The sequence below is a fragment of the Odocoileus virginianus genome, chromosome 25 (genome assembly GCF_023699985.2).
Source record: "Odocoileus virginianus isolate 20LAN1187 ecotype Illinois chromosome 25, Ovbor_1.2, whole genome shotgun sequence".
NCBI classification, from domain to species: Eukaryota; Metazoa; Chordata; class Mammalia; order Artiodactyla; family Cervidae; genus Odocoileus; species Odocoileus virginianus.
This window is the reverse complement of record NC_069698.1, coordinates 17,718,612-18,295,327: the sequence shown is the minus strand read 5'-3', so window position 1 is coordinate 18,295,327 and position 576,716 is coordinate 17,718,612. Positions and strand designations below refer to the sequence as shown.

General features: G+C 36.0%; 1 protein-coding gene across 2 annotated transcripts; it reads left to right on the top strand.

The window, feature by feature from the left end:
- The first annotated feature begins 109,372 nt into the window (after positions 1-109,372).
- On the top strand, positions 109,373-501,689 carry EPHA3 (EPH receptor A3). Of its 2 annotated transcripts, none has more exons than XM_070455042.1 (17): positions 109,373-109,573; positions 133,201-133,265; positions 224,908-225,568; positions 362,435-362,590; positions 363,279-363,614; positions 419,084-419,208; positions 422,018-422,177; positions 431,020-431,122; positions 431,827-431,894; positions 437,370-437,495; positions 443,751-443,936; positions 453,706-453,767; positions 455,393-455,602; positions 476,335-476,484; positions 478,021-478,214; positions 492,128-492,283; positions 498,951-501,689. In XM_070455042.1, the coding sequence occupies exons 1-17, from the start codon at positions 109,486-109,488 to the stop codon at positions 499,057-499,059; spliced, it is 2,955 nt and encodes a 984-aa protein (XP_070311143.1). In that variant the 5' UTR covers positions 109,373-109,485; the 3' UTR covers positions 499,060-501,689. The 2 variants fall into 2 exon arrangements, with proteins under 2 accessions (XP_070311143.1, XP_070311142.1); XM_070455041.1 differs by having other exon boundaries at positions 422,015-422,177.
- Positions 501,690-576,716: the final 75,027 nt, after the last annotated feature.

Sequence of the window (576,716 nt, the reverse complement as noted above, 5' to 3'; positions counted from 1 at the left end):
AACTGTTAGCTTTTGCCTCATTTTGTAGTCAAGCCCAAACTTGCTTGTTATTTTGAGTATCTCCTGGCTTCCTACTTTTGCATTCCAATCCCCTATGATGAAAAGCATATCTCTTTTTGGTGTTGTTTCTAGCAGTTGTTGAAGGTCTTCAGAGAACCAGTCAACTTCAGCTTCTTCAGCATCATTGGTTGACACATAGATTTGGATTACTGTGATTTTTAAGAGCTTGGCTTGGAAACAAACTGAGGTCATTTAGTCATTTTGCCTTTTCATACTCTCCATGGCATTCCCCAGGGAAGAATACTGGAGTGGGTTGCCACTTCCTTCTCCAGTGGACCACGTTTTGTCAAAACTCTTCACTATGGCCCTTCTGGCTTGGGTTCCCCTGCATGGCATGTTCACAACTTCATTGAATTATGCAAGCCCCTTTGCCATGACAAGCCTGTGATGCATGAAGGGGATCTCCCTAAATACTTGTCTTGAGTACTATCATTTTCATCAGTGGACAATTATTTCTACTATCTCTTGGAGCAAACAACATTGAATTGATGTACTTGGACCTTATGAAAGTTCTATTCTAAATCTTTTCATTTTCTCAGTGATTTAAGAAGCAAGGGCATCTGCTGGAAGTGAAGGCAAGTAAGAAGTATTGGAGGGTTAGGAAATAAGAGAAGTATGAAGTCTTTAAGGAGATAGAAGAATGGGAAGATTGGAAAGTGTAGTTTTATTAGTTTACAGTATCTGGAGCCCATTTACAGTTCCTGGTCATGGTTTCAAGGTTGATCACCTTTCAGACACAATTTTCCCATGAAAATTCAACTGTTTGCAAAAGTGGAATAGGCAAAAAATTGGATATAAGTGTAGTTAGGATTGCACCTCATGGTTTATGCTTAAGTATTTTCAAAGAAAACAACACAAAGATTTTTAAAAAAATGTTTGTGTTGCAAACTGTGTACTTCCACCATCAAGTTTTGTGAGGTTCATTGTTACTTATCCAAATTAATAGTCTCAGAGATTCTAAATAGAACATGTCTTCATGGCCAGCTTGTCTAAACTAGGTTGTTGTTATTGCCACTCTCTTCCTTATCCAACAAAACACTTATTACAATTAAAAACTAGTCTATTTCTTGATTCACTTTGTCACTCTCCTTCTTTGAATTTTTATGCCTCAAACATCAGGGAACATGTATTAGTTTTTGTTCAACATTCTATTCTCAGTGCCTAACACAATGTCAACAAAGGTTCACCTGGTCAAAGCTATGGTTTTTCCAGTAGTCGCATATAGATGTGAGAGTTGGACTATAAAGAAAGTTGAACACCAAAGAACTGATGATTTTGAATTGTGGTGTTGGAGAAGACTCTTGAGAGTCCCTTGGACAGCAAGGAGATCCAACCAGTCCATCCTGAAGGAAATCAGTCCTGGATATTCATTGGAAAAACTGATGCTGAAGCTGAAACTCCAATACTTTGGCCACCTGATGTGAAGAACTAACTCATTTGAAAAGACCCTGATGCTGGGAAAGATTAAAGGCAGGAGAAGAAGGCAATGACAGAGGATGAGATGATTGGATGGCATCACTGATACTATGGACATAAGTCTGAGTAAGCTCTGGGAGTTGGTGATTGACAGGGAGGCCTGGCATGCTGCAGTCCATGGGGTCGCAAAGAGTTGGACATGAATAAGCGACTGAATTGAACACAATGTCTGGCACAACATAGTAAATAATCAATACGTACTTATGGACTGAGTAAGTAAATGAAGGAATAACATTAGGAAATAAATTAAGGAAAGAAGGAAACAATCTGGCTGTGGTTTGCATTATATGATTTATTGGGTTTTTTTTGAGCCAAGAAATTCTGTTTTACTACCTTTTGTTGTAACACAACTATACACAGGTTATTGACCGGGGAAGCAAGAAGAACTAGAGCCAGTTTTATCTTCCCTATTACTTCTCCTTCCTATGTCTCCAAAACAATTCCCAAAAGAATATTACATAGTCAATCACCCATTCATTTGAGATGAAGCAATTACCTAAATTATGAAGAATCATGGACTACAAACTTTTCAGAAACACTAACATATGAATTCACTTTCATTTGAATTTTGAATTTTGATTTAACATAAGCTGACTTGACAGCTCTCTCCTGCTCCAGCCCCACCCACAGTAGGTTAGGCGATCATTCTTAGTTATTATCCTTGGCAAGGCTTCAAATACAATGCCTGGGTTAAAACTTCGGGTGACTCTACGTTGGCTGCTTCACCTGATGAATAACACTCAGTGTCTTTGGAACTTCTTTTTATACATCCTTACTTGCATTAACACTTATTTTTATTTCCGATTCTCATTTCTTCCCCATATGCTCTACGGTTCTCCATTTCTTTTTCTTGTCTTCCTGTGAACCTACACTGCTTTGCAGATCTCTGAGTCATATTCTCTTTTTAAATTAATTTACTTTTTAACTGAAGGAAAATTGCTTTACAATATTCTGTTGACGTCTGCATATCCTTTCTACCTTTTCTGATATCAAGATCTTAGTCTCAGTGTTCTTCCAATAGTCTTCACCCAAGCCCAACAATAGTTTACAAGAAGCCCTGCATTCTTATAAGTTTAGCATCAACAAAACTCATCTTTTTAAATACACAGATTATTTTTTATTTAGGTACAGGGTAAAGCAAGACATGAGGAATAAAGAACTAGCCAGGGACGTTGGCAACAGTCAAGCCATGAATTAAGAGACAAAGACATATATAACCAATTCACTTTTCTATTTGAACTAACCTATTTTCATTAGGATAGAAAAATCTCTTCTAATAATCTTTATTAATATAGGAAACTGGACCTTTTGATTGGAACATATTTCAATCCATTAAGTGCTTACCATGATTTGGACAAACTCACTGCCTGGCAAGGAAGTTTGCACTTTCTGCCTTTGGCTTTTTGCTTTATCAATGAAGCCTAACTTAAAAAAAAAAAATATGTATGAGATATTTTTCAGCTCAGTTCAGTCACTCAGACATATCTGATCCTTTGCAATCCCATGGACTGCAGCACAGCAGGCTTCGCTGTCCATCACCAACACCCTGAGCTTGCTCAAACTCATGTACATCAAGTCAGTGATGCCATCCAACCTTCTCATCCTCTATCATCCCCTTCTCCTCCTGCCTTCAATCTTTCCCAGCATCAGGGTCTTTTCAAATGAGTCAGTTCTTCACATCAGGTGGCCAAAGGATTGGAGTTTCAGCTTCAGCATTAGTCCTTCCAATGAATATCCAGGACTGATTTCCTTCAGGATTGACTGGTTGGATCTTCCTGCTGTCCAAGGGACTCTCAAGAGTCTTCTCCAACACCACAGTTCAAAAGCATCAATTCTTTGGTGCTCAACTTTTTTTTATAGTCCAACTCTCACATCCATACATGACTACTGGAAAAACCATAGTTTTGACTAAATGGACCTTTGTTGGCAAAGTAATGTCGTGCTTTTTAATATGCTGTATAGGTTGGTCATAGCTTTTCTTCCAAGGAGCAAGTGTCTTTTAATTTCATGGCTGCAGTCACCATGTGCAGTGATTTTGGAACCCAAAAATTTGTCTCTCACTGTTTCCATTGTTTCCGAATCTATTTGCCATGAAATGATAGGACCAGATGCCATGAACTTAGTTTTCTGAATATTGGTTAAAGCCCAGATTTTCACTCTCCTCTTTCACTTTCTTCAAGAGGTTTTCCAGTTTTTGTTTGCTTTCTGAAATAAAGGTGGTGTCATCTGCATATCTGAGGTTATTGATATATCTCCCGGCATTCTTGATTCCAGCTTGTGCTTCATTCATCCCAGCATTTCGTATGATGTACTCTGCATATAAGTTAAATAAGCAGGGTGACAGTATCCAGCCTTGACCTACTCTTTTCCCAATTTGGAACCAGTCTGTTGTTTCATGTCTTGTTCTAACTGTTGCTTCTTGACCTGCATACATATTTCTTAGGAGGCAAGTAAGGTGGTCTGGTATTCTTATCTCTTGAAGAATTTTCCACATTTTGTTGTGATCCACACAGTCAAAGACTTTGGCATAGTCAATAAAGCAGAAGTAGATGTTTTTCTGGAACTCTATTGCTTTTCTGCTGATCCAACAGATGTTGGCAATTTAATCTCTGGTTCCTCTGGCTTTTCTAAATTAAGCTTAAACATCTGGAAGTTCATGGTTCACCTACTGTTGAAGCCTGGCTTGAAGAATTTTGTACATTAAGCTGTTAGCATGTGAGATGAGTGAAATTGTGTGGTAGTTTGAACATTCTTTGGCATTGTCATTCTTTTGGATTGGAATGAAAACTGATCTTTTCCAGTCCTGTGGCTACTGCTGAGCTTTCCAAATTTGCTTGCATATGGAGTGCAGCACTTTCACATCATTCTTTAGGATTTGAAATAGCTCAACTGAAATTCCATCACCTCCACTAGCTTTGTTCGTAGTGATGCTTCCTAAGGCCCATTTGACTTCAGGCTGCAGGATGTCTGGTTCTAGGTGAGTGATCACACCATCATGGTTATCTGGGTCATTAAGACCTATTTTGTATAGTTTTTCTGTGTATTCTTGCCACCTCTTCTTAATATCTTCTGCTTCTGTCAGGTCCATACCATTTCTGTCCTTTATTGTGCCCAGCTCTGTGTGAAATATTCCCTTGGTATCTCTAATTTTCTTGAAGTGATTTCTAGTCTTTCCCATTCTGTTGTATTCCTCTATTTCTTTGCATTGATCACTGAGCAAGTCTTTCTTATCTCTCCTTGCTATTCTTTGGAACTCTGCATTCAGATGGGTGTATCTTTCCCTTTCTCTTTTACCTTTAGCATCTCTTCTTTTCTTAGCTATTTGTAAGGCCTCCTCAGACAACCTTTTTACCTTTCACATTTCTTTTTCTTGGGGATGGTCTTAATAACCTCCATCCATAGTTCTTCAGGCACTCTGTCTATCAAATCTAATCCCTTACATCTATTCCTCTTATCCACTCTATAATTGTAAGGGATTTGATATTCTTATCAGGTATAAAAATGACACTTTTGCTAGCATATTTATTAGGATTTTATTTGTTAAAAATATTAAGAAAATTCTGTTCTCTTTTTCTTATTTATTTCCTATTAGATGTATTTCCAAAGAGCTTTGGGGAGATTTCCTGCCTTACTAAACAGAAATGCCAATGCAAATGCTGTTAATAAAATTCTGGGACACTCATCATCATTATCATTAACATTAGTACTATCTTGATCATATAGAAAGCTGCAGATATAGTCTAGGCAATTGAATGTGTTGGAGTTTATCTGAGTTGTTTCATTTGAAAGCACAGTATGATATGAGCTCTATCTTTCAAATTTCTACTTTCTTCCATGGGCCACAGGAAAGTTTTTTCCAAAAGTCTAGTCAGTAAAGGCTTACTCACTTGTTTTTTCCCTAGAATAAGTGAAGTTTAAAATACACTTTGGCTCTGTTAAGTATCATGATCCAAACAAGAGAAATTTAAAATGAAACTCATCCAGATAATTGCCCCAAATCTCTAGTTCCCTTTAGTACATGGACACAGTTTAGAAAATATTTTGGAAGGGATTATATGTTTTATTTTAAAGCAGTTGATTCCCAGGATGAATTCAATAAAAGTGATTTGTCATCACTATTGATTCATGGTAAGTAGCTATCCTGGGAGCTTGGCATTACATGCTAAACTTTAAAACTTTGCAAGACCTAAGATTTCTACATTTAGGAGTTTACCCATTGAAATAAAGTAGTATGGGAAGTTTTTAGAACCAAATGGAGTTTCAGTAATAGCAATTACTTGACTATAGACTTCAAGGAGATTACTAACAGATAGGAGAAGAGCCTACCTGTGCCACACCTTCAAAAGGAATATCTTAAAAATATATTCCAGTAATTTTGAATGTGTGAAATCAGCTGTGTTTTGCCTTTTAACTTTAAATTTTTTTTTAATAATTATAGTTAGAAAAATACAAATTAATTTGCAAAAACTTCTCTTTCTTAACTTTTGATTCTGGGAAATTTCCAATGAAATGCAACACACATGTTTCTGAGTCATTTTTGAGTTATTAAATCATGGTTGTTTTCCAGTTGCTCATTCGTGTCCAGTTCTTTGTGACACCCATGGAATGCAGCACACTAGGCTTTCCTGTCCTTCACCAAATCCTGGAGCTTGCTCAAACTCATGTCCATTGAGTCAGTGATGCCATCCAACCATCTCATCCTCTGTCGTCCCCTTCTCCTCCTGCCTTCAATCTTTCCCACCATCAGGGTCTTTTCCAGTGAGTCAGCTCTTCAAATCAGGTGGTCAAAGTATTGCAGCTTCAGCTTATGCATCAGTCCTTTTAATGGATATTCAGGGTTGATTCCTTTAGGATTGGCTGGTTTGACCTCCTTGCTGTCCAAGGGACTCTCAAGAGTCTTCTACAGAACCACAGTTTGAAGGCATCAATTTTTCAATGTGTAGCCTGTTTTATTGCCCAGGTCTCACAACCGTAGATGACTACTGGGAAAAAACCATAGCTTTGACTATATGGATCCTTGTAGGCAAAGTAATGTCTTTGCTTTTTAAAACATTCTTTAGGTTTATATCATGGTAGAAGCTAGAATGAAGTTTTAAATTGTACTTTTCTCATTTATACGTATATTTAAAACATGATTTCTAAAGGAAGCAAATATACATTGAACTTCTTGTGGAGCTCAGACTGAACCCAAACTACATAGTCTGGAGACTAAAAAAGAGCCTTACAATTTGTCCCTTCCTAGTAAGTAGGGTATAGCAATTGAAGATATTTTCATTGCTTAATGATCTATTTGATTTCAGAAAAGGAAAAGAGGGACACCGACTTCCTTATAATCATCTTCACAAGTTTAAAGGGTCAGCGAACTAAATCCAAACTTTGAAATACCAGAGAAATAGCATTTCTGAGAAGATGGTAGAGTTAGAAGCACTAGGAATCAAACTTTCTCCTCCTATGATAATTACAAAGGATCAATCTGCCTGATATAACTAGTTTGGAACTCTGGAGTTTATTGAAGGCTTGCAAATTTCAGGGAAGGCTTAGTTGTTAAAATATGTTAATTTTGCTCAATTTCAGCTGTTAGTTTGGAAGTAGCTACTCATTCCATACCCATAGTCATGTGCACATTTCCCCACTGTGGCTTGCCTGCAACCTGGGGGAGCAAGGATGGACAATAAGAACTCTGTCTTCCAAATATAAGTAACCTATGTTCCGATCATCGATTGCCGCTTCTCATTACAGAGTCAGAGACAATCAGGCAGGGAGCCATTACTGGGCACCTCCTCTCACTATTGCAAGGTACCCCGCCTTCACCTGAAGTGACTTCCAGGGGATGTAAAGTACCATTTCCTAACTCCCCTTCTAATTTTTGTTTCCTCTTTTGGGAGTGTGACATTAAGTACCAAGATGTTCAAAAGCAACTGTGTACAGGGAATAAATTATAAACTCACCACACATGCTCAGGGAAAAGCAAATACTCAGCAGACATCTGAGGAAAACTAAAACTTGTACCTCAGGATCATCTTCAGCACAGAGATGGGTTACAACAGCAATCAAAGCAAAACTTGCAAACAGAAACAATAAACTATTGATCAGGGGAAAATGTGACTCCCAGAGTTTTCACATTATTAGATATAAATATCTGCTTTACACAAAAAATGACGTCATATAAAGAAACAGGAAATTGTGGCCTATTTAAGTATTCAAAGGAAAAAAATATATTAGCAGAAAATATATCTTATATTTTTATTTTTTATTTTTTTTTTATTTTTGAGGTTTTTTTTTTTCCCATTTATTTTATTAGTTGGAGGCTAATTACTTTACAATATTGTAGTGGTTTTTGCCATACATTGACATGAATCAGCCATGGATTTACATGTGTTCCCCATCCTGATCCCCCCTCCCACCTCCCTCCCCATCCAATCCCTCTGGGTCTTCCCAGTGCACCAGCCCTGAGCACTTGTCTCCTGCATCCAACCTGGGCTGGTGATCTGTTTCACCCTTGATAGTATCTTAGAAAGACCTTATGGCAGATAGACTTTACAGACTTCAAAGACAATCATCTTGAAGATGCTCAAAGAACTAAAGAAAGGTATGGAAAAATTCAAGAAAGTTATGATTGGAAATATCAGGTAAAATACAAGGAATATAAAAAGAAGCCAGATAATTCTGCAACTAAATAGTACAGTAACTGAAATGAAAAATTCACCAGAGTGATTCAAGGTAAATTTGAACAGGCAGAAGAAATAATCTATAACACCAAAGATAGTACAACTAAAATTATTGAGTCTGAGGAACAAAAAGAAAAAAAAAAATTGAAAAACTTAAAGAGAACATAAGGGAATTGTGGACACCATCAAGTCAACTAATATACACACTATGGAAGTCACATAAGGAGAATAAAGAAAGCTGCAGTGATAAAATATGAAGAAATAATGACTTAAAAATTTCCAAGTTTGATCAAATACATGAATATAAATATTTGAGAAGCTTGGTAAATTCTATGTAGGATAAACTGAAAAGACTCACACCAGGACATCTTATAAACAAATTGTAGAAAGCCAGAGATAAGACATAATCTTAAAAGCAGAAAGATAAAAGTGATTCATCACATAGAAGAGATCCTCAGTAAGTTATCATTCAGATTTCTAATTAAAAACTTTGGAGGCCAGAAGACAGTGGGCTGATATATTCATAGTGTTTAAAAAAAGAAACTATCATGCAAAATTCCTATATCTGACAAAACTATTCTTCAAACATGAGTGAGAAATTAAAACATTTTTAGGTAAACAAGGGCTGAGGGAGTTATTAACACTAGAAATGCTAAAGGGGAGTCTCACAAGTGAAATGCAAGGATACCAAACAGGAAGTCAAGGCCAAATCAGCAAATAAAGAGCACAGAAATGGTAAATGCATGTTGATTATAGAAGTATTATTGTAACTTTAGTTTATAATTCCACATTTTTATTTCTAGATAACTTAAGAGATGACTTACAAAAACTATGTTTTTGTACAAATAATACCAGTTTGCAAACTTTTCATAAATAATTGAAGAGGAGGGAATTAACCTTAATTCATTCTATGAAACCTGTGTTACTGATACATATGCACACAAAGACATTATGAAAAAACTATAGACCAATAACCCTTATGAATATTGATATGAATATGCTCAATAAAATACTAGCAAACAGAATTCAGCAGCATATTAAAAGCATTATATACCTCATCCAAGTGGGATTTATTCCTGGAATATAAGGATGGTTTGACATACAAAAACCAATCAATGTAATACACCATATTAGCAAAATAAAGAGAAAAAATGATCTTGATGCAAAAAAAAGTATTCACAAATCCAAAACCCTTTCATGCCAAAAATATTCTCTCAATTAGATGAGGCACAGCTCCTTGAGGGCGGGAGTTGTGTTCTGTGCACCTCTGTGTCTCATGCTGAGAAGAGCATGGGCTCACAATGATTTATTACATACATGGATGAATTATGCAATACACTAAAATGGCAGGAGCCTATTTCTGCCAATAACTAACATTTTAGAGAAAGGGGCCCTTCCTGACTACTAGCACTTTTCTTCTGCAGCTTTAATTAAGATACTGTGAACACATATTTATTAGAAGTAAGAGTCAGGTGAAAGGATTTTCCCTCAGAAATGTGTGATATCTTCCAGAGTTAAAGCGTGGGTTACAGTTTCAATGACAGTTACAGATGGAATCTTTGCATCCGGCAATGAAAGAAACAGAACCAACTGCAATAATTGAGCTCATTTGCAGTTCGTTGTTTTCATAAAACACACCCATCAATCAACTGAAACCAGCTGCTCAGTTTTCAGAAGCTAAGGGTAAAATTCTTTACTGAAAAGGATAATAAACCAAGACTAAAATACATGCGAACCTCTAATTCAGAACTACCCTGCTAGTGTTTTATTAAACTAGTACAGAATAAAACCATTTCCTCCATTTAACTTTTGAATTTGTCCAGGGTTCTAATACTTTCATGAGTCAGATAAAAACTCTTGTTTTTGCAAAGTTCTCATCATGTGCTTCTGATAAATGGACACAATTAAGGTGGTCTTGAAGGGATTTTTTTTTTTTCAATTGGAAAACACAATTTTAATCACAAGGACCCATGTCAATTACTACTCACTCATTTGACTCAGCTATGCCTAACTATATATGATATGGGCCTTCCCAGGTGACGCTAGTGCCAACGCAGGAGACATAAGGGACATGGGTTTGATCCCTGGATAGGGAAGATTCCCTAGAGGAGAGCATGGCAACCTACTCCAGTATTCTTGCCTGGAGAATCCTATGGCCAGAGGAGACTGGTGGGCTACAATTCATAAGGGCCACAAATAGTCAGACATGAAGTGACTTAGCACACATGCATGCATGATACACAGACTCCAACGCTCAATCAGGCTGATTTTTCTCACTGCCCCTTAAGTATATGCTGACCACTTGTGGTGCAGCTTTTCATTGCATTTTAAATTCCCTAAGGATTTAGGATTTGCGAAGTAATCTTCTATGACCAATTATTAGGCTCAAAACATCTTAGCTTTCCCTTTGTGTGTTACAAACTTCTGGTTAATGTTATCAGTGGTGTTTGGCACTTTAGCTCCAAGTTTCTGCCACATGAATTGACTTTTCTTATCCTCAGACTGTGTGATAGAAATTACATTGTCAGTGCCAAACTTTGGTTTTTATGTATATAGTATGATGAATGCATTCAGAACCAAAAGACACCTATTTCTTCACTGCAGACTTGGATACATACATTAGCCACTTTCTCCCATCTTAGATCAATCCCTATTATCAGAACACAGTTTATTTAGTACCACTTGGGGAACATCTAGATCTGCTTTTTTTAAAAATTTTTTTCCTTAAACTGAATCACTCTGTGATGTCAATAGCTCTGACTCTAAAACTGAATCCATTATGTCAATTTTAATGGCCAGGCTGTGGGTCATTTATCTGTCTAAGCACTATTCTATGAAGGGGACTTAGTTTTAGAAGTAAAATAATTGCTAAACTCTTTCTGGAAGATTTTTTTATCCAAACGGAGAATGTAAAACTAAGCTTGAATTGGCATTGAATTGTCCATTAGCTGAGCACCTATGATTGAAATAAAAAACCAGGCTTTTCCTGCATTCAAAGTTCAAATCTGAAAAAGAGATAGACATAAAATAATAAATAAAAAAATATGAACAAAAGACACACAAACATGAAAAGGAATTATGGATGATGTGCCATCAAGCATGAGCTAAAATAAACACATAATACTGTATAAATAATCTATGCAAGGGAAATACAGTGAAAAAAGCATGACTATATAAAAACACATGCAATTTGGGGAATAGAAAGTGGTTCTATCTAACCTGATAGGTCAGCCATGAAAATTCAAAGATTTTGAGTGGTAAATGAGCTGAGATATCAATTTGAGTAAGCACCAATGAGCCAGATTATATAATCTATACATCTTATAAATTCAACCAGGTGACTCTCAACCATCAGTATACCTAAAAATAACCAGAAGCTTGCTAAAAGTAAACTTTCAAATCTTTCCACACAGCTTCTGATTCAGTATGTCTAGGGTGGACTAAGAAATGTGCATATTTAACAAGTACCCCAGGAGATTTTGATTCAGATCAATACCACCCTTACCTCCAAGTTAAGTGGGGTCCCTGCACCAGGCCCTCACCTAAGGAGGTTCAAAGAGCTTTGGAGTGTCTTTCTCAAATCTTTCCAAGCTCTCCTGCGGTATTTGGGATCAGCAGAGCTGGCAGAATGGCACATACTGGGACTCACATAGTCTTTTTTTTTTTTTCAGTCCCAATCTCTCTCCTGCTTGATGTGCTCCAACCTCCCACCACAGCGATGGGCTTAACACACATCCAAGGAGCTCCAGCCCTTGTACCTATAGAGTTGTTCCATGGCCCCAGAATTGCCTCAAAGGGATTGTGTGGAATTGGGTTGCTGAAATAGTGGTGGCACTCAATTTAAGGTGACTCTCCCGTTGCACACAGAACAAGTTCAAATCTCTATGCTATCTCTAGCCCGAACACTTGGACTTTGAGTCATTCATAGACCTATGCAACAACTCCTGCCCTTCTTTCCATTCTTGCTCATCTGGGGTACCCCTCTGTTCTGAAGCACCTGAGTGTGTCAGGGTTGATGACAGGCATGCTATATAGCCTTTGCCACTAGAATCCAGTGAAGTTTGCCCGTTCTCTTTACCAGTTTTGTGCCATGGGTCAGGAAGCCAGTCACAGGAAACCACTTACTGCTCCATCCCTTTGCAAAAGGCCATTCTGATTGATATTCTTTCTTGCTTCTGATTAATGTGATTACCTCCTGACATTCTAGGTCAGTCTTAAGCCACACCAGATAAGAGATGGAAATCTCTATGATTTCTACATAACTAAGCTGAACAAATATCTGTTAAGTGCCTAGAAAGTTCCAGAATGATGCAGGGTTTGAAGATGAGAGGAGGAAATTTTGTAGATTATTGAATAAATGAAAGGGCAGCTCTGTGTTCTAGAATTTTCAAAAATCAACATTTATCTCAAGTCTTTGCTGGAGAAAGATCACTTATTTAGAACTTTACTTTGGATCATAATTAGCAAGTTTTTTCAGAGTTGAGTCGAACTTGATTGTTAAATTGCTTGGCAAAGCTTTAAAAACTGAAAATAATCTTTTTTTATTTTTTTATTAGTTGGAGGCTAATTACTTTACAATATTGTAGTGGGTTTTGTCATACATTGACATGAGTCAGCCATGGATTTACATGTGTTCCCCATCTCGATCCCCCCTCCCAGCTCCCTCTCCGCCCAATCAAGTTACCATTCGCGAATTTAAGATTCTCTCTACATTTTTTCATTATATTCAATAGTAATCCTCTTTATTGAACATTATACAGTGGAATGCACCTACATGTAAACTCAGTAAACAATAGGTAACAATTGCCACTTTTTAAACATATATTCTTATGTGAATTTGCTTCAGTCGTGCCCAAATCTTTACAGCCCTATGGACTGTAGCCTACCAGGCTCCTCTGTCCATGGGATTCTCCCGGCAAGAATACTGGAGTGGGTTGCCATGCCTTTATCCAACATATCCTTACATATCCTTGTAGTTTCTTTTTTATCTCCCCACATATATCTCATATGTGGCAAGTGCTAGTATACTTCAAATTTCTTAGACCTTTATCTTCTACTGTCATTTCATAAAATGATTTTATTAGCTTGGATTTGGGACATCTATTGATTTCCTCTCTTAATGATGCTTTAATTAAGATTATTTCCAGAAGAATTTCTGTTTACATGGAATGCTGTCTTACAACTTCAGCTTCAAAATAGCCATTACTGATGAGTGTAGAAATGCAGCACACAAAAATCTCGATAGTATCTATAGTATCATCTTCAGGTATTTGCAACAGAATAAAATCTAAATTCTTAATTTTTTTATTCCAGACCACTTTAAGGCAAAGATTATAACACTTTAAAACAAATAAGGATCAAGTAGTGAACCTAATACAGTAGATTGCTAGGCCCCGACTGAGATTGTGATCAATTTAGTGTAGAAGAAGGCATTCGTGGTTCTAAAACACACTTTGAAACACACTTTTCTATTGAGAGGAGATTTAATGAGTAGAATCCCAAACTAAAGGGTCTCTTTATTTTGGTGGTGAATTTTCCACTTGTTTTCTATATCAATCCCACCAAATTCTGAATCAGTGATCTCTAAGTGGATGCAGGTAATCAAGGAGCAAAGACAAAAGATTGGAGTGGGGGGAAAGTACTACAGAACTGAATTTAGTCTTTTAATTTACCCTTTTTATTTTTACTCTGTAATTATATCTTATAATACACAAAACATATAAACAAAACAATAAGCTATGACATTTGTAAATAAATATATGATGAAGTGCACACTAAAACATTTTGACTAATGATGAAAATTATTTCAAATGTTTGAAAATTGCCGCTAGAGATTATACTAGTCCAAAATATGCTTGTATAATAAACATTATACAAATGCAGATCCTTAAGACCACAAAGTGCTACTTCTATGTAATACAATGTCATCTGTGGGTCTGGAAAACTCTGCAAGGCAACTGTCCACCATGTAAAGACTCAATAAGGAGGGTCTAGTATTCTGTAACTGTTCTATCTTAAACATTTGGCTGCTTAGATCTGGGCAATAGGGAAAGAAAAAGCAGAAAATTGTGTACAAGTCCTTAAAGGCATATTTTATTGACAAAGTGAAGTCCAAGGCTATACCCAACTTTGGGAAAGTGGTAAAATGCAATTTTCCCATGTGTAAGAATTACTGGTAAGAAAAAACTACACAAATACAGTCTATAGTGCAATTTGTCCAGTACTAACTACATTGTAAATGTCTGTATGCCCATATTCACATACAGACCCACAAATATCAGTTCTGATCATATAATTACATAGATATATATGTTTATATTATAATGAAGACTGTGTAAGTCTATGTTTTAATTGGGCTTCCTTGGTTGGCTCTGCTGGTAAAGAATCCGCCTACAATGTGGGAGACCTGAGTTCGATCCCTAGGTTGGGAAGATTCCCTGGAGAAGGGAAAATCTACCCACTCCCATATCCTGGCCTAGAGAATTCCATGGACTGTATAGTCCATGGGGTCTTAATATATCAAATTACAAAGTAGAGTCTATAAGTTGAAGTACTATTAGTCTACATTTTCTATCCAGTTGAAAATCATCTCTTTATATAATATGTCAGATCTTTTAATAGAAAAAAGATGAAAATTATTCCTCTCTAGGCTATTAGGCATAATGTAAAAACAGTTAAAAAACATTTGTCTTCATTTTCAGTATTATAGTCAGATTACATATTTAATTTAGAAGAACAGAAATATGATTATAAGAAACTTGGAATTTTGGTGTTTCGGTTCCACAGAAGCAACTAAAGTATTTGAAGCTATTCTTTTTTAAATACAGACAATTCTATGGTTTCCACACCAAATTCCATCAGTTTAAAGAGACTTGGCTTTTCACAGCCAAGTTTTAAGCTTGCAGAAATTATAAATGGAAACATATTGTCCTCTGATCTTGGAGGTGGCAAATTTTGCTAAAAAACTGGGTGGGAGATTGATCTCATTCTTTGGTTTTCCGCTTTTTGATGAAGAATTTAAATATGTTGTATTTTAACCAACACTTAAAAAAATAGTGCATGGCCTCGGTGAAAGAGCAATACTTCATAAATACATAATAGCTTCATCAACAAATAAGAGTCTGCTTCCTGCAATGAAGCCACAAATATGTTGAAAAGCCTTAGCTTTCTGCAGGATGCACAAAACTCTCTGTTCAAGTCACTTTTGGATCATTTAGTTTCTTTGTGGTGGCAGTGGTTGTCTGGCTGTGTGGGTATATATTTGAAACACATCTTACAGACTTTTTAATAATGCATTCTTGAGGAAGACTGGAGACCAATTTTTCTTCCTATGGTGTAAGCATTTAAAGCAATTCTCTGATGACTTACTGATTTTCTTTAGTAATTCAAGGTTGATTAAATAGGGAAATGAAGAAGATTTTTGAAGGAAAGTAGAAAAAAGTACTTAAAACTTTTTGTTGTTTCATCACATTTGTTTATATTCATTTATTATCAGTGCTACAAAATCCTTAATAGCTAAGCTAAGACCTCAACTGGAATTATTCATAGTGGATTAAAGAAGCCAAAGTCATTTATCTTAAGGGCCTTTCATCTAGTGATATTAGGTCTGTAACATTTACTTGTTCATTCATTCTCAATTTCCATTTTATATGCTCAGTGATGATGTGTTTCCAACTCTAAGTTATTACCCTCTAAGATAAGAGAAAATAAAAAAGGATTCTTCTAGGTCAGACTTTCTAGAGGGCAAGTATCTTGAGTATTTTCTTGACCTGCTTATACTGATTATATGATTAGATGATGACATCAGCAAGTTTTCCCTGGAGAATTTCCTTCTGATGTGTATCTTTAATAACAATTTAGAACTCTATTAGAGTAAACAAGTCTGGTCTATTTTTGTTCTCTTTTTATTTCAGGAGCAAATTTCACATTCTTCTATAAAATCTTTTGGAGGATATCTATCTTTCTATCTATAAATGAACAGTTTGCTAAGGGTATATATCTTACTGTATATCTAAGATGAATTTTTAAATAAATCAATGTGTTCTTTTTACTCCCTTTAAATTGTCATGAAATTATGATGTTTTTTATATAATAAACATGAAATCCACCTATTTGTTTCTAGCTGTATTATAATTTAAACATAAGTGACAGAAAGATGATATCTTAAAAACTCTAAGGTTTCATAGTTAAAAATCAAAGATTTAGTTGAAATTATTTATCCTATCCCCAGAATCTTAAATTTTATATCCTGTGATTTTTGAAGCAGTTAAGGAAAACTCCTTTATCATCCTTAGGGAACTTTCTTGATTGTAGATCTCCTTTACTTTTAGCAAATTTACTCCACATTAATGATCTAAGTTACTCAAGTTAAAATATGCCATTTGCACCATTTGACCAAATGTTCTGCTGCGCTTAATCACTCAGCTGTGTACAACTCTCTGTGACCCCATAGACTATATGCAGCCCACCAGGCTTTCCTGTTCATGGGGTTCTCCAAGCAAAACTACTGGAGTGGGTTGCCATCCCCTCCTCCAGGGGATCTTCCCAATCCAGGGATTGATCCCCAGTCTCCCACATTACAGGCAGATTTGTTACCAGCTGAGCCACTATGGAAGCCCAAGAATACTGGAGTGGGTAGCCTATCCCTTCTCCAGTGGATCTTCCCAACCCAGGAATCAAACCTGGGTGTCCTGCTTTGCAGGCGGATTCTTTCCCAGCTGAGGTACCAGGGAAGCCCATTTGACCAAGTACTGAGTAATAAACAAATATTAGAATCCTTCTTATCCATATTAATATCCACACCTCTTTTATCATCACCAAACAAAAAATTATAATTTCTTATTTTTCCAATGCTTAGGTGGTTAACAAAATGCTTTTTTATGCCATTTTGATTTTTGTTGTTGTTGTTGGGGGGAGGGGGTTAACTCATTTATTCATTTACTTATTTATAGCCATGCTGAGTCTCTGTGGCTGCACCTGGGCTGTCTCAAGGTGCAGTGAGCAGAGACTCCTTTCTAATTGCGGTGTGTGGGCCTCTCACTGTGTTGGCTTCTCTGCTTGAAACACTCTGGGGGCTTCAGTAGTGGTGATATGTGGGCTTGGTAGTTGTAGCCCACGGGCTTAGTTTGCCCCGTGGCATGTGGGATCTTCCTGGACCAGGGATTCAACCTGTGTCCCCTGCATCGGCAGGCAGAGTCTTTAGCATTGGGCCACCAAGTGAAAGTGAAAGTCACTCAGTTGCATTGCACTCTTTGTGACCCCATTGACTACACAGCCCATGGAGCTCTCCAGGCCAGAATACTGGAGTGGGTAGCTGTTCCCTTCTCCAGGGGATCTTCCCAACCCGGGTATGGAACCCAGGTCTCTCGCATTGCAGGCAGATTCTTTACCAGTTAAACTACCAGGGAAGCCCAAGGAAGTCCCATTTTCATTTTTTTCTGATTTCTTTTAAATTTGTGAACCTCAGTCCTATGTGCATATGGAGATAAAAGAGGTTATTTCACTCAGTACCAGTACCAGTACTCTAATACTATAATTTATACACATTAGCCTTCTTTGAACAGTCTTTAACTCACTAGTTTTTAAATATCAGCCTTCACTTGCCACTTCACCTCCAGAGAAAATCTAGTAAAAGCAACAGGCAATATTTTGCCAATCCACTTTAAGAGCTTGCTTAACTTTATAGAGAAAACATGTAATAAAGTTGATCCTTGAGATTATATATCAATGTTACACTCACACAAAAATCTCACACTCAATAGCTAAATGTGTGAATTCCTAAACAACAGAAAATGTGATTTCAGGGTCCAGAAGTTCCCTGATTCCTCCGAATCAAGAATGTAAGTGTATTATTTTCATGGTCATTAGCAAGGCTTTCCTGCCTAAGATGCTTCATGAGAAAGGTCACTGGCAGCATTGCAGGACACAGCCCACGGCTGGAACCAGTTCACTATAAGGATACTAAGCATTTACTATGTGTGAAGCACTGTATACATATTGTCTTATGTAAAGCTCACATCAGCCCTGCATAACACATCTTAAGTTGTCACATGAAGAAATGAAAATGTAGAGGCATTGTCCTATCCAAGATAACAGTGTCAGTAAAGAGCAGAATAAGAATTCACAAGTTAGGCCGTTCAGATTGCAAAGTCAATACCAGTACTCTTCACGCTCTATTGCATATACTTCACGAATGCTTCCTCTGTCCTTTCCCAATTCAGACCAACTGACAATCCCAGGGAATTTATTATTTAGCATCTGTGTTTGCTAAATTTCAACATGCTTTAAATTGAGGACGAAATGACAGTATAAAAATGAACTAAAAGATTTCTTAAGTCCCCCCAAACTATGAATTAACACAAATTTAGATGGTTAGTGTTAAATGCTAAAGTAAAATTCTTGAAATGCAGTTGTAATAAACTACTTTTTTTTTTTTTTTTACTAAAACTAAATATAAGGAGTGACATAAAATAATTGTAGATGCAGGGTGCATTGTCTCCCCTGCCCTCAGGTCTACTTTAACCAGGAAGCATAGATCATACTCAGATTAAAATATTCTACTCAAACTAAGTATTATCACTCAAATATATTTCAGAGTTAACAGTTCGAAGCCAGTACTTTTTCAGACAGACATCTAATGTTTTCAACATTGTGTCTTGATATTACAAGCTCGACTCAAAGCAACAGGTAAACAATATAAAGCTTTAGAAGCTATCCAAATCTTTAAACCCTGACTGCCTTAATAACTGGGGATTATTGCAAAGCTGTCCTGTTAGTCCTGAAGGAATCACTATCATATATTTAAAATTGAAGCAATTATCTCTCAAGACAGGAGATAGAAAATAACCATATACCTCCAAAGGACAATATTATTCTTTAAAAAAATTTTATGATGTTAAAAAATAATTTTGTTTCACTTGATGAATTCCATTAATTGACTAGTAAACAGAGTGCAAAAGTAAGTTCAAATGATTTTATAATTTTGAACAGTAAGTGAAATTACAAAATATTTCTTGTTGGCTGCCAACTGCTTTCTTTGTTTTAGGAGTACGATCCAGCTCCCAGTTAAAGTATTCAGGCTTTTCTTTGAAAGCTACTTATTTGCTTTTTGACTACAATCATGTGCTTTCAATTTCTTTTGCATTTTACCACTTACTTCTACAGCATTCTTTTATGGCTGAACGGCTGCCTGGCAAAATAGAAACTGAACCACAGTATGTAATTAAGTTCTTTGCACAATGAAAGTTAGTCATCGACACAATTAAACCACTGGCTTCAGAATCCACCACTGAGGGAATGAACAGCATAACCAAAGAACACTCATTCCAAGAAGGTTTTCCTAAATCATGGGACTTAAGAGACCTGCCTGCTTTTTTGGTGTCATGACAAAAATTCAAAATAAGATTTCCTTCCAAAACTGAAAAGAATTCATGTTTGATAGTATCTTGTTTCTCCTCTATTAATCTTTTTACAGTTTTTTCACTGTTTTTGAGAATTCAGGACATTGGTGGCAATATAAAACAATTTAGAAATATTCTGCTCAAACCATGGGGAAAAAAGTCCCAAAATGTAAAATGTACTTTTTAACACAGGTTAATTTAATAATATTTTGCTATTTTAGTATAATCCATAATGTAATAATAAGCACAATAAAATATGGAACAGTTGCATATGTTTTAATATGTTTCTGTTGTTAAAATTATAAGCAAGAATTTTAGTTTTAGTTAAAAATGATTTATTTGCTCTAGATATGTTTTAACATCATACAAAACTGGATGTTAAGTTGATGATATGAATGATATGATATGAATTAGATTAAAGAGAGCCATTTAGTTGATGAAAATGAACTGGAACAAACAAGAAAGCTGTAAATAGATATGATTTCACTTTGAAAGTTTTCTTTTTCAATAATAAAAATATTTCTAATTATGTCTTGCCCTCTTATCACTTTGTTAATTTAAATCATATTCATAGGTTCTAATTGAAGCAAATATGAATTTAAGCTGAAGTATAAAATGTAGAATCACATATTTAAACAGGTGTCATAAAGTTGTGATAACATTCAGTGACTGCAGTTGTTGACACTGACATAGTGTCTAAAGATTTTTATGTAAAGAAGACCGAATATAATATAATCCTATTAATGTAAGCTGCTAATATTTGGAATAGTTCTCCTTTGATATTTTTGTTATAATGTTTTATTGTGATAACTAGTATTGATAAATATAACTTGACCCCAATCAGATATATAAAAATATTAGCATCTACAGAATTCAAAAGATACACTATAATGAACATTTCTAATTCTAATTTTTTGACTAAGCATTTGTTTTTCCATTGGTAGAGTATCATATGTATTTTCTAGTTAATAGTAATTGAACATTGTCACTTTACTTACTCCTGTAACCACTAAAGATTTAATAAAATTTGAATTTATGGTAAGTGGTGTGACATCCATTAAGTTGCTGGAAGAATAATGGAGAAAGTAAGGAAACATAACTACCATTTGGTTTGGGAAAACTTTGGCTTGCTTGTCCGTTTTTTTGTTTTGTTTTGTTTTGTTTTTTTCATTTATTAGTTGGAGGCTAATTACTTTACAATATTGTAGTGGTTTTTGTCATACATTGACATGAATCAGCCATGGGTTTACATGTGTTCCCCATCCCGATCTCCCCTCCCACCTCCCTCTCTACCCAATCCCTTGTCCGTTTTTAACTGATTATATCACACTATGTCCAACATTCACTGGATTGATACATCTTTAACTTTTTCCTTAGAACATTAAAAACATACTTCTTCTTCAATTTTGAATGTTATTATTCCTTCATAATACGTAATTCAGTGTTTCACTGTAACTATTTTCTCCAAGAAATTTATCCGTTAATGCTTTAGTGAATATGTCTAGATTAGTAAATTGTGTCTTTAGGAAAAGTGAGGAAAGCACTCTGTCTTATACCACAGAGAGCTCTCAAAAATTTGATAACTTTCAAGCCCTGAGCATTTATGTTGGACAATGTTTTGAAACACATTTTCATTTTGCACATGTGAGGAAGGCAGCTACTCACCTGACTTAAAGCAAAGGAAAGGCAACTCCTGGCTTCAGCATTATTTCTCAACACCATGATCTAATTTGATTTAAAGAATAAAATGTAAATAAAGTTGAAGAATAGGATTACTAAAGAATAGAAGATATAACTAACTATCCCATGGTTAGTGAGTCAAAGCAGCAAGTTGTAAGAGAGAACTGGAATTAAAAAATAAAATTTTTGTTAGATAAAATATTGATAATGGATCTTACTGGTTTTGTTGCTAAGTTTTCTCACAAAATGTTAGTGGGAGAATGAGATGGGATGATTGCAAGGGGGAGTCATGGAAATGTATCACCAGGACAAATGACAGAAAATAAATCTGAAGTGTATTTGAAGAAATTATGCCTAAAAACTCCCCAAACCTAAAGAAAAAAAGAGACAGAGTACAGAAAGACCAGCGTTCCAAATAAGATGAAACCAAACAGATCCATATTAGACATATCATAAAATGGCAAAAGTTAAAGAGGATTCTAAAGGCAGAAAGGGAAAAGCAAAGAGCCTTTTACTGGGAACCCCCAGAAAGCTATCCGCTTACTGCTCTGCAGAAACTTTGCCTGCGAGAAGGGAATGGCATGATATATTGATATTTAAAGTCCTGAAAGGGAAAAGCCTGTAACCTAGGGTACTCTACCCAGCAAGATTATGATGTAGAACAGAAGGAAAAATAAAAACGGGAGAAGGAAATGGCAACCCACTCCAGTATTCTTGCCTGGAGAATCCCATGAACAGAGGAACCTGGCTGACTACAGTCTGTGGGGTTGCAAGAGTCAGACATGACTTAGCGACTAAACTACTACTACTGAAATTCACATTGGAGAAGGAAATGGCAACCCACTCCAGTATTCTTGCCTAGAGAATTCCATGGACAGAGGAGCCTGGTGGGCTGCTGTCTATGGGGTCACAGAGAGTCGGACACGACTGACTGACTAACACACACACACAGAATAGCAACAACTAAAAGAATTCAAAAGTTCTAAGTTTACCCTAAAAGAAATGCTGAAGAATCTCTTCATACAGAAAAGTAATAATCTATAGGAAAGGGAAAATTCCAATAGGAAAAACAAATATATAGTAAGAACTGACGATCAGTTAAGCAAGGACATAGATTATAAAACAGTAAAAAAAAGAAAAGTAAGAGTGATTATAACTACAAAAAACAATCAAAGTATAAGAATAAGCATGAAGATAACTATGTAAGGTATTCAGGAAGCATAAAAAATACATAAATATATACATACATGTCTACATATTGTATGTGTAAGCTCTCTGAAGAAAGCATATTGGTTTTTGTCCTGTGGAATTATTTCTGAAAAAGAATAGAAAACACACACACATTTAAGATGGACAGTATTTCATTGTCAGTTTTAAGATAATAATCAAAAATGTAATTTTATGAGTCATAGCCTGTTTGACTTTAATCCTTTTAGACATTGCAACCATTTGATTAAGTGCTATATGAGCTTTCTCCCCCAACACTCTCAAAGTGTCATCTGTCATAGCCCTGCTGTCACAGCCAAAAAATATGACTGTCTAATGATATTAGAGCTAAGAAATATGATGTTAGCTTTGGCATTTCAGATCATAATGGTTACTTACTGTAAACCATGTAGCATGGTCCCTGTGTATCTAATGAAAGAGAAAGTATTGAGATCAGGAGCATAGTTGATTTTGGGGGAAAAGGAGACTGAAAGAAATGACAACTTTACCTTGCTGCCATATTTAACAGAGAATACCATTAATAAATACCTATTATCTGCTTTTTATTTTTTCTAAGTAAATGACTATAAATGAATTATTGTGAGGAAGTAAAAAATTATGCATTTGGACCAAAGCACTTGATCAGAATACTTGCAATAGCTTAAGTTGCCTGCATAACTATTGTTTCTTGACCTGCATACAGATTTCTCAAGAAGCAGGTAAAGTGGTCTGATGTTCCCATCTCTAAGAATTTCCCACAGTTTGTTGTGATCCACACAGTCAAAGACTTTGGCATAGTCAATAAAGCAGTAGATGTTTTGCTGGAATTTTGCTTTTTTGATGACCCAATGGATGTTGGCAATTTGATCGCTGGTTCCTTTGCCTTTTGTAAATCCAGCTTGAACATCTTGAAGTTCTTGGCTCATGTACTGCTGAAACCTCATTTGGAGAATTTTGAGCATCAGTTTGCTATGTTGTGAGATGAGAGCAATTGTGCAGGAGTCTGAATATTCTTTGGCATTGCCATTCTTTGGGATTGGAATGAAAACTGACCTTTTCCAATCCTGTGGCCACTGCTGAGTCTTCCAAATTTGCTGACATACTGAGTGCAACACTTTTACAGCATCATCTTTTAGGACTTGAAATAGCTCAGCTGGAATTCTATCACCTTCACTAGCTTTGTTCATAGTGTTAATTCCCAAGGCCCACTAGACTTCAGACTTCAGGATGTATGGCTGTGGGTGATTAATCACACCACCGAGGTTATCTGGGTCATAAAAGATCTTTTTTGTATAGTTCTGTGTATTTTTGCCACCTTTTTTTAATATCATCTGCTTCTGTTAGGTCCAGACTGTTTCTGCCTTTTATTGAGCCCATCTTTACATGAAATGTTCCCTTGGTATCTCTAATTTTCTTGAAGAGATCTCTAGTCATTCCCATTGTATTGTTTTGCTTTATTTCTTTGCATTGACCAGTGAGGAAGGCTTTCTTATCCCTCTTTGCTACTGTTTGGAACTATGCATTCAGTTGGGTATATCTTTCCTTTTCTCCTTTGCTTTAGCTTCTCTTCTTTTCTCAACTATTTATAAAGTCTCCTCAGTCAACCGTTTGACTTTTTGCATTTTTTTTTCTTGGATATGGTTTTGATCACAGCCTTCTGAACAATGTCACAAACCTCCATCCATAGTTTTTCAGACACTCAGTCTATCAGGTCTAATCCCTTCAATCTATTTGTCACTTCCACTGTATAATCATAAGGGATTTGATTTCGGTCATATCTGAATGGTCTAGCAGTTTTCCTTACTTTCTTAAGTTTAAGATTCTTGCTCCTTGGAAGAAAAGCTATGACCAACTGAGACAGCATATTAAAAAGCAGAGACATTATTGTGCCAGCAAAAAACCATCTAGTCAAAGCTATGGTTTATCCAGTAGTCATGTATGGATGTGAGATTTGTACCATAAAGAAAGCTGAGTGCCAAAAATTAATGCTTTTGAACTGTGGTTTTGGAGAAGATTCTTGAGAATCTCTTGGACTGCAAGGAGATCAAACCAGTCAATACTAAAGCAAATTCAGTTCACTTCAGTCACGTAGTTGTGTCCAACTCTTTGCCACCCTGTGGACTGCAGCATGCCAGGCTTCCCTGTCCATCACCAACTCCCAGAGTTTACCAAAACTCATGTCCATTGAGTCGGTGATGCCATCCAACCATCTCATCCTGTGTCATCCCCTTCTCCTCCTGCCTTCAATCTTTCCCAGCATCAGGGTCTTTTCAAATGAGTCAGTTCTTCATATCAGGTGGCCAAATTATTGGAGTTTCAGCTTCAGCATCAGTCCTTCCAATGAATATTCAGGACTGATTTCCTTTAGGATGGACTGGTTGGATCTCCTTGCAGTCCAAGGGACTCTCAAAAGTCTTCTCCAACAGCACAGTTCAAAAGCATCAATTCTTCATCTCTCAGCTTTCTTTATAGTCCAACTCTCATATCCATACATGACCACTGGAAAAACCATAGCCTTAACTAGACGGACCTTTGTTGGCAAGGAATGTCTCTGCTTTTTAATATGCTGTCTAGGTTGGTCATAAATTTTCTTCCAAGGAGTAAGTGTCTTTTAATTTCATAGCTGCAATCACCATCTGAAGTGATTTTGGAGCCCCCCCCCAAAAATAAAATCTGCCACTGTTTCCACTGTTTCCCCATCTATTTGCCATGAAGTGATGGGACTGGATACCATGATCTTAGTTTTCTGAATGTTGAGCTTTAAGCCAACTTTTTCACTCTCCTCTTTCACTTTCATCAGGCTCTTTAGTTCTTTTTCACTTTCTGCCATAAGGATGGTGTCATCTGCATATCTGAGGTTATTGATATTTCTCCCAGGAATCTTGTTTCCACCTTGTGTTTCATCCAGCCCGGTGTTTCTCATGATGTACTCTGCATATAAGTTAAATAAGCAGAGTGACAATATACAGCCTTGACATGCTCCTTTTCCTATTTGGAACCAGTGTCTTGTTCCATGTCCAATTCTAACTATTGCTTCTTTACCTGCACACAGATTTCTCAAGAGGAAATTAGTCCTGAATATTCATTGGAAAGACTGATGCTGAAGGCAAAGCTTCAATACTTTGGCCACCCGATATGAAGAATGGACTCATTGGAAAAGACCCTGATGCTGGGAAAGATTGAAGGCAGGAGGTGAAGGGGATGACAGAGGATGAAATGGTTGGATGGCATCACCGACTCAATGGATCTGAGTTTGAGTAAACTCTGGGAGTTGATGATGGACAGGGAGGCCTGGCGTGCTACAGTCCGTAGGGTCGCAAAGAGTTGGACACAACTGAGTAACTGAACTGAACATATAGTGTAGGTACTCAATAAAAGTTAGTTATATTGTCATTACAAATATTATTGAAAGCATATAACACATCTACTTCTCACCTTGCACAGTGATATTGTTTAAACCTGCCACTTGTAAATTCAGGACACCATATTGTTGTTACTTACTCAGTAAGTAAGCTGTGCCTGACTTTTCTGCGACCCCGTGCACTGCATAAGCCACCAGGCTCCTCTGTCCACTGGAGTTTCCAGGCAAGAATGTGGAAATGTGTTGCCATTTCCTTCTCCATGGGATTTTCCCAACTCGGGGATCAAACCTTGGTCTCCTGCTTTGGCAGGCGGATTCTTTACCCCTGAGCCACCTGAGGGAAGCCCCCATGTGACCATACTTCAGTATAATTGAACAGTGTGTAGTGATTACAAGACAGTACAACAGAACTGGGAGATAGAGTGGTTTTAAAACCACTGCTTTTATTTGTGGAGCCACAGTGGATTTTGAGACATGTCAAAGTAGACCAGAAATAAATTTGAGGAGTAGACATAGTTCCCAGGGCAGGGAACACGCACATGCTAGTGAGAGAGAAGTATTTAATATTGAATGAAAGGAGGTTTAGCTGGACTATTGGATGTGTAGAATATGGCATACTTATTTAACCAACAACCACTGAAAAGAGTATGGATGACTCAGAAACAGAGGATCTGCCCTCCAAAAGCAAATGTACAAGTAGTGAAATGAAAATATGAAATATGAGAAGATAAAATGACCAGATAGTAAGAATGTACAGAGGAGGAGAAACACTTGTGGGATGCTGCTGTGATGTTCTTGGACCCTCTTCCCAGCAAAACAACCATAACTCATGAAAATATTTTTTTAAATCCCTTTAAATCTCTGGAAATTGTCCTCTGGGAATTTGCAGAAAGCAAATGTATAAACATTTTTTCAAGAAAATCTATGCAAGTTTAGTCTGTGCCATTTTATTCAAAGTCTCTCCTCCATCAGCTTAGTGTGGCTACATCTTTAGTCTGGGCAGGAGCAACTGAGAAGATGGGATTCCCTCACTCTGCTCCCAGCTCCTAGTCTAAAGTGATGACTTCTTCCTGTGACCTTTACCCATCCCCTCCCTACCCCAGCTTCATATTGCAAAGCTCTATTCCAGGCAAACACAGTTTAGAGTTATCACACAACCATCACCCCAGAGCTCAGTTTTAAGGTAGAGCAGTCTCATCAAGAATATCAGGGCACTCCAGCTCAGGTGCAGTGGCACAATTTCTGCACAGGAGGACATGAAATTTCTATCAGAACAGAAAGCATTATGGCCTTTTATGAATAGGTTGACTTTATTTGAAACACAAGAGGAGCATTTACACCCATGAACAGGGTTAAAAAAATCAATGGAGATCTTGGTGCATAACAATTGAGAAGAGATGGTTACTGCAGCAAGGAGCTCCATGATGACAACAAGTAAACCAGACAGAAGCTTAACAATAAGATCCAAGGAAATAACTGGAAAAGAAGAACCATCCATCCCCAGGGTTAAAAGAGTTTCAGACTGGCCTGAAAGAAGTTTTGAATCTTTGTCTGAAAATGGGGTAGCTGATGTTTTATTTAGATAAGACTGTGGAAGCATTTAGCCTCCAGAGAGTTGCTGAAAGGAATATATCAATCAGCTAGCAATTAGTGGAGGCTAAATGAATGTGATTCTGTTGGAGACAGAACATCCAAACTTAAGAGGGACATCAGGTAAAAAGACAGTCGGAGCTCAAATAAAACTGCATTCATCCTTCTGTAGGTTAGCAGGAGACTGTGCATGTACTCCAGGCTGTGCACTCTGAAGGGCGACATCAGAGGCTCCACACTGTGAGAGAGAAAAACTTCACTGAATTAATCCATTCCAGTCACTACACAAATAAAACAAGCAAACAATGACTGGGGAGTGGGTGGAGGAGACAGGATCCAGAATTGTTTCAATCTGTTATCTAAAACAGGCAATTTCACAAAGAAACCGAGTCATGCAAAGATCAGAAAGCTCTGATCTATACATAGGAAAAAAATGCAGGCAGTAGAAATTGATTTTCAGAGTACATAGTACTCTTAGCAGACAATAACTTAAAAACAGCTTTTATAAGTATCATCAAGAAATAAAAATAACTATGCTTAAAGAATTTAAAGAAGGCCTGATAACAATAGTGTACATCAGCAAAAAGATGGAAAGTGTTGAAAAAACATACAAACAAAAATAATCAAATACAAATTTTGTTGTTCCAAAGTACTGTAAACAAAATAAAGAACTTACCAGAGAGACTCAACTGTATTTTTGAGCTGACAGAAACAAAAATCAATGAGTTGGAAGATAGATTGATAAATATTATCAAGTGCAAAGAAAAGAGAGGAAAAAAGAATAAGGAAAAATGAACATGACTTCAGAAGAATGGTTGTTCAGCTGCTAAGTTGTGTTGGACATTTGTAACCCCATGAACTGCAGCATGCCAGGCTTCCCTGTCCTTCACTTTCTCCTGCAGCTTGCTCAAACTCATGTCCATTGATCTGGTGATGCCATCCAACCATCTCATCTTCTGTCACCCCCTTCTCCTGTCCTCAATATTTCCCACTATCAGGGTCTTTTCCAATGGGTTGGCTCTTTGCATCAGGTGGCCAAAGCATTGAAACTTCAGATTTGATATCAGTTCTTCCAGTGAATATTCAGGGTTGATATCCTTTAGGATTGAATCATTTGATCTCCTTGCAATCCAAGGGACTTTCGAGAGTATTCTCCAGTACCACATTTTGAAAGCATTAATTCTTCAGTGCTCAGCCTTCTTTATGGTCCAACTCTCACATCCATACATGACTACTGGAAAACCATAGCTTTGACTAGATGGACCTTTGTCAACAAAATAATGTCTCTGCTTTTTAATACGCTGTCTAGGTTTGTCATAGCTTTTCTTCCAAGGAGCAAGCATCTTAATTGTGTCACTGCATTCACCATCCTCAGTGATTTTGGAGCCCAGGAAAATGAAATCTGACACTATTTCCACTCTTTCCCCACATTCTGCCATGAAGTGATGGAACCGGATGCTATGATCTTCGTTTTTTGAATGTTGAGTTTTAAATCAGCCTATTCACTATTCTCTTTCACTTTCATCAAGAGGCTCTTTATTTTCTTTTCACTTTCTGTCATTAGAGTGGTATCACCTACATATCTGAGATTGTTAATATTTCTTCTGGCAATCTTGATTTAAGCTTGTGATTCAAGCAGCTGGCACTTTGCATGATGTACTCTGCATATAAGTTAAATAAGCAGGGTAACAATATATATCCTTGATATACTCCTTTCCATTATTTGGAACCAGTCCATTGTTCTACGTCCAGTTCCTACTGTTGCTTCTTACCCTGCATAAAGTTTTCTCAGGAGGCAAGTAAGGTAGTATGGTATTCCTATCTCTTTAAGAATTTTCCACAGTTTGTTGTGACCCACAGTCAAAGGCTTTAGTATGGTAAATGAAGCAGAAGAATGTAGGATACCATATATTCCATTGCAATACCATACCATATTCCATTGCAATATATTCACAAAGAAAGTACATGAAGGAGAAGGGAGAGAACAAGAAAAATATACTGTGAGAAATAGTGGTCAAGAATGTCCTAAATTTAATCAAAACATCATCCTGTGCATCCAAAAAGCTTGATGAATTTTTGTAAGATAAATAAAAGAATTTCTACAGCAGACATTTCAGGATCAAAACGTTGAAAGTCAAGGACAAAGGAAAAAATCTTGAAAGCAGCAAGTAGAACTGACTTGTCATATACAAGGGAACTCCAAAAAGAATAGGCTGACTTCTCATCAGAAACAGTGGATGTCAGGATACAGTGGTATTACACATTCAAAATATTGAAAGAAAAAAATAAAAGTTTCAACCTGGAATCAAAATCAGCAAACTTTTCCAAAATAATCACTTTAAAAACAAAGGTGGAAATAAAACATTTTCACCTTTAAAAAAATTTTTAACTAACATATTCAACATATAAGGGTAGTGCTGAAGTATTTCAGGCTGAAAACAAGTAACATCAGGTAGTAATTTAAAACCACACACACTTAAAAAGAGAGTGCTGGTAAACATAACTATGTAGGTAATCATAAAAGACAGTATAATTGTATATTACTCCTCTCATCTTTCCCAACTCATGGTATGAGGTCAGTATCACCCTGAGTCTAAAGTCAAACAGAGACATCACAAAAAAGAAAATAGAAAACTACAGATCAATAACTTTTGTGAATACAGATGCAAAACATCAGGAAAATACCAGCAAACTAAGTCCAGCAACATGTAAAAAGGATTACATATAAATTATAAAATGGCCAATATATCTTACAGCCAGGTGGGATTTATCCCAGGAATGAATATTTGGTTTTACATACAATGGTCAATTAATGTAAAACTAACTTTATTCACAGAATAAAGGATAAAAACCACATAACCATCTCAATAGACACAAATTACTTTAAAAATCCAACACATTTTCTTGATAAAATTACTTGAAAAATTCATAATGAAAGTGATTCAACCTAGTAAGGAGAACCCATGAAAAACTGACAGATAAAGTCATCCTTAGTGAAAGACTAAGAGCTTTCTAAGACAAAAAAAAAAAAAAAAGACAAATAAGTCCATTTTCAGCCCTTCTATTTAATATTTTACTTGATTCCAAGAAGGTAAAAAGGTAATAAATACATACTACATACTTGCATACATGCACACACACATACACACAGATTGGAAAGAAGGAAGTGTCTTTTTTTTGAAAATGATATAATCTTGTATGTAGAAAATCCAAAGAAATCTACAAAAAAATAACTAACATATTACTTTGGCAAGTTTGCAGGATTTAATATCAATAATCAAAAACAAGTTGTACATCTATACACTAGCAAGGGACAATCATCAAATGAAACTAAGATAATTCTACTTACAGCAGCATAAATAATAAAAGTTTAAGAAATAATTTAACAAAATATGTGCAATACTTATACTCTGAAAACTACAAAACATTTTGAAATATACTAACAAAGTCCTAGTAAATAGAAACACATCCCATTTTGTAGATTGAAAGACTTGTTATGATAGGTAAGATGTTAATAGTCTCAAATTGATTTAGATTCAATGCAAACCATATCAAAATTCCACTACTTTTTAAAACATAAATGACAAGTTTATCTTAAAATGTACATGGAAATTCAGGATATCCAAAATAGTCAATGCAGTCTTGAGTAATAACAAATTTGGACAACCCATGTTTTCTGATATCTAAAGTTACTACAAAGCTACTGTGATCAAGATGGTTTGATATTGGCATAAAGATAAACATATAGATAAATGGAATAGGATTGAGAATAAAAAATAACAATTATGAAGCTGAATTGTTTTCTTATACTATAACCAAGAATTAATTCAAGACCAAAATATAAGTGCTAAAACTATTTACAGAGTAAGAGTAACATAGAATTAGTCTTCACTACCTTGGATTTGGGCAAGCCATCTTAAATACAATGCAAAAGCACAAGCAACAAAGGAAAAAATAAATTATTTGGACCTTTTCAAAATTAAAAACTGTTTGCTACAAACTAATGAAATGGGTAAAAATCATATATCTGTCTAAAACATTAAGAACTCATAACAATTCAAAATGACAAATGAATTAAAAAATGGGCAAAGGATCTGAATAGATATTTCACCAAAGACAATATGTAAACAGTCAATAAACCCATGATAAGATGCTCAATATCACTATTCAATAATGAAACACAAATCAAAATTATTGTAAGATATCACTTCCACACACTAGAATGTTTACTATCAAAATGATAATCACAAGTGTTGGTAAAATAATAGAGAAGTTATAACATTGTTGGTAAGAATGTAAAGTTGTGTTGCTGCATCAGAAAACAATATGAGTTTCTGAACATGTTAAATGTACGGTTATCATATGACTCAACAATTAAATTCTTAGGTATATATCCAAGAAAAATGGAAAAACATTTCCATACAAAACATGTGCATGAATGCTCGTTTATTTTTTATAAACAGTAAAATCAACTCAAAACTCCATCAACTGATAAATGAATAAATAAAATGTGATGTATCCATCCAAAGAAATATAATTTGACAATAAAAAGTAATGGATTACTAATGCATGCTACCATATGGATGAACCTTGAAAATATGCCCAGTTAAACAGGCCAATCACAAAAGACCACATAGGAAATATCAAAAATAGGCAACTTTATAGAAATAGTGGATGAGTGGATGGTAGGAGCCAGAGTGAGGGCCAGGAATTAAGAATAACTAAGAAGTACAAGGTTCTTCTTAGGATGATGAAAATATTCTGAAGTAGACTCTTGTACTCCAATAACTCTGTGTACTACAATACATGCTACAATGTGAATGAACCTTGAATATGTTTTGTGAACTAAAAAGTCAGTCAAAAATAACCTTATATTACATGATGCCATTTACATGAAATGTCCAGAGTAGGCAAACCTGTGGAGATGGAGTATATTTGTGGTTTAAATGGTGCCAAGGATGGGGAGGGAGGAGAGATGGGGGCAGGGACTTTGCATGACCACAACTATGCAGATTTCCTTTTAGGATAATGACAGTGTTCTAAAATTAAATTATGATGATGGTTACACAGTTCTCTGAACATACTAAAACCCATTGATCTGAGAAATTTAAAAAGGTGAATTGTATGATAGATGAACTATGTGTCAATAAAACCGTTAAACACTGTACAAAGGAAATGCAGATAAGCTTAGCAGAAATTTGGGCAGGAAAAAATCAGACAGCTTATGGACATCCCTGAGATACCGGGAGAAACAACAACTCTTGATATGTGGGGAGAATTATTCTCTGGCACATGCCTGCATGCATGCTTAATCACTTCAGGTGACTCTTTGCAACTTCATGGATTATAACCCGCCAGACTCCTGCGTCTATGGCATTCTCCAGGCAAGAATACTGAAGTGGGTTGTCATTCTCTTCTCCAGGAGATCTTCCTGACCCAGGGATCGAACTCCTGTCTCCTGTGGCTCCTGCACTACAGGTGGGTTCTTTACAGCTTAGACAGTAGGGAAGCCCTTAATGGTACACACACAAAAAAAAAAAAAAAAAAACCCGACAAAATGTAAAATAACAAATTCAAAAAATAAACATCCAAAATTTTTAATATTTGAGCAAAGTAAGTAGTGAAAATTTTTACAGAATTTTGCTGAGAACAATATTCTTTTCAGGATTGAGCAAAGGTTGACGTGGTCACATGTATAAAAAGAGAGAAGTCTCAAGAGCAGAGAACTGGTCATAATCAGAATTGACCATACTAGATGAGTTGAGGGGTAGGGGTTGACATTTTGAGAATAAATTCTAAGACACAAAAAAGAGAGGCAATTTTTAAAATGATTTTAATTTGAATTTCTAATTATAATCACAAACACAGGATATTAATTTACCATTTTAAACATTTTTATATTTATTTTTTCCCATTTATTTTTATTAGTTGGAGGCTAATTACTTTACAATATTATAGTGGTTTTTTTCATACATTGACTGAATCAGCCATGGATTTACATGTATTCCCCATCCCGATCCCCCCTCCCACCTCCCTCTCCACCCGATTCCTCTGGGTCTTCCCAGTGCACCAGGCCCGAGCACTTGTCTCATGCATCCAGCCTGGGCTGGTGATCTGTTTCACCCTAGATAATATACATGTTTTGATGCTGTGCTCTCGAAACATCCCACCCTCGCAATATATTTATTTATTTTAATTGGAGGCTAATTACTTTAAAATATCGTAGTAGATTTTGCCATATATTGACATGAATCAGCCATGGGTGTACATGTGTTCCCCATCCTGAACCCACATCCCACCTCCCTCCCCATCCCATCTCTCAAGGTCATCCCAGTGCACCAGCCCAAGCATTCTGTCTCATGCATCAAACCTGGACTGGCAATCTATTTCACATATGATAATGTATGTGTTTCAATGCTAGTCTCAAATCATCCCACCCTTGCCTTCTCCCACAGAGTCCAAAAGACTGTTCTCTACATCTATGTCTCTTTTGCTGTCTTGTATACAGGATCATCATTACCATCTTTCTAAATTCCATATATATGTGTTAATATAGTGTATTGGCATTTTTCTTTCTGACTTACTTCACTCTGTATAATAGGCTCCAGTTTCATCCACCTCATTAGATCTGATTCAAATGCATTCTTTTTAATAGCTGAGTAATATTCCATTGTGTATATGTACCACAGCTTTCTTATCCATTCATCTGCCGATGGACATCTAGATTGCTTCCATGTCCTGGCTACTGTAAACAGTGCTGCAGTGAATATTGGGGTACATGTGTCTCTTTCAATTCTGGTTTCCTCTGTATGTCCAGCAGTGGGATTGCTGGGTCGTATGGCAGTTCTACTTCCAGTTTTTTAAGCAATCTCCACACTGTTTTCCATAGTGGCTGTACTAGTTTGCATTCCCACCAACAGTGTGAGAGGGTTCCCTTTTCTCCGCACCCTCCCCAGCATTTGTTGTTTGTAGGCTTTTTGATAGCAGCCATTCTGACCAGCATGAGATGGTACCTCTTTTTGGTTTTGGTTTGCATTTCTCTGATAATGAATAATGTTGAGCATCTTTTCATGTGTTTGTTAGCCATCTGTATGTCTTCTTTGGAGAAATGTCTGTTTAGTTCTTTGGCCCATTTTTTTATTGTGTTGTTTATTTTTCTGGAATTGAGCTGTAGGTGTTGCTTGTATATTTTTGAGATTAATTCTTTGTCAGTTGCTTCATTTGCTATTATTTTCTCCCATTCTGAAGGCTGTCTTTACACTTTTCTTATAGTTTCCTTCATTGTGCAAAAGCTTTTAAGTTTAATTAGGTCCCATTTGTTTATTTTTGCTTTTATTTCCATTACTCTGGGAGGTAGGTCATTGAGAATCCTGCTGTGATTTATGTCAGAGTGTTTTGCCTATGTCTTCCTCTAGGAGTTTTATAGTTTCTGTTCTTACATTTATATCTTTAATCCATTTTGAGTTTATTTTAGTGTATGGTGCTAGAAAGTGTTCTACTTTCATTCTTTTACAAGTGGTTGACCAGTTTTCCCAGCATCACTTGTTAAAGAGATTGTCTTTTCCCATTGTATATCCTTGCCTCCTTTGTCAAAGATAAGGTGTCCATAGGTGTGTGGATTTATCTCTGGGCTTTCTATTTTGTTCCATTTATCTATATTTCTGTCTTTGTGCCAGTACCATACTGTCTTGATGACTGTGGCTTTGTAGTATAGTCTGAACCCAGGCAGGTTGATTCTTCCAGTTCCATTCTTCTTTCTCAAGATTGCTTTGGCTATTCAAGGTTTTTTTGTATTTCCACATAAATTGTGAAATTATTTGTTCTAGTCCTCTGAAAAGTACTGTTGGTAGCTTGATAGGGATTGCATTGAATCTATAGATAGCTTAGGATAGTATACTCATTTTCACTATATTGATTCTTCCAATCAATGAACATGGTATATTTCTCCATCTATTTGTGTCCTCTTTGATTTCTTTCATGAGTGTTTTATAGTTTTCTACATATAGGCCTTTTGTTTCTTTAGGTAGATTTATTCCTAAGTATTTTAATCTTTTTATTGCAATGGTGAATGGAATTGTTTCATTAATTTTTCTTTCTGTATTCTCATTGTTAGTGTATAGGAATAATGTACAGTTCAGTAATGATAGCTATATAATATTGTTGTATGACAGATTTCTAGAAATTTTTTATCTTGCAAAATTGTAACTCTAAACCTATTAATCACTAATATTGTCTTCTTCCTTCTAACAGCTCTTGAGAACCAAATTTCTACATTGTTTCAATGATTTTGACTACCTTAGTTACCTCATATACATCAACTCACACATTTGTCCTTTCAAGACTGTCTTATTTCACTTAGCATATCCTTGGGTTTCAGTCATATGCTTCCATGTGACAAGATCTCTTTTTTTAAAAAAGCTGAATAATATCCATTGTATGTACATATCATATTTTCTCTACCCATTCATCACTGATGGGTATTTAGGTTACTTCAATCCCTTGGCCATTGTGAGAAGTACTGCAATGAAAGTAAAAATCCTACAAACATTTATTCAGGATTGTGCTTTGAATTCTTTTGGATACATACCCAGAAGCAGGATTGCTAGATCATATGTTAATTCTATTTTTTATTTTTGGAAGAAACTGCATATGGTTTTTCCACAGCAACTGTACCATCCTTTATCCATACCAACAGTGTAAAAGCAATACAATTTCTCCAAATAGCTGCCAGGGTTCATTTTCTGTTCTTTTGACAGTGGCCATTTTAAAGAGCACGAGATGAAAACTAATTGTGATTTTTACTTGCATTTCCTTAAATGTGATCCCTAATGATGCTGAGCACCTTTTCATAGGCTTGTTGGCCATTTATATGTTTTCCTTAACTGTTTATTCCAGGTCTTTGTCCACTTTTAAATCAGGTTATCTCATCTTGTTGTTGTGCATTATAGGAGCTCCTTATATATCCTGATTATAAAACCCTCATCAAGAATATGATTTGCAAACACTTTTTTTTCATTACTTGGATTGTCTTTTCACTCTGTTAACTGTTCCCTTTGATCACATAGAATCTCTCACATACTAAAGGATGCTAGTTTTTATTTTTAAAAAGTATTACTTAGAAAAGTACAGTACTTTCATATAGCTATTATAGTATTTCAATACAAGATAAAAGTACATTTTACCATACTACTGTCTCCAGTCACAGACTCCACAGCATGGACCGTTATTCCCACCTCTTTTGGACACTGAATAGCAATATTTTAACCACTGATGCTACTGATTCTGGAAACTTCCATTCCTGTTACTAGTCTCACCAAAAGAATTCATTCTGGTTCCTGCTTCAATGTCTCACTAGCTTCAAAAGAAACATCAGCTTCATATATTTGACAACCTAAGTGAGAACTGTGCCCATCGTTCACAGTAAATGAGGCCTGGAGAGTGAATACAAGACATTTTCAAATTTCTCCCATTTCAAATGGAGACAGACTAGGCTTCTTTAACATGGAAAATTCCTGAAACATAAATATAATTGGCATTGAGATCAAAAATTTAAAAATCACATCTACCTCTCATATTTAAGAAAAAAAAATGTTCTTTATCAAACATATTTTGGTAACACGATTATAAATAATCATGTCTTGATGAGTCATTTCAGTTCAGTTCAGTCACTCAGTCGTGTCTGACTTTGCGACCCCATGAACCGCAGCATGCCAGGCCTCCCTGTCCATCATCAACTCCCTGAGTCCACCCAAAACCCATGCCCATTGAGTTGGTGATGCCATTCAATCATTTTATCCTCTGTCGTCCCCTTCTCCTCCTGCCCTCAATCTTTCCCAGCATCAGGGTCTTTTCCAATGAGTCAGCTGTTCACATCAGGTGGCCAAACTATTGGAGTTTCAGCTTCAACATCAGTCCTTCCAATGAACACTCAGGACTGATTTCCTTTAGGATGGACTGGTTGGATCTCCTTGCAATCCAAGGGACTCTCAAGAGTCTTCTTCAACACTGCAGTTCAAAAGCATCAATTCTTTGGGTCTCAGCCTTCTTTATAGTCCAGCTCACATCCATACATGACCACTGGAAAAACCATAGCCTTGACTAGACGGACCTTTGTTGACAAAGTAATGTCTCTGCTTTTTAATATGCTGGCTAGGTTGGTCATAACTTTCCTTCCAAGGAGTAAGCGCCTTTTAAGTTCATGGCTGCAATCACCATCTGCAGTGATTTTGGAGCCCAGAAAAATAAAGTCAGCCACTGTTTCCCCATCTATTTGCTATGAAGTGATGGGACCAGATGCCATGATCTTAGTTTTCTGAATGTTGAGCTTTAAGCCAACTTTTTCACTCTCCTCTTTCACTCTTTCATCAAGAGGCTCTTTAGTTCTTCACTTTCTGCCATAAGGGTGGTGTCATCTGCATATCTGAGTTTATTGATATTTCTCCTAGCAATCTTGATTCCACCTTGGACTTCCTCCAGCCCAGCCTTTCTCATGATGTACTCTGCATATAAGTTAAATAAGCAGGGTGACAATATACAGCCTTGACATACTCCTTTCCCTATTTGGAACCAGTCTGTTGTTCCATGTTCAGTTCTAACTGTTGCTTCCTGACCTGCATATGGTTTCTCAAGAGGCAAATCAGGTGGTCTGGTATTCCCATCTGTTTCAAAATTTTCCACAGTTTACTGTGGTTTACACAGTCAAAGGCTTTGGCATAGTCAATAAAGCAGAAATATATGTTTTTCTGGAACTCTCTTGCTTTTTCAGTGATCCAGAGGATATTGGCAAATTGATCTCTAGTTCCTCTACCTTTTCTAAAACCAACTTTAACATCTGGAAGTTCACGATGGGCCATTTAACTTACCCAAAATAATGCTTCTAAAGCTGTTATATATATAGAATATCAGGGCAAACTTCAAATTGAAGTTTCTTCATTTACTTAATATTCTAGTTACAGACTTGGTGTTAATGGTTATTATAACATTTAGAGACAGAAAGAGGACTTCATTTACCTGTAAATCCACTCTGTTTAAATAGAGAGTACATATCAGTGGTAGAAGGAAGAATAGATGAATAATTAATAAGTTACACCATGCAAGTCAGTGTCTGTGACCTATATGACCATAGATGTTATAGCTGATCACTTTCAAATTCTAGAAAATAAATTATCTAAATCATGTCAAGTGGTCAAATGGATATTTCTTCTTCAAAGGATAGAAGAGGTCATATAATAGTCCATCATATTAAGAAATGAAAATAACTAGCCTTATGATGCTTTCTTGAAGATGAATATAGAACACCTATTATGAAACACATTATTTTTATACTTAATGTTATGTGCACTTACCATGTTGTCTACTGTCTCCATAAGTTAATGATACACTAGTAGTCTGTGGGACTTTATTGTATCTTTATATTATTTTATAGGTATATTTTCAGTTTATACAACTATTATCAAAGCTATTTTCACCAGATCTTGCTTTTTTACATTTTAATAACAGTTAAACAATTTTCTCCCACATCAAAATTTATGTAGCATATTTTCAGTACTTATGCATCTGAAATACTCCTAAACTTGTTACCAAATTTTTAATCATTTAACTACAATATTCCCAAATTTTCACTCATAATAGTTTATAGACAGATGATATGATAAAGCAGTTAATCAGCATTTTCCAGGGTTTTTACTTAAAAGAAAAATCTCAACATCAAGATACCATGGTCATCCTGCATATGATACTGTGATTTTAACCCAGCCAGGCCAAAGCTAGTGTTAGTCAAAGAAAGTGCTATCCATCTCTAACTGGGGAAATTCATCTGAAAAGAGTCTTTAGGTATCAAGTTAAATACTGTCTTTAGACTGAACAGATATCCACTATGTCCACCCCCATGAAACAAACCAGACTCTTGTTGATCACCTCCATATCTCCAGTTTCTTTTAGTCCATTTGCAGTCAGACTGAGGATGAATTTCACAGATAAAAACATGATGCGTTACTGTAGTTTAGAAATGGTGGTTTTGGTTTCCCAGGCTCTCACCCTGAGCCAGTGACATGGGTAGATTTATATTAATTCCAAAATTGGCTGGAAAACTTCAGCTAAGCATGGGAAGGAGAGTGAGATGTGAGTCACAACCACAAAATGCTTTATTGCATGTGAAACTGGTGTAAGTGAGAACTTTAAATGGTATTGACAGGAGTGTGAATTTTCTTTTTTGAGAGTTCCACCTGCCTAAAAGTGGAAGCTTTCCCTGCTGCTGCCCATTCTGTCCTCATTTGAAGAATAAACAAAAGCCTCCTCTCCAAAAGTCTGTCAATCCAGCACTTCTATGAGCCACTGAATTCATTTAAAGGGGAAAAAAAAAAGTGCTAAATGAATACATTGTCAAACTAAAAATGATTTTAATTTTTTAAAGGGAAACTTGGCATACCAATTTTTCTGAATAATCATCTCAGTAAATGTGTAGTTTTGCATTACCAACAACTATGATAAAGATAAATCCAATATCATATATACTATTTTAATCAGTAGTTTCTGTTAACATCCAAAATACAAACAGTAAGAAATGGCTACAGAATCTGAACATAAATACCTAAGAGGGTGGGAGCAAAAATGCTCCTGATAAATGCTATCAGAATAAATTTGAATTCTATTTTTTAAGATTGCTCATTTTTAATTTCTAACATTAGAAGTAAATTACATAAAAATGAAAATTCTGATGTTTTAAACCAAATAATTCTTTTATTATTCCTTGACAGAGCCTCACTAATATGTTCATAAGAGAAAGTCATTAAAGTATCAAGTTACTACTTTTGAGTTTTAGTTTTCCTTTATCTTTCTATTTTGGCCTAGATAAAAATTTTTTTTAAACTTATTGTGATTTTTAGAGGTAAAGAATAAAGATTTTCTGTGCCCTCTCTCAACTTAGAGATTATTATAAGTCATTTGTTTATGTTTATACTATGGAAATGTATATAATGTCTTCAGCCATCATACATCATGGTTTTTCTCTTTCCAGTAGCCAAGTTAGGAACATTTTTTCAAGTGCTCCTTTCAAGTGCTGCTCTTCCATTTCAATGCATCTACTGGTACACAAGACCTGATAAAAGATGGGATCTAGTTAATACTCCTGATTCATTCTGTTCACATCAGCTTCCTCTTCGGTACTGTGATCATGAGCAGTACACAATAGGAGGCGTTTGGGGACTTATTGTGCATAATTATTAAGGTGTGACAAAAGGCTGAAGGAATTGCAGAGGCAATCTGTTCTTCAATCTGGGCTGTCTGAGGACCCTTTCAGAGCATCAGAGTGTTAATTTCCTGAACGTCTCATGATAAGCAAAACAAGCCTTCTCTGACAAGAAGTTTGCCATAAAAACATGCTGTTGCTGCAAGATTTATTCTCTAATGTACTAAAAACCCCAGTGAAATAAGAGGGTAAGTTCTCTTAGTAAAAGACACTCTCAAGCTTTTATAAACAATTGATCTTCTTCTGCCAAGGGGTAGAATGGAGGCAATTGGTTATATTTTGAAAGTTAATGAATCCCTCAATTTATATTAATTTTTAATTCACATAAGCAGTGATGGAAGAAAAGATGATTTTTATGATGATTTGTAGTGATTTGAAAGTCCATTCTTCTTCAAATAGAATAGTTTGCAAAACATCCACCGTTATAAAAGTAGCATCTACTAGCTAACAGGCAGTATTTACTTGTGAATATTTACTTATTCATATTTACTTGTGAATCAGTTTCAGATAATTTCCTGGTGGCTCAGAAAGTAAAGAATCTGCCCGCAATGCAGGAGACCAGGGTTCTCAATCCCTGGTCAGGAAGTTCCCCTGGAGAAGGCAATGGCAACCCACTCCAGTATTCTTGCCTGGAGAATTCCACGGACAAGGGAGCCTGGTGGGCTACAGTCCATGGGGTCGCAAAGAGTCAGACAGGACTGAGTGACTAACATACACACACACATACACAAATTATGAAAATTAGTAAACACATTAAAATTTCAAATTCATATGCCATATCATATATATATATTTACTTAAAAGCTAAAACCAGATCTGTTTTAATGCAAGGAGTTTGATAAACAAACCTCAGATTCTTTTGTTCTACTGTCTTTTAATAGATCATCTTTTCAAACCAAAACCCTATACAGGGAAATTAAATGAACTAACAATTTGTCTTTTTGATCTTAACTTTAATCTGAGAAAAAGAAGTATTATAATGAATGACACAAAATACTCACTCTTCCCCTGAGTTGGAAATACAATACCAGATCATGTCATGCAATTTTGGTCTGAAAAGTAACTCATCAACTCAAAATCTTTGTTTGCCTCCTATGATGCTCCAAACCTAGTTGGAGATTACTGTGTGTCTTAACTCTATGCCTCAGGAGTTTTGGAGTCATCCAGAGAGCTAAAAGCAGTGGTCTTCAGTCTGAGCATTTTGAAAGGAAAGGAAAAAAAAAAAATCAAGAGCAGAGGAAGTTTGGAATATACAATCATCCCTTGGTATCTGCAGGAAACTGCTTCCAGGTCTCTAGTGCATAGCAAACTATAGATGCTCAGATTCCTTACTGCTCTTCCCATTTGACCCTCTGCACCTATGGGTTCTGCCTCCTCAAATACAGAGGCTCCACTGTATTTCTTCTTAATTTCTTCCGAATTCTTTTTTAGGTTTGACACTATTGGTACGCTCAGCAGCTTAGGCAATTCAGCTCCATTTGAGTGGTTTTCAGATATCTCTTATGATGGCTTAAAAAATAACCTCAAGCTTTTTTTTCCTCTCTACTCAAAGGGTAGGCCTCCAGGCAGATCATATCAGAAGTACTCATCTCAAACTATGTATCTATTCCTTGTGGAGAGAAACAGTAATTTATTCCAGTTAGTGTGCTACCGAGGGTAGATGGCAGGAATCTTCAACTGGGATGTGGAACAAGATGGGAAACATTTTGTGTAACCCACAGTTACAGAAATAGCATCTACCAGTTAATAAATAATATTTACTTATTCATTGGTTCCAGATAACTGTAAAAATTAGTAACTATATTAAAATGCCAGAAGATAAGCATTTCTCAAATTTAGTTTGTTAAAAATACAAACCATAAGTTCTCTGTGTCAGAGAGTTTGACCTGGGTTTAGGTTGATGCCCAGAAGTCTATGTGCATGTTTAACATGTATCTATGATACTTTTGAGAATCACATTCTGAAAAACTCCACAGTATAAGTATTACCAAGATACACAAACAATTCAACCAATTACTGAAAATTACAACTAGTCTAAAGCTATGATATGGTGTGAGTATAGATTTCATTCAATTCATCCTCAGATGGAGGGATTGTAAAATTCACAGCATCAGCTACATGTCTCCATTAAATGTCTTGAAGGGTTGCACCTCTGCCTGTAGATATTTTTGGCCATGTCATGTGACTTGCAGGATTTTAGTTCCCTGATTAGGGGTTGTGCCCAAACCAGGGCAGTGAAAGTCATGAATCCTAACCACAGAACATCCAGGAAATTTCCTTTGTTCCTCTGCTTTTGATTTTTTGCTTTAAATATCTTATGTGTGGCTGTTTTCTCTGTTCCTTCAAAATATTTTCCCAAGCCTACCTATATGTTGTCAGAGATAATTGTTATCCTGATTCCCTATGTTTTGTTGTTGTTCAGTTGCTAAGTCATATCCAACTCTTTGCGACCCCAAGGCGTGCAGCACGCCAGGCTTCCCTGTCCATCACCAACTCCCAGAGCTTGCTCAAACTCATGTCCATAGAGTCAGTGATGCCATCCAATCATCTCATCCTCTGCCATCCCCTTCTCCTCCTGACATCAATCTTTCCCAGCATCAGGGTCTTTTCCAATGAGTCAGCACTTCATAGCAGATGGCAAAAATATTGGAGTTTCATCTTCAGCATCAGTCCTTCATGTACCATAACTAACAAATGAAACTACATTTTCCCCAGCCCCCCATCCTACTCCCCTCATCCAGTATTTAAGTTGAGAGTAGAGTTGCTTATGCAGGAAAACTCTCATTTAGAAATGTGATCTAGCCTAAGGTTGAAAAAATGGATAATTGAAACAATTGGTTGAATTTTTGCACAACTACTAGTGGGTCAACCAATCATCCTGCACTGAACCTGCTTCCTAGGTAGATCAACCAAGGTAAATATCCAGAAAGCCAGTGTATACACAAAGACAGCTAACTGTTCTGCAAATGAGACAGTAAGAAACTTGGAATAAAAGAAAGAAGAGAAGAACAAATTATGAAAAAGAAACGACAGGCCTGAGAATGGATTCATTTCCAATGGCAATTGGAACAAATTACCCAAACTTGAGGGCATAAAGCAACAGAAACTGATTCCTCACAATCTTGGAAGCCAGAAGGACAAAGTGAGGGTCACTGTATGGAAACGAAGGTGTTTGGCAGAGCTGCACTCCCTCTGGAGGCTCTGGTGGAGAATCCATCCCTTGCCTCTCCCCACTTCTTACAGTAAATAACTTCCGGCATTCCTTGGCCTGTGGCTGCATCACTGCAGTTTTCAAGGTCAGCACCTTTACATTTCTTTTCACTCTATCTGCCCATCACCTTCTCCTCTGTATGTCTGCCTATAAAATTTCACTCTGCCTTCCTCCTACAGGGATTCATGCATTTGAATTCACAGTCCACTCAGACAGAATGCTTCTTTATTTCAAGATCTTAATTTAATCTTATCTAGGCTTTTTTGCTTTCTTCTTTACCCTATGTAAGGTAACATTCACAACTCCAGGGATTAAAATGTGGATATCTTTAAGGGGTAGGGGCATTTTTAAGCTTTCACAAAGAGAAAAGAGAAGAAAGGAGAACTTATATCAGAAGGCTGAAGCTAGTACAAGAGGTGATTGTTGTATCAGCCACAAGCTATAACAGGATCATCTAAGATAATTGTTAAGTGCTATGCCTTGCTGACATAAAAACTATCTTGATCTTCCTAAATGTTCAATGGCTATTGCTTCAAAAACAAAGACTTGTGACAGAAGCTATATGAGCTTCACAGAAGCAAAAATATCTGTCAGAAATGACCATGAGCATTTTAATCCTTGGATATATTGGGGCAGGGCTTCATAGCTGATTTAGGATAAAGGTTTGAGCTAACTTTACCTACCTAGACGGTCAATGTCACTCAGCTAAAGTCTGGATGGCACCGAATTTGCTTTGGTTTTACAGTGGGTTTAAACTATGGCCTTAGGTTTGGGGATTTTACGTTCTCTGGCTGTTCCTTTTTCTGGAAACCATCTCAATTTACTCTGTATTTCCTTTTCTATGTTCTCTGCTGTTTGCTATGCCCTCAACACCTTCTTTCTAAACTTGAATGAACAATTTTATTGATATAAATTCCTACTTTAGAAGAAACAAGAAAAAAAAAAAAAACCTCAACCATCCCCTGCCCATGAAAGGGCACTTAACATCTGCCTGCCCCTTGGGTCATTCAGTTCAGTCATTCAGTCGTGTCCGACTCCTTGTGACTCCATGGACTGAAGCACACCAGGCTTCCCTGTCCATCATCAAGTCCCTGAGCTTGCTCAAACTCATGTCCATTGTGACAGTGATGCCATCCAACCATCTCATCTTCTGTCGTCCCCTTCTCCTCCTGCCTTCAATCTTTCTCAGCATCAGGATCTTTTCAAATGAGTCAGTTCTTCGCATCAGGTAGCCAAAGTATTGGAGTTTCAGCTTCAACATCAGTCCTTCTAATGAACATTCAGGACTGATTTCCTTTAGCATGGACTGGTTGGATCTCCTTGCAGTTCAAGGGACTCTCAAGAGTTTTCTCCAACACCACAGTTCAAAACATCAATTCTTTGGCACTCAACTTTCTTTATGGTCCAACTCTCACATCCATACATGACTACTGGAAAAACCATAGCTTTGACTAGACAGTCCTTCATTGACAAAGTAATGTCTCTATTTTTTAATATGCTATCTAGGTTGGTCATAGCTTTTCTTCCAAGGAGCAAGTTTCTTTTAATGTCACGGCTATCGTCACCATCTGCAGTGATTTTGGAGCCCCCAAAAATAAAGTCTGCCACTGTTTCCATTGTTTCCCCATCTATTTGCCATGAAGTGATAGGACCAGAGGCCATGATCTTAGTCTTTCTGAATGTTGAGTTTTAAGCCTAGTTTTTCACTCTCCTCTTTCATTTTCAACAAAAGACTCTTTAGTTCTTTGCATTCTGCAATAAGGGTGGTGTCATCTGCATATCTGAGGTTATTAATATTTCTCCTGGCAATCTTGATTCCAGCTTGTGGTTCATCCAGCCCAACATTTCACATGATTCATATAAGTTAAATAAGCAGAGTGACAGTATACAGCCTTGACCTACTCCTTTCCCAGTTTGGAACCAGTCTATTATTCCATGTCCAGTTCTAACTGTTGCTTCTTGACCTGAATACAGATTTCTCAAGAGTCAGATCAGGTGGTCTGGTATTCCCATCTCTTTCAGAATTTTCCACAGTTTGTCGTGATCCACACAGTCAAAGGCTTTGGCATAGTCAGTAAAGCAGAAATAGATGTTTTGCCAGAACTCACTCGCTTTTTTGATGATCCAGTGGATGTTAGCAATTTGATCTCTGGTTCCTCTGCCTTTTCTAAATCCAGCTTGAACATCTGGAAATTCATGGTTCACGTATTGCTGGAGCCTGGCGGGAGAATTTTGAGCATTAGTTTACTCGCGTGTGAGATGAGTGCAACCGTGCAGTAGTTTGAGCATTCTTTGGCATTGCCTTTCTTTGGAATTGGAATGAAAACTGACCTTTTCTAATCCTGTGACCACTGGTGCGTTTTCCAAATTTGCTGACATATGGAGTGCAGCACTTTCACAGCATCAGTTTTTAGGATTTGAAATAGCTCAATTGGAATTCCATCACTTCCAATAGCTTTGTTCATAGTGATGCTTCCTAAGGCCCACTTAACTTTACATTCCAGGATGTTTGACTCTAGGTCAGTGATCATACCATCATGGTTATCTGGGTCATGAAGACCTCTTTGTACAGTTCTTCTGTGTATTCTTGCCACCTCTTTTTAATACCTTCTGCTTCTGTTAGGTCCATACCGTTTCTGTAATTTATTGTGCCCATCTTTGCATGAAATGTTCCCTTGGTATCTCTAATTTTGTTAAAGAGAGCTCTAGTCTAATTCCTTGGTTCATAGATTTCACTCATTAAATCTTTATCTTCAAATCTATGATAAGAGAGATTTTTAATCTCCATCAGGAAACACTTTGATCTAGGAGGAAAGGAGAAAGTCTTTCCCAGATTGATTGCAGAATTATATAAGTGCAATGTGTACAAGTAATTGTTTGCCCTACAGTAACCTATCATGTCTCAAAGGTAGGCCCTCTCTGATTAGTGGCAAGATTCACATCAGTTTATGAGGAGGTGGAAATAAAGAGATTAGCAGTCCATAGGCCTGAAGTCACTAGGGTAAGAGAAGTCGCTAGTGCTGCAGTCTCATATAAAAGTGGGTTACGCCGTCTTCATTATGGCTTATGTTTCTTTACATTTTCAGCTTTGTGCACCTGTGTGCATAGTCGCTCAGTTGGGTCTGACTCTTTGCGACTCCTTGGTCTGTAGCCTGCCAGGCTTCTCTGTCCATGGAATTCTCCAGGCAAGTGGTCTGTCTTTACTGCCTGAGCCACCAGGGACCCTTTCAGCCTTCGCAGACACCCCCAAATGCCAAAACCAGGAGAGTCAGTTTAGAATGAAGTGTCAGGCCACCTCTGCAGGACATCCTAACAGGCTGCATTCAAGTGGGTTTACTTCCAGGCTAAGGTTGAACAGGTAAGAATGAGGATTCTCCTCAAGAGTCAAGGGCAGGTACAGAGCAGGAGGTGTTTTCCCTTTGCTTCCACATAAACAGGTGAAGGGACCTCTAAGACCATCCTTCAGACAACTTTCTTTATTTCCTCTAGAGCTGGAGAAGTTAGTGTATAAGTCTTGATAGGAAAAGCTTAAGGTCAGGGAACTATGCCTTGAATTGACCCCTCCTGACTGTAAAAGGAGAAAGACTGCATGGGGTGAGCTATGAAATTAATTTCTGCTTTCATGGTCATACTTGCCCTACTTTAAATTATAAATATTCCAGTGCTTTGCTAGACCAACACATTTTTTTCTCCATTCAACAAATGCTTATTGAATGTCTATAGCATGCAAGAGACTGTTCAAAGACTTAAGAGACGAGTGTTTAGACCTTTTATTCAAGACAGTTACTTGTAAATTAATAATATGAAAAGCAGATTCTAAAAAAATATCAAACAAGACATTTACTGAGTATACCCCATGACAATACAGCATGTGCAATGCAAACACGAATCTGATGCAATCTCACCCAGAAAAAAGAGGAGCTTATTGTTTAGGGAGTAATCCCTGGTGCCTCACATGGAGAAGAATCTGCTTGCCATGCAGGAGACCTGGGTTCGATCCCTGAGTCAGGAAGATTCCCTGGAGAAGGGAATGGCCATCCACTTCAGCATTCTTGCCTGGAGAATTCCATGAACAGAGGAGCCTGACAGGCTACTGCCCATGCAGTCACAAAGAGTCCAACAGTACTGATTAAGTAACACTTTCACTTTCACTTATGATAAAATATCACATGCAGTGAAATGTGACAAATGAAAAACTATGAATGATCAGTGACAGTATGAGACGGCACCATGGAGCAGAGGCAGAATTTCTGGAGTGGGTTATAAGTGAAGTGTTGCTAACAGTTTTTCAGTAATCTCATAGAAGTCTGCTTATGTTTTGAATAAGACACACTACAAAGAAATATATTGAGACTTTTATATATCAAATTCTATGTCAGAGGTAAAGAATCTAAAGATGAATATAGCCTATTCTTCAGTCTCAAAAGGTTAAAACTCAATGGAAGCAATACAGATTTATAGCAATTAGTTTAATGAAATTATGTGTGTAGGTTTCCAAAACTGGAATCCATAAAAAATACCCAACTCTGTTGAGGGAAGTCAGGAAATGGTGAAAGAGAAAATCAATAATGATTTTAAAAGAACAGATTCTGTTAGTACAAGCATCTGTTACCCCAAACTGAGTGAATGAAAGTCACTAAGTCGAGTCCAACTCTTTGCAACCCATCGACTATACATGGTAGCCTATCCTTTCTCTAGCAGATCTTCCTCACCCAGGAATCAAACTGGGGTCTCCTACATTATGGGCAAATTCTTTACCAGTTGAGCTACCAGGGAAGCATTACCCCAAACTAAATGGAATCGAAATCCTAAAGTGGGTCTCAGGAAACCAAGGATATAGATTCATTGTGAAGGGTTGCTTCTCACCCTGCCTGTCCTTGGTGGTCAGACAATGCATGCCTCCTGCATCACCAGCGCTGGAGTGGCATGATCCTAGGCACCATATGAAAGAGACCTTTAGCATACACTTGACTGACACGGTGCTGGTTCTCTATAGTCATTTTCCTGAACACAGGACCCAATTCTTTTCTGCATCTGATGATCTCAACAACTAATCCTGTAGCTATTTCTCTTACTGTATTTCTCCTTAACTTCAAGTTCTGTTTAGAGGTTTGAAGCTCTTCTGAAAAATAATCCTATTCACTCTCAATAAGCTGGGTTTTTTGTTGTTATTTACAAAAGGCTACTCTGACTTAGGGCAGTGTACTTAAAATAGTGCTCAGATTATATTAAATTTTTTAACACTCACAACCCAAACATCATCTTTATAGGCACACTACCTTAATCAAAAGAGTAATATCTTGACACATTTCACTAAAGCCACCGCTCACAAATATCAATAAAAATAGGATTTTTACTCAACAAAGATCAAAAAGATTTACAAGAAAATTTACTTTAGGAAAATTTTTCCTAAAGTATAATTGAGTTAGTCAAATGCAAATGCTCTGGAAATATAAGTTCTGAATGAACAAATTTTCCATGAAATTCAGGCTAAATATATTATGGATAAGCAACTTAACCTGAGAAAATAAACCATTGGAGATTGTTTTATCCTTGAAAAACTAAATGAAGAACCAATTAGAACATTGCTGCTTTGACTGAGATGGAAATTTCTAAATGCTTAGAAACTTAAATTTTATACAATGCACACAGAAAAGAACTGCAAAGAGGCAGTATTTTTTCTCTTTTTATAAGGTCTCACCATCCATATCAGAGACTGTATGTTAGCTGCAAGGAAAGTATGCTCTAAGGGGTTTTAGTGGGAAGTTTGGAGTTTGGATACTCTATGTAAAAAGAGACACTTTGAGAAAAGATTTAAAGCTCTCTGGTAATAGTGATATAATTGACACAATGTCATACATAATAATGCAGAAAGTTGCTACTTTACAGATTTACTATGCCAAAAGAACTTAAATGCATTTTGTGGTGGTCACTCCACAGAGGCGAGATGGATCCCTCAAACTCAGAATCTGGTTTGGATATCAAGATTGATGATGCCACAAACTCTACAAAATAGTACAAAAAGGCTTACTACTCATACAATGAGGTTTTTCTGGGGGAAAGTAGAATGGGCTCCCAAAGTTCAAGGATAGCTCAAAACAACAGTGAATAGAGATTGTCTTTAGCATTTGTGTGGTAGACTGGAGGGACGAGGTAGTGTGAGTGTGGCTTGTGTGGTCTGGAATTCCCACTAGTACCAAGGAAGGGAGCACTTCCTTATCTGCTGGACCAGATGCAGAGCAGAAGGGCAAAGGAAGTCATGGGCTTAATATTTGCCAGCAGTCAAACATTGAACACTGAATTTGACTCTTTATTACATCTGATATCTGACTGATGGCCAATGTAATATTTCAGTTAACTGAATTTCAATTCAGTTCAGTTAAGTTGCTCAATCGTGTCCTACACTTTGTGACCCCATGGACTGAAGCACACCAGGCCTCCCTGTCCATCACCAACTCCTGGAGTTTACTCAGACTCATGTCCATCGAGTCGGTGATGCCATCCAACCATCTCATCCTCTGTCATCCCCTTCTCCTCTTGCCCTCAATCCTTCCCAGCATCAGGGTCTTTTCTAATGAGTCAGCCCTTCGCATAAGGTGGCCAAAGTATTGGAGTTTCAGCATCAACATCAGTCCTTCCAATGAACACCCAGGACTGATCTCCTTTAGGATGGACTGTTTGGATCTCCTGGAAGTCCAAGGGACTCTCAAGAGTCTCCAACACCACAGTTCAAAAGCATCAATTATTCAGCACTCAACTTTCTTTATGGTCCAACTCTCACATCCATACATGACTCCTGGAAAAACCATAGCCTTGACTAGACAGACCTTTGTTGGCAAAGTAATGTCTCTGTTTTTTAATATGCTGTCTAGGTTGGTCATCACTTTCCTTCCAAGGAGTAAGCATCTTTTAATTTCATGCTGCAATCACCATCTGCAGTGATTTTCGAGTTCTCAAAAATAAAGTCAGCCATTGTTTTCACATCTATTTGCCATGAGTGATGGGACTGGATGCCATGATCTTAGTTTTCTGAATGTTGAGCTTTAAGCTAACTTTTCTACTCTCCTCTTTCATTTTCATCAAGAGGCTCTTTAGTTCTTCTTCACTTTCTGATAAGGGTGGTGTCATCTGCATATCTGAGGTTATTGATATTTATCCTAGCAATCTTGATTCCACCTTGGACTTCCTCCAGCCCAGCCTTTCTCATGATGTACTCTATAAGTTAAATAAGCAGGGTGACAATATACAGCCTTGACATACTCCTTTCCCTATTTGGAACCAGTCTGTTGTTCCATGTCAAGTTCTAACTGTTGCTTCCTGACCTGCATACAAGTTTCTCAAGAGGCAGATCAGGTGGTCTGGTATTCCCATTTCTCAGAATTTTCCACAGTTTATTGTGATCCACATACTCAAAGGCTTTGGCATAGTCAATAAAGCAGAAATAGATGTTTTTCTGGAACTCTCTTGCTTTTTTGATGATCCAGCAGATGTTGGCAATTTTGTCTCTGGTTCCTCTGCCTTTCCTAAAACCAGCTTGAACATCTGGAACTTCATGGTCCACGAATTGCTGAAGCCTGGCTTGGAGAATTTCGACCATTACTTTGCTAGCCTGTGAGGTGAGTGCAATTGTGCGGTAGTTCAAGCATTCTTTGGCATTGCCTTTCTTTGGGATTGGAATGAAAACTGACCTTTTCCAGTCCCATGGCCATTGCTGAGTTTTCCAAATTTGCTGGCATAGTGAGTGCAGCACTTTCACAGCATCATCTTTTCAGATTTGAAATAACTCAACTGGAATTCCATCACCTCCACTAGCTTTGTTTGTAGTGATGCTTCCTAAGGCCCACTTGACTTCACATTCCAGGATGTCTGGCTCTAGGTGAATGATCACACCATTGTGATTATCTGGGTCATGAAGATCTTTTTTGTACAGTTCCTCTGTGTTATCCTCTGTGTATTTTGTATAGATCTTCTGTGTATTCTAACTGAATTTGAACTTATTTAAATAAGCCATCCCCACAATCTACATGGTCAAAAGCCTGAGGCTGGTAAGGAAGGTGAATGCTGTTTTGAATATATTATTCAGGAGTTCAGTACTGTGGGGCTTTGGAAGTGAAATGAGTGCTTCAGTCACTATCAGTAATAGGCTTTATTACTCTGGAAGGGGTAAAGAGTTTTTTCAGTGGTGTCTTGTATTATGGCTTCGGTATAGGCAGAAATGTGTGTGATTTTGATTTATTTTTTTGCCTATCTATGAAGCAAAAGATCACCAGACCTCCTTAAACAAAAAGAGACAACTTTGCATAAACAATTGTTGTCTTTGCCACTAACAGAGAAAATGGCCAAACCACTGGCAGTGACCAAGAGTCTGCAAAAATGAGCAGATGGGGACAGTTGTTGGATAGTATCCAATGCTGACAGTATGCCTAAAGTACAGCCAGCTATGCAGACATTTGCATCCTATCTTTGATCAAGGACATCTTGCTAACAGGATACAAAGCAGCAGCCTTCAGTCAGCTCCATCATGTGTGATGGTAGTTCTGTTGTTCATAAAGTGTATGAACTTTCTTTGTTGTTCACACAGTTCTATTCAAGGATTACACAGTGGCCAAGGAATTGAGGACAAAGGAGTTTCCCTGTAGAATCATAGCACCTCTCAAGATGCTGAGGATGGAAGAGGCAGTCTTCCTGTAGATGAGATACAGCACCTGCCTTTGACTCTATCCTCTAGAAGGAAGTCTCTGTGGTTGCGTTAAACTTGTGGTGTGTTGTTTCTGTAACCCAAGACAAAAGGGAACCTAAGAATTGAGGGTCTTAGGCTTAGGCCTGTGAGAACTTCTATCTCTAGGAGAGGCCCAGTGTGCAACCAGCAGTGGCCACTTGCATGGAATGTACTGTGGAATCAAAGAAGCAAATTTCTTATATCAGAAGTCAATAGGCAACTCATAGCCATCTTCACCAGCCCAGAGCCTCCAGAAGGCGTGGGAGAAGGTTGACAAAGTGCTTGCAGTGAAGGAATCTCTGAAAAGTGGAAGTGTTAGTCATTCAGTCATGTCCAAATCCTTGTGACTCCGTGGACTCTGTCCATGGAATTCTCCAGGCAAGAATACTAGAGTGGGTTGCCATTTCCTTCTCCAGGGGATCTTCCCAACCCAGGGATCAAACCCGGCTCTTCTGCATTGCAGGTAGACTCTTTACTGTCTGAGCCATCAGAGAAGCCCCGAAGGAGTCTCCAGCAGATACTAAAGAGAATCCCCACTATCTTCTCATCTTGACAGATTTTTTGAGCATTTTATAATAGAACACCTTATTTTTCAAGTAAGAGTATAAAAGGCTTAAGTAAAAGTTGAAACTGAGAAATGCATTGCCCCCAGAACCTAAAAGTACCTAAAAGGTGTTTGGCTTGTTTTAAATTTATGAGTGCTAAGAGGTTCAATAATAAGTGTCAGAATGGCTTCAGTTTACCTAATAATTTTCAGAAATGCAACTTTTGAGCCTTTGTGCTATTTGTGGGGCCATAGCTTTGTGAGTTCTGTTGTATTTGTATGTCCCATGTGAGTGTGTCAAGTGTATCTTCTTGGAAGGGAAAGGGAATGCCTTCATTATAATGTCTAAAGTGTGTTCCCGGAGAGAGTTGTATGCAGTTAAGAATTTGCCTGCTGTTGCCTTATGACTCCTATGGCTAGATAAAGCTACACTGGTCTCTTCAGAGGAGAAAGCAAAGTGCAGTTTAGAGGTTATTGAAACAGGAACTGACCAGAACACATTAGCCAAATATATAACTAATGACAAAGTATTTACCAGATGGTAACTGGATGGATTCAGGATTTTTAATAACATTGGATATGAGGCTTTGATGTATAGGATCAGGGCATTGAGGTTGGGGTACTGCGACATTGTGTCCGCTCAGTCACTCAGTCGTGTCTGACTCTTTGTGACCCTATGGACTGTAACCCTCCAGGCTCCTCTGTCCATGGAATTTTCCAGGCAAAAATACTGGAGCAAATTGCCATTTATTTCTCCAGGGTATCTTCCTGACCCAGGGATCGAACCTGCATCTCTTATGTCTCCTACATTGGCAGGCAGCTACTTTACCACTAGTGCTACTGACCCATTAGGTGCCATTTATTCTTTCCAAGTTTAAGAAAAGTGTAAATTGTGCTGTTAAATAGAGAAACAGTGGGAATCGTTGTCCTTTCTTTAAATAGGTCTTGCATAATGTGTCAGAGTCTTTGAAGGTCCTGTTTTAATTTACACTGGTCTGTATAAACTATTTTAACTGAGGAGGAGAAGAACCATGGATTTCTGTTTTATCAAGTTATTTACTAATGTCAAAATTTAATTAATTTAGTTCATTACTTATTGAGTAAAAGCCTCGATGCCCAGCATGGGCAGTTTTAGAGCAACAGGTACTATGAATGAGGGGAATTTTGGCAAGCCAGTAGTCTAGTGGTTAATGCGAGGCCTATCTTTTTGTCTTCTGTTTTAGGTCAGGAACTCCTCTAAAGGTTATAGGAAACACCATATTTAAATGCAGTGGGATCTGAGGTTGAGCAGTAATCTGGGCTCCAGTATTGATTATGGTCATGAATGTTTGCCAATTGGTGCATTTCAGTAGATGTTAAAGTTAATTCAAGACCTAAATTGTGTATAGAACAAAAGCAAATCAGCACTCATTTTTTTTTAAGTATAATTCTTTTTAGCAAATTTTGAATTTCCTAATGGGTCACCCTGTTGGTGTCTATTTTATATTTTATTTCTTTTCCCCATATTTAAGTGTTTTTTCTTTTGTCTTTATTTTGTTTGATTGTTAATGGATGTACTTTGGGGAGGGGATTTTCCTCTCTACTCACATTTGTAAATTTCTTCTTTCTCCAAAGATTTCAAATTAGGAACCTAAAAGTTAGGGACCTCTCCCATGCCAGTGGGTACTTTATAGGATTTAAGGGCCGTGGACTTCAATCAGGTTTGAATTAATCCCTTGGCTGTGACATGGGAATGTCATGGGTATTTTCTCTATAACCTTGAGGATTGGGATCTTGGTTAGAGAATCAGGCAGCAGCAGCACAAGCAATTTTCAGGGTTTTAGTGACTCATTTACTTTCAGGGGTGTTATCTCAGCATGTCACATGGTAAGCACTTTTCCTCCATATGTGCAACCACCCAGCGGACCCATATATTGCACAGGGTCTCAATCTTTCTGCTTTTAAATGGCCAGACCACTCAATATTGCTTTTCACTTGCTCTTGGTACATTCCCTGTTCAAACAACCCATGCTTTACCCACCCCTGCTCACATAAACATGCTTGTCCACTGCCCCAGCTAGGGACGACTCTAATTCTTAAGTCAGAAGGCTCCATCTATTAGTTTAATGAGACAGACCCCTGTCCTCATGATGGCTGTTAACCTGAGGGAAGGTAAGGCTTGTGTCCCAGCCATTGATTTCCCTGGTACCTAATCTGACAGTCAATTCTCCCTGTGAGTGATAACTTCCTCTTCCAGAGTAGCAAATATGGCTGCCCTGCCCCGCCTGCTGTCCGCTACACACAGCGGGGGTGTTGCTCCAGGACCCTTTTACGTCAGACACGTAAGATTCTCTATCCAGTAAACCATCAATGTCTCTGTCGCTGTTTTCAGGCTTTTTTCAGTCTGGAGACTGGCCAAATACAAGGTTTGCAGCCCTGCGGGATGCAGCTCAACATATATCAACTTGCCCGTATGTGGGGCTGAGGAAGGAGGATATGGCGGAGCTTGAGAGTTATCCACAGTCAAATGTCAAAAAATGGAGTCTGATATTTTATTGTACATTTTGTGTGTATGTGTGCGTGTGTGTTTATGTATATTAGAAGAAAACATTTGATTTGGAGTACTACTACATTTTCACCTGTATCCAACATGAAATAGTGATTCATAGGAAGTAAAGGATGGTATAGAAATAGCGTGGACTTTAGATTCAGGCAGAACTTTGGAGTCAGGCACTTCCCTAATCTGCTATTATTTATTCTGTTCCCTTGGGAAAGTGTACTTACACGTTTCAGTTTCCTTTCCTATGTAAAATAGAAACCTCATAGAACTATTTCATGGAAGAGGCCAATATGTGAATTCATGTGAACTCTGTGGCATGTCCCTTGACATACAGTAGGTATTATTCATGCTAGTTTTACCCCTTTTCCTTTAGTCACTCAATAATTTATGTTTATTTCTGAATGGAAATCCTGGCAATAGTAAAGCTTTACTGGACATCCAATTCCCAATTATTCATAAGTGAATTGTTCTTCTTGAGGAAAAAGTGATGCCCCAGGAATTTCGAAGTTCCCATTTCAGCTGGCCAGCATTCTTCCTTCTAAAATAAGGTCTGAGTCATACCAGCTACAGAGAAGGCAATGACCACCCACTCCAGTCCTCTTGCCTGGAAAATCCCATGGATGGAGGAGCCTTGTGGGCTGCACTCCATGGAGTAGCTAAGAGTCGGACAGGACTGAGCGATTTCACTTTCACTTTTCACTTTCATGCATTGGAGAAGGAAATGGCAACCCACTCCAGTGTTCTTGCCTGGAGAATCCCAGGGATGGGGGAACCTGGTGGGCTGCCATCTAAGGGGTTGCAGAGAGTCGGACACAACTGAAGCGACTTAGCAGCAGCAGCATACCAGCTAATTCAGTTACAGATTAAATTGGCTTATGCAAGGTTGTTTTCTCCATTATCTGCCTTTATATCATAACAAGTATATTTGAACATTTCTATTTAATCCTCGTGAATCAATTATCTTTTTTACCTATGTGTTTCAAGTTGTTTACCACATAGACCTTCTTCACTCTGTTCTTTCTTTCAACAACACCTGTTGAACCCATTGTGGTGGGTCATGGTGACACAGTAGGTTTCATAACAGAATATTATGTAACAATAAGATGGAAGTAAGAAAAATTAAAATAAATAAAAATGCATATATGTAGTGGAGGAGAATATATGTTTGTCAGTATGTAGACCATGTACTTCTACGCATTGATCTTTAAACTGATGGCCCCAAAGGCTAAAAACATTTAGCCTTTGACTAAAGACTATGAGCTCCTCTAATGGGTGGTTTCTTTATTACACAAGGGTCATTTCCAGCACTGTAGTCAATGTTTTGCTGCCCCAACTGCATCCCTTTAACCTTACTATTTCAGTGGACACAAGTTGATTCCCACTCCAGTATCTGCATTTTTCTATGCCTGATGGCTTTCTCCAAGTCTAGAAACCACTCTGCCCACATGCCAGGCATCCTGGAAATAGCAAGTATTTAACAACCCACAAGGGCAGCTCCCAACCAGTGACTGATGGGAACTAGTATATAAATAGTCTATTATCCTGTTTCTGAGATGAGATAATTCTGAAGTATGCACTTTTCATTGACTTTCATAGTTTTCCCAGTGGGATTAAGCTCCAACACCTGCAGTGACCCTTGACATTATATGACAACCATTTGTTGATCTCTTCTTTGTCTCATTTCTCTACTTACCTAACAGCATTTTCTGCCAATCACCGAAAACTACATGTACTCATATTCGTGATTTAGGGTCTACATGTAGGTAAGGCCAAATTGAAATAATTTTGATTTATTTTGTTAAGGAATTAGGAAATAAGGTGCAATACGTAGTTACTTGTATCTGTCCAAGTCTGAAAATTCCTGGATTTTACCTGCATGTAAATTGATAAATTAGCCTGTTTCTGTTTCATGGTTACTGACAGAAGACATGAAATTCTTAGGTCAGAGGCAAAGACCTTCATTACTCACAGCCCAGCAGGCAACATCAGCTTCATGTTCATGTCAGTTTTTCTTGCTCCTCCTTTCCCCATGGCCTTAGGAGGGTCATGCAGAGGACCCATAAGAATGTTGGATACACAATAGGTGTGTGTCATGACTGAGGAATACTAAACTTGGGGACTTCACTGTTTCTATCACAAATGGCAAACGAGCCTGCTTATAGTCTTCATCCCTCACTGAAAATGCAAGCCTGAGAAATGGCCCACATGAGGAAAGGCCATAGTCTTACATTCTTGGTATACCCAGCAAGAACCCACAAGACACTCCAGGCCCATGGCAGATCGCCTCTCCCAACAGTACTGTGGTTTATACTTGCTTGTCCACTCACCAGTAAACTGAAGTGAGCTATGAGTCATCATGTTCATTTTTAAAACAGAATGTGTCTTTGTGTTCTTCTCTGGCTCTTCTTGGAGCACCAAGAGCTAGATACTGTAACACTTTCCCTAACTTGAAAGCACTTGTGGTCAACTAGACACAGTGCAGTGTAGCAAGCTCAAGAAAGTGTGAAGAAATAATAATAGAATCCTCTAAGGACCAGCAATTCAATTTGGGGAAGTTTCCCAGTTTTCACAAACAGCTGAATCATTGGGAAAGACCCTGATGGTGGGAAAGATTGAGGGCAGAAGGAGAAGAGGGCGACATAGGATGTGATGGCAGAATGGCATCACTGATGCAATGGACATAAACTTGGCGACGGTGAGGGACAGAGAGGTCTGTTGTGCTGCAGTCAATGGGCTCACAAAGAGTCAGGCACAACTTGGCGACTGAACAACAACTCAGTTTTCACAGGAAAGTGCCATCTGAGCTGGCGTGATAAATGTGAGCTTTACAAGGAAAGAGGAGATGGATCACAAATAGAAGGGAAACCACAGATGAAAGGCTTTAAGATGTGGAAGACTCACGGTGTATCCAGCGCTGCTCAGTAGGGCATTATGAAGCATAAGGGAAAGAAAGAATTGATTCAAGTGAGGTTGGCAAAAATCTGGTGATCAGATTATAAGGCGTCATGAAGTCATTTATGTGTATTTAACAAATGCTAACTGAATTTGTATATATGCTACTCCAATAATATAAGCTACTCTCCCAGGGCCTCCATTCACTATTCTTCCCTCTCTACTCATCTCCTCAAACATCTAATCGAAATAGCAGGGCCACAATTTCAGACCAGGTAAACCAACATTAATAACCCCTTCTCCTCTGCTATCCAGAGGATTCTATTGCAGATGTGAGGTAAAGACATCTATTGAGATACCCACATCTATCATTACAGTCAAACAAGAACATACTACTTTAAAACTTTTTTTTCTTTCTCAGTAGTGGAGTTTAGTAAACTTGAGAATTGATGGGAATGGTATTTACAGAAGCTAATCTATCAGGCTCTGAATTTAAACTCTTAAATTTTTACTCCCACAGACTTCTTAGCTATATGACCTTAGACTAGCTCCATAACATTTAAGGACTCAGTTTCCATCTCCATAAAATAGGAATAATGATGCAACATTCCTCATGGAAAGTGTTCTCATGATTGAATGAGGTAATTCATGTCAAATCCCTGGTGCAGTGTATCATCCAATACAAATACCTATCATCTTTAAATTTTAATATTATCACAGATGGTTGGAAGGTGGCAGTATTTGATAAAACTACACACATAAAATCAATCCATTGGGCTTATGTGGTTACTATTAAAGAATTTTAAAAGGGTTTTCCAAATGAGAGATAGTCATAATGTTTACAAGTTGTAATATTCTTATCAAAACTGAAATCTTCTCACTACATCAAAATCTGACTGTGGTTTTCTAAAGAGTGTCAACAAATTTTCAGAGAAGTTTTGAGATATGGATCTGTGTTTTATTTTTTTTTAATCTCCCATATTTATAAGTAAGAACGTACATTATCTTTATATAAATTATTTCCACATGCCAGGATGGATTGAAATAGTTAATATAGTTGTAGAACACTATTAAGAGGTTGGCAAAACTTTAAATTGGAGGAAAAATAGTTACAGAATTTAATAGCTAAGAAATATCAAATATAGAACACATGGTTAAATACCTGATGTTATTCCAGTATACTCTGTTATAATTGGAAATGAAAAAAGGGTAAGTATGTATAACCCTGTACCACAGGCGCCTGTAACACTCCTCTTGGCCAAACCCCAACCCAGAAGCCACAGAATATGCCCTATTGGATAAGTCTGGGGCTTCCCTACTTGCATGCACTCTGACACAGGTCACAAACAATGCTTGTGCCAACAATTACATAACTTGCTCTGTAGCTATAGTAATCTTGCTCCTTCCTCTCTGGGGCCCACTCAGTCATTGCTCATTTTTCTTGTTTCATGCTGGCCTGTTCATTTTATCCAGTTCCTTTTAAGCCATGGTACCCATGCTCTCCACCACAAATTGGCCTTGAAACTGCACATTGCAACAGATTTCCTTTTAGTGTTCACCTCTGATGTGACTGCCTCCTGCAAATTTATTTCTGAACCCTTGTCCTATATCTACTTTTATCTTTGCATTTGGCACAAATGTGAATGACTCCTGGGAATGATCCTGTAATCTAACCCCATCACTTTACAGATGATGAAATGTTCTCACTGAAGGCCCTCTTAGATTAGAATGTTTCATGTGGGATTTTTACAGAAATATTTATCAATCACTTCAAATGCTAGGCTAATTTCAGGAAAGTTTCCACATGTGGCTGTTTTTCCTCTCTGTGTTAAATTGATTCCTAATAGTTTTATTCAGAGAATAAAATTTTTGTATTGTCTCTTGAGGGAAAATATCTTTTTATTGATAGAAGAAGGGGGAGTATATTGTCTGAAGTAGATGGACAAAATTTTTTAAATAGCTTTAACTTCTTTATAAAAGGTATTAATTCAAATAATATGCCATTTTATGAATTCATTATGGAATGTATGTCCTCTTTACTTGATTCCCTTGAAAGTTACCACACTTTTGTTTATATAGAACTTTATATTGTTTAAAATGTTTTATCCCATATTCTACTAATAACAATGAAAAATGGACTGGGAATTATATGACTTTATTCTATAAATAAATAAACCATGGATCATTTCTAGCTATGTAGATTAGACTATTGTATAAATAATAAATAACTTATAAAAATACTAGTGTCATTGAAAAATTATACACTTGAGATCCCCAAATTTGATGATTTTTATCTCCCCAAAAGGCCAGGTATTTTAAAATACACATAGTGAAAATATCTAAGATACTGTCTCATAATATGCCATTCTCAGGGTGTGCCAAAAGCAAGACTTTAGGCATTTTAGGAACTAAATCCCTTTGATGGAGTCCATTTTACAGTTAATTATTTTCTGCCTTGCATAATATCATTACAAAGTCCCAGTGTCTATATTTGTCTTTTGAGTTAGTTTGAATAGATTATTGAAACAAACTCATTTTTAATTTTAACTATTTTGTTGTCTAAATAATTATATTAATAAAACATGGGGTGAATAATTGATTTTTTTTCAAACAGCTACCATAGCATTTCAACCATGATGGGACAATAATATCATCTAACATTCACCCTTGAAACAAAATTTAAAAAGGAAAAAAAGGGGAGGGGGGCTAATGAGTGTCTCAGTTTTTCCTCAAACCAATTTCCTGGTGTTCATTTGGAAACTTTGGCTTAAGATCATTTTGAGGAAAATCAAACGTTAATCCATTAACTACTTCAGTGGCACACATCCATTTTAGACCATGAAGACTTTTCCATCTAAATTTACTATTCTGACATAGTCAGACACACTTTAATCCTCCCTTTTTTATCTAGAATATGGCAACTTCCTCTTACACTTGGAAAGAACTTCAATCAAAATGCTCTATCAACACTCTCTTTGTCCCTCTTAGCACTATTTCTTTCATGTTATTTCAAGGATTTCTGTAAAAGCATCTTTCCCTCTTTAAAATGTCAAATTTTACTACTTAAAATATATATGCTTCTTAACCCCCTTAAACCACTGACTGGGCCTAGTGATTGAACATGAGTTAGCTTCTCCTAGGAAAGATGTCATGTTTTCCCAATACCACCTCCACCCTGTAGCACATGGCCTTTGACTATTTATTTAACACAGCTATTCTGTTGGGGGAAAAAAAGCAAACACTTAGAAAAATGCATTTAAAAGCTTGATTATCTTGATGATTTTCAGTCAAGATTGTGTCAGACTATTTGTCCTCTGCATTGTCAGCAAAATTATTTTACTCATAGTAATGTGTAGTGTGTTGTAACAGTCAACACCAAAATCAGATTGATTACATTATTTGCAGCTAAAGACGGAGAATCTCTATACAGTCAGCAAATCAAGACTGGGAGCTGGCTGTGGCTCAGATTATGAACTCCTTATTGCCAAATTCAGACTTAAATTGAAGAAAGTTTAGGGAAAACCACTAGACCATTCAGGTATGACCTAAATCAAATCCCATACAATTATACAGTGGAAGTGAGAAATAGATTTAAGGGACTAGATCTGATAGACAGAGTGCCTGATCAACTATGGACAGAGGTTCATGACATTTTATAAGAGACTGGGATCAAGACCATCCCCAAGAAAAAAGAAATGCAAAAAGCAAAATAGCTGTCTGAGGAGGCCTTAAATACTTGTGAAAAGAAGAGAAGTGAAAAGCAAAGAAAAAAAGGAAAGATATACCCATTTGAATGCAGTGTTCCAAAGAATAGCCAGGAGAGATAAGAAAGCCTTCCTCAGTGATCAATGCAAAGAAAGAGAGGAAAACAATAAAATGGGAAAGACTAGAGATCTCTCCAAGAAAATTAGAACATCTCATGCAAAGATGGACTCAATAAAGAACAGAAATGGTATGGACCTAACAGACTCAGAAGATATTAAGAAGAGGTGACAAAAATACAGTGAAGAACTGTACAAAAAATATCTTCACAACCCAGATAATCACAATGGTGATTATATCAATAATAATATCAGTAACTTCAGATATGCAGATGACACCAACTTCATGGCGGAAAGTGAAGAATAAAGAGTCTCTTGATGAAAGTGAAAGAGGAGAGTGAAAAAGTTGGCTTAAAGCTCAACATTCAGAAAACAAAGTTCATGGCATCTGGCCCCATCACTGCATGGCAAATAGATGGGGAAACAGTGGCTGACTTTATTTTTCTGGGCTCCAAAATCACTGCAGATGGTGACTTCAGCCTTGAAATTAAAAGACACTTACTCCTTGAAAGGAAAGTTATGACCAACCTAGATAACATATTAAAAAGCACAGACATTACTTTGCCAACAAAGGTCTGTCTAGTCAAGGCTATGGTTTTTCCAGTAGTCATGTATGGATGTGAGAGTTGGACTATAAAGAAAGCTGCATGCCAAAGAATTGATGCTTTTGAACTGTGGTGTTGGAGAAAACTCTTGAGAGTCCCTTGGACTGCAAGGAGATCCAACCAGTCCATGCTAAAGAAATCAGTCTGAATATTCATTGGAAGGACTGATGTTGAAACTGAAACTCCAATACTTTGGCCACCTGATGCGAAGATCTGACTCATTTGACAAGACTCTGATGCTGGGAAAGATTGAAGGAGGGAGGAGAAGGGGATGACAGAGGATGAGATGGTTAGATGGCATCACCAACTCAATGGACATGAGTTTGGGTAAACTCCAGGAGTTGGTGATGGGCAGGGAGGCCTGGCGTGCTGCAGTCCATGGGGTCAGGGTTGCAAAGAGTCAAACACGACTGAGAGACTGAACTGAACTGAACCGAATGTGTAATGTAGATCATAACACTGTTACCAATATCAAACAAATTATGCAGCAATTATTTATTAATCTAATAACAGAGCTAGCAACAATAAAACTCAAAAAACTCTTTGCTTGTTCTTATATACAGAGGTACTGAGTGTACTTCAAGTGTTTTAAAAGTCTGAATTATAGCTTTCCTGATTAACTTGTGATACATGGGGAAAGTATTTCACAAGTAGATCTCAATTATCTATCCAACTCTGCAATAAAATAGCTTTGTGACTTCCGGTCTGGGAGAGTCAGCTCTGATCTGCAGGCTAGTGTCCTGATGATTGATAAATAGATAGATAGAGAGACAACAACTAGATTTGTGTTTGTGATTCACACAGTCAAGGCTTTAGCATAGTCAATGAAAGAAAAATAGATGGTTTTCTGGAATTCCCTTTCTTTCTCTGTGATCCAATTTGATCTCTGGTTCCTCTGCCTTTCCTAAATCCAGCTTATACGTCTGAAAGTTCTAGGTTCACAAACTGCTGAAGCCCAGCTTTAAGAATGTTGAGCATTACTTTGCTAGTAAGTGAAATGAGCAATTATGTGGTAGTTTGAACATTCTTTGACATTGCCCTTCTTTGGAATTGGAATGAAAACTGACTTTTTCCAGTCCTGTGGAATTTGCTGAAATATTTGCTGACATATTGAGTACAGCAATTTAACAGCACCATCTTTTAGGATCTGAAATAGCTCAGCTGAAATTCCATCACCTCCTCTAGCTTTGTTCATAGTAATGTTTCCTAAGGCCCACTCGGCTTCACACTCCGGGATGTCTGACTCTAGATGAGTGACTACACCATCTTGATTATCTGGGTCATTAAGACCTATTTTGTATAGTTCTTCTGTGTATTTTTGCCACCTCTTCTTAATCTCCTCTGCTTCTGTTAGGTCCTTACTGTTTCTGTCCTTTATCATGCCCATCCTTGCATGAAATAGTCACTTGATATCTCCTGTTTTCTTGAAGAGATCTTTAGTCTTTCCCATTGTATTGTTTTTCCTCTATTTCTTTGCCTCTTTTCCTCTACTTCTTTGTTATTTAAGAAGACCTCCTTTCCCTTGCTAGTCTTTGGAACTCTGCATTCAGTTGGGTATATCTTTCCCTTCTTCCCTTGCCTTTTGCTTCTCTTTACTGTAAGTCAAAGGTTTTTTATTCAGAGGTGCACATGCAGCTTTTATTCAAGCATGAGTCAGCAAATTGTAGGAAATAACTGTCAAAGGACTAAGCCTTTGTAATTTTCTGAAAATCCTATTAAGAAAGTTGTCCCATTACAATTTACAAACAGGAATCTATAAGTTGATCTTTAGAAACCTTCTTCCAGCTTTAATGGCAGTGTTTCTCAACTGATCTTAAACTGAAGCTTATTTGCTAGTCTTATGAAAATGGAGCTGACATGTTGGTGGAAAAAGAAAATCGTTTCTTGACAGAGTGAAAAGTTCACAGGATAGACCATGCATTAAAAATGCACGTATGCACAAACAAAAAGATACAGTGTACATACACACGTATACAGTGATTCATTAGAAATATATGGTTGTCTGGTTGACCACAGTGTTATGTATATTCAATGTTTTCATTACTTTGTTATTGTTGTTGATGATGTCTTTCAGAGCTGTAGTTTCGCATATATCCAATTCACCAGAGCAGTGATAAAGGTCAAACCAGGCTTAAACTACCCACCTTTAATTGTAGATTCATATCTTAATATTAATATTTCAATATCCCATTGACCTGGAAGTCATTGTATTCCCCACACTTTTAAGTCACAGTAATACAAATTTTCCATATGAAAAGGGAAAATAAAAACTGCAAAACAATGCATGTCCATGGTAGATAGTACATTTGATAGAAATGTTTGATATATATATATCGATTGGAGTCACAGTCTGCACTCGCAGTTTTAGATTTATCTCCTTTGCATACTATATTCCTTCATGTTGATATACATTGTTATTTACATGTTCTGTGCCCTAATGGTTCTGGCTCGTGGAAGGCTGTTAAGTCTCAACTATTTCCCCCAGGCCTGTGTAATTGTTTGCAAACATAATACAAAACACAAGAGGCCAAAGTGACAACAATAGCAACAAAACGCGGACAGTCATTAGAGATCACTGGGTATTATTTTGGCATGAGAAAAATAAAATATCTTCTAATAAACTAAAACATTTCTACAGCAACCTTATAGACCTCTTTAAATGTTTGCAATCACTCATATATTTCTCTAGCTTCTCTAACTATGGTGTACAGGAATACTGTTGGGAATTATTGCAATTAAAAATTTATATCATAATTTTTTGATACCAGTTATTTCTTATATTACGGGTTGCTAAAGTTTGGAACATACCTAGAAGTCATCTATTCATTTTCCTTAGACAACTGATGTTGAACCTGCAGAGAAAAACAGCAATAAAAAAATTTAATGGAAACTCACAAATAAATGGTATTCTAGTGTCAAACTAATTTAGGTTTGTTCTTAGGGGGAAAAAGATCAAAGTTTCTCTGAGTTGGAGAAATTAAAGATAAGAAGAATTTGGGGGGAGAGTGCTTATTTTCAAAGTTATTTATTGAACACCTACTATTTGCCACTCACTAGCCTAGTCACTAAGCATAGAGATATTTTAAAAAGCAGGAAAAGAAAAAATCTTCTATCTTGGAGCTAATATGTTAGTGAAAGAAGTAAGATAATGGAATAAAAGTATGTATGCTTTGTTTAAAATATTTAAACTGTAAGCAAGTATCATAGTACTTAATATTATGTTACTTACATATAATGATAGAGAAAGCATTGCTTTTAGAATTAAGAACCCTGAGAGTTAATCAGCAGTATGAAACACACAAGATATAAGATGCAAGATATGTTACTTATCTTTTTGAGCTTCTGTTTCACTCCAGGTAATCATGAATCTGATTATGCTCTCAGGCTTCCTCACAGTATTTCTTGAATCACAAAGGTGATCAATGGACATTATAACGTTTTTGTAAAACTGAATTAAGCACCATACAAACATAAGGCAGTGTCATTATTTGGTACTTTGGTGTGAGGAGAAAAGAAAACTGCAAATAAAATCAATAGAGCATCGCTGGATTTTAACATGTACTAGAAATTAGCCAGCAAATTGATGTAACTCATATGAGCTGTATCAGTGAAGATTGTCAGAATTTAAGACACATGCTGCCCACAATGGACATGAGTTAGAGCAAACTCCAGGAGATAGTGAAGGCCGGGGGAGTGTGGCATGCTGCAGTCCATGGATTCACAAAGAGTCAGATGCGATTGTGTGCCTGAACAACAGCAACAACAACATATGCCCCATGAGACCCATCCCTAGAATGTAATACTGGGGCCTTCTTAGCAGTCCAATGCTTGAAGGAGACTGTTTTGCTATATGCCAAGTAGTAATGCGATATGGATCTGAAAAATAGTCATTAGGGTAAAAAGACATCTCTCTGCCAACCTGTGGTAAAAGTCACAGATGACTTCAGTTCAGTTCAGTTCAGTTCAGTCGCTCAGTCGTGTCTGACTCTTTGTGACCCCATGAACCGCAGCACACCAGGCCTCCCTGTCCATCACCAACTCCCGGAGTTTACCCAAACTCATGTCCATTGAGTTGATGATGCCATCCAACCATCTCATCCTCTGTCGGCCCCTTCTCCTCCTGCCCTCAATCTTTCCCAGAATCAGGGTCTTTTCCAATGAATCAGCTCTTTGCCTCAGGCGACCAAAGTACTGGAGTTTCAGTTTCAACCTCAGTCCTTCCAATGAACACCCAGGACTGATCTCCTTTAGGATGGACTGGTTGGATCTCCTTGCAGTCCAAGGGACTCTAAAGAGTCTTCTCCAACACCACAGTTCAAAAGCATCAATTATTCAGTGCTCGACTTTCTTTATGGTCCAAATCTCACATCAATACATGACTGCTGGAAAAACCATTGCCTTGACTAGACGGACCTTTGTTGACAAAGTAATGTCTCTGCTTTTTAATATGCTGTCTAGGTTGGTCATAACTTTCCTTCCAAGGAGTAAACGTCCTTTAATTTCATGGCTCAGTCACCATCTGCAGTGATTTTGGAGCCCAGAAAAATAAAGTCAGCCACTGTTTCCACTGTTTCCCCATCTATTTGCCATGCAGTGATGGGACCAGATGCCATGACCTTTGTTTTCTGAATGTTGAGCTTTAAGCCGACTTTTTCACTCTCCTCTTTCACTTTCATCAAGAGGCTCTTTAGTTCTTCAATTTCTGCCAAAGGGTGGTGTCATCTGCATATCTGAGGTTATTGATATTTTTCCCAGCAATCTTGATTCCAGCTTGTGCTTCTTCCAGCCCAGTGTTTCTCATGGTGTACACTGCATATAAGTTAAATAAGCAAAGTGCCAATAATACAGCCTTGAAGTACTCCTTTCCCTATTTGGAACCAGTCTGTTGTTCCATGTCCAGTTCTAACTGTTGCTTCCTGACCTGCATACAGGTTTCTTAAGAGGCAGGTCAGGTGGTCTGGTATTACCATCTCTTTAAGAATTTTCCACGGTTTATTGTGATCCACACAGTCAAAGGCTTTGGCATAGTCAGTAAAGCAGAAATAGATGTTTTTCTGAAACTCTCTTGCTTTTTTGATGATCCAGAGGATATTGGCAATTTGATCTCTTTTTCCTCTGCCTTTTCTAAACCAGCTTGAATACCTGGAAGTTCACAGTTCATGTATTGCTGAAGCCTGGCTTGGAGAATTTTGAGCATTACTTTACTAGTGTGTGAGATGAGTGCAATTGTGTGGTAGTGTAAGCATTCTTTGGCATTGCCTTTCTTTGGGATTGGAATGAAAACTGACCTTTTCGAATCTTCTGGCTACTGCTGAGTTTCCCAAATTTGCTGACATAATGAGTGCAGCACTTTCACAGCGTCATCTTTTCGGATTTGAAATAACTCAACTGGAATTCCATCACCTCCACTAGCTTTGTTCATAGTGATTCTTCCTAAGGCCCACTTGACTTCACATTCCAGGATGTCTGGCTCTAGGTGAATGTGAATGATCACACCATTGTGATTATCTGGGTCCTGAACATCTTTTTTGTACAATTCTTCTGTGTATTCTTGCCACCTCTTTTTAATATCTTCTGCTTCTGTTAGGTCCCTACCATTTCTGTCCTTTTTTGAGCTCATCTTTGCATGAAATGTTCCCTTGGTATCTCTAATTTTCTTGAAGAGATCTCTAGTCTTTCCCATTCTATTGTTTTCCTCTATTTCTTTGCAGTGATAGCTGGAGAAGGCTTTCTTATCTCTCCTTGATATTTTTTGGAAGTCTGCATTCATATGGGTATATCTTTCCTTTTCTCCTTCACTTTCACAATGGCTTCACAATAAGCTAAAGGAGAGAAATGGCTCATCTTTCAGAATTTATGTTAAATTTTTTTACTGATTTACATTTGCTCTTGATGTTAATTTTAAATCAATTGCATCTGCTTTAAAAATTTTGGCATTTAGTCTGAAGTTAGAATGAGAAATATGGAGAGTAATTTTTCTTAAGTTCAATGTCTTTTACATCAGTGCTTTTCATGCTAATGTGGGTTTAAAGTCAACTGTTGAGCTTGGAAAACACTGGGCATCTCTGGGCCATGTTACAAGTGTTTTGATTCAGTCACTCTGGCATATGTCCCAGGATCTTCATATTACATAGTGTCTACCTACCTCCCTATCTAATTCAGTTGATTTTTGTAACACACTTAAAGGGAAAAAAAAAAAAAAAGACTCTAAGGATAATGGACAAAACCCCAATTTTAAAGTTTTCAAATAATATTCTAGATAAAATCCTTGTCTAGTTATTTTTGTAAAATGTATTATAGCTAGTTGTGATAGGAAAGAACACACAGAGACTCTAGTAAATCCTGCTTAGCTGATGTCTTAAATATGCAGTTTTTCTATTCCAATTTGTTCCTTTTGATCCCCTGAGACATTCTCCTCTTCCTTTCCTAAAGAAATCAGACAAATAACAAAACATAGTAATTTTTTTTAGCCTTTTACTTAAAAGTAGAATATATACCCCACAACAACCTAAAGAAAGTTTTTCAAAAGAGAAATCTGCTAGAAATACAAAAGAGAAAGGAAAAAGTAATATAAACATTGATACAAGAAGAAACAAGGGAAAATTTATTGAATAAAATAAGCTCAGGATCCTGGAAAATTCTGCCTGATTCGGGAATTCTCAGTAAGGGAACTTAACGCTTGAGAGATTGTGTGTTAGAGGGGATGGTGGAGGGGTGGAAAAGAGAAGGAATGCAACGCAAAGAGAATGTGGGTTTGTATGTCCATGCCTGTGTACAGATGCACACGCTAGCATGCTAGAATGCAAAAAATACACATTTACTATCACACTATAATAAACTAATCTGCTTAGGGTTTTGGTTTTATTTTGTTTTAACTATGATGCGAATACTTTGGGGGAATGGATAATTCAAAGAAAGCACGTGAAATTATTTTTTCTTTTGAAATTACAAATATAAGGGAGGAGGGCAAAAGAATGGTTTCAATTATAGTTTTCAATTGTCTTATATATGTCAAGAACCTCCTTTTGTTTACTCAAGTTTTAAAAGATTTAGAAACATTTGATGGGATTTTACTTTTTTCTAGGTATTTTCCTGGCTATTCTCTTGAGTTCTAAGAGTCATTACTTGATAGTTGGAGTTGGGGCAACTCCAAATTTGAAAATAAATAGCAAGCATAGGCTATGGTTTAGGAAATAGAATATGTAAAAAGTTAATTTTGCTTTTGGAAGATACGGATGAAAGGTATTACAATCCTTTCAGCAATATTCAGAACAATTACATAGAATTTTTGTCCTTCATCTCCTTTGAGGCCAGACGAGAGGAAATGGATGAAGTTGAATTATTTACTTCAAAATAAGAAACTTTTGAGACAAAAGACCAATGACCATTGAAATTGTTGTGTGTATTTTAAATGTTCTAAAGGAAACTTGTAACTTTATTGCAATAAGATTTTCCAATTGGAACCCATTGGTTTCAATCAACTCAGTTGGTTTATGTATGTTCCTGAATGATGGAAAAAATGTAAGTGGGCTTCTAGAATGCATTCTACACCCATCATTCTGTAAAACTAAAATCCAAGTGAATATTTTCTTTTCCTCAGATAATTTCAACTATCTAATGAGATGTCTTTGGGGGATTTTCCCTGATCTTCTTTCCCATGATTCTACTCTCCTTTTACCCTTTGTCTCATTCATTCCCAATTACTTTTTTTCTCAAGATAGTGGAAGTTAAAAAGGGTGGGACACACAGAGAATGTTTTAGATATAATCCTTCCTGCATGAATTAAAAAACAGCATTTGGAAAAGTTTACGTTACAATTTTCTGAAATCTTATTGAGATTAGGTTTTGAAAAATACCAATAGCAACATAAATACTAAAAATTACTTTAATAATTTAAAATGTCACTTTAATTATAATAGGAAATTATGAATTGCTCTCATTTCAGGAAGCAACTGAATTTGATTGACTTACGGAATGCCAAGCATATTCATTAATTACTGTAATCTTTAGAGGGACAATGTAATGTAATATAAGGTGTAAAGAAAAGATGTTTTCAAAAACTCAAGACATCTGAAAGGTATCTTGGATATGAGCTAACTTCCCTGGTATCTCAGGTGGTAAGGAATCCACCTGCAATGCAAGAGACCTGGGTTTGATCCCTGGGTTGGGAAGATACCCTGGAGAAGGGAAAGGCAACCCAGTTCAGTATTCTTGCTAGGGAAGTTCCATGGACCGAGGAGCCTGGTGGGCTACTGTCCATGGGTGTACAAAGAGTTGGACATGACTAACAATTTGAATAGAAATAACTTTTATTTTCTGAAATAAAAACTATATGTATTCAAAAGATAATTAGCTTTCCATTGGCATAATATCTTACAACTCACAGTTTTTAAATTTAATTTCACCCCCAAGTACTTTTCAGTGGCCCACTTTTTTTTCCCTGTTGGTAAAGATGATAGAGATGATTATTCTTGATAGAACAAAAAGCTTAACTTAAAAATGATACCTTATGGTGTCAGTTTCATGATCTCCAAAGATTTAGCTTCAGGACCAGGGACTAGGCTTGATCACTCAAGTGCTTTTGCATAGCAGAGTTTTGTTAAAGTGAAAAAGGGACAGAGAACGCTTCTGACATAGACATCAGAAGGGGGATGGAGAGCGCCCCATGCGCTAGTCTTAGCAAGGGAGCTATATACTTTTTAAATTGGCTATTACAATTAATCAAAAGAATGTCTCATGGTTGTAAAGATCTTACTAGACCCACTCCCACAATTTACATTTTAAGATGACAGGTTTAGCACGAACAATAGAAAGATCTTATCAGACCTTCTCCCATAATATTTTAAGACAACAGGATTAGTCAGAAGATTTTCAAGGAGAAAGATGTCCTCAAGCAGGATACATTGTTGTTATATAATCCTTAGTACAGAGTTTAAGCTAAGTTGTTTTGTTGTGTAATCATCAACTTTGAGTTGAGAATTCCAGACCCCTATCTCCTCCTTGAGAGCCCCAGATCCCACTCTCCTCCTCGGGGACCTCGGACTTCTAATCAATCTACCTAAGAATTGACTCTCTCAAAAATCTATACTCTCTACATTCTAACTGCTCTGGAGTAATATATAAAAAGACATTAAAAAAAAAAAAAGACCTTCATATCAAGAGTTTTTTTTCCTCCTACTTACCCTGTCTTATTTTACAAACTGAGTCATTATTTTGTTTGGGTAAACAATATGCCCAAATTTGTGTGTTTCTTTTTTGCCATATGTTTGCTTTCCCAGACTTCCTTGCAGTCAGGTATGGCTGTGTAACAAATATTTGGCTAATAACACACAAGAGAAACATAATGAGAGTTTCTCAAAAATTAGCATTGTCTCTTTCTTGCTCCTTAAATATGGACATAATACATAGAGCTAAAGGGGCCATCATTTGACCATAAGACAAAAATTCATAAATAAAAAACCTCTGTAGAACATGAATTAAAGAAAGAATTTGATAATGATATAAACTAATCCTTAAACTGTTTGTTCCCTAGATTCCTGGTTAGGAAAATGATAAGGATCCTCATGATTTAAGCCATGTTTACACACAACCTAGTCACTTGTAGCTGGATGTGTTTCTTAAAAGAGTATTCCCAAAGAAATTTTCAACGTTATGTGTTTTGGTAAAGAAGGAGATATGTAACCCACATATTAATCTATGAATAATTTAAATCAGGAGAGCATGGGACATTTATTTTTCTACCTTTCAAAGGTTATTTCATAATTTCTTGATTTTAAGAAAGTACTTTTTTAAGTGAGATCATTTTCCTCTTTAATTTTGCCAAGTATATTTTATGTTTCTGAGATATGTTTTTCATAATATAATGTTTATATTTATATGTAGCAATTACTTAATTACATAAAACATGTTTGAAACTGTAGCCTTCAACAGAAAGCACTTCTGGATGAAAACTATTATTTGTAATTATTGTGATTGCTGAAAATGTCATTGAGCTTTGAAAATAAATTGATATCCTCTTGAAAACTATAAATTTCATTCACAATGAATAGAATGATTTCCTATCAAAAATATATTAAAATAATTTCAACTCAAAAGTAAATAATATGTTCAAAATATTTCAATATATCCTATAATAAATGCTGAAACAATATGGAACAACATTTGTTATCCATGCCACCACATATATATAGCCAATGCCAGAGGAACCAAAGATCACATTGCCAACATTTCTTGGATCGTGGAGAAAGCAAGGGAATTCCAGAAAAACATCTGCTTCTGCTTCATTGAATCCTCTAAAGCCTTTGACTCTTTGGATACCAACAAACTATGGAAAATTCTTAAAGAGATGGAAATACTGGAACACCTTACCTGTCTCCTGAAAAATCTGTATGCAGGTCAAGAAGCAACAGTTAGAACTGGATATGGAAAAACTGACTGGTTCAAAATTGGGAAAGGAGTATGACAAGGATGTATATTGTCACCCTGCTTATTTAACTTATATTCAGAGTATAGCATGCAAAACACCAGACTGGATGAAACACAGACTGAAATCAAGATTGTTAGGAGAAATATCACAACCTCAGATATGCAGAAGATATCACCCTATAGTAGAAAGTGGAGAAGAGCTAAAGAGCCTCTTGATAAGGGTGAAAGAAGAGAGTGAAAAAGCTTTCTTAAAACTCAACATTCAGAAAAATATCAAGGCATCTGGTCCTATCACTTCAAAGCAAATAGAAGGGGAAAAAGTGGAAACAGTGAAAAACTTTATTTTCCTGGGTTCCAAAATCACTGTGGACTGTGACTGCAGCCATGAAATTGAAAGATGCTTGCTCCTTGGAAGGAAGGCTATGACAATCTTAGCATATTAAAAACCACTACAATATTGTAAAGTAATTAGACTCCAACTAATAAAAATAAATGAAAAAAATAATAAAAAAATAAAAATTAAAATAAAACAACACTTAAAAAAAAAAGAAAGAAACAGAAACATCACTTCACTGACAAAGGTCCATATAGTCAAAGCTATGGTTTTTCCAGTAGTCGTGTATGGATGTGAGAGCTGGATGTGAATATTCCAATGAATATTCATTGGAAGGACTGATGCTGAAGCTGAAGCTCCAAAGCTTTGCCCACCTGATACAAGGAGCAGAGTCATTAGAAAAGACCTTGATCCTGGGAAAGATTAAGAATAGAAGGACAGGGGATGGCAGAGGATGAGATGCTTTGATGGCATCATCAACCATCTCAAACCATGAACATGAGTTTCAGCAAAGTCCAGGAGATAGTGAAGGACAGACAAGCCTGGGTTGCTTCAGTCCATGGGGTGGTAAAGAATAAGACAAGAAATAGCAACTAAACAATGACACATATTTATATTTGCCAGTCTATCCTGGAAAACACTTAATATTATGGTATTTATGTGCTTTTAAAAACAATAGATTTGATTCATTTTTAGATTTTGGAAAGAAAATTCTTTACTACTACATTGACTTTGAAAATCCAGAAATCAATATTAGGACTTATTAAAATTTAAATTCAGTGTATTCTGAACTTAGCCTTTCTGAAAAAAGGGTTTTGATTATAGCTAGTGAAAAGAGTTAAGAGTTTTCAGTTCACTACTTTTGAATTTTGGCTGAAAACTCTTTAAAGAAGTCATATTTAATTAATCAAAATTATTATGGGAATTCAAAATTTTCATCATTTTTATTCTTGCTACTTTGTGAATTTACTTGAATGTGACACTAAGGTTTATTTTAAACTTTTGTAATGTAAATAAATTGGATTCTAGTAAAATTATAAAAACTATGGAATACAGTAACTTAAAACACTTTAATACAAATATTGTAATACTCCAGCCTCACTATTAATTATTTTGGCAAGTAGAACAAGAGAAACAAGTTAGTCATCTGTTTGGTTTCCACAGATCATTTTATTTTATTTTTTAAAATGATGATTGACCAATATGATAAGTCAATGAAAGAGCAAATGAAACCATGAATTTGTCTCTCCAACAGATGAAATAATTACACAAAATTTAAATAGAACAATTATATACATTGTTAAATATATATATATTATCTTTGTGAAAAATAAAATATTTTCAAAAAGATTAAGAAAACTTAAGAAAAGTATTTCCCCAAATAATAAATTTTGGGGGAAATAGAGAAAAATGGATTTATAAATCATTGTACATAAGACTGATTTTTCCCTGTAGTTACAGAAACTCTGTGCAAAACTTCTTTTTTATAAGTCCTATTATGTTTTGCAAATTTATTTTATAAATCCTATTTTTTGGCTATTAACGTAGCTGTCTTCAGTACTAACACAGTACCTTTTCAAAAGGAACAATTCTAAATTCTCTGTGGGAAGCATTTCAAGGGCTACTGTAAGTATTGACAGATTCTCACTTGTTTCTTCTGACTTTAAGTCCTTACTTTAGTTAATAAACTTGATCAATAACAATTTTACTGTTATTTGCAAAATCTGAGTGAAACAAACAATCCTTGATTCTTCTCTACTTCATATACTTAATATGGTGTGGATCAGGATAGATATTGCTTAAACCAAACCAGGTAATCTGTAAACAGATCTTTCGGGAAAATTTAGAAATTCAATGAGATGAAAATGAATTTTCAGTTGAAATTGATAAGAATAAGTTTGCAGTTAAAACAAGCTCTTAATCATTTTCATTATGGAAGAAAGAATATTAACTTGATTTTCAAATGAACCGAGGGGAAAGCTAGGACTTCAAGATAGGGAGGTATGTGGCAGTACCTTTTAGAATTCTTTATTCCCAAACAAACTCTCACACATGGAACAAAGGAAGCAATGCCTTTCCTCTCATCTCTCCCCTCGTCCCTACTGTTTTTAATAATGTACGTCTGACATGCTAACAATCAAGCACATGTTCTTTCATTGTTGTCTGATCTCAGCTGTCTGATAATGGCTTAAGAGGAATGATGAGTGGAATCACACATCAAGGGTCTCCTTTGTTGATAGTATAACCAGGGGTGTATTTCCAATTTGCAGTTTGGTGCTGCAGCTTTAGAAGTGCCACGTTTGTTTGATAGCCACTTGGTGCTGTGCCATTCATCTACCAAACTCAGGGTCAACTGTTCCAACAACGTGTGAATGAGGAATCAAAGATACGAACGTTGCAGAAGTTTGTGAAAAATAAAAGAAACAGTTTGTGTCCCAGTTTTAAAAATATCTCTGGATGTAAAATAAAATAACATTCAGAGAAAATCCAAGTATACTATATGATACATACACACGTTTTGCACCATCTATGCATACATGCTCAGTTGCTCAGCTGTGTCTGAGTCTTAAAAAAAATGCTTTATGTTTTCCAGAATGAATGAAGAATCAATCTGTTCTATGTTTTACCATTTGGAATTAATCCAAGACAAATTACTTTCCAGTTTATTCTCACAAATTTTCTGTACCTCAAACTCTTCTTTAGAGAAAAATACATCTTTTCAATAATTTAAACATTTTTATTATACCGATATGTATTACTTTGATAGTAATAAAAACTATGGTAGACAAATACCTAAATGCCTTTCAAATACCTTTGAAAATAACATCTAAAGTCAAAGTGTACATTCTTTACTTCAAAAGGCTTCTAGAATTACTGCAGTAGTTACATTTAAAAAAAAAAATTCAAGTGCAAAAGTAGGCTGCAGAAAACCCTGAGTTTTGAGAACAAACTTGTAAAAGGACCCATAAATAAACTATAATTTGAGCAAATGAGTCTCACGAAGTCTTGATGTGATTAGATTTTTCTTGCAACAGCAACTTTAATTGTACTGTAACCTAGGACATAAGTGATTTTTTATCAAGGAAGAAAAGTAAAGATTTTATTTTTTTTCTCTGAGTATGAATGAAGGACAACTTTATAATCACCTAAGAAGCTTCCAAATACAAGTCAAGTACAAGTTCGACAGTTTACTGCTGAAATGAACACTCCTTTCACCTCCTTAATAGCTAGACACTGCATTTCTGGGTTCCATTATGTCTCACAATAGACTATATTTTAACTTGAATATTACACTGTCTTTCATGTCAAAAATGTCTCCAAATCTTAACAGGATTGAATTTTATCTTACAGTATCCTGTTAGCTAAATGGAACTTTAAGTTGAAATGCATAGCTAGATTTTTATGATGAGGCATATAATATTTTATTTTTCTGCCATGCCTGTGATATTAATAATAACAATTATTTTTACTTGGGATAAAAAATAAAGCTTGAGAAGAGTTATAGTAAATACTACTCTCAAAAGACACATCTTTATAGGTGAAATTAAAACTGTATCATATTTAACTCATTTTGCACTTCAAAAAATCAAGGTTGCCTTGCCAATATTCTTTCAGAGAGTTTAGTCATTTTCTTTTCCTAAACATTCTGAAGAAGATGCTGATGACAGAAAGCTGTTTATGTACTTTCCTTTAAAGTAATTTTTATAAGGGAATAGTCTTCCATTTTGTCACAGTGGATTTTAAGTGTGATGTAACAGTAAAGAATGGACAGGAACAACAAAGTAGAATTAATACAATGTTAAATGCTGTATATCCAAAATGCAGTAGGGTAGAAAATTTACTCATAAAGTGGGTGCAAAAAGAAAACTAGTTTTTTTTTTTTATTTGTTTTCATTTTTCATAAGGCCAAAGTCCACAAAACTAGAGAGCTTCGCAACGAAAAAAAAAAAAAAAAGTTCTAGTATTTTCTAGTTTAAAGGTATCTTTTTTGTTTTTTTTGTTAAAACTCGTGAACCTGTCACCAGTAAAGCCAATGTATTAACAATCCCCAGGAAATAAAAATTAACTCTGGGTAGTAAAATTAAAAGATGCTTACTCCTTGGAAGGAAAGTTATGACCAACCTAGATGGCATATTAAAAAGCAGAGACATTACTTTGCCAACAAAGATCCGTCTGGTCAAGGATATGGTTTTTCCAGTGGTCATGTATGGATATGAGAGTTGGACTGTGAAGAAAGCAGAGTGCCGAAAAATTGATGCTTTTGAACTGTGGTGTTGGAGAAGACTCTTGAGAGTCCCTTGGACTGCAGGGAGATCCAACCAGTCCATCCTAAAGGAAATCAATCCTGGGTGTTCATTGGAAGGACTGATGCTGAAGCTGAATCTCCAATACTTCAGCCACCTCATGCGAAGAGTTGACTCCTTGCAAAAGACCCTGATGCTGGGAGGGACTGGGGGCAGGAGGAGAAGGAGACGACAGAGGATGAGATGGCTGGATGGCATCACCGAGTCGATGGGCATGAGTTTGAGTAAACTCTGGTAGTTGGTGATGGACAGTGAGGCCTGACGTGCTGCGATTCATGGGGTTGCAAAGAGTTGGACACGACTGAGCAACTGAACTGAACTGAATAAAATAACCCTTGTGCTTTAGTCCAGTCTCACTTGCTCATAGGGAACCCTGTACAGAAGCCTCGCACTTGGCCCTTCAGACCAGTTATCGGTGAGCATGGGCTTCCTGGTCATTTCAGCTCTGGGACTGTGTACAAAAGCATCTCACTGGACGCTCAAGTCAAGATGGAAGCGGCAGGACGTGTACAGAGACGCAGCACCAGCAAGGAGATCTCCAGTTTGAGCCGCACAGCCCTGCCTGCTCTGAGAAAACTCCGCCCCCTTCCGGCTTAACAAACCAGACTCTCTGGCTGCAAAGAAGCCCCGCCCAGGGTCTGTCAGGAGGGTGTGCGCTGCATGTGTTCTAGAGCAGTGGGCCCCAACCTTGTTGGCATCAGGGACTGGTTTCCTGGAAGATAATTTTTCCACACATGGTGGTGGGAAAGGTTTTGGCATGATACAAGCGCATTACATTTATTGTGCACTTTATTTCTATTATTACTATATCAGCTCCACCTCAGATCATCAGGCGTTAGATCCCAGGCATCTCGGACACCGCTCTAGAGCATAGCTCCCACGGTCCCATTCTCTGATCTGAAAAATAAAGCTTTCCTTTGCTTCTGAACTGAATCTTGGTCTCCTATTGGCTCCAAGGACATCAGGTGGGCGGACTCTTGTTGGAGCCCAACTGATAAGTCCAGTAACAAACCTATTCAAAGCTTCTTTTCTGCAGAGTTGATTTCATTAACTATTTTTTCAAGTAAATGCTCTTTCAGATGTTATCCTCTTTCCCTTCCCCTAACCTTAAGATGGTTGTAGGTATGTTTGGGTAGGATGAGTGTGTTTAGCAATATGGCAGCAAGCATTCTTCAATTCAGAATCCTCTGTATTTTCTTTGTCTTTCCCCTGGAGTGGCTGGAGAAATCTAGTCTGCTAGATTGAGCCACAGTTTTTCTTCACATTATATTCAACTCTCATTAATAATGTAAGGCAGCAGGCCTCATGGCCAAGTCATTGTAGATGAAGTGGTTTCTTCCCTACTTTGTAGAAGAAACTCTTTTATCTGATTCCTCTAGATTTGTTTCTGAATATGTCAAAGCGAGTTAAAAATTTCTTTCTCTCAAAACCTGAATTTGCAAAATTATATCTTGAATGCCATCTGAGGGCTATTATTTATCCTTTTTTTGCATATCTTTTGCAACAACCTTAATTATTCTTTATTAAATCTGCTAACTGATAAAAAGAAAAACAGAAGGAAGGAAAACAATACATGTAATACATCTTTAAAACATTTTTGGAGTGAAGATTATGTAGTTTTAAAAATGATTAAGATAAATCTGAATGTTAACTACTCCCTTAATTAGCTAATTAATGGATTTCCTTACCAATAAACATTGGGTATTCACATATTCTAAATAGAGTTCTACGTCCTGGAAATACATCACTGAACACAACACACAAAACTCTTGTCCTATTTGAGCTGTTTTCCTGTGACCAGCACAGTTGTTAATCTTACTTTTTCCCTGGCATTCGCTACCTATAAACTGATAGCTATATGCTGATAAATACTATCAGTGAGTATGTAATCCAGTAAACAGAAAGTACTGTAAGGATTAAAAAGGAGGGCTTTCATAGAGCCAATTGGTACATAGGTGATAAAGGAGCTAAGAAGAAAAGGGGAGAGCTATGAGGTAACCAACATGTTACCAACAGCTACACTCTTAGATTAGAGGATCAAAGAAATGGGATAGAGTTACCAGCTATCAGATGCAGTGATTGACTGCCTAGACCCACAGCCAGCCTGTGGGGTGGGAGTTGGAGTCACAAAGAGTGTTCAGCCACCACTAGCGATATTATTCAAGGCTAAAGGAGAGGGAAATACACTTGATTGTCCATGCTTTCATTTTCCAATCTCTCACCAGTGTCTGCCATGAGCTAAAACCCAAGGTGAGACATAGCCAGCAGTGATTAGTCTGCTTGTGATGCAGAGCAGATCAGGGGAAGGATGAGGAGTGAATCAGAGAGAAAAGCAGAGCAAGCTTGGCACGACTGCCACACCTACACTTCCTGTCATTATTTTCCTCCTGAACTCATGTGTTCAAATGCTTCTGTGAGATTTCCCTTGGATATGTAGAAGGCACAGTATACTAAATATGAAAAATGTCAAAATTTGTACAGAGTGAAGAAGTCAGAAAGAGAAAAACACATATTGTCTATTAATGCATATATATGGAATCTAGAAAAATGATACTGATGAACTTCTTTGCGGGGCTGGAATAGAGACCCAGGCATAAAGAATACACTTTGGACACGGCAGGGGAAGGAGAAGTTGGGAAGAATTGAGAGAGTAGCATTAAAACATATATTCCTGCATGTAAAATAGATAGCTAGTGGGAAGTTGTTGTATAACACAGGGAGCTCAAGAAGCTACTCTTTGACAACCTGAAGGGGTGGAGGGGGTAGGAGGATAGGCGAGGAGGTTTGAGATGGAGGGGATGTGTGTCTGCTTGAGAGTGATTAGCATTGTTGTGTGGTGGGGGCCAATGAAATGTGGAGTGGTTATCCTCCAATTAAGAGTAAAACAAACTTCGATTAGGAACATGCACACACATTGAAATGCACCAGCAGAGCTTATCTAACTAATACTGATCCTCATATTCCCCTGGTACACTGGAAGCTATGCATTATCACAGTTGTTCAAGCATAAAGTTAGGAGTTATTTGTTCACTCTTCTTTTGCTTTTACCTCCCATCTCCTGACCCTGTTCATTTTATATATAAGTCCTATCTCTGAAATATTCTTGGTCTCTCTATGTCTCTTCATTTCCACAACTAATAAATCTTACTGCCCCAACATGGTAAATTGCAGTTAGGAGATACTGCTAAAATCCAGAGTAATTAAAATGGTGTGTTATTGGTGGAGGGAGGATGAGAGGGTGGTGAGCAAGAATGGGGAAGAAAGTGCTAAAGATTTTATGCTTTCTTTTTGGGAGGATGAAAATGTTCTAAAATTATACTAAAGTGATGATTTCATAACTAAAAACCATTGAAGGGGACTCCCCTGGTGGTCCAGTGGTTAAGAATCCACCATTCCAATGCAAGAGACATAGGTTTGATCCCTGGTCAAGAAATTAATATCCCACATGCCATACTGTGTGGCAAAAAACAATAAATAAATAAATAAAATCCACTGAAGCATAAATGTTAAATGGAGACTAATATATGTGTGTGTGTGTGTGTGTGTGTGTGTGTGTGTTCAGTTGTTCAGTCATGTCTGACTCTTGAGAAACCCAGGGACTATAGCCTGCTAGGTTCCTCTGTCCATGGAATTGCCCAGGCAAGAATGCTGGAATGGACTGTCATTTCCTTCTCCAGGCGATCTTCCTGACTCAGGGATCAAATATGTGTTTCTTGCCTCTCCTGCATTGGCACGTGGATTTTTTTTATCACTGATCCACTTGGGAAGCCCATATGATACATAAATTATGTCTCAGTAAAGCTGTCAAAAAAAAAAACTATAATCAGAGAATGTAAATCCTTTATTAAAATCTTTCTTTGACTTCAAATTCTCCCAGAATAAACTACAATCTCTTATTCTAGGCCTATGACCCTAAGAATAATAAATGAGGTCACAATCTATTGTGCCATTCTGATCTTGACACTCTTCCAAAAGTCCACTATATTTCAGTTGTGCTGATTTTTTTTTCAATGCTTCCATAGTCTGAATTTGTTTTCTTCCTAAGGTATTACCATAACTATGTCTATATCTAGAAAATTCTCTCCCCAGGTCTCCACATGTTTACATGCTTCTAGCTTTTCAGGTCTCAGTTTAAGATTAACTTCTAAGGCAATCACAATAGACTGCTAGTCATTCTCTTACACAACATGTTCTGTCTTCATGGCACTTCTAACACTATGAAACATTATTGAGTTTATTTATTTACTTGCAATGTCTTTTTTTTATCCCACTAGAATTTGAGCTCCATGAGAATTGATATCTAATCTCTTGATCAACATTTTGCAGAACTGGAAGGGTGCACAGAATAGTTTCTTGCTAAATATTTGTTCACTGAGGAATTCTTTACATTTAATTATCATCTTATATTTACCATCATGGAGCAAATGATAGCTTTTTAAAAGAGCCATATGGCTTATTGTCTGTAACCTTAATTCCACCTTTCTCTGCTTGCTGCTGGGGAAGGCTCAGGCTGCGTTTGGACCAGACCAGCACTGCTCAGAAGGCTGCTTCAATCATTCTCACCTGCCTGTAACACATATCTTCCCATTGCTACAGTAACAATGTGCGTGTGTGTGCTGAGTCATTCAGATGTGTCTGACTCTTTGCAGGTCCATGGACTGTAGCCCACCAGTCTCCTCTGTTCGTGGGATTCTCCAGGTAAGAATACTGGAATGGGTTCCATTTCTTTCTCCAGGGGATCTTCCTGATCCAGGGATAGAACCCATGTCTCCTGCATTGGCAGGCAGATTTTTTTTTTTTTAACCACTGTGCCACCTGGGTACCTTAAAAACTGTTTTATAAGTATTTAAACTTTATAGTTTTACTATGTTTAATATAAACCAGTAAAGACCAGCCATTATAGCAGGTAACCAGGGAAACTAACTTCTCGCCTGTATCTTGTTCTCAAAGGGATTGAGTTACTCATGAGTGTATAAAATATTGAACTTTTTCTAGACAAATTCTGAAATTTCTTCTTGTTCCTAAAGCAAAAAAAAAGCAAAAACCCTGGGCTACAAGAGCAACGCATACATCCTAACAGCATCTGGAAGTTCTAGGTTTGTCCCTTCGTGCATGTCCCTGACTTAATCTAATTGTTGTTTTCCTAATTTGCTGGGGATAATTTTCTGCTTCACCCTCTCTGTTTTTGTGAGAAATGTCCTGTGTTGAGCTGATTCACAATCTCATGGCACTTCCCTGCCAACCCAGTTTAGTCCACACTGCAACCAATGCTGTGTGGCATTTTGTCTTGCCTTCTTGTCCGTTTATCTCCTGCCCTGGGGCTACTCATCAGCATCAAAGGGATTAGTTCAGCCCTGGTTCATCAAGCTGGGCCTAAGAGGTTACATGCTGCATGTGGATGAGTAGAGATTCTCTTCTGGTCATCCTACAAGACCTTATGCATTCCTTATATAGTGCTGAATTAGCTTGCAGTCATTGATTTACTTGTCAGTTGATCCTTGAGACATTGGGACTGGAACAGTGACTTGCTTTACATATCTCTAAATAATATCTTCATTCACTGAGTGCTTATTGTCATCAGGGTATCATAGTGGGCTGGCCAAAACATTCATTCAGGTTGTATGGCCAAACCCAACTGAACTTCTGGTCAACCCAATACTAAATGCTTTTTATCTTCACAACAAAAAGTTGTGAAGACAAAGTTATGATGATATCTGCCAATGAGGTAGGTACTATTTGTGTCCTCATATTACTGGTGAGAAAGCAAAGACCTAGAGAGAATGTCATTTGCCTTATGATACATAATTCACAAGGGGCAAGCTGAAATTTGAATCCAGAGAATCTAGCTCCAGGCTCATTAAAGATCAAAGACTATGCTCTATGCCACTCAAAAGGTACTTACTAATTATAGAGTGAATTAATAAATTCTTAAGATGAGATGGTACAAGGTAATTAAAACTGTGACTGTAATACTGGGAAATTTTTCATTTCCAACTTAATAGCTTATGAATTTGAGTAAATTATCTCACCTTTCTGTGTTTCTTTGCCTTCATTGCCAATATTTTAAAAATAGCACAGGTTTATGATCAAGGAATTGGGTAAGTTCTACCATGTGTTTAAAAGATGAAAGCAAGAAAATTAGTGAACTTTCAATGCTTATCACACTAGTCAGCATATGTTCAATATTCTTATTTTTGACATGACCATTATTTTAAAAGGTCCTATATAACTTGATTGTTAAGGAAGTGTACCCTCTATTCAGTTCAGTTTAGGAAAAAAATTTTCAATCATTCTCATGTTAAAGGCATTAGGGTCATCAAAAGGAAAAGCAGAGTTCTGATGTTCAAAAGCTTATATTGAAGTGATGGAAGCTGATATGTCTAAATTTAATATTGATGGTACATTGTAAATTTGCAGGATGGTTCTATAAATAAAATAACCTTGGGTTACACAAATAACATCTCAAGTAAATTACAGTAGATAACCATCCATCAGAGTAGGATGGAGAAAATGGGGCACATTCACCCATGCAAGGAGATAAGAAGAATAAAGGCAGTGTAGTGCAAAGTGCCTCATGACCAAAGTTCAGTCCATGTCAGGGTATGGTAGCTTTGCATAATGGATCTGAGCCTTGTTGGAGGTTATGAATAAAGTGTTACAGAGGTCAGGCTTTCTCCTTTGGGAACTCAAGAATGAACTGAACATAAATGATCAGATTTATATTTTAGATGAATGGTGTGATTATGTGTTTTTTCTTTTTTCTGGCGAGAATTCAGGAGAAGTTTCTGGATGTAAGAATGCAGGAATACAGAGATGAGTTTCCTCTCAGATATATAAGAAGGCACATGAGAAATGGAAGGAAGAAATAGCAAAGAAAAACTTCAAAGGCAGTATATACTAGCTGTGGGCTTCCCAGGTGGCGCTAGTGGTAAAGAACCCATCTGCCAATGCAGGAGATACAAGAGACACAGGTTTGATACCTGGGTTGGGAAAATCACCTGAAGGAGAGCATAACAACCCACTCAAGTATCCTCAATTGGAGAATGCTAAGAACAGAGGAAACTGGCATGCTGTGGTCCATAGGGTTGCAAAGAGTTGGACACAACTGGAGTGACTGAGTATGCTTGCACACATGTTATAGCTATAAAATCCAAAGAATGACTATAATCTTTTAGAAGAGAGGGACAAATTGGATATGGCAGTAAAATTCTTAATACACAAGAAGAGGTAACTTGTAGTGAATGAGGGTCACAAGAAAAGCAGGATTGTGATGAAGAAATGGGTTTGACTTGCATCATATGAATTAGAGTTGTTTATAGGAATTTTATATGTGGAACTATTTAGATATTTATCAGCTAATGGTTGAATTGAAGCATTAAAAAGACAGAAATTTTAGAAAGGAATAGGAGAATTTCTCCACCTCTAATTTAAATAAAAGAGATGGACAGGAAGGAAAATTAAATTTGAAGAAAAAATTAGAAACATTGATTATTAAACTATGAAAACAATTCAAAGTTCCAAAGCAGGCTAGAAGGAAAGGTAGGGCAGAAGCTTAAGGTAAACCAGAGAAGGGAAACCTCGAACATGCTGTTTAGAGTGAAAAAGAGAAGACTTGTAAATTTCCTGGTAGTCATTCCAAGGCAGAATTCTTCCCTCTTTATCATACTTGTGTTGCACATTGCTTTCATTATGATCATCTTTCCAGAAAAGTACAATGTGCATCATTTAAAATGAAATTTTATTCTACTAAGTTCTTCAGATACAGTCTATTTTGGGTGGAGATAGGTTAATATGGAATGTCAGTGTGTTTTATTCACTGATATTAATATATATATTGATATATATATCTTGATTTTTGCATCATGTATATATTGTGTATATGTATGTATATGTGTTCAGTCCCTTAGTCATGTCTGACTCTTTGAGACCCCACGGACTGTAACCTGCCAGACTTCTCTATCCATGGGATTTCCCAGGCAAGAATACTGGAGTGAGTTGAAATTTTCTTCTCCGGTGTATGTATATAGGTAAATATATATGTGTATGTGAATATATATAAATATATATGTATATATGTATACACCTTCAATATAGTAGATAAAATTAGCTGGTCTTAGGTTTTCTTAGAATTACCTAGTGGAATTGCAGGAATTGGTATCTTTCTATCTTGAGAGTGGCTTTTCCACTTGATTCCTGGCAGAAGCCTTCATCATCTGTTCAGACTGATAGCTGTGTTTTAAGATTTAATGTGATGAGCCATGGAATACGCATCCCTCTCTGATGATTCAGCTGTTTTACTAGATGTTTTTTTTTCTTTTAACTGATTTGTCATTAGAAAGCAAATGTAACATTTTTTTCTATCTATAAAGTTGTATTAATACCTGCACATTAAAAGAAAAAGGAGAACATACAACGAGTTATCCTTGATTTTACAATTACCAGTATAATTTTTTGGCAATTTTTATTGGCAAACATCAATTCTAACCTAATTTACCATGTACAGGTTAATTTTTAAATGTTCTAACTAATAATGTTAGAGCTTTATTTGTTTAATTTACTTATCTTAGACAGACTACAACTAATAATGTATACAGTTTTACAGTCTGATTTCTATCTATAATCTCTATTATATTCTTTTTACAGATAGTTAAATGCTCTTGGAAAAGCTAGTTTTTTCATAGCTGTATAATATTCTATCCTATGGTGTTTATTTAACCATTGTTCTATCTTGAATTTCTTTGAATTTCCCTTTTGTTGTTAATATTACTATCAGAACGTTCTACATAAATTCTTCACCTATATAGAGGCATAAGTTTTACAATTCTTTGAAATATTATCATTGTTTCCATGAAAGATTATCATCATAACTGTTGAGTTTCTGTTTTTAAACCAATACTGCAGACAGAACATTGAATACTAACAATATTTCATATTTATATACTGACACTTACAGTGTCTAAGAAATAGCAATTTTGGTAGTTACATTATCTTACCCAAACATTCATTGTTGGTAGTTTTCATGAACTTGTGTCCTGTTTTGTATTAATACATTTGTTAAACATACTAAAGCTAAAATAAGTAAATTATGTGTCATATGTGTTTTTAGACACAATAAGTTGTAAACAGCTCTAAATTCTGCATTGTATTTCAACCATATTTTTTATAATCACCATGAGAAATAATATTACTATAAATTTTGTTTCAAATAGTGGATAATGTTGTCCCCAGACCAATATTTGGACATCGGAAGTTACTTGAAAATTGTTTTATTTAAGCTTAAGTGGAATCTTTTTTTTTAACATCAAAATATTCCCTGATAGTATTAGACCAGATATTATGATATAAATGAAATACAGTCATGTGAAAGATTGCTTTTTCCCTGGGTAGAAATATCCTGCCCTGTTGCATTTCAAGAGCTATTTCTTTTTGTTGTTCTTGTTCCAAGAACATAAGTGCTCCTGACTGAATGGATAATGTTGGTTGAGAGAAGAGGATAGAGAAGGATAAATCTCACATGTTTCTATTTGGAATTCATCAATGGCCTCTGATGATGTTCACGGCAGACAAAGTTGCTTAAAATGCAGACTTCTTGCTGTTCCCACTACAATCGATACTGCACATCTTTCATACTTTAAAGGCTGATTTTACTGTAAATCTTCTAACATTCCTTTAGGTGATAAATGGCAAGCTTTTAGGGACCAGACTATTCAACTAACATGGCAATTGTATTTCTGTATGAAGATCTATGCAAAATAAAGTGAACTTTGTTTCTGATGTAAATGCAAGACATGAAAAGACTACCATTCTTATGACTTCTGATACCAAATCATCAGATGGTGCTTAGTTTCATTTGTTTGTGTGTGTTTCTTATTGGGACTTAAATGCTCTCCTTAGAGCATTGTAGAGTAAAGGAAAGAAAGACATCAAAAAATACAGTGCTTTCTCCTAGGTCACTTAACTTCTACCTGAAGGCATACATAATTTACAAAGCTTGCTAAATCCTATAACTTTCTTCTGGGGAAACTATGTCTCTGTCCAACCCAAGATTCCGACAGGCATGAAGTATTAGAGCGTATAATAAGGAACAAGTTGGTGACCCCTAGAAAGGGGTTCCAGAATTTCCACCGTTATTGTCACAGAGCTGAGGTCCTGGTTATTGGATAACCATTTTGATATTTGCAAAGATCTTGTGAGCAGAGAAGTTGAGGGGAAATAAAAAGTGACTTGAAGAGTTTCCAAGAAGAATGCAACCTAAAGTACATGCGTAGTATAGCTTACATTGTTTTCAAATTTTTAACCCATTCCCAAAATTGTAAAAAAAAAAAAATGGAGACTTGAATTTATCTCACAGAATGTTTACCTGTTTGTTTTATTTCTTTAAAAGAAATCACTTTTTATTTATAGGAAATATTTGCAGCTGACAGGTGCTATGTCTCCCACGACCTAATGGGTCTGCTTTTATGGAAGAAAGTAAGTTAGTTTTGGTTTTGAGATGAGAGGAGAGAAAAATTATAGAGGGGACATCATGGTAGTAAATTCGTTTATGGATTGGTATTGGATGATTTTTTTTTAAGTGTTCTTGGGAAAAGTTCTAAGACAATACAATGGGGAAATAAAAGTCTTTCCAACAAATGATATTAGGACAACTGATTAATACAGTGATATATTAGATGTTTATCTTGTACATCTGTTTGCAAAAGCTTGAAGTTGAATTCTTTTCTTATATTGCATACAAAAAATTTTATTAAAAATGTCATAGACCTAAATGTGAGAGCTAGAACTATCAATGTATTAGAATAAAACACAAGTATAAATATTTACATCCTTGGATTAGGCAATATTATTTATCTCTTTTACAAGTAGAGTTATATCAAATATACAAGTGACAAAATTTTAAAAATAGTTAAACATTCATCAAAAAAAAAAACCTCTGTGTTACAAATGATAGCATCAAGAAAATAAAAATCTTACAGACTGGTATAAAATACTAATATACTTGATAAGGGACTGGAATTCCAAATATATAAAGAGTAATTACAATTTAATAATAAGAAAATTGTTGAAAAACTAGCAAGGGATTTGAATAGATATTTTTTCAAAGAATATATACACTGGGATAATAAGGACCTAAAATGATGCTCAGCATAATTAAATATTAGGTAAATATAAATCAGAATCACATGCTCATATCCACTAAGATAGCTATTATTTAAAAGATAGATTCAATAGAGAGTCCTTGGGAGGATGAAGAAAAATTGGACTTCTAATTCCCTGCTGATGAGGATGTAAATATTAACTTTTCCAGAAAGCAGTTTTCAGTTCCTCAAAAAGTTAGGCATAGAGTTACCATGTGATTCATAACTCCACTCCTAGTTATGTGCCAGAGGGAAATAAAAACAAATAATTAATATCTTTTACGAACATATTTATAGAAATTATTACTGAAATATTAACAAACTGAACACAAAGCATATTAAAAGACAGTAGACTATGACTATGTAGTGATTATCTTAGGACTACAAACTCATTTCAATGTTCAAAATCTGTGACTGTAAGTTGCCATACCAGAATGAAGGATAACAACCATACGATACTTCCAAAAGAAGCAGAAAAAAAATTAGCATTCAACATGTAAAGATGAAAACTTTACCCAAACTCTCTTCTGCTAATTTCATAAGTAATGGTGATTTTGATGGCTAATTTTATGTGTCAGATTGACTGGGCCACAGGATGCCCAGGTATTTGGTCAAATACTATTCTGACTGTTTCTGAGGATGCTTTTGGATGAGAGTAACATTTAAATTGGTAAATTTTGAGTATAAAGCAGATTGCACCCCACTATGTGGTGGACCTCATTCAAACAGTTGAAGGCTTGAATAGAACAAACAGACCAGCCCCCTCTGAGCAAGAGAGAATTCTCCAGCACACTGTCTTCAGATTTCATCTACAACATTGGTTCTCACGGTTCTGCAACCGTTCCTTTAGACTCAAGCTTGATCACTGACACTCCTGGCTCTCCAGTCTGCTGCCTAATCTGAAGAATTTGTATGGACCAGTCTTCACAATCACATGAGTCAATTCCTTGTAATAAGTCTCTTTTTTTTTTATACACATATACACAACCTGTTGGTTCTGTCTCTCTCTCGCCTGACTAATACAGTGATACACTAAATGCTTCTCCTGAAAGTTCTGGAATAGCACGATGAATGCGGTCATGACTTTTTTTCAACATTATACTGAAGTTCCCAATCATAAGAAGAAAAGAAAAATAAAGAAAAGGCATAAAGGCTCAAAAATAAGTGAACTATTTTTGTTCAGAGATGACAAGATTGTTTTCATAGAAAATCCTAAGGCATATGCAACACTACTACAACCAATGAGTGCATTTATCAAGATTGCAAAATAAAAATTGATACAATTGAGTAAATATATACTTACATACTAGGAGCAAAAATTGGAAAATAAATCTGCAATAGCATTAGAATACATAAATCACAGGAATCAATTTAACAAAAGGAGTCAAGGCCCTTACCCTGAAAATTATAAAATGGTACTGAGAAATTACAGAAGATATCAATAAATGAAAATATACATTGGAAAGCTCACATTATTGGAAAGCTCAATATTATTAAAATAGTGATTCTGCTTTACTTACAATCTCAACCATACTCTCAGAACATTTTTTTTTCACTAAAATTGTCAATTTGATGCAAAATTGTATATGGAAATGCAAATGATCTAGAATAGTCAAAGCAATGTTTAGAAAGAAGAATTAAGTAGTAAAATAAACTAATGTCAGCATTGCTTCTATATAGAGGTATTTAGTATCAAGTCAATGTGTTATTGGCAAAATGATAGACAGGTGAATATATACCCCAGAATAAAGAATCCTTAAATATATCTATGTTTATATGCTGTGTTGTTTATTAACAAAAATGTCAAAAGTATTCAATGGCTAGAGAACAAATAGTGCTAGAAAAGTTGGAAGTTCATTTAAGGGGAAAAAGTGAACATTTAAACAAATTCACATCATATAAAAAATTAGCTCTAAGTCAAATACTTAAATAGAAAAAGGTCGAATAACAAAACATTTAGAAAATAAAAACATAGAAGTAAAAGTTTACCAATTTGAAGTAGACAAACGTGGCTTAGAGAGGATACAAAAGCTTAGGTATAAAATAAAAAATTATAAATTGGACTTTATCAAAATTTAAAACTTGTATATTTCAAAATAAAATATTAAGACAACAAAAAGGTAAACCAAAGAATGAGAGAAAATATCCATGATATTTATTTTACAAAGGATTTTTATACAGAATATTTTTGTAACTTAATAATATACAGACAACCAATTAAAATAGTGAAAGATTTGAAAAGATATCACACAAGAAGACAGCCTTCAGAATGGGAGAAAATAATAGCAAATGAAGCAACTGACAAAGAATTAATCTCAAAAATATACAAGCAACTGCTGCAGCTCAACTCCAGAAAAATAAGTGACCCAATCAAAAAACGGGCCAAAGAACTAAACAGACATTTCTCCAAAGAAGACATACAGATGGCTAACAAACACATTAGATGCTTAACATCACACATTATCAGAGAAATGCAAATGAAAACCACAATGAGGTACCATCTCACACCTGTCAGGATGGCTGCTATCCAAAAGTCTACAAGCAATAAATGCTGGAAAATGAGGGAAAAGGGAACCCTCTCACACTGTTGGTGGGAATGCAAACTAGTACAGCCACTATGGAAAACAGTGTGGAGATTGCTTAAAAAACTGGAAATAGAACTGCCATATGACCCACTGCTGGGCATACACACAGAGGAAACCAGAATTGAAGGAGACACATGTACCCCAATGTTCATCACAGCACTGTTTACAATAGCCAGGACATGGAAGTAACCTAGATGTCCATCAGCAGACAGATGGATAAGAAAGTTGTGGTACATATACACAATGGAATATTACTCAGCTATTAAAAAGAATGCATTTGAATCAGATCTAATGAGGTGGATGAAACTGGAGCCTATTATACAGAGTGAAGTAAGTCAGAAAGAAAAACACCAACACAGTATATTAACGCATATATATGGGATTTAGAAAGATGGTAACGATGACCCTATATACGAGACAGCGCAGGGGACACAGATGTAAAGGACAGACTGTTGGACTCTGGGGGAGAAGGCGAGGGTAGGATGACTTGAGAGAATAACATTGAAACACGTATATTACCACATGTGAAATAGATCACCAGTCCAGGTTTGATACATGAGGCAGGGTGCTCAGGGCTGGTGCACTGGGATGACCCAGAGGGATGGGATGGGGAGGGAGGTGGGAGGAGGGTTCAGGATGGGGACACATGTACACCCATGGCTGATTCATGTGAATGTATGGCAAAAACCACCACATTATTGTAAAGTAATGAGCCTCCAATTAAATTTTTTTTAAAAATAATAAATAAATAAACTACTCGAAAGCAAAAAAAAAAAAAAAGGTCAACAAGCCCATGAAAAGCTTTAGCTCATGCTAAACATAAAAAAAGATGCATTAATCATCAGGAAAAAATGTAAATTAAAAACACACTGAGTAGTGATTACTCATGATCAGATTGGTTATAATTAAAAGGTCAGTTATGGACAGGGATTTGTTGCAACTGGATCTCATGTACATTGCTTTTGAGATATCAGAAAGGTACTTTAAGGGCTTCCCTGGTGAATTGGTAGTAAGGAATATGCCTGCCAATGCGGGAAGCATGGGTTTGCTCCCTCATCCCAGATCTCACATGCAACAGTGCAACTAATCCCCTGCAACAGAACTACTGACTGTGCCCTAGAGCCCGGAACGACAACCCCTGAGCCCACCGGCTGCAGCTCATGAAGCCTATGAGCCCTAGAGCTGGAGCTCTGCATCAAGAGAAGCTACTGCAACGAGAAGCCCGTTCACTGCAAGGAAGAGTAGCCCCACTCTCCAAAACAAGAGAAAAGCCCCAGCAAAACCAAAACTTTCAAAAATAAACCTGTTTAAATGTTTAAAATATATCTATTTTATGATCTAGCCATTTCATTTCTAGATATTTACCCACCTGAAAGGAAAATAAGTATTCATGAAAACTGTATGTATTGCACATGAATTTCTATAGCAACTTTATTCGCAATAGTTAAAAGCCAAATGTCTATACAGATGTGAATGGGGTAAAAAATCTGTTTTACATTCCTGTAATGAAATTGTTCTCATCAATAAAAAGAAACAAACTACTGATGCATACAACATGTATGATCTGAAACTCATTTACCTGAGTGAAAAAAGCCAGACACAAAATAATACACACTGTAAGAATCCATTCAATTAAAATTCTAGAAAATGGAAACTAATGGATTGTTACTAAACATGTATCAATGATTGCCTGGGGCTGAGCAACGGAGAAGAGATGGACTACAAACAGTGTGAGCACTCTTTGCAGAGTGATTGAAATGTTCTATATCTTGTTTGCAGGGAGACTTCCACAGAGGTATATATCCATCACAATTCAAATACCGTACACTTTAAATAGACACCGTCGTATGAAAGTTATGAATAAAGAAAAGTCATTTTGTAAATGGAAACAAACAAATCATCAAATAAAGTATGTTATGTCTTCAGGACTAAATATTGATGTAACTATAAAAATGGTTTTTAACTGTTGGTAAATGACATCTTTTTAAATTCTATAAAATGAATAGCCTGATGAATTGATTTATTTAGGAAGATGAAAACTATGTTAATATATACATGCAAAAGAGCAAGTGAAACTGGAAAATATGTGTACACACTGCTACATTTATAATAGACATCCAACAAGGTCCTACTCTCCAGCACGTGGAACTCTGCTCAATATTAGGGGGCAGCCTGGATACAAGGCGAGTTTAGGGTAGAATGGATACATGTATATGTATGCCTGAGCCCCTTCACTGTTCAGCTGAAACTATTACAACACTGTTAAAGTGAAAAAATATATCTCTCAGGGAGTATTTCCCCCTACCTTTTGTAAATTCCAAGCATTCTGTAAATGAGAGAGATTCTTTTTGGCCTAAAACTACTTTTAAGTGATGTTGATATGATAGGGGTGGTAGCATGAGGGAAAAGCCAGGGGAATTTCCATGTCCCTTTTCAGTATTACTTAGCTTTTTCATGCTTCTTCTGAAGAGACAAGCTGCCTGCATTGCTTCTTGGGAGTCAAATGAGTAGAAGACAGCTAACAGTTAGGCATCATCTACGAATCTGATGGGGCTTCCCTGCTGACCCAGTGGTAAAGAACCTGCCTGCCATTGTAGGTAATGCAGGTAGGGAAGATCCCCGGAAGAAGGAAACGACAACCCACTCCAGTGTTCTTGCCTGGAGAATCCCATGGACAGAGGAGCCTGGTGGGTTACAAACCATGGGGTCGCAAGAGTCCGGCACAGCTTACTGATTAAAACAACAAAGTAATCTGACAGTAACTGAAGCTGTAGTTTCAAGGGGAAAATAATGGCAACGTACACAATAATGGCAATACACATTAACAAAGCAGGCAAGTATATTACTATTGAGATTGCTTGCTTCTGCATACCAATTGCTATAACCAATACTATAATGTCCAGTTGAAATAGATAAAAGAAACTGGTGTAGTACATTAAACGGTAATGGTATTCGAATTTGCTTTTAAATAAAAGTGTTAGAACTGTAGAAGACCTTATAAATCACAGGCAAAAAAAAAATAAAGCCCCAAGTTGCCAATTAAGACAGTAAAACAACAGACTTCTTTAGGTTCACACCTAAACTTTGGGTAGAAATGAAACAAATGTTTCTCAGCACTAAGCTGTTTTTATTAAAGCATAGGTTTCATTCATCTCTGAAACCTTAGTGCACTAATTTTAAGTAAACTTTTGTGGTTTTTTTCATTAAAAAAGTCTCAGAGAGAGTACATTTTTTGATCCATTACTCATGTATCATTAATTCCTGGATTACAGATAACAAAATTATTATATTTTCATGTGATTTATATTTACATTAGCAATTAAATCCGCTTTTTAAACTTCCCATTCAAATTAAGCAATTGTATCATAAAATCATATTAAAATATATAACCTGATTCCACAGCCACAATAATATACTCAAGTAAACTGGGTTTGTGAAATGTAATAGAAAATTTCTTTCTAATGTTAGCTTCTAGATTTCTCAATCTTTTCATTCTAGTGCATTAGTCATAATATGACAAAAATAATTATTTCTCTTTGATTGCCACTATTGGAAATGTAGTCTTGGGAGCATTTATGTATGTTCACAGGAACTCTAACTAAAACAATCTTGGTGTCGACATTCTAATAACTACAGTCAAGTGACTGTCATCATTCCCTTACCAAATATGTTGATCTTAAATTCCCTTGGCGTTCATGTCACTATACAGAGTTAACCTGTTTACCATAATTATAGTGAACTTGTAGGTTCTGATCAATGTCAAGAATTTTGTTTTTCACCTGTAAAGAAAATGTCAGTGTTTTCACAATATTTGAGATACCTTCCACAAACAGCGGGACTCTGCAGATGAGTTATAGCTAATGATATCACAATCAATTTTTTATTATGGCTGAGTCTCAAATACAATGCTGCTATTTTTAAAAGACAGATAATTTTAGTTAGAGCTTATGAAAAGTAGTGAAAATGATCGTTGCTCAGTCATGTCTGACTCTTTGTGACCCATGGACCATAGCTTGCCAGGCTTCTCTGTTCATGGAATTCTCCAGGCAAGAATACTGGAATATCCTTCTAAGAGGATCTTTTTGACCCATGGATCAAACCTGGGTCTCCTGCATTGCAGGCAGATTCTTTACTCTCTGAGACAACAGGTAAGCCACTAGAGGTTATAGTATACCTATCTGTATCTATATCTTTATAGTAATGCTCCTGGATATTTAATTCTATGATATGTGTTTAATGTTTTGTTATCAACTTTTTTTCCTTCTGGTTGAAGTAGGACTTCAGCTCAAATATTAAAATAACCATTTGTGGTCTTTCCAAGGACATGATTAAGATGAATATTCAAAATTACAGTCTTCCTGCAGACTTTTTTGCTTAAGAAAATCTTGGCATTCCATTTTATAACAGAAATATCTTTGAAGGGATGAATGTGTAATACTCTCTTTCCCAAAGCATAGATATACCCTCTTTCAAACTTAAAATTAATATATTTCATATAATACATTTTGATTCAACTTAGCTGTTTTAGAAATCTTAATAAGAAATATTAACTAACAGCATAATTTCAAATTACAACTAAACATTTAACTAATTAGCATATTCTTTTAATATCTAACTTCAGTTGGTCCTTTTTAATTTAAAATTTAAAAATACTGAATTTCTGGAATTTTAAAACCCTTGAAGGAATATCTAGTTCTGGAAAAAATTGTAGTTCTTCATAATCAAAGTACTGTCTTCAGGAAAGTAAGTTAAAGCTACTAAGACAGGTATTATCAAAGGTGGGATTATCAAAGGTGGAATGTTTGTACACATTAAACTTTATAATATTTCATTGCTTTTTCCTTTCAATATACTTTCATTTGCCATCTTTGGAATAGAGGATCACTAGGCATTAGAAAAAATTACTCCATATAAATCACAAATAAAATGAATGTATTGATCTTTAATTGTGTCCTGTTATTGAATTTGCTTTAAAGAGTTCATGCCTTCTGCATGTCTTAAGCTTGAACATTTCCTCTCATTCTCATATTTGTCCTAGTTGCTGCCCATCACTGTTTAATTATCCAGTCCACCTTCCTCTGGAAGTCATTCATTAAGAAGCAATAAGACAGAGTTATGTAGCATTATTAGCCTTCTTTCTCAGATACGTTAACTGATTCGCCAGCTAAGTCAGGAAGTACAAATGGAAATTTTATTCCTAGGAAGATCTCTTGAAAAGGTGGTAATAATGAGTTCAAGTATTAATTTCTGAGTATTTATTAAATGTTCATACACAAAGACGATGAAAAGAGATGTGATCAAATAGATTGGATAATCGTTTCTGTCACTCAGGACTGTACTCACTCCGTTTCTTTAGGGACTTACTGCTTTCTAGAGAGTGTGTTATTGAGGAAAAGTAATAGTTACTAGAACCTAGTTTGGATGTTAGAATGATTTAGGGAATATAATGACTGACTTTTCTATAACTAGAATTTATGTCTGCCTTTCTCTTTTGCTTTTTAAATTGTTCTGTTTATTCTATTGTAATATAATCAGGTGAAGTATGTTTCAAGATTTCTATGGCCTAAGATTTCTTTGAAGAATTCCTTCCTCTAGTAGGTTTTTACTGAAACATCATTCTCTGTTTTAATTCTAGGACCACGATGCTCCATGAGGCAAAGAAGCATCAAGGTAATAAAAACTCGTTTTTCCCAGTTGGATAACTTCTCTGTAATATTCAGAAACTGTGTTAGACAAGCTGACTTCTGTTTTTAGTCCTTGTTGTTCAGTTGCTCAGCATGTCTGACACTTTGCGACCCCATGGACTGCAGCACTCCAGGCTTCCCTGTCTTTCACAATCTCCTGGAGTTTACTCAGACTCGTGTCCATTGAGTTGGTGATGCCATCCAACAATCTCATTCTCTGCTCTCCCCTTCTTCTCCTGCCTTCAGTCTTTCTCAGCATCAGGCTCTTTTCCAGGACTTTTCAGTCCTACCTGAAAATTTTCTTTACCCAGAGTTAATCCCGATTATTCTTGAATAACTACATATATAAATAAAGATAAAGGGGACTAGGTTTTTCTCTTAAACCTCACAGATAATGATCATTTTTTCCCTAGGTTCTTTCCTTCTGCTCTTAAGATTAATAAAAAATGTAAATGACTACAAAAGGATATTCTGGTAATTGTACATTGATTAGGAAAATTAACAAATAAAGACCATCTACTAGACATGAGTCGACACACAAGAGGCAGAGCAATACAGAGGGACCTGTCACTATCTTTCCCTGTAACATCCTTGTCTGAGGACAAGTCAGGACCTTAAGTCTTATAGCTGCCAACCACCCTTTCTCTATAAATAAGATGCTAGAGTCACTCTATTCCATAAGTTACTTCGCAAATAAAAGTTTTGTTAGTTTGATGAATACTGATGCTTCTAAAATGAAGATGACTTACATGTGGTACAATTAATTAAAGATGCAAAGTAAACTTTGTGGACATGAAATGGCTTTTTTCCAGGCAGCCTAAAAATTGAAATTTGACTAAATATAATATTTGATTTCTTCTGCAGTCATTTAAAATATTCACACATAAGAGTTATATACTTATTATTTATGAAACCATAAGACAGAGCTCTCTGTCATTTGGTTTGTTGGGAATTTAAAGGTACAAGAATGCTCTTCTTCCTATTTGGGAGAAAAAAACCCACCAAATAAAATATTTCATTTCAGGGACTTTAAGTTTCAAAAACGAAAAGTAAAGAGAACAATTTTACATATTGAAAATATTTGCACCACTTCATTAAACTTTTTATTTTGCTTCTATCACTCTTTAAAAGTCTCTGTATAAAATAAATTTGTTATGAATGATAATGAAGACTGCTAAACAAATTCAATGGATATAAAGGAAAAATTGCTGTTTATTTATTACTTGACTTAAGAATAATTTCTGGTTATTCCTCTAGGGTCAATAATCCATTTAAACAGTTCTTAAAGGGTCAGGTATATAAGATTACTATCAAAAATAAAATAAATGTCTCAATTTATTCAGACACAATGATATGTCTTACTAATTCACTGCTATATAAGTTATTCCTTCTGTCTACATTTGGGTTGTGTTAAACTGTTTGAAAAGGAAAATTTAAAAAGCAAGCTAATAGGTAGTGTGTTGAAGTTTGACATAAAATGAATCCCAAAAAAGGGACAAAACAGAACAATTAAAAAAAATCAAAAGTTTACATTTTCATTCATTCAACAAATATTGATTATAGACCTACTATGTGCTGGACACTGTTATAAATGCTATGAAGATACAGTGAACAAATTAGACCAAAATCTCAGCTTTTCTGTAAATTACACTGTATTTGCTTAATTACAAAGTGTTTGGGTTAAGTCATCTTCTGAACATCTCAGGAATGATCACAAATGGTCTGTAGGCTACTTAGCATCTATAGGTTTCCCTGCATTTGTAATAATACAGTATCTGGACATCATCAAGCCTATCATAATATAGTATGTATTTCTTAGGTTTGGTACATTACTCCATCAGTGAAGAGTCTCCAGCGACCCATCAATATAGTTCAGAATTAGAAAATTGTTAAGGATATTGTTAAATTATTACAGAAGTTTTGCAAACTTCCATTCTGAAGGATATTAAAAATGTATAATTCAAAGTTGGACAGGGAAGATAGAAAAAGAGGTTAGCTTTTCTAAGTTAGGCATGGTCTCCTCCACAGCTCATCCATATGATAAATGATATGCTTATTCAAAGAATGTCTCGTCTCTCTTGAAAATCATGGTGGGTTGAATCACTTTACTAGTGAAAGCAAGACACATTCTCAGGAACATCAGACACATTGCTACCCAGAACAGATTAGGGCATTTGGTCTATTCATTTGTTATTTTAATCCCTTCTTAAACTTATACACCTTTAAATTTAAAATGCTAAGTTCAAATTATTTAGTTTTTGCTGTGGTTGCTCTCTACAATACCTTTGCCACAAATGATACAGGCAAGCGCCTGTCTTTTTCCTGCCACATGCTTAAGGGGACTTCCTAGGCAATGACTATCCATTTTGGAGATTTTGTTTATTTCACTGATAGTTTTACCATATTGCCTTATCTTTCCTAGTAAATTTTACTAAATCATGTATTTTGCAGAAAGTATCTACATATACTATAAATCTTACATTCATGTCATTCTCATTATACATTGTAATGGGGAAATTTAATAAGGAAACGTGGCATAAAGAGGAGAATGATTTAAAAAAAACTTGTATCACTCATCTCAGTGCTTTTTCGTGTGGAAATGGGGTAGATTTCTCTGAACCAAGCATCAAATGCGACACTTTCTTTTCTTGATTCCTCAGAGCTATGATGAACTCAGCACAGGGTCCGGATAAGGTAAGTAAAAGAATGTTGTGTGATCATATAAAACTCACACGTTGGCATTCATAACCCATCTTAATTAGTACCAATCAGGAAACTAATTAAACTAAATCTAAAAATAAAGTTGCGCTACTTCTTGTGAAGACTTCTGGGCTTTGCCACAAGGAGCTGATCTAAACACCTGAATCTTCAGCGGCGGCGGCTGCTGCTTCTGCGGAGCCCTCTAGTGGACGGCAGGACTATAGCAGTTTCCCGAAACCTGGCCTTCCGTGTGCCCTCAAGCATCTCAGCCGTATCGGTGTCCTTGCGACCCCATGGCCTGTAGCCCGCCAGGTTCCTCTGTCCAAGGGAGTATCCATGCAGGAATACTGGAGTGGGTTGCCCTTTCCTGCTCCAGGGGATCGAACCCTCCTAACCCAGGGACTTGACAATAAAAAATCTTTCGTGAAATTGAGTGGAGTAGTGGCATTTGCCATTACTCCACGCGCTTAGATATGATGGTACCTCCAATAGCCAGGCTTCCTATATATGAACTTGACTTGTAAATTTATTCCAGCTTTTGTCCTGTAAAGCGAATTGGAAAAAAAAAAAAAAATCAAAGTTTTTACTTGGGGCTTGCCTTGTGCAAGCGTTTAAAAAATATATATATATTGAACATTTAAGCCTAAACTAACTTAGAGAAACTGCAAAGTGAACAGATTTAAATAATAATATAACTTGCACATTTTGAATCTTTCATTGTTGTAATTAACAACTGGTGGAGAGCTTAATTTTTTCTAGAAAAAACATATCAGTATATTTGTAATTATTTAAGTGTTTAAAATACACTATGCTTCACTGTGATTTTTTTTTTCAATTTAATTAGCTTTTGAGCTTCACTCACCTCTCTAAAATGTATATTTTTTTAATTTATGATTTGGATATATAAAGCCTAAAGTTTGAGATGGAAGTAACTTCCATTTTAACTAGGGAAATACTGCACAGGTAAAGATGATTGACATTAAGATGCGGATTACCCGCCACATTTTAAATTATTTATCATTATTTAACCACTGTATTGACATGACATAATAGGGATCACTGACCCATAGCACAATCTAGGAGACAAATTAGAAAAGCAGGTGAGGTTATTTGGGCACTCATGGAAACCAGAGCATCCGTGAAAAATCACAAATGTTTGACACTGTTGAATATAAGATCCCTATGACTTAATATGGATTATTTTTCCGGATCCCAGCTGAACTGATGACTATGGTTAGACAAGCACATAATCAGTTAATTTTTCTGTATTGAGTAATGCTATTTTATGTTCAGGCTTACAAGATACTTGAGAAACAAAATTGAAGCCATGTGTTCTCAAAATATACTTCTATAGAACATTTAATAATCCTTTACCACCTTTTGTTTTATATTAAAAACTACTCCAGATGCACCTACATTTTTACCTAAGCCATAAATATAGCTTCAGTTATGATGCCATTAAAACAAATTTCCTTCAATCAATTAACCATATTGCTCTTGTTTTACCAAACCAAAAATCAATATACTAAAAAAACTCTAAAAAGGTTAATTTGTATTTAAAATTAATTCACCAGAAGTGAAGAACATTACTTTTTCATCTTTAGATAAACTTCTAAACTTGTAAATATAAATTCATTTTGTATTAAGTCTTAGGTTTGCTTTTACAATGGTTTTCTTATGCTTGTTAAGGTTGCAAATCTCCTTGGATAGTTAAAAAGTGGCTGCTTCACACATATCTTGAGAAATTACCATCCAACTGTAGTGATCACTTATTTAACATATCTAAAATAAAATGAAAGAGATGTTAGGTTATACACACCAGTGTTGAACAGTGTCTTCTCTCTTCTAAATAACGTTAGGTAGTTACTTTGCCAGGAAAGAACATAAAATATTGGGCAGACAATTCATATCCTTGAAATAGTTAACAATGCAGATTAATCAATTATAAAATGCTTAAAAACTTGATTTAGCTATAAGTGCAATGAGTTCACACAATGATGAATTTGTCTTGCAAATTCATACACCTTCAAGAATAGACAGATTTAGGGTAATAAAATATTGTCTAACTAGTTTGTAGGAGCCTTAGGTTTATCTTGAAGTTTACTGGAGATAAGGTTGAATTGATTCAGCTATGATTCCTATATTTTTTTTACCATCTGATGCTTTAATATATTAATGCTTGTATTTAAATATATATCAACATATCTATATTAATTTTTCAAACAAAATTTATGTATTCTGGAACTCTGCCATACAAAATATTGTCAAGTCTGCAAAGACATTGCCTAGGATCTTGTCGGAATTGCAGAACCTCAAGTTCTGTGCTAGTTTTACTAAATCATTTGAACTAAGATTTACTAAGTCTGGATTTGAACAAGCTCCCCAATGTCTTGCATGTTAAATACTGAAGCCGCCTGTTCAAGAAAACACAATTGGATAGTGTACTGACGCGGTATCTCTTATGTTTGCGTGTGTGTGAATGTGAGTGTACTTAAGTACATAAATGTGTACTTGTGTAGATACACGAATATTTTTCAAAAACCGATTTAAAAGGACTGTGATACTGGTTCTGTTTCAGCCAAAACACTCCCTTCACACCCCACCCACTCCAGCCCCATATGCAGTTGCGCAGTTTGCTCAGAGCTTTGGGATGTTTTCCTTAGATTTTAAGATGAACTCTTGGCTTGTTTTGACTGTCTTTTGGCAAGAGAAATGGAAGACTAGAAGTAATGGTAGTAGTAAAGTTTGTTTTTAAAAATGGAGAAATGTTCCAGAGGTAACAGTGAGAATGAGTATGAGAGTATGTTTTAAACAGCATTGAATAATCCTAACACTCAAGGCATAATTATGATCTATTTTTTGCTTTTCTTTTGATAACTGTGTAACAGTTGAATGAACTCTTTCTAATTTACGATGAGCATTTTTCAATTAACTCAGGCATGCTAACTTTTATATTGATTACATAAGCTTACACTTTCAAATTTGATATATATTAATTCCGTTGATATAAGTTAAAATATAGCAAATTAATTTGTGCAACCTACTGTGATTATTTTCAAATTCAAAATCCAGTAATTGTCCTGAAAACAACTCACAGTGCTTTAAGACATCTTCTTGGATTATTCTGTTCTTCTAATCAACCTCAAACACTTCAGTAACAGATTTCCTGCAACCTTTCTCCCATGTATTATTTCTAATATTTTCTTTGTATAAGGTAAGATCGTTCGGATAATTTTCCTGTTGTTGCCTTGGACTGTGTGAACATAATGAAGTCACTAATGCTTTTGACTTTCTCTAACTGTAAAATGATAGGCTCCAAAGAATTTTGCAACTCTAAATAGGATTTTTCTGAGAGGAGATTCCCAGTCCTGTGGTCTTTCCATTAACTGGAAAAGCCATTTTCATTTTGATTTTCACCAAACTCTACCTTTTTTTTTTTTTCTTTTGGCTTATTGTCCTCTCCATGAAATTTTCAGCTCCCTTTTCATCTCCAACTCTGTCTCTTCACCTTTCACCTTTCTTTTATATTAATAATATTTACTCCTACTCAATGAATTCTGATAATTAAACATCCTCTGCCTGCCTTATGAGCTTTTTATTTAGCGAGATTGAAGTTTCCCTCACTGTTTATGATCCGTCTGGACAGTTTCATATACTGCAGTGACTTAAGCTACTACCAAGTCTACTAATGCTTTTCAATTTGCAGTCTCAAACCTTTCTTCCCTTCTGGGCGTTTACATCTAACTTTTGGCTTGAATATATCTATACTTGAATCTCTCCATGTCCTAAACAGAAGTTGTTATTTCCCCACCTTTTTTTCATATCCCAAATTTGATCCCCTAAAACTCCTTTGAAAATCAGTTGTATCACTGGTCAGCTAAACACAGGAGAGAAAGATCTTATGAGCTTCTTCCATTCTGTAATACTCATTACACCTCACTTTCCACTTTTCTAGGCTTGCCTTCTTTTAGCCTACCTTCTTGAAACGAGTAGTACATTTACTGGTTTTACTTCCTCACTTTCTATTTACTCTTTTATCTTAATCCTACTTGCAGACCAGTTACTCACCAAAACTGCCACCACCAAAGTTATTAAAATCTTCAGTTGGCCAACCCAATTGTCATTTTTTCAGTCAATATCTTATTGGGTATTTTTATTGAAGGCATTTTTGACTATAAGCTGTTCATGAAACTCAGAAGTTTGGCTTCCAGTCTGCTAATCCTTTAAGTCCTTTACTTCTGTTTCTGCCTGTCTTTTAAATACAGATGTGTCTCACTCCATTGCACTTTGCTTTATTGTGCTTTGAAGACACTGTGTTTTTTACAGATTGAAGGTTGATGGCAACCCCGAGTCTAGCAAGTCTCTTGGTGCCATTTTTGCAACAGGATTTGCTCACTTCTAGTTACTGTGTCACATTTTGGACATTCTCACAATATTTCAAACTTTTTCATTACTGTTAGACTTGTTGTGATGATCTGTGGTCAGTGATGTTCATTGTTACCATTGTAATTGTTTCAGCATTTTTAATCAATAGAGTATTTTTTAATTAAGGCATTTGACTTTTTGAAACAATGCTTTCACACACGCAGTAGAATAGAACATAGTGGAAACATAACTTTGACCGGCCTGGGGAAACCAAAAAGTCTGCATGACTGGTTCTGCTGCCGTGGTTGCTTTACTGTGGTGTTCTGGAACCAACCTGCAGTATCTTTGAGGTCTGCCTGTACTGGTGTACACTAGGGCTTCATCCTTGGCCAACTGATCTTTCTGCCAACACTTCGCTTACATAAATGAAAGTACTCACTTTTTTATACTAATTACAGTCACCCCTCCTTCAGCATCCTTTGGGGATTTTTCCAGAGCCACTTGAGCAGCAAAATATGTGAATGCTCAAGTCCCTGACATAAAATTAGAAGCACAGTGAATACAATCAACCTTTCATATCACTGGGTTCAGCCTCTGTAGATGCAGGGGGTGACCTGTATTTGCAGAGGAAATTATTTCCAAAAGGACACCACCAGTCAAGGCCTTTGTCTCCTAATAGTTTGTCTGCCTTTGGCTTTCCACCAGCTCACTTCATCTATGCAAAGCTCAAATAAAAATTTTGTATCGTATGCCCATTCTCTCTTCTCAAATCTCTTTTGCAGTCCTGACTGCCTCTTCACTCAAGCCACAGATTGAAAGGCCTCCTAGACACAAGCATCTATCTCATTTCTCATGACCAATCTATGAAGCCGTTTGCCAGCCCCACCCACTCACGTTTTTGTGATTTGTAGTTCTACCATCACTGCTCACTATGAGACCCTCTGGATCTCTCATATAGATCAAGATAAAACAACGTATTGAATGACTTTAATGTGTCAAGCACTAGACTTACACTTTTATCTGTACCATCCCAAATCTCATATAATCCTTACAACATCCCTACGAGATAGGATCTGTTATTATTAGAATTTTACTAAGAGTAACAGAGCCAGGGCAGTCTGGTTCAAGAGCCCCACTTGTATCTCTGCATGATAATCCTCTTGCAAGGGGATTCTAAGTGGTCTCTTGACTCCTAATTGGTGTTTTTGCTTTCATTTTACCCTACCCACTTAACTATGTCAAAATGATCTTTTTAAAATGCTAATTGAATATGTCTCTCTTCTGCCTCATATCACCCTTAAGTCCAAGCTCCTTAGAACAGCTTACAGAATTCACTATAACCTCCCTAACCCTCCTGTTCTCTCTTTGCCACATGCCTTGACACTGCCTCCAAATCCATGTGCTAGTAATCGAGGTATACGTTATTTCCTTCAAAAAGCATGCTTTTTGTGTTTAATCTCTCTTCTCTGAACTCTGTTCTTGAAGACACATCTTTCCTGGTGCCGTTCAGTTGCCATCTGCTCCAAGGAAGTTCCCTTTAATTCCTAACTTGAGATACTCCCACTCCTCTATCTTGTACTATGAAAATACTCTATGTGTTATTGTTGTTGTTCAGTCGTGTCTGACTCTTTGAAACCCCATGGACTGTAGCAGACCAGGCTTCCCTGTCCTTCACTATCTCCTGGAGTTTGCTGAAGCTCATGTTCATTGAGTCGGCGATGCCATCTGACCATCTCATCCTCTGTTGTCCCCTTCTCCTCTATTTAATAATTGCATAATTTCTTGATGTGGCTCTAGATTATTTTAAAGGGTGCCCCATTCATGGTTTTTGCATCCAGTGTCTAGCACATAATCAGGAACATGTTAGGCACTCAGCTTATATCCAGCTGAACTGAGGGGAATTCATTCTTGCAAATGTCTTAGTCATCTCCCTCTTCTTCAGCACCCAAACCCATTTTCTCCTTATGGAATACCATTTGTTTCACCTCAAACATGTATTTTAATCACATCATGTATCTTCCTTCTTTCTGTCAGATGGATTCTAGCTCAGTTCTTATTACCTTAGTTTTTCACAAACACCTTCACATGGTGCCATTCTGTGTCGGATTTTCCCTCCTTCACACTCAGCAATGGTTCTCCAATGTCAGGGATCAAAAGGATCACCTGAGGAGCTTGTCACACTGTAAGTTCATGGGTTCCCACTTCAGATATTCGGATTCCGTGAGTGTATGGTGGGCAGAAGTGATGCGCCACTTTTAATAACTATCCCAGGTACTTTAGGAGCAGGTAAGCCCAAACCACAGGTAGAAACACTGCTCAATGCTATCAGTCATTTCCTAAAACTCATATGATCCAGCTCTTAAGTGCTGAAACACTTTTTGCATCTTTCATCTAGAATATATTGTAAAGTCATTGTCATAGAAATGTCTGTAGTTTCCAATCTGCCTTTGGAAGAACATCTCTTAGCACTCTGCTCCCCCCACGCCTGCCTCGCCCAGCACTGGCCCCCTCTCTTCTCCGTCTCCTGGCTCTTATTGCATCACATGGGCTCTTTGCTCTACGCATGCCAAATGCTTTCCCTGGCCCTGACTTGGAAACGATTCTGATTTTGTTTATGTTCCATCTTCTTGCATGCAGTGCCTTCCGAACCGTTCTCCAATCATCCCATTCCTACTCATCCTTCAAACTACACCTCAGTTATTATTACCATTATTTACTTATTTTGATGAGGCTTTTCCCGAATGGGCTGCCCACACCTCTATCCCTCCTCTTACTACTTTGCCCAAATTCTTTGCATCCTCCTGTTTGCTGGCATCATTCCACATCTATTCAGGATGACATTCAGATTATTGAAACTTCTTATTGTCTGACAGCTCGTGATCTTGAGTGTCTATAATTGAAAGATCATACGTTATTTCCATTCTATTCCCAGGCTAGGAATTGCTTTTTACTTATTTTCACATCACTGTAGCTTCTTTCAAATGTGAATGCCTCTTTCCACAGTGATAAGCAGTTTAAGTGTGAAAAGAGAAGTGGTGTGAGGGGAAGCCAGTGGACTTGGATATCAGCACATTGGCATGTTTTTCCAAAATGTTTTTAAATTGTCACTTCCAAATAAGACTTTATTTTCTTTCACGTTTTAGAAAAATTTTATCTAAACGTAGAACAATGGAAAGACTAAAGTTGTGTTGGAACTTTAAAAAATGCCAGAGTCACCACTATCTGAATCCTCTGTTCAGTATCTTTCATTATTTTCAATTCTGACAGACTTGGCACTTGAAGAGGGTTCTGCAGTCTCTGGTGACATAATGTGGGAAGAAGTTAAAGATACAAAGTAACAAAGCACATACAAAAAAGTGAACAGAATCACCCTTTTATCCTGGCTGCCTCTACCCACCCAACCCCATCCCAGATTCCAGACAGCAAACTGTTATCAGAAGCCACTTATTTAACTTCATGTGAAAATCATGTTCTTTCATTAAAATCATAGTGCTTATGAAAAAGATGTCTTATTAGCAAGACCTTTGTAACACTTATTTAGATTCCACAACTTGAAGCTCTAAAATTGATCTCTGACCTTACAGCTGTCAACCTACCTTTACTTTCTAGAGTTGTGCAAGGAATATAAGAGTCTTGTTTTCTGCTTAGAAAAGGAAAAGATAGATGACCAGGAGACTATTTGAGTGATCATTTTCTGGGCAATATTTTAAAGATAAGCAAGAATAGTTCCCAAAATATAAACTGCAAACTTATTTGGCTGAAATAGATTGCAATTATGTTGTCCAGCAAGGAAACTGGAAAGAAGAGAAACCATTTATAACCATGGTGTTAAGTAAGTGAGAAAGTGCAAAGACACTATTATTCAGTCTTTAGATTTGGAATGCTAAAGAGGAACTGCATCCAACTATTATCAGAGTGGATGTGGCTGAAAAGCTAAATGCGGAGTTGTGAATTATGCATTGTTTATCTCATAGAACCCAGAGATCCTAATGCTAGATGGTGAAGGAGGGAGGGTAGTGATGTGCTGTCAATAACTTCAGGCTTGATTTTTCTCTTATTCTTATTTATACCCACTTATAGAATGAGGGATGCCTGCTGATGCCTGCTGACTTGCAGCTAGCCCTGGGACTGGGTTTGCTCACTTCCTTGGGTTGTTAAAGCACACTTCCTAGTTTGGAAACCCAAAGTGCACTTTATACTAGCTGAGATCCTGTGCCAATTCTCTTTAAAAGTCCTGATGCCACTTGGCGTGGAACTGAAGAGACTTTCTGATCTGAGGTGTGTATTAGTTCTTTCTGCACCAGAAAGGATTTGTAAAGAGTTATGGTCACATTGAACATGGTGAAGAAATAATCCTAATTTTTTCTTTGACTACAATCAACAATGCATTTTTTAAATTTTAATGCAGGGCTCCTGTTCTTTTAATAGCCAACATTTCTCTGGCAATTTCAGTTTCTTTTCCACTCACTGTGCCATATGACACTCTATCGGGGTTTCTGGTTTCTTCAGGGCATTAACCTACAAGAGCGTGTATTGCAAACAATAAAATAGCGGCTTTCCATTGAAAATAAAGGTGGGGGAGGTGTTCTTCTGTGCCCATCACTACTCTCCACCCCCGCACCATCATAACTTCTGGGCTTCCCGGATGCCGCCGACCCCCACCCGCGTCCTGCCCAGCTTCAGGGCTGTCTGCCGGGCCCCCGCGCGCGGTCCCGTCCTCCTTCAGCGCTCGCTTCCGACGGCGCTAGGACCCAGGGAAGTCTCTGAGCGAGGTTCGCGGAAAGGCAGCCAGACTCCTCCTTATCTCCAGTGTCAAACTTGACATCAGCCTGCGAGCGGAGCATGGTAACTTCTCCAGCAATCAGAGCGCTCCCCCTCACATCAGTGGCATGCTTCATGGAGATATGCTCCTCTCACTGCCCTCTGCACCAGCAACATGGATTGTCACCTCTCCATCCTCCTTCTTCTCAGCTGCTCCGCTCTCAAGTGCTCCGGGGAACTGACTCTCCAGCCTTCCAATGAAGGTAAGCCAGGTACCGCGACGCGCACAGCCCTGCCCCGCGGGGCTAACGCTTTTCCAGGCACGTTCTCACCCAAGCGTTTTCAGGTCGCCGAGGTGCCTCTGAATAAAGCGCTTGGCTCTCAGAGTAGACTAAAGAGGTGCTTTTCTTTTCGGCTGTCTTCTAAAGCACTTTTAGAGATAATTTTGGATTGCCTAGATCTAAAATGTGTTTTGAATCTGATACCAATTCAAGCAATTACCTTGTTTGCCCGTTTTAAGCAGAAAGGGAAAAATCCTCCAGTTTTACAACCCAGTACGTTAATTGCCAAATAGCTATGGCAGTAGTTTATTTCCTAATTGTGACCATGTAGTGGTACTCTGAGAAGTTTAAAAGAATATTCTGCCCTCCTCTCTAGATTCTTTAGTATGTTTAAAGGTAATGACAGGTTGCTCTTACTTAGGATCATGGCATTTATGAATGGGCTAAAGGGAAATCGGAGTTTGTTGAAGCGCGGCTGTGTGTGCGTGCGTGTGTGTGTGTGTGTGTGTGTGTATTTATGTTGTAACTGCCTTATTGAAGTGATGTGTATCCCGCCAGGCGGTGGTTTGCTCTATGATACAGGTTCTAATGAGCAGCATATGCCACATTAACATAAGTAATATTTGCAGAAATTACAATAAGGTTAGACTGGATTTTCTTTGTTTAAGGGCTTATCCGTGAATAGGAGATTATATTTAATGAATAGTGAAAATCTCCTGGGTAGGTGTAGTAAATAACTGAACAGCAAATTGAGGAAGAATGTTCATATGCCGCAAATGGTATTTCCTTAATGTTGGGTTATTTATTTTCCTCTTAATGGGCATTCATTCCTTTTCAATGAATTAACGTGCAAACCTAATATTAAGGACAATAATGTTTACTATAAGATTGCATGCTTAATAGACACATTGCCTTTTCCCTGTATACCTTTTGTGATCTATTCTAATGATTTGTAAATATGATTGCTAACCCTTAAGACAAACTTTTCTGAATAACTGATTGCTTTCAAGCAACACTTACAATTTTGATTTCCTCTTAATCATTTTGAATTTATAACAATAACATTTAGTAATTTATTTTGCAATTCAGCAAAACTGAGCAATTGATGTGCAAATGCTGCATTATATATTGTGTCACTCACTAAAAAGATATTGGCAAGACAGTACCAGTGTATGTTGTATATATCATTTAAAAAAAAACAAGTAAAAACTCAAGAATATTTAGCAACTTTTTAATTAAACATGAAAACTGCCTCTCATATTTGGTGACCTACTTTCAGTGCTAATAGAGCAGTTTAATTTCATTCTTTCCTTAGTGACCGCTTTTATCAACTTGGCAGATTTCATTAAATGTTTTGTCCTTTTTATAAGGAAATTAAAAATTCTAACACAGAAGGATCAAGAAATTATCTTACCTTCGAGTGATTTTTTTTTTTTACAAATCAAATTAAAATGTTTATTTGAAAGTAATGGGCAGTTATTTTTTTATGAATGAAAGGCAAGGGCAGTTATTTGTATAATGAGTAAATGTATCAGTAACTTAAAATTAGTGTTTGTTCTTTTTGTTCCATTGAAAATATTAAAGTATTGATAATAGCTAGACAAACAGTAATATTATTCCCATATTGCTATGATAAATTGTATTTCTCCAGATGGAATATTTATAAACTATTTAGATAATGGATTTCAGTGAATTAATAATGCACAGGGATATAGCTGAGAGTCATTATTTTTTTGCGCAAAACATAACCTTTCAGTAAACTGCAAAAGGAAAAAAGGGCCCTTTAACTCATTGACATTTATATAAAATTCATGAGTATTAATTTAATGAAGCAAGAATCATCAAGTCCAAGTTGCTTTTAAGCCACACTTTGTGTATATTTGGGTATATAGTGCATATTATTATACAGGCAGATACACATTAACAGTGTGAATATAAAAAGGTAAATATATTCAGAAAACTGACGTGATTACATTTAATTTGCTTGGGCAAAAGTTTATCTATCCATTGTTTATGGTATTATTCTTTCCAGGTCATGTTCTATAGTAGTATCTCTTTCTCTTCTGAGGTCAAGAAGGAAAGGTTTGAAATAAAATTTAAAATGAATGATTTAACTTGGGTAATATTTGAGTAAGATTTTAAATATTAATATTGAATACAATAGCTTGGGACTTAGTTGTAGATTTGAACAACATGAAAAGTGAAAAATCCAAATATGCTCTAAGATTTTCATGTAATTCTTCAAACAATGTCATTTGAATAAAAAGCAATGCTTCTGAAAATTCATATGTTGGGTAGAAGGAATAATGATAGAATGAATCTCATTAATACAGCTTTCTGATATTAATTTTGAAAACTGAAATACAAAATACTAGATTGCATTTAAAATACTATGCTCAAATTATATTTCCATACTACAGAAAATTTACTAGTAAAATTTACTAGAATTTATTCTGCAATCTATTATGAAGTTAGTCATGATAGAACTCTAAAAGAACAAGATCCAAGTCATTGAGTTAATTGCTAGGAAATATGCCATTGTTTGACATTATTTTAAGACTTGAGATTTGAAAACCAAATATCAATTCTGAAATGCCATTAGTCCATGATAAGAGGAAAAAAGCTTGGAAAAAAGTTTAATATGAGCTTTCCTTTTTAAAATCCAGTTACAGATAACTTTCTAATATGCTATCAAGAAGATAATTCCAGATGATACTTTCTATGACTGGTCTCCTCCTTGATAATTATTTATAATTTTGATGATCACTTAAATCAAGAATTGACCTATATGCTTACACAGAAACTTTACAAAAGCATGGAACTTTATTAAAATCTTTTCAGATGTGTTTACATAACACACCAAGAAAAGACTTCCGATGGGAAATCTACTACTTTTCATGACAAAACAGGATTGTTATACTATGTGTTGTTAGAGAAGTTTATATATTTGCTCCTTGTTCCTATCAGATGGATGGTGATAATGATAAATAAAAATAACTTTATGAAAAGGTTAAAGCTTGATATAAAGAATTGACTATTAATAGTTCAATATCTTTTAACAATGGATAAAGTAATTTCTTTACACACTTTTCTACATTTGAAGGCTTCTGAGGCATAATTCACTGTTTATTCTTTAGTACATAATACACTTTTCAGTACATAATAACATTTTCCTATCTAACAGTGTTTATAAGTTAGATTACCATTCACCTATAGAGCTCTGTACATTGAAAATCAGTTTTCAAAATAAAAGTCAATAAAATTAAATCTGCATATTTATATACTACTTATTTTGGGAGACTTTTATTGGAGTGTTGGGATACTGTTTGTGTGAAATGTATTTCACTGGACATAAGTCACCTAACTACTGAAGGATACTATGTGATTGTTTAAAGCTTAAAAGTAAAACTTAGAGATGAACACTGTATGTTTCCCTTTGAATATTAGGCAAATAATGGAGACAATATACATTTAAATAATAGAGTTTTCCCTTTTTAAAAATTAGTATGAACTGGCATCATTTTCATGTATAAACACTTATCCTCAAATAATAATACACTGTGAAATATTTATAGAAAACTAAGCTATCATATCATCTTTATAGTTTTAAGAAGAGGGCTTACATTTGCTTTTAGTGGCATTTTATCATTCTAGACTAAATAATTGAATGCATTATACATTTTTTGTAATTTAATAGCTCACCTAATAGCTTGCCCCTACTTCCCCCTAACAGTTATAACTGTGCTATTTGCCTGGAGGTAGGAGAAACCTTAATTTCACTATTTTATAACCCACAACAGTTAACACTTGACCTAGGTCATTAACAGGATTATCAGCAAATTTGTTTAAGCTTTTACTGACAACCTGAATTGCTATGATAATATTTTGATTGTGCCAGAAAGAAACTTCTTGTAACCTCTCAAAATCTATCATGAAATTAATTCATTCTGAACCTATATCTTTCTAAAGACTAATATTGATAATAATAATTCAAGTGGGGAAATGTCCACTCTGATGCTTCATTCTCCTCACCCTTATATATCACACCATTCTTGCCCTTGTCATAAACGAGCAATTAAAAACTCTTAAATAGTAAATATTCTGACAATAACAATAGATTTACAAATACAAACCAGCTTCATTGTAACTATCAACAGTTTCAATTTTATACTTGTTTATTGATGTTGTAGTTAATATCATTTTTCTGCCCATTTCAAGATATAAAGTCAATTGAATACATTTATAACTCAGAAGCAACTAGAGCCATAAAACGGAAACTACAAATAATAAAACACCATTACCCCATGTAAGATTATGGTGGCATTTTATATAAAGTTGCCTTTCCCATGCAATGCTAGTAACTGGAAGCTACAATGAAAAGAACTTAAAATTTACATAAACATTTTAAACAAAATGTTGTGCACATTTTGTGTGCACAAAGAACATAAATGTATTTTTTACCCTGTGTAGTCAGTTCAGAGAGTTTCATGTGAAGACAAGTTTAATTCTGGTTTAGTTTTTGCTTGTATAAACAATTCAGTAGTTTCACCCTGACTTGTAAAAAACTTATTTTCCTTAAAGATTTAATAAGATTCTTTATTATATCCATATATTACCCATATTTTAATATTCAAATTTTGGTATGTTCTTTAAGAGTCCTTCACTTTTGATAGTTTCTCAAAATAACTCTTTTCATGAAGATCCCTAAATGTTAAAATTGTTTCTGAAACTCTGGAATTTTTCTGAAATAAAATATATGTAATTTTTAAATATCAAATAATCAGTTACATATGCAAAGGATTTTTAAAGGCAAAACATATTTCCACAGTATATTTGATTTACTAACTTCAACACAAACGGAAACAGCAAGGACTGTTCTTGAGAGTTACATTTTCCAAGTCATAAAATCTTCAAGAAAATATTAATAAAACTTTCCACAAATCATCAAAACTCGATAAGTTCTTACAGACATTTACTTACTGAGAAATCTGTGATGTGGGTTACCTTTGATTTTAGTCATTTTCCAATGATTTTGTTTGGCATAAATACTAGATGGAAGGCGAATATGTATTTCTTGGAAGAACACTAGGTTTTGCAAATCATTTTCTGTCAAGATTCTCAATTTTACTTTTTGATGCACTTTTGTCTTTAAAACTTTTAATAAACCTATTCTTTTAATTCCTGTTTGATAAAAGATTTAGAAAAACCGATGCAGGTGTCTCCTTTTTTATTCTGTTTTCAGAGATCTGGATTTTATCACCAGGGAGGGTCAGAGCAGGGCTTTTACCAAGTGCACAAGTAGCTTTCCACAGATTTTTCAAATAAAGGGATGACTGGCGGTGTAAAACCTTCATTTTATTATTCATCCAAGTATACCGAAAACCAGAGTACAGAATTTATTTCTAAGAAATATGAAGACCTTAATTTTTCTGCAATGACTTTAGAAATAAAAGCATTGTTGGACATTTATAAAATGCAAAGGATTCCAAGCCACAAATCAATCTAGGCAGACACTTCTGCGAATCAGGGTGTGGGCACATGTACACACGGGATTTCACTCTCTGGGTCTGTTACCAGCTCCCTAGAATCAGGTAGTCCTTGGAATCTGGCAGAAGCTTTTCTCCTGGAAAACTCGTCTGAAAATCAACAAGTTTTTTTGCCCGCTACCAGTTTTCTGTGAAATTAAAAAAAAAAAAAAATGGGGGGGGGGGGGAGAAGTGGGGGCGGGTGGATCACAAAGAGAAAAAAAAAAACTTTTGCAAGAGGAAAAGAAAATAAAAAGTCAATTAAAAAGATGGAGAGGTAGGGAAACGCAAAGGTTCTAAAACCAATGATAATACATCTTTTGCTTAAAAGAAAAATACCGCCTCAAGCATCTGGCTAATCGGTTTTTTATTAAATATCTAAAAATCTGCACATACACAAAAAAGGGTGTGTGTTTGGGGCGGGGTGGGGGGAGTTGCGTGCTTTTGTTTCTCCTCTCAAGTTTACAGACTTCTGATTTTTCCCCTGAAGAAAATATTTTATCTAGGAAAGTTTTGAAAGTGTAAGCCAAACCCCCTTTGGAAGCCTGGGCAAATGCATGTGGAGGATGGATGGAATCAAAACCAGTTCAGCAAATAAAGCCTCCAGCTTGGAGTGATGTTATTAAACTGGAAACCCTGAGTGGGGAACCCCCTCCCTCCCTTCATTTTCTAAACCATGTCCTGCTGTTCCAGTCAAAGCAGAGGTTGAAAATCCACATAATCCAAACCAACATGATGAAGTCAGAATAATAGGCCAGGAAAGAGGGGGAAAACAAGTGGGAGAACTGGACCAACAAACTGTGGTGAATAACCTTAGCCATGAACTGGGGTGGCCACTGGAGGCCTGGAGGAGCTTCTTTTCTTCGCATCACACCTCCCGCATTTGAAAATGCAGTACTGATTAAATTTCCAGGTATGCCCTGAGAAATTTTAGCACGAAACAGAGCTTTACCGGGAGGGACAGGGGTGTGGCGACAGAGAGATGAACAGAGGCCCTCGAGGCCACCACACCCACCACCGTGGCATCTTAACCTCCAACTCCGCTCCGCCGTCGGGACCAGCCTCTCTGGTGCGGCGGGAAAACGGAGTCTCCCAAGAAGCCACTACTTTTCACTCGGCAGCGGACTCAAGATCGGATCAGAAAATCCCAACTCCGGGGCCACGTCCCCCCCAGTTCAGCTCTCGGGGTTCTGTGGGCTCTTTGTGCCGGAGCCATCTCCGCGCCAGGCGGCCAAAGCGCGCGGCCCGAGCGTGGCGAGCAGGCGCGCGCCCCGGGGGGCGGCGGGCAGCGGGCACGCGCGGAGCCCCCGAGGGGCCGGCTTCTCCCAGGCGGCGGGCGCCGGGCGCTCGCGGCCGGGGCGGAGACTGGAGCCGGGCGAGCGCCAGGGCGCCAAGTTCCGCGGACACGAGCGCCGGGCGGAGGCGGGGCGTGCGGGAGGCGAACGTGCGCCCTCTGCCTGCGGCCGCGGGGCGGCCGGCGCTCCGAGAGGCGGCGCCCACCTCGCCACCTGGACTCCTCTCACCTGGGAGCGCGGGAGCTCCGGGGACGGGCCGGGCAAGTCCTGAGCGTAACCACAGACTTTGACCCGGAGTCTCTGTCGCCGCCGCTAAGCCCCCCCAGCGTTGCCGACCTTGTCAACGTGGCGCGGCCCCCTTCCTCTTAAGTCCCGGGCCTGACAAGTGACAGGTGCCAGAGGACTCCGTCCTCCGGGGTTCTCAGCGCGCCCTGCGGAGCTGGGAGACCAGGCCCATTCTCTTGGGACGAGCCTGAGATGCCCGCTGTCCTGCTTGCTGCTCTTTCCCGACCACTTCTCTATTTGTTGAATTTTTGAAGTTTTCAAAAGACCTGGCCTTTAGTCTCTAGACGAAAGTGAATTTTTTTTTTTTTTCAGTTTTCTTTAAAACCACCTATTAATGCCACCTGTTAAGGGCCCTCAGCGCTAAGGGGTATGTTCACAGACCCTATCCGCACCCTCCTGCACAATCAAAAGTTGTCTGTTTTCCCCTACGCCCCCCCCCCCCCCCCCTGTTTGATTGACACTATTTAAAAATTAAAACAGGATTTCCCGCTCTTCTGCTTTTGGGAGTAAGCCCGGAACGGGCCAGAAAGGGTTTCTGGGAGCAGGGTTACCGAGGTAGGTTAGTCGTGGGGATGATGCTAAAGTTTGTGTGGCCTTCAGAACTTTAGTGTTTTTCATAAAAGATAGAATTGTTGAAAATCCAGGGCATGCCAAAACGACATAATGGCTTCAGTGTAATGCCCCCTAATCAGAAAACACACAGAGTTCCACTGGTTGGAAAGATTTTTCCCTTACATTATCCTTCAGTACTTACTGAACCTCATTTAATCTTAAAGCACCTCTAAAGAAGGTATTGTGACGTCTCCCATTTTAGAACTGAGGCAACTAAATAAACTCATCATAATAGAGTAGGAACTGAGTCAGGCCCTCTCCTGTCTTCTGGTTTTAACCTTATATTTTTCTCCTGTACACAAATGCCTGTAAATTAAGGAGGTATCCTTCTACTTAGGAAAAGTTCTAGTTCCTCAGTCTTAATCCTACTGAGGATACTAGTTTGTCTTGGGACTTGCAGGGAAAACTTAGAAATACTCAACAGTATTGGAGTGAAAATTTAGACTTCAAAGTACTTTTTAATAAGTACTTTCAGGAAAGTACTTCAAAGAGTACTTTGAATCTGCTGTGTTTACCCTCATAAATTATGATCATCTGGAAGAGTTAGGGACTCACTAAGAAAATAAAGAAAATTTGATGTGGACCCAGGAATAGGAGATGTGATGTGATCTGTGATGTGTTTTCTTCACATATTCCTCCTCTGTCTTCCTTTCCTGACACTCAAACTGCTTACCCTGGAAAGATTCTTGTCAAGAATTCCATACACAGAGAGTGTGAGGTAATTATCACTGTAACTTGGATGTGATTTTTTTTTTTTAATTTTATAAAAATGAAGCATGGATTGACTACTGGAATTGCCATAAAGGTCAGTAATGGGTGGAAGTGGAATTTGGCCTAAAAGGTAGACTTCAATTTCTGTGGAAACTTTCCCATATATAAAAGATAATTTATAAATTACTTAAGATGAGAAAGTAAATTATAAAGATTTGTCTCCTCATTTATAAAAACACTTGTACTGCATTTAAGTGAAGACATTGAGAAAAGGTAGCTAAACAAGAGTTTTGAAAGATAGCAAATTAAGTTAGGGGCAATTATATTTTTCGTGTGGGTATTTCAGCACATATGTTTTGCGTTAATTGCTGCAATAAATTCTGTTAACCTGGCAAAGAGCAAAAATAGCATATTGATGACATCAGGCTTTCACATCAGAAAGCTGCTTTCAGTATCTTGCTTTCTTCACTGTAATGTGAAATAAAAAAGTTTTCAAACCTGTTACCCTTTAGGTTCCCAATGAGTTTTCTAACCACTCAAGTTATTGGCACATTTTCCGGAGCAAAGGCTTAACAGCAAACTTTTATTTTCTCATTTCTGAAGGATTAGAATCAACAACTACTTTCCCTGCTATTTAATGTTATAGTTCACATATGATTTTGGAGAGCTCTCTCAAATCAAGAAAATGTAAATGTGACTTCAAAGTCTCCAAACTGAGTTGCCTCTCATTTTAAGGGGAAAATTCTTGACAGATTATGTGATCTGGACTGAAGCAAAGGGAGAAGCCTGGATTAATTTTATTGCTGATAAGTCTAATCAATATCAAAATGGTTACATCTTGAGTTTTCTATATATTTATTAAGGAGAGGTTAATTTATTGTCTTTTAAATAATAGTTAAAGATAGATCAATAAACTTTTTTGTAAAAAAAAGAGGTAATACCCATTCCCCAACCCCTACCCCTTCCTTGATGAAAAATGAGACTTTAAAGTTTACTTTTTTGCCAGTGATAAAGTGAGTTGGTTTCTAATCAATATGAAATTTAGACATTTTCCACTTCAGGATGAGTAACAGAAGCAGAGAACAGCTTGTTAGTAGTTAACATACACTCCATTCCCCTATTTTCAGACGTAATTCAGCAATTAATAAAATTCTATAGGTTTTAGACAGACACATTTTAAAATTTTTTATGGTAGTGGTCTTCACACTGAGAAGAAGTTAGGCTGGGAAGCTGGTTTGCAATCATTTCCTTGTAGATTGTTTGAATAATCCTCTGGTTAACAGAACAACACTCTGGGGAAGTCTATGAGCAGCCCTGTGTGTGTGCAGATGTGTGACCAGCAGTATTGTCTTCTTACAAAACCAAACCATCCCCACACTGTGCACAAAATTTTAGGGATGAATATTTACCTTTTGAAATGAAAATGAAGTAAAATTCTGTTTTCCTGAATTACAGATTGGTGATGAAAAAAAAATAAAAGCAATCATTTGTTTATTTGTCACCGTCTAATCTTCTTAGTTTTCCCCAACTGGACCCTTGATCACTGATAATATTCAAAAATGACATAAAGCTACGGTTATATCCAAATTTTTATTTTCCCCTTCAATATGCCAAAGCGAGTTATGGTATGTTTCATGTTTTGACAGAATGAAAAGAACTGGCATCATCACAGAAACTATAAATAGGAGTTAAATTGGGTTGTTATTCTTTTATTAAATATATAAACTCCATCAAATATTATAGCTAGTGCCAAATCTTGAAAATATTTTTAAAGAGGCAGAATAAAAGAGAATAATATTTTTCTCTTGTTTTAGTTTTACTATCTAGTTTACCACAAATAAGTTAATACTCATTTACATTAAATCAAGAAAGATAAAAGCAGAGATTTTATTATGATGTTCTTGACATTTCTGATGTGAAATTATCGTTTGATACTCCTTTTTATTTAAAAAAAATTTCCAAGTTAATTATATATATTTCATCCAACTGTACAAATTAGATTAATTTATGCTTACAATGACAATTTATCTATTTATTTTAGACACAACTGCTTTTTTCCCTTAAACATGTATACATTGAAGAAGGACAGTTTTTCCTACTTCTGCTTATAAGTGATGTCCAAAATAATTCTAAATGTTTTAATATCTTTTAACAATATATATATATATGATTAAAGAAGAAAAAAATCTAAAAGTACATTAAATTAGTATCCCTTTATATTTTCCTTTCCAAAGGTGACCCTTTGGAAACTAAGATTTACAACCCTGGCCCTAGTGAAAACATTAGAACTCTAGATTTATATTCAAAGGCATACAATTAAAAACCATTAAAATTAAGAAAAAATTAAGGAAAAATTAACTCATATTTCATACCAAAATGGTTTGTTTTTTGCATTCATTTATTTTCCAAGTAGTGAATACCTGATGTTTAGTTAATGGATTTTGGAAAAAAAGGTTATCAGTAGTGGCATATTGAATGGCCTTGAAGATAACAACTTAGTTAGGACAAATGACTACAAAATGAATACTTACATAAAAACTTCTAACATAGGTATAAAATTTGTTAAAATGCAATATGAATCTTTAAGGTAAACTGGCTGCCTGAAACAGTCTTGGAAGTAAAAGGCAAGAATTTTTTTTTTTTAAGTTTTTAAAATAAAGTTAAAAATAACAATAAGTTAATAAAAACAAAGGGAGTAGATTAAATGACTTGCCTGATTTCATGTGATAGGGATGATTATAACCCAATTTTATTTTTTTTACCATATAGAGGTAGAAAACTTTAAAAAGTAACTTGCAGGAAGGTGTAATAAATACATATAGAAGTAAAAAGCACTTTTAAAGAACTGAACATTCAGAAATTGCTATTTCATTAAGCACATATCTAAGCTCAATGTAAATTCTGTGTGAACACATCCATATACATGTGTGTGTGTACTGGAAAGGCACATGATTGAATATGAAAAAGGCTATCCCCAAATAGAAGCTTCTATTGGCTCTATTCATATTATGACTACACTACCAAGAGAAAGCACACCAAGGTTTGTCTGAACGCTACTTTCTCCTGCAGTAATGAATGAAGTTTCCTGACCATCTCTAGCACAATGACCTAATCATGCTAGTTTCCTGACCTAATCGTTTGATGTTTCCCATTGACACTATGCTCCTAATATGGAAAATAAAGGCCTAGAGTTTTGAATTAAAGTGATAGGCATGTGGCACTTCACTGGACCCTTTGTGGGCTTTTATAGAGACACACAATACCTTGAAGAGTTGTGTGTGTATGTATGTCTATTCAACAGTCATGATGTAGGATAACAAGCTGAGATTTAGTAATGCTATAGAATATGATGTCAAAGTTATATCCTGATTTTTTTCCAAAAATTTAAACAATTTATTCTGGATTGAGCTTCTTTTAAAATTAAAACAAGTTTTGTGATATACAAAGATCCAAAGAATGTTTTAAATTAAAATTTCATTTCATCACAATACTTTATGTTCCTTATGTTAAAATTTGAACCCTTATATCCAAGGGACTTCCAGGCACATTTTTATGTTGAAAATAACTACTATAATTGTTTTGCAGGCCATTTGCTTATTATATTACATTTTCATAGCCTTTATTCAAACCCTGACTAAACAGAGCTTATATTTACTAATCAAAGTTTAGTAATCAAGCTATATAATAAGAAAATATATACCAAGACAGCCTGACTTTGTGGTGTGATGGCAAATATATGTGCTAAAGTTTGAGCACAGATTTGGTCTAATGATTTTATATAATTTCAAATTGAGTGATGTATTTTAACTTTTTAATTTGTTTTAAAAATCCTTTCAAATTAGAAATAAACAAGTTTTTCTGTTCTGGAACATTTTAAAAAACTAAAATGTGTTGCAAAAGTACAATGTCTACATAATCATTAATGTTCTACTTTTAGTGTCTTACATTTTAGGAAACACATTTCACTTGTCTGAATGATTCATAATATAGGTTGACAATGCACAGAAATAGAGACCTGTGATTCTAGGGACTGCTATCAAAGCTGAGGCTGTTAATGTACTAACACTTCCCTGATGGTAGAACATCCCCACTCATTTATGTTAGAGAATTATTTTGTTGTAAGAACACATTCCTAAGGGATATTTTAGTAGCTGTTTTCTCCATAATAGTATTGGCATCAGAGTGACCTTCAGACTTTTAAGATTAATAAGAAAAAAAAAAAGAAAATTCTAACACTTTAAAAACAGCATAGAGTTAACACTTACTAATGTATCTGAGTTTCAAGTGGAATTTTGGTCTGTGTTTCTGTTATTTCCTTGAGCTGCTCTAGTTATGAGAACACAGACATCTTACTGTGAGACTGTGTTTTCATTCCAACAAACTCTTCCTGCTGTCAGCAAAGACTGAGCAGCTATTTACAGTGTCTTCTTTAATCGGGGCCTGCCTGTATAGAAGTTAATCCAAAATTATTGATTAAGAAGAAAAACTAATAAGAAAAGTTGATAGTATAACACCTTGTCCAGAAATCTGCTAATATCCCATAAATAAGTCATTAAGATAGTATGTGACAAATAGGTTTTTCACAGAAATGTCTAGCACTACCGAATTTTTAAAAAAAATTATACATTATTATTTTAGTTGGTTACTTAATAGAGAAATCATTTAATAGAGAAGCCTATCCATTCTCTGGCAGATCTTCCCGACCCAGGAAATCGAACCCGCGTCTTCTGCATTCCAGGCGGATTCTTTACCAACTGAGCTATCAGGGAAGCCCTAATAGAGAAATCATCATAAATTAATACTTCTATGACACAAAATGCCTGTAAAATTTAAGATTATAGAAAGTCTTATCTGCACACAATAGATTATAGTTGACTTCATTTACAGTTTAAAAACATTTTTATAATTTTTGGTCTGTAAGATAGAATCAGTTCAGTTCAGTTCAGTTCAGTTGCTCAGTTGTGTCCAACTCTTTGCAACCCCATGAATCGCAGCACGCCAGGCCTCCCTGTCCATCACCAGCTCCCGGAGTTTAGTCAAACTCATGTCCATCGAGTCGATGATGCCATCCAGCCATCTCATCCTCTGCCGTCCCCTTTTCCTCCTGCTCCCAATCCCTCCCAGCATCAGGGTCTTTTCCAATGAGTCAACTCTTCGCATGAGGTGGCCAAAGTATTGGAGTTTCAGCTTCAGTGAGATAGAATACTAATGGTCTATTACAAAGATATTTTCATTATGTTTGAAAGTGAAAGTGAAAGTCACTCAGTTGTATCCAACTCTGTTGTGACCCCATGGCCTATACTGTCCATGGAATTCTCCAGGCCAGAATACTGGAGTTGGTAGCCTTTCCCTTCTCCAGCTAATCTTCCCAACCCAGGAATTGAACCAGGGTCTCCTGTATTGCAGGTGGATTCTTTACCAACTGAGCTATCAGGGAAGCCCTTTCACTGTGTTTAGGTAGAAATAAATATAAACGGGAGGTCCACCAGAACTGTTAACTAAGAATAGTTAATCCTAGTAGATAAAAGTTATGTTGAAATATCGATAGATAAGTTTATTAATAAAACTGACCTCTAAATTTCTTCTCAATGGCATACCCAAATGTGAACAGTAAAAATGAAAAGCTGAGTTTTGGTAGACTTCTGTCAGAAAATACATCTCGATTTCTTGATTCCATGTTATGATTGACCAGAGTAATATATGGAGAATTACAACACTGAGATCAAAATTTATTACTCCCTTTATCATTTACTTCTATTTGTGACATTTGAGTATAACCTAGGAGCAGTTTAAAGTATTATTCTCCTATCTGTAACCTAGAGAAAAGCTATACTTTTGATCATAACAGAAAGTTATGAAAATAATAGAGATAAATAGTGAACAAGAAATGTAGCTGAGAAAATTACCGTGATGCTATAAACAGAAAAGGAAAAGTCACTTTTTAATAAAAAGACATAATCAAAGATGGATTTGTTTTCTACTGTAGTGATTTCCTAGTTATTTGCAACTGGTTATAAAAGTACCTTATAACTGGAGGTTTTACAAGAAAGCATGTCTATTATTACAATTCTGAAATTCTTTGGCCCTTAAACCCTACTGTTCACATTGAAATTTCTAAGCGTTTTTATAAAATCAACTATAGTATTACCACAAAGCATGTGTATGTGTGTGTGTGTGTGTGTGTGTGTGTGTGTGTGTGTATAATTAAATAATTGAAAGGATCTTCTACTTCAGTAAGAAGTTGTGATATTTAATTTTACAAATTATTTTGCACTGTCTGTATATTTGCAGCACTTAATTTGTAAGAGGAGAATATTTAACTCAGTCTTTCTAAGTGAGCAGATAGCCACTATGAATCAAAATTTTGAAATACTCTTGAAAAAATCTTAGTGTATTAATGATTCTTTAAAAATAGAACTCCAGAAACTTATACTATAGTTTTTCATCTGTCCTTACTGAAAACATTTGTTTGAAAAAACATACTTTAATGGCTGAGTCCTTTAAAAAGTGTTAATGCATTCTTAGTAGTAAGAAGGGAAGGTGATGTAAATTCTTGACACAGAAAATTCTTCATGACATTGACAATGCCAGTGGGCAAAGGAGTAGACATTTGATTCTATCTCTTCATTATAATAGAGGGTGGGGAGAGAAGAGACAGCAAGCCTCCTGGGCATCTTAAATCCATAATTTAGCCAGGAATAGTGATAGTAAAGGTCAGTGGTGGGAATGAAAGCAAGGTTTCCTTCTTTTCAGAAGCACTTACAACCAACCTAAGCCAGTTTTGCTGTTGTTCAGTCGCGGAGTCCTGTCTGACTCTGCGACCCCATGGACTGCATCACAACAGGCTCACTGTCTCCTGGAGTTTACTCAGTATTACGTCCACTGAGTTGGTGATGCTGTCTAACCATCTTATCCTCTGCCACCCTCTTCTTTTGCCTTCAATCTTTCCCAGCATTAGGTTCTATTCCAATGAGTCAGTTCTTCACATCAGGTGGCCAAACTATAGGAGCTTCAGCTTCAGCAGCAGTCCTTCCAAAGAATATTCAAGGTTGATTTCCTTTAGGATTGACTGGTTTGATCTCTTTGTTGTCCAGGGACTCTCAAGAGTCTTCTCCAGCACCACAGTTCAAAAGCATCAATTCTTTGGTGCTAGGCTTCCTTTATGGTCCCACTCTCACATCCATACACAACTACTGGAAAAATCACAGCTTTGACTATACAGACCTTTGTCAGCAAAGTGATGTCTCTGCTGTTTAATATTCCCTCCAGGTTTGTTAAAACTTTCCTTCCAAGGAGCAATATTGTCTTTTAATTTTACGGCTATAGTCACCATCCACAGTGATTTTGCAGATCAAAAAAAAAAAAAAAGTAAACTGTCACGGTTTCCACTTTTTCCCCTTCTGTTTGCCATGAAGTGATAAGACTAGATGCCATGATCTTAGTTTTTTGAATACTGCGTTCTAAGCCAGCATTTTGACTCCTCTTTCACCCTCATCAAGAGGCTCTTTAGTTGCTCTTTACTTTCTGCTATTACAGTATCATCAGCATATCTGAAGTTGTTGATACTTCCCCAAAAATCTTGATTCCAGCTGTGATTCATACAGTATGGAATTTCCCATGATGTGCTCTGCATATAAGTTAAATAAACAGGGTGACAATATACTGCCTTGTCCTACTCTTTTACTAGTTTTGAACTGGTCTGCTGTTCCATGTCCAGTTCTAACTGTTGCTTTTTGACTCACATATAAATTTGTCAGGAAACAAGTAGGGTGGTCTGCTATTCCCATCTCTTTAAGAATTTTCCACAGTTTGTTGTGATCCACACAGTTAGTGGCTTTAGCATAGTCAATGAAGCAGAAGTAGATATTTTCCAGGAATTCCCTTGCTTTTTCTGTGATCCAATGAATGCTGGCAATTTAATCTCTGGTTTTTCTGCCTTTTATAAACCCACATTGTATATCTGGAAGTTCTCAGTTCATGTACTGCTGAAGCCTCACGTGAAGGATTTATAACATAACCTTGATAGCTTATGAAATGAGTGCAATTGTACAGTAGTTTGAATATTCTTTGGCATTGCACTTCTTTGGGATTGGAATGAAAACTGACCTTTTCTTGTTCTGTGGCCACTGCTGACTTTTCCAAATTTGCTGACATATTGAGTGCAGCACTTTAACAGCCTATCTTTTACGATTTGAAATTGCTCAGCTGGCATTCTATCACCTCCGTTAGCTCTGTTCATACTAATAATTTTTAAGGTCCACTTGACTTCACACTCCAGGATGTCTGGCTCTAGGTGAGCCAGTGTGCCCTATACCTTGTAACCTACACTTTGTTCTTAGTCGTTTACTTCATTCTTGTCATTCTTGCTCAGTTGCTGAGTTCTGTTCAACTCTGTGACCTCATGGACTCTAGCACTCCATGCCAGACTCCTCTGTACTCCAGTATCTTCCAATTCAGTTCAGTCGCTCAGTTGTGTCTGACTTTTTGTGACCCCATGAATCGCAGCACGCCAGGTGTCCCTGTCCATCACCACCTCCAAGAGTCCACCCAAACCCATGTCCATTGAGTCAGTGATGCCATCCAGCCATCTCATCCTCTGTCGTCCTCATCTCCTCCTGCCCTCAATCTTCCCAGCATCAGGGTCTTTTCAAATGAGTCAGCTCTTCGCATCAGGTGGCCAAAGTATTGGAGCTTCAGCTTCAACATCAGTCCTTCCAATGAACACCCAGGACTGATCTCCTTTAGGATGGACTGGTTGGATCTCCTTGCAGTCCAAGGGGCTCTCAAGAGTCTTCTCCAACACCACAATTCAAAACCATTAATTCTTCAGCGCTCAGTTTTCTTTATAGTCCAACTCTCACATCCATATATGACTACTGGAAAAACCATTGCCTTGACTAGACGGACCTTCGTTGACAAAGTAATGTCTCTGTTTTTCAATGTGCTGTCTAGGTTGGTCATAACTTTCCTTCCAAGGAGTAAACATCTTTTATTTCATGGCTGCATTCACCATATGCAGTGATTTTGGAGCTCCTGAAACAGTCAGCCACTGTTTCCACTGTTTCCCCATCTATTTGCCATAAAGTGATGGGACCAGATGCCGTGACCTAAGTTTTCTAAATGTTGAGCTTTAAGCCAACTTTTTCACTCTCCTCTTTCACTTTCATCAAGAGGCTCTTTAGTTCTTCACTTTCTGCCATAAGGGTAGTGTCATCTGCATATCTGAGGTTATGAATATTTCTCCTGGCAATCTTGATTCAAGCTTGTGCTTCTTCCAGCCCAGCGTTTCTCATGATGTACTCTGCATATAAGTTTAATAAGCAGGGTGACAATATACAGTCTTGAAGGAATTCCTTTTCCTATTTGGAACCAGTCTATTGTTCCATGTCCAGCTCTAACTGTTGCTTCCTGACCTGCATACAGGTTTCTCAAGAGCAGGTCAGGTTGCCTGGTATTCCCATCTCTTTCAGAATTTTCCACAGTTTACTGTGATCCTCATAGTCAAAGGCTTTGGCATAGTCTAAAAAGCAGAAATAGATATTTTTCTGGCTCTCTTGCTTTTTCAATGATCCAGTGGATGTTGGAAATTTGATCTCTGGTTCCTCTGCCTTTTCTAAAACCAGCTTGAACATCTGGAAGTTCATGGTTCACATATTGCTGAAGCCTGGCTTGGAGAATTTTGAGCATTACTTTACTAGCATGTGAGATAAGTGTAATTGTGCAGTAGTTTGAGCATACTTTGGCATTGCCTTTCTTTGGGATTGGAATGAAAACTGACCTTTTCCAGTCCTGTGGCCACTGCTGAGTTTTACAAATTTGCTGACATGTTGAGTACAGCACTTTCACAGCATCATCTTTCAGGATTTGAAATAGCTCAACTGGAATTCCATCACCTCCACTAGCTTTATTCATAGTGATGCTTCCTAACACCCACTTGACTTCACATCCCAGGATGTCTGGCTCTAGGTGAGTGATCACACCATCGTGATTATCTGGGTCATGAAGATCTTTTTTGTACAGTATTTCTGTGTATTCTTGCCACCTCTTCTTAATGGCTTCTGTTAGGTCTGAAATCAATCTGATTTCAGTGTTGACCATCTGGTGATGTCCATCTGTAGAGTCTTCTCTTGTGTTTTTGAAAGAGGCTGTTTGCTATGACCAGTGCATTCTCTTGGCAGAACTCTATTAGCTTTTGCCCTGCTTCATTCTGTACTCCAAGGCTAAATTTCCCTGTTACTCCAGGTGTTTCTTGACTTCCTACTTTTGCATTCCAGTCCCCTATAATGAAAAGGACATATTTTTTGTGTGTTATTTCTAGAAGGTCTTGTAAGTCTTCATATAACTGTTCAACTTCAGCTTCTTCAGCATTACTAGTCGGGGCATAGAACTGGATTACCGTGATATTGAATGGTTTGCCTTGGAAACAAACAGTGATTATTCTTTCGTTTTTGAGACTGCATCCAAGAACTGCATTTTGGACTCTTTTGTTGACTATGATGGCTACTCCATTTCTTCTAAGGGATTCCTGCCCACAGTAGTAGACATTATGGTCATCTGAGTTAAAATCACCCATTCCAGTGCATCTTAGTTCGCTGATTCCTAGCATGTCGATGTTCACTCTTGTCATCTCCTGTTTGATCATTTCCAATTTGGCTTGATTCATGGACCTAACATTGCAGGTTCCTATGCAATATTGTTCTTTACAGCATCAACCTGTCCAGAGTTTGTTCAAATTCATGTCCATTGAGTGGTGATGCTATGAAACCATCTCATCTTCTGCTGCATATCCACTTCATCTCCTCAGTCTTTCCCAGCATCAGGTTCTTTTCCAATTGTAGGCTCTTCACATCAGGTGGCCAAAGTATCGGAGCTTCTCCTTCAGCAGCAGTCCTTCTGATGAATATTCAGGGTTGATTTCCTTAAGGATTGACTGGTTTGATTTCCTTGCTGTCCTCAAGACCCTAAGAGTCTTCTCCAGCACTGCAATTTGAAACCATCCATTATTCAGTACTCAGCCTTCTTTTTATCCAACTCTCACATCTGTACATGACTGCTGGAAAAACATAGCTTTGACCATCAGGACCTGTGTCAGCGAAGTGATGTCTGTTTTTTTAAATACCCTAGGTAGGGTTGTCATAGCTTTCCTTCCAAGGAGCAACTGTCTTTTAATTTCATGGTTGCAGTCACTGTCCAGAGTGATTTTGGAGCCCAAGAAAATCAAATCTGTCTTGCTTCATTCTACACCTTCTAATCCCTATCGGACAGCACACATTGTTTTGACCAGCCAATCTCCTTTGGTGCCCACCTCAAAGCCAGTTCAAGGGGACTGAGTAAGGATTCCCTTATTGTTTTCATGACTGTAAACGCCTTCACCTTTATACACTTTTTTTTTCCTATTTAAAAGCAGTGAGACTAGACAGTAAATAAAGCATGTGAAAGACATTGAGAACAATATCCAACCAGACTTCTCACAGTGTTTTTTTGCCAAAAGGTTTCTATTTATATCTCAACCTAATTGGGTTGGAACACTGCAAAACGTGTTCAATTTCAAACACTTTTAGAAGCTCATCTGTGCTACATAGCTCTTTGACTAGAAAGTATTTTGAAATTAAGGAACTGAGATATCTTCTATTACAAATCAAAACTATTTGGAAATCAAACTATTAGAATATGAAATCTAGTAAGAGATCATTTGTACCTTTGGCATATAACCTGGCATGAGGCAGTCATTAAAGAATTAGTCTATCTATATATTCCCACCTACCCTTAAACATAATTACCAGACTCTTTTTTGTTAAAATTGATGATTTTAAATGCAAAATTTTCAGCAATTAAAATAAACTTTTCATAGTATGCATTCTTACTTATACTCAGACTACAATATATCTGTACATCACAATTCTATCTGCTCTGATTTAAACAGTACCCCTTAGACTGTGATTAGGTCTCCAACATTTTTGCAAGAGGAAAGCATTAGTAACTAATGTTCTTGCCTGTATGATTGTGATAATTAAGACATTGTATTGCAAGGTTAGAGTGATGTCCCTGGATCAGTGTATCCAGAGACATTACTCACAGCAGGTTGACTTTCAAATTCCATTAACTTTCTCTTCTTATCTCAATTGCGCTACACTGAGATTGCTATACAACTGATCACAGCAGACTGGAGGTTTATATCATGGCCAGTTTCAGTCTAACAGTCATTACTTTAATGTGGTTAGAATTCATAGGTTGTGTTGTTCTTATTTATTTATAAACAAAAGACACTTTATAAGCCCCAAATAAGTGCTTTTGAAAAGAATTTTGATGTCAGTTTTCTTCTCTATTAGGCCATATATTGACGGTTGATTTTCAATACAATTCAGAAGACAAAATGGAACTGTTGTTAGTTAATATTTTAAGTTTACAAGAACATTGAATCTGTATAGCATGTTAAGATCTCAAGTGGCTTTAAATAAATTTATATTATTTGATCATCATAGCAATATTATGAGATAACCAGTGCAGACATTATTATGTTTAATAGATCAGAGGATCAGAATCATAGTAATGATGCTAATTTTGTGTTCCTTCATTCAAGTTAAATAGACTGCACTAAAAATTCAATTTCTGAGTGAATGCAATAGCTTTAATTAATCTCTCACACTTAATTTTAATTGACAATGCAGTGCAATTCTTTTTGGTTTAGCTTTTCTCCTTTGAGTAGAAACCAAATGCTAATGTGACTAATCTAGTCTTTTTCCCCCTCATCATTATCATCAGGGAAAACTTAAGGGTATAGCTCTTTAGTAAACAACCTACGTTCCAATGAGTAATTTACTAAATTACTAAATCACATATTCCTTGCCTCAAACACTTTTTTCCTCTGATTATTAATATTGAAATTAGATCATCCATTCATCTTAACATGTGGAGTGACATATATTCATCATTTAGTACATATTCAATTATTACATACACACAAAAACATTGAATCATTTAAATCCCTAAAGACATTACAGATCTGATCTAATGACTTATGAATACTGGCCCTGCAGATTCCACTATGCAAATCCCTGAGTGTAAATCACCTGATGGGAAGTCACCTGATGACTGACAGGACCAACAACTGCAGTAGGTGTGTCTTTATCAGAATGGATGTTGGTAACATACTTTAAAGGTGAGGATGTATTCTCATCTTTTCAAAAATTCTTTAACATGATTTAATCTGAAATTCTGGACTTCCCAGGTGTCACTCGTGGTAAAGAATCTGCCTGACAATCCAGGGGACACAAGAGACATGGGTTTGAGCCCTGGGTAGGGAAGATCACTTGGAGAAGGAAATGGCAAACCACTCCAGTATCCTTGCCTGGGAAATCCCATGCACAGAGGAGCCTGGTGGGCTACAGTCAATGGAGTTGAAGAGTTGGACACGACTGAGCTCTATCTGAAATATTATCTGTAACATTACTGGTAAATGTTTTTAAAGAATCATTTTTCAGAGATAACTTCAATATAATTAAGCATACTGTTAATTTCCAAACTGATATCTGAGGAAATAATTTCATTATGGAAATTACACTATGCAATCTATGCAACAACTTTCTTCTCCTTTTACCTAAATATAATTACTTCTCACTGGGATTAAGGGAAAAAAGTTTAATCATTAAGGAATTCCAGTGTAATAAATTAAGTTTATAGGGTTTTTTTGTGTGTTTCTTTCTTTCTTTCTTTTTTTTGCTTGTTTGTTTTTACTCACAAAACTTAGAGAATCTGACTTTGAGAATTTTATCTTTTTTAACTTAATGATTAGAAACTTTTCTTATACTCATCTTGTATATTTTTCATCTAACCAAATATCTTTTAAAATCAGTGCTTGAAAATTCAGAATTCTAATGTCAATCACATATAATTCTTTTTCTTAACATTTAATAAGTTTAGTGTTTCCTTTGTAAGACAATAAATGGGATGATTAAAGAAAGGGATGCTTTTCATGCATCATGAAACACTTTATTGACAGCATGTGGACATGTACTTTGCCTATATTAACGTTATGTTTTGACTTATGAATATATGGAACCCTTCAAAATAAGTCTCTCTTATTATATTTATTGATTCACCTTCTCTAGTTCATGTTAATAATACCTTCATATTTTATGTAAATTTCTTCTGCATCTTCCATTAATCAATCATGGGGTTATTTTCTAATTTAGAAAAAGGATGTGGTAAAACTAGTTCATGTTAATAATACCTTCATATTTTATGTAAATTTCTTCTGCATCTTCCATTAATCAATCATGGGGTTATTTTCTAATTTAGAAAAAGGATGTGGTAAAACTATAGTTTCCACTATTTAACAGATTGACAATCAACACAATCCCTTTGTTATTAAAGTAACTTTTTATATTTTAATCCACTTCAAATTAATACTTTCTGGGCTTAAAATAAATCATTTGCCTTTCTCTTTTAATATATTCAAAATGCAGCCACATTCTTGTTATATTTTATAATTTACCAGACTTAATAATTAGCAGAAAATTCTGAGCAAAATTATTGAAGCCTTTGGGTAACAATGCTTTCTTTAAATAAGTACAGATTTACACAGGTGTGATTATAATACATATTTTTACTTTGGTTTTTCCTCAAACTGATAGCTAAGCATTTTATTCATTATGTATAAGTACACAATTTATGCAGTATTTAAAAAATACAGATTACAGAATAATATATTTGGCCAAGGACAATATGAAGATGTCATATCAAATATGTAAAAAATATGTTTCACTAGGGAATCATGTTTAACTAATTTATAGTGAAATCATATGTCAATTTGTCAAATTTAGTGGTCTTTGCAATTATTTTGATTTCTTGCTTGCATTAGTGTTTCCTACTTTGCATTTTTATAGTGTCCTCTTTAAACCTGAAATTATTCTGTCAGTATATTGAATATATATTTTATAAACAAACATAAACAGTTTAAAAAAAAGTCACAGAAACTTTTGGTCCCTTACCTTTCCCTATTATTTCTTTTCTTTGTAATACCCTTCTTATATTAATCATACACATATAATGAGAATGAGCAGAGTCATGTTTTTTAACATGTTGTCATTTCAGCAATACACACAATGTCAATTTGACAGTTAAATAGAATTCATTCCTTTTAACTGTGTTTGTGTACCTGTGTTTTTTTGTTTTTTTTCAGTCAATTTACTGGATTCAAAAACCATTCAAGGGGAGCTGGGCTGGATCTCCTATCCATCACATGGGGTGAGTTTGGTTAACTTTTGAAAGGAACACAATTCTGTGCATTGCCTTTCTTAGAGATTAGGATTACTGGGGACAGGAACTCCTATACTTCTGATGAGAAATTTTGTTTATCACTGTAGTCAATACATGGACTAACACAGCTTAATATTTGTGTCCAATGGAACTATTGAGCATTTGGAAGTTTTTTTTTTCCCCCTCTTCTGAATTTATCCATAGCTTGAATAAACTAAAATAAGTGGTTTGACTATTACTGTCATCATACAGATGATCTAAGCATGATACCTAACATCTTTTTGTGATGCAGTCAGAATCAGTGAGTTGAGAAGAGACTTCACAAATTTTAAGTGATATGGAAAATGTGTATTTGGAGATGGTTGCCTCTAGAGTTGTAGCCTTAAAATCAACTGTGGAGACAATTCCGAGTAGGATGTATTTGTCAAGACTATAAACCTGTGTTGCCTTCATTCCTTTGCTTAAAATGTCTTCAATTTGTCTAGGCTCAGTTTAAAATTAGGCATTTTATTTACAAAAATATATATACACTTGCTAAGTCATTCAGTCATGTCCAACTCCTTGCGACCCTTTGAACTATACAGCCCACCAGGATCTTTTGTCCATGGGATTCTCCAGGAAAGAATACTGGAGTGGGTTGCCATGCCCTCCTGCAGAGTATCTTCCCAACCCAGGGATCGAACCATCTCTCATATGTCCTGCATAGACAGGTGGATTCTTTACCACTAGCACCACTTGGGAAGCCAGGAAAAATATGGCTGCCTTTAAATTCTAAGTTTTGTATATACCTTTAACGTTATGAAACCAGACACAGGTTACTAAAGTGTATGCCATTTCAGGACCCAAATGTTTATGATGATTCTTTGTGTGAGAAAGTTTTCCTTTTCTTTTATTAATTGAAGGATAATTGCTTTACAGTATTTTGTGGTTTTCTGTCATACATTCTTTCTTTCAGAAGAAAAAGAGGCTCATACATTTGGAAAATTCTTCTTCCTAAAAAACTACAAAAAATGCCTGAACACATCTGTTTTGTTTCCAAGGATAGCTTGTAGAAAATACAAAGTGCTATTTAGAAATAGTTGTTGTAGGAAAAAAGGTATATATTCCTATTTATTTTATTCCTACACCGTCCTCTTTTCAAAGAGGTTATAATTACTTTGACTTGGTGTTCAGTCTTTAGAATTCTGTGCCTAAACATACTAATTTTTACTAGCAGCTTCTTCCTCACCAACGGATGTTTTGCATCAGGGATACTTCATCTATCTGTCATCTTGTATCTGCTTCTCTTTCTGGTGCACCTTGACGTTGACATAATGCCAAAACCTATCACATAATCAGGTCTTGGTTTGTGGCTCAGAAAGGGAGAGTATGAAGTAAGCCAGCATTTGGTTTTCCCATAGGTGCAAAAGGAATCAAATGGTTAAGATAAAGCACATCCTGGGTAGTCATAACAAATGAGTAGAAACTCAGGATTGAGCTGGAAAACTGATTTAAAACTCATTGTCCAACTCATATTCAACTATAATGTTGATTTTAGAAATTTGAGTTTTTCATTACTCCATAAGTAACATATCATAGAAGATATGATTGCTGTCTAAGAAGATATGAAAAGCAAAACCATACTAATTCTTTAAATCTATAAATATAAATAGAATATATCTTTAAAAAATAAAAAATTAACAAATTAACTTAAATATCAAAGCAGCAGTTTACTTCTCTTTTATTTCTGCTTTAAAGAAGGTATAAGGAAAACTTGTTTCTCCATATTGAATATTTGGGGAAATGAATTCATTTACCTTGCTTATCTCATAGATTTTATGATGAACAAAGTTAGCACTTTTATTTCCAGATATATGGGGGATGGGGAAGGGTGTTCTAGAACCCTGCCATGTAAAGTGTGCATGCACCAATCAGCAGTGTCAGCATGTGGGGGATTCTCAGAAATGCAGCCCCACCCCAGACTTTCTGAGTCAGAATCTGCCTCTTAACATGGCCTCAGGTGATTCACATTAAAGCACATTAAATTTAAGAAGCACTCCTCAGGGTAAGGGTAACTTGCCTCTTGACTTTTCCCATCTCTTGCCCAATTTCCCACTTCCTTTCTCCTAGGAATCACTTATGGTTTTCCCATGAACAGCTTTCAGTCTCTCCTTCAGCCTCAGAAAGCTGACCTCAGGCACTATGGCCTCCTCTTCATGGCTTTTCTGGTTTATCTAGCAGCTGTGACTTCCCTATTTCAGATGCATTAAATGGCGTTAAAATAGCTGGCCAACCTCTCCAAGCTTATTATTAAAACTAGCGGGGAGATAAAAAACATCTCCCTGACAGGTAGTGATGTTTATAATATCTTAAGTCCCAAAAGATTTAGTAAACGAGAAAAGGAAAAATCAAATATGTAAATTATTGTCCTGGGTTGATTTGTAGCACATTTTTTCTTTTAATCTTCTCCCCTCCACATATTATGTTAACCATAATGTCCATGAGGAAGTAAGTAGCACTAATTTAGAAAATGTCTTGTTAATATTAATTTCTTTTTGAGATACTGATGATATTCTTGACTGGAAACTCTATGGTCAGTTGAAGTTTGGGATTTAACATCTTTGCTTGTATGATTGTTTGTGCCTGTAGATTCAATTTATTATTTTTATTGCCTAATCATTGCCATTTTCAATTTGACTAGGATATAAGAATTTTATGTTTGTTTTAGTTTAAAAGGAATAGATAGTTAAATCAGTAGTGATATATATGCCTCAGGGTTTTCCATAAAAAATGAAGTGATAGCTGGAAATAAGTTTGAACTAGTTATTGTTTTAATTAATTAACCCTAATAAGTAGAAGTGCATCTGTTTTCAGGTTAACTATAATATAAATATAAACTTTAGAGGAAAAAATTATAATGATGTCACAGCATACTTAATCACTTAAATATCCTACTCGCTTCTGTTTGTTTGTTTGTTTGTTTTCTGAGAACATGCCTGTTCTACTCCCTTAGAAAGTTTCAGTATTATGATACTGTGTTATCAGTTATAGTCACCAGGTATTACATTAGATCCTCAGTCCTTACTCCACAGCTGACAGCTTGTATCATTTTACCACCCCCTTCCCATTTCCCCCACCCTCACCTCTTGGCAACCACTTTTCTATTCTTTGTTTCTTTGAGTGTGACTTGACAAGTGGCACAGAAAATCTGATACTTTTGATTTAGGGAAATGGTTCTCAATTGATGAAGGGGTAGATAAGTGGGGTGGTGATTTTGATTTTGCCCTGTGGGGATATTTGTCTGGAGATATACTGGCTGTCACAACTGGGTAGGCAGGGTGCAACGGGCATCTAGTGTGGAAACTAGGGGTCCTACTTAACATTTTACAAAGAACATGACAGCTTCCTACAACTCAGAATGACCTGGTGCAAAATGACAGCTTCCAGGTTGAGAAGCCCTTACTCAAGGAGTGGATAATGGTGATCCATCAGAAGGTATGGTCACTGAAAGACCTTAAGGGTAGTGAGCAACTTCTTTAAGTCCCAGCCCTACCTCCATCAGAAGCTCTAAATGCCAAATCTTTTTAAATATAAGTTTTAAGAAATAGACCAATAGTTCTTCCCAAATTTGAAATGTCTTCCATGTAATGATTACATCACCTGAGCTATCTAAAATTATTATTTGGGGGAAAGTTGTCAAGAGCGGCTCATTCCTTCATATATAGTCTTTTCTATTCCTATTCATTCTCTTCCCCAGAGATATATTCACACATAAAACCTTAGAATTGACTTATGTTATTTTCTTGGGAGGATTATTTCTCTCTCTATTTTTTAAATAGTGCTTCACATCTTAAAGGAAACCTGGAAGAAAAGTATGGTATTGCGTTAATTGCTCAGTCATGTCTGACTCTTTGCGACCTCATGAATTGTTGCCTGTCCATGGAATTCTCCAGGCAAAAATACTGGAGTGGGTTGCCATTCCCTTCTCCAGGAGATCTTCCTGACCCAGGGATCAAAACCAGGTCTCTTGCATTGCAAGTAGATTCTTTATCATCTGAGCTCTCAGTTTGGTACTATATTATTAGGTATGGGAAAAAAGATCTATGAAGAAGTTTAATGAAACTTGGTGTTCTCTAATGAATTTCATGGAAATATTACTCAAACTTGTCAACTGAAATTATCAAGAAGGTCATGCTAATTTATTACAATTCATTTTCAATAAAAAGTCTTCTTTGGCATAGATATTTTCTGGTACTAAGTTTGTTCACTTTAGTAAAGCAAACAAGCAATTAACCTTCTCTGGCCCTATAAACTATGAATTACATCAATAACATTTGAATTTGGGGCTTAATTATTCAGAAGTGTTAGTAAATAAATCAGTAGTTTAAATATTTTTTTGATTTAGTGAATAATCAACATACATCAAAGCCCATACATATTGTTGGATTGTAATATAGAAAAGATCCATAGTTTACACACGACTAGTACTTAAATTGATTGGTCGATTGAAATGTCTTAGTCTGTGTATGATTACAGAGAAGAGATTAGTAGGAAGTAGGCCACATAGTTTTCACTTAGGATAGTATTGGTAAGATGGTTAAGCAGTACAAAGGAATCAAGAACTTTGACTCAATTAAATAAACTCAACTAAGGAGGAGAAAATGAAGAGAGATTTGAGGGAGGGGTAGGGTAAAATTAAAAGTCTCAAAATCAGCGACTGTAAATTAAAAAAAAAATTAAACCACCTCCATCTTTCAATTCTTTTAGGTATTTTTTGATAAAGATTTTCCTAGCTATTTATTGCTGACTTAACAGTGATAATGCACTTAAATAGAAAACAGTCTCCTGGCAAATAGAGACCCCATTGGTTGCTCACCCAATATTTGTTCCCTGGTTTTTCTTTGCTGATGGAACACTGAAACGGTTCATGTTTTCACCCCTCTATGTGTTTCTTTCGAAAATGACCCCTCTATTACTTTGCAGGGTGAGTATTGATTCATCTGAGAGCAAATCATGATAATTAAGTCATTTTCCCAGTGTTGGTTTAGGCAAGAATAATGTAAAGCCAGTGAGACTGGACCAGGACTCCAGTGACTTTTGGGAAAGGTTCCTTCCAATAAAAAGTTAGGAGGAGGTCTCTGTGACAGTCTAGAGGGGTGGGATGGGTTGGGAGTTTGGAAGGAGGTTCAAGAAGGAGGGAACATATGTATACTTATGGCTAATTCATGTTCTCCTATGGCCAAAACCAACACAATTGTGGTCCTCCAATTAAAAATAAATAAATTTTTAAAAAAACGTGGGGGAGGCCAGGTGCTTTGTCCTCTGAGCTTGCTCTGTGATGGCCCAGAGTCCAGTCTGGAGGACCTGCACCCCCTTAATGGCCAGAAAGGTAGAGCCAGAGAGCATTAGAGAGACGAGCCAGGAACCCTGACACCTCAGAACCACTGATTATGTGGAGGCATATGTTTTCCTTATTGAATCCACTGTTTTTGTATTTCTCATACTTTCCAGGTAAAGATATCCTGATAGGATGTAATGCTTTATCTCCTGGTCAGACACCCTGATTTCTCAATCAAGGCTATGGCAATGCATAATTCTTTCCTACAATGTTATCTGTGTTTTCCCAGGTTGTCTTTTTTTGTGCTTTAAGATAATGTCAAAGATAACAGGAAGGATAGTAAAATAGAATAAGCATATCATGTAGAATCAGCACATCTGCATTTGGATTCTGGCTGTATCTTTTATTGCTGTATGACCTAATACATGCCTATTAACCTTCATTAGTATTTATCCTCACATTTAATTGAGGCATAACAGTAATTTCTAAGTCACAGCACTTTAGAGTAAATGATAGTTGGGCAAGTGAGATGTTCCTATATATCTAACTATATCTATCTATCTATCTATCTATATATATATATATATATATATATATACACACACACACAAATGTATGTAAAAGAGCTATGCAGATATCATTTCTTAATCTTAGATAAATTTTACAATTTTTCCATTCTAATCCAAACCCGCTAAATTCATTAACTGTCATTGTTCAGTTGCTCAGTCATGTCCAACTCTTTGCAACCCCATGGACTGCAGCATGCCGGGCTTCCCTGTCCTTCACCATCTCCCGGAGTTTGCTCAGACTCATGTCCATTGAGTTGGTGATACCATCCAACCATCTCATCCTCTGTCGTCCCCTTCTCCTGCTGCCTTCAATCTTTCCCAACATCAGGGTCTTTTCCATGAGTCGGCTGTTTACATCAGGTGGCCAAAGTATTGGAGCTTCAGCTTCAGCATCAGTCCTTCCAATGAATAGTCAATTCATTGATACGTCTGCTTAAATCTCAGTCTACACCATGTCTTAGACTTGAATTTTGGAAAAGGAAAGTTGATAGTATTACCTGGGGTGCCAATTAGTACCTATTCTCAATTAAGAACTCAAAATATTTCCATTAACAGCACGTGATTGTTATTTCATTGAATCTGCACAGGTCAAAGTTTGCATATAATCTTGAAATACATTTTGAATTGAAAGAATCAAAATAAGGGTTAGAATTTCCTCAAAATATTAATATTTCTTCCTCAGGGACACCTTCTAACCTCCTGCTGCCACCCTCCTGCTGCCTCCAAGACTAGGATATAACACCTATTAGCTCATCTGCCTTCCTCTTTGTTGTACTGCCTCAGCTTGTAGTTCTACGTGATTGTAGTTATTTCATTGATATTTATCTCAGCCTGGAAACGGGAAGTTCTTTGACACTAATTCCCATTTCATGAAATTCCCCCTGTTTTTCTCCCTGTTAAGGTTCTTAGATTAATTGCCCATAAATTTAAATTACCTGGATAAGTAAATAATAAAAGCTTTCCAATACAAGGGAGGATAATAAAACTAACACTGATTTTGCATTTGTTAAGAAAAATTTGATGTCCCAATCTGTTGTTTTAGATGGGTTCTGTTAATGATTTCACTCTCTTTTCAATGGCATAACTTAAGTAACATTATACATACTATAGTGTATATATTATATATGTATGAGTATATATTACAGATGTATTTATATAATATATAAATGTGCATATATAATACTATAGATATACATCTATGTCTATATTACATATATTAATTTTTGTACTAGCAGATCTACTTAGTAAAAAATACTAAGTATTTAGTATTTAGAAATACTACAAGCCTATGCATTGGAAGTTAACTGAAAAAGAAAAGTAGCTTAAGATAGCTCTATGTTGAAAATTATATAGGCTGTTGTCTAGAGGTAAAAATCTGTTATCCTGCAAATAAATTCCAATTACCTAAAACTAGAAATATTTAGAATTGAGTGAATCATCAAGAATAATGGAAATAATAAAAATATTCTCTAAAACAAGTCTCTAATATAGTATAATTTGCTTTCAGTATTGGAATTGTTGATTGCTATTTGTGAAGTCTGGATTCTAGAAGTCTTACCTACTGGATTTCTACCTTTCATTTTGTGAATGGTGTCTGAAATGCAGGAGGAATATGTTGACAACTGGGTGTCAATGATAACCACCTGGGACTCTGCCTTTGTGAATCATAATCCAAATTCTGCTTCATATGCTGAATAGTCCATCCAGAAAAAAAAATTTTGACATGTGATTCTTGGTCATTTAAAATTTTTCTGCCTAGCATGAACAATGCTATATATTTTATATATGTCACTTTCACCCACTGTGCTGACCTTTCAAGGAAAGTTGTCCGATGAATTAGAAAAACATGACAAAGTTTTATAGGTCTTTTTTAACCTTTCCTTGAAGTAAAATACCCTATAAAATAAGGGGAAGGTGAATAAGTGGTAGAAATCAACAAAAATAGAATTTATTCTAGCAATATTAAATTTCTAAAATTTAAAATGTTATCTTGTATCTGTTTTATCAGAAATGATGTTAGTGTTTAAAGAAAAATAAATAGTTTTCATTGATAATGTTGTATATTTCTGTATAAATCCCCCTCTCTGTATCAAAACAACGCTTGTTTGTATTTTGGGGATTGAATTATAATTTAAAATATGACATGTGACATACTTTTTTTCCTTTTCTTTGATGTATAGCTTTGTTGGGTTTAGAGGAAAGGAGACTTGAAACATATTTGAATGGATTTTCTTTATTTTAGCTATACCCACAAATTTGTGCTTTGTGATATTTAACATTTAAATGATATTAGTCATTTAACATAAGTAACTACAAAGTTAATAAGAAGCTAAGATACACAAATAATTTTCATGTCTAATTTGAATGTTTAAATATTTAATAAATTTATTATGTTGATTTCATATTTGTTTTTTTTTAAATTTCTATTTGGAAGTAAAGTTTTGCTTCTAGTGATTTGTCATATTGATAGCATTTTATAAAAATAACAACTTTCTTAGCACCAAAGTATTTTACTTTGTGCAACTTCAAGTGAAAGTACTTTCTTATAAAAAAGGAATTATTAAAATAAGAATAACCAAAATATAGATATTAAACTTAAAAAAGAATGGCTTTCATACTTATTTTATATTAAATTTGTTGACACATGTACAAAAGGGTATATAGCAGATTGGATATCAATTTTTGTATTGCTAAGAAATGTCCAGCTCCCTTAATATTTTAAAGAGCATACTTAGAACAAATGCTATATTTTTAAGTTTCCAAGTTTTCATTTGAATATAGGATATAAATGTAGCATATGTTCCAAAGGAGACGAATTTCCATTCTGTCATTTCATTAAGTATAAGTCAAGAATTTTGATGGGAATTTATAAAAATCATAATTTTCCCCAAAGTTTTACTTATTTACTTTACTCCTTAAATATTTTCTTTTTAATTTCATGAATTAATGGTCTTGACCTTTAGGTTTATTATTCACTGGTGTTTCATTTCTTTTGAAAGTTTTTTTTTAAAGAAATTAAATTTGGCCTGTAAAAAAATACAGTGTAAAACACTTTTTAAATAAGTCCCATGTCCCAAATGATAGCCATTGGACCTGAGAACATTTAAAGGTTATAACATTTACAATACAAGCCACTCCAAGTATTTCTGCAAACTTCGTAGCTCACTGATTACCATCAGTTTTGTTTATTTTTTGCTAGTGATGTTCACTTTATTCAGGAAATGTTATATGAAGAAGAATTATCAATGCAATAGCCCAGATTTCTTGGGACTTGCTAAAATCATTTATCCCTTTTACATGGGACATAAGATGGAAAACATCAAGGGGGATAGTATACTCAATTTTCTGAATAGCCTGTTTAAAAGTTTGTTTTATTCATTCTGGTCATAAGGCAGCTTAACATACACACACACACATTATGTATATAGAGTTATATAAAACTATATATATATATAAACTACAGAGTCATATATAGCTGTATCTATATAAACTAATATATTGAAATTGTTTTTGATTTTTTGTTTGTTTTTAATTTTTAAACAATAATTATTAGAAATGCAAAATTCTGGGCTTCTAACTAAGACCTACTACTGTGTTACAAATCCTGGGATCAGGGTTCAGCAATCTGTTTCTTCACAGGCTTTCCATGTGATTCTCATGCTGTTCAACTTTGGGAATCACTGTGCTAGAAAATCATTATCTGCTATAATGAAACAGGTATTACTTATGAAAGGAATTGACTAATGCTTGATATGGTGCTGTGCTGTAGTTTGTTCCAAACTCTCAATGCAGCACTATGCATAATTCATGATAAATATAGTTCTGGATATTTAAAAATTTAGGATATTACAATAAACACAAAGCAGGAAAAATAGGCATTTTACCAGCCACTCAAGGAATATATTCTTAGCACTCTTGTAACAGGAATTCATTTTAGAATTCTCAAGTTTCTCTCATGTAATATTGGAGCTCAGTTTAAGTTGATTGTAGTAGCTTCAGTATTTGTAAATGCTGAAGATGTTTACACATTTGCATCCATTGCTCACGATAAGAGAGATAACATTAAAACCAAAAGACTAGAAAAGCCATAAATTAAGTGATAGTGAAATTGAAATAGAAACATGAAAATTCCCCATCAAGGAGTTACTTGAATTTAAGGTTGTTTGGAAAATGACTATGAAACATTCCTAGAAAGTTACTGAGATCAGCTTATAATAGATTTTATGTGCCCCACTAAAGATATTGGAGATTATTCAAGGGTCATATTTTAAAGAGGTGATTATGGAGGATGTTGTAATCAAAGAACAGACAGGAGTCAGAAAAAGCATTTGAAAATCACTGTAAAAGTTCTCATAACAGATTATAGAAACCAAGGGTCAGCCCTCTGTTCTTCTAATTATGTATCTTAGTGATTTGGCATAGGCTAAATTTTCATTATCTGGCTGACACTCCAAAAAGGGATATTAAAAAAAAAAGAATTTTTATTAATAGATCATTTTTATAATAAATGCATAAAATAAAGAGAAACCAAATTTGGTGAATTGTGTAAGTTATAAGACCTTTGGGGAACTCCACAGAAGAAAAATTAATGAACTAAGGAAGACAAAGCAAAAGGAAAAAAAGAGGGCATAAGATGCTTGGTAAATGTAATCAAATTTCCCTCCCAAGTGACAATACCAGTTAATGTTCTTTTGGGTGTAGGGCTAAGAATAAGTTAAGGTTTTTGTGGCCCATGCGTGCTCAGTCAATCAATTATGCCCGACTTTTGGGGACCTTGTGGACTGTCGCCCATCAGGCTTCTTTGTCTGGTATTTTTCAAACTTTAGACAAATGTAAAGAGTGATCTTTTTTCTCAGCGTAAAGTGACAAGACCATGAATCCAGAAACCAGGGAGATTCAGCTCTTGCAGGAAGAGAGGACAGACACAGCATGGTGGTTTCAAAGAACCTTAACTCTTAGTCTACACCTGGATACTTACTCCGTGCCGTGAATATCAAGGCATCTGGCAGTCATAAACACTGGTCTCAAAAGCCTTCAATGGAGTTTAAAGCTCACGGATGATATGAATCAATTTTGTAAACTGTGCTAGAAAACCATTTGTCATGTCTATCCTGAATGGATGGATGTGCTGGGTAATCAGTTTTTAAAGTAGAATCAGTGATAATTTCAATTTTAATTTACTCATTCTCTTGAGTGTTGAAAAAGCAAGTAACAATGTAGTCCTAAACCAAAGATAACTGTATAGAATTTTGTGAAAATGTTTGTTGATAGAGCTGCTTCACTTTCTTATAAAGGGGGCATATTTTTATCTTATTTGGAGCAGTAGCATATATTTGAATGAGTAATCAATTTTGGAGCCAGCAGGGACTTTAGAAATCATCTACTGCAATTCCTTAATTACACAGACAAGCAGCTGAAGCTCAGGATCCTCAAGGTCATCCTCAAAATCATTGCTTTCTGGGTCTGTTTAGTGGTCTTTCATTAATCCTCTCTGTCTTGGCTGAGGACAGTACCAAAGAAAGATTCAAGATTATGTGATTTAACGTTGAAGAGACTACATTTCACAGAATTTCAGGACTATTTTGTCTGAATGTCTTGCCTTACAGCATCCTAAAGAATAACCAAATCTTGGGATACATCAGTCAATATTGCGCTCTTTTCTCAGCAGCTGATAAATGCTGATCTTTTGTGAGGCCAAGAAGAAAATTGGGTTGTATAGGATTATTATTAGCTCTCCTTTCTCTCATGTATCCCTATCCTCTCATCACAACTTGATTTATGATCCAGGGACTGAGATGTCACTTTCTGCCTAAAAATTCTTAACTCATTCTCTGACAACTAAAAATTGATTTTAGCTTAGATTCAAATATCACTGTACTTGCATTGAAATAGTAGTTTTATATGTTAGCTCATAATCAAAACAAATCTCGTTTACTCTCAGTTTTCATAAGAACCAATGAATATTTTGAGATCTTTTAAAAAAAATTAGTACATCATTTTAATGTGGCTAGTCTTCAGATAGAAGGCTTAGATGTGTTATCTTCTAACCAATAAATCCTCAAGATTTTAAACATCTCAAAATTATTAACAATATTTTTGCCTTCTGAACAGTAATTTTTATGGAATATTTTTGTAGAAATATAAGGCATTCTTATGTAGCTTTCTGTAATGTGATAATTATAAGTTAGGATAGCAAGTTAGTTCTTCAGCAGATTTTGTAAACTAGAATGTAAAAATCAGGGCAGGAGTTTTATAACCCAGGAAATATTTTATGGTATAATTTGCCATGGTAATAATCTCCTCTAAAGTAAATACTTTTTCATTTCTGAAATATATGATCCTAATTCAAAGAAAATATCTAGTGGTAAACACTATGGGAAGAACTAAAGATGCTAACATTACTTTAGACAGGAAAGTCTGTGGAGTCACATTATTTTTTGGAATCGAATTCTGAATAATTTATGTGATATAAACGGGGCTTGCACAAGCTTCCGTGTATTGGAATTCATTCATCCTGTTTAGTAACTGCTTGAGCTCCTGCTGTGTGCTGCTACTATCATAGGCAGTGAAAGATACAAAAAACAGTACCTATTGCTAATATTCCTACAATGCGCTGTGCTCTATTTGTAGTGCTTTCCATGTCAACTTGTTTAATTCTCACGACCGCCTGATAACATTTTACTCTCATTTTACAGAAAAAATAAGCCCCACCTCCAAATTTAAATAACTAAACAAGATCATGCATTTAGTAAGTGAAAGAGCCAGGAATAAAACCAGGGAGTCTGACTTTTTACTTTATGTACATTGCCATTATTCTATACTGCCTATTGTAAGAGAGTTAATGAAGCTATTTCCTTGAGAAGCAATCTGGTAGAAGAGAATGCATGGAGCAGTAACTACAATATAGTGATAGTCATCAATTAAGATACACAGTGATTCAGTAATACTGTAATGTGTGTCATCAGCTCTGCTTAACATAAGTCAGAGTAAACTATGTCAAGAGTAAATATGTGAAGCTTTAAACATAAATAGTAATTTACGAGGTATATGTGATTAGGCATCACATACACAAAACAGAGACTGTAAAATAGCACTGTATGTTGAGAAAAAAATATAGCTCATGTATTCTGAAAGTAATGTAGAGAAGAGCAGAACATGGAATTTGTGAAGGGAAAAACAGAATTATCCTGGATTGTGGAGAGCCTCATACACCATGTCAGAAGGTTGGGATTCTTTTAATGGAAAATTGTTCAATAGTCTAGACATTATGAAGTTCATTCTGTGGACTTAAAATAGAGGTGCAAAGAACCGTTTGTTTATTCAGGTCATCCAAGAAAGATATCTGGCATGGCATAGAATGGAAGTTATGGATACTGGTCATTTATGATGTCCAGTAAGAAATGGTGTCAACTGGATATAGGATATAAAGAATTTAGAAAGATGGTAATGAATTTTAGGGTAATTTCTATGATATTGCATTTTACTGATGATGACTGATATGTATCTTAGTTTCTCCTAAAGTTTCTTGACTTTTAAAGTTCTTCAGAATCAACTGTTGAACAGTACTCCTATAGATATGAATTGTATTGCTAATGGATGACATAGTTATTTATATTTATGTATGTATATGCACACTCACAGATATACATCTGTAACATATAATATACCTAGTAGTATCTTACTTGTGATTACATTTGAAATTCTGTATCATTGCCCCAATGTTTTTTTTTTTTTTTTCTTTTTCTTTTTTTTTTTTTTAATTTTTATTAGTTGGAGGCTAATTACTTTACATCATTACAGTAGTTTTTGTTATACATTGATATGAATTAGCCCTGGATTTACATGTATTCCCCATCCCAGTCCCCCCTCCCACCTCCCTCTCCACCCGATCCCTCTGGGTCTTCCCAGTGCACCAGGCCCGAGCACTTGTCTCATGTACCCAACCTGAGCTGGTTATCCGTTTCACCCTAGATAATATACATGTTTCAATGCTGTTCTCCTGAAACATCCCACCCTCTCCTTCTCCCAGAGTCCACAAGTCTGTTCCATACATCTGAGTCTCTTTTTCTGTTTTGCATATAGGGTTATCGTTACCATCTTTCTAAAGTCCATATATATGTGTTAGTATATTGTAATGGTCTTTATCTTTCTGGCTTACTTCGCTCTGTATAATGGGCTCCAGTTTCATCCATCTCATTAGAACTGATTCAAATGAATTCTTTTTAATGGCTGAGTAGTATTCCATGGTGTATATGTACCACAGCTTCCTCATCCATTCGTCTGCTGATGGGCATCTGGGTTGCCCCAATGTTATAATTTCTTTTTTTTTGAGATTTTTAAAATATAAATTTATTTATTTTAATTGGAGGCTAATTAGTTTACAATATTGTATTGGTTTTGTCATACATTGACATGAATCCGCCATGGGCGTACATGTGTTTGAGAAATATAGATTCTATGAAGGCTAAATTTTCAAATAGAAGGTCACAGATGCAGAAAGTCACATAATATACTTTTAGAATTTGGGCAGATCTAGCTATGGGTATTTTGGCAGTAAAGGATACAAAAAAACAAAAATAAACTTATAATTTCATTATTAATTTTATAATAAATGGTACCTACAGTATAAAACAGGTAATTTCTAGATAAGCATTATAGAATACACTCATGATATGTGACAGACAAAGAAGAAATAGAAAATAAAAGACAAATTTTGAATAGTGAAAAATTTTAACCAGTGACAAACTTAGAAAATGTTCACCAGATAGTTTCTCTCTCAGCAATCAATTTCCCTTTGAAAAAACACTGATATTATTAGATGTGAGCTGTAGAAATTATGATTTTCAACAGAGATATAAGTGGTTATTTTCAACAATGCTTAAACAGGAGAGGGACAATTGCTTAATCTGTTATAGAAACAGATGTTCCATAAGAAGTAAGTATAAAGAAATACAGCATGAAACATCTTAAGGCACTTACAAGCAAAAAATTGAAATGAGATATGTTACTCAAATTTATATGTTCCTTAGGAAACAAACATAAGTTTGAATTGTCACCTTGGAAGATTACAACATATATCTCTCATGAAATACCATAGTCAAGGTGTAGAAAAGAAGGGTATCTTTTTTTATGTAAAGAAGAGCTATTTCTTTAAATATTATATATCTAATTTTTATTCTTATAATTAATTGGGATTTAGTGTACTGATTTAGATCTCTGATCCACCAAGTCTTTCAATAACCTCATCCATCAGGAGCTCATTTTTTGGTTCTTCAAAAAAGATCATGAACCTAGCACAGTACTAACAATTATTTAAAAACTTAAGTTGACTGAACAGTTAATGAAATGTAATGTGTTTAACAATAGGATGGGGAAATCGCTTACGACCTCTTAGCTAATTAGTAGATATCAAAATATGGAAGAATCACTAACTGTTACATACAGGGTATTTTGTAAAATATAACAAAGCTGAAAAATGAAAGACTTGCCTTACAAAAGGATCTGCATAGCTTGGGAGAAAAAAATATTTTTAATGAGGCCAGATTTCTCTTTGTTATTCTATCATAATTTATTAGCTTTCTTTTGTAATACATAATGTGACCTGTGAGCAATAGTAAAGAAAAAACTGTTATTTTAATTAATACAACATAAGCTGTTTTAAAAAGTGACTTCAGAAGATATTTGTATCATTTGACTTTAGATAACTGAGAATCAATCATTGAACATGTATAAGCACTTCCTTTGCTAGACATTTTAGAGTCAAAAGAGAGAGAAAAAAAGCACTGCCTGCAAGGAGTTTCTAGTATTGTTGTTATTGTTCAGTTGCTAAGTCGTGTCTTACTCTTTGTGATCCCACAGACTGCAGCACGCCAGGCCTCCCTGTCCTTCAGTGTCTCATGGTGTTTCTAGCACACTAGTAGATTTTGTGTTGTTCTTGTATAATACATTCAGCTTTCAAAGCCAAGGAGGAATACGATCAGTTAGTGTTTGGACATTTCATCCTAGCTGTTGGCTGTTTCATAACCACGTGTGATTCTGGTCTTTAAATTTTGCCTCTTTTGGAATAATTTTTGTTGTTGTTTAGTTGCTAAGTCATGTCTGACTCATTTTGTGACCTCATGGACATAACTTGCCAGGTTCCTCTGTCCATAGTATTTCCCAGGCAAGAATACTGGAGTGGCTTGCCATTTCCTTCCCCATGGGATCTTCCCATTCCAGGGATCGAACCGCATATAGGACTAATGGGAAAATCATAGCCTTCCCTGCAAAGTGTCTGTCTCTGCTTTTTAATACACTGTCTAGGTTTGCCATAGCTATTCGTCCAAGGAGCAAGTGTCTTTTAACTTGATGACTGCAGTCACTGGCTGCAGCGATTTTGGAGCACAAGAAAATGATATCTGACACTGTTTCCACACTTTCCCCATCTATTTGCCATGAAGTGATAAGACTGGATGCCATGATCTTCAATTTTTGAATGCTGATTTTTAAGTCAGGTTTTTCACTCTCCTCTTTCACTTTCATCAAGAGGCCCTTTAGTTCCTCTTCACTTTCTGCCATTTAAGTGATATCATCAGCATATCTGAGTTTGTTGATATTTCTCTCAGCAATCTTGATTCCAGCTTTAGATTCATCCATCCTGGCATTTCGCATGATGTACTCTGCATATAAGTTAAATAAGCAGGGTGACAATATACAGCCTTGATGCTCTCCTTTCCCAATTTGGAACCAGTCCATTGTTCCATGTCTAGTTCTAGCTGTTGCATCTTGTCCTGCATATAGGTTTCCCAGGAGGCACGTAATGTGGTCTGCTATTCCCATCTCTTTAAGAGTCTACCGCAGTTTGTTGTAATCCACACAGTCGAAGGCCTTGACCTAGGCAGTGAAGCAGAAGCAGATCTTTTTTTGGAATCCCCTTGCTCTTTCTTTTTCTATGATCCAGTTGGCAATTTGATCTCTGGTTCCTCTGCCTTTTCTAAATCCAGCTTGTATATCTAGAAGTTCATGTACTGCTGAAGTCTAGCTGGCAAGATTTTTAGCATAATCTTCCTGGCATGTTATATGGTAATGTAAACATTCTTTGGCATTGCCTTTCTTTGGGATTGGAATGAAAACTGACATTTTCCAGTCCTATGGTCAATGCTGAGTTTTCCAAATCTGCTGATACAATGAATACAGCACTTTAACAGCTTCATCTTTTAGGATTTGAATGAGCTCAGCTGGAATTCCATCACCTCCAGTAGCTTTGTTCATAGTAATGCTTCCTAAAGCACACTTGACTTCACACTGCAGAATGTCTGGCTCTAGGTGAGTGACCACACCGTCTTGGTTATCTGAGTCAGAAGAAAACATCATGGTTTCCTGGGAAAAAAGAATAGATACATGTATATGTATGACTGAATCACTTTGTTGTACACTTTATCATGATATTGTTAATCAGCTACGTGTGCTATGTCTTATGCTTAGCGGCTCAGTCCTGTCTGACTCTGCAACGCCGGACTACAGCTTGCTAGGCTTCTCTGTCCATGGGGATTCTCCTGGGAATTATACTGAAGTGGGTTGCCATGCCCTCTTCCAGGGGATCTTCCCAACCCAGCAATCGAGCCCAAGTCTCCCACATTGCGGGTGGAATACTTTACCTTCTGAGCTACCAGGGAAGCCCATTAATCAACTCTACTCCAATATAAAATAAAAAGTTTTAAAATGTCTTATATACATATGGTAATGTTTCTGAAAACTAAGAGATTCACACTGATACATTGCTATTAACTAAACGACATTTTTTTTTTTTTTTTAGTTCATCAGTTTTTCTACTAACATATTTCTTTTCCAGTATCCAGTCCAGGGTACCTATTGCATTTAGTATGAACATTTTTTTCTGTCAGTTTCTATTCATTAATATATATTACCATGTATAAGTTTAACTCTCATCAGTTTGTTTTTCAAAATAATAGACTTTATTTCTTAGAGCAATTTTAGATTTATAGAAAAGTTGAACAGAGAGTACACTATACTCTGTACAGAGAATTCACATATATTTCCCCCTTCCCTGGATGCCCCAATAATTAACATCTTGCAATGCTGTAATATGTATGTTAAGTTTGATGAACCAATATGATGCATTATTTTAGCTAAGTCCACAGTTTACATTAGAGTGCACTCTTCATGTTGTACAGTTTTCAAGGTTTTGCCAACTGCATGATGTGTGTACACGTTGTCTCATCATCACACAGAATGTTTTCCCTACACTGCAGATCGGCTGTGCTGTGCCTATTAATCCTTTCCCCCTTCTATGGGCACACTGATCTTCTCATTCCCTTTATATTTTTCCTTTTCTAAAATGTCTATGGGTGGGACCATACTGTGTGTAACCTTTCCAGAATAGCTTCATTCACTTAGCAATGTGCAGTTAAGGTTCCTCTATGTATGGTGCTGCTTCATATTGCTTCCACTTTCAATTTATATTTCTAGTTTTACACATGTTTTGAATTCTGAGTTTACCAAAGATGTTTTTGTCTTTATGCTCATTTCATCTTCTACTTAATGAGGACTGCTTCTTTTTTGAACCCATTTTGTTTTGTTTCACATAATTCTGGGTCTGAAATTATTACAAAATGTTCGGTGCAGTTTACTTAGGTAATATCTAAACATAGCAAGACCTCCCTTTCTTTGCATAACATCACTTGTAAAAGGACACAGTGTAGTTCTTTTACATTTTTGTTAGTTTTTCAATACCATTCAATTATTTATTTTTGGTAAAATAGAGTCTCAGATATTAGGTTTACTTCTCATTTTCTTAACAGTTTGAATCTTTTCAGAAAATGAGTTGAATTGATCATTGAACTGCAATTGTTTATTCATCTTAATTCCAAAGACTAATTATTAGGTTATGAGAGCTTAATGAGAGCTGTGAAAAAAGTCAGAATAGGCACAATTTATTGTGGCTCATCTGGTAAAGAATCCACCTGCAATGCGGCAGACCTGGGTTCGATCCCTGGTTTGGGAAGATCCCCTGGAAAAGGGAAAGACTACCCACTCCAGTATTCTGGCCTGGAGAATCCCATAGTCCATGGGGTTGCAAAGAGTCGGACACGACTGAGTGACTTTCACTTTCACTTTCACTGATTTAAATATAACAGTTGGTCGATTGATGTTAGATGTATAATTTAAAACAAGTTATGGAATAATAATCATATCTTTCCTATAGTATTACTAGCATGCAATTGATAATGCCACAGTATTTCATAGAACATTCAACAAGATAAAAATAAAATTAAATATACCTTCACAAAATAGACACATTTCTTTTTCTTCACAGAAAGAAAAAATGGTTTCTAAAAAAGTAAGCAGCTGCACACACATGCTCAGTCATGTCCAACTCTTTGCAACCCATGGACTGTAGCTGGCCGTGCTCCTCTGTCTATGGGATTTTCCAGGCAAGAATACTGGAGTGGGTTACCATTTCCTCCTCAAAGGGATCTTCTCAACCCAATGATCAGACCCAAGTCTCCTGCATCTCCTTCATTGGCAGGTGGATTCTTTACCACTGTGCCACCTGGGAAACCCTCTAAAATGTATAAAAAACATTTTTTTCCCCCTGGTGGTCTTTTTGAGAAAAAGAGAAAGGAAGAGGGAGAGGTTTGGAAAACTGATATTATTTTGCTTAAAATCACTGTTCACAAAATTTTGTTCCTAATAAACTTGCTTTATTTTTTTCTAAATAAAATGTGTTAGAAATTTGAGTTGTATATGTGCATATCCACACATATAGAAATACGAACACATCGACACACACACATGCATAATGTTTTTTTCTTTTATATAGAGATTCTTCAAATAAACATATAGAAGATTTTTGTAAATAATATCCATCAAAAACACCCTTAAAACCATTCTCTTATGTGGACTCAGTCATTTTTCAGGTGGGTAAGTCCTGGGTGTTCATTGGAAGGGCTGATGCTGAAGCTGAAACTCCAGTACTTTGGCCACCTCATGCAAAGAGTTGATTCATTGGAAAAGACCCTGATGCTGGGAGGGATTGGGGACAGGAGGAGAAGGGGACGACAGAGGATGAGATGGCTGGATGGCATCACTGACTCGATGGGCATGAGTTTGAGTTAACTCTGGGAGTTGGTGATGGACAGGGAGGCCCGGTGTGCTGCGATTCATGGGGTCGCAAAGAGTCGGACACGACTGAGCAACTGAACTGAACTGATCTGAACTGAAGCTCTTTGAGCTAAACCAGTTTTTAAAAATTGAAGTACAGTTGATATATATCATTATATTGATTTCAGATATACAACATTGGGATTCAATATTTTTATATATTATAAAATTATCACCACAATAAATCTAGTTATCATTTGTCAGCATACAAAGTTATTGCAATATTATTGACTATATTCACCATGCTGTACATTACATCACTGAGCTTTTCATTTTATAACTAGAAGTATGTGTCTCTTAATCCCCTTTACCTAATTTGTCCAACTTTTACCCTCCTCCCGTCTAGCAAATAATAGCTTGTTCTCTGTATCATGAGTCTGTTTCTAGCTTGTCTATTTGGTTTTTTTGGATTCCATATATAGGTGGACTTTTATAGTATTTGTCTTTCTCTATCTGACTTATTTCACTTAGCCTAATACTGTATAGGTCCATCCATGTTATCATAAATGGAAAGATTTTACTTTAATTTTTATGACTGAGTACTATTCCTTTGTATATATATACCACATCTTCCTTACCCATTCATCTGCCAATGGACACCTAGGTTGCTTCCATATCTTGGCTATTGTGAAGGATGCTTCATCAAGCTTTAAAGCCTTTACACAGCAAAGGAAACCATCAACAACAAAAAGACAGCCTACTGAATGAGCTGAGATATTTACAAATCTGATAAGGGATTGCTATCCAAAATGAAGAGTGAGAACTAATACAACTCTGTATCACAAAAGCAAAAGAAACCTGATTAAAAAATGGGCAGAGAACCTGAATTGATATTTCTCCAGAGAAGACAACCTCACCTCTGTTAGAATGACTGTCATCGAAAAGATAATAAAAACATAAGTATTGGCTAGGTTGTGGAGAAAAGGGAAACTATACATTGTTTGTGGAAATGCAAATTGGTGCAGTCACTGTGGAAAACAGTATAGAAGATCCTAAAAAATTAAAAAATAGAATTACCATACAATTTAGCAATTATACTTCTGCATATTTATCTGAATAAAATGAAAAAATCAATTTGAAAATATGCATATACTCTAATGTTCATCACAGCATTATTTCAACAAATTGATTCTTATCAAAGTTATTTAATTTAATGTTGAATGATCTCCAGATGTAGACATTTGGAAGATCTTATGGCTTTCTCTTAATAAACTTATATGAATTTGTAATAGTCAACAATTTGCATCTTCCTCACTTAATGAAATGATTAAAATACCTCAAATATTTTTTAAAAAATCTACTCTTTCTTCTGTATTCTTTCCCTGAGCTAATGCATTAAATATCTACTCAGTCACCTATTGTCGAGACCTTTGAATCAATCCTGATTTATTGTTTATTTTTATTCATATAAAACTATTCACTACTTGCTTAATATTCTTTTTCAAATATTTAAAGTTTTTTTTTTCAATGTTCATATTCACTGTTGCTGTATTTCAACCTAGCAACAGTGAAGATATACTTATTAGAAAACTACTTACATTAAATACATAGAAAGAGTAAGAAAAGTCACTATAGAAATCCCACAGAAAATATAAAAGTTTTCAATCTTTAAAAAATTTAAGAAATTGTAAGAAACAAGTTAAAACAGTTTAAGTACAAAAGAAAAGAAAAGAAAGTTACTGGCATTCCAACATGTGATAGACAAAGGGGAGATTGATATTAACAGAAAGTTTTAGATTAGAATTTTTTATTCAGAAAAGAATAACATTTGTAGTAGGATTCACAAGAAAAGGCACTAAAATGTATTCCTATGTACAAATACCAGTTTGTTCTCAAGTAAGACTGTTGTTGTTTAATCTCTAAGTCATATCCAACTCCTTTGTGACCTCATGGACTGTAGCCTGCCAAGCTACTTGGTCCATGGGATTTGCCAGGCAAGGATACTGGAGTGGGTTGCCATTTCCTCCTCCATGGGAATCTCCCTGACCCAGGAATTGAACCCATGTCTCCTTCTTGGCAGGCAGATTCTTTGTCACTGAGCCACCAGTGAGACACTCGAGCATGACTACAACCTACCATCAGCAATAGGTCCTGTTGTGTATATCCATTCCTCATATTTCTGGCTCTCTGTTCAGTGGCACAGTTGGGATAGAAAAGGAGGATATGTTTCAGTGGCATGTGAATGACCTCGTGATTAATTAAATACTTACGAAGTTAAGTTGTGTCTAATCACACAACAGATGTTGCACATACTAAAATCAAATTAATAACAACTAGACATCCATGTTTGATCACTAAAACAAATGCCTTGAATTCTGAACTTGATATAAAATTAGCAGTCTTCAGGAAATCTGGACAATAAAATTTGACATGTATTCCTTTTATATATGCAACCTTGTTTACATTATATATAGACAGATAATAATGTACATCACATATTGAAAAAAGAAGAAATCTAAAAGGCTATAACAAATATCAATCAGTTCAGTTCAATTCAGTAGCTCAGTTGTGTCCGACTCTTTGCAACCCCATAAACGGCAGCACGCCAGGCCTCCCTGTCCATCACCAACTCCCGGAGTCCACCCAAACCCATGTCCATCGAGTCAGTGATGCCATCCAACCATCTCATCCTCTGCCATCCCCTTCTCCTCCTGCCCTCAATCTTTCCCAGCATCAGGGTCTTTTCAAATGAGTCAGCTCTTCACATGAGGTGGCCAAAGTTTTGGAGTTTCAGCTTCAACATCAGTCTTTCCAATGAACACCCAGGACTGATCTCCTTTAGGATGGACTGGTTGGATCTCCTTGCAGTCCAAGGGACTCTCAAGAGTCTTCTCCAACACCACAGTTCAAAAGTATCAATTTTTCGGTGCTCAGCTTTCTTTATAGTCCAACTCTCACATCCATACATGACCACTGGAAAAACCAGAGCCTTGACTAGACGGACCTTTGTTGGCAAAGTGATGTCTCTGCTTTTTAACATGCTGTCTAGGTTGGTCATAACTTTTCTTCCAAGGAGTAAGCGCCTTTTAAGTTCATGGCTGCAATCACCATCTGCAGTGATTTTGGAGCCCAGAAAAATAAAGTCAGCCACTGTTTCCACTGTTTCCCCATCTATTTGCCATGAAGTGATGGGACCGGATACCATGATCTTAGTTTTCTGAATGTTGAGCTTTAAGCCAACTTTTCCACTTTCCTTTTTCACTTTCATCAAGAGGCTCTTTAGTTCTTCTTCATTTTCTGCCATAAGGGTGGTGTCATCTGGATATCTGAGGTTATTGATACTTCTCTCAGCAATCTTGATTCCAACTTGTGCTTCCTCCAGCCCAGCGTTTCAATAGCTGGGTGAATTTATCTCATTTTGGAGATTTACTAATGTAGATAATAGATGACATTCTTCATTCTATTATCAATGGTCATTTCCAGAATTTGAAAATTAATGTAGCTTCTCCAAACACGTGTATACAGCTTTGAGAAAACGTCAAAATACTGATAATAAACATTCTATGCTACTGAAATGTTATTAGTTATCAATATGAATTTGACATATATTGTTTTCTCCATACCATTAATTGCTTACCTCGTATAAAACAGTCAAAATGACATGTTGATACAGGGAGAACGTAGCATCATATGTATCTGTCCAACATTCATAAATTTAATGTCTTTAGTAAAAGATTTGCTGCTTATAAATTTGGACAAGTGCTAACACCTTTTCTTGGTTATGCTCAAGGTTAAATCCTATGGGAGAAGGCGTGCTCAATACTTTAATTTTGGAAGTGAGAGAAATATTATGAACAAATTAAGTATTATTATAAAGGGAATGGGGCAATTGATGATTCATAAAAGCAGCAGAAAGGTAGATCCAGTTATCACGGCTAGATTGTGTGCCTCTGAAGATCTTTTGTGTCTAATTGTCTATTCCAAAATCCATTCAATCCTTTCTCCTAATAAGAATTCCTACTTTATTCTGACTGACATTGTATCATGCTAGAGGAGTACATTCCCTAGATTCTATCAAAAGAAATTGTGTAGAAATGATTCATTTGATATAAGCAGGGGTATGGGACTTCTAAGAAGATGCTGTAAGGAAATCTGGCATTTTGGTATTGTCTGACGCTAAGTGGTGGTTTTGTAATACCAGAATGTGAGCCACATACTGGAGCAGTGTAGTAAAGACCTGAAAGAAGCCTGGCCCCTAATGATTTTGAGGAGCTGCCAGAGCAGGCACAACTGTCTGCTTCTAGGCTCTTAAAGTGAGAAAATTAAACTTTGTATATTAGTGAAGATTCTCTAGGTCCCATCTCTAGTAGAAAATTATTACTAATAATATTTTAGAAAAACCTAAGTCTAATATGGATATGTGCATAAAATACATTTTATGCATTCTGTATAGAAGCATAGCATTTGTACTCATAGAAATTAAATAAAATATAGACATTAAATATCAGTACATGAAATTTGCCAATTCATTTCATAGTATGGTATACCCTGAAACTCAAGAAAGGAAAATATTCTTCTAAATTCTGCTTGTAGCGACCTATTTACCTTTACCCTTAGAAAGAGTGAGAGACATTTACTGGAGATTGAAATTTTTTATTCTTGAAATCATAGATGTCCTATGTTGAAAAAGTATCCAAAAATGCAATATTGTTTGAAAGGAGGTTTTCATTTGATAAAGACTGCTGTCCCACTTTGAGATTGTGGATTGGATTATTTATATTATTTCACATACATTCCTGGATATTTTAACTCATTTTTACCGGGATCACAAAAGCAATCATCATCATTATGGTGTCCATATTAATTTATACCTACGTATTCTCTGCCTTATCTGATGGCAATTACAAATCCTGTCTCAAGATCAATTAATGATATGAGGCAACACACTATGTATAAATAATATACATTAGAATTAACAAAATATTCTCAGTTGCCTACTTCTGCTCAACATAAAACAACCCCCTCATGCTGCTTCTTATTATGATTAAAGGCTCTCAAACTACACAGGCCCTCTTTCTCCACCCCCAACCTCCTTTCACATATGGAAGTTTTAACTTAGGGTCAGGACCATTCAAGATGTCTAGGTGATTTTACTCATCTGTATTTATGAATAATTCTCAGGATCTAAAAGTTTCATACTGTTAAACATTTTAGGGAGGACTAATGGAATACAAACTCTTATTATGAAAAAAAACTGGAATTCACATCATTATTCTTTCATTTATTATTTCAGCCTTCAGAAGTTTATAATTTTCTAGAAGATTGTACTTGTCTAGTCAAATATATTTGCAGAACCAAGACAGTATAGTACAAAGTGAAAATTACTTCTATGATTATAAGAATATATTTAATACAAAGATAGATGTGAAAATTACAAGGCAATTGTTAGTATGTTTCTATATGGAAGAGGGGATGTGAGTATATATATGTTAATAACAACTTGAAAAAATTCATTATGAACTAGGGACTAAATTCTAGCATTTTTGAAACCAACTTGCTAGATAAGTTTAGAAAGAGTCTCTCAATGTACAGTTTTTATTACTTACATAGAAAAGTACTGAATTATTTTATTGTCTTTTTTTTGGTAAACACTAAGCTTATAAGCTGAGTGGGGAGAAATATCTAAATATGTGTAGATATTTCTAAGTCGTGTCTGACTCTGCAACCTCATGGACTGTAGCCCACCAGGCTTCACTGCCCGTAGAATTTTTCAGGCAAGAATGCTAGAATGGGTTGCCATTTCCTACTCCAGGGGATCTTCCCAACCCAAGAATCGAACCTGTGTCTCCTGCACTGGTAGGTGGATTCTTTACCACTGCGCCACCTAGGCAGTCGAATAAGCACCCCACTATATGTTAATTACTACCTGGTATGTACACAGTGGGGTATGGGGGAACGTCCCTTGTGACACAGCAGTAAAGAATCTGCTTGCCGGTGCAGGATATTAGGGTTCTATCCCTGGGTCAGGAAGATCCCCTGAAGAAGAAAATAGCAACCCACTCCAGTATTCTTGCCTGTAAAATCCCATGGGCATAGGAACCTGGCAGGTTACAGTCCATGGGGTTGAAAAAGCCTTTTCAACCACTTAGCGACTAAAAACAGCAACAATGTACACAGTAAATCTGTAGGTGTTCAGTAACTGAAGATACCCGCAGTGAACTGGAGTGGTTGGGGAAAGGGGACCCTCAAAGCTGCGAGTTCGGCTTTATCTGGAAGGGTGTGTATGAGTCAGAGAGAAGCGGGGAATGTTCTCTATTCACTCCACTGGGTTTAGAACATAACCTTGCTCTCCTGCTTATTTCTTTCTCACTAGTGGCACCTTCCTTATTGGCTTTGCTGTTGCCTCTTCATTTTCAGAATTCTCTAAAACGCAGCTTCATTATTTTCGACTTCCTTCTTAACATATCCATTTCAGTTACACTGATTAAAAAATCACTTCCTCTTTATCTCTCTCCCTCACCCCACAAACATACTTCTTCTGTAGCCTTCCTCATCTCAGTTCGTGGCCACTTCCTCCTAGCAGGTGATCACACCAAAAACTTTGGAGTCAACTTTGACTCTTTTTTTTTTTTCCCTTTTACATTTCACTTGCAATGGGGGTAAATTGTGTTGACTCTCCTTTCAAAACATATCAAGAATATAACTATTTCTTATCAGCTCCCTTGCTATCCCCCTGGCCAGGTCACCACCATCTTTTCCCTGGATTACTGTGAAACTTGAGCTTGCTTCTGCCTTTATTGCATTATAGCTACAGTCCATTTTGGAATTCAAATGTTAAGTTGGCTATATTTTCTTAGCTCCAAAATCACTGCAGATGGAGACTGCAGCCATGAAATTAAAAGACACTTGCTCCTTGGAAGAAAAGCTATGACCAACCTAGACAGCATGTTAAAAAGCAGAGATATTACTTTGCCTACAAAGGTCTGTCCAATTAAAACTATGGTTTTTCCAATAGTCATGTATGAGTATGACAGCTGGACCATAAAGAAAGCTGAGCGCTGAAGAATGGATGCTCTAGAACTGTGGTGTTGGAGAAGATTCTTGAGACTCCCTTGAACAGCAAGGAGATCAAACCAGTCAATCCTAAAGGAAATCTGTCCTGAATATTCTTTGGAAAGACTGATGCTGAAGCTCCAGTACTTTGGCCACCTTTTTCGAAGAGCTGACTTCTTGTAAAAGACCCTAATTCTGGGAAGGACTGAAGGCAGGAGGAGAAGGGGTTAACAGAGGATGAGATTGTTGGATGGCATCACCGACTCAATGGACATGAGTTTGAGCAAGCTCTGCGAGTTACTGATGGACAGGGAATCCTGGTGTGCTGCCATCCATGGGGTCACAAAGAGTCAGACATGACTGAGTGACTGAACTGAACTGATGTTATTATGCTCCCACCCTCCAATGGTTTCCCATCTCATTCAGAGTAAAACTCCTCAGAATTGCCTAGAAGGCCCAGAAGATCTCTGTCCACTTATGTCAGTGACCTAATCCTGTCCCCTCCTCATGCGGCTCCACTTGCACTGGCCTCCACAGTGACCCTGAATAAGCCAGGTCTGCTTTTATCCCTAAATGTCAGCACTTCCTCCTCCCTCTTTCTCCAAATGTAGCCCATCCCTGAGGCACCTCCTGTCATATTGTCTTTTCCTTCACAAACTATCTTATCTGCTTTTAATCTGTTTTCATCTATAATTTAGATGTTTATATTAGTTTCTATTAATCAATAGAAAAGTGATTGTATTAAAAGATTTATAAGATCTTTGTTTTTTTAAGATTAAATTTGTTTAAAGAATTTTTGAAGTTTTTTCAATGTGACACTATTAAGCACTTCCTGTGTGTGTGTCTGATAGCATGATACATTAAACAGGAAAAAGAAATCTATGACATGATTCTTAGGTTAGAGGAATTTTGGAGCTGGTAGGGTCAGATACACACACACGCACATACACACACACACACACACACACATTGATAAGTAATGATCAGTATTCGTGAATATTGAAAGTGAACATGACTCAGTCATGTCCAACTCTTTGTGATCCCATGGACAATAGAGTCTCTGGAATTCTCCAGGCAAGTTACTGGAGTGGGTAACCTTTCCCTTCTCCAGAGTATCTTACAAACCCAGGGGTTGAACCCAGGTTTCCTGCATTATGAATAATGATCATGTATATCCTTCAATAACTAAGTAACTATTTCTTATGTAACTGTGGTTTCATTCAATCTATGTCACTTAATAAATTTCTCAAAATACAGAAGCATGAAATAGTTTTTTTCCAAGTATGTTAAAAAGATTGTTAAGTTGCATTTAATGAGTGCTTACCATATATCAGGCACTGACAATATGTATTATGTATAGGATTTCATTTAGTATTTCCAACAATGCATTAATTTCAAGTATGATATTAACCAGAAGGATGCTAGTACAGATGAGAGACTAAACAAAAATTTTAAATAAAATTTCAGATTAGACCATCTATGATAACAATCCATTTTTATTTTCAGGGTTCCTTTTGCACTGTTAATGGAAATCCTGAAAAGGAAAGCAATTAATACTTTTTTTTTTTTTTAAGTAATGTCAGGCTTCACAGGAGGCTTCCCTCCTGGCTCAGATGGTAAAGAATCTGCCTGCCAGTGCAGAAGACTTGGGTTTGATCCCTGGGTTGGGAAGATCCCCTGGAGAAGGGATTGGCAACCCACTCCAATATTCTTGCCTGGAGAATTCCATGGACAGAGGAGTCTGGAAGGCTACAGTCCGTGGGTTAGCAAAGAGTCTGATATGACTGAGCAACTGACACTTTCAAACTTTCACCCTCAGGCTTCACAGACATCATTGGTGAAAGAAAAACAAAACGGCAAAATAATCATAATTTTACAGTTATATTTTAGCAAGTTTAAATTTTTAAAAACTCTTTTATATACCTGTTGTTGCAGGTTGAGTTTCTAGGGGGTGAAAATAGGACCTTATGATTTCTTTTCTGAGATTCCCCTTTCTCATCTTTGCGAGCATTGAGCAGATTCACGGTTTATACAGTATGTAGTTGAACATCGGGAACCATGTCCTGTTGCAATGGGAGGAGTAATTACAGCTGTCATTTCTTTCAACATGAGAAAGCAACTCTTTCAACTTTACAAGAAACAGATTGTAAGTATCCAAAGGAAAAGAAATAACAATCTGTATGTGATGAACAGTGTGGTGATTGTTAAACTAGTCAACTAGGGCATTTGAAAGGATACATTTATTGGGGGCTGTTGGGTAGAAGTTACCTTTTATATGCAAGTCAGAGAGAATTTATGAATGAAGAAACAAAAACAGGAATACTAAGCATCTTATCAGGACAAGACCAAGACTCACGAATAATGACTAGGAGACGTTGCAGGATAGAGAAATGATGTCTGAGGGAACTTGTCTTAAATGCTTTCATGTGAGCTTTGATTTTTGTGAAAGCACTTCCTTTGTATCTGGGTGTTCTTCACATCTTTATTTGGATGTTAGAGATCCATGACTTCCTCATTCATACTAAAGAAGAAGGAAGTAGGTTAACTGGAAAAAGTTGAAAACATATTATAAACTGAGGAACAAATGTTCTTAATTTTAACTAATCTCCAATAAAAAAAACAGTCTTTATTTTCTAAAGCAATTGGTTTAGTTTATAGTGCTTCCTCTCTTATGCCTCCACATGGAGGAGTGATTTGGTGTGCTTTTAGCAAAGTTAGGCCAAAGTGTCAGGCTCACATGTTTTGGAAATTGATGGAAAAGATAATATATTATTTTTGTTTTTTATTCTACCATGAGGTAAAATTCAAGGTCTGATTTTCTAGTGTTTGCTATTTGCTCTCCCATTTCTTAATGACAGTTTTTGTTTCTTATCCTACATAAAAAGAAGATTGAAATTAGTTGGCAAATTATCTAAACTAGTTAGCATGCAAAAGCTAAAACAGGATATTATAATGCTAGACCAGCAATATTTTATTTTAAAACAGGTAGACTATGAAAGTGCTAAGTTTATTGACAATTTTTTCTTACTACTTTTTATAGCAGCACTTTCCGTTTTCACTTTATATTCACTCATGTCCATTGCACTTTTTTTTTTTTTTCTGAACAAATTGTACGTAAGGGCAGCCAGATGGCCTAGGACAGAAAACAGGCCACCTCTCAATGCGTGAGGAGTTTTCACAGTTGACACAGTGTCAGTGCACTAATGAATCCAGATAATGTGGCAGGAACAAGGTGTCTGTGTAAAGTGCAAAAGCTGAAAGAATAGAATAAACTTCCATGGACACTTTTGGTTCGTAGATATCTAAGACTGAAATTGTGATGAAGTGAAAGTTTCTACCTGGATAAAAGCCAGGACACTAAAGTAGCGTTGTGCGGTGTCCTAGTCCTGGCCAACTGAATTCTACCCTTTTCTGACTCAATTTCCCAAGTTTAACTTCAGAAAAATTATGACTAAAGATAACTTCATTAAAGAAAAAACAATAGCCAGCTATTCCTTAATACAGCTTTCACACAATTTTCTAAGCTTGTTAAATTAAAACAAATTCTACTTAACCTTTATTAACAGACACCCTTTCTCATACTTCAGCTGTTATCCATAACACCTGTAGCAAATTCTTATGGTGTTCTTTCATAAAACCAGATCTCTTACAAAGTTGAGGGAAAGGGGAGAGAAGTGAGTTGCACAGAATATCACATTTCTCTTAGGTGTTTTTCCTGATTTCCTTTGGGTTCTGAAATACGTGCTTAAGTTCATGGTTATCTGAATAACTGTGCTGCTCGAAGCAGATGGCTGTTTTAAAAGGGTAACGTTGAAAGAATAAAGCCCAGACCAGGGGGACCCAGAAGTAGAATGAAACCATCTGGGGCTGAAGATGTGCATATATTGATTTTGCAATTATCCTACAGGTGACTAGTTCCAGGAAGTTATCTCTACATGTCTCCAGTGACAGAGTGGTAAACAGAAAAAATTTTGTGCTTGGAAATGGAGGAGATAGACAGTAAACACCATTAATAATATATATGATGTTTCAATGGTGACCTATGCTGTGGAAAAAAATAAAATTAGAGCAGGTGAGGGAGATAGGGAGAATCTATTGATAGAGCTGAAATTTTAGATAAGGTCGACAGAGAGAAGGCAGATATGGTATCATAAAAGTCTAACAGTGGTGTGGCCTCTTTACCTATCCCAGGTGGAAGACTCTGCATTTGTTTATAGCAAACTTACATAATTTGATAAATACCAATGCTTTAAAAATATGAATTTACACATAGTAACCCTATGAGACACATTGTATTATCATTTTACAGAAAACTAAAAGACAATGAAAGGAAAAAAAACTGGCCCCAGTCATACAACCAATGTGTGGTGGAGACAGAATTTAAACCTAAATATCTTGACTCCAGAATGTCCTAAATCATTTTAGATACTTTTCCAAAAATCTGAAATTTCATTATAGAGTCTACCTCCATTGAAGATTACCTTTAATACTAATAATAAAAGGTATGTCATTTCTCATTATAAAACCTTCTCTCTCACTTTTCTGTTATGGCATACTTATTTTAATTAGTTGGTGGAGTTTTACTTTTTTTTTTTTTTAACTATCTATTAGAAGGAAATAAAGAACATAAAATTTTTGGTTGGCTATTTGATTTGGTCAAGAATTCTTAATCCATCAGGAAATGATGTATTATACCCCAAATGTTAGGATTAACATTTTTAAAAAATATAAAATGAGTTCATAGGATGATACTTATCATGTTGCCTTCTTTCAAACTCATAACAAACCAACACAATACTTTCTTAAAGATTCTGAGAAGTCCTGTTTTAAAGGCACATGATTCTTTTTTGTTATAAGCCATTGTTTTTCAAACATATTTTAAAATGGGTCTTTCAGTAATAATCTGAGCTCCCCCAGTGGCTCAAATGGTAAAGAATCCCCCTGTAATGCAGGAGACCTGGATTTGATACCTGGCTCTGGAAAACCTCCTGGAAAACAGAATAGCAACCCACTTCAGTATTCTTGCTTGGAAAATCCAATGGACAGAGGAGCCTGGTGGGCTGCCATCAAGGGGGTTGCAAAGCACTGGACATGACTGAGCAACTTTACTTTCAATTTTCAGTAATAATGTGGTAACTCTTCACATTGCAAAGGACTCCGATGCCCCAAGGAGCACTGTTTAATAAACAGTCTGAAAGGAGAATTAGGTCAACTGCTTTTCACATCTGAAATTAGTTCTATCTGAAAAAAAAAAAAAATTGGTAGGCTATCGCATACCAAAGCTATAAATATGCTTCCCCTTAATTTTCCTTAAATAAAGAAAAATATCTTTTACACATGTATTGTGGAAAGAAGAAAGGACATATCTTTTTTGTTATTTTCCTAAGTAATACATTGTTTTATAGGCAAGGACAATCTATTTTAAGTAACTTTACCCATATCTTCAAAGGAGATTGTTTATTTAATGATGTATCAGTTTGATTTGTACTATTGTGGCTGCATATTGACCAAATGTTTCTAATGAGATTTCACTGATTCATAAAGCCAATATTTATGAAACATCTACTATATATTTTGATATAGTAGTAGTATTGCTCAGTTTGTCCAACTCTTTGCGACCCCATGGACTGCAGCCCACTGGGCTTCTCTGTCCATGGGATTTCCCAGGAAAGAATACTGGAGTTGCCATTTCCCTCCCCAGGGGATCTTCCTGACTAAAGGATCGAACCTGTGTCTCTTGCATCTCCTGCATTGGCAGGCTTATCCTTTACCACCGTGCTACCTGGGAAGCATTCGTATTTTGATATACTGAGATGTAATTTTAATGTCATTTCTATAGCCCTGACCCTTTCATACCAAACTGCAATTCTTTTTTATTTTAACTTTTTAACAATTGTTATACAATTTTTAAAGGTAAAGGTTACTTTCCACTTACAGTTATTAAAAAAATGTTGGCTATATTCCCTGTGTTGTATTATATAGCCTGAGCCTCTCACAGTCAATGTTTTGTATTTCCTGCTCCCCAGCCCTGTATTGCCTTGCCACCCACCCCACTAGTAACCACTAGTTTGTTCTATTTGTCCGTCTACTTCTTTTTTGTTATATTCAATAGTTTGTATTATTTTTTAGATTCTATATATAGATGATAGTGTATGATATTTGTCTTTCTCTATCTGACTTATTTCACTTAGCAGATGCCCTTCAAATCCATCCATGCTGTTGCAAATGCCAAAATTTCACTTTTTATGGCTGAGTAGTATTTCTTTTTATATATATACCACATATATACCACATTTCTTTGTCCATTCATTTGTTGAAAGGCACTTAGGTTGCTTTCATATCTTCACTATTGTATGGAATGATGCTATGAGTATTGGGGTGCAGGTATCTTTTCAAATTGCTGTTTTTGTGGGTTTTTTAGATATATACTTAGTGGAATTGCTGGGTCATGTGGTAGTCTGTTTTCCATATTTTTGAGAAATCTCTATACAGCATTTCACAGTAGCTGCACCTATTTACATTCCCACCAACAATGTACATGTTCCCTTTTCTCCACATCCTCACCAACATTTGTTATTTGTGTTCTTTCTGATGTCAGCTATTCTGACAGGTGTGAGGTGATAGCTCATTGTGATTTTGATTTGCATTTCCCTTATGATTAGCAATGTTGAACATCTTGTCATGTGCCTATTGGCTGTCTGCATTTCCTCTATTGAAAATTGTCTATTCAGTTCTGCATATTTGAAAAATTGGATTATTTTTCATTGATGAAGTGTTGTATGATCTATTTATATGTGAATATTAATGCTCCTTACAGAGCATATCATTTAATATTTTCTCCCATTCAGTATGTTGACTTTTTGTTTTGTCAATAGTTTCCTTTGGTGTACAAAATCTTTTTAAAGTTTAAGTAGGTCCCATTTGTTTATTTTTGCTTTTATTTCTGTTATTTAGGGGATAGATCCAAAAACATTGCTGTGCTTTATGTCAAGAGTGTTTTGCCTGTTTTTCTCCAGGAATTTTATAGTATCTGGTCTTACATTTAAGTCTTTAATCCATTTGAGTTTACTTTTGTATATGGTGTTAGAGAATGCTCTAATTTCATTCTTTTACATGGAGCAGCCCAGCTTCCCAGCAACACTTACTGAATAGAGTGTCTGCTCTGTTGTATAGTCTTGCCTCCTTTGTCATAGATTAATTGACCTTAAGTGAGTGGATTTGTTTCTGGTCTTGATTCTGTTCCATTGCTATATGTGTCTGTTTTTGTGCCAGTACCATACTGTTTTGATTACTGCAGTGTTGTACTATAGTATGATATTATGAAGATTGATTCCCCCAGCTCTGTTTTTCTTTCTCAGGCCTATTTTGGCTATTTATGGTCTTTTGTGTTTCCATATAATATTAAAATTATTTCTTCTAGTTTTGTGAAATTGCCATTTATGATTTGATAGGGATTGCACTGAATCAGTAGATTGCCTTGGGTAGCATGGTCACGTTAAAATATTGCTTCTTTCATTCCAAGAACATGGTATATCTTCCCAATTCTTTTGGTTTCAGAGTGATGCTGGTCTCATAGAACCTTTCTCCTAAAGGAACTAGAGGAAGAAGAAGAAATAAAACCCAGAGTTAGTAGAGGGAAGGAAATAAAGATCAGAGGAGAAATTAATGAGATAGAGACTAATAAATAATAGAAAAGTAAAACTTAAAAGCTGGTTCTTTGAAAAGTTAAGCAAAATTGATAAATCTTTAGCCAGATTCATCAATAAAAAAGAGAGATGGTCCAAATAAATAAAGTCAGAAATGAAGAAGGTGAAATTACAACACCACAGGAATACCAAGAACGAGAGACCACTATGAACGACTATATGTCAATAAAATGGACAACCAAGAAGAAATAGATAAATTCAATACAATCTCCCAAGACTGAAGCAGGAAGAAATAGAAAATATTAAGACGAATTACCAGTAATGATATTTAATTGGTAATTTAAAACTCCTAACAAATTCTAGGACCAGATGAATTCATATGTAAATTCTACCAAACATTTAGAGAGGAGATAACACCTATCCTTCTGAAGGTATTATGAAATATTTCAGAGGAAAGAACAAACTGGAATTCTTTTACTAAATCAGATACTGTTTTATGTCTCAGCACCCTTGTCAACACCTAGTTGTTAGCATCAGAAACTCACTCAGGCTGATTCAGTCAGAAAAGGAATTTACTGAAAGGAATATCAGCAGGAACTGACAGCCCAGCTGGAAAGGCAACAGGATCCAGTCGGGGAGGGTACAGTGAGGACCCCAGCAAACATTACCAAAATCTTTTAGTGAAGTCTCTGCAGTAACCTCTGCCTTTACTTAGACTCTGGCTGTTGCCAGCTTCCCTGGTGGATCAGTGGTAAAAAATTTGCCTTTGGATGCAGGAGACCCAGGTTCAATCCCTGGGTTGGGAAGATCCCCTGGAGAAGGGAATGGCTACCCATCCTAGTATTCTTGCCTAGAAAATTCCATGGACAGAGGAGCCTGGCGCGCTAAAGTCCACGGGGTTGCAAAGAGTCAGACGTGACTGAGCACACACACATTCACACTCACGCATGGCTACCGCCACTAGTGAAAAGGCCTTCTATGGAGTTAGATGGTGTTGCTGAAGCCAGTGCCACAAGAATAAATTCTGCATTGTCTGTCACATTCATTTCACACTCTTGGCCAGAAATAGTCAAAGAACCAAGCACTAACTGCTAATTGGAGCCACAGAAAATAAGCAGAGAGCATTTGATGGTTGTGTATTCAAATATATTCTTTGCAGAGTTCCAAAGAATAGCAAGGAGAGATAAGAGGGCCTTCCTCAGCAATCAATGCAAAGAAATAGAGGAAAAAGTAGAATGGGAAAGACTAGAGATTTCTTCAAAAAAATTAGAAATACCAAGGGAACATTTCATGCAAAGATGGGATCAATAAAGGACAGAAATAGTATGGACCTAACAGAAGCAAAAGATATTAAGAAGAGGTGGCAAAAATACACAGAAGAACTGTACAAAAAGATCTTCACAGCTCAGATAATCACGATGGTGTGATCACACACCTAGAGCCAGACATCCTGGAATGTGAAGTCAAGTGGGCCTTAGGAAACCTCACTATGAACAAAGCTAGTGGAGGTGATGGAATTCCAGTTGAGCTGTTTCAAATCCTGAAAGATGATGCTGTGAAAGTGCTGCACTTAGTATGTCAGTAAATTTGGAAAACTCAGCAGTGGCCACAAGACTGGAAAAGGTCAGTTTTCATTCCAATCCCAAAGAAAGGCAATGGCAAAGAATGCTCAAACTAACACACAATTGCACTCATCTCACCCGCTAGCAAAGTAATGCTCAAAATTCTCCAAGCCAGACTTCAGCAATACATGAACCGTGAACTGTGAACTTCCAGATGTGTAAGCTGGTTTTAGAAAAGGCAGAGGAATCAGAGATCAAATTGCCTACATCCACTGGATCATCAAAAAAGCAAGAGAGTTCCAAAAAACATCTATTTCTGCTTTATTGACTATGCCAAAGCCTTTGACTGTGTGGATTACAGTAAACTGTGGAAAATTCTGAAAGAGATGGGAATACCAGACCACCTGGCCTGCCTCTTGAGAAACCTGTATACAGGTCAGGAAGCAACAGCTAGAACTGGACATGGAACAACAGACTGGTTCCAAATAAGAAAAGGAGTATGTCAAGGCTGTATATTGTCACCCTGCTTATTTAACTTATATGCAGAGTACATCATGAGAAACACTGGGCTGGAGGAAGCACAAGCTGGAATCAAGATTGCTGGGAGAAATATCCATAACCTCAGATATGCAGATGACACTACCTTTATGGCAGAAAGTGAAGAAGAACTAAAGAGCCTCTTAATGAAAGAGTGAAAGAGGAGAGTGAAAAAGTTGGCTTAAAGCTCAACATTCAGAAAACTAAGATCATGGCATCTGGTCCCATCACTTCATGGCAAATAGATGGGGAAACAGTAGAAACAGTGTCAGACTTTATTTTTCTGGGCTCCAAAATCACTGCAGATGGTGATTGCAGCCATGAACTTAAAAGGCACTTACTCCTTGGAAGGAAAGTTATGACCAACCTAGACAGCTTATTAAAAAGCAGAAACTTTACTTTATCAACAAAGGCCCATCTAGTCAAAGCTATGGTTTTTCCAGTGATCATGTATGGATGTGAGTGTTGGACTGTAAAGAAGGCCTAGCACTGAAGAACTGATGCTTTTGAACTGTGGTGTTGGAGAAGACTCCTGAGAGTCCTTTGGACTTCAAGGAGATCAAACCATTCCATCCTAAACGAGATCAGTCCTGGGTGTTCATTGGAAGGGCTGATGTTGAAGCTGAAATTCCAGTATTTTGGCCACCTCATTCGAAGAGCTGACTCATTGGAAAAGACCCTGATGCTGGGAAAGATTGAGGGCAGGAGGAAATGGGGACCTCAGTGGATGAGATGGTTTGATGGCATCACCAACTCAATGGACATGAGTTTGGGTAAGCTCCAGGAATTGGTGATGGACTGGGAGGCCTGGCATGCTGCGGTTCATGGAGTTGCAAAGAGTTGGACACAACTCAGTGACTGAACTGAACTGATTCAAATATAGGAAGGTGGCTCAGTTCCTGGAAATGCAAGGTAGATAGATATCTTTATAGACTTAATATTATTATTATTATTACTTCAATCATTTTAATTGTTATGTTGGAGTATGCTTATTGTAATTAATAAAAGATTAGTTCTACATGGTGAGTTGTGAAGTTTGGCGTTGGTACATAAGCATGGTTCTTAAGAAACCAAGTACCAAGTAGGTTTTATGTGGGCCTTGGGTGCCTTTTCCTCTCTCTCATGTCCTCTTCTTTTTTTTCTTCCTTCCTTATTTTTTCTTTCCTTATCTTTTTCTTTTTTGGTAACTTCTCCAAAAATAGAAACACCATACTAGATTTCAGTATATATAAATATATGTATGGCAGTAACCCTGACATCTTAGACCTCTGTCCTAACACTGTATACACTCTAGCAGTTGGAATAAAAAATGTTGAGCATCAAATTTATTGTATTCTTTCAGGAGAGGCAGTTTGCAAACACAGCAAAAGAGTATAATGTATAATATATTGGAAGTTGATAATATTATGGAACAATTCAAATGGATCTTACATTCATCCAGAGATAGATAGACAACAGATATACTAAATAAGTAAATTGTATAATCTGTTAATGTTTAATGATACAGGAACAACAGTGGAGAGTATCTTGTAAGTATCAAATTCTTACATGAAATGATGGTAATATTCAGGTTGTTTCCCTTTCAATTGTTAGAAGGATAAAATGAGACTTCCATGTGAAGGCCCTATGAAAAGTTTTTAGGATTATAAAATTATCAGTATTTATAACTAAATAATTGTAAATAAATGTCATAAGTAAATAACTCCTTTGTATAGAGCACTCAGAAAACCAGCATTTGAATTGAGCATATTTTTTTCCCATCCACTTCTTTTAACTGAGAATCATGTTTCATAAGTAAACATGTATCCTGTTTATTCCCACCCCTAATTAATTTTGTAGCTTAAGCTTTCTTTAGTATTGTTATAAACTTGACATATCTCTTTGCCAAATATTTTCCAGGCTTTTTATACCAGACCCATCAGTGAAATTGTTGTAGTTTTTGTTCTCCTCAGCTCACTAATTGCTTCCATCTCACAACCTCAAATGTCTCTACACTACAGTTTTTTTCTTTTTTAATTTCCTGTATCAGAGTGATTCTTCTACGTTTTTGGTCTCAGGACCCCTTGATACTTTTAAAAATTACTGAGGTTTTGTTTTTATGGGTTATGTCCATCAATAATTACCCTAATGGGAATTAAACTGAGAAATTCAAAGAAATTACTATTCCATCTAAAAATAATAGTAAGCTCACTAGATGTTAACTTACGAGATAGAATGATAGACACTCATGGAGCTTCTGCTAAGCTCCTCTGAACTCTAGAGATTCAATTAGAGTGAAAAGGCAAATGCCACCTTATTATTATGAAAAGCATTTTGACCTTCTTGAACGAAGGTTTGAGATCCATAACATATCAGAAATCTAGATTCAAAAGAAAAGTTTCAAATAAGCAATACATTGATATGGTTCACTCATCTCTGCTAGCAGTTCATCTCACCTTTCCAGAGGTCATTCATATTATTAGTGTATTTATATATAGATAAGAATTGTGTCATAGTATATAATTTAAATCAAATGAAAGTTTTCAAATATTTTTTTTTAATAGCCTAGTTTTTTTGAAACCTAACAATGTGTTTTGGGGATCTTTCATATAGAGAGCTTCCTTTTTTAAAACTTTTATGTTTTCATGGTACCATATAGTATGGATGTGCCGTAGTCTATTTCGTTTCCTACTGCCAATGAATCTTTCATTTTTCTTTCTCGTTTCCCCCAACACAAATGTTGCTGCAATGAATAACCTGGTATGAATATAATTTCACAGCTGAATAAATAGATCTCTGTTAAACGTTTAGAATAAGAGTTGCTGGGCAAATTTGTATGCATATTAAGTTTTTATAAATATTTTCAAATAGCCCTCAGTAGAGCTTGTACCAGTTTACTCTTTTCCTAGCAATCCATGGAGGCACTGGTTTCTGCACCCTCTTGCCCATAAATACTGGTGTTATGTTTATAGATCTTTGGCAGATCCTTAATCTATTATAATTTTTATTATTTTGAACCTGCTGTGCTTAATGCTGTGCTTAATGACCCTTTTTATCCAAGTGACACAAATCACTTACAATCACAACAAGTAGAAGATATACACAAGTTCTAGGAATTCATTGGATGAACATATAAGGATCATCCCTGTAAGCAGGCTTGAGACTGAAGAGAGGCACTACTGATAATTAAAAGGAGACCACAGGTATGAATGAGATTGTGCTAGGTGTTCTGGGATATCTGATATCCTAGGAGATATGCATTACGGAGACAGGATAAATAGGAGTAAGTATATGAACATGCCATCTACAGGAGAAGTTAGATCATAAAGAATAAACCAATGAATTAAATCATTTTAGCTACAAAGAATGACCATGTTAATTTTATGGAGAACAAAACACAGTAAGTGCGTTGTTGTTTTATGATCTCACTTCTGCTCATCCTGTGCAGTGGTGCTGTCTTCACTGTCACTGTTCTTACTTCTGTCTTGCCTAAAACCACATGCCCAGACTCTCCCTCTTGCTCCGTTATTGTGAGTTGGGTTTCCCCAGAGGCAGCCTCTGACCATGTAAGAAGAAGCACCTTGGGGATCTGTCCCTGGGAGAGGAATCAGGAAGGCAGAAGAAGAAGAGGAGCTGGGAGACAGGCCCACCCCAGCTCGCGTGACCCAAAATGATCTTTTAGCATTATCTTGAATTGGGCTAAGATGACCAGGCCTTTTCATTCCTGCATGTTCAGTCTTTGGATGCATCACATTGGGAAGGACTTGAATTCTGGAGCAAATCTCTCTGGAACACAGGCAGCCTCTGAAGCGGCTGAGAGCTGCTGCTGCCGGCTGGCAACACGCCCAGCAGCCGAGGTACCAAGTCCTTCAGGGAAGAAGGGCCTGGATGGCAAGCTGCACTGTCAGCTCTATGGATCAGGAGTCACTCAACAATGGTTATTTACACCGTTATAAGTAATTAAGGCTTAGCTTTACCAGGGATATTTTATCTTATCAAGAGGACCATAAGTGAGCAAAACTAGAGTGTTTATAGCCTTGGAATCAGGCCGACCTAAACTAGACTTCTGCCATTGCTTCTTATTCACTATAAGTTTTATTTTCTCCATCCCCAAGGTGATGGTGTTGCTACTTATTTCATGGAGCTACTGCACAAATTAAATGTTAGAGTTTTTATATATGAAGAGTTTAACTCACTACCAGGTGCATAGTGAGCATCCAGCAATGATGAGTCATATTTTTAAAGGATAAAAATAACTTGATTAAATTTTAGTTTCAAATATAATACTTTGATTTGGGGGAGCAAAAAGGTGAATGGGAAGGGATAGGATAGAAAACTTTCGCAGAATGCCTCATTTATATGGCTCTTGATTCATTAGGCTATCTCTTTCACTGTTACATTTTATTAGCATTATAATGCCAAATCTGATACATTTGTGATTTTAAAATTAAATGTAGAATTTGTGTGAGTTCCTTAACTATATAATGTGTGCTTCTAGGGAAAGATGAGAATGAAACACTCTAAATACCCTAAATGGATGCTAACTGAGCGTATTTGAAATCTATTCCTGAAAATTGGGAGACCCCAATTTTTCTTGGTTTCTATCACAGACACTGGATCTCTACTACTGTTGGAGGAAAAATGGGGTGTGAGAGAAGGGTCATGTTCCAGGTATTGTGTGAATCCCTGGAATGGGCCACCAAGTGAAGGTTCTTGGCTTCTCACTGGACAGAATTCAATAGTGAGTCCTAGTAAAGTGAAAGCAGGTTCATTCACAGAGACACATGCTCCAGAGACAGTGTGGTCCATCTTTTTCAAAAGACAAGAGCGCCCTGAGGTGTGGGTGGTTATTTTTTATGGACTGGGTAATTTCACAGACTCACTGGTGGGAGGGAAGAGTCTATCTTGAAGAAGGGGTGAGGACTTTCAGGAGCTGGTCCACCACTCACATTTTGGCCTTTTATGGCCAGCCTCCTGAATGCCATGGTCCCTGTGGGTAATTTATCATGCTAATGCATTATAATGAGCATCTAATGAGACTCAAGATCCACTGGAAGTCAAATCTTCTGCCATCTTGGGCTAAATAGGTCCTAACCAGTTTTTGTGGTATCCTGTTCTTCTTAATGGTTGTGTCCTTCTATTAGTTATGCCCTGCCACCCTCCTTCCTGTCTCACTACAGCCATGTGGTATAGAAAAACACATCATTCCTGGGCAAACCAGAATCAACTGAGAGGATGAAACTTACAAAGTTTAATCCCCAGAGTGATGGACTGGGGAAAGGAAAGAAGAAAATTCCTTTAGAAAATGTTGCAAGGACCCTATATATGGTCAATGTAAGAAGTCTGGTTGGTTTATGCAGAACTAGGGTCAGATTAGAGAATGGGGTCTTTCAGCACCTGACTCTGCCTAGTCTGGGGAGAGATGTCAGCAGCTAAGAGCACCAAGCCAGGGTGGAAAATAATATCAAGTTGTATTAAGGGAATAGAAATGGCTGAAATTATTCCAGTATTAGTTTTGAATTGTTCAGAGAGAAGTAAAATTTCAGACAGAAAGGAGCAGAGTAAAGTAATCGATCTAGAGAAGTATGAACCTGCCAAGCAGCCTAGACAAAATCCAGCCTAAAATTAACACCTCAAGACTTTTGTATAATGGATGTCTTTGCTTGAATCAACTGGGAAATCTTTGTTGGGGGACATTTCCCAAAACTTATTCCACACTTCATCTATCCTGATTCTTTCCATTTACAGCTACACATTGGGTCTGTTTCCACCCATACTCTCTTTGGGGTTAAACCTGTTAGTATATCGTGACTTCCTCTGACCTACCAGAAATTTTTCAACACAGAATTGTAGATGCCTTAAAGATTCTTTTCTTTCATGGAGAACAAATAAGTAGGTGATGGAAATGATCTCCAGATTATACAATGAAAGCATGTGCTTTTCTTCCCATTTACTCTTCTGTGAGCATCAGATTTATGCTAACAGATATGCTGGTATGCTAATGCCTCATAATACCAAATATAATAGCCATGAACCATATCTTAGGAACTAGATGAACTTATTTAATAGAATAAATGGAATAAACTAAAGGTAATTTAATAGACTAGAATGGAATAAACTGAAGATAATCAAGATACTTTAAGTGAAATTTTATTTACACAACTACACAAAGATCTCTGATAGTATTACTCAAAAAGTTTTTTGAGTACAACATTGCTGATTTGGAATTCTCATAGATTTAATACTTCAGAAACTTATATTTTAGAAGTTTGTTTTTTAAAGATTACAGGAGCTCTGTATTGTTTTTCTGTCACTTCTAATCAGTGAGGGATTAGGAGCATAAGACAGACTCATAAAGGAGACATAGTGTATGTGACTCTGATTCAGCATTCTATATAATCCTATAGGGGCCCATGGGAAAAACCAGCCTAGTATTCTTTCTAGCAACAGTGAGAAAGTTGGAAGAGAAAACGAAGAAACTTCATTGAAGAATAAGACAATTTGCAATGCTGATCCTCAGAAATTGATCTTGAAAGTTAGAACATCATTAGTGCACAACCCACCCAATAAGTGTTCCCTGCATATAAAACTTCTCCAAGGAAATAACATATTTTGTAGAAATGATTTTTTTAAATAAATGCAGTATAATGTAAACATTTCAAATTGGTGAGATTCTTTCCATCCCAGTGCTGCCACCATGAACCAGACCACCATCTCGTAACTGTTCTCCTGCATTAATACAAATGTCGCTGCTGTTCCAGCTAACTTGCCCTTTAAAATCTGCACACTGCAGTCAAAGACATCTGTTTGAAAACATCCACTTTATGTTGTTTAATTTTTAATGTTATTTCAGAAAAAGATGATCTTTTTTACATTGCTCCTTTCTACCCTCCATTATCTTCAGCGCTGACATATACATCTTCTGAAGGAAGAGCAAACATCAGCTTTTATACAACAAAGTCCAGCCTTCTTTCGAAGGCTGAGTAGGCTTTAGGCGGTATAGCTCCTGCTGTGCTTCTCTTGAACTTCATCCCTGCTGGATCATGCTGTGGTCACACTGGCCAATTTTCAATTTCTCAGAAGCACCAAATGCTTTTACTCATTAGGGTTCTTATTCTTGTGTTTTCATTTGCCAGGAACACTATTCCCAGGCTCTTCAGATGTGGTTCAGCCTATGTTTTAGAGGCTATCGTTATCTTTGCTTTACAGATAATGAAACTGAAGCCAGAGAGATTAAGTCCCTTGCCCAAAGGCTAATTAGCAGCAAATAAGTTGCACAGTTAAGATCCCGATGATCTAACTCCAGATCTTGGGTTCTTCATCACCTTAAGACATCTATCGTTATCATCCTACTGGTCTACTTCTCAGCTTAAATGCCAGGCTTTCCCTGATCCATACTCTAAACTAAGCCTAGCAACCATCCTTGTTATCTTTTATTTTTTCCCTTATCTTCTCCATTATGTAATTTATCACAATTTCTAATTATTTGTTATGGTAATTTGTTCATTTTTTAAAAAAAATGTTCACTAAATTAAAGATTTCAGGGAACAAGAGCAAAATATACCCAATACATGGACTCTCCTTTTGACATAAGCACTGGTGACAGTTTTGCTTGAAGCTGAGGCCCACTGGGAGGCCAGGTGGGTGCTAGATGTGCCTGTTAACTCTTGAAATAACACAAAGGCATTTATGATATAGTAACTGCTGTTTTTTATTTTCATTCTGGCATCGTCATAACAGTCATAGTACAAGGTCCTCTTTCATGCAAAAAGACTGACGACAGCAAAAACAAGCAACAGAATTCTTCAGAATATTGAAGATGAATCAGTTATCTGCTGTCTTTAGCTTTTATCCTTTTCTTTCCCAAATTCATCTGCTTCCTCCAATTTGCTTTCTTTTTTTGTTTGTGCTTCTTGGCACCGTCCACCACCAGTTTCTGAAGCAGTGTTTCAGCAGAATCTTCAGGCTCAAAATACTCTGGAATGATGCTTAGGGAGGGAGGATCTGAATACCAGTCACTCTAAGTAAACTGACCTGGCACTGCTGAAGGGACTCCTTGAGCTGATGACTCTCCAAAACCATCAATTAACAAAAGGCATAAAAGCATAAGCTCAGAAACATAGCAAGTCTGAGGTGTTATTAAAAGGAATGGAGTGGGAACATTTATCTGACTGGTCACAGCCAGGAAAAACATTCCTGAAGATTGGCCCATTTCTCCTCAGAATGTCTGAGATGAAATGGAGCATCCTTTGTTTTATACAAAGAAAATAATTCAGAAGGATGACAGTTTAGTGATACATGTCTTCATGGCCTAGAATTCAAAGGCCTTAGAAAGAGGTTAAAATTCAAGTAAAATGAAGGATAGATAATTTAAAATATCACATTTATATTTTCTCTTTAATTAATCTTTTCTCTTCTTTACAAGCTAGACCATGGGTAGGGCAAAGGGGAGAAATGATGGGGGATAATCAAGTTTGTCTATAACCTTTTCTTTATATCGGAAGATATTGCATTGAAGAGGGTAAAAAGAAATCAAAATGCGTTGTTTTCAGTCTAGTGTCGTACTTTACCGCATATTTGGAAATAATCCTGATGTCTTTGCTAAAAGAAATGGGTATCTCAGTTTTTGCCCTAAATGAAGGTCCAAGTCAGATTGCTCTGTTGACTTTCTGGTAAATAGCAGAATGTCAAGGGTCCGTTCTTTAAGAAAGTATAGTGATTGTCTAAGAACTGACTCTTAGGAGAAATATTGGCACATTTCTAAAACTCTTTCTTCTTTCTCAGCAGAATAGAATTCCCATAAGTAGGCCATTACCTTATTTTGACTTCTAACCTCTCATCATTATACTTTGGTGAACATATTTGAGCATTACAAAAAGTGAGAGCCATATTTTCTCCACTAATTTCCATCTTTCATTTAATGTATGCATTTTTTACAAAATTCTGATGACACTTTATTTGAAGTGTTCAAACTACCAGAAAGTCCCTAGGAAGAGGGTTTGAGGTTGGCACTGGATAAAAAGACAACCTTGAACTAATTTTAAAGTTTGCAATTAGCAGAGATCACAGTGTGGCAAGTAAAAGTTTTAATGATAGACTGGCCTAGGCCTTGAGGTAAATTATGCATAATTATTCATAACTGCTATTTTTGGCTTGCCTGATTTGTCCTAGACCCCTGGCTGAGGAAACAATTTGAAATAATTAGAGTACTAGTGCATTGACAATGATGAATGAATTGAATACTTCTTTTGCCAAACATGGGTCTTGATAGGAAGCAGATAACTTTGGCAACTGTGGTATTTTGTTATTGGATTTCTGAAAGTAGAAAGTTTGTGTTTTTTTGGTATGTGTGTGTGTGCGCGACAGATTTTTATAGGTTGTTTTTAAGTCATTCTCTAAAAACTTCAGTCATCAAGGAGCCTATGATTAAAAACAAACCAAAAACAAAGGTTTAAAAAATTATTTCTATAAAATTTCTAAAGTTATTTATTTATATCTAATTTTTGCATGCTTATTGTTGAGAGTTGGAGCAATGGTAAATATAGCTTATTGTTGAGAGCTGGAAATATGCTAAATATAAAGTAAATATAATGTCACATTAATTAATAAATTCCTTTAAATTTTAATCTTATGGAAATTTTTTAGTGTTTAGTACATTATACCATAATGGTAGTTAAGAAAAAGATATACTGATAATGAGTTAAATACAGTGCTTTTTGAAATAGAAAAATTTTAAATAATTAATACATAAAAATGCTATGTATGTTCTGCATATTCTTTTATGAAGTAAAAACAAAATGGATATTTGCTGTATGCTGAATTCTTATCATTAAGTAAAGACTGCTTATCTTTATATATAATGATATTCAAATGTGTATAATAATAATTTTCGGTAATTGTAATAGATAAATGTCTTGAAATAGGAAATGCTAAGTAGTTCTGGTGCACCATCAGATGCACTAGAGAAAAATTAAAGCAAAGGAGTCTTAGAGACCTATCATTTTTATTCATTGTCCATAAATTGTATAAAGCTCCTTTCTTAATTAAGCAAATTCAGAAACACAACATATCCACATTTTTCAGTAGAATAAACACCGACAATTGTCTCTGTCAGGGGACAATTGCCTCTTCACTGGAGATTTGGACAAACAGCCAGACAATCTGTGTTTAAATGAAAAAGCCTCAGCCCATTTAGGTCACATGAATGCAAAATTAAACTTCATTTTTTAAAAACCATAAAGTAATTTGAAAGTATAAAAAGACTGAATATCTAAACAAACTTTGAAATCTATACTAGTTGAATTTTATCACTCTACTAATTGCACATATTTTATTCTCTATTTCAAAATAGTTTCTTAAGATACTCAAGTTTGCAGTAAAAACAGTATAATTTTTACAGGTTGAAAATATGCATTTTTATATTGTACACAGTATTTGCACCTTAGCTTTGCTTCTTAAATGCAAAGTCTAATCCAGTTTTATTACTTTATTACTTTTAACCATGATGACATTATTTAAATGATTTTGACTTTTACATATAGTATAAACTACAATCTTAAATAATCTACATGTAAAATATATCTTTTTGTTGTTCATGGTGAAACAAATCACCAGCCCAGGTTGGATGCATGAGACTAGTGCTGGGACCTGGTGCACTGGGAAGACCCAGAGGGATCGGGTGGAGAGGGAGGTGGGAGGGGGGACTGGGATGGGGAATACATGTAAATCCATGGCTAATTCATTTCAATGTATGACAAAAACCACTACAGTTTTGTAAAGTAATTAGCCTCCAACTAATAAAAAAAAAAAATATATATATATATCTTTTTGTCGTTCAGTCTCTAAGTCATGTCTGACTCTTTGCAACCCCATGGACTGCAGCACACCAGGCTCCTCTGGCTTCCACTGTCTCCTGGAGCTTGCTCGAATTCCTGTCCATTGAGGCAGTGATACTATCTAACAACAACAAATTAGGTCTACTTATTCGCTTATTGCCGTAAATAATAAAACCATTCTATGTAACTCTTATCCCAAATGAAGAGGAAAGATGCATCTGTGTCACCATACAGTTTTTTTCTGTGCATTATCAGATATCATGTGTTTCAGAATGCTGTGTCCCTGAACTTGGAAAAGCAATTTTTTTGCAGTCATTGTGCTTCTCTGGTGGCCCAAACGGTGAAGAATCTGCCTGCAATAAGGGAGACTGGGTTCAGTCCCTGGGTCAGGAAGATCCTCTGGAGAAGGGAACGGCAATCCACTCCAGCATTCTTGCCTGGAGAATTCCAAGGACAGAGGAGCCTGGCAGGCTACAGCCCATGGAGTCGGAAAGAGTTGCGATGACTGAGTTGAGCGACCAACAATACTGGCCCTTAAAGAAAGAGTTTTTTATTAGTCCTTTTGCCATTTGTTCTTTAGGTTACAACCCAAATGTAATACAGCTTGTTTGACTGAGATATAAATGGCCACTTCACAGTCTTAGCTTTGGTTTTTGAACCACATTTTCTGATAGAAATTGTAGTACTGAGTCTGCTTTCACTGAAGAACTTTGTTTATTAGAGTATCCTATAAAGTTACTTACTGATGCATAGAAAAATAGTCAAGTGAGTGATTTTGGAAATCAGTAAACTTCAATGTTGAGATTTATATGATCTGAAGAGACACCAGAGTATATATATCAGTATACTGATGCTGAACCTAAAGTTCAATACTTTGGCCACCTGATGCAAAGAACTGACTCATTGGAAAAGACCCTGATGCTGGGAAAGATTGAAGGCGGGAGGAGAAGGGGACAACAGATGGTTGGATGGCATCATGGACTTGATGAGCGTGAGTCTGAGCAAGCTCTGGGAGTTGGTGATGGACAGGGAAGCCTGGCATACTGCAGTCCATGGGGTTGCAAAGAGTTGGACACAGCTGAGCAACTGACTGTTGAGACGAGCCTCAAAAAAGGAAGATTTCATTACAGAAGTAGAAATACTGAAGTTTAGGCGCAGGGATCCTTGACTTAGCCTATCTTATTTTCTTCATAGGTAGCTTGTTATATTTGACTGTAATAAGGAAACTTTAAGGACACCTCACTCTGGCTCTCCATTCTGATGGAAATGAGGTACACTACAGTGGAGGTGTCCCACGGTCCTTTGAATACAACTTATGGAGGTAAAATGTGGCCCAGGAGCTGATGGCATACCAACTACTGTTTTCTGCTGTTTCCTTTTCTGTCCCCCAGCACACCTCCCTCTACTAAAGATAGAGCAAGAGGATAGACAATGAGACTCTGAGGCCAAATAGAAATAGGAAATGAATCCTAAATCTGAAACAAAATAAAAGACTTAAAAAATAATCCACAAATCCACATTGCTATTGTTATTTTTGTTAATGTTACCTAGAATTAAGTTCAGTAGTTCACTTGTCTAATGGGTCATTAAAAATAAAAGATGCTTACAGCATGAAAAGCAAATGTTTACTCTTCATAACCTTGTTTTCAAGAATTAAATTCTGATATTTTTGCTCAGCTGCTCAGGGAAGCAAACCCTTTAACAGATTTTGACTCTACAAAAAGGGGTCCTGTTTAGCATCACTGCATGGGCACCTATTTGCAGACTAGTACAAATTGGACTTTTCATTGCATGAAGATTTTGATGCTCCAAATTTATGAGTTGTTTCAAAGCCTGTATAAGGAGGAAGCATTTTACCCTCTAAATTAAAGTGAAATGTTATACCATTTACCTATTCCTGTTAAGTTCCTTGTGAAAGGATTTTAAAAAGCACATCATATTTACCATACCCCTACTCTCATTGGAAGCCAGGCAGATTCAATTTCATGGCAGCAGCCCAAAATTAAATTCTATGAGAACAGTAATTTTTCAAATTGATTGACTATCACTAATCAGCACTAAAGAAAGAGTTGCTGTGTTTTTTTTAAGGCAGAAGCAATGAATTTTGACGTACAATTTGGCAGGTGGGGAATATGATAGTTTTTTCCTTATGATAACATAAAATGATTTTTAACTGTTAGACGTATATTGAATGAATATGGTGAGATTTAAAACTTCATCTCACATTTGTTTTATTCTAAGAAAATGGCAAATAATAACATAAAGGGCAAGAAAATGTGTTTTATAATCTATTTCCTTCACTTATTTTTTAATTGCTTCATTTTACAATGTCAGGCAGGGCCTGTTTCTAAAATGGCATAATTTTTTCTTGAGATATGATTTTTCAGTCTCCTTAAACATTGTTAATTGAGCAGATGGTAAAGGCTCTACCTAGAGTACTGTAGAAATTCTCCCAAAAGAGAGATGAGGGAAGGGTAACGCACAACCTCAAAACCAAAGGTCCATGGCTGCACTTAAAAATAGCTTGCCACCTCCTGATCACAACAGTCATGTTTAAATGCAAGTCTCATGGAGATGTGCGTGTCATTGATAATGTTTCCCTCGGGGCACAGTGTGAGCCTGAGTGTAATCTTTCCACAGACAGAAGCCCTCTGTTTGGGTGGAAGGCATTATAAGTAGTTTTCTGTGAGATAGATTGCAATCTCCCCCATTTGCTTTTTGTTTCTTCCCCCTCCCTAACCAACTGCTCCTTCATTTCTCCTCCCCCATCGTCCCCTTTAAGTTTTGAAGGCATCAATTCATGTATTTAAATGTCCTTGGAAACTGAAAGTAATCTAGAAGGTTATTAGCATATTGTTATACATGTTAATGGCCTGACACCAAGGATGGGCTTTTTTCTTTTATGTGTGTTGTTGTGAACATTACCAGTTTAAATGGGGAAAATCTTCCCCATTCAGAGTGTCACCACGGCCCTTCATTCACTTGTCAGGAGCCCATTGTGTATCCAAACCTTGTCAGGGGCTTCTAGAGGGTTAGTGGCAGCAGCTTGCCATTGAGATCTGGGATGAGAGCTGTTGGGGACGGGGACAGACTGGTCCAGCAGCCAGGTGGCGGCCAACTGGTCAGTAACTGACAGACAGTTTAACCTAACTAGGCTGTACAGTCAGGCCTGTGTTACAAAAGGCCCACATGTGTCCTTAGCAAGCTTCATTAACTCTTTTGGCTAGGACTATACTCCTCTGACATATTAATTAGTTGCAATGCTTTCTCTTATTCCAACTTAACCTTTCCATTGGACACTCAAGTGGATCCCTGGGAAGCTATTAGAATAATATGTATGCAAAATTACTGGGAAAAAATAACTGTAAGAGCAAGAAAATATTCGCTACCACTAGGCTGATTTTATACAGGAAAAAAAAGTGTAAAAGGAAAATGTGTGCTCTTCAGTATTTTACTCAGAAAGGCGATCTATTCCATATTGTTAATAAAAATAGGACACCAATTACTATGTAATTATGTGCTGATAGGTATCAAATTGTCATGCTTTCTTCTGTCTTTGTAGTGAAAAGAAAGGAAAATATTATAAAACAATATTTTGAGGAATTTTAGACTGTCTTAGTGACTAGAGTAATCTGACCTTGTGATTATAATCGATTCAAAGTTTTGAATAATTTTTTACAAGTTACAAAAGTCTTAATAAAGGAAAGTTATAGAAACTTTTTTAAATTATAAAAAGTTTAGAGCGTTCAGGATTTGTAAAAATGTTTCTCATATATATAGGTGGATATAGATATATGTATAAATACATTTGTTGACAAAAAAGTGATGAGTTTTTTTGTGTGTGTATTTAGCCTTGGCTATTTTACATTACATAAACAAGTACCATATGATGTGAACTATGATAATATAGATGCATCAGGTATTGAATTTAATGATAGATGAGCCTAATTAGTATTTTTTCTTTGTTTTGCTTATAGAACATTTCTTGGCAGAGATAGTCTATAGATATAAATTAATTTAGAAAAGTCCACAGGCCAAAGATGCATTTTATATCTCTGCTCTTGGTAAGCAATAAATCTTCAGTGATATAATACTTTTAACTTCTCACAGCAAATTAGTCACTTGTCAAGTCCATTGAGAGAGTAAATTCAGTCTTGTTTCATCATTTTATACCTTGTGATTTTTTTACAACTTAAGCAAAGTTTCATATTGTAGTTAATATTCTGCAGAAAATAAAAATCTACAAAGGAACAAGTTGAATGTGTTATTTGTGTACTTATTGTTAAATACGTGAGTTCTCATATATTGCTAAGCATGTTAAACATATGAATTTCCTGCCAAGCTCCTCTATCCATGGAATTCTCTAGGCCAGAATACTGGAGCAGGTAGCCATTCCCTTCTCCGGGAGATCTTTCCAGCCGAGGGATTGAACCCAGGTCTCCTGCATTGCAAGCAGATGTTTTACCCTCTGAGCCACCAGGAAAGTAAATTTTCATTAGCTGTGTGAAAAGTGAAAGTATGTTAGTCAGTCAGTCATGTCTGACTCTTTGTGACCTCATGGACTGTACAGCCTGCCAGGCTGTCCATGGGATTCTCCATCAAAAATCCTAGAATGGGTTGCCATTTCCTTCTCCAGGGCATCTTCCCAACCCAGGGGTTGAACCCACGTCTCTTATACCTCCTGCCTTGGCAGGCAATTTCTTTCCCATCGGAGCCACCAGGAATGCCCATTAGCCGTGTAAAACTAGTAATTCTAAAAGTAACATTTGCCATACTTTTAAGCTGCATTGCTAGGGAGGGAAGAGCTGTGTTCAAAACCTGGTTCTGAGAACTGTCCCTGTTCCTTTTCAGCCAGCGTAGTCATGTTACTCCCGGCAGTGGTTAGTTACTAGACTATTATTCAGGCGGATTCTAAAATAATCCTAGTCTAGGCTACTCTTGAAGTCTAAACCTAGGTTGGTTAGTTTTAAACTATAAGACAATTAAGTGTTGTTACAATTTAAGGGAAAACAAGGTTTCCTCACAACTATTGACTAGTTTTAAACTATAAGACAATTAAGTGTTGTTACAATTTAAGGGAAAACAAGGTTTCCTCACAACTATTGACTGATATTTCCTAGACGGTGTTCGGTAAAAACACCAAGTGACTTCAGAAAATGGTGGTTGGAACTGGCAGTCTGGGGCGTCCGGTTCTCAGGTGACGTCACAGGCATGTTTTGAGACATACGTTTTGGAGGAAAAGGGTTGATACAGCAGGTAGAAGCAAGAAAACACTCTCCAGTTATCACAGAGAACAAACTCAAGAAGAATATTTGTAGGGAAAAATGAGTAACAGAGCTGAAGTATTCTAATAGTTTACATTTCAATTTATGTTTATATTTGATCAGTGGTCAAAAATTTTATATAGACTCTGTGAAAACGTCAAATGAAATAGTAAGGAAGCTGGGGTTTTCGTGGGAGTAGTAGTGATCTTCTCCTTAGCCCTAGATGTCCTCATAAATGGAAATAGCAATAAAGATGATAATATCAGTCTTTAGAGGTACGTGAGTCTTCTTCATAACTAGGAAGAATTCTGAATAGAATTGATTGAGGCAAAGATGTGGGTGTGGCTATTATGAGTAGTTCATTATTGTTTTTATTGGGGAAATGAGATTTTTGCAGCTAAATACAATGAATTATTAGCAGTGTGTAGATCAGATCTGTTTGTGTGTGTGTGCAGTTCCTCCGCTTTGTCTGACTCTTTGCAATCCCATGGACTGTAAGCCCTTCAGGTTCCTCTGTCCACGGGATGTCTCAGACAAGAATAGTCGAGTGGGTTGCCGTTTCCTCCTCCAGGGGATCTATCCGACCCAGGCTTTTAATCCATTTCCAATCAGTATGTTCATATATAATTTGTTCATCACTTCAGGAAATAAAATTATGGAAAAATTGGCAAGAGTATCTTTGCACAATGTTCTCACAAGTCTGTGATTTTTCTAAGAATGCCTATCTTGAATGTAAATTAGAATGTATCGGTCCCCTTAATTTTCAAGTTATAAGCTGGCACAAATAGTCTTGGAAATATTTATTTTGATGAAGTTCTTTTTTCTTAAGCATCATCAGATGAAACTATAAAACAAATATCAGAATATGATATCGATAGAGATGATAATAATTTATAAAAGCAGATAATCTGGAGAGAACTTACACTAGACAATTCAATCAAATGCTAATAATTATAAGATTTTCTGGCCCTGCATGTTTAAAAATTCAAATCAAACTTTGTAAATCTCACAACAATAGCATTTGCAAAGGAAAAAAAAATGACAGCAGTTTGTGATACTGGTTTTGTTGTCTCAGTTTAATTAGAGGCATATAATAATAACATTCTCTAGTGCTGCCTAATTCTTTTTCAGTTAAACCAACCTTTGAAAATCTGATGACAATAGGTTTTGTGACGGGAAAAATAGTGATAGTATTTTTAAAATTTGACCCTGAACCTTTCACCTGAAGAAATAAACATGAGTTGGTTGTATTTGGCAGTAGAATGTTGTCTTTGAAAATATGCCCTTTTTATTTGATGTGATCCAAAATAACGCTTAAACAAATTGGGTCACAAGTGCCAGCACTTGATAATTTAAAGTGTTGTAAAAATGATTGGTGTTTACAAGTACAATTTGCTCCAGGAAACTTGGCTCTCCCTTAAGTTGGAAACATGTCAATATTTTATGATATATTTGTACCAGTCATACTCAGGTTGCCAGATCTGTTCCAAGTACAAGCTCTAGACAGTTTGAAACTATTCATTTAAAGTTGTGATTTACAGGTGCAGTATAGTTACTGGCCATTTATTAAAGCACAATGTTTTAAAATACTAAAACTAAAACATACATATATATGTATGTATATATATACATATAGAGAGAGGCACTTATTTTGAACTATGCTGAAATATTAATTTTTTAAGATCTTTTAGTAAAATAGTAAAGTTTTGTTTTACTCTAATGGGCTTTTAAAATCACTGTTCCAAAAAAAATAAATAAATAAATAAAATCACTGTTCCTAAATATTAGTTTGCAAAATTATTCCATTTTAATATTTTATTCCTACAAATTTGTTCAAATATTTTCCTTAAAGCAAAGGCTGCTTTCTAAAAATTTCCTGTGGTTTCTGAATCATGCATATGATTTTCTTCTGCTTCTCTTATACACTGACATTAAAAAAGAAGACAGTAGGAAAGAAGGTGAGGGGAAAGACGTAGAGAAGGAAGGAGGAAGAGGAGGTGAGGAGGGCATGATTTTCCATTCTCCAGGACTTAATTTCTCCTTCTAACTAGAGCTAATCCTTTTTTAACTTGTTTTTATTTCGGTCAGTTACCACCTCCAGTTTATGCTAACATGAGGGCAATTTTTTTCTTATTTTATATGCAAGTTCCATATTAGTTTTGAGAGATATTTTAAATATTCTAACACAGAAACTAACTCTTTTAGTATTATTGCATTTCTGTGCCTGTGACTCAAATCTCAGTACAATCCAGTTTGGGATCAGTAGCATGGCACAGTAGAAAGATTATGAGTTTCCAAGTTAATGAACTTGACCTGGAGATATCTTTTATCCACTAGCTCTTTATTCTTGTCCTAGTCATTCAATCTTTCTAACTCTTAGTAAATTCACTTGTAGAATGAGAGTAATAACACGTCTCACAGAGTTGATGTGACAGTAGTTTGTAAAACACTTTATGTGTATTAGCTGCCTTAAATATTGCTTAGACCAAGAAGTGTTACAAAAGCACTTAACTACAAGTATATATATATAAAAATGCATAATAAAATATTTTCACTGTCAGAATTTGTTGTGTAAGTTATCTGGAATTTGTTTGGAATGTACTATAGGAAAATTAATTGAGGGGAATACAAATCCAAAAATGACTTTCAGAATGCGTAATTTTGGATTTGTGTGATAATTAAAATAGAGACATACAAATTTTGTTTTTAATTGTTTAGACATTCATGCAAGCAACAAATAGACACAAAACACAGATGCAGGTATCTACACACATACACACACAAGAGTTTTCAAGACATTGATGAATAATTAATTTGCAAAATCTTAACACTTGCCTACATGTAGCATAGCATAAAGAGTTCCTGTGTGTGCATGTGTATGCATTTGTGTGCCTCAGGTCTACCAATTCTCATGATCATTTGGACTTTTTCTAAATACAGTGAGGGCTTTTATCTTCTCACTTCTCATTCCATATCTTCTAACAGACATTTTTACCTCTAAGCACATGCAGAACTCTAGCCAGCTAGCTGCCAGCAGTTCTCTGCAGCAGGTCGTAGCAGACACTTGTCTGGGTGTTGTGCCTGCCTTGGTGTGCCCTGACTGAGTGCTGAAGTCTCGGGGGAGCTTTCAGGACCGACGGCAAGTCTGATGCCTTGGATTGCCTGTCCGCATTTGGAAGTCCAACCATAAAACAATGATTTATCTCTCATGCATCTGCCTTGTCTCTTCTGACTTGATGCTCTCTCTCCCACTGGTAAGATTTCAGACAGCAACTTCAAAGGCTGACGCAGGCTGACAGCAGACTGCAGATGGGTAGGGTTACCTTTCTCCCCTTCTACTTTGGATTTCATTTTTCTCATCATTTGTGGAAATTGTCAGTTAGGTCTGACTTACTTTGTTACAAAAGGGCTTTGAAAAGCCACTCAAAGTGCCAGAAAATGTAGGGGAAAAAAGCAAATATTCAAGTGTTAATTCAAATGAGTGATTGCAAATTAAATGCACTTTTTTTATCATAGCGCCCTGTACATCCCCCTGTGAGTAATTTAAAGTGTGGTGTGGTTCACAACAGTCCACATGTTCTATATTTGCATTCTGTTTTCCACTGCTTACTTTGCTTCCTGTTTCTTCACTTTTCCTGCTTATTAATTTTATTTTTCTCCCATTTACATATTGTGCTATTCAAGGAAATGTTACTAATTGATTAATTTGCTCTACCCAGGATTTTCCAAATAAACTTGAGGCATAAAGCAGAAAAAAAAAATACAATTTTTAAAGATAATGAAAACAATACTCCCCCAAAGGAGCAAAAATGTTGAAGGAAAAGCCCAGAAGTGGAACTAGATTAATATCTAAATATTTAATCAAGTATATTATATTTCTGTTTTGAATTTTACCACAATGTTGAAACCAATATTTTACCAATATTGAAACTTCATCTTGAATAGGGATGGTCTTGAAATATTGAGAACAATCATTTTATTAAACCACCTCAAGGTGTAGTTCCTTTTGCATTATGATTGATAAATTACTTTTAATAAGATGTGAACAATAATTTGAAGGCTTATAATCAAAAGGCACGTGTAGCCTTTTTTTAAATTCAGTTCATTTTAAGTTATTTATTACAATTGTAAGTGTGTTTTATTTCTATCTGGATGTTCCATTTTTTCATTTATAGAAAGACAAGACTAATATATATGAAAGAATGCTATTAAGTAACTCATAATTTTCACATATACTATTGTTGATTTAGGAATTAGAAATTAAAACCTGTCTGTGGAGTCATATGTCTTTGCAAAGACACACCAATTGTTTTGAAAGGAATTCTTATACTCAACTTTTAGGCCTTGGAAAATAATGGCTCCGTGACTCTGTTATTTATTACTTTAGATGTTACATTATCTATGAAGTTCATGTATTAGGTCTTGCTTTAGTTATTTTAGATGTATTGAAAAATATATTTTAAAGATTTTTGTGTTGTAGGTATTATTATTTTTAAAAATATAATTTAATATTTGGCATAATAATTTTAAGACTATTACATCTTAAAGGATCCACATTTTTAAAAGCATTTGAATACCTAAAATTCTATTTGCTGAGATGAATAATTTCATATTTAGGGATAAGAAGAATAAAGGATATGTTTTATATCAGTTGCTGCTTATCAGTATCATCTGAATCTTGAGACTAAAACTTCCTCTGTATGTCTAAGGTGATAATTTGGTTGCTTTCAGTCATGGTGCATCATACCATAATAAGATAGTCAATAAATGTTTGTGGTATAGAAACTATAAAAGTAATGTATTATTAACATGTGATGCTGTTCAAAAATCTAGGGATATAAAATATATTGTTTATATTTTATTATAAAATTAATTTGCATTCTCCCTTTTTTTTACCCGAAGAAAAAAATGTCTTTATCCTCTATAATCTACCATTTTAGAAATGTTATTTTGACTTCTTCCAGTGTTATTTCATATGCATTTTCATGTTTTACCAAAGATCCAAACAAAAATTGTGAAATGATATTGGAAAGAGAAATGACTTGAGATTCTTATTAATATGTCTCTAGTATTTTTCCTAGTGTAATACTAATCTCTCATCTCCATACCTCGGATCCTTCTCTCAATTATCACATTGGAGTGAGGTGCAGATAAGGTGATCAAAGAAGTGAATTTAAATAGGTCTAATTAAAGAAAAAGGAGGAGAGCTTTAAGAATGAGTTACTGTCTGACTTTATTTCTGAAATAATAAAACATAGATACTCCATTATCTAAGAAGAAAGAATTCATATGATCCATACTGAGGCTCTTTATGGTCTTCAGTCCAGGCTGGTCCAAGGCGAATGTAAAAGTAAAAACTTTGAATATTCTCTCATCTTTTGTTTGTTGTTGTTTGGATAGAGGTCACTGATGGGGTAGGCAGAGAACTGTGTGGTTAACCATAGTGAAGAGAGCCTTTGGGCCAATGCTAAGTGTTATGTTCAAATTTTGCCAATATTTTAAAACTCTAACTCCAAAAGAAAAAAAAAAAAACCTTCAAAAAACGTGGACAATGAAATCCTTGTCTAGCTCCTTTTTTTTACTTTTTCCTATTAACACGTAGAGTCACAAACCCGTGTTACCAAGTCAAACACACTCACACTTGTAGATACATGTTCCCAGCAGGGTGTCATTTATGCTTAGGGCTGCGGTTTGTGAAAAATCCTCTCATGTGTGTAGTTGTTTTCATTTTTGAGCTTGTCACAGCATGAAATCAGTGTCTCACTGAGACCATTTTTTCTTTTTCTTTTTTTAAATACCCTGAGACTTAGAGGCTAAGTGATTTGAATGTCTGAATAAGGGGAAGTGTGAATAAGCTCAAGTGTGGTTTATTTCTATCAATTCCTATTATCAAAACTAGAAGAGTTACAGTAAAACAATGTGATGTGTAGTTCAGGATGTTTGGGAAACCCTGTTCTTTTTGTTTCCTTGTTTTTCTAGATCAGAGTGAATAATTTCTTGCTTAAAAAAATCTACAAATGCATGGTAAACCAATTATAAGATATCAAAACAGCTATACCTTGAAAAAATAGTCTTGAAATTATAGCCCTCTTGCTTCCTCCATTGATCTAAAATATCTTAGCTTGGTCAGGTTGAATGTGAAAATGTTTTTAGGCATTGTCATTTATACAATTCCAATCCTGATATTTTCTTTCTTCTGTAAGTTTTCCATTCTACCAGAAACTGAGTCAGGATTTAATTTCTCTTGATTTTCGAAACTGTACACTCAATTCCCCAAAGAGAAAGATGAGACTATACCCTTTCATTTATAATGTGTATATTAATATTTGCTGACTGGCATGTGACAGGAGCTTTGGTTAGAAAGTCAGAGCTCTATGTTGCTTTGGGTCAAATGTTGTTTTGACATTATGCTTACTTTACAGTAATCAGCATATTAAACTGAGAAGAGTTTGCTCATATATGCAAAATGCAGAGTATGAAAAGCATCAGTTTAGTAGCATTATAGGGCCAATCAAGGTTAAGGTTTGCTTGCTTTGTGGAGCAGCTGATAAAACAATTGGACTGTTTCCAAGATTCCTTGACTCCAGCTTTGTCATTTGTTTTTCTCTGTCATGATTTTTTAAGGGAGAAAAAAAAAGAAAAAGACTTATTTCCATGAAACTCTGAGGTGGTAAACCTGTACTTTACATGAAAGAAAAGCACTTTTTTTTGCAAGTGAAATTCATATGGAAATTCTTCAATAAGTTCAATTTGTATAATTTGTTAAGACTTATTTATATAGGAGGAGCTAAAATAATTTCTATAGTGTTTTTTTTTTTTTTAATAAGGGAGAAAAGAGAGATTTGGTCACAGTCTTATGACCAAGATGTGGACAAATCAAGTGAAAGGTTAACCACTTTAAACAGAATATTTTTCATACTCTGTGTGTGTTCTCAGTCGCTCAACCATGTCTGACTCTTTGCGACCCCGTGGACTGTAACCCTCCAGGCTCCTCTGTCCCTGGAATTTTCCAGGCAAGAATACTGGAGAAGGTTGCCATTTCCTATTCCAGGGGATCTTCCTGACATAGGGATTGAACTCATGTCTGTCTCTTCTGTCTCTTGTGTTCCCAGGCAGATTCTTTACCACTGTACCACCTCAGATCCCCCTTCCAAACTCTCTTGGTTTCATAGTTTTGAAAATACTTCTTTGTATTAAACATGAATGCTCTTATATTATAATCATGCAATTTGTGCTTGAAAGACTTGAAACAATATCCTAGTTTTGTTATCTGAACTGTTCCCTTAATCTGTCTCTTTTTGTTTATACTGCAGTTTACTCTTTTTTGACTTTTAATGAATTTACTTGTATTTGTTGGTGTCTACCTTGTCCTCAAAATTGCAGGAAGTATTTTGAAGAACACAGTAAATTCCTGAGGAGTTTACACCCAGCTTATTATATATAGCAAAGATATATTAAATAAATAAATAATGCTATGCTGTCAAGATCTTTTGGTTTTTACCGAAGGATTTTTTTTTCTTACAGCAAAAGGTAGCAATTAGAGACTATAGTTCAGCTTTATACACTGATTGACATTTTTGAGGAGACAGACAAATGGATCTACTTGATAGGTTATCAATACTCATCTCAGAAGAGGATACAATCAGATAAACTAGAAAGAAATAATTAAAATACAAGGTGATAGAGATAGTGGAGAGGGACCTTGGAACATTTAATACTGTGTGTTGTTTTAAACCTGTTTGAGTTTCTAAATTTTTAGTGCCTCAGTCAATAAATATGCCTTAAATGTTGTTCTCCAGTATCATGAGGTATCAGTGCTCGTGATGTAGTTTAAGAAGTACAAGGCATAAAGAAAGTTCCATGCTCAAAAATTAAGAACTGTGTTAAGTTGATGACAGCAGGGCATTAAACTGAATGCAGATCCCTCTAAGCCCAGAGGTCAATGTAGCTGCAATGGTCACGTGTCCCAAAAGCCCACACTGAAACCTCGGGAGAGTGACAGGCTCCAAAGTCCAAGTTTTCAATTCTTCAAATTATTATTCCTTGGCAAAATACCAGTACCTTCTTTAAGGGTTTCTGGGAAGATTGGTCAAACATTGCATTTACACTACTTAAGCAGACATGAGCATTTAGAGCCCATTTGAAAAATGATAATTCTTGTTTCTGTTCTTATGTTAGCTTTATTGCACTATAATTTTTCTCTTAACTACTGACCATAGGATCCTAAATTTCTCTTCTCTTCTACTCCTTTTCCTCCACTTTTCTTTTCCATGATTTAAATCAGCTTCCCCCAACTCATCCCTGCTTTGACTGAAAAACAAAACTGGTCTCACGCCAGCCTTCTTTTTCCCATAGCAAGGCTATGCTCCATGCTGGCGCTTGACTGTCCCAATCACATCTCCATCCTGAGAACATTTTTTCATCAAATTCTCTTGACATCTGTGAAAGATCAGTTCAGGAATGTATAATTGCTAGCAATGCAGTCTGTGCAGAACAGAAAATATGGCTGTTCATAGTGGAAATTAGCCCAATCACTGAAGTTTGAATATATCAGGGTGTCCTTTAAAATTAAGAGGTATGGATGCATTGATAGTTTAGTATAGGAAATTTTACAGTGTGAATAGATGATGAATTGACTCTCCATATAGTCCACATAAAATTTTACTTCAGTAGTTTCAAAAGATAAAGTATACATCATGCTAGGAAGAGGAAAATGTTGAAGTCTGTTAAATAACAAAAATCAATGTATATAGAGTACAAAATTTGAACAAGAAAAGTATGGCTTACTTTTCAAAAAATTGCGGAGCTATTAAATTCACGTGTGTACATGGGTGTAATTCTTTTGCTTCACCTGGAAATAGTATATATGTGAAAACTGAGATACAATACAAAATTAGACTGTCTCTCTACTTATGTAACAATATAAGGGAGATGAGATGTTCCCTACTCACTTCTTCCTAGGAAAACTTAGAAAGATCAAAACCATCTCTGTATAATGTAAAAATCCACACATTACTGTTTTCCAGAATCCATGGTATATATTACTTTGCTTAAAGTGCTTTGAGTAAAGTTTATCTATGATAAATAGCTTTATCTTTGGATTAAAATACACAAAACCAGCACTGAAACTTGTTAGAATGTCCAATATATCAGAACCTGAAAGGAAAACTGATTACAACTGTGATTTTATTTGTAGGATTCAGAAAGATAAATCTTGAAGTCAGAGTCCCAGTATAATTAAAAGCCATCTGAACTGTTTGGTGATGTACCCTGATAACTAAATCAATTTATTAAATTAATAAACATAAATTGAATGTCTCATATACTCCCCTGCCACACATGTTCTGAGCCCTTGAGACGGTTCATCTCATTGGATAGTCCTTGCTAAGGTCTGAATCTTCATGTCCCCTGGAAAAGCTGTGTTAAATCTGAATCCCCTATGAGATATGATTTGAAGTGGGCCTTTGGAAAGTAATCAAGTCATGAGGATGGAGCCTTCTTGAAATGTGTCAGTGCCCTTTTAAGTAGAGACATGAGAGAGATGACCTGTCTCTGCTGTCTGCAGTGTGAGGATATAAAACCAAGAGGGCTGTCTGTGAATCAGGAAGAGGGCCCTCAGTAGACTCTGGATCTGCTTGTGCCTTGATCACCGATATCAGAGTTTCTAGAACTGTGAGAAATGAGTGCTGCTGTTGAAGGCACCAAATCTGTGATAGTTTCTTGTACAACTCAAGCTAAGATATTGGATCACACTTTGGGTGGGATCTGCAAGATTTGGTCTTTCCTCAGTATGGCAACTAGGTTTTCTATTGCTGCCCCATCCCAAAGATATGTTAACATTATCCTGATAGCAGTGTGTATTAAACCCACAGAGCTTAATATTTTACTATGTTCAATATTGCACCTTTCCTTCTCTATCACTTAAGTCCTTAATTATTGTCTAAATTTCTGAAATACCATACATGCGCACACACACACACACACACACACACACACATACATACATTCCACACACCAATTTTTCTCTTTGGTGATTTAATCCACTTTACAAAAAGAAAAAAAAAAATGTGTTATTAAAAAAAAAACACATTCTAGTCCTCTTCTGTTATTGTGATGATTTCTTTTCGAAGAATTTATGTTCTTTTTACTTTATGAGAAGAAATCTGAATTTTCAACTCTAAACATTTTTTAGTGCTCAAGAAGTATTCATCATTTTTTAGGAACTGGAAAATAGCTACAGATTTTTAAACCAGTATCTTATCTGAAATTCCTTTGAAAAACTCTAGGCTTGTATGTAATTATGACTGAAAATGTCTATGAGATTCTGTGTATGAGATAAAATTATTGAAATTTAAATGATTAAGTAAATCTCCTATGAATATAAAAATGGTTTGTATGTAATTTTATAGACTTTTTCATGTGTCAGTTTTTCTTGCTATTCTTTAAAGATTTGATCTTTTACTTTTAAAATGTTCACTTGATTCAGGGCAACATTTGAAATTTTAAGGATGTTGCTGTGCTGTGCTTAGTTGGTCGGTCAGATCTGACACTTTGCGAATCCCCGGGACTGTAGGCCGCCAGGCTCCTCTGTATGTGGGGATTCTCCAGGCAAGAATACTGGAGTGGGTTGCCATGCCCTCCTCCAGGGGATCTTCCCAACCCAGGGATTGAACCAGGTTTCCCACAATATAGGCGGGTTCTTTACCATCTGAGCAACCAGGGAAATTTTCATCAAATGTTTCAAGGACCAAGTAGTTATAGAGATTTCTGGCAAAAGATGATAGTCTTTCTTGCTCAACTTAATCTCAGATAGTTGGAAACTGACAGAACCACTTTCCCTAAAGGAGAATGTTATTTTCCTTTGCATTCGGGAAGCAAACATGAGGATAAGCATCCAAAAGTAATTGAGTGGCTGGGTGCTTTGTTTGAGTGGTTTCATCAAAATGGAGCCCCCTACACAACAGTGATATCTTAGTACACTCCAAACCACAGGGATTTTGTGGCATCAAAACCATTGCACTCAATTTGTACTTAAAAGACCTCCATTCATTGGGTTGATGATTTATATTGACATTAATCTAACTGCATTTCGGTTGTTTTGAATTTAGTTTAGATATGCCATAAGTGATCCTTCTTTCAATAATCATATGCAGGAATTACAATGTAGCAGTCAGTAGACTACTAAAATAGACAAGCAGTGAAACAGGCGAACTCTTACGTTTTTCAGGACTATAATTCAAAATATAAACACATATTGAAAAACTCTTTAAAAAGTCTTTTTAAAGCTCTTTAAAAATATTTTTCATGACACTCAAATTTTTTCATGCCAGAATTCCTGGTATCCATTTTGGTTGCTGTACCAAAAAACGCTCCTTTTGAAAATGATTGTTTGGTGGTTTTTTTTGGTACCATTTTTCTCCTTCTTTTCTAACAAAAGATGTTTTGTAGCAAAACCATGATGAGGAATCAGGTGGGAAGATATGGGCCTTAAGATATTAGTATTTCCAAGAATGGAGCTACTGCTTCCAGGATTAAATCATCCAAGTATTCCCCAACACTTGGTATACCAACAGGGCAAAGGTATCTCCAATTTGGAAAGCATGTTCTAGACCTCTATGTGTTTAAAAATAGAAGAGCCAGTTTTATTATTTGCTTTATTCCTATTTCTGGATTATTCTTCTGATATGAGCTCTGTCTTTATCTGCACATATGTGTTTTGAAGACAGTATATGACTTTGTGTGTGTACCTATTAACAGTAGATGGCCAAGAACTTAAACCTAGAAATACTAAGCTATCCTTTGATACATAATTCAAAGTAAAACAGTATCAGTAATATAATTATAAGATAGGTTAGCAAAGTTGTAACTTTTTCTCTGAAAATAACGTATTTATATTTTTTTAATATATAAAACATCTTTTTTAGATTTTGTGAGTTAGGAAAAAAGCACAAACTGAAAGTTTGTGAACTTGCAATTTTCTAGATGACTGTTGGCCTGTCTGATGGCTAGTCCAGCACTAGTAGATGAAATATGCATTTAACTCACTATGTATGAGGAAGCGGACTTTTCTTTGTTACATAACTAGTAGATGGGAAAATAAGGCCTTCAGGGTCACCAATTAATTACCAAATGTCACACAGATATTGCTAGAAATAGACTTAAAATTCAGGTCTCTCAGTTGTTCAGTTTCTTATCACACTCACTTCTTGCCTCCCCAGTATTTCACTGTTGGCTGAAAGGACTAGATTTTTTACATCTTTTCTAGGGCTAAAACCTGGGAGAAATTTAGAGTAGGTGGGATTTGAAGAATGTGTTTCTCCAGTTGGAGTCTCTCATTTTTCACCTCATGTGAGTCCTCACACTTTTCACACAGTCCTGCCCTTCTTTCCCTATGCTATCAGCACTCTGGGTTCAGATCATCATACTATCATGAAAGTGGCAGTTAGGATTTTGTATACTATCACATTCAGGGATCCAGCCATTTGCAGGGACAGGCAGTTTGATCTAGATGAAATAATGACTTGAGTGGAACTTCTGTTGTCTTAACAACAGTAGTTTTTTTGAAAGGAAGATCACTTTCTTGTCAATTAGTCAAATATAAAGCATATAAACACCTGCTTATTTTATTTGTAAGAAAATTCTTTTTCTTTCTCCCACCCTGCCTTCTTCCCTCCCTCCCTTCCTGCCTGCCTTCCTTCCTTCTTAGGTGCATGTTTCTGGAAATGAAAACCTGAATCACAACATTGCATTTTTGATTAGCACTGTTAGTAGCTCCATCTTACTTTCACATAAACCTCTCTTGGTAGGATTTCAACTCTGTTATCATGAGATACTAATCTATCTTGACACTAGATTGTGACTTCCTCAAGGGTTTAATAACCTTTACCTTGTCTGAGAGGCCCAGAGACCTGTCTAAATAACCCTATTCATTTGTATAATGGTACAAGCTTTACCTATCAATAAATGAACCTCCTTTAATAAAATGTAGACCAGATGGTAAGCTTACAACTCACCTACAGCTCCGTTTACATTTTCTTAAAAAAGTTTTAAAAAATTATTTCAAAAGAAAAACTGCTTAAACTTATTTTCCGCTGTCACAAATTCAATTATATGAAATGAGAACAAGTCCAACTTCACTTTGAGAAGTATTTTTTGATATTTTGTTAGTTGTGCTTATATAGTACTGCCAATTACATTTATTAGTCCTAAATATTAAACAGCTGGCAGAATTCCATTGTATATAAATAAGACATTTGAAACCTGGACAAGTGCCATTTTGAATACAGCCAGCTGGTGCTTTTTACAGTTTCATTCAGCCTGGCAGTACAGACTCCACAGCATGCTCAGTGTTCAGGTGAATGACAATAGAAAAACAGGTTGTGAATAGGGAATTCTCTAGGAAATTCCACTGTGTAGAAATATAACATTTCAAAGACTCATTAAACCAAGAAAATTATACTTTATGCACCTGTTTGTTGAATTTTTGCCTTTTTTTTTTTGGTACCTGAGCTATGTTTAAATCTTTAATTTTCTATGTACCCATTTTGTAGAGCTCTGAGTAATACCATGCAAAATGATTACTGCTTTACTTTTCTCTTCCAATAATACTAGACTTTTCCAGATTTATATTAATCATGAAAGTGTATTGAACTTAACAATAGTGTACAGTTTAGATTCTCACTTCATCTGTTGAATTTACTCTTGTGGTAATACAGACTTTAATTTTTATTTTCACTAATATTTTCATGTGAATACCCTATCTTTGTTGAGTTACTAAGTAGTCTTTTATCTTGTTATTACATCAAATTAATGTTTTAAAGTATGACTATGTAGTAGTATTACATTGAATAAGAGAAACAGATAAACATTGGCAAAATTACTTGAACATGTTAAATTAAAGTAATATTAATTAAATAAAATTATGAATTTGGACATATAATATTAGTACAATTCTAAAAATATTTCCTTGTTTTGATGGATGGTGTATATTCTTATAATTAATTGGTAAATATTGTAGAAAGTATTGATTGGTATACATTGTGTGTGTGCATTTGTATGTATATGAAAAGTCTAAATTAAGCAGCAGCCTTGTCACTGTAGGCACTTATCTGAAATAATTGACCATGACATAGCTCTGTGGCATCACTTAAAGGCTTGGGTTGAGGAATCTTTTGTCTTGTTAGAAAATAAATCTACTACATATTAATAAACATGAAAGTCCTTAGTACCTCAGTCTGTTTTCTTTGACAAGCTTAAATATATTTTAAATTATGTAAGAAGTATATCCTAAGTAAAAATAAACAATCTGAAGAAATGCAAAATTTTAATGGGCAAGATAAACAACTTACTTTATTCTAATAATGTAAATGAAAATGATCTGATGTGTGACATATTGTTTTCAGTTGTTTTGTGATTTAATGAACTATATTATAAAAAGAAAGGGATTCATTCCTTTTCTTAGTTACCCCTTTAGTACTCACATATAATATTTCCTCTGTAAAATGTTGTTGGATAAACAAAGAGATGAAGCACATCCAGACTGGGATAAGTCAGCTAACATCACGTTTTATAATGGGCTCACCGATGATGTGAAAGTGAAAGTCACTCAGTCGTGTGGACTCTTTGCGACCCCATGGACTATACAGGCCAGAATACTGGACTGGGTAGCCTTTCCCTTCTCCAGGGGATCTTCCCAACCCAGGGATCGAACCCAGGTATCCCACATTGCAGGTGGATTCTTTACCAGCTGAGCCACAAGGGAAGCCCAAGAATACTAGAGTGGGTAGCCTATCCCCTCCCCAGGGGACCTTCCTGACCCAGGAATTGAACTGGGGTCTCTTGCGTTGCAGGTGGATTCTTTACCAACTGAGCTATGAGGGAAGCCCCTTACAAATGACATTCATGCTACTAAATGTAGTGGGTTCAGTCCTCAAATCTCAACTTTCTTGTCTGGCAGGAACATTTGACAAAACTTTTCATTAATTGTCTTCTTCTAGAAACTTTTTATTCATTTGGTATCAGAGCATAATTTTTGTAGTTTTTTGCTTTATTAGTCACTTTTCTTTTGCTTGATTCTCTCACTATTCCTGCTGTCTAGTAAATTAAGAACTCCAGAATTCACTCTTCAAATCTGATCTCTCCACAGTTATTTCCTTATCAATCTCACCATCTGTATATCACTATATCACATCTCTATCTCCATTGTGTTTCCAAATTCCAGACTCACAAGGACACAGGCTTATTGCTTTCTTGGCTTGGATGTCTAACATGCATTTGTAACTAATATATCAAAGTACCTTCATATTCCTCCCTTAGACCTGCTCATCCTATAGTTAGTTATTCTTGTCTTGACAAATAGTTTCCTTCCTCATATCACTCAGACTTCTGCCCATAAGGTTTGTCAGCATAGTGATTCTTGACCACTGCATCCCTTTACCATCTTTGATTTTTCATTATCTGCTCTTTCTTCCCCTAGAAAATAAGCTCCATGGAACATGGTCTTTGCCATTCATTTTTTCCCCTACTGGCTCTATACCCAGTATTGAATGGTGTCTGGGCCCTCAATAATAGGCCCTCAGTAAATACTTTTGAATTGATTGAATGTAAACTGTAATAAGTGTTTCTTTCATGTTCCACTTAAACCAGATGCTTGTGCCTGGAGTGTAGTAGTTAAGTGGATTCCTGTCTGCTTAGAAAATGTTTGTAAAAATATTTGAAAGGAATAAACTTGAGCCTTTCTCAAGAATATAAAGAGAACTAAACAAAAACAATTGATTCTACATTATGAAATAAGAAGTATACCATAGACAGTAATGGATATAATGTAGGATTGCTATTAATGTCTGAACTTTTATTGCATTAGTATTAATACTCAGTCTTTCATTCCAAGTATAGTATTGAAAACTATGTATGTGTGTGTGTGCTGAGTTATGTCTGACTCTTTGTGATGCCATGGACTCTTGCCTGCCAGGCTCTCCTGTCCATGGATTTCCCAGTAAGAATACTGGAGTGGGTTGACATTTCCTACTCCAGGAGATCTCCCCAACCCAGGTATCAAGCCTGTGTCTCCTGCATTGGCAGGTACCATGGTACCAGTGAAAACTATACTAAGAAACATCTCTATTCTGAATAGCACATCTTTTCTTGAAAAGTCCTAATTTTCAGAGATATTTCTTTTAGTGTTCATTGTCCCAAATCAAGCTGCCAGATACAATTGCTTTTATTCCAGAAAAAGAACCTTTGCTTTAAGTTGTAATATTTTTTCCACATCAGCTGCTCTGTTTAAAAAAATCACTGTAATTACTCTATTTTTAACAATGGAATTAGAAAGAAGACATTAATTTTGTTCAATATGTTCTGCAATTTATTATTAATATATGTCTTCTTTGTGCAATAGCCCAGTTATTTTCTACCCAGATATAACAATGGAAAACAAATTCTAAACTCAGCTCCTTTTATTTGGAAGCATAATTTCAACATTAGGTCTTAGCTGAAAACAGGTCTCTCATTGTGCAGAAACTTGGACTCTAAGATACTTCCTGTGCAACATCATTAAACATCCTCCATCTGTAGCTATTCAAGGTTTTGCTGCTTAACTCTTTCATGACTACTTAACCTAAAGGATATATATGCTTCTTTGATAGTTTATTTATCTTAATGAAATCAGATCGCGATTATCTTTTTAACCCTTGCTAGAAAATGCTGACAAAAGATACTTAATTTTTCTAGGATAGTTCAATTATAATAAAAGGTTTTATATTGTTTTCATTATTCTCTTTGAAATTCTGTTTGCCAAGCATATCTATGAAAACATTTGAACCAGGAGTTTCAGAGAACAATATAATAAACCAATCCATTAACTAAGCAGCAAAAACACAACCTTTATTTGAGTATTAAACTCTAAAACTTTGCATAAATGTTATTACATGGTATATCCTTTGCTTTCAACAACTGTTGTTCTTCAGTTGCTAAGTTGTGCCCAACTCTTTGCAACCCCATGGACTATAGAAGGGCATGATCCTCTGTCCTTTGCTGTCTCCTGGAGTTTGCTCAGATTTGTATCTACTGAATTGGTGATGCTATCTAACCATCTTATCCTCTCTCTGCTGCCCCATTCTCCTTTTGCCTTCAGTCTTTCCCAGAAGCAGGGTCTTTTCCAATGAGTTGGCTCTTCGCATCAGGTGGTCAAAGTATTGGAGCTTCAGCTTCAGCAACAGTCCTTCCATTGAATATTCAGGGCTGATTTCCTTTAGTATTAACTGGTTTGGATTTCTTGCTTTCCAAGGAACTTTCAAGAGTTTTCTCCAGCACCACATTTCAAGTATCAGTTCTTTGGCACTCAGCTTTCTCTATGGTCCAGGTCCTCACATCCATGCATGACTACTGGAAAAGCCATAGCTTTGACTACACAGACCTTTGTCAGCGAAGTAATGATTCTGATTTTTAATACACTGTCTACGTTTGTCATAGCTTTCCATCCTTGCTGGGGCTGCCAGGTTGGTGCAAAATTTATTGTGGTTTTGCTTTGTTGAACTTTGCTGTTTGATATTCAAATACATTCTTAAATAAAAGTGGTTATCTTACACATCATTGTAATGCACGTTTCTTGCTTCATGTTCTTTTTGCTAATGACTTATTGCTTGCTCTTTACTTTTTATTTATTTTACACTATTGAAATGGTGTTAGACAAAAAGCAAATTCTAGTGATTTTCTTATTTGAGTTCAGAATAGGTCATAAAGCAGTGGAGACAACTCGCAGCATCAACAACACATTTGGCCCAGAAACTGCTAACACACACACACAGTTCAGTGGTGCTTCAAGGAGTTTTGCAAAGGAGATGAGAGCGTTGAAGATCAGCATCACAGGGGCCAGCCATTGGAAGTTGATCCACTGAGAGGATCATTGAAGTTGATCCCCTTACAACTACATGAGAAGCTGCTGAGGAACTCAGCATCAACCATTCTACAGCCGTTTGGCAATTGAAGTAAATTGGAAAGGTGAAAAAGCTCAATAAGTGGGTGTCTCATACAGTGACCACAAATGAAAAAAAATCATTTTGAAGTGTCATCTTCTCTTATTCTATGCAACAACAACAAACCATTTCTTGATCAGATTGTGACATGTGATGAAAAGTGGGTTTTATATGACCACCAGCAATGGCCAGCTCAGTGGTTAGAGCAAGAAGAAGCTCCAAATCACTTCCCGAAGCCAAACTTACACCAGAAAATGTCACGGTCACTGGTTGGTGGTCTGATCCACTGCAGCTTTCTGAATTCTGGCAAAACCATTACATCTGGGAACTATGCTCTGCAAATTGATGAGATGCACCAAAAACTGCAACGCCCTACAGCTGTCACTGGTCAACAGAAAAGGTCCAGTTCTTCTCCATGACAATGCCTGAGCACACATTGCATGACCATGCTTCAAAAGTTGAGCAAATTGTGCTATGGAGTTTAGCCTGATCCACCGTATTCACTGACCTCTCACCAACTGATCATCACTTCTTCAAGCATCTCGACAACTTATTGTGGGGAAGATGCTTCCACAGTCAGGAGGAGACAGAAAATGCTTTCCAAGAGTTCACTGAATCCTAAGTCATGGACTTTTATGCTACAGGTATAAGCAAACATTTCTCATTTGGCAAAAATGTGTTGATTGCTATTGTTCCTATTTGATTAATAAAGATGTTTTTGAGCCTACATATAATGATTTAAAGTTCACAGTCTGAAAGCATAATTACTTTTTCACTAACCTAATACCACAGACTGTCTGGTTTAAGCAACACAAATGTATTTTCTTATAGGCTATAAGTCTAAGATCAAGGTGTCAGAAGGATTGGTTCTTTCCAGGACCATGAGGGAAGAATCTGTTCCAGGCCTGTCTCCCTAGCTTAAACATGGCTCTCTTTTTCTGTGTCTTCACATAGCTTGTTATCTATACCTGTCTGTGTCCAAATATCCTACTCTTATAAGGCCTCCGCGGTCACGTTGGATTAGCATTTTACAACCTCATTTTAATTGAATTGTCTCTTTAAAGACTTTATCTCTGAATATGGTTACATACTGAGGTTACTGGAGGTTAGGACTTCAACATATGAATTTGGAAAGTGCACAATTCAGCCCATAACACATGGTTACATGCTGACCTGTTTCATTTTGGTTATCTTATTAGAAAAAATAAAATATAATATTTCTCCTTCATTGGTTGAGCAAATATGACCCTAGTTAGATATGGTGACAGATTAGGAGACAACAGTATTTAAGAAAAATTAAAGTGGAATTCCTTCAGACCATTAATATACGCTCTAGCTTAGCATGATTCTCTTGAGACCTCACTGTGCCCAACCAGCTTTATGCTTTATATGATCTTCCCCAGCAAGTATATAAATTTTCGAGCACTCTGCTGGATTCTTTAGCTACACAAAGAATTTGTCCTCTTGCTGCTGCTGCTGCTAAGTGGCTTTGTACTCTTAGAGATCACATAAATTTACCTTCAGGGAAAATGTAGCCTCTTTGGAGAAAAATGCTTTTGCAAATCCGTGCAGTAAGAAGTAATACATGCAAAGGTGGAATTATTTAGGAAGTGATAGAAATGTACAGCTGAGGAGGCAGTGACTCAGGTTAGCTGGGAGGGAAGAAATCTCAACAGACCAGGTGCTGTATGAATTGGGACTTAACAATCAAAGGGTAGCTCACTGTGTAGGCACTGGGAAGCAGCAGAGAAGGGAAAAGAGGAATTTTAATTTTTATGTGATTAGAAGAATGACATATAAGTGACTTTTGGAATTAACTCCTCTAAATAAAAATAATAATACTAAACACTAGAAAGAAAAGTAAACCAAGCAGAGCCAAATCAATGCAGAAACATGACTAAGAGTACTGCCTATGACTACAGTGCCTAAATTCAAATCTTCTCTCCATCACTTCCTGGAGTGTTGACAGGGTCATACTTAATATTTAGGTAGCTTAGTGTCCTTATCTACTGTAAAAGAGATAAATAATCATTTCCCCTATAGGTTAGTGATGAGGATTATATTAGATTGTACATATCAAAACTTGGAAAATTATCTGCTCAATTGAAAACTGTCAGTGCATGATTATGTTGGGGACTAGGCAAGCCTAATGAAACAACACCAAAATCTAAGGGGAGAATCCTAGTCACATTGGTCTAGAAATCACATTATGCTACATAGTGTTCATTAACTTAGGTTGAGCCATCTATAATACTATTGGTAGATTGCTGATACTGAAAATAATATACTCTAGACTTTTCTTGGATCCAGATTTATATGGATAAAGGGTTATTTGTCTTCAAAATAATAAGGCTGAAATTTAAAGCAGTAAATTATGATAATAAATACAAATAAAGGTAAAATATACTATATATAAAATCACAACCAGATATACATGTTTTATATATATATATATACATATGATATATAGTATAAAGCGGTGTACATTACATATAATACATATTATATATGTATAATAAAATAGAAATAAATGCTAAATGGCATTTATAACAGCCTAAATAGCTGTAGATTTAGGAATTATTTCTCAGTTAATCAAAATTAAATTTTACTAGGACATCCTATCAGAATATTTTCTTTCCAGTGTACTTGTAGTGATTTGTAGTTAATTAATATTATAGTTAATTTTCTTCAATATAGTACTATAATCCTCCTTAATCCCCCAGAAACCACATGGGTTCCATATTTTAAATATGATCATAATATAGTAAACAAACTAGTACATGTTATCAGTTTGAGTGCCATATAGTTCTAGATACTGAAGAATTCTGGAGGCATGTAATATTAGGAAAATAATTCTAGGAGCCATCCAGCTGCTAAACCAGCACAAACTGCTTTGAAATATACCAGCATTAGCCACATTTGATCAGAAAAGCAGATTAGAAGAAGCAGAATTTAGAAAATTATTTTCTACTAATTGTGTGTTGGCACATATGTTATTTATACCTAAATGTTGAATTTATCATTGAATATTCTCTAAAATATTTTGTAGACAGTTGAACTAAAATTTATTTGGATAGTAAATAGAGATATAATAACAAAGTTGTAGTTTATATTATTATAATATTTGAAACCACAAAATAATATATGTTGTTCAATGCCTTCTCTTTATTTGGAGCATTTATAAGATAATTTGAGATACCATAAATAAACAAATGGTCAAACTGTGAGCAAAGAAAACAAGAACTCTGTAACTTATGTAGTTGGCTATTATTTTGGGGTATAATTCTGTTAACATTCAAATTGCTTTCAAGATAATAACTGTTTTTTCAGTTGATAGTGGCCTCAGCATTACAGTGGTAACAATTGTGTAACTTGATAATTTATTGTGCACAATTTTATTTGTCATTAGAAAAATGTCCTCGATCATTTTATATTAGGTCAGTTGCTTTTCTTTGTAATATTTTTTATACAAAATACTGTTCTGAATACATACTACTTAGCTTGATAAGTTTATTCCAGTGTGTTTATTTGCTATCTAAATATTAGCTAAATAATATTGAACTATTTTTCCAAGCTCAAAATGTTTAAATTTTAATTCACCCCTAAAGTTTTATGGTTAAAACTTCATGTGTTAGCACTTATTTCTAATTCTGGACATGTGAATATTTAAGATCCTGACTTATTTCATTGTTTTTTATTATAATCACATTCACTTTGGGCTATGAAACTGAATACACTGTGTTATAGAACAGTTATAATCATGATAATTTTCACAGTGAAATGTTTCCCACTTTTGATTTCTTTACAGTTTCCTATAAGTCAGGACTGACATAAGGTTAAGTCCATTCTCAAATATTCTCTCAGATATGTAGATTTTCTTTAAAAAATTATCAATATTTCAGATCACATTAAAACATGGTATAAAAAAGATAAATTGATATGCTTAGAAAATGAAAATCTAATGAAGCAGTGAGTTCATCTAAAAATATAACAACACAAATTATAGCAATGCAGGAACCTCCCTGAAACTCCAGTACTTTGGCCACCTCATGCAAAGAGCTGACTCATTGGAAAAGACCCTGATTCTGAGAGGGATTGGGGGCAGGAAGAGAAGAGGATAACAGAGGATGAGATGGTTGGATGTCATCACTGACTCGATGCATAAGCTCCATGCTTCCACTTTAGAGAACGTAGATTCCAGCCCTGCTTGAAACCTAAGATCCCACATACTGTTTCAAACTCATCAATCTTTGCCCATAACTGAGGGAAATTTTTAGTTAAAATTTCATATACGTAACTAGTGGACCAGAGTTCTATCAAAACTGACATTAAGACTAGTCTTTTCTCTCTTGCAAAAAGATAGTGTGGCATTAATGCAGGACTGAGAATAAGACCTGGATCTTGTGTGGTCTAGGTTGGTCCCTAATTAGCATTGTAACATTCAGTTCAGTTCCATTCAGTTCAGTCGCTCAGTCCTGTCTGACTCTTTGCGACCTCATGAATCACAGCACGCCAGGCCTCCCTGTCCATCACCAACGCCTGGAGTTTACTCAAACTCATGTCCATCGAGTCAGTGACGACATTCAACCATCTCATCCTCTGCCGTTCTCTTCTCCTCCTTCCCCCAATCCCTCCCAGCATCAGGGTCTTTCCCAGTGAGTCAAGTCTGTGCATGAGGTGGCCAAAATACTGGAGTTTCAGCTTCAGCATCAGTCCTTCCAATGAACACCCAGGAGTGATCTCCTTTAGGATGGACTGGTTGGATCTCCTTGCAGTCCAAGGGACTCTCAAGAGTCTTCTCCAACACCACAGCTCAAAAGCATCAATTCTTCCGTGCTCAGCTTTCTTCACAGTCCAACCCTCACATCCATACATGACCACTGGAAAAACCATAGCCTTGACTAGATGGACCTTTGTTGGCAAAGTAATGTCTCTGCTTTTTAATATGCTATCTAGGCTGGTCATAACTTTCCTTCCAAGGAGTAAGCATCTTTTAATTTCGGCTGCAATCACCATCTGCAGTGATTTTGGAGCCCCCAAAAATAAAGTCTGACACTGTTTACACTGCTTCCCCATTTTTTTTTTTTTTTTTTGCGTGATCAGACCAGATGCCATGATCTTAGATTTCTGAATGTTGAGCTTTAAGCCAAGTTTTTCACTCTCCTCTTTCACTTTCATCAAGAGGCTTTTTAGTTCCTCTCCACTTTCTGCCATAAGGGTGGTGTCATCTGCATATCTGAGGTTATTGATATTTCTCCCAGCAATCTTGATTCCAGCTTGTGCTTCTTCCAGCCCAGCGTTTCTCAAGATGTACTCTGCATATAAGTTAAATAAGCAGGGTGACAATACACAGTCTTGACATACTCCTTTTTCTATTTGGAACCAGTCTGTTGTTCCATGTCCAGTTCTAACTGTTGCTTCCTGACCTGCATACAAGTTTCTCAAGAGGCAGGTCAGGTGGTCTGGTATGCCCATCTCTTTCAGAATTTTCCATAGTTTATTGTGATCCACACAGTGAAAGGCTTTGGCATAGTCAATAAAGCAGAAATAGATGTTTTTCTGGAACTTTCTTGCTTTTTTAATGATCCATCAGATGTTGGCAATTTGATCTCTGGTTCCTCTGCCTTTTCTAAAACCAGCTTGAACATCTGGAAGTTCATGGTTCACATATTACTGAAGCCTGGCTTGGAAAACTTTGAGCACTACTTTACTAGCATAAAGGTTGGTAGGTCCCCAATATGCTACTGGAGATCAGTGGAGCAATAACTCCAGAAAGAATGAAGGGATGGAACCAAAGCAAAAATGATACCCAGTTGTGGATGTGACTGGTGATATAAGCAAGGTCCAATGCTGTAAAGAGCAATATTGCATAGGAACCTGGGATGTTAGTTAGGTCCATGAATCAAGGCAAATTGGAAGTGGTCAAACAGGAAATGGCATGAATGCACATCAGCATTCTAGGAATCAATGAACTAAAATGGACTGGAATGGGTGAATTTAACTCAGATGACCATTATATCTACTACTGTGGGTGTGAATCCCTTAGAAGAAATGGTGTAGCCATCATGGTCAACAAAAGAGTCTGAAATGCAGTACTGGGATGCAATCCCAAAAATGACAGAATGATCTCTGTTCATTTCCAAGGCAAACCATTCAATATTATGGTAATCCAAGCCTATGCCCCAACCAGTAACTCTGAAGAAGCTGAAGTTGAATGGTTCTATGAAGACCTACAAGACCTTTTAGAACTAACACCCAAAAAAGCTGTCCTTTTCATTATTGGGGACTGGAATGCAAAAGTAGGAAGTCAAGCAACACCTGGAGTAACAGGCAAATTTGGCCTTGGAGTACAGAATGAAGCAGGGCAAAGGCTAATGGAGTTTTGCCAAGAGAACACACTGGTCATAGCAAACACCCTCTTCCAACAACACAAGAGAAGACTCTACACATGGATATCACCAGATGGTCAACACCAAAATCAGATTTATTATATTCTTTGCAGCCAAAGATGGAGAAGCTCTGTACAGTCAGCAAAAACAAGACTGGGAGCTGACTGTGGCTCAGATCATAAACTCCTTATTGCCAAATTCAGACTTAAATTGAAGAAAGTGGGGAAAACCACTAGACCATTCATGTATGACCTAAATCAAACCCCTTATGATTATACAGTGGACGTGAGAAATAGATTTAAGGGACCAGATCTGATAGACAGAGTGCCTGATGAACTACGGACAGAGGTTCGTGACATTGTACAGGAGACAGGGATCAAGACCATCTCCTTGGAAAAGAAATGCAAAAAAAAGCAAAATGACTGTCTGAGGAGGCCTTACATATAGCTGTGAAAAGAAGAGAAGCAAAAAGCAAAGGAGAAAAGGAAAGATATTCCCATCTGACTGCAGAGTTCCAAAGAATAGCAAGGAGAGATAAGAAAGCCTTCTCCAGCTATCAATGCAAAGAAATAGAGGAAAACAACAGAATGGGAAAAACTAGAGATCTCTTCAAGAAAATTAGAGATACCAAGGGAACATTTCATGCAAAGATGGGCTCAATGAAGGACAGAAATGGTATGGACCTAACAGAAGCAGATGATATTAAGAAGAGGTGGCAAGAATACACAGAAGAACTGTACAAAAAACATCTTCATGACCCAGATAATCAGATCACTCACCTAGAGCCAGACATCCTGGAATGTGAAGTCAAGTGGGCCTTAGGAAGAATCACTATGAACAAAGCTAGTGGAGGTGATGGAATTCCAGTTGAGCTATTTCAAATCCTGAAAGATGATGCTGTGAAAGTGCTGCACTCAATATGCCAGTAAATTTGGAAAACTCAGCAGTGGCCACAGGACTGGAAAACATAAGTTTTCATTCCAATCCCAAAGGAAGGCAGTGCCAAAGAATGCTCAAACTACCAAACAATTGCACTCATCTCACACGCTAGTAAAGTAATGCTCAAAATTCTCCAAGCCAGGCTTCAGCAATTGTAACATTGGACACTTGTATTTCTCCAGATGTCAGTTTCTTCATCTGTAAAGTCTCTAGGTTCCTATATGTGGTAAAATGCATTACGGCAGGCTCATTCTTTGGAGAATTACTGAATCTTTTCTGTTCAATAGTATTATTTTGTAAAAGACTACAGTTGCTACTTCAGTATTCTCTGCTGTCCCCTCCTTAATTCCAGAAAGTTTTATAAAAACCACTGCTACTTTAAAAAAAAAAAATCTTTGTAAGTCACCTGTATCCTTCTGCTAACAAGTTTATTCTTTTCAGACCATATGCTGTTTATGTATTCTTCATATTAAACACAAAGTGCTTGGAATTCTCTGATCTGTTACCTCTGACTTGTTTTCTTCTTGTTCTAGTTCTACTTCTGTAAATGCTCCTTTTCTAGCAGTATTTACTATACTTGAAAAACTTTTTTGATGTAGGGAACATTTCAATATGAATGCTTTGAAAAAGCAAGTTGTATAATATTTCCATTTCTTTCATCTGCTCATCGTTTTATTTCTAAGCTCTCAATATAAGCATTTCAAAATACAGTTTATAAAATTCCTCTTGTCTTATATATTTTTAAAATCATCTCAATCATTTCCAAAGCTTTGATTATGCAACTCCAAATCTGAATGTCTACTGACTTCTGGATGACCTACCAAGTTATGCAAACTTCTTTATGTTTCTCACTGACACATCAGGCTCAGCTTATGTTAAAGAAACGGTTCCTCTTCCTCACATAACTTGTCCCACCTATGTTACTGCCCCTCTCTGCTGATGACTTTCATTTCCAAGTCATCAAAACAGATTAGTGGGAAATAGGAAAGGCTTTGGAATGGAAGAGTTCTGGGTTTGAATAGAGGCTCCACCACTTACAGCTGTGTGATTTGGGATGAGTTGAGTCTCTTCCTCAGCTTCCTTTGTCTCCTCTGTAGAATTAATTGATGCTAGTACCTGCCGCACAGGGGTTTTGCAAGGATAAAATGATGCATTTCTGGGAAAGCCCATTACTGTAATGGCCTCATAAAATGGTCAATATGATTATCAAATGTTAACTTGACTCAGAGTCATTATCAGGTTTTCATTTTTTTTCAAAGCAAATACCCATCAATTGCCAAGTCTGAGTTTTACCACCAAAATATGACTTGCCCTCAAAAATTAACCCATTCATTTACTCATCCAGTAAAAGGATCATGTGGGACTGTGTTGGTGCTGGGAATCAGTAATGGGTTAACTACAATTTCTTCGATTCATCTCCCTCCACTCCTCCTCCAACCCATCCTTAATATTCTTGTCAAAGTAATGTCCCTAAATCTTTTATTTGTTTGACTCTCTTGAGTGATGAGAAAATCCTCTGTTCATTCCATACTATCCACACAATCATTGTCCCCTCCTCCTCTAATTCTCTGCTGTTCTCTTCATAGAAACCAGAGTGATCCTGTGGAGAGGCTGTCTTCTCAGTCCTCTGCTCAGATCCCAGGATTGGACTTAACTCCACCAATTCTTCCCCATGGGCTTCCCAGCTGGCTCAGTGTTAAAGAACCTGCCTGCCAATGCAGGAGACACAGGAAATGCAGGTTCATCCCTGGGTTGGGAAAGATCCCCTGGAGAAGGGAAAGGCTATCCACTCAGTATTCTGGCCTGGAGAATTCCATGGACTGTATAGTCCATTGGGTTGCAAAGAGTCGGATGGGACTGAAGCAACTTCACAGGCACTAGAATGTAAGCTTCCTGAGGAGACAGATTTCTATTTATTCACTGCACTTTATTGCAGTGAATAAAGAGTCTAAATATTTAGAGTCATTAAACAGAGTCTCTAATAGAGGAACTGGAGTCTAGTACATAACACGTGTCTAATATGAGTCAAATTAATCAAGGAAAGACTAGCTCCATCTTTCACTTTAGCAGCTTCATGATACCCAAACTCAGTCAATGTTTTCATGTTTTTATGTCTTTTTACACTTTGCTTCCCCTGCCCAGAATGTGTTATTTTTCCTCTTTCTAACCATCATCACCCATTCTCACTAGTCAAACTTCCGCTTACATTTAAGTTTCTCATCTATATGCCACCTCCTGGCTTCTGTTGTCTTTCGCTGGTATCACATCAGCTGTCGCCATTCTTTGAGTGTGTGTATGTAATGCAGTCTCCACCCTGCTCCAATGTCCTGCACTCTGTCTATCATCAGGCCCTTTGGATCTACTACCAAGAGAGTTATAGAATCTGTTCTCCCCTCCTTTCCAATAATGCCCTATCCTCTGTCACTGAAATAACCTCCTAACGATCTCACATCATTGGTCCTTGTCTTTACAATGTATTTTTCACACAGTAGCCCTATATGTGTCAAATCATGTCACTCCTCTGTCCAAACCAGATACTGAGTTCCTTCTCGTCTGACAATAAAATCGAAAGTCTCTCACGTGGCCAACATGGACCTACTTGATTTTGTAGTCAACTTCCTCTCAGGTCTAAGGTTTCACCACTTCACTCCTGGATCACTCTGTTTCAGCCACAGTGGCCTCCTTGCCACGCTTGAATTATAACACCACCCTCAATCTCACTGTTCATATTCTTTCTGTCCTCTCAGTCTGCGATGCTGTTTCCACGTGTATTATCTATGCCTGGTTATTCACTTCAAACACGTGGCTACAAAAGTGAGAACTTGTCTCTGGTTACCCTATTGAAATGGCATTTCATCAAGTCGCATATAGTCTTCCATTCTCTTTGTTTTTCTTCATAATATCGTCAACTTACTTATCATGTGTCTGTGTGATTGTTTATTTACTCTTTGTTTTCTTTCAAGGAGAGCATAAGCTCCATTAAAACACTGATGACTTTACTGCTATTCTTCCCAAGGAGAAGGTGGTCCCCAGGAAATAGAAGAGTGCCTGGCTCTTGGTGGATTTCTGTTGAATAAATGAATGACCGTCGAACATTAGGCTTACACAAACATTTCCATTCTTATGATTAAGATTTATCAGGGTCAGGAAACCATGACTTCTGCACCATTATCATAATGGTAGTACTAGAAAACAATTTTATAACATGTAAGTGCTTAATAAATATTTGTTTTACTTAGCAAGTGACAGCAATGTAAACACTAATTAACTGCCAACGTAATCTGTTAAGAAACTAAGCAATACCGTAAGAAAGGTATTATTATCACCTCAATTTAGACATGACATAACTGAGACTTAACACAGTGACCAGTATGAAGTAAAAGCATAATATAATAATAATACATATTTTTATTTTCTTAAACCATGTCTCTTAATATACAGATAGATCATATACTTTTCATTTTAAAAAAATAGTGAAAGGAATTGAAGTCAATTGTCTAAAAATGTTACAGAACTATATAGTACCTAGGAAAGTGTGGAATAATATTGGCAGAACTTTACTCCACATAGAATAGCATATTTATCATAGATAATAGACAGCAGGCTCATTTACAATATAGTCAGTTGACTTTTGTCATTAATTGTATTTATTGAATTTCAAAAGAGTAAAACAAATTACACTTGTCAAAAACTGTGGTGACCTTAAATAAATTTGAAAAATCTCTAGGCTAGTGAAATAAGAATAGAAAATAGATAAATCTTGAATTTAAAATACACTGCTATTATTTTATAAGAAAAAATCCATATATCCCAATGACATTTTTTGTTAACTTTAGCAGAATAATGTTTGTTTACTGCTTCCCAAGTGCCATGCACTGTTATGATTTTTTTTAATGGATAGTTTACTTTTGTTCACGTATCTATACTATGATTTTTCGCATTTTAGAGTTGTGTAAATTTACTCATAGGCTATTAAACCTCCTATTAACTAGCAAAGGTAGGCTTCAAACCTCGGCTCTGCCTGTATTTAGAGCTTAGACCCTAAGATAGCTGGCCTTCCTAAGATACTAAATGGATAAATGATTAAAAATGTTCCTATAAAACAGGGTTGCCACCCAACAGCCAAAGATGTCTCTGCAGCTTTAAAATTGTTGCTATAAAGCAGCTTACATTTTCAGAAAACTGCTTTCAGGAATTACACATACTGTGTTAAAAAATAAACTGAGTTATCTGAAAATGTGTAAATTTAGCATATGTTCCACAGTGACACGAGTTAATTTCATTTCCGTCACTGTGAGCGCTCCACAGGTATATCATAAATTGCTATGAATTACTGTGTCTGTGACCCATTATCATAGCAGGAAATTACATGAATCTCACAACTGGTATGAAATGTGCTGCTGTCACTGCTATGCATTAATTTCTAAGTAGTTGGCCGTTTGTAATAATTCTGTAAATGTCCATTTTAACGTAGTTTTTAGTCTAGGCAAGTTAAGCCAATGTGCGTGGAATTTTACCCCACATTTTCAAGCAGTTATACTGAGTTCTAAAATTACCTTTTTATTGGGCAATTTCATATTAAATATGTTTCCAAGAATTGGAAACATGATAGTCTCATTGTTTTACTCCCTGACATTAAAGGGGAATTTAACCTATGAAAAGTATGGTTATTTGACTATATAGCAACAGAAAGAGTAAAAAAATTCTGATAACAATTTCCCCCAACATTATGGAATAGATAAATGGTTTATTGATGATTTTTAAACTATTTTGGCTTTCTCTTTATGAAAGCAATTTTCAGATTAATGGTAAATTTTTTCATGGTTATACTTCTGAAAATAACATTTTGCAATTATGTTTCTTTTACATTATAAATAGAAATATTTCACTATTAAAATCAAACCTCTTCAGTGAAAATTTTACTTTTCCTGTCTTTCATTACGTTGATATTTTTCCCCGCACAGGAAAAGTAAATTCAAATAGCAGGTTTAATTGAAAACTTTGACAATGAAGAATGTAGACATGATCTTCCCATGGCATATTTTATATATATATATTTTTAACTCACTACAATATTGTAAAGTAAGTATTTTATATTTTAATGTATTATATCTTTTGCAAGCTCATTATTCTGGTTAGAAATTCACTTTTTGATAGATCTTTAAGCATTTTGCATTATTTTGGAAAGTTTTTTTCATTGCCACACACTATCTCTCAAACTTTGTTTTTCATCTTTCAAAAAATTTTCATCATACATTCCAAAATCTTTATCATAAATTACTAACACACATTTTGTAGAAATTCATTTCCTGATTCTTTTTTTTTAATTTTTTTTTTTTTTTTACAAAATGCTTGTAGACATGGTATGTGTCTTATATTTAGTTGGTTAAGGTCGCTCTTTGACACGTAGTTAACCAGAATATTTATTTTTAAAAATCAATGCCTTCTGCACCCCAAAGCATACTTCTATGCTTTGTTAGTTATGTGAGTTTAACATTTAGCAGATCATGTGGTATCTAATTTTAGTAAACCTGTATGAGGTATTTAGTCTTAGGCACAGAGCAAAATGCTTGGGGGGGCTTCCCTTGTGGCTCAGCTAGTAAAGAAACCACCTGCAATGCGGGAGACCTGGGTTCGATCCCTGGGTTGGGAAGATCCCCTGGAAAAGTGAAAGGCTACCCACTCCAGTAATCTGGGCTGGAGAATTCCATGGACTGTATAGTCCATGGGGTCACAAAGAGTCGGACACAACTGAGCGACTCTCACTTTCACTTAAATGTTTGGGAGGGAAAAATAAGTCAAACCAGAGACCATGAAGGCGAGAAAGAATAACGAGCAAAGAAATAAATGAAAATGCATATAACATACAAATGGATACAAAATAAAAATGGATATAACAATGGATTTAACATAAGCATGGTATGTTCTTTAAGGACAGGTATCTTTCCTATCTTCTTCATTACCATATTATCAACACAGAGCTTGGTACATAGTAGTTAGTCAGTAAATATTCATTAGATCTTCTTGAAATCAGATACGTGGGGTCTAATGAGAACACTATTTCACAAAAGAAAAGTGGAAGATACATTGATTTACATACATGTACCTTTCATTTTTTTTTCTGTTGTTGTTTGCAGTGTTTCAGTACAAACGGGAATCTTTCTGAAATGTTTTAGTGGTCACAAAATTATAGTATAAAGAGCTGTGTTTCTTTCTGCATGTGTAACTCTATCCTCTATAAATTCATTAAAAAAAAATATCTCTTTATAATCTTTTGGGAAATGTTCAATGTTCATCCATTCAGCAGAGGTCATCTTCTTTAGAATTCTCTTCTGGAACTTGCAGAGGTCTTTCTGAAGCCCCTCTTTCTTCGTCTCTTTGGAGAACCACCTCCCAGTCTGGAGCAAACCATGTGCATCTTTTCAATAGTTCTTCATGGTAGCAAATGAAGTAGCGATATATCAGCTGAAATTCCCAAATTTGCCCAGTCCTTTCTTTTTAAGTAACTGCCAACATCCCGGCTGCTCAGTGCCCTAAATTCTAGTTATACTGGAATTTATGCTGGAACCCCACTCCTTACACAGGTACTGTCCTCACAGTTCTTCCTGTTTGCTCACACTCTTTCTTTCAATGAACACTTCTATTTCCATCTGTAGAGATTCTAGACATCTTACCTTTCCCTTTCTTCTTCTTTGGTGATTTTCCAGAACCCCCTTCCACCAGTAATCCTTTCTTTCCCCACAGCTCCTTGTAACAACTCAAATGGACCACATATCATCATCTGCCTTGTGTGATACTCATGCCCTTCCTTCCAGCATCAATTTCTGGATTTTCAAAAGTCACATTTTATTTATCGTTTTACTATCTACTGCTTCTAACCTGGGCTTTGCATATAGAAACATTCAATAAATGCATGTGGAATAAAATTAAACCACTATTATAGAGGCATCTTTAAAAAATCACAAATCATTTCAGAAATCACAGTAGGAGACTACCAAATTATAGTGAACTCTAAAAACTGTAGCATATCTAAAACCAGTTGACTTGCATTCACACCAGGAGAAATATGTGACCGAAGGTAGCCCTCCCACACACACTGTTTACATCTTTTTGTAATGCACACGTTTTGCATTTACCACCAGATGTGAAACAGAAGAGCAATATGATTAGACTTGTGTTGTTTATTATAATAATAGCCTACAAATCTTTGTGGGAGGTAGAAGATGAGGTTATTCAGGTGAGTTTCTACATAAGGCACATCTGGGCCTCGGCAAATCGGGCAACAACAACATATGGGATGAGGGCTGAGCAATAGGGCCTTCAATAGAAACAGAGGCAGGATTATCTGGAAATATTAGACATAGCAATAGTTTCTGAGGAGATTCAGAAGTCTTGGGAAGGAGAGGGTAGAGCAAATTGAGAAAGTAGTATTGAAATAAATACGCTACCGTGTGTGAAATAGATAGCTAGTGGAAGACTACTGTATAACGCACGGAGCCCAGACCAGTCTCGTGACAACCTAGAGGTGTGGGGTAGGAGAGAGAAGGAAGGTTCAAGAGGAAGGGGATATATAATTATGACTGTTTCACATTGATGTACTGAGGTCCATCTAGTCAAATCTATGGTTTTTCCAGTAGTTATGTATGGATGTGAGAGTTGGACTATAAAGAAAGCTGAGCGCCGAAGAACTGATGCTTTTGAACTGTGGTGTTGGAGAAGACTCTTGAGAGTCCCTTGGACTGTGAAGAGATCCAACCAGTCCATCCTAGAGGAAATCATTCCAGTCACTCAGTTGTGTCTGACTCTTTGTGACCCCATGGAATGCAGCATGCCAGGCTTCCATGTCCATCACCAAATCCCAGAGCTCTCTCAAACTTATGCCCATCCAGTCGGTGATGCCATCCAACCATCTCATCCTCTGTCATCCCCTTCTCCTCCTGCCTTCAATCTTTCCCAGCATCAGGTTCTTTTCCAGTCAGTCAGTTCTTCGCATCAGGCAGCCAAATTGTTGTAGTTTCAGCTTTAGCATCAGTCCTTCCAATGAATATTCTGGACTGATTTCCTTTAGGATGGACTTGTTGGATCTCTTTGCAGTCCAAGGGACCCAAGAGTCTTCTCCAACACCACAGTTCAAAAGGACCAGTTCTTTGGCACTCAGCTTTCTTTATGGTCCAAATCTCACATCCATACATAGCTACTGGAAAAACCACAGCTTTGACTGGGTGGACCTCTGTCTGCAAAGTAATATCTGCTTTTTAATATGGCTTTCCTCAATAATAATCTCTGGTCTTTCTTTCCCTTCCTGGTTTTCCATCCCTTTTCTGTATACTGTACCCAAACTGAGACATTGTCCTCTATTTTCAACAAGATATTTCTAAAACCATTATCAAATTTCTGCTAATTACTTAGGAGTTAAAGGTGGGTGGGAGGATGTATAGTAGTCATTATTATTAAGATTACTGGACATGCCATCTCAGGCATGTACCTTCTGGGCATCATGATCTTTAGACTTTGGCTTGCATCTTGTTGCTTATGCTGAATTTTCAATATCAAATCCCCATCTTCTCTCTCCTCAGCCCTCTGGTTATAAATGTATTTCTCTGATATGACCCCAGATCATCATCACCAACCAAGTCCCCCAAACCCCCAAATTCTATTTCTCATTTGTCTCAACTCTTATTTTACTCTACCTTTTAATATAATAACAATTACAAGTATGTGTGTGTGTATATATATATATATATACTTTTGAGGCCTATTGGCTAAGAAAATTCTATTCAATCATAGATGGAAAGATAGTGAGTTTGTTACATACATCTGGGTCTGACACTTGCCAGTGACATCTTCCTGTAAGTGACTATGCATTGCCAAGCTTAAAGTGCTGATGTGTGATAAACGTTCAAATATTTCTAGGATGAACACTGCATTTTGAAGCAGCTATGATATGTGCAAAGGGAAAAACAGGTAAGAGTAGACACGGGAGAGGAGAAAGAATGACACAAATCAACTTAATATCACTTACAGTTTTTAAGGGCAGCCTTAGTGACATTAGCATTTTCTAAAGTGCAAAACTATGTGCTTCTTATTCACCATTGAAATATAAATGTAGTATTACAAACATAAGAATATTGGTATCATTTGCTTTTTTACTATCATCTGTAAATTTCTAAGAAATGATTTAAACCTTATAAAGTAAATCATGAAGTTATGTTTCTCACTTTCTAAATATTTAAGTTAGCCTATGCACTAACTATATCGCAGGTCCTCCCTCTTTTAAAGAAAATGTAAACACTTTACTCTTACTCTCTATTAGCAAGTAGCAAAAAATGTATCCAAGAGAGTAATTAATGTCAACAATGAGTATAAATCCTTTATTACTATAATTGAGGTTAATTAGAATGAGAGTTATTAGGTTGAATGCTGATTAATTGTTAAAAATATGTTTTCCCTCAAAATATATATTTGACTCAGTGACAAGAAACTGTGCTATCTAAAAAACATAAATTGAATCTCCTTCACATCTTACACTGTATTTAGTTGATAAGGAGACTCATTGTGCTAATGCTACAGGGAATAGAATTCTGAATCATCCTTCTAGGGAAAAGAAGTCTGGGCATGTGTTTTTCTTACAGGTGTAATAATCTGGAAAAAGAAAAAAAAAAAAAACAAAAAACAGGAAATTCAACTCTGGTCTCTGTGGTCTAATGATAAAAGCTTATATAGTAAGAATCTGGGAGTCAGGCTATTCCTGGAATTATTGATTCTGAAGAATTTGAGCTTTACAAAGAATTGTGTTCTTATTAGTCACTAGTTCTGTGTCTGTATTATTAGTTCTGTTCTTACTAGTTCTGCGTCCTTTTCTGCTGGACAGTGTTACTGCTGGACACCCCTTGAAGAGATTCTTCCTTAAGGATTAGAAAAATGAAGAGATAAAAGATTTGCACCTCCCAATTTTATATGTCACTAATTCTAAATCACCCATTTTCTTGGTTCACATTGGCCTTGGCACAATGACAATATATTATGTTATCTCTAATAATTTATGAATGTACACTTTAGTTCTTGGAATATGAAGATTGGGTAAATATGAGTATTCTTTTAATTTATAAAATGTAAGAATTGCAGCAGCACTTTAATGATTTCTGTGGCTGCTGTTTCAAGACTACTTTTTTAGGAATCTTATTTCCACTCTCTGGTCCTCAGCAGTTTCCTAGGTGGCTCAGCGATAAAGAATCTGCCTGCCAGGCAGCAGACGTGGGTTTGATCCCTGGACCCGGAAGATTCCCTGGAGGAGGAAATGGCCACTCTCTCCAGTATTCTTGCTTGAGAAATCCCATGGGCAGAGGAGTCTGGGTGGCTACATACAGTCTATGGGGTCGCAAAAGGACAGGACTGAGCAACTAAACAAGTCCTCGGCAGACGCTAGAGTTAGAGACCTGCTGTTTTTTTGCAAGTGGTCTGAGATGGCAAGTCACCATTACTCACAGGCAATTTGGTTTTCATTACAAATTAATGAAGTGATAATTGCTCTCTGCAACCTTTTTATGCACAGAGCATGCTGGTGCTGTTTGCATTATCTTCTTGCAATTTGTACGTCTGCATTCAAGGGCTTGTGATAGCTTGCCAAATTAGCATTCAAAGGAAAATGTTAGACTACATCGATATCTCCATAATTAAAATCATATTTTACATCAAATTGTGAAAATCTTTACATGGTTTCATTCCTGTGTCATTTCTGTTTGGTGTCTAACAAAATGCTGTCCAGAGCAGGAGAAAATTGCAACTGATTCATCAAAGTACAAACTTATCTGTTCTGATAAGGAAATTCTGACCTAAAATTTTTGAAGTCAGTTGGCTAATTTTTAAATATGCCTATCATCTAATGTTCTGTAAAATGCCCACAGAAAGCATTTATTCTCTGGAGTTTTTGTTAGCTCTATACTTTACAATACCATCACAGAATCAATGTAATACTAATAGAGAATATGTAACATAATAATACTATTGAACATTACAATTTTTTTGAGCTTCAACTCAGTTCATAGGTTTTAAATTTTCTGATATTAAAGTTATACATTAATTTTGGTTTTGAATGTGACTTTACTTTATAGGCACCTCAGTGTAAAATCCTCAGAAATGAGACTCTCATATATACTTTTGTTCTTAAAAGCTCTCCATATAATATATTTATAGAGTGGTTGTTTGAAAATGATAAATTGGTGATTATTAAAAATACAATATATTTTCTTGTATATTATTCTAGGGTTTTCTAAAATAACAAAATGGGTTCCTTTGTTGGATGTTAGTCATGACAATAAGGACAAGCCAATTTTGCCTCCAGAAAATGAGTGCTTCTCATATATTCCAGACCCTCAATGATCCAAGTTACTGAAATAAGTGGTGCTGTTTAACTATTTGCCTTTGTTTTGTTCTTAGGTTGGTAGGAGAGCTAAGGACAATAAAAAGTTTTAATACTGTGTTTCTCACGTTGGTAATGGGGCAGGGTGCAGCTTGGATTTGATAATTCAAACACTCTAATGTAAATAATTATTTTTTTGGCTAATGAGGTTCAAAGGCCAGATAAATGCCATATTTCTTTACTTTTGGTTATTGTCAATTTAAAAAAATAGCATTTTATCTCACTTTGCAACTAGAGTTGTGGGTTGGAATTCCTATGTGTATTTAATAAATTTGAGTAGAAAATACTTTAATATATTTTAAATGCCATTGATTTAGTTAAAAATTATTTAAAACTTATTCCTTATGAAAACAAGTAACTCTTTTAATGGAGATTTTAGGAACCCATTTATAATGGGCATCACAAGGATTTCATTTATTTATTTACAAAGTTAAAATATATTCTATAATATGAACTTTATTATTTCCTTGAATTATTACTAACTGTATTATAAGAAAACATAATTTTTATGCATTTTATTCATCTTTTATTCCCAAAACGTGAAGTTGTGTGCTGCATATTATAAAGGATATAAAGAGCTCTAAAATCTAGCAAATGTATATGAAACAATGTTAAACTAACCTAATGATGTATCATGAATTAAATCTAAAAATGAAAAAGATATTTAATAAGTGTTATACAAAACAGGAAGTGTCTTAAGCACATTAAGGTTATGGGAGGCATCACGGGGAAATGAGCAAAGACAAATGCTCTTTTTTTATACCATAGCAAACAAAGACCCAACATTTCTTTTGAAAACCTGAAAAAGAGTTCACAGAGACAAGAACAGTATCTGCATAAGTGAAACTTAGAATTCTCTAATCTCAATTCAAACTTTTAGAAAAAAATAAATGTAAGTTGGGAATCGTTTTTGGAAAAGCTCAAATGCCAAACTGAAGAGTTTGAAGTTCTTACATGAGTAATGGGGAGCCATAGAAGATTAGAACTCTAATCTGACATGGGAAATGATGTATTTTCCAAGCACCAAGAAGATAATTGGGCATGGTATAAACTGAGTGTAGACACAGGCATAATAGTTAGATACAATAATAGTTTTAGAATCATAAATAACACAAACAATGTGATGCTAACTTGAAAGCTTCTCAAAACCTGTATAAAGATCAAAGAAGCAGTGCTTAACTTTTCTAAAAAGTCTTGAAACTTTTTGAGTGTATTTACAATGAAAAAAAGTTTTATTACCATCATAACCCTAACTGTTATAACAACAACTTAAGTAGCCATGTATTTCTTGCATGTGGAAAATTTAACATGGGTAAAAAGATATTAAGAATTGAAATGTTCACTATACTTAAATCTTCTGTTCTACACATATAAGTATTTGTTGGATTTTGAGGAGATGGGAAGGAGACATGTTCATGTTTTTACTTCAGAAACCAAAGTTCTCCATCATGTATTTCTTGAAATGACCAAGTATGTTAATAAATGTCATGCATAAAGATACCTGGTAATGAAATAATTTAGATTCACTTTGTTTGTGATATGCTGATTTTACCAAAGTATGACCCAAATTGGAGAAAGTTTAATAAAAAGAAACGCTAGGCAGTGGTATTTTTCTTTTGCTTTTTAAAGAGAAAACCCCCAAAAAAATCCCCTAAAATATACAACAAAATAATTTTTATCATGTTATTAGAGATGACTGACTTGACATTTTTATCCTAGGATGTTTGTCTAGGTCCAATCAATTGCTAAGCAACTTCTTCCTGACTATCACACAAATTCCAATAAAATTCAAATGTGTTCATCAAAATTTTGGATTATTTTGTGTCAATGAATTCAGAGAACCTTGTAAATAATAAAACCTGCAAACAAGAATGTTACAGAGTTGCTGCACATCTTGATCTTTAGTGAGCAACAGTGAAGTTTCTGTTAATTTGTTTTGTATTTCCTGTGATGCCATTAACACCTTCATCTTGTATTCGCAAATATTCATCATGCTTAACTCATTAATTCCGCCTTTCTTTTTTTCTTCTTCTTTCATTCTTCAAGTGGGAAGAGATCAGTGGTGTTGATGAACATTACACACCCATCCGGACTTACCAGGTGTGCAATGTCATGGATCACAGCCAAAATAATTGGCTGAGGACAAACTGGGTCCCCAGGAACTCAGCTCAGAAGATCTATGTGGAGCTAAAGTTCACTCTTCGGGACTGCAATAGCATTCCATTGGTTTTGGGAACTTGCAAGGAGACTTTCAATCTGTACTACATGGAGTCTGATGATGATCATGGAGTCAAATTCCGAGAACATCAGTTTACAAAGATTGACACCATTGCAGCTGATGAAAGTTTCACGCAAATGGATCTCGGGGACCGTATTCTTAAACTCAACACTGAGGTTAGAGAAGTAGGTCCTGTCAACAAAAAGGGATTTTATTTGGCTTTTCAAGATGTTGGTGCATGTGTTGCCTTAGTGTCTGTGAGAGTGTACTTCAAAAAGTGCCCGTTTACAGTGAAGAATCTGGCTATGTTTCCAGACACAGTACCCATGGATTCCCAATCTCTGGTGGAAGTTAGAGGCTCTTGTGTTAACAATTCTAAGGAGGAAGATCCTCCTAGGATGTACTGCAGTACAGAAGGTGAATGGCTGGTACCCATTGGCAAATGTTCCTGCAATGCTGGCTATGAAGAAAGAGGTTTCATGTGTCAAGGTAAGAGTCTTCTCTATTTTCCCCAAAGAGGTTTCATGTGTCAAGGTAAGAGTCTTCTCTATTTTCCCCAGAGTGGTACTTCTTACTTGTGAGTTTATGGTAGAGTAATTGAAATAAATGAAAGCAGCCTGAATTCACTTAGCAGCAAAATGTGACTCAAACTAAATAGAGCCTATTTATAGACTAAATTTATCCCACTTGATGTGTTGATTCATAATTTTTGTACAAATATTAGCATATTTGATTATGTGGTGCTAGCCTATGTACTACTAGACCAATTGAAAGGGGAAAAAAAGTCTGTGTCTCTTTTATGTAGAGGGAAGAAATACTATTGGAACTAAGCTAATCTAACAGAATTAGATTCTGCACTGACTATTTATGGTTGTGCTCATCAATCTCATAGCAATACGTAATTCATTGCGATAAAATATATTAATAGTGTCTCTTCAGTGATATCTGTGCATAAAATATGGATTTACTTATAAAACAGTAATGTTTTAATAAAAAAAATATTTTATTTAAAAATCCAGGGTTGATGCTTCAGTTTTTGGTATACAAAGGGATAATTTAAATTATTTAAAATTTTTCTCGGTAAGTAAAACCAAATAAGAGATCATTTTTTTCCACAGAAGATTATATCAGATGATAAATTCCACTTAATCCCAAAGTTTGGTATTTAGCATTAGGCAAGGTTTAGTGTTTAAGAACACACAAAAATTATCATTAAAATTTAAAATGTTTCAATACATGGGAGAACTTAAATGTATAGCCTTGGGAATCTAGTCTGTTTTAATACCTTTTCTTGCTGTTAACTTAATCAAAAGAATTGTTTGGTACTCTACTTGTGGCCATTTAGTAAGTCTCAAGTTCATGTGAAAGAGATGAATCAACTTTATACATAAATTGACCTTTCTCAGAATCTGAACAGGACATAGCATTTTGCTTTTAACTGTAGATAGTTTATAGATTTTTTTTTTAATGACAGCAAATGATACACCCAGTCTGATACTTCTCCATGTTATTTAGATCCTTGGCAAGAGCTATCAGAATACTGTTACTAAATATGGTTTTGAAAATTCTAAACTGGAAATAGCATACTAGCTACTATTTGCTTGGAGAGAAGTCTCAATAGCCTTTATATTCCACTTGGAATTATATTTTATCACTGTGGTATTGTTTGTGTTATCTTTGTGGGATTTATTTTAAATAAAATAATAAAAGCTTAGACCAGGACACCTTGGAGGAAGAAATGGCAACCCTCTACAGTATTCTTGCTGAGAAAATCCCATGGACAGAGGAGCCTCATGGGCTATGTTCCAAGGGGTCACAAAGAGTTGGATGCAACTGAGAGACTTGAGTACAGATCAGGAAAAATTTAAAAACTGACTATTTCCTCCAGTTTGTTTTCTACTGACAGTCTCTGATATCCACACCAAGAAAGGAGTAAGTGTGCCTCTGTCTCTATCATTATCAGTATGTGCTGAACTATCTCACACAATTTTTTCTGTTGAGCAAGAACCTAATCATTGTTTAGATTTTAAATAATTTTTATATGATACTTTGTGTCTTATTTAAAGATATAATAGAAAAATGTGTCAGCCAGATAAATAGGATCACATAAAATGTTAATATAAATAAATAAAACATGCACATACTTAACCTAAATCACATGCTGTCTTGAAACAAACTTTACTAAGAAGAATTTTAAAAAAGAAAGTGACATTAAATTGTATTCAAAAAGTTCACAGTGGATTCAGAATTGCTTCTGTATTTTAAATGTATTTTAATTTACCAAACCACTTCTTTAAAGTAACTATTATGTTACTCATTGATACTCTATGGCAAAATTACTCTTAGAGATAATATTTGTATCAAAGTTTCATTTCCTTGATTCTTGTAATTTATTATACTGAAGACATTCATAGCACCTCCTTGACATAGTGATGCTATATTATCAGACTTTTTCAACATTTAAAAATACTAGTTGCAGCATTAGATGCATATGCATAATAACAAATTATTTGAAAAAAATATACTGAATAAGAACTAATTCTGGTAGAATTAGAGATAGAAGATAAAATGGGATATGATTGGAATTTACAAGTGTAATGACTTTTCAGTAACATAACTTAAAGGTGCAGCTTGTTCTTAGGGGTTATATCTTCCTGTTTGCTTATGTTACCAGGTGAAGTTTAGTTCAGTTCAGTCACTCAGTTGTGTCTGACTCTTTGTGCCTTCATGGAATGCAGCACGCCAGGTCTCCCTGTCCTTCACCTACTACTAAATGTACTCAAACTCATGTCCATTGAGTCGGTGATGCCATCCAACTATCCCATCCTCTGTTGTCCCCTTCCCTTCCTGCCTTCAGTCTTTCCCAGCATCAGGGTATTTTCGAATGAGTCAGTTCTTCACATCAGATGGCCAAAGAAATGGAGTTTCAGCTTCAACATCAGTCCTTCCAATGAATATTCAGGATTGATTTCCTTTAGGATGGACTGGTTGGATCTCCTTGCAGTCCAAGGGACTCTCAAGAGTCTTCTCCAACACCACAGTTCAAAAGCATCAGTTCTTCGGCGCTCATCTTTCTTTATAGTCCAACTCTCACATCCATACATGACTACTGGAAAACCATAGCCTTGACTAGATGGACCTTTGTTGGCAAGGCAATGTCTCTGCTTTTTAATATGCTCTCTAGGTTGGTCATAACTTTTCTTCCAAGGAGTAAGCGTCTTTTAATTTCATGGCTGCAATCACCATCTGCAGTGATTTTGGAGCCCCCATAAAATAAAGTCTGTCACTGTTTCCACTGTTTCCCCATCTATTTGCCATGCAGTGATAGGACCAGATGCCATGATCTTAGTTTTCTGAATATTGAGTTTCAAGCCAACTTTTTCACTGTACTCTTTCACAGTCATCAAGAGGCTGTTTAGTTTTTCTTTGCTTTCTGCCATAAGGGTGGTGTCATCTGCATATCTGAGGTTACTGATATTTCTCCCAGCAATCTTGAGTCCAGCTTGTACTTCATTCAGCCCAGCGTTTCTCATGATATACTCTGCATATCAGTTAAATAAGCAGAGTGACAATGTACAGCCTTGATGTACTCCTTTTCCTATTTGGCTTCCTCTTATTTCATAGTAAAAGTAATTTTGTATATTCCAATTATTAGAGGATGTGTCAAGGTATTCTACTTCATGCTGATTTACATGTAGTGTTGAGTCTAAATCAACTGTATATTAGCAATTTTTTTAATATGTCAGTTTAAGTGCATAGTCTACTATGTCTTAAAATTCAAATACACAATCAATTAATTTACAGCCTGTAATAAAATAGGCCAGCGTGGCTTGAGGCTTGTAATTTTGCTTTTGTTGTCAGTGGTGGTGCTGGTGTTTGTTATGGTTTCCTTTTTTAATTTAAAAAATCTGATTGGTTTTTAAGCTTGTGAAGTAGTCAGGGTCATTTGCTATGACTCACAAATCATTGTTTTATCAGCAGCGCTTCAATTCAGGTGCCCAAAGAAATGGTATTACTTAGAATAGATATAGATGAAAAGATAACTAAACACATTTCGTGTATTTCATGAGCTTATTTTTGTTTTGTTTCATTTTACAGAAGGACGGAACAATGCCTTAACATACATATGTGGCTAGATTTTAAACACCTCAGGGTAATTTTATAACACAATGTTCAGCAAACAGAGGTTTACAGTTTTCTAAAACAGAGGAAAATAAGACTCAGTCACTTTATTTCAACAAATGTTTAGAGACAATCTACTTAATTATAAGAAGCATAGTAAGAATGCAACAAAGTTTTTAAAATATGCATTAAGCCCTTATTGGATGCCAGAAACTATGCTCATTTGATAAGTTATGTCCATGAGTTATCTTATTTATCTCTCAGAATAGCCTATGAGTACTTCCTATTATTAGTTCCACTTTTTAAATGAGGAAGTTTAAAAAAAAAAGTTTTGAAAGATTAAATGTCTTGCCTTAGGTCCTTTAGGAGTGTTGAACTCGAGATCTGAAGCCAGGCAGTCTGATTCCGAATGTTGCAGTTGAATCCTCAACCCACACTACTTCCCCATTTTTTTAGTCCAGTGGTGGCAGAGACCAGGAAACCCCACAAGGACCCTTATTCTACTGAAGTTAAAGTATTGTATATTAAAGGATGAGTAGGACCATACAAAACTGGCACAAAGTAACCAAGAATCTGTGAATATAAGGTCCATCTATTTCAGCTTATTTATCACAGCTTTCTGTTTCTAGACTTTTAAGAAAGAAGAATTACTAGACAAAATGCCATGGGAAGACTAAGATTAGCTCAGGTGATATCTATCAAAATCTGGATAAATGAGTTGTCAAGCAACTTAGATATGCCAAAAAGTATAGCAAATTTAGTTCAATATCTCTAAACATCTCTAAGTTCTAAATAATAGTTTACCAGACAGTGGGGAAACAGAGATAGATAAGTTAGTGTACCTCCCTTCCAGGAGCTTGCAATCTAATATGAAAGACAGATAAATAAATGAATAATTTTAATACAACACACACCAATAAATCTTCTACTAGGTACAAACCTTCTTGGCAAGGAAGCAGAAGGAGAGATTAATTTAGAGTATTTCAAACTTAATAATGGAAATTGTTCATTAATAGTGAGAAGCCTCTGCATTGAGAGTTTTGAACCCATCATTATTGTGCTTTTAAACTTTTGGGTAGGGAGAAAGGGATAACTATCTTACCCAGCTTATGCATTCCAGAAGGAATGGTTTATAATTTGTTAATCAAGATATTATCCCAAAAATCCCAAATGTCTAGAAGTCCCATTAAGTTTTGTGTTCTGAGCTTATTCTTATAAATTCTTATAAATCTAAATTTCATTAGTAGGTCATTTTCTGATGTTAGTAATGATGTACTCTAAATTATCTATTCCCCTCTAGCTGGATATTTGGGATAAAGTTCTATATGATGAAAATGTGACAATCTCTGATAGGAAAAATATTTTGTAGACATAAAGCTCATAGATTTCAGAAATATAAATAAAACCAAAGGTATCTTTATGCAAGACCACAATTTCAGCCATATCATTATACTTGTCTTGTATTTGATACAAACTTTTACATCAATTCATGTTTCCTAGAATGAGGAAAAGTAGTAAAGATATACTTTGACCATGTATTCAATTATTAAATGTATATCAAGACTCTACTATATGCCAAATCCTCCCACAGACGCTAGAAAGAGAAAGATGGATATTATCTTGCCAAACTAGTTTACTTTATAGTGCAAAAATGTGTGTATATGTTTTAAAATATTTTGGTTTCTGCCCCTAAAAAAAAAAAACTTTTTTTAAGTGAATTATTAAACAGAGCTAAGTCAATAGTTTACACTTAAAAATAAGTTGTGTGTTGAGGGAAGTGTATTTGCATGGGAGCAGATGAGTGAGAGGAAAACAGAATTTTCTGTAATAAGATGCTTTGTGTTGCTGGATTTTTTTGCTAGGGAAGATTGAGCACAGGAAACGTAAGAGTGGAAGATGATGAACCTTTCTATTTCACATACTGGTTAGAGGGAGGAAATAAGAGAAGATTGTAAGAAATGTTAATAGCTAAAGACTTAATCAGAAACTGCATACCAAATAATCTGAAAATACAAAAAAGAGCACTTTCAGGAGGGTAGAGAATACTTATTATGATGAATTTGGTAAAATGTGCAGAAATGCACATATAAATAACTACAAAAACTTAAACTAATGGTAACATAATCATTTAGTAAGGGAAGTAAGAAATCATGCATCCAATTTGGTTTTCTAGAAGTTTCTTTAATATGTAATTTTAAAATATGGTCTTTCTTTAAATGTTATCTCTTGTAGTATCTCTTTTATTTTACCGTGTGTTTGTGCGATTTACACCTTATATGAGCCATGTTCCTCAGATTTTGACAAATTTGCTTGATGTTGAGACTATGGTCAAATTACAGGTTGAGATGTTACTATAGGATGTTAGTAAACCTCTTTCTAATAAGATAACATTGAAAATCTTCAATTATAAACCTAAATCATGTGCTGTTTGCCTTCAGTTATTAACAATCAAGCTTTACTTGGTTCATTTCATTTTGGAAATTCTTCATAGTTCTTACATCCCAGGATAACACTTTTGTGTTTTGAAGACTGGAGGTGTGAGGAAATTTCACATTAATACCGAGGGAGCCTTGTGATCTTTACATATGTATTTTTACTCCTGGAAAATGAATTGTTTTATCTATTTTGATTTAGTTGGACAGAAGAAATGAGAATGCTAATGTCTTTTTATTTAGTCAGTTAATTACATTTGAGCCAGAGACCCAGCAGTTACTATAAATATTCCTCCTACAAACTTTGTTTAGACTTAATGTACCAAATACCTTATTAATGTCACTGAAGAATCTGTTGCTCTGTGTTTTATCTGTGTGCGTTCATTGTGGAATGCTAACTTCATTCCTTGTTCTTGTACATTAGCAGCTGGGTAGAAAAGTGTGTTTGATGTGAGGTATGAAGATATCTAGAATTCTCGATGATTTTCCATAATTATGTTTATTTTACCTACGAGCTGTTGCTCTTTATTCATTTCTCTTACTGTTCAGAAAGTCTCTTAAAGAAGCAGTGACACTTTCAGTAACAGAATGCTCACTTTGACAGAGGCTCTAGAGAAAATCAAAAACCTCAGAGGTTTCCCTGCACCTCCTTAGTCTGTGCACATCTTCCAGAAGTACAAGATGTTCATATTTTTTAATGAATTCAAAAGTGTTTCTTTACAGTTGTTTTCAGACTGGAAGTGTCTTGAGGGGAGGGACTACATCATATCTATTTAAAGGACATTGTGCCTTCAAACCTAGCAGATTATAATTGAAGATGTTTTCAATTAGATAGGTACTAGATGAATAATTCGGAGAAGGCAATGGCACCCCACTCCAGTACTCTTGCCTGGAAAATCCCACGGATGGTCCATGGGGTCGCTAAGAGTCGGACATGACTGAGCAACTTCACTTTCACTTTTCACTTTCACACATTGATGAAGGAAATGGCAACCCACTCCAGTGTTCTTGCCAGGAGAATCCCAGGGATGGGGGAGCCTGGTGGGCTGACATCTATGGGATCACACAGAGTCAGACACGACTGAAGTGACTTAGCAGCATCAGCAACAGCAGATGAATAATTATTGGGAGATTTCAATGACAACTGTGCATTCTTAGAATGTAAGTTCTGGAAATGACATACCTCTCATTATATATCTTTGAATCCACTAGGTTTTCCAGAATGTCTTGCACATAAAGATGTGTATCTTATCTAATTTTACATGAGTGAATTTGATTACTAGGTCACATACAGTTGCAACACACTAAGACTAGAATCATCTGAACTACGATTATAGTAATAAATAGATTAAGTAAAATAATAGTGATATTTTATATAGTACCTGAAAGAGTACATTTTGTCTTTTGTGAATTGATGATAAATATCTTTTCTAGCTTGAAAAAATCAATCTCCACTAGTTTCATACCTATTATAAAGCAAGAATCAAACTATTTATGCAGTTGCTAAACCAACTTTATCCCTTAATTTTACACACTTAGTGCTTAAACCATTTATTCATCCTTTAGTGACTGCACTAAGATTGTCAGGCTTCTTACCTTGATATGTGAAACTTTCATTCATTTTCCCTGGATTTAAAATGGCAGCTCTCCATTCCCACTTTCCCTTTTCACTGCACAACAAAACATTTTCAAACCAATGAGTATATTTGAATAAAAATTTTGCCAGTAAGTAAAAATATGAATAACTTTCAAATAAAATAAATATCTTATGACAGCTTTATAATAGCTATAAAACTTTTAATTTATTCAAGTTTTTATATCATCCCACCAATTTATATAATAAATTATAACAGTATTAACATGATTCAGAAAACATCCTCAAGTTTGTCCTTAACCTCCTGTTTGCATTTAATTTTTCTGTTTAGCAAAAGGCTCTTGTCACTGACAATTGCTTGGCTCAAGAGTCCCAGAAATGCTCTATGGATAAACAATTTGAACCTCAGTCTCTTTATCCGAAGAAAAAGGGGGGAGTACTATCTACCCTTTAGATTTGCCATTGAATGTTTGATTAACCCATTAAGAGTATCTAGCAGGAGATAAAAATGATCATCATTATGGTCAGTCATTGGTGTCATAGGATTATACAACCTTCCTTGTCCTCCTGTTTTATTCTGTGTTAAAACACTTAGAAATGACAGACTCACCCATTCAATAGTCTCTATCTAACCTTAAACATTAGAACTTAGAGATACCTTGAGGGAGAGAAACTGTCTAATGAATTTATATTTGTTGTTCGGTCACTCAGTCGTGTCCAAATCTTTCCGACCCCGTGGACTGCATAATGCCAGAGTTTCCTGTCCTTCACCATCTCCCAGAGCTTGCTCAAACTCATGTCCATTGAATAGATGATGTCATCCAACGACCTCATCCCCCATTGTCCCCTTCTTTTCCTGCCTTCTATCTTTCCCAGCATCAGGGTCTTTTCCGATGAGTTGGCTCTTTGCATCAGGTGGCCAAATTATTGGAGCTTCAGCTTCATCACTCCTTCCGATGAATATTCAGGATTGATTTCTTTTAGGATTGACTGGCTTGATCACCTTGCAGTCCAAGGAACTCTCAAGAGTCTTCAACATCACAGTTCGAAAGCATCAATTCTTTGGCGCTTAGTATTCATTATTCTCTAATTGGTTGCCCAGCTTCTTTTAATTAGAAGTTTTTTGAGGTGACTTCATTTTTAGTTCCATGAAACCTCTAGGCTGTTCAATCATAGGTAATAGTCCCTGTATTCTTTTATAATATCATTAGCTTCCATTTTTCTTCTTCTAAACATTCGTGACCTTTGATTTTTCCCATCCGGTATTTGACTCAGTCTCCACTTTTCCTTAACACAGGTTTTTTCCACTGATTTTTCAAAAGTGTCTTTGAATTTACACGTGGACATTTTTATATTGTATAACCAGAGGGACTTACAGATTTTGACTGATTTAAGAAAATACAGTTTAGAAAACAAGCAATTACAATAGTAAAATAAAATTGCTAAATTTCAAAAATATTTAACCTAAAATTTTTGCAAACTGTTTTATACCCTAACATTTATTGTATACAAGACTATCTTAGATAGTTGGTGAGGATATAATAATAAATAATGTTCTTGCCTTGAAAAAAAATAAGTAATCAAGTGAGTCAAAATATTTGTCAAACCAATTTACTTTATATAGAAAATAACTATATCTATTTGATTTATTTTAGGTATTTATGTTCACTTGAGAATCACACAAAGGGAAACGAAAGCAGTAGAGGAAACAGCATAAATTTTATGAAGTAAATGCCAAATATGTTTACATGAATTATCATGTGATATTACTAGGTACTTTCAATCCAAGCATGTCAACACACTATCTGAACAGTAATTAAGTAAAAAATCTTTTCAAATCTGAAAACGAGAGGAAAAATAAGGGAGTGTATTTGATTTGTGGCTTAAGTATTATAGTTCATTTTTAGTCTACATAAAAACAAACAGTATAAAGTTAAACCATGAATTTGCATGTTTAAGATACTAGAAAGGAATGTGAAATCTTTGTTATGTATACACTACAAATCAGATTATTTTGAGTAGTCAGAGACAATTTAATTGCAAACATATTAGGAGAGATATGACCATCATTAAATTTAGAGAGTAGAACAAAATCATATCTAATCATTTAAATACCTCATAATAAATAAAAACAAGTCAAGTGATCAGCAACAAACCAACATAAAAGACCTTAAAAGATCCAGACAGTTTTATAGATGTTAAAACTCTCACACAAGATTATAAATAAATAAGAATTACAGTGTTTTAGTAAAATATGGATTCTTTTACCTTATATGGATTATCTTCAGTTATAGCAATTGCATTGTTCAAAGAGGGATAAATAGTAAGAATTTCTTTTTTAATAAATATTTTGATATTCTTTATCCTAACCCAGAAGATCATTTTATATGTCAGTATTAAGGTATTTTTCTGAGATTCTAACCTAGTTTGCAGTTGTCTCACATGAAATAGCTCTAGGGTATTTGCTTTTAGAATATAAAGTTCTTTTCTATCTTTCTTTTATTTTTAGCTATAAGGTTTGTGAACTTTCAGATGCTTTGTCTGGTCCAGTGTTTTAAAGTGGGAAATAATAATTTAGGTCACACCTATCTGCCAAATGTATAATCTTTAGGGGGCACAAATAATTTGTTCATTGTGTAGTATGTTTCAGAGTATGTCTGTGACAAATACAGATGAAGCTTCTCAGGACAGTATTCACTATGCAAATCTAAGACATGGAAAAAAATAATTTCAGTTGCAGGAAGTAAAAGAGCTCTGATTTTCCTTGAAATGGGTTATTTGTGTCACTGCATTTTCAGTCGCATTTCAAAGGAAGATGAGAATATTGCTCTGATACCACACACAAAATATCTATTAAATGTAAACTTGTCTGAAAAGTGATTCAAATTTTCCAAGAAAAAGTCATGTCTGTGAAAGGTGAAATATTGGTTATTTTGAATATATAAAATTTATACTTATTTTGACTTCTTAATGAATATCACCTTGTCAAATAGATTTTGGATCTGTCACAGTAATTTACCATCAAGTCTAGTTGGACCCTGTAGGAAGTCTTAAATTTCATCTCTTTAGCTTAGATTACTTTGGGGTTTATATAGACAGCCTTGCTTCATTCTGATTTGCTGCATTCCATTATGTAAAAAAGTTTTTAAAGCTTAGATATTATATAATCTATGGCTTTTTAAAAGAATAATCATCTTCAGTTTTTCAAACTTATACTTTTTCTTTCTAGCTGTTCAGATAGTATCAGATCTTCCATATTTTAAAATTGGAGGAATGCAGTGTAACATTTTTACAGAATACATGGAAAGATTTTTAAAAGAGATTATTGATATTTCATTAACTTCTCCAATTTGTTTTATTGCTTTTAGTCAGTCTCTCCCAAAGGAAAGAAAATCAAACCCTATGCAAAATAAACTGAAAACTAGATCTTTTTCTCCACCTTGAGATGCATAGATTTTGCGAAATGCATTGGTAATCGTTTCACAAAGATTGTTTTGCTAGTACAGATTCATTGAACACTTTCCATCTTCTTTTCTGTGATTTATCCCCCCATTTCTCTCTGTGTTTGGATAGTTTTGACAATCCCTTATTAGTTCCAGAGTAGAACTTAACAAGACCTAATAAGGGTTTACATTACAGACCTGACAGCTGGCACTAAACTTTAATAGAGAGCAATTGTACAGAGAAGTATGAGTTTTGGTAATATTTGATAAAAGTGCTCCCCAAGTCAGAGCCATTTGAAAACAATCATATGACTAGAAGACTGAATGTGTACTCTGCTATTGTAACTTCTCATCTTCTAGGATGCGGGCAAAGCATCCTGTTGGCAAATAACTCTCAAATCACTTATGGCCCCCTCTCTGAGAGAACAGAATCTATGATAGCAATAGAACTATCCGAGAATAAAACTTTGATCATATTCTCATCTACTTCTGTCCCTGCAGTCCTCGGAAGTGTGTAGCTATCGATTGTCTTTCACAAACACAGTCACAATGTGGACATTTAATCACAGATTTGTTGTGTGAGAGGACACCCAAGAGTCTCAAGGCAGCACTGAGATTATGAAACTCAAAATCATCATATGACCAGTTCCAGATTTTTTCGTGTTATTTTTAAAAAATAATAAGAGTGGCTTCTAATAGCTAAAGATCTTGAATGTGAAATATTCCTGAACTCTGTTCAGTGGTCAGTTACAAAGCCAGGAGAGGTTAAAAGTGGATACTCTAATTGAGAACAGCTGCTACTTTTTGACGTGAAGACTCACTTTCAACAAGAAAAGAGAAAGCATATGCTATGGAATGGGAGAATACTGATCTTGAATTAATGCATAAAGAACATGTAAAGGTTTGTGAAGCTCAGAAACAAACCTGTGTATGTGAATGGTTGGGAATAAATAATTTTGCTTATTTGGTAGTCATTAGGAAATACTGTATTGAGGATATATGAAATATTTCAATCTGATTTAGCACATGTAAAGTTTCTCTGGCATACATTTATCAATGTGCTAAATGGGAAAGAAAGAGAATACAGTTATTCCTTCCAAGTATCTTGGATTATAAAGGATATATGAACTGAATTCATGTTAAAAGGATGAAAGACAATATTTTTAAGGAAATAAAAGTGGGATAAGCATGAAAGACAAATAGTGTTTAAGGACCCATCAAAATGTGCTGCAAAAATGTAATAAATGGAGAAATTTCAACCTTTATGGAGTTAGATATTGTTCCATCATTTATCCATTTTTGTCAACAAAAATTTAATGAGTGCCTACTGTACGAAGTATTCACTGGAAATGTGGCTCTGAACCAACCAGAAAAATGTCCCTGCCTTCAAGGAACTTAGATTTTAGTGGAAATATGAAGAAATAAAATGCTGATATAGACTTTTTCAGCTTAACCCTCATATAATTTTAAAGCCTAGTTTAATATTCTCAACTCAGGCCATTTTGCATCTAGAGGACATTTGTCAATGTCTGAAGACATTCTTGGTCATCACAACTGGGGGAGGAGATTGCTGTTGGCATCTGGTACTTAAGAGGCCAGAGGTGTTGCTAAATATGACATAATGCACAGAGCATCCTCTACAACAAAGAATTATGTAGGCAAATCTCTTCAAGATTGAGAAAACCTGATTTAGAATAACCTCTCCTTTTACAGAGCTATGCATTAAGGTTAAAATCTCAAATCAGACATCAGCAGAGCCTAAATTGGAACCCAAGCTGAAGCATCTCACTCACAGTTTTGCCTCAGGATGCATCCTTTCTGGGATTTACTTAGAAATTTATGTAACTTTTGAAGGCATATGAAGTCTTACTTAGCTAATTCGAAAGTGACACTTATGCAAAGAAAAATAAAACGAAATTTCTTTGGGAGAAAGAATAAACATTTCAAGAAAAGTCACATGAAGGTGAATATTTAAAAACAGGAAATGAACATGACTTGCACAGAGCTAGAAAAAGTGACTAGGATGTGGTAGTGCAAGAACTAAGAATGTGAACAAAATAATAAAAGAGCTATCAAGGAGAAAGCCTTTGGAGTCAGGGAATTTTCTCAGGCAGAGTTCAGACAGCTTCTATGGAGGTCGTTCTCTTTTAGGATACTCTGACACGCTGACACAAAGTCAAATCTGACATTCAATTCCCTTTATCCTGTCATGTGATACTAATGCAAAGGTAAATATGGTTATATTATAGGATGTATTAATAATAGCCTTGATAGGAAAAAGTTCCTATAGATCGACTTCAGTGACTGTGCCTTTTTTGAAAATTAGAGGAACAGCCCCCCCACACACACACACACACATCAGCTTTATTTTATTTTTTTTCCCTAAATAGCCACTTCTGTCCTCCGGCATGTAACTGACCTCAACACTTCATTGAATTCCCCCAAAGGCCCATGGCCCTGGAGAAGGGAATGGCAACCCACTCCAGTATTCTTGCCTGGAGAATTCCATGGACCGAGAAGCCTGGCAGGCTACAGTCAGTCTGTGGGGTCACAAAGAGTCGGACATGACTGAGCGGCTAACACACACACACACAGGCCCATGGAGAAGCACTATCGTGTCCCCATTTCCCCTGAGAGGAAACTGGAGGCTTAGAGAAATTGCCCAGCTGTCCAAGGTGACGTACAATTAGTAAGTGTGAAATTGGACCTTGAGTGTGGAGCAATGTACGTGACCAGTGTTCCTTCTGCCTCTCTCGTGTAGAGAACCTGGGGAAGTAAGGAACCTGAAGCCCACCAATCTGTATTTTCAGAAATAGCCTGTGAAGCTCAGGGCTGCAGATATTGCAGGAATGCTTTTAAGAATGCTATTCAATACTTTTCACTATGTCTTCTCTCTGAGACCCCTTACATTTACTTCTAGCCCTAGTACCAGACCCTGGAGGGGGAACTGGCCACCCACTCCAGTATTCTTGCCTGGGAAGTCCTAGGGATAGAGGAGCTATAGTTCATGGGGTCACAAAGAGTCAGACACGACTGAGCATGCATGCCAGTACCAGAAGAGCTTGTGCAGTTCCTTGGACTTGTTTTCATGTTTGTAAATTGATTCATGATGTCATGGCCATGGCTTGCATTCTCTATACAGGAACCCAGAATTATGTGACTTGTTCCATCCTACAAAGAGCTACACCTTTTCAACGTGTCTTTTGGATACCAAACTCACAATTTTATTTTTTCTCCCTATATTCCTTTTGTGTGTTCCTCTTCACTTTTTAATGAGTATTTTATAGTAATTGATTCCATCTTGAATTGTGCGTATCCTGTCTTAAGTGTTAGTCATAAATACCTTTGAATTGGCATTTATTGATTGCCTAGTCTGTACTCAGTGGTTAACATAGTATTTGATCTTCAGCGTAAGACTTACAAGGTAAATATTGTTAGCCACACTTTACCTAGACAGGGCTAAGAGAACTTACTGATTTGCCCTGTGTCACAATGCCAGGATATAAATTCAGGTCTGTCTAATTAAGAAACCCAATCCTTTTTCTAATCTAGTAAGCTAATACTTTTCTTTGGAGGATATTTTACACAGCATCATAATGTGAAAATTTGCAAGTTCTTGCTGCTGAGTTAGTGACTGGAGAATTTGGTTATTGGAACTGAGAAAAAATGATTGACAATAGTTATTTAAAGAGGCAAGGACTTAATATATTCATTAATATAATACTTTCCTATTTTTTTTCAGCATAGAATTGGGTAAGATTATAACACAAAAATGTTTTAACAGGGTATCTGGGGCCTTTATTTTTCAGGCATGTGGAACTGAGTCATGCCTCCAATGATCTCTGCTTTATTTCCATTGCCCCTGCTGTTGCTGAGAACATGATTGATAGGAGATGATGGCGAGTGTAGAACCAGGGCTCACAAAACACTTGCTATGTGCCCAGTGTGTATGCTCACACAATATGCTTCATTATTAGCTTGACAGATCTCCAAGTGGCAGATTGGGAGTGAATTTTAGATCTGGCTGATGTATCTGCTAACATACTGGGTTTTTTCAAAGATCATAAATATTGGTATATGTAAAAATATGCATGCATATGTAATTATATGTGCATGTATACATATGAATAAGTTTATATGTATATGGATTATACAACATGTACATGTCTATTATAAACATATGTATGCAGGTTACATTCTCATATATATATATATATAAGCACTATATATTAATATATAAAACTAATTTTTCTTTGAAAAGTTATTGGTGTTATGCATTATAACATCTTGTTTTGCTATTAGAAATTTCTTAACCTTTTCAGTTTTCCAGAATATGAAGGCTTCTACAAATCAACTATTTCATTAATATACTGAAACTCTTTTTAAATGTTGACATTCAAGAACAGAAGTAATTTCCTAAGGCTTTTACTGTTTGTAGTTGCTGCATTTTAGTGACAAGATATACATTGCTTTATACCCAAATCTATGTAATGATGATAGGTGGGATGCTGGTGTTCTATTAGAGTTTCAGTGCAGAGCTACCGGAAAAAGAAAACTGAAAGTGAAAGCAGACTCTCTTTCATAAGGTTGATGGTTGCTCTTATTACTGATGAAAAGAAGATGAGAAAATGCATTGGCTTGCTTTTTATTAAGCACAGTAGGTAAAGCAGATGAACGTCTGAAAGCTCATTGAGCTGCCATAAAGAAATTTAAACATTGTTCACATTGGCCAGTAGCCAAGCTCATGCTGTAAACGCCAGACAAGGGTCAGCATTGCAAAGGAATCGTCAGCTCCATTTGTAGAAGATGGTTTCTGTATATTCTTAGCCCAGTAATAAACCTGAGATTTACCTGACAGGTTTAGTAAGATTGCATTTGTTTTACCTGACTTAATATATATCTAAATTCATCACAAAAAAATCGAGGAAGATTCCTTAGCCGTTTAATTTTTTTATTTAGACCTTGTTTGATTACTTATTATAATATCTGAAATCTATGAATAAGCTTGGTTTCTGCATGTCTTGACCTAGAATAGTTTTTAAAAGTCAGAGTTAGAAGAGAATTATAAAATAGTACTACAATATTGATAGTAAATATGGTACTAAAATATGGTACTAAATTTTTAACTGAATATACAACAAACATTCACTGTTACAGATTGTAATATTTCTATGATTATCGGTGTGCTTTCTCACTCCTCCAGAAATCCTTTCAGAGATTAGTTCAAAAATCTGTATACAATGGATGCATCTTTTGTGTGACTATTAATGACTTTTTTACTTACTAAGATTTGTGCTTTTTTATTAATATATGCACTATATCAATATAAAGCAATAAGAGAATGTGGGTAACTTCCTTGAATGAAGGCACACTTGGTGAACAAAGGAATTCATATACCTACACTTTTCTTATACCCTTATTTTTTGTTATTTTAGAGATAGCATCTCTCCTTCCTACACAAATAATTTTCCATACAAATGCTTCAAAATTGTTGTTGTTGTTCAGTCACTTAATCATGTCCCACTCTTTGTGACCCCATAGATTACAGAATGCCAGCTTTCCCTGGCCTTCACCATCTCTCAGAGCTTCCTCAAACACATGTCCCTTAGTCGGTGATGCCATCCAACCAGCTCATCCTCTGTCACCCCCTTCTCCTCCTGCCTTCAATCTTTCCCCAAATCAGGGTCTTTTCAAATGAGTCAGCTCTTCGTATCAGGTGGCCAAATTATTGGAGCTTCAGTATCAGCGTCAGTCCTTCCAATGAATATTCAGGACTGACCTACTTTAGGATTGACTGATGTGATCTCCTTGCAGTCCAAGGGGCTGTCAAGAGTCTTCTTTGACACCACAGTACAAAAACATCAATTCTTTGGCACTCAGTCTTCTTTATGGCCCAACTCTTACATTAGAACATGACTACTGGAAAAACTATTAGCTTTGACTATACTGGCTTTTGTTGGAAAAGTAATGTCTCTGCTTTTTAATGTGCTGTCTAGGTTTGTCATAGTTTTTCTTCCAAAGAGCAAGTGTCTCTTAATTTCATGGCTGCAGTCACCATCTGCAGAGATTTAGGAGCCCAAGAAAATAAGGTTTGTCACTGTTTCCACTGCTTCCCCATGTATTTGCCATGAACTGATGGAACTGGAGGAGAACTGACTCATTGAAAAAGACCCTGATGCTGGGAAACATTAAAGGCAGTAGGAGAAGAGGGCAACAGAAGATGAGATGGTTGGATGGCATCACCGACTCAATGGACTTGAGTTTGAGCAAGCCCCAGGAGTTGGTGATGGACAGGGAAGCCTGGCATGCTCAGTGCATAGGGTTGCAAAGGGTCGGACAAGACAGTGACTGAATTGACTGATGGGACTGGATGCCATGATCTTTGTTTTCTGAATGTTGAATTTTAAGCCAGCTTTTGCACTCTCCTCTTTCACTTTCATAAAGAGGCTCTTTAGTTCCTCTTCACTTTCTGCCATAAGGGTGGTGTCATCTGCTTATGCAAGGTTATTGATAGTTCTCCATCAGTCTTGATTCCAGCTTGTGCTTCATCCAGCCCAGCATTTCACATGACCTACTCTGCATATAAGTTAAATAAGCAGAAAGACAATATGCAGCTTGGACATATCCCTTTCCCGATTTGGAACCAGTCCTTTTTTCCATGTCTGGTTCTAACTGTTGGTTCTTGACCTGTACAGGGGTTTATCAGGAGGCAGGTAAGGTGGTCTGGTATTCCCATCTCATGAAAATTCTCCAAGCAAGGCTTGAGCAGTACATGAACCAAGAATGTCCAGATGTTCAAGCTGGATTCAGAAAAGGCAGAGGAATGAGAGATCAAATTGCCAACACCCATTAGATTATAGAAAAAGCAAGAGAATTCCAGAAGAACATCTACTTCTTCTTCATTGACTATGCTGAAGCCTTTGCCTGTGTGGATCACAACAAACTGTGGAAAATGATTAAAGATATGTCCTGGGTGTTCATTGGAAACACTGATGTTGAAGCTGAAACTCCAATACTTTAGCCACTTCACGTGAAGAGTTTACTCATTGGAAAAGACCCTGATGCTGGGAAGGATTGGGGGCAGTAGGAGAAGGGGACGACAGAGGATGAGATGGCTGGATGGCATCACCGACTCGATGGACATGGGTTTGGGTAGACTCCAGGTGTTGGTGATGGACAGGGAGGCCTGGCATGCTGTGATCCATGGGGTCACAAAGAGTCAGACACGACTGAGCGACTGAACTGAACTGAATACTATACCATCTTACCTGCCTCCTGAGAAATCCCTATGCAGGTCAAGAAGCAACTGTTAGAATTGGACATGGAAAAAAGAACTGGTTCTAAATTGGGAAAGGAGTAGGTCAAAGCTGCATGTTTCCACCCTGCTTATTTAACTTCTATGCCCAGTACATCATGTGAAATGCTGGGCTGGCTAAAGCAGAAACTGGAATAAAGATTGCCAGGAGAAACATTAATAACCTCAGATATGCAGATGATACCACCCTTATAGCAGAAAGTGAAGAGGAACTAAAGAACCTCTTAAAGGTGAAAGAGGACAGCGAAAAAACTGGCTTAAAACTCAACAGGCAAAAAATGAAAATTATGGCATCAGGTCACATAACTTCATGGCAAATAGATGGGGAAACAATGGAAACCGTGACAGACTTTATTTTCTTGGGCTTCAAAATCACTGCAAATGGTGACTGCAGCCGTGAAACTAAAAGACACTTGCTCCTTGGAAGAAATGCTATGACAAACCTAGACAGCATATTAAGAACAAGAGTCCTTACTTTTCCAACAAAGGCCGGTCTAGTCATAGCTATGGTTTTTCAGTAGTCATGTATGGATGTGAGAGTTGGACCATAAAGAAGGCTGAACGTCAAAGAATTGATGCTTTTGAAATGTGGTGTTGGAGAAGACTCCTGAGAATCCCTTGGACTGCAAGGAGATCAAACCAGTCAATCCTGAAGAAAATCAATCCCGAACATTCACTGGAAGGACTGATGCTGAAGACGAAACTCCAATACTTTGGCCACCTGATGCAAAGAGCCAACTCATTTGAAAAGACCCTGATTTGGGGAAAGATTAAGGGCAGGAGAAGAAGGGATTGACAGAGGATGAGATGGTTGGATGGCATCACTGACTCAATGAACATGAGTTTGGGCAAGCTCTGGGAGGTGGTAAAGGACAGTGAAGGCTGGCGTACTACAGTCCATGGGGTCACAAAGAGTCCAAAATGACTGAGCGACTGAACAACAATAACACCTGATTATTATCCATTTGGATATAATCTCAAAATGTAAAGATTTGAAGACCTGTAACTTAGTAATTACATTTTACTTGGTAATACTCATCTGTTGGGCTTGCCAGGTGACATAGTGGTGCAGAATTTACCTTCCAATCAGGAAACATGGGTTTGATCCCTGCGTCAGGAAAATCCCCTGGAGAAGGAAATGGCAACCCACTCTAGTATTCTTGCCTGGGAAATCCAATGGACAGAGGAACCTGGCAGGCTACTCTCCGTGAGATTTCAAAGAGTCAGACATGTCTTAGCAACTAAACAACAGCAACTCATCTGTTAGTCAGTTAAAGGAGCATGAATATGTGAGGCTGCTTAGATCACTGTCATAAGAAAAAAAATCCCTTTATAATCTGTGTGTATGCAGGCTTAGTCATGTCGAAGTCTTTGTGACCCCATGGACTGTAGCCTGCCAAATTCGCCTGTTCAGGGAATTTTCCAGGCAAGAATACTGGAGTGGGTTACCATTTCCTTCTCCAGGGAATCTTCCCGATCCAGGGATCGAAGCCCTGTCTCCTGAGTCTGTTGCACTGGCAGGCAGCTTCTTTACCAACTGCAGCACCTAAGAAGCAATATAGTAGATTCCATGTCTGAGAATGTCAGTGAAGGTATTCTATGAATCCTCTGAGGACACTCTATACTTTCTCAGAAGGTTTTTCTTATGTTTGAAACATTTTTCTCATACTACACTAGGTTGAAAGTAGACTAGGAGTAACCTTTACATTTTCTGCAAGAAAATGTATATATGCTAATAATATAATTTATACGTGCTAATATAATTAGCATAATAATAAATTTATTATTAAAATTAAAATTAGCATAATTTTATATATGCTAATCCTGACATATTTCTTTTTTTTTTTAATCTTAAGGGGGCTTCCCTGATGGCTCAAATGGTAAAGAATTCACCCATGGTGCAGAAGACCTGGATTCAATATCATGTTTATAACATTACACCAAATGAGCCTAATATATATTCTAAGAAAAATATGTTTTTTCCAAATCATTTTCTAAGAACCACCTTTGCTGTTAGGCTTGGAATCCAAGGTGGCACGTATCTCTTCTAGATGTGCCGTGAGTTCCTGTAGTGAAATTCTTGATTCTCACAGGGGCGCTGAGACTCCATTTAGAGCCTACCTTACTTTATACACATATTTACAACACACGGAGTAACTTTAGTTTCAAAGCTACTAGCAGAGTAAATTGTAAAAGCTAAATAAAAGGGGAATGGTATTACATAGAATGAGTATGATGGCAGCAAGGAAACAGGGAAAAATCCAGACGGTGTATGATAACACGTGTTCAAGCTCTGCTGGTGCTGATGCCTCTGCAGGGCCCCTTTCTCCTGTTCCTGTGTAAATTCTGAGTGCATCCTAATACTTGATACAAAGTGTATAAAGCAAGCAGACATATCCAGAGTTATGGTTTTGAGGTATTGATAAATGTTTAAATCATATTATCTTCAATCTGATAAAGAATTCAGCACTTATATATTTTATAAGATTTCCTTTGCAGAAAACAATAATTTGAAGCATCGTTGCTTTAATCAGTATCAATGGCATAAATCAGAGGATCTAGATTTTATCTTTGTTCCACCTTTTATTTACTGTGTGACCATGCGTAAATACTTAACCACTTTGGATACTCATATATAAATAAGAGATAACTAAAAATAACAGTAGCATCTCTTTTGTGGTATTGTTGGGAGGATAAAGTAAGAAAACAAAATAGATCCTAGAATGTAATAAGTACTTAATAAGTATTAGCTATTATCATAATCAGAATAAAGCCTTAGCTAGGAGGAAAAGTCAGCTATCTAGAAAGGTGTGTTTTCTCTGCCCCCACCCACCACTTGGAAGTAACAGAATTCAGAAAATCAAAGTTTACAAATACAAAAAAAAGGGCCAGAAGAAAATAAATTATAACTAAACAACATACAACTTGTCATATAACCTACAATATTTCTGTTCTTAAATTGAGACATCTTCAACTATTTCTTTAGAACTTAGATTAATCCATGTTGAATAGTTTTTCCGAATCAAATAACTTAGTTGGTTCAGTAATTGGCTTTGATGGTCTGTCTAACATGGTTCAGGGTTGTTTCTTTTAAAACAATGCATGTTATACCATTCTGACTTCTTTACGAATTCTGAATTACTTTACTATGACAGTAGTTTTTCTTTATCATGTAGAGAATCAGTTCTTATTCAAGGCCAAATAGTTAGATATTTTGCAATGTCATGAAGTATGTAGCTCAAGCACGATTACTGAGACTTAATCACATTTAAATTCTACAGATGCAATCTGTTTTATAAGATTGTAAGTATAAATAAGAGATGCAAGAATAAGCATGACAATGTATATATACGTAGGCAGGAAGCCAGAGAACAGATATAAGGCAGAAAGTGAGTAAGAGACAGTACTACATACATATTTCACTATATCTTGGTTGAAAGTAGTCAAAAGAGAGAAATCATTGAAAACCTGATATTCTGGAATCCTTCAATTTTATATGTAAATATTCAGTCAAATATATAATTGGTACCTATCATGAGTAGTATATGCTTTTTTAATATAGTGCTTTAAAAATATTATTTCTAAATATTTTCATTTCTACCATTTTCTTTGCAAATAAAGAGACAAAAATTCTCACATTGGGATTCTAATTCTAGCTCAGTTCAGTTCAGTTCAGTCAATCAGTTGTGTCCGACTCTTTGCGACCCCATGAATCACAGCACGCCAGGCCTCCCTGTCCATCACCAACTCCCGGAGTTTACTCAAACACATGCCCATTGAGTCGGTGATACCATCCAGCCATCTCATCCTCTGTCGTCCCCTTCTCCTCCTGCCCCCAATCCCTCCCAGCATCAGGGTCTTTTCCAATGAGTCAACTCTTTGCATGAGGTGGCCAAAGTACTGGAGTTTCCGCTTTAGCATCAGTCCTTCCAATGAACACCCAGCACTGATCTCCTTTAGGATGGACTGGTTGGATCTCCTTGCAGTCCAGGGGACTTTCAAGAGTCTTCTCCAACACCACAGTTCAAAAGCATCAGTTCTTCGGCACTCAGCTTTCTTCACAGTCCAGCTCTCACATCCATACATGACCACTGGAAAAACCATAGCCTTGACTAGACGGACCTTTGTTGGCAAAGTGATGTCTCTGCTTTTTAATATGCTGTCTAGGTTGGTCGTAACTTTCCTTCCAAGGAGTAAGCGTCTTTTAATTTCATGGCTGTAATCACCAACTGCAGTGATTTTGGAGCCCGAAAAAATAAAGTCTGACACTGTTTCCATTATTTCCCCATCTATTTCCCATGAAATGATGGGATCAGATGCCATGATCTTAGTTTTCTGAATGTCTGGATCATCAAAAAAGCAAGAGAGTTCCAGAAAAACATCTATTTATGCTTTATTGACTATGGCAAAGCCTTTGACTGTGTGGATCACAATAAACTATGGAAAATTCTGAAAGAGATAGGCATACCAGACCATCTGACCTTCCTCTTGAGAAACCTATATGCAGGTCAGGAAGCAACAGCTAGAACTGGACATGGAACAGCAGACTGGTTCCAAATAGGAAAAGGAGTACATCAAGGCTATATATTGTCACTCTGCTTATTTAACTTATATGCAGAGTACATCATGAGAAACGCTGGGCTAGATGAAGCACAAGCGGGAATCAAGATTGCCAGAAGAAATATCAATAATCTCAGATATGCAGATGACGCCACCCTTATGGCAGAAAGTGAAGAAGAACTAAAAAGTCTCTTGATGAAAGTGAAAGAGGAGTGAAAAAATTGACTACTATATGCTAAATCATTTTTAAAGGAATTGGTTCAAATTGCCTTTGAGAATAAGTAACAACTTCTATCCAAGATAGTCTGGAAATTGACCTCAGGCTTTGGAGGGAATTTTATTTAGCTATTGAGGAGAGAAACTCAGGGGATCACTTCCAGGTCTCTGATTACTCATTTATCAATCATAATTTATTTCCTGTGTGTTTCTTGAGTAAATGTTAAATTGAGGTAAGGAACTTGCACATTGCTAAAGATTGAATATTTAAGTCAGTAGTCAGTAAATTAGGGAAAAATTTTATAAGTCATAACATAAATTTAAACTCTGAAACTTGGAGCAAAATTGCTCAAGTGCCCTGTACCCTTCCAGGAACAGGTTAGTCCTGTTTGTCTGTACACAAATACAAAGAGGAGCGATTGATTCTTGGCCTTATGTATGATTTCAGAAGGCTGAGTATTATTATTTTATTCATTGAAACACTTCAGAATTTTGCTATAATATTTCAGAGTATGAATATCCCAGAACATGATGACTATTATTTTGGGCAGTTTATTTGTAATGTCCCAAGTCCAAGAATGACTAATTCTTATATCAGGTTGTTTAAACGTCAAATGACGTTTAAACAAGGTCAAATGACTTAGGCTTTCAAAAATTAATTTAGCAAATTTCACATTTGCTTTCAATGCTGTGCTTCTTTTCACTGAACTACATAGATGTTGGGGCTACAAGTGCAGTGAATGTATAAGTCTAATTATAATGTATTGTGCATAACACAGACATTTTGTTGGTCATTCAATATTATGTTTGGCATGTATGATAACACTGCAGAATAGATTTGGTATAATTTTGACTTCACTATCGTTAGTTGGAAATGACTGCTCTTTCAGACACGTGTTCCCCAGATAAAATGCCTACTTTGATTCTCTTTTAAATTAAAATTTTCTGCTGAAAAAAATGGTGCCTATTGGCTAATATTCATGGACAGGGTATGTGTAATGTGTAATTATGCAGTGTACCAAAGTGTAGAAATAAAAGGAGAATCCTGAAGTTGAGAACTTGACTGGGGTGTAGTATTACTTGGGGAAAAAAAAATTGTAGGAAATGCAAATGGAAGAGCCTGACAATACAGCTATAGTGAGCTAATTTCCTGGTGTTCCCATAGAGGTCTAATAAACACAATATATTCACAAGCTCATTATACTGTTTAGTGCCCTTGTCATTTAACATATTTGGGAATGAATATTGAAAAGCATAATGACAGTGCCATGTTCATTTAAATAAAAAATGTTACATATAGTATGATTAGGTGAATTAGCATATGGCATGAATTTGGCTTTAAAAGTTATGAATTTTATATATAAATAGTGCTTGACTATTAAATTCAAGGCTTTATATGAAGCACTTTATGCAACACCTGAATAATCCATAAATATGCATGAAGTAGTATGAAAGTACCTCTGGCAGTTTTCAAACTGAGGTACCTGTAAATTGGAGTATCATAGAACATGTCCAAGAGGTACATTGTCATTTACACTTTAAGAAAATCAGTTTTCATATCCTCAGCTATCATAAATGCTGATGTTGACTTGTGGAGAATCACATTGTATTTAAGCTCAAACTCTCAAGCTAAATCTCTTTCCCAGTTCTCTTTTCACAATTGTTCTTTTGCTTTATTTATATATACAATCATTCCTTTCATTGTTCTGAAAATCTTATTAAGGTGTATTGTTCCTTGTGTGTGTGTTAAACAAAAGAGAATTAAAATTTGGTGTTGAGAATGTGAATGGCTATTTATCAAATACTAAGTTTTTCAAATCAAGCGATTTTAGTCCTTTGTTTTCATTCAGATTGAAGAATAAGTCATGCTGCTGTAAATACAATTTCCATTTCTATCCACTTATTTACATAAATAATAATCTCCTTATGTAAATAAGATTCCCTAATGCTTACATCTAAAACAATTTTGAAAAATGAACTGATGGTGAGTGCGTAGCAATGAGTAACATCTATCATAATTGGAAAAAAGGCGAGTTCATCTCAATAGAATGTGGATTTCTAAGAAATTTTACTTAAAACATTTTTAATATAGAAATATGTGAGGTCCATCTAATCAAGGCTTTGGTTTTTCCAGTGGTCATGTATGGATGTGAGAGCTGGACTGTGAAGAAAGCTGAGTGCTGAAGAACTGATGCTTTTGAACTGTGGTGTTGGAGAAGACTGTTGAGAGTCCCTTGAACTGCAAGGAGATCCAACCAGTCCATCCTAAAAGAGATCAGGTCTGGATGTTCATTGGAAGTACTGATATTGAAGCTGAAACTCCAATATTTTGGCCACCTCATGCGAAGAGTTGACTCATTGGAAAAGACCCTGATGCTGGGAGGGATTGGGGGCAGGAGGAGAAGGGAATGACAGAGGATGAGATGGCTGGATGGCATCACCGACTCGATGGACATGAGTTGGGTAAACTCCGGGATTTGGTGATGGACAGGGAGGCCTGGCGTGCTGTGATTCATAGGGTCACAAAGAGTTGGACACGACTGAGTGACTGAACTGAACTGAACTGATGTGAGTTTATTAACATGGAAATCTGTGTAGTTTTGATCAGTTCTTCACGTGCATGTGTGCTGAGTCTCTTTAGTCATGTCCCTGTCTTTGTGACCCCACGGATTATAGACCTCTAGGTTCCTTTGTTCATGGGATTCTCCAGGCAAGAATACTGGAGTGGGTTGCCATGCCATCCATCCAGGGATCTTCCCTACCAGGGATTGAACCCACATCTCATGTCTCCTGCATTGTCAGGAGTGCTCTTCACCACTACTACCACCTGGGAAACCCTGTTCTTTGCTTATAATTGTAATAATAATATTCAGAAAAACAACTTGTAGCCTTAGGTCACTATAATTAGCATAATATTGCAACAATATGTGATAGATTAATATAAGATTTTTCAAGCAAAATAAAACACTTTATCATGTTTATGGAGAAATTGATTGAAAATATGAACTCAAAAAGAAGAGGAAGTAACATAAAAATTTTGATGATTAGAGAAAAATGTGAATAGTTTTTTTAACTTGATAGTGGATATCAGATTACTATATTTAGATTCCACTGGATACATTTAAAAGAGTGGTGTAATAGTTTTATTTCAAAACATCAATATTTATATGCTGTGCATTACATCATTTCCAGTTACTTAAGTTCATGAGGAAACAATTTATGCAAACTTAAAATATGAGTCCAGTATATAGGTTTTAAAAGATTATTTTAGGGAGCATGTGAATAATAAAGTTAGAAATTCATAGCTTTGGGCCAACCACTTTTATTACCAATGAAAAGATGAAGATTCAAAACAATTAACTATATCACCAAGGTCACCCCAACTATTTAGTAGCAGTAACCAGCTAGAAGGGCCTATGGAGAAAAGAAAGGTTTCATGAAGGATGTAACATTGAAACCAAAATTTTACTGGATGAAAATGGCCTCTGAAGGCAGTGGAGGGTTTTAAAGATAGGAAGTTTTCACCTGTAAGTAACAATTTTATCCCTGAACCATAGAATATTTTAGTCTGCCCGAAATGCACAATTTGATTGGAATATATTAGTACTGTCGCTTGTTCAGTTGCTCAGTCAGTCAGTTCAGTCAATTCAGTTGTTCAGTCATGTCCGACTCCTTGCAACTCCATGGACCACAGCGTGACAGGCCTCCCTGCCCATCACCAACTCCCGGAGTTTACTCAAACTCATGTCCATTGAGTTGGTGATGCCATCCAACCATCTCATCCTCTGTCGTCCCCTTCTCCTCCTGCCCCCAATCCCTCCTAGCATCAGGGTCTTTTCCAATGAGTCAACTCTTCGCATGAGGTGGTCAAAATATTGGAGTTTCAGCTTCAACATCAGTCCTTCCAATGAACATCCAGGACTGAGCTCCTTCAGGATGGACTGGTTGGATCTCCTTGCAGTCCAAGGGACTCTCAAGAGTCTTTTCCAACACCACAGTTCAAGAGCATCAATCCTTCCGCACTCAGCTTTCTTTATAGTCCAACTCTCACATCCATATATGACTACTGGAAAAACCATAGCCTTGACTAAATGGACCTTTGTTGATAAGTAATGTCTCTGCTTTTTAATATGCTGTCATTTTAGTCTCTTTGATCAGGGGAGGTTATTTAATGAAGGCACCATTTTAAATAAATTGATACATCATTTTATTATGTTCTACCTTCTTTCAGTTGTTACAATATGACTAGAAACCACTAGGATAGCTCCACTTTTCCAGCACAGACACACACACCACATATACACCACACACACACACACACACACACACACACAACCGCATCTCTAAATCTGCTACCACAAGGCCCAAGGATGGTGACCCTTGTCACTTACTTTCTCCATGGCTAAATATCTATGATTCCATAATATTGTTTCTACCATGTTATATTTATTCTAAATAAAAATGATTTATTAAATGCAAAGAATCTTATTTGTTGTACATTTCCCCCCATATTTATAATAATTGAATTTACCTAAGAGAAGTAACATATAATATTCTCCTATTATTAATAACTTGCACTAAGGTGAATAGTATAAGTTAACTGACACAATTTTTTCCTAAAGATATTATATAACATTTTAGTACCAGTTTACTGGGCACAAAAATTCATCTGCCATTTCTTTTCGAATGTGACATTAGTACATTATTTATCATTCAGAATACTTAACAGCCTCTATCAACCCAAACTATTCACACTTGGAGCATACTATTATATATTCAAATAGTTCCTATATTATGGCAGTACTGAACTAAATATATATGTACGTAGGTGAACACAATCTATACATTATATTTAATAGAAATTAAAATTAATAGAAAATCAATGTATTAACTCAGAATGAACGCAGTTTGTTTGGCATTCACTTTTTCCCTTCATCTCCCTTCCTCCCTTGCTTCTAGCTACTAATTGTGATGTTGTTGTTGTCATTTGTCTTCTTTGTAATATAGAAAGTGCTTCTCAAATGTTAATATGCATATGCATATGGATTACCTAGAGGTCTTGTTTAAATGCATATTTTGAGTCTGTAGTTCTTGGGATGGGCCTGAGATTCAGTAGTGCTAATAAGCTTCAGAATATATTAATGATGCCTGTCTATGGACTATATTATTCTAAACTTTTAGAGACTAAAATGACACAGGTTTACTATTACTTCAGAGAAGGGAATGGCAACCCATTCTGGTATTCTTGCCTGGAGAATTCCATGGACAGAGGAGCCTGGCAGGCTACAGTCTATGGGATCGCAAAGAGTCAGACATAAATGAGTGATTATCACTCACTTTTACTTATAAAACAATTTTCTTAAAGAAGCTTAACTCAAATGCACATATTTAGAAATAGAAAGCCAAAATCTGTTGACTGGGTGAGGAATAACCATTTCTGGCCAGGTTAATAGATCTGCTAGGAGAACCAGAGGCTAACTGTGAAACATTAGGTAGTGTGGCAAGATGGGACAGATTAGTTGGGGCAGGCTAGATTGGTGAGCTTTTGGTCAAGCTTTTGCTTGACACACAAATTTGTGTTGGGAAGAGGGTCTGAGGCTTCAAATCACTTTAAAGGGAAGAATGGTGTGTTTAATATGCATAGCCTAAAAGTAAAAATATACACATGCACCCTTCTCTGGAGATATGTTTAAATTTTAGGTTAATGGGAAATTTTAAGTACTGGTGGGGAAAGATGACATTTTAAATAGTGTAATATCGGCACAGAAGCCATTTCCCAACTTTATGCCAGATTAAATAATGGAAGACAATATAACTGTACATGACACAAAATTCTCTCTTAAAACTTGAGAAGACTGAATAGTTAAGAAGAAATTGAAGTGTTCTGTAATGAATTCTAAATACTGACTCAAAATGAATGACTTATTTTTTTAATCCCATGTTTCCAGCTAGAAGAGACTGAACTACTTGCCTATCATTCATTCATTCAGGTCACTTTTTGTATCAAGTGTAGAGAAATAGTAGACAGAATGAACTTTCAGTTTTACTGATTCATAGCTGTCAATTTTATCTCTATAACTGAGTTCAGTATATATGAGGAAAGTTGTCTTTTCTGGGTGTGGGAAAATGAAGCCTATTTTATATGCAAGGATGGTCAATTTTTATTTTCATAAAATATAGTGATTTATCTCAATATGAAAGATCACAAATACTCCATGTCTACAAATTTAACTTACATGAATACAGTGACACCTAAGTAAACAAAATGATTGAAATTTAAGAGCAGAATAACTTTTTGTCTTAGATATTTGTCAACTCATTGTTGATTTTAAAAAATAAATGCACTATGTGAGAGCTGTGAGTTTTAATTTTATTTGGGGACTTATGAGGGGCTATAGCCCAGGAGACAGCCTCTCAGACAGCTCGAGGAATGGTTCCAAAGAGGTCAGGGAGAGGCCAGTGATTTTGGTAAAGGTGTACTTTTGATCAAGTATACATCTCATCTTATTAGAAGGTTACTGCTAATCACAAGGAACAGAATCTCAATGAATAATTTTACTGCTTTTCTAAGTATGGGAAGATGCAAGAATCCAGGTTCATAAAAGATTTCTCCTGAAATATTTCTAAGTCAGACAGAGAAAGACAAATATTATATAATATTGATATATGCGGATTCTTGGAAAAAATGACTCAGGTGAACTTATTTACGAAACAGAAATAGAGTCACCAATGTAGAAAACACATTTAGAGTTACCAAGTAGGAAGGGAGGAGGTATAAATTGAGAGACTGAGAGTGACTGTACATACTACTATGTATAAAATAGGTAACAAATAAAGACTTACTATATAGATCAGGGAACTCTACCCAATACTCTGTAACGACCTTTATGGGAAAAGAATCTAAAAAAGTTGGACATGTATGTATAAACACACACATATCTGATTCACTTTGCTGTAAAACAGAAACTAAAATCACATTGTAAATCAACTCTATGCCAATAAATTATTTAAAAATAAAAAAGAATGAAAAAAATAGCTATGTTGCCCATTTTCTCAGCGCACAGAGTCCCTCATTCTTGATCTTCTCCCTGAATTCCTTTCAGGGTACTGTGTCTCAAGGACTGCCATAGCTGCTGACTTAGTCCTTTTAGAACCAGGTGGTGGGCAACATGCTTTGTTGTACATAGTTCACTTACTCTCTCATGGCTGAGGATAGCGGAAGATGAAACCTTTCAAGAACAGAAGATATTAAAAGGAGAAAATAGAAGTTCTCATTTGCTGGTAGCATTTATTTTAGTGTAATAGGTGCAGTAACAATGCTATCAACCTAACTGCAGTGCTGCCTCTAAGACCTACATTGTCTTCCCTGCTTTTCTTTCTTTGGTATTGAACTAGCATGTGAAAATGAGGATGCCTGCTCTTTTTGCTCTGTTGTTAAGGCATTAACAGCAGGCCTTGCCTTTGGTACTGAGGCTATTCATAAGATCAAAGCTTTTAAAAATGTTTTCATTGTTATTGTTGTTGACATGACTTTTTGCTTCTACTTCCCCTGCTGGGCCAGACCCTAAGAACTTTGCACCAGCTGTTATTTTTTCTCATGTGCTGAATTGCAGTTGGCTTGAAGACTGCAAAGGGAAAGTGAAAATTATACTGGTTCCTCAATTAGAGTTGGCTACGGGTCTTGTGCTAACTGGAGACTAGAGGGTCATGCTACTTCTCTCTGAGGGAAATGGTGGAAGGCGTAACTAAGATAAATGAAGGCATTTTGGAGTTTGTCAGCTAGAAAAGGCAAAAAATTAACAGGAATTTTTCTCTTGTAAACTTTCAATTACATTTTCCATCATGCGAAGATGTTAAGATTGCTTGAAGCTGCTTAAGGTGGGAATAATGAGAATGATTTATTTATTTTTAGATCTTTAAGTTCATTTCATCACCGTATTTAAAGGAATTGCATATATAGTTGAAGGAATGTGTTAGATGTCTTCTTTTCAATTTGGACTTTTATATAATCACATAGATACTTCATAAAGCAGAAAAATAAATAATGATGACTGGGCTGCTTCTGAATCCATGTTTATTTAAAATTATAGCTGGGATGTGAGCCACCCATTCTCTGTTCCAGAGAGATTCTCTGGTGGAGAGAACCATCAAAGAAATGGTTCTCTGTCCAGGTTTTCTTTAGGAGGTGCCTGCAGAATCAGTGGGTCATGGAGTTAGCTATATCTATTGCCTAGTGTGGTTCTCAATATGATCAGTGATTTATGGATTAAAACAGACAAGTGAAAAAACGTTTGACAATTTATGCCAAGATTTTAATGTCCTATTGATTTTTAAAACCTTATAAGTGAGATCATTTATGTTTTTATACATATATTGTTAAGGAGAAACTCTGCAATATATGACATTTTGAAGTCCTCTGTAATGATAATTTACAATTTTTAAAACATAATCAATTAGAGGAACTTAAGATTCACTTTATTTTCTTTTGAGTGTATTTCTTTTCTAGCTCATGTAGGTTTCTTTGGGAGACCAGGGCTATATGAGATACATACAGACTGAATATGTGACTGTTGCCATAATTGAAGTGACAGGGGTTTTTCTATTACTTTATCTTTTGTACAAGCTGAAAAAGTATGCCATTTGGATATCTGAAATTGAGGTGGGATAAAGTTGCAAGGTAGAATAATAGTAAGAGGCTTCTGATAAGATGGAACAATTTTAAGTAACAAAATGTTATAATTTTAAGAGTTTTACTTCTCAAATACATCAAATGCAAGGAATATGGTATAAGAATTTAACAAATTATGCCATTAGAGTAAAAAAATGCCACTTTGAATTGATATAAAATGAAAGATCAATTTAAATATAATTTCATAGAGTAATAATGGTGCTATATAAATAAGAATAAAACTTTAAAAATAATATTAATGAAATAACACTATAAAATCTTAATATCAACAAAAAAGAATTTGATTTATACTGGAGCTAACATTAAATTTTAGTGTTATTAATTTTCCATGGCACAGCTGTTTTTATGTATTTTAATCAACAAACTCTTATGAAACTCTATAGAATCATGTAGAAAAAAGTAATAATTTAATGACACAGTAATATACCACAATTCAGTCTTTGTGAGAGATTTCATTTATATTTCATTGTTTATTTTCTGTCAACTTTGTTACTACGTAAAGTAATTTTGGTTAGTTATGATTTGACACATATGGACCAATAAAACTTGTGACTTTCTTCCTTGGTAATGTGGCTATTAATTACTTCTAGAGATGAATTTCAGAAGTATACTTGAGTTAGAAAATAATGAGGCTTTTTGCCATACTTTAATGGTTGCATGGGATTTGGCTGGGTTGTTTTTAAGATAAATGCTCTCCTGACACTCACTGATAGCTTTGTAGAATAGAAAAATGTTCATGACAAATGTACTCCTTTTTGCACAAAATTTTTACACTCAGAACAAAGTGACTTTTAGTGGCAAAATTAAGATTTAAGCCTAAACTCACGTTTATTTTGCTTAAACATTTTATGTCTGTGTGAATACTTCAGGTTCTTAATTACTGTAGTTTAATGGTAAGTCCTGATACCTGAAAGGACAAGTCTCTCCTTCTTGCCCTTAATTATTATTGTCATTACTTTCCTTTTTTTATTGTCTTTATCCTTTCATAAATATTTAAGAGTAATGGGATTAAATGCTATGAAAATTCCTGGGAGATTTTTATTGAAATTTCTAAAACTGTAGATAAATTTAGGAAAAAAATGATATATTTTCAATATATCATTCTTATCTATGAACATAGTATATCTATACATTCATTAACTTATTGAATATATTTTCATAAAGTTTATCATTTTTCTTTTTGAAGCCTTCATAAATTCTTAACACTAAATTTTCATTTATATTAAAATAAAGAAATTCAGATTATTGAAATACATTTTAAGAAAGTGAAAGTGAAAGACTATACAGTCCATGGGATTCACCAGTCCAGAATACTGGAGTGGGTAGCCTTTCTCTTCTCCAGGGGATCTTCCCAACCTAGGGATCAAACCCAGGTCTCCCACATTTGTGGGCAGATTCTTTACCAGCTGAGCCACAATGGAAGCCCAAGAAAGTGAAGCAAGTTTCAAGTGAAGAATTTCTCAATACTTAGAGCAGAAAAATATATGTATTAGTAAAATTATGTGTACAATTTTGCTTATTAATAAATAAAGTATGAATGTAAAAGGGAATGAAAGTCGTAAACTGACATTTTCTTAAAAGCAAACGTATATGTTCAATAAACACAGGAAAATGTTCACTATTATTAATGATTAGAGAGATACTAGTCAAGAAGTTAATGTTGCCATTTTTAACTGTTAACTCGATGGACATGAGTTTGGGTAAACTCCAGGAGTTGGTGATGGACAGAGAGGCCTGTCATGCTGCGGTTCATGGGATTGCAGAGTCAGACACGACTGAGTAACTGAACTGAACTGACTGAATGATATAAAACTCTATATGACAATCTTCAGTTTAGTTAGTTCAGTCACTCAGTCGTGTCCGACTCTTTGAGACCCCATGAACTTCAGCACGCCAGGCCTCCCTGCCCATCACAAACTTCCGGAGCTTACTCAAACTCATGTCCATTGAGTTGGTGATGCCATCCAGCCATCTCATCCTCTGTCATCCCCTTCTCCTCCTGCCCCCAATCCCTCCCAGCATCAGGGTCTTTTCCAAAGAATCAACTCTTCGCATGAGGTGGGAATCTTAGTAATATGATATCGAGTCACAGGTAAGTTCTTAAAATTGCATCCATCAGAATAAACCTGTTACAAAGTTAAAGATAATTTTTAAGTGTTAAAATATGAAGTTAAGTCATATAAGTAAATAAATATAAGAAAATTTATACTCTTGATGATTGATTTATAGATACTTATTATAGTGTTATAGTCAAGTAAATAAATGAATGAATGAATATGTGGTTGCATGGTCAAATAAGTGAACAAATAAGCTAATATATAAATACTTAAATGATGACCATACATGAGCCAATTTAAAAAGGTTTCACAAGCCATGGATTATATTAATTTAATTCTATGAACTCAGTTCCAATAAAAATAAATTTTGAAAGTGAAACTGTAATTGCCACAGAATCTTATTTTGGTTGACTTTATTTTTTTTCTAAGCTCTCTGTCTATAACTTTTATGGACTTACATAAAATTTGATTGGTGATAGATGATTATTATTTGTATACAAGAGTAAGTTCAACCTGTTAAATTATAACCCAGTTTTGTAGTTTGTAAGATTATATTAGAAAAAAATTTAATTTTTATGACTAAAACTCTTCATTAGGAGAAAAGATCAATTGACCCTCTACATGTTAAAATCAAACAGTCAAAGCAAGATTTTTTTCTTTCTGAGATACCTGAAAAAACAGCAATGACAACATGGAAACATTCATATAGTTTTAAATAACTGGCATCTACTGTTCATTAGTATGAAGAAAAGTATATTTGGGGGAGATGATACACAACATGGGATAGCCAGATGGGAATGTGAGGCCAATTTCTATTTAATTTGGCAATTGGTTCAACCTTAACTACCAAAGTACCAACACAAAGAATTTGCATAGCAATCTCAATGAAAACAATAGAGTACTAGGAAATGTAAGAACATTTTTCACTATGCAAGTAGCTTGAAATCTTTCTGAGATATGTGAACTCAATTTTGAATTAGATAATTGCATTTTTCTGAAGTTCTCTTTTACTTTTGACATCATCTGCCTTCAGTCAGAACCACAATCAAACCAGTCTCAAAGTCACAAAGCAATTCTTCTTTTATTACAATTCTAACCTAAGAAATCCATTATTGAATTTAACAATTTTTGGTTTAGGAAGTATTTCATTTTACTGTTTATTTAAATGTTGATAGTTGTCATTTATGGCAATTTGTCTGTAACCAGTATAGAATTAGGGAAGTAGTGCTGCCCAGGAAAATCTGTGAAATAGTGGTCAAAAATATGGACTTAATCTTTTTTCTTTTACTGCTTTGTTAACCTCAACAAATTACTTACTTCATTTCCACAAGTTTAAATGCCAAGTGCTTGTAAAATAGTTGAAAATATTTAAAATTAAACTACTTTATAATGTTTGTAATAAACTACACCATGGATTTGATTATATGTGAGAGGGAAAGAAAATTTTCTAGGAGTTATTTGGTAGCCATGAATCTACCCTTTATTATTCTCAGAAACAGAAACCAATTGTATTTTGTCTAAAACAGCTAAGTTTATATAGGTTAAAAAAAAATCCTTCCCACCATGGTATAAATACATCTTAAATTTGGCCACATTTCCTTGCTAGAGTATATGACATAAGAAGTTACACAGTATACTGGAGTGATTGAATACCTTTAATCTTTGGTCTTTTTTATACTTTGAAGCTCAATGTCAAAAAAGAAAGCCCCATGTGCTATATCTATAACTGTGTACATTGTATTATGGAATATCAAAAGCAATCAGTCCTCACTCAAAGAGGATTGTACTGTTCAAAGTAAATGCTTCCTTACTGAGTTTTATTCCTGAGATCAATTCAAGTAAATTAAAAGGAACACAGAGGGATATTTTTTCCAATGATTTCATCGCTTTCCACATTTCAAAATACCAGTTTTATAATTTAGATGATTCTTCAATCCAGTCACTCACTCTTGTAGAGAATTTTGCTCTAAGGAAATTAAAGCTAAGCCAACAAAATAATAGAAATAATAACTTACATAATAATAAAAACATTTTATACTTTAGGAATATTATGAAGTTACAGGTGCTGTCAAAAACTCAAAGTCATTATTTGTACAGTATACATTTTAACATTTCCAAAAACTACTTTAGGTTCAAATAAAGTAAATGTAAACCCATAGGAGCATTTTTTAAAGTCAACCAGCCTTTCTAGACTCAAACCTTGGGTGTAAGTATCTACACACATCGTAGACATTTATCACCATGCCTCCTCTCTTTCGTGACCTTCTGAAAGGATCATCATTCATCAGAAAATATTTTTCAATAATCTCTGCATAAGATAATTTACCTTTTTTTCTGATCTTCAAAGTGACAGATTGCATAGGTTGAGCCTCTGTGACTTAAACCCCAGTTTCCTGTTTCACTGTGCTTTTCTGTCTCACTGGCTGACTTGATTTATAATAGTTGAGGTAGTACAAAATTAAAAATTAATTAATTTGAGTGAATTGGTAATAAAGGGGACTGAGCGGCTATATTGAGATGCTAATAGGTCTATTCCAGACCCATTCTGGCCATCTGATCCACTGGGATACCCAACAGCTGCAGGAGGCAAAACTGACAACCGAGCGCATTGGGGCGGGAGCGTGGAGAGTGTGGCTCTAACCCCGGTGGGGCCGCAGCGGGGGCTGCTCTTCTGAGACCGCTGTCCTAATGAGGCAGGTCAGATGGTGGAAATAATATATTGTCTATGAAATTACGAGAGAAGCCCTGCATAGAAGCAGAGATATGATCTCCGGATGTGCTTTTCTGTGTTTTGGTGCTGTGTTTTGTTTTGTGGAAAATTACTTCCTAAGCATTTTTCTGTAAGGCTTCCAATAACTATAGTGATTGCTTCATTGACTGCTTTAATGGGGGGAAAAATGCATAATTGATGCAATTAAAATTTCTAGAAAAAAACAGCTACTAGCATTTTGAAGTACAGATACTGTTATACAACATGCATCTAGGAAGTTATAATATATCCCTATCATTTGAAAGAGTGAAAATGCCCTATGGAATATGAAAGTTGTATTTAAGACACATACAATAAAGGGTGTTTTCCCTTTTAGGTAACTATCCAATTTTTAATGTACCTAGTATAGGATTTTTTTTATCTACCACATGTTTTTTTTTTTTCTAATTATGAAAAACAACATGTTCATTTATGAGATATGGATTACATGAGAGATATGGGAATAAAGTAAGGAAATAAAAATCATTCATAGTTCCTCCATTTAAGGTTAAAATTTTGTGTTTGTCTAACTAGTTAATAGAAGTACTGCTGGTAATAGTCAGTAATAAAAATAATACAAAGCAGCACTAATTTAAGTTATGAAGAGTGACAAGTTGATTTGAGGCAGTTTCAGTAATCATTACATGGAAAGATTTGAGAGCAAGTTTATGAAACACTAAATCAGAAATGACTAAAGCAACACAGTGCTTCTTAAAAACTAACTACATGGATAACAGACAAAAATCAAATAAAAAAATTGTTTTGACAGAGGTACACTTCAGTTTTTCCTTTTTAAAAAACTGTATATACCCAAAGACACATTATATACCTTACAGATTTATTGCTACAGGATAGCCATTCTGTTAATCTGCAGCAGTCTGATATCTAGTTTACATATTAAAAACAAAAACAAACCAAAAGCACTCACTGGATAACAATGTAATTTTTAATGTTTCTTCCACTTGACTTCTTGTTTTTCCTCAGGGAGAATAAGAAAAGGTGATTAGCTATTTTGCTCAGAACCCAATTACTGCTATGTTTCTGGTGGGAATTTTCATACCATATATTAATCAGTGAATCAGCCAATCATTCTTAACATGCTGTAGCTGAACGTTAGGTAATTGAAAATTGATTGGCATTTGCCCCTGACCCAATGCATTCAGCCAAAATTTACCATGGTGCTGGTGATTTTTATACATTTTTAACAACCCCGTTGTAACTGTTTCCATTACAGCCACCACCAAGAACTGTAACACCTCTATTTCTACCTCTATTACAATTTCTGCTACCATCTAACTCATACTACCACCACTGCTAATACTTCTATTTATTGGGTTCTTTCTTTATGTCAGACACTGTTCTACCACTTTCACATGCATTGATATATCTGCCAAGTACTATTATTTTCTTCATTTAAAAAGTAAAGAAACCTCTATAGCACATGGAACTCTGCTTAATGTTATATGGCAGCCTGGATGGAAGGAAAGTTTGGAGGAGAATGAATACATGTAGATGTATGGCTGACTACCTTCGCTGTTCTCCTGAAACTATTACATTGCTTGTTAATCCTCTACACCCAAATACAAAATAAAAAGTAAAAAAAAAAAAAAAAAAAAAAGAAAAGAAAAACCTATATGGTTTATCAGTCGATTTCTTGTTAGCTACATGATTTTAAAAGAATGTAATGCACATTCTGTTTCTCATTTAAATAGCTCAGTATTTCTTGCCACAATAACAAAGTAATAATATATTTTGAGTGTTTTTTTTTTCCTAAACAAGAGTATAAGAAAACTCTAACTCAAGAAACAAACTATTTCCTCTAATTATTGAATAATTTATTTTTCTACCCTAGAGATAAACTAAAGGGACCATCAGGCAGAATTATAAATCTCAAGTCTCAAACTTGCATTGATGGGATGGTAAATAAAATTATATTTCCCTGTTTCAGAAAACAAGATTAAGTTATCCTTTAGTGCTATAAAATGTTGGTTTCAAACCCGGGTTGATTCTTTTAAGGTGCTTTCCAATCAATGCAGATACGAAAAGAAATGCACAGTTGGCAGAGTTAGAAATCCAACTCAAAGTCTAAAGAGTAATGTATTTATCTAATTGGTTCAAATGCTGCAATATGAGCTGATGATCTTTAAACCAGTTTCAAGTCAAGAACTGTAATTCTACTGAGACAGCCATTCCTGATACAGAAGGTAAAAATCCATAGACTATTCCTGTTTAAAAAATAATCATAATTATTAGTTAGGAGACACATATTGATACTAATGTTCAAATAAAATAAGTTAAAAATTAATGCAAATTTCACTATGAAAACCATGTCTGATTGGCACTGCAGGATGTTTTATTATTTCCTTTATCATTCTTATTTTCTATGCTTTTTTAACTAAATAATCTTTCGTTCATCTTATTTATTAAAGTATGAAATTATTTTCACTCAGGAAAATAAAGGCTCCTTCTTTAGTAGTTTCTTGTATACTACTTCTAAAGTGTTTTTCTCTATAATGCACCAACACAGTACTGTGATATGGAATTAAGAATTTGATTATTTTGCATTTGAAAACAAGAAAACATAGCCAGTAAATTTCATTATTCTTTAGTGATACTCACTTTATATTACTGATACACAAAGTTTAAATGTGAAACATAATGGGGTAAATTGGCCTATAAGGGAAGATTTTAACAGAATTAAAATAGCTTTTAAGTCAGTAACAGAACTATGTTTCCAAGAATATCTATTTTAGAAAATCTGAAAAAAAGTAACTTACTATATTTTCTGTTTGTTTTGCTTTTGTTTGAAACAGAAGACAAACTTCTATTGCTAATATTATACAGTTTAAGTAGTGTGTTTTTAAACATGATATGAACTAAGTTTATCACATGAATTGCCTATTTTTATACATCCAACATATTTGGATTAATTTTTCTAGTAAAATGAAGATAAGAACTTTTGAAAATAGCTTCATAAAATCTATTAATTCTTGAAACAAGTATTTTATTATTTTTTCTATTTACAAAGTTGCTAATTTAGTGGTTATAAAGAATGTAATAGTATCTCTACAAATATTAATATGAGAAAAGAACTGGAATAAAAAATATCGAGAAGTAGTTCAAATCACCTTCGCTTTTTATATTTAAATAGCATTTTAGCCACTGCAGTGATAATACCTGTAACAGTGCTGTTGCCTTCCATCAGTTATACACTGCGCAGGTGAATGCTCCTGTAAGATGTATTTGACTTTTCATTCTTTTTTTTTTTTTTTTAATTCTATGCTAAGCATTTGTTTTTGGAAGTGAAGTGACCGGTTTTCTTATGAAAATGAAGTTAAGCAGATTGTTTTGGGCAAAGTTCAATTGCAGTTAATCCTCCAGATGAGCAGTTGTGTTCCCATAACTTGGTGTCATTCAGGCCAATCTGAATTATTAAAGAGGATTGCAGAAAGGATAAGTATGGTTGGATAATCCTAGAGAAAAGTTTTTTAAAAAAGAAACACCATACCAGAATGCCAGTATCTGTAATGATTTTGATTCACTTTTATTTCATTTTTTAAAGATATGTCAATCCTAGCAATAATGAGTTCATGTTTGGTCTTTTTTAAAACTTTGAATCAAGTTAAAACTTATGCATCCTTTATTTCTTTACTTTAGGAAATATATTTTAAGCTATTATAAATTCCAGAAAAATATATATATAAACTTTATAATTACATAAATTCAGACATATAATTATCAGAACAATAGTTAAAGGAAAGAAAGTAGAATAGAAAAAATGTCAGTGCTTTATTTTCTCTTAAAGCATATCAGATTTAATCTTAAAAATAGCATTAGGCTATTTTCAAATTTTATACAAGCAAACCTTATAAAATGACTTTCTACATCTTGGAAATGGTTAATGTTATAAATATTATGTTAAAAATATTATTCATACATTGCCAATGAAGTTATTTTAACATTGAAAATAATGAAAAGGAAAAGAAAAATTATGAGCTCCTTTATGTTGATTGTTTTGGTGAGATAGAACAAATATAAAAATCTAGTTGACTCATAATTGTGAAAAATCCTACTGCAGTGGACAAGATTAGTTTATAACACCTTCTCAGAAGTGTGAATTAAATCTGATGATTTAGGATTATCTGGAATCAATGTGAATGCCTGTGTCCTGGATGGACCTGGCCATCCCACAGGCAGCAGCTATTATCAGAGTGCTAGCCTTGGCTGGTTAAATGGATTTTGCTTCTTCGAGTTAAGAAGTCTTTAGGGAAGTGGGTCATATTGTACAAAGACAGCTTTTCTAATTCCCTGCCTATGATGTAAAAGCAAGAGTATAATAAGGTTACTTAAAACCCTGAAATGTACAAGATCATTTAGAAATACTAGAATGGGAAATCTCAGGAGGATAAATTAGACCCACATACTAGCAAAAGTCACTTACTGAAAGGATAGACTAGAACCACAATCTCTCTTTACTTCTTCCTCAGGCCCTGTGGCTGGTGTGCTCAGGTAAAACCATATGAATACTGACTCTGCAAAGGGAACCCCTCTGAGAAAGTGACAGAGCTTTCACATAGATTGGGGAATTGTTACAACTAGTCCATCTTCTGCATTGTCGGTCACACTGATTGAAGCTTTTAATGTGGCCAAGAAACATCGCACTAAGCTAAAAGTCCCAGTGAAAACTTCCAATTCAGTTATGAAAGTAAGAGTTTATTTTATAATTGGGGAAACACAGTTTTGAGTACTCAAAAACTTAAAGAAATCTCAGCAAAGTATAAAATAAACTTTTGCAACTCATTAAATCCTATTATCAACTACTTATTTTATATGCTAAAAAAAATAAGATATTAAGTTACAATTTTCCATTTTCTAATGAAACTCTGAAGTTTAAAGCTATTTGTGACAAAGATAAACTAACATTTGAATGGCCCCCATATCTGTTTAATGTGACATAGGATATAGCTGTCTATACTGTCACCCTCTAGTGAATAAATCTGGGCCCCTGCTGATCTAATTCTTTGACTCTCCCACTAGGTTGTATCAAAGAGCTTGCAAAGGATACAATAAAGTTGCCATCATTTCCATGAACTATGACAGTTCAATTATTTTATGTACAAATATACTGCATGTCAATTGCCACCCTGCACTTTCTATGATGCCGTGGACATACTTTCAATTACTTTACTTTGACAGAAATTTGAAGCATTTAAGAAAGTTAAATAAGATCTATAGTAAAGAACATTTTGGGCTCCTTCAGTAATTCATTGCTAACATTTTAATGATTTATTTATTTTGACCCTTATTATGTTTGAAATCATCAGAAAATAGTATTAGTTTAATGTTCTTTGAAACAGTGAATGTTCTTTCTTGATGATATCAAACCGAGGTTCCTCTGATATCAGTTCTGATGTCTAGAAGTTCTTACTGATGCTCTCTGTATAAAATATGCTGCGTAAATAAGAGAAAGTGCTAGCATGTAGTATGTAGGGCTGATAGTACTTGCTGACTTCAACTCTTAATAAGAATAATTCAGCACCACTCAATAAGTTTTTCTGGAAAATCTATTCTGTGCCAGTACTTTTCTAAATAATGGAGATAGTTGCAAAGGTATATAAGTCCCAGTCATTATTGCCAAACAGCTCCCAGTTTAGGAGATAAGGAAGAAAAATTCAAGAACAAGAAATCATGATAAGGCAATAGAGGTTGACAGACATCTGCCTCTGACACTGGAAAAAGTTCAGCTTGAGAGGATAGGGAATAATTCTAAAGAGCACATAAAATTAAGGTGGAACTAGGAGAATTATTGGGCTTCCCTGGTGGCTCAGTGGTAAACAACCTGCCTGCCAACGCAGGAGACTGAGGTTTGATCCTTGGATGGGAAGATCCCCTGGAGAAGAAAATGGCAACTCTCTCCAGTATTCTTGCCTGGGAAATTCCATGGACAGAGGAGCCTGGTGGGCCATACAGTCCATGGGGTCGCAAAGAATCAGACCCAACCTAATGACTGAGCATGCACGTACGCAGAATTATTAGGAGGTAATTAGGCACATAAAAGATGAGATGAATGATGAATCTGAAATAAGGCAATATCCTAACAAAGTTCTAAAAGTAAGAAACAGATGTAAGCTAGGATGGCAAGTATTTTGGTATGGCTGAAATATGAACTGGGGCAGGCACAGGAAGAAGTGGAAAATGTTACCTGAGAAATAGGCCTGGGACAGGCTTCCCCAGTGGCTCACCAGTAAAGAATCTCCCCACATTTCAAGAGAGGCAGGAAACCTGGGTTTGATCCCTGGGTTGGGAAGATCCCCTGGATGAGGGCATGGCAACCTACTGCCGAATTCTTGCCGGGAAAATCCCATCAACAAAGGAGCTTGGTGGGCTACAGTCCATGGGGTTGCAGAGAATTGGACACAGCACAGCCTGGGGCCGAGTACTGTAGAATCACATCATATCCCATCCTAGGAACTTAAACTTGATTTACGTGTATGTGGGAGGTATGTTTTTGTGGAGCAAGGTGTTGGCTTTGAATGTCTTAAAACGAACAGTTGAAAGATCTTTGGGATGAGAGGAAAGTTAGAGATTTAAAAATGGGAACTGTTAGAGTTTTCAATTCAAGAAGTGATAATGGCTTTATTGAGACCAGTTGTTTTTTGTTTTGTTTTGTTTTGTTTTTGCCACAAGCATGGCCTGTGGGTTCTTAGTTTCCTGACCAGGGATTGAATCTGGGCCCTGGACAGTGAGGACACAGGGCCCCAGCTACTGGACTACAGGGAATTGCCTGTGACCAGTTTCATAAAACTGAGGAGAAAAGCGTAAACTCCCCAAACACATAGGATATGAAATCTATGGAAACAGGTCACCTGAGGAGAGAGAAGCCTGGGTAACCCAGTTTTCTAATAAGAGAGAGGAAATGTGGGAAAATACAAGACTGTGAAAAAAAGTGATGTGTTCAGGTTTGAGTCTTTTGTAATCAAAGTCATTCTGGGATATCCAAGTAAAACTATTAAGCAAACTGTCAATTTGAGTCTAAATCTCATTGCTAAAATCATGGTGGACGTGTAAATTCATGAAAATCATTGATAACAGATTCAACTACAACTCTAGGGTGAACGAGATTGCCACAGAAACTTGAAAGTGAAGAAAATTCCCATCTAAGGCGCACTGGTGAACACAGATGCTTAAAGGAATGTTTGATTATTTTGTCAATTGCCTATTTTTATGGTACATATCTTTGAATTACCATTTCACTTGTTCCTTTTGTTAACACACATACCTACATCTTCCCAACTAAAACACAAACAGAAGTGCTTTCCTAATAAATCTTCTCAAGTTACCCTATCATTTACCTCCTTTCCTTAATCCAAACTAATAAAGAAATCTAATCATTTCCTTAATGAACTGCAACATCTACCATGTATGCTTTTTCACCATAAAGTCCTTGCCCATTTTTCCCCTTGTGGTACTGGTATGGAAATAATATTCTTAGAGTTCACACTGTGGAACTTCCAGGTTCCAAACTAATGATCTTTTTTTCTCAATTATCACCTTTCCTGATCTCCCTGAAACAAGTGCTTTATTAATCATGACTCATTCTAGAAAGTCTGCCTTTCTATAGCTCAGTGATATATCACCCCTGCCCTTTTCTAATCCCTATTTTTCCCAATTTAAGACATGACCTTTCAATAGCCAGTATTATCTCCATTTTTGAACCTGTGGCATCTCAAATCTTTTTAAATGTCTTTAGCAATTGGAAGACATTTGTGTATAAGAATAGGTACCCCTAATTGAAACAGTGCAAACAGTAGGAAAATGTGTCTAATTCTACATGGTAGGAAGTCCAGAGATAGGATGTGTTTCGGATATATTTTTATCAGAAATCAACAATCTCAGAATGAGCCCAGATTCTTTCTCTGTTCTGCCATAATCCCTGCAGCTTCAACCTTGGGAGCTGGAAGTAATTTGTGGCAATCCCAGGTATTATATCTGGAAGAAAAATTGCCTTCCTGTGTTTTCTGTTAGATGAGAGGATATTTTTTCCCTAGACTTTTCATTGCCGACTTTACATCATATCTTATTGATTAGAATCAAGTCGCATGCTCATTGCTCCACTATTCACTGTCTTGAAATAATCACACCTCCATTCCTGAAACTGGAAGAGTCAGATTTCTGAGGGTTATGACTACGAGGTGGGGGAAGGTTATGGTTACTTCAAGGATTTTGTGCCAGAAAGTAATAAGATGAGGATGGAGGCTGGGTTAGCCACCAACATTGTCCAGTTTAGTAAAATCTCCTCTATCCAGTTTCATCGAACATTTCCAGTTTTTAAGGTCTTTTAACTGAAGTTTCATATTTCTAGTCACACATTCCTTAATAAGGACATTTGATTTTGTGTTAAAGCTAAAAATTTGATTGATTTTTATCCAAAACCAAACTCAGCATCTTCCCTATTGAATCAGTTCTTCCAAGTCACTTTTCCCCAATAGTGAGAGTCCCTTTATTCTTTGCTTAGAACCATATAAGCTTTATTGACCTAACTATTCTCACACATTTAGTCAGTTGAATCCTTCTTTCATATTTATTGGCCAATCTGTGTATCTTCCACTCTGATTTAGGACTCAGTAATGCTCACATATATTACCAAAATATTACTAATTGTTGGTGGCGGTGGTCTCTTTTGTGTCCTTGCTTTTATCTACTCTGTGAAGGACCATGAAATTAAAATTCATTAACTATATCAGAGTTTCCTTAAAAGACCCCAAAACTCTCATGACTGCCCATTACTTAGGCTTTTATTTTTTCTACTGCTGTCTTTCCTGGGATGGTTCCTGGATATAAAAATTCTATTCTATGTTATTTCCATATGTTGTCTCTAATACCACTTCTGTGTGAAGCCTCAGCTGATCCCCAGGATAAAATTTCTCCCAATGAATGCTTGGTGATATCCTTCTATAAGATTGCAAACTTGACAAGAAGGATTAGTCATGTTCATCCAAGTAAGTTTTATAGCCCTTCTTATGAGATTGCATAGATAGCAAACATTAAGAACAATCTTTCATAGAATTGTTAGAAACATTAAATGTAGAATTAGTTGTCTGGGATTATGAAACAAAAAGTTCAGCCTTAGATCTAAGCAATTAGACATACAGAATCACATCTAACCATTTTGCTCTTGAAAATGCGGAAGTCTTTAGAAGTTCAATAATCAAAGTTCTGGAAATACTCTTGTCAGACAATTGGGTTGTTGTTTGTTTTTCCTAGTTTTACCTCAGAATCTCCTATATTAAAAAACAAACAGAGGAAATAAAAAAAAAAAAGGCAAAATGAAAATCAACTCTCTTGAATTAGAACCTGTGGAGAAAAATACTTATTTACAGGATTTATTTAACCTCTCAAATAGATCACGGTCATTTCTTTAAAGAAGGAGACTAATATAATAACTTTTAATAAGTGATAGATGTTTCAATCATGATGACAATTCTAGGCCAAATTAATTTATCATATATTAACACTGAACATGAAAGATGAGAATGGTAACTAAAATCTATGACAGTATATCATGTGTTGTTATGAAGACAGCATATCATATGTTTTGCATGTCTTCACCCTGAATGTAGGTGATATAAATCTAATTAAACCATAAATCAGAGACATTAAGTAATTTCTCCAAGGTAACATTGTCAGTAAAGGGTACAATTCTACTTAAACACACATCGATCTGTTGACTGAGCCCATGCTCTTTCAACTCTCACGTAACTATGGAGATAAATGTATTAAGCAATCAGGTACAATCCATAATGGTACACAAATACCACTTTTATTTTAATAAAAATTTGAATTTTTGTTCATTTGCTTATGTAAAAGGAGTTAATCCATTGACATGCCTTATTTTTACAACATGATACTGTTTTATGTGGATGAAAATTTAAATTGATTAATATTATAGCCGTATACTCAGTGTAATAGAAAAATATGTGAGGCATTTTACTGTTTCAAGTATCTCAGGATGTTTATATTTAAAGATATTATGTATATTTATTATTAATCACATTATTTTGTTTGTCTTTTTAAATGAAGCATTATGAATAAAAATAACTGATACATATAACCTAAGAGAAAGAAAGCAATGAATTTACTTTGAGTTTTGGCTTCTATAGATTGTCTATTCAGAAATGTAAAGTATAGAGCAAAAACATGTCATAGTTTTAGGATCATTTCTTTTAAAAATATGAAATATTTGCAGAGTAAATATGATTCTATGTATTTCTCATACTGCAAGTCATTTCCAAATTTCCGTGTATGCCTGCCAAGAACAATGATAATTAATGTTTCATTGAATTCTTTGAGAAATGTTGAATTCCAAGACTGGTTTAGACCATATTTAAAGATATATTATGCTAGACTAAATTCCAAAAGGAGAGAGAATATTTCATATTTTTGGCTATTTGTGGTTATAAAGAATAAAATTCTCAAGTAGAGTGCAGATGCAAAATACATTTGGTTAAAAAGTTCAGATTCCATTTACCAGCTGCTCCTTCAGCATTTTTTTCTAATTCTTGGGTATTTTTCAAGGTCTGCAATCACTAGAAAACATTGAACTTTTTGTCTATTTATATTTAAAAAATATTGCTCAAGTTTTTCATGCTCTTAATAGATGTCAACAATAGGTACAATATGGTTTGCAGGGAATTCATTGTTCATCTTTAAGACTTTATATTTATGTAAATATATGTTTGCATGTGTGCATGCTAAGTTACTTTAGTCTTATCCAACTCTTTGTGACCCTATGGACTGTAGCCTGCCAGACTCCTCTGTTCATGGAATTTTCCAGGCAAGAATACATAAATGTTTAATGTAATATATCATATATATTTCATGTAAGATATTAGTATAAAGATGAAAATACTTTAGGGGAAATATTGATAGAATGCAATTCTTCTAACTGGTTTGTTTTAGACTGATTTTACTTCTCTCTGCCCCCAGTTCAGTTGATCACCATGGCCAGATGCCATTTAGCTATTCAAAGCAATAGAAAAAGATTTATGTATTGGCAAGTGGAGAGCTGAAACACTGGTTAAAAGAGTTCTGCAAATGATACTTCTGATCCCAGCAGAAGTTATGGACTTACATTTTTTTTTTTAAGAAAAAGGCAAAGTTTTCCCAGTTAATAGCTATAAATTATATGCTATATTTTATCCCTTTTTTCTTTTTCCCAGTACTCACTATACATCATTTTAGGTATAAAATCTCTCAAGTTCATTAGTGAGACAAATTCAATACACTTATATATATACATACATATATATATACTTCGAAAAGAATGGATCGATGAAATTGAAAGATACAATTCACACCCACATTATGTCCTCCCCCCATATCAAAGTTGCATTTGTAAAATAAAAGATGAACATTCTCAAAAAAGACATGCCTGGCTTAGGACAGCCTTTAATCATTAATGCATTGCTTTGTTCCCTTAGCCTCTATGAGGACATGCATTATAGTTCGAGCTTTAAAGTGTATATACACATTTATTAGAAAGCTATACTTACAAAGGAAGTCAAGATCAATTGTCAATTTCTTGTGAAAATGTAAATTTTAAGGTATTATTTTGAGTAAATAAGAGCAGTTTAGTGAGATGCCTATTCTGTGAATTTTCTTAAATACCGGCTTCATTTCATGTTGTCATAGGCACTGAATTTAGTTAATTAATAGAAAAGTTTATGGCTAAAAAGAAACTAAAAATTGAGAAAATGTATTTAAAATTATAGGTGATGGAGTTTATTTGAAATTAAAAAAAATTATGATGTTATTCTTTGAACAGTAGCAAAAGCATGTAATACAGTGGGCTCGTGGTCTTGCACTGAGGAGTTGGAATAGCTGCTTTACTCCCATATTTTAAATATACTATAAATTTTAGGGTTAGAAATCACAAGGAAGGAATGCGATTTAAAACCTTTCTTAATTGGAGCTTTCATAAACAATACCAAGCATACCCATTTGTTCTGACCATTGATATGTGTGTATGTGCTCAGTTGCTGGCTGTGTCTGACTCTTTGAAACCCATGGACTGTAGCCCACTAGGCTCCTCTGTTCATGAGATTCTCTAGATAAGAGTACTAGCCTAGAGTGGGTTGCCATTGCATTTTCCACCATTGATCGGTAGTTTGATAAAAATAATACTAGAAAATGATGAACAGTATTTTCACTTTTTCCTTTGCCTTTTAAATTTATGTTTCTCCACACTAAGGAAGGTGGGAGGGACATTCAAGAGGGAGAAGACATATGTATACCTCTGGCTGATTCATGTTCACGTTCGGCAGAAACCAACACAAATCTATAAAGCAATTATCCTTTAATTTAAAAAATAAATTAATAAAAAAAGAAAAAATTATCTCTTTAATTTTAATTTAATTTTAATTTTAATAAAAATTATTAAAATATTAAACAAAATTTAAATTATTAAATAAAATTTTTAATTTTAATTATATCTTTAATTTTAATCATTCAGATCCTATACTTAATAACAAGATAAATCTCTATAAACTTTTGTTAAAATGTTTTGGAAACACACTATGCAATTTGTTTTACTTAATTAAAAAAAAAAAGAGAGTCAGCAGATAGTAATAAATACCTGAAACCACTTTTCTCTGCACTGATCAAATAGAAAATAATCTTTATATATTTAGTTTTCTGATTAGTATTATTTCCTTCTGTGATATTACATTTACTCTAAAAAATAGGATAGGCTATATAATGGATAAATCTATTTATAATTGTATGTCTACTGAATCCTGAAATTATTGCTGAAATGATTTAAAAGTTCCTATCTGTATAGCACCACCTCTATGTAAGTTCAGAAAAGCTTTTTGAAGGACCAACATATTGAGAAACTTGTGGCATATTGCCTCTTTTCTTTCTGTTAGATTCCACATGCAATATTCTGAAGAGCTCTACCTTCAGAAAATAATAAAAATCTAGCTTCTTCTCCATACAGATGGTCCTCTCAACTTAAAATGGTTCGACTTAAGTGTTTTTTCTACTTTACCATGTGTGAAAGCAATACACATTCAGTAGAAGCTGTCCTGTGAATTTTGAATTTTAATCTTTCCCCAGATGAATGGTATGTGATCAGATACTTTCTCATGAAGGGGGGCAGCAACAGTGAGCCGAAGCTCCCAGTCAGCCACGTGATCATGAGGGTAAACTACTGATACATTTACAACTATTCTGTACGCATACAATCATATTTTTCATATTTCTCATATTTTTCTCTTTCAGTATTCAATAAGTTGCATGAAATATTCAACACTCTGGTATAAAATAGGCTTTCTGTTAGCTGATTTGACCCAAGTATAGGCTAATGTAAGGGTTCTGAGCACATTTAAGGTAAGCTAGGCTAAACTATGATGTTTGGGAGGGTAGGTGTGTTAAATGCATTCTTGACTTAACAACGTTTCAGCTAACAATGGGTTTACCTGGGTGTAGCCCCATGGTAAATTCAAGGAAGATCTGCCTATAGAACTTTTGTACCCTGGTCCCTGTCACCTTCATGTCTTGTTAAGGTTTCAGTAGCTTTACCTCACTTCTATCTATTTCCACCTCTGATGTGTCTCCTCCCCTCTCTTCTCAAAACAATTGGAATGATCCTTACCCTTATCCACCAAAAAGAATTACATGTGTTCTTTTTCTTATTCTTTCAAAATTCTATTAGGTTTGAACTTTTTTTGAATTATAATTGCATAAGAAATATCTATACCTATATTTATATTATCATCATCATCATGTTGTAGCAGATCATGTCACACATTTGCTCAAAACTGTTCATAGGAGCCAATCTCACTCAAAACTAAAGTCAACACCTTTCAAGTCAAGGTCAGGTAGTTATAAGAGTCTTTGGGTGGGGTAAGCATGTAATAATAATTGGAGAGAGTTATAGGAAATGATGGAGGAGCTCTGTCCCTTGACCGTGGTGGCGCTTATACAAAACTATATGCACAATAAAATTCAAACAACTTTACACCAAATGACAATGATCACAAGTGAATATATGGGAAGTCTCCTGGAAATTTGTAGTTTAGTTTATTGTACGAATATCAATTCCCTAGTCTTGGTACTATACTTATATATTGAATAATATCATTAAGGGAAGCTGAGTGAAGGGTATGAGGAAATGTGCTATTTTTTGCATGTGAATGAATTCTGTGTCTAAATTCCTTTCAAAATTAAAGTTGTTTTTTTTTTTTTTCTTAAAGACTCCTATGAGGCCTTGTATGACTGGTCTAGTTACCTCAGCATTCCTTTTTACTGCTCTCAAGGTCGTGGCGTCCGCTTCCACCATCAGCCACCTTGCTATGGCTTTGTAGGCAGATTCCACTCTGTTCTTTGCTCCAGAGAAAATTCAGTTTCCTCAGATTTTCTGTGGACTAACCTCCAAGTTTTCGAATAACTATTACATACGATGGCCTTTAATACCTCAACATGGTACCACTCCACAAACTCTAATCCTCCTATATTGATCCACTTTATTTTTTTTTAACAGCACTTATGATCATCTAACATCATCATTATTTCCCTAGCTATTATGTTTATTTTCTGTCTTTCTGACTAAAATAAAAGCCACATTGGGACAAAGATCTTTATTTTGTTTATAGATGATAATCAAATAGCTAGAAAAATGCTTCCAGCATAGTAGGCACTCTAAATAAGTGTTGAGTTAACTAGCAGATTTGGATTGTAAGTACTGGAAGTTTCTATGTGAGCAGTGGGTCATACGCTATTTTAAGAAAAATAAAAAAGTATTTGCAACCACTTTCTATGTGTAAGTCTTCCCCTGGTAGCTCAGTTGGTAAAGAATCCACCTGCAGTGCAGGAGATCCCAGTTCAATTCCTGGGTCGGGAAGATCCTCTGGAAAAGGGTAGGCTACCTACTCTGCTATTCTTGGGCTTCCCAGCTGGTAAAGAATCTGCCTGCAATGTGGGAGGCCTGGGTTCAATCCCTGAGATGGGAATATCCCCTGGAGAATGGAATGGCTACCCACTCCAATATTCTGGCCTGGAGAACGCCATGGACTGTGTACGACATGGGGTCGTAAAAAGTGGGACACGACTGAGCGACTTTCACTTCACTCTGTGTGAGATTGACTTAAAACTCCAACAGAAAACAATATCCTTCAGCTTGCTGCTGCAGGCACTATTGACAAAACATAACATTACTCTGTTCTTTGCCTTTTTGTTTTGCAGAAAGTCAGAACCTCCCTTTGCGCTGACTTCCACACTAGGCTGATTCATGAATGGCTGCTATTTCCCATTGTTTCCTGTTAATATGCTATGGGCCCCACAGCGGTTTCCCTGAAGCCTTTGAGGCTGACCTGCTATTGCTTAATACATAGCAATTTCTTAGGTGTCCTGCTCTCAGGCATTCTCTCCACATTTGCTTCCGTGGAGTTAATATTCCAACAAAGGCTGAGCTTGCTCTTCTTCTTACTATACCAATTAATTTCCAGTAAGGTTTGCTGAAGGAAATGGCAACCCACTCCAGTATTTTTGCCTAGAGAATCCCATGAACAGAGGAGCCTGGTGAGCTGCTGTCCATGGGGTCTCACAGAGTCGGACACGCACGACTGAAGTGCCAGCATGCATGCATGCATGCACTGGAGAAGGAAATGGCAACCTACTCCAGTGTTCTTGCCTGGAGAATCCCAGGGACAGAGGAGCCTGGTGGGCGGCCGTCTGTGGGGTCACACAGAGTCGGACACGACTGAAGCGACTTAGCAGCAGCAGCAAGGTTTGCTGGCCTATGAGGAGATGGCATATGAAATCAGCCATGGCCTTTGTTTTCAGACACAGTCCTTAAAAGACAATAAGGATGCTCTTGAAATCCCTTAGCCCAGTCAAGCTGACACATAAAATAAATCATCATGTGCAAGTTTGTTTATCAACACTTATTACAATTAAATAATTTCTGAAATAAATTTACTAATGCCCGTGTCCTTACGTAGGAAAAAACAGAACAGAAGCAGTATATTTACTGATCCATCTCCAAAGCATACATCCATGCTTGGCAAGTACTATGATCTCAAGAAATACTTATTGAATTAATAAATAAAAATGGTTTTAGAATTCTGTCGTAAAATAAAACATGACTTTCCACCTTGGGAGTTAAAATAATGTCGTGGTTAAAGTGCCCAATTCAGTATTGAAGTCCCAGAAAGTCATTAAGAATACTGATAAAGTGAAAACTAACTCTTATGCTTTTAATGATCTCACTATTTCAGTTGAACTGGTAACTTTTAAAATTATTGACATATGTTGGTGAAATTGATTAAAATCTACAAAGTTATAATTGTAATAAGTGAAAAAAGGAGCAGAATCTTCTTTGCTTTTAAGAAAACTTGCATCTAGGGCTAAATTTTGCAAAACTAGTATCACAGAGAACAGTATTCCTGTAAGGCTCCCTTAGGAAAAATGGGGGATAGATTGGCCAAATAATTTTGGGAAATAAAATATCCAATATCCTTCTTCTCATACTGACACTTTCATAAAGTACATTAATGAGTTAACAGCTCTGAGTAGCTCTACAGAAAAGATATTTTATTTTTTGAAAAAATAAATTTGACATCCAGACACTTTTATCTTAATAATCTTTGTAAATATTCTGATGCACATTTATTTCATGAAACACTTTTTGAGAAATGTGCAAAGTAAAATATGATGTAATCTTTGCTATTTAAGTAAGTACTGTGGCACAATACATAAATCAGTGAAATTTGATTACTTCTATAGATTTTGATTAAAAACTCTCGGTATTTATATATAATATTTATAAAAGACCTCTTAATTTTCTTCCAATCCTAAAGATAAAACTTTTAAGCAATTAGCATATTCAATCATCTTGGTGATTTAAATATTTTCTTTCTTTCATGCTTTAGATTTCATTATTTTTTTTTTACATTCTCCCTTGATCTTTATAATAGTTTTTATATTACTATTATGATTGGTTATAAACAATTGATTTTATTTAAAGGTATCTGATTAAAAGTACAATAAATGAACTCAAAAGCAAGACTAGACTAGAAGGAAATTTAGCAATGAAAAATCACAATCAGTTGCCAAATATGAAATGAGATTCTCAAAACCAAGTTTAATGTAATCTAGTACATTTTTCGTCAGAAACAGAACTTCACACTTAGCCAAAGGGCTAAGACCTTTGGAAAGCAATGGCCTTTATAAAAAATTTAAAATAGCATTTCATGTAAAACAATGAAAATATCTAATGTTTCCTACCATTCCTTCTCATCTTCTGCCTGAGTCCTTTTCTTCTCAGAGCGCATAAGAAAGTTTGCAAAGTAGAAACAAACTGGATGAACAGAAATCAGATTTTCTAAGGCAGAATTAGAAATGAGATGAAACATGTAACAAAAGGTGAGTAGTAAACAAACAGAGAAATGAGTATGAGTGAAGCAAGTTATCTTGCCAAAATATATTATAAAAGTTATAATAGATGATAAGATCTTCAAGAAATTTAAGATGATGAGCTTCACTGTAATTTTCTTTGTAGCTACATTTTAAAAAGATGTAGGTATGCTTGAATTAGAAGTGAATAAGGGTTGACTCAAAGCATATCATTAATTATCCTTGACTGTTTTATACTGTGGCTAATTCAGATGTTACTCAGGCAAAGGAAGGTTGATTTATTTAGTCTGGTATCCTATTCTCATTTAAAAAGGCTTGGGCACCACTGACTAACACAAGTCAGCTCTGCTTTTCTCCTTGAAAACAGGCAACAGAATTAGCCAAGAAAGGATGTTTCTAAATGGGCATTAAAAGTCATCCATGTTGGAGGATGATATATTAAAAGGAAAGGCTTGGAAAGGAGATATTGTTGCTTAGCCAATTAAGTTTTAAAAAATAGCTTTACAAAGGATGTCCTGGTAAATCCAAATAGCACAAACTTTACCATTGGTTTATTTTATTTGCACTTTGGCTTATTTTTTTTTTAAGTGCAAAAAAATTTTAAAAGCTGAGAATTATAGGAAACAAGCAAAGACTCAAAAATTTTATACTAGAATGCTAACAGTTTCTGAGATTATCCTTAGTTTGAGAAAAGAACAATAATCCAATAGGGTAACATGCTGTTTTAAAACAGTGTGATTCCATTAGGCTACAAATATGTTTTGTTAGTAATTCTAAGCTCTCTTTGTTGTTAGTCTCATTTCACACTGGCCTTCAAAAAAGTTCCTCTCAAATGTTTACAATGATGGAAAATATATACAAAGTTCATAATAGCTAAGATGTGCTTTCTGATATAGGTTAAGAAAAATTATGAACTTAATTATTTGTGGTAAGTTGATGTTATTTCATCCATTTTTCCAAAAGATGCATTTAAATGCCAAAGGAAACAATTAACTCACTTGCCTCAGGCCACACAAGTCAGTAGCAAGGATCAGTACTTGGGGGGATTAAAATTCACAACTTCTGACACCTTGTCCACCAGGCCACACCACTTTCAAACAGACCCCAGTAGATCAACTTTCTTCTTTATGAAAACACGTGTTTCCTAATGCTATTGCTGCTGAAAGATATGTCTGTTCATGTGGCTAATCTTCCTTACTTACAAAGGATAATAGGCAAGGAACATTCACCTAAAGTTCATTGCAGTCTCAAAAATTTAAAGGGATGCTTCAAGTTTTTCAAAACTTCAAGTTTGATTTTCCCTTTTGAAAGAACTTAACGTGTGGTTTATCTGGATTTTCATGTTTCTGTTTTTATTATTCTGAGCCAACAAAATTTTATCACATAATCATTGTGCTTGAAAGTAAGGAAATTGAATATATTTTCAGAGTTGTAGATAATTAGACATTATAAATTATATTGATGATACATCAAAAGAGAGAGCCTAACTGTACTGATTTTTCAAGAAGAAAATTCTGGTCTATAACTTTAGCACTTTAGGTCTAGCAGTAAATCAGCTTAGATTGAAAATTTACAATGTTCTCTGAGGAAGGTGAAATTTATTATTAGCTTTTATATACTCCATTATTTTCCCAAAGTGCTATAAAATAATTTTACAAGTTATTCTTTGCAGCCTTCCTGTGTTGTGGTGAATGATATAATTTTTCTTATATACAAGTCAGAGAAAAAAAAGGAACAACCAGAGGTCAAAGCAAGATTTTCTGCCTTACAAGGTCATAGGATAAACCTTTAGCATTAGTTATAATTGAAAAAAAATACAGTTTTATGACATGATTGTTTCCACTTTTCTACTCTTTTAAACATCCAATCTAATTCAAATATTACTTTTGTAACTCTATTGCCCAATAATATCTTTCAAGTAATTAGTGTTGATTGTGTGCCAGACACAGTGTCATGTGATCATTTATTTAATCTTCAAAGTGATCCTACAAGGAAGATTTACTTTATACATTTTACAGAGAATTTAAATGATATTCCTGCACCCAAGAACGAGCATAGCGTTGTGGTTCGCAAAGTGTGAATCCCCAAGCAGCAGCAGCATCACTGGGGAGTGGTTAGAAATGCAGACCCTTGGGTCCTACTCCAGACCCGCTGACTTAGTAGCTCAGACTATAGGGCCCAACAGTATGTGTTTAACAGGTTGATTTTGAAGCAAGCTGTAGTCTAAGAGCCATAGAATCTAGAGGTAGACTGCCTGATTTTGAATGACAAGATTTTCTGCTATGAGCTATGTGACTTGAAGTCACTGGTCTCTCAGGGCCGAGTAGGATTATCTTTAGAATGTAAGTTATAAAAATAGTACCTCTTTGAGGAGACTGTCAAGAGCACTTAAATGGTATTTATCACAGACCTCAGGCAGCTAGTGTTTCTTCGGTGGATACCAAATTTAAAACTTAATTTTAGCATCCATGGGGTCAGAATTAATTATTATAAGAGGATCTATTAATATTATATATTAAAGTATTCTGCACATTGTCTGACAGCAAATGGTTAGTAACTGAGATTTGTTAGTAGTATTATTATGTATCATTATCATTGCTAGTCGTAATTTGACTTCTAGAAGGCTGGGTTATTAGTTTACCTTTGACCTTAAGCTCAGGAATCCTTCTCCACCCTCCTTTTGACTGGATTTCTGTCCACTACTTTCTTATTTGTTCTTATCTGTCTTTGGCCAGCTGTTGGTCCACCTGTTCTTTATGACTAAGACAGTTAGCCACATGGACAGCTTCTTCTGATCTACAGTCAGTCTAACCCTCAATTCTGTCTTACATCCGTAAGAAGAGATGCAAAAGTATGCTGAATTTTGTAGCTTGAGTAAGAATTCACACCACCATGACCATTTTAAAACTGTGTCCCCTCTTAGTAATTTCCTTTTAGTTGAAGTTGAATAAAGTTATACTAAAGCACATAAATGCTATCAAATTTTATCTATGCCTCAGTCAGTTGAGTTCAGTTGCTCAGTCATATCCGACTCTTTGCGAACCTGTGGATTGCAGCACACCAGGCTCTCCTGCCCATCACCAACTCCCGGAGTTTACTCAAACTCATGTCCGTTGAGTCAGTGATGCCATCCAACCATCTCATCCTCTGTTATCCCCTTCTCCTCCCACCTTCAATCTTTCCCAGAATCAGGGTCTTTTCCAAAGAGTCGGCTCTTCGCATCAAGTGGCCAAAGTATTGGAGTCTCAGCTTCAGCATCAGTCCTTCCAATGAATATTCAGGGATGATTTCCTTTAGGATGGACTGGTTGGATCTCCTTGCAGTCCACGGGACTCTCAAGAGTCTTCTCCAACACCACAGTTCAAAAGCATCAGTTCTTCGGTGCTCAGCTTTCTTTATAGTCCAATTCTCACATCCATACACGACTACTGGAAAAACCATAGCTTTGACTAGACGGACCTTTATTGGCAAAGTAATGTCTCTGCTTTTTAATATACTGTCTAGATTTTTAGTATACTGTCTATGCCTAATGGTTGTGATTTTCTGAATGAGTTCAATGTCAATTTTCAGATATTATTTAAAACAAAATTTCTCTTGTACATTTTTCTTTTTTCCTCTTTATTTCTGATAAATACATGTGCTTTGATTAAAAATAAACAGGCATGAAAAAAAATCATCTTTCTTCCCCAGAATATTTCACAAGTTGTAACAATAATGCTTTTTAAAAACCAAGTAGGAAAACATATTGCCTTCCCTTTTATATATTTGTAATTTTTGTGTACACAACATATATTCTCATCACTTATTAGTTTCTGTTAATATTGTTATATTCCCCACTTCAGTACTCAGACACAAACATTATCTATTCTTATTCTTCAGTCCAGTTCAGTTTAGTCACTCAGCTGTGTCCAATTCTTTGTGACCCCGTGGACTGCAGCATGCCAGGCTTCCCTGTCCATCACCAACTCCCGGAGCTTGCTCAAACTCATGTCCATCAAGTTGGTGATGCCATCTAACCGTTTCATCCTTTGTCGTCCCCTTCTCCTCCTGCCATCAATCTTTCCCAGCATCAGGGTCTTTTCTAACAAGTCAGTTCTTTGCATCAGGTGGCCAAAATATTGTAGTTTCAGCTTCAACATCAGTCCTTCCAATGAATATTCAGGACTGATCAAGGAACGTTAAGTTCAACAATATTGAGGAAAGGACATCTTTAAATATAAAGTTTCTCTATCACCTTCTGCAAGGCACAAGTTAAGAAAAACAAGCCAAGTTAGAAATAGCAATCTGCTGCTGCTGCTGCTAAGTCGCTTCAGTCGTGTCCGACTCTGTGTGACTCCATGGACTGTAGCCTACCAAGCTTCTCTGTCCATGGAATTCTCCAGGCAAGAATACTGGAGTGGGTTGCCATTACCTGCTCCAAGAAGTAGCAATCTAGCATAGTGTTTTTAAATACTCCCAAGTAAAGGTCATTTTTCTACTACATAAATTAAAGTTGGATATGTTTCTGATTAATGTTCATGATAAACTGAAAATATTTTTTTATGATTGAAATTCCATAAAGTTAGATCCACTTGGGGAAACCAAGAGTCATTTATGAGCGTGACCTTCTCTGTTCTTCAGTGTTTTGAGGCATAATTATTTGTAAGAGCTTACATCTTTGAAATTATGTCCAAGGAAGAGAAGGAGGAGAAGTAAGACTATGAAAGAAAGAATGGCCAGAAATATAAGAAAAGAAAATGCTGTCAAAGAGTCAGTTTATATTAACTACTATAACAGTTACATTACCAATTCTTGGCTACTATCTTTAAAAATAAAAATTTTTAATTATAGTTTAATTTATAGTTTCTACTTATAATTTAAGTTAAGAAATCCTTAAGTCATATAATATAGCTATACGCCACACACCTGTAGTTGTATGGACAGATTGCACAAGAATTACCAGCATTTACACTATAATTCTATCTTTTACAAATAATGGAGAAGGAAATGGCAACCCACTGCAATGTTCTTGCCTGGAGAATCCCAGGGACGGGGGAGCCTGGTGGGCTGCCGTCTATGGGGTCGCACAGAGTTGGACACGACTGAAGCGACTTAGCAGCAGCAGTGTCTTTAAATGTTGGCTTGCTGCGAGTGTTAAGGAATATTAATCCATTAATACTTGTTAGAAAATGGAAATAAGTCGTATGCTATGCTAGAAATGTAAATATCTGTGTGTGTTTGCTGTGAGGCAAAGGGCATTCACAGTTCTTTTTTTTCTAGTTGTGTGAGAGAATTGCTTGTTAAATACTTTAAATCGTTCCTGTTTAGTACAGTTTTGAATTTTTTACTTGATCTATATTTATATTTACTCTTTTCCTCTTTGTCCGCATTCATATTCAAAATCTATCATGCTTAAAAGTAACCATGGAACCCATAAAATGTTGGAATATTATTAGGAGAATGAGGATATTATTTTTCACAACTTGGTAATAATCAGAGTAAACACATAAATCTGGAAGATATTTAATGGAATTAATGTTCTCTGACAGTTAATATGAAAGACTTAAGAAACCACATGTCTCTGGCCTGAAATAAATTCTGGCTTTATCATTCAGTACAAAATTATAATCTTCATCAGCGGTTTCATGTCTGCTCTGTCTTGTTCAACTCTTTGCGACCCTATGGACTATAGCCTGCCAGGCTAATCTGTGCGTGGAATTTTACAGGTAAGGATACTGGAATGGGTTGCCATTCCCTTCACCAGAGAATCTTCCCAGCCAGGGATCATATAGAGTCTCCTGCATTGGCAGGCAGATTCTTTACCACTGAGCCAAAAGGGAAGTCCTGGTCTTGTGTTCACTAATGGACGTGGATTTTTTCTTATCTTAGTAAGTAGTTTATTAATCCAAAATTATATCTATTATCATTGGAAGATAAATTTTCATCTTGTTCAAATCACTTCTGTAAGTGCGTTGAGCCAAAAAAGATCTGATTTCTTATTAAAACTCCTTTAGCACCACCCACGGCTGAGAAGGCACTGGCAACCCACTCCAGTGTTCTTGCCTGGAGAATCCCAGGGACGGGGGAGCCTGGTGGGCTGCCGTCTGCGGGGTCGCACAGAGTCGGACACGACTGAAGCGACTTAGCAGCAGCAGCAGCACCAATCATGTTCTCTTAAAGATGTTACCTGATCTAAGCATCACTTTGTTTATTTGTTGATTGAAAATAGAAGTGCTTATAAACATCTAACATGGAGATAAAATGAGATGAAATAATAGCCTTAAAAGGATATAAGAATGTAATTGTTTCTGTATCCATTTCTGCAGTCCTCCTTTTTATATGCTTGATTGCTGATACCTTAGAAAAAAATCTTACATTAATTGAATGGTAGCCCATCTCTTTTGTTTGTCCATTTCCTTCGGTCATGTTTGTAAAACCTAACTTAGAAGGGAGCTTTCAATCCATACAATCTATGTGGATGAATGCTTTCCAAGTGGAAACTGGAGTGGCAAAAAATACAATGAATGAAAGGACTCAGTTGTAGTACCCACACTTGATTCTCATTACTCTTGGTAATTATATTCTATAAATCGGAATGCAAGGGTAGGTTCTTGAGTACATCTGCTCAAAACATTTTCATCAGTTGATCAATCCATAAATCTTGTTTTCTGATACCTTATTTAATGTATATTGTTGATTCATAAGCATCAAACCCAAGGTCAACAACACTATAACTCATGTCTGGAGGAAGATTTTCTGAGTCACGTGTTTTCTCTGTAAGGCACATCACAAAGTTTTTGAGTTTCAAACACTAGGCAGCACATCAGCATGATGCCTTGAGGCCAATTAAAATAGTGAACAAACCAACACAAAGCATAAAAATGTGGGAACATGGCAGTAAATAGGCCACAAAAAGGATATTTGTTTACAAGACCTGAACCAGGAAGATAGAAGTCACAGTTTGACCTCTGCTAGGAATATGTGTGGGGCATCAATTCTTTTGCCCCTCTATGCATGCCCTCACATGACCAGGGACTGGTCACGTTGGAGTTACAAATAAATTTTAGTGTCTAGGCGAATTTACAAACACAGGATCCACCAGGAATAAGGATCAATTTCATTTGCTATTTCCTATTTACACGCCACTCTCATTTTGTCCAAGGCTCAAAACAGTTCTTTTCCCCCCTTTTTTGGCTGTTTTAAGTTTATTTGCCTTTTAAAACTTTAAGAAAATAAATCATTCCATCTCTGACAGGTTACTACTCTACTGTTTTATTTTAGCATTCTTTAGTACTTTATTAATATTACAGACACTCAGATGCTAGCTAATTGAGATAAATGATTTCCAGGCAACTTGCAAGAATATTTAGAGAGGAGAAGAATTAGGGCAAGTCATTTAAATAAAATCATCAGACTCTTTGTTTAATGATCTGCATTAAATCCTAACATTTTCTAATGTAAGGAGTAATATCCTAATCTGAAGGCCGTAGATTTCTATGAATTAGTAGGGAACAGAAAAACATAACTGTAGGAGATATCACTTGTGTCATAATTAAATTGACTTATCCACAGGTAAAAATCAATATCTTTGATAGAGCCATCATTTTGATGTAGTGGATTAAATGTGCCTTGTACCCCTTCCTGTCAGTTTTCTGCACTTATGAAGACTGAAGTGATTTTAAGGGAGGGGGGATAAAGTAACTTAAGCCAAAAAATTGAAGATCTGAAGCCAGTAATCACGTAGAGTCCTTACCAAGCCCCTCCTCCCAATGCCATCACTAAATGAGAGGATTGACCTCTTTCCTGTCCATATGTGTTAATCAGATTTCATGCTTCCACTTCACTGGGTTGATATGTATGGCAAGTACTGCACATTTATAATTTTTTTTAAATTTTCCCAGCCTTCTGTTCAGTAGACATTAATGCTTCCAGAATTTCACAAATAATAAAACTAAAGTGTAGTGGCTTTGACTTGTTCAAATGAAATAGTAAGTAGTTTAATTAAAATTGAAATTCAAGTGGAGAGACTCATCCATAATTTTTCCACTACCTCTGGCATCACGCATAACAAACCAAAATTCCTGCTGTTGGTTATGCTAATAAGTTAGTCCTCAGGGGGATCAGTGTCAGATCAGTGTCTCCTACTTTGGGAGATTTATATTCTTTAAAAATCACTGACAGCTCCTAAAGTCAAGAAGACATGACAGAAGAAAGAAGAATCCACCATAACTCTGATAGTTCTAAGATAAGACCTCCTCATGAGAGAGGAAAATGGATTTCCCTCTGCAACTATACATTCCCTAAACCTTCACAGTGGGTAACTGGGAAAATGAGCGTTTGTAGTCGTACTAACAGAGTTCTTAACTGATGAGAGTGCCATGCCTTCGTCTATAAAAAGTGAGAATTAAAATACTCATGTCTATTGGATGCTAACAGTTTCAAATGAGATATAACTGAAAGTGCCTTTCCAAACGAACCTAGCTCACTTACAAATGTGCTCACTCCCATCAAATTCCTTCTTCAACCTTGAATTTTCTCAGTAATATGTTAAAATGCTTCAAACTTTTCCACATTTAATAGCTGATAAGATATATAGTTTGTGTGATTTTATGTTGAGCTCATCATATTTGGTGTAAGCATTCTGAATCTGTATCATGGGGAAAAACTTGGTTTCTTTTATTCATTAAATAAATATGTATGAGAGCATATGAAAAACAATGACTTTGCTGAGGACTAGTACTGTAATAACAAGTAAAGGAAAGTATCTTCCTTTAGTAGAAGGGAATACAATGCAATGAGAAACAGTAAATATTCTGCCTAATCCAGGAGACAAATATACTTGATCAAGTTCTGGAGGGTTGCAGAATGTTATGTGTGAACTGGACCCCATGGGATGAGAGGCACTCAGTGAGCACAAGACTATGGAGAAAAAGCAGAGGGAAAATTTCTGAAAGAGGCTGCAAGGCAAGAAAAATGGCAGCACCTGCATTTTTAAAATAGATGCTGTCAAGGATACGCATCTCCTATAAATGTCAACGTTCTTAAATTGTATATAGGTAATTTCTGCTTCAGAACATATTCTGATTGATTTATCAGCGTTGCAGGATGCCATCCATAAAAATATGTCAACCTCTTACAGAATAAGTGATTGTATGAAAAGGCTCATAATACCTTCTCTTAATCCCTTCCCTCTCAGATAGGATGTCTATAGAGCGTTGCACTGAACAGACTGAAGATGTCTCTGCCCCGGTGCTTAAATTATTGATTGAACCTGTCACTAGCAAATTCTTTAAACTGGATACATTTTGATTGAGGAGGAAGGAATGTTTAAATGGATGCCTGACTGAGAAGAGAATGGTTTTGCAAATTTCTCCACAGTGCTCCTAATTAAAGTTCTGATAATACAGTATTGTGAGATAACTAGTTCTCTTCTATTTTTAATACAGCAATTTTAAAATGTGCATATAAATTAAAAACACAGGAGTCAGAAGCACTAGAGATTGATAACAGTTCTTCCCTTGCCTCTTAGATGTTGCTTGGGAAAGAAAATATGAAATAGGTTGATTGAGAGAGAAAGTTTTACCAGGCTTTCTATATTCAGGAGAAAGATTTATGATTCTAATCTGAATAGCCCTCTCAGGAAGTCTAGGTTCCCACACAACATAGGAAATGATGTATCTTTCTATAGTACTAAAAGACACATTATGTATTAAAGAGGATATCTGAAAGTCAGTCTGTTTTGAAACTATCCAGTTGCAGTCTTAAAAAGATCATAGCAATTTTTGTACTTTTCAAAGCTATACTAAGGATCAAAATAACAGTTTTTAACAAGTAGATCCATTTTAAGGTGTAATGTATTAAAGCTTATGATTAATTACATGGATACTCATATGAAATAGTATTTCCTATTCCATCCCCCCAACAAAACAACTAGATGCGTGCAAAGTAAGGAAAATATTGGAGGCCATGCTATCTCTCTGTTGACTACTGTGCTATCAATTTTTATGTCTTGAGACTATTCTAATATCAAAGCATACATTTCCTATGAAAACAGCTATTTTTATCCTAATACATGATTCTCTTATCTTAATGAAAACAATGATGATGATGATGATGATAAAGCACACTAATTCTGAATCTTATATGGAATGATTACATGCACCTATAATGAAATGATGATATCTCAAATCCAACTATCATGTAACTGTATAAAATATCCTTCAAGCTCTTGAATATGTTTCTAATCAACAATACAGCAGCTATTCCATGCACTGACAATTCTTTGTTATATATATGAAAATTAGAAATCCGAATTGGCATGATCATCTAAAGAAACCAAAGACAAATCTACACCACAAAACTTGAGTAGACAACTAGATGACAATGGCAGAGCTGTTCTAGGCCACTGAAAACACGATGCTTTTAAATGAAGTGTTTTTACTTACGCTTTTAAGAACATGTTACCATAAGCATAGTACACCCCGGAGAGCTTTAATTTCATGAGTTTATAGTTCAAACTCTAAACCACCCATTTTAATAGGAAAAATGATCCCAATATATTCTATTTGTTGTCATAATATGATGCCCTGGGGTTTTGTTGCTCTCTCTCCAAAGATTTCCTGAAACTTTGTCAGTGACTATTCGTGTCCCCATTTATGTAAATTCCCTATGTATTAGTTAATACAATTTAAACCTTTTATTCTTTGTTCTCCTTTTAAAAAATGTTTTACACAATGCTTCCCTATAAGACTCTCCTTGGATGGTGAACATGGCTTCAGTGGGGTGTTTAACTGTCTTCTCACACAACAATCAGGAGGTTGACTGTGGCTGTCTTTCCAAGGAAGGTTCATGAGTTTTGTCTAAAATATATTTTATTGAAAAAAAAAATCTTTGCTTTTGCAAGTTTTATGACGGGTTTATACTTTTTACAAGATGCCCTTCTAAAACATGTATCATTCCCCAGCAGTCTTTTAAAATGGAGTCAAAACACTTTCCTTTTGGAGGAGTTTTACCCCAAAGGCTAGTATGTTATACATATTTCCTGCTTGACTTTTCATTTTAAAAGATTTATTCTTAATCCCAGGCATATTGGGACATTATTCAGACAGAGTATCAAGTTTGCTCAGCCTCAGTGGCATACAGGCAGCCTGCATCTTGCCACAAGAGTAGCTGAAAGCCGGTCTCTGCCCTGTGGGTGGTTAGAGTTGGAAAAGCTTGCCTTTACCAGGTAGGAAATCAAGCTGTCAGGAAGAGTCCTGGAAGCATGATTAGTTTACTAACTTCATTTAATGAAAACGTTTGCAACACTGTCCACTGTGCTCTGGGGTCTGCCATCGCCGAACAATGCCGCGTTTCACGGGCTGTGTGCACGCCCAGCAGGAGGACATTCCAGGCTTCCTGATTCCTCTGCCTGGGATCTGGTGTACTTGTGCAAATTTCTATTTTTGTGACTCCTTCTCTGCCCTCTCTCCCCCTAACCCACAGACACGAATACACAAATTAGGATTAAAGTGAAAGAGAGGTTGCTCTCCTATTTTCCGATCTTGATAAATCTTATTAAAAATTTGTATTTATAAATTATCAGCTTCTCAGGTAGAGAATTTCTAATGACAAAGCTCCGGGCCTCAGAGGTTTGCCTTAATTTCCCAGAAGAAATACTCTAAAATGAGTGCAAATTAACTTTTAGAAAGAAGATAGATTTCATTCCTCTTAAATGCCTTATGCTGGGGGAGGGGTGAGGCCAGGATTACATTTAAGTGTGTTTAGAACTGCATCCTTAACTTGAGGATTCTTAATTATGCATCTGACTTGCTTGGTGGTAGTTTAAACTGTGGAAAATTTGAACCAAATGTGTATATAGTGGAGTTTTTTCCCCTAGGTATTTTAAATAGCAGACTAAGTATCATTTAAATTCTGGGAGTAGCCTTTTATTTCAAATTTAAAATTGTTTTTGCAAGTAAATAGCTATGGCAAAGGAACTACACTGTTTTCTTAAAGATTACTTTTTTCCTAATGTGCACACACACTCACAAAATCCTATTCAGGTAAGAAGAAATATGTTCTCTTTTCCTAAGTAATAAGTTTAAAAAAAAAATTCTTTCTTATTAATGAAATTTACTCATTCTGTTTACCCTTCTAGAAAGAGTTATAGAAAAGATCAGTAACGAGAAGTTGTTCTATACTTTAGTATTTATAGTTATTGAATAAGTTATATTCATATACTTCAAGCTGTCTATGGCTAATTGATTTTTATACTTTCTTTGAATTACTGGCTTAGACATGCTTTTACTAAATGTTCAAAATAAATGGTGGCACAATTTCAAAGATGTTATTCAGTTTGTTTAAAATTCAGTGAAGTGTATGCTAGTGTGTAAGCTGAGTTTTAATGTAAGACTTTGACTAATTGACTTTTTTTTTTTAAACAACTAAGTGGTCTTAATAGGGCATCTGTCACAATGGATCCTGCAATATTTGTTTGATATGATCCTAAAGTAAGCATAGGACAACTATGTTATATATTCAACTATTAATTCGTCTCCTTGTTAGTTGTTGATTACAGTCCTCTTTGCTAAATAGCCAATGGTTATGAATAGTACTGAGCCCTCAGTACTATTATATAGTTCATTGAGAAAAGCCATTTTAGATCAACTGTGGTATGAAAAGAGATATTTACTTCAGTAAAAAAGCAATCTTAATTGAACTTGTTAAACCATAGTATTTGACAGTATTCTATTATCATCCTAAGATGTGGTGTCTTTTTATTCATCCCACTTATAAACTCAGTAAAACATATAAAATTACTAACTACAGTGTTTCAACATTCCTTGTTTTGTGTGAACGTGTGTGGCTATGTGTAGGTTTGTGTGCACATGATGGGTAGCACAGAGTAAAATAAACATCATTTGCCAAATATAAAATTGATACAATGGCATTTACTTCCTGAAAATATCAATGGGTTTATCTAGTAATGTTCATGTTTCATAATGAGTTTTAAATACTATTTCTTAGACAATACTGATATTCCAGGTAGATAGCTAGATGGAATTTTAAACAGGACTTAAGGAATAAGTGGTTATAGACAGTCTGACTACAATTCAGTGGTTCTGCTATAGAAAGCATCTCAGAGTTAATAGTAATCAATACAAAGGCTCCTGAGGGTTGAAAAGAAAAATGGGGCTGGAGTTGGAGAAGGGGTGGAGCTGTCAACATACCTCTCTCTTGTACAGTTTATACAAACCAAAGCACTTGAGTAGTGACAAGTGATGTTTCTATTCTCATCGATTAGTACTGAGAGAACTGTTCTGGAGGGGATGATTGCTTTTCAGAGAGTCAAGCATGGTATAATCGGTTTCAGGTGAACTGAGCAATGCATCGATACAGTTATATGATACGATTTTGGTACATCAAGTCATCTGCAGTGTATTTATGCATATTTCATCTCTGTACACAGCCATAAAATATACAGAGGACATACCAATAAGTATGGCACAACTATATGTATTATATAAAACATATTAACAATATTGTCTCCACTATTGCTAACTGAATATGGTGGATTTTGAGTTATTTTCCCCAATGTGGGAGTAACTATATCCTGCCACATAATTATGACCTTTGTGATTGAAAGAGAGTTGATTTACAATGTTGTATGAATTTCTGCTGCACAACAAGTTGATTCAGTTAAACGTATATATTCAGTGTTTTTCTACTTGTTTCTGGGATGGTTTATCACAGGGTATTGAGTGTAGTTCCCTGTGCTATACAGTAGGAGCGTATTATTTATTCACTTTCTACATAATAGCGTCCATCTGCTGACCCCGACCTCCCACTCCATCCCTCCTCCACCTCACCTCCCCTCTTGGTAATTCCATGTCTGTTCTCTGTGCCTGTCAGCCTGTTTCCGTTTCGTATATAAGTTCATTTGTATCATGTTTTAGATTACGCATATAAGTGCTCTCTTACATTTGTCTTTGTCTGTCTGACTTAACTTCACTCAGTATGACAATCACTAGTATCATCAATGTTGCTGCAAATGGCATGATTCGACTCTTTTTTATGACTGAGTAGAGTTCCACTGCGTATATGTACCACATTTTTTTAATCCGTTCCTCTGTTGATGGACATTTAGGTTGCTTCCATGTTTTGGCTATTTTGAACAGTGTTGCTATGATCGTGGGGGAGCATGTATCTTTTTCAGTTACAGTTCTGTCTGGGTCTATCCAGAGTCAGTCCCTGGGTCAGGAAGACCCCCTGTAGAAGGGAACGGCTACCCAGTACTCTTGCCTGCAGAATTCCATGGGCAAAGGACCCTGGCAGGATACAGTCCATGGGTTCGCAAAGAGTCAGAGCGACTAACACTGCATATATACACAGGAGTGGGTTTTCTTGATGTCATGGTGATTATTTTTTTTGATGGCTTTCCATTGTACTTTTTTTTTTTTGTCTTTTTATTTATTTATTTTTTCATTTATTTTTATTAGTTGGAGGCTAATTACTTTACAATATTGTAGTGGGTTTTGTCATGCATTGACATGAATCAGCCATGGATTTACATGTATTCCCCATCCCGGTCCCCCCTCCCACCTCCCTCTCTACCCGATCCCTCTGGGTCTTCCCAGTGCACCAGGCTCGAGCACTTGTCTCATGCATCCAGCCTGGGCTGGTGATCTGTTTCACCCTAGATAATATACATGTTTCGAAGCTGTTCTCTCAAAACATCCCACCCTCGCCTTCTCCCACAGAGTCCAAAAGTCTGTTCTGTACATCTGTGTCTCTTTTTCTGTTTTGCATATAGGGTTATCGTTACCATCTTTCTAAATTCCATATATATGTGTTAGTATGCTGTAATGTTCTTTATCTTTCTGGCTTACTTCACTCTGTATAATGGGCTCCAGTTTCATCCATCTCATTAGAACTGATTCAAATGAATTCTTTTTAATGGCTGAGTGATATTCTATGGTATATATATATACACCTTTAATTTTTTAGAAGATTTTGTTTATTTATTTTTGGCCGTGTTGGATCTTCATTGCTCTGTGTACTTTTCTCTAGTTGTGGAGAGCAAGGGCTACTGTCTAGCTGTGGTGTGTGCTAAGTTGCTTCAGGCATCTCCGACTCTTTGCGACCCCATGGACGATAGCCTGCCAGGCTCCTCTGTCCATGGGGTTTTCCAGGCAGGAGTGCTGGAGTGGTTGCCATTTCCTTCTCCACTGGTTGTGGTGCACAGTCATCTAATTGCAGCGGCATTTTGTTGCAGAGCTCTAGAGTGCACGGGCTTCGGGGGTTGAGGCACATGAGCGCAGTAGTCGTGTGCTGCACAGGCTAGCGGCGGCACACAGCCTGGTTGCTCTGCAGCTCGTGGGGTCTTCCTGTATCTGGGGTCAGACCCATGTCCCCTGCAGTGGCTGCTGGACTCTCCACCACAGAGCCGCCAGGGAAGCCCTGTTTTTATTTATTTTTTGAAGAACCTCTATACTGTCTTCCACAGTGGCTGCAAACACGCACATTTTGACAAGCAGTATAGGAGGATTTTCTCTTCTCCACATCCTCTCCAGCATTTGTTATTTGTAGACTTTTTAAATGCTGGACCTTCTGACTGAGGTGAGGTGGTACTTCATTGTAGTGTTAATTTGCATTTTTCTAATAATTAGAGCTGTTGAGTATCTTTTCAAGTGCCTGGTGGCCATCTGTATGCCTTTTTTGGAGAAATGTCTATTTAGGACTTCTGCCCTCTTTTTGATTGGGTTATTTGCTTGTTTGTTGTTGAGTTGTATAAGATGTTTATATATTTTCGAAATTGAGCCCTTATTGGTTGCATTATTTGCAAATATTTTCCCCATTCTTTAGGTTGCCTTTTCCTTTGGTTTATTATTTCCTTTGCTATATAAAAACTTGTGAGTTTATTAGATCCTATCTGTTTGTTTTTGTTTTTATTTATATTGCCTTGGGAAACCTATAAAAACATTGGTACATTTTATCTCAGAGGGTGTTTTACCTATGATCTCTTCTAGGAGTTTTATGGTGCCATGTCTTATTTTTAAGTCTTTGAGCTGTTTTGACTTTATTTTCATGTATGATGTGAGAAAGCATCCTAACTTAATTGATTTACATGTAGCTGACCTACTTTCCCAACACCAGTTGCTGAAGAGACTGTTCCCGATTGTATATTCTTGCCTCCTCTGTTGAGATTCATTGTAGGTGTATGGGTTTATTTATGGGCTCCCGATTCTGCTCCATTGATCCACATGTCTGGTCTTGTGCCAATACCATGTCGTTTTGGTTACTGTATGTTTGTAGTATTGTCTGAGGTGTGGGAGGATGAGACTTCCTGCTTCATTCTTTTTTCTCAGGATTGCTTTTGCAATTCTGGGTATTTTATGATTCTATATAAGTTTTAAGATTCTTTGTTCTAGTCATTTGAAAAGTGGTATGGGTAATGAAAAGTGGTATGGGTAATTGGACAGGGATAGCATTATATCTGCAGATTGTTTTAGGTAATATGGCCACTTTAACAATATTAATTCTTCAACTCCCAGAATATAAGATATCTTTCCATTTCTCTGAACCAGTTTATTCGTAATCAAGGATTGCTTTTAATAGCCAATATCAGCACTTACTTGATGCATGTCATGCTTTCTCTCATGTTTTATTAACTATAATAGTATTTTTTAAAGATCCATTATCAACTTTAAGTGCCAATACTGGGATTAAAGCATAACAACTGAATAAATATAGAAAATACAAAGAGTTATTGCAACACCCACTATGGGCAGCCAAATAGATCATTTTTCTCTGTGGAACTCAAACAATCCTCTACACCAAAAGTGAAATGTGTCATGGCTTTTTAACTATAACAACATAAGTTACTATGAGCCATGCTGATTTTTGGGTCAGGTAAATTGTTACATAAATAATAGGAGCCATTGAAAGCTTTTGCCTTTATATTTTGGAATTTAAGTTGTGTTAACCTTTTTATAATTTAACAGTTGGCTGTTTCTGTCAGTCAGTTCAGTTGATCAGTCGTGTCCGACTCTTTGAAACCCCATGGACTGCAGCACGCCAGGCCTCCCTGTCCATCACCAACTCCCAGAGCTTGATCAAACTCATTTCCATCAAGTCAGTAATGCCATCCAACCATCTCATCCTCTGTCATCCCCTTCTCCTGCCTAAAACTTTTCCCAGCATCAAGGTCTTTTCAAATGAATCAGTTCTTTGCACCAAGTGGCCAAAGTATTGGAGCTTCAGCTTCAGCCCCAGTCCTTCCAATGAATATTCAGGACTGGTTTCCTTTAGGGTGGACTGGTTGGATCTCTTTGCAGTCCAAGAGACTCTCAAGAGTCTTCTCCAACACCACAGTTCAAAAGCATCAATTCTTTGACTCTCAACTTTCTTTATAGTCCAACTCTGACATCCATACATGACACTAGATAAACCATAGCTTTGACTAGATGGATGTCTGTTGGCAAAGTAATGTCTCTGATTTTTAATATGCTGTTTAGGCTGGTCATAGCTTTTCTTCCATGGAGCAAGTATATTTAATTTCATGGCTGCAGTCACCATCTGCAGTGATTTTGGAACCCAAGAAAATAAAGTCTGTCACTGTTTCCATTGTTTCTCCATCTATTTGCCATGAAGTGATGGAACTGGATAACATGATCTTGGTTTTTTGAATGTTGATTTTTTAAGCCAGCTTTTCCACTCTCCTTTTTCACTTTCTTCAAGAGGCTCTTTAGTTCCTCTTCTCTTTCTGCCATAAGGGTGGTGTCATCTGCATACCTGAGGTTATTGATATTTCTCCCAGTAATCTTGATTCCAGCCTGTGCTTCACCCAGCCCTGCATTTCACATGATATACTCTGCATGTAATTTACATAAGCAGGGTGACAATTTACAACCTTGAAGTACTTGTTTCCCAATTGGAAACCGTCTGCTGTTCCATGTCCAGTTCTAACTGTTGCTTCCTGACCTATATACAGATTTCTCAGGAGGCAGGTCAGGTGGTCTGGCATTCCCATCTCTTTAAGAATTTTTATAGTTTGTTGGGATCCAAACAGTCAAAGCCTTTGATGTCATCAATAGCACAGAAGTAGATAGTTTTCTGGAACTCTTTTGCTCTTTCTGTGATCCAACGGATGTTGGCTATTTGATCTCTGGCTCCTCTGCCTTTTCTCAATCCAGCTTGAACATCTGGAAGTTCTCAGGTCATGTACTATTGAAGCCTGGCTTGGAGAATTTTGAGCATTAACTTTGCTAGTGTGTGAGATGAGTGCAATTGTGTGGTAATTTGAACTTTCTTTGGCATTGCCTTTCTTAGGGATTGGAATAAAACCTGACCTTTTCTGGTCCTGTGGCCACTGCTGAGTTTTTCAATTTTGCTGTAATATTGAGTGCAGCTCTTTCACAGCATCATCTTTTAGAATTTGTAATAGATCAACTGGAATTCCTTCACCTCCTCTAGCTTTGTTGATAGTGATGCTTCTGTACTTTATTTGATTTGGTAGTAGTCAGGCAAAATAATTATTGTAGGTCAAACCAATACAAATAACTATGTTTAGAATACAGGTATAAGAAATTTGCTTTAAGATGAAGTAACAAGCAGGCTTCTCAGGTGGCTCAGTGGTAAAGAATCTGCTCGTCAATGCAGGAGACGTGAATTTGATCCTTGGGTTGGGAAGAGCCCCTGGAGGAGAAAATGACAACCCACTCCAGTATTCTTGCCTGGAAAATCCCATGAACAGAGGAGCCTGAAAGGGGTTCATGAGGTCACAAAGAGTCAGACACATCTAAGCACTCACACATTCTGAGCAAAAGTGCATGAACATGGTTTAACTAGTTACTATGGATAGTAGAAAGAACTGATTGTAGTAAAGTAAAATCAACACCAAAACAAAAAAAGAACTTTAAACTGATGAGTAGTGTCAGGTTCTCTGAAGCTTCAAGCTCTTGTTTTTTGAATCTTCATGAAGTTCTATGTAGATAGCTTCCTAAAACAGAGGAAAGACATGTAATATTTCATTGCTACTGACATTTATTCATGGAGGTTGAATATGAGAAAGTAACAAAATGGTCCATATATGCTGCCACTGCACTTCCCCAGGTATACTACCAATAATAGTACTGGGGGGGGGAGTTATATTTTTACTTTGCCTGAAAGATCTCTGGTAATTTTCAGATAGACAAATAAACCACCAGTTTCAAAATGTCAGGACCCTTTTCATGTAAATATGCACTTCATAACACGCTGAAGATAAGGAAGGATTTTTCTGCAATATAATTTAGAATCATATTGAATTAATTCTGAAACATAAGTAAAAATAAAGTCTGACATAAAACGTGCTGGGATTGTTAAGAGAATATGTGATTTATATTTTTAACTTCACCAGTAACTTTTAAGACTGTTGACTATATCATGGGCCTCATTGCAGCACTTCTTTATGCTGACCTGACTGCTGCTTGGCTGATGAAGTCATTTTACATATGCGTTAAAATAAAGTAGACATAAGAGCTTAAAAGAGAGCAGAGCAGAAGCACAATAATTTGATGAAAAAGTAGATAAAAAATTGTACTCATTTCTATCCCATATTCTGACTCTGTGAATATAAATCTCATTGTCCATCACAGTGAAACACAAAATGAAAGAGAATTTGTATTCTATACACATAGGTTTGACACATTTGAAAATTCTGTTTCTTCCTTTTATATAAATATACCCTAGAGTTGTAGAAAGAAAGTAATCATCATGAAACAAATGGAATATGTTTAATTTCCTCTTCTTCACTTTTTTAAAAGGTAAAATTACAGTCCCTCAATTATAGGGATTGCTTTACAAAAAAATCTAGACATTTCCATGGACTTTTCTGTCTGTATTTCCTTGTCAGATTTAGTGTTTAGTTATGTATCCTAGTGGTGTACTACATAGATTCAGGATAATTGTTGTAGGCATGAAAGTCTACACTGATATCAATGCCCTATGTTATTTTATTAATACTAGAATTGTATTAAAATGTTAGTAACAGTTATAATTATTTGATCAATTTAATATTCATATTAAACTTATCAATTGCATTACTCATAATCATTGTATTAATTTATTGCATTTATTAACATAAATTTAATTAGCATGAGTATTGAATTTTGTATATATACATACATAACAATGGACAGAAACTGTACATAAAAATAATCCTAAAAGATTAAGCTAAACTTGTATGTAAAACACATATTTGCTATTGTCACAGGAATATATTCTGGATAATATAACACTATTTTCATTTTTAAATTCATACACATTATTTAAAAACTGTATATTTTGGGAAGTTCTATAAATGTAACTTGCTACATCTTTGATAGTTTTTTTTTTTAAAGACTCACGGAAAGCATATGGAACTGTTAATTACTATGAAGACTTCAGAAAAATAAACCATTTCAGCAATAGTAATGAGACCACTGATAAATTCAGTCTAGAATATTCAGAATGTTTAGATTATGTTGAAAAAAATGTGAACTCAGTGAAAATTATGCCTACTATCAACTTCTCAGATATGAAACCTTAGTGACTTAGTTCTACAGACAATTTTTGTATTACTAATTTAAAATTCTTGATAATGTGGTTTCCCCTGATTACTTTTCCCAAGTAAAAAATAACATTCTACCTTTTGCTAGCCAATGGATTTTTAAAAATACAACCAGATTATATAACTTCCCTCCACCCATTCCTTAAATAGCCCCTTTCAGCTGTGCTACCTTTTGCACCTAAAATGAATTCCACTTCTTACCATGGCCTGGAAGCCCTGTCCATTTCCTTCTTCATGGAATATAGCCCCTGCCTCTCTCATCCTCACTTATTTTACTTCATCATTGTTCTTAACACAGAAATTAGGACAATATAAGTAATTTCATGTCTCTCCTTTCTTTGTTTAAAGGCTAATGGTTACTAAGGACATTTCCTTCATTTAGAATATTCTCTGCCACCAACTGTCTAATGGTTGTCTCTCTCTCAATATCAAGGGCTCAAAACAATGTTATTCCTCAGAGAAGACTTCCTGGACTTCATTCATTCATTCGTTCAATAAATGTTGAAATGACACACAATAGGCTGTTGCCTCTGCAGTTGGTATGCAACATTGAATGACGGACAATAATCTCCGCCTTTATGATGTTTGGGCTTCCCTGTGGCTCAGCCGGTAAAGAATTCACCTGCAATGCAGGAGACCTGGGTTCAATCCCTGGGTTGGGAAGATCCCCTGGAGAAAGGAAAGGCTACCCACTCCAGTATTCTGGCCTGGAGAATTCCATGGATTGTATAGTCCATGGGGTCGCAAAGAGTCGGACACGACTGAGCAACTTTCACTTTATGATGTTTATAGCCTAGTAAAGAAGAAATCATACAACAAAATAAATACATTAGAAGGTAATATTTTATGGAGAGCAAAAATGAATCATAAATGGAGAATAAGAAGTTCTAGGGGTTGGGGATACAGTTTTTAAAAGGAGGACCTCACTGAGAAGGTCAAATTTGGAAGAAGCCCTGAAGGAATTGAGGAAGCAATCCATACTGATAGAGAGAGTACATGACTGACATTTGCAGATGAGCAAAAAGGCCCAGAGCCAGAACTACTGATGTGTTTCGTGAATATTAAGGAGGTCAGTTTACCAGGTGACAAATGAAGTTGGAAGAGGAGGTGGCATGCAAGAGAAGTAACATAAAGCACACGGGGCAGGTCAAGCAGGGCCTCATCCTGCATGCTGAGACTGATTTTATTCTGAGTAAAATCAGAACCGCTGGAGCCTTTGAACAGAGAGGGCACAGCCTCCTCCTCCAATTCATGCTCACTCTAGCCGCTGTGTTGGAATGAAGTTCTACGTGGGCAATATGAACCCAGAGAGACCAGTTGGAAAGGTGTCCAGTAATTTGATCAAAAGATACAGGAAATCTTGGGAAATGGTGGCGGAAGTGAAAGTGGTGAGAACCGGCAAAATATTAGATATATTTTGAAGTTAGAGTTGACAAAATTTGCTCTGAATATAAGACAGACAAAGGAGTTGGATAATTCCAGGGTTTTCAGTCTTAGCAAAGGGAAAAGATATTTACTGTGATAGGTAACTGCCAGGGTGGCAGGTTTGAGGAAGCTATCCAGATTATATGGTACCTTTGAAGGTTATAATTAAGCCCTGGGCCTGGGTGAGGTAATAAAAGCAGAGTGTACAAACAAAACAGAGATAATGTGCACGAACTGAGTCTTGATTCACTCGAAAATTACGTTATGCATGTAAGCCAGTGAAAGCATTATTCCCCTCTCCACTCTCCTAGCCCTTTTAATCTCTGTTAAATGTCTTTGTCTTTATTTTTAGCATTCCATTGATACCTGAAAGTTTCTCATTCATTATTCGTATTTACTTGATATCATTCTTTGCATCCAATGGGAAATATACTCTGTAAGAATAGGAAAATGATTCAACTTATTCACAAAACGTAATGGAGGTCTTTATAGCGAGCCCTCTAAAAACAGTTATGAAATAATTAATTTTTGAATCTATCCTTGGTTTTTAACAAGAAAAACATTTATAGCTACAGAACGATTAAGAACAGAAAAATTATAGCGAACATTTATTGAGTACCTAGCACATTTCCCTGCCTTTGCATGTAATATATTCTTTTAAACTGCAGAACAACCCTGGAGGGTAAACTCTATTATTGTCATTTTACAGATGGGGGAACTGAGAAACAGCACTACTAAATACTTTGCCAAAAGTCATGTAGACCGCAGTGAGAAAATTGAGATTCTAAACTCAGGAATCCAGCTCCCAATGGTAAAAGTGCTTTTTTACCATTGTACCAATGTTTCTCAGGTGAAGGCTGGAATACAGTGAGGTCAATATAAATATTGTGAGGTCAATATAAAAGGGTGAGATAAAGTTTGGAGGTGCTTGTGAACTGTAAAGTTCAGGGAGAGAATGATTTCAACTAAACAAGAGAAAAAAAAATCACCATTCTGTGTAATTATGATATTCTGGAAATGGACATTGTATAGGATGCAAGTTTATCAGACTTCCCCCCAAAAAACGAAGGATAAAAGAAAGAAAGAAGAGAGCAAAAATATTTATATTTGGTTTGGCATCAATTTTTTTAGACGTAGAACATTTTCATAGAGCTCATTGAGGTCAATGCCCTTATTTACAGAGAAGCTAAGGAGATTCCCCCTTTACATTGTTTGATATTTACCTAAATTGTAGTAGACATCTAGAATACTACTTCAGCCATTTCTTCTCCCCACTCAAGATTGTCCCTAGATGTAACACTGACCTTGAGTTTTCAATAAAAATGGAAAAAAATACACCAAGTTGGTAATTTTCCATTTTTTTCTGACAAAACTATGTCTGAATATGATAATATAACAGATTACTATTCTAGTTCCATAGAGGTATTCTCACCTTATAAGAAAACATGCCAGAATTTATTTTTGGGGAAAAAATTTTTTAAAAAGCCTAAAATGTGCATGCTTCCTAACAATAATTGATATACAAGAAGTTACAAAGTAGCACAATTTAAAATCATAGATACACATTTGTTCAGCATTTATATATAATATTTATCACGAGGAAAAACAATTTCTCACTTGCATAGTCAATGTTGTGTATTCAGGCTCAGGTATATATGCATTTGTCATTTTAATATAATGCTTTCTGTGAGCAGAACATCTTTCTAAATGGATGTGTCATACCATTACTCGGTAGAGTATGAATGATTACAGCCTTAAACTGGTAATACGCCTTCCTGACACAAATATAGGGCTATGATGCTGCATAATGTTGACATTTATAGCTATTTTCATAGACTTTATCTCAAATCCTTGAGTGGATACAGAGTGTACTGTATATCTACCTTAAAGTGCCTGGGCATGGACAAGCACAGAAACTATTATGTGATGAAAAGTGTTACAGACTTCAGTGTTCCATTGCTGGGAGTTGTTTTAGAACCAATTGAGATATAAGCTTGGCAATCTTCTGCCAGTGGCAAATGGTCAGATGACAAACCCAACCAAAGGTCCCTATAATTAGCCTGATAATAAATACTGTTTATGCAAATCTTGAACATGACTCAGCATATTAAAACTCAAAAGCATAAAATGGTTGCATAAATGATGTTGCCTTGCTTCAGTGTTGCAGAATAATGAGATATTCCGGTTTAGAAAATTTGTCAGGATAATTAGTTTAACCTCAAAATGGAAAACAGATTTATTTAACCTAAGCTTGATAGAACTTCTTCTAAATGATTTTAAATGCTTTTTTATCTTAAAAAAGAGTTCTGCAAATACTTTCACCCTGTGTTGATGGGAAAGTATCGGATGTGGTAATTATTATACAACAACTGCAGGGACAGCTGATCTTAATATAGCACCTACTGTGTGATAAGCAGAGTTCCAAGTTTTTACATATGTTAATTTATGTAGTCATCAGAACAACTTTATGGGGTAGCTACTATTATCGCTCCTGTTTCATAAGCTAAGGAACTGAAATAGAAAGGTGAATTGTCATCCTCCTGGTCAGAGAGCTAGTATGTGGAATCCTGCTATCATCAGGGATCACTGAAGCGTGCAGAGCTTAATTGTTCTATATCTGAATTCTTTTATGTGGGGGATGTGGGCTGATGGAGAGAGACTGTGGCTTGGTTCTGCCTTTTATTCTTCATTCCCACTGACAGCCCATAATGCTGGTTATGTTGCCTTGAAGTAGAAAGAAAAGTAAAAAATGTTAGTCACTCAGTGTGTCCAACCCTTTGTGATCCGTGGACTGTAGCCTGCCAGGCTCCCCTGCCCATGCGGATTCTCCAGGGAAGAATACTGGAGTGGGCTGCCGTTTCTTCCTCCAAGGGATCATCCCAACCCAGGTATCGAACCCCTGTCTTCTGTGTCTCCTGAATTTCAGGAGGATTCTTTGCCCACGAGCCATGGGAAAGCCACATAAGTTGCCTTATGATTGGTTACATTTGGTATTAAAGTTGATATTGAAAATGAATGGTTTCAGAATTTACTTCTGAGGATATTCTATGAAAAAGAAAGAAATTATATGTAGTATATTAATGTATTCCATCCTTTATAATGGGATCCTGGAGCACACAGGCTGTGCCAGGCAAGTTTATTTGAGAGTTTTACTCCAATTTTAATTTGTTAAATAATATATATATGTACAATATATATATGAATATATACACATACGTATGTATATATATTGTGTTTAATTTTATTTATTGAGTCTCATGTTAGAAATTAAAATTTTATTTAATTTTCTGCATTCTCTTTAGTGCTAGAAGGTTAAATACACATGAGTATGTGTGTGCATACACTCATGAAAAGGGATCATGAAGAATTATTGAGAACTACAGTGACAAAGATAGAGAAAAATAAATATATAAAGGGAACAAAAATGTTATAATTCCTACCCATTGCCACTCTGCTATTCTTGTCATTCCACTCAAGTTTGATTAATAGGAGTGAATTGTTTTACATTGTTTTCTGATGAGTAGCCTTTCTGGGGAGTGAAGCCGTGGTAGGCAAAGTTTTAGCTTTCTGGGTTATAAGCATCAAAGAAAGCTCAGCCTGAGAGGTACGTGATGTAACAGATGATGCTGCCTTGCCTTCAGTTTAGAATTTGTCCTCTGAAATCTCTCCTGTGTTTTAACAAACGTAATGTCAGATTATACAAACTGTGAGGCTGCCACCAGCTGCTGGTTGGACAATTCTTCTAAATGTCCTAAATGTTCATTTCTGTAGATTATATCAGCAGTTTTTAAATTATTTTAATGAGGTCCTTTCTCTGAAGTTCTATTACTCAAGTGTCAATAAAAAAATTTTATCATCCCTCATAAGCTTATAGAGTAATAAATATTTTTTTAACCAATTCTATCATTATTTGCTACAACCTTTTGGTAATTTCTACCACATTTGTTCTGATATATTCTTCACCCCTTCTCTCTGATGGGTCAGCAGACAAAGAAGATGTTGCGAGTGTGGTCTCATCAGAGTTGCGTGTAGATGAAAATACATTTTGAAAAGGCAGCATGCATTGTTCAGAAATAATGGATATCACCCCTCAAAAATGTGCTTGAAAATAATATACTTGTAAGCTATTAAAAAGGAACTGTGGTGTTAACTAAAATTTCTTACTAAACTTTTTTCTTTTTTGGTATACTCAAGGTGTAACCATGTGTTTAATTAACAGTAAAACTGCCCATTATTGCAAAGGAGGTTGAAGACATACCTGTAGATTAAAAAAAAAAAAAATCACATCTACTTGTCAGTTTTGAACTTTTAGCCCTGTGTGATAAATTGATCTTCGCTGTTACTATATGATGTATAGGTCAAATAAAAACTAGATAGTAGTCACTCTTTGATAAAAAGACTTGTAGGCAGTTTCTTTCTTAGGAGTTACTGGGTTATTTTGTAACTGAAGTAAGAGACAGAGAGAAAAAGAGAGATAATTTGCATCTGTTGTATGAATTAACACTTGATTTAGACCAGCCTTCCATAATAATAATAAGATGGAAAAAGGTAAAGGTTATTTACAGAATTCTTGAGTAATAAAATCAGTAGGAAAGGGCAGGTATAAGATAACTTGTGGTCAATTGTAGGCACTTAAGACTGAAGAGTTATTACTAAATCGCTAACTAAGGACCTTGAAGTGTGATGTTGCATGAGATTACGCGTAAGGATCATTTGTTCCATTTTATGACTTTGTCACTTAAAAGATCAGAACTTTCCACCCTTTGAGGATAAAAGTTTGGCCTGGTTTATGGGACATGTGCCAGATTGCCAAGATACATGAAAATACCTGCGTTTTGTGATAATATATGATCCTAACTCTACTTTTTAAAGCAGAGTTAATCTGGATGATCGGTACCCCCAATGACTGAGGAACAGAGATGAATGTACGCTATCTGGCAATCAAGTTAATACTGAGTTGACAAACTCTTATTCTGGCACCTAATAAGATTTTGAGCTCTCTACACCACTAAGCCTAATTATTTTTATACTTCCAAGAAAGTTGGTAGAAAGATACAATAATTCTTTCCAGAAATCACTTTAGTAATGAATAAAGGCTTATTTATTGGGAAAGTAAGGGAACATAAGAAAGCACTTATAAAAATTAATTAATTTAAGCTTTTATGCCAAGCTGCATTGCATAAAATGCCTTGCTTACACAGGCTATTTATTAACATAATATTGTATTTTTCAAATTTATTAAGATATACAGGATAGACTTCTTAACTATACTATTAAATCTAGAGAAAGCATAACCTAGCAGTTAAGGAATCTACAGCTTGAACTAAGTCTCTAAAGCCTCTAAGAATTAATTCTCTTTAATATTGCTTTCTCCCTCTCTCTCTCTCTCTCACACACACACACACACACACACATACACAAATGAGAACACACACACATGTGCATACACACACAAGATGACTACTGAAAATTATTTCAAATTTTCAAAATCTTTGAACTGAGTACACATTTTCCCAACCCCTACAATAAGCAAAGATTTCTTAGATGACAGTGAAAACACAATCAATAAACAAAAATAAATTGACATATTGGATTTCATCAAAATTTTAAATATGTCAATTTATTTTTGTTTATTGATTGTGTTTTCACTGTCATCTAAGAAATCTTTGCCTGTTGTAAGGGTTGGGAAAATTTTTTCATAAAGTGTCAGATAGTAAATGACTTAGGCTTTGTGATCTGTACACTCTCTGCTTCAGCTAATCTGTTCCCTAGTTACAGTGTGAAAGCAGTGACAAAAGAAAAAGAAAGTATAAATAAATGAATGTGCCTATGTTCCAGTAATTGTTTACTGAAATGTGAATTTCATTATTTTCATGTATTATGAAATAATATTCTTCTTTCTAAAATGTCTTGAGTCAATTCAAGACCCTTAGAAGAAATGGAATAGCCATCACAGTCAACAAGAGAGTCCAAAATGCAGTATTTAGATGCAGTCTCAAAAATGACAGAATGATTTTTGTTCGTTTCCAAGGAAAACCATTCAATATCGCAGTAATCCAAGTCTATGCCTCGACCAATAATACTGTACTTCAAGGCCAATTTTGCCTGTTACTCCAGGTATTTCTTGACTTCCTACTTTTGCATTCCAGTCCCCTGTAATGAAAAGGACATCTTGTTTGGAGTGTTAGTTCTAGAAGTTTTTGTATGTCTTCATAGAACCATTCAACTTCAACTTCTTCAGTATTAAATACACACCTATTATAATGGCTAAAATTGAAAAGACTGACCATTCTAAGTGTTGGTGAGGAAGTAAACAAGCCAAAATTTTCATATACTGCTGGAAGAAATATAAAATGTTTCAAATATTTCAAAAAATGAAATGCTCTTAAAAAGTCCTTTAGAAAATGTATACTCAGTCTTCATAGAACCATTCAACTTCAGCATCTTCAGTATTACTGGTCAGGGCTTAGACTTGGATTACTGTGATATTGAATGGTTTTCCTTGGAAATGAACAGAGATCATTCTGTCATTTTTGAGACTGCATCCAAGTACTGCATTTCAGACTCTTTTGTTGACTTTGATAACTACTCCTTTTCTTCTAAGGGTCTTAAATTGACTCAAGACAATTGTCCAAAGGCCTTTTTAAGAGCATTTCATCTTTTGGAATAACTATCAGAGAGTGGCCTGGCTACATCATGTGATATTTTACGTTTTAATAAAATGCCACAATATTTTTCAAAGTATTTGAAACATTTTATATTTCTGCCAGCAGTATATGAAAATTTTGGCTTGTTTACTTCCTAACCAATGCTTAGAATGGTCAGTCTTCTCAATTTTAGCCTTTACAATAGGTGTGTATTTAATATCTTATTGCAGTTTTCATATGCATTTTCATAAAACTAATGGGGCATCTTTTCATTTGCTTATTCTCCATCTTCTTTTGCAAAATTTATGTATATTTAATTATTTTGTTCTCTTTTGGGGGGTGGGGATTTTTTAAGCTGTAGAGTTTTGAGAATTCTTTATATATACTCAACACAAGTTTTTCATCAGATATTTGATTTGCAAATATTAGTTGAGTATATAGAATGAAGCAGGGCAAAGGCAAGTGATGAAGCTCACTCAAAAAGGAAGAGCTAATCCAAATAGCTCCACTTTTGTTAAATGCATTACATTTGAAAGAGAAGAACAAAGTTGGAGAACTAACACTAATCGTTTCCAGACTACTCAAGTCGATGTGGTAACTGTATGAAAATAAATAAATAGGTCAAAGGAACAGAATAGAATGCAGCAATAGACTCACACATGTATTCACAAATAATTCTCCACAAAGCTGCCAAGAAATTTAGTGGAGAAAGTACAGTCATTTTAACAAACCGTGCTAAAACAATTAGCCATTTGCAAAAGATGAATGTTGATCCATACTTTGTATTGAACAAAACACAATTCAAACAGACCATAAATTTAAGCAAAAACCTAAAACTATAAACTAGTAGAAGAAAACGTAAAGGAAAAATCACTGCGGACTTGTGTAAGGAAAACAGTTGGCAAGCCACATCTACAGGCCAAACTGACCTTTCAGCTACGTTTCTATGATGCGTGAGTTAAGAATAATTTTTCTACATATTTAAATTGACTCAGTTCAGTTCAGTTCAGTTGCTCAGTCCTGTCCGACTCTTTGCGACCCCATGGACTGCAGCACGCCAGGCCTCCCTGTCCATTACCAACTCCTGGAGTTTATTCAAACTCATGTGCATTGAGTCGGTGATGCCATCCAACCATCTCATCCTCTGTCATCCCCTTCTCCTCCCACCTTCAATCTTTCCCAGAATCAGGGTCTTTTCAAATGGGTCAGTTTCTCATGATATACTCCGCATATAAGTCAAATAAACAGGGTGACAATATACAGCCTTCACGTACTGCTTTCCTGATTTGGAACCAGTCTGATTCATCACTAGTATCTTTCAAGGAATTTTTTCGGCTCATCTAAGTTGTCAAATTTGTTATAATAAAAAAATTGACATTATTTTCTTGTCTTCCTTTTTATGGATGTGTAATTTATTTATTTATGGCTGTGCTGAGAACTCGTTGCTGTGCGGGCTTTCTCTGGCTGTGGAGAGTCAGGGCTATTCTCTAGCTGTGGTGCACAGGTTTCTTATTCTGGTGGCTGCTCTGTTGCAGAGCAGACTCTGGGAGCACGGCTTCAATAGTTGCAGCACATGGATTCAGTAGTTGCGACTTGCTGGCTCTAGCATGTGCGGGCTTCAGTAGTTGTGGCACATGGACTCAGCTGTGGCTCGAGGGCCCTAAGGTTTACAGGTTTCAATAGCTGTGGTGCACTGGCTACTGAGCAACACGGACTTTGGGCAACACGGACTTTGTTGCACCACAGAATGCGGAATCTTCCCAGACTAGGGATTGAACCTGTGTCCCTGGCATTGGCAGGCAGATTCTTAGCCCCTGTGCCACCAGGGAGTCTCTTATCTTTCTGATAGTATATAATCTGTAGTAAGGTCATTTCTCTTGTTTCTAAAATAAACAATTTATGACCTCTTTTTTCTCACATCATTATAGTTAGAAGTTTTCAATTTTATTGAACACGAAGACATATCTTTTGATTTCCACTCTTTTGTTTTGTTTTCAGTTTTGTTAATTTCATTGGTGATCTTAAATATTTCCTTTCCTCAGCTTATTTTTAATTTAACCTGATCTTTTTTAGTTTCCATGGTACAAACTGATGTCATTTAATGGAGAGTTTTGTTTTTAATATTGCTGCTTATGGCTATAAATTGTCTAAATGCTGCTATGCTGACACTATCCAAATTCTAATGTGTTGTGTTTTCATTTTCAATAAATTCAAATAGGTTATTTCAATATATGACTTGTTTTCCAATACTTGGAGTTTTTTTTTTTTTTTTTTAATGAACTCTGTTATTGTGAATTTAATTACACTTTGGTCTTAAAACAGAATTTCTCTTGAATCTTTTAACACTTATTTGGACTTGTTGTATGGCTGAAAACATGATCTGTCTTTATAAAAGTTTGGTCTGAACTTAAAAAAGATTTATTCTGCCCTTGTTGAGTGGAGTGTTCTATTAATGCAAGTTGATTGGTTGTGTTGGCCAATTGTGTTCTTGATTTTCACCACACTTGTTCTTTTAGTTATTGAGAGGAATGTACTGAAATGTCCATCTGTTAATTTGTATTTGCATTTTTCCCATTGTACTTCTCTTAATTTTTCTTCACTGAGCTCTGTCATCATGTTTATAAACATATATGATTGTAATGTCCTCTTGGTCTATTGACCCTTTTATAACTTTGTTATGAACTTAATCCTGTTAATATTTTCTTAATTCTGAAATCTCATTTGTCGGATTTAGTATAGTTATTTCATCTTTCTTTTTTCTAATTTTAGCGTATCTTTTCTCATTCTTTTAATGTGTGCCCATATTTAAAGTATATTTCTTTTCTTTTTTTTTTAATTTTTTTTTCCATTTATTTTTATTAGTTGGAGGCTAATTACTTTACAGCATTGCAGTGGTTTTTGTCATACATTGAATTAGCCATGGATTTACATGCATTCCCCATCCCGGTCCCCCCTCCCACCTCCCTCTCCACCCCATCCCTCTGGGTCCTCCCAGTGCACCAGGCCTGAGCACTTGTCTCATGCATCCAACCTGGGCTGGTGATCTGTTTCACCCTAGATATACATGTTTCGATGCTGTTCTCTTGAAACATCCCACCCCCAGGTTCTCCCATAGAGTCCACAAGTCTGTTCTATACATCTGAGTCTCTTTTTCTTTTTTTGCATATAGGGTTATCGTTACCATCTTTCTAAATTCCATATATATGTGTTAGTATACTGTAATGGTCTTTATCTTTCTGGCTTACTTCGCTCTGTATAATGGGCTCCAGATTCATCCATCTCATTAGAACTGATTCAAATGAATTCTTTTTAACGGCTGAGTAATATTCCATGGTGTATATGTACCACAGCTTCCTCATCCATTCATCTGCTGATGGGCATCTAGGTTGCTTCCATGTCCTGGCAATTATAAACAGTGCTGCGATAAACATTGGGGTGCACGTGTCTCTTTCAGATCTGGTTTCCTTGGTGTATATGCCTAGAAGTGGTATTGCTGGGTCATATGGCAGTTCTATTTCCAGTTTTTTAAGAAATCTCCACACTGTTTTCCATAGCGGCTGTACTAGTTTGCATTCCCACCAACAGTGTATATTTAAAGTATATTTCTTGTAAACAACATACAGTTTGCTCTTGCTTTTCAATTTAATATGACAGTTTCAGCCCTTTGAATGGGTTTTCTAGGCTATTCTTTCTTAAGATGTTCATGGATAGGTTAGGTTCATTACCTTGCTATTTGTTATATATTTACCCCCCTGTTCCCTGCTTACTTTGTCTTCTTGCTCTTTCTTGCATTGGATTAATTATTTCTTATGTTTCCTCTGTTGCCTAATCAATTCTAAATCTTCATTTTGTTATCTTAGTGTTTTGTTTTTTAGGATTCACTACATAGATTTTTAACTTATCATAGTCTACCTTTAAATGATAATATGCCATTTCCTGTATAGTATAAAAAACTTATACTAGTATACTCTTATTTCTTCCCCCTCTAGACATTAAACTATTGGTTTCAAACATTTTATTTGTTTTACAGATACTGTAAATCTAATAATACACTGTTATTGTTTTAATTAACAAATGCAATTATGTTTTATAAGACATAAATATTTTTAAGTTTATATAATTGCCAGTGTAGTTACCAATGAGAATATCTTCAACTCTTTATGGAAATTTATATGTCTGTGTAACATCATTTTCTTTTTGTTTTAGGACTTCCATAAACATTTCTTGTAGCTTAAATCTGCTAGTGATGAATCTCTTGACTTTGGTTGTCTGAACTGTTTAGTCCACTTTTATTTTTGAAAGATATTTCACTGGTAAAGAATTCTTGGTTGATATTTTTCCCTTTTAGCTGCTTGAAGATATTTTACTTTTTACTTTTTCTATAATTAGAAATCTGTTGTGTTCTTTATTTCTATGTGTGATGTCATTTTTGTGTTATTGCCTTTAAGACTGGATCTATTACTAGTTTTGGACAATTGATTTATGATGTGCCTTGAAGAAGTTTGCTTTATTTTTCTTATAAGGGGAATATATTGATCTCAGATCTGTATGTTTAAGGTTTTCATCAAATTTGGAACATTTCTAGTCATTATATCTTTAACTATTTCATCCTTCCAATTTCTATCTCTAATTATACATATGTAATATAATTTTAATAACTGTCCTAATTTACATAGATACTACTTCTTATATCTATAACAGTTCTCAGTTGATTTTGAATGATTGATTTTCCTTTTATTAAGAACTGTATTTTTCTACATGCTTATAATTTTTAACTGGATGCCAATCATTATGAATTTCTCCTTCTTGGGTGCTGGATAATTTTGTATTCCTATAAATATTCCCAAGCTTTCTTATGGAATGCAGTTATGTTATTAGGAAACAGTTTGATCCTTGTGAATTTTGCCTTTAAGATTTGTTATGTGGAATCAGAGCAGTGTTAAATCAAGGGCCTTTTAATCTTTACAATTGAGGCAGCCTTCTCCTAGGCACTCTACCTCATGCCCCATGAACCTTAAGGTTTTCCATATTGGTTGGTGGCAGCAAGCATTTCTCCCCAGCCCTGTGTAAGCACCAAACGCAGTGTCTCCAATACTTCCTGGTTACTTCTTTCCTTGGCCTCGGGAAGTTTCCTCAAACGTGGGCTGATCAGTACTGTGCTGAATACTAAAGGGACGTGTTTCACAGCTGTCCTTCGGCTACCTCTGTAGAACTCACTCCTTTCTGGTATTCGCTCTGAGAACTTTTGTCAACCAGGGCTTCCTGGATCTTCAGCTCCACCTCCTCAACTCAGGAAGGTTTTTGAGCTCTGGTTTGGGTCCTCCTCCTTCTTTTCCAGCCTGGAGAATCTCAAGGCAGGAAGATGTTGAACTGTAGTGCTCGTCTTATCCATTTCCTTTTTCTTGAGGACCCCTGTTTTTGTTGCCTGATATCCAATAACTTGAAAAATGTTGTTTCATATAATTTTAGTTATATTTATTGTTTTTCAGTTTTATTTTTTTGTCATGGGATTGTAAGTCTAGTCCCTGTTGCTCCATCTCAGCCAGGAGCCAAAGTTTTTGTTATACATTAATTCTCTTAAACATATTTGTTGTGTTTTAAAATTGTATATTAGAGATGCTGAGAAGGACACAAAACCTATAAAATAATGTGCCCTATAGATTATCTTAACATTAATAAAAGATATAGGATATATGTCAGCAGGGCTTCCCAGGTGGTGTTAGTGGTAAAAAAGCCACTTGCCAACACAGGAGACATAAAGATACAGGTTTGATCCCTGGGTTGGAAAGAACCCCTGGAGAAGTGTATGACAACCCACTCTAGTATTCTTGCCTGGAGAATTCCATGGACAGAGGAACCTGGCAGGCTACAGTCCATAGGATCCCAAAGAGTTGGACACGACTGAAGTGATGTATCATCATGTGTCAATTAAATTTTATAGAACAGATCAAAATAATATGTGATTAAGCACCAAATGGATTGTAAAGGCACTAGTTCAACACAATAAGGATTTTCTGGCGAGTAAACTTTTAGAGACACCTGCATAGGGAAGGTGACGTGGTGGTGAGTTCTCTGAGACTGACATGGAATATTTGGAGAAAGTATTTCCATCCTTGTAAAAGCTAATAAGGCCTGCTACTTAGAATGATCAAAGGAGAGAGAATTTTACGGCAGACGGCAGTACAAGATGATAATGTGTTTGAAGAACCATCTTAATGCCAAATTTCAGAAACTTTAGGTGTATCTTTTTACATACAGACAGCAGTAAACTATGAAAATTTTTAGAATAAGTTTGCAGTAAGATAATGAAAGTGATTTTGAACAAGAATAATCAGGATGAAGTGACAGGGAAACAAATATTAGGGAGAAGAGTAAAAAAAAGCTATTACACTTATCCAAGTTGAATTAATACTTTGGTAGTCATAATAAAAAAGAAGACAGGAGAAATATTACAGGTATAAATGGCAATAATTGTATTCAGGAAAAAGAAAATAGGCTGTTTCTAAGATGACTGAAGCTTAGGTGTAAGAGCCTGATGAAACTGTCAAGAGAAAGTGGAGCTTCAGGACAGCTTAGTCTGGAAAGGTAAAACTGAAGTGAACCAAGAAAAAATAATTACAGAATAATAAAATAATAATAAATAGAAATGTTTATTAAATGTGCAATATGTGTAAGCACTATGCAAAAGTCTTTACATGGCCTACCTCATTTAATCGTCACAATACTGTTATGAACTTCTGTGGTTGTTTGCAATTGTCAAACAAGGATATAAATGTCAGTCTTCTGCTCAAGTGACAGAGAGGTAGTGAATGGGACAGAATTTGAATCTCAATATATACAGCTTCAGAATCCAGTTTCATGTCATAGATAATTACTATTAAAACGGTACAGGCATCATTTTAAGGAAAACATGTCAGGCAGGAGCTTGTCAAACATTGTATAGCAAAGGGGAAAATAGAACTGATTTGTGCAATATACAGCCTCAAGGAACAATTTTGATAGCTCTAGGTACCAACCACTCACAGATTTGCTTACCTACAAGCTGAGCTTGTATTACTGTGTAACTGAAAACTTCCGTATCAATTATATCAACTTTTCTTCTGGACATAAGAACACTTTTATTTTTGCTGTCATATGATGTTTCGTCCCTAAGCTAAACAAAGAAAGAATTTAAAATATCAATGCCAGTACTTATGAGGAGTTGAACCACAATAGATTTATGTTTTGGGCAATTGTGATTACTTCATTTTGTTTATTATCTGACTTAGCAACTCAGTAAATCTTCTAATTGACACAAAGTTGTTAAATTCTCAAGACATATAATGTCTTTTATTTCCTCAATGGATTATTTTTTTTTCTATCAAGAAGTTAGTATTCACTCCCAAATAACTTATTTTTCTGTGATAAGAGAGGTATAGTTAATAACAGTATAAACTATTCTTTCAGCCCACTTAGTGTTGTTACTGTATACAGAGATGGAAATATTGCCAGTGCTATATACACATGCATGCAAAGGCTAAAACACAGAGATGAAAGGGAAAGACTGAAAAATAGTACCTACTATATTCCATGCTAAATAGTTTTATTAGATGATCTCATTAAATACTCTAACAATTATCTCCATTGTCTGAAATTTTTGCAATGTTACTCAGGTAATAAGCTTTGGAGCCGGAATGCAACCTTCACTGTCTGACTTCAGAGGTCAAGTTTTTAACCATAGAGTCATAATGCTCAGTAGTAAGATATACTGAGTCAATATAGTGTCTATCATTTACTTTAATAAAGGAAATCCTATGTGGTGAAGCCAACTTTGAAAGAGTGAAACCTCTTAAGTAAAATGCACAGCCTGTATCTCCTTACCACACTGCCATATTTACTTTCCTGAGACCTCTGAGAATCTCCTTCCTTTCTTTCACTTTTAAGTTAGCTCATCTGTGAGACCTGGTTATAAAGTAGTGTGTCTGCTGTTTCCACATGGCACCAAAGCATACTGTCATAACTTATGACTCATTCTTTAAACAAATGCAACAATAACAAATTTTTATTTTTTTCAAAAGATGAATTTTATTATTCATTGTCCTTCAGAATTATCTAGAGTCTAACGCTGTGGCTAAGATGAGTTATCAAATAAGAAAGACCATTCAAAGCCATGAATTTAAAGCACTAAGGGAAATTTTCTCATGTGGCTCATGAAATATTTCCTGTGGCACTGTTAAAAAAGAGTTCTCAAATATATTCTGAGTTTCAACCACATTGTAAAATATAGTTACAACTTTCTCAATTTTCCACCCTTAAGCTGCCACAAAAATATAGAATGAGGTATTATTGATAGAAAAAATTGATAATGTCACTTATAGTAACAAAATCTATATCCAGTCCTAAATGAGAGAGGCGAAGAAGAAGTAAAGAGCCTCTTGATGAAAGTGAAAGAGGAGAGTAAAAAATTTGGCTTAAAGCTCAACATTCAGAAAACTAAGATCATGGCATCTGGTCCCATCACTGCATGGCAAATAGATAGGGAAACAGAGGAAACAGTGACAGACTTTATTTTGGGGGGGCTCCAAAATCACTGGAGATGGTGACTGAAGCCATGAAATTAAAAGACACTTGCTCCTTGAAAGAAATGTTATGACCAACCTAGACAGCGTATTAAAAAGCAGAGACATTACTTTGCCAACAAAGGTCCGTCTAGTCAAAGCAATGTTTTCCAGTAGTCATATATGGATGTGAGAGTTGGACTGTAAAGAAAGCTGAGTGCCAAAGAACTGGTGCTTTTCAACTGTGGTGTTGGAGAAGACTCTTGAGAGTCTCGTGGACTGCAAGGATATCCAACCAGTCCACCCTAAAAGAAATCAGTCCTGAATATTCATTGGAAGGACTGATGCTAAAGCTGAAACTCCAATACTTTGGCCACTTGATGTGAAGAACTGACTCATTTGAAAAGACCCTGATGCTAGGAAGGATTGAAGGCAGGTGGAGAAGGGGACAACAGAAGATGAGATGGTTGGATGGCATCATCGACTCAATGGACATGAGTTTGAGTAAGCTCTGGGAGTTGGTGTGCTGGGAGTTGGGAAGCCGGGCATGCTGCAGTCCATGGGGTCGCAAAGAGCCAGACACGACTGGGTAACTGAACTGAACTGAACTGAATTTGGTAAAATTCAATAGTTTCCATATTCAAAATGCTTACATAAAGATGCTGCTGCTGCTGCTAAATCATTTCAGTCGTGACCAACTCTGTGAGACCCCAGAGATGGCAGCCCACCAGGCTCCAGCTTCCCTGGGATTATTCAGGCAAGAACACTAGAGTGGGTTGCCATTTCCTTCTCCAATGCATGAAAATGAAAAGTGAAAGTGAAGTCCCTCAGTAATGTCCGACTCTTCAAGACCTAATGGACTGCAGCCTACCAGACTCCTCCATCCACGGATTTTCTAGGTACAGGTACTGGAGTAGGGTGCCATTGCCTTCTCCATACATAAAGATGAATATGTTTTAAAGTTTTAAGTGATATTAACCACAAGGAAGGAAAACTGGATCCTTAAAAAACAGAATGATTTACATTATTACTCCAAGAAAAACTATTATCCAGAAGCATTCTTTTGGACTTTATATGCTCCGGGAGTTGGTGAAGGACAGGGAAGGCTGGCGTGCTGCAGTCCATGGTGTTGCAAGGAGTTGGACACAATTGAGCGACTGAACTGAACTGAACTTACCAAGCTTAATTTGAATAGAGACTAGCACATTACTATACAGAGGGAAGTAATGTGTCCCTTTCAATACTAAAATTGGATTTCATGTTAATAAAACCCAATTAAATTAATTAAAAATGAGTCACATGATACCTTGATTTACATATTTAAGCACTTGGATCTTTCCCCGTTGGTTATGGATTCAGTAACTATATTCACAGAGTAATTTTAGTTGTCTGAATTTTAAGGTATTGCAGTAAATATAAATTGTCATGCAAATGGCTGCTGCTGCTGCTAAGTCCCTTTAGTCATGTCTGACTCTGTGTGACCCCATAGACGGCAGCCCACCAGGCTCCCCCATCCCTGGGATTCTCCAGGCAAGAACACTGGAGTGGTTTGCCATTTCCTTCTCCATATGCGAATGGAGAGTGGTGTAAATTGAGAGCTACGTATAAAGTGCCAAAGGATATATATTTAGAGTTGAAATCATAATCTCTTCCACAGATTTCCATGACTGGGAATGTACTCTACTTCTTTCCTTAAGAAGCTCAGCATAACAGAACATACTCTTGTAAGGTAGTCTAGGATGTTGTGATATGTGTTGATAAGCTCTGTAAAGGCATTTGAAGTTTAGGAAAAATTACCAGAGATACAGGAAACTGAAACAAAACATGATATGGCTATTTTGTGGAATATTGACCTTCTTAGCTTTGAGTGTATTCAAGTAAATAAAGAAAAATAAAAGGTAACTACCCAACAACCATAGAAAAATTGTAATGCCTCTGACCAGAGAGAGAATCTAGTCTGCTTGCTCTACTTGAAAATGTTATTAAATAAACAGCTATTTTAATATGAAATAAATTTCTTCTTAGGGGATGGCATAACATCAGGTTTTTTTTTTTTTTTTTTCATTTTCTTTTTAAATCTGTAACATTCCTCAAAGGTTGTGTCATCTGTAATTGGAATAACGATCTACCTAGTCCACATAATAAAGTATTATACCAAATTTAAAATATTAGTAAGTACTAAAATCCTCCTATATGACAACATTTTTTCTTACAGTTCAATGGCCTGTTATGGATAATCTTTTTATCTGTTTTATAACAGCCTCTCCTTGTACTTTTATTCTAGTTGATATAAAGGAAAAAAGGGATTCTAACATTCAGCTTGCTTTGTGGGAGGTAAAAAGCCCTTTATTTCATATCCATTTGAGGAGTTTGACTCTATCTTAACTCAGTACAAGTTGAGAATAAGGGGCTGAGTAGGTGGAAATGATTAGAGAATTGTAGTCAGGAGCAAAGTGGTGAAAGATATTGCATATGAATGAAAACTACCATATGGTATTCATTTCATGTGTGTATCATGGCTGGTTATTTTTCTAATACACTTCTCCACATGTTGTAAGATATCTAAAAAACGTTCAAAATGGCTTTATATTTTTTGAATTTAAAATTAAGGTGGTTCCTAATTTGCTAATACTCTCCGAAAGTTTAACTTTTTCTTTTTACCTCTTTTATTCTGAAGGACATTAGATTTTCAAAAACAGTCATATATGGTCCAGTAATAATATCTGGTGCAGGATTATGCAAAGTACCCTTTGAATTTACTGTTTTCTTCTTGCTTTATTTAAACTATATTTCTTGATTTTTAAAATGTTTGATATGAGATTTTTCCCTCCACACATTATACCTTTTTTCTATTTGTAATTGCTATTCTTATTCTTTTCTTCACTGTTGTCTTCAAAGCTTCTTTACACTAGCAGTTTCTTTAAATATTTTCACTTTACGAGGTGATCTTAACATGAAAGCCCTAATATTTAGGAAAAGGAAATGAAGAAAATAAGGGAAGGAAGAAAGCAAGAAAAGAAAAGAAAAAAGGAGAAGAAAATGAGAAAGGAAGAAAGGGAAGGAAGGGATTGTTTATTGGCATAGGTTGTCCTACATTTTTATTAGTCCTGTAAATATTGGTTCTTTATACAAAATGTGAAGCAGGCAATTTAGTGTACATATAAAGGGATATTTGAGATATATTTTGATTACCAGGGAACATTTCAGACAAACAGCCATCTCATGTTGTTTTAACAGTTTTAATAATATATTGGGATCCCCAAAATAAAGCAGCTATTTCTGTAACAGTATGAAAAAATGGACTTCACACATAAGGAAGAAATGGGCTAAGTTTAGTACAGAGAACTTCCTCCCTCACAAATAGTTCAGATGGTTCTTTGTGCATCTCTGTGTATTTCTGTCCAAGTCACCAAGGGGAGTAACTCACTGCCCCTTCATGTATTTCCTCCAAATAAGAGTAAGAGCTGATCCTTTGAAGATTTAGAATCAGACCTACTTTCTTTTTTTTCTCCTTGCTGATTCTGGAAGTACTAACCATTTTTTTTTTAACATGGGCACTCTGTTGAAACTCACAACTTAGAGAACTTTATTCCCTGTAGTATCCCTGCTGCTCAGCTGGGTGCGAATTTCAAGGTACTTGAGTCTTTGGAACCAGCTGTGACTTTGGATAAAACTTTCATCACCAGCCTTTTCAGTGGTCTTAGGCTTTTAGCAGTGAACTCTTCACTTCTATCTAGTCCAGCACGAACTATATTTTGGCCTCAATTTTAGCCACTCTTTCTTTCTGTCATCTACTCTCAAAAGAGACATGGTGATATTTTTAAGATTAGCCAATGCAGGTTTCTCCTCTGTTCCATACCCTGCAATAGTTCTATGTATTCAGGATAGAAACATTACACAGACTTTGAACACCATCCATAATTTAACTCATGAGACTCATTTCCTATTTCTCTCCCTATCAGTTCTACCACTCTGGGTATGCTGGCTTTCCTGATGTTCCTGAAATATATCTTCATCCTTATTTGTCCTGGCTAGTTACTAGGCCAGGAATAGTGTTGCCTAGTTATGTGCATGATATATATTCTTACTTCTGTTTGTTTAAATCCCTGACAGATTGACTACTCTTTTCAAAATATTTCCCTCACATACTCCCTTATGTTTTTAGCTTCTTAGTTTACTTTTTATTTTTCCATATGAATTATAGTTGTATATAATATAAAGTATACATATTTATTATATTTGTGATTGTCTATTTTCTTTTCCTCTCTCTCTTTTCCTTCCTGTCTGCTTACTGCACTCTGCAGTGTAATTCCAAGAGGACAAGGTTCTTTGTTAGGTTTACTGATGAATCTCAAGCACCTTGAAAAGTTCATGGAACAGAAGTATGTGATAAATTTACAAATGAAAGTATCTCCAGCAGTGTCATTAGGTTAATGAATATCTTAACCTAGTTACATGATTAGGTTGATGTTGATCTCTAGTCACAGGGAGAGAAATAGAACATTATTTAAGGATTATTTTTCAATTGTATTTCTGATTATTTAAAACTGCATTGCTTATTGATTTCCACATGATGCATAACTCTTGCTTGCATTAGGAATCAGTCTGTTGTTAAAGAATTATCCCATGTGTACCAACAGTACTTTCCATTTACTCACACTATTTTCTTATTTTATTATCTTTTTTTCTGACTGTGATAATTATCTTACCATTCAGAATATCTGCTTCAGCCCTTTCTATGATTTATACTTTTCATTGTGATGAACTGTTTACCATAGCCATAAAAATTGCCATAGTTTTAAGAAAAAACATAAAGGCCAAGAAGAGTATTATTTTGCATCACAAATCATGCCATCTGTTAACAGAAGACAGAGTTGTCATGCTGTATCTTTAGTTTTAGTCTGAATATTTATGAGGAAGTTTGAAGTTCATATGCACAGGCAGGGTTGGTTTTTTTTTTTTTTTTTTTCCGACCTGCCATTCCTCTACTGTAAAGTAGAGGAAAGAATAACAGATTGATACTTAGGAAATCATAGAGTAAAAAGTCTTCAGTGCTACCACTTTCTTACTGTCTACCATAAATAGGTCACTTCAGACCTCTGAGACTTATTCTTTAACATCTCATTTATCTCCAAAATTCAGTCATCCTATTTCTTTGGGGTTCTGGATTACTAGAAGAAAATCTTTTCTGACCCTAGTGCTGCTCACCATTTATCCTGTTGACCATATCAGCTCCTTGGCTGCTCCCAATTTCAGATTTGTTCTCCAGGATTTGTGCTCTTTCTCCTCTCTGTGTATGTTCAACCAGGTTGTTTCACCCTATTTTATAATGCAGACAATAACAATTTATATAAAAAGCTTATGTGCATTTCCCCTTATTTTTCTATCAAATTAGCAAGAAAATATCAGGTCAAATATAATGTATAAGAAAATAATTTTCATGGAAAACTATATCCCTAGAGGGGGAGAGGTGAATAAAGAATAAGAGACTACTACTGTGTACAGTAGTGGAAGTGATAGATTTCCAGTTGAGCTATTTCAAATCCTGAAAGATGACGCTGTGAAAGTGCTGTACTCAATATGCCAGCAAATTGGGAAACTCAGCAGTGGCCACAGGACTGGAAAAGGTGTTTTCATTCCAGTCCCAAAGAAAGGCAATCCCAAAGAATGCTCAAACTACCGCACAATTGCACTCATCTCACATGCTAGTAAAGTAATGCTCAAAATTCTCCAAGCCAGGTTTCAGCAATACATGAACCGTGAACTTCCAGATGTTCAAGCTGGTTTTAGGAAAGGCAGAGGAACCAGAGATCAAATTGCCAACATCCACTGGATCATTGAAAAAGCAAGAGAGCTCCAGAAAAACATCTATTTCTGCTTTATTTGTTACACCAAAGCCTTCGACTGTGTGTATCACAATAAACTGTGGAAAATTCTGAAAGAGATGGGAACACCAGACCACCTGACCAGCCTCTTGAGAAACCTGTATGCAGGTCAGGAAGCAACAGTTAGAACTGGACATGGAACAACAGACTAGTTCCAAATAGGGAAAGGAGTACGTCAAGGCTGTATATTGTCACCCTGCTTATTTAACTTATATGCAGAGTACATCTTGAGAAACGCTGGGCTGGAAGAAGCACAAGCTGGAATCAAGATTGCTGGAAGAAATATCAATAACCTCAGATATGCAGATGACACCACCCTTATGGCAGAAAGTGAAGGTGAACTAAAAAGCCTCTTGATGAAAGTGAAAGAGGAGAGTGGAAAAGTTGGCTTAAAGCTCAACATTAAGAAAACTAAGATCATGGCATCTGGTCCCATCATTTCATGGGAAATAGATGGGAAGACAGTGGAAACTGTCGGACTTTATTTTTCGGGGCTCCAAAATCACTGCAGATGGTGACTGCAGCCATGAAATTAAAAGGCGCTTACTCCTTGGAAGGAAAGTGATGACCAACCTAGATAGCATATTAAAAAGCAGAGACATAACTTTGCCAACAAAGGTCTGTCTGGTCAAGGCTATGGTTTTTCCAGTGGTCATGTATGGATGTGAGAGTTAGACTATAAAGAAAGCTGAGTGCCGAAAAATTGAACTGTGGTGTTGGAGAAGACTCTTAAGAGTCCCTTGGACTGCAAGGAGATCCAACCAGTCCATCCTAAAGGAGATCAGTCCTGGGTGTTCATTGGAAGGACTGATGCTGAAGTTGAAACTCCAATACTTTCGCCACCTCATGCGAAGAGTTAACTCATTGGAAAAAGCCCTGATGCTGGGAGGGATTGGGGGCAGGAGGAGAAGGGGACAACAGAGGATAAGATGGCTGGATGGCATCACCGACTCGATGGATATGGCTTTGAGTAAGCTCCGGGAGTTGGTGATGGACAGGGAGACCTGGCGTGCTGTGATTCATGGGGTCGCAAAGAGTTGGACACGACTGAGTGACTGAACTGAACTGAACTGATTGTGTACAGTTACCATTGATGGAATAAATTGGTATACCTTACCAGATGTGGTTGCAGAACAGCTGTGCTGATCGTCATCCACAGCTTCAACATTACCAGTGTTTTTTTTTCATGCTTACCCTTTTCCAATGTTCTAGGTACTCTATATTTAATGATGATTAATCTTAATAACCATTTTTTAGTCACTGTGTCTGGTTCTGTGTCTGGACTACCATGGATGGTAGTCCACTAGGCTCCTATGTCCATGATATTTCCCAGGCAAGAATACTGGGGTAGTTTGCCATTTCCTTCTCCAAGGGATCTTCCTGACCCAGGGATCAAACCTGGGTCTCCTGCATTGCAGGTGGATTTTTTTTTTCCACTGAGCCACCGAGGAAGTTGATGTTTTGATTCCCACTATGTAGAGGGAAATCTGAGGCAGAAAGGTTAAGTAATCTGTTTATGGTTACAGAGCTTGTAAACGGTGAAGCCAAAATTCTATGCAAATTGCCTGGCTTCAAAGCCCACTTTCTTAATTACTATACTGTTTTGATTTTATCCTACCAATGGGGCTTCCCTTGTAGGTCAGCTGGTAAAGAATCCACCTGCAATGCAGGAGAACCTGGTTCGATTCCTGGGTTGGGAAGATATGCCAGAGAAGAGATAAGCTACCCACTTCATTCTTCTTGGGCTTCCCCGGTGGCTTAGCTGGTCCAGAATCTGCCTGCAGTGTGGGCGACCTGGGTTCGATCAGGTGGTTGGGAAGATCCCTTGGGAAAGGAACCGGATGCCCACTCCAGTATTCTGTCCTGGAGAATTCCATGGGCTGTATATCCGTGGGGTTGCAAAGTGTCAGACACTAATGACTGACTTTCACTTTCGTTAAACTATGGGCAGGGAACTTAGTCCACCTTAAGACAATCAACTCCATTGAAGTCTTCTTGAAAGCAAAAGTAGATGGTGTTAGGTGACACCATGAATATTTGTGGTTAGAATAGAATTCACGTTAGCAGTGGCTTCCAGAACATTTAATTTTCTTATTTCAACCATGTTAGCAAAATATCCCAGACAGCACTCACAGAACACATTGAAGTCCTGAATGACAAATTATAGTTGAATTTTGGGTCAGACTTTGGGGAAACAATGGTACGGGCTGTATAATGGCAGTAAAATTAATGATATAAGACTCTGGTCTGATAGATTATAAGACGCCTTGGCTTTTTCAGGTCAGATCACCTAAGCTCAGTCTAGCCGTCCATTCACAGCAAATTGTGAGTAATCCTCAGAAAATCCCCGTGGGTTTGGATCTGTTTGGCTCTAACCTTGCGGTGGTTTGGCTAGACTGAAAGCAGAGTAAAAAGCCTTGTCTTCCACTGCTTGTCAAGTGATACTTGCCAACTGTGAAGCTGGTCGTTTTGAGTTTGATGTAATCCTTTCTGGATGAAGCATTGTTCAGGGCTTCTTCAGTTAGAAATGAATAAGTCTCCGAAATTAAAAATTCTCACACTAAATTTGTTGTCTGTTTTTCTCACATTTCAAAACATTAGACCTAAACTTGTAATTTCCAGTTTCCAGGGAACAATAATTTGGCATTATGTTTTACAATAATATATGTGTGTTGATATAAGGGACTGCTCCTTCCTAGGTTTCAGGAAGTTTGATGAATTTGTTCTCCCCATGTATTGTCTATAGCATAGGTTTTTGATTATTTTTCTATGTTTATATTGTACCTGAGACTGCTTAAACCTAGATACACCAAAATAATAACAATAATAATAACAACAAATAATAAGCTTAATAACATAGAAATAAAAAATCATAAAATCTATTGAACAAGTTTAAAAAGCAAACAGAGAATTTTTGGTAACCAGCATCCCTGAGCGGTTTTGGGATAGCCTTTGAAAAGTGCAGAGTCCTGGCTCAAAGAACTGTGAATTGCTAAATCTAGTAAGTAACAAAGAAAACAAAATCCACAGCATAAATTGCTAGGAAAATTGAAAGAAATCTAAAGGTATAAAAAAAGTTAAGGTTTTAATTATTCAATTGGTAGTTCTTTTAGTTTTATCATTTTTAAAATTTTTGTTTTTAATTGATTGCTTTCAGAATTGTGTTGTTTCTGCCAAACGTCAGCATGAACCAGCCATAAGTATATGTGTGTCCACTCCCTCTTGAGCCTCCCTTCCATCTCCCTCCCCATCCCACCCCTCAAGGACAGGAACCAAAAGGAGGAAAGAATTCAACCTCAAAGCCTGGGGAAAGGTGACCTCAAACACAATAAGCTAATTTAATTTTTAACTTTTTATTTTATATTGAAGTACGGTTTTTGAGTATGGTTGGTTTAGAGTATTGTGCGAGTTTCTGTTGAATCAGTTATATATATACATACATCCCCTCTTTTTTAGATTTCCTTCCCATTTATGTCACCACAGGGCAGTGAGTAGAGTTCCCTGCGCTATAGGCGCTCATTAGTTCCTGTTTTATACATTGTGGTGTATACGTGGCACTCCCAATCTCCTATTTCATCCCACTCCTCAGCTGGTAGCATGAATAGACCACTTAAGAGCATGGAAAAACTTTGAAGATTCATCATATAAAAATTATTATTGTAACTAGGACACATATACAGTTACTACAATTACTAAAATAGTAACTGTACTTATGTGTGTCAGATTAGAGATCTTCTTGTTTTGTTTGCTTGTTATAACTTTCTTGCATTTAGTTCCCCCCAATCCTTAATGTGGTAAGTTTGATCACATAAGGTAAATGGAGTGTAACTGCAAGATGTGATGTACAACCGCATCTAGCATTTTCAAATTTAAAATGGACTCCATGGAATGTAATAATTAAAAGCATATTGACTGTTTGTATCATCTAATGAAGCCTTGGTAATTTTTAGTGTTTTCTTCCTCAGTGAAACCATCACTAAGTATTTACTGAGTGCACATGATGTGTTTGGCCCTGTTATTACATTGTGTAAATTGAAATGAAGAAGGATCATATAGTGGAAGTTCTTTTTATCAAAGATCTGACTGCACAAGAGTAAAGAAACAAACCTATACTGATGGAAAGCATTAAATAAAATTGGGTGTGAAAGTTGCTCAGTCATGTCCAACTCTTTGTGACACCATAGACTGTAGCCCACCAGGCTCCTCTGGCCATGGAATTCTCCAGGCAAGAATACTGGAGTGGGTAGTCCCTCTCTTCTCCAGGGGATCTTCCCAAACCAGGAACTAAAACTGGATCTCCTGCATTGCAAGCAGATTCTTCACCATCTAAGGCACCAGGGAAGCCCCTAGTAAAGCTAAACTGCATGGTACAATTTGTAAATATGTAGAAAAAATGAGAAAGAGAAGTTTGAAAAGGGGATCAGCGTCAACTGTGATCTTCAAAGATGAGATCTAAGCAGGAGCTTAAAAGATGAAGCCGGCTATAACTTTGAATAGGGGAGGAGGCATGCAAGAGAAAAATAAGAAATGAGGCATAGGGAGAAACTGAGTGTGTTGAAGTGATGATTATACTAAGAATCCTTACTGGAGTAGTGGAAAGGTAAGTAGGAATAAGTCAAAAGGAAGAAATTATTTATGGAGCATATTTAAGGGAGGGCTTCTCTTGTGGTCCAGCTGGTAAAGAATCCGCCTGCAATGTGGGAGACCTGGGTTCAATCCCTAGGTAGGGAAGATCCCGTGGAGAAGAGAAAGGCAACCCACTCCAGTATTCTGGCCTAGAGAATTCCATGGGCTGTATAGTCCATGGGGTCACAAAGAGTCGGACATGACTGAGCAACTCTCACTTCACTTCATAGTTAAGGGAAGATATTTGAATTTTTTCTAATAATTTGTGCTACATATTGTAGCAGAGAAGTTACATTCATCTCAGCAAATATTATCACTTACATTATAGTTGGTTATAGTTGATAAGAGTGAGGTGTTGAGATTTGTAATGTGGTACAGTTTATGTAGAAGGGGCTGGGAATCACAATTTGAATGAAGTCAGTGATCCTTTGTGTGTGCTAAGTAGCTTCAGTCGTGTCTGACTCTGTGCAGCCACGTGGACTGTAGCCCACCAGGCTCCTCTGTCCATGGGGTTCCCCAGGCAAGAATACTGGAGTGGGTCGCCATGTCCTCCTGCAGGGGATCTTCCCAACCCAGAGGTCGAACCTGCATCTCTTATGTCGCCTGCATTGGCAAGTGGGTTCTTTACTACTAGCACCACCTGGGAAACTCAGTAATCCTTGATGATGGTATTAAATTAATTACCTTAGGGCTTCCCAGGTAGCAAAATGCAGGAGATGCAAGAGAGGTAGGTTCGATCTTTGGGTCAAGAAGATCCCCTGAAGTAGGAAATGGCAACCCACTCCAGTATTCTTTTCTGGAAGATTCCATGGACAAAGGAGCCTGTCAGACTACAGCCCATGAAGTGACAAAAAGTCAGACACGACTGAGCTTGAGTTAATTACTTTAGAAGATTAATATTGAATGCAGATGTAAAATAGATTAAAGAGCAAAGGCAATGGATTCAGGAAGACATTTGGCTGTTTTTCAGGCTACCTTTTCAATATGAATGGTCACTCCTTCCTACCCACATTGTTTAGAAGGCAAACAGAAGGAAGATCCTTAGAAATATTCAAGAAAAAGTGAGGTCACTCAGTCGTGTCCATCTCTTCACGACTCCATGTACCATAAGCCTGCCACATTCCTCTGTCCATGGGATTTTCCAGGCAAGAATACTGGAGTGAGTTGCTATTTCCTTCTCCAATATTCAAGAAGGTGGATAGTAAAAAGAGAGAATAGTGTCTTAGAAACCAGAATTTTGAAAGATCTGGAGATGGAGAGGGTAGTGAAAGTATCAAATGTTGCTTAATAAATCAAGCACACATAGAAAGTAAAGAAAATTCATCTTCAGATTTAGCCATTGGAAGTAGATAGGAGTCATTGAATTGATAGGAGGTGGAAAATGAATGGATGTAAGAAAGTCAAAGAAGAAAGGATAGAATATGGTTTTTCATGGTGGTTTTGGAGATTAAAAAAAAATTAAAGTTGCATTGGCACTTTGGCATAGAGAATGCAACTAGGTGAGGTTATTGTTTTATTTGCTTTGTTTATAAAAGTAGTGTTGAGCTTCTCTACACGTCATTGGAGGAGAGAGTAGTAAATATGAGACATCATAATTGGTAGTGTCAAAAATAGGAGAAGTGAAGGCAATTGGAGTACAGTAAGAGGGAATTAATAAAATTTTAGTTTTGAACTCTCAAAGTCATGATATTTTCTGTGATTATTGGCAGGCATTTCAACTTCCTGACATAGATGTGTGCACAATCATACACACACACATGCACACACACACACACAGCCCCAAATATAGCTGAACATTTATTAGCCTATTCTGTGTATTCATACACCAGAGCACTAAACATAGGAAACTTACTTTTTACTGTTGGTTTTATTATTTTAGTTTATATAGTTGATAGCCTTCAAATAAGAATATTTTTGGTTTCACTGTCAAATATGTGTGTCCTGGGTCAATAGTGATTTAAATCAAATTCCTAAATGTTCAAGAAAAATATTTTTAGTAGATAACTTAGTACAGATTTAAAGACCTTGAGAGATATTTGAGTCTATCCTTACTTTTTTCTTTCAACACAATAAAGTGTCTCCACAAAAAAAAAAAAAAAAAAACTGTTTCATACTGTCACTCTGATTTCCTGTGGTTTTTGTTGCTGTAAGTTACAAATCTTATGAAGTAAAGCTTAGGAGAAAACTGGATTCATTACTTCAGAATCAGGATTCTTATACTAAGTCAGCTCTCTGATGGAAAAACCCATAGGGTGATCCTTCCATGCCTTTAAACTCTCTGTTCTAAGTGGAAAGTGGCACTATTTCTAAAATGTTCACTGAATGTTTCTCAGTAGAGTTTTTAATGAGCTGATACCTGTCCAAGCCTTTGAGCAGTTCAAACCAGGGTTCTTTATATTAAAAAGTAGATGTATAAAAGTAAAAGGCAAGTGAGTAAAAAGCATAGTAGACCATGTGAGTACTAATTTTAAGAGATAGGAATAGGATACAATACAATAGCTTTAAGGAAAAATTAGAAGTTGAAGACATTATTACCACTATACATGCACCGAATAATGACAAACTGTTCTGAAAAAGTCATGAAATGCTTTCCTGAAAATGTTAATAGTCATGCAGTGTTTCTAGGGTGTATGTTCTCAATGATAAATAGGTCAACTGAAAAGCGCTTTAATTATGGAGATGAAGTTTAAATTATTAGCTCCTCTCTTTCTTACTATAGATTACTTTTTCACATTGTTTTTTTCATACTCTGGACCTTAGTATAGTCTCCAATATCTTATTTATTCAGCTCTTCAAAAGACAAGAAGACATTCTGCAAAGTAAATACTGATTAATTGGTAATGAATTCCCAGAAGTCAATACACAAAGTAAATTTCCCAATAATGCACCGCTGTTGTGTCTTGTCAGTTATTTGAATATAAGACCTAGATAATTTGGTGGGGATGCTGGTGTTTTATAATCAATATATAAAGTATTAACAATAGTGAACAATAAATTCTACTTTCTGGAGATACCTTAGTCAGCCTGTAATTTTGTTGGTTTGTTTGTTTTTTAAGCAATACTTTGCAGTAATCTCTGGACCGGAAATGCCTGGGTTCTTAGCCAGACTCTACGATTTTGTATCTAGTTACCTCACTTCTCTGGCAGTGAGTTTCCTCACCTACGTAATGGAGCTCATAATAGTACGGATATAAGTGACTGTAGTGAATATTAAATAAAATATCAGGGAGAAACTTGGCAAATAGTAAGCATTCTATAAATAATTGCTGCTATTATTTACTAGTTTCTTTTTTGAGATAAAAAAAATACATAATGATCCTCCTTGTGTTACAAAAGGGAAATAAAATATGTTTCAGGTTCTGGATTATACAAAGAAAAATTATAAAATGAAAGAACCTAGCTGTAACACATTTCCCTTTGTTCTCCTAGCTACTAACCTTAACAAAAGAGGGCTGATGTTTTGGAGAAATAGATTTTTTTTGGTGAATCTTACCATTTCTTTGTTCTTGTTTTTGACATTTACTGTTTTAACCAACAATCTAAGTGAAACCATACAAACGATGGTGTCCAAAATGGGACAAAAGGTGACAATGTGATTTGAGTGATAGAAAAGGATTTGAAAATTCAGCATTTTGTTTCCATGGATATCATGGACTGAGACTAAAAAGAAACAAATTATAATCCTAATTGAGTCAAGACATTTTCAGATGTGCTCAAGTTGAACATTTTCTTCAGTGCTAGCCAAAGGACCCAATGGGTTTCAGAGAGTCATGGTCCAAGCCAACAACTGTCTTTTTAAATTCATGTTTATTATTCTAGTTTCATGAATATGGATTGTCTTTCTTCAGCCAATGCCAACTCTGGAATTGTTTATTAAGTGTCTGTATCATTAATACTTCCAAGAGGCTCTTTGACCTCAGAGTATCCTTATTGGCACAGGCACTTGCACTTTCAACACTTCACAGCTGGCAGTGTGATGTCAAGTATTTTCCATGTAATGTCTGAAAACTATTCTGAGGTTTGTTGTCTGGCGTGAAGTCGCCAAGAATATTGAAGAGTGCTTTGAGGATGGTGCAACTTAGGCACAATTTTGTTGGAAAAGAGGGACACTGAAAGTGAAAACAAGATTAAATAGCAATTAAAATAAAGTAAAATAGCAATTAAAGTCATAGACGTGGTGGCATGGAACGTATATGGCACCTCAGTTTTCCCTGGTCAGCACATTTCTCTGCAACGTTTTCTGGTTTTACTTCTTTCAGGCCTTTCGGTCACTCATATTTGTGACCTGTGGTAATAACAAAAATCAGAACATCATGTTACTCTCTGCTGAAGGACTTAAAACACATAAAGATTATAGTAACACTTTTATTTTATTTACAAATGTCACAAACTCAAAGAAAACTTCTATGAAGTTGGGGAGCCTCTTTATCAGGAGATAACCTAAAATGTGAGAGTTCATCAGTTATGCAATTAGTGGGTTTTTTCCCATAGTTTCCTTAAGATTTTCTTCATAGACTATCATGCACTGTGTGAATAAAGACAGTTTTAAGTATTCCTTGCTAATCTTACTTTTCTCTGCCAAAGTTTGTCAGTTTTCCGCTCATGTTTCTCTTCTGTAGTTTTAGGTGCAGATGCATCTGTTGGTGTATTTCTTCCCACTATGTTTCTGTTTTCACTCTGTTCCTTTTTACGTCTAATGGCTTTTATCTCCTTAAAGTCTCTTTCGTCTGACATGAGTGGAGCTACTCCAATTCTTTCATGCTACTATTTCCTTATTATATTTTCTTCCACCTTTCACTTCCAACTGATTTTTAGTTTTGAATTTAAAGTAGATTTCTTGTAAAGAGCATATATAATTGAAGCTTCTTTTTTTAATCTAATCTGCCAGACTGATGTAGGTTTGAAGTATTCATTTGTTATGTTCATCCACATTTAATGTAAAAGTCAATACGTTTGGATTTAGGTGTGCTATTTGATATTTGTTGTATATTTGTCTGAATGGTCCTTTTGTCCCTCCATTTCTCCTTCAATCTTTTCTGGTTTCATTACACAATTAGTTTAACACAATAGTTTGTATGTATACTAACTAGTTAGTATTTTGATTCCTCTATTGACATTTTAAGTCCTCTATTGATTTTTTAACTTCTTCCTGTTACTTCTTCTTCCTGTTACTTTTTGGTTTCTCTAGTGATTTCAGGGTACATCTATAACTTACTAAAATCTACTTCAGATTGATCCTGAATTTCTTCTGGTAAAACATTATTTTAAAAATTTCATAAGCATAGTTTTCCCTGTCCCCTAGGTTATTATTGTCATATATATTATATCATATATGGCTTAAAAACACATATAGAGTCTTATATTTACTTTATCTCATGTGACTTTTAAATAATTTTATAAAAATATATTTGTGAATAGTAACAGAATGGGAAAAAAGCTAAAATTGTGAGGCTCACTGTTATATTTGCTCTTTCAGCTTTTAAATACCATATATTTTTCAAAGCTGTCATCAGAAAATTAAAATGACATATTCTCTTATTATCATGAGAGGTATATAATTTTTGTAAAGTAAATCATGCTTGTAGGAATTCCAAATTCAATGTTATTGCAGTATCAACTTCAGCTTGAGCGATTTATTAGTTTGATATTGTATGTGCACACACACAGACAAACACACACTAAGAATTAACATTTCATATTGCTTTTTATTTTACTAAGCATTTCAACATGCCTTTCCCCTTTTGGTTATATTGAAGGATGATTCAGCAGTAAAAGAATCTGCCTGCAATGCGGGAGTTCCGAATTCGATTCCTGGGTCGTCAAGAAGATCCCCTGGAGAAGGGAATGGCAACCCACTCCAGTATTCTTGCCTGGGGAATCCCATGGATGAAGGAGCCTGGTTGGCTACAGTCCACAGGGTCACAAAGATTCAGACATGACTTAGCAACTAAATAACAGCTGTTACAGAATATTGTATGTGAGATAACTATGTTCTGAGAGGCTATTTTCTCAGCCACAAATTATACAGTCCGGTTGCAAGTTCTGTTCAATTTAGTCATCTCCATCAACATAAAAGTATTAGTACATGGTCAATTTTTCAGCCTATATAAAATGTTACATTTCTGATTTTTAAAGTAGTTTCTTATCAATATTTTTGTTTCATTTTATTTTATAGAGACGCTCAAAGTTTGTGACTAATTTTTTTATGTTAGCTATGGGCCATGAGTATCACATGGGAACATTAAGATATTTTCCTCAAGCAATGGGAGATCTTGAATAGAGTGAGAATCAATGCTGATGTAATGCAAAGCAATTTACAATGCGTTCATCAGAGATCCAAAGCATACTGATGGCAGAGTGAAAGCTCCTGGAAAGAAATTATAAAAGAACACAAATGAAGATACACATTTTCATGACGTGCCTCATTTCCGGAGCCTGGTGATATTCCCGCTGTTCTCAGCTTGCTGCACTGTGGTGACCTCATTGGTAACATAAGATGCACTCAGCTATCTGGCACCTAGATGGCAGCCTACAAAATATAAACACAAGGTCTTCAAATGGACCATAAAGCCTGGCTAAAATCTACAAATTAGTAATAGGAATACCTGTTACATCATTTAAATACAAATGATGTAATGATATAAATTACTCCCTGATGTATATATTTAGAAAAATATTTTATATGTCTGTGTAATTTTTTTTATTTCACTTTATGTTTGTTGAAATGTAATATCTTATGACAAGAGAGTATGCCAACAAAGGCAGACCTAAAATGGACAGCATTGAGGCCCATTCTTTGATTGTTTCAGCCATATTGCATAAATAGACATTTGGAATAAGAGGTACAGTTCAGAACCCAATGGACAGAACACTTCAGTGCATCTTTAGGGATTCATAAAAGCTTTTCTGTCCTGTGCATGATAGTGACTCACATAAATGTGTTACCATTGGTCTGTTTTATCTATGACTTTTAATTTTGTTTTAGGAGAATCTTACCTAAGGTTGAATGAATATCACTATATCTTTTGATTTAAGTTACTTGCAACCTGTGAAGAGGCTTTTCTGACTTTTCTTTAAAAAGAAATGCAGTGCTGTCATCTTAAACCATCTAAGCTTTAGCAGTGCAGGCAGAATTCCTTTTCTTCAGGACGTTCTCTGGATCTACCTTCCAAATAGTTTCATGGAGAGAAGTCACTGATGCTAAAATGGTAATAGGTCCAGCAAGTCTAATTGGGATAGATGAAGCATGGTTTCAGATAAAGATTTATTCTCATTTCAGAACTTCATATTCTAGTTGACATTATTCCTTGAGCATACAAACCTGGGTTACAGGTCTCCTAAACTATCTCTAAAACATTACTATCATAAGAAAAATGTACCCACCAAAGTGTTGTCAGTTAAGGGACGGCTTGAGTGGAGGGTCTGTCAAATTAAATATGAGGCACAAAGAATGAATGAGTCATCATCTTGTGCCCACTTGAAATGCCTTTCTTGATAGTTAAAGTACATGTAAGAGGTAGTGCTTGAAAGGAATCACTCTGAAACCAAAGTCCTCTTATAGCCTAATTCTTTCCTGGGGAGATACAAGGAGGAAATCATTCATCAGTATTAACTGTTTCTAACACCAGAGCTGGCACAAAAGTAAGCACAGGCGGAGAAAATCATCCTGAATTACGGATATTATGTGCTAGTTTCATGGCACCAGGTGGGAATGTTAACACTTAATCAGTCTCTCTGGCATTATTTCTCGTCCGTACTGCCAACTTTATCACCATGAAAGATGCTTTGATCCTCGTCTGTGATGTCAAGAACAACAGGCCACAGCATCAGTGACATTCCAATCGGTGGGGTATCATTTCACATTAGTTGTTATCAGATATGATATTTCACTAAAGCATTTTGACAACATATGGCACAATACCAGGTTCCTCTCTAATATATACATATATGTCTATATATATGTGTGTATGTCTATATATATATAGACATAGATATAGATCTCCTAACATGGAGATTAACCACAAAGCACATTTTTCTCACTGTTCTAGATTTTGAAAACAGAAAACAGTATTCTCTTAAAATGTGCTGCAGCTCTCTCCTTGATAGGGCTTAATGCTCTTTTATGGCAAATGAAATTGCTCAATTTTACACACAATAGGTAACTCCATGCTAAAACAATGCCAGCATTGAAATCCTAAGAATTAGAAAATGTTAATATTTCACATAAGTACTGTTCACAGTACTTATTACTGTTTACTTCAACTGTTGTTGTGAACACCTTATATAACAATAAAAGTTCTTTTTCTAGTTAAGTGCCTGTTCTGTGTTCATACTTCATGGTCATTTTAGTGTTCACAACCACTCTGAGGCAAACATTTTTGTACTCAGCATGCAAGTGAGTTCAAAAAATTTGAATAACTTCTCCAAGATCGCTTAGAAAGAAGCAAAGCCCTGGTTCTCCCTGAAATGCCACTTCACCATAGCCAGGTACTCTCTACTGCCAATCAAGGCCCTTTTAATATCTATTTATCCAAATTATTCTAAGATTAGAAAAATAGAAAAATTTAACAACAATTAAAGTGTTGCATGTGATATAAAATGATGGTCAAAGAAAGTCAGATTGAAATGGTTTAAAATATCTCCACAATTACATTTTCTTTTTGGAATTCTCGTTTTTTTCTGTTAGATAATCAGTTAAGAGATGAGATGGTTAGACAGCATCACCCACTCAAAGGACATGACTTTGAGCAAACTCTAGGAGATAGTGGAAGACAGAAGAGCCTGGTGGGCTTCAGTCCATGGGGTCAGAAAGAATCAGACACAACTTAGAGACTGCACAACAATAAATCAGTTAAGTAAACTAGGGGGATATCATACTAGTGTTTTGCAGTAGCAGGAAGAGAAAGAAAGAACTAGTAAATATGAATGTTGTAGGTCCAAGGCAGATTTGATGCATAGGAAAATTTCAGAGCTAGATGTGTTCAAATCAAGTCCTATATTGTAAATATGAAGATCAGGCCATTATTGGCAACAGGGATAGAGAAGTTTAGGTGTAAAGACAGTTGAAGAGAAATAACAAAATACCATAAAAAAACAACCCACCCACTGATTCCAGGAAGACAAGACCAGTCGTAATTGCTATGTACATAGTCATAATATCTGTCTATGTATGTATGTATATAAATATATATATCTCTGAAGTCAGAATTATGAGATATCTTAGATAGAAAGCAATCATTTTTACATTGTAACATCAATAAAATGTTAAGGCTTCCAAATTTCCCCTCCAAAATGTACACAACTTTTTTTTAATAATGCAAGCTCTTAATATGAATGGTTCTACCTGTTTCATGTGTAAAAGACAGAGTAGACACTTTCCTAAGATTATTTTTACAATTAAAAAAGTTAGAGAAAGAACATTTTGTATCAGACCAAAAATAATTCAAGCAGATGAGGTAATGCATTCTTTTGCGTCACTTCTACATGAGCAATATTCTTTGAGGTTTCTAAGTAGCTTAAAAGGCGATTTTATAGGTTGAAATATTGTCCTTCCTAGCTTTATGGTTAGAGCAAAACAGTACTTGTCTAGAATGCATATAATATTGCACACGGGGTTAATTAGGTTAAGGATGAATTAATCTGTAACAATTTCCGTTATTTGACAGACATCAATGATATAGTATATTACTTGCATTCCAGACATCAGCATACTGCCATGACCCAGTCAGATTCAATTTGGGAAAATCTTGGATCATATGAATGTTTTATTATTGATTTTTTAACATCATATTTTACAGTGAGGCCTGGTTATGAAACACCATAATAACTTGAGGAGATATTTTAGAAACCCATGTTGTTGATGAATGGAAATCATTCTTTCTGTCGCAAAATGAAAGCTTACTGTTCTCTTCCTGAAATGAGATGTTAGGGTGTAATTTTGTACATTATTAACAGCTATTAAGGAAGTTCCTTTTTAAAGAATTTCTCCATTTGTTGATTGGATGTTTGTGTTGGGGTTAGAGAGGAGTATGATGATAGTTTATATAACTTAGTTATCCTGGCTTCTTTTCAAGTCTTTTCCATTTCAGCCTATTTTTGATTAAGTGATTCATCGTCTTCTAAAAATCCTTCTATATTCCAGGTCCCCATTCCTTTGCACACAATAATCAGACAAAATATCAACTTTGCACATGTGATCGGATGGCAGGCTGCTTTGATACAAATGGGTTATGTTGATGGTGCCTGCGTGAGTGCTATGTCACTTCAGTTGTGTCTGACTCTTTGCAACCCCATGGACTGTTGCCTTCCAGGCTTCTCTGTCCGTGGGATTCTCCAGGCAAGAATACTGGAGTGAGTTGCCATGCCCTTCTCCAGGGGATCTTCCTGACTCAAGGATTCAACCCACACTTCTTACATCTCCTGCATTGGTAGGTGGGTTCTTTAGCACAAGCGTCATTTGGGAAGCCCTATGTTGATGGTACCTATGGTTAAATACATTCTATATCCAAAGAAGAGCTTACATTCATCAAAAACATAATTGTAGAAAATTTCGGTTATGGAGATGCTAAAGCAAATCTGCTCACAATATGTAAATGTACAAAAATGACACCACTAAAGACTGATAGAAAGCCCCAGAATTGCTATTCAGTAATAAGTTCTCTCGTATATATATTAGAAAAGGTATAACACCTTACACAAATGTTTCTACTGTGTTCATTACATACAAGTAGCTTTGGGGAATTAGAATTAAACACAGACACATACAGATATACACACAAATACTGGCATACGTATCTCCCAAAAAGAATGACAAATATTGATGCTCCTTACCCTCAAAGTTGCTCAATCCACACTTCTTTTCAAAAGCTTTTCATACTTTATGCAGAATATTTTACTTTTGCACATTCTTTTGCTGAAATTGTCAAACGCTATTATCCATATTGGCCTTCCCTAGTGGCTCAGAAGGCAGTGAATCTACCTGCGATACAGGAGACCTGGGTTTGATCTCTTGGTAAGGAAGTTCCCCTGTAGAAGGGAATGGCTATCGACTCCGGTATTCTTGACTAGAGAATTCCATGGACAGAGGAGGCTAGTGGGCTACAGTCCATGGGGTCACAAAGAACTGGACACAACTAAGCGACTAACATTTTCACTTTTTCATTATCCATGTATCCCATTCATTACTCACTACACCTCCTTCCCAGGATCATTTACTCTTTGTCTATGCTCTAAAATGTAGACTTTTTTTTTCTAAATTTCTGTCTGTAAATCTCATTTATGTTTTGTCTTTATTCTCTTTTCTTGTAGAATCTGAGAATTTTTGTGGGGAGAGGTTGAGTGGGGTGGAGGAAAGAGATTGACTGCAGGGCTAACCCTGTGGCATAGCATGAATGCTATCCAGTATAAATGTACACACACACACACACACTACATGTGCATATGCATGCCTGTATGTATGCATGTATTAGAGTTAATTTGTTTCAATAACATTAGCTATCAGTTTTGCATGGAGGAGAGTTAGGATACCTAATATACAAAAATATATGGAATATAGCTCCCCTTCTCATTGAATTTTCCCTGTAATAAGGCTGAGAGTCCCACAAAGAGATAATGAGAGTATAACATATTAAGACTGAAGCATAAGCAGGTGTTAAAATTACAAACAGGAGAACTACATAGTCAGTGCACCAGTCAGGATGATGAGAAAACCAAAATTTGTGGAAACTAGGCACAATGGTGCTATTCATCAAAACCCCATCCAGAGGCCAGGACTTGCCCCTGACTTGTTCTGTAGGGACACAGGCTTATCCTTGTGTGAAAATGGGGGCCTCAAATTGTGTAAACTCATGCCACAAAATGTTGAAATAGCTTCTTTCTCCTCTAATGTTAAGCTGCCATGTGAATTCCCTATTTAAAAAGATTGACAACTTTTCAATTGAGGCTCATGGTGTAACACCTTGCTTTGGATATGCTACCTCTAAGTATCCATAGAAGTGAATTTAAGAAATTCTTAGTTTGTCTCTACAAATAATGATATACACATATATATGTAAAACATTATAAACACCAGTTTGTCCTAGTATCATAAAAATAAGTATGGGTTTAAGCAATGGCTGTGTTCTAAATGTTCGGAATTCTGAACACTAGAAATTTCTGATATTGAAAGAAATGCATACTTCTTAGAAGGGTGATTGATTGTTTTATGTGATTACTCTACTACTCATTTTGTTTGGCAATATTTAGGAGAACGGTAGGCATACATGTCTGTACAAAGAATTCAAATAGAAAATAAAAGGGAAATCAGATGCAAGTGCCAACTCCCTCCCACAGTGCCTAAGCCTTTCACTTCATCTGGAGCAGCAGCGTTGCGGTGGCCTCCAGCTGTGGTCAGAATAGTGTTCATCTCCAGTCATTCCCTAGTGTCCCTAAGGTGTTTAATTTTCAAGCTAGTGTTAACTTGGAGGAACAGAAATTCAGCAAATGAAAGAATAACTTGTGATAAGAAAAAGAGAGGTGACTACTGGGATGTTATCTTTGCTTTAGGGAAACATATTCTCCAATGTAATCGTTAAACCATCTTGTGTAATCTTCTAATCCTGGGAGACCAATGCTAAACAGGCGAGGAAGTTGATTTATTCAAGGATATGGGATTTTAAATAAAACAATCCTGTCAACTTTTCTAAAGCCATGGAGCTTCATAGCATGAGTTTTTAATGCTTGTTTCAAACTAATTATATGCTTATTTCAGATCATGATTAGCAAAAATTAGTTATTAGGTTACCAATAATGAATAGAGAGATACAACATCATAGAATATATTAGGAAGTCTTTTACAACTTCTGAAAAACCATTAATATAATATTAAAATATGGTAATATTGACTAAAATTACTTTACTTGTGTGGTAAGTAACAATTTATCTCAATGAAGAGTTACTATAAATTTCTCTATAAAGTAAAATATGAAGAGAAATTCCTAAAGAGGAATCAAAAGTTGGCTTAAAACTCAACATTCAGAAAACTAAAATCATGGCATCCAGTCCCACCAGTTCATGGCAAATAGATGGGGAAACAATGGAAACAGTGACAGACTTTATTTTGGGGGGTTCCAAAATCTCTGCAGGTGGTGACTGCAGCTATGCAATTAGAAGACGCTTGCTCCTTGGAAGAAAACTTATACCCTAACCTAGACAGCATGTTAAAAAGCAGAGACATACTTTGCCAACAAAGATCTGTCTAGACGAAACTATGGTTTTTCCAATAGTCATGTATGGATGTGAGAGTTGGACTATAAAGAAAACTGAACACCGAAGAATTGATGCTTTTGAATTGTGGTGTTGAAGACTCATGAGAGTCCCTTAGACTGCAAGGAGATCCAACCAGTCCATCCTAAAGAAAATCATCCCTGAATATTCATGAAAAGGACTGATGCTAAAGCTGAAATTCCAATACTTTGGCCACCTGATGCAAAGGACTGACTCATTTGAAAAGACCCTGATGCTGGGAAAGATTGAGGGCAGGAGGAGATGGGGATGACAGAGGATGAGATGGTTGGATGGCATCACCGACTCAATGGACATGAGTTTTAGTAAGCTCTGGGAGTTGGTGATGAACAGGGAGGGCTGGCCTGCTGCAGTCCATGGGGTTGCAAAGAGTCCAACATGACTGAGCAACTGAACTGAGTTAAACTGAACTGAGCTATTGAAAAGTCAATTTTGTACCAATAATAATTGATGGAGGAAAGAATAATAGATAATATAAATTTAGGAAGGAGTCTTTGTTTTATTCCTGTTTCTCCATGAGGAAGTTCCCACCCCTGACTTGGTGTATCAAATTGCTCCCAGCATCTAATATAGGAACATGTAAAATATATTATCTTTTAAATATGTAAAATATATTGACTGCTGAATAAAATACATTATCAAAAATTCATGCATTCCAGGTTAAATTGACCCAAGATAAATGTGTTACTAGGGCTTCCCTGGTCACTCAGACAGTAAAGAACCTGCCTCTAAAGCAAGAGACCCAGGTTCAACCCCTGGATCGGGAAGATCCCTTGAAGTACGAAATAGCAACTCACTCCAGTATTCTTGCCTGGAGAATTCCATGGACAGAGGAACCTGGTGGGCTACAGTCCATGATATCACAAAGAGTTGGATATGACTGAGCGATTAAAACTTTCACTTTCACTTTTCAAATGTGTTATTTGCTCTATGTTATTTGTTCTATGCTATGATGCTGAAGCTGAAACTCCAATATTTTGGCCGCCTCGTTCGAAGAATTGACTCATTGGAGAAGATCCTGATGCTGGGAGGGATTGGGGGCAGGAGGAGAAGGGGACGACAGAGGATGAGATGGCTGAATGGCATCACTGACTCGATGGGCATGAGTTTGAGTAAACTCCGGGAGTTGGTGATGGACAGGGAGGTCTGGCGTGCTGCAATTCATGGGGTCGCAAAGAGTCAGACAGGACTCAGCGACTGAACTGAATTGAACTGAACTGATGAACCCAATGGAAGTAGCCCATGATTTGGAAGAAGACTTGATAGTATGAGGTCCACCAACACCAACCACTGAGGTCTGGGACCAACCATGGGATCTGGAACAAATTCCTTCAACATAAGACAGCACCCAGCTAGACAGGGCCAGTCAAGACTAGAATACAGGTTGACGACCTTCCAAACCAAGTCTGTTCTTCTTCATGAGTTGAGTAAGGAAGTTGTACTCATAGCTGTACTTATAGTTCAAACTAAAATACTAAGCTAAAAAAGGTAAGTAGTAATATAAAATTAGTTAAATTATTTGACACTGTAAGAAATGTTCTGAAACCACTTCATTAAATGAGCAATTCCTTTTAATTTCTGTTATCCCATTAGAAGACCCATTGTATTTTATTCATTTATTAATTGCTTGCTTGATTGATTCTGAGGAGTAAGCAGAAAGAGGTTAGAGAGAAACAGAAAGTAGTAACATAGAGCCTTATAAATCAGCTTGGGCAAGGGAGCAGACTTAGAAGTTTATATACTATTAAATTCCTAAATATTCAATTAATTATTGCCTTAACAGAAATATACTCCATATTGTGCTACTTTTGGAAAAAATCAAGAGAATTATAAAAAGTTAAAAAAGCATTCTGCAAATGTATTAAACTTCCTGAAGGGATATAATTTATGAGGCTGATCTGCTGATCCTAGTGCTATGTTTTTTGGACATGTAAAAGATGGCTTCTGTTCATTTAAATCTATAATATTTTATGCAGTGTGGAATTGAAGTATCTTATTTCTGAGGTTTCCCTTGCCATGGAATAAGTCAAGAATTTTGGTAGAATTATATAAATTCTGGCATAAACTATTCAAGTGAATCTGCTTCATTGGAAAAGTACATGAGGGGAGAGGAAAACAGTAACTTTACACACACACACACAAGGGAGAAAAAAAAAAAAACCAGTATTTACTTATTCAAGAGAGTTTCCTATTTGGCACCAGGGAATTATTCAACTATCCATTGGATCTTTAGAAATAATTCTGTGATCACCTAGAAGAGCCTGCCAATTATTGCCATATGTGAATGTGGTTTTTGCAATCTGGACACTTATCCCCTAGGATTTGGACTAATAGCTCTAGCCTTTTACTTCTCATTAACTGTCAGAAAAACTATCAGGCAAAGGAGACATTGGTCAATGCCAACACAATACAGATTTGGACAAGCGGCTGAAAGTTGAAAAGATCATATCACCTTAGTCTGCACTTACGAAGAAATGTCTCAGGAAAGCTAGAGTTTCAAAGTCAGATATGTTTGAAAACTCAGTGAAAGAAGGCTCCTTCAAGAAGTGAGGACAAGACATGGAGGGAAGTCAGCCAAGTTTGTAAGTGTTTGCTAGTACATATGGCAGCCAAAAAATAAAAAATTACCAAGTACTCCAGAGTAGAAAGAATGAATCTATATAAAGAAGCAGAGAGACTTTGAGTATAAAGTCAGAGGTAATTTTTTCAATTACCCATGAGGAGACCTATTCAGCACCTTCCACCAGTACATAACAAGGATTACAAAGAAGAGTGAAGACAGTGGACATGTGTGATGGGATGGACTGGCATATTAACCAGGAGCCAAGGACAAAACGACTCTCTGGTTTGTCTATATTAAGTTAAAAAATGTTATATAGACATACTATATTTATGCAAATCTCCAGGATCACAAAGTAATAGTTGGAATTATTAGGAACAGAGAAGGACTGGCCAAACATCTATCGGTAATTTACTTCAGCTAAAGGGCACTGTGCTGTGATATATTTTTGTGTATCCTCTGAAAAATTATAATTTTAACAGAGAAGAGTATTGCAGCAATATTCCAAAGAGAAAAGAATACCTAATACATTTCCAAAAGTAGAAAATTAAGAAAAGACAGATGAGCTTTAATATTGTTCAAGTATACTGACAAATCTATTGATTTTTATAATAGATTTTAGAATTGTTTGTATACATTATGTAAATGTTTAATTACTTACATGTGTATATAGTAATATTAATTTCTAATAAGTATTTGAAACATTATACTCTTATTTAATTGTTAGGAAATCTTAGTAGGTTTCTTTTACTGTCCCTATTATGGACACAGAGAAACTAAGAAATGAAGAGGATTTATATTAAAATTTGTTTACCTGCAATAGATCATTAGATTACACATCTATGTTATGTCATATGATATTTGTCTTTCCCTGTCTGATTTAGGCATCTTTTCTGAAGTGCATTAAATCTACTGCCAAAGTTTAGGGGAAAGTGCTGTTTTGTTTCTCTCTTGTTGATATCCTAAGTATTTACTCTTCAGTAGATATTTTGAAGAACTCCAAATGCAATGTAATTTTTTTCTACTGAAAATCACCTATATGATATTTAAAGTTGAATATTTTATTTTCCTAGGCAACCTGAGAATTCTTAATGTCTAATGGACTACTAAATCCCATAGAAAAGTAAAATTGCTTAGCTTTTTTCATTTTTGATTGGAAGCTATTAGGTTGTTACAAAAGTAAATGCAGTTTCTGACCATGAATTTTAAATCATTATAACTAGGATCAAACACATCTTTATTAATCAAAATAGGAACCGTTACAATCAACACATTTCTTGCCAATGAGAAATAAGTGTGTTTGTTCCTGTAGTGTAAAAATCTATGCTTCAGGATGCCATGAAATCTTGGACAGCATTTTCTGCCTCCTGCTGGTTGTGAAAGCATTTTGGTGTAAAAAGTTGTCAAGATGCTTGAAGAAGTGGTAGCCAGCTGGGGAAAGGTCAGGTGAATAATGGTGGATGAGGTAAAACTTCACAGCCCAATTCGTTCAGCTTTTGTAGCACTGGTGGTCCAAGATGTGGTTGGGTGTTGTCATGGAGAAGAATTGGGCACTTTCTGTTGACCAATGCCGATGCTCAGGAGTTGCCGTTTTCAGTGCATCTCATCAATTTGTTGAGCATACTCCTCTGATGTAATGGTTTTGCCAGGATTCAGAAAGCTGTAGTGAATCAGACTGGCAACAGACCACCAGTGACCATGACCTTTTTTTGGTGGGAGTTTGGTGATTGGAAGTGCTTTGGAGCTTCTTGGTCTAACCACTGAGTTGATTGTTGCCACTTGTATAAAATCCACTTTTCATCACACGTCACAATCCAATCAAGAAATGGGTTGTTGTTGTTGCATAGAGTAAGAGAAGATGACACTTCAAAACAATGATATTTTTTGATTTGTGGTCAGCTCATCAGGCACCAATTTATTGAACTTTTTCACCTTTCCAATATACTTCAAATGCTGAACAACTACAGAACAATCAACTTGAGTTCTTTGGCAACTTCTCATGTAGTTGTAAGAGGATCAGCTTCAATGATTGCTCTAAACTGGTTGTTGTCAACTTCCAATGGCCAGCCACTGCACTCCTCATCTTCAAGGATCTTGTCTCCTTTGCAAAATTTCTTGAACCACCATTACATCGCATATTTGTTAGCAGTTCCAGGGCCAAATGTGTTTGATCCTAGTTATAATGATTTAAAATTCATGATGTTGCAAGTTGTCTCCACTCTTTTACCATCCATTTTGAACTCAAATAAAAAATCACTCAAATTTGCGTTTTGTCTAACATCATTTCCATAGTCTGAAATAAATATAAAATAAACTTCAAGTAATAAGTCATTGGCAAAAAAAAGTGCATTAAAATGATTTATAACATAACCACATTTATTTAAGAATATATATTCCAGTATCAAATAACAAAATCCAATAATACAAAGCTGCAATTACTTTTGCACCTACCCAAATATTTATAGTATGGTTTTCTGCCACTTTAAAATAGAGTTCCTCGTTTCAGCTGGTAACAAAGTAGAAAACCCATTCTATTCTAAGCAGGCAGATTCCTCTGCACAGAAATCTAGCTCACGAATACCTTTCCAGAAGACCTACAACAGTTAAGCATTCTTTGTTCATTATGAATAGAATTTCCCTCCACTAGAGTCATTCATCTTGCTAGACATAGGCTTGAGATATTGTTGAAAAAAATTACTATTGGCAAATGGTTACTGCAAGAAAATGAGGTAATCAATTTTCCTTGTGCCCAGTAAGATCCGTCTCATATTTTTACAGTCGTAATATAAATTTGCTATATTAATTTTAGGGTGATGGATCCAACATCAGTTTTTTATTTCTGTTCACTTTTAAGCTTTACAGGGTGAGAAGACCATGGATACAAACACACATATATCCGTGTCTAGCAGTCCCTCAGATTGGGGTATAATTTCTGGTTACAACATTTGAAATAGTGGGATAAGCAAGCCTCAATCATCACCTCAGAAAAAATAGATGATACCTGACTCATGTGATTTTTGTGAGTGCAGAGGTAAAACACAAGTGCCATGCTAGACATGGAGGGGATTTTCAGTAAATGGTATTTACGAATCCCCTGGGGTGAGGTGTTCTCTTCAGCTAGTTAGATCTGAGGAAGGCAATGCAAACAGGTAATGCAATCTGCCTGGCTTTTCAAAGGTTACTAGGATAAGATATGCCTCAATGTCCCGTTTCCTGCCCAGCCTCTCATCTCTCTAACCTCATGTACAAGATCTAACCCCTAACTTTGCAGAGTATAAAACAAACAATCATCCTGAATGAATTTCCCAAGTCAGTTAACAAAATGGTAAACAGTTATTCCTGTCTGACTCAATGGACAGTTTGAGCAAACTCCGGGAGTTGGTGATGGACAGGGAGGCCTGGCATGCTGCGGTTCATGGGGTCGCAAAAAGTCGGACACGACTGAGCGGCTGAACTGAACTGAAAGTTATTCCAGAGAGTAGACGGAATTTGTAATGATCTCTGCCCTGAAGAAATACTTGCAGAATGCATCCAGTGGTCTAAATTAGAGAGACACACAGCTGCAGACATACACACTAGATGCGGCTATTCTAAGACAAAGGCACACTCATTCCTTTTTCCTCCCTCTCGCTCCTCTCTCCATCCTCTCTCTCTCTGTCTCCTCTCCAGCTACTTCAACGGTAGTAACACTGAGCACAAATTACCAAATCTGAGGCTCTGTGAAATGACCACAGTGATAAAACCACCAAACATTCTTCTACTGTCATTTTTCCTCCATGTATTCCAAACTCTGGGTCCTAGTTATTTGCATTAAAAGAGTGATATATGTTTGCCAGTTATAAGCAATATATTTTAAAAGTTCCGCTATGTTTTCTCCCATTCTTTCTGCCCTTTAATTCTCTCCTCCTCCTAGATGGATTTAACCTTTTCAGTCTTTTTGTTGCAATGCATCTGTCTCCCAAGTTGAATGCAACATTGTGGGTAATTGCCATAACTATGAAAAAAATGTCCATCTCTATCTTTAGAAATTAAGCATTTTAAGGCAGTCAAGCCTGTTGCATTTTATTTTCGTAACACCACTCAGTACTACTATTTTTGTGGTAACTGCCCATGCGATTCCTCTATTTACTTTGAGAAGTTTCTTTCCACCTAAATTGGTGGAGATGAAGAGATATTTTGTATTTTTGATATACGAATGTAAATAGCTGGATATTTGAAACTTTAGAGAGACAAGTTTTTCTCTGAAAAACTTCATATTCTTATGCAAATAAGAAAAACTTTTTTCCTGAATAGGATGAAATTAATTTTATAATATGCTTATAAATTAATTCAAATTTATAAACAAGCTATACAATTATGAATGTTTGTGTCATCCTTATAGTTTTAACTTCCCTGGTGGTTCAGACGGTAAGCGTCTGCAAACAGTGCTAGAGACTCGGGTTCCATCCCTGAGTCTGGAAGATCTCCTGGAGATGGGAATGGCAACCCACCCAGTATTCTTGCCCAGAAAATACCATAGATGGAAGAGTATGGGGCTTCCCTGGTAGCTCAGATGGTAAAGCATCTGCCAGCAATGCAGGAGACCTGGGTTCAATCCCTGGGTTGGGAAGATCCCCTGGAGAAGGAAACGGCAACCCACTCCAGTACTCTTGCCTGGAAAATTCCATGGACTGAGAAGCCTGGTAGGCTACCGTCCATGGGGTTGCAAATAGTCAGGCACAACTGAATGACTTCACTTTCACTTTCATTTTTCATAGTTTTAAAATAAGTGATTGGTTGCAGGTTTTTTGGAACACTCATTCAGCTAATGATTTTGCTGATCCCATGGGCATCTAATTTAATAATTTCTGTATTTTTTTTTAAATCCATCCTTACACATTTGAGGAAGTGAATTTCAGAATGGTTTGACTATAAATCCCCTTTCTATTTTGGAGCAAATACTTACCAAAAGCATAAAGATAAATTTTAAAAGGCCCTAGAATTATATTAACTTATTTTATTTTTTCTGTATCACCTTATGCATTGCAGTTAGTCATGAGCTAACTCAAAGCAAATATTGAATACTTTAAAATTGCAGACTTCTCCTAGTTGATAATATGTTGTGATCATAAAGTGAATGTTCAATGTATAAATGACACATTATAGGCTTATTTTAAATCTATTTTCTTTCTAACCAGAATATTATCAAGTAGTCATTTTCATAAATTTCAAACAATAAAACTGAAACAGGAAGATATTATAAGAATTGTTAAGGAATACATTTGAAAGTTGCAGAGGTATTTCCTCAGAATAGAAAATTACATTATTTCAAAATAAACTTGCCTGAAAAATAAAACCTATTTAAAGATGTTTTGATTAAATACAATAATGTCATCATTCCTCAAATTTCTAGGTGGCTGTCTTCTTTGAGAGAGTCATTAGCAATATAACTAGAGAGTAAATATTTTTCGCAATGTGTCTTGCAGTGTTCACAGAATTTTTCCCATCATTTATAGGTTTTCATTTAAATCCTGGATTTTTAAAATTGTGCTATTATTTATAAGTAAATTTTCCCAAGTGAAGATATATTACTTGAGATCAAAAGTGTGAAATTAACATTAGTGGGGTTATCAACATTTGCAGGTAACCATAATTTTCCCCTAGGATGCTTTTTTAAGAGAGTGAAAGAAAAAAAGTGAAAATGAAAGTCCTTGATCAGTGTAATAGAAGCAAGAGCTAATCAAAACTGTGAGATGTGTATGGATGTGTGTGTGTGTGTGCAGGCAATGGCAAAGAGAGTAATGGAGAGTAATACAGATATGTAGATTTAGGTCTCACTTTAGTTTTGCACTTTACATGATATGCACCTATAGGTCAAATTATACACACACAATATGTTCATTTACTAAAAAGTTTTGATTTTTGTGTGTATGCATGTAATGCTTATAATCCTAAGACTTTAATATTTTTAAGTTTTTCACTAGATAAGTGATAATGTTAATAAAATATAAACATTAGAAGCAGGATTGTGTATATATTATATAATTCTGCTTTTTTTTTTACCATTAAATATTATGAGCCTTTTTCTGAGTGAGGCTTAATGTGTCATAAACACATGAGAATAGCGTAATTTAGATATGAAATTGTATAAACATAACCTGATTTAACCACCTTCCTAATTCGAAGTCTTTTGTTCTTTCTAATTTGCCATTATATTCTTCCTAATTTTTTTTATTTATCTTTGTGTAGATAAACATACACAAGCCTTAGTTGCTCTATGTACGTTCTTGTACAATAGATCTTTGGAAATAGCATCTAAAGTTTTCATGACTTGCACCTCAAACTCCTAATCTGGGTGACTACAAATCTGTGATGGCAATTCTGTTCTTCTGAAATTGACTTATAAAGGTGGGTATTGGACTGCTGACCTCTTCAAGCTCTGGCTGTAGTTGCAACAAAGCCTGGAAAATGCTAATCCATAGCAGGGCTTATTTAGACAAGGGAGTGATTTATCTCCTCCAAGATCCTTTCCTAGGAATGGTTTTCTTAGACATTCCAATGCTGTTCTGCTCTAAAGAAAATGTATGGCACTATTCTGAAAAGCTTTTCCAAGCTGTCTCTCAATGTATCCTGAATATAGTTTTGTGCATTTTACTTTCACCACAGTAACATCCCATAAAAAATGATTTTCTCTTTCACTCTCTGCCTCTGCCACTGTCTCTCTCTGTCTCCTCTCTCTCTCTTTCCCTCTCCCTCCCTCCCTGTGTTTAGAATGTACCTGCTCATAACATGCATATTCCTATGAATGTGTACATTTTATTAACGGGTCTCATTCTCTGGGCATTGATGAGAAAGAAAAACTCAACTAGTGCTACCCCTAAAGCACACAGTTCTTCCTTCTAAGTAGAAGACAACTGAAAAGCTGGCAAAACTCAGCTCCCTTAGGACCAGAGTCTCCTAGCGTTCTCTTTGTAGTGAACATGCATTTAGGACATATTTCAGTGTTACTGGCACCTGTCTTGCTAAACCTGATGGAACAACAACAAACACAATAAAGTCTTGTTGCTAAGCCATCTCTGAGCCACACTAGATTGTGATTGATTCTGTTGTGTTTAATGGTATGGTGGCATTTTGCCTTAGGCTTTTTTATTGAACAGTGGAGGGAACAGAAGAAGGAAACACTTGATCACTTTGTAAATGCTGCACATTGCAGGGTTTAATGACCGAACAGAGCCACTTCCAGTGTATTGAAATGCCTCCGCCTTGCCTCCAAGCATTGTACCTCTATTCAAATGGCAAAGAATAGAGTTCCTGTAAGATTGTGGAGTGCAGCTCATTTTGGGAATAAACAGTTGCTTTGACCTTGTACTGGCAAATAGACCCTGTCAGGCCTGGAATTGCAAGGCCAGGAAATCATCTGTTTAGTCAGTGTTGGTTCTGGTCATTAGTTTGTGTTTATGGCTGAGAATTGATAATATAGTCCTGTGTGTACAGAGCTCAGGTCTGAATACTAAAAGGACCCTATTTACCAACAGCTTTATTTTTTAATTTAAAGTTAATTCAAATTGAAATGAGCCTTTTAACCCTTAATTAGGACCATGTTTTCTGTTAAAAGTCAACCACATTAGTCAACGGCAGACAAAATTCACTTTGCAATTGAAAAGCTACTTTCTTTCAACAGTAGCCACCACGGTTTACTAAATGCATTTGTTTTCCTTTCACTATGTAACTTTATCCATTCTCTGTATCAGCATAACTCAAGCCCATCAATTACATCTTAGAGGAAAAGTGTGCTATGTGCTTTGGGAATGAGGCCAAGATTCTATCTGGAAGGTTTTTTCTATAATTATTATTCATTGTATAGCTAGTACTCATAATACTCCCTATTTCACACTTTTTTAAAAATTCTTTTCCAAAGCTGGTAGTTTGTTATTTTACCCCACTACTGACTCATAGTATTCAGTTCCTGTTTTATTGTTGTCTCTTTAAAAATACAGAATCAGCAGATTTCCAAAATATTTCTAATTCATTTATTACAAATTGGTATTATTTTGGCTTCCTTCTATTATTATATTGATATTTTTAGTGCTTCTCAATAGAAAATTAGCATTTGGCAAGAACATCATTTTTGTTTCACTGTGGCCTATCCTGGGCTTTTTTTTTTTTTTTTTTTTCCAGTAAATTTTGGAGTTTGCTTAGTAAATAAACTTGCTTACTCTCACTATTTGGGCATTTAAAATAGAGAAACTGAAAGCTAGATTAACAAGAAAAGGTCAATAAAACCTCACTGCAGACCAGCAGATAGAAAATATATTCTCTTTTAAGTTGTATTTTCAGTATCATGCTAGTTTTCTTTACTGTTAAAAGAGGGGGGAAAAATCACATCTTCTTACATTTTAAAAAAAATTAAAAATAATTAATATCAATATTTTAATTCTAAATTTATTCCTATAAGATTTCCCAGCCTCTCAATATTCCACTCAATCTAAAGTATGCATAAGAGGAAGAACATAATGAAATGTAGCTTTATTATGCTATTAAGTAAGATTAAAATATAATAACAGGGAATTATTTGCTTGGCAGTGAATTTATCTTTCAATCTATCCAATCATGAAGTCCACATGCTCTTTGAACACACAATACTCAGATACAGATTAAACACTTTGAGGGCAAAAATCTATCATTTCTTGATTCAAATGTATTTCTTTTAAGGCAGAAGAGAACTTCTTTTTTTAATATCTTATTGCCCTATGTGATTTTGTAATTTCAATAGCTAATTTTAATACTTAAAGCAGGAAAGAAAGTGAAGATACTTTTTAAAAGTGTATAGTGACCGAAGAAGAAGACGTAGCTTCGGGATCAGGGACTAGGCTTAATCACCGAGAGCTTTTGTGTGACAGAAGTTTTATTACAGTGGAAAAGGACCAGAGAAAGCTTCTGACATAGATATCAGAAGGGGGATGAAAAGTGCCCCAGTGGATAGTCTTATCAAGAACTTATATAATTTTACCACAATATACATCTTATATTAACAAGATTAGAACTAACAATAGAAAGATCTTACCAGATCCATTCCCACAACAAATGTTTCAAGATAAGATTAGTCAGTTTAGTTAATTTCAGTCGCTCAGACAAGAGTTGTGTCCAACTCTTTGCAACCCCATGAACTGCAGCACACCAGGTCTCCCTATCCATCACCATCTCCTGGAGTTTACTCAAACTCATGTCCATTGAGTCGGTAATGCCATCCAACCATCTCATCCTCTGTCATCCCCTTCCCCTCCCGCCTTCAATCTTTGCCAACATCAGGGTCTTTTCAAATGAGTCAGTCCTTCACATCAAGTGGCCAAAGTATTGGGGCTTCAGTTTCAGCATCAGTCCTTCCAGTGAATATTCAGGACTGATCTCCTTTAGGATGGACTGGTTGGATCTCCTTGCTGTCCAAGGGACTGTTAAGAGTCTTCTCCAACACCACAGTTCAAAAGCATCAATTCTTCAGCACTCAGCTTTCTTTATGATCCAACTGTCACATCCATACATGACTACTGGAAAAACCACAGCCTGGTCTAGACGGACACTGGTTGGCAAAGTAATGTCTCTGCTTTTTAGTATGCTATCTAAGTTGGTCATAACTTTCCTTCCAAGGAATAAGTGTCTTTTTAATTTCAGGGCTACAGTGACCATCTGCAGTGATTTTGGAGCCCCGAAAAATAAAGTCTGCCACTGTTTCCACTGTTTCCCCATCTATTTGCCATGACGTGATGGGACCAGATGCCATGATCTTAGTTTTTGGAATGTTGAGCTTTAAGCCAACTTTTTCACTCTCCTCTTTCACTTCCATCAAGAGGCTTTTTAGTTCCTCTTCACGTTCTGCCATGAGGGTGGTGTCATCTGCATATCTGAGGTTATTGATATTTCTCCCAGCAATCTTGATTCTAGCTTGTGCTTCTTCCAGCCCAGCATTTCTCAAGATGTACTCTGCATATATAAGTTAAATAAGCAGGGTGACAATATACAGCCTTGACGTACTCCTTTTCCTATTTGGAACCAGTCTGTTGTTCCATGTCCAGTTCTAACTGTTGCTTCCTGACCTGCATACAGGTTTCTCAAGAGGCAAGTTAGGTGGTCTGGTATTCCCATCTCTTGAAGAATTTTCCACAGTTTGTGGTGATCCATACAGTCAAAGGCTTTGACACAGTCATTAAAGCAGAAATAGATGTTTTTCTAGAACTCTCTTGATTTTCAATAATCCAACAGATGTGGCAATTTGACCTCTGGTTCCTCTGCCTTTTCTAAATCCAGCTTGAACATCTGGAAGTTCACGGTGCACATGCTGTTGAAGGCTGGCTTGGAGAATTTTGAGCATTACTTTACTAGCATGTGAAATGAGTTAGATTAGTCAGAAGGTTCTTGTTCAGAAGGAGAAACATGTCCTGCAGCAAAATACATTGTTGTTATATAATCATTAGTACAGAGCTTAAACAAGAGTCCAAAATGCAGTACTTGGATGCAATCTCAAAAACGACAGAATGATCTTTGTTCATTTCCAAGGAAAACCATTCAATATTACAGTAATGGAAGTCTATGCCCTAATCAGTAATGCTGAAGAAGCTGAAGTTGAATGGTTCTATGAAGACCTACAAGACCTTCTAGAACTAACACCCCAAAAGATGTCCTTTTCATCATCGGGGACTGGAATGCAAAAGTAGGAAGTCAAGAAATACCTGGAGTAACAGGCAAATTTGACCTTGGACTACAGAATGAAGCAGGGCAAAGGCTAATAGAGTTTTGCCAAGGAACACACTAGTCATAGCAAACACCCTCTTCCAACAACACAAGAGAAGACTCTATACATGAACATCACCAGATGGTCAATACCAAAATCAGGTTGATTATATTATTTGCAGCCAAAGATGGAGAAGCTCTATACAGTCAGCAAATACAAGACAAGGAGCTGGCTACAGCTCAGTCATGAACTGAGCCAAATTCAGACTTAAAGTGAAGAAAGTAGGGGAAACCACTAGACCATTCAGGTATGACCTAAGTCAAATTCCTTATAACTGTACAGTTGAAGTGACAAATAGATTCAAAAGATTAGATCTGATAGAGTGCCTGAAGAACTATGGATGGAGATTCATGACATTGTTCAAGAAGCAGTGTTCAAGACCATCCTCAAGAAAAAGATGCAAAAAAGCAAAACAATTGTCTGAGGAGGCCTAACAAACAGCTGAGAAAAGAAGAGAAGCTAAAAAGGCAAAGGAGAAAAGGAAAGATATTCCTATTTGAGTGCAAAGTTCCAAAGAAAAGCAAGGAGAGAGAAGAAAGCCTTCCTCAGTGATCAGTGCAAAGAAATAGAGGAAAACAATAGAATGGGAAAGACTAGAGATCTCTTCAAGAAAATCAGAGATACCAAGGGAAATTTTCATGCAAAGATGGGCACAATAAAGGACAGAAACAGTATGGACCTAACAGAAGCAGAAGATATTAAGAAGAGGTGGTAAGAATACACAGAAGAATTGTACAAAAAAGATCTTAATGACCCAGATAACCACGATGGTGTGATCACTCACCTAGAGCCAGATACCCTGCAGTCTGAGGTCAAATGGGCCATAGAAAGCATCCCTATGAACAAAGCTAGAGGAGGTGATGGAATTTCAGTTGACCTATTTCAAATCCTAAAAGATGATGCTGTGAACATGCTGCACTCAATATGCCAGCAAATTTGGAAAACTCAGCAGTGGCCACAGGGCTGGAAAAGAAAACTAAGATCATGGCATCCAATCCCATCACTTCATGACAAATAGATGGGGAAACAATGGATACAGTGACAGACTTTATTTTGGGGGGTTCCCAAATCAATGCAGATGAAATTAAAAGACACTTACTCCTTGGAGGAAAAGCTGTGGCCAACCTAGACAGCATATTATAAAGCAGAGACATTATTTTGCCAACAAAGGTCCATCTAGTCAAACCTAGTTTTTCCACTAGTCATGTATGGATGTGAGAGTTGGACTATAAAGAAAGCAGAGCTCCAAAGAATTGATGCTTTTGAACTGTGGTGTTGTAGTAGACTCTTGAGAGTCTCTTGGACTGCATGGAAATCCAACCAGTCCATCCTAAAGGAAATCAGTCCTGAATATTCACTGGAAGTATTGTTGCTGAAGCTGAAACTCCAATACTTTGGCCATCTTATGCAAAGAAGTGACTCATTGGAAAAGACTCTCATGCTGGGAAAGATTGAAGGCACCTGAAGGGGACAACAGAATGAGATGGTTGGATGGCATCTCCGATTCAATGGACATGAGTTTTAGTAAGCTCCACGAGTTGGTGATGGACAGGGAAGCCTGGCGTGCTGCAGTCCATGAGGTCACACAGAGTTTGACACAACTGAGCAACTGAACTGAACAGAGCTTAAAGAAAAACATACCCTTGAGCAAGTTGCTTGCTTTGTTGCCTAATCATTAGTTTTGGGCTTAAAGAAAGTTAGTCTTAAAGACTGTTATAACAACTCAGAGTTTAAGAAAAAACTTCTTATGTGATGAAGACGAAGCAATGTAGAAAAAATGTTTGTTCTTTTCTCCTCCTAGAGAGCCCTAGACCCCTTTCTTCTCCTCGATGGCCCTGGACCCATTCCACCTGAGGGCCCCAGAATCCTTATTAACCTAAGAATTAACTCTTTCACTTTGTTCTTTTTGCTTTTTTTCCTACCTACGAAGTTCTAGGAATCCTATAAATTTTGGTATGTGAAGTATTAATCTTTTAAAGTGTCTTACCTGAAGAGTTTTTAGAAATAGTTAATACCCATCATTTGATAAATAAAGGAATTGAAGTCCAGAGAGGACAATTGTTTGCAAGTTAATTATTTACTTAAAAATGTATTTCACCAACAGCTAGCTGATAGGCAATACGCTAGACACTGGGCATGTAAAATGAATAGGAAATCTTGTCTACATATTGCTCAGGGTCTAACCTGGGAACAGATAACAAATTACTAAAAATGGAATTTCCAATTTATTTGAGAAGAGGAAGTGACCATCTTAACTACCTCACCAAAATTGGAGACGTCTGGTCAGTAACTTTGAGATAATACCTATTGAGAAGAAAAGACTAGATTAAAACCTACATTTCCTCTTTCCCAGTCTAGTGGTCTTACTGAAAGATTGCTGAAAAGACCCTGAAGTGTTGGGATATAAAGGCATGAAGTCAGGGAGTTTCTTAGTGAAAATAACTTTAAAATGTTGTGTTACAAAGTGTCTTAGCACTTACACTCTTTAATTCTCAAGTGAGAAGACCCATTTCTAAAACAATAGTGCCTCGTGGAATTAATAGGTCTCCTCTTTAAAGCTAGGATTGTGAATTTTATCACTGTGACTGGACACAGTAGAATGTCTAGGTCATCTTAGGAGATCAATACATGTTTGTTTTTAGAAAGTAAATAAATGAAATCCAAACATTATCTGAACAAGTCTGATTCCTGGTAAATCCATGATGATATCCAATAGGATTTGAGGATGTGCTACCTCCTATTTTTAATGATTAACTTAGTTTCATGGGTGATCCTACTTTGCTTCATCAAAGCCAAGGGTTCCTGCCCACAATTAACTAGTTCAAAAATTTCCATTACAACAAGGAGATCAAACATCTTTGGGACAGGAAAAAAAAAAGGTCAGCAGTTTGCCTCAACCTAAAAGATCTTACACTGTTTAATCACTCTTTGGTTTTTTACTACCCTGAGGCAGAAATCTATGAATAATTTTAGCCGTGTTTGACTAACAAGAACATGTACTACTGGGTTATCTGAGGGAAAATGTAAATCAGGTTTCTGTCATTTTGGCAGCAGGCTTTGAATATGTGTATTTCCACTTCAGTTAAGTGTTACTTTAGTAGCTGGCCAACACAGGGAAAACCTTAACTATATCACAGAAAAGTGAAAGTGAAGTCGCTCAGTCGTGTCCGACTCTTTGCAATCCCATGGACTGTAGACTACCAGGCTCCTCCCTCCATGGGATTCTCCAGCAAGAATACTGGAGTGGGTTGCCATTTCCTTCTCCAGGGGATCTTCCCAACCCAGAGATTGAACCTGGGTCTCCTGCATTCCATGCAGACGCTTTAACCTCTGAGCCACCAGGAAAGTGGCATATCTCAGAAGTTTTTATTTTTTTAAATTTAAAACTTAAAGTTGGATAAATCTGAATTCAAATTAATTTTTTACCATTAACTTACCATTGTTGTGTGTACTATGTTCTTCAATATTCTGTAATAAGTTGACCAAGACGTCCTTTGAATAAGAAAGGTAAATAAAACACATTAACATACCTACTTTCTTCTTTCCACTTCTTATTTCTACATGGTGGCTCAGTGGTAAAGAATCCACCTGTGATGCAAGAGACACAGGTTCTTTCCTGGGTCAGGAAGATCCCCTGGAGAAGGAAATGGCAACCCACTCCTGTATTCTTGCCTCAGAAATCCCATGGACAGAGGAGCCTAGCGAACTAGAGTCCATGGGGTTGCAAAGAATCAGACAAAACTTAGTGACTAAACCACACTATCACCACCACTTCTTACCTGGGTTTTATTTTTATGAATACTGACCTTCTCAGTTTCTAAACTAATACATAGTGGGAGAAATGTGCACATTGTTGCATTAGCAATTTTACATTCAAGGGAGAGAAAGAGATACTTTTAAATTACAATCAATGTTTTCCCTATCATAAGCAAAGATAATAAAACATAAGTATTTACCCCCTTTAGAGGTAATTTCAAATTTTTCTGTGAGGATTTAAGAATGAAGAAAGTTTAATAGAAAGATAGGTATTCAAGCACAAGTGGATTTATTATAAGGGAAGGAAAAAGTTTAAAGTAAGTATATTATATAAAGAATTTCCCATTATATATTTAAAGGTAATGGTTCTTACCAGTATAATAATTTTATTAGTGAATATAAATTTTTCAGTCATACTCTCAAATTTGCTGAACAACCTGAGTGAAGAATTTAGAGATTCTGTTTGTATCAAGAAAAGGAAAATTTACTTGTATGCATCCCACATATTGTGGGTCACCATGTTCTTAAAGTTGACAGTCAACATCTGCCCTTTCATCAAAAGTACAATTGCTTATCTGCCCATAGTAATGTTATACTTCAATTAGATAGAAAATCCTGGAGAACAAGAGAACATCAGCCTTTCTGAAATGAGGTCTTACTAGAAATATATAACAAAAGACTTGCATTTGTTTAACTAAATGTTCTGCATTAAATTTTTTAGATGACTGTTCTCCAATGTCATACCACCAGCCTAAATTGATCAGAACATAATTTGCTTTAATGAGTGATTTACATAAAATTAAAAGCAGATTTTTCTTGCTTGTTCAGACTATCATTGAATTTCTTTTATATCTTGGGCATGCTATTATTTCTGTTTGCACTTCATTTGTTTATTCTGTAAAATAACATTAATATCTATCTTGATTATTTCAATAGAACTGTTGTGTGATTCAACTGAGATGGTACATTTGAAAGTTCTTCATGAAGAGAAAAAGTATCTACATTTACATTGTTACTGTAGAACCTATCTTTGTACTCAGGATAGAGTTATCCTTCAATGAATATCTGTAAATAGATGGTTGAATCCTATCACTTATTAATTTCAGGTAGCTATCAAGTTCCAGAAGGTGCAGAATCTGTCCCTTACTGTGCCACCAAACATCCTGGATTTTCAGATGTAAAACACAGAGATTGACCATTGTGTTTTCTTAGGATCTTTTTAGTTCCATTAAGCTATGATTCTGTATAATTAATACATCTCAACTGAATTCTCTTTGTCTTTTTTTATCATTTACAAATGCTTTCTGCTGCAAGACAAAGAAAGCTTGACCACAGTGACAAAAAACAGGGTGTTCCTTTTCAGACATTATAAGAAATCTTGAGATTGGTGCTTGCTTGGTAAGCAAAAGCAGAGCATACATCTCTCTAAGTTTCTTGGCTCATATCATAGTGTCTCCTGTAACCATTATGCCCATAATCAAAGTTAGAATAATGCAGATTGAGTGGTTTCAGGGCCTCTGAATCATCTTGCTAGAAAAGAAACTGAAAGCTTTCATCAGATTTCTGTTTGTATCTCTTTAGCCATCTCTTTGACCATAACTTTGGCCATCCACCCCAATTTGAAATGAAATCTGAGTTAGGGAGTACTTGGCAGAACGCAGTTCTCAACAAAATCAGGAATCTATTAACAATCAGAAAACAGGATTGGGATACTGAGTACTTAACCAACAGTGCCCACCATGTTCCTCTACTTATGGGTTTATCTTTTCATGTTGTGATCCATTTGTGTATTTAATCATGCTTCTTATAGGCCAACTCCTACTGTCTTTTCATAATCTTTCTCAAATGGGATTTCTTCTGTGTGTTTCTTCCAACAGTTCAATCAGAATGAAATACTTACTCCAGGTGGCCTGTGTTCTGTAAATTTCTGTTGCCTGCTTTCACATAGCAAAGGCATTTTTGGAATGGACAAAATTAGGGAAATTAGTATCTTAGACTAAGAAGGAGCCTGGACAAAAGTTAATGACTAACAGACATTTATTAAACTGCATCGGCTCAGATGGTAAAGCATCTACCTGCAATGCAGGAGTCCTGGGTTTCATCCTTAGAGCGGGACTATTCCCTGGAGAAAGGAATGGCATCCCAGTCCAGTATTCTTGCCTGGAGAATTCCATGGACAGAGGAACCTGGTGGGCTACAGTCCATGGGGTCACAAAGAATCAGACAGGACTGAGCGACTAACACATCTTACCTACCCTACTTTTACTATTCTCATCTCCAAGGTTATTATTTACTCAAAATTAGATCAAGTCTGGTTATTAGCTCAAGTTATATTCTTAACTTCTAGGCTTAATAACTAGCTACTTTCAATACTACCAGAAATTCTGTGTTGTGGTGCTGTAGCTAAGAAGTGATTATATGACTGTCTTGTCCTTTAAGTATCACATACATAGCCATTTATAATATTAACAAAAAATGATTGTTTAGTGAATACCTTGATGCTAAATGTTGTAAAAACCATAAAAGACTCAAACAAAAACAAAGAGATAAATTTGCAAGCAAACAAAACAACAAAGTAGGTTGGAACACTGCAACTTAATCTTTTAGAGACTCAGCAAAGCCCTCTTGCAAATTCAGAGGCACTCAGTGATGAGCTAAATTGAAACCAGAAGTTAAATGCATAATTTGTTTAGCCTTTATATCATTTCCCCCTGAGACAATATAACAGGAGATATGAGGGGACCTTCCTAATCAGTGTTTAAGGACAATGTTCAAAGTTTAAAATCCTAATCTAAGTTCGGTTAAGGCTTCTTTTGTGGCTCAGCTGGTAAAGAATCTGCCTGCAATGTGGGAGACCTGGGTTTGATCCCTGGCTTGGGAAGATCCCCCGGAGAAGGGAAAGGCTACCCACTCCAGTGTTCTGCCCTGGAGATTTCCATGGACTGTATAGTCCATGGGATCGCAAAAGGTTGGATACAACTGAGCAACTTTCACTTCACTCACTCAAGTTTGGTTCAGTTCAGGTCAGTTCAGTCACTCAGTTGTGTCCGACTCTTTGTGACCCCATAAATCACAGCATGCCAGGCCTCCCTATTTGAGTGGCTCTCAATATAGAACCAAAAATTATTCAATTTAATGTAATATGATCCTAGAGCAGCCATTCTTAGTAGGAATTCGAAAACAATAAAACTAGATTAATGATTACTGTCATATCATTTTGTTGTTTGTTGTTTAATTGCTAAGTCATGTCTGACCCTATGGACTGTAGCCCGCCAGGCTCCTCTGTCCATGGGATTCTCCAAGCAAGAATACTGGAATAGGTTGCCATTTCCTCTCCAGGGGATCTTCTCTACCCAAGGACTATTATTTTAAGTTATTCTAATTTTTTGCCTTGTCAATGTATTTTCCTCAGCAGTGCTATATCCCAAGAAGTGTTCAGTAGGAAGATACATTATTATACAGTATGTTATCTTTCAATATGCATTTAGTGATTATAAAAGTTAAGATTTATTCATACAGGTTTTATTTAAAGGTAAATAACCTATTATTCACAATATGAAGTTGATATTAACAATTTGGAATTCAATCATAAAGATAGTCTATAGGGTCTATTCTCTAAGTGCTTTAAGCCATCAAATCTCAGTATAGCTTTTAAATTGAGTTTTACAGACTTAAGAAATTACTGGCTTCCAAAGATGATCTAGAAGAAATTAAAGCTAAAGATCCTGAGTTTCTTCTTCAAAGGAATGTCAAGGGATTTTTGTTAGGATTTTTGCTATATTTCAGTTCTCACTGTAATTACGAAAATGAACCAAACAGTACATTTTAAATTTTATATCAGATTAAATGAAAAGACTATAATGGAGACATTTAGAGATACAACTATCTCTAAAGTTGTAGAGATAGTGAATTCTAAATGGGCAGCTGAAATCAATATCTGGTAACCAGTTCATTGAACTAAAAAAAAAAAAGAAAGAAACACACATCATTCAGAGATACTACCAGGAAGAAAGATAACATGATTATTTTTAAAAGCTTTAATCTAGTAAATATTCACATGTATATTAGTTTAAATAGAAATTATACCTCCCTGTGTATTTGAGATACAAATTAGGAAATATATTAAAATCTTTATTTTAGGCCATTACCAGAGAAGTTAAGGGATGACACCGTCAAGAGAGAACAAAAATGTCATAGATCAGGAGATCCGTATATAAAGAATCTTAAAATATAGACGAAGCCTTGATTTCTTCCTTTAGTTTACAATGCGTGAGCATAAAATTGTTTACACATCAACTGATTAGAAAACAAGTGGGTGTGTAATACAGTGCTAACTACAGAGCAGAGACTGTGCACATTGCATCATGTTTAAAAAGGAAATGGCTGCATGATGACATGGCTTTGCTTTATTTTCTCCACAAATGGTCCAATGCCAAGCAAAGCTGTGAAAACATGAACTGGAAATTTCATCACACTCTAGTGCCAAAATCATCTAACTCTTGTGGGTTTTTTTTTTTCCCCCCTTAACATTTGGTGCAAGTACAAACATATACATGGAGAAACTATATTGGGCCACATTATTTGCTTCTGTGATTTCTGGGAGGGAAAAAAAAAATGGGTTGTATTCATAATAAATGCATGCCCTAGCCTCCTGAAATCTGTCTGATGTATTTTCAAGGATCCACTTTCAAATTCATCACAGAATTTTAAAAGAGTCGTTTTGTTTGTAGCTTGTCGACCAGGTTTCTACAAGGCTTCAGACGGTCATATGAAGTGTGCGAAGTGTCCACCTCACAGTTCTGCTCACGAAGACGGTTCAGTGAACTGCAGGTGTGAAAACAATTACTTCCGAGCAGACAAAGACCTCCCATCCATGGCTTGTACCCGTGAGTAGTTTTGCTGCAACCCATGCCTCCATGTTTGTTTTATTTACTTTTTTCTTCTTATTGTGTTTTGTTTTTGTTTTTCGCATTTGGCCCATTTCCTTCTGTTCTCCATGTGCAAATTAAAAGCTTTCTCTGCTTCACTCTTCATGCTTGGCTCACCAAAAACGCAACATTTATCACACAGAACGAATTCGTTTTTAAATCACTTCTTACAACAGGACCCCTAGAAAGGAAAAAAAAAAAATTCTATATCTTGTTTTAGATCTTGCATTATTTTGACAGGGTAGGGGAGGTTATAGGCATGGGATTTGCGTTTTTATTTTTCTATTCCCTCTTGTTATGTGTTGGTCATAGGTCACAGGGAAAAAGAACTAAGATTTATAAAACTAATACTAAGGTTTTCATAACTATTCACAAGGGCATTGAATTTAGTAGTAGATTCCTTCCTTGGACTTTGTGAATGCATCTTCAACCTGGAGTCCAAACTCCCCCGTTCATAGGTTGGGGAGGACAGTCCTCTGGAATCCATGTGTCTATAATCTCCCAGATCCTCTAAGGACGAATTAAAAGTATAAAATAAAAGACAAGATGGTTATTTACCTCTTTCAGTTCCATTGTAAATTATCTATTTCCCTTGTAGTAGAAAACCAACGTGAGGCTCATTAATCTTTGTTGAACTACTTTGCAGGACCTCCATCTGCACCAAGAAATGTGATATCTAATATAAACGAGACCTCGGTTATCCTGGACTGGAGTTGGCCCCTGGACACAGGAGGCCGGAAAGATGTTACCTTCAACATCATATGTAAAAAATGTGGGTGGAATGTAAAACAGTGTGAGCCATGCAGTCCAAATGTCCGCTTCCTCCCTCGACAGTTTGGACTCACCAACACCACGGTGACAGTGACCGACCTCCTGGCACACACTAACTACACCTTTGAGATCGATGCCGTTAACGGGGTGTCAGAGCTGAGCTCACCACCAAGGCAGTTTGCTGCAGTCAGCATCACGACTAACCAGGCTGGTGAGTACATGCTGGGCGCGTCCTCTCCTGCCGTCTCAGAGCCAAGTAACAGTTTCAACAGAAAAGAGTGGAAGAAAGGACAGGCGGAAAAAGATGTGAAAAGGATATTCTATCACTTTTGGACAGTTATGGTACATTAACTAGCTCAATTTCATTCTTCAGAGTGAAAATAAATCATATTTGTTACATGATTTTAAACTAGTTTAATCCACTGCTTAACAATTTGAAAGCTTTTTAAATATTTGGAGCTCTGGAGATAGTACTTGTGGGGCTCCTTGCAACATTTCCATATTTTCAAGAATTAAACAGAACATTGGCTCAAGCTTGGAAGAGCATATACAAGATATTTAAAGCTATAAATATTTTTAACTTAGTTGTAATTTTATCAGATCTGTGTATAGTTGATCAGTTATTTTATGCTCCCCAGAAGCTCTGAGTAGTATAGATCAGACAGTTAAAACTCTCTGATTAATTAAAAGGAAGAAAACAAATCCATTTTATTTAATAGGCACAATTTGTATCTTAAAATTAAAAATGTGGAATTTGAGGAGAAACTGTTAAAAAGAGATCTTGCTGGAAAACAGTTTTAATCACTGATATAAAAAATTTCCAGGTATACATTTTTTGGTGATTTCACTAACTGTATTTTCCTTTGACAATCTTTTCCTAATCAAAAAGAATAGCTATACTGCCCGATCATAAGCAAAGGGCTTTTAATGTAGAATAGAAAAATTGAGCACACAAATGTCTCACTTTTTCCTTATATCCACAACATTTCTCTTTTCTTTACAGTTAGTAAATCCTGTAAATTTACTCTTTAATTAAATCTTCGATCACTCTTTAAATCTTTGATCACTCTTTAAATCTTCTTTTTGTGATTTTATTTATTATGGTTTTTTTAACAGTATGGTGTCCCGAATTGTTGATGGGGTTTTAGTTGTGATTCTCTCAAATACATAGAAGAGTTACACTTTGTAGATATACAGAGATTCACCAGTGATATCCCTTTAAAACAAGGCAATTGTTTATCAACGGTGATAACTAGGAAGAATGAACAAAATGAAATCAACAATGCTCGCACAAAATTAAGCTGATAGATATTTATTGTGCATAACTGTTGCCATAAGATAGCATAATTAGAGATACATTTCAAGCAATTCAATTCAGAGATATTATTGTATAATTTGTATGCAAGCAAAGAAACATTGGAGCCAAAATGGGGGGAAAGGAAGAAAAAGGGTGGCACTCTGAGGATGCTTCAACCAGAACTACAGACCCTCATGTCTGCTCCCAGGGGCACTCTCCCTGAGCTGGAAGTTAGGGTTGAATGTAAACTCAGCTTCTTTTCTGCATTTGGCTTAAATTATGGAAGTCCCCCAGCTCTCAAGCAAGATTTGTTCTTTGCTTTGAAGATATGAATACTGAATGTCAGAAGGAATGAGAAAAGAAAGATGACTACATTTTATCAGCTAGAAGAGGTCTTAAAGCAGCCAAATAACTAGCCGGGGAACTCGTCACTTTCTTTCACTTGTCTGACTCAGGGAATTTAGCTAAACTACCAAAGTACAAAAGTAGTATATCATCAGGATTAATAGCCAGCAAGTATGCACAAGTATGACTTTGCTGGTGGGTAAAATTGTGTACTTATGTCCACACTGGTTAGAAGCAGGGACAGTTACTTCTGTAGGTGAGCATAGAAATGCATCTGTACTTGTTAATTCCTCAAGTACCTTGAGAGAGCCCCTAAACCCAATATATCAGGGCCCCCATTTTCTTATCCCATAATCTAGCAATCAAGGGATAAATCTTAGAGGCATTTCTATATCAGTACCTCAGGTCCCCCTTCCTCTCCCTTAATCCAGCAACCAGAATGATAAATCCCGGCAGCAGAGAGGCCTCCAGATCCCTGTGCTGAAACTCTTCCAACTTGAAGGCTCCGTGTCCCTGCCATGCCAGTAGACAGGTGTTTTGAATATAACCCCTGGCAGAGTCCATGTTTAAATGTGTCTCTTTCTGCTTCTAAACCCCTCTTTTGTTCCCACATTTTTTCTAATCTCCTATATTGATGAAATTCTTATAATATTACATTGTCTTATGGTGATAAATAAAGTTTATTTGTGGAAAAGACATGACTTTTTAATCAAGTGCACTTAATCATTATTTTAATCTTCCTTACTGAATTTGTAATCTCTCCCACTAGAAGGTAGATCTCAGATCAAGCAACATACGCTTTTGTTTTGCTTCAGTTAGTGATATTTAAACTTTGTAACTAATAATATTTAAAGACTTGTAACTTAGGTTTATTTAACTGTCCTCCATGAGAGAAAAAATAGATGAGTAATGTTGTTGCTATGTATCACATGATTACAGCTTCTCATATTCAATGAATGCAGGAATTTTAAGAAATTATAATTATGTGGCAAATGGCTTTCCTGAATCCCATATTTTACTCTGATTTACTACCTTGTTTAAAATAGGAGCATCAATCTGTGTTATAATTATCTCCCAAGTCAAACAGAAATGTATAAAAACAAGCAAGCGCTGCCTGCTTCCTATCTTATCATTGACCTCTGGCTTTCTGACAATGCATTTATCAGGAAACTAATAGTTCCAGATATTTACAGTGAATGAATCTACGTAAAGTGGCAACCAAAAGCAGGCCAAGACTTTAAAAAATAAATGGGGTTGATACTTTGGCCCTCCCAGTTACAAATCACTGGGTAAGACAAAGATTCAACAGGAATGAAATCAGTTACTTTTCCTAACCCTACTCTCATTTTTCAGAAAAATCACAAATATGTCTACAACATGTACCATGAGGCATTGTATATATTTATTTCTGATAGTCTGTGTCATTTTTGTGCTTGGGTAAGAAGAGGTCTTTGTTCCATCGTTAAATCCCTACGGGGAGATATATAAGCAAGATTAGAAGCAATGCCAGTTCTCCAGAGTGTTTCATTGTTTTGCTTTATTTTTGCTCTTGTGAAGGTTAATGGACTTGTAGCCCTGAGAAATGAGCTCCCTAACTCTAGAAAGATATGGCTATGACAGCTATGATGCCTGGTGTTTAAATTCCTCCTATCCTCTCTATCTCTGACATGGCTATAAAGGGGAAACGTGAATGTGTCCCTTTTAATTTAGTTTGTGAGATTGAATTTGTTGATTTTTCTCTTGATTACATTGTAAATGCCATGTGATACCCACACGATAAGGCACCTTCTAAATTGTAGAGGATTATGTTGTAAATTGGACATGAGTTCCCAGCTCTTAATACTTTCACAAAGTATGTCAGTGAGATAAAAAGCATGGTCTCTACATAAAGATTATACCTGTGAATCCATCACTCAAACATGCACAGAAAGAACTGCAGATTACAGAACAAAAATCTGTAAAGTTATACCTTGGGGTAAATTGCTACTACTTTTTACTTCTTTGAATGAGTGTATTTACCTTTCAGTTCTGGAAAAGTCATTCCACTAGTGGAATATTTGTCTGTTTATTCTCAACTTGCATCATAGAACCTGCCCTTTGCCCACTATCCTATAGCATGTAACAATCTCAGACAAGAAGAGGGGACACTAAAGACAATATACTGGCTTTCAAGTTTTGAGATCCACCTTACCCCCATTTTGTAAACACTGAGATCCAAGAAGCTTTTTCAATTTTTTAATCAAGCTATCAAACTTCTACTTAAGGCTTCCAAATCCAACTCCAGTTTCAACTTCATTCTCATGTTCTTTCTGTCATTCTATAATTCATGCCATATAGCTACAAAAAGAAATGCTGTCTTTGAGAGAGGGGGGGGACTTTCCTAGGAATATCTGCCATAACCTATGCCACCTACAGTAAACTTAGTCTTTGCTTCTCAGTCATTTATCACAGAGTTTCTTAGGGGTATTCTGCAACAGAACTTATTTATCATCTCCATTCTTCCCCAAATTTAATCTTATCCCTTACTCCCTCATTCTACACAGATGATTTTTCCCTCTGAGATATTGTGATTTATAGCAAGAAATATATATTTGGTCTTGGTCCCAATTTATGGCACAGAACTCCTAAAACTCTTGGAATTTCCTAAGTGATAAGAGCAATAAAGGGTACTTTGTTATACTTTAAAAACCCCTTTCAGTCATAGTTGAGTTTACCTTAATAAGGTGAAATTTGGAAGTTCACTTTGGAAAGCCCCTAAGGGTGGTGGCTATTTGCCAGGGGAACTGACCATGTGATTAGAGAGTTGGAACTTTTAGCCACTCCACTCCTCAACTTTGCCCTCTGAGTAGGGTGGAGGGGCTTATTGTTGTTCAGATGCTAGGTCATGTCCAGCTCTTTGGACTGTTGCACCCCATGAACTGTAACATTCCAGGCTCCTCTATCCTCTACCATCTCCTGGAGTTTGTTCAAATTCATGTCCATTGAGTTGGTGATGCTACCTGACCATCTCATCCTCTGCCTCCCCCTTCTCCTTTTGCCTTCAGTCTTTCCCAGGAGCAAGATCTTTTCCAATAAGTTGGCTCTTCGCATCAGCTGGCCAAAGTATTGGAGCTTCAGCTTCAGCATCAGTCCTTCCAAGGAGTATTCAGGGTTGATTTCCTTTAGGATTGACTGGTTTTATCTCTGTTACAGTACAAGGGAGGGCCAGAGATAGAGTTTAGTCATCACTGGTCAATGAGGTAATCAATCATGCCTATGTAATGAAGCCTCCTTAAAAACTCAAAGGACATGGTTCAGAGAATTTCTGGGTAGATATGTTGTTAGGTAACATGTCTGGAGAAAATTTTGAAATTATCTGCCCAGTACCTTGCCCTGTTCATCTCTTCATCTGGCGGTCCCCAAATTGCATTCCTTTTTGTAATAAAGTGTAAATCTAGGAGGTAAAATGTTTTCCTAAGTTCTGTGAGCTGCTCTAGTAAATTAATTGAACATTAATAGTGGGTCATGGAAACCTCTGATTTATACCTAGTGGGCCAAAAGCACAATAAAATCTAGACTTGAGATTAGTATCTGAAAGGGAGTTTGGGGAGATCTTGTAGGACTAAAGCCCTTAACCTGTGAAGCAAACTCTGGGTATTTAGTGTCAGAATTGAAATTAAATCATAGGACACCCAACTGGTGTTGCAAGATTGCTTGGTGTAGAGAAAATCCCCACACATTCGGTGACCACAAGTGGAAGAGATACACAGGAGTGTGTTTTTCTGCTTACACCGCCTGACTTACTAAGACCAAAAAGTTTAAGAGGGAAAATAAAATACTCTCTCACTGGCTTTTCTAATTCTTATCCGTCTTGTTGGTACCCACCAACTCCCATTGACTCCTGATTCTAAAGAGTGTGCCCTCAAGCAAATCACTTCCCCTGCTAACATTGTAGACAAACACTCTTCTGGCTCTTTGTCTTTGCCTTTTATGTTGCACAAGTTTGTTTTTTTTTTTTCATCTTAGAGGAAGATACCAATAATTCCATAAGCATCTGCAATAACAATACACACACACTCAAACACACACATACACACACGGGTGCACATTCCAAATGGTTTTACTCTCCGTGATTTTATCCTGTTTTCTCCTATTTTTCAAACTAAGTTTAGACATTTTTGTAAAGTAATCCTTTCTTCTGTCTTGTTCTCTTGTTCAGAGTCCAGTCTGGTTTTTTGTCCTCACTCTACAAAAGTGCCCTCCTGAGAACCAGTTATAATTTCCTACTTGCATCTTTCTGTTAAAGTGAATGCAATTGTTAGGAAAAGTGTGGATTTCATAAAGGCCTGGACCTTGTCTTAGGAGTTCCTGGTGGCTCAGCTGGTAAAGAATGTGATTGCCAGTGCAGAATACGCAAGAGACGTGGTTCCAATCCCTAGGTCAGGAAGATCCCCTGGAGAAGGAAATGGCAACCCACTCCAGGGTTCTTGCCTGGGAAATCCCATGGAGAGCAGAGCCTGGCTGGCTACAGTCCATGCGGTCGCAAAGTGTCGGACACGATGGACCACACGTGCCTTGGACTTGCCTTATGTTCACATTTGTGATTCTCAGACTTCAGACAGGGCCTTCTATCACCCTGTATTCACTCAAATGCTTTATTGTTGAATGAGTGATTGATTACTGGAAATGTCCACCATCCAACAATGAAAACATTGATTCTCAAACCACTCTCTCGCCTTAGTTTTTTTTTTTCCTCTATTACTGGGACTGCCATTTTCCTCAGTTTACCACTTTCTAACACTTTTTCAAGGGTCATCTTTGGTTCATCTTCTACATTTAACATTTATGAAGTACTTCCATGCTACTGATTTTTCCTTTGAATTGTTTTGGATATTCATACTTTTCTCCACACTTAGTGTAAGATTTTAAGGTTCTTTGTCATAATCTTTATAAATAAACAATGCCATGAAATATAATAGTCCTCCTTTAATCATTTTGAGATTCCAAAATAAAAGGAAATTTGACTTAACTGTGTTAATTAAAAGCAGAATATCATGTTGCTCAGCAGCCTCTTTCCACTGAGCAATTTGTAAAAAGGGTTAATGGATCAACAAGTATATTTCAATGCAGAAGATACTATATAATGAAATGAGTAAGAAGTGGTGATTAAAGGATTTTAGAAAAACTTTGTAGAAAACAGTTTAGATGTACTTTGAAAAATAGAAAAAATAAAGGACATGCATATATAGGAATTGAGTTTCCTGGGTATTAGGAAGTCTAGACTGAGAAGAGAAGATGGATCTTGTTAAAGGATAAAAGGATATCAGGTTGGATATGCAAGGAAGGCCCAGCAACTGGTATGTAGGTAATGGGATAGTGAATGGAAATATATTATGAGTGAAGAGTAACCTCATTCAATATGTTTTAAGAAGCTTAATTTTAAAAAGAGCAGGAAACATTGTCAATAAATATAATTCTTCACATGTGAATGCCTAAATTATAGTGAAAGAATTACATCATTGGATTTAAATGAGTATTTGTATTATCTGCAATTATAATTCTGAAATATAAAGTAGCATTTAAAAATTTCTTGCCCTACATTCCACCAAAAAAAAAAGTTTTAGGAATCTTTGATCTTTTCCTATTAGATTCTTGATTGCCAGATTGTTGACATTAAAGTAGCATAAGTCTTAAAATTTTTTTTGCCTGCAGTCCTACAATTGACTAAATACTTATCATGAGGCTGAGGTAAATGCCATTGTATTTCACTCAGTTTACAATAGTTGAAAAAGCTGTCCCCCCATTCTCTGGGTCCTGGTATCACTCCAGTATTTTCTTTTTCAACATATCCCTCAACTTTGAATTTTTTGTTCCAGGCATGCATTTTTTAAATGTTTTTTCTAGTCCCATTTAAGTTTATTATTTTCCTCTATGAAGATTATCTTGACTCCTGTACTTCCCTGGAGTAAATGGACTTGTCTCTCCTCTTCCAATTTATCCTACTGGAGTTCTATATATGAGTACATACATATGCACACACACACACGACTGGTAAACAATATTATTTAAAAAACAGAAGGCTTGACTTAATTTTATTTAGATTTCCTGTTGAAGCTCCATTACTTTATGCAAAGAAGGGTAGCATCTAAGAAACTTCCTGATATAAGGAAAACATTCTTAGCTTTGGCTCTAAATAGGATAGCCTCTAACATCCACTTAATGTGCTTGGTCACTCAGTTCAGTTCAGTCGCTCAGGCATGTCTGAATCTTTGCAACCCCATGGACTGCAACACACCAGGCCTCCCTTGTCCATCACCAACTCCCGGAGCTTACTCAAACTCATGTCCATTGAGTCAGTGATGCTATCCAACCATCTTATCCCCTTCACCTCCTGCCTTCAATCTTTCCCAGAATCAGGGTCTTTTCCAATGGATCAGTTCTTCGCATCAGGCAGCCAGAGTATTGGAGTTTCAGCTTCAACATCAGTCCTTCCAATAAAAATTCAGGACTGAATGCCTTTATAATGGACTGGTTGGGTCTCCTGCAGTCCCGGGGACTCTCAAGAGTCTTCTCCAAAACCACAGTTCAAAAGCATCAATTCTTTGGTGCTCAGATTTCTTTATAGTCCAAACTCTCATATCCATACATGACTACTAGAAAAACCATAGCTTTGGCTGGATGGACATTTGCTGGCAAAGTAACATCTCTGCTTTTTAATATGCTGTCTAGGTTGGTCATAACTTTTCTCCCAAGAGCAAGTGTCTTTTAATTTCATGGTTGCAGTCACCATCTGCAGTGATTTTGAAGCCCCAAAATATAAAGCCTGTCCCAGTTTCCACTGTTTCCCCATCTATTTGCCATGAAGTGATAGGATCAGATACCATGATCTTAGTTTTCTGAATGTTGAGTTTTAAGCCAACTTTTTCACTCTTGTCTTTCACTTTCATCAAGAGGCTCTTTAGTTCTTCTTTGCTTTCTGCCATAAGTGTGGTGTTATCTGCATATCTGAGATCCTCAGTCAGGTCCAGCTGCTTGCAATGCCAGAGCCTGTAGCCTGTCAGAATCCTTTGTCCATGGGGATTCTCCAGACAAGAATACTAGAGTGGAATTCCATTGCCTTCTCTAGGGGATCTTCCCAACCCATCGATCAAACCCAGGTCTCCTGCATTGCAGGTGGATTCTTTACTGAGCCACCAAGGAAGCCTACTTAATTTAATAATCAAAGGCAAATCTCTTTTCTTCCAGTTAAAAATTACTATCCATCATATAAAGGGGCTGAACTGGGAATCCACTCATAAATTTTCTGTTTTACTTTTTGTGATTCTAGGACTATAGTTTAGAACTTTGTTACTGGTACAATTTAAATCAGCCAATACATTTTTTGACCCTCAAGCACACATATTAGCTCACTTCCTCTAAAGGTCTTTAAAGCTTACTAGCCTATATGTTTGTTACCTGCTATTTCACAGAACAAGGTAACAGCATCTATGAATAGGAGCAATAGTTTAATATATCTTGAATAAATAATGCACATTTCAGAAATGAGCACTTTGGCTACATTTAGAAGCTAGTCAAATTTTTATTTGTTAATAAAGCAGATATTTTAAAATCTTCTTTATTCTGGAGTTTACTTCCTCTGTCCACGTTGTTGTTCTATTGGGATTTAGAAGAAGCATTTATAGATATGACAGAGGAATATCTTGTGTCAAAGACAGCCAAGCAGGCTTTAGAAGTGCTGAAGCAGCAAACATTTCAAAATAAGAGTGGAAAAAGTTTACAGCTTGGATCTGCTGTTAAAGTATGGACACGTATTGATATAGCCTCTATAAAAATGTATGCTGCTATGTATTTATGTACCCTGCAAGTAGACATCAGACCATCTACATGCCTTCTGACTGAGCATGAAGGAAGGTGTTTTATAGCATCAGTATAGTAAATTAGAAAGTCAAAATATACTGAAAATCAGCTACAAAATAGAGAAAATAAGATTCCAGTAACAAACTCTGATGAATCCCCTTCTTGTTGTTTCATGTGTGTGATTAATAAACCCTAAGAACTGAAGCCTTACCTTTTATTTCTCACAACAAACAAGTGAGGTCTGAATGTAGCCCAAAGATAGCAAGTGAATATATACATTGTAATTTCCATTGTGCATTTTGCTTGTGTGGTAACTTAGCTTCTCTTTCTGATTTGAAATCAAAGCAGAGACCTGTGCATCTGGGACTATCATTCTGCAGTGATGTGTCCTAGTGTGCCTGAAGCCTTCCACATCATTTAACACATTAATGATGCCTTTCAGCCATCACACCCTGGTACAGAGGCATATTACATATCTGCAGCATGAGCAATAAGCTGAACAAAAGCACAGCCGTATATTGTCCTGACAGTTATTCAGAACCTTTATGTGAACTTAAAGTCACAATTGTATGGAAAACAAGCAAGTGGAGACAGTTTGGGGGCTTCCAGGATCTATATTGAAATCACATCCCATTTTCATTTCTGATCTTTAATACAATTACAGTGAATGAAGCAGACTTGTGTCTAGAGAATTATGGTTACTCTTTTCCTGCTGACTTCTAAAAAGTGCTTATAAGAACAGAAATAACGACAACCAGCTAGAGGAGAGAACATGCTGTTATCTAAAGCATTAGCGTTAACAAAGTATGGTACAAGAACTATACACAATCTCTTGAAATAACCTATAATAGAAAAAGAATGTGAAAAAGAATGCATACACACAGAGACATAGATATACGTTATATATAGATATACGTTTTATATATATATATGTGTGTATATATATATATATATATATACCTCTCTGTCCGTCACCAACTCCCAGAGTTTGCTCAAGTTCATGTCCATTGAGTCGGTGATGCCAACCAACCATCTCATCCTCTGTCATCCCCTTCTCTTCCTGCCTTAAGTCTTTCCCAGAATCAGGGTATTTTCCAATGAGTCAGTTCTTCACATCAGGTGGCCAAAGTATTGGAGTTTCAGCTTTAGCATCAGTCCTTCCAATGAATATTCAGGACTTATTTCCTTTAGGATGGACTGGTTGGATCTCCTTGCCAACCAATGGACTCAAGAGTCTTCTCCAACACCACAGTTCAAAAGCATCAGTTCTTTGGCTCTCAGCTTTTTTTATAGTCCATCTCTCATACCCATACATGACAACTGGAAAAACCATAGTTTGTCTAGACCAATTTTGTTGAAAAAGTAGCATCTCTGCTTTTTAATATGCTGTCTAGGTTGGTCATAGCTTTTCTTCCGAGGAGCAAGCGTCTTTTAATTTCATTGCTTCAGTCACCATCTGCAGTGATTTTGGAACCCCCCAAAATAAAGTCTGCCACTGTTTCCACTGTTTCCCCATCTATTTGCCATGAAGTGATGGGACCAAATACCATGATCTTAGTTTTCTGAATGTTGAGTTTTAAGCCAACTTTTTCACTCTCCTCTTTCACTTTCATCAAGAGGTTCTTTAGTTCTTCTTCACTTTCTGCCATAAGGGTGGTATCATCTGCATATCTGAGGTTATTGATATTTCTCCCAGCAATCTTGATTCCAGCTGTGCTTCCTCAATCCCAGTGTTTCTCATGATTTACTCTGCATATAAGTTAAATAAGCAGGGGGACAATATACAGCCTTGACGTATTCCTTTCCCGATTTGGAAGCAGTCTGTTGTTCCATGTCCAGTTCTAACTGTAGCTTCTTGACCTGCATACAGATTTCTCAGGAGGCAGATCACGTGGTCTGCTATTACCATCTCTAAGAATTTTCCACAGATTGTTGTGATCCACACAGTCAAAGGCTTTGGCATAGTCAATAAACCAGAAATAGATGTTTTTCTGGAACTCTCTTGGTTTTTCGATGATCCAGTGGATGTTGGCAATTTGATATCTGGCTCCTCTGCCTTTTTAAATCCAGCTTGAACATCTGGAAGTTCATGGTTCATGTTCTACTGAAGCATGGCTTGGAGAATTTTGAGCATTAATTTGTTAGCGTGTGAGATGAGTGCGATTGTGTGGTAGTTTGAACATTCTTTTGCATTTCCTTTCTTTGGGATTGGAGTGAAAACTGACATTTTCCTGTCTTGTGGCCACTGCTGAGTTTTCCAAATTTGCTGGCATATGGAGTGCAGCACTTTAACAGCTTCATCTTTTAGTATTTGAAATAGCTCAATTGGAATTCCATCACTTTCTCTAGCTTTGTTCATAGTGATGCTTCCTCAGGCCCACCTGACTTGGCATTCCAGGATGTCTGGCTTTTTGTGAGTGATCACACCATTGTGATTATCTGGGCCATGAAGATCTTTCTGTATAGTTCTTCTGTGTATTCTTACCACTTCTTAATATCTTCTGCTTCTGTTAGGTCCATACGATTTCTGTCCTTTCTTGTGCTCATCTTTGCATGAAATGTTCCCTTGGTGTCTCTAATTTTCTTGAAGAGATCTCTAGTGTTTCCCATTCTGTTGTTTTCCTCTCTTTCTTTGCACTGATCACTGAGGAGGGCTTTCTTATCTCTCTTTGCTCTTCTTTGGGACTCTGCATTCAGATGGGTATGTCTTTCCTTTTCTCCTTTGCCTTTGGCTTCTCTTCTTTTCTCAGTAAGGCCTTCTCATTCAACCATTTTGCCTTTTTTCACATATAAAACTGAATCACTTTGTTGTACACATGAACCATCACAAGTCAACTATACTTCAATTAAAAAATAAAAATTGAGGGCTTCCCTGATGGCTCAGTGGTAAAGAATCTACTGATGCAGGAGATGCAAGTTCAGTCTCTGGGTTGGGAAGGTTCCCTAGAGAAGGAAATAACAACCCATTCCAGTATGCTTGCCTGGAGAATCCCTTTGACAGAGGCACCTGGTGGGTTACAGTCCATGGAGTTGCAAATGTTTGAATATGCCTTAGCAACTAAACACACAGACACACATAAATAAATAAATTGATTCAAATTATTTTAAAAAATTGCAAAAGATGAAATAACCATTTAATGCTAACTTTGTATTCACTGAATCTTTCCCAGAGCAAAAGAAAAAATACATACTTGATAGAAATCTTTCTATTGTTATTGTTCCCCCAAAATAAGAATTTCTAGTATCAAAACACAAATTATGAAGATAATAATTTATCTTTAAATATATTCTACCCCTCTAGAGTTAAGCTAAATATAGATGATCCTTCGTGAATAATTGCAATATGTGCAAATAATTGCGAAATTGAATAAATGCAAATACTTAGAAGAAAAAGATGCTCTGATGTTCAAAGCAAAAATCCTACTACCACTAGTCAAACTCTTTCTTTATAAACTCTTAATTATATTTCAGTATCTTCAAAAATACTATCTCCCTGTTAATAACTATCATGTAGCCCAGCATTCTCACTTTATAATCCTATCTGTACAGCACCGTTGTCCAAATTGGAGAAAAAAATCATCCCTTCCTCAGGAGACTATATCACCATCTGCTATAAAATTGCTGTGATAAGTATTCAAATTAAAAGAATTATTATGTATGGCATCCCCGTGTACTGAGGCCCTGAGACTCTATAATATTCATACTAAACCAAACAATGCTGAGGCCAAAAAATGGGAAACTCATATTTTCTACCTCAGTTCGCCAGTAATAATTACTGATCTAAATCCTCTTGATATGATTAACACTGCACTATAGTCTCTTACATAATTATCTTATTTAATCCTGATAACAATTTTATGACTATAAGTGGTTAAATGTCTTGCCCATAATTTTACCTCTCCAAAGTTCCTTCTCCAAAGTGTTAGGATTTTTCTTTTTCCCCTATGGCTTTGCATAACTAAGACTGAAAAAATAAATCTGTAAAGATGGTTACCATATTATTGTAATTCATGACTATCTGGAACATAGATAGTTTGATTGTTTTTCTTTGAAATCAAAATTCAGGTAATTTGAACAATCTTGATAAGAAATTAAATCTGAATTCTTATTGGAAAGTTATTTATCCAAATCTTCTTGCCAAAACCAAACAATAAAAACTCTTCTAAAGTAGCTTTGAAAGATTGCATTTACTACCAGTCAATGTTAATTTAAAATCATTTATCTTGACAGTTTGTTATCAAGAAGTAACCTCAAACTGGTTTTCATTTTCATTCCAGTTGGAAAAAAGTAATTATAACAAACATTCGGAAAGAAAAATCTGTGTCTTGTCATAGTTTTGTCCAAGAAATAGCTTTAAAGTGGAGCTCTATGTCAGGGCAGGAAGAGTTCTAGAATGTATATCAACAGAGATGAATACTCCTCTCTGCTCCCACTCTTGTTTGGGCCATGAGTAGGTCACTTTTATCACTGCTATTGTTTTATCTCCTTCCTGAAATCAACAGTTGGACTGGATAACTTCTAAGTTTCTTTCTAGTTATTCCCTATATTCTAGGGAACTACACTGATGCAAAATATATCATGTTTTCATGGGGAAAATGTCCAGTACTTGCTTACAATTGAAACAAATATGATTTCCAAAAAAATGCAGTATTTGAAAAGCAGAGTGTTGCAGGACAGTTTCAAAAATCCAGTTGTAAATCTAGGTGTTGCCACTTTATAGTGAAGTGAGTAGATTTTTTTTATTCTTAAATTTGGTTTGTTTGTGCATTCACTCCTAATTTTGCTTTAAAGTAAATTTAAGGCAGGGACTGGACTAAGTCTTTACTTCCTTTTTGACAAGGATACCTTAATACACATAAGGGTTTTTGTGAGGACTAATTAAATGAGAGGGAGTGTCATAGTTGACACCTGAAATACATTGCCTAATATAAAATCAACTCCCAGAAAAGGACTAAGGTTTAAAATATAACACACATCTTTTTCAATTTGAATTAATATAGTAGACGAATTGGTTTAAAGTCCTTATTTCTGAAATGTTCAATAATGAATCTCATCGATCTTATTTGAGATATGTCTCCAATTCTAAGCTATTTTCATAAATTCTTATTATTGCAGATAGAAGACAGATGTTTATTAAAGTCCCAATGTAAAACAGCCAGATAAAGAACTAGGTTTTGCAACAACTTATTGTTTTGTTTGTATATGTGTGCTTTTGTGTTTATATGTTTATGTGTGTATACATATCTCAAGAAGAATATAAAGTTCTAGAAAGAGTAAGTTCTGAAAAGTGTATGAGATCTGATAGATCTGAGAGAAAAAAGTCATTTTTTTATAAACCATTTGAATTTAGATAGTTTTACTCTTAACTGTGTTATTTATTAAATAAGGATTTTGTCTCCACGGAGATGTGTTAAAGACAAGAATAATTCCCTACATAAGCACTTACAGTGTTTGGTACTATAAATGATCAATACTTGGTAGTAATATCATTAATGAACTTCTGGGACAAATTAATTAATTAACTTTAGCAACAAATGTACTTTTATAGATCAAAATAACTTTTAGTTAACTCTTGGTTTTCTTTGGCAGTTCGTAATACGTTTAATTACTAAATTGCTTTTTTCAGTTCCCTAAGGATTGACTGAGCACTCGTTATGAGGCAGGCACTGTGCTGAGTGCACTGTGGATAAAATGATGATTAAGATGTGGCTACTATCTTCAAGGAGTTTAGTAGGAGATCGTAAAGGTTTTAAGAAACCAGCATGAAATTGATTAGTTTGGCCAAGAAAAGGGAGGCAAGGCCAACTGCCAAGAGACTTCAGTAAGCATCAGCAGCTCCGTGAAACCACCCAAGGACACATTTATTTTGAATTCACACATAATACCAAATTACCGGTAATAGCTTCATCTTTTTTATTACTAGAAGATGCATTTTTAAAACTCTGTGATTGTTTTTTGTTATGTGATGCCCCCTCCCAAGAAAAACAGTACCCTATCCCAAAGATTTCTACTCAAAGAAGAAAAAGAAATAAAATACTTTAAATTATATTCACATTAAATGACAGTTGTATGTGTAGTTTAATTGTATCTCATTTGAATATGCCTGGTTTGTATAAGGCTTCCCTGGTGGCCCAGATGATATAGAATCTGCCTGTAGTGCAGACCTGGGTTTGAGCCCTGAGCAAGTGAGCAAAGCACAACACACAGTGAAAGTTTAAAGTTACTACTCACTCTCTATTAAAAAGTTAAAATGAGTTTCAAAAAAAGAATCTACTAGAGGAACTACATATAAAGAAACATCCACCATTTTTCATCCAGGTCAATCTTCATATACACTGTTGGAAGATAAAGAGTCTGTCTTCCTGGAACCTACTTAAGAAAATTCAAAAATTTATATGCATTTCAGGTGTAATGCTGGTATTTATTTTTTATTTATTTTTAATGCTGGTATTTAAATAACTATTTGCTGTAAGTTTTAGTATACTGTATGAGATCTTAAGAAGCATTTTATACATATTTAAATAATAACCATTTTTATACCGTCAGTAGTTATTTCTTATTTAAATGAACTGAGGGGACTTCCCAGGTGGTGCAAGTGGTAAAGAATCCGCCTGCCAATGCAGGACACATAAGCAACATGGGTTTGATCCCTGGGTCTGGAAGATCCCTTGGAGAAGGGCCTGACAACCCACTCCAGTATTCTTCCTGCAGAATCCCATGGACAGAGGAGCCTGGTGGGCTACAGTCCATAGGGTCACAAAGGGTTGGACACAACTGAAGCGACTTAGCACATGTGGTGGGCATTAGATGTTTTGTATTTATTTGTGCATACCTTTGGGTTGCTATAAGAGCCCCAGGAAGTGTTGAATAGGCACAAAATTATGTTTATTATTTAAAGTAGCAACCAAATGTGGAGAACCAGGTTCTTGCCAAATACTGTATTGTGTATTTTATGGGCAACACTTAAGCCTTAGAGCAGCCCTGTAATTTGAGCATTATTACCCTTATTTATAGAAGAATAAAGTGTTAACAAGAATTTTGTTAACTGTTCTCACTTATCTAACTTAAGTGGCGAAAGAGAATTTGAACCCAGTTCTTTTCAGTGCTACGGAATTTCCCAATTTTCAGTAAATAACTGCATGTTCCCAGGGATTTTGTTTCAATTACACACTACTTGAATTGTCATAATTTAGCAGTATGCTCAATTGAATGAAGCCTCAGTTTTTATTTTACCTAAAATATATTTGAAAAGAGGACTTTACTTCTGTATATAGAAAGATATCATTTACTAAATACTTGTCCATATAGCACCTAAGAGTCTTTTTCAAACCACCAAGGGGAAATTCGAAACCCTTTGAGTAAAATACTGCTGCCCATCACTGCTACATGCCTGGCCATGGTGAATATGAAGTCAGCACGTCAAAGGCCTCCCATTTCAAGGTAATGACAACTCTATCCTTCCACGTTATCGGATTAAAGCTGTTGAAGTTATCTTTGACTCCTCTCAGTTACACCTTACAACTGATCCGTCAGCGTACTCTATAAACATGCCTTCACATTATGACGAGAACCAGACCACATTTTACCATATCCATCGCCACAGCGCTGGTTCCTTCATATCCTGCCTGCGTACCTGCCTGCTAAATCGCTTCAGGAGTGTCTGACTCTTCGCTGTGCTATGGACTATAGTCCTCCAGGCTCCTCTGTTCATAGGAGTCTCCAGGCAAGAATGCTAGAGTGGGTTGCTGGGCCCTCCTTCAGGGGATCTTCCTGACCCACGGATCGAACCCGTGTATCTTATGTCTCCTGCGTTGGCAGGTGGGTTCTTTAACCACTAACACCACCTGGGAAGCCCATCATATCCTGCCTAGATTATATAAAATACCTCCTAACTGAATCTCTGTCTTCCAACCATGTCTTCTCTACAAAAACTAGTCTATAATAACTATACTGAGGCTTTCCCAAAGACTCAGCAGGTAAAGAATCTACCTACAATGCAAGAGACACAGGCGTCATGGGATTGATCCCTGGGTTGGGGTGATCCCCTGGAATAGGAAATGGCAACCCACTCCACTATTCTTACCTAAAAACCCCATGGACAGAGGAGCCTGGCAGACTACAATCCAAAGGGCTGCAAAGAGTTGGACATGACCGAGCGTGAGCATGGACGAACTATACTAATATTCATTATTATTTATTATTTCATTAAATAAGTCAGTTTTATGTATTTTTCTAAAATGTTTTATAACTGGTTATATTTCCTAGTTATTTCAAATGTGTTTTCCCTTCCCTTGCTTCTTTTTAAAGGAGATGGGTATTGTATTTTATTTGACATTGGAAAAATGAAAGAAATAGCTTCTAATATGACCAGATAAGTTTATTTCTTTTTAAAAAAAGGCTCCAGCAGGAATTGCTTCTCATAATTGTGTGTTCTTAAGTGCTGATTCATGATTTTGACGACTTAATGTCAATAGTTTGACATTTCTTTCCTCACTTAAATCTCATATATAAAATATTCACCTACAGCATCTCACCGAGAGTGCATGTATGGTTTCAAACCCAAAATAACATACTAAAACAATAGAAAAGGTGCCATTAGTGTTACCTATGGCACAACCACAGCATTCCTGTATCCTTTTTCTTTTGGAATAAAGACTTGAGTTCCTGATCTGTACTTTTTGTTAATCTCCATTTTTAAAAGTCTGTCGTATATAGCCTAAGATATAAGCTTGAAAGTTGATATGAGTGGTGCTTTGTGACAGCACTGCAGATGTTCAGTACATGATATATTTATTTTTTACCCCAGTGGCCCTTATAAAAAGGACTAGAAGATCGGCTTATAACAAGTCAGCTAATGACATGATATAGAGAGCCCCCCGGTTCAGTGGCTGTTATTACAGCTGTGTCCCATTGCATATTAGATACCTAGAACATGGGTGCATTCCGAATGGCATTTATCTTTTGAATTTCAAACATTCCTGCCGTAAATAAGGATTTTATGCTTTTCAAAAATGTTTCACAGTTTAGTCTAGGGGATACTGAAAGGTTATTTTACTTAATGAAGTTCCCTCTTTAAGAGTTCCTGGAGCTAAGATGAGCGTTTTTTGGGGGGGGCGGTGGGGGGCACTCACTTCTGCAGACCTGTGTCATTCTCCTCTCTGCCCATTCCCTGCTATTTCCTTCTCCTGGAGAGGTGATAATAACTTGACTTTCACAAAACTAATAGTGTGGAGACCATGTGAGAGTTAGCCTTTCATCATGGTTTAATAATTCTCTTTGTTACTCCTTCCAACAAGGGGTATCTGAATCTATCACAGAATGATGGCCTATCTCGGTGCTACAAGGAAAGCAAGATTTTTACATGTGTTTTGTTCCCAAAGCAAATACTATGTTTTAAATATAGTCTAAGCGAAAGTGTGAAAAGTGAGAACTCCCTCCTTCCCCAAGATCCTGATTATAATATGAACAGCAAAAGACTCCTGCATTTAAAGCATAGTAGTATAAAACCTTGAGAATAACTATGTGAGATGACCCACTCCAGAAATAATAGCCACAATTATTCCTTTCAAAAATAATTATAATGATCCATCTCAGCTTTTTGAAGTGGAACTAGCTGCTATTAATCAAGTGTACGTTCCTTTCTTTTGAGATGTACATTCTCCTGTCTTGAGGAATGAACCGTGTAGAGGAGGAAATTCATTATGTGTGTCCTTGATTCAGGGAGGAACTCGGTCATTTGCCTTTTGTTCTCCAAATAATTGTTGGGGTGGTGGGAGATTAGCCTCAGAAGCTATGGCTGGTGTGACAACTGCTGCCTAGGAGCCAGCTCTGCTCCACCTCGATGGAAAGAAAGCAGCTGCCTTTCTGATGCAGTTGGTACCCAGCAGCTGCTTTTATTGTCTATATGTCTTTACAGGGCCTCTCATCCTAGCTGTAGTCACCTGCACACAATCTACAGTTTTTTTTTTAGTCACAAAGGCTACAACCAGAGAACTTTATATGACCTCTGTAATGAGCAATGCAGAAAGTACAGTGGAAAAAAGACATTTTCTTGGAACACTGAATAAGGAGTGACCCTGTGTATATGTGTGTGGGGTGGGGAGGTATTGGGAAGTGGGGCAAGGGGAAAGTGCTTGATATGTGTGATTGAGTGTTTATGAAAAGCACCAGATTGACAGATGGCAGGATGTATGCAACATGGAAGCGATGGCGGGGAAGACTCATCAGCCTTTGTCTTGCAAAGAATTGCCACTAGTATATGAACCAAAAATATGCCAGATGAATGAGGGTTTACCTTTATTCACAGTTTAAAGAAAATGTTCTCATTCGCTGGGATTATATTTGTCACCACAAATGAAAATTTTAGTCTGGTGTCATTTCAACTTCCACTTTCCTCCTCTAGTTTAGTAAGAGGATTTATACAAGTCTGAACTGTCAGGAGATTTGTAAGATAGTTGGTTGTGGCACCAAATAAAACAGTTCTATCCATTTATCCTAAACAAAACTGTGTAACTTTGCTTTTTACATAGTTTTTGATCATAGAACTATTTTTGGAAAGGGTTTACTGAATTATATTAGACCCTGTATTAGTCAAGTTGACCAAAGAAACAGAACCAATAGGATGTGTATCTGTCTGCATATCTACTTATTGAACTAGTTAGCTAGCCAGAAAGAGAAAGGGAAAGAGAATGATCTGTTTTAAAGAATTGAATCACATGGTTCAATGTACCACAAGTTCAATGATACACAAATCCACAATGTACAGAATACTCTGGGAGGTTGGAACCCCAGGAAAAGTTGATGTTGCAGCTGAGTCTGAAGGCAGAATTCCCTCTCGAGAGAGAAAAACTTCAGTCTTTTTCTTTTAAGGCCTTCAAGTGATTGAATGAGATATAGCCGTATTACAGACTACTATTTGCTTTCCTTAAATCCCCTAATTTAAATGTTAATCTCATTTGAAAAACACCTTCAGAGTGACTTCGACACTAGCTACATTGGCATAAAATTAACCATCATGGTACTCCATGGCGGTGGTGTGTGTGTGTGTGTGTGTGTGTGTGTGTGTGTGTGTGATTGCAATCTTTCTCTTGAGTAATTATCTAGACCATACATTTAAGGGAAATGCCAGGATAATTTGTTACACAGACAATAATAATCTTTGCGTTTCATATCCTCCCCATATTGAAATTCTCTGTTGTTGGATTTTGATTCTATTTTGGGTGATTCCTTCTTAGGTTTCTCTTGAAATACAACATCTAGTGCATCAGAAAATGTTTCCTCCCCTAATTCTGTCCCAAATATGTCGAGTTTCAAGACTCCCTTTGGATGACCACTCATCAATAGCAGTGCAGTTTGTAGAAAAATCACATGATACTGTTTTTTATTGGTAAAGATTTTCACATCTACATTTTACTTTTGGTGATCACTTTCTCATATCTTGGATGGAATTTCCAGAACAGTGTCTCTCCTTATGAGACACACATCTTCCCCTTACCACCCTTTGAGGGACATCTCTATGTCCAGGACAGTGTTGTGACTGCCACTAACACCACTCAGACAGCTTGTTCATTGTCTTTGGGTAGTGACATCAATGAAAACCCTCAGCTACATGATTATTAAACATTAAATTATTGAAAAAATCACTCAGAAGTTTTTCAACACACCAGTATATACCCATTTCAAGCCAAACCTACAGGTTCAAAGCCTCTGAAATGAAGGGTGGGATTCCTTAGCCTACTAAAGCTGAATCTGGTCCCCAGGCAATTGCAAGTTCTTGGAAAGAAACTGTTTTCCCAAATGCAAGGCTGCAAACAGGCAACAAATCTACAGCTCTCTCATTTGTGGTCTCAGCTCAGTTTGAGCTTAGATGAGGCACTTGGCCCAAGAACAAGCACGTTGAATTTGTCAAAATGGTATCTTGTTCTCAAAAGGCAACACTTATTTTTCTAGACTTTATGAAAATGTAATAGATTGCCATTTTGTCAGTATTTCTTTAATCCATTTAATTCTGAAGAATTTTAACATCCATTTGTATTTAATTTTCCCCAAATCTGTTGTAGAGCAGGGCTAAGTTAATCAGTGTAACATACAGATCCTACCCCCAAACATGCATTAATTAGTTTTGAGCTACTGTTTTCTTCTGCATTGCAATCTTTGCTGCTTTTAAAGAAACATTCTTTAAATTCACTTCATAAAGTGACTACTCTTTCATAACAATTAAATATTTTATCTATTCAAGTCAATCTCTGAAGTATATATTGAGTATTATAATGTAACTAACATCGTATTATGTATTAGGGGGATATAATGATAATTAACTCATGCCTGCAGTCTTCAAGAAAAGTATAAGTACTTCAACAATTAATCAAATAAATATAATTTGTTCAATCAAAATGTATCAGGATTAAAAAGGAAGGATTAATTCCCTTTGGGAATTAAGGAAGATTTTATTGAACCAGTAGGGCTTGAGATGGATCAGTTCAGTTCAGTTCAGTCACTCAGACATGTCTGACTCTTTGTGACTCCACAGATTGCAGCAGGCCAAGCTTCCCTGTCCATCGTCAACTCTCGGAGCTTGCTCAAACTCTGGGAGCAAGCTGTATAATGAAAGATAAATAAGAACATGATAGGTACAAAAGGGAGCAAAAGCTTTAGGGACTGGGAAAAGAAGCAGAGAGGCTGGACAGTTAATTGTCTCTCCTGGCAAGTTCAGCTTAAGTGCGGAAGAGAGGGTTGAGGGGATGGAAGTGATATGGATGTGAGGGGATGGAAAAGTTATGTGAGATCTGTACTATTCCAAGGATATTCAGTTTGACTGAAATAAATACACACTCACTTGCATTTCCAAACCTATTTAGTCAAAAATACAGAAGGTTACTGAAGTATCAATAGCAACACAGAGCAACCTGCATGCGTGCTGAGTCGCTTTAGTCATGTCTGACTCTTCAACCCTAGGAACGATAACCCGCCAACTCCTCTGTCCATGGGATTTCCCAGGAAGATTACGGGAGTGGGTTGCCATTTCCTTCTCTAGGGAATCTTCCCGACCCAGGGATAGAACCCACGTCTCTTACGTCTCCAGCATTTGCAGGCATGTTCTTTACCACTGGCGCCACCCAGAAGCCCTTAGATGAAGTATTAATAGCAACATGGATGACCCTAGAGATTGTCCTATTGATATTAAACGAAGAAAACAGACACAGACAAGTACCATATGATGTCACTTATAGGTGAGATCTCAGAAAAAAGATAAAACTTAACTTCCTTACAGAACAGAATTAGACCCGCAGACACAGAAAATAAACTTATAGTTACCAAAGGAGAAAGGGGAGGGAGAAAGATAAATTAAGAGGATAGGATTAACACATACACACTACTATACATGAAACTGAAAATCAATAAGGACCTGTTATGTAGCGCAAGGAATTATACTCAATATTTTGCAATAACCAAAAGATAATCTGAAAAGAATATATATGTATATGGGGCTTCCCTGGTGGCTCAGATGATTAAGAATTTGCCTGCAAAGCAAGAGACCTGGGTTTGATCCCTAGGTCAGGAAGATCCTCTGGGGAAGGGAATGGCTACCCACTCCTGTGTTATTGTCTGGAAGATTCTATGGACAGAGGAGCCTAAGGGGCTATAGACCATGGGGTCACAAAGAATAAGCTGTCTCTGCTCTTGTGTCTATAGCTCCTTTTCTTTCCTTTTTAAATTGGATTATAGTTGACTTTCAATTTCATATTAGTTTCAGATATACAGCACAATGATTCAGTTATATATATATTAAAACTTTATATATATAAAAAACTGTATGCATGTGTATAAAATATGTATATAACATATGTATATACATATACATACCTATTGGATAAGGAAACGGCAACCCACTCCAATATTCCTGCCTAGAAAATCCCACTGACAGAGGAGCCTGGTGGGCTACAGTCCATGAAGTTGCAAAGAGTCAAACAGGACTGAGCACACACACACACATACATTTGCATATAAATTTTATATATATATAAGTTTATATATATATATATAACTGAATCATTGCACTGTATATCTGAAGCTAATGTGAAATTGTAAATCAACTATATTCCAATTTACAAAAAATGCACTTTAAGTGAAGTAAAAGAGCTATAGACACAAGAGCACAGACAGCTTATCTTGGCTCGGCGTACTCCTAGCCTTCTAGAATCCCGACAGAGCAGAAGCCTCGGGTGACTGTGCAGCAAGCATCCTGCCAGACGTGGAGACACACACTAGTCTTGCTGTACCCTTGCTCCTAATACTCAATTCTGTAGTGTGCATTCTGGAAAAAAAAAAAACACCAAGAATTTATGCTCTTCGGTTTAGGAGAATATTTACAAACATTGTACCCTTTCAGTTCAATTGCTGAACCAGCTCAGCAACAACACCAATAGCCCCAGGCACAGGGGCCAAAGCAGAGACTGTCTTTGCACAGTGTCTTTGCCCACATTCCTTTGACATAGAAAGCCCATCTCCCTGCAGAGCCTGCCGTGCAACTCCTTGCATGTCAAGCATGGGTGGAAACTTGTCTTCCTGTTATATGTAACAGCGCTTGTATATGCTATAGATGATTGGGGATGGAATGGGGACAAAAGCATGTAGATTTTTATGGAGGAGAATGTTGTAATCTGACCTTTGATTTAGGGAAAGAAATAAAGTTGCAAGGGGGACTGAGTGACAAGCTAACAATAATCTAAAAGGAAGATAGCAGGGTCTGAACTAAATTTGAGAAAAGGGGGAAGATGACATTGTAAGAGATTAAAACCAGAATGTACGAATTGAGCAGGTGTAAATTTAAGAGCAATGGGGAGTGGAAGGTCAACCAATGTGAAAATAACCCTAACAAGTATGGCGTAAAGCATGGTGAAGCCCTTGATCAAGATTGGAAGGACAAAAACATCATCTAAGAGCATCTTAATTGATGAGGTAAGACAACATTACAGTTGTTCATACAAACGGTCTTACAACTTTAAGCTGTTAACTCTTAAAATTTGATTCTTGGGAAAAAAATCACTTACATATGAATCATGTATTTGGAAATCATGAGAGTTGAAGTCTATATAGAATATAGAATTTTTAAAAAATAAGGCCAAAGATGTTGGGAACTACAGCAGAAAATTTTGAGCATAGGAAAAGGAACTATCTCAGGGATTTAAGTTCAGACTTAAGGAAATAATCATATGCAATGGTCACTTAAGAAATCTGATTCTCTTTTCACCGCCTCTCTTAGTCCTCCTCAAGAAATATAATCTTTATGAAGGCAGGGAGTTTTTGTCCACTTATGTTCACTGGTGCACTGTTGATGTATTTCTTCCCAGTTTGCATAAAGTGGTGGTTTAGCTGCTAACTCATGTCTGACTCTTTGTGACCCCATGGACTGTAGCTCGCCAGGCTCCTCTGCCCATGGGATTTTTCAGGCAAGAATACTGGAGTGGTTTGCCATTTCCTTCTCCATGGTATAATGTGAAAGTGAAAGTGAACTTGCTTAGTCGTGTCCAACTCTTTGCGGCCCCATGGACTGTAGCCGACCAGGATCCTACATCCATGGGATTTTCCAAGCAAGAATACTGGAGTGGGTTGCCATTTCCTTCTCCAGGGGATCTTCCTGACCCAGGGATCGAACCCAGGTCTCCCACATTGTAGACAGATGCTTTACCATCTGATCCACTAGGCAAGTCCTTTGGTATAATGTAGTGGGTATTAAATAAATGTCTGTCAAATGGCTCTATAATCAGTCATGCCCTGTTGATTCCACCAGCACAACTCTCTCCTTATATCTATGACATCCTTTCTGTCTTTGCTGATATTTCTAACTTTAGGTTCTTATCAGCTTTCATCCAGACTATTAAAATAGCCACTAGTCTGGAGTTACTCTTTTACCTCATCTGTTTTATAAAGCACCTTCAATCTTAGTGCTTTTCTGTGGCTTAAAATTTCCCATGACCTGCTCCATACCTACTTGCCATTTGATATCTTTCCACTTTATGCTCTATGAATGCAATTTCTTATGATCTTCATAAACTTTCTACAGTTTCATGCCATTTCAAACATGTTAGTTATTTTCACTTAAGGGAAATTCTCTGTTCCTTCTTTGCCTACTCATTTCTCACCTATCAAAAATTAGTTCATGCATTACCTTTTGCAGGAACTTTTGTATTTTTCAAATGGAGTAAGCTAGCCTCCCTTGGACTCCCAAGGGATTGGTTTATAGCTCTGTCACTGCTCTTATCCCATGCTGTAGCTCCTCAAAAGCAGGTACTTGGTCTTATCCATGTCTGCTGAACTATAATGGAATCATAGCAGAATTAATCCTATTAAATACAGTTTGATCATGTTGCTTACTTGTTCTAAAAGCTTTAATGGTTCCCCATAATACAGGAAAAATCAGACTTCTTAGCCTGGAAATTAAGACCTTAAACACCTGTAGCCTTTATACAAATTTCCAATCATAATCAAAAACAAACTTCACGGTTTCCTTTCTCCAGGAAGTTTTGCAAATTTGGTGACCTTCACCTAAAATATGCTTATTCAATATTTATATATCTAAATGTCCTCCGTCCTGCAAGGTCCAGATTAAATGCCAGCACCTCCATTAATTTTCTTTAATTCTTCTCAGCTAGCAGTAATTGTGCTTTCATCTGAACTCCCATAGCACTACATTATCAGTTATTGGCATCTCTTACGATGCTCCTCTATTCTAATTTACATTAGAATGATATTTTATATGCAGTTAATCTTCCCTACTATACTCTAAGTTCCTTGAGGGTATGATCCAGGCATGGCCCACATTTGTCTCCTTCATAACAGCTAGATTGGTCATTATCCAAATTGATACTTTTAGATACTTTTTAGGTGTAAAGAGATACAAGAAAAAGGGAGGGATGAGCAGAGGATTAAACTACTAGAGGTTTTACAGATGTAGGTCACAATATAGAAGCTACTAGTTTTGGTAGTTGCAAAGGTAAGCTACTACTTGAGACAACTTAGAGTGAAGTTTGGGGACAGAGATTGGATTGCAGATGTTAATGTGCACACTATGGCAGATGGCAGGCCCTGTGCTAATTGTCTTCTGTACATTATTTAATTCAATCTTCATTAAGAAAAAATCCTATAAAGTAGAAACTCTTATTTTCCTAGCTTTTCTGTGAGAAACTGAGAAAAGCATGTTAAGTAACATGCTTAAGTTCATGCAGATGTTGCTAAATCACAGTTCGAACTTGAGTAACCTGACAGCAGTGCCTATCCTCTTCTTTTAAATTGATTAATTATTTATTCATTTTTGGCTATGCTGGGTCTTTGCTGCTGTCCAGGCATTTCTCCAGATGCAGCAAGCAGGGGCTACTCTCTAGCTGTAGTATGAAGGTTTCTCACTGTGGTGGTTTCTCGTGTTACAGAGCACAGGCTCTCGGGCATGCAGGCTTCAGTAGCTGTGGCTCCTAGGCTTTACAACACAGGCTCATTAGTTGTGCTGCAAAGATTTAGTTACTCCTTGGCAGGTGGGCTCTTCCAGCACCAGGGATCAAACCTGTGTCACCTGCCTTGGCAGGGGGCTTCTTTACCACTGAGCCACCAGGAAGGCCCCAGCAGTGCCTACCTTCTTAATCATGACTTTCCCCTCTGCTAAAGCTTGCCACTGAAGGTCAGAAGAAGATGGATTAGCAATGTAATGGCAAGGTCAGCAGGGTTTTTGAGGATTCTAGTAATGGCAAGAAGGAATGTAATCAATGAGAGGTATTAGTCATGAAAAGAAATAGGAATATCTGTTTCTCTTAGCATGAGGAAGAAAGAAGGAAAAGATGGATGAATTAGATGTTCAGTTCAGTTCAGTCGCTCAGTCGTGTCTGACTCTTTGTGACCCCATGAATTGCAGCACACCAGGCCTCCCTGTCCATCACCAACTCCCGGAGTTTACTCAAACCCATGTCCATCGAGTCGGTGATGCCATCCAACAATCTCATCCTCTATTGTCCCCTTGAATTGGATGTGAAGTTGCTAAACCACAGAGAAAAAACGTGATGTGCCCTTTTAAGCTGATACTGCTACTGATATTCATCTTCTTTGTGTATCTAGACAATCTCCTGCAACTCACTAGTGAGTATAAAGTAAAAAAGTAACAGAACTATTAAGGCGTTAAGGAAGTCAATATGGCAATTTTATTACATCTGCTCTTAAACTGGATAAAAATGATTATTTCAAGATAGTTCTCTGTAAAATCAGTTTTTGTCCTGTTATGGTTCTGTTTAGAAAAAAAAAAGTCACGTTAGTTCACGTAGTTTTTTATTCTAGTGATTTTGCTGTTGTTCTTACTTGCTTTTGGCTAATGATTTTGATACACTGTGGTTTGTACTATGGCCACGATTTTCACCACCTTCTACTTATGCACATTTCTTCTGTTTACATGTCTTTAAGTTTCCCTGGAAGATTAGCTTCCCCAACTACTCAGTGAAGAGTACTTGAATTAATATTCTCTTTCTGTGCTCATCTTATACAAGAATCTTGTTATCCTAGGCCCACTTCTAACCACATAAACTGAGAAACAGTCCATTAGGTGAACTGGTATCTTATGTACGGAGTTTCCCTAAATACTGTCAGCCAGGGTCTTCTTTAGTTCAGTAATCTACAGCTGTCCAGTCTGTCTCATTCAAAATTTATAGAGGAAATCTCTCGATGTGCAGTTTGTTCCAGTCTATGTTCTGCAACCTAGTTTCACAGTGATAGGGACGAAAAAAAAATGAAACTAGCAAGTAACAAAATTTCAAGACTAGGAAAAAAATACGTCTTTTCTGAAGACTTTTTATATCCTGATCATCCTTAATTACCTATGCTGAAGAGAAACTATATTTAAATAATTCAACATTTGAAGAGTTACTAGAATGTGTCTTGTGGTGGGCTTTAGCATCAACTTCACTGTTTCTACAGCACAATTCTCTATGATTCACTTTTAGATTGGGAAGTTGTCTAAAAGCTTTGTCCAGTTCTAAAAATGTAAAACCATTCTGATGTGGAGAGGTAGGGGAGAAAATGTTACCATAAGTTTCTACATAATTAATAATCAATCTGTTCCGAAAGATTTCAATCAAGCTGGGATTGACTTTTGCCCACCTTAGAACTGAAGATCGATTCATCTGAAGTTTCTTGAGTCAGTCATTCCCAGCATACCCTGCAAAGAAGACAGAATGTATCAACAGAACTCCTAAGACAACTCATAATTTCTCTAGTCATGACCTAGAACTTGAAGAGATTTGAGATACAAATTTGGGCTTCAGTGTCTCTCCTCAGTATGTTGAAGCATGTTAACTATTTCTGGCAATCCCCCTGTCACCCTCATACTTAGCTCAAGCTTCTGTATTCCAAGATGTTTAAAAAAAGAAAGAAAAAAATTACAATAGCTTTTATTCATATCTAGCACAGACTTTTTATTTATTCTAATTGCAAAGAGCTGAATCATTGGCATATATGCCACTTCCAGGAACACTCTTAACCACTTTATCAGACATGGCATTGTCTAGATATTGGTTTTGATTGCCAACTTATGAAAGAAAGAAAATCACAAAAGAGAAAATTAATAAGTGTGCACAGTTCCAAAATGTGTTCTACCAATGTGTTTTAAATCAAATGAATCATCCTTTGGCACAAACTATTCACTTTACGGTCATTCATTTGAAAGGCTTAGTTAGGTTCTGTCTCCCGAAAACTGTGGTTAGTGTTATTGTTGATGAATGAGACAGTTATCTTAAATCATAAATAAAACAAATAGAATAATTTACCATTTGACTTTCAGGAGAAAGTAGGTTATCTCACTTTGCACTGGCAGTATATTTTAAAGAGAAATATTCAGAAAATCAGTTTAAACCACAAAAGGATCAAGGATGTGTCTGCATAGAACTGCTGCATGAGAAAAGTAATTTGATCCAATAAATGTATCTTGATTAAGAAAATATGTGGGCCTGCAGAGTATTTCATCACTTTGCTTTTCTAGTCTTTTTACTACATAAAAGTTGTTTCAATTCTTACTCTTGTAACTTTTTAATTTGATTAAAGGTCTCTGACACTAAATAAAATTCTTATTGAGGACTATTTGTATTTATTATCAAGATCAATTTTATAAATTAATGTCAAGGCTTTGGAAGGGTAAAGACTTATTACAAAGGTAAATAATACTATGTAAATAGTAACCCTATAGGAGATAAATGGAGCTTTTCTTTTTTCCATCTTATTTAACCTTTACTTTTAAAGAAATTGTGTTGCGCATTTATAGTTTTTTCAAGATCATGTTTTAAAATACTGGCTCCTCAGATAAGCAGAAACTTAACAAGTATGCCTAATATTTTCTTCATTGCATGTTGGCTCTCTGTATATAAGCCTTGTATTTCTGCACTTCTGTCTAGCATCTGTGTTACATTACAAAACTATTTTGTTTTGTAATGTAAAGCTATTTTGTTTTGCATTAATTGTGAGAATTAATCAGGAATACTAATTGTGGAATGGCAATGTTATTTCAGAATGGTCTTATAGCAGCAAGTAGGAACTGAGAAAGTAAGAACTGAAGAGATTTCTGAGTCAACTTGTTTCAATTCCTATGTGACAGGTGTCTCTTCTGGTGAAGTCTGCTAGACAGTGGGATACCATGATATCATCACCCTGCTGTGAGTGAGTCTCTCCCACAGGGGACTTGCTTGTCTGCCTCTTTCTCTCATTCCTACTGAACTCTAATTTTCACTCACCATGTGAATTGACAGAAGGATTTATTCAGAGATATATTTTGCCTCACTTTCACTCTGGGTAGAGGCTTCTGTTTGTGGTTTTCTGTAACATGTTACCCCAATTCAAAGGTAAATTACATTCTGTTAGGTTTTGAGAAGTGTAGGATGGAGAAGTTGTCTTTATTTGGTTTTATTCATCCTGGGTTCAACTTTAGGATTAGTTAGAGGCATTTAATGTAATTATTATGTTATGGGTATTATACACAATACTATGTATTTCTATAACATCAGCTTTAATTAAGACAGCAAAAGCATTTTTAAATTATTTTAAATGATTTTTAAATTATTTTCCAAAATTAAAGCTAAAATAGTACAATTACACCTACTATACATACATACACACATATATGTAGTTATATATAAGATATTCAGCAAGATATTTTTCTGTTGCTTGGAAATTAGCAAATAAGAAACAATAGGATAGAAATGTACCAAGTATACCGCATTCAAAAGAGAACTGCAAGCAGTTGGGGCCAGATTTCTTGAAGGTGTTTTTAAATGGTTCAAAATGGGTCCCTGCAGTGTAAAGACCTACAGAGTCCTCTGAAAAAGTCACAAGTGCTTATAGGGAGCCAGCAGACAATTCTGAAGGCTGGTCTCAGCCAAAAAAACAGTGAACTCAACAAATACAGTGCAATCATGTGCTCAGTAAATAGAAACTTTTCATTTTTTACAGCCTCTTCACAGTATCCCCAACATCAGAAGAGAGAAAGAAGAAATAAAAGTGCAAAGCTTTTTCTCTGTCACCCAGGAAATTGCTGTTTTATATTGGTGTATACTGGGCATTAATAACTGAAAGTGAACAGGCAGCTATGAGATATTTTAGCAATGTCATCAAAGAACAGGAAAGCAAGGTTCAACAGATCAGAGGAACTCTTTCCTCTGTATTTTACTTTTAAAAAGTCATAGATCCAATGTGCATTGGGATGCCTGCTCCCTGTTTGAGGACCCGTTTTCATGACATCTTGGTATTTCCCTGTGAATATCAAAGAAAATAATAAGGCACTTCTGCTTTTCTAACTTGGTAATACTGTTTTCTGAAAATAGAATGGCAAGATTAAAAAAAATAGAACAAAACACAATGAAACCAAAAAACAAAAAACCTAACCCTTTGATCTAAGAGTCCTTTTTACCTAGAGTAGATAGAAAAATAGATACCTAGTTGAACAAAAAATGATGCCACTAAAGTTCTACAGCTAATATAACACCACAAACTATCTTTTTACTCCACTGAAACAAGTGTATTCCTCTTACTCAAGTAATTCCTAATGTCTGTCTTATAATTTCCAACTCTCCAGAGTGAGCTTGAGGCATTGATGATGCTGGTGTAGGAGTGTGTGTGTGTGTGTGTGTGTGTGTGTGTGTGTAGCTCTGGGTATCTGCACTTCTTATATCAGTGTGTGTGTCTGTGTTTGATTTGCCTAAGCACAGACCCAATGGATGCCAAGACTTCCTAATGATAGTTCTTGCTGTTATCTAGAATAAAAACGAACTGTGCAAGGGTCTTGAAAATCTAAACAGAGTTCAAAACGTTCTCAAGCTCTCATCAATATTCTGAGTATCTTCAGAGACCGAGGCTATCTTAGTTTGCCTTTCTCTACAGGGAGGGGTGTATGAAAATGAAACACGGAAAGAAAGGCAACTGATGAAGTATCAGGTGTTGGTCAAATAACCCTGCGGAAGACTGGACTTTAGTTCTGCAGCTGAACAGTGAGAGCCAGTGTATAACATTTGCTTCAGAGTTATCCTATTCAATAGAAGATAGAGCTTGAGTATTTATACCTAGATGTCTTATCAGTCCTTGAGACTGTCCCAAGAATGATAGCTAATTGAAGGGCTATTAATTCTTAGAACTCCCAACCTGAAGTGCTTGGGCAGAGCTGACTCCAATGGTCAAAGAGGGCCCTCAGTCAAATGGAGTAAGATACTGGCAGCTTAAAATAGGAAAGTTACACGACAATAGTAAATATCAAAGGGCTATTGTTAGGAGACCAACTAAATGCCTATTAGGTACCCTGAATAGGTTGGAGTATGTCAAACCAGTTAGTTTTTATGCATTTAGGGGAGCATGAGATATGGGTAATAATTTGTAAATAAATCCAATTATAGTGATAAGAGGGTTTCTCTCATAGCTCAGTATTCTTGGACTTCCCTTGTGGCTCAGCTGATAAAGAATCTGCCTGCAATGCAAGAGACCTCAGTTCGATTCCTGTGTCCGGAGATCCCCTGGAGAAGGGACAGGCTACCCACTCCAGTATTCTTGGACTTCCCTTGTGGCTCAGCTGGTAAAGAATCTGCCTGCAATGCAGGAGAACCTGGGTTTTATCCTTGGGTAGGGAAGATCCCCTAGAGAAGAGAAAGGCTTCCCATTCCAGTATTCTGGCCTAGAGAATTCCATGAACTGTATAGTCCATGGAGCAGCAAAGAGTCGGACACAACTGAGCGACTTTCACTTTCACTAGTGATGAGAATGTTTTCAGTCTCCATAAAGGTGGATTCATCTGCCTTTTACACTGCTTGAACCCTTATGGCAGAAAGTGAAGAACTAAAGAGCCTCTTGATGAAAGTGAAAGAAGAGAGTGAAAAAGTTGGCTTAAAGCTCAACATTCAGAAGACAAAAATCATGGCATCTGGCCCCATTACTTAGTGGCAAATAGATGGAGAAACAGTGGAAACAGTGGCTGATTATTTATTTGGGGGGGCTCGAAAATCACTGCAGATGGTGATTGCAGCCATTAAATAAAAAGATGCTTATTCCTTGGAAGAAAAGTTATGACCAAACTAGACAGGATATTAAAAAGCAGAGACATTACTTTGCCAAGAAAGGTCTGTCTAGTCAAGGCTATGGTTTTTCCAGTGTCATGTATGGATGTGAGCATTGAGTGCTGAGCTCAAAAAAGCTGAGCACCGAAGAACTGATGCTTTTGAACTGTGATGTTGGAGAGGACTCTTGAGAGTCCCTCCTGCAAGGAGATCCAACCAGTCCATCCTAAAGGAGATCAGTTCTGGGTGTTCATTGGAAGGACTGAAGCTGAAACTCCAATAATTTGGCCACCTGATGAGAAGAGCTGATTCATTTGAAAAGACCCTGGTGCTGGGAAAGATTGAAGGCAGGAGGAGAAGGGGACGACAGAGGATGAGATGATTGGATGGCATCACTGACTCAATGGACATGAGTTTGGGTAAACTCTGGGAGTTCGTGATGGCAGGGAGGCCTGGCATGTTGCAGTTCATGGAGTCGCAAAGAGTCGGACACGACTGAGCGACTGAAGTGAAATGAACTGAACCGAACCACTGTACACTGCTTTATCCATTCCACCGTGTCTGGTAGTTAATGAACTCACAACTTCCTCTGGAATGAAATCATAAAAAGCAAGAGAGTTCCAGAAAAACATCTATTTCTACTTTATTGACTATGCCAAAGCCTTTGACTGTGTGGATCACAATAAACTGTGGAAAATTCTGAAAGAAATGGGAATACCAGACCACTGGAACTGCCTCTTGAGAAACTTGTATGCAGGTCAGGAAGCAACAGTTAGAACAGGACATGGAACAACAGACTGGTTCCAAATAGGAAAAGGAGTACATCAAGGCTCTGTATTGTCACCCTGCTTATTTAACTTATATGCAGAGTACATCATGAGAAATGCTGGGCTGAAAGAAGCACAAGCTGGAATCAAGATTGCTGGGAGAAACAGCAATAACCTCAGATATGCAGATGACACCACCCTCATGGCAGAAAGTGAGGAAGAACTAAAGAGCCTCTTGATGAAAGTGAAAAAGGAGAGTGAAAAAATTGGTTTAAAGCTCAACATTAAGAAAACTAAGATCATGGCATCTGGTCCCATCACTTCATGTCAAATAGATGTGGAAACAGTGGCTGACTTTATTTTTGGGGGCTCCAAAATCACTGCAGATGGTGATTGCAACCATGAAATTAAAAGATGCTTGCTCCCTGGAAGGAAAGTTATAGCCAACCTAGACAGCATAATAAAAAGCAGGGACATTGCTTTGTCAACAAAGGTCCATCTAGTCAAGGCTATGATTTTTCCAGTAGTCATGTATGCATGTGAGATTTGGACTGTAAAGAAAGCTGAAAGTCGAAGAACTGATGCTTTTGAACTGTGGTGTTGGAGAAGACTCTTGAGAGTCTCTTGGACTACAAGGAGATCCAACCAGTCCATCCTAAAGGAGATCAGTTCTGGGTGTTCATTGGAAGGACTGATGTTGAAGCTGAAACTCCAATATTTTGGCTACCTCATGCGAAGAGCTGACTCATTGGAAAAGACCCTGATGCTTGGAAAGATTGAAGGCAGGAGGAGAAGGGGATGACACAGGATGAGATGGTTGGATGGCATCACCGACTCAATGGACATGAGTTTTGGTAAACTCCGGGAGTTGGTGATGGACAGGGAGGCCTGGCGGGCTGCGGTTCATGAGGTCGCAAAGAGTCTGATGCGACTGAATTGAACTGAACTGAATGATTTTTCACTAAGGAATTAGGGGCTACCAGATAGCTCAGTGATAAGGAGCCCACTACCAATGCAGGAGGCATAAGAGATGTGGGTTCAACCCTTGTGTCAGGAAGTTGTCCTGGAGGAGGGCATGGCAACCATCTCCAGTAGTCTTGCCTGGAGAATCCCATGGGCAGAGAAGCCTGGCGGGCTACAGTCCATAAGGTAGCAAAGAGTTGGACACAACTGAAGCGACTTAGCACTCACACATGCACTAAGTAATTAATCAAATATACACAAAAAGAACATGTAAAACAGAAGACTTATTGTTATTAAGGTTTTAGAAACGACCTTAGAATCATGGTAAAGAGAGCTATAAGACTGACTAGGATTGTTGCTTTATTAAATGGTATATTAAACATGTTATCTCAAGTGTCTTTCCGAAGAATGACTTGAGTATCTTTAGTCTTCTTCTAGTATGATAGTAAGAAAGGGAAAGAATATGGCATTAAATACTAATCGGTAACCTTTTCATTTAAAAATGTACTATTTTTGTCTCCTATAAAATTACAATAGAAATTATCTCATTGCTTATATTACAAAGTGTAACTGAAAAGTGTGAGTGGAAGAATTCAAATGAGAGAAGTCTGTGAAAATGAATGAGAGTACCATCATTTGGTCAATGTTGTTTTAGTTGAGCTTCTTGATAATTTTAAGAAATAAGTTTCCTTCATTTTTTTAAATCAGAAAAATTTCCAAAAAAAGAATTTCCATCTTTAAGATTGCTGTTAGAAATAAATAAAATAATATGTGGATCTAATATATAAAATGATCAGTAATTGATCTTTACATAGACTATGTGTACATATATATACATATTTATGATAATAGATATATCATATATTAAGCTTGCATGAGTGTTTTTGTGTTAGATTTTTAAATCTAGTACGTTCAGTTTTTAAATTTCATCTGTTTCATTCCTTTAAATATCAACTATGTGTAGATAATTTTCTCACTGGTATTAGATCTGATGATTCATATGATTTAAAGAGTTCATGTTCAAGTGTGGAGATTCCTTAAAAAACTGGAAATAGAACTGCCATATGACCCAGCAATCCCATTGCTGGGCATACACACCGAGGAAACCAGAATTGAAAGAGACATGTGTACCCCAATGTTCATCGCAGCACTGTTTATAATAGCCAGGACATGGAAGCAACCTAGATGCCCATCAGCAGACTAATGGATAAGAAAGCTGTGGTACATATACACAACAGAATACTACTCAGTCATTAAAAAGAATTCATTTGAATCAGTTCTGATGAGGTGGATGAAACTGGAGCCTATTATACAGTGAAGTAAGCCAGAAAGAAAAACACCAATACAGTATACCAACACATATATATGGAATTTAGAAAGATGGTGATGATAACCCTATATGCGAGAGAGCAAAAAGGACACAGATGTACAGAACAGTCTTTTGGACTCTGTGGGAGAGGGCGAGGGTGGGATGATTTGGGAGAATGGCATTGAAACATGTATATTATCATATGTGAAACAAATCGCCAGTCCAGGTTCGATGCATGAGACAGGGTGCTTGGGGCTGGTGCACTGGGATGACCCAGAGGGATGGGATGGGGAGGGAGGTGGGAGTGGGGTTCAGGATGGGGAACACATGTATACCCATGGTGTATTCATGTCAATGTATGGCAAAACTGCTACAGTATTGTAAAGTAATTAGTCTCCAATTAAAACAAATAAATTTATATTAAAAAAAAGAATTCATGTTCAAATTTAATAAAATATTTGTATCCACCAATTTTTATAATTTTATATTCATAGTTAATAATATAAGCATATTCTCCTCTATATTGCATATTTTCCACCTATATTTGGATTAAGAGGTATTGATTTAAGATTTCTAAGTTACCAATAAAGTTGGCATCGAATATTTAGATGCCAAGTTTTGCAACAGCCACTCTTGGGATAGTTGTCATCGATGTGATTTGTCATTTCCTTAAATGAACATTTCTAGTTAGCAACTTGTAGTCCCATAGAACATTTTAATTTGTCTTCAAAAATTGACTTTGAACATATGTTATTTTGTTAAATTATAGATATTAACTGAATAAATTCTTTGGTTGCATGTTTTCTTTCTACAGTCACTTGATTGCTTCTTGTAAAACCCTGCTGACTTTCCATGGAATGTATTGGAAATTTTTTTCTCACAAGTTTGCTTCTGTGTTTGTCTTTCCTGTAGTTACTTCCCTTATTATAAGCTTAATTGCTACAAGTTTTGTAATAAGGATATGTTCATCGGTTCAAAACTTGTTTTACTTGGGTTGATTTTTTTCTTATCTGATTTCATGATACACCATTTCACAAGAAAGCTAGTGGTAAATTACCCAAAGTACTTCTCAACCTATTGCTGTACATTTTAAAAAATGTATGAATGGAGAGAACACAGACATTATATTGATAATTTGCAATTGTCTATGCATTGAATGCTTTATATAAACACAAATGTTAATGGAATATTCATTCCACGTGTACCTACTTGTAAATTATATACATTGTTTAGCACCCAGCGTCTGGTCTTAGAGGATTCTTAATCAGGATCCTCTTTCAGAGAATTAAACCAGGCCATTAGAACCCAAAGTCAGTTTGACAGTCAGTTATTCCTAAGGTTAACAAAGAGTAAAAGTATCATACTTTAGCCATTCGGGAACACAAGATGTGTACATAAATCCATAAACACATTTATGAAAACCAACTGTGAGTCACCCTAGAATGTAACAGGGGTAGGAAAACTCAGTTGTATTTGGAGAATGGACTGCCAGATTTCTCAACCTCAAATTTACTTTGCCTCTAGCATTTTTCCCTCATATTTTTCTAGCTAGATGTATTTTGAAGTAAATTTAACTTGAAAAGCATGTTTCTAAAGCTAAACCACAGACTGTGCAATGTGAATAACAATGATCCTTGGCTTATTGTTTTTCAATTCCAGAAGAAACTGACAGACCAGGCCAGTTATCGTGTCTGTATAATAATTGATACAGGTTTTTTTTTCAACAAACAAGTCTAAAAATTTGATAAAATATATGGAACACAGTAAAAGTTCAAAATCATTCAAAACCATACAATTAATTTAAGCACCTCTCTATTCAACAGCAATGTATGCTGCTTTATATTTCTGTTACTCTTTTTTATACAACTTTATTGGAACGTATTTTACAACTCATGAAATCCACTCACTTCAAGTATACAGTTCTATAATTTGTAATAATTTTACTGACTGATGCAACTATCACCATAAATCCATTTTAGAATATTTTTATTCCCTCCAATAAATAGCGATGATGAACTCATCTCTGCATTTTTAACTCAGTTTTTAAATATAATTTTAATCAACACAAAATGACGTTAAGTCCAGTTTACAAGCTTGAGAATAAATATTTCGAAAGTTTCCACACCTTAGTTAAAAGAAAATTTCTCTCCCATAAAATCGGGACTTTAGGCAGCACTGTCTGATAACTCTAGTGCATAAACTAAAGATAACTTTTTGTCAGCTATTGGGAATTAGAAATGCAGGAACCTAAATATAAACATTGAAATATAAGCCAGAATCTTAAAGGAAATAAGTGTATTTGTATCTGCATAATTTTTTTTGCTTTTATTATGCAATCCAAAAATGGAACAACTTAAGGCTATTTTTTTCTAATGTGCTAAAGTTTTGTGGTGCATGTAACAATTAATCTGCTCCAGCTCTCAGAGTTCTAAGGTCAATTATGTGAAGTTTGCGTAATTGCAAAGGTATGTATTGATGCATTTTCCTTATTTGGATGAATTTGAGAATTAGCATTACTCTGAAATTCATGGCTAGCTAAAAAGGTATTTGACAAAAATGCTCTAAATAAATTAATCATATGCCTGGAACCAAAGAGGTCAGACCACAGGCATCATGGAAATTTAGCAGCAGGTAGCCTGCCTCTAGGGAATTTCCTGTTTGTTTTCTGCTTACAGTTTTAAAAATCTCTGTAAGAAATGAAATATTATTTAGTGCAACTAAATGTTTGCATTTCTTAAGTGATACAGGACGAGAAGGAGGAAATTTGTTTGGGACAAAAAGAGATTGGGGAGTGTCTTAGTGAGTGCAAGCATGGACAATGACAATTTTATAGCCAAAATGGAAATTTTGCAGGTCTGATTGCTTTTGGAGACTCTGTAAGTCTCTGTTGATGTGCATTTTGCTTGTATAAATATGCAAAAATACTCAAATTGGCATATTCCCTACCTGCATCTTACAGACAGCTAAAATAGAAAAAATCAGTAAACATAGCTTGTTTTATTAATTAATTTGTTAAATTTTAATTGGTCATGGGTTTGGGATGATGCAGAAGTGAAAATTGGGCTTCATGGAATTGTCAAGTGTATTTAGCCTTTTCCTATTGCTTTCAAAATTTTAGGTGATTTCTTCTGAATTAATAAAAACTTTTGTGTTCATATCTATATTATATATAAATTCCTAGCATAAAGGTAACACGGAAGTAGGGCTATTCAGAAAGATGATTTTACTGTATCAAAATACTTTAAATTCTACATAGTGATCCATCAAAAAGGTTCTCTTTTCTGGAATGCTCCCTGTTCCCATTTTTTCAACTCAGTGAATATTTCTATATGCTAGTAAACCGGATAGCTCTGAGCTACTTCGAAAATGAAATGTTTGATCAAATTTTGCAGATTTCCTGTGATGGGAAGTTTGGGTATTTTTTTCCTAAGGCAAGGGTTCAACCTACGTGATTTCTAAAACGGAACCCCCTCCCCGCATCAGTTAGTCTGTCTTGCACTCAGGGTAGATTGCTAGGCATACATAAGCCATATGGGCCAGGCCTGCCCACGCCATATGCTAAGCAGAATTTCTCAACATGTTTTTCTCCTTTCATACACAAGATCAGCACTATTTAGATGCAACATATACTTCTATGGTGTACATTTACGGGGGGATAATGCACTATAAAAATTCTTGATTCATACAACAATGAAGAGTATAGTAATGGTTGCTCATTGTCATTCCTTTAGGAGTAAATCCATTTCTCACTCAACATATACAAGTGAGTTTATTGTAAGAGTTCACTTGATTTTACACAAATGTATGCATACATTATTAGTCTGTGTGTATATATGTGTTTCAAATTTAAGTGCCTCAGTTAGTTATTTATCACTAATAGCTAATATCTCAACTAATCCTACAAGAGGGTTTATATGTGATGCCTTGAAGAATTCTGGACTGACACAACTGTGGTAACATTTTCTTCATCTTCTTTTCTTTTCTTACTTGTAAAAATGAAAGGATCAAGCAAAGAATAAACAGAAGTATTTACCTTGGACATCAATGATACCAGCTAGGAATAGGTTCAAACAAGGATGTCAGCTTATGATTTAGTATCTAATATCTAACTAACAATGTAGTATCATGGGTTTAATGAACAGATCCACAGGTATTCAACAGATTGAAAGCCTATAATTGCACAAGTATCTCTCTCTTAAATAGCATAATAGATTAAAAATGTGTTTTATCAAAATTTTCCTTTATAGGTAGGTTTTAAACCTTAATGTTTGTTAGACATCAAAGAGAGTGCATCATGGCAGTTTCTGGATTTGAATAAAGTAAGAAAAAATGGTGACTATAAGACTGTGTGTGCACCAGTCATTTCCTTAAATACTTCACTACCTATCTATAAAGAAAATGCCTTTTACCTGTTTGAAAAAAATTCTAGATGCTATTCCACTACTGTGGTTAATTAAAATGATGTTGTTCTTGTTGTTCAGTTGCTCAGTCATGCCAGCTCTTTGTGACTCATGTACTGCAGCATGCCAGGCTTCCTACACTAACTCCCAGATTTTGCTCAGACTTGTGCCCATTGAGTTGATGATGCCATCCAACCATCTCATCCTCTGTCACCCCTTTCTACCTATGCCCTCAATCTTTCCCAGCATCAGGTCTTTTCAAATGACTTGGCTCTTCTCATCAGGTGGCCATAGTATTAGAGCTTCAGCATCAGTCTTACAATGAAAATTCAGGGTTGATTTCCTTTAGGATAGACTGGTTTGATCATCTCACTTTCCAAGGGACTCTCAAGAGTCTTCTCCAACACCACAGTTCTAAAGCATCAAATCTTTGGCACTCATCTTCCTTTATGGTCCAGCTCTCACATCCATACATGACTACTGGACAAACCACAGCTTTCACTAATAGGGACTTTTGTCAGCAAAGTAATATCAGTGCTGTTTAATACGTTGTCTAGGTTTGTCATAGCTTTTCTTCCAAGGATCAAGCGTCTTTAAATTTTATGGTTACCGTCACTGTCTGCAGTAATTTTGGAGCCCAAGAAAATAAAATCTGTCAGCATTTCCACTTGTTCCCCTTCTGTTTGCCATGAAGTGATGGGACCAGATGCCATGATTTTCGTTTTTTGAATGTTGAGTTTTAAGCCAGCATTTTCTCTCTCCTCTTTCATTTTCATCAAGAGGCTCTTTAGTTCCTCTTTAGTTTCTTCAATAATGGTGGTGTCATCTGTGTATCTGAGGTTATTGATATTTCTCCTGCCAATCTTGATTCCAGTCTGGCATTTTCTATGACATACACTGCCTATAACTTAAATAAGCAGGGTGACAGTATGCAGCTTTTTTCGTTTCCCAATTTTGAACCAGTCCATTGTTCCATGTGTGGTTCTAACTGTTGCTTCTTGATCTGCATGCAGGCTTCTCAGGAGGCAGGTAATGTGGTATTTCCATTTCTTGAAGATCCACAGTTTGTTGTGATCCACAGAAAGGCTTTAGCATAGTTTATAAAGCTGATTTTTTTCTGGACTGCTGTTGCATTTTCTATGATCCAATGGATGTTGGCAATTTGATCTCTGGTTCCTCTGCCTTTTCTAAATCCAGCTGATACCTCTGGAAGTTTTCGGTTCATGTACTGTTGAAATCTAGCGGGAGAATTTTGAGCAATACCTTGCTAGCCTGTGAGATGAGTGCAACTGTGCGGCAGTTTGAACATTTCTTTGGCATTGCCTTTCCTTGGGATTGGAATGAAAACTGACCTTTTCCAGTCCTGTGGCCACTGCTGAGTTTTCCAAATTTGCTGGCATATCGAGTGCGGTACTTTCACAGCATCATCTTTTAGGATTTCAAATAGTTCAACTTGAATTCCATCATGTCCCCTAACTTTGTTTGTAGTGATATTTCCTAGGCCCTCTTGACTTCACACTCCAGGATTTCTGGGTCTAGGTGAGTGAACACAGCGCCATGGTTATCTGGGCCATGAAGAACTGTTTTGAGTACTTCTATGTATTCTCATTATCTCTTCTTAATATCTTCTGCTTCTGTTAAGTCCACACCATTTCTGTCCTTTACTGTGCCCATCTTTGAATGAAATGTTCCCTTGCTTTCTCTAATTTTCTTGAAGAGATCTCCAGTCTTTCCCACTCTATTGTTTTCCTCTATTTCTTTGCATTGACCACTTAGGAAGGTTTTCTTATCTTTCCTTGCTATTCTTTGGAACTCCACATTCAAATAGATATATCTTCCCTTTTCTCCTTTGCCTTTTGCTTCCTTTCTTTTTCTGCTATTTGTAAGGCCTTCTGAGACAACCATTTTGATTTTTTGCATTTCTTTTCCTTGGGGATGGTTTTGATTACCACCTCCTATACAGTGTTATAAATCTCCATCCATAGTTCTTCAGGCACTCTGTCTATCATATCTAATCCCTTGAATCAAATTTGCCACTTCCACTGTATAATTGTAAGGGATTTGATTTAGGTCATACCTGAATGAATTAGTGGTCCTATCTCCAATTTAAGTCTGAATTTTGCAATAAGGAGTTCTTGATCTGAGCTACAGTCAGCTCTTGGTCTGTTTTTGTTGACTGTATAGAGCTTCTCTATCCCCAGTGGCAATATAATACAGTCAATCTGAATATAATCAATTCGATTTCAGTGTTGACCATCTGGTAATGTCCATGTGTGGAGACATCTCTTGTGTTATTGGAAGAGGATGTTTGCTATGACCCGTACATTCTCTTTGCAAAACTCTGTTGCCTCTGCCTTGCTTCATTTTGTACTCCAATGTCAAACTTACCTGTTTCTCCAGGTATCTCTTGACTTCTTACTTTTCATTCCAGTCCCCTATGATGAAAAGGGCATCCTTTTTTTTTTTGTTGGTGTTAGTTCTGGAAGGTCTCGTAAGTCTTCATAGAGCCATTCAACTTCAGGATCTTTGGCATTAGTGGCTGGGGCATAGACTTGAATTTTTTATTATAATTCAGGTATGGTGAGGCCAACAGATTAATAAAATAATTGCTATTGAAAATGTAGTTTGCTCTTTACAACTCCCAGGAGAAGGGGACATATCACACCATGCAGGACCACACCAGAGTTGGTCAGGAAGTAGAAGCAACAGGGAAAATGCAGGGGCAAGAGGCTTTTTTGTGGTATTTAAAGAAAGGCAAGGCTAGGCAAGATAAGGCAAGTACACTAAAGACTGGCTAGTTTGAGTAATTTCAGTAGTAGTCTCTGAGGTATAAGAACCGCCTCTGGTTGTCTGGTACCTGGTCTTAGGATGACTGGGGCAGAGGAACGTTGCCTGCTACAGCCTGAGAACCAGATACAGAAGACACTAGATTGATTAGTGTGCAGTATGAGAGGCATACTCTTGGACCAGTCTTTGCTGTTTCTAGAATTGGCTAACCCTAGGAGAGGCAACCTAAACTCAATCAGCATGCTCATGCATGAGCATCAAGAATATGGAAAAAGAGAAAAATATAGTTAACAATATGACATACTAAGATCTAATTATACAAATCCTATATTTTAATTCTTTTTAAATCAAGGTACCATTTATATACAGTAAATTGCATTAACTCTAAGTAAAATGAAATGACTCTAACAAGCACACCTACCCCTGTGAAAATACAGAATATTTTTTATCAATGTCTCTTTCCTTTTATAATTATAGTTTGTGAATAAAGGTTTAATGTACTTAAAACCAGTATATATTTTTCTAGTTTCTAAATACATAGTGTATTGGAAATTTTTCCCTCCTTTCTATTCTGCTTGAACACATGAAACAAGCAGCCCAAGATCCAAGAGTGTAGACATCAGATTAGCTTTCTTGCCATTTTCTGTAAAGTGAAAGCTAGGTAAATGGCAGTCTTCTTTTGCTCTGAGCGTGGGCTAAAGTTGTATCTGTCCACTCCTGCTCACAATTAGAAGACAGCAGGCCCTTTGTCAGAAACTCCAGAGATAATATCACCACGGTCCAGATTTAGTCGCATCTATCCTATGCTGGGTGTTTCCCTGGTGGTTCAGACAATAAAGAATCCGCCTGCAGTGAGGAGACCCGGGCTGGACACCTGGGGCGAGAAGATTCCCTGGAGAAGGGAATGGCAGCTCACTCCAGTGTTCTTGCCTGGAGGATCCCATAGAAAGAGGAGCCTGGCAAGCTAAAGTCCATGGGGTTACAAAGAGTCGGACACGACTGAGCGAATAAGCATGCATGCGTGTCCTGTGCTGAAATGTAGTAACTCTATCCCTGAAGGGCGCTGAATCAGAACCAGACCTATAACTTCAGCAGTCCTTTAAAACAAACACAGCCTCACGGTGTGGTTAGCCTAGTTCTCTTCTGAAATGTTCCCTTAATTCATCTGGGCTTTACCTTGTACCATCACCAATTTCCCACCACCACATGTCTATCAGCTACATTCAACAGCTGTTCCCATCAAACTTCGGAGTCATCTATACTAAAATAATTTTGTCTATACTAAAAGTTGTATAAGATATCATTTGATTTTTCCCAAGAGACCATATTTAGTATTTAAAATTTGATGATTAACTTTGGTTTTGACATTTCTAGTCTATTGTCTTTATTTTGTAGACGCCACTGCTTTAAGACAACACGCTTACAATCCTACATTGGGTAGGAACTTGGGATATTAAAATCCCATTAAGGCAGATTTTCTAAATAGAATAACTAGAAAATTTATCTAGGGAGAAAGTTGAAAAAAATGTGAATTAAGACATATTGCTACTCCCAAAGCCAAGTTGTATCTTCTGGGAATTTTAAGATATTTAGAAATCTCATGAAGTGAGGAATTTCTCAGACAACTTGCAGTTCTCTGGGAGGGAATCTATCCTTTTAATGTAGATTGTTTATATTATCTCTGGAATGCATTTTTTAAATTTAGGCTCAGGCATTCGAAGTGTGAGGTTTGGATTTTCAGAAATAATGTAAAGGATATTGCATATTTAAAAATAATATATACATAGCTAAAGGTCTGTCTGTCATGGAATTTTGAGAGTATTTTACACTTCTTGTATAATTGATGAAGAAAAAGAATGCCCTAAATGTAATTGAATTTTAGTTGTCTCATATAAAAGGACAATCAGACCCTCCACGAGCATCATATTATATATGTAAAGAAAGAACCTTAGGCTAAACACACACACACACACACACACACACACACACAAACACACATATATTTAAATAAATAAACCGCCTGTCATTTTCATTTCCTTGTACATCAGTGTGTGATGTCCTTCATTAGGGCTCACTGAACTCTGAGACTGCAGACATGTTGAAAGTATTCAAGGCTCTCCAAAGAACTTTAAGGGAGACAAATATTGTAGAATATCTCAGCAAATCCAAAGGACACTATTTTGTTTCCAAAATGCACTGATGCTATAACTGTATATGATGTCTCTCCAAATCTCAATGTTTTATAACAGATTTGTCTGTATACTGCATTTTTCAAAGACAACCAATTTTAAAAGAACTCTTTATTTGCTCTATTTTTTTGTTACTTCCTACCTACATGATTTTTTTATTTCAGAATTATGGATAATAAAAGCCATAATATTAGCAATGTATCCATATTAACCTCTTTCATAATGAAAACTATGATTACTCCCATAGATTTTCAAAGTCTTATCACATATGTAAAATATTAAAAATATTTTCATTAGTCTCTGTCTCCTGTTTCTGGCACAGAACTCCTAAAACTCAAAATTTCCTAAGTGATAAGAGTACTAGGAATATCTTTTGCCCTTTTGTCTTCTACCCCGGTTGCTAACACAGGCCTCTGAAGCCCTTGCAATTTTTTGAGTGATTGGAGTGTGCTGTTCTAATGAGGCGACCCTAGATGGACTCGTGAATGGCTTCTGGAGGAGGGCTGGTCACCAGAAAGATCAAGCCTTTATTAGACACCTGAAATTTTCAGCCCACCCAGTTCCCGTAATAAGGCAGAAGGACTGAAACTGGAGTTAATGATCCATGATGCTGACGTGATAGAGCTTCCACAAAAATCCCAATAGTATGGGGTTATTAGGTCTTCCAGGTCAGTGAACACACCCCAACTCATAGAGACAAGCTCCTGCACTTAAGACCTTCCCAGATCTTGCCTATGTCTCTTCACCTGACTGTTCTTCTGTACTCTGTACCATATTCTTTAATAAACTGGTAAATATGTTTCCCTGAGTTCTGTGAGTCACTCTAACAAGTTAATTGAACTAGCACAGAGGGTCATGGGAACCCCCAGTTTGTAGGCAAGTCATACAGAAGTTGTGGGTAACCTGGAAAGCTTCTAATAATAATTGACATCTGAGACGGGGAGCAGTGTTGTGAGGCTCAGCTTTTAACCCATGGAATATAACACTATCTTCACGTGGAAATGTTAGTTGCTCAGCTGTGTTTGATTCTGCGATCCCATGGACTGGGGTCCACCAGGTTTCTCTGTCCATGGTATTCTCCAGGCAAGAATACTGGAGTGGGTAGCCATTCCTTTCTCAAGTCAGATTGTAGGAAACCAAACCAGAATTGATTAGTGTAGGGGAACCCACACATTTGGTGACTAGAAGTGTCAGACTGTGGTGACCGTGATAGTAGTGAGAACAAAGGAGAAATACAAGAAGAACTCAATTTTTTAAAACATATTGAAGACTGATCCAATTCTATGAGGATATTGAATGGTATTAAAAGGAGAACATGATGTTAAAAAATAAATGTAAAGATCAATTTAAAAAAATAAAAAACAGCATCTTTCAATGAATTCACGCAATAAACACCTATGAAATAAACTGTTCTATTAATACAGTTTTTTTCTCTTTTATTGCTCCATGCTGAAATGGGAATGAGATTATATATTTTAACTGCATTCTCCACTCTAAAACTACTGTGGGTTATTCAAAACTCAATAATTGAAATTTTAGAGTCTTTTGGACATTTAGAGTGGAGAAGCCTAAAATGTTTAATAGAATTTTCCCCTCTATATAGTCCATTAACAAAATGTAGGAGGTGAGAGCCTCAAAATTTACTTTCAATGTATACATTTTAGAATGATTTTCTCCCAGCACTATTGATTCAGTTTAAATTTCTTTTCTCTATCGTATAGAAAATATATGGGATAATTTTATAGGAAAACATATCTCTGTTTAACATACTATAATTTTCATTTTTATTTGAATTTTTTTATTTTAATATTAAGTCAGATGCTAAATAGGATTATCTTTCAAAGGAACTAGTCACAAAGTATATTGTATATCTTACTGCAAAGCTAACCAAACTGAATAACTAGATTTATACACATTTATTTATTTTATTTTATTTTTCTATTTATTTTTATTAGTTGGAGGCTAATTACTTTACATCATTGCAGTGGTTTTTGTCAAACATTGAAATGAATTAGCCATGGATTTACATGTATTCCCCATCCCGGTCCCCCCTCCCACCTCCCTCTCCACCTGATTCCTCTGGGTCTTCCCAGTGCACCAGGCCCGAGCTCTTGTCTCATGCACCCAGCCTGGGCTGGTGATCTGTTTCATCCTAGATAATATACATGTTTCGATGCTATTCTCTTGAAACATCCCACCCTCGCCTTCTCCCAGAGTCCACAAGTCTGTTCTATACATCTGAGTCTCTTTTTCTGTTTTGCATATAGGGTTATCGTTACCATCTTTCTAAATTCCATATATATGTGTTAGTATACTGTAATGGACTTTATCTTTCTGGCTTACTTCGCTCTGTATAATGGGCTCCAGTTTCATCCATCACATTAGAACTGATTCAAATGAATTCTTTTTAATGGCTGAGTAATATTCCATGGTGTATATGTACCACAGCTTCCTCATCCATTCGTCTGCTGATGGGCATTTAATATGATGCTAGGCACTGAAGACTCTAAGGAACCTATAATCTGATGGAAAGAAATGCGGATAACCAAATGATATAATTGCAACACAATATGATTGGCTAAATAATAAGAGAATTAACAACTATACTATATATCAGAACAGAGGACAGAGCTGATTAACTATTGTCTAAGGGACCCAGAAAAAGCTTTATGGGGGAATTAAATTAGCAATGGATTTCTAAAGATGATGAGTAGAAGAGATTTTTCCAATGGAAAGGGGAAGAGAAAGAGTGTTTCAGACAGGGAAGGTATTGGCAAGTACAGCTGTAGGCAGATGGCCAAAAGTATTGGCTTCAAAATTTTACTTTGAAAGGAGAACAATAAATGATAAAGCTGGTACATATTTATCATTACAGTTTAATGAGGAATCTTAAATAATAATGTAATTTATTTCAAACTACATATCCTAAGGTAGTCCAGAATTTCCCAAATGTGTGATCTTAAAAGTTTTTTGACATCAAATTCTTCGAAATTCAGATTGCTATACCTTTCCTTTGAAGCTTATTTTTTTAAGTTAAGTTTAGGAAAATGGCTTTGAAATTATGAGATTTTGAAGGGGGGCTTAATGGTTCATTTGCTCTATAAATGATAGATCATCAAAAATATATAGAAAATTGAAGGAAGTTCTGTCAATATTGAGATGAAAGCACAGAATCCAGGGCACATGAAAAATGGCAAAGGTTTAAACTGAAGCAAGGCTGGAAAATAACTGAGTAGAGAGAAAATTTATCGGCTTTCTGATGCTGAAGCTGACTGGCATGCAGTGTTATTGGTGAGGGGGAATATATGAAGTATAACTGAAATTCAAACTGGTTAGACTGTAAAAATGGTGAGTCCTGGGACCAAAACAGGAAATTCCGGAGAACAACAAGTTGGGAAAATCACGACAGGGGTGGTGAAATGGAAAACATTAAGCTATGAATGATTATGTTCATTCAAACTCAAGAGTGTTTCTGGATTTAATAGAAATTTCACTTCTGAAAAAACTCAGGAGGAAATGTTCTTAAGTGGGCATTGTAATGAATGGTACAAAAAAAATAAGAGAGTAATGTGTTTAAAAGCATGCCTGATTCAAAGGAAAAATCTTTCAACCATTTACTACATGATATTTTCCCATGGAGATAATTTTTAAAAGCTTTGGTTCACTTAGAAAAACTGAGCCTTTTTTGTTATTACTTTAACTTGTCCAATCTCTAAACCACAGAGATACCTCAGAGGTTCATTAGAAATTCCCAAACCCAGAAAGAGGAAAGTCCCAATAAAAACAAACGAACCAAACCAGATCCTTTAGGAATTGAATTTTGAAGTTTTGACTTCCTGATTCTAAGGATGGATCATATTTTAGTTGCAGAATAGTAGTAAATGTAGCTTAAAAACACCATAGTTAAAATAATGAAGCCCGTCCATGTCCGTCAGTATATTTGACCTGTGCAAGTGTTGTGTGATTAAAATGCAAATTGTCAATTGCTCAAGCCCCATCTCTACCCAGATCTCTTTACAAAGATTCCTTTCTTAGCCTAATATCTTTGCTTCCCTGTTGTAATTTTGTGTTTGTTTTTATTATTGCATTAGATACAGTCAATGGCTCAGGTTAGGCTCATATTGAAAGAAAATCTTACCAGTCCTCTATAAATGAATAATTAATGTTCAATTATGAATTATTAAGGGTTGCTCATCTCTGTCTTCTGGACTAGTCATTGATGTCTCTGATTCAAGACATGGCCATCACAGTGGCCTGCAAATAGGAAAGAAAATACTCAGGGAATAATTCAGAAAGGTTCTCAGAAAGGTGTGTCTCCTTAGTACAGAAATTGAAAAGTATTTTGATACTTGATTCCCAGAAAGGTATGTCTCCTTAGTACAGAAATTGAAAAGTATTTTGATACCAACTTTCATAAAACACATTTTACTGGATAATATGGGGTGAACAATCTGTTGAGTCTTGTATCATGACCTGAGAACATTTTAAAAGAATGAATTGAAAGAGCATGAGCGTGTTCACTACAAGACCACATGTTAAGAAATTTTTTTTTTCCATTTATTTTTATTAGTTGGAGGCTAATTACTTTACATCATTGCAGGAGTTTTCGTCATACATTGAAATGAATTAGCCATGGATTTACATGTATTCCCCATCCCGGTCCCCCCTCCCACCTCCCTCTCCACCCGATCCCTCTGGGTCTTCCCAGTGCACCAGGCCAGAGCACTTGTCTCATGCACCCAACCTGGGCTGGTGATCTGTTTCACCCTAGATAATATACATGTTTCGATGCTATTCTCTTGAAACATCCCACCCTCGCCTTCTCCCAGAGTCCACAAGTCTGTTCTATACATCTGAGTCTCTTTTTCTGTTTTGCATATAGGGTTATCATTACCATCTTTCTAAATTCCGTATATATGTGTTAGTATACTGTAATGGACTTTATCTTTCTGGCTTACTTCGCTCTGTATAATGGGCTCCAGTTTCATCCATCTCATTAGAACTGATTCAAATGTATTCTTTTTAATGGCTGAGTAATATTCCATGGTGTATATGTACCACAGCTTCCTCATCCATTCGTCTGCTGATGGGCATCTAGGTTGTTTCCATGTCCTGGCTATTATAAACAGTGCTGCGATGAACATTGGGGTGCATGTGTCTCTTTCAGATCTGGTTTCCTTGGTGTGTATGCCCAGAAGTGGTATTGCTGGGTCATATGGCAGAAATTTTTAAGTATTCACAGTATTTAAAACTTTTCCGTGGTACAGAGTAACTTCAGAAAAACTTCATGGAAGATGATTAACTGTTTGATTTATTGGTCTTTTCTTTCCTCCCAACCTTCACTATTTTTCTCTTTTATTTAAATTCTTTTAAGAAATATTTCAGTCAAAAATAAAGTTTACTTTCTTTATTTTAGTTAAAAATAAATTTTTATTTTGAAAAATAAATTTTTCATAAAAATAAATTCAACCAAGTATATCATATCTCCTTTCTTTATTTTCCAAAGAGCACATATATCCAATTACACCCAGAATAGCAAAAACAAAGGATCGAAAATTTGCTCCCCCTCAAACACAACAAAAATATGTTACAACCAAGACATTATTTTAAAAAGTCATTGACTTACTGGAAATTTTTACCTTTCTACTGTCTTAATTTTTCTTCTTACCAATTTCTTCATTTTTTTTCCCCTACAAAACTATTCATTTACTACACTGTGTAAATTCCTGGACCTGTTTCATAGCAGCCTACTTTGTCATCAACTTCTTCCTATTAGTAAGAGAATCCTTGTAATTATATATCATTAAAGGTATATAAGCAAGTCAGCAGAATAAATGTCTTAACCTTGGGCTGTTGGAGGGTTCATCAGGAATTCCTGTTTTAGCTTATACACCAGCACTTTGCTAGGGAAAAGTGTATGCTTCCTCATCCTCCTGGGTAACTTTTCACTCTCCTTCCAAGCATTTCTCTAATCTGAAGCCTTTTTTCATCCAATTATTACCCACCATTCTTTAAAGTCACAAGTTAAGGAAAAAAAAAAAGAAACGGAAATAAGTCAAATGTATGATATACATTGCAGTGTGTGTGTGTTCAGTCTTATTCAACTGTCTGCAACTCCATGGACTGTAGACCCCAGGCTCCTCTTTCCATGGGATTTTCCAAGCAAGAATACTGGAGTGGGTTGCCATTTCCTACTCCAAGCAATCTTCCCAACCCAGGGATTGAACCTGTGTCTCCTAAGTCTCCTGTATTGGCAGGCAGGTTCTTTACCTCTGAGCCAGCTGGGAGTACTATGGTTCTTTTATATAGAAAAATAAGAATTTCTATGAATTTGGAAATTCTTATGCCATGCTTATGGCAGAAAGTGAAGAAGAACTAAACAGCTTCTTGATGAAAGTGAAAGAGGAGAGTGAAAAAGTTGGCTTAAAGCTCAACATTCAGAAAACTAAGATCATGGCATCTGGTCCCATCACTTCATGGCAAATAGATGGGGAAACAGTGGAAACAGTGGCTGACTTTATTTTGGGGGGCTCTAAAATCAATGCAGATGGTGATTGCAGCCATCCTTGAAAGGAAACGCATACTCCTTGAAAGGAAAGTTATGACCAACCTAGACAGCATATTAAGAAACAGAGACATTACTTTGCCAACAAAGGTCTGTCTCCTCAAGGCTATGGTTTTTCCAGTGGTCATGTATGGATGTGAGAGTTGGACTGTGAAGAAAGCTGAGCGCCGAAGAATTGATGCTTTTGAACTGTGGTGTTGGAGAAGACTCTTGAGAGTCCCTTGGACAGCAAGGAGATCCAACCAGTCCATCCTAAAGGAGATCAGTCCTGGGTGTTCATTGGAAGGACTGATGCTGAAGCTGAAATTCCAATACTTTGGCCGTCTGATGCGAAAAGCTGACTCATTTGAAAATACCCTGATGCTGGGGAACATAGAGGGCAAGAGGAGAAGGGGACGACAGAGGATGAGATGGTTGGATGGCATCACCTACTCAATGGACATGAGTTTGGGTAAACTCCTGGAGTTGGTGATGGACAGGGAGGCCTGGCGTGCTGCAGTTTTGGGGTTGCAAAGAGTCCGACATGACTGAGTGACTGACCTGAAATGAACTGATGAATTTGGAAAATTAGTTTGAACAAATCACTCTTCGATATCTGAAAACTAACAAAAAAAGTGTAATCCATAAAACTGTTTCTCATTAATATTACAAATTGTATTACAACATATGAGCAAGTATGGGTAAATTATACTTTAAGACATGAATTTAAAAGTGTTCTAGAAAACCATTTAGAAAGCATGGATACAGTGGAGTGCTCATGGAATTTGTCTGTTCCTACAGTATATTTTATTATGTCTTAAAGTTATTTATTAGGGGATAGAAAAACAGTTTTTGTTAATTATTTATTAATATTAAAATATTGATGAGCATTACCTAAGCATAATGGGATTTTAGCTGGTGCACTGTTCTGAAACTACTGAAATGCAGCCAACACAAGGGGCGTGTATTAAAAGAGCAGAACAAATGACTTAACAGGGGCCTAAAAGCGGCAATCAGAAAGGGTTCATTTAACTTAGAGATGGCACAAGCTTCGAGCAATTGCCTCTACTTAAGTAAGTGTGGAATTACAAAAGGCTATTTATTACAATCCAGCAAGGCCCTGCAGCTTGCTCAAAGACCTTTGAAGAATTTCAGCAGTTATAAAGTCTTGCACAGGGCAGAAGCAGTAAAACTTAGGCAGCTCCCCAAAAGAGCCTGGAAAGCATTCACTAAAAAGTTTATTTGATACTCTTCACAATTGTTCTTAGAAACAAATTATTTTCTCTTTCTTCTTTTTTAAGGAGAGATGCTATACCTGGTAATTTTCAGAACTTCTTTGAAAATATATTTTAACTGTTAAGAAAAATAAACCAGTTTCAAATGATATGAAATTAAATAGGGAGGGTCTCCATGGGTTTAATAGGATAGTGTTCCAACATTCAACTTCTTTGAAATGCTCTGGAAGCATGCATTAGAAGTCATTCAATTAAGGATATACTTCAGGGGGAAACTTGTTGAAATTTCTCCATTTTTTTCGGTACAGAAAAAAGCAAAATTATTAGCAAAGATATTGGGACTGAAATTATTCTAGTAACAATAAAATAATAAATTGTTTTTTTTAATATTAGAGTAAATAAAAAGAAATTAATTGTTAAAAATTTAACATACCTGCTATTTATTTCAGTGACATGATTATAAATTTTGAATAAGTTTATAAAATTTCAACTAAATATGTGTAAAATAGCTTATCCTTAGTGTAAATCAATTTCAGAGCAGCAAACTGCCTCAGTGTTAGGGCTGGGGTTATTATGAGGCAAGTTTGAAAAATAAAATAATATTGAATAGACAAAAGGCAAACATAAAAGGTAAATGATATCAGTTACATGAAAGTATGCGTGCGTGCATGCCTGCTCAGTTGCTTGAGTAGTGTATGACTTTTTGCAACTCTATGGACTGTAGCATGCCATAGAGTTCTGTCCATGGGAATCTCCACCAAGAATACTGGAGTGGGTTGCCATGCCCTTCTCCAGGGGATCTTCCTGACCCACAGATCCAACCCGCATCTCCTGTATTGCAGGCAGATTCTCTACCATCTGAGCCCCCAGGGAAGGCCCCATGAAAATATATTAATTGTTAATGGGAGGGAAATGTGATAGAAGAAGTGATTTTACTTTTCCATCATAAAAGCAACACTTACATTTTATTTTGGAAAAAAATTAAGTGATCAGCCCCTGGCCATTAAAATAATGAGACTTTAATTACAAAAATACATAAGATATTGCATATAGTAGAAATAAGAAGATGGAAAATTTGCTATAATAAATGCTTTAAGTTTATACTTTGTAAAGAAGTATCACAAGGCAAGTTTAATGAAAGCTCTATTTTTAAGTGAAGAATAAAATGAAAGGCGTTTATAGACAGGAATAATTTGGATGACAGTTTGGATGCAAAAGCTGGCAAGATAATCATAATAATGTTAATAATAATAATGATAGTTGATAATCAAAGAAACAGCAGATCCACATATAGGAAACAGCTATTGCTAGCTCTTATAGGAAATGCAAATACATGGGGTTCTAATAATCCTTGATTTGAGAAAAATCTATAAAAAATATGTCCTTTAGTAATGAAAGCACTTCAACAGTTAATGTTCCTGAGAACTCTTGATTTTTGTTTGTTTCATGTTTGTAATTTATTTTACTGCATTCCATTAGGGAAGAATGCTGCTGAACTTCACAATGAGGATTTTGGTTGGCCAGGGTACCAAGACTGAGATTTGAAACCCAGAGTGCATTTATGGATAGTATGCATTTTTCTTTCTAATGGAAGGATTTGAAGTATGATATCACTTAAAACATATTTAATCTTCCATTAGAAAATATGGTGACCCTGTGATAACTGATCCAGACAGATGTTTTTTATTCATATTTATATTTTTGATAATGCATTGGAAAAAGATAACAGAGTCACCACCCAGTAAGAGCCTCAAAATATATCTAGAGAATTGTGACACAAAGAGCACCCACTTCCTCAGTACTTCTTACTAAACATACTTTTTTAAGAAATGGAAATGTAAAAGTAGAGAGTATTATTTCCTGGTATATGTATTTTTATTCATGAGAACTTTTTTGTCAGAAGTCAAGATCGATTTTACTATGTCCTAAATCCTATCTATTTTACAATACACTAAATATTATTATTACCTATGGATACCATGGGACTCACTGTGCATAATAGATTCCAGTCCTCTTACAGAGTTGTATATGAAAATGTTATCAATGAGCTGAAGACTCTGGCATTCATAACTTTGCAACATTATAACAAATAGGTAGTCCTAATGTTTTTTTTTTCTTTTTTAATATATCAAATATATTTCATTGCTTACATTATAGTAGCAGATTGAAAACATCTGCTCACTTGCCACTAGTCCACCAGCAGCTGAAAATCTCAGCTCATTTTCCATAGGCCTGTATGTACCAGGGCTATAATCCAGCTGCTGAGGCTTGATATGGGGCCAGATTAATACTCAGGAGCCTTTGAAATGGAAATAGTGCTTTCTTGCCAAGATTAGAACAATGATAGGCTCCATTTGCTTGTCCCCTTCCCTCTCTGCTCTTCTTTACTGCCCTTCCCAATCCAATTAATTTTCCTTCTCCCATCAAACCCTCCCATCCTCTCTTTACAGCTCCATCACCCGTCATGACGATTAAGAAAGATCGGACATCCAGAAACAGCATTTCTTTATCCTGGCAAGAACCTGAACACCCTAATGGGATCATATTGGACTATGAGGTCAAATACTACGAAAAGGTGGGGGAGAGAATGTTAAAAGAGTTGAGTTGTGTCAGGAAAGAGGCTATTTTCTCATGAGTATACTCTTGCAAAGAAACTAATGACACTGCTTGCTAGTGAAAGAGCTCTATGTAGAACTCTGGTCGTGTGCTACCTTTAATTTATAGGTAGAGGAGGGTTTAGAAGTTATTGTATTGAATATCCCCCATTCCAGAGCAATAAGCCATAGCAAAGATGTTACCATCGAACGTAAACCATCTAGTTATGATATTAGAGATGACATTTGTGTCTTCCACAGGAGACCCCTGTTCTAAGCAACCATTGTATAATAATTCCTTTATATATTGATGAACTATTCCTAAGTTCATTGCATTAAGCATCATTTCCTGACCTTCACACTCACATGAATTTTACTCAATACAGATAGGAATGTTGAACTGATAACAAAACCATTATATTATTGAGTTGATGATTAAAGCTTTCTTTACTTGTACAAGGAGATTAGAAGATGGGAGTATGTGTGCCTCACATTATAAAATTGTGTTCGGTAATACAATTATAAAAAATAGGTACATGATTATTTGTAAGGATAATTCAGGCCATGATATTTCATCACTCTAAGTACCACTTATTTCTCCCTGGTTATAAATCATGGTGAGGTTTGAAAACAAGATGTATTCAAACCTTATCAATAGAGCTGGATGGTTTCATAGCTACTAATATGAACACAACATATTCATTTATCTGCTGCAGCTTACAAAGTATTTTAAAATGAATTGTGTATTGATAGAGTCTATTTACAGAACACTTCTACATGCATTATGTTGAGTTGTTTGATAATCTGATGACAGTGAGTAAATAGGTTCTTTTACAATTACAAAAACTGAGAGTCAGTGACATTTGAATTTCTCACAACCTCACTGCTAATAAGCATTAGTTCTCTGTTTTGAATTCTGACAGCCATCACTCCTCATGTAATATGTTTTCCCCTGCATTGCATATCTTCCTCTAAATGAAAATGGATCATTAAGAGATGTAAGAATTAGTGGTATGGTCAGTTATGCAAAAAAAAAAAAAAAACTAACATATAAACATTTCTCTGCACTATGTAGTTATGCTGTTTATTGAAGTTAAAGTATTTCACAAGTATGATGCCATTTTTTTCATACTGCCCCCTACAGGAAAAAGGATATGTCTCTTTGATTGAGAGAAAGTGAGACCTAAGAAACCTCATTGTGCCAAAATCGTAGTATGAATAAATTACCTCCTAGCTTTCAGTGATCCACTGTGGTACTATCAAGTACCCATTTGATCATAATCTTCTATTGTTAAAAATGTGGCAAGATAACAAATATAAGAATCCATGATTTATAGATGATACAACAAAATAAAAAGGTAATTAATCATGCACCTTAGTTCAGACTGGACAGCAGAACCAGGGAACACCCAGCTTTTCTGTAGAGCTGATTCAAAAATACTACTAACCTACATTCATATCTTTTACAGACATAAAATATTTTCTGAACTTATTTCAAAGAAAGCATAAAACAATATTTTGAAACAATATTAACTAGCACAGGAAAAAGTGACTGAATCTATTTTTATTGTCTAAGCATTTTAAAGTCAATGTATACTTATGTGTAATATTATTTTAAATATACTTTATACAAATATTTATAGCAAATATTCATAAATTTTAAAATAAAAAATTTTTCCAAATATTTATGTATGATACTTAGAAATATTTTGAATGTTTCACTAAGATTTATGCCCTACAAGATCTAATTTTGACTAGACTTGACTAGTCAAGTTCTTGACTATTTAATTCATTAACAATGATGAACACAGCCATGTTGTAGATATATGCTTAATAAATTTTTTAACATATAAAATAATGACTTCTGTAAAGTAAATACATTCAGCCTTCTTCATTATTTAATATACTAACTCAAATGCTATCTGATACATAATCAGCGTCTTTAGCTAAAAAGTATATGTAATGCATGACTTTTTTTTCTGTAATATTCTATATAGTTTGGGTTGAGGATATACCTTGTTCTATATCACCCATTCCAGGCCCCACCCCAGATGCCAGGGACATTCCACTATTACTTGAACTTAAGTACTTATATACTACTGTATGTTAAAGGAAAAACATAATTCTATGTAAAGTCAATTTTCATAAACAAGGCTTGACACAAAAAGTCTTTACAATTAATGTGCAATGTGAACCTCCCAATGTACAATGTGAATTCTTTGGGGAAATATTTCTAGACATTTATCTGAAGATTTTCATCTCTACTAAACCACAGTGACTTATATTAAACACATTGCAAATATAGTTGATACTAAGGAAGTTATTAATGTAGAATTGTGCATAAAACTTGGACCTTTTTAAGTTTAATAGTTTAAAGTTACTAGAAATATTTTCTGAGAATCAGTAGGACATGCCTGTTAAGCTTAATTCAGAGGATATTTTCCTCTTTGAAAGTTTATTTTTAAAATTAGACTGAAGCTTTCATTCAGCTTTGGCTTTGAAGATAACTTATTTTCAGCCACATATTCATTAACTGGCAGAAATGAAAACTAATTTTTTCTGCATTATTTGCAGGGAACAGATTATTTTATCAAAGACGGGACATTCTATAAATATTTTTAGCTTAAAAATGCCTCTATTACATTCAGAGAGTTAAACAATTGTCGTCTCTTATCCATCATATAAGCTGTGTTAAATCTAAAAGAACTGGTTTAGAGGGGTTCAGCTTTTTACCTTCTGACATGTCTAAGAAGACTCGGTTTTAACATGATTTTTCTTACCTCAAAGCAGGAACAAGAAACAAGTTATACGATTCTCAGGGCACGAGGCACTAATGTTACCATCAGTAGCCTCAAGCCTGATACTACATATGTATTCCAAATCCGAGCCCGGACCGCAGCTGGATATGGGACCAACAGTCGCAAGTTTGAGTTTGAAACTAGTCCAGACTGTACGTATTTTCTTCAATATAATGTATGAGGGAAGGGCTGTTGCAAATATGTCTGATAATTCATTCTCACTCTGAGTTTTAGTTAAATATGTGATACATTGAAAGAATACTGCTTCTTGTTGTTTTTCAGTCGTTAAGTCATGTCTGACTCTCTGCTACCCGGTGGACTGCTGCATGCCAGGCTCCCCTGTCCTTCACTATTGCTTGGGGAACATTTAATAATTTTGCATAGCATTGTATATGTATTGTATTGTATATGTACAACACAAGCATTGTATATGTGCTTGTGTAAGTGTATATCTTTTTTTTTCTCTTTTACAAATGGAATATATTCTAGTGCCTGGAATGCTTCTAATCTTCTATTGGACATAAATTTCTTTGAGGAACATTACATAATATGGCACTATTTTAACTTTAATATTAAAGTTAACTTCAGTATTAAAGTACCTCTTAATCCAGATATTCCAGGTTCATTGCATGGTTCAATGAACTATAAAAAAAGAAACTTGATGATCCATGAGGAACTTAATATTGCTTTAATCCTCATGGATATAGTATCATTTGGAGATGAAGGATATCTAAACTTCATTCATCACCTTATTCAGATTCACAGGTAATTTGGATAGTCCTATGTGTCTGACTCTAAATTTATAAAATTGGCAAACATTTTCCCAATAGCATTCTGCTTTTCATCAAATGCATTTGCTTCATATTACAAAAAACTAAAATATAATTTTCAAAAGATAAAATCATGGCTACAATATTAATTAAAATGAACACAGATTAAAGATTTTATTTACCTTATTAATGAAGAAACTAGTAACAAATTTAAAAGATTTAAAGGGAAGTATGAAGAACAAATATATATATACATATACATACATACTTGTATGTTTGTGTCTGTGTGTATACGTGTAGACCATCAGGAAAACTTACATAAATTGGTTAATCCAAATCTGGTTAATATACTATAGGACAATAAATATAATGACTGAGATCATCTTTTCTAACATAAACCAGTCATATCTCTAGTTAATGAATCATTCTAATTGTAATGAGAAAAATTATATACTGTATATAACTATTCTTAGTTTTTTACTTAGAACTAATTTCACAGTTGTAAAACAGGCTAGAAAGATGAACACTCTTTAGAAACAGATTATCAAGGAAGAGTCTGACAATGCCCAGCATACAATTGAAATGAAACCCAGTAATCTCTTTTGACAGTTCCAAAGTGCCTTTTCTCTCTGTATCTATATTTCCTATTTTGTAAATATTTGATTGATGATATAAAATTACATTGTTATTGGTATGGTAGTATTTTATGCCCAAATTTCATGCTTCATAGAAATATTCAAGATTAACAAAAGTTATAAAAGCTGTTTAAGTTAACATGATAAAATAAATATTTTATGGCACACTTTTTGTCAGACAATTAGAAATGCTACTTATAATAACTAGCTCTACCTTCTACAAGGTATGAGAACTTGGTGTTAGAATTTATGAGCTCACAGCTGAAACATGACCATTCCTCTACTCAGAGCAGTGCTGCCATCCTCAAAAACGTAAATTGACACAGTTGGCCCTCAAGATCTATGGGTTCCACATTCACAGATCCAAGCAACCTTGGATCAAAAATTTACACAAGTAGAAAGTCAAGGGATATCTGGAATAACAGGCAAGTTTGGCCTTGGAGTACAAAATGAAGCAGGACAAAGGCAAACAGAGTTTTGCCAAGAAAATGCACTGGTCATAGAAAATACCCTCTTCAAAAAATACAAGAGATGACTCTACACATGGATATCACCAGATGGTCAATACTGAAACCAGATTGATTACATTCTATGCAGCCAAAAATGGGAAAGCTCTGTACAGTCAGCAAAAGCAAGACCAGGAGCTGACTGTGGCTCAATCATGAACTCCTAGTTGCAAAATTCAGACTTAAATTGAAGAACATAGGGAAAACCAATAAGCCATTCAGGTATAAACTAAATCAAATCCCTTATGATTATATAGTGAAAGTGACAAATTGATTCAAGGGATTAGGTCTGATAGACACAGTGCCTGAAGAACTATGGGCTGAGGTCCGTGACATTGTACAGGAGGCCATCCCCATCCCCAAGAAAAGAAATGCAAAAAGACACAGTGGTTGTCTGAGGAGGACTTACAAATGGCTGAGAAAAGAAGAGAAGCTAGTCCCATTACTTCATGGCAAATAGATGGGGAAAAAATGGAAGCAGAGACAGACTTTATTTTCTTGGGTACCAAAGTCACTGTGTACAGTGACTGCAGCCATGAAATTAAAGACGCTCTTTGGAAGAAAAGCAATAAGAAACCTAGACAGTGAATTAAAAAGCAGAGACATTACTTTGCCTACTAAGTTCCACCTAGTCAAAACTATGGTTTTTCCAGTAGGCATGTATATATGTGTGAGTAGGACAATAAAAAAGGCTGAGTGCCAAAGAATTGATGCCTTTGAACTGTGGTGTTGAAGACTCTTGAGAGTCCCATGGACTACAAGATCAAACCAGTCAATCCTAAAGGAATTCAACCCTGAATATTCATTGGAAGGATTGATGCTGAAGCTGAAGCTCCAATACTTTGGCCAGCTTATGGGAAGAACCAACTCATTGAAAAAGACCCTGATTCTGGGAAAGATTGAAGGCAGAAGGAGAAGGGGATGACAAAGGATGAGATTGTTGGATGACATCACCAACTCAGTGGACATGAGCTTGAGCAAGCTCCAGGAATGGTGATGGACAGGGAAGCCTGGCCTGCTGCAGTCCATGGGATCACAAAAAATTGGACAAGACTGAGCAACTGAAAAATAATAACAGCAATATTTAATATCCTGTGATAAACCATAGTGGAATAGAATAGGAAAGAATTTGAAAAAGGGTATATATGTATAACTGTCACTTTCTTGTACAGCAGAAATTAATTAATACAGCATTGTAAATCACTAGACTGTACTTCAATAAATTTTAATATTATATATATATATATATATATATATATATACAAAAAAAATTCCAGAAAATTCCAAAAAGCGCAACTTTGATTTATGGCAATCCAGCAGCTATTTACATTGCATTAATTTTTATTATGAATTATTAATAATCTAGAGATGCTTCAATGTATAAGGCAGGATGTATTTAATTTATGTGCAAATACTACACCAATTTATATAGGGGACTTTAGCATCCTTAAATTTTGGTATCTATAGAAGGTCCTGGAACCAATCCCCCTTGGATAGCAAAGGGTATTCAAGTCTCAGATGTGGAGCCTGTACGTTAGACCTCGCCTAATCTTCCTATGATGGAATGAACATGGAAAAATCACCCTTTGAGGACATAAAAACAAGGTGATGCAAAATACTGTGCAAGTACATGTGAAAAGGTTTAAAACAAATTTAAAATTTTAGATGACACAATAATAAAATATAATTGCAATTTAAAATTTGCAGTTCTAAATATTTTTATAAATTTTAAGTGGCACAAAGTTCCCCATTTTGAAATGATTGTAGATTGAATTTTTTCAAACTTTAAACAGTTATTGGCATTAACAACACCAAAATTAATATTTGCTTTAACGAGAGAGATCACGAATCACAGAACTATAAAAATCAAATATTTATTATATAGTGTGTTACAAACTAGGCATATTGAGGAGCAGGAGGTGCAGAACACTATTAGATAAATATGTAGTATATTAATGCATAGTTTGGACCACCAGTCTAACCTCACACATTCTTAATTAGCCGTTAACCTTATCTGATAAGTAAATTTGCAAAACCAACCACAGGTTCTACAATTGTAATGTGATTCCAAATTTACCGCAGATAGAGCTGTGGTCATGATATGCATGATTTTCTAATGAGGCTTCAGTGTCTGAGGTTCAAGAAATATCACATTTAAAAATGAGATTCTTAGGACTTTCGCAAACAAGTTTTATACTTGCTATATTTCCATTGATAGATCAGATGAAAAGAAGACAGAGAGAAAGAGGACTTTTTTTAATACCCTTCTCCATTTATAAAAATCTTTGAATTGCACATTTTGATTTTTTTTTAAATCCATTCATTCTTACTATTTTAGTATAGATTTCTTCCAGAGTTTAATAATAAGTAAATATAGATTTAAACATTACCTTTTATCTTAGGGAAAAAAAGAAAAAAAATCAAAACTCTCACTTGATTTTTTAAATCAAAATGATATCTTCATAAGAACTCTAAGGATTTCTCTTATTTGTTACAGATTGATATTTAAAAGATATTTTAAAAAGTCTCCTGCTTGGAATTAACAGTATATTGCTTATTCTAGTCTCTTTTTTTTAATTATAAAGTTTTATTCACAAGACATATAAATGTTTCTTAGTAGAACTAGTGTACTTTTACCTGGAATTTAGTTAGTATTTTTTGATCTTGGTTTACCATATATAACCATATGGAAGCTCAGCGGAGCATATATTCTCCTAAGTGCTTTAAAATTTCATAATATCAGGTCAAAGAATCTGCCTGCAATGTGGCCGACCCTGGTTTGATCCCTGGGTTGGGAAGATCCTTGGAGAAAGGAATGACTACCCCACTCCAGTATTTTTGCCTGGAGAATTCCACGAACGAAGGAGCCTGGATGGCTGTAGTCCATAGGGTCACAAAGTCAGACATGACTGAGCCTCTAACACACATTATTTATGTCAGTGCTTTACATTTATTATCATCATTTTACAGAAGAGGAAACTGAGGTTTAGAGAATTTAAGTAAGTTTTCTAAAGTTACACGATTGATAAATTATGGGTCTGATTCTAGAACCGATGTATTTTTGTGACAGTATGTAAAGCACTCTTATAAACATGCAATTTGATCCCACTCTGTAAGCTGTTCAGATACTATTGTTTATTTTTATCCGTGGTCTAGGACACAGAGTTCATTTTTTTTTTTTTCCTGAGATTGCATAGCTAGTAAGTAAAGTCAGTGAGCCTAGAGTCTCCAGATTTTGGAGTACTGATCCAGTGCTGCTATTGCACATTAAGAAGAAAGAAAGACAGTCATGGTAAGTCCCACAGAAAACTTAGAGCATATATGAGTAAAAGGACTTTCATTGAACAAAGGTGGCATCCACCAAAGCAAGACGTCCAGACGTTATGAAACAGTGTGGCATGTCTGAGAAAACTGACAGTCTAATATTTTAGAAACTCTGTGGGCAGAAGCTGAATCTAGAGTGTGTGCTTTGCGACTAAGAAAGGAGTGTAGGAGCTAAGAGCAAGGACCCTGGAGTAAACTGACACACGTTAGGATGACCTTGACAAGCCACTTCAATCTTCAATGTCTTAGTTTCCCTATCTGAAAACTGGGAAAGATCGCTGTCCATGACTCCATGTGGTTTTTACATTGATTAAGTGAGTTGACGTTTAGAAAGTGTTTAAAATATTACCTGGTATAGTAGAATAGCAGGCACTGTGTGTGCGTCGTGTTTAAATGTATAGTACGTAATTTGAACATCCAAGGAATTTGTGGAACAAAAATATGTGGGATAAAGCTGAGTTTTGGAATTGGAGGATCTTATTGGACATTACTATTCAAGAAGATTGGCCTAGGGACAATTCAGTCAGCACTGCTAAATGCTTCATACTGTCTTTTCGTTGTTTCTAATGAATGGGTATGCAGCAACTTTAATCTCTTGGACCCTATTTTTAGGGGTTATTAAGAACGCCTGATAAAAGTAGAGTGGAATCATTATAAAAGAACTTTGTATATCAAAATTAGACTGTCATATGTAATTTTGTAAGATATGGAGAACTTTTTCCAGTTCTTCACAGGGAAAATGAAATAACAAAAATAGATTTATTAAATCCTTATTATGTGTTTAGCACTGTTCTAGTATTTAGCTTGTATTACTGAACCGAACTGAACGCCTTCAATCCTTACAACAATCATATTATGTCACATAGCAAATTGGTACAAAGCCAGGCATTCTGGCTCTTGAGAACATACTCCTTGCCAGTCTTCCTTAGGGAAAGACAGTGGACAGCATGTGTAGGATGGACAAATATGAGAAGCAATTAGAAACAGGGGGAGCAGTTTGCTGTGGAAACATAGTCAAACTAAATTTCTAAGAATTATAATAGATATAGATTGTTGACAGTATGCCACATAAAATTATTAGACAACTCTTTCACACACATTTAATCAATATCATTCTTTCAAATGTTTGCCAATTTCCAGCACAAAAATAATCTGATTTGGTTCTGCACTTCTAGATAGTCTCTGGAATTTATCTATATTGAGAACTAGAGGGAATTGTAGAGGGGTCAACTTTAATCCTGTCTTTGATGAAAAGAAAATTCTTTTTTTCTGTCATGTTTACTCTCCCAGTTTCAGTGAACTTTATTTTATAAACTGGATAAAATTTACCAAAGCATGGGATAAATTGATTATTATATGTTCATGGAACATTATTGAATTACAAGGTTAAGTTATTTTACAAATGACTCATGATCTATAGCCAATGGATAGGGATGCATCAGTTCAGGTCTTCTGGAAAGCATATACTAAGGTAGAATTACAAGAGCTTTGGGGGGGGAAGGGAAGGGAAACAGATAAAAAATAAAATAGGAAGAGCAGATATGGCCAAGCAGAGCCTCAGACTGAGATGTAGGTCAGCCATCTATGAAGACAGAGAGAAAGCAGAGCGTTCAGAAGGATGAGCCTCAGAAAGCAACGCAGCTCTGGGGGTCTCACCAAGCTAGTGGCGAGCCCCAGAATGAATATCACCCTTTGCAGGACTCTCGCAGGGGGCACACGTTGCCTGGCTCCAGTCCGCTTGCCGTGTTCAGTCACTGAGGCCAGTGTGACTGCAGTGGACCCTGAAGGTGCAGCAGCTGGAGGCTGTCCGCCCACTGCAGGCTCGGCAGTAGAGAGATCCTAGCAGGCACTCCCACGACTGCCATGGAAGTATAAACAATAGTTTTCTGGTTGTAAAGAATAAAGTGCTTGCAACAGTTTATATTATGAGTATACCATCCTACCACACTCTGAGTTCTTTTTTTTTTTCTTTTCAGATGTTTAGAAAAGTTCTAATAGTCTATCTGCATGTTTTTTGGTTTTTTTTTTTTTTTTTTTTTGCATCATTTAACTGTTCCCTAAATTGAAGTATTTTGGAGAAAATCTTCCAGCCTTAGATTTTCATCAGGTTCAAGATATGACCTTGGCTTCTGAAGAGGTGATAATATAACTTAACCGTCTCTTCTAAGCTCATCTTGTGATACCCAACTCATTTATTTGTTTAATCAGCATTTACTAATATAAAAGCAATAAATGTTAAAGTATGAGGGAATGTTCCGGGAAGTGTGCATATTTTAGAAAGTGTAGAGATTAGAATGCTTATGGATTTTGTTAGCAGAGGAGGCTAGGGATTTAGACAGAGAACAGATCCTAAATGGAATACACACATTTTATCCAGAAAGTGACGAGGAGCCCTGCAAAACTTCTATGCATGACAATGACATAATCAAACTCGTGGTTTAGCAGGAATACTCTGGTGGCCAGCTAAGACAGGCAAAGCCTGCAAAAAGAGATCAGCTGGGAATTTTTTTTATTGTTATCCAGAAGAGAAATGAAGACAGAAACTAAAATATTTAAAAGAATTTCGTGATTAATTGGATGTAGAATAATCAGGAGAGGGAGAGGACAGGTGACTTTATATTTATGGCCTACATCTTTGTTAATTAAAATGTTGTGGTCTGAAATCAGCAGCATCAGCATTACTGGGAGCTCATAAGGTATGCACAGACTCAGTCCCCACTCCAGACCGCCTGAAACTGCTTTCTTCAAAAGATCCTCAAGTGATTTATGTGAGTAAGTTAGAGAGAAAACCCTGGGAGATAGTGAAGGACAGAGAAGTCTGGTGTGCTGCAGTCCATGGGGCCGCAAAGAGTTGGACACAATAGCAAATGAATAACAAAGTTAGAGTAGCATTGGTTTAGTCAAGGGTCAGTAAACATTTTTGTTAGGGGCTAGAAAATAAATATTTTAGGCTTAGTGTATATACAGTCTCTGTTGCTTCTATACAACTTCACTGATTTTAGCATAAAAGCTGCCATAGACAATGAACAAATAATAAATGAATGTGGCTATGCTCCAATGCAGTTTTATTTATGGACACCAAAGTTTGGATTTTATATAATTTTCTCATATCACAAAATCTTCTCTTGACTTGTTACAACCATTAAAAAATATAAGTTGTTCTGAGTTTCTGAGCTATACAAAAATTGATGGCAGGCCAGATTTGGCTCCTAGAGAATATTTGCTAATACCTGGCATTGGTGAGTGAATGAGTGATGGGCCATTTACTGAGGTAGGAAATCCAGGGACAGGAACAATTTGCTGGTGAGATGTGTTGAGGTCCATAGGACAGGTATTATATCATCTTTTAAATAAATACAGATGTTAGAGACTAAACAAACTAATGAGAAAGTTTTTATAATTTCATTCTGGGAAACTTGAACTATCTCCTGTATTTCTCTGATGATTTCTGTTTATCTGATGAATCTCTCGCCAATGAACATAGAGAAAACCAATTCAGCATGTTTCGTGCGGTAGATGCTCAACTAGTTTTGATTGATATCCATGAAAACAGAGTATTTAATCTTATTAATCAGAAACTTCAAGTAAAATTATACAAAATGTCTATCATTTTATACTAAATGAAGAATTCTTTTTACATTGTATTAGACAGCAAGCCAGACTAAATATGACTTAATTTATCAACCTTTTCAGGTAGAGGTTAATTATGCGGTGTCAATGCCTAGTTTTTTTCTTATTGTTTTCTCTCCAACCTCACAGCTTTCTCCATCTCTGGTGAAAATAGCCAGGTGGTAATGATTGCCATTTCAGCGGCGGTAGCAATTATTCTCCTCACAGTCGTCACCTATGTTTTGATTGGGAGGTGCGTTCACAGTCTCTTTTACAACTTACTTGCATTACTGCATTGCTTGTTCCCCTCAATTGCCACTAAACTCTGAAGGGTTTGGTCAATAAGTTATTTTAATGAATAAGAATGTCTCCACTTGTATTCTAGATCTTTCTTTTTTCTCCCTTTCTTTTGATTCTCCACCTTTAGTTTTGAGTTTCTTTTTTTCATTAAATTCTTGCCCCACTCTCAAAAACATACCGTTTCTCTTCTCTCTTCTGACCTCACTCTTAGTTTTTACTTTCTTTTTCCAATTATTGCTTCCCTCACCAAATATACCCCAGATTTCCCTGACACTTTCTCACCCAGAACACTGGTAACACTACGCAGCACTAATCACTAACAATGGAAACTTTACCCTCCATTCATTCTAACAGCAGTTGTTTTAAAAAAAATACTATAAACACTTGCTAGGGCCATTATAAAAACTGAACTGAAGGAGTCTGCACAGTGGGGAAGCGACTCTCCATATCTCCTCATTAGGCAGCTTTCCAGGATCCCCAGAGAAAGAGGCTTTCTCTAGAGGATTTAGAAAATATGAAGTCATTAAACTTTCACTAAAGCATTTAATTGTTCGCAGAAAATGCTTTTTGTGTGTGTGTGCTTTGCACGTTCTGAACATAGATCATTGTTTTCAGTATATTTATTTTCTGTGTTCTTTTCTTTTAATTCACCTCTAGGTTCTGTGGCTATCATAAGTCGAAACACGGTGCAGATGATAAAAGACTTCATTTTGGGAATGGACACTGTAAGTTTCTAACTTATGTTTGCTGTCTTGGTTTTACCATTTCAGTTTAAGCAGTTGTTGACTTAAAACTGGATAACTTCCCCCTGACAGAGAGAATTCAGAAGTAGTTTTATGGGAAGGTTGAGCAAGTTACATTTATTTTAAATGGAGAAGGGAATCCACGGCTCTCCATTAAGTAATTTTTTTGCGGCTGCATTGCTGCGCACTTAAGTTAACATGAAGGGTAACTGGTGGTTTATATTCAAATAATGCTCATGATGGGAAGTACATAACTATAGTCAGCTCTGCATGGCTGAAAGGCAAAGCGTATCTTCAATTTCCTTATTACTAGTTATTTGCTGAAATCTAAATAGGAATCTTTTTTCCTTACTTAACTGCCAAGTAAATATAAACAACCTTTGTTTATGTGAAATGCCTGACTCCATTTTGTCAACCAACCAGGATAAAGCCTTTAGAATAAACTTTACTTTGGAGTTACACGATATCCAGTTGGTAGGGAAGTCAATGCTTTCCCCTCTTATTTTAATATCAAACAATTTAGTCTCCTTTCAATATTCTTTAAAAGAAATACTCTTATATCTAATTAAAAGACTTTCTTTTTTTCCTTCAGGCGAAACAAATCATTCCAGGTGTTTCGCTTTTCCAAACTATGGCTCAGTTTATTGTGGCAATTACTAATCAGTGGCATGTCCTCCTGGAAATTAGCACAAAGATTATACTCATTCTTATATGTTCTCCAATAATCTCACTGTAACTAATGTAGTCTTGTAAGCATTACTTTCTTTGGCATTCACTGTTGCCTTCTATAAATGCTTCCAGTTCAACATGATACTTCCTATCAGTCATTGACCTTCCACCTAAAAGTTGTAACTTTACAGTAAAAACTTGATGACCTGTTGTTACCATGCGGGAAGCATATAGTAGATTAAAAAAAAAAAAATGTTTTCCAAAATGTGAGTTAAAGTAGGATGGACAGAAAGGCAGAGTTCACAGAGAGCATTGTTTGATTTTTCCATCTCATTATAGAATAATTCACAGAAAAACCAATATCAATAATATAATATCAATATCTCATTCCAGAGTAGTTAGGTTTGCAACTCAAAAGTTTTAAAAGAGTGTATGAATAAGTTACAGGATATTTATCTAGCTTTTCCTTCACAATCCCACAAAACACTGTATCTCACTCACCATGCATAAATTAGTCAAAACAGTTGCATTTCTGTGGATTAAATTGATTTTCATCTGAGCTGGACAATGGATGTAAATACTGTCTTTAGAGCAGCCATACTGATTTGGTTCTTTATATAGGAATTATAAATCTCATAAAGTTGAAGCACTGATAAATTTTTGTGTATCAATTTTAAGCAGGTTCCTCTATGACTCCAATCTGCTTTAGTTGTTGGTTTTTAGGGTGGAGTTTGCTGAAGCTTTAATTTTCTTCAAATGCACAGTACACTTATGATAGCCAAACAAAAAAGAAATGTGCTTTACCCTAGCTTTAAGGACATAAAGTAACTTATATGCCTGTCATAAACTCTCTGTGTCTTAATACTACAGCTGGTTTATTTCAGACCATTTATTTGGTATTACTTTGAAAAGCTCTAGCTATGAACTGTTCCCTCCAGCCTTGTTACAAATCCTATAATATTGCTTCAAAAGGAAAGAAATGTGTTTCACCTCCTAAGATCCTGTCCCCTTGCCCTCTCTGCCTGGGCCTTTTTACTTTTTCGCTGTCCTTAGGGCAACTCATGCTGGTAAAATGGAAATGTAAATTACTATGTTTGCACAGAACGAGCTGTAAAGTAGTGCAGCTTAACACGTGTGCATGTGTTTATTATCTGGTTTTCTTGACACAGCCCAGTTACTCTCTGTGTCGCCCTTAATTATTGGTGTGAAGGGATTATGCGCTTGCATCCTGAATCACCTGATTCCTGGAACCTCTGGGGATGGCTGTTAAAAATCAGCAGCCAGAGCTCCCACGGTGAACAGGCCATTTTTCTTGGAGATGTGTGTGTATGTGTTTATATTTGTATTGTTTCTCTAAATGCCATGTGGCTAGAAAAGCCATTTACTTGATTTTAATCAATCACGATGAATTTGATTGATTTTATACAGGAATGACTATTTAGTTTTTAAATTATTTAGTAATATGGATACTCTCTAGGGTTGACAGGAATGGAATGGTAACTCTAAAGGACACTTTCAAGATTGTTTCAAGCTGGTGCTTATTTAAAATACTTGAGACATCCTTCCTAATAACTCATTTTAAAATCTTCTTTGTAATTCCTTCTTTAAATTTACGTATAGTTGATTTACAGTATTAGTTTCACATGTACAGCGTAATTATTAGGGTTTTTACAGATCATATGCCATTAAAAGTTACCATGAGTAAATGGCTATAATTTCTGTGCTAAACAATATATTTTTGTTGCTTACCTAATTTATATGCAGTAATTTGTATCCCTTAGCCCCATACCCGTATTTTGCCAGTAAATATTTCTCAAGTTGATTTCCTTAAATTCAGCAAGGCAGAATATTTGCAACTGTTTACTAGGAAAAAAAATATTTTTCACATAATTTTTTAAAGTACTACCATTTCCCTTGAAAAGGAATGCCAGATTTTCTTACTTTACTAGTCCCCAACCTTAAAATGACTAGGGGGAAAATCAAAACGGGATGTTCTCATATTCTAGCCTCCATTTGATGTGTCTTCTTTTAAATGTAACCAAAATGACTAAGCAGAAAGGTTCTGAGAAGACTTCATTTCTTGACATCTTTTACTAAATCTTTGGTTACTTTTACTGTTTTCCTTACCCCAAAGCAAGAAAATCTGTTTGCTTGTTTTAACAGTAAATATTTTAGTATTGATAATGTAGAAATAGTTCTAGTGTAATAATGAATAATAGTAGACCACTGTACTAAAGAGTGACTATTTTTATAGGAAGAAATAATGTTTATAATAATAGCAGAAGCATGCAAGCTGATGTGTGAGCTCCAAAGAAATGGGCATTTTTGAACTCAAATTCTGTCTCCAGGAAACCAAAGGATATTCCTGTTTGTGAATAAACCTTCTTAACATGAAATTACTAATAATGGCAACAGTCTCTGTCATTTTCTGGGCAACAACTACAATCACAGGCACTCAATGCTAGGCATTTGAAAAGCATATTTTTCAGAGTTTTTATCCTCGTAGGCCTAGTACATTCTTTGTACTACAGAAAAGTAGAGTTCTTACTTCAAAAGCAACTCCCCTCACAGTTTGCCCAGAGCAAGGGGAAAAAACTTACTATTTCCCCATTTTTGTGGATGCTGACTCCCTAGCTATGGGTGTCATTTCAATTATCAACACTCTGCCCCTGGATGGAGAGTGGTTGCCCTTTTCCAATGTTGCGGTCACTAACCCAACTTATTCTCAATTCTCCATGTGCTCCCTCACCTTTCATACCTATTCTGTTGCCTCAACAGCATCCGAAGAAGAGGCTGAGGAAAATAGTTTTTACCTCCAATCTCTCCCAGTCACCATTTCTCTTATAATCCATTTATTCTTATGCTTTATATTTCTTTACTTAAACCTCTATGGAAGTTTCCCAGGAACATAAATTATTATGTGATGTAACATGGCATTCACAGAGTCATCCTGTAGATTAGCAAACTAACCATTTCTTAATCTAAATTCTGAAATCCTGGACTCATTGGCTAAATGGCCATTGTGCTGAAGGCTCTCTAGAACAATTGCTTTCATGATAGTCCCTACCCCTGTTTCATGAGAACTACCAAACTGGCTCAAAGAAACCTTCAGAAATTCCAGAATGTTCAGGTGTGATTTTGCCATTAAGATTTTTCTATTAAAAAGTGGTATCAGAAAAGACAATGTCTGATTTTATTTGCTATTTTAGGATGTTAAAAAAAATCCTTCAATAATATAGTGTGATAAGAGAAAAAAATGTAACACTATTAAGCGTCCACTTTTCTAGCTAAAACAATTTTACCAATGTTACTAAAATTAAAATCAAAATCAGTTATATTGGCGCATAAAGTGTGGGAGTTTATTACATTATTATTTAATGTTAAAGCATTAGTGTTATGTACTTTAATAGATTTTAGGCTTCCTTTTTATTTTTTTTTATTTTTTTTTTTAGGCTTCCTTTTTAGAGAAAGTTCTCAGAGAAAGTTTCTTGAACGTTCCAAATTGCTTCTAAAGTGAATTATTTTTCTAAATGATAGAAATTTCATTAAAATTAAATCAAATTCAAAATGATTCCCCTCTATCTTCTGTCTGTGCAATTTTAATTTGGAACATTGTGAAAATTTTCTACCTTCAGAATGATTAAATAAACTATGAAGAAAGTTTATATTTGATAAGCTATAAATATGATTTATGTTTGGAATTTAGCTCCTTAGCACCATTATTAAACTTATAGAGCATAATTGTATTGCCTTTAGCTATATTGAAAAGCTGGGTGGTCACCTTCCCTCGTGGTGAGGAACCCGCCTGCCAATTACGGAAACCTTAGAGACGTGGGTTTGATTCCTGGGTCAGGAAGATCCCCTCGAGGAGGGCATGGCAACGCACTCCAGTGTTCTTGCTTGGAGAACCCCATGCACAGAGGAGCCTGCCAGGTTACGATCCATAGGGTCGCAAAGAATCGGACATGACTGAAGTGACTTAGCATGGACCCACAATGAGATTTCAGTTAACTGATGCTATATCTCTTGTGTACTCAGCCATGTGTCTGACTCTGTGACCCCATGGACTCTAGCCCGCCAGCGATTTTCCAGGCAAGAATACTAGAGTGGGTTGACATTTCTCCTCCAGGGATCTTCTCCACTCAGGGATCGAACCCATGGTCTCCTGTGTCTCCTGCATTGGCAAGTGGGTTCTTTACCACTGAGCCACCAAGGAAGCCCATATATACACATACAGTTTAATTTAGATCTATAATTGAAGTGGAGAATTTTAAATGACTATTAATAAAAGCAGAATAGTGTCAGACAAAAAACATGCTGTTTTATATTCTCTAACTATCTACAATTACAGCAGCTATCCCACCTTACGAAATTATTTCACAAACTTTCCTTTATTGTCCCATGTGACACTATAATAGAGATTTGGTTATTTCACTTTGTTGAATCACACATGTGTGATAGTGTGAAGGCATTCACTCACTATTGTTACAGGTAGTGATTGCTGGGCAGACTCAATTCTGAACCATTCTCTCCTTAAGAACCCCCTCATTTTCCTTCTACTGATTTTACAGAGAAAACTCCTCTCTCTGTTTCATTACAAGGGACTTTTTTCTTAAATTGTTCTTTACTCTAACTTTTCTGTCTGATAATTTCTGTGAATAAACCAAAGGTTGATGCAGTTTAATGTCATGGGAATTTTTTTAAACTAATAATGTTATCATAAAACTTTCTCAGTAAATGTTTTACACATCTAGCTACAGTAATGCCTTTCTTCCTTTCTTTGAACAGTAAAACTTCCAGGTCTCAGGACTTATGTTGACCCACACACATATGAGGACCCTACCCAAGCAGTTCATGAGTTTGCTAAGGAATTGGATGCCACCAACATATCCATTGACAAAGTTGTTGGAGCAGGTAAGCACCACAGTAATCCCAATGCCAACCTAGTATGTTAATTACAACTTTACAGCTATGCATAAGAATCCTGCCTGAGATTGATTGCTCACACCCTCAGGTGCCTGTATATTGCTTCGAAAAGGGACATTTTCTGATTTCATGATGAAAGGCAGGCAGTAAATAAATGCAGGAGTATTTAATGGAATGTAATGATTTCAAAGGTCCCAGACTTACAGGTTATGGTCAGCTTTTTATTTATTGAGTTTCAGAGGTGGCAGCCACAGCAGCTCATTCTCCCCATGGCTATGCTGATCATGTGTCACAAAGTCTATTTGGCTAAATGGAAATAATAGGATGAAAGTATGTCTTTCTTTAAATTAGCCTACTAAGTGAAAAATTTTGATTTGTAGGGGAAAAAAAGTAACTCTTGACTCTTCTTTGGAGTTAGGCAACATAAAGTAATATTAAAAAATGATGTATTTTATATAAATTCCATCAAAACTGTATTGAGAGAATGATAATATGAAGTGCTCCATTTTAATACCTGCCTTTAACACTAAATAGTTTTAAATTATTTGTGTTGAAACTTGTTTTCATGTAGATATATTTTTGTTCTATTTATTAATTTGCTCAATCATAAATTCATTAACACCTATGGAGTGGTTATTAATTGCAGCTTCATATTTTCAAAAATTATAGATATTTATAAAATAACAATGTTTTGTACCTTTATGCATAAATATATGGCATTCATAGTATATGCAGTGTCTATTTGAGTAAAACTACTACTCCAAAGAAAAATAAACAACACTGTACAATAATTACACACATCACCTCATTCTTCAATATTGCTTTAAAAACAAACTAGTTATGTTGATGTGGGAAATAGAGTGAAAGACTGAAAAATGAATTCTCTGAATTATGCATACCATATCAGGTAACATTTTCTGCAAGAACTATATATGACTGATGCTTTTTTACACACATGTAAATATAATTTTCTGTTTCTTTTTCTCTGCACTGAAGAAATATTTAGAATTCAAATAGTATTTACTGTTCAAGCAGGATAATCTGAGTGATTCACATATTATCTAAATAAACAAATGGTTTAGTAAATCTCTCTTCTATTTTTTTAATGTTATATACTCCCAAAACTCACATGTGTGGGTAATATGAAACTATCAGTTCATAAAAAGACTTCTTTTTTCACAATCTAAGACTTAAGAACATACACATTCACTGTACGTCTATGTTAATCCAGCTAAAATTAATCCAGATATATATTTATTCGTCTCTTTCATTTGTATAGTTCTGCTTTGTCAACCACTCCAGAGTGCAGAGGCGTTTTGTCATGCTGGTTTTAATGTTGCCCCACAAGAGTGCACTGTTCCCCAGCATGGAAGCTGCAGGAGCGTATGAAGCACCCTCAGCTGGAGAATGTGATGAGAGAAGGAAAATCTACTCATGGTCAGCCAGGGTCCATAAGGCCAGACATATTGCAACCTCGAAATTTGGGGCCTTCTGCATTAAGAAAAACTTATATATACAGATGTTATTGACAAAGTCAGATATCTAGAACACAGTGTGTGCATGTGCTAGTCACTTGTGTCCAACTCTTTCCAGCTCCATGGACTGTAGCCTGTCAGGATCTTCCATCCATGGAATTCTCCAGGCATGAATACTGGAGTGGGTTGCCATTCCTTTCTCCCAGGGATCTTCTTGACCCAGGGATCGAACCCAGGTCTCCCACATTGCAGGCAAATTCTTTACCATCTGAGTCACCAAGGAAGCCCCTATATATACAGGTATTATTGACAAAGCCTAGAACACAATAGGGTGACATAAAACATACTCATTAAAAGTGGTCTCTGATCAATAAGATAAAGGGAAAGGCTATCTGTACTGAATCACTTAATAATCCCTGATGCTCATTAAAAATTAGAGCATATCCTCTTTGATTTCTCTTCAAGCATATTTGCAAAAAATTAGAGATATGGCCCATTTTCAGTATTTTGTACCCAATAGCCTCATTTGCCACATAAGAGCTATAAAACTGCCTGTTTTGTTTGCAAATATATATATCTTCAAGATATATTATGCTTCTCCTGGAAGATTTCTTTATAATATATACTCCAAATTCTAGTCTGTCTTGATTAGGCTTTAAATGATTTGTCATTACCAAGATATAATATAAAATCAAGATTTTGAAAGCTATAAGGTTTAAAATATTTTGTTTCATAATATTTGAAATGTCTACAAAAATAGATTAAATTGTATAATAGTATAATGAAACTGGAAGTGAAAGTGTTAGTCGCTCAGTCTTGTCTGACTCTTGGCAACGCCATGGACTATAGCTCACCAGGCTCTTCTGTCCATGGAACTCTCCAGGCAAGAATAATGGAGTGGATTGCCATTCCCTTCTCCAGGGGATCTTCCCCACTCAGGGATCGATTCCATGTCTTCTGCATTTGCAGCAGACTCTTTATTGTCTGAACTACCAGGGAAGCCCACCATAATGAATTTGCACGTACCCATTTCTGCAACAACTTGAATCACAATTCACTGATGACCAATCTCCTTTCATCTATACTCTTAACCACTTTCTGTACCTTCCTAAATTTTTAAAATAATGTTGTCTGCAAAAATTAGTAATCATGCTAGATGGATTAGCAGCTATCTTCCACTGTTAAAGAGCTGAATATATTATTCAATCAAAGAATTTTATAGTCAATTAAACATACAGGAAGGCTATGTGGACAAATTCTAGTTTTAGGTCAAGAATTTCATACAAAGAAATAGATTTAGTAGAAACTCTCATTTATGCATTTAATAGCCAGAAGAATTATACCCATATTGCAAATTACAAAATTAAAACTGAGGCATAGGTTAACTTTCCCAAAGTAATATAATTTTTTTAGTGAGGAATTTATAATGACTAAAATTCCTAATTTTATCCCTCAATCCACATATTTCAAAGTTTTCTATAGGTTGAAAATATGTAATTCTTATACTGTGTTAGGCATTCACATGGTTTAATTTTATCAGACTTTTAAATAGGCATTATTATTACCATTTCACCAGATGAGGAAACAGAAGCTGAACATTTGAATGGCCCAGGGTCGTGTAGATGTTAATTGGGAAACCAAAATTTGAATCTTGTACTTTTCAACTTCAAAGTCTATGCTAGACACTGCTGATTACAATAGTGATCAGCCTTCCAAGAATTTTTTTGAGGGTTAGCTGAGATAATTCATGTATAGTGTTTAGCTTATATAACAGCATTGTTCAATATGTATTTTTATTATGTTTTGATTAAAATAGTGGAAGGAGAATGGGTTTTGAGGTAATGCAGAGGGTCATTCTACTTAAACAGAAGTGCATTTTTTCCTGTTTTAAATGAAATCAGTATAAGAAATTTTATGTTGAGCAACTGTGCATTGTGCACCTTAAATCAAAATATGGTCTGCCCATTCTATTAAAACATATTTTATTTTAAAGAGCAAATACACAGTGATGCACTTAATTGGTATTTAAAAAAATCAAGAGTATTTTCTCAAATAATCTTCTTGTAGCTGTATTTTTATTTAGAAATGACATGATCTAATTTTGTTTTTTCCTTATGGGTGCAAATCTAATTGAATAAGATCATGTAAATCTTGACTAGATGGAAAAATCAGGCATTCCATTTGCCCAGTCTTTGTTGGTTTTTCCAACACTGTTCTTTTAAGAACAGTTCTTACAAAGAGAATTGAATTAAAATTTAACATTTCTATGTCTAGTGTGGGCTTTCCTGGTGGCTCAAAAGGTAAAGAATCTGCCTGCAATGCAGGAGACCTGGGTTCAATCCCTGGGTTGGGAAGATCCCCTGGAGAAGGAAATGGCAACCCAACCCACTCCAGTATTCTTGCCTGGAGAATTCCATGGACAGAAGAGCCTGGTGAGCTACAGTCCATAGGGTTGCAAAGGGTCGGACACAACTGAGTGACTAACACACACACATGTGTATACTATATTTGTCACAGTTTCTAGTATTTCTCAGGTGAAATAAGCACATTTCTAAATTTTATGATTTTTTTTTAAAAATACTAGCATTACTGAAAAACCACTTTCTGGATTTCAAAATCCAGAAAGTGTCCATGTGTCCAGCTCTCCCATTGAGAATGGAAAAAACACTAATTGGGCCACTTGAAATTCAAAGTCTTCCCCTCTGACTTCCCTAGTGAAGTACTTTCAGAATATACTTTTCTTTACAAATACTTGTCCAATAGGACATTAAACGTGTTATCACCATCATCATCACAACCATCTCTTCTTACATTAACAGACTTTGACATTTTAAAAAGAACTCTTATTCTTCACTTTGAGCTAACTTTTAAGAGGTAGATAATTAATCTTTCTTATACTATGTTTGTACTCAAAGAAGAAATAGTAAACATCACTTAGATGGCACTTATTATGTTTCTGTCTCTTTTCTAAGTGCTTTACATATTTTAATTCCTCTAACTGTACCAAAATTTTATGAAGTAGAAAATAATTGGTGTCCCTATGTTACAGATAAAGAGACAAAGGCATCGAATCATAGTCACTCAAAATCACACAGATAATAAGTGACAGAGGCAAAATTAGACCCTAGACAATCTGGCTTCAGAATGCATGGTCTGTATTACAGTTTTGTGCTATCTGCCCTATCAACTAAGTGCCTTGTCATTTAGAATAAATAGTCATGATATCCAAATTTAAAACACGATCCATGACACCATATTGATACATGATAATGGCAGAACTTTATTTTAGAATGTGAAAATTCATTATGACTGCCTCCTTATGGTTTATCCAAAATTAATGTTTACAAAGAGTGCGTGGGAGTTAGGCAATGTTCTGATAACCCTGCGTAAAGAAACTCTTAGTCTTGCTTACAAATTTTACTGAAGTACTTTGCATCCTGACTTCTCCTAATGTTCATGCATCTATAACAGCATATTCTTCCTTTGATTTAAAAATGACTGTTGAATGTTCTCAAGTTCTGCTCCTAATTCTCTCTATAATCCTGAAAGCACCCTAGCTACAGATATTGCTATCTTCTCTATGCTTTCTTGAGGGAAAGAAATTAGATCTGCCTTTATTAGCATATTATCTATGTGTTTTTCAAAGTTTCTGTCACACTGTTGCCAGTTGATGAGTATTTATTAAATAAATGTATGAATAACTGCTTTTGGATGTTAACTGACTTCAACAAGTTACAGCCTAAGTCATTATTTTGAAAACAGTTGGCAAGACTGGATTCCTGAGCAAGATTCAAATCTGGGGAAGTCATTTATAGGGATGTGGTTGGTAAATCAATAGGACAACCTGCTGCTTTGTAGAGAGAAGGATTTACTTGGATGAAAAATAGAGAAGCATCATCTCACTTCTTGACACCTTGGGCTTGTGTAAAAACTCACAGCAAGAGGGTTGGACCAAAAATATTTTTCCATTCCGCAGAAGGCCTAAAAATTGATCATATAATTTTCCTTTTCAGAAAAATATCTCATTTGCTATTAAGAATCACTTTTAATGTTGTACAAAACCCATCTAGTTGCACAACATCAAGATTTCTTTTATGAACCAGGTACATTCTGTATCTGACACTAGTGGCCATCACTGTGGCAGCCTTGTTGATGTTCAGTCGCTAACACGTGTCCGAATCCTTGCAACACCACGGAATGCAGCATGCCAGCTTCCTTGTCCTTCACCACCTCCCAGAGTTTTCTCAAACTCATGTGCGTAGAATTGGTGATGCCATCCAACCATATAATCCTCTGTTGCTCCTGTTTTCAGAAAGCAGATATATGTAGTTAAATTGGTCCTCTTGGTGAAAACAAATTGGTGAGACATGTCTCAAATTTAACCAAGTGCTTAACTCATTATATTGGTGCTGCTCTGTTGATTATTTTGAGGCCATGAGAATAAGGAGTGAGAAGTCTAATAGACACAGCTTTCAATTTCCTTCTTGACCTTTCATATTTCATTATTCACACTGTAGTACTTCAGAAGACACAAAGCTTATCACAAGGTCCATGTTCCACCAGGGTGTGGATGGCTTAGGGTTTTTAGGGAGTCTCAGACTACCATCTTCCAAAATAATTTGGAGGTCTATGAGTGTACATCTTGCAAGTCAAGGGTGTAAATATTTTGAATCGAATTGTTGAGAGAAAACAGTTGCTGTCTACTAATGATTTTCGAAATATCATTCCTTGCCTTTTCTTGTTGTTTTCTTCTTCTGCATTCTATCAGGTGAATTTGGAGAGGTGTGCAGCGGCCGTTTAAAACTTCCTTCAAAAAAAGAGATTTCAGTGGCCATCAAGACCCTAAAAGTGGGCTACACAGAAAAGCAGAGGAGAGACTTCTTAGGCGAAGCAAGCATTATGGGACAATTTGACCATCCCAATATCATTCGACTGGAGGGAGTTGTTACTAAAAGTAAGTGAAGTCATAAAACTGATGATGTGTATGTTGAGCAGAAGTCGTTTAAACCCAAAGTCAATAATTTAAGATTTGGGGTCTTACTTTCATAAGTCTCTGTTAGTCTTGACAATAAAAACAAAACAGTTTAGGATTAACACAATTCTTTGACAAGAGATCAAATATATTTAACTAATATTATATTGACAGTGCTATTCTAGATCTTAAAAAGCTTTAAAATGTTTAGGAGCTAAACCTTGGACTATATTAAGACATGTGGGTTAAAAAAATAGTTAAGTGAACTGTGTGGAACTTTGTGTTATGTGGAGTAGTAGGAAAAACTAATGACTCAGTTTTGACAGAAATTGCTGGGAACTCCCAGATAGCTGCCTTTTCTATTATTGTTCACCAGTTTCATTTAAGCTTCCAAATCTTTACCCCCCTGGCTTTGGAAAAATTATGAGAGTTTGGGGAATGCTTCTGAGCTATAAAGATTGGGATCACATTAGACCCAAGCCCTTTTCTCTGTTCTCTGTGGATTTCAAATAATTCTGATCTACAGTCCCAGATGGATTCTTGACTGCTCTGGCTCACAGCCTGTGATGGAGATCTGAACTTGTTTCCATGATATCTTCTCCAGTCAGGCTCAAAAGGAATCCCTTGAGGCAGATATGTGATTTTTGGCTCCAATTCCAATGAAAATCTCTTGAGAATGATCTGGAATTTATTTTTTTCTCAAGATTTTGGAGCATGAAATGAATAATGAGCTAAATTCACAACAAAGTTCTTAAAGTGAAAGACAGCATGTGGCAGAGAATTTGGCATCCTTTAGGGGGTTATTCATTGGCACCATATTTACATATTCTATGGTTACCAACAGACATTATAAATTATAATTTTTATGATGATATTTTTCTTTATCATTACATGGAGCACTTTTCAAATGGCACTAATACCTAGTCTCATTTTAGTGAGACTAAAAAGACAATTCCTTATTCACAAGAGCATGGTATAGTTGAAATATACCTTAATTTGCTTTAGAGTTTTTTAATATAGTAAGCAGGGTTAAGAACTTAACAATGTCAAAGAACTTAGTCATAAACTATAAAGCCATATTGTCCTGTTAGAAGCATATTTTTCCTTCTGTACTCCTAAAAACAAGGCTACATTTGTTGTAACACTAACACATTTTCTGATCAAAAGATCTCTTTTAATTTTTAAAAATTAGTAATGAAAATACTGCTAGTAGTACTAAGGATGGTAAAACTATTAAGTATTCTTTTCTTCAGGGCAAGACCATATCTATAGAATATCCTACTTCATATTAGAATTACATAATCATGTCTCACTGGGGTTTTCAGTTCAGTTCAGTTCAGTTGCTCAGTTGTGTCTGACTCTTTGTGACCCCATGAATTGCAGCACGCCAAGCCTCCCTGTCCATCACCAGCTCCCGAAGTTTACTCAAACTCATGTCCATCTAGTCGGTGATGCCATCCAGCCATCTCATCCACTGTTGTCCCCTTCTTCTCCTACCCCCAGTCTCTCCAAGATCAGGGTCTTTGCCAAACAGTCAACTCTTTGCATGAGGTGGCCAAAGTACTGGAGTTTCAGCTTCAGCATCAGTCCTTCCAATGAACACCCAGGACTCATCTCCTTTAGGATGGACTGGTTGGATCTCCTTGCAGTCCAAGGGACTCTCAAGAGTCTTCTCCAACACCATAGTTCAAAAGCATCATTTTTTCGGTGCTCAGCTTTCTTCACAGTCAAACTCTCACATCCATACATGACCACTGGAAAAGCCATAGCCTGACCAGAAGGACCTTTGTTGGCAAAGTAATGTCTCTGGTTTTTAATATGCTATCTAGGATGGTCATAACTTTCCTAAAACTGGGGTTTTAATAGTTGATTAACCTTTTAAATCCCCTGTATCATTCTCACCAAGTGGTTGTCCTTCAGATTTTGAGATCATTGTGAGAAGAAACTCACTGGTATTAAACTACATACTTACATAGACATTTTTCTTTTCATTCTCAATTTTCAAAATTCTCAGTTTTTTTGTTTCCAGTGTAATGAGTTATTATTATACTGTTTTGTTTTGCTAGCTATTTTCTACAAGTTCATTTACTGAATGATAAGCAAAATTAAGCCATAATTATTGTGGAAAATATTCTTATATAAAAAATGTAATAATCAAATATGAATTATAGTCATCTGGCAAAGAAACCCATAAAAAAACCCAAGATTGAAATGCAAGAAAAAATGCGTTTAAAAATTGACCTTAATAAATTGCAGGTATTTTACATTAAACATTTTATTCAAGTAGGGGTCTGTAATATTCTAATATGAATTACAACTGCCTTATTCTTAGAGTGAAAGTTCTAAATTTGATATACCTCCTTCATCAAATATGTATACGAGAGAGTGCCAAATTTAACTATATAAATCCCAATCATCTCATATAGTGCAAACATAATAGAGTTGCAAACCTAGAAATAGATTTTGAACTCCTTTAGTGGCGTATTTAAAATCTCTAAGTCTGGTGCCCTATTACAACTGAGGGGAAATAGAAATAACAAGGCAGTTATGTCACCGAAAGAAATTATTTAATCCACTCCTATCATTTTGTTTCCCAAGAATATATAATGCTAAAACAACCTACTTGCAAAGCTCAGAAACACACATACAACTAGAAACACAGAGTTTATAATTTAGTGAACAAATTGTATTTCAAGAAAAAAAGAAAGCATATTGGTATCTGGATTAAGAATCAGGGAGTCAGAGATCAAGCTCTGATTCAGCTCTCCTGGTCTGTGAGACATCTGACAAATCAAACCACTCCACCAGACTCCCTCTGTTCACTTGTAACACAGAATTAGCAGTCCTGCTTTACTATTTCCAGGTCCTTTTAAGATCAAATAAGATTCCATAAGAATATATTGTTAAGTGGAATACAACTATGCAAATCTAAATGATCACTTCTGGTTGAGTTTGAAAAGATTCTACTAGTTCATCTGGGAGTACAGAAGCAAATTATTGAGAGCAATTCCATTCTTTGCTCAAAGATAATTTTTATTATGACTATTAGTTATGTGCTTTGAAACACTGAATCTATTCTAATGTATCATTTTCAAGTTAGAGAAAGCCCTTTATTCAATCATTTTATTTTCACTTATTTGAATTGAGCCATAAACAATTTTAATGGTGTGGCTTTGAGCCTGATGATCTTAAACAAGAGAAGGTGAGAGAGTCTCTGATCTTTAAAGTAGCAGAAAGCTGGGGGCACAGTCCTGCTCAGAACTTCGTACTAACATGTGTTATCAATTTCAGTCGACATTCAAAAAGATGGAACTTGTTTTTAGCAAATGTTTGATATTTCTGCCATCACACCATTATTCAAAAGATGTTCAGACTGCATCCAAGAAGACTTTCCATTGGTCCACTTTTCACATAGTGAAATAGAAGGAATTATGTTGGATGAATTGGAGAAGGAAATGGCAACCCACTCCAGTGTTCTTGCCTGGAGAATCCCAGGGATGTGGGAGCCTGGTGGGCTGCCGTCTATGGGGTTGCACACAGCCGGACACGACTGAAGTGACTTAGCAGCAGCAGCAACATGTTGGATGAGATATATTTTATGTTGATATTTGGGGATGGATTATTTTCTAAAATTTAAAAAGTAATAATGCAACTTAGCTGTAACCTTGTACTATTGAGTAAAGTCATGGGCAGAAGATTAAGGGGATTTCTCATATTGAAAAGACTTCTATATTGGTGTGGGTGTCCACTGGACACCAAAAGCTCAATCATTTGCTTGCATTTTCTGTACATATGGTAATAAAATATTACTGGATTAGTTGTCATTCTTTAGTGACTATGCCATATTATCTCTATTTCTTGTTTGTCTCTCTCTAAAACAGTGCTGGGACTTGTCTCAAGGACACTGCTCTTCATGTCATAGTTTTAATAGACTATGTATATTTTATATATATTTTATTAATAATTTGTAAAAGCAATCTGTTACAATAAATTTTAGAAACTGATGAGGCAAGTTATGCATTTGTGACTATAATTGATATATGAGTTGAAAACATCTCTAAGTGGCCATATCAACCAAGCTAGGAAAATCTCTAATCAATATATTAGAAGAAAAATAAGTAACACAGAGAATCTCATTTTTACATGATTAAAAAATTTCCTCATTTCCTCAACATTATCCACTCATGTCTCTCTGTTGAATTGGCCACAATTATAAAATAATATGTTGCTGTGTGTTTCCCCCAATCATTTAGATAGGATAGGCTTTGATGTTTTTGAAAGATTATATTTAGTTCACAAAATTTGTTAGAGCATGAGTTGAATGTGCTCATATTGCCTCTTACAGAGTTCTAGTTTAAATCTGCAATATCTCTCCTAAAGGAAGAAGAAATATAACTGTACATTTGTTTCACAACTAAGTAATTCTAGTCTTACACAAATTCTTGCAGAAAGGGAAAAAAAAAACCCGCACATAAAGCTAGTGATATCTTAATATCAAACCATATAGGAATATTATCAGTAAAGAAAATAAGAGATTAGTGTAACACATGAACAAAACTTCAATAACACTGGTATAATTATGAAATCATAACTAGCAATGTATTAAATAAAGATACCTTATCATGCCCAAGGTTAGTTTATTTCAAGAATACAACATTAATAGAAAAAGCCAGTCTCAATACATGCAAAAATAAACATTTTAATTTAAAATTTTTTCTTAACATATTATGCATAGAAATACTCTTGCCTGATAAATGTATATAAAACCCTCCAAAACAAAAGAAAACAAGCCTACAAACTCCATAAAACTATGAAAGCATTTCTTTCAAAGTAGAAACAAGTCTGCTATCACCATTTCAGTTTATCATTAGACCTAATGTCTTAATCTCAATTTTTGAAATTAGACAAGAAAATAAGTAAAACGTAGAAAATTTGAAAAAGGAAAAAAAAACTAAGCTGTACTTATAAAATCTAACTGAGAATATTCCAATTATTATTTTCATTCATCATTATTCCACTTATACGAATCAGCTCTGAATGGAATAAGGGCGAGTAGAAATGTTGGTCCTGTTCTTAAAAGTATTAAATTTCACTTCAAATTTAGCATACATACATTAAAAATTTTAATCAGCTGAATGTAAAGTTTTTGATGTGTGAAGAGTAGAACTGGTTAAGAAAGAGTTGGAGAAAGTACTTTTTAGCCTGATTTTGAAGAGAGAGACTATCCTTAGCTGAAATAATAGATCTGATATGATCAGTTCTAACTGGAACTCTTATTTAGGACTATGGATAAAATAGAGTTGGTTCCTGCAATGGTTAACTCATAGGCCATTGGATGTAATAGGGATCATTCTTAACATAAATAATATCTTGATTAAATGGAATTTAGAAAAGATTGTCATGTGTGTTTATATGACTTAATTGTAAACCTGTAGAAAAATATTCCAATTCAGTTCATTACAATATTTCTATCAGTTGGTTAGTTATAGTATATGGAAATCTATAACCAAAACATTTTCTTTCTAATCAAAGGTGATTCAAATCATCCTTTCCAAGAATGCTGAGGCATATTTTGTCAATTTTCTTCAATTTTCTTTCTCCTGTTTATGCTCTTTTTCTTCCACTCTGATTCTGATTAAGTGAATACTGAATACTGACTGCTAAGGTCACAGACTTTGATTTTGTAATCACATGTATATGTTGGAGAGTGTATAAGTCTTGAAAGCAAGACAGAGTGTGTAAGACACAATTACTGTTAATAGCAATTAATTGCATTTCCTATTAAATGAATTAAATTTCAATAATTTGTAATATGTAAATCATTTATACATGCTTTTCATTTTTGATTGAAACTATTTTAGTCTAAAACCACATTTATTTGATAATTATAATAAAAAGTCTATGTCTGGCTATATATTTATAACATTATCCTGCTTCCTTTTTGTAGAATATTTGATTAAGAAGGTGGTGAAATAGATAGTGCTGAACTTGAAATTCTTAGACATTTTGAATTACATTTCCTTTGTCAGCAAACAAAATGATTAGTAATATCTCTGAGCCACTGGGGAAATGAACTCATTGTAAGCGACTGTTGTGCTTCCCTTAACCCTTTAATTATGAAAGATCATGATTTTATCTATACTCATGTCAACTGAAGAACAAAAGCAAAATTCCACTGCGTTTCATTTTGCTGATTCTTGATGGAGTTTCATTTCAGCCAAACAACAATAATTTCATTGATTTTTTAATGTATATTCAGATGTTATTAAGGATCTCTGAGGAAGTTAATGACAGCAGCTTTTGAAGAAACTGGTAATGTCATTTCTAAATCAAAATACACATGAAAAAATGTGCAAACTTTGATAGAAATACATTAAATAAAGTGCAGTTGAGCTGGTATTTTATAAATAATTTCCAGCTACATTTAACACATATTAGAACTAGTTCTTACCACTATTGCAGTTTCTTTTCCTTTTACTGTTTATCATAATCAAAATCACAAGAAAAGTAAGTGAAGATATTCCTTTCCAAGGTAGAATATTTGTGATTCTGTTTACTTTTTGTCATACATTTGTGTTTGCTGAATCTTTGAACTTAATGCAAAGCACATTTTCAGACTTACTCAACTTAACTGTAGTGTTTACAAATACCTAAATTACAGAGCTAAATGCAGCCTGATCTGATTTCTGAATGGTCATGGGGCTTTGGCTTAATTGACTGGTTTGATTTTTGAGCTACTTTTATTTCCCTTGCCAAACATTTTACCAGGCATGCTAACGAGAAATGAAATGGTCATAGGGCTGGGAGCCAGAAGGAAAAGAGTGATAAGCAAAGGTCTGGAGAATATACAAATATAGTAACTGGCCACTGTAAGTGAGAGTTTACTGTAAGAAGCAGTGACCATGTTCAAGAGCTGCATTGAGTTTCATGAGCATACTATTCTTCTAAGAATTTGTTAAGGAAGAAACATAGAAACTTACCGTGAAGTAGGGAAAACATGCATGTGCAGGGTTTCATTCGTTTATTTGATTGTTCATTTATTTCACTTCAGGTTAGTTCTCTGCAATCAGTCCTTAGATATTTGATTTACCAGTTCAGAAGAGAGAGAAGTTTCCAAGAAAATGTTGAATTTTCTGTTTCTTCCTGAATATTGTTAAATCAAAGTTTAGTTAAAATTTTGAAGAAGCAAGACTGGACGCTCACAATTTTGACTAAAATAACTTTTCAGGCATTATCAGGTTGTTTCTTGTTTTTGAAAGTGTGGAAAATTTTATTAATATTTAGCTTAAAAAACTTCATAACAGTGGTACACCAAGAGATGTATAATGTGTCTGATATGTTACCCAAAATATACGACTAAATCAGCCTTCAGTTCAGTTCAGTCGCTCAGTCATGTCCAAATCTTTGCGACCCCATGAATCACAGCACGCCAGGCCTCCCTGTCCATCACCAGCTCCCGAAGTTTACTCAAACTCATGCCCATCGAGTCGGTGATGCCATCCAGCCATCTCATCCTCTGCCGTCCCCTTCTCCTCCTGCCCCCAATCCCTCCCAGCATCAGGGTTTTTTCCAATGAGTCAATTCTTCACATGAGGTGGCCAAAGTACTGACGTTTCAGCTTCAGCATCAGTCCTTCCAGTGAACACCCAGGACTGATCTCCTTCAGACGGTTGGATCTCCTTGCAGTACAAGGGACTCTCAAGAGTCTTCTCCAACACCACAGTTCAAAAGCATCATTTCTTCGGCGCTCAGCTTTCTTTATAGTCCAACTCTCACATCCATACATGACCACTGGAAAAACCTTAGCCTTGACCAGACGGACATTTGTGGGCAAAGTAATGTCTCTGCTTTTTAATATGCTATCTAGGTTGGTCATAATTTTCCTTCCAAGGAGAAAGCGTCTTTTAATTTCATGGCTGCAGTCACCATCTGCAGTGATTTTGGAGCCCAAAAAAATGCAGTCTGACACTGTTTCTACTGTCTCCCCGTCTATTTCCCATGAGGTGATGGGACCAGATGCCATGATCTTAGTTTTCTGAATGTTAAGCTTTAAGCCAACTTTTTCACTCTCCTCTTTCACTTTCATCAAGAGGCTTTTTAGTTCCTCTTCACTCTCTGCCATAAGGGTGGTGTCATCTGCATATCAGCCTTAATTGACAATAAATCACTGTGTCAGTTGATTTGTACATATATGAAAATCTAACAAATTTTACAGAATTGAAATAATTCCTCACCTCTAAATAAATAAGATATATAGCTTGGGATATAATCACATACTAAATATAGTAAGTATAATCTTCCTGGTACTAAGCCATGCTTCACAACCAGTATGAATTAAGAGTTTCACTAATGAAAGGAAAAACAAGGAAAGACAGCTATTTTCTGGCATCAAAATGGCAAACAAATGATGATGTAGAAGAAACACATGAAAAAAATTATGCATGCCCTACAATTATGTGTACATGAATGTTGAAAATCTATTATGTGCTCAAGGTCTCTCATGCTTAGTCAAAACTTAACTCAGGTCTTCTGGACTTGGAAAATAAGTGAGTTTTTTTCTTTTCATAACATAACAGATTTATATTTAAAGCAGTATATAAAGGAAGCAAAGATAAACAAAGTGAATTATGCTGTGGTAATATGGGTAGGCTTTGAAACTGGAGTTACATTTTACTGTAATAATTTTTTTTAAGTGCTATAGTCTTCAGTTATTCTTTCAATTCAGAATGTTCCATAAAACTGACACCCAACAACTACCTCAATTATTACCTATAGCTGAAGATTTATTTTATTTGCAGATCTAAGTATCAGCATACTTAGCACTTCTGTGCATTTTTCTAGCACTTTTTCATATATTAAATATTTCCCTCAGTGTACGTTTCCAGCAGTAACAGCATAACATATTCAAGTTGCAACTTCTGGCTTTATAACTTATTATCTATGAGACATTAAATTAATTACCTTCTGTATATTTCAGGTTTTTTTTCATGTAAAAAGTGAAAATGGCAATAATTAGTGTTAGTATATATAAAATAGTTAAACTAGCACTTTATACAAATGAAGTAGGTATAATGACATTTAAATGCTTGTTAAAATGTTTAATGTTGTTTAAGACCCATATTTCTCAAATGGTTATAATAAGGTACTGCCAACAGCAATTTTAATTTTATTTTTCTTTTAAAGGTAGTATGGATTTTATAACTTTTAATGTGTTAAATGAATATGAATTAAAATGGTTGTAATTATTAGTCTTAAATGTTTTGCCAATTTATATGTAGGATCCATGAATGTAGGGACTTTGATTTACTTGCTTCTGAATAATCAGCCCAAGAGCAAACACCTAGTATATAGCTCTGTACATATCTGTGTAAAGTGTAAATGGTTGTGGAATTTTGGGCTCTATTTGGTCTTAAAGACAGAAATACTTGATTTTGTATATCAGCTAAAATAAAATGCAATTAGAATAAAGACAGTGCATCATTTGATTTAAGGAAAACCATGTCAGAGAAGCTAATTTACATATCATATAGGTTATAGGCCCTTTTTCTGAAAACAAATCTTTCTCCATTTTTTTGCTTCATTTTCTACTGAAAACTAGTTTTCTTTTTAAGTGCAACTTTGCAAATTTTGGAGGACAGAGAAAAACTTATGTTTTTTAATTCATCACGTATATCAAAATGTATCGTGTGTGTTGCATGATATTTGTTGAACTCTACTGATGATTATGCATTTATTATTTATCTAAACCTAGGTAAACCTGTTATGATTGTCACAGAATACATGGAGAATGGTTCCTTGGACAGTTTCTTACGTGTAAGTAGATCTTTTATGTACATTTATATATCTCCACCTTATCTTTATCTATCTACAAACATATATATATATATATATATATATATATGGAATAAATTGTTGAAAATGATAGTGACAACCTCTATTATGATGCCCATTAGATAATCAAACTTTTAAGAAAATTGACGTGGTTGGCACTAAATAGTAAAAGGAAGATTGTAAAATTACATCTTTATCTTGTAGCATCCAAATGTTGATGGTTTCTATTTTTAAAATAAGTTTGTGTAATTTTCTTCAGTTTTTTTATTCAGACAAGATTCACATTAGTTAAAACAAAAAGTTAAAGTTTCTAAAGTGAGACATAAATAAAATTGGTATAGACAGAAACATTCATTTCTTTATTTAAAGCAACTTCCATCTACTATAAGATCAAAGACCTTCTCTCTCTTACATAGTACTGTCCTCTCAGAACCTAAGCATGTGATATAATGCCTAAGTAGTCTCAATCCAAAGATATCATTACTTATCATAACTAGCTTACATACATATATACATGTATAAGATATATTTACATATAAATTCAACTGTTTATATTTATAAACATTGTTTTAATAATTTCAATACATATTATATTCAAAGAAATTCAGAAGTTATGTGGAATACAATACTCTGTCAATCATCAGTCACTACAAGGATGAAAAAAAATAAAAAATCAAGACATAGACCCTATTCTCAGGGTGCTTTTAGTACTATGAGATAAGGATAGATAGATAGATAGGTAGATAAAACATATACTATAATTTGTAATCATGGAGAAAATTCTAATTTTTGTATGAATGAGAAATTATATTCTTTATTTTAATATTTGTGAGACAACGATTTTAGTAGCAATTATTTTCATAGACATATTTCAAAAACAAACATTTTACAACTCAGGTAATTAAAATATTTAATAGTATTCTTTTAAAGTTTAATAAGTATTCCTTTTAAATTATTGCTTTTTAAAAAATTACTAGACATTAAATTTTTATATATCTATGTATATATGCATACATCTATCTAGATATCATCTATCTATTGTATAAACTGTATATTTCTATTTTAATCCAGACAGATTGGAAACTTTTCTAAATCTAGTACTCTGAATTTATCTCCTATTACTTTCAATTTTATGACCTAAAACTCAAGGTTGGGTAAAAACACATATACCCAGTAAATATTTTTGACTAATGTTGAGCTATTTTTTATAATGAAAGACTCAAGTTACCTTATTTGAAGTCGTTAATAAAGCACATGAAAACAAAAAGGAAGAAAAAACATTCAGTCAAGCCAATAAACACGAGAAACAGCCAGAGGATCCTTTTTATTTTGTTATTCTTGACCTTAAAGTTTCTGAGAAGGAGTTTGTCTCCTCAAAAGACCAGCAAAGTTCTGGTTTTGAACCTGAAGTTAAAGAATATTAGGCAACTTCTAGCTACAAAGTATTGTAGCTACTATCCTATTTTGCTTTACTCTTGTATATCTTGTTAGCCTTGTGTACTTAAAACCAATATATAGGCTCTACAATTCAGTATATGAACATGTAATCAAGATATGTCTCAGGGAATAGCAACACAGCTCAACTGTTCATTTGAACTATTTCTCAGAAACATGATGCCCAGTTTACAGTTATCCAGCTGGTAGGGATGCTTCGAGGCATAGCATCTGGCATGAAGTACCTCTCAGACATGGGCTATGTTCACCGAGACCTTGCTGCTCGCAACATCTTGATCAATAGTAATTTGGTGTGTAAGGTTTCTGACTTCGGACTTTCACGGGTTCTAGAAGATGACCCAGAAGCTGCTTACACAACAAGAGTGAGTAACTTGCTTTCTTTTTTTATTCTTTTATATTTAACAACTTGCCTTATGTTGACTAACAAATAAATAGAAGCCACATCCCAAATGCTTTGTTAATTATGTGTGCATGCTTGCGTGCTTAGTCATTTCAGTAGTGTTAGACTCTTTGCAAACCCATGGACTGTAGCCAGCCAGGCTCCTCTGTCCCTGGGATCCTCCAGGGAATAATACTGAAGTGGGTTGCCACGCCCTGCTCCAGGGGATCTTCCTGACCCAGGGATGGAACCCACGTCTGCTGCATCTCCTGCATTGCAGGCAAATTCTTTACCACTGAGCCACAGAGGAATCCCTTTGTCAACTGTATCTTCCCCCAAATGAGATTTATCCTTTAAAAATAAAATATTGTTCCTCATTCTGGGAAAATAGATGATCACTGTCCATTAAGTGAGTAATGATATTAATTCTGAAATTTCATATGTTGGTTTAATGATTTTCCCCAAAAAGGCAACGAGATTTTCATGCATCTAAATCTTATTTACTCATCTTTTCATCATGGTTGCCTTTATATATGAAAATAAAAAGTGATAACAAACTACATGGAAAACAATTAGGCAATTAATGTACCAAAATCTTCACTAGCCATGAGAATGAAAGATTTTTTTAAAAAGACAGTCAACTTCTGCTGTTTTCTTCTTAATTCTAGAAGTTTATCCCTGATTAAACAAACAAAAGATTCTCATTCTTTTCAGGCATCATGAATCTCAATAGCTATTAACCTCTAAGATTGTCATATGGCAACTATATGTCACTCTAAAAGAGTTCAATATGCAAGGTTGAATTTCATCTACAAGTAAAACTAGTGATAGAACCACAGAAAGAAGCTGAGTGCCCCAGATATGTCCCTAGATGTGTTGATTTAGAAGTTAGAACTCTCCTAATAACTCACCCTTGTTTGTATTTCCTGTGTTCAGTTATGCTCTGTAGTAGATTACCTCTGTTCATGAATCTGTGTTTTTAGAAACTCTGTTCTGCATAAAAATGTTGCTGTTCTTACTTCATTAGATTAAGAGCAAGAAAAATGTAAGAAAATTTTATATCTTGCAGCTAGTTGATTAAGTTTAGAACAGTGAGTTCTCCTACACAGCTCCGAAAATGTGAAAAAATTACACATTTTGGGGGTGTAAGTATCTTGATAGTGTCTTTTAGTGCTCCTTCTTTGACCAGAAAAATTAATTAGCCAACATGCTGCAGCAAAGCATTCTTGTGACTAAATTATTATTACAGGGGACAACATATGCAGCAGACAATAATATATTTGCTATCCAGAGGGAAATGGTTTTTATTTTACTCACTACTATGGATTCTGGGCTTCCCTGATAGCTTAATGGTAAAGAATCTACCTGCCAATGCAAGAGATGTGGGTTTGTTCCCTGGACCAGGAAGGCCCCCTGGAGAAGGAAAGGGCAACCCACTCCAGTGTTCTTGCCTGGGACATCTCACGGACAGAGATTTAGCCCTGCTGGGCTAAAGACTGTGGGGTGGCAAAAGAATCAGATATGACTTAGCGACTAAACAACAACAATAACTGTGCCTTCTACAGATACCCCTCATAATCTTCTGATACTATATGAGCTTTTAACATACTCCATGAAAAGTGTCATTCTTGCTGGCATTGTCCCTGTTACAAAAATCACCTTATCCAAAACATTTTTCCGTTTCTAATAAAAGCTATTTGTGAATAAAAGCCTTTGTGTGAGATGTTCTATTTTTTGGTAATTCATTTAGCTTCTAAACTGTATTCCATATCCCATTTTTAAATGTGAGCACGCTTATTCTCAGTACTAGTCTTGATTTCCAGTGTTAAGGAGAAAGAATTTTTCTCTACCCTTCAAAGCTTCTTTTAGCTTGTCTAATAATCAAATCAACATAAGACAGATTAACAGGAGAATAACAAATTTAATTTCATATGCATGGGAATACCACATATATGAGAGGGTCAAAGACAGCAAGGCAAAATGAGGTATACATGCCTCCTTGAGCTAAGGAGAGCCTGGGACTTCAAAGGGAAGAACACTAATTCACAAGGTTAAGAGTAGATGCTGGGCAACTAGATGTTTGCTCTACCATACATATGGGCCATGCAGATAAAATTTATCTCTGCTAACAAATCTCATTCAAAGAAAGGACTCTCCCTCTGATATAAATTCTTTAGGGTAGCTAAGGGGCTTTCCCGGTGGCTCAACTGATAAAGAATCCACTGCAATGTGGGAGACCTGGGTTTGATCCCTGGGTTGGGAAGATCCAATGAAGAAGGGAAGGGTTACCTACTCCAGTATTCTGGCCTGGAAAATTCCATGGACTGTATAGTCCATGGGGTCGCAGAGTCGGACACAATGAGTGACTTCCACTCACTTGCTCAGGCAGAAGTTTCTCTTGAACTGGGAGGGTCTTGATTGCCTTTGACTCCAAAACATTCGCATCCCAAAGCGACATATTTTGGGGTGGTTGGTTCTGGACTCTTGCACCAGGATACTCCAGGAAACAATTTCTCTTGTAGAAACTTGAAAGATTCATTAAAATCTAAATCATCTTCTCTCTGCAGAATATAGCTTTTCAACTTTCAGAGCTTTATTTCTACTGATTGTTACTTTTTCAGAACCAAAGGGTCCTCAAGATCACTTCTTCAAACTTATTAAAAGAACAGTGTTGCTGTGCCAAAGTTCCTCCCTAGTATTTGTGAAATAAAAATGCAGCAGGATCTCTGCATTGATGCTTCATGCCCAGATGATTCTTCAAAATCACAGCATCCAAATGGGCTCATTCACTACCAATGAATAGTTACTTAGAGTTCTTCAGTGTTCATCCTTTTATTTTCTTAGAACTCCTCAAAATATCTGTGGTGGTCCTGACTTCCCTCTGAGAAGCTGTAATTTGCATCTACATTTCTGGAATCATTTAGACATCTTTGATTTAATTTCCCATAATAAGCCTTGTTCAGTAAAATAATTTTATAATTTATGTCAAATATGAAGTATGATTATAAAGTAATAGGACTGCTATTTTGTTTTTTAAACAAATACACTGAAGCAAGTAAATGAGTGTTGTCATACTAAGCTGTCTTTTTAGGAGTGTGTGATTACTGCAGGAACACTGCTACTGCCCAAAATGTTTGAGAATTTTCTCCTTTGAAATTATCACTGGATTATAAATTGTACTATCACTCAAATTCTTTAAGCATATAGTACTTTGAGAAGCAGACTTGACTAAGATAAAATCTGTAGTCTCAGTAAGCTAATAGTTAATAAATAAGGAAAATAGTACTTTCTTGTAAAGTCTATTTTTTTCCTAACCAAAAACAGTATTATTCAGCTTAGACATCTGCCGTATTTATTAGATTTAGCATGCTATGATTATGGCTATTTCAGAAAAACAAGTTCACCGTTTAAAACAGCGTGCCAAGGCATTCTTTTTGGATAAACACATTCTTGTTCATCTTTTTTACCAGTCACGTTACTTTAGTCACACTTAACACATTTCAGGAATAGCTTTCAGTGCCTCAGTGCAGTAAACCTTTCGACTGCTTCTCTGAAAATTATTGCCTTTAGGTAGAGATTGTAATTGCACTAAGAAATCTTGGGCGATATTAGATCCAATGACACTGAATGGATGTAGGGTGTCTGCTGTTCTCATTTTTAAAACATCTTTGTGGTTGACAGAGCAGAAGAGAAGTAGAAATTATATCCACTAATTCTATATTTAAAGATTCTTAAACTGAGGCTTCCCCAGTGGCTCAGTAGTAAAGAATATGCCTGCCAATGCAGGAGATGCAAGTTCGATCCCTGGGTCAGGAAGAACCCCTAGAGAAGGAAATGGCAACCCACTCCAGTATTCTTGCCAGAAAGATCCCATGAACAGATGAGCCTGGAAGGCTACAGTCCATGGGGTTGCAAAGAGTCGGACACAACTGAACACACACACACATGCACACGTGCAGACACGCACACGCACGTGCACACACGCACACACACGTGCACACACGTGCACGCACGCACACACACACAAACTGGAGGGAATATCTGAGAAGTTGAGAAAACCCTTAGTTTCACCACTTAAAAAAATGTATCAGAGATTTGATCTTGCTGCTTTTGATACTGCCTTAAGTATATCCTGAGTTTTCCTTCCTTGTATCTTCAATAGTATGCCTAAAGGAAAGGGTCAGCTGAGATAATAATACAGACTTTTATGTGTGTTTTATCTTTTCCATAAGAATATTGGGTAGGAAATTGGACATTTTTTAAAATACACACTTCTAGTTATTTCTCTTTACTTCTCACTACTGACTTATGCAGAAATTCCAAACACTGACACTTTATTTTACAATATTATTGTGCATCCTGTAACCTTTAAAAAATTTGACTGTACATTCATGAGATGTGAGAATGAGAAAGATATAAAGTTTTAATATTACAATGAAAGTAGTTCAGTCTTGCAGACACCCTGAAATGCTCTTAAGGACACCCAGAAATACTTGGATAACACTTTGAGAACCACTGCTATAGATACTTTATGAGGAAAATAACACCTTAAAAACTAAGTAAATATTTGACTGGTTATTAAATGATATAACATCTGACTTATGATATAGTAGTATATGTTGTAGCAGGTTTTGAAGAAAGGTCTTGAAGCTTACTTGTGGTTGCATACCTAAGGTCGCAAACCATCTTAAAAGACCCTGGATTTTACTTGGAATGAATATGATTAGAGTATTTAGCTCTACAAATTTAAAACATCAAAGTTTTTGTTATTGAGAAAAACAAATGAAAAAATGAATCGCCTCTTTAGTTACACATCATGTAACTTTCAGAGTGTAATTATGCATTTTCCTATTTTTTGCACTGAACTAATAATTGCTGTATTTTTTAATGTCAGAAGTGGGGTGTTATTGGTGAGACTGTTTTCAAATAAATAATTTTTAATCTTTTTCATATGAAATTTCACTTTAAATATTACACATATATATGTGTGCACTTTAAATGCACACATATATTTGTATGTTGAATTTATGGGATCCAAAATTCCAAGATAATAGTGTTCAATTTGCTGTTTTAAACAAGATTAAGTTAGGGAAAATATAGACTTATCTAATTTATATACTGTGACATGTAAACTCAATCCCGTTCTCAAGTCCCCAAATTCATTTTAGTGGTATAATTACCACATAAACTGAGTTGGGAAATGTGAGAAAACCAAATTTTGTGTTCTTGGTTATATCCTTCATTAATTAGTTTTTTTCTTTTTATTTATGTTATAGACTTGGATACTGAATAATTACCAAGTGGATTATTATATTGAATGAAAAGTTTTGCCTTGTGTCACATTGCCCATGTCAAATTAACACCTATTTAATTTTTAGAAGATAAAACCAAATGAAAACTTATCTCAGGCATTATGTGTTAAGAAATCTTATTTTACATAATAATTTATTCTCTATTTTTTCTTTGTGACTCTGCCAAGTTAATGACAGATTTTCTGCCACTTTGTCTTATGTAATTTAATTTGCAAGACAAGAAAGAAAAAGTGGCTAAAATGAATGATTAAAGGCTAAGTGGTTGAATACTCTGGTTCAGAATAACCCCATTTGAAGAATATAAACGGTAGAAAACATAAGCCTTAGTTCTGTAGAATTTCTCAAGAACTAAAAACTTTTGTGTGATAAAAAAGATAATTATATTATGTTGATAAGTAATATAATACTTGTGTAATTTATATCTGAATGAAAAAATAAGTAAATATCTAATCAATGTCCTTCATATAGTAATATAATTTAAGCATGGGCTCAAAATAAATAATGTAGATATTTTTTACTCTCTTAGGATCAGTACATAGCTTATGTTTTATGTAGCTTCACAAAGTAAAAGCTATATACTCAAAAATCAGAAAATTCTGGAAGATTTTATAACCTCAGTTAATGTTACATCAAAGTTTAATGAAAGAACTGACACTTTCTAGCCACCCGTTTCAGACAGATGGGTAGTGCAACCATTTCCACATGTGAAAATAATCCATCCAGATTTATGTGAAGAAAAATCACAACTATGATTTTGGAATGGCATACAGGAGTGAGGAGGTTCTATGTAAATACATTATACATAGTCTCTAGCAGGAACTGTTTTCTCTATAATGCATCATTCATTCATTCAACAATTATTTGAGTGCCTATATAACTTACTAGGCACTGTTCTAAGACCTGAGGTTCCAAAGTTGAAAGAAAAGCCCTGACTTCATGAGCTTACATTCTAGTGTGGAATTTCACTTAATAAACAAACAGGTAAAGATTTAGCAAGGCATCTTGCTTGAGGAAGTGTGAGGGAGCTGCTGCTTTAGACAGGATAATCAGAGTTTCTCTGATAAAATGACATTAGGACAGAAAATTGATGACAGTAAAGGAGAAAATGTAAATATTAAGGTTACTAGGCCAGGTTCATTTTGCCTTAACCACTTTTCAGTTTAATGAAATAACTTTAATAATTTCTCTAATTCCAACAGGCTCACTTTGCAAGGCAAATTAAGTACACAGATTAATGATATAACTCAGACTAAAAAACAAATGAGTAATGACTGAGCCAGCCTATAGTGTCAGTGAGCCCTGGAAGCTTAGTAAAAATCAGTTTCTAAAACTTTTCCAGTTGATTTGTGAATATCCCCTATTTTCAGATTTGTGATGGCACATTGCCTGAAGCTTTTCCCATAGTTGCTGAAGCCAGTGACCAGCCCCAACTACTTTGGCATAGGCAGTTGAGATTGTCCCAAGCCAGTCCTATCACTTGATGTGTGGGATGGCTAATAATTAGACTCATTCCTGTCCTATGATTCTTTTTCGATCACAGTTGTATATGCCATGGTTCAAGTCCACTCCCATTATTTTTTCCCTTTCATTTGCTAGCCATTGGTCTGGAACTGCCCACATATTTGAAGCAATCTTTACCAAACATACAAGGGAACCATTTTCTTGATGTCTAATCAGAATTGTCTCAGCAGATAATGAAATTCTCAAACTCTTTAATTTTTTAGTTATCAGTATTGATTAAACCAAGGAACCAAGCTTACTAAAGTTATGTACTTTTTTGGTTGATTTCTAATAGAATGAATTTAATACTTTTGTTTCATTATTTTTATTGTAAATATACAGTATCCCTAGTATATTGAATAAGTCTTTCTGACTTGTTTACCTCTTAATATGGCTTTTTTGGAAAATTGTGTTCCAAGTGCTAAAAATTCACTTTCAAAAGAATTTCTATAACCTTTAATAAATAAAGTAGGAATTCAGTATATATAAAACACAAAGTTTAACATTTAAAATCTCTTTGAACATTTAAAAGACCTGTATCCATATTAGGATGTATATTTAGTCTTATCCACCAATTTTTTTATTGCTTTGTTGAACATATACATCAGATAACCTAATTTTATATTGTATTATGTGAGTCTGAAAGTAACAGAAAAGTTGTTTGTTTGTACTTTATTTCCTGGATAGTCATAGAGTTACTTCTTAATAGAGCACAAGGTGAATACTTTTAAGAAATTCTTAAGCATCTCATGTAATATTGAAAAATTTCAAAAGTTCAAAGTATTGACTTCTGCTACCTGAGAGATCATCTGTCTCTGATCTCTGGTGGCAATCAACATCTGCTGAAACAATTCTCTCAATGGCTTTTAGATTTGAACTACTGGGGATTCAAACAGATGCTTCCCCTGAGAGTGTTCTTGGATTGCCCTTCACCTTGGTGTCTCCTGTTGTCTGCAGTGAATGAAGTTTACTTCCTGACAATAGATAGATCCTAAATTCTTAAGTCAAATGATTTATCTCTATAGTTCCAATTCTAACCTGAGAAGCCAGTATTTGCCTCCAGGTTAAACACTCAATTACTCTGGGTTTACTAAGATAAACTCTTCAAAGGCCTTTGTCACTCTAGGTATGACCTGATGGAGCTCATAGGCAGGCATGTGAAATATGGATCAGCCAAGCATTTCCTAAACCAGTAAGGAGAGATTTGTGCATGTAATTAGAGAAAAATTGGGGCTGACATAAAATTCTAGGCTTCAATGTCCAAAGATTTCAGCAATTATATTCCTTTTCTTTAGAAATCAAGACATGAAGCCCCCTAGCCCACAGTGAATGAGCTGATCTTAGTTAAACATCTGAAAAATTCAGGGCTTTTAGCCAAATGTCTCATGTAAACTGTCTAAATTCATTAAACTTAGAGAACCAAATTGCAGATCTTCAAAGAACAGGTTTACTGCGTGAATCCTACTCTAACTGCTGTTTCTGGACAAAATGAACAAGGATTTGGACTACTTTATTTTATTTTATTTTTTTTCCGTTTATTTTTATTAGTTGGAGGCTAATTACTCTACAACATTGCAGTGGTTTTTGTCATACACTGAAATGAATTAGCCATGGATTTACATGTATTCCCCATCCCGGTCCCCCCCCTCCACCTCCCTCTCCACCTGATCCCTCTGGGTCTTCCCAGTGCACCAGGCCCGAGCACTTGTCTCATGCATCCAACCTGGGCTGGTGATCTGTTTCACCCTAGATAATATACATGTTTCGATGCTATTCTCTTGAAACATCCCACCCTCGCCTTCTCCCACAGAGTCCACAAGTCTGTTCTATACATCTGAGTCTTTTTTTCTGTTTTGCATATAGGGTTATTGTTACCATCTTTCTAAATTCCATATATATGTGTATAATGAGCTCCAGTTTCATCCATCTCATTAGAACTGACTCAAATGAATTCTTTTTAATGGCTGAGTAATATTCCATGGTGTATATGTAACACAGCTTCCTCATCCATTCGTCTGCTGATGGGCATCTAGGTTGCTTCCATGTCCTGGCTATTATAAACAGTGCTGCAATGAACATTGGGGTGCATGTGTCTCTTTCAGATCTGGTTTCCTCGGTGTGTATGCCCAGAAGTGGGATTGCTGGGTCGTATGGAAGTTCTATTTCCAGCTTTTTAAGAAATCTCCACACTGTTTTCCATAGTGGCTGTACTAATTTGCATTCCCATCAACAGTGTAAGAGGGTTCCATTTTCTCCATACCCTCTCCAGCATTTATTGCTTATAGACTTTTGGATAGCAGCCATCCTGACTAGCGTGTAATGGTACCTCATTGTGGTTTTGATTTGCATTTCTCTGATAATGAGTGATGTTGAGCATCTTTTCATGTGTTTGTTAGCCATCTATATGTCTTCCTTGGAGAAATGTCTGTTGAGTTCTTTGGCCCATTTTTTGATTGGGTCATTTATTTTTCTGGAGTTGAGCTGGAGGAGTTGCTTGTATATTTTTGAGATTAATCCTTTGTCTGTTGCTTCGTTTGCTATTATTTTCTCCCAATCTGAGGGCTGTCTTTTCACCTTGCTTATAGTTTCCTTTGTTGTGCAAAAGCTTTTAAGTTTCATTAGGTCCCATTTGTTTATTTTTGCTTTTGTTTCTAAAATTCTGGGATGTGGGTCATAGAGGATCCTGCTGTGATTTATGTCGGAGAGTGTTTTGCCTATGTTCTCCTCTAGGAGTTTGATAGTTTCTGGTCTTACATTTAGATCTTTAATCCATTTTGAGTTTATTTTTGTGTATGGTGTTAGAAAGTGTTCTAGTTTCATTCTTTTACAGGTGGTTGACCAGTTTTTCCAGTACCACCTGTTAAAGAGGTTGTCTTTTTTCCATTATATATCCTTGCCTCCTTTGTCAAAGATAAGGTGACCATAGGCTCGTGGATTTATCTCTGGGCTTTCTATTCTGTTCCATTGATCTATATTTCTGTCTTTGTGCCAGTACCATACTGTCTTGATGACTGTGGCTTTGTAGTAGAGTCTGAAGTCAGGCAGGTTGATTCCTCCAGTTCCATTCTTCTTTCTCAAGGTTACTTTGACTATTTGAGGTTTTTTGTATTTCCATACAAATTGTGAAATTATTTGTTCTAGTTCTGTGAAAAATACCTTTGGTAGTTTGATAGGGATTGCATTGAATCTATAGATTGCTTTGGGTAGTATAGCCATTTTGACAATATTGATTCTTCCAATCCATGAACACGGTATATTTCTCCATCTGTTTATGTCCTCTTTGATTTCTTTCATCAGTGTTTTATAGTTTTCTATGTATAGGTCTTTTGTTTCTTTAGGTAGATATACTCCTAAGTATTTTATTCTTTTTGTTACAGTGGTGAATGGTATTGTTTCCTTAATTTCTCTTTCTGTTTTCTCATTGTTAGTGTATAGGAATACCAGAGATTTCTGTGTGTTAATTTTATATCCTGCAACTTTACTGTATTCGTTGATTAGCTCTAGTAATTTTCTGTTAGAGTCTTTAGGGTTTTCTATGTAGAGGATCATGTCATCTGCAAACAGAGAGAGTTTCACTTCTTCTTTTCCTATCTGGATTCCTTTTACTTCTTTTTCTGCCGTGATTGCTGTGGCCAACACTTCCAAAACTATGTTGAATAGAAGTGGTGAGAGTGGGCACCCTTGTCTTGTTCCTGATTTCAGGGGAAATGCTTTCAATTTTTCACCATTGAGGGTGATGCTTGCTGTGGGTTTGTCATATATAGCTTTTATTATGTTGAGGTATATTCCTTCTATTCCTGCTTTCTGGAGAGTTTTAATCATAAATGGATGTTGAATTTTGTCAAAGGCTTTTTCTGCATCTATTGAGATAATCATGTGGTTTTTATCTTTCAATTTGTTAATGTGGTGTATTACATTGATTGATTTGTGGATATTAAAGAATCCTTGCATTCCTGGGATAAAGCCCACTTGGTCATGATGAATGATTTTTTTAATATGTTGTTGGATTCTGTTTGCTAGAATTTTGTTAAGGATTTTTGCATCTGTGTTCATCAGTGATATTGGCCTGTAGTTTTCTTTTTTTGTGGCATCTTTGTCTGGTTTTGGAATTAGGGTGATGGTGGCCTCATAGAATGAGTTTGGAAGTTTACCTTCTTCTGCAATTTTCTGGAAGAGTTTGAGTAAGATAGGTATTAGCTCTTCTCTAAATTTTTGGTAGAATTCAGCTGTGAAGCCATCTGGTCCTGGGCTTTTGTTTGCTGGAAGATTTCTGATTACAGTTTCAATTTCCTTGCTTGTGGTGGGTTTGTTAAGATCTTCTATTTCTTCCTGGTTCAGTTTTGGAAAGTTATACCTCTCTAAGAACTTGTCCATTTCTTCCAAGTTGTCCATTTTATTGGCATAGAGCTGCTGGTAGTAGTCTCTTATGATCCTTTGTATTTCAGTGTTGTCTGTTGTGATCTCTCCATTTTCATTTCTAATTTTGTTAATTTGGTTCTTATCCCTTTGTTTCTTAATGAGTCTTGCTAATGGTTTGTCAATTTTGTTTATTTTTTCAAAAAACCCAGTTTTTAGCTTTGTTGATTTTTGCTATGGTCTCTTTAGTTTCTTTTGCATTTATTTCTGCCCTAATTTTTAAGATTTCTTTCCTTCTACTAACCCAGGGGTTCTTCATTTCTTCCTTCTCTAGTTGCTTTAGGTGTAGAGTTAGGTTATTTATTTGACTTTTTTCTTGTTTCTTGAGGTAGGCCTGTAATGCTATGAATCTTCCCCTTAGCACTGCTTTTACAGTGTCCCATAGGTTTTGGGTTGTTGTGTTTTCATTTTCATTCATTTCTATGCATATTTTGATTTCTTTTTTGATTTCTTCTATGATTTGTTGGTTATTCAGAAGCATGTTGTTTAGCCTCCATATGTTTGAATTTTTAATAATTTTTTTCCTGTAATTGAGATCTAATCTTACTGCACTGTGGTCAGAAAAGATGACTGGAATGATTTAAATTTTTTTGAATTTACCAAGACTAGATTTATGGCCCAGGATGTGATCTATTCTGGAGAAGGTTCCGTGTGCACTTGAGAAAAAGGTGAAGTTGATTGTTTTGGGGTGAAACGTCCTATAGATGTCAATTAGGTCTAGCTGGTCCATTGTGTCCTTTAAAGTTTTTGTTTCCTTGTTCACTTTCTGTTTAGTTGATCTATCCATAGTTGTGAGTGGGGTATTAAAGTCTCCTACTATTATTGTTTTACTATTAATTTCCTCTTTCATACTCGTTAGCATTTGCCTTACATATTGCGGTGCTCCTATGTTGGGTGCATATATATTTATAATTGTTATATCTTCTTCTTGGATTGATCCTTTGATCACTATGTAGTGTCCATCTTTGTCTCTTTTCACAGCCTTTATTTGAAAGTCTATTTTATCTGATATGAGTATTGCGACTCCTGCTTTCTTTTGGTCTCCATTTGCGTGAATATTTTTTTCCAGCCCTTAACTTTTAGTCTGTATGTGTCCCTTGTTTTGAGTTAGGTCTCTTGTAGACAGCATATATAGGGGTCTTGCTTTTGTATCCATTCTTTTGGTTGGGGCATTCAACCCATTTACATTTAAGGTAATTATTGATAGGTATGGTCCCGTTGCCATTTATTTTGTTGTTTGGGGTTCACGTTTATACCACCTTTCTGTGTTTCCTGTCTAGAGAAGATCCTTTAGTATTTGTTGAAGAGCTGGTTTGGTGGTGCTGAATTCTCTCAGCTTTTGCTTGTCTGTAAAGCTTTTGAATTCTCCTTCATATCTGAATGAGATCCTTGCTGGGTAGAATAATCTAGGTTGTAGGTTATTCTCTTTCATTACTTTAAGTATGTCCTGCCATTCCCTTCTGGCCTGAAGGGTTTCTATTGATAGATCAGCTGTTATCCTTATGGGAATCCCTTTGTGTGTTATTTGTTGTTTCTCCCTTGCTGCCTTTAATGTTTGTTCTTTGTGTTTGATCTTTGTTAATTTGATTAATATGTGTCTTGGGGTGTTTCGCCTTGGATTTATCCTGTTTGGGACTCTCTACTTTAATCCTATATTAGAGTTCAGCAATTATATAATGCCTCTGCCCAGAACATCCTTAGTATCTTTACCTGTATCATTTTATTCTTCTTTTAGTTTTCTGTAAATATTCAATGAAAGCAAATCCAGATATTACAGCTAATAGGTATGCAGTTTAGTCCAAAGTTAGGATCATCTTTAAGAGTCCAAATTAATTAATTTTAAAAATATCACCACCCTTGGATAGAAATTTGAAAGTTGAAGAGCAAAAGTCTATAAGTTAGCATAGCTCCTAGAGATAGAACTTTAAACATAGAGTCAAGTTTTATGTTTCCCATGAACCTTGGTTTAGGAATGATAAGATATCTGCAAAGAGAGGCTAAGACACTTGGGGCAAAAATTAGATAATACGGTCAAAGCTAAGCCTAGAAACGACAACTCTTAATTCTTACTAAACTTAAGAATCCAAACAGAATAAGTGACCAACCATAAGTCCCCCTGCAGGCCCAGTTACTGTCATAGATGAGACTCTTGCATTGGGAGGAACTGGCCCTGGGTTCAGTATTGTAAATACGAGGAACAAGCATTAACTTCTAATTCTGTTGAATTTGGACTGGAGGTTCCTCTGCAGTTGAGGTTTTATACACAGTTCATATGCTATGAATCTGGGCTTGCTCCAGGCAATTGGAGACTTTTCTCAAATACAGAAATATCTGGGGAGCTTACATGTGGGTAGAAAGACCACCTTAAGTAAATGTTTCTTTTTATGATCTGTTAAAATATTGTGAAAAGTACATCCTCATAAATTACTTTTATAGAAACTATCTGGCACTTTACTTTTCTGAACGCCTAGTAGCATTTTACCAACCAAAACCTAAATTGCCAACTGATTTCAAAGTTTAAGCTCATTAATAACAGTTGCATTAGAAAGTTTTACTGTGTCAGGAAGGCAGTATGCCAAATGATGACATCATTTGTCTCATCAAATCCAAATTTGGGGATAGCTCATTGAAGGATGTGTTTAGTAAGCATCTAAAAATGTAAAATGTCCCTTTCATGTATAAACTGAAAAGGCAATTTCTTAATGTGAAAAAGAAGAAAAAAACATAAGTCAAAAAATGTGAGCTCAAATTTGTTGGAGTGGGAGGGGTTAAGAAAGAGGAATTGTGGTCCAATCAGAAGCAGAAATGTAAATAAATGCTGCGATGCATTACTTATAGGAAATTTTGTGAGTCAGACTATTGTATGTTAAATTGATTTTATTTTGATAGTCTCAGATCTACAGATGCTCAGCTTGAAGGCAAAGAGAGTTATCGTGAAGTGTGACTAAATTAAAATTTATGGGCCACAGCTTCTTCTTTCACCCTTATTTCAGAACCAGATTGAGCCCTCAAGGACTTTTATCCAATGTCTTACTATGCCAATGGCATTTATGTTTTGTAGCCATGGATACTGTTTGCTTTTGCAGGAAAAACTTATTTCTTACCAAACTTTTTTTATTGAGGCCACCATCTAACAAGAAATTGATGCTTAGTATAAGTTTTCCTAGCAATAGAAAGTTAGCTTCTTTTCAAAAAATTAAAGAATGGAAACAAGAAAGAAAGAAGAAAATAGAAAATAGAAAAATCTCAAGGGGATGCTGTTATATTTACAAAGATCCACATATCAGAACATTAACTTTGATGAAGTTGAATAACTTTAGTCCTAGACTAGAACAGGAGTAAAAATATCTGTGAAAAGTGTGCTAATGGTGAGAAAAAAGAAAAAAGAAAGGATTTCACTTAGTCTACAGAAAATCCAGTTAAATCCTGGATCCCATTTGAATCATTTTCCCTTGTTGATTGGATTTGTCACAAACAGTCTAAAACAATAGTATTCAAATAAGGATGATTTTGCTCCCCAGGGGATATTTGATATTTCTAGAGACATTTTAGTTGTCACAATTGGAAGGATACTGATGTCATCTAGTGAGCAGAGGTCAAGGATGCTAGTAAACATACTACAATACACAGGACAGCCCCTAAAGCAAAGAATTAATCTGGTTTAGAATGTCAAAATTGTTACTATATATAGACTTTGATCTAAAGTTACCCAACATGTGTAAAGAATGTGTAAAGAATGACAGTTGGGATCAAATGTCTCTCAGATACTTTATAACTTCTCCTGTCCACACTGGACTGGAAGTTACAGGGGATAACGTGGCATACACTGCCATTTGTGAAAAACTATTATGCAACAGACTAGCCATCTGCCATCAGGTCTTCTATAATGTTGAACTTTGATATATCACACATAACTTAACAAATAGTACATCTTTTTATTCTTCTTAAATTTTATTCTCTTTTGCTTTTGATCTGTTGAAAGTTTAATTTTTTTTTCCAACTCCAAGCTTTAAATATTAAACATGACCATTTTACTTTTGATGTTTTGATTTCAATTTTAAAATGTCATGGGTGTAAACTCATAAATAATCATTCACCTACAGGTAAATATGCTGCATATTTTAGTCAGCATTTGAATCTATCTTTTGCATAATTATTTTCATGTTTTAAGATTTTACTTAGCCTCATCCACAAAGGAATGAAGTAATAATCATGTGCATAGATTAAACATGCTTATTAAATTATTGGTGATATTTTTAGGATGGAAAAGTTCCTACAAAATTAATATCGAGACAGTTGATCTAGGAGGTATATAGTTTATAGAGTCAAATGAATATCGTTATAACGTTCTGAAAACTCTAAAATACTTAGTCCATACAACATCCTGTGAGACAGCATTGCAGGAAGGGCGGCCCCTTCCAGGACTGGAGAGTAGGCTCTTGTCTAACACTCAGAAATGAATTGGCCAAGGAGACATACGTGTTGACAAAGCAAGAGACTTTATTGGGAAGGGACACCCAGGTGGGGAGCAGGAAGGTGAGGGAAACTGTGAGGACTGCTCTGCCACGTGGCTTGCAAACTCAGGTTTTATGGTGACGGGATTAGCTTCTGGGTTGTGTCTGGCCAATTATTCTGCCTCAGGATCCTTCCTGGTGGCACTCTCAACCAAGATGGATTTGAGTGAGGAAGATTCTTTGAAGTTGATAAGGCACATGAAACTTTTGACCTTTCCCAAATTCTTTTAGTTGGTGGTTGCTTGTTAGTTCTGTGTTTCTTACCAGGACCTTCTGTCATAAAATAACTCCGGCAAATGGTTACTGTGGTGCCTGGGTCAGGGTGAGCAATTTCAGTCTGTTTCCCCTAACAATAGTTTAATAATCTAATAGATACTGTGAAAAATTGATGCTCAGCAATTCTTAAATGTACTATCATCATGAGACTAACAGCATTATTAAAATGTAAATGAGGGAAAGAAGAGTATATCCAAAAATTGTATGATTTTTTAAACTATTATTATGATATTTATTTTCTCACTCTTAATACTTACATATATTCTGAAAAAATTTAATTTAGTGTATTATTTTCTTAAAATGAACTGCTTATTTTTTTAATTCTTAAAATTATCATAGACCTCCAGTAAAATCTGCTATTCTAAATTCATAAAATAGTTAATCCTAATCTAAAAAGTCAGACTCTTGTTTTAAGCTGTGGGGATGCAGAGAGGAAGGGGGAAAGGCAGTGACTCCTCTGGACATCCTGATCTAGTCAGAGTAATTAAGTAGTAGAAGGATCACAGAAAATGAAGTCACCATCTTAGCCTAGAAGGTTCTAAAATGTTCCACCAGTAAGTTCACATTTGAATAGGATGTTCAAACAAGAAGTCTTCGAATTCTAAAAAAACAGGCAGAGCAAAAGATTCCCAAGAAAAAACAATAGCATGTATTTAAGAAGAAGGGAATTCGGTGCAAGTAATGAGCATGTATTGAGTGCCTGTTTTGCACATTTGCAAGATAATATCTAAAATAGTTGCTCTCAGCAGTGAGCACAGACTCATGTACCTTATGCTTATTATCTTTAGCTTTATAACCTGTTCAACTTTTCATAGGCTTATGATTTCAAATGATAGTTTGGTCACAATTTATTTATGGCAATATATGGGACAAGAGGGCTCACCTGGTGCCTCAGATGGTAAAGAATCTGCCTCCAATGAGGGAGACCTGGGTTCTATGCCTGGGTCAGAAAGATTCCCTGGAGAAGGGAATGGCTACCCACTCCAGGATTCTTGCTTAGAGAATCCACGGACAGAGGAGCCTGGCAGGCTGTTGTACAGGGGGTCACAAAGAATTGGACATGACTGAGTGACAAACACACTTTCATAGGCTAAAAGCTACTATTCACATTTATTTTACTAATCTGGAATATAAAGTATTTGAAACTACAATGTTCAGTTTAAAGTGTTTGTAATAACAGGACACTCATCCTTCCTCAAACTCTACAATATTATGAGCTCAGAATTGCTCCTGTAGTTTGATTTCTAATTAAGTGTATACTATGAATATGTTGGCTTATTTGTCTCTCATTTGAAGACAGAGTGCCAAGTTGCTTACTGATCATGGAAAAAGTAAAAAAATTATAAAACTCTTCTGACTCTGTTGAATTTTTAGCAACAATAAAAACAAATGATAAAGTTGAATACTTTGTATTAATAGTTGGCAATAAGCTTTCCTTTATATATTCATTTATCAAATTCTTTACACAAATTGTAAAAGTGTGCTATTTGAAGGGAACTGGAATGGAAGAAAGGGCAAAACACTTATTGAGTACTCTATTAATGATTAGACACTTTACTTGTTGCTTTATGTATATTATAAATCTATTGCCAATGACAAAAAAATCCCTGAATGCAAATCAATAATCCTTAATCATCTTCATTCTCTTCTTTACCCAGTGATGGCTACCTAGGGGCAGGATGAGAATCTTGAATGTATGATTATCACTTCATTTTCAGGGCACAAAACCAATCAGTCTAAAACACATTGTCTATGGTTGTCATCAATCTATTGGTTTGGATATTTTTTCTTTATGTCTGTATTTTTATTTCAAGAGATCTTGATAAGGTGACACATATCTGTGCCTTATATTTTCTTAATAGATACAAAGTTTTCAACGTGGAAAGCTTTCTTTCTTTAGTGCAATTTTTGTGCTACTGATAAATTGTTTTGGGCAAAGGAAAGGAAATGGTAAAGTGTCTGTAGCAAAGATAAGACATTCAGCTGAGATTTTTAAATATTATCTTTTCTTTGCCCCATGAATACAATTTGTTTGACTTCTAATTCTCAGAGTTCTTTAAAAGAGAAAGAATGTATGCGCTTTAATTCCATTTGGCATCCTGAATAGATTCAGTTACATGGCACATGTGTAGTTCTGTTTTTATCAAAATGATGGGATAGTATTTGAAATCTTGAATCCTTAAAAACCAAACCTGGTCTCGGCAGGTGCAAGTAAGTTAATTTCTTTTTTAAAATATTATCATTATTATTATTAGCACTGAATGTATTGGCAGATAAAGGGCAATATTAGACGGGGCGGGGGGGGGGAACCCTCCAAATTTAAATATAAAAAGGATCTTTTGCATTTTTGTTGAAAAGAATACAAACTCTAAAAATTAGAATGAATAAGTGAGTGTAAGTGAGATGGAAAATAAAGGAGCAACTTCTAAGGAAAGAAGCCCTCTTTTTTAAAACTTTTTATTTTGTATTGGAGTGTAGCCAATTAGCAAACAATTTTGTGATAGTGTTAGGTGAACAGTGGGGGACTTCTCCATAGTGTTTTCTATCTTGCTTTCTGGTTCTGGATCATCTTTACTCCAATGCACGCTGAGCTCTATAGGGCTTCTCACTAACTCCCAAAGCTCCCCTAGTCCAGCCCCCATCTCTCCAACTTGATTTTGCTGCACTGGTAGAAATCATGGACAACCCTCAGGCTGGAATCATCTCAAGAAGGCTGTGCCCAGTTCTTTTTGTGCTCACTTCTCTGCAGTCGCATGCATCCTTCAAGACCCCGTGTAAGCCTGACCGCCTTCAAAGACCTCCTGACAGTACTCTTTCTGAACAGCTCTCTTGTGTGAAAATATCGAAGAAACGTGTCAAGCAGTTTACTGAGATAGTTCCAATCGCACATGCCACTCTCCTCTCAAGGATAACACTTGCTCAATGTTGCTGTGATTAAAGCCAATTCGACCTTTCGCCATCCTCTCCCATTACATGTCTCCACATTTTCTGTAGTATTACCACACTGGAAACTGTTTTTCCAGAACATATATTTTCCTCCTCTGTGCTTTGATTTATGCCATTTCTCTAAAAGTGTGGCAGTATTAAGCTAATGTTTCTTGAGGCTTTACTGTATGCCAGGAGCTATGCTAGAGATTTTACTGAAATTTGTCATTTAGCCTCACAACGATGCTATGAACTGTTCATTTCCAAAATAACAGGTGAGGAAATTCAAGCATAATGAGATTTAATAACTTACCTCCCAAGTGATTAATTCGTTTCTCTAAAGCAATATATTGTCACCCTCGAGCATTGCTTAAGAGGCAGTGAAGTCCTATGGGGTAAACGGCAATAGAACACACTTTGATGAATATAGTATAACATTTTGATGATATGAATTCTTTGGAAAATCTATCCCTTTTTCCTGCTTATATAAAATTTGGTACAATTTACAAGGCTCAATTCATATGTGACCGCCTCAGTTTCTCAAATGAGAAACTTGGCTCCATGTTCTGCATCACGGCAGTTACACTACCGCCTTCTTTCCCAATGCAGGCAGGATCTGATCTCTAAAATGCTCCCGAATCACCTGCAGACCCTGCCTACACTCTGGAACTACTGAATCAGAATTTCTGTTTTAATCAGCATGAGCCCAAGATGATTCTATTGTAAAGTTTCAGATGTGAAGCACTACTTATTTCTCCCTGCATTTAGTTATTCACAACAACTAATTATCATTACTATTTGCTTGATATTTCCCAAACAGAAGGGCCAGTGTGTTATTTATGTTTGTCTCACCCAGAGTGACTACCATAATACTTCCATGTGGTTACTACTCAGCACGTCTTTATTAAATGTATTTATTAAACTGAGAGCAAATTCCATGGGAGTTATACATTTATATCTCCCATAACTCATAGAAGCAATACCTGCTCTAGACTGTAAATTCTCAGATGGTAGTTATTATATCTTTCAAGCTCATATGGTGTCTACTTTGTACATGGAGGGTACTTCAGTAGCTAATGGTAGAGTGAGGAACTGAGTAAATTAATTAAGATGATTGATGAATATATTAAAGTGTTTTTAGATGTATAATTTCATTTGCAATGCATTTAGTTAACAAATACCTACAAGAAATTGTATGTCAAGAAGTGGTATAAATTCTTTACAAGTCTACATTAGCACTAAGTTTGTTTGTTCATGCATAAATCTTTGAAATCAATAAAAGTTGATTTGAGATACATCAATTAATAGACCTGGATTTGATCCCTGGGTTGGGAAGATCCTCTGGAGGAGGGCATGGCAACCCACTCCAATATTCTTGCCTGGAGACCCCCCATGGACAGAAGAGCCAGACGGGCTACCATCCATGGGGTCGCAAAGAGTCGGACATAATTGAGCGACTAAGCACACACATCCACCTCAATTAATTCTAATATATGATATATCCTATCTATTTTAAGTTGTTGTTACAGATGACTGATAAATGTGCCATAACTGATATAAAATGTCAGCATTTTAGCAATTTTCAAATGTTTTTCCCTTTGCCACTCACTCATTGGTATTAGAATAGATGAACATCGAGATATATCAGAAGAAACCCACAGTCCATTTCATAAAAGAAATACCCTGACAAATTAAGTCAAATTTTAGATGATAATGTATATAGTATGTTTTAGTCATTGATCGTGTATGTATATACAATTTTACATTCCAAGGGAGGGAAGATCCCAATCCGGTGGACATCACCAGAAGCCATAGCCTACCGCAAATTCACATCAGCCAGCGATGTGTGGAGTTACGGGATTGTTCTCTGGGAGGTGATGTCCTACGGAGAGAGACCATACTGGGAGATGTCCAATCAGGATGTAAGTATTTGTAGTCTATGAGTTATGGGTTCAGATTAAGAGATCAAGCTGTGCAAGGAAGTGGAGCATAATGAAACCAGGTGGCTCCCAGTTTGTGACATTGAAACAGAATACTTCGAAGAGACGAAATTGTTTCCAAATCTTATAAAGATATTAATTGAGTTGCTCTGACAGCTTCACATTTTTCCCTAAAGCAGGGGTTTAGAAGTGAGACAAAAAGAAAACATTTGTAATAAAATGTAATGAAATAAGTGCCTGACAAAATGGCCAATAGATATCAAGAAATGTTTGAATTATTTTTGCTACAAAATTGTTTCAGTATAACATTAGTAAGATACACTCTGCCATCCTTTGTAGATTCAACTAATGCATCTGTGCCAACATTTTGTTTACTTAAATATAGTATTTCCCAAAGTCAGACCAAACAACCAATCTATAACATGCTTTTTCTTATAATGTATTAAACTTGCACATGAAGTTAGTTATATAAATTGAAGTCTCGATATAGAGAAAATAATCATTAACTTTCTATTATAACTGTGATATGATTTTTCAAAAGGATTTTTGTTTTTATAAGTCAGGCTTTGCTCATGCTTAGTGCAAGGATGCTATTGGCATATGGATTCAGCACACAGAGAGTTTTCTTTATGCTTAGCCAGAAACTGTGAGCATGATCTCAAAGACACATAAGAAGGAAAGCTGAGACACTTTTAGTCATTTCCTACTCACTACATATAAAATTGCTTTTAGTGTATTTGGATATAAAAATCTTTCTGGACCTCTTCAAACAAGCCACGTTTTATAATGACACTGGGAAAATCGGACTCACTTTTCCACATCTCTATTTTCCAAATTCTTTCTGTATCAGAGGATCTCAAAATGTGCTCTCTGGACCAGCAGCTTTAGCAATATCTGGGAATTTGTAGGAATGCAAATTCTCAGGACTTTCCCCAGAGTTATTGAATCAGAGATTAACTATCTGTGTATTAATAAGTTCTCCAGATGATTCTGATACAGAGTAATGTTTGAAAATCATGACTTTACATGATTTAAAAATGCTGATTTGCTAAGAGTCACTTAATTGTTCAACCCATGGGCTTTTAACAAAGGAACTGACTACAATTTGAGAGGTACCATTTTAATTGTGATATAGCTAAAAATCTGTGGTATTTTTTTTCTGCATTCATCCATTTATATATAATTTTCACAGAAATATGTATTACCACATAAGAGTTTCTTTATAGTTTACTGAATTTCCTGTATCATAGAACATTTCTTTTAATTTTAATCCAGAAAATTACTATACAAACTTTTCTTTCTTAAATCCACTTTCTCTGTCTCGAACTTATTTATATAACATTTTCAGACATGAATAATATTTATTTAATAAGCTGTTATCTTTTTAAGAAATTTAAAATGAAACCCTTTTCACTTTACTTTGAAATATACATATAAGTGTGACCTGCCCAAAAAGAAGTGTTATAATAAAAGAAATTCCACCTCTTTAAGTCCCCGGAAACTTTGCTTCTCACATAGGTAATTAAAGCGGTGGATGAAGGCTATCGACTGCCACCTCCCATGGACTGCCCAGCTGCGTTGTATCAGCTGATGCTAGACTGCTGGCAGAAAGACAGAAACAACAGACCCAAGTTTGAGCAGATTGTCAGCATTCTGGACAAGCTTATCCGGAACCCAGGCAGTCTGAAGATCATCACAAGTGCAGCAGCAAGGTGACACATTTGATTTTACATCCTGCACACTCTCTGAGATGAATGTATTTTTATCTCCAAGGTGTTCATTTTTCTCTTCCACTCCCCCAACTGCATACTTTGAAACTTATATTCCTCAAGACCAGAAAGACATTTTTCTTTCCTTTTTAAACTTTCAGGAGGAAATCTCATTCTACTTAATGACACTGATAAAGTTCTGATATTTTTTAACTTGCATCTTACCTAGAAGCACGTATACATTCAGGCTTCAGTATTTGGACAATAGAAACCCTGAGCACATAGATTATTTCCATTCTCTGTTACTTAAACAAAAAAAAAGGAAATCTAGAGTGTTGGGGAATTCTAGCAAAGTCTTGATTGAATCCTTATTGAAAATAAAATTACAAAAATAATAATAGTGCCACCAAGTCATTGCACTGGCTAGCAGAATGCAATTTTCCCTTGATTAAACAAATCTTTGTTTAACCCATATTATGTGCCAATTACTTTGTTAGACACTGTGAAGGGTAAAACTAAGAGTATAATAATGTCAGTGTTTCTGGACAGCAACACCAATGTCAACACGTTGCCGCCATGAGGCAACCCTGAGGGCACGATGCCCATTAGACTTGATGCATAATCCTCCCAGCTGAGAATCACCGAGTTGTCCTAATGGTTTTGAGAAATGTCAATTATATGCTCATTGCACACATAAGTGAAAAACAGTTCTACATTTTGATAATGTGTTCTTAAATTACAGAGTTTTAGTAAAAAAAAAAAACTATACCTACTGTGCACAAAAGTCCACAATATTAATTGACATGTATAGATACTGCATAATGATGATTCACTGTGACTCGTGTATAAAAGATTTAATATAATACCTTATAGGAAAGAATTTTCTTATTTTTGTGCACATCTGTTGTTTTCACTGACAGGTATTAAGAGTTGTGACTTTCAACATGGTAGAGTACTTGCTAATGCACTTAGAGTATGTAATTTTTTACCTTAATGGAAACAATTATACCGAGCATATATGATCTAGCTTTTACATTACATTTGAATAAAATGAATAAAGAGAATTTGCATCAAAATCTTAATGTAAGTATACAAGAGTCATAGATTATTTGTTAAAAATAACTTTTAGGAAATCAATAACATTGAATTTATTAATATATATCCAGTAGGTAAAACTACTGATAACTTATCCTGCAATGAATCTCTGTCCTAAATTTCAGAATGAGACTGTGCAGACTCATTTAGAAACCCACCTGACAGTTTAACAACCAATCGGATAACAAACCTGCCTTTCCCTGAGCCATACGGTCCTCATTTTATATGCTGAAGCCATTTCTTTTAAACTTTATTCAATAGCAAAAAAGCATATCTTTTCAACTATTTCCATATCATGAAACAGCATTCAAGCCACTTCCATAGGGTCACTACCAATACAAAAACTAGCTCATGTAGTATTATCTAGATATTTAAACCCAATTCTATATGGGAAATTAATCTTAATATCAGATCATATTATGTCATTGTATATTATCATATTCAAATTTTGTTAAATTCACTATTCCATTCTTATTAAAGTAACAGCATATATTATGTAATACTTTATTATGTAATACTATATTATGTAATATTATGTAATGCTTTAATATATTCCATTTATTTTGTCACAAAATAGGTAATTTTAGGGAACGTATTTTCTTAATTCACTATAAAAACTTTAGAAATTGTGCTTATGTTTTCTTATTGACATTAAAATGCACAGCTGGGCAGATTATGCCTTTATAAATTTATTAATGACAACCTTATGTTGCCATGCAACAATGTCAAGAGATCTTATTTTTCTCTAGAAAATTTTCTTTCCCACTTTTGACAATGATTGTTTTATTCTTTTTCATAGCTGATTACACATATTCCTCGTCCCTTTCAATTTTCCAGTAATGCCCTTGCCACATGCTTTATTGAGAAAATACAAGCCATCAGATGGGAAATTCCAGCAGCAAAACAAAAACATACTGGTGTTCTTCTTTCCCATAATTACAAGAGAGGAGAGTCCTCCTTTCCTGTAATTAGAAGAGAGAGAGGAAGTATGCTTCCAATGTCAGAGGCAAATGCCTTTCTCTCTCTCCTCTCCATCCCCTGTGTATCCAGTCTCTTTCCCTCTCTCCTGCATAAGCAGGCTCTTTATTTCTGCAAGATTATTGCCATAAAAGTATGTTCTACTACATTGTTTCTCAAATTACCCTAGTAAAAGAATCACCAGAGGGAACTTATTAAATATTCAAATATCCAGGTCTAACCCAAGCTACTAATTCAGAATCTGCAGGAAAGGAGAGTGGAATTTGGACATTTGATAAAAAAAAAAAACTCCAGGTAACTTTTATCATCAAGGGAATTTAGAAAGGGCTATTTATCAACATCACCTCTGCTGATTCCACATCTCTTGTCAACTACTTCCTTATTTTTCTATCACCCTTCAGAGCCAAACTTCTCCAATAAGGGTCTCAAAGACAGACATTTCAATACTTAATATTCAAAATTTTATCTTTTTATTTACTACTGATAATCTCATCCACCCACTAAAACATTTTGAATTTAGTTGAATACACCGGCGCCTACACATATGCCCAATCAGTATTAGAACCATCTTGGCCCCACTTTCTTGGCCTCCACACTTCAACCTAGGTGATCACTGTGTCAACACGATCCATTTCTCTCCCTTTTCACTGCAAACACTCTCCCCTGTGACTTTTTCTCCTTCTGACCTAGGGCACTGCAGTAGTCTCCCTATGTGTCCCCTGATTCCATTCTTGTCCTACTTTGAGCATCTCTCACAGAGTCTTCAGAATTTTCCTATCTATCTATATATATTGATAAATTATGTATTGATAAATATATATCAGGCTTTCCTGGTGACTCAGATGGTAAATATTCTGCCTGAAACGTAGGAGACCCAGGTTCTATTCCCGGGTTAGGAAGACGCCCTAGCTCCCCACTCCAATATGCATGCCTAGAGAATTCAATAAATTGTGTATATACAATATAATTTGTCACCTCTTTAAAACCAATTTTGAATTTCCATTATACCTATGGAAAAAAATCTACATTCTTTTTGATAATTTAAATACCCCTGCTCCTCAAATGTCCTTTCTTTTATTCAAATATTGATTTATTCATTTTTTTATCAATTATTTATTGTATGCTGATCTTCTATGGGCTAGGCATGTGCAGATGCTGGAGAACAGTGATGAAGACAAATATGTTTCTTACAATCCTGGAGTTTACATTCTACAAGATGAATAGACATCTTCTATAATATATACAAATAGACAATAGACGGGCACGGATTATAGGAAGAAAATAAGTAAAAGGCTGTGATCGATTGTTAAAAGGTGGCTGGGGGAGAAAAAAGAACTCTACGCATAGTAAAAATAAACTGCAGATGAGTCTAAAGGGTTCTCAAAAATGGCAGAAGGACAGCAGCATAATGGAAGGACAGAAGGGAAAGGAAGAGTCTGTCATAGGAAGGCAAACAGAAGCCAGAGTCCTTGAGGCCACCCAGGTCATGGGGAGGACTTTGGAAGTTTTTGAAATGCATGAGGAACCCATTAAGGCATTTAAGGCAGAGATGTAAGGCTGTTTGATTTACACAACTACTTTGTGGGGGAGCATTTCAGCCTTTCAACCTGAGCTCCTTTCACTTAAATAATATGGTAGCCTCAGTGACCAACTTCAGATTCCTTCAGAAAGTCAAAGCATGTCAGACATCCTTCTTCATCCCAACTGTAATTCAGTTGTGTGCATTTTCTAAGTATTCATTCCTCCAATTAACTCTAAGACCAGTGAGATCAGATGCCATGCTTCCTTTGTATTACCAAATTGTTACTCGAGACTCAATAAATATCTGTTACACACATGAATGTGTATTTGCTGGAATAATAATAAATTTCCATTTCAACAGACACACAATTTTTAGAAAAAACCTTCCAGTTCTTTTTCCTATTCATTATATGGATTTCTACAGACACTAGTCATAAAGGTAAAAGCTTATCATTTTCCCCTAAGCATATATCTTATGTTTCCCTTCCTCTTCAATACACTTGGAGACTGTCTCAATCTGAGTTTGTGAATGGCACCAAGGATTCAAATTTCTGAATGACTTAGTTATTTGGACTAATGTAAAGAAGTATGTCTATAAAGTCCTTTAGGAAAAACAACATCATTCTATCTTTTTTTTATAGGGATGTTGTTTTCCAGAGCCTGCCTGAATCTAGTTAGTTTTATGGCACATTTTATTTAATATACTGTTACAGAAATCTTACTATAATGCATTATTTTACTTTTCAACCTTCCTTTGAGTTGATGATTCATAGCAGAAACATTCCCAAAGAAATCTTCCAGTGAGAGTGTCTTTGTGAATATCACTGTCGGAAGTAGGGAATGTGTTTAAGCAGATGGTCACAGTGTATCATATTAAAAACTTACTTGGATGTTGCAAGAAATGGTGAGAAAGGAAAGGAAGTTGGAGTAAATTTTATGTTTGTTCTCCAGTAATTGATTCATTTTCCTAAAAGTAGAGTAAATGGAGGAGACATGAATAAATTTGAAGTTTTGATTGTATATCAATATGAAGATCTATTTAGCATTTACTTTGTATGAAGTGTTATTACTGGGCCCTGAGGGCTTCCCAAGTGGCAGTTCGTAGTCAAGAGCCTGCCTGCCAATGCAGGAGATGTAAGAGACACTGGTCAGGAGGATACCCTGGAGGAGGGCATGGCAACCCACTCCAGTATTCTTACCTAGAGAATCCCATGGTCAGAAAAGCCTGGCAGGCTATAGTCCATAGGATCCCAAAGAGTTGGACAGGACTGGAGCAACTTAGCACGTGGTGATTATACAGGTAAAGAGACACAGCCTCCACTTGCAACAGCTTGCCTTGAAAATAGGAGGAAAAGTTCAGCAATACTATACAATTAACCCCCGAACAGCACAGGTTTGAATTGTAGGGGTCCATGGGTATGTACACACTCCTTCTCTTTAGTCGTTTCTGCCTCTTTGTGACCCCATGGACTGTAGCCCGCTAGGATCCTCTATCTATGGGATTCTCCAGGTAAGAATACTGGAGTGGGTTGCCAAGCCCTTGGCCAGAGGATCTTCCCAATCCAGGGATCAAACTCACATCTCCTGAGGCTCCTGCATTGCAGGCAGATTCTTTACCACTGAGCCACTGCGGAAGCTTATAGGGGCCCATTAATACACAGATATTTTTCAGTAGCAAACACTACACTGCTAAAGGGTTTGTGTTGGTTGAATCTGGGGATGCCAAGAAATCTCAGATAAGAGAAACTGCAAATAGGGAGGACAGACTAAATGAATTTCCTTGTTGTTCAAGGTCAACTGTAATATCCCTCAGATTAAGTAATTATTGGAGCAAAAAGACAAAGTGTTTAAGAATCATGAACAAAGAATGAGTTTACTTTGAGCTTTGAGAGTCTCTGGAAGTTGCAGAGAAATAATCTTTGGAACTGAGCGACTTGTGGATGATGGGTGAAATGTCTACCAGTAGATAACAGGATAAGATCATACCAGGCTGGGAGAACACTGTACAGAAAATCAAGACACACAGAAATTTACAATACTTCAATTTACACTGCATAATCTATTTCTGGTATAATATAGGATTAGAAAAGGAATTATGAGGAAGGAGCCACTAGATGATTTCACCAGATAATGGAGGATTGCGTGTCATCTCTAGAAATCTGGACTTTTGCCCATGAGGAAAAGAGGAGGCATTGAATACAATTAAATGACAGACTGCACTTTGCCTGTGGAGTAGTTCTCTGCAAATATACCTAGAAGAGCTGGAGAGGAAGAGTGCATGATACAGAGTAAGGAGGTGATTTCAGTAGTCTTGGGAAGGACTAGGCTAGAGTAAAGAAGAGAAAATTTATCAGACAGGTGTGAATTCAAGTAGTTGTAATGAAGCATTATGAGACATGGTGAGTAGTGAGCCATACAGCGTGACATGAAGTAGCAGAGAATACTTGCAGGTGAACAAGGAGGACTCTGCGGACAGTGCTATCACTAAACGGGATACCAAGCACAGAAGGATGAACAGCGCTGTGAGGAAGATGAGATTTTCGGACACAATGAGACTGAGGCCCACAAGAACGTGGAAAGTTGCATCTCAAACTGGGGGAGAGACTAAAGCTAGGCATCCAATTTCAAGCCTTCTCTCTGCAAAGATAATTTTTTCAAAAAAAACCATTAGAAACACATTTAGAAGGTACAAGTCGCAATCTAGTCATGCTGATTTTTATCCCAAGTATATCCATCTTTATTCTTCTACATAATAATATAATTTCTACTTAAAGCTCTCATATCCCGAGGATCATAGGGAGACTGTAATCTGTGAATAGTGGAGGGTGTTTGTCTGCATGGGTTGACAGTGAGACCCCTCCCTCCCAATCTCGCAGACTGGGAGCTTCTCCTTGCTTCTCCTGTGCTGACCTGTGGTCAATGGTGTTTCTGAAGCCTCTAAATCCCTCCGTCACTTAGTGTAGACCTCAAAAATCTGTAAGAACCAAGAAACTGATTGAAATGAATGAATGCTTCTACAGTGCGTAACCAGGTATCACAGTAGATTATGGAGATTTCAGACTCCTTATAAGAGGACTATAGAGCCAATCAAGCCAGTAGCTGGCAATCCTAGAAGGAAAAGTGTTTGAAACATTAGCTATTATCTCAGAACACTAACCCACTGCATAGACTTCTATCCAGAAAGAAGATGGTCTCTGTCTAGAGCTTTGGAGAACAGTACCAATATCAGAGCAGAATATATGAAGTGGTAGGTAGGAATAGGAATTAGGAATGAAACTTAAACCATTAGAAAAACTACAGCTCAAGGAATTTTCCAAAAGTACATAGATGAATTGTATTATCAAAAGCTGCAAAAGAATGAGGCAAAAAAAGACAACAAAGGCAAAGAGCCACTCTAAACAGTGAGAAGGACATTGAGGTTTTTTTCAGATAGTTGTTTTGATTCTTTTAGGATGATGGATGAGGTACAACATTTTAAGAGATTTAGTTATAATTGGGATATGAAAAAGAAAATACAATGCAAAAATAATGCTTTTGATAAATATAGAAAAAATGAAAAATATAGTCATAATGCGCATGTATAAAAGGGTAAAAATAGAGCTCTTCCTTTTTTAAGAATCGGAAAAATCTTTCTTAAAGAATCCTTGGTAGAAATTGCTGCTATAAAAATAAATAGAAAGTGGTCTTAGAAAGATAAATTTTCTCTCACTTTATACTATATTTTTATTTGTTGTTTAGTTGCTAAGGCATGTCTGATTCTTTGCAACCCCATGGACTGCAGCATACCAGGCTTCGCTGTCCTTCACTATCTCCTGGAGTTTTCTCCAACTCATGTCCATTGGGTCGGTGATGCCATCCAACCGTCTCATCCTCTGTCACCCCCTTCTCCTCTGCTCTCAGTCTTTCCAAGCATCAGGGTCTCTTCCAATGAGTCAGCTCTTTGTTTTTGTTATACAGGTTAAAAAGTAAGCAAAATACATTTTTAAAAGAAACTATAGTGAAGATTAGTTTTATATTTTATATATATATGTAATATATATTATACCATATTTATGTACTGTATAATAAACAACTAATTTTACATGTATAAAATGTAGCACCTAGATTTAAATAAATTAATTGTATTACTTTTATAAATGTAGATAAATTAAAAATTTTTAAAGACTAAAAGAAACATGACAGATGCATTCATTCATTTCTATTCAGACAGAAGATGCCTTTATTTGGGGATATTTATGTATATAACATGAAATCGAGAAATGACTTTTTCTTTAAATTCACAAAATTTTCAAACTCTATGTCATTGGATTCATCAATACTATCATAAATTTTTAGAATATAAATTTTGGGCATACAGAATGATATAATACATCTAATATTTTTAGAATGAGGTTCTAAATGAAGGTAATCTAATTTATAGTCTAAAGACTTAAATGATATATTTTAAATACCTAGAATAAGATTCTTAAGAGTCAATTATACTTAGTTAATTTAATTGAAATTATTTAAAATATATTGTTTTATTGTGCTAATTCTAATTGCTAACTTTGTAGGGATTTATCTTCATTAAATTGCAGAGCAAATAAGAACAAAAATAAGCAGTACTTGTAATTTTTCCCTGTTAATGGCACTAAATTAACATTAACAAATGCTACTGATCTCTAAAAGAACAAAATATATTTATTTTAGAGAGTGTCTACTTTTTTTTGACAAATATTATATAGTTTAATAGAAGTCTAAGGACCAAAAAACAATCTATTTCTCAAAATGACTTTGACCTCCAATTCTGAAACTGACAGGGGGACTTTTCTTACTGAACAAATATGATAAAGAACATTTTAGAAGAAAGAAAATATTCCAAATTACTCAGGTGATCTCTTTTTTTTTAATCTTAAAAATCAAAGCAAGTAATTGTACCATTGGGAGAAATTAAACCAGATGTAATAGCTATAACTGCTAAGATTTTGTCCTTAAGGTCTAGAGACAATTAAAATAAACACAATGACTTTACTCCTCCTTAATATGTCATTTATGTACTAGTCTCCTGTTGGCAACTATATGTACTCAAAAGTATTTTTAGTTACTGATGACAAGTTAAATTTGTTTAATCTTATTTGGAATTTCTAATATTAAGGATAAAAAGATGAAAATGACCATAAATTCACATTTAGAAATTTGGCAAATACACAATTTTTTCCCTGAGATACAATAAGATACTCTTTGAAATAAAAATGTTGACAATAAATTATAAAAGGAATTGAAAAGTATATTACCATTCTCAGGCAATAATATCAATAAATACAGATATAATTAACATTTTGCTGCTGAGAAACTACTCTTTATGGTCCCTGAAACTATTCACAACAACAGACAAAAAGCACATAATTATAGTGGGATAGAATACATCTTCAACATTACTAATATTTACTTCTAGACTCAGTGGGCATCTACTTATTCATTCAAGAAATACATATAAATCATTATTTTAATGCATAAAAAATAAAGCCCTTTGTAAACCCAAAAGAGTCATTCTATATTATAAAAGGATAACTTAACATTCAATTTTAGAGTTAGAATTCTGGTGCAATACTGAAATAAGATACTTATAAGAAGATATTCCTGGTACTAACAGTTACTTATTGACATTTGTCCCGAGTATCTGGTGCTAACTGTTATGGGCATTTACATATAAAGTAAGAGCTGGTGGGAAGAAAATATATGTATACCTCTTTAAAGCAACAGTATGAAAATCCACAAAAGAATAATTCACAAACCAAAATCCAAGGAGGCAGAAAGAAAGGGAGGAAAGTTATTTTTTGCTTCCCCTGAGCAAACATGTAATTTCCATGATTTCTTTTTAATGACTGCAGTCTGCGGCCAGTAGGTACTGATTTATGAAAAGCTGTAAAAGATCAGGTGGAACTCAGCAGGACATCGTTTACAGCTGCACGGATTGAAACCTATCTAATTTGTCTAGTAAAAGTGTGAGCTCACAGTGCACATCACCCAGCCTATAAATTTCCCCTTCAGACCCAATGTCTGGGGCTAGGTCTAAAAAAACGCCAATGCCTGCAGCTGCTCAAAAAGCCTACATTCCCCTGGTGCGCATGAAGAGACATCACAGGCTCTTCACAGTGAGAGACAAATTCCTATCCATTGATAAACTCTCCAGATGTCCTCTCGGAGGAGGAAAAGAACCAATTTTTATTTGAATTCCCCAGAGAAATCCTGGAAGTGGAAAAATGATACTTTGCAGGGCTGGTTATTCTGAGGTCACTGGTATTAAAATTAGGTCATTCTTTGTCTTCCTTATACTTTGATCCAAGTAATAAACAGAAAGACTCGGTTGGGGTCACTCTAATCCCTAATCCGCCTGTCCTGTTTTATTTCAATTTGTTTGTACTAATTTTTTCCAAATTCTTGTTGAGTCTGACTATATTGTTGAGTTTAAAAATACAAACCATTTGAATTGAAAAAGAAAAATTCTGCATTTTGCTATTAGGCACACTTCGTAAATATTCTGAATAAATGTCCTGGGGTTTGATTCTTCATACCCACAAGCTCATAAATAAAAAAGGACTGCTATTCATGGGACCAAGAGTCAACAAGAGTCAACATTAGATTAGTCTGTGCTTCAGCTACTGTAGAAATCCAAGCTTTAGGGTGTGAGTGTATGTAAGTGTGCGTGCATACCTGTAGATAGTCCAATATTTTATTGTATCCTTTCTAGGTCTCACTTCATTTTTCTTAGAAAATTTCCTCACACCTGATTTAATGCTACACCTATCAATTTTGTTTACTGATTCTAAGTCTTATCCAATGGGTATAATATTATATCCAGTGTTGGCCAGTGACCAAGGATTATTCATTCATGATGGTCATGCAAAACCACCCAAGAATATTGTGCATGTTTTGGAACCTGGCTTGTGTATCTATTTCTGTAATTTCTCAAATTATTAGGAAAATAGAACACAAGCAAGAAATTTCAATGATTTAAAAAATGAATTATTTTTCAGATTAGTAATTTAAAGAATCATAGAAAATTATTTATGCATAAGTTCCAAAAGAGAATAACTTATAAAATGCCATATTTATATTTTGTGATGTTCTAGATATTCCTAAAGGAAAGATAATACTTTGTAAAATAATGCTTAATTTCTCATTCTCTCTTTTAGATGACCTGTGAGGGTTAGTTAAAACTAAACTGTAACACAGCAAAACAAACTACAAACTCCATAACTTTAATTTGGCTTTCCTGATAGCTCAGTTGGTAAAGAATCTGCCTGCAATGCAGGAGACCTCTGTTTGATTCCTGGGTTGGGAAGCTCCACTGGAGAAGGGATAGGCTGCCTACTCCAGTATTCTTGGGCTGCCCTGGTGGCTTAGACGGTAAAGAATCCACCTGCAATGTGGGAGACCTGGGTTCAATCCCTGGGTTGGGAAGATCCCCTGGAGAAGGGAATGGCTACCCACTCCAGTACTGTGGCCTAGAAATAGGGACATAGCATCAGTGTCTAACTAACATAAAGATTAAAGTCCTTCATATCTGTGTATTATGCTTAGTCTATGCCAGTATAGTCTCTGGCATATTGTTAGTGTTCATAATTGTTCAACATAATCCTTATGGCTATTATTATTGTTCATCTCAAAGCAAAGGCCTTCATAACTACTATTTGCTCAAGCACCCATACTAAGAGGAAAGAATAAAGAGAAAGACAGTCAAGTGTCTACCTGGTAACCAGTCCCAATCTTATGAGTCACAGGACAATTAAAGAGATCACTGAAAGCTGAAAAAACAACCCAAAGGCAGTTTACCAATAGAATGCTTCTCTTGGATCCTCCGAGATGAAAACATGGTTTCCTCCATTTCTTTTTTATCCCTGTTGTTCTTTGAGTCACCAGATCTTGTAGTTTGTCATAGACCTGTAGTCAGATCTGTAATTATATGTCAGTCCTTATGGTATGGACCTAATAGAAGCAGAAGATATTAACAAGAGGTGGCAAGAATACACAGAAGAACTATACAAAAAAGATCTTCATGACCCACGATGACACCACGATGGTGTGATCACTCACCTAGAGCCAGACATCCTGTAATGTGAAGTCAAGTGAGCCTTAGGAAGCATCACTATGAACAAAGCTAGTGGATGTGATAGAATTCCAGCTGAGCTATTTCAAATCCTCCAAGACAATACTGTGCAAGTGCTGCACTCCATATGCCAGCAAATTTGGAAAACTCAGCAGTGGCCACAGGACTGGAAAAGGTCAGTTTTCATTCCAATCCCCAAAAAAGGCAATGCAAAAGAATGTTCAAACTACCCCACAATTGCACTTATCTCACATGCTAGCAAAGTAATGGTCCAAATTCTCTAAGCCAGGCTTCGACAGTACGTGAACTGTGACCTTCCAGATGTTCAAGCTGGATGTAGAAAAGGCAGAGGAATCAGAGATCAAATTGCCAATATTTGCTGGATCATCGAAAAAGCAGGAGAGTTCCAGGAAAACATCTACTTCTGCCTTATTGACTACACCAAAGCCTTTGACTGTGGATCACAGCAAACTGTGGAAAATTCTTCAAGAGATGGGAATACCAGACACCTGACATGCCATCTGAGAAACCTGTACGCAGGTCAAGAAGAAACAGTTAGAACTGGACATGGAACAACAGACTGGTTCCAAATCGGGAAAGAGTACGTCAAGGCAGTATATTGTCACCCTGCTTATTTAACTTATATGCAGAGTACATCACATGAACTGCCAGGCTGGATGAAGCACAAGCTAGAATCAAGATTGCCAGGAGAAATATCAATAACCTCAGATATGCAGATGACACCACCCTTCTGGCAGAAATTGAAGAATAACTAAAGAGCCTCCTGATGAAAGTGCAAGAGGAGAGTGAAAAAGTTGGCTTAAAACTCAACATCCAGAAAACTAAGATCGTGGCATCCAGTCCCATCGTTTCATGGTAGAAGGGAAAACAATAGAAACAGTGACAGATTTTATTTTTTGGGCTCCAAAATCATTGCAGATGGTGACTGCCGCCATGAAATTAAAAGACGCTTGCTCCTTGGAAGAAAAGCTATGACCAACTAGATGGCATATTAAAAAGCAGAGACATTACTTTACCAACAAAGGTCCATCTAGTCAAAGCTATGGTTTTTCCAGTAGTCATGTATGGCGGTGAAAGTTGAACTATAAAGAAAGCTGAGCACCAAAGAACTGATGCTTTTGAATTGTGGTGTTGGAGAAGACTCTTAAGAGTCCCTTGGACTGCAAGGAGATCCAACCAGTCAATCTTAAAGGAAATCAGTCCTGAATATTCATTGGAAGGACTGATGTTGAAGCTGAAACTCCAAAACTTTGGCCACCTTACGCAAAGAACTGACTAATTGGAAAAGACCCTGGTGCTGGGAAAGATTGAAGGTGGGGGGAGAAGGTCAAGAGGATGAGAAGGAGAGGATGAGATGTTTGGATGGCAACACTGACTCAATGGACATGAGTTTGAGTAAGCTCCGATGGCAATGGACAGGGAGGCCTGTCGTGCTGCAGTCCATGGGGTCACAAAGAGTCGGACATGACTGAGTGATAGAACTGAAAAATTTCTGTTAATTGCTGACTATATTGTGCAATAAGAATCAGTCACAATGTCTATCTATCATCTATCTTTGTGTGTGTGTATATATATATATATATTTATATTGTATTATATTTGGTGTTGTCCTAGTTGTTAGACTTTCACTTATTGTTACTCATCTAGTGTGTTCTATTTCTTTTTAATTTTTTATTTTTAATGACATAGTGACATTAAATCCATGCCAACTTTACATCCTTATGTAAATATAGTCTACATTGTTCAAATTTTCCCTTAGAAAGCAACCTGTACAATGTCTGCAGATGAACATTCAGTAGGCAGAATTTAATATTGGAAACAAATCCATCCACCAAAGCAGACAACAGAGTGTTCAGAATGCCATGTCAGCTATAACTGCAGCCTAAATTACCACCATCTTTGCTAATGGATAAACAAATTAAATTATAGAAGTATGTATGGATATATTTATGCTTTTCACAGGCAAAGTTTCAGTAATTTAAAAAGCAGTCATGAGTAGAGAAGGGGAGCACTGAGACAAGATGATTACACAGTGTTCTTGCAAAGCTGCCAGCTTGAGCAGATGAAGGCTTCATGGCAGATAAATTTTACAAATAAACAGGAGCGCCACATGAAGTCTGGAGGTTCCTGCTGATGTTGGTGTTGAATTTTGACACACAGCAACTCTGCTGATTCCTGATCTTTCTCCCTTTGGTATTTTCTTTTCTTACAGGCCATCAAACCTTCTCCTGGACCAAAGTAACATCGACATTACTACCTTCCGCACAACAGGTGACTGGCTTAATGGTGTCCGAACAGCACAGTGCAAGGAAATCTTCACAGGCGTAGAGTACAGTTCTTGTGACACCATAGCCAAGATTTCTGCAGAGTAAGAATAAGTTTTTGACTGAATGATTCTGAACTTTCTAGTGGACATATATGTCTTGAATTAATATATTTAAAGAGTAAATGAATCTCTAAGGTACTTAACTTTCTTCTGAACCCACTGAGCTGGATCCTGGGTCTCTTTGTCAAGGACGCCTTCTAGATCGATGTGTTGATATGTGTTCCTCCCTCACGCTTGGTCCCCACAAAAGCTATCTTCATTGAACTGTGACCTTCAGATAAACCACCAGATATACACCCACATCCCACCCAAACAGACCCAAGTCTCTAATTTAGAACATAAGCAGATATAGCATGATGACTTGTATATCCTTGCATTTGTGATTTTCTGTTATTTTTTAACAAAGCCTGTTAAAGCATCCGCCTGCAATGCGGGAGACCAGGGTTCGATCCCTGGGTTGGGAAGATCCCCTGGAGAAGGAAATGGCAACCCACTCCAGTATTCTTGCCTGAAGAATCCCATGGAGAGAGGAGCCTGGTAGGCTACAGTCCACGGGGTCGCAAAGAGTCGGACACGACTAAGCGACTTCACTTTCACTTTCACTAACCTTTGTGGAAATGGACATTTGAGAACTAGTTGGATAATCTGATATACCGAGAAACATGCCAAAGTCTAAAAGTAGTTCTCAAAGATACTAAATAAACAACTTATATTATACTATCACCTATTCTTAAGTGACCTCATGGTAGAAAATAAAGTTGTAAGCAAGTTTAAGACATAATTTTCCTTAAAAAGGTTTATCATCAGTTTGGAAAGACAGAAATGCACAATTGATAAATATTAATTACTTTTATTTTATAATTTCATGTGTTAAAAGCCAGTAGGAAATGACAACCCATTCTGGTATTCTTGCCTGGAAAATTCCATGGGCAGAGGAGCCTGGCTGGCTATAGTCTGTGGGGCTGCCAAGAGTCAGACAGGATTGAGTACACACACAAATATATATCTTAGGGATCTTGTGGTCCAATAGGGATCCTTTGGTAATAGGACTTCTTTGATATGAGAAACCCATGGCCTTAAGGAGAAGGGGTTTACAAGGAATTAAATTAACCCAGTGAATAATCCATAAAAGTCATACTCATCCACCAAGTTTGCTAACTGGAAATAGGAAGTGAAAAACTGGAAGCCATATTCTTCATCACTCTGTGAATGAGACAGTTGACTTCACTTTCTAGTGAGACTGTGTAATTTTTCCTGTTCTATACAGTGACTTTTTCTGTATCCCCATGCACATAGATGAAAATGACTCTCTCAGTCCTAGATCACACAACCTTGGTATGTCATTCAACTGACCAGGGTCCAACTCCCTTTCTTCTAAGTCCCCAGGAGAGACGTTCTGAAGGCCTCAGTCCTGCTTATAGACTGGCTTCTCCAAAGACATGTTTGCCATGAACTAATCGTTTCATTTCAAAGGAGGTGGAGTGAGATAGCATGAACTTGGCTCTAGGCGTTCTTTCCTGAGGGTGACATAAAGGATTGCTCCAAAGAAAGAGCTTTTGTGTGGAACAGATGCATCAAAATTGTCCACAATTTTGTAGCTTGTAAAGTCTCTTTGGAAACTGTATCCATCTTTGAGTCAAACTCTTCTACCTTTTGATCTTTATTACATTAAATAGATCCTTTAGTGCCCTCAACTTCCTGTAAGTCATATACAATATTTGAATATTCAAATGTTATTCAGCATCTAAGGACTTTGTCATCTTGTCAATCATTTAAATAAAGTCACCCTGGAAAGCTATAGATTAGATGCCAAAAGAAAGTATGTAGTGTGATTAAGAGATACAAGCACCTAACAAATAGGTGAAGGAGTTTACCATTAATGGTATAGCATCCTTGTCAGAAACACAGACATCACAAAAGGAACTACAGAAAGGGTATATTATACTGAAGAGGTGAATTTATTCTTAGAATATAAACTCACACTCGTCTACTTAATCTGTGCTAGCATTCTTGTTATTATTTATTGAATAGACTTCTGACCCAACTGACAATGTTCTTCGGGTTTCTGTGATAGTTATTTTAATCAGACACAGCCCCAGGATATGTTAATGTATTTAAATATTTTTAGAAATTCTTATTCTAGTAATGTAAATAGTTTGGGTTGTGATATACAAGACACCTGCTTTAGAGCACAGAAGCATAGTAAAGAACAAACACAAAGCTAAAAATTTCTGCACCATTGCCAGATTTTCAAAGGCAAAGCTATACAAATGTTTATTCTCAATAAAGTATCAACATTCAGAGCTTTTAGATAATGAAACGGTATACTGAAGTGGATGAGGCAGAACCTTGTTAATATGATTAACAGTGAGCTCACAATTTAAATATAGTCAGATATTCTAATCTGCAAATGTAGACAAAATGCTACTTGTTTAAAAAGGTGAAGTGGCAGCCTTTGTTATACTTTTACCTTAGGAATATGTTTGTCTCTGGTACAGCATTGGATAGTAAGCTCTTTTTAGGCTGGCTGGGATATTTTCACTTAGTGGTTATGATTATTTAAACAAGTTGTGAGTCTATATGCAAGATGAAAGCTGATTTTTCAGGATACTCAGCTTTTTCATATTTTCCCCTTCACACTGAGCCAGTTGGTTTCAGATCTCTCTGTATTTCAAAGTGCTTTCTTCTGTCCTTTCTTCTCAATTTAGGATCAACATAGAATTAACATCTATTGACCTAAAACTCCTTGAAAAGTGTCATTGACTTCTTGGTTCTCTGCAGTCTCTATCTCATATGCCACCTTCCTTGTTTATATCACAAATGTAAGAATTTAAAAATATTTAATACATTAATCATTTAGGGAAATATAGTGAGGCAACATTTTCATCTTCAATGCAATAAAAATATTTAACTCTATATTTCATCCTTTCTTTTTCAGTCTTAGGTGTATGGCTTGAATTTGATTCCTTCCAATCCTTATTTTCTTGGTGTTGTCCAGACTCAATTCAGAAATGATTCCCTTGACCAAATAACTTTAGAGTTTCTTTTAGACTAAGACTTTCAGATTATTACCTAAGAAAGGACATTAAATTTGTTTTCTTTTTCTATCTAAACTATCAATCACAGGAAAGTGTTTCATACTCAAATAAATGTTAGCTTATTCCAATTAGTTTAGAGGTTTCATTTACATGCCAAGTACTCAAGTTACCTAATTTTCAAATAAAAGTTTTTAAACATGTGGTCTTATTTGGTCAACATATTTTTAAAAAATATTATTTCATAGCCTAGGATGGATTTAGGAAGGTTAATGTGAGGAGGGAAGAGAGAATAAGAAAGGGCAAGAGTTATTAGAGAAACTGGAAAGAGAATTAAGGTGTGGAATGAGTATGAGGCAGATTAATTGCTGCATGTCATTACCCTGCACCCTTGGATGCCATTTTCAAAGTGTCATCACCTATCCTTTTGCCTTTGAAGTACCAGATAGCTTATTAACCTCTGGTCTCAGTCTTCAACTGCTCTTTAGTCTTGAACTTTTCCACTGCTCTTCTCAATAGGGTAGTCCTAATGAGATAAGGATACAGGGAGTGTTACTGAGACTGCAGCAGCTGGATGTTTAGAGAGATTTTGGTCATGGCAGGGTGGTAGGTAGAAGACATTTTGATGGGGTGAAGAGAGAAGAGGCTACATAAAAGCTCAAGCTAAGGCATAACCTACAGGGATGCTTCCTGTAATTCTCTTTTCCAGTATAATCCTTTGCATTAAATAGAAACAAGACTACATATCAACTTGCTTACACTGGGTTCCCAGATGCTGAATCTGAAACAGTTTTATGCAGATTTCTTCATGTACCCTTGGGACATACACTCATAAAGAAGTGATGAGGAGGCATTGGACTGAAGAAGAAGGCTCAGTTCTACTCTTGTTGGAACAAGAGTCCTAAAGCTGGGCTGGTCCTTCAGATTTGTCCCAAATTGGTGTGTGAACTTGCAGTATCTGATTTTTTCCAGTGGCCAGAGAATCAGTGGTTCAGTTCTAGAGAAAAAATCAGAGTTAAGCATCATAGCTTGTACTACTCCCTCATTATGCTGAAATTTATCGATGACCTCAGGAAAATTTAGTATATTACCTTGGAGCAGTTTTTCTATCTTCCCATGATTGCCTTTTGTTTTTAAGCTTATAAAGAAGGCAGAAAAGGGGAGACATAGAAAAAAATCAGCAAGGTATAATATGTATGTATATATATATATATATATATATAGAGAGAGAGAGAGAGAGAGAGAGAGAATTGGAAGAAAGATGAGAGAAGAAATATAAAAACAGAATCTATTGATTTATACACATATATTTATGTCTGTCCTGTTTTCTGGCTCTTAGATTCATAACCTGACTTTGTAATAGTTTGAGGATGAGTAGAGAAATGTTTGTTGTTCATTTTAAAGATAGATCCCTGGTATCTTTATAAAAGAATCAAAATCCTGTAGAGCACACATTCTCAAAAGCAGGGTTCAACATAGATAACCTAGGTGTGGGAAGGGACAGGGAAGCCTGGCTTGCTTCAGTCCAGGGAGTCCAAAAGAATTGGACATGACTTAGCAACTGATCACCACCACCACTCAAAATGAAGGTTTCATTATCCACAGTTATACAAAGGGCAGCAAGCTAGATGTCAGCATAGCTCCCCACTAGCCTTCCTGTTGAAGCAAGGTAGCTAAAGACTGAGGAGAGAGGACCTCAGGCAAAACACAGGCTGTCCTTAGAGAATTTATTAGCCCCTTAAATGGCAGCAGGGTTCAGGGGTAACCTGTAGGGCATTGTGATTTCACTCCCAGCTTAGATAATAGGAATGCAACTGAGCTTTGATTAATTTTATGCAGCAGATGCTTAAATAACATGTAAATTGCTTCTTAAGTGGTTGCCTATTGTCTGCTTGCACACCTGTATTGCTTGGGAGCTCACTTTTTAACAAATCACTTGGTACAATTCTATGTAGTTAAATTCCCAATTTTTCATTCTTTCTTTAATGCTTAATATAAAGGAGCCCCACCTTTGAGCGCATTTGCTTGTGTGTGCTTTTTCTTCTTGTCATTTTCAATTTGCTTAGCACTCCAAGTTACACTTAATCCTCTGTCAACTTCCGAAATAAATACATTTTGGACAACTGATTTATTCTTTAGTAAGCACATATTGAGCCCTTGCTAAATGAGAGTGATTGTTTACGGTGTGTTTGATAAGCATAGTACAAAACCCACAAGAATCCTTGTTCACATGAAATTCACTTTCTTGTGAGACAAGATAGAGAGTAAAAAAATAAATAAACCAAAAAAAAAAAAAAAAGGGCAATATGCTGGATGGTGATAAATACTTTGGAAGAAAATGAAACAAGAAAAGTAATAGAAGTGCAGATATGAGTGCAGAGAGGTTTTACAATATGAAGTAGGAGCATCAGGGAAATCTCATGAGAGAGGGATATTTGAGTCAAAACCTGAAAGAGGTGATTGTATGAACTAATTACTTAAATCAAGAATGTTTAATTAATTATTTGCACATGTCTAGCTAAGTCTTCCCTCTCCTCCACAAATGAAGTTCCATGTATTCTTATAATATTTATTTCAATTCCTGCTTTCCAAGTATTAACTATTTTAAATTTAATGATTTTGATAGAGAAATATCCTTGCCATTTTTTTGTAATTTGAAAGAACTTTATACTTTAAAGAAATTATTTCAGTGATCTATGGCTGAACAACACACTTCCCCAAACTAAAAGGCTAAAACAACAAGGATTTTGTTGTACACACAGTGAAATGAGTCATGAATTTGGGTAGAGCTCAGGTGGGTGATGCTTCACGTCTGGTGCTAGAGTTGAATGAAGTATTCAACTAACATGAATCTGATCTAGTCTGGAGGGCTTGAGATGGTTTCATTCTTCTTTGCCCTGGTTCAGATGCTACATATACCTAGGACTGTAGACCAAGTGCTTACTGTTGACCTCTTCAATGCTGATGCTGATGCTGCTAAGTCACTTCAGTCGTGTCCGACTCTGTGCGACCCAATAGACGGCAGCCCACCAGGCTCCCCCGTCCCTGGGATTCTCCAGGCAAGAACACTGGGTTGTCATTTCCTTCTCCAGTGCATGAAAGTGAAAAGTGAAAGTGAAGTCGCTCAGTCGTGTCTGACTCTTAGTGACCCCATGGTCTGCAGCCCACCAGGCTCCTCTGTCCATGGGATTTTCCAGGCAAGAGGACTGGAGTGGGGTGCCATTGCCTTCTCCGGACCTCTTCAATGGGTAGTCATATTTTTCCACTGGCAGCTCTGGGGCCTAGAAAGGGTGCCTCAGGAGATAAGAAGTAGAATCTGTTAGTTGCTAAATAACTGAATGCAGAAACTGATACACTGTCACTTTAAACACAATCTATCAGTCAAGTCAATCCCCAAGCTGGCCCTTACAAGGTGAAGTTCCAGATGGACAGGAATTTTGAGGGGAATACTATTCAACACACTTCCTATGTTCAACGTACAACCTGTATTCTTCCACAAGGATAACAGTGGAGTTATCAGGATATATAATATTACATATATGTTACAAAAATCAGAAAATTATGCCTAGAGCATTGGGACCTGTAATTGTACAAGCTTTGTTAATTGAAAATATCCTATTTACATACTGTCCAGCAAGCCATGATTCTCACCAGAAATTTTCTCCTCTTTTTAGCAGCGACATGAAAAAGGTCGGTGTCACTGTGGTTGGGCCACAGAAGAAGATCATCAGTAGTATTAAAGTTCTAGAAACACAATCCAAGAATAGTCCAGTCCCAGTGTAAAGTGCTATTTCTGGAAGAAAGTGGAAAATGTGGCATCGCTCTGCAGACTTGATGACAACACTGGAAATACTGGTGGACATTCCAAGCCCAATAAGACACTCAGATACGAGTAAAATGCCTTAAAATGGAATTCAAAAACTCCTTATTTTCCCCTGTTGTTTAGTGGATGGGTGGGTGGGTGTATTTTGTTTTTTAATTGCTTTTTTATATTAGTTGATGGATTAAATCAGAATTCTTCAGCGCAAAATGACAAAGAACTAGCCTAGAGCCATTGATCATAAACTGACTCTCATAAAAGCAAAACAGATGAAATAGCGCAATGAACATGGTGGCTGTGCTTCTGAATAGCCACAAGAGAACAGACTTGTGATATTTTTATACCCAGAAGAGATCTGTAACAGGTATTTTGTTTCTTTGAAAGCAAGCAAAATAGAGGAATTCATACCTCAAATTATCCGGCCATATTTACTACATTTTCATTGTATTATTCTCTTTTATCTGTTAAAAAGCATATAGAAATGAAGTTTGTAGTTGTTTTAAGTATTACACATTTTTGATTGGTAGCCTTCCTAAGTATTATCATGTAAAAATGTGTTTTAATTTTGAAGAAAAGTACATATTTATTTTCTTTTGAATTGTCTTTCATTGTTTTCTATTTATGCCTTGATGATTTAACTTGGATTTGTGACAGCCAAGGGCCAAAAGCTCTCTCAAATTGTCAGCAGCAGAAAACATGATAAACTAGACACAGAAAATGTTGTGTTTCTTTCCAGATTGTTTGAATCATACACTCATATGTATCTATATCTATATGTAAAAAGAAACAAAACCCTTTCTTCATTCATACACTAACCAAATCTCTCACAGTCTGAATTATTCCACCCACTTTTGTCTCTCCATTTATTATAAACTGCGTGCTCCTAGTTTAGTGTGATATACCGACTTGTGTGTAATGGATTTTCAATGACATACCTGCCTTGCTCCGGTGCTTAGGAGACCATAAACTCCCTCCTTTGGTAAAAGAGCTATATTAGAGCTCCTGAGTAGAGAATGCTACACTGGAAAGGATTGGGATACTATTTAGGTTGCTGTATTAATTGGCAATGTAGCCTATATGCTGCCTATAAGCTGATGCATGAATCAAAAAGATCACTGGCTGACTGGTTTTGAAATACCACTTTATACATTTGCTTAAACTTGTTGAGCTGATTATAGGGAATAAGGATTACTAAACTACTCATCTGCATCACTGAGCTTTTGCTAAATTATTTAAACATTGTCATCATCAATAGCAAGTATTATTATCTTTGAGTCTCCAGTGAAATGCACCTATTATAGTTTTGGTATATATCTTAGAAACACTGAACTTCTTGACACATTGAACATATAATCTTCAAAACAGCTGGTTGTCCAACAAGACTCAAAATCTGGAGAGATCTCTTCTTGCAGAAACTTGGACTTGCTATTCCATAAAGGTCAAATATGAGCATACTCTGTAATATTTGAAGTATATACCTGGTGGAGATCTAGCCATAATAGATGGTGGAGCAATATTTTAGCTCTATCTATAATCTTTCTAATTATGATATGATCATGTTATTGGAATAAGAAATGCATATGTCACAAGAATAGAAGGGATAAAACAATGCTGCAACCTTTATGTTCTTATGCAAAATGGAACACTTATACAGTTTATAATCACAGATCAAATTTCACAAGTGCTAATCTGTTGTAAATTTAGTGTAATAAGGCTTATGTTGTATTCCTTCATATATAAAATTATTTCTCAAATGTCTTTGATATTCTTATAATCAAATCATCCTACTAGAATTATGTATTGGGAGTATAAGAGCATGAACCTTTTAAAAAGATATATATGATTATGAAATTAATTACAAATTTCACTTAAGCCTGCTAGAAACAGCTCAAAATCATTTTTTAAGCAAACATTTTGTTTTGTGGAATGTTAGATTGAGATCTGAATCTGGCTTCAATCTCATTTTTTTCCAGACTAGCGTTTACTTTCTTAGGTACTATTCTGTGCATACTCCACAAAATCTGTGTATTTCATGAACTAGGAGAAGTTGAGGATTGTTTAATCTATTTCATTTATTTTGGCTGTGGTTTCCATTTGAAAGTGGAAATTGTATATGCAGTATATTGCTCTTCATTTTTCACTATTTTTCTATCTGACTTCTTATAAATTTACTTTTCACAATCCTTACCCTGTACATATGTAAACATAACAGTGTACGATTCTTAACTGTGGAGTAGAGGTACTAGAATGCTTATGGCCATCTCTTTGTACAGAAACTGTGTTGGCTTTCAGTAAACGTGAAACCACAATTGCTTCATAATATCAGGTACTATATTATCTGATTGTATCTTAAGTTTGATTTACATATTTATTTCTGGTAACTTGCCCATGTTAAGCTGTACTAAGTATCAAATAAGCCATGTATAAATGTGATATGATTGACAATATGTGTGTACTTTAAATTTTCATTTTCAAAACATTACTCATTTAGTCTATGTTGTACAATGTAGATGGCCTCTTACTAATGTAAAATGATTTGTAGTGGAAACATTTATATTTTTATAATAAACATAACGAAAATATTTTTTACAGATTTGAATATGGAAGTGATCTTTGAACCTTTTTAAATATCATAAAAATGTGCTTGTTTAAACAGCAAAATAATGAAATTTATGTAAGTCAAAAATAATGTGCTTTTGTTTCTTTTTTCTCCATTAGTGAGGAAGAGATATATTTTATGTTATCCATAGGCATTACCGAGGCGTGACTGTATATCTGTTAAAATACTGCTCTAGTTGATATAATTTTACGTTGTAATTCCTGTGAGATAATTGCTTTCCCTCTATTGCTCCAGTAGAAATCATGGAGCCTTTCTTGACTTAGAAATGCTGTCTGAATCACTTCGGATGGGAGAATGAATGACATAGATTCATACCAGCTCCTAGTCCCGAGCCTGCTATTAAAGATTGTGGATAGGATCCCGTAGAATTGATGTTCCATAGGGACTAAAGGTGTCAGAGAAGTTTATGTCCAAAAGAAAGTCAGAATATCACTTATGAAAAAAGAAGAAAGGAATTCTGAATGGGTCAGATAAAACAAAAATGAGAAACAACCAATGAGCTGAAACTTCAAATAATATTCTAAGAAACACTTAAAACTTTGAATAAAGTAGATCCCTAATCATTTGGAACTTATTTAAAGAAAATGATTATATATGAAAATCATTGCTAACTCACAATATGAGGCAAGATAAGTGATAAAGATTTCCATAGAGGTAGTCAAAAATAGATCAGATTTGAGTTTTCCTTGAAAGAGAAATAGCATTCAATCTTGTTGAGAGGAAGAAGAATAATGTGTAAGCAGGAGATAAAGGAAGGAGGTAAAGAGAATATATTTAATCAAGATATATATTTTAAGCACTATTATGAGACAGGTGTTTTCCTGTCACCATTTACAAATCACTTCATTAAATTTTGCAACAATACTGTGAATAGATTTTGTCATGTTCAGATGCTTAGTTGTGTCTGACTCTTTGAAACCACATGGACTACAGCACACCAGGCTTCTCTGTCCTTCATCATCTCCCAAAGCTTGCCCAAACTCATGTCCACTGAGTCAGTGATGCCATCCAAAAATCTCATCCTCTATTGTCTCCTTCTCCTCCTGCCTTCAATCATTCGCAACATCAGGGTCTTTTCCAATGAATCAGCTCTTTGCATCAGGAGCCTAAAGTATTGGAGCTTCAGCTTCAGCATCAGTCCTTTCAATGAATATTCAGGACTGATTTGCTTTAGGATTGACTGGTTTGATCTCCTTGCTGTTCAAGAGACTCTTAAGAGTCTTCTCCAGCAACATAGTTCGGAGGCATCAATTCTTTGACACTCAGTCTTTATGGTCCAACTCTCACACCCATACATGACTACTGGAAAACCATAGCTTTGACTATACAGAACTTTGTAGGCAAAGTAATACCTCTGATTTTTAATATGTTGTCTATGTTTGTCATACCTTTTCTTCCAAGGAGCAAGCATCGTTTAATTTCATGACTGAAGTCACTGTCCACAGTGATTTTGGAGTCCAAGAAAGTAAAATCTGTCACCATTTCCATTTTTTCCCCATCTATTTGCCATGAAATGATGGGACCAGATGCCATGATTTCATTTTTTGAATCCTGAGTTTTAAGCCAGCATTTTTACTCTCCTCTTTCACTTTCATCAAGAGGCTTTTTAATTCCTCTTCACTTTCTGCCATAAGGGTGGTGTCATCTGCATATATGAGGTTATTGATAGTTCTCCCTCCAATCTTGATTCTAGCTTGTGCTTCATCCAGCTTGGCATTTTGCATGATGAATTCTGCATAGAAGTTAAATAAGCAGGGTGACAATACGCTGTCTTGATGTACTCCTTTCCCAATTTTGAAGCAGTACTTTGTTCCATGTCCGGTTCTAACTGCTGCATCTTGACCTGTATACAGGTTTCTCAGGAGGAAGGTCAGGTGGTCTGGTATTTCCATCTCTTTAAGAATTTTCCACAGTTTGTTGTAATTTACATAGTTAAAGGCTTTAGCATAGCCAATGAAGCAGAAATAGATGTCTTTCTGGAATTCTCTTTCTTTTTCTACCATCCAACAGATTTTGGCAATTTGATCTCTGATTCCTCTGCCTTTTCTAAATCCAGCTTGTACATCTCGAAGTTCTTGGTTCAGATACTGCTGAAGCCTGAAGGATTTTGAGCATTTCTTTGCCAGCATGTGAAATGAATGGAATTGTGTGGTAGTTTGAATAGATTTATCTACTTTTAATAGACGATAGAATCAAGGCTCCGAATATCCAGGTCATCTTTCCAAAGTCATCCCAGTTAATAAACAGATATTTCAAACTGGGATCTTCTTATTCTGTGTTTTTTCTGTAATATAATTGTTACTGTACTCCCTGATATACTCTGGGGACAGTGACAGGGTCCATTTGCAAAAATAATTTGGGGAAAGGCTGTAGATTAAGTAAGCATCTATATTCGTGTTTAGACAGGAAAGTAAACACTCTAGGATGATAGTAATAGAATAAATAAGGAGAACAGGATGCATACAAAGACACAGAAAGAAAGGAATTTACCAATCTAACATGAGAACTGTTCCAAAGGTAAGAATCAAAGAGAACTATAAAATGTCTGGAGTGTTTGTGGAAATGTTGGCACTATTGTTAGAAGTAGGAAATTAGGAGAAGTTAAATATGTAAGCTTGCTAAATTTATGATGCTAGTCAAACCTTAATAAATTCAGTGTTGAGAATGTGAAGCTAAAGCTTTAGAAAAATAATTCAAAGGAAAAATGTCTCTCTGATACTATGTCGAAATCTATATATCTTTTTGTGTGATACATATACATGTATCTTTATCTTGGACCACTTTTTTAGGTTAATGCTAGCTAGTATAATAGTTTAATCTCCAAATGTCCTCAGCTTGAAACAATAAAAATATATTTTTTATTTTAAAAAATGTTTATTTTATATTAGAGAATAATTGCTTAACAATGCTTTGTTAGTTTCAAGTATACAGAAGAGTGATTCAGCTATATGTGTATCTATTCTTTTTCAAATTACTTTCTCATTAGGTTATTACAGAGGATTGAGAAGACTTCACGGTGCTATACGGTAGGTCCTTATTGGTTATCTATTTTTTCCAAGTTGTCTACTTTTCACTTTTGGTTTCACTGGGTCTTTGTTGCTGCTTGCTGTGAGTGCGGGCTACTCTTCATTGCGGTGCACAGGTTCCTCTTTGTGGTGGTCTCTCTTGCCGTGGAGCACAGGTTCTAGGCACATCCGGTTCAGTAGTTACGGCGTGGTGTGTGGGCTCTAGGAAGTGTGGGCTTTAGCAGTGGTAGGACAGGGCCTCATTAGCTGTGGGTCAAGGGCAGGCTTCAGTAGTTGTGGCACATGGACTTTATAAAGCCCACGGCATGTGGAATCTTCCTGCACCAGGGACTGAACCTGAGTCCCCTGCATTGCTAGGCAGATTCCCACTCACTGTACCACCAGGGAAGTCCAGTTACCTATATTAAAGATAGCAGAGTGTGCATGTCAGTCCCAAGCTCCCAGTCTATCCCCCTGCCCACACACACTCCCAGTAATCATAGATTTGTTTGCTCAGAGTCTATTTCTGTTGTGTAGGTAAATTGATTTGTATCACTTTTTTAGATTCCACATATAAGCAATATCATAAGATATTTGTCTCTCTCACTCTGACTTACTTTACTCAGCCATTAGAAAGAATGAAATAACGACTTTCGTAGCAACATGGATGGACCAGGAGATTATCATACTAAAGATACAATTTTAGACCCAGAATAACACAAAGTATTTGTGTTATTTGTTATTTCCCAAGTGGCCTCATTTGCAATGATTCAAACCCCATGCTCTCTCCATCTTGTGGAGGGTAAAGCCTTGGAATCCTTTGCTTCCAGCTGGTAAAGTGGAAGAGAGGATTGTCTGTGGCCGAGTTTATGAACGCTGCCAGTAAGTGGCACATATCACCACCTCTCTCCATTGACCAGAACACAATCATACTGCTACACTTGGCTGAAAGAGAGTGGGGATAGGGCAAGTAGTGTGCTTACATATAATAGAAAAAAGAAAAAAAGAGCTTTTGGAATCCATAGAGCAATCTCTGCCACAAGTCCTTTAACTCACATATGTAGTTTGTCAGGGGCAGCCCCGGTGGCTCAGCGGTAAAGAATCTGCCTGTAATGCAGGAGATGAAGGTTCAATCCCTGGGTCAGGAAGATCCCTTGGAGAAGGGCATGGCAACCCACTCCAGTGCTTCTTGCCTGGAGAATATCATGAACAAAGGAGCCTGGCGGGCTACAGTCCTTAGTGTAGCGAAGCGCTGGACACGACTCAAGCAACTGAGCACTCACAAAGTGCCTTTCGTGTCTCTCACACTTACAGTGTGGCTTATCGTGTAATAGCCTTCCAAAAGGCCATCAAGGAAACATCAGTCTCTTGCTAAATCCATTCATTTCTTCTTCTCTACAAGCAACCATTTTTAATGTCTTCTCTCATTACTTGAATCCAATACTTCTATTAGTGGTACCTGTGTCCTCTATGGGCATTTACTATTCATATCTCATTTCAAGAGAGTATGTATTAGAAGGAGAGCAATTAGCTGACAAACTCAAGCTGTTGTATTTTCAAAGCCCCCAGCATAGTTTACACCAGGCCGTGGAGAATGGTGGGAGTATCAGTTCTGCCCCATTTCTTTTCAAGCAACTGATTCCTTTAATAGGCAACCTTGAAAAAAAAAAATAATAGGCAACCTTGAATATCATGCTGCCGTTATCCTGGCTGAGACTGTCTCAGAGTTGCACTGCAATCTGAGCATCGGATCCAATCCCACATTATTTGCTTCATAGGTGTCAGAACTGTTTTTCAATCTACAAGCTCTCTGTGCCTTCTTTCATTTTGTTTTATTTATCTATTTTATTTTGGCTGCACTAGGTCTCCATTGCAGTGTATGAGCTCTTTCACTGCAGCGTGTGAGCTTTCTCTAGTTGCAGGACACGGGAGCTTCTCTTATCACAGAACATGGGCCCTTGAGCACATGGACTTGGTAGTTGGGGCCTGGAAGTTCAGTAGCCTGTGGCATCTTAGTTCCCCAACCAGGAATTAAACCCACATCCCTGCATTGGAAGGCAGTTTCTTAACCACTGAATTATCAGGGACGTCTCTCTATGCCTTCTTTTACTCCCTGTTTCAATCCTTTCTTGGCATGCCCACCAAAAATTTCTTGGCAGGTCTAATTCTATCTTGGTATCTGCTTCTTGAACATCAAAATTGAAACAATGACCCTCAAGTTGATTAACCTGGAAATTAAAATGACATAACTTACTATTCCTTCTAACTTCTTTTAGATCACCAAATCCATGGTTCCATATTAGGAATGCTAATTTCTATTATTTTCTTTACCCCCTACCAATACCTCTGTTAGTCTCCCATCATTTGTCTCGATTACTGAAGTAATCTCTTAAGTAAATTCATCTGAATCCAAACCTGATAGCTGCAATATCAGTCAGACTAACATATTAAAGCAAATTTAGTTTTGTAGTTTCTCCTCAGGAGGCTTGCAAAAACAAATGCTTCAGGGGCCCAACAGGTGATAAAAGTGAGTGAAGCAAGTGGAGAATGCAGTGACTCATAAAAGCACTGTTCATTCCTCCAGAAGCAAACTCTCAGCCACAGGGCTACAAGGATCCAATGTGAATTCCTGATCTTTCAAGAGAATTTCTGATCTGAGTTTTTGTGAGAGTTTTTATATATTTTTAAATGAGATAAAACACATAATAATGAGGAAGACACATCTAAGGGCTGAACTTAGCCTGCAGCTGCCAACTTAACCGTTTCTAGAACACAGAATACTCTTTAATATTGGTACATAAGACCTGCCTGGGATAAAACCCTACTTCTCTTTACATTTTCCTGTCTGTCCACTCTCTCCTCACACTTGTCCCGAATCACTTGTAGTTCTCTGAACAAGCTCCACTTTTTATTCTTTTTTTCTTTTTTATGAATCATCTTTGAACTTCCTGTTCTTTTGCCCAGAATCACCTAGCCAATCTCTATTCATTCTTCTAGTCTCATCTTCCCAGTGCTGGCTGAAAGCTCCTTGAGCAAGAATTATGCCTAGTAAATTACTGTGTCCCCCCAGCCCATTGCTATGTCTTATATATAATAAGCATTCAAATTTTTTATTTAGATCAATTAATTAAAACTAATTTTGTCACTGACTCAATGGACATGAGTTTGAAAAAACTCCAGGAGATAGTAAAGGATAGGGAAGCCTGGCGTGTTGCAGTCCATGGCGCCACAAAGAGTCAGATGTGATTTAGTGACTGAACAACACAACAACAATTTTTGAAAATATAATAAAGAGGAATGTCCTGAATTTTTGTTCTTATAAGGAAAAGTATAAAATTCCTTCGGGTCAATAAAAACTAGTTAATGTTCCAGTTGTATATCTTGGGTCATTAAATATGCTGATTTCTACTAGAACTGGTTCATTTTCATAGGATTTTGTGGACTCCTTTCATAGGTCTCAATGCTCTCATTTTTCTTAGTACAGTTAAGTCATTTAAGTAGACCCTTGAACCAGAGCTTAGCTATAAAAATTTAACAAGGTAAATGCCAAAGCTATTCTGATCCTCCCTACTCCCTTCCTATGTACAAATAATGCCAACATGCCTACTAAAAACTATCCACCTTATGGGGCACTTGGGATACACATTCTATTGACCCAGGGGATCTAGACACAATTCTGAAAAATAAGTGGTAGAGTTAAATACTCTATAAAATGAAGATTTTGGAATTTACAGGAGTCCTCACCCCCAAATTTTCTGGGAAAACCCAGTTACAAGTTGATGGAGAAAAGTCATAATTAAATCACATTTTCCCACTAAGTGGGCTATCATCTTTCTTCCTTGAACAATGATAATTTTCCACTTAAAATTAATAAAAGTGACAAGAGCAATGATAACAAGAATTTTAAAACTGCTTCATAAATTCTATCACATATATGTGCATATGTATGTATTATTATGTTTACTTGTTTCAAATAATTAAGCATTGTCATGTTCCAAGCACTTAGTACATACTATTTTACTTAATTTTTCCCAACAGTTCTATGATATGTATATTATTGTCTTCTTTATAGGTTGAGGTTTAGCGTGGTTAAGAATCATACAGATTTGCACAGCTATCAAGTAGAGCTAATACAAAATCAACTGCAGGACTCTTGCTCTGAATGGCTGCACTTTATTACCTGTCAGTATAATACTACTAATGAGGATAAAATCTGAAGAACAGTCATGAAATTCATACTGGATTTAAGATCTTGGGTAGTCTCCATCTTGCCACTTTTCAATATGCATGATGATACTCGGTGACTGTAGCAGAGACGTATTTCTGCAGAATCCTTTGACTCTTACTACCGTAGTAGAGGAAGGAGCAAGCAGTTACCCTTGATTTCATTTCTGTGAACTCCATTTCAAGAGCATGAGATTTGTCTGACATATGGTGAACCCTTCAAGAAAACATGCTCCCTTGAACATTCAACAAATAATCTAATTTGGAAACACCAAATACCACAAGGAAAAAGTAGTACTCTTGTGCTATTTTCTGACAGATCTCCACACCAATGATTTATGGAAGTGTGTTAAGTTTGGGATTCTTATCTGAAGCCAAGAAAAAAGCCCTTACATTTTTGAAGCCTATCACCATCTATGATGGAAGCCAAAGCCTTGGAATGTTTGCTAAAATCAAGGATGAGAGAACACAGAATGTCATGTACTATCAAGAACTTATTGACTTTCATATGGTTCTCATTTATTCTCATGCATGGCAAATCAAAAGCCTTGGGAGGAAGCCAATACAAATTGTTATAGATAACACTATCTGAATTTAACTGCCATAGGTATGCTACATATAATAAATATATATTTCATATCAGCAACTCAGCAACACAAACATGGAAAAAGACTGTAGTCAAAATTCATTTGGATACTCTCATTCAGAGAATACTCAATTTGCCAATATTATTATTTATCTTGGGCTGGAATCCTCTTAATATTCAACTTGTTTTATGATTCTGACTCAAGAGATCATATATATATATGTGGAATATTGACATCATGTTACAATGATATCTTAGGGTAATAAAATTATATTTTAATAATGAATGTTTATTATGTGCTTTCCTGATGGCTCAAATGGTAAAGAATCTGCCTGCAATCCACGAGACATGGGTTTGATCCCTGGGTCGGGAAGATCACCTGGAGAAGGAAATGGCAATACAATCCAGTATTCTTGCTGAGAGAATACCATGGACAGAGGAGCCTGGCAGGCTATAATCCTTGGCATCACAAAGAGTCAGACACGACTGAGTGACTAACATAGATGCCCATGTTCTTCCAGAATCAAATAATTAAAATTGTTCTTATTTTCAAATTTTCAATGACATTTTACAAATAGCAATTGTTTCTTTTTTAATTGGCTACAGTCCAGTTTGAGGCATCATAAGATCATGGAAGGCTCTAGCATGACACATAATATTTAGTACTAATAGTGGTGGATCATTTATTAAATGCCTTACATGATGTCTAGAACATGGTAAGTAGGCATACCATAAGAACTGGGTTGGCCCAACCCAAATATTTGTTGAATTAACTTTTAAAATATTATGGAGTGTCAAATGAATAGTATTACCTTTGTCAACTAATATGGCCTGAATCCTGTAAATAACATGCAATTTAGTTCCACTCAGATTAATGTTCCTCTCAAACATTTAGAGAGAGAATGTGCTTTGTAAAGAAAAGTCTAATCTAACACATGACCTGGTCATGGCCTAGACCATAAAATAAACTCATTATTGTTTACTAAATGATAAATATTTTTAATCCAATATCACTACGGGTAATGAAAAAATCCTATGACATTGCCCTACTGTGAAGGAAGGAAATACAAATATGGTGAATGACTGACTAAAATTTAAAGGGTTAGTAAATGTCAAAGCCAAAAACAGGATTAGAATTTTTTGAGAAATGTTTTCCTTCTAAAACAGCCTGTACATAAGAGATCAAATGTTGTTCTTTGTTTCTTTGTTTGTTTTTAAGGAATGTTCCAGGTACTATGGTTACATAATTTCATTTAGTGGCTTAAAACTCTCTTAAAGCCATTTATTTCCCAAGTATTCCATAGGTCAAGAATTCACATATGGCATAGAGCAGAGAGAAGTTGTTTGGGCCTCAGATTGAAGACTCAAAGCCTGGGGGTTGGAATGCTTATTCACTCACATCTACTGACTAATATTGGCTATCATCTGGGGACATACCTGGGCTATTGGTGGGAGCGCTTACACATAGGGTGTCTTCCCGGCATGGGCTGCTTCACAACACTGTGACTAGCTCTAAATACAAGCATCTCAAGGGAGGGGAAGGAGAAAGAAACCTATCAAGAATTGTGACATGTTTGAGATTCTACCCTTCTTACAAGACAGCTGGTTAGCCTGTCACACTTTCATGGACCTGGTGGAAGACATGCGGTTTCTGGGTTTGAGACAATAGACAATTTGGCACTTCCAGCAGGACACATAGCGTCATCCATCATTTTCACATGCTGATTTCACAGGTCCTGATTTCTATAGAGTAAGAGAGAGTCACGTCACACTTGCATATACAATGGGTTGTTGAATGTAAGGACACCTGCGTTTAAGGAAACTTAGTTTTTTATAATGGGCTTCAAGCTAAACTGCCAAACATTTGTCTCAATGGAAGATATTTTTATCACGTTGGAGAATAGAGATCAACTCCCTTGTCCTCTGCTTTCCCTTGGTTAAGAACGACTATATAGAAAATTGGGATGTAAGTATCTTCAAGGATGTATAATAATTAAATGATGATTCTTAAGTAAATATTTAAATTTGTGTGAAAAATGCATATAAAATATGGTGAAATTTGACAGTTTGTTTTTAATTAGGGAAGTTTGTTTTGTATTTTTTTACTAAACCTATATATAATTAGTGTAGAATTGATATTTTTACTAATTTGAGTTTTTCCAATCCATAAGCATGGTAAATTTCTCTATTTATTTAGGTATTTTTGATGTCTTTCATAAACATTTTATAATTCTCATCACTGAGACCTTATATATGTTTTAATTTATACCTAAGTATTTCATTTTCCTTGGCACAATTGTAAGTGATATTGTGAATTTAATTCATTTCCGCATGTTAATTATTGATTTCTAGAGAATGATTATTTTTTATTTTATATCCTGCTACTTTGTTGAACTCATTTATTACTGCTAAATTTTAATTTTTATAGATGCCTTGAATTTTTCAATGTAGATAATCTCACCATCTAAAAAGAGTAACAACTTTATAGCTTCCTTTCCAATCTATATGTCCTTCATTTCTTTCCCTCCCTTACTGCTCTTTCTACAACTTTTAGTACTATATTAAATAAGAGTGGTGTGTAAGCATCCTTGCCTATTTCAAGTCTTAGGGATAAAGTATTCAGCCTTTCATCTAAGTATGATATGATGCTAGCTATAAAAATTTTTGTGGTGCTTTTTCTCAAACTAAGAAACTTCTCCTATACTCTTACTTTTCTGAATTTTTTCATGAAGATGTGTTAGAATTTTTCAGATGTTGCTTTTCTTCCTCAGTTGGTAGGCTCATGTGATTTTATTTTTTAGCCTGTTTACATGGTGATTATATGGTTTGATTTTTGAATAATGAAATATGGTTTGATTTTTGAATAATGAACCAACTTTTCATACCTTGAACAAACCTCCCTTGCTTGTGGAGTATAAAATTATTTATCATGTGTATAAAATTATTTAATACATTCCTGGATTCAGCACTAAAGTTTTGTTGAGAATTTTGCATCTGAGTTCCTGAGAGACATGCAAACGTGCTTATCTTTTTTTCCTCTCATCCTACATTTTTTCTCTAATCTCCTTGTTGGGCTTTAGATGTCAGGCTTCATTAAAAACAAACAAACAAAATAAAGTAGGGCTTCCCGTGTGGCTCAACTGGTAAAGAATCCACCTACAGTGTGGGAGACCTGGGTTTGATCTCTGAGCTGGGAAGATCCCCTGAAGAAGGGAAAAGCTACCCACTCCACTATTCTGGCCTGTAGAATTCCATGGACTGTATAGTCCATGGGGTCATAAAGAGTCAGACACCACTGAGTAACTTTCACTTTTTATAAAATAAATTGAAGATTATTCCTTCCTTTTTCATTTCTAGAAGAGATTCTATAAAATTGTGTTAATTCATTTTTAAGTGTTCATAAAATTCTCCAGTGAAATTATCTAGACCTGGAGATTTATTTCTCAGGTGATCTTAAATTATTAATTCAGTTTATTTTTTAATGGTTTTGGGACTATTCAAGTCATCTGTTTCATTTTGGTTGAGATTTGATAATTTGTATTCTTTGAGAAATGTATCCATTTTAATGAATTGTCACATGTATGAGTATAAGGTTGTTGGCAGTATTCTCTTGTCTTTCTAATGAATATGGGGTCTGGAATACAACTTGTCTTATTGTTAACATTATTATTTACATGCTTACTATTTTCATTTTTTAGTCTTTCTAGAGTTTAATATCTTTATTATTTTCTGGGGGGGAGGAACATCTTTTGTTTCATTGATTTCCTCTATTGCTTCTTATTTTGATTTTCACTGGTATTTTCTCTTATCTTTATTATTTCTTTCCCCCTACTTGCTTCAGAGTATTTTGTTGCTGTTGTTCTTTTTCTAGTTTCTTGAATTAAGAACTTGGATTATTAATTTCAGTCTTTTAGTCCCTTTAAAATAAGCACATGGCTCTATTTTTTTATTGTTGCCTTAGGGACATCTCATTAATATTGATACATTTTGTTTGGTTTTACTTTTCATTCATTCTCTATATGTTTTATTTCCTTTGAGTCTTACTATTTTAAAATGAATTACTTAAAAATATGTTGTATATTTTCTTTCTGCCATTGATTTATTATTTGATTTTGTAATAATTAGAGATTATATACTGCATGATTTCTATCATTTTAAATTTGTTGAAGATTCTTTCATGACCTAAGGCATGGTCTGCCTTAGTAAATGGTCCATGGACACATCAATAGAATGCTGTCTTGGGTGGGTATTTTTATCAGTGTATATTAGATCTTGTTGGTTAGTAGTGCTTTTCAGATATTCTATATTATTGCTTACTTTTGTCTATTTCTTCTTTTTATTGCTTAAAGTGGGACTTTGAATTTCCCAGCTATAATTGTGAATTTTCTTATTTCTTCTTTCAGTTCTATCCATTTTTGCTCTGTGTGTTGAGAAGTTCTGCTGTTGGTGTAGAGGCACATTTAGAATAACTATGTCTCATTGGTAAATTAATCCTTTTACTGCCAATCAGTACCTTTCTTTTTCTTTACTAAATTTCTTAATTCTAAAATCACTTTATATGATACAAAAATAGCTACTCATTTTTAAAATTAATTTTTGTGTAATATATTTTCTTTCATCATTTTATTAATATCATGTTTATGTCATTATACTTGAAGTAACTTTATCTAAATTCCATATAACTGGACCTTGATTAATATCCACTTTGCCCATCTCTGTCTTTTATTTGGTGCATTTAGATAACTTATATGTAAATTAATTATATTGTGACTTATCTATCAATTTACTATTTTTCCTGAGTTTTCTCACTGTTTCTCATTCTGCACTTTCTTTTTTATTTCTTATAACTTAGTATTTTATTTGAATTACATTTTGCATCTTTTTTATAATGTTTTAAGTATAATACTGTATAGTTTTCTTAGTAGTTGCTCAAGGTATTGTAATAAACATTTGTAATTATGAACATATGTATAAATTCTGATAATGTTCAGGTGAATACATTATCTTCTTTTTAAAAATATGAAATGAAAATTGGCCTAGATTTATTTATAGTTCCTTCATATTATTAAATTCTTTAATATGTGATGGATATTCAGTATTTTAGTATAATTAGTATATTTTAGTTTAATTAGTATAATGTGTAATTCAATATTATACATTTATTATCATTTAAAAATTATGTGCTATGTTTGGGAAAAAACCTGTATGTTTTTTCTATTTTATTGGTTTTTAACTGAAAAAGAATGCATATATTTGCATGTATATATGTAATTTATATAAGTTAAAACAATTTTTGAAATGGTTATATATAGATATATGAATTAATAGTAAAATATGATTCACTATTCATGCTATGGAGCAGAGTCTTTTGATTGGCCTGTCCAAAGTTTAAAGAGTTAACTGAAAACAGTTCAGATCCCTCTTGATTGGTTGTAATAATTTGGATTATTTGACATACGGGAGGAATTCTGTTCTTTCTTTTCAAAAAAAAAGCATCTTCATTTGATTTTTGTATATTTTGTATTTTTGCTGTATTAATAAAGCTACCAACTTTAAAACCTATAAAAGCAACTGCTATAATATCAGCTCACATCTGTAATTCTTTTATTTGGTTGTAGATCATTGAGCAACTGAGATAATACAAACAAAACATGAAATTAGCTGAGTTATCTCTCAGTACTAACAGAAGACAAAAATTCCATGAGTGTAAGCAACAAACACTGTTTTTCTGCCTGTTTGCTTCTTTCAGGATACCTGCTGTGTGTCACACATGATTCCAGGTTCTTGGACATGTTGATGAAATAGAAAGGAAAAGAATGTAGTGACACTGAAGTTAATGTTGAAACCTAAAAACGGTGTCAGTCCTATTGGGCTCTCAGAGAGTTCAGATGCTAGGATGATTTGCTCTTCCCACAATCTATGCATTGTTAAATAAACCCACATTCCTTCAGTAAACTGCATTTTTTTCTTGGTCCTATACATTCTGAAACAGTCTAGAGGGCACCCTTAGTTATTGCACTTCTGGAAGATTGGCTAAGAAAATTTACTTATATGTCCCCAGGTAAGTGGAACACTAAAGAGCTTTTTAAAAGTGACTATTTTGAATGGACAAGAGAATAAATATGGATATCATCAGATATTATATGTCACTGTGGGCTTCCCTGGTAGCTCAACTGGTAAAGAATCCACCTTCAAAGAAGGAGAGCCTAGTTTGATTCCTGGCTCAGGAAGATCCCCTGCTGAAGGGATAGGCTAACTACTGCAGTATTCTTGGGCTTCCCCGGTGGCTTAGAGGATAAAGAGTCCAACAGCAATGCAGGAGACCTGAGTTTGATCCCTGGCATGGCAACCCATTCCATTATTCTTGCCTGGACAATTGCCGTGGACAGAGGAGCCTGGCAGGCTACAGTCCATGGGGTCACAAAGAGTCAGACACGACTGAGTAGCTAAGCAATCAGTTCATTAAGTTCATATATGTTAGTGTAAATATTTCCTGTTATGCTTGTTAAAAAGTACCGCGGTGGAAATGAGTCAGGATTAAGGTTCAAACAAAGCTGAATTCAAGACTCTTTGCACATGTGTACTCAGTCATGCCCAGCTCTCTGTGACCCCACGGACTATCGCCCACCAGGCAAGAACTCTGTAGTCACTTGCCATTTCCTACTTGAGGGGATCTTCCCCACCCAGGGATCAAACCTGCCTTTCTTACATCTCTTGCACTGGCAGGAAGATTCTTTACCACTGTAAGACCTGGAAAGCCCTCAAGACCCTTACTATTAGCTATTTTTAGTAAATGAACTCAATACTGGCTGAATTCCATATATTTAGTTTATTTATTGTATATATAAAATAATTACATCAAACTAATAGAGTTGGAAAAGTAAAATGGAATATTATAGGTAAGGTGTTTTCCTTTGTTAACCTACTCAAAAAGTACTTTACTTATCCCTATTTCCTTACCTTGGTTCAGTTTAAAGCCTGGTTTTAGGATTTATGTTCACAGACTTGAACTCTGCAGGAAGTAAGTTTTAAAGCTATATTCTGGGAAGCTATTTGTGAGCCATTGTTAAATGTTTGGCCAACTCTGATAATAATCTTTTAACATTAAAACTCACTAATAATTATTTTCAAAATGCAGAAGAAACTTTTTTCCAATAAAATAGCTTTTGTTTTTGACATTTGAAGTATGCAATAATAAAAATTATATAAGATAGACAGTTTCTTTCAGTGAAATAGAATAGTTTGACTTTCTATGGAAGCTAATTTTCAGCCCCAACTTAAATAATACAAAATTCAATTTCCGTTTCCTGGTATTAAATTATAGGCTCTATATTCCTGATTTACAGTGGACTACATATACTGAGAGGCCTGGAAATGTTGTTTCAAATAAGGAGATATTAAGTGTGGTAAATGGCCTTTGCATGAGTATAGTTTCCTGTTATGTAGGACACATAAATTATTAGATTTAGCCTGAAAAGTTTGAAAATGTTTCCAACATCTTTTAACAATTAAAAGGAAGAAAAAAAACTGAGGCTCTGAGAAGATCTGATTCATTCAACAGCAAATCTGTATTCTGATTAAAAGAATCACTTGATCCTACACAGTAAGTGCATGGAAACAAGTTGGCCAGCTATTTAATTCAATGTGGTTGTTAGAAAAGAAAATATGGCTCTTATGCAGGGTTTTAGCCTGTGTAGCTTTGTGATTGTGTTTGTTTACCCGTGGTGGAAATCTCCTTATTAAATTGTGGGCAAAAGTCACTTTTATGGGTTTTTTTTTAACAGTAACTGCTTATTTCAGGAAGCATTAGATTAAAATGCTAGATGCAGATCTCTGGGGTTGATCTCATAACAGAACTAGAGCACATTGCCTTGATATTTAGACATGTGCAGGAGACAGACAATTTCCTAAAGGACTGGAGGCAATTTCTTCTTTTAGTTCTAAAACCAATTTTGACCATTTTTTCTACCTTTAGTAAAGATATGGGCACATACATCAAAAGATGAGGTTTGATAAAGCCTCTTCTAATTTTACAAGTATGCAGCAACTGAAATACACGTGGTTGGAAAACATTACTTAAAAATAAAAAACTCAGTATTGTATGTACAGATGTGCTCTTGTCTGCTCTCATTAGCTGTTATATTATCAACACTCTTATCAACATGACACTGATCTTGTATGTTTCCTCTTCTCCACTGCTAGCTGTGTATTCCACTTCTTCCGGGGCCGGTGAAGCCACACATCTTGTGTACTAAACCATATGGAGCATGTTTTTGCATGAACCTTCATGATTAAGGACATCCGTCTTAGCCCCTACTTTTGCCTTCAAGGGAATCTTTGCATCGTTTAATGATATAGCTAACAGCATGTTTTTTCTCATGAAGTTGGTCCTACACAGCTTTACTGAGGGCTCCAATGCTTCCCTTCCTAATAAAAACACATTCCTAATGAATGATGAAAGTGAAAGAGGACAGTGAAAAAGTTGGCTTAAAGCTCAACATTCAGAAAACTAAGATCATGGCATTCAGTCCCATCATTTCATGGCAAATAGATGGGGAAACAGTGGAAACAGTGTGAAACTTTATTTTGGGGGGGCTCCAAAATCACTGCAAATGGTGATTGCAGCCATGAAATTAAAAGATGCTTATTCCTTGGAAGGAAAGTTATGACCAATCTAGACAGCATATTAAAAAGCAGAGACATTACTTTGTCAACAAAGGTCCATCTAGTCAAGGCTATGGTTTTTCCAGTAGTCATGTATGGATGTGAGAGTTGGACTATAAAGAAAGCTGAGCACCAGAGAATTGATGCTTTTGAACTCTGGTGTTGGAGAAGACTCTTGAGAGGCTCTTGGACTGCAAGGAGATCCAACCAGTCCATCCTAAATGAGATCAGTCCTGGGTATTCATTGGAGGGACTGATGTTGAAGCTGAAACTCCAATAGTTTGGCCACCTGATGTGAAGAGCTGACTCATTGGAAAAGACCCTGATGCTGGGAAAGATTGAGGACAGGAGGAGAAGGGGATAACAGAGGATGAGATGGCTGGATGGCATCACCGACTCAATGGACATGAGTTTGGGTAGACTCCTGAGTTGGTAATGGACAGGGAGGCCTGGCATCCTGTGGTTCATGGGGTTGCAAAGAGTTGGACACAACTGAGTGACTAAACTGAACTGAACTAAATGGATGAGTCATTCTCTCTTTTGTCTTCTTTATTGCTTTTCTTCCTCTCACCTTCCCTTCCTCACTTCCTTATTTCTATTCATATTTACTGGGTGTCAAATATCCATAGAATCTATAATATTCCAAATTACAATCTGTAAAAATTGTCTGCAAATTCTAAATGCAATTCACTTTTGTATTCAACTGTTTGTTTTGTGTACCCTGCGAATTTCTTAAATTGTATATGTTATTTATCAAAATATTTTGCTTTCCAAATATTTTATTATAAGTAATATGATTCAGATTCAATTCCCTTAGATTTTTCTAAGAATATTCTTAATGAATCTGTCAAAAAATGTCCATATGCCTCATAAGTTAACAACACAAAATGTTGATAGTTCTGTATTGAGATTCTAGTTCTTCCTACTTAAGAGATGTTCTTCAATTTATTCATATGTATATATGATAAGCACTTAATCAAAATCAATTTTTAATTACTTTTAAACAAATAGAGTAACATTAAATAGATAGGAAGTACAATGATAGGTCATTGAAACTCAAAAACACTAGCAAATAAATATGAAATACATGAAGTTAGCAAATCAAATACACTATATATTGTTGATTTCTCTTTACAGTTGGTACAAGATTTCTTTGTTAATGCAAGAGAACCTTTATTGAAAACATTCTGGATAATGAAAAAGTCTGAATGTAAACTATGTCGCAGACTTTAATCCTTGTTTCTCCCATTGGTAAATTGTCTAGTCCCATTTATTGGTAAATGCAGTGTTCAGATGTGTTTCCAAATAATCCCAAACGGTAAAGTTGAAAATCCATTTAAGTGAGAGTACATTGAATAGTGAATTGGAAATGTTGATATTTATTTACTCTTCCTAGTGCTTGTATTTACTTTTCAAAATGCATAATACCTGTTCAACAGAAATGTTGCTGAGTATCTATGGATGTTCAAGTACTGTGTGTAATACACTAAAGATACAGATGGTCCCAACGCTGGTGGAAGATTCTACTTTTGTTGGTACTGAGAGTTTGAGAAGAAAATGTTGTTCTTAGAAACAATAATGATAGATTTTATTTTCAAGGGTTTAGATTAATAAATAGAGTAATGGCCAAAACTGGTACATTTAAATTGCTGATGTGATGACATCAATATTCCCCAAGTGAAAATATAGTTCTATGCTATAACTTGTTTTATATCTCATAGATGAGATATATATTTACATACTATAAATTCACCTATCTTAATTGTACAATTTTTATTATTAGTAGTAAATTTTATAATCTTGCTACTGTCTATCCACTATTTAAAAATACTTTCCTCACTTTAGAAATCTTCCTTGCATCCTTTTGCAGTCCCCCACTCTCAATCCCAACCCAGCCCCAAGCAAACACTGTTCTGCTGTCTATCTCTATAGATTTTCCTTTTCTAGAAATTCCATTAAAATGCAAAGATACATAATACAGTCTATAACAAACGTAATCTTATCATAAATGTTCTCATGTTTCTCAGCTTTCCTCTTACTACAACAGCTACATTTCAAGTGGCATTTTGAAATGTGGAAGATACATTTTGACTAGGAACTTTCATGGTATCAATCCATTAATTCTACCAATGGCAGCTTGCTCAAGAAAACCATTATCCATTTTTAGAGAAGAAACAAATGGAGATGTAGGTGAGAGGAACATTTTGACTTTCCATTCCAAAATACTAAGTGTCTTGTTTCCCCAATATTTCACCATGCAGAAACAAGACCAATGTTCAGTATTCAATGGCAGTATTGAAGTTCTCAAATTTGAAAGAAAGACTCATTGGTTATGAGTCTTGATTTTAACTCTTCTGATGCAAGGAAGAGTGCTGATACTTTACTGACTGCTTTATATGGGACAACACTCCACAAAAAGTAATTCTTTTATTCCTTTATCATAATTATGGTGTAGATAACATTTTCTTTCTTTATAGATGTAGAAACTGGGCCTTATAAAAGATCATATATTTGCCTAATGAAACAGCTAGTAACTGACAACTGAGATTAAAAAGGGTTTTGTTGGGGTATGACAGAAACTCTAAATTGAAGAGATATATACAGTAGGTGTTCATAGCAGCACTGTTCACGATAGCCAAGACAAGGAAGCAACCTAAATGTTCGTTGATAGATGAATGGACAAAAAATAGCTGCTCAGTCATGTCCAACTCTTTGCGACCACATGGACTGTGTAGCTGGCCAGGCTCCTCTGTTCATGGGATGCTCCAGGCAAGAATACTGGTGTGGGTAGCCATTCCTTTCTCCAGGGAATCTTCTGACCCAGGACTCAGACCCAAGTCTCCTGCATTGCAAGTGGTTTCTTTACCATCTGAGTTACCAGGGAAGTCCTTTATATATGAAAAATACCATTTGCAGTAACATGAATGGACCTAGAGATTATCATACTAAGTCAGACAGACAAATATTGTGACATCACTTACATGTGGAATCTAAAAAAGATACAAATGAACTTATTTAAAAAACAGAAATAGACTTACAGCCATAGAAAATATATTAATGGTTACCAAAGGGTAAATTGGAAGAAGGATAAATTAGGAGCTTGGGATTAATAGATAAATATTACTAGATACAAAATGGATGAACATCAAGGACTTACTGTGTAGCACAGGGAACTATATTCAATATCTTGTAATAATTTATAATGGAAGGGAATCTGAAAAGAATATATATATGAATATGCATACAAACATATATACGTATAACTGAATCACTGTCTGTATACCTGAAACTAATGCACTGTAAATCAGCTATACTTCAATAAAAAGCTATTTGTTTTGAAATAAATAAATTTTATTAAAGTAAGGTAGCTCAGCTGGTAAAGAACCCACCTGCAATGCAGGAGACTCTGGTTCAGCTCCTGGGTTGGGAAGATCCCCTGGAGAAGGGATAAGCTACCCACTCCAGTATATTCTTGGGCTTCCTTGGTGGCTCAGCTGGTAAAGAATCCGCCTGCAATGTGGGAGACCTGGGTTCTATGCCAGAGTTGCAAAGATCCCTTGGAGAAGAGAATGGCTACCCACTCCAGTATTCTTGCCTGATGAATTCCATGGACAGAGGAGCCTGGCGGGCTACAGTCCATGGGGTCACAGAGACTTGGACACAACTGAGCAACTTTCACTCTCAGAGTAAAAATAAAAAGAAGTTGGTCTAACTTTAAATCCACTGCTTTAGCTTCTCAAAGAATTGAAATACTTTGATATTGTAAACTCATTGGTGGTTATGGATATTCTTTTGTGTGTGTGTGTAATGGTTACCTTAAGATCTGAAATAATGCTCAGTACACAGTAGAGTTTCAGTAGTTTATAATCAGCTGGTTAATCATTTTAATAGTTATTAAATACTCATGTTCCAAACACTATGCTCATAGTCTGGGATTTTTAAAAGAGTAATAAATGAAATAAGCTCCCATGAAGTTTTCCCTTATTCTGAAAATTTTCCCCTCCTAATGAATCCCAAATCACAGGATATTTATACTTTGAAATTTTTAAAATCTACATTCTACCTGTAAAAAGAGTCAGTTTTGCTGATCTCTTTCTCTACATTCCCAAAAGCAAAATTTATGCCACTTTGCTGTTTGCACTGCTTTGCTGTGCAAATTGACATAACTTCTATTTTGTTGGTAGATTATGTTATTGCTGTTTTTCTTTTTTGAAGGACAGGAAAAACTAACAGGCAAGTAACCTTGTATCACACTTAGCACTCTTCAATTATTAAAAATTTTATAACATAAATTTTATGCATTCTGAGAGAGTTTCAGTCTGAAACTCTGTATGGAAGTAGTGCTTTTAGATGAAAATATCCAATCTGGCTTACTGGAAATTTTTAGCAATAAGTAAAATATTAAAGAATTTCCATCTGCAAGATTTTCACACACTTTTTATCAGGTACTAGAGAAACACTGAATGTTAATGTCCTCAAATTTTGCTGAACTGATGTACCATATAACTCCTCTCATATTAAATATTTCACCCACTTAACTTCACCAGAAGTAGTGTTTTCACAATGCATGATAATGACAAAGACAGAATGACAGAAAGAGGGAAAAGTGCCATCAGGTTCAGAGCGTACAGAAAAAAAAGGAAAACCTCTTCTTTCTTTTTGCTATGTGTTACTTTTTTCATTTCAATAAAGAAAAATGATTACATTGGCAAAACACATTTTGAAATGCTCTTAAATTCTTCATTTCCAACTTAAATCAGAAATCTTATTTCTTAAACTCTTAAGATATTTGTGTGTATATGAGTGTTGTAGTAGAAAAAATACATATCATATGAGATTGACATGTTATTAAACATTGCTGTCAATAATATGCTTAACTGATGCTGGAAATTGAATAATTGTGTTAATAACTAATACTCATGATATCTTGTACCTGAATTTTTCTTGTACAATTTTCTCTCATTGCCTTTCATGTTTTTTCTTTCTTTCTTGTTTTAAATAGGAGTTCAAACTTGGGTCATGTGACCATATTATTAAGTCTATCATTCAAAACGTTTATCAGGAAATTGGAAATTTTAAAATGACTTATGCATGGATGTACTGCCAGAGACGAAAGCATAAGGCAATGGGGTGTTTCTAAATGTCTTCCAATAACAAAGAAAAAAACGGAAGTTATTTGGGATCTTAGAAAATGGTTAAAGAAAAAGTGAAACCTGAAACTAAGGAAACAAAAGTTTAGACAAGATAATCCCAACATCAGAGAGAGCATTTGTCATTGTCAGAACTCCAAAGAGCAATAAAGCTTTAATCCATTTCATGGACCCCAGGCCCCATGGTCTAGTAATTCTTATGTCACCAAACCATCTTATGATCTGTATGAAATTACAGAGTGTCACCACTCTACATCTGCAATCTTAATGTTTCCGTCCTTTGATTGCATGACAAGAAAACTCTTGAACCAGAGCACTCCACTTCACAGGAATTGGATAGAACCAGCTGCTCATGATTTTAGAGTTTTTTTTTATAAAGCTTTTTTACATCCAGGAGTCTTGTATGACCTGCATCTATTTTCAGAATTCTTCAGGAAAAATCTTTGACTGCCTTTTAGTACTATAGACATTTTTTAAAATACTGAGAAAGTTTTTCAAAGCTACCTAAGACTCACTTCCTTCCTTTTGTTTCTTTAACTTTGTAATAGTTGAGAAATAGTTAAGTGACCATTTTAAATTATGCTCATTGATTTCAAAACATAACTTTTTTGATTACTTCATTGCCATGAAAAGAAGCATTATTACCTAAAGAAGCATTATTGTCTAGAATTAATATTTACCAAAATTGATTTCATAATGGATTACGCGTGTATTTTTTTAAATTTTTTGTTGTGAAGTATCAAAAGTGATTGTTGATGTTTTATTTGATATGAACAAACTAAAGGAAGCTTAGAAATGTAATTAGTGGAGAAATAAATTTCAAGTTATGCACAATTCCTACAAATCCCTTGGGCCCATTTTTTCTATTCCTGGAAATACACACTTTTGCAAAGCTCTCTGATAGCCTCATGAATGGTCAATGATATTTTATTTAGCATCAATTTCCCTCTCACATACTGTGTCACACACTGTTCCATTCTGAACAACTGCTCAGAATAAAAGTTATGCATTTTATATATTTCGTCCAGTATTTTTCTATAGAAAATGTTGCAATCTAAGTGTGTTAGAAATCAAAACAGGGTCCTCAGGAACTCTCTATGCAAAAAAGAGAATTGAACTCTCATAGTCATGGACCTGTGCCATCTACAGTAAATGGTTTTACATGCCAGTTTGTGCTTTCATTTTTTTCCTACTGCAGACAAATTGTAGTTATCACATCAGTTTGAGTTATAGTTGATTCATTTCCAAGGATCGCAATAAATGTGCATTGCTAATAATTATACCTACAAATTACGTACATTTAAATAAAAACACAAAAAGCTCCTGGGGTGGGGAAAGATACTGATTTACACAAAATGCTCTGCTTTGGACAAAGCAGTAGTGGTATTGTGACTAAGTGAATTTGGAAAATGTTATATGCTCTCTACCTCTTATTGGTGAATCTCTATGCTTGCGTTCTTATTAAACTGTCTAGAAAGTGCAGCTCTAAAACATCTGTTTAACTCTGCTCATTCTACATCATTCAGATTTATTTGACCACAGAACACTTTTCACTAGGTATCTGTTTTGAAGAATCCCTGCTGGGAAACTACTCTGTACCACACTGAATCACAACACAACATTTTGTACTGACGGAGGTTGAAATAGTTTTGTAACATTTTAAGTTTAGAAATTTTTTGACAAAATATATCAAATACACTGATTATCAAGAGACTTGTTGCCTATTACAGGAAATCTTATGACTAGTCTTCCTTTAATTAAAATATCCCAGCATAAGGGAAGTTAAGATTTCTGAGAAGTAGTTTAGTCAATAAGGACAGAATTAAATTCTCATACTTCCCAGGATCCAGTTGGTGTAGAACACAATTTTTATTTCATTATACCTAAATTTATCTAGTCTTGTGGGCCTTTTACCCTGGTAGCTCAGTTGGTTAAGAATCCTGCAATGGAGGAGACTCTGGTTCGATTCCTGGGTTGGGAAGAGCCACTGAAGAAGGGATAGGCTACCCACCTGAGTATTCCTGAGCTTCCCTGGTGGGTCAGCTGGTAAAGAATCCTCCTGCAATGTGGGAGACCTGGGTTCGATCCCTGGGCTGGGAAGATCCCCTGGAGAAGGGAATAGCTACCCACTCCAGTATTCTGGCTGGGAGAATTCCATGGACGTGTAGTCCATGGGGTTGCAAAGAATCGGACATGAATGAGCAACTTTCATGTGCCTTTTTATGTCTGCTATATAACACAAAGTGAATTTCTCTGAGAAGATGAATCATCTCAGATTTCACTACTGTTATGAAATCTTCCAGAGCGTCATTATCAGGTAAGTGTGAGGCCACCTTGTCAACAACAACAGAGAACAAATATTCAATTTCCATCTGATGAAAATGTATAGTTATTAGTAGTTAAACTTGAAAAATAACTCTCTTCGATTAGAGGGATACTCAGTTTTCTTTGGAGTGAATCACTTTATCCTGAAATGATGCCCAAATACATTAAGAGACGACCAACCCAAACAGAAGTGCTTGCAAAGGCATTGCAATATAAATCACTGTGGGATAGAAATGACCTGGCAACAGCGCCAGGATGAAGTTCCTTTGATAATTCAAACTTTCTCATGCGCTGCTCTAAATGTGAGATGTGATACCCCTTATGTCAGTGAAATTTTGATTTGCTTACCTTTCTTTACATTGCTGCAGGATTGATCCAATGTCTCTTTGATGACTTAGTTTGATGTGGCTAAACGTGTGAATGGTTAATGTTCTGACATGCCAGGAGATCTGGAGGAAGGGAGAAAAGAAGCAATGGGAATCATGCTGCTTGGACCAGGATTTACCTCAGTTTCACTTCCAGAATAGCAGGGAGAAAATTAGCAACATTCCTACTGCAACCATCAGCAGCTCATGGTGCTTCCTCATTCAAGGATGAGACCTGCAGCTGCAGCCGCCACCTGGCTCTCCTTGGGGAACTGGGTTGCATGTCAGGGTGTGAGACACAGAGGGAATGGAATCTGATGATGTCTGACCACTGTTTAGTTCTTTGAAACCCTACAGAGCTTCATATCAGGTAAGTGTGAGGCCACCTTGCAAACAATAATGGAAAATAAATATTCAGTACATCCACTTGCTGCTGGTTCTTTGGTTGCCAACATATACTACTATGCTTAGAATCAGGATTTTTGACAGAAAATGGAAATGCAAACTCTGACACATAAAACTGAAGGTAGTGACCTATATCAGAATCGTTTTGAGGGAAAAGTATCTTCATATACACAAATCGCCCCCTAAGATGCTATCTTTATCTATTACTTGTGACCTTACCCTGACCTCTTTTTAAAATCCTGTTGCCATGAACTAAAGCAATGAGGTCACCTCAGCTCTTTCTTGACAGCTTCCTGCTAACAGTTTAGATTCTTAAATAGTTCTGCATGTTTCTCTAGGCTGTTTCCAACCAAACTAGTCAGTCACCCTGAGGTTTGCAATATAGATGCCGCATTAAGGCTCTTCATGGCTAGAAAAATGACAGGTGATACTTACAAAGTCAAACTGAAATATGTCTCATTTTGTCACAATGTTTGGCAAAATTTCAACTGAACATCTTCAAAGAGATCTATAGCGATTACACACAGTCTCCAGCCAGGAGCATAGTCAGTGATAGAAGCAAAACTGCTTGAATGAAGGAAAAATGTGAGAATGTTAATTTATATCTATATTATCAGAGTTGGTTGTGAAAATGTTTTCATACAAGGCATTTCATCAAGAATAACACATGGTATAAAGTGGGGGCCAGTGTTTGTTTTTCAATGAAGTTAATTCTGGCTCATTTTTAATGTGTATCTTCAGGCAGCAAACGGGGTGCAGCTGGCTAGTGACCTCTTGGAGAAATACTGAACAGAGTTCTTCATTTGTCTAATATAAGAGATAGTGTATTACACAGAACTGGGGAAAATTCATCATCATGACAGGAAAAGATAAAGCATCTAATAACTGAGTGATACCATATGTAGACTCTTTCAAAAATATTTAGGACTTCTACCCTATATAATAGCTATCACAGTTTTATCTGCATCCACTCTTTTTGGTACCTTGTTGCTGAAACCAACAATAAAAATTCAATGACTTCCTGAACTTCTTCTAGTGAAGCCCTGATTGATGGTTCTAAGAGGGAATAGGTATGTGCAGGCAGGAGCTGAACCTTTATCTTCAAGTAGCGTCAAGCCAGACACAAATCAGTCAAATCAAAACTTGCCGCTCTACAGACAGGCAGCTGTTTGTGGATAATAAAATGCTTCCACATATCATTTTTATCTTATATCAGGAGATGTAAGTGATTCCAGTCATCCTTGAATAAAACGGTACAGGATGAAATATTTATCACTTTATTTGAAAGTGATTTAACCTTTCAAAAATACTTAAACTCTATCAAACATAAATTTTCCTTGATACACATGTAAGAGAAAGAGGATTTCCCAGGCATGAAAGTGTGAAAACAATCATATGAGCTGCAGCATTCTTCAAATGTCTTATAGGATACCACCTGGACTCATTCCTACCAGAAATATATATTTCTTGGGTCTCTAGTGACACAACTTCAAATCCAAAAGACACTTGAAACAACTATTCAGACTGTCTTTGGGGAGCCTTAAGTGTCAGACTTGGGCTCTGAAACTCAAGTGACAACCTGATTATCCAGGGAATTAACCTCAGAGTCATGAGATGTAAGTTCTCAATAGCAGAATTGTTTTGCCACAATATAAGACGAAGAGTGAATACATAATAAAGCCATGTGTGTTCTAGGTTAGAATGTTATTTGATTAAACTATTCAGGTTTAGAAATAAGCTTTCATAAGCTCACAAGGTTTGATCATTTATAAGAGGGTACAGATATTTTTTTAGAGTTTGTAGTCACATACCAACAAAATTAAGTTTTCTTTTTTTTTTTTAATTAAGTTTTCTTATAGGAACATTGACTAAGTAAAATGATACCTGACTTGGTTTCTGTCTGTGTGCACTTCTTCCTGCTAAGCTGCAGCCGTTACTAATACAGAATTGCCTCTGAAATGGAACCGTGGATGCCTGCTCAAAACAGGGTTGCCTGCCGCCATTTGCGGATGTGTCCTACATGATGTTATGAAAGAGGGTTCTCAAACCCCAGATTTCTTATTTCAACAAATTCTTTCATCTGTTATATTTTGCAGTTTAAATCAGAAGACGTTGTTGCTTGTCTAAGACAAGATGATACATTATGTTGAAGTGGAAAAATCCACACAATGACAGGGATACAGTAAAAGCAGAGGCTTCCATTTAATAACTGAGTGATACCACATGTAGAATCCTGAATGTTTATGAAACTGTGTGGGAGGGTTTATGGAATCAGGCCTTTCCCTGGAAGTGGAGACCTGTTTACATATGTACTCCAGTAGAAAGGGAAGTATCTCTGGGCTTGATCAAAACGCCATTTGGGAAAGCCTGACCAACTTGGATGGGCTTTTAATTTTCAATTCAAATATAATATTAGTATCAAGTTTGTTTTTCCTGTTTCTTCATTGGAAAGTTGATTTAATTATTATGTTGCCATTTTGCACTTCACCTGGGCTTATCTTTTATGAATAAATGTACATCTCATTATATTTTAACATATTATGGCATTTATGTTGAGTTGTAGAAAATGTGATATAAGAATGGGACAAGTAAAACAATTATCAGGTCATCATTTCAAGGCACAAGATGACCATGAAAATAATGTCTCATAGGTGATGATTTAGCTTCAGTTCTCTGTAGACCACAAGCAAGTATCTTCCTGTTTGAGAGGTGAGGGAGCTGGACATCTGATTCATCCCCCACCATCCTTGGAAGAGGCTTATGAAAATTGCTTGAGGAACCTGTGTGACAAGGCCCCTATGCCAGTCCAAAGTGTGGTTTTATTTTGGTTGATTTGGGGTGGTCTTCTGTTTCTTCATATGAATTATTGTGAGAAAAATGGTTAGAAATGTCCACTGGGCTTCCAAGGTGGCGCTAGTGATAAAGAATCCACTTGCCAATGCAGGAGATGCAAGAGATGTGGGTTCAGTGCCCAAGGAGGGAAGATTCCCTGGAATAGGAAATGGCGACACACTCCAGTATTCTTGCCTGGAAAATTCCATAGACAGAGGAGCCTGGCAGGCTACAGTCCATGGAGCTGCAAAGAGTTGAACATGACAGCAATGGAGCACAGAAAAGTATATCAATTTTTAGTATACACGGCTCAACAATCATTCAGTCCACATGTCTTATCCTAGACTTACAAGAATGTTAAGGACTTCCAGAATAGGATTCTAGTTTTCATAAGCAATTTATTTTACTATTCAACTTCGTGAAGTTCATGATACCATCTGACTTACCATCTTAAAGATGAAAATTATTTTCATGTCCTTGATATATAATCTGGGTAGTAATGAGTAATTATTTATATATACTCCTATAAAAACTGATGAATTTTTAAAGTGATTTTAAGGACTCACTTAGCTCTCAGCTACCAAAGTTAAATAAACCTAGTCACTTTAGAATCCTCATTTGAAAATAATTTTAATTAAAATTCTAACAGTGAATGCACTTTTGTGATACAAAATTAAAAATATTGCATATAAGGTTAATATCTGCTTTGTTCATCACCCCTAATTTCCCAAAGGCAGCCTTTCTCAGGATTCATGTAGATCCATATAACCCTAGAATGCATATATGTATGTGCAAAAAAATATATATGTGGTGTATATGTATGTGTATGCTTTATATGTATATAAAATCTCATATATATAAAATCCTATATATGTGTATGAATACATTCACATGCACACACATATATATAAGCTTTCTAGATGGCTCAGTGATAAAGAATTCATGTGACAATGCAAGAGACCCAGGAGACACAGGTTTGATCCCAGGGTCAGGAAGATCCCCTAGAGGAGGAAATGACAACATGTTCCAATATTCTTGCCTGGAAAATCTGATGGATGGAGTAGCCAGGTGGGCTCTAGTCCATGGGTCACAAAGAGTTGGAAATGACCAAATGACTGAGCACACAGAAGCACATGTAAATATATTAGTTATTGCTTAGTCCCTAGGTTGCGTCCAACTCTTTTGCAAGGAAAAGATAGGAAAAATATGTATATATTTCCAATATTGCATCCAAATTGCATGTCCACCAACATTCTAACAAGCCAAATTTTCTTACCATTAAGAGCATTGTGTGACATAAATAAGAAATTGGAAACATAAAAGAGTGGCATTTTTCACAATGTGATGTCCACTGTGGTTAATTCCCCCAGCAATGATCTGTGACAACACACACAATGTGTTACCAACCATGGAAGCTCAGTAGATTCTTGATGCTTAGATTTTGTCCTGGGAGTCAGTCATGTAGATGTGCAGTGTCTACATGGACTGACCTTAGCTATTCAGGTGCCAACCTCTGAAACAAAATCATGCATTCACCATAAATCACATTGTCAGCATAAATTATCTAAAGATAGTGGTACCAATAGGTTCAGTGTCTCTAGGCATAAAAAAACTACTCTTATCAGGTAGAATATCCAAGGACTCAACACTCACATTCCAGGACCAATCAAAACCCAATCCTGAAGAAATTCTTTCTTGGGAATGTGCAGATTTCAGCAACTCAGATCTGCTGATTCAACCCTTTCCTGCCGAGATTGACTTCTGCTTCCATAGTGAATGTCAATATAGTTATCTTACTCACTGGCCTGTCATTTACGCTAGTAGAGCAAATAAATTCCTGAGCAGAGAGACTGGACGGCAGTATGGTCTCACATGTCATACTCTCTTTCTCCCAAATCCTGGTCCACATGAAAGCTGAAGACTACCTGGGCTTGTCCTACATTGGAGCCACTATAGAAGTTGAGCATGGATACAGTGGGCTTTTTGAGGAATGCCAAGCTGTTCTCCAAAGAAATTACAACATTCAAAATCCCCACCAATAATATCTTAGGGTTCCATTTCTCCACATCCTCACTAACCCTCTTTATTGTTCTTTTATTTTTTTTATGATAGCCATTCTAATGAGTGTGAATAGTCCGTGTTTTTGATTTGCATCCCCTAAGGAGGAATAATGTTTAGCATCTTTTAATGCTCTTGTTAACATTTGAATGTCTTCTTTTAAGAAATGTTTATTCAAATATTTGCTCACTTTTAAATTGAGTTAATACCTTTTCATTGATGAGTTGTAAGAATTCTTTATATTTACTGGATTACAATCTTTTTTTTTTTTTAGATATTTGAATTACTATCTGTCCCCAGTTCAACTTCAGAGCAAAGAACTCCCAAAAAGTCTTCCTTCCATTTGACTGTAGTGGGATATCAAAGTGATTCTTGCTGTCCACCCCCGAAAGGATTATGATGAAAAGAGAATCAAACTAGGAGCCAGAACCCCTGATTAGCCTCTTTTCTTATAAAAAAATATTGTGAGACATTGGGAAAGCTCCATCTCAAATCTGTCTGAATACTGCTCCCATGTAAAATGAGGGAGTTGGAATAGATATCTTTAAGGTCCACTTCATATCTAGAATTCTATGATAGTATGATGATTACAGTCAAAGTATTTAAGTGTTCCTTGATAGCTTTAAACTGGAAGTTTAACCTTCATGCTAGAAACACATCTGATGTTGAAATTAGCTGATTTATTTTGAAAGAGTTTAGCTTTGATCTAATGCATAGATTCAGAACATCATGATGTGCTTTAAACACAAGGTAAACATATAATGACAGTCTGAAGAGAGACTAATTAAATTTTTTAAAAGAGTATGTACAGCAATTTTATTCTTAATTAGCCTGAATTTTTAAAAGTCTTTGTAAAAAATAGATTGCCGTTTGTCCTATTCCAAAGAGCCTTTACACAGAGCATCAATTAATAGTTGTAACAGAGTATAGGTAAACTTTAATTTATTACAAATGTATGTTTTTTAATATTAATTGCAACTCATTATTGAACATTGTTTTTAATGATCTAAATTTGATTTGATTTAATAATAACTGGATTAAAACATGATGTGAAAGACTTTTTTAAATGCTTTTATTTTATATTGGAGTACAGTTTATTAACAATGTTCTGTTAGTTCCAGGTGAGGGACAAAGTGACTCAGTTTTACATATACACCTATCCTTTTTCAAATTCTTTTCTCAATTAAGTTGTTAAGCAGAGTTCCCTGTACTATACAATTGGACCTTTTGGTTATCTATTTTAAATATAACAGTGTGTACATGTTAACCCCAAACTCCCTAAGATTTTGATTTAAAATTATGATGAAAATCAATATAAATGCAAGGTTCACTAACCAAAAATTGGACTCACTTTCAATGTGGATTACATTTCTGTATTTTGTGGTAGGAAGTTTCCCATTAGTTTATATTTTAATTATTTTTTCCTTTTATTATATTTCTGAGGATATTGTGCATCAATTGTCTATATCTTGTACTCAAAAAAGAACATACCCAATAGCCACCTGAAAACACTGATCTAAGATTTAGAATTTAAAGCATTGTTTAAAATGGTGGTTCCAAGACCTCAATCTGATTCACTCAATATAAAGTCTATATGAAGATTTTAAAAATGAGATGTGAAAAGCAATTAGTGACAAAGTTGACAAACTTTCAAATTTTGTTTTAAAAGAGATATATTGCCAGTTTTCTGAGTTTAATTTGTCCTAGTTTAGGGCAGTTATAGAGGAATTTGTTGAAAGATTAATTTTATGGACTGATGTATGCTATGCATGCAAAGTCACTTCAGTCATGTCTGACTCTTTTGAGAACCTATGGACTGTAGCTGCCATGCTCATCTATCCATGGGATTCTGCAGGCAAGAATACCGAAGTGGCTTACCATGCACTCTTCCAGGGGATCTTCCTGACCCAGGGATCGAACCCACATCTCCTGCATTGGCAGGTGGATTCTTTTAACACTGAGCCACCGGGGAAGCCCTTATGGACTGGTGTGTACTAAGTTTCTCAGTCATGTACAAATCTCTGTGACACCATGGACTCTAGCTTGCCAGGCTTCTGTCCGTAGGATTCTCCAGGCAAGAATACTGGAGTAGGTTGCCTTTCCCTTCTGCAGGGGATCTTCCCAACCCAGGGATCGAACCCAGGTCTCCTGCATTGTAGGAAGATTCTCTTACCATCTGAGTCACCAGGGGAGCTTATGGACTGGTAGGAACCTCCTATTTTCTCTTTCAATTTCTTTTTATACTATTATTATTTTTCTTTTCATCTTTAACAGTGAAGAATGTTTTAAGAAGTTGATGTAACAATAAAGTATACAATTAGGTTCCTGTCTCCAAGGTGCTTAAGATCCACTTGAAAACTCGGAATGCTTACCAAAAAAGAATAAAAAAAGATCAAAAAAGGGATATAGTCATTTGTCCTGTAGTGAACAGCACAAAAATATAGTTTCAATTATGTATATAGCACGCATATGTGCTAAGTCGCTTCAGTCATATCTGGCTCTTTGTAACCCCACAAACTCTAGCCAGACAAGTTTCTCTGTCCATGGGCTCTCCAGGTGAGAATTCTGGAGTGGGTTGCCATGCCCTCCTCCAGAGGATCTTCAAGATAGCACAAGTGAAAGTAGCTCAGTCGTTTGTGACTGTTTGCAACTCCATGGACTATACAGTCCATGGAATTCTCCGGGCCAGCATACTGGAGTGAGTAGCCTTTCCCTTCTCCAAGGGATCTCCCCAACCCAGGGATTGAACCCAGGTCTCCTGCATTGCAGGTAGACTCTTTACCAGCTGAACCACCAGAGAAGCCCAAGAATATTGAAGTGGGTAGCCTATCCCTTCTCCAGTGGATCTTGCCGACCCAGTATAGAACCAGGATCTCCTGCATTGCAGGTGGATTCTTTACTAGCTGAGCTACCAGGGAAGCCCCTCAAGATAGCATAGTCAGACACTAATGACTAAATCAAAGATCTTTTCTATAAGTAAAAAGGTATAAACTTTTGAAATATGCTTTTTAAATATTAAGAAAATAAATAAGGTCAGAACAGTGTTCTTGAATATAGTATTGCATACTGTTATTTAAAGATATGATGTTGAAAGCAAATTTAAGGAGATGAGTACACTCATCTTGTTTTGCATAGCAGGAATGTTGAAACTTTTGACAAACCTTTTAAAACAAAGTATGTCATGCAAAACTAATGCTTTCGAGAGATTTCCCTGGTGGTCGAATGGTTAAGGATCCACCTTCCAATGCAGGGAATGTGGATTCAATTCCCAGTTGGGGGAACTAAAAGCCCACTTCCTGCCAGGCAGCTAAGCTCATGAGCCACAACTAGAAAGTAACTTGCACACACCACAAAGGCCCAGCGCAGCCAAAATTTTAAAAATTAAACTAAATTTAAAAAGAATGGTTTAGAAAGTTTCTTTTGGCAATAGTGTCTATGGTGTATTTAAGGGGACAAGAAGACAGCTGAACAAATTGTTGTATTAGCCATATTATTATGGCTATTAATATGTATTAATATGAGTCTAGGTAGCTTGGACTAGATAATGATAACAGCACTGGAAATGGAAATGGGAAAATGAAAGTAGCATGTAGTGTAGGATTTTAGTGGATGTAATAATTAAGTAGATTGGGGTAAAAGAGCCAGGAAAATTGCAAGAATGTGAGCTGAACACTTAGAAAATTAAAGTTCTACTAGGAAAAAAAATAAAACTGTTTGTGGGCGAACCAAGTCTGGGGAACTTTTTGGTGTATTTGCTCAACATTGGGAGTTTGAGACAAAGATCATACATTCCACTGACAACAACTTTACATGGGATTAACCCAGAGAAATTGGGTAAATTTAGAAATCACTTTAGTGGAGTACATAGTTTAAATCATTAGAAGATATGAGACTTCAAAGGGAGAAAATAGATGAAGAGCCGAGGGGTATAATATATGAGTCATGTGGCACAGTTTAAACAATGACTGAAGAGAGGACCCAGGAAACAGAAATAGTAAAAAGACAGTAAGGGATAACACTGGAACACCGTAATGACTGTGAAATCAGGAAACAAGTTCAAGGAGAAATCACATACTTTGGAAAAATTAGGAGTGATTATCACAAAGAAAATTTTTGCAGTTTACAAAAGGTGATCACTAGTTAACTTTAACTAGGGCTCTTGTGAGAAGTCATAAACTTCATCATGGGATTAAGTCAAGAAATTAGGAGATAGACATACAGCAATTTAAGGATTTTATGGTGGAAAAGAAATTCATATAGTTCTCTATTTGGATTTAGGATTAGAAATTGTTCAAAATTAGAATAAATTTCTAATTTCTCTTAGAAAATCATTTGATTCAAAAATAAAACAGAAATAGGTAATGAATGGTTCAGAACCAGGCCTTGGTTATCTAGACTGGTCTTATTGTCATTTGCGGAGTCTGTAACTATTCTTTATACTATAATTATCCACCTGTGTACAGGTTGTGACTTCCCCAAACTTAAAGATTAGGCAAGCAAAACAACTGACTTAAAAGCATGTTGTAATTTGTATTTAACAGCTAAGGAAGGGTACCTAGAGAAGAGGAATAAACCAGGGGGAAGGAATTAGGGTAACTGGAGCTTCTGTGAATGAAAAATTTTACTTGTTATATCAGTTGACAAAGGATGTAGCAGCCATCCAGCCACTAAGGCCACCCAGCTGGTGAAGCCCGAGGGAACTCAGTTCAGTTCAGTTCAGTCGCTCAGTCGTGTCCAACTCTATGCGACCCCGTGGACTGCAGCACTCCAGGCTTCCCTGTCCATCACCAACTACTGGACCTTGCTCAAACTCATGGCCACTGAGTCGGTGATGCCATCCAACCTTCTCATCCTCTGTCGTCCCCTTCTCCTCCTGCCCTCAATCTTTCCCAGCATCAGGGTCTTTTCCAGTGAGTCAGTTCTTCACATCAGGTGGCCGAAGTATTGGAGCTTCAGCTTCAGCATCAGTCCTTCCAGTGAATATTCAGGACTGATTTCTTTTAGGATTAACTGGTCTGGGGTGGAGACAAATGGGCTGCTGGCTGCCAACCCTCAACTACTGAAGTCAACAATGCACCCTAGGGATCCAGAATAGAGAAAAGCAGAATGCTGGTCTTATAAAGTTAAGGTGTGTAGCAAAGCAATGAATCCAGTGAGCCCAGATTCTAGCAACTTCCCATACATAGAAAAATGCTAAATTTATTAACTTGAGGTAACTGGTTCTCTTTAATTAAACAGTATTCTTTTGGAGCTTTGACTACCTGGTCTTTCTTACAAAAGCTCTTATATATCCTGGCTCTCCCTTGCCTCTTCAGAGCAGTCTGTCAGAGGTCTCCTCAGTTTTACCTGCCAAATAGAGCATAATTTCTCAACTTTTAGATTGTGCATGTTTTTCAGCTGACATCTCCAAGAAAGAGCCCCTAAATCATCAAAGACTGGGGCAGAACACCACCAGAGTCAGGCCTTTGTCAATAAAGAAAGTTGTAAATGATAAGATAAAAGGTTTTCTCTCTTTTTTTGCCTAACCTTTGATGAGTGTATAATCTAGGGTCTTAGTTTTGTCCTCAAACCATACCAATGGTTCTAATCAAAATTCACTTGGGGTGATTATTTTAAAATAAACTTTAGAATGATGTGAATTTTAAACATAATGTGATAATAGGTGAATTATTATTATCATTCAGGAAAATGTATATTTTTGTATTTTTGTCTCATGAAACACTATTAGTTTTTGTGTTCTCCAGCCAAAAGTTTCGCTGGAATGGTGACAGAGAAGGAAAGATGCCCAGATTAAAATATGTTATGATATATTGCACAATAGTGATAGCCAAAGCCACAAAGCCAATCAGTGACAGACGGAACTATTTTGTTAACACTGTTCCAGATTCTGGACTATAAACTTACAGCAAACTGAAAATAAATCATAAAAATTTAAAGAGCTGTAAATACATGATATGTGTGGCAAATAAGATAAATGATTTAAAATCTAAAATGTATTGATTTAAATTATGATGGAAATTAGTATATAATACATGATCAAAAAATATATAAGAGAGATTTCTGGATATGACAGATTTCCTGTGATAATTATTATTTTTTTAAACAATTGATCCCATTCATTCAAAATCATTTGTGCAATTGACAAGTACAAATGATTTATTTATAACTTTGCTTAAAATTATTTTCTTAATCCACAGATTAAAAACATAAACTCACCTCTATTCTACAATACTTTAACATTATATAAGGCTGAAAAATACTTATACAGCCTGGTATTTGAACAAACAAGTGGAATTTGCTTTCAGTTTCATAAAAAGAATAACATTATCACATATTAATCACCTCAGTGTGGTAATAAAAGCCCAAGTATTTAACTTCTTGTTTTCAAAAGGGCACAGTAGAATATTCAGAAATTTGAATCCAGGAAACATCCTTGTAACTTTTAAATTGCGTTGACTTTGTTTAAGTAACTATTGAATGATTTTAATAGAAAGAGTTCACTTCTACCATATTTTTGTTCTCTCCCTTTTTTCTCTTTTATCTATTTCATCTTGTACCTGTGGTAGTTTGGGTACAATTCTCAGTTTCTGTTGTCTTGAGTGATAAATTATGGATTCTGAAGTAGATCTAAAAAAAAGACACAATTTTAAAGTAGGGTGGTAAAGGGTTTGATGATATAAAGATGTTAACATATTTAAATTTAGTACTGCCTATGATCCCTCTTCAGGAAGCAAGAACGAGGCACCTAAAGGTCATGATGTTGAAAGTAATTCAGGAAAGTAAAAAAGAAAAAAGAATAGGTAAAGACAAGAAAAGAAATGCTTGAGAACTTAGAGCAAGAAGATAAAATAATAAGAATGATTCTATGTTGTGTCATCTATCACAGATGCCAAAGCAATAGAACCTGTGAAAGGCTATTGTTAACATATGGTAATGTGTACACTGATGCTAATTAGACAAGTTTTACTGCATGCATAGTCTGGCTTTTGCAGTTCTTGGTAGTCATAAACATAAGGAGTTACTGATTTAATGACAGGCAGAATTTCCTGCTGAGCTAGGAAAAAAGATAATGGTTTAGAGATTAAAGTTTAAAGTGTTAACTAAGAGATATGTTCAAAACAGCTAACAGGGATCAATTTTTCTAGAAGAAGGACATACTTGTACTAGTTTAAAGATAGAATAGAAAGCAGTGACGCTATTTATAACTTAATTTGGTTATTTACTAAACAACAGAAACTTTTAAACTTTTCCTCTCTTTTTTTGGCTGAGAAAAGCACTCCCACAAGAAAGGATTAAAAAGGATACCATCAGGATATCCTACCGAGCTGTTTCTAAAAATCAATTCAGGAAGATGGAGGAGGCAGTGTGTGTGTGTGTGTGTGTGTGTGTGTGTGTGTGTGTGTGTGTGTGTACCTGTGTTTAAAAGAGGATGACAAAAATATTTTATGGAAATAGAGAAAATCTCAGTCATGTCACTGTTCTTCAAAAGACAAATTGTTCATATCACCATTAGCCACAGTTCTACTAAATTTCACCACGGGATGCCTACCCTTGCATTCTTGACTTTTTCCTTTGAGACAACTTAAAAGGGAGACTTTATAACAGGATTGTAAAACATGAGGTCCTTAGGTATTTTAAGTTACTATACATATATATTTTGAGTGTAATTTTTTTAGCTGAAAAATATATTTGTTTTTCCCTGTATTACTAATATTTATCCCCTGCTCAGAAAAACAGATCTGAGAAAATAAGAAATAAAAAAAGTATTGTGAAATCACCTAATATACACATAGTGATGACTGCTGTCTGTAAATTGTTATAACTAAAACATTTCTCCTGGAGGTGACATTGAAAAGGTTCATGTGGACATCCACAAAACAGGCTACAACTGTTTTGTCTTTGTACAGTTTATAATATACCCTACCAGAAATGAAGTCTTACTTTATATCTTCAATAAAACTTTATAGATTATCCCAGGATACTGAGTCTAAGAAAAATTAATTAATTTACTTAAGGTCCCAAGGTTAATTAGTATGAGAGATGAAACCAAATTTCTAGATCTTCCGGTTCATTCCTCTTTGGTCTCCATTACACTATCTGTGGAACATTGAATTTACAAAGGAAAAGGGCAAAAAACAAAAGTGCAGTCAGGTAGAAGGAACAAAAATTGTAATCTTGACTTGTCTGTTTTTTGGAAGAATAGAGAATAATAACTGTCTATATTACATCTAACTTCACCTTGAATTGTGCAACACTCCATTTTCCCCCTCTTTACATTAGCACTGTTCTACACTTGATTAGTCTTTAATACTAGATCCCCAGTAGCTGGAAATAGCACCTGATGCAGAGCAGATACCAGTAAATATTTACAAAATAAATAAATCATATATTTTATATCTCCAAAACTAATGTTTTTAATCTACCAAATGACTTAAGTCAAGCCTTGAAACTGAACCACCCATATTGATGAATTGTCTGTTAGCTAAACATGATTTGAATCACTTTACTGTTGCTTTATAACTGTCACTCTATGGAAATCTATTAATGGGATACATTAAAGTGTCAAACATCTGGACTAACAGTAAATATAAAAGTGAAAAATGTCAGATTTCTTCTGGCTGCAGTACAATTAAATACTTGTGTTAAACATGGAACATATTTTGTATGACACAGGAAAACACTTGCCTGCCCATTCTCTCACACTAAACAAAAGTTAACTAAATTTTAAAGAGCCAAAAGTAACTAGGTGATATGCCATTTATTTCTTTTAATCTGTTGTTATACCGTTCCATTTTGTAGCTATTCACTACTTTACTCTCCCTTAGTATATAAGTTGTGCTTTAAAAATACCCTTGGGCATATCTTGTTTTTCTTATGTAGCTTGATAGATTCTCTGTTACAATTATGCTTGTTATTTCAAATAGAATGCATATGTTATTGATGAAAATGCAAGTGACCCTCTTTGAAAAGCATGTATCACGGCAGTTAAAGTTTACAATAGAATGTGTGATGAGTTGGTCTTGATTCAATCACTACTGAACAGAGATATAATTTTGCAATAGGACCACTGCCTGGGACTCAGACATGTTCCACAGGATGTCTGGCCATGGGGTGAATGGAAGTTCGAAGTGTGTGTTCTCTCTTTCACGGGGGAAATGTTTCTCCCACCAAGGCCCTTAACACTCACAGAGCGCTTTTCCCTCTAGGTTGGTGTCCATTAATCTTACCACCTCCTGCCCAGCCGAGTCAGCACTTCAGATTCAGCACTTTGTCTCCACAACGAGCAAATGGCTCGTTAGTTGTCAGGCCTTGCCCACGAGGAATAGCCAGCACAGTGGGAAAGGATCAGGCCTTGAACATTTGCAGTTCAAAAAGACATTAATAATTTTGGTCAAAATAAATAAACTTCTTTGGCTATTTGATATCAGTGTAGATAATCTTAATGATGAGAATGGTGTGACTATTTCTCCAGGAAAAATTAAAATTTTATTTCCTCAAAAAAAGAAACACAAATAAGTAAAGATGTCCACCCATTCCCCCTTGTGAAATAAACTCATTCAAATGACATAAGCACCTCTGAGATGCATGTATATTTAATTCATTCACTCTTTGCATTTTTGGGGATACATTTTATTTTCTATTAATAACTTATCTTTCTTTTTCCTGGAGGGGGAAATCTCAACAGTCTTTAGCGTAGTCATTGACTTCATGCGGAATTAAAAGATCATGATAAATCACCTACTACATCTTACTAAAGAAATATAAACAGTTTTTGAAAAGCTACAGATTTCTAGATAAGCTAAGTTCCAGATATCTCACATATATTTGCACATATCCGAAAACAACAAAATTTTCTAAGTGCATAATTCCCCCAGGTTGCCAGATTCATTGATCCTGGGCTTACGGCTAGATCCTTTAAAATCTGTACTACAGTTTGGGTTACAACTGCTTGATATTTGTTTGATAAACAACTGTTCAATATTAAGGATACATAACCTTAAGAGTACATCAAATTACAGGGTAGGATAAAGCAACAGATATCTTCAGATGGATGGCATTTTCTCAGTGCTTCCTGTGTATCCCCCTCTTAAAGTTTGTTACAGATTTCATTCTATAGTCCTTGACTGGATGCTTCTTAGATTAATAAACTTTAAAACCCTTGAGAGCAGATAACATACCTTGTATATACATTTATAAATATAGTGGTGTCTTGCACAAAGAAAATGTAACCAAGTTTCTTGAATTTAATGATGGAGAAATAGTGCTGCCTGGTTGCAGGGTTTTGAATGCATGTGCACTGACTTGAAACTAGCTCTTCTCAAACTTCAGTATGAGGGAATTTTGTAAGGTATTTATGTGAACCTTATTTTCAGGGGCCCCATACACTGGCTTTCTTGTTTAGTGGCTTCAGAATCTGAGTTGATACCAGGCATCGGACACTGACACAGGTGTTTCCTGGAGTATTTGGAAAATACTGCCTTTTAACACTTGAGCGTGTTGTCTTCGTTGAGTCCACCAGTGTATTCTATTACGAAGGGAGCGTTTAGAATGATGCCCTTTTACACTCCATATAGCTTCTGCGGTGTTGCACTTTAGCCCATGCATCCGCATGGAATAAGGCAGGAAGTCTGCTCAGGACTCAGGCTGATAGACAACTAGTAACAGTGGACGGTTGGCACTAATTATTGTGTCTCATTTGCATGAGGGATTTTGAAAGATGGAAGCTAAAGTGTCTGTGGCATTTTCTGCCAACAAATTACCTGTCTGACAGGAGGGTGTCACTGCTCACCAGGGCTGGAAGTGTGTAACTTGGTACTTGTGCAATCAAGGAGAAGTGAAATATTGCCTGGGAGAGTTACCTTCCTGGGAATAATTACTGTAGGTGTCAACAAGGCTAGGACAAGAAGGGGGTCTCTTTGCTGATCTATGAGTAAATGTGGTGAATGATGGAAGGGCTGGTTTTGATGATCATCTAAATCTCTGCCCCAACTCTGTTTACTTATCACTGATTATAAGAGCCAAACAAAGGCTAAGAAATCAGACAGTACTTAGGCAATTACAAACAAAATCCCTACTCCTTATTCCATGAATTCCTGAGTCATTCTTATATGAAACTACTGTTCTGAACTATAATGTTCCTGGGGAGATTTCAAGAGCCAAAAAAAGAGGATTAAGGACAGGAGGAATCACTAGGAAAGAGTTGGACAAGAACTTAAGAGAAAAAAGAAAGAAACTGGAGTGCACATTTTCTGGAGCCCCTGGGATTTCAGTTTCTGCCTCCCCAGAGATTCGCCAACTTCCTTCACAAATTTGACCCTGCTCTCGGTCCTTCCTTTCTGCTCTCCTGGCTTCAGGTTCTCATGCTGACTACATGCCTCTCTCACAGAAAAACAAGCATACCCCCCATTTCTATAAACTTTCCCTCTTTGTCACTGCCATAAAATTGCAGTTTGGTTCCCCCTCTTGGAGATGGAACATATCTGAACCCTTGAAGTGGTAGGTAGAGGCCTTTTCATCTGGTTTATATAGCTCAGAGTTCACCAGCACTGATCAGAGTTTTGTAGTTCTGTTCTGTGTTAACCCTCTCAGACCCCAGTGGCCTCTGGGAGACCTGACCCCTACTTTGAGACACAATGAACTGGAAATAATAACTCCCATATGGGAGAAGAATACTTCAGCCCCAAGAGCTTATCAAGCTTTGTTTTTTCTATGACTGCTAAGAAAAGGAGTGTGTATTGGAAGCAATTCTCTCAGCTTATAGCTATTTTGATAGGGGGTCTATATTTAATAAAGGTTAAATCCATTGAAACTGAGTCAAAGGCACTTTTCATGGCCAACAATTTCACCTACTTTAGAAGCCCGTCTCTTCCCACTCTCCCCAGGTCTACTCAAAGCAAGAAATGGGCGACCTTGCTTTGTTTAATAGGCAAATGGCCCTTCCCCCAGATCATATGAATAAGTATTTTCAATCTGAACTTGTACATCACTCTTATATGTCTCTCTTCAGCACAAAAAAGAAAGCTCTTTCGGTAATTGCAAGACTTAATTAGCCAGTGTTCACACAAAGGCTTCTTTTGTTCACCTATCAACAGGCTGCTTTCATTGATGGTTCTCTGACTCTCTGAAGACTATTCTTTCACCAAGTTTTACACAGACTTCTATTTTCAGCTTCAGAGGCCTATGATATAAGTGCTCTGCATTCCAGCCCCCAGTGTCTTTTTCTCTGCCTCATCCTGTTTATAGATCACTCCTTCCATGGCTGATTGCAATTTGACCACCTTCCCAGTCGGCCAATCCCTTGCCTTTAGTGGGACAGAAACAAAATTTCAAAACAGCTGTGATGCTGTGGCAAGAAAGGTCCACTAAAAAGCTGATTTCCTTCCAGTTCCATTGTCCCTTCTTTGCATTAGAGTTATTGCATAGTAAAGAAAGAGGACAAGTGTGAACCTCTGAAAAATACCAGAATATATGTACTGGTGACTACATGATCCAAATTTAAACTATGTTTCTTTTATAAATGAAAGGGGGGAAATTATATCCTATATCAGTCCATTGAATACTTTTTTAAAGTGAAGATCTTTATTAACTAGTCCTTTATTGCTAACATTTAGCAATCACATTCTGAACATTACCAAATATTACTGCCTTTGAAATTACCTCTTTGCTCTCCTCTGCCTATGTAAATCCTACTGCAACATTTCATGGCGCTTCTTATGTTGATATTTAAAAGGTTTCTGTCCTAGAGATTACTGTTTTCTTTCCAGGGTAATAAGCTTAAAATTTACCTACCTTTGGAGTCTGACATCGATAGACTCAGATCTATATTAATTCTGCTACTAACATTAAAAAAAATTCCTGGAACCTCAGTTGTTAGTGAAGAGGAACTTCTCACTACATAGGATATAGTTAACCTTCCAGAAAAAGGTTCTTATTATCATAGTTATTCCTATCCTGTGACATGTGCTACTTATAATTTTCATTCTTAAATCTGAGTATCTATTATATTCAAAGGTATAGATTCTTGTATAAAATAGAAAGCTTTTGAAATCCCTGGGCTTCCCTTGTGGCTCAGCTGATAAAGAATCTACCTGCAATTCAGGAGACCTGGGTTTGATCCCTGGGTTCAGAAGATCCCAGGGAGACGGGAACAGTTACCCACTCCAGTATTCAGGCCTGGAGAATTCCATGAACTGTATAGTCCATGGGGTCACAAAGAGTTGGACATGACTGAGTGACTTTCACTTTCACCTTGAAATCCTTAATTGCATCTATAAAGCTTTCTGTTAAGTCTATTAACCATAATTATGAGTTTATATTGCCAAAACATTTTAATTTGAAAGATAATACAAAACTCAGAGAAATATGTTCTAAAATCATAAAAATTTTATTACAATAAATATGCACTCAGTAATCTTGAGCTGTCATCAAACACTACTAGAGTCAATCAGGATATTTTTCACCTGCTTCAAAGAAAACTCTTCTGAAGTTTGCTAATAGAATACCAGTTCTGACACTTTCATAAGTGTTAGGTTGCAAAGGATTTCATTTGGATTTGAATAATATTAAAGAGGTTTATGTGTATATGTTTGAATTTGTGCTTTTCTGCTATAATTCTGAGATTTTGATATGCTGGCCCATTGTTCTTTACAAGATGGTAAAACATAGTAATTCTCTTCAATTAACCGGTCAAGGAAACATCTTTCCAGAAATCTCTTTGAAAGGTTTCTCATGAAATTAATGTTATATGGTGCACATTATTCTAATTCACCATTGCTTTTTTCTGAGACTTTCAAGTCTGTACATGACTTTTAACCATTCAGCAGCATTTTTATCAAATATCAGAAATAAAACTGATTTTAATTCTTCTAATGAAAGAAACTTTTTATAATTCTCAGAAGGTGTTTAATTTCACTGCACTGCCTCATCACTCTGTGTGCTGTATGTCCCCCTACATTTTTTTTTCTCAACCACAACTGCAAGAACATACTCTACATCTTTTGTTTATCATAAATTTTCAAGTGTGACCACTTTTTGAAAGAAGCATCCTTTTTCAGTTCAGAGGGAAATCATTTCCTTGATTTGAAGATCTTTCTGCAGAGACAGATTTGTTTACTGATGGATTTATTTGTACATCCAACTAGCTCATTTTATAGCCACATATCTATGTTTAATTTCTTGTTTTACAATCTAGCCGATGCTATCAACAGTACTCTATAAAGTTACTTGGAGTACGCACTCTTCCAGCTTATTGCAGAATGTACTTATTAAAATAATATTTAAATAAAACATGTAGAGTTAAATATTATTTTCTATCATCATGAAAGTGATAGTCTCATGAAGAAATAAATCACCCAAAGCTCACAGTAAACAAGTTGATAACAGTGTACTGTATTTAGTTCCAGGCATTTCTCCATCAAGGTTAAACCTAGTTTTTAAGCAGGCTCATTTATGATGACTTGCTCTGCATATAAACTTCTTAAACTCTCAATTTTATTGATATTTTCTCCAGTATTTTTCATAATAAACATTTTGAATATCATCCACTGGGGAGGAAAACATGCCCTGTGGAATGGAGAGAGGGCACACCAATACCCAGACCTCAGAAGACCCTGTGTACAATTCAGTAGTTAAGACAGACATCCTTTCCTATGCAATAAACAATATAAGGAAGCTTATGATACATGTATGAGGAATAATAATAAGGTGAGAGCACTGAGCATGGGGTGGTCAGGGAAAGATCATGCCATGTTAAACCATTTAAAAGGCATAGCTTAAACATTTCTGAAAAATTATAGTGATGGAAGAAGAAGCAATGAGTTTGATTACACATTACACATGAATGACTATAGGGCATTTTACGAGGGAAGATTTGAAGTCTACTTTCCTATTTTTCTAAATCTGTTTAAACAGTCATTTGTTTGAAAAGTGAATGGTAAATAAGGTATGAATGCTTAATTGTTTGAATTGAATTTGAGCTCTTTTTGGTATGTACTCTGCCATTAGTGAGATACAGCACTAAAATTAAGTTAAAAGCCTATTTTTCCTTCTCTCTTGAAATTGTTTGCAAACATTTTTTTTTTAATCTGAGAGTTTTATCACTCTTTCACATATAAACAAGATGAAAGAGAACCTTCCTTTCAGTTGTCATAGTCTGCTGTTACAGACTGGGTTGATTTGACATGGCAAAAATTCATTCTTATTGCATTAAAATTCACTTTAAATAAGGCAAACATATCTGCATTTTAAATTCACAAAGTAATTTAGAGAAAATATTGGACATGAATGCTATTTGGAAAATGAAAATATTCAGTAAGAACAGAATATCCCTTGATTATATTTGATTGGGGTTAACAAAAAGAAAACTTGATCTTGAGAAGAGAAATGCTGCAAAAGGACATTTTTATTGAGTTGATGCTGTCATCTGTCTCTTAATTTTGTTTCAGGAAAATCAGCAAGATTATTATTTAAACCAGCTTATGTTGAAAGGCAAGTAGTTAAATCTGAAGCACAGTTTATTGTGGATTTTGACATCCTTGATTTTCAGTTCCTTTTCACTCTCCTTTGTTCATATTCCTTAAAAAAAGTATTGCATCTATTCATAACTGCAAGCAGATTTTGAATTAGTCTTATTTCTTCAAGCTCGATTATATCACACTCTTATTACAGTCTTTTTCAGTGTATCATTTACTTCTCACAGCTACTTGGAGTGGCATGAGGTGTCAGTATTTAAAAATCTCCATTTTTACCCTGCTGTCAGAATAAATGTGAAAATTTTGTAATGACTTATAGCACTCAGTCCACTAGGGAGTTTTTAACCTAAATTAATCCTTTTAAAGAATAAGGGATAAAGGTCCGTTTTGATTGTAGAAACTTCTCAATATCCTTAAAACCACTGTATATATAGAGTTACTTACCTTCCATAAGGCCAATCCAGCAAGAGATTCAGAATTAATATAGCTTTTTATTGGACAAGTGTAAATATTATATCACACAACTCATGATTAAACAGTCACTCAGTCATGTCCAACTCTTTGCGACCCCATAGACTGCAGAACGCCAGGCCTCCCTGTCCATCACCAATTCCCGGAGTTTACTCAAACTCACGTCCATTGAGTCAGTGATGCCATCCAACCATCTCATCCTCTGTCTTCTGCTTCTCCTCCTGCCCTCAGTCTTTCCCAGCATCATGGTCTTTTCAAATGAGTCAATTCTTTGCATCAGGTGGCCAAAGTATTGGAATTTCAGCTTCATCAGTCCTTCCAATGAACACGCGGAACTGATCTCCTTTAGGATGGGCTGGTTGAATCTTCTTGCAGTCCAAGGGACTCTCAAGAGTCTTCTCCAACACCACAGTTCAAAAGCATCAATTCTTCAGCACTCAGCTTTCTTTATAGTCCAACTCTCACATCCATATATGACTACTGGAAAAACCATAGCCTTGACTAGACGGACCTTTGTTGGCAAAGTAATGTCTCTGCTTTTTAATATGCTGTCTAGGTTGGCCATAACTTTTCTTCCAAGGAGTAAGCATTAAACACTAGCACAGAACTAAAGCAAAGTGTGGACCCAAAATTTTATTCTATATTTAAATACAAATATACTTATTAAGGTGACAAACAAATGTCAACTGTAAGTATCCCTGAGAAATAAAATATTTTGCTGAAAGTCTCTACAAAATAATTTTAAGATGCATTCCTAAGTAATAACCAATATTAATGAGGCCATATTTCCTTAGATATAGAAACTATTCCGACAGTGTCCTAAATTTCTAAACATCACTATTTTCGTGGAAAGCAGAAAGAGACTCACAGGAACAAAGACACAACTCTGGCTATATTTTGGGGCAAGGCAGGGAAAAAAGACTAAAATGTTGCAGAATCTCTAAATGTATTGGTGAAATATCCAGTAAGATACGATGGTAACTACCTTATAACTGCAAAACATTCTATGCACATATTTAAAATTTATTAACTATTTTTCATACTTATTATTCCCTGTAAAAATCTCCATTTACATTAAATGTTGAAAATAATATTCTTATTTTCTATAAATTTAGTGTCATGCAGGGTGTTAAGAAGATGTGTGAAAGGCAGTGTCAAGTTGAATGAAATTCAGTCTTCATGACACAAATTTAACATCCTTTTTTAACTTGGAAAAGAATCAAAAGTGGCCTAATCCAAAATCTTCCTGATATCTGCACAAGGCTGCACACAATTGGCTATTGAGTCTCACAATAGTCTTTCTATGAAACTTGTGTGGTCCCTCTTAGGAAGTCAAACACAGAGATAAGGACAATAACACTTACTATAAAAGTCACATTTTGATCCCTCTATTTGCTGACTCCAATTTGTAGTTTAAGCTTCCCTTTATTAAGAAAAACAGGCTGATGTAAAAATCACATCCTAGACAGTACAATCTCAGCTCCTCCAATTTTCCATGGAACCACTGGAACACATTGCTGTCAAATTGTTCTGCTTCTCATCAGCTGCATGCTGGGCAGGGCAGGAAGCTGGTCATACGATAATTAGGAGGACAGACTTTGTAAAGTCCGTTCTAAGAAATATAGGTGCCAAGTAATAGCTCGTGTAATAAAGTTATTTAAAGAGAAAGGGCACGGGTTGAAGAATGACAGAATAGTATTTTTAATGTCTTTGGACCAGATTGTTGAGAGAAATTTGCTTTCAGAATGACTCCAAGGTTAAAGTGAATTTCTTCCCTGAAGCTGAGAAGGGCTGAAATATGGGTCCATTTAGAAATGATGTCTTTAGAAAAAATTCCACATCTATAAAATTCCTCATGTGGATTTGGCTAAATAGCTCTGTTTTTCTGGAATAATTATAGGCTAATAAAGGTACTAAATTCATAGAAAAGACTTTAATCTAGTTTGACAGAAATAATAAACAGTGTAAACTTGCAGTACATTGAAAGTCCCCATAGCAAATTGATCTTTTAATATTGTTAGTTATGTATGAAAAGTGAAATAGTGAAATAAGCAGAAATTTTGGCTTATTTGAATGAATTGGTTTGTGCTAAGTATTGCTTAACATAAAGTTAAGACATTATGCAAAAAGATTCTTTTAAAATATCTTATTTATGACTACAGAATAGTATGAAAGTGAAAATGGATTAAAAAACCATACAAATGATAAAAAGAGCATATAAACGTATTGATTTTGTGTTTATATCACAAGTATATATGAATATATACAAGATAAACAGGAAGACTATCTGTAAACACCTTTAAAAGCAGTTATCTCTTGATAATAAAATTGATAACTTTTAGTTTACCTCTATTCTACATGACTCTACTGAGAATGATTTATTAATGATTACTATTATTATTATTAATAATCTTATAAATCTTTTACTTTTGAAATTTTGGAAAAGAGGTGAAACACTGAGTAAAATGAACTGATTATTAAAGAATTTATAATATTTTATAATTTTAATAATATCCACAGTAAAAAGAAAAGAGGCTCATGGGTTCATATTTTAGCACTGGTTTAAATATATTTAAAATTAAATAAGATCATGACAGCAAATAGAAAAGCACTCCTTCCCTTCCTGGTAATATTTTAGGAGTACTGAGAGGATTTAAAGTATCAAGTAATCTCTAATGTTTAGAAGCATATTTAACAGGTAAGATGCTCATGTCAAAATGAACTTCAGCAAAATACCTAAATTTTCAAAGATATTAGTCACAATGAGCCACTCACACAACATTTGATGACAACTTTTAGAAATAATTTAACTGATTACTTTTACTAAAAGTCAAACTATTCTTCATACAGTTGTCCTTGTATTAATCATAGATAAAAACCTGAGGAAGTAAAATAATTTGGTGAGGTTCAGTTCAGTTCAGTCACTCAATCGTGTCTGACTCTTTGCAGCCCTATGGATTGCAGCATGCCAGGCTTACCTGTCCATCACCAACTCCCGGAGCTGTTCAAACTCATGTCCATTGAGTTGGTGATGCCTTCCAACCATCGCATCCTCTGTCATTCCCTTCTCCTGCCTTCAATCTTTCCCAGCATAAGGACTTTTCCAGTGAGTCAGTTCCTTACATCAGGTGGCCAAAGTATTGAAGCTTCAGCTTCAGCGTCAGTCCTTTCAATGAATATTCAGAATATTTAGTGAGGTAGGTATATATACTATCATTATTCAACTTGTCACTCAGGAAATTATGAATGGATGAAAAATTAAACTACACTGCTCTAAACTAAGAATCAAAAACCATGATAAAGTAAACTATGAAGAATATCAATTGCATTCTTGACAGTGTATTTTAAAAAGAATTACAATAGTGATTTTTTAAAATAACTGTAATTGAAAAAATAATTTTATGCATAAACAAAAATTATGGGACATAGCCTTCTGGGCATGATTTTAATTTTTATATAATTTTCAATATATAAATGAAAATACTCAATTTAAAACAAAAGAAAAATAGGGAAATGTGGGGAAAATCTCATGATCACACCACACAAACTCTATTCATTTTTAAATGTTTATCATGCAAATGCAAATTTTAAGGATAAACAAAATTTAAAGTTACAGAGATTGATAAGTATTTCCTTATTGTTGCTTTGGCGGTTGTAGTGACACATTCACAAGTGAAAAATTACAAAAGTAAATCTTACACTAGCTTAACCAAAAAGGAGACAAACTGAAATGAATAATTTGGCTGAAGGTGCTGGAAACTGATTCTAGGGACTCATCAAATCTCTGTCTCCCTCTCTCTATCTTTTGGCTGCACATTCTCCATGCATGTTGGTCTATCTTCCCATCTAAGCCACCCCAATGGAAAGAGGACTTCTCCATCCAAAGGCCATATAAGAGATCAGGAAAGAACTTATTGCTCCAATAAGCCATGCCTCCCTGTGTTTGCTTGTTTATTTCTTTAATCTTGGGGTAGTGTTTTGCCTCTATGTTCTCCACTGTCTTACAGATTTCTGAAATAGTTGTTGATATCTGAGTCTGTTTAGGGCTTCCCAGTCCGTCCTAAAAGAAATCAACCTTGACTATGCATTGGAAGAACTGGTGCTGAAGTTGAAGCTCCAATAAACTTGACTACCTGATATAAAGAGCTGACTCACTGAAAAAGACCCTGATGCTGGGAAAGGTTGAGAAGGGGGTGACAGATGATGAGATGGTTTGATGGCATCACTGACTCAATGGACATGAGTTTGAGCCAACTCCAAGAGATAGTGAAGGACAGAGAAGCCTGGTGTGCTGCAGTCCATGGGATCACAAAGAGTTGGACATGGCTTAGTGACTGGACAACAATAAGGGCTCCGCAGGTGACTCTATGGTAAAGAAGCCGCCTGGCAATTCAGGAGACACAGGAGACTTGAGTTCCATCCCTGGATCAGGAAGATCCCTTGGAGGAGGAAATGGCAAACTACTCCAGTATTCTTGCCTGGAAAATTCCATGGACAAAGGTGCCTGGTGGGCTACACTCTGTGGGTTGCAAAGAGTCAGACATAATTGAGCACACACATCTTTTTATTACTTGTTTGGATGGAGTGGTGACTTCAAACTCCTTTCATTGACTCAGAAACTAGAAGTCTGTGAGAAGATCTCTAAATGAAATATTAGTTTACAAATAGTTACAGTGTCATTCAGGTTATTTATTTAAAAGTGAACTTTTGGAGACCCACAGAAATTTTCTTGGGCTCCAAAATCCCTGTGGGCAGTAACTGCAGCCATGAAATTAAAAAGACACTTCCTCCTTGGGAGAAAAGCTATAACACACATAGACATCAGAGACATATTGAAAAGCAGAGACATCACTTTGCTGACAAAGGTCTGAATAGTCAAAGCTATGGTTTTTCCAATAGTCATGTATGGATGTGAGAGTTGGACCACAAAGAAGGCTCAGAGTCAAAGAATTGATGCTTTCAAATTGTGGCACTGGAGAAGATTCTTGACAGTCCCTTGGACAGCAAGGAGATCAAACCAGTCAATCCTAAAGGAAATAAATCCTGAATATTCATTGGAAGGACTGATGCTGAAGCTGAAGCCCCAGTGCCTTGGCCACCTGATGTGAAGAGCTAATTCATTGGAAAAGACCCTCATGCTGGGAAAGATTGTGGGCAAGAGGAGAAAGGGATGATCGAAGATGAGGTTGTTGGATGGCATCACTGACTCAAGGAACATGCTTTTGAGAAAACTCCAGGAGATAGGAAAGGACAGAGAAGCCTGGGGTACTGCAGTCCATGGGGTTGCAAAGAGTTGGACATGATTTAGCGACTGAACAACAGCAACAACAAAGAAATGATTTACAAATGACATTGAGAATTTGCCCAAAATGAAATATCAAATATAGTGCTAAAACTAATTACCACTATCATATTTGTTTAGTCATAAGTCACAATAATCAAGTTTTTAAAAAGGTTATTTTTTATTTTTTCATATACAATGTTTATATACTAATGTGACCTATATTCACAGATGTTTTATATAAATTGCTCACACTGTCGATTATTATTGAAGCCACTCTTGTTTAAAACTCTTAAGATGCTTATCCAGGTAAGCCAGTCTATAATTGAGCATCTTGAGATTTTGATTTTATTGCACTGCCTTAAATTTATCTATGTTAAAATTTGTCACATTTAATTTAATCCATTATTTCATCTTGTCAAGGCCTTTTTGGATACTAATTTTGTCATCCAAAACACTACCTATTCCTTCCAGATTCATGTCATCTTCTATTTGGATGATCATATTTTCATACAAGTCAGTGATAAATGGTGATAAGTGTTACACAGAACAGGATTGAGAAGAAAGCCTTATGCTCTGCCACTGAAAATGTCTAAGCTGACATTTTTCTATAAACATATTTGAATATGGCAATTTAATTTATTGTAAATCTGCCTAACTATTGCTTCAACCTAGACCTACAAGATGTCATATTTTCTACATATAGTATAGAGATGATCTAGTTTAATGTCATTATGAAATTCAGATATGTCTTATCTATTTCAGAATCACTTAATAATTTTTTTCTGAAATTATGCTTGTGACACATTTGTATTTGAAGAAAATGACTGTAGTAAATTGATAGCAAAAATAACTGAATTCACCATTCCTACCTCTCTGATTACATTTTGTGTCATAACTTTGTGTGCATGCTTGTTTAGTCACTACGTTGTGTTGGATTCTGTGACCCCCTTGTCAATCAGTCTCCATCGTCCATGGAATTTTCCAGGAAAAATACTGGAGGGGGTTGCCACTTCCTTATCTAGGAATCTTCCCAACCCATGTCTTCTGCATTGAATCCATGTCTCCTGTATTGGCAGGCATATTCTTTACCACTGAGCCACCAGGGAAGCTCAGATAATACATTCATGTACTTGCAACTTATGTGACTTAAAGTCATCTTGCTTGCCACTTTGCCATTGTTGTTTACTCACTAAATTATATCTGACTCTTTTGCAACTCCATGTACTGTTGTCCACCAGACTCTTTGGTCCATAGGATTTCATAGGAAAGAATACTAGAGTCTGTTTCCATTTCCTTCTCCAGGGATCTTCCTGACCCAGGGGTGAAACCTGTGTCTCCTGCATTGGCAGGCAGATTATTTACCACTGAGCCACCAGGGAAGCCAAGACTCAGATTCCTTCACTTCTAATTCTGGACCAACTCTGTGACACTTTGGCCAATAGGATATGGTAGAAGTATCACTATGACACATCAACTCCTGAAGCTCAAGAAGACTTAAGCAATCAAGCTGTGACTTAGAATTCTGTCCCATAATGAGAACAAGCCCAGAATGAACAACTGGAAAATGAGAGACCAAATGAAGAAGAACACAGATCCTAATAGAGGCTATCTAGATGAGCTACCTGAACACAGGCAGGTGAGTGATTCCAAAGAACATTAGTCAAGACAGACCCATATTATAGGGGTCATGACTCATGAATAATACTAAATGTTACCCGATAAGATTTACAGATTTTAAAGCAGTCTCTAGCAAAATTTCAATAGCATTTTTGTAGAAAAGAAAAAAAAAAATTTAAAATATGTATGAAACCACAAAAGACTGAATAGGTAAAATCTTAAACAAAAAGAATAAAGCTGCAGACATCATTCTATCTGATTACAGATTATACACAAACCAACAGTAACCAAAAGCATGGTACTAGCATAAACGCAGACATAGACCAATGGAACAATAGCTTAGAATCAGTTCAGTTCACTTGCTCAGTCATGTCTGACTCTTTGTGACCCCACGGACTGCAGCAAGCCAGGCTTCCCTGTCCATCACAAGCTCCCGGAGCTTACTAAAACTGCTGTCTATCAAGTTGGTGATGCCATCCAACCATCTCATGCTCTATCATCCCTTTCTCCTCCTGACTTCAATCTTTCCCAGCATCAGGGTCTTTTCCAGTGAGTCAGTTCTTCACATCAGGTGCCCAAAGAATTGGAGTTTCAGCTTCAGCATCAGTCCCTCCAATGGACACTCAGGACTGATCTCCTTTAGGATGGACCGGTTGGATCTCCTTGCAGTCCAAGGAACTCTCAAGAGTCTTCTCCAATACCACAGTTCAAAAGCATCAATTCTCCGGTGCTCAGCTTTCTTTATAGTCCAACTCGCACATCCATACATGATGACTACTGGAGAAACCATAGCTTTGACTAGACGGACCTTTGTTGGAAAAGTAATGTCTCCGCTTTTTAATATGCTGTCTAGATTGGTCATAGTTTTCCTTCCAAGGAGTAAGTGTCTTTTAATTTCATGGCTGCAATCACCATCTGCAGTGATTTTGGAGCCCAAAAAATAAAGTCAGCCACTGTGTCCATTGCTTCCCCATCTATTTTCCATGAAATGATGGGGCCAGATACCATGGTCTTAGTTTTCTAAATGTTGAGCTTTAAGCCAACTTTTTCACTCTCCTCTTTCACTTTCATCAAGAGGGTCTTTAGTTCTTCTTCACTTTCTGCCATAAGGGTGATGTCATCTGCATATCTGAGGTTATTGATATTTCTCCCAGCAAGCTTGATTTCAGCTTGTACTTCATCCAGCCCAGCATTTCTCATGATGTACTCTGCATATAAGTTAAATAAGCAGGGTGACAATATACAGCCTAGATGTACTCTGTTCCTGATTTGGAACCAGTCGCTTTTCTTGTCCAGTTCTAACAGTTGCTTCCTGACCTGCATACAGATTTCTGAAGAGGCAGGTCAGGTGATCTGGTATTCCCATCTCTGAGAATTTTCCACAGTTTGTTGTGATCCTCACAATCAAAGGCTTTGGCATAGTCAATAAAACAGAAGTAGATTTTTTTTGGAACTCTCTTACTTTTTCGGTGATTCAACGGATGTTGGCAATTTGATCTCTGGTTCCTCTGTCTTTTCTAAATCCAGCTTGAACATCTAGAAGTTCACAGTTCACATACTGTTGAAGCCTGGCTTGGAGAATTTTGAGCACTACTTTGCTAGCATGTGAGATGAGTGCAATTCTGTGGTAGTTTGAGCATTCTTTGGCATTGCCTTTCTTTGGGATTGGAATGAAAACTGACCTTTTCCAGTCCTGTGGCCACTGCCGAGTTTTCCAAATTTGCTGGCATATTGAGTGCAGCACTTTCACAGCATCATCTTTCAGGATTTGAAATAGCTCAACTGGAATTCCATCACCTTCATGCTAGCTTTGTTTGTAGTGGTGCTTCCCAAGGCCCACTTGACTTTGCACTCCAGGATGTCTGGCTCTAGGTGAGTGATCACACCATTGTGATTATCTGAGTTGTGAAGATCTTTTTGGTATAGTTTTTCTGTGTATTCCTGCCAACTCTTCTTAATATTTTCTGCTTCTGTTAGGTCCATACCATTTCTGTCCTTTATTGAGCCCATCTTTGCATGAAATGTTCCCTTGGTATCTCTAATTTTCTTGAAAAGATCCCTAGTCTTTCTCATTTATTTCTTTCCTTTATTTCTTTGCACTGATCACTGAGAAAGGCTTTCTTATCTCTCCTTGCTATTCTTTGGAACTCTGCATTCAAATGTGTATATCTTTCCTTTTCTCCTTTGCCTTTCACTTCTCTTTTTTTCACAGTAAGGCCTCCTCAGACAACCATTTTGCCTTATTTCATTTCTTTATCTTGGGGATAGTCTTGCTCCCTGTCTCCCATACAATGTCACAAACCTCGTCCATATTTCTTCAGGCACTCTGTCTATCAGATCTAGTCCCTTGAATCTATTTCTCACTTCCACTGTATAATTGTAAGGGATTTGATTTAGGTCATACCTGAATGGTTTACTGGTTTTCCCTACTTTCTTCAGTTTAAGTCTGAATTTGGCAATAAGGAGTTCATGATCTGAGCCACAGTCAGCTCCCAGTCTTGTTTTTGCTGACTGTATAGAGCTTCTCCATCTTTGGCTGCAAAGAATATAATCGGTCTTCATAGAACCATTCAACTTCAGCTTCTTCAGCATTACTGGTTGGGGCATAGATTTGGGTTCCTGTGATACTGGATGGTTTGCCTTGAAAACAAGCAGAGTTCATTCTGTTTAAGCTATTCTAATAACTTAGGATAGCTATTGTCAAAAAGGTAAAAGGTAAGTTTTGGTAAGGATGTAGAGAAAGGGATCCTTTGTATGTACACTGTTGATGGGACTGTAATTGGTAATGTCATTGTGGAAAATAGTATTGGATTCCACAGAACTTAAAAAATAAGCAGAAATATTATGTGATACAACAATTCCACTTCTGGTTAGATATCCAAAGGATATGAAATCATTATCTGAACACTATCTGTTCTTCCATGTTCATTGCTGCATTATTTACATTAATCTAGGTATAAAATCAACTAAGTGTCCTTTGGCCAATGAATAGATAAAGAAAATGTGATATATAAACACAGAGTAAAATATTGTCCAGCCTTAAAAAATTAGGAAATTCTGTCATTTGAGACAATGTGGATGAACCTAGAGGACTTTATGCTAAATGTGAAAGCCAGACACACAAAGACAAATACTGCATGATCTTACTTATAAGTGAATCTAAAAGAACCAAACTCATAGAAGAAGAGAATAGAATGGTGGTTTCCAAGGGCTTCTGGGTGAGGGATATGAAGAGATATTGGTCAAAAGATACAAAATTGTAGTTATTTAGATTGAGTAACTTCTGAAGATCTAATGTAGAGAATAGTGGCAGTAATTAATATTACTATATTATATATTTGAAATTTGCTAAAGGAGTAGATCTTAAATGTTATCACTACACCCACACATGAAAGATAATTATGTGAGTGGATGGATATGCTAATTAGCTTGGTGTGGTAATCATTCCTCAATGTCTACATATATCAAAATATCATTTCATACAACATAAATATATACAATTATTATCTGTTAATTTAAAGCTGGAAAAATACAAATATTTGTCTCATTATGCCACTATGCTGTTTTCTTTAATCACCAATAGATAACTGATACATTGCCCATTTTATCTTTTATGAAAATTGAAATAATGATTTCCTATGAATACTTGTCAGCATATCTTCCATTCTTAGGATAATTCAGAAATCATCTGTGAGATTATATTTGATCTATCTTATTACCACAGGTTTCGAATGACCAAAAAACTTTAATTTTGTAGTTCTAATTTATCAGTAGTGCTAATGTATTGGACTTCCCAGGTGGCTCAGTGGTGAAGAACCTGCCTGCCAATGTAGGAGACACAAGAGACGCAGGTTCAATAGTGTATCAGAAAGTTTGTGGGGTGCTTTAATTGCTTATAAATGTCTTCTGTGGACATACAATAAGGTAGGAATAGAATAAATGCAGTATACAGTTGATCTCTGAAAAGCATCACTTTGAACTGCATCGGTCCACTTATATACAAAAGCTTTTCCACAATAAATACTACAGTACTGTACAATTTGGGGTTGGTTGAATCCGTGAATGTAAACTGCTTATATGGAGGGTCAATTGTAAATTATACGAGAATTTTTTAACACAAGGAGGGTTGGTGCTCCTAACCCCCACATTGTTCAATGATCAACTATATTCATTATGCTCACTTTAGAGAGTATAATATATTTTTGAATATATAAATTTCCACAATCACTTCCAAGTTAGAATTCAAAGATAAAGACACTGGCTACAATGTCTCTTGGTGATTACTATTAGAATAAATTTTCACTACTCTAGGAAGAGATTTATTTATCTTTTGTTCATTAATATGTATTAATTTTCTAGATGTCTAGTTGTTATCTTGAAGAGCACATAAACTTTGGCCATATGATCGGACAGATGGAAAGAATCAGTTACCATGGGAAATAAGGGGAAGGAATGAAGTTTCAAAAGGAACACAACTTCAGGAGTCATCCATTCTTCTATACCCTAGAAAGTGGAGTGAGATGACTGGCTATCTTAGTGGATAATTCTGAATAGATGACAGTGAGCCACACTAATAGAAGAGGTTTTTTGTTTGTTTCTCTGTTTGTTTGTTTTGCCTACATAGTTAGTGCTTGGAGCTAGCATTTGTGCTTTGACCATTTTGTTTCATTGGGGCAATCCATTAAGACAGGTGTGGGAGTATTTTTTTAATCATGGCTAATAGTAGAAGCATCCCACTCCAGTACTCTTGCCTGAAAAATCCCATGGACGGAGGAGCCTGGTGGGCTGCAGTCCATGGGGTCGCTAAGAGTCAGACATGACTGAGCGACTTCACTTTCACTTTTCATTTTCTTGCACTGGAGAAGGAAATGGCAACCCACTCCAGTGTTCTTGCCTGGAGAATCCCAGGGACGGGGGAGCCTAGTGGGCTGCCGTCTATGGGTTCTCACAGAGTCGGACACAACTGAAGCGATTTAGCAGCAGCAGCAGCAGCAACAATAGAAGAGCCTTCCAAAATAATGGTTAAAATTTAGAATGTTTTAGATGACTGAATTTTTATGTGTTGAGGTATATAGCTATCACTCCTACTTACACTTTGCATATAATTAGCTTATTAAGTTTAAAGAATTCTTAAGATGTTTGCTGTAAGCATTTTGGTAGTATTTATCCAGTTAGTACATTAAAAAATCCCAAAGGAAATAAACTAAATCTCTCAAACATTTAAAATTGACTATAAATATTAAACCCTCCCATATATTTTCATAAAATAATAGCTTTATGTCACCTTCCCTGTCGTACTTCAAGTACTATTAAAAATAAAGCATTCATAATTATCAGATGATTCAACACTTCTTTTTCTACCTACATAACTCTTCAAACAGTACCCAGAGACTCTAGAGGCAGAATCCAGTAATTTTTTCCACATGTATTCCAGGTGATTCTGATCATGCTGATATTTAAAAATCGCCAGTCTATGACATATTCCTCTACCTGTTGCACATGTGTTTTCTCCTCTTTTTGTCCTCACCCAAGCTCTACCCCCTTGAGCAGAAAGTACAGAAAGTTCCCATATTCCCCTCAATCCTGCATGATTAGTCTTTTGAAGTTGCCACATTAATTGTTAAAGTACCTTTTGGGTCTGGAGCAAATGCATAATGACATCGGCATTATCACAAAATTAGAGATTTCTAGTATTTTTCCTCTTTTTTTTTTGCATTGTTGCTGTTATTAAAAGCTATGGGTGCAATTCAATTAATAGTTGTTACTGTTTCTGTTATCTAGAAGGAGAAATAGTTTGAACATATGTTTGTTAAACATTTTCACACAGTCCTCCTGTTTCTATTTATTTGAGTGTACAAGCTATATTGTTCATTGAAAAGAAAGTTTTCTTAGGACATACTATCACCTACAACACCTATTACTTATGTTGCTTAGGTAAAAAAGGCAGTACTATTGACCAAATTTAATGGGAACATATTTGTTGGACTGTACTTCTGTTTTGTTCACTGTGACAATTTTTTAAATGTATAATAAGAATTAATCATGTGTCTATATAATCTGTGACAAGAACTGAGGAAAATGATGTCTCAAAAATTATCTCCTGATCAAGTGCATCCTTGGCACCAAGTAGAATCAAATAAGTAACTCAAAGTTACCTCTAAACTGCAAATCTGAGTTGCATAGCAAATGCATATGGAAATCACACAGGTAAATGTAGCTGGAGTTCAAGAAATGCATACTATATTTTAAAGGGTTTTCTCTCATTTTGAATTAATACTTAAAATGTTTCCTTCATGCGCATGTAAGTTTGATTTTAAGCACCTTCAAATTTTATACACTCTGCAAATCAACTTATGAAATGGATACCCAGAATCCTATACTTCTATACCCTGAAAATGTGTCTGCCTCTGGGCTGATATAAGTAAAGTGTTCAACTGAAACAGAAATTCCAAATTATTTCTAAATTCAAATCTCTTTTTGGACACACACACACACATACACACACACACACACACACACACACATATATATAATTAAGTATATTCTGTCATTATGAATATTGTTATTATACTTATCCTGATATTACATATATATCCGGATATACACCAAGAAAGATGCTTGAATTTAGGTATAATAATATATATGTACAAAAACTTAAGATTTATGGCTTTTTAAATGTCTATGCCTATTTCTCCTAGTGCTGTATGTTATTTTACATCTCCATTTTTTTCATCATATGATGCATAAGGTTATTTTAAACCTTTTGGTGGGTTTGATGAACCAGGTTCTGCCATGAATTTTCTGTTGAAACTAATCATATTTGCCTTTCTTTGCTCTTCTCTCCATCACAAGAGGCTAGAATTTGGAATGTACTTCCTAAGCTCCCTTGTCAGCTGGTTTCCATTTAGCTTCTGCCATAGGATTAGCAGTCTGAAGACAGAAGGGAATTCGTTTTGGATTCTTGCAGTGGCTGCAAAGAAACTAGGGTACTGGGGGCTCCAGGAACACTGCTGGTCCCTACAGTGGCAGCCAGGTCTGTTCAGACCCAAGGCTGTGCAGGTGACCTCAGCAGTGTAAGTAACCACGATCTAGCAGCTGTAGCGAGTGTAAGCTTCTGCATGTGGACAGCTGCGGACCTCCAGAAGTTCTGAAGTTTTATTTTCCTTAGTTAAAACTCGTGTCTCATATGCGCTCCTCCAACCTTCCAACACCTTTAAAACCAACTTTTTTACGAGCTCTTTCTCCGCTTGAAGTATCTAGAGTGATTTCTCTTTTCCTGACTGAAAAATGACTATGCATGGGAAAAGCTTGGCTGATTCACTGAGACAATTAGAAGACTGATGGGTGTACAGAAACTTCATGCTGTGTCCAATATGACTTGGCAGAGAGGATAGCCTTTTCAGTGTTAGGGATGAGAAACTAATTTAGAGCAAGTCTCAGTAGTGGGAAGAGTCAGCTAAGATTTGCCAGAACTTATAGGAAAGAGCCTTTTACTGAAAAATAGCTAGCTACCTTCCAAGGAGTGTGTATGTTTGTGTTTCTTATATCTACTCTAAAAAGTCACTTCTTAACCAGTTATCCTTCCAATATATTAAATATGCATAAACATTTAAGCTGCAGAACTGAACTCAGAATATTTTGGTTTAAAGCTTGGGCTTCTTTTCTGATCAAGTAGAGTCATGTCAGAATTTCCCATTTTGATCTGGCAAGTGAATACCATAATCCATACCTACTTTGCAGAGCCTTTTATAGGATCAAAAGGGATAATGTATAAGAAGGTGCTTTTTAAGTAGCTAAATTCTACATCCATGTCAGGTGTTTTGAGAGAAGATTAGTTAACAGCTAGAAAGGAAAGTACTGTGACTTCAAAAATTACAACCAGAAAGTAATTCCTGAATCAAATACTGACTCTGTTCATAGCCTCTATGAACACTTTGACTGTGTTTCTCTTTATGTGGAGCTGTGAAGTCAGAAATAGCTCAAGAACAAAGTGAGAAGTCCATGAAACATAAAGAAAGGAAAAGCAGAGAGCAGACTCAAAAGGCATGAATTGGCAATTGCTACACATTCACACTGTCATTGTCCTTCCCAAACTCAATTGTGCCAGTTTAGAGGCAACTGCTCTTTGCTTCTCTGCCCTGTGCAGTGAGAATAGTGAACGATTATGGGTTTGTGCTACAAAAACCAGAAATATAAAAATATTTTTAGAAACCTTATTGTACACCAGGATCAACTGGGGAAGTTTTTAAACACAGATTTAAGTGAACTACCTTTGATTTATATTCACAAGATCAGGATGTCACAGAATATTTTTAATTTTCCAAATGTCCCAGGAGATTCTGATATATGGGTCTACAAAAAAGCAGCATTTCGCAGAATAGCTTCTGGATCAATTTAATTGAAATTACCTTTTCACTTGATACTCCCAGTTTTTGAGCCCAAGTCCAGATGATTGAATAAATGTCTCTAAATAATGGAACCTCATATTTGCAATGCAATAAGTAACCCAAGTACTTTCATTCAAACTTAATTTTGGCATCCAGAACTGGTGGGCAAAGTTGGTTCAAGGACAAGTTCTGAACATGCTGTCTCACTCCCTTGATGCTCTCTCATCCACTTTGCATCTAACTTCACTGCATTCTTAAAATAAGTTGCAATTCTGTTGTGAACTCAAATAAAGACAATGAAGGTTAAACTGCAAATACCTGGTGAAATTTACTGACAAGTAAGTCATTAATTTGGCTTTTCTAAGTTTGACTAAGCTAAGTCCTGCTCCTTGGGGCTTCCTTTGTAGCCACTTCTACAGTAGTCTAGTCGCTAAGTTAAGTCCAGCTCTTGCAACCCCATGGACTGTTGCCTGCCAGGTTCCTCGATCCATGGGATTCTCCAGGCACTTCTATAGTTGGTGTTATTCTCCATACTTCATGGGGCAGTTTTCAATATTCATTTCACTTGACAGAATTTGTCATTTTTGGCTTTTGGGCTTGCACAGTTTCCTCACTGACTCATTTATCTGGTTAACCTACACATTCTTCTAAGTTCATCTTAAACATCACCATCTCTAGGAAATATATTCTGGTTTCTCAAGTCCAGGTTATCCCTTGCCCTCTCTACAGCACCTAGAACCCTTCCTATTAATATTATATTTCCCATACACTAGGCTGTCTACACTTATTTGCCTTCATCTCCCACTAGATCTGAGCTGTCATTTCTTTTCTCTATAAAGTACCAGATAGTAATTATTTTAGTTTTTATGAGTCATAAGGTCTCTGTCACAATTGCTCAACTATAACATTGGATCCTGAAAGCAGCAATAGAAAATGCGTTCCAATAAGATTTTATTTGCCAAAACTGTCAGTGGGGAGATTTGGCCATGGATGGTGGTTTCCTGACCCCTGCACTAAACTGTCACAAAACATGACCATCCTTGTTCACCAGCCCCTGGTCATACAGTCTGTCTGGATTTAATCTATATTCTGTAGAGTTTGATCCATCTACCGATAAACAAATATTCAAAGATTTAAATAACATAGAACCTTATTTGTCTATCACATAAGAGAATTCTAGAGGGAGGCAATTCAAAGTTGGTAGGACAGCTTCACTCTTCTCAGTGTTTTAAGTCACAAGTCCCCACTGACCATCCTCAACATGTGGCTTCCATTCTGGAGAGGACTTCACTTATGCATGAATGAAGAAGGGAGGAAGTTCATTAAAGGAGACCTCCTGCAAGTCTGATATATGTTCACTTACATGATGATCCAGACCTTAGCCACATTTAGCTACAGGAGAGGACAGAAAATTGTTTAGTGAGGAACACTATGATCCCCTTATGGCAGAAAGTGAAGAAGAACTAAAGAGCCTCTTGATAAAAGTAAAAGAAGAGAGTGAAAAAGTCAACATTCAGAAAACTAAGATCATGGCATCTGGTCCCATCACTTCATGGCAAATAGAAGGGGAAACAGTGGAAACAGTGGCTGACTTTATTTTGGGGGGGCTCCAAAATCACTGCAGATGGTGATTGCAGCCATGAAATTGAAAGATTCATGCTCCTTGGAAGGAAAGTTATGACCAACCTTGGCAGCATAATAAAAAGCAGAAAATAAAAAAATAAAAAAAATTAAAAGCAGAGACATTAGTTTGTTGACAAAGGTCTGTCTACTTAAGGCTATGGTTTTTCCAGTAGTCATGTATGGATGTGAGAGTTGGACTATAAAGAAGGCTGAGCACCGAAGAATTGATGCTTTTGAACTGTGGTGTTGAAGAAGACTCTTGAGAGTCCCTTGGACTGCAAGGAGATCCAACCAGTCCATCCTAAATGAGATCAGTGCTGGGTATTCATTGGAAGGACTGATGTTGAAGCTGAAACTCCAGTAGTTTGGCCACCTGATGCGAAGAACTGACTTATCTGAAAAGACCTTGATGCTGGAAAAGATTGAGAGCAGGAGGAGAAGGGGACGACAGAGGATGAGATGGTTGGATGGCATCACTGACTCAATGGACATGAGTTTGGGTGGACTCCGGGAGTTGGTGATGGACAGGGAGGCCTGGCATGCTGTGGTTCATGGGGTCACAGAGTCAGACACAACTGAGCAACTGAACTGAACTGGGAAGTTGCTTAGTATTTTGTTTTGATGTTCAATCTTTATGTCAGAAAATATCATCTACCTGAAATGGTTGAAATCTGATGTGGGAAGAAGCAAATCCCTGCCATCTTGTTCCTTCCCACCTATGATTATATTAGCCCATAAACATAGGAAAGTGACTCAAACAGTTTCAAAATTTTCATTTGTGAGTGACACCAGAAGTTCACAAGTAAGCGACCTTCCCAAATTTCATTTCATAATGAATGTGCTTTCATTTAGTCTTATCTCTCATTCTACACTTCAGAAAGACAAATCATGTTTGTGTTAGGCCAACCCCACCCAGAATTTCTAAAGCAACTCTTTTGGGGGCATGAAAGGCAGCCTGAAACATTCATAATTACCAATGTTTACATCTGTTTCCAATCTCTAAGCCAGAACACAGAATTACTCTTATACTGGGCCTTCCACAGTGGTCCCATTTGTTTATTTATGCTATGGTTCTTGAACTGTGTGCAAACGTGCACAATGACAACAATGTTATGATACCTGACATTCATCAGATGGTGGGGTTAGTTCACAGGAAGAGATTTTGGTCTTTAAGATGAACGGATATTTGATCTTCTCCAGAAGAGTCTTGGGCTGAAAACCTAAAAAATAGAAACCCATTAAACTTAATTGATTTTCATTAGTGGGTCTCTTTTCTTTTCCTATAAAATTTTGCAGGTTTTTTCCCCATTCATACTGTATTTGGGGGTGGGGGGGATGGAACTATATCTTTTCTCTCTCTTTCTCACTACCTACCTACCTATGCTTGTAAATTTAGACTCAGTCAATAATCATGAATCTTCTTTAATTTGATATTATCTCAATGCTGAAATTTTACATAATTCTTTTACTTGAAAATAGAAACATTTAAACCTTCCATTTATTAGCTCGCCATTTTACTATGATGACCTAGACTGATATTAAGAAGCTATGACCTTAGGATGTTGTTGGGTTTTTTTTGTTAGTTCATTGATACTTTTTCGCTATTACTGTCAGAAGGAAAATACCTACTCCATAATACTTACCATTGAATTTACTTTTATTCCTTTTCCATTTTCTAACACGACATTTATAAATAAAGCCCTGACCTTTATCTTGGGAAGATATTACATAAAGAGCCTTAGGACTCTAAATTAAGTGTAGAGAATAATCACACACAAAACTTGTTAAAATATAGATTCACTGTCTTTGTTTCTATAGATTCTGATTCAGTAGATATGAGATATGTCTAAGAAATATGTGTTTTTAAATAGGTATAGTCTGTGGTTCATGCTTTTAGAGTACTGGATCAAGTATGTTTTAGGTATGTCTGCTTACCTTTATTTAGTTCATTTTCTTCACATGCAGCATGGTTTGGGCATGTGTGTGTGTGTGTGTGTGTGTGTGTGTGTGTGTAAGAAGCTTTGTTTTCATTTTCATATGATTTCATTTATCACCTGGTATTGTCTTCAACAGTTTGACAAAGCTTCTTAAAAGTATTAGTGTCACTCAATTTCTAAATTCAGTAACCTTTTCTGAGTCCTTACGCTCTCCTTGATTTTTGTGTCATCCACTTCCTTTAAAGATTTATCTTCTTTGGCTTCACACAGTACAGTCCTCTCCCTAGTTCTCTCTTTGTATCTGATTTATCAGGTTCATATTCCTTTTTTAATTCTTCAATTATAGTTGATCTTGATTTTACCTGAATCATATTTTCTTTCCAAATTCCTGACAGCAACTAACACCTTTTTGTGGTTAAACCCCAGATATGTATATGTAGTTTCAATGTAAGTGAGCCATATTCTATTTCTATATGTCAGATGTCACTCCTCAGAGTCTGTGTAGGTTAGCAAATTCAAGATGCCCACAACTGAATACATTCTTCTTATAAATTTAATATATAATTTTTATAAATTCATCACATACATTACCATATTAGAGATTGAAAAGTTCTAAATAGAAAAAAAACTTCACGTAGAGCTTACTCAATTATGTATGTATTGTATTGCTTATTTTTTCATACATAAAATGCATACTATCAGTAATAGTGTTCTAACAATTCCTTTTTTGCAATTCAACTTTAACAATTTTCCATGTTATGAAACTGTCATCTATTATTATCATCATCCCTACATTGCATATGTCTTACTTCTCTTATCAAATTGAAACCTCATGAAGAAAAAGTCAATTTTTTTACTTCTTCTGCTCCTAAACCAGAGCCTGACAAGTTTAAATATTTGCCACTGCTTCAGCAGCAAATAGATGGCTCTTTTAAAAGAAAATGGATACTTACAATTAATATTTGGAATAAAAAATGTAAACTACCTCCTTCTCTTTGCAGCTTAAACCTGAGAAAAATCTTCATCAAGATTCTAATTTTTCATTACAATGGCTACAGTCATCTCAAGGCTCCTCTGTATAGACCCAGAATATTGGACCTGAAGACATGTATGGCTATCTTCTGATTGCTGACCAGTTCAGTCAAGCAGCATGAAAGAGTAGAGAGGCATGAAGTGTGTCAAATAATGAGAAAGTTAGAAACAAATACATCATCTTTATTATGGTTTATATTGCTCTGTTTTGGGAAAGCTATATCTTCAACCAATTGGAAAAGGAGTAAATAGGCATGATTTAAAAACTCACCGAGTGGTTATAGAGCAGTAGAATCATGACCTGAAGAGTCCACGGTCTCTGTTAAGTTGCTCTCCTTGAACTGAAATGACATGAAAGTCGCTCAGTCGTGTCCGACTCTTTATACAAAGCCATGGACTTTTCAGTCCATGGAATTCTCCAGGCCAGAATACTGGAGTAGGTAGCCTTTCCCTTCTCCAGGGGATCTTCGCAACCCAGGGATCAAACCCAGGTCTCCCGCATTGCAGGCAGTTTCTTTACCAGGTGAGCCACCAGGCAGCAACCAGTACTAGTTATTCCTGCTGAAGACATTCTGGGTGTTAAGTGAGTGAAGTCGCTTGATTGTGTCCGACTCTTTGCGACTCCATGGACTGTAGGAGCCTGCCATGCTCCTCTGTCCATGGGATTTTCAAGGCAAGAGTACTGGAGTGTGTTGCCATTTCCTTCTCCAGAGGATCTTCCCAACCCAGGGATCAAACCCGGATCTCCCGCATTGTAGGCACATGCTTTATCGTCTGAGCCACTTGAGACCAAATGACTTAGACTTGAGGAAATGTTCCCATGGCATAAATGCAAGCAGAAACAATTCACATTAGAATAAGGGGTGTGTCCATGAGGAGATTCCTTTCTGTGATTTAACTTCAGAGGTGCTCTTTTCTTCTTGGAATGAGAAATGAATGCATCTGGCATGGACACTTTCCTTTAAACCACTCTATTTTTGTTTATATTCAAATTTCACATATTTTCTACATCAGTTTCAACCTAAAGAGTAGCATCAACATTATGCCCCTCAACAATGTATTTGATTCACATTTCTGGAGTCTAACTTCTCATCTGCTAAGTACCTCCCAGAGCAAAGTCTCTGGTCATAACAATGAACAACTAGAGTAGTCATAATAACAGACAGAAATATTAGCCCTCCCTGGATATTTGGATTATGTGATAAACTAATTTTTACTTTGAAAATATAGATAGCCTTTAAGGAATTTGGTCAGTCATTGACACATCTTGACCTCTGATAGTTGTCATGTGATACACCTTGAGTTTTCATTAGCCAATATGGAAACTGTATTTCCATGTACAGACATTTCTTCCCTGGGAAGCACTCTCAATTTCTTATAAATTAACCTCTTCATTATAGGTAGAGTGCCTTCCATGGTGTTTCTCAACTTTGAAGCCCATTCCCAGACTTAATGCCCTAGGGATATTCTGATGAACTGTGAAATTTGACAGTCATACCATCACATCCTCCCTCTCCTGGAAGAATTTCAATAATAATGAAATTTGAGATAAAGTTCTAAAAGCCATTAATATATTATTTTACTTATCTAAATACTGTAGAAAAATTAATATGTTCATCTATTTGCTGGCCATGCTGTTATGTTCCAGGATTTTATAAAATTATAATGAAGACTTGAAGGCTTATTTTCATCCTAGTATAGTGAACTTTACAAATCAGGGTTGACTAATGACAGTCCATGTTCCTTTGTGTATATCAGATTATTGAGAGGGTCAAAACCATTGTCTCAAAATCACTTGATTCCAACACTGAAAATTGTTAAGTCATTTGTTTGTATTCATATATACTATGTGAGATATTAGCCATCACCTCATGAGAATTCTCATTAGTTTTGAATGTTTTCAAATGTAATCAGTATGGCTTCTTCCATAATGCTAGGATATTAAAAAATGAGACTCAAGATGAGGAAAGAGTTTTAAAATCACAGTAAGTATCCTTATCCCCCACTTCCTAAGGGAACATAAAATGCAAGTTATTTGTGAGAATGCCTTCCTGTTACTTGTCTAAGAAAAGTCTTGGGGACTCAGGGGTGCTGCCTGGAGTAAAGGTGCCACTGCTTTCCCACCTTTCCTTGAACTAAGGTAGAGGGTGATAATCTACTTAGCAGTGCTCCGGACTTTGAAGTGGTACGCACCTACTGGCAAAAGAAGCTATGGCTCAAGACAGTTAGAGTGAAGGGAGAAGAGTACACGGAGTTGGGAATATATACTGCAACTTAGAGAAGAGAACACAAAAAAGAATACAGAGAATGTCTATACCTATAATCATAGAAAAAGAATTGAACCCTGGGGTCTTACTACAGGCATCTCTGTAACAGCATCAGCAAAGTATAATCTAAAATTGCTAAAACTGATAGCATAAAAATGTATTACCTTGAAGAGTATCACCCTTCCTTAGAGCTGCCACCTAGAGATCTGGAAAAAAAAACCTCTCCTTGAAACCAGCTAATAGGTTGACCCCAATATCAAAATTGTCAGGACTTTATCTATGATGCTCCAAACAAAGAGTAAACATTAAAAATCAATGAATATTTACCCTCAGGAAAGCAAGCACTTGAAAACAGTAAGTGGCCTTCCTCAAGGACACAATCTCCGTGGAGAAATGAATGTTTTATATCCCCTTTGAGACTGGTATGAACTCTTCAGTATGACTTCCAATTCCTGCTTATTAGGATTCCATCCATCAGGTAGAGCTGCCTGGGGATGTCTGAAATATACCCTCTAGTTTTACAAACCCTATCTGTGAGTCTCGTGCATTTAAGTTTTAGAGGTATATCAGAACCCTCTGCCTCAAGCGTACTTTCATCTTTGCATGAGAGGTCTCCAGGCTGAATTTGAGGAGTCCAGCTCCAGGCCAGAATCCTCTGTGTGATCTTTCTTGCCCGACCATAGGTGATCACAAGGCTTCACATGGCAGGCCTCGGGGCAAGGGGGCTTCACAGGTGGCTCAGTGGCAAAAAGCCGCCTGCCAGTGTAGGAGATGCAAGAGATGCTGTTTTGATCCTTGGGTTGGGAAGATCCCCTGGAGGAGGAAATGGCAACCCACTCCAGGATTCTTGCTGGGATAATCTCAAGGACAGAGGAGACTGGTGGGCTACAGTCCAAGAGATCACAAAGAGTCAGACACGACTGAACACATACCCCAGACTGAGGGGAAGCTGCCCTCCTCATTCCAGACTTGATGCATGGCCAGCACCTTGCAGTTTTCTGGAGGGATTTACAGCTGAAGAAACATGTTTACATGAAAACCTGCATCCCTAATCCTTGGGCCTCCCTGGAGAGTCCTCTTTTCTCTACTGAGTAGTTCTCTACTGCTAAATCCTAGCCTTTGCCGGCCCACTCCAGTGGATCCATAAAACGGCAGGAGCCTTTTGTCCAGCATCATCAGCAGTGGAGGATCCCTCCATCTGTGCTGATTCACCTGACCCTTGGCTGGTGCTGTTCTGTGGAAAACACTGGAGCATGAGTGAGCTGGTATCTATTTTTGCTTCTTCCTCACACTATCTCAGTAATGAAGTCTTGATTACTACCTTCAGTTTGGCTGGTTGTCCTGTCTGACCACCTAGAAACCTGTCATTTTGACTTGGGAAAGAATGAAGCGCACAGGTCTATACCCAAACACTGCTGGGGATTAACAAGAGAGCTGGGGAGAATGTGTCAGGAGGGAATGTTTCTCCTTTTTATCCAGCTAGCGAGTAACATACCAAATCAAGTTTTCATCTTACTGAAGCTGGCCAATTTCCACAATATAATTCTTTCAGAATGTGAGGTTTATGCTTAAAGAGAGAAGACATGAGTCTCATGTGTCTATACAAATACAAATTGTATATTCCTTTGATACATATTCTATTTCCTTGAGAATTATCAGGTCACTCTCACTGAATGCCTTGATGAAAATAAACCAATGCTTCATATTGTGGCTTACAGGGCACTAGCAGCTAGAGGGAAAGAATGCACACAATATCCTCCAGTTGTACAAACTATGCTAATGTTTTCCTTCAGTGATGTGGCTGACACTTTGAAGCTCAGGCTGGCAGATGGAACTCAGAGGAAAGTATTGGGGAAAAGAGAGAGAAAAGAAGAGAGGGATAAAAGTGGATTCTTTCAGGCTTCTGTATATGAGCTATAAAAACATATGGCTGGCTACCTAGAGGCTTCAACCCAGTTTTGCAGGTCATCTTGCTCATTATAGAAGACCCTTTAACAACTTGGGTTCTCTTAGACAGAAGCATAGTGCTGGCTAAGTTGTGCGTGTCTCAACTCCAGGGCACTAAGCTCATAGCCACTTCTTAACTTTAGTTCATACAGCTCTGCAGTGTAATCCCAGGAAACTGAATTACTCCAGTTTTCTCAAAGATAAGTTTTATTTATCACAGGTAAACACTCCTATTTGTTGTTGTTGTTGTTTATCTGCTAAGTTCTGTCTGACTCTTTTGCTATGCCACAGACTGTAACCCACCAGAATCCTCTGTTCATGGGATTTTCCAGGCAAGAATACTGCAGTAGGTTGCCACTGCCTTCTCCAGAGGATCTCCCCCACCCAGGGATCAAACCTGCGTCTCCTACATTGGCAGGAAGATTCTTTATTACTGAGCCACCAGGGAAGACCAAACATTCCAATAGAATCAAATAATCCCAGAGGGTCAGGTACACAATGTTCAATATTCCATCCAAAGAACACTCACAACCTCTTGGCACATCTTAAAGTCTTGCACAAAGATCTAAATTAGCGTATTTGTTATAATAGTAGTGCTGTTAAGATTGTGCTAAAACTCATTAAATCTTTATCTTGATAAATTAGAAAAAATCATATTTTATTTTGATTTTTAAATTGATTACTTTTGAAACTGAAAACACATTTTTTTCTAAGTGAAAAATAAAATAAGTGGATTTTATAAGCAAAAGCTTAACTATTTACTTACCTTAATTTGCAACTAACAGTTAAAAATTTAAATGTAAAAATTCTCAAACAGTAAGTGGACCGGTGACTCTATTTGAAATAAATATTGATGTCTGAAAGGTAAGAATCTTAACTGCACTGCCAAGTTGGAATAATATTAACTAATTTGAAAGAAGGCAAGGAAAAAATTCTTCCATAAATTTTAATCACTTTATGTTTAAGGTAATATATCAAAAACTAACTATAACACTTATCTTTTATTTTGCCCCAATGATTTTTCCATATTTTTTTTTACAGGTCAGTAACTAGAGCATAAACGGTGATTCTTCAGTTTCCTAAAGGATTTTTAAAAAATAAAAACCAAGTGATTTAAGTACTATAAAAGTAATTGTGTTTTGAAATTTACATTTACTGCTTAGCAGTAAATAATGTGAAAGACAACTTACTTCTTTCTGTCTTACAATTGCCTTTTTTTTTTAGCTTTTGGATACATATTGCCATCTAAATGAAAGAAAACTCATAGGTCTTTTTTAAAGTACTCTTATTTTATTTCTGACCATTTTAAACCTAACTACAACCTATAGATTTGCAGCATTTCATGATTATTTACATTCATATTTTTTCTGTACCATCCAGTGAATGTGACGGAGTGCAGAAATAAACTTTCACCCTGTAATGTGTCACTTTAATACATACACAAAGAATCTAGGTATCTAGGTATCACCTATTCATATCCCATGTGCAGATTCAGTAATTGCTTTTGCCCTACAAAGAGACAGACTTAATCCATCTCGTCCACTAAAAGTACAAGAAGTCTTTCACCAGCCATGAAAGTGACAGAAAAGTATCTAACTTCTCAGCATCTTTGGGATGCACCTTAGAAGCTGCTTGGAGAAGGAAATGTCAACCTACCTCAGCATTCTTGCCTGGAAAGTCCAGTGGACAGAGGAAGGTGGCAGACTAGAGTCCACGGGGTCGCAAAGAGCCAGACACGACTGAGTGAGTGACTTTGCTTTCACTTCAGGAGCTGCTTGAGCTGGCACCCAGCGCCAGCTTTGTTTCTCAGCTCCACAACTCCAAGGTCGTTTCATTTCAAGTCACGGACCCTGGATACCAACCAAACTGGCAAGTGAAAAATAACTCAGTCGGGGCCATTTCACCCACCAGTGATCTCTGTGTGTGAGATAATTCCTCCCTGAGATTCCTTTCTCTCCTCCACTGTGTTTTTAAAGGCCTAACGCAGGGCAGCAGGCTGGTGCCACTGTCTAAGGTTTCAATTAAGACATGTGCAGCAATCAAAAGAGTACCAAACAGGCCTGCACAATGCCTCCTGTTTCGCTCTCCGTTCAAGTCCAGGGATGGCAAGATGCTTGAAAAATGTCGTTCATTAATCCCCACAACAGCCCCCGGAGGTTGGGAGGACAGAGAGAGTCAGCCACAGGATCAGACTTGAATAGTCTCTCTGTTGGTTGTGTATATTTGGAGCTGACTGTGAAATCTATGTGGACGTACTGAACCCTCTGGTTAACCTCATGGTGCAAATGCGTTGATCAAAGGCACTCTGTCAGTATCTGATTAAGAGCCATGTAAGAGCAGCGAAGACATTTCCTTCTGGTTAACAACTCTGATTACAGGGGCTCCTGGAGTGAGTTTTCCTGTAAGCATTCAAGTAGGTCCCCGGGCTCCAGCTGGAGCTCTAGGGTTTCCCAGTGGCAGAGCTTCCTGTTGCTGAAGGCTTCAATTCATTCACAGCTTGTAAATCAGTAGCCTGTAAATCAACAGATTGAGCTACTACTGTTTAAAACACAGTTTCCTCAACAAGCTTCCTTCTGGTTTTGTTTTCATATATCAAGGGCATGGAAAAAAAAAAGAAGAGGCCAATTTTTAACACCTGGACCGATGGGGACTCAGCAGGAGAGGTATGTTATACCAGTTCTGCAGTTTTGTTTTTGTTTCAGTAGAGCAAAGATTTAGTGGCTAAAGTCAAGATAGCATTTACTTAGAGAAATGATAGAGGCCCATTTGGGGGAAACTGCAAATCACAATTGCTTCATGCATTTCATCCATTTTAAATGTCTGATAAGAAATATAAAGCTAAAGACATGGATCAAACCCGGGTCTCCCACATTGCAGGCAGAATCTTTAGTCTGGCTACCAGGGAAGCCAGTAGGTTCATAGAGTACCATTTATTACATGCAAAATAGTATCTAAAAGTGGTATCCTGTTGTAATCATGTAGGTGTTTTCAGTTTTGTTCTGTAATAAACACAAAGCGCCTTTTGTTTATATCTGAGTCTCTGCAGAATATCTGTAGGATATAATTCCCAAATAAGAAATTTTCAAGTTAAAGGAGTGTAACTATTTGATAGCTATTTGTTCCACATAGAAATTTATATTTTCTACACTGACATTTTCTATTTACATTTCTACATTTACATACAAGAAAATGTGTGATTTAAACTTTCATAAACATGTAATTTTTGTTTCATTTACCTTAATTTAACTTGAAGTAGAGCATGTTTTCATTTTTTGAAAATTCATTCTTATTTTATTTTATGGTAACTTCTGTTTTCATAACCTATACCATCTTGTTAATGAGTTGTTGATCTTTTTCGTAGTTATTTGCAGAAGCACTTTAAACACTAAGTAAATAATTGAACTGTTATAGTTTTTGCAAATATGTTTCCAAAATGCTCTTTGTTTTTTTATTTTGTTCATGCCATTTATACGGTTTATTAAATTAACTTAAATTCTCATGCTTTCTCAGTTTGATGTTATGTAAACTAATTCTACCTCAATATCTTAATCATATAAGACATTCTCCCGTGTTTTCTTCAAGTGCGTTTTGGTTTGTTTTTATATTAGTCCATGAGAAAAATTCTTTAAGGAGTCAGATATAAATCTAAATATCTCAGATACCTTAATTGTTAAAATGTTATCAATTAATCTGTCTTTTCCGCATTTATAGGTGGTGATGCCTTCACCACGTAATATGTTCCCTTATACATGTTGGTCTATCCATTCATATGTCAGTATCTATGCTGGCATTTCAAATATATTTTAATAATTGTTTGGGCTAGCTTTGCCCAGTTACTTTTATTTTTTAGAAATCTTGTACCTCTGATTATATATTTTTGCCATATGACTTATGGAATCAAATTAGGTTAAAAATTAAGCCAGTCGTGAATTTGTTGGAATTATACTAAAATTTCAGATTCAGTTCAGTTCAGTTCAGTTGCTCAGCTGTGTCTAACTCTTTGCGACCCCATGAACCGCAGCACACCAGGCCTCCCTGTCCATCATCAACTCCCAGAGTTTACTCAAACTCATGTCCATCAAGTCAGTGATGCCATCCAGTCATCTCATCCTCTGCCCTCCCCTTCTCCTCCTGCCCCCAATCCCTCCCAGCATCAGGGGCTTTTCCAATGAGTCAACTCTTCGCATCAGTTGGCCCAAGTACTGGAGTTTCAGCTTCAGCATCAGTCCTTCCAGTGAACACCCAGGACTGATCTCCTTTAGGATGATCAAGGTCATCTCAAGGTCAGGGGCAGCAACCTCAAGAGTGCCAGGCTGCCATGGCACAGGAGCAGCTGAGAGGAGCTACCCACCTCTAAGGAGCGGGTGGCTGCGCGGGCGCAGGAGGGCCGAAAGGAGCTACTCCACGTTCAAGGTCAGGAGGGGCAGCTGTGAGGAGATACCTATCGTCCAAGGTAAGGAGCAGCAGCTGTGCTTTGCTGGAGCAGCCTGAAGAGATACCCCACGTCCAAGGTAAGAGAAACCCAAGTACGATGGTAGGTCTTACTTGCGAGAGGGCATCAGAGGGCAGACACACGGAAACCATAATCACAGAAATCTAGCCATTCTGATCACAGGACCACAGTCCTGTCTAACTCAATGAAACTAAGCCATGCCGTGTGGGGCCACCCAAGACAGATGGATCATGGTGGAGAGGTCTGACAGAATGTGGTCCACTGGAGAAGGGAATGGCAAACCACTTCAGAACTCTTGCCTTGAGAACCCCATGAACAGTGTGAAAAAAATTTCAGATTAGGTATCAGCAAATTCCAACTGATAGACCAAATCTAACATTTCACTTGTCTTTATAAATAAAATTTTATTGGAACACAGCCATATTTATTCATTAAGGTACTAACTGTGGTTGCTTTTGTGCTATAACAAAAGAGATAAGAAGATGTGACAGGGAGTATATGAATGATAAAACCAAAAATATTTAATATTTTTAACAGAAAAAGACTGTTGATCTTTGTTGTGGAATAATGTTTTAGTTTATTATATTTCCAAATTTCCAATGTAATCACCAATTCTCACTGGCTCAACACAATAAAATTGTATTCTTCAAGCTTACTTTTAATTCATAGCAATTTAGTGAGCATGGAAGGGGTTGCCACTTCTTATAATGGCTACTCAGGGACCCAGGCTAACAGAAGATTCATCTTGAAACTTTCTACCATAAGTTTTATAAAAAAAAAATGTTACAATGGAAATATGTTAAATTACTCACTGACATTTAAAGCTCTTTCCTAGAAGTGACACATGTAACTTCTCATGTTTTACTGGCCAAAGAAAATCACATGGCCATTTTTAACT

What these genes read in the sequence shown, in the direction of transcription:
- EPHA3 (XM_070455041.1), top strand. Translation starts at nt 109,486, where the DNA reads ATGGATTGTCACCTCTCCATCCTCCTTCTTCTCAGCTGCTCCGCTCTC. An exon ending in AAGAGGTTTCATGTGTCAAG is followed by an intron (nt 225,569 to 362,434) that starts GTAAGAGTCTTC and finishes TTTTGTTTGTAG; the next exon opens with CTTGTCGACCAGGTTTCTAC. An exon ending in CATCACGACTAACCAGGCTG is followed by an intron (nt 363,615 to 419,083) that starts GTGAGTACATGC and finishes CTCTCTTTACAG; the next exon opens with CTCCATCACCCGTCATGACG.